At 45.6% G+C, this 576,716-nt stretch overlaps 1 protein-coding gene and 1 pseudogene across 1 annotated transcript; one reads left to right on the forward strand and one right to left on the reverse strand.

Moving 5' to 3' along the window:
- Window positions 1–41,539: 41,539 nt before the first annotated feature.
- LOC138573323 (uncharacterized) lies at window positions 41,540–298,174 on the reverse strand. The gene is made up of 7 exons (XM_069649330.1): window positions 298,055–298,174; window positions 279,738–279,833; window positions 201,696–201,824; window positions 187,086–187,196; window positions 142,047–142,325; window positions 104,400–104,505; window positions 41,540–42,893 (listed from the first exon to the last, which is right to left on the reverse strand). Coding segments are annotated over exons 1-7 (783 nt in total). The 5' UTR covers window positions 298,116–298,174; the 3' UTR covers window positions 41,540–42,892.
- LOC138573166 (pyridoxal kinase pseudogene) lies at window positions 150,923–151,720 on the forward strand (annotated as a pseudogene).
- Window positions 298,175–576,716: the final 278,542 nt, after the last annotated feature.

A 576,716-nucleotide genomic window follows, 5' to 3' on the forward strand; every position in this document is an offset into this window, starting at 1 on the left:
TGTTTCTCGGTGGGGCTGGAATGCAACAGCCTGCCAGTGTCTTTGCCCTTTATCATACTTTGCTGTGCCGTCCATGAACCATGCAAGCTTTTGTTCTTCCTCTGTTAATGTGTCATAGGTGGGTGCGACTTTGAAGGGAGATTCTGGCAATGCCACAGGGGTGCTTGGTTCAGGCATCGCTTCCAGATCCACTGCCTCCAGCATTTGTTCTTGCAGTCTGGAAACCCCTGTGCGGCCAGCTTTCGCATGTTGCTGTAAATACCATTTCCATTTGACATGAGTGGCGTCTTGCGCTCTGCCACTTTTTCCGCTTGCAGCAGCGTTGCGCACCCAGCCCATGATCGGAATTTCTGTGCAAATTGTCACTTGTTGCTCGCCTGTAATTCTTTCAGTCTCAACTAGAGCCCAGTACACTGCAGCAACTTGTTTCTCAAACAGAGTGTATCTTGTCATAGGATGTGTGAGCTTTCTTGACCAGAAACCTTGCAGCACCCTTTTCTGTCCTTGCTTTTGCCACAAGCTCCACACCGCAACATCATTGTAAACAAGAATTTCCAGTTCAAAAGGATACGTTTTTGTCATGTGCCCACTGTGATATAATTCTGCAAAGCGTCCTTAGCCTGCTGAAAGTCAGACTGTTGCGCTAGGCCCCGTGTACAATCATGTTTCTTTCTGGTGACTTTGTTGATGGGTTTCAGTATCAGGCTTAAATGAGGTATGTGATTTCTCCAAAAACCCATTAACCCAATGAACCTTTGTGCCTCTTTTTTACTTGCTGGTGGAATCATGTGTGTAATAAACTTTTCAGCAGCTTTTTCTGCATGTTCTTTCTCAGCACTGGTCAGCATGATATCATCAATGTAATGAGCAACATACACATCATCCAACTGTACCATCTTTAAGTCTCTGGCAATCAATCCATGAGACAGAGTGGGACTATGCAAATACCCCTGGGGAAATGTAGTAAATGTAAATTGTCTGTCTCCCCAAGTGATAGAAAATTGGTCTTGTGATTCAGTGTCAATATCAATGGAGAAAAATGCATTGGCCAAGTCAAGGACCACATGCCATTCACCCACTTCTTTCGTAAGGTTTTCAATCAGAGTAATGGTGTCTGGCACTGCCACAGCTAAGGGTGGCACCTTCTTGTTCAAAACGTGATAATCAATTGTCAGACGCCACGCTCCATCTGGGCGGCGAACGGTCCAGATCAGCGAATTGAATGGACTGACTGCCGGCCTCATTATGCCAGCTTTCACCAATGACTCAATAGTTTCATCAATCTCTTTGTGCCCCCTGGCAACCTGTACTCTTTCACGCACACTGGCTCAGCAGGAGGAGGTAAATGCAAGGGGGACCATTTTGCGTGCCCAACCACCACAGGGTTAACCACTCTCACATGGATTTTCCGATTGCCAAAAACAAATTCACCTAAATCTGTAGTCACACTTTTGCCCAACAACATATCCATGCCAAGTATATATTCCGGTATGTCTGCAATGAAGACATTTGCTGTGAAAGGCAATCCCTTGCCAATTGAAATTTTTACATTAAAGGCTTTTGCAACAGTTGCCGCTCCCCCATAGCCATTGACTAAAACTCTGGGACCAGATAATTTACTGGGATTGCCATTCAAAATGGTTACCTCAGCTCCCGTGTCTAATAGAGCCAGGACGTGTTTTACTTTCTCATCCAAATGCAACATTAGTGGCACAAAAGGGCGTCTGTCTCTGGGACTGGTTCTCTTTATTAACCGTACCTCAAAGACAGAGCCAGCCCTTCAATCAAAAATGGGGTCTGGGACCTCCCACTTGTCCTTTGCCAAATCAGGGTAGCCTTTTGCTCGCACTTTGGGCTTCAACACCTCTTCTTCAGAGGGTGCAGAAGGCCTAGTTTTTCCTTATCCCTGTTTTTTCAGTTTTTTCCATTTCTCAAGCAGCACAGGTGTGGGTTTACCGTCTATCTCTTCCTTTGGAATTCCTGCTTTTAGCAGGTCCACCCACATTTGTCTGCGCGTGACCTCAATTGTGTCAGTTTTCTCTTTAGACTTTACATTTTTGCCACGCTTTTTCTCTGAATCATTATTCGCCGCCACTAGGCACGCCGCCTTGCGCACATCCAACCCTTCTAATTGCCCTAGCAGTAGTGCCACTTCACCAATGGCTTTACCTTGCGCTGGACCCAGCAATGAAAGCAATGCTCCCTTCATATGACCCGGAGCATTTCTCAACAAGCGCGCGCGCATTCCAGCTGTAAACAACTCCATGTCAGGCCCTGAAAAATTTGCACTGTACAGTGCGCACTGTAAACCCATCTCTCTAAGCTGATCTGTCACTTCCGTTAGTGACCCCCAGCGGCCCCAATTCTCTTCCATGTCCATCAGACTTGCATTCAGATTCAATAGGGCAGTCTGAAGCCAATTAAACAAGGAATGCGAGCCTTGCTGCCCTAGCGCACCGCACACTATCTGCCCTAGGATTACATTAGTAGTGATTGACCCCATTTTTAACAATTCTTCTGGGGTTAAGAAGATCCCATCCGCACCTGTATCCCACAATCGAAGATACCACTTCAGAAGCGCTTCACCTGCCCTCTGTCTAAATTACTTGGCAATGTCTAAAAGCTCTGTCTGTGTATAATCGCGGACAATCCTCGTATTCTGAATGTTTCCACGGCCAGCTTGGCCCTTTGACTTGTTAGTGATTAATGGCCGCGCTGGATAAACACATTTCTTTGGAGCACATTCCAGCTCCTCTGTCGTAAATCTCCCCCCGTCTCACCTGTGATCGGGATCTCCCTTGTTCGGCCGCAGGACTCTTCCTGTGGATGGTTCGGGTCTTGAATAGGCTCGCCCGAGCCTCGTCAGGTTGCAGGACGCGTTCAGAGTTCCGGGAAGTTCGTGGTTCCAGGGTATCCAGAATAGCGATGAACGAGTAAGTAGGGTGGGAAATCCAGGAACAGGATAAAGGCAAGGAAGGAAGTAAGAGGATCAAAGGAAACCAATGTAGAGAGTAAACACACGTCGGGTCACTACCGAAGATAGCTTTGAGACGCGCGACCCGCAGGGGCGTGACCAATTTATAGTACGTGCCACGACGTGAAAGCTAGTGCATAGCAGGGAGCTTGGTACGGCCATGTTGGGAGGAACAAGGAGTACAAGCCCTTCGTGACAATGACCATGAGGTCCAGAAGGGGCAATTCCGCCGGGTCATGACATCCTCTTCATCAGAGCAGTCTAGCTCTGCAAGTCTGACTTCAACAGATTAATTCCAGTCAAATGTTTGTTCGGTTTCGCTATCACTAACTTCACCCGACCATAAATTTGGGTACCAATTATCTTTCCTAATTAATGCGCAAATCCTTATCTTTGACGGATTGCCCCACCGCTGTCTGCGCTTTTGCGTGGCTACACGCAGAGCTAAAGAGGCACACTGGTCCTCCATCTGATCGGCCCGCTTAACGGACGATTCAAGGGTCTCTCTCATAATGATTTGTTGCTCCTGGAGCAGGGAAATCTCATCGTTCAATTTGCGAATCTGCGCATCTTTAAGCAATTCATTCTCATGCAACTTCCTGAGCGCCTGCAGGAATAACCAGCCTATGTTTCCTGCTGCTTTTAGCTCCCATCTGCATTTCCCAAGCGGCAAACACTCACTAATTACCGCCGGGGAAACATCATTTTCAAGCATGTCCCATGCCCTCGGTGCTGAATACCGATGCAAAATGTCTGCCACACCCGACCAGGCGTTTGTTTCTGGCCATCCTGGAATGTGACAGAGTGCACTATCCCCCACATTACATTCATCCTTTGCTTGTTTCTTCCAGAAGGGCATTGTGCTCGCAAACCCTGCTCACAGCGCCAAATGTAGTGAAAAGGGAGAACCCGCACTTACCTGGGACCAGCCCTTGGTGCAATAAAATCACTCCTAATCACCTTCCCACACAAGTAAGTATCTATGCAAAGCATAGTGAACTCAATCTGGAAGAAAGCCAATCACACAGAAACTGTATGCTTGCATTTATTACTACAGTGTCTAATGAGAACTAAGCAGCATTTTACAATAATATGGGAAAGTGCAAGCTAGATAATACCAATTGTCAGTCACAGATGAATATGCAATTATTGATCTTACGCTCCTAGATATCGTGGATGGAGATACGATCGAATCACACCCAGAACCCTCGCCACTCAAAGTGCCCGGCACCCCTCGAGAAGGGAGGGGGGACTGGCCAAGCCCCCCACAGGCCTGCACCAGAGCGGGGATGTGATGATAGGAGTCTCGGCCCTCTAGTGCACGGCTGGTCATCCAGGCGCTGTTCCTCTCTGTGCGCACGTTTCACAAACAGCTCAGGATGAGTCCCTCCCTCACTGGCCCAGGTATAGTTCTCTAATTAGGGGCTGCACGTCAATCACTATGATTTACCAGCTCTTAGAGAATCTTCTAGGCTCACCCTTCCAGGCAGCAAACATGTTTTTCACTGGAAAGTTACTGTCAGTCTTGGCTCTCAGGCTCAGTGCACACTGTTGTGGGAAGCGCCTTTCTACATTCCTGTGTTATCAGTGCACCTGACTTCGCAGAGTGCAGAAGAGACTGGCCGTGCCTGGCTCCTACAAGCTGCGCAGAGCTTCATGTAAAACTAGATGTTTATGTCTTGAAGGGCCTTTGCAGTTAACCCCTCGCAAGCATGCTGGCTTACTCAGATCGAGAGGCCTGGCTGGTTCAGCATTTTTCCTCCACACTTCGAATAAGCTCTAAATACATGCAAGATATCCCAGTGGGTTAATGTAAGTGTAGGTTACTGCAAGCGCCTAGAGACTTTTCATGACACATAGCCTTTAAAAGATGACTTGTGATCGTTGGGTAGCACACTGAAACAGCAGTTGGGCTGCCCCATGGTGATAATGATGAGCTGAACCCCTTAAAGAATGACGTCTTATCCGTGCTCTGCACAGAGCCCTGTGCTGGAGTCCATGTACAGATAAAAGATGATTGCAGCCCCTCTGCAGTACAGCCCTGCCAGACTTGACCAGCGCATAACCCAGGCTCAAACCCTCATGTGAGAATAGGTAAGACAATAATCTGTCAAATAGCCAAAGGCCCAACCATGTGTTACTAATCTCTAGTTATTTTGAACCTCTGAAGACATTTCCTCTATAGACATGTTGAGATCATAATTTTTAAATCCAAACCTTCTTTTTTTTCTTTAGGCATTGCTATCTGCCATACCGAGATAGCCACCGGGTTGGGCCTGTGAAGATAACAAGCCTTGAGAGCCTTTGATCACTGTGCACGTCACAGCATTGGCGCACATTTACAGATAAGGCTTGGTAGCTGCTCATGTTACCAGACATAGCTGCAAGACCCAACCATTGTGTTACGGTCACCTGGCTCCCACAGAGGCGTCGGTCTGAACTGGACAGCTACGGTCTCCACCAGTGTGACGCGTAGGGCCGAGATGACGGACTGGACTGGCCCACCTAACTTTGTTTGCTTGGCCCGTAGGAATATTATTCTGCAAATGGAGAAAGGGGATTAACCACCCGTGGAGTTGAGCGTAAATCCCCCCACCCCTGCTGTTCTCCCCACAGATCACCTTTGATGTCCCCTCTTATAGTCTCACCTGATGGTTTAAAAAGATGAGCTCTCCATCCTGCATTGAGCGCAGGGGCGCGTTGATAACCAGTTGCTTCACTGGCTCGAAGGAATTGGTGAGTTCCAGAACAATATTGACTCCGAAAAGTATGTAGTTCGTAAGAGTTCACATGTCTGACTTTCACTCTTGTCCGATTCCTTGCAGTTTGCAGCTTGACCCCAGCAAAGAGTTCCTCGTGGTAGCTGACGAAGTTCAGGTAAGGATTTGGCTTATCCTACACAGTTCAATAAAATAAGGCCAGAATGTAACCTGTTGCTTGCTCCCTTATTCAGGTGTGGAGAGAAAATATGAAGTTCGGGGAATAATGCCTCCGGCGGTAAAATTAGGTAAGTCTATTGTGGTGAGAAGAGTTCCCCTTGTTTGTCCCTTTGTCTCACCTTGTTGTCCTTTTGTTCCCCTTAGGGGCCGGGGTACGGCGAGGATGCAATGGAGACTGCGCCGACCCGTGAAGAGGAATAGTACCCCCAGCGGTAATCAGGTAAGTCTATGGGGGTAGTTACTACTGCCTCTGTTTATTCCCTTGGCTCACCTTTGCTGTTCTTGTGTTCCCCTTAGATGCCAGAGTGCGGCGGGAACGTGCAGAAGGATGCGGTGGATCGTGAGGATGTTGCGAAGGCCGGTGAGTTCAGCGCGGCGCTGCAGCAGGCGAGGCGGTACGCGTAAAATGCTTCTTTCTTCCACCTCGAAGGCGCGGTGGATCCGGAATTCAGGTAAGGATCGAAGGTTTTGCTCTTATTCTAACCTCTTCTCCTTCTGTTCCTCGCTTTTTCTAGGAGCTGCAGACTCGAGGCGGCGTGGCAGAAGACTGGATGCAGGCTTGCAGACACGGTGAGCGTTACGCTGCTGGATGCAGAATAACGCGAAGCGTGTGCTGCTCTTCGGGCGTGGTTTAAATAGCCTCCAAAGTAGTCCCAGGTAAGTATTCCTCCCCAGCCCCACCCGAGTAAAAAATAGTCCCTAGGTAAAATAGTCCCTTCCAAGCCTCATTTGGGTTGGAGCTCTGCAGCATGGTCTGCATCAGGTAAGCTTGCAGCATGGTAGACATATGGCGCCAGGACTGCACCCAAACAGCCCCTAGCAGGGGTTTTTGGGCTTGCTCAGAATAACTTGATGCCTGCTTCTGGGGTTGCAGCAGCTGGTCTGGTTCCCCGGGGGTAGACATCATGACAGCACTCCCCCCAAGGCCCTTCCTAAAGTCATTCTTCCCCGTGGTTTTGGTTTGTCTGGGACATTTCGGTGGAATCTTTTCACCAATCGAGATGCATGCACGTGGTCACTAGGTTCCCAAGACCTTTCCTGTGGTCCGTAACCTTTCCAGTCGATTAAATAAAAAAGATTTGACTTCACCATCTTGGAGTCCAGGATGTTCTTATCTTCAAATTCGGGTTCCCCGTCTATAAGGATGGGGTCTGGTGGCTTGGTTAGTCTTGTACCTGGTTGCACTGGCTTCAAAAGTGACACATGAAAGACGGGGTGAATTTGCATATTAGCAGGTAAGTCCAACTTGACGGCCACCGGGTTGATAATGGCCTTAATAGAGTAAGGTCCCAAATATCTAGGGTTAAAGGTCCGCGTTCCCTTGCGAGGTATGTGTTTTGTGGCCAACCACACTTGGTCCCCTATCTGGTACTGTGGAGTATCACTTCTATGCCGATCAGCATCTTTCTTATATTTCTCCTTCGCCTGTTTTAAATGTGCAGTTGGCTCCTTAAAGGCTTGTGTAATCGTAGCATGTAGATGGTCCACTGTGGGCATTTCTAAGTGTTGGGGTAAGTCAAGGTCTGAGGTTCGAGGGTGGTGCCCATATAGGGTATAAAAGGGGTTTTGTTCAGTTCCAGAATGTACTGAATTATTGTATGCATATTCGGCGATCCAAAGAATGTCCTTCCAATTACTCTCAGTCTGATGTAACATACAACGCAGGTATTGTTCAAGAGTCTGGTTGGTCCTCTCGGTTTGACCATCAGTCTGGGGTGGTGACTGGTCTATAATCTCACGTCGATTTGTGCCAATTGACAACATTTCTTCCAAAAATGTGAAATGAATTGACTGCCCCGGTCAGAGACCAACACGGATGGAAATCCATGTATGCGAACAATGTTTTCAAGGAATTCTTTGGCCAGGATTGAGGCTGAAGGTAGTCCTTTTAAAGGAATAAAGTGGGCCATCTTGTAAGGAAGATCCACAATAACTAGAATGGTGTTAAATCCATTACAAGGAGGTAGATCGGTAATAAAGTCTAACGATAAGGTGGGCCATGGTGTAGGCGGAATGTCTAAAGGTTGTAAGAGTCCAGCTGGTTTTTTCTTTTGACTTTTGTTTTGGGCGCAAATGCCACAAGACATTACAAATGACTTAATATCCTTTCGCCAGGTGGGCCACCAGAATTGTCTTTTCATTTTAGCTTCAGTTTTTGCAATACCTGGGTGCCCCACCATTAGGGTATCATGATAACGGGAAATGACTAACTCTTGTAGTTCCTTGTGTGGCAGAAATAGCCGCCCTTGGTAATAAGGCAGATCATTAGTGAGAGAGTAGTCCGGGCCTTTCTTTACCCAGTCCTGCAGGGCTGTAGAATCAAAGAGTTGCTGGATCTTTACATGAATGTCCTCTAGAGTCTGTAGAGTAGTCATGCCAAGAATCCTTTGTTCAGAAATTATAGGTACTGGTTCTGGGTTCACTTCTGTCTCTCCCATCCCTATTCGGGATAAGGCGTCTGCTTTACCATTCTTACAATCACGAAATCAAACTCGGCAAAGAACAATGCCCATCGGAGTTGACGTGACGATTGGCCTTGGCTGTTTTTAAATACTGTAAGTTCCGGTGATCAGTGATCACAGTAATGGTATGCCTGGCACCGAGAAGATAGTGCCGCCAAGCCTTGAAGGCGGATTTAATGGCTAATAACTCCTTGTCGGTAACCGCATAGTTTAACTTGGGTGCCGAGAACTTTCTGGACCAACATGCTACTGGGTGAAGCTGGCCAGTTTCAGGGTCCTTTTGAGACAGGACAGCTCCCATGGCTAGACTGGCTGCATCAGTTTCCACTATGTATGGAAGTTCAGGGCGCGGGTGTTTTAACACAGGTGCAGACGTGAATTTCGCTTTCAGCTCTTGGAAGGCTTTTTCAGCTTCTTCAGTCCACATAAAATGTTTATTTTTTCGCAAGAGTGCTGTGATGGGATGTACGACATGTGAAAAATCTGGGATGAATCTGCGGTAGAAATTGCCATGCTTTGTACTCCTTTAACTGAACTTGGTGATGGCCACTTAAGGATTGCTTCCACCTTTCATGAGTCCATTCGGACTCCCTTTGGGGTCAGGATAAACCCAAGGAATTCAACTTCTGTGGCATGAAAAATGCATTTTTCTAGTTTTGCATATAGTTTGTGCTGGCACAATTTCTCAAGGACTGCTCGGACGTGCTTCACATGGTCAGATTCTGAAGAGGAGTATTCTAGAATATCATCGATATACACGACAACACAAACGTCAATGAGTTCACGAAGGACATCGTTCATGAAGTATTGGAAGGCTGCTGGTGCATTGCACAACCCGAAAGGCATCACCTGGTATTCGAATAACCCATACTTAGCGCGGAAAGCAGTCTTCCATTCGTTGCCCTCTTTTACACGTACCAGATGGTATGCCCCCCAGAGATCTAATTTAGTGTATATACAAGCGTCCTTCACTTGGTCTAGTAGTTCAGGGATCAGAGGCAAAGGGTATCGGTTCTTAACAGTTATCTGGTTCAATGCGCGGTAGTCTATGCACGTTCTGAGGTCACCTTCCTTTTTGGGCACGAAGAACAAAGCTGAAGATGCAGGGGACCTGGATGGGCGAATAAAGCCATTGGCAAGGTACTGGTCTAAGAATTGTCGTAGGTGAAGGTTCTCAGGTTCCGTAAGGGCATAGATCCTGCTACAAGGGGGTTGTGCACCGGGTATGAGATCGATTTGACAATCGTACGATCTGTGAGGAGGTAAGGTGTTTGCCTGTTCCTTTTGGAAGACATCCTGGAATTCTTGGTATTCTGGAGGTAGTTGCATGACTGCTGTGGTTACTGTGGCCAGGCCTGCGTTCTGATTTTTCTTCTGGTAACAGGTTTGTGCACAATCCGGGAAGGTTATTCTCTTCTCTCGCCAATCAATACAAGGATTATGTGTTTCCAACCAAGGTATCCCCAGTATTATTTGGAACTGTGGGGCTTTGATTAGATCAAACACAATAGTCTCTCGATACCCATCCTGACCCAATAGTGTCATCTCTGCGGTGGAATGAGTTACAGGCCCAGAGGCAATTTCATTTCCATCGACTGTGGTGATGACATCTGAGGTGGTTTTTCGGCAGAGAGGTAGATTCATCCTGGAAGCCAATTCATAGTCCACATAGTTTCCTATGGCCCCGCTATCAATGTATGCCCTTACTGCGTGCATACGCGATGGCTGCCCTGGATCTACGAGGACCATTGATATGATGAAATGCGAGGTCTGAGTATCCTTCTTCAAGCTCGGCAATCGGACCTCTACGCTTGTGGGGCGTGGTCGTTTCCCGAGTATGACTCCATATGGCTTTTATCTGCAGCTCCTACCACCTTCTTGGGTGGCTTTACAGGGCAATCCCGTAGAAAATGCCCAGAAGTTCCACAATATAGATATAATTACATTTGCCGTCTCCTTTCTCTTTCCTTCTGAGTTAAGGGTCCTTTAACCCCTCCGATTTGCATGGGTTCTGAAGCATCTGCTCCTTTGGGGTTAGCATGGGTTTTGACCAACACCCGATTCTCAAACTTGGCTCGATCAGCCTTTCTGTTCTGAAGTCTGTGATCTAACTGGACCACTAAGTCTATATATTCAGCGCAGTCTTGAGGTGGGTTCAGGACTTGAGCCAAGACATCCTTGAGTTCTCCTCGAAGCCCTCGATGAAATAACGTGATTCGTTTTATCTCAGGCCATCCAGTTTCCACTATCAACCTATTAAAGGTCGCAATGTAGGATAGAAGGTCCTGGCTACCCTGTCTTAGGGACAAAAGTTTGTTATCCAGGGCCTGTCCTTGGGAGTGCCTGGTAAATAGTCTTTCCATGCTAGTTTGAAAGCCCTGAAAATCCCGAAGAATTGGGTCATCCTGGTTAACTAGTGGAATTGACCAATCAGCTGCAGTGCCACTGAGATATGACAATACAAAGGCTACCTTGGCTTGATCGTTTGGGAAGGCTCCAGGTCTGCATAAAAAAGTGCAAGCGGCATTGGTTCATAAACACGGCGAACCTTTTGGGATCTCCGGCAAAGCGTTCGGGTGGAGCTAATGGAATATTTCCTGGTAGGTTTATTTGCACAGGGTTACTCGATAACACAGGAGCTAGATTTCCCCCGGAACCAGGTAGGGGTGCTTGTCCAGCCTGGCTCTGCAATAGTTGTCTAGCAAGATCATCAGTTCGCTCCTTTGACAAAATCAGTTCTCTCCTAAGAGCATTGGTTTCTTGACGGGCGGAATGCACGTCAGGCTTCAGTTCCCCTAGTAATTGGGCCAATTGGTCAGTCTCTGAGGTATCCATAACGCCCGGGTGGGAATTTGTGGGTAGGCTTTGCGTTCTGTTACGCTCACCTGGCTCCCACAGAGGCGTCGGTCTGAACTGGAGAGCTGCGGTCTCCACCAATGTGACGCGTAGGGCCGAGATGACGGACTGGACTGGCCCACCTAGCTTCGTTTGCTTGGCCCATAGGAATATTCTTCTGCAAATGGAGAAAGGGGATTAACCACCCGTGGAGTTGAGCGTAAATCCCCCCACCCCCCGCTGTTCTCCCCACAGATCACCTTTGATGTCCCCTCTTATAGTCTCACCTGATCGTTTGAAAAGATGAGCTCTCCATCCTGCATTGAGCGCAGGGGCGCGTTGATAACCAGTTGCTTCACTGGCTCGAAGGAATTGGTGAGTTCCAGAACAATATTGACTCCGAAAAGTATGTAGTTCGTAAGAGTTCACATGTCTGACTTTCACTCTTGTCCGATTCCTTGCAGTTTGCAGCTTGACCCCAGCGAAGAGTTCCTCTTGGTAGCTGACGAAGTTCAGGTAAGGATTTGGCTTATCCTACACAGTTCAATAAAATAAGGCCAGAATGTAACCTGTGGCTTGCTCCCTTATTCAGGTGTGGAGAGAAAATATGAAGTTCGGGGAATAATGCCTCCAGCGGTAAAATTAGGTAAGTCTATTGTGGTGAGAAGAGTTCCCCTTGTTTGTCCCTTGTTTGTCCCTTTGTCTCACCTTGCTGTCCTTTTGTTCCCCTTAGGGGCCGGGGTACGGCGCGGATGCAATGGAGACTGCGCCGACCCGTGAAGAGGAATAGTACCCCTGGCGGTAATCAGGTAAGTCTATGTGGGCAGTTGCTATTGCGTCCTTTTATTCCCTTGGCTCACCTTTGCTGTTCTTGTGTTCCCCTTAGGTGCCAGAGTGTGGCGGGAACGTGCAGAAGGATGCGGTAGATCGTGAGGATGTTGCGAAGGCCAGTGAGTTTAGCATGGCGCTGCAGCAGGCGAGGCTGCGCGCGTAAAATGCTTCTTTCTTCCAGCTCGAAGGTGTGGTGGATCCGGAATTCAGGTAAGGGTTGAAGGTTTTGCTCTTATTCTAACCTCTTCTCCTTCTGTTCCTCCCTTTTTCTAGGAGCTGCAGACTCGAGGAGGGGGCGTGGCAGAAGACTGGATGCAGGCTTGCAGACACGGTGAGCGTTACGCTGCTGAATGCAGAATAAAGCGAAGCGTGTGCTGCTCTTCGGGCATGGTTTAAATAGCCTCCAAAGTAGTCCCAGGTAAGTATTCCTCCCCAGCCCCACCCGAGTAAAAAATAGTCCCTAGGTAAAATAGTCCCTTCCAAGCCTCATTTGGCTTGGAGCTCTGCAGCATGGTCTGCATCAGGTAAGCTTGCAGCATGGTCTGCATCAGGTAAGTTCTACTCTATGAGCCTGGCGCCTATGGCGCCAGGACTGACTCTCCATATGAGCCTGGTGCCATAGGCGCCAGGACTGCACCCAAACCGCCCCTAGCAGGGGTTTTTGGGCTTGCTCAAAATAACTTGATGCCTGCTTCTGGGTTTGTTGGACCTGGTCTGGTTCTCCGGGGGTAGGCATCATGACACATTGCATCTATACTGGATAGCCCTATTAGAAGCACAGGTAAGAACATTTTCCTTAAACTAGCCAGAGGCCTATAACTTTTAAAGACAGCAGTTGTATAGACTTATTGAGAGCGTGTTTTACATCCAAACTCTCTTGTACTCCCTTTAAAGTTATAATGGATTCCATACACAGGGCTGCACAGCCATCAGTGGGGGATCCACAGAGTTGGGCTAAAGCCATGAAATGGAGCTTACCCACTGTCAGCAAACATAGATCCATTAAAATAAGTCAAAGATGACCTCTGATGTCCCTAGGCTCCAGCTATAGTGTGGAGAATGACAGTGATGTTGCAGCGGATCAGAACTGCTTAGTTGCTACACCAGGGGCACCTGAAACCGGTGACGTACAGCAGATCAGAGCATCTTTTGTATGGTGGCTGATCTGGATCATGGGGGCCCTGCAGGCTGCCATCTTGTTGTCACACCAAGGGCACCTCGAACCGGGGTCCTTACAACAGATCAGAGTGCCTTTTGCATGGGGGCTGATCTACATCATGGGGGTGTTGTAGGCCACAGACTTGATGTTACACCAAGGACCCTTGGCACCTGGGTCCCAACAACAGATCAGAACACCTTTTCTATGGGTGTTGATTTGTATCATGGGGGTAATTCAGTCTTGCTATTTCACTAAGGATCCCTGGAACCGGGACCCCTACTTTGCCACATGATGTCCTTTTGTGAAGCATTGGTCAGTGTCCTAAGATCAAAATACCAAGTTGATGTAGATCAGCAGCTCATTTATAGGTGCAACCCGTTACTAGATGTGTAGGAATGAGGTTGGGGAAGTTTGCAAGTCCCATGGCATCAAACATGGATCGTTTGGGTTTAAAATGACCATTCAGGAGAATTCAACAGCCTCAGGTAAGAACGGAGCATAAGAAAGAGATAGGGTATGTAGATACAAAAGTGGTTCTAACTGCCCACTCTCACAAAAGACAAAAGCAACAAGTGCCTGTACAGATCGATGTTACAAATGAACATGTTGAAGTAGGGGTAAGGTCTAAAGGGATACGCTTGAGCCACGAAAAAGTAATTATGTACCGAGTAGAGAGACATGGGGTGTTATGCTGACAAATGGCATTGCTATGGACTGTGCCAATGCACATTGTCTCCATGCTATAGCAACAAAAGTCGATTGCTATAGCCGGTGGCACACATGCATGTTCAACAGAGCGATGACACAGTCCAGACTGTGGCAATCATCGACAATGATTACTCTGTGATAACATGTAATACCTTGATTGATAAAACATAGTCTACAACGTTAACTAGTGGACAAAGTGGAACAGGTATTAGTTGTGAATTAGAAAATAATATAGGTAACTGTAAATATAAAATTATAGCAAATACTGTTGTCAATGCTCTGATGAACCCATCCAATAGCACCACCGGACCTCAGGGCGATGATTTGTCAGCACATATAGGGACTATTTACCAGTATGAACCCGATCCCCCACTGTATGAAAACAACAAGCCATGGGAGGATGAGGATGTGTTTGTGGGGGCTTGCGATAGGCCTGTAGTTTGATTGTATAGATGAGCTACAACCCTATAATAATATGTCCACTCAGGAAGCTTGTGAAATGATATGATATGATATGATGTAGCATTTATAACACACATGTACACAAGTGTTTCAAGGCTTAGAATCTATTCCATGCTACCCCTGAAACATTTGTTGATGACCCAAATACAAGCACTAAACACACAAGCACACATATTGATCATGATGTTGCAACTCAAAAGAACTGTCAATCATACAGATCATATGTGTGATAATACCCATGGTGCCCCCACTGATATTCAAGATGGTGGTGCTGTCAGTATTTCCATTATAAATGACACAAACACATACATTGATCATGATATTGAAACTCCGAAGAGCAGTGTTAATGTCTCAGAGGGGATGTGTGCTAATCGCTAGGAAGGCATCGCTGACGTTCAAAATTACATGAATACTAGTATCATCAATATAGATGACACAGCCGATGTTTGCGGGTATACAACCATCTTCCGTACGGGTCCCATTATGGTGGGAAACCCCCCAACTTCAGAACAAAAGGACAGATAAAATCTGTAGACACCACCACCTTTAAACAGAGCTATAAAAAATGCTGGCGGTCGTGAAAATTCTGAAGCCCTACTGTAAAAGTAAATTGGGGGAACCTGATATCAGCGGTTCTTTTCAATATGTGTAATTGGTAGTTTCTACACTAATAAAACATATGGCTGACAGCACTACAGCCTTGGTAAACCAGCTCGACTAACCTAATAGCGCAACATGTAATGCTAAAAATGTGCAACATAGCATACCATTGAATGTGGGGCACGGTCAGTTTGAAAACCAGAACACATCATCTATGCCGCTGACACCCACTGAAAATGATGGTATAGTGATACCTTGCCCTAGTAGAGTGGTTACTCCACCAATACCCACTCAAGGGGTATCTCATCATCAGCTGTAACAAGGTCTAATGACAGCAAACGCTTGTGACTAGTAAATAGCTCACACTTGAAAGCACAATGACACGTTACAAAACAGGCGTGTCTTTTAAACAGCCAGTAAACCATTAGAGCACACTCGCATTTAACCTGCCCGATGTAATAGGTGGGCTCCAACGTGTGAAGTTGAAAACCCAAGCCCTGTTACGGATGATATGCCTCTACAGAGCATAGATGGATCACAGTTCAGAGGGACCGTGAAAACAATGAACGATCTTTAAAATGGCATAGATCCAGAGCCCAGTGACATCGGTTATATGAAATCTTCACAAAGGCCAGGTTGGTTATATCCAGACGTGATCCTCCATACTCGCCACAGCCCCACATCCCCATCCTGATGCTCCTGTGTACTTAGAAAGTTTTTAGACATATCAATGGGTATATAAAGCCTTTGCAGCCATCAAGTATTATAAGGAGTTTCAATATGTAAACTTAGATCAGTTACAGTCCTTACGGTTTAACTGTTATAACAGAAGCCATACTAACATTGGTCAGATGTATATTAGAAACTGTTGGGCCCAACAATTTCATACAGATACACATGGATGCTGATGGTTCAACTAGGCTCTTATTTACAATGCGATCCACGTGCAATATCTTCTGAGTTTTACAATTTCTGGAAAATCTGAGGCAGCTCATGCAGAGTAATACCGAAATTATGTGTTTTGCACCATTAAGAATCGATGCAGTTTTTGTTATGCCCCGCTCTCGAGGTATTTCCAAGCCTTTGAACAAACTCATTCACAGTCATATTATAAAATATAAAAGCAGATGGCTGTTACATTTAAATCACAGGCCATTCAATCTTTGCATGGCGTCTAGTCTCATAGGTTTACTAGAACCACGTAGTTGTAAAGATGCAGATATACATGACAAAGCATTGAAAGCCTGTAGAGGACTGAGTAGTTCATCAGACACATCTGTATATTTTGGACAGTTGGCTTTCCTTGAGTGGTATTTTGTTAGAGCCATCAAAATACTGTACTTCAGCTGAGGTGTATGGCGATTATTCCTTCTAATGTCTAAAATGGCAAAAAATCCCATTATGTTTTACACCGCGACAACCAATTCTATAGTATTTCAAATCTACAAAGCTTGCAAGAGGCTGAAATCCTCTCAAGCGTTGTCATCATATTTTCATGATCATTGTTGCCTGTTTTTAAGAGACGAGTGCAAAGCGCGTAACAAGAGACCTTCAAAATGTCTGCAATGTCACACCTTTCCTAGGTTACGTGTTTATCTAAACATTCACAATGCGAACACGGTTGCAGGGGCTGTCGTGATTGATCCACGATTTGACTGTCCCACATACGGGAAAAGTACCCCAAAGAGTCATACATGTAATGTGCTCGTTTTCCAGGTATGGAAAGTGCCTGTTGGCAACATGGCGGAACACCTGTGTTATATGACACCTGGTAGACCTCAAAAGAAAAGTGAGGATTATATAGTGTTTGACATGGAAGCCTGACAGGAAAATATAACGCCCGAGCCCGAACTACATTTATGCCTAACATCTAGCATGTGATAGTTTTTGGGAGTTTGTGGGTGATTCGTGTGTGAGTGAGTTTGTTAGCACCTTTGTAACAACTAAAATAACAGGCTACACGTTTTTAGCTCATAATGCTAAAGGCTATGATGGCTACTTTATAGTCAAACAATTGGTAAAGGAGCTAAATAGAGTGAAACTTCTCACAAAGGGTGCTAAACTCATGCCAATGCTTGTGGTAATGTTGAACATAAATTTCATCGACTCCTTGAACTTCCTACCCATGCAACTCAGTAAACTCCCAAAAGATTTTAGTTTTCCCAGTTCAAAGGGCTTCTTTCCACATCTTTTCAACATGGCAGCTAATCAAAACTATGTAGGCTGATCCCGGCTCCCAATCAATATGGCATTCAGTACATGATGCCTAGCAAGAAAGACCAAATTCATGACATCGTATAAGGCAAATGAGCATTGCCTATTTGACTTTAGCAAGACATTAAGGGCTTACTTTAAAGATGATGTCGTCATTTTAAGACAGCATGTTTTTTTCAGGGATGGGATCATTGAAACAACCCATCAGGAAACACCTATACAGGGTGGCTTACACGTGTCATGCGTCGATCCTTTTAAAAGTGTTACGCTGGCTAGTTGCGGTGTGCAGATCTATAGAAAATTATACCTAAAGCCTGAAACAATCTTACTGCTGCTCCATGATTTTTACCATGGGCACCAAACATGTCATTCAACAGCGGCTATTCAATGGCTCTTATATATGGCAGAGAATGATAACATTGGACATCATTCCAAGTCTGGTGGGTATCCTGCCGGGGCTCCAGGCGGGTTGCCGCCGTACTCTGAATGATTTACCGGCACCTGACTTCCCGGTGCCACCAGGCTATTCCAAGTCCGGCGGACGGGAAGTCAGGTGCTGGCAATTTCGTTAATCCCCATTCCCATAGAGCCCTATCAGACTCTATGTGATTGGGGACACGGGAGCACCGGCACCATTAGCAATGGTGCCGGTGCTCCTGTGACAAGTTTGCCTCCCGTGGCTGCTGCACCCGACAGGGTCAAATCTGTCGGGTACAGCGGCTCCGGCAGGCAGACTTGTAGTTTGCCAGTCCGGAAACAACGGTGCCAGTAGGCTTACCGGCACCATTGTTTCCAGACCGGTAAACTTATAAAGAGGCCCATTACTGTGCAACATGCCGTAACAGGTAACAGTGAAAAATGGTACAGTAAATACCGGTTGGACAGATATGCTTTGGTTCAGGTTGTAGAAGCAAGGTGTTCTGAATGCTACCCAGCCAGGATTTTCAACACTCTATCAGGTACTACTTATGAGCATTGGTGTGTGGTGAACAGGGTTCAATAATATCAATAAATGACGACCACTACGCCCTCCTCCTTCTTTTTTCATTTAATTCAAATGGCTATGTCACAAATATTGTAGCATTAAGAACCTCAATCATTGTACACAGGCCTCCAACTGTTTATACAAATATAAAAATCCAATTATTGTTCTCTTTTTGAAAATTATAGATTTGTCCTTTTCAAACATTTACCCTAAAAAATTACAAAACATTTAATAATACAAAGTGCAAGATTTGATTTTTTTGCAAATGGGATTAGTTAATGTGTGTGTGTGCAAAATACAAAACATTTGAATCTTTTCAAGCATGTTTGCACATGCTTATACAGGGAGTGTGATATCCTTCTCACATGTTTTTATGATCTACATGATTTAAGTGAGGTACATTCATTTGTTTAACCCAATTTAAAATTTCAAAAACACTCTCACTTTTCTCTGACACCCTTGATGTCATTTTCAGCTCCCTAGACCACATTTCCACACCCACCCCTAAACCCCATATCTGGAGAGACCATTCATTCATATCTTTCTCTCTAGGCACATCGCCCCTGCCTCCCAAAGCTTCCTCTATCCATTCATCTCAGTTTAAGTGCTGGAACAAGGTCAAGATAATACCTGCCCTGGCAGAAATTCTGCTACGCGCCCTCCCCTCACTCCCGGCCACAGATAGACCCATATGCATTGAGCTCTTTGACTCCTGACTTAATGACTCAGTTCTTCCTCTCAACCCCTCCAGCTCCGCTCTCTCCCGCAAAAGACCAGCCCCCAAGTGGTTCAATTCTCTACCTGAAGGCATTCAAAACTCAAAACTGCTCCACCAGGTGCAAAAGGTGCAAAAGGTGAGTCTCCAGAACCCCTCAAAGCAAATCAATGTATGCCCACCATCACTGAAACTACAAATCAGAGATCTGAAAGGCCAAAAAAGGCTATTCCAATAAAATAATCCTGAGCTGGCCCAGGAGCAAAGTGCTCCACAGGATCAGCACAGAATTCCTTAACCCTTCTTGCACCACTGCCTCGACTTACTCCTCGCAATCGTTCTACAACTCCCACTCTGAACACTTCCACAAAACAGCCCTACACAAGATGGACACCCTCAATGGCAAACTTTCCAACCACACCGCCCGCCCAACACCCGCTCTGGAAGAACCAACCCTCCTGCCCTCAGACACCCCTCTGTACTGCTCTTTCAACCCTATCTCGAGCGAGGAGTTAATCAAACTACTATTAAACAGCTGAACTTCTGGCTCCCGCCTGACCCTTGCCCCGCCTCTCTCCTCAAAGAAATCTTCACCTCCACATGTCCAGGAGAGCTGGTGAGGTCCATCCATAATGACTCACTTACATCCAGCAACTTCCCAGAACTCTTTAAAATCGTGCATGTCAAACCCGTTTTAAAGAAAGCATCCCTCGACCCTCTCCAACCAATCAACTACAGGCCCATTTCCAATATCCGATTCTTGTCAAAACTCATTAACCGCACTGCACACTCCCAGCTCAACTGTTTCATGGAATGCAACAAATTCCTGGAACCCGCGCAATCAGGTTTCCACTGGCACCTCGGAACATAAACCACACTGATCTCCATCTGGATGACCTCAAAGTTACTGCAGACTCAGGAGGATGCGCAGCACTTGCTCTTCTTGACCTCTCGGCAGTGTTTGAAACCGTTAACCACATGGTCCTCCTTGACAGATTACACTCTCTAGGAATACGAGATTTAGTGATCACTTCATTCCTCACTAACCGACAGCGAATCACCTATCTCCCCTGTTTCATCTCCACCACATGCCCAGTGAACACTGGAGTACAACAAGGCACCTGCCTCTCATCCCTTATCTTCAACCCTTACATGACCCCCTGCCCGGGCTCATCTGCTCTCACAACCTCACCTGCTATAACTATGCTGATGACACACAAATCATCCTGAGAATTCCCGAATTGACCTCCATTCCTTGCCCTGACCTAGCAGCATGTCTCACAGGCATTGACCTCTGGATGACGAGTAACCATCTCCTTCTGAACCCAGGGAAAATGGAGATCATGGTGTGCTGCAAAACAGCTCTATTCCCACAACCCTTTCTCTGGTCACCCTCCCTCTGCCCCCCACCTCCACCACTGTCCAAAACCTTGGTTGCACATTGGGCTCTGACCTAAATCTGTCACACCATAATAACAATGTATCCAAATCCTGTCACTTCCACCTTAGGCTTCTGAAATGCATATTTCCTTACCTCACCTAACCCAATAGACTGGCTGCAATTATGTCCATTGTTATGTCTTGACTGGTTATTTATTATGTTGCCACATCTACACTACAATTGTTGATTTTTTTAAGTTCTTTCATTCATACAAGATAATGCTAATTAGAACACACATCTGCATTTCTGACACAGTGTAAAAGGTATGTGAGATCTATACACACTGTCTTATTATTATTAATGAATGTTGTCACCTTTGAACATTTTGCTTGCGATTGATTGAGTACATTTTCAAAACAGTCAACAGCGATTGCCATTCTGACATTTGACTGATAAAGAATTTACAGTGTTGCCCGCATGTAATAGCTTTAGAATCTTGGACCGGTACGTGGTATAACGTAAATACTTTGCAATGCTTTTCACATAATCCATTAAAACACTAGTGTTTATTGGGTGTTGTGGAAAGTGTGTCAAGCTGTCAAACATCGTTAGCGTATCCCCCGCCAACCACAGAGCTATCCGATGCATTCCATCCCGGGCCTGTGGATCAGTGTTTACCACCTGGCTAAAAGGGTGACTGCGAGGCAGCTGCATGTGGCATGTATAGCTGGCATACACACCGTAAAATGTTTCCTGCCGTGTCTATTGTTACTCAGGGATCTGTAGAGTATCCATTATATATCAAAGAGTATGTTTCGCTGCTTGCTGATCTCCAGAACGCTATCAAAAAATGTTCCACACTAGAAGCAAGTGTGTAGCTGGTAGGTTTCTTTTAAACTTTATATCAGCTCGTAAGTTCCCACTCCTCAATAGGTTGAAATGGCCTGATGATGCATTGTCAGGTCTTAAGTCGAAGACCAGTAGCGTGTAGCTGTGGGCATAATCATTGCGTGGGAATGCAACTGCTGCATCATGCATGTGCTTCCCCATAATAGACACCAGCCCCATGTACTCCCCAATTATGTTTGGAAGTCCAAAATGAGGTGCATATGCTTTGGCCGGCATCAAGACACCATCCTTATGCAATGCTGCATAGTTCATGTTACAGTGTTTGAAGTCAAAGGGGTTTCAAGCGCATGTGCCTCTGAACGATGCTGTTTCAACAATCCCCATGAGGATTTTGTTTGGTAGTTGCCACAGGAACAGGTTGTCTTGAATGGTACCCCGGCTACCGGTAGAAATTCTGAAGACTTTAAGGGCTGCCCTCTCAACCGTATATTTCACGTTTGATATTTGAAAAGCCTCTGCACTATGAGCTAATAACATTTTTGGGGAGATGCTCACATGTTTAACGAACAAATTAGCCAATATGATGACTAGCTTGGATAGTTTGGCATCCCCGCGGATGATAGAGAAAGCATCAGTGTTTCGGGATGGTTTCACTTTAAGGTCGTCATCGCTGATCAACAGTTTATCCTGGAAGAAAAGGTATGAATGTCGATGTTCTATTAAATCAAATGTTCTACTGAGCGGGGTGTAGCAGGCTCTCTTGTTGTCACCCTGTGTTGCCACCATCCAGAGCAGTGGCGTCGAGCTGTCCCGCTTCCCTGTAGGCGTACATATTATCATTCTGTGTTATCAATCGATTACCCAGTGTTATGTCCACCTGGTTGAACATTGTGTCAATGACGTATGTGATCGTAGCCACTGTGCACCAGCGATGATGTTGGTGCCGTCAGTATTTGTTATTTTACAAGCTAGATGCAACAATGTGTCGTTTAAGTCCAGATACATGTTGGTCAACCCTGATACAAAGAATTCTATGCAGGCTAGCGGCGATAGAGATGCTAGAGGTGACACCACCATGAAAAAACTGTTCTCGATGCTGGTTTGGGTCAGTGGTATGATAAAGAGATCCAACTCCGATTTCACACACTCCCCGGAGGAACAATGAAAGAAGGCCATTGCTCTTTAGAAGATATCGCCCTTGTGTGCTTTAGGTATAACGTGCTTCTTCTTCTTAGTTTGATGTCTGCGTTAGCCTTCAAGCTTCTTTTGTTAAAGGGTTTTGGAAGGCCTTGTAGATGTGATGTGGAACTCTTCCTCTTAACACTCCCACAAGGTCTATAAATGAAGCCTGGTCCATCCTGCCCTCACTTTTTCTGTTTGCCGAGACAATTCGCAACTGCTGCTGTCACACTTCCCATGACGTCTTTTGCAATACTGGTGGCAGCCGTTTTCACATGTGGTTTAGCTAATTCGAAGCCACAATGGTGGAAAGGCATTGCTAATCTAAAGAATCTTCTAAAGATACCACTGAGGCCTGCTCCATACATTATGGAGCTCCCACTAAAGTATGGATGATCGCTGTAGCCAACAAGGGTCCTGGAATATTCCATATAAACCCTGGGGTCCCCATAGTTCTTCAGCACTGCCATTGGCACATTGTTTTACTAGCCTTTGAGCTGCAGCATTTGGAAGTGAAACCGCAGCCAGAATGTTCAACCTGTCCTTAATCGGCTCTTATCTGAATGTTTATGGTGTTGAAATGCTTTTTACACACAGGAATGTAATTGGGTTTGCTTTATTGAATGTTCACAATATCATTGTTGTTCCCTTTGATCACCACTGTACTAAGTAATGGCGAATGGCTATCCCACACCCTTTGATACTCCACTATATTGCTGCAAATCAGTAAACTGTAAAAGCCCCTGTTAATATAAGCTCGGCTATTGTCCCACGGTTCTCTACTTCCAACATGTTGCACGGTTCCCAGAATGTTACATAGGGCCTCATGACGAGGTAAGAGGTAAGGGATTACTGGCCTCGGTAAGAGTGCCGGTGCTGGTAATCCCTTACCTCCATATTCTGAGGTCCCTTAGCGGGTCCCTTCCTTAACGCCTGGTCTGACCAGGTGTTAAGGACGGGACCCGCTAAGGGACTTTAGAGCTAATAACGGTACCGAAAATTGCGGTACTGTTATTAGCTACTTCCCCATTCCTATTGAGCCCTATGGGGGCTCAAATGGGAATGGGGAATGGTTCTCAGAATGGGGATTTACCGGGTCCTCCAAGGTTGGAATGACCTGGTAAGTACCCATTCCGAGAACCCGGACCTGGTATGCGGCAAGGGGGTAGCCATGGTGCTAATAGCACCATGGCTACCTCCTACCTCGTAATGAGGCCCATAGTCTCCCCTTTGTTGAAAAGCTGACAGACGCACCCTGCCCCTGAAGAAAAACATTCCTCTGGTGCGGATCAACATGTAACACTGAGTCACTATACTCTGGTATGATTTTTGTGCTTTTGTTGATGACTCTGACAAGATCCTGTATGTTTGGGTAGTACCCCTCGGGGAACCGTCCCGGTGAAAGCCTTGCAGGATTTGTTCATTTTATGATAAATGTGGCGTCCCTTCTGCCTAAAGTATCCCACAAACTGATGTATTGAACTTCCGTGAGCGTCACAGTCCACTGTTGTTCCAAATGTATGGGTTGGGCTAACTTCACGGTGAAGTTGGATATTTTGTTCTCTGGGAATGTATCTGAATTGCTGGCGAGCATAATGTAAAAAGGTGTAGGTTCCATTACTTTCCCGCTATAAACCTGTGGTCTCTAGAGAGCTGCCATCCCCTGAACTGTTGAATTTCACAGGCCGTCATATCTCTAGGTATTGTTTAGTAGACTTGCGTCCTTTGCTAGTTATGACTTTTTCTTTTCTATAAACTCTGTGTTGGCCTTTGCTGGCTTTCCGGATCTCCTCCCTGTAAAAAACACCTTGAAAGCTTCCCCTAAGTAATCGATTAGTTTAGTTATATAGACACCTTCCCGGAGAGTTACTCCATTCATGATAAAGATCTCCTGGCTGTAGTTCTGTTCATTGCCCTTTGTAAAAACAGCCTTGAGTTTCAAGATCGGCACATGATCTGCCATTACAAGGGGCGTTTGTGCCTCCTTTTCAAAAAGTCTTTTAGGGTAAAAGTTTTTCCAGACTTTCAAGGAATTCTGGGTGTTACAGCTATGGGGGGTACTTTTAATAGATCTCTGATGTGTGTTGTTAAGCACATTTATAACTGCGGGAAACACATCCACATATCTACAGGAGTTTTTAACTGTGAAGAAATGCCAGATCTGTGGTTTTAAAAGTTAATATAAAACATTCTACAATAGAGGCTTTAACTCTGGAATGTGTTATGAAATGGTGCACCCTGTGTTGTTTTAGAAGGATCTGTAGCGGCTTATTTAGTAACTCCTTACCAGCATCTGTCTGTAGCTTTGCGCATACTCGGCTGCGATTAAATATGCCTTTAAAAGCCACTGCTACCGTAAGTCTGATCTTGTCTTTTAAAGTCGCAACATAGGCGTATTTTGGTAGGACATCGATGACGGCTAAAATATATCTAAAGCCATCATTGTCTCCCTGGAACTGGCTCACATCCATAAGACAGACTGCCATTGCTGATCGATATCAGATACCCTGGTCATTCGCTGTTTACAATTTTCAGGACTGGATTGTGTAGCGCTGAGTACTCCTGATCCGATAGCCACATCTTGACAGTGCTCTTTGACACATTCTCACCATCAGTTTTCAGCTACACCTCCATCCCTACAAATTACAGACCCATCACCACGGTACCCTTCCTCCTTAAAATAATTGACAGAGTAGCATATTTGCAAACTCAAAACTACCTTGAAACAAACCACCTTTTGGGTTCCCGCCATTCCGGATTCAGGCCACAACATGGCACGGAAACGGCCTTAATCGACCTAAAAACACAAATTAACAAGCTAAGGACAAAGGCAAAATGGCCATGCTACTCATCCTCGATTTGTCAGCAGCCTTTGACTTGGTGGATCATGCAGTATTATGCAAACACCTAGCATTGGCAGCCCACTTTTCGAGTGACGCAATAACCTGGGTCCAGTCCTTTCTTGAAAATAGAACAATGAGAGTTTTCTCCCCATTGGCATCAGCAGACCCAATCCAGACCACTTGCGGCTTACCACAAGGATCATGTGTCTCGCCCACCATGTATAACATATTTACCAAGCCACTATTTGACAAATTGGACAAACTGGGTGTCATCTACACAAATTATACAGATGATACCCAGATCCTCATTCCCCTTTCGGGCAATTTTGACAAGGACACAGCCTTAGTAAATAGAATATACCTCCTCATTCAGGCATGGATGGCCTCCCATGGCCTCTGCCTGAATGACGATAAAACAGAGATCCTGATTCTTGGTTCTGAAGCCAACCTAAAAAGACTAAACCCCAACTACTCCACATTCAATATAGATGGCAACACAATCAAAGTAGTTAAAGAGGTAAAAACGCTAGGTTTCTACCTCGACTCCACCCTTACCCTAAGGAAACAGGTTAACTCCATGGCATCTTCTACTGCCTAGACCTGCATTCTTATCACGGCCTGCAGACCATTTCTAACTAAAGCCAGCTGCATCACCCTTGCCAATGCCCTGATATTGTCAACATTGGATTACTGCAACGCCCTATACCTTGGAGCCAACAAATATATCCTTGTCAAAATACAAAGGCCCTCATAAGGACTCCGGCGCTAAACCATGGTGCTTTCACCATGGTCCATGCCGGAGTCTGCCATGGAGAAAGGGGGAATTACCACCCCATTCCAAGGTTGGCGGGCAGTAATTCCCCCTTTCTCCACGGCCCTTCCCCATTCCCATTTTTGCCCCATAGGGCTCAATGGGAATGGGGAAGGTGGCAATTACGGTACCGCAATTTGCGGTACCGTAATTGCCATCAAGGTCCCTTTGCGGGTCCCTACTTTAACGGCCGTTCAGGTTGGGGCTGCAAAGGGACCTCGTAGTAAGGCGTTAAGGGGTTAACGGCGCCGCAGCCTTTTATGGTGCCGTTAACCCCTTAACGCCGGGGTCGTAATGACCCCCAAACTCTAAAAAACAATGCCCTCAGAACAGCCATTAATATACCGAATAAAGAACACATCTCCAATATCAAAAGAGATCACCATTGGCTAAAGATAAGCAACAGGATCCTACTTAAAATCTTCTCACTCACATTCAAATGCCTTAACAATGCAGCACCGCCCTACCTCACAGAGAGAATGATCAAAAGAATGTTGACTCGCACCTCCAGAGCGGCCAACTCCCATTGCCTAGAGATACCTAGATTTAAGTTAACTAAAGCAGGAGGTAGTAGTTTCCCAGTGAAAGCCGTGCAATCCTGGAATGCTCTACCCCTAGCCCTCAGAACTGACCAGTCTTACTACAGCTTTAGCCACAATACCCTTAACTGGCTGCGTGCTAACGACATGTGATCCTTGCAGACTCTGCAACATTTACCTATGTACCTGCACATGCATGCAACCTGCTGTACCTCACCTTTGTATTGAACTGTATTTTCCTATTGCCTTTACTGTACTTTCCATTGTGTAACTAAGCCTTAAGTATCCTTGTACCTGTTGCACCCAGCTACCTAAGGGTTTGGCGCGCATTACCAAATAAATAAAAGAACAAACAAACTATACAATACCTCAATACCTCCATAACTACCAACACACCCTTCATCGTAATATATTTTGGACAGCTTTTTGCCCGCTATGTTCACCCTAGCTGTTTGATATAAGACATTCCACAAACAACAGTTATTCACACTTACAAAATCAGATTTCTATTCATATTTACACCACCACATTTTTATTCAGATTTAATATTTGGGTTTGTTTGCTGCTGTACAGTTATCAATCGGGCTACAAATTCTGCAGTATGCCCAATTACTTCATACATACTCTGGCATTCACGGCGTCGATAAGCAAACATGCACAGTATAGTGGTAGTCGATAGAATTCATACAGCTCCCTATCACACAGTCAATATCCTTTAACGGTTTGTAAATGATGTTGCATGTCATACACTGCTAACTTCAGGCACGTTAAATCGTTGAAGCCCCTTTTGTCTCGATTTCATCGGTAGATGTCCATTGTATGGTGGCATCTGTTGAAACATATGTTCATGATACATAGAGCATGGTTATATTCACATTTGTATGCCCTGTGAGAAACCAAAGGGTGTCTCACTCGCTAGTCGCTGGGAATCTCTCTCTCTCAGGTGGCCAGGGCATGGCCATCGCCTTTGGTTCAAGACCCTGGGGTGAACCAGTGTGGGAGGATCACTTGGGTGGCAGACCTTCGGGGAGTATTGTGAGGCAACCGATGGTGAGATGTGATATCTCCCCCTTTCCCATGCCCATATCCCACCCTATTTTATAGTATTCTCTCAACTCCCTCCCTTTTCAACACAAACACTGGGCCAACGAAGAGGGCAACTGGGAGTAACAACACTAAATCTTAAACATCGCATTGGACATGCCCGACTAATTGGGTCAGGCAAAGTCAGGCACTTGACTCTAAGTGCATGCACCTGATGCCAATTAGCTTTCCTCACACAGATAAAAGGCGGAACGTAGAAACACACTCTGAGCAAGGTGGAACACGAGTAAGAGCAGAACTTCTGGGGTGAAGGTGAAGCTACTGGAGCAGAGCAACAGACCGAGGGACGAGAGCCACCGGAGGAGAATCCCAGGAGTTCCCTGCTGGAGGCTGTAGCCTCCAAAAGGCTGCGAAAGGCACGTGGAGAAGGCCGAGTCCCAAACAAGAAAGCTGCATTGTGTTTCAAGGATGCCAGTGACCCTCCCGGCTGAACAGCAGAGTTGGGGAGGTGAGGTCAAGCCTGTAGTAAGGATCAAATTAGCACAGAACAGAAAAGAAACACTCCCAGCCGGTGAGTTGGCAAGCGACATGAAAGACCAGTGTGTTCTAAGGCAAGATTGAATTAGCAACATATTATCACACAATTGAAGGCTGCACTCATTTGGATGATATGCGAAGAAAGGCAGACCTGCGAATGAACCTTAAAGTAACAATAGCTATAAAGTCAGCAATACTGAGTAACAGAGTGATCCGGCGAAAGGAAGTCACCCCTTCGAAAGTCTCAGTGAAAGGTGAAAAGTTTGTAGCAACGAAGTAAATGAACTGTAAAAGCGAGGTAATTGAAATGGACCCTGACAAAAGGGGAGGGTAAAAAGGTGAACGTTGAACTTTGGTGCTAATACAGTGAACTACCCATACCAGCAAGCAGTGGGGCATATGATATAGAAGTATGAGTTACAAGTTGGAAAGTCGAAGTGGTCCTGTGGAGGTCTGAAGAAAAAGCCACGCATATTCGAAAGTCTTCAACATCAGGAAAGGGTCCGAGCCCGACAGAGGGAGACCGAAGGTATAATAAGTTAGAGGAGGGGAACCCCTAAAGGAGGTGAAGCATGGGGAAGGGAACCCCTGCAAGTGTTTTGTTTTGCTGTGAAAGGTATGAGCCCGATTGAGGAGACAGGCAAACCTTTGGCTGTGAAAGATCTGAGCCCGATTGAGGGAGACCGTTGTGAACTTTTGCTTTAAGAGGTCTGAGCCCGACAGAGTGGGACCGACGTGAAATGTTTGGTGAATTGTGTTTGAAAATTGGAAAGAAAGACTATAACACGGAAGGCCAGGTGGGCCTCGATCCACGTTGTAAGGAAGGCATGGTATCAAATTGTAAAACAGACACAAGTGATCACAGTTCAAGGGTGTTTATTGAGCTCCAATTGGGTTTGAAAAACACCTATCTAATCCTAAATCTAAAGATGGGAGCAAGCTATGACCATCAAATAATAATAGCGCAGTCCTAGTTTAGTCTTGACAAACTAAAAGGGCCTATATAATAAACCTATTGCCAATCCGTACTTCTAAATACAAATAGTGTGGGAAACAATGTTATGCAAAAGAAAAGTGTTCACGAAATTATGTCAGGATATTCAAGCTGTTGGCTTCCCTTCCCCACGTTTTCAGCACGAGACAAGGTGGCACACTCAAGCTTAGCACTCTCTCTGGCTTCTCTAGTACGTGGATGCAGTTCAAAATCCCCTTCTGTTTTGCCCTATTTCTTCTCTCCTTTAGCTGCCTTCTTGAAACTGCTGTTTCCTTGTGTGCTATGCCTCGCTCAGAGTGTGCCCTCATACTCTGCCCTTTATCCTTGTGGGAAAGCTTAAAGGAAGTCAGGTGTGTGTGATGGTCAGTAGTTGCCTGACCTTGCCTGACCATTGTATTGGGACACGTCAGGTATACAGCTCAGGTGTTAGTCTGTTTTCTCCCATTGCGGGTTGTCTGTGTGAAAGTGTTCGTGTTGTAAAAGGGGGGAGGTAGAGTTCCTAAATATCCTACCTGGTAGGATGGGGTAAAGGTGTTATAAGAAAGGGATACCACCTCTCACCATCCGGTGTCCTACTCCCACTCCCTGAATACCCCTCACCTAGGTGATCCTCCCACACTGGTCCAGCCCCAGGAACTGGATCCAAAAGTGATGGCTGTGTCCTGGCCACCTGAATGACAGATCCCCGGGGACTAGTGGGTGAGACACCTTCTGGTTTATCACAATGTATTGAACTGGCTTTGTTTTAAGAGCCTGAGCCAGAGTGTGTCATCTTGCCTACAAGGACCACCTTATCCTGTGCTGTCCAACGTGGGGTGGCGAGCTGACTAAGCCACATTTATTCTTTATATTTGAACACTGACTTTCCTTTACATGCTTATTCTTCTTTTCACACTTTTTGTACAAGATATAAGGTAGGCATTAGGTTTTTGTTAGTACAGTCCATTTTGATTTGATGGACTCAACTAGGACTGTTTTGTTTATTATGTGATGCTTGAGACTACACCCATCTTAGCTATAGCTCAACGTAGGAGTTTCTCCAACCCCATTGAAACTTAAATACAGGTTTTACAAATTGCACCTTTTGTGTCAGGTCCATACTTGTGATACCATGCCTTCCTTACAGTTGGAACTGGCGTCCTTGCCATCAAATGGGCAATTCTCCATTTTAGATACTATCTTCTAGAGAGAAAATTCACACTCATTACTGACCACTCACCTTTGGTATGGATAAGTCAACGAAAGAACTCTAACCCTTGAGTCATGTGATGGTTCTTAGATCTGCAACCTTAACGTTTTGCTGTGGAACACCAACAAGGTAAAGAACAGGGGAATGTTGATTTCCTTTCCTGGTTTCCCTGCGAAATAGATGCGGCTACATCACATAGGGGAAGGGATGTGAGAAACCAAAGGGTGTCTCACTTGCTACTCCACAGGGATCGCTCTCTCAGGTGGCCAGGGCACGGCCATGGCATTTGGATCCAGACCCTGGGGTTGAACCAGTGCGGGAGGATCACCTGGGTGGGGGATCTTCGGGGAGTGGGGGTGAGGCAACCGATGGTGATATGCGCTGTCCCCCCTTTCCCGTACCCATACCCCATTCAATTTGATAGGATTCTCCAACGTCCCAACACCCCGCTTTCTACACAAACATTGGGCTGGGGAAGAGGGCGACTGAGAGTAAAGAGGCTAACACTTACAGATATCATTGGACATGTCCGGTTAATCAGGTCAGGTAAAGTCAGGCACTTGACCTTAATCACATACATCTGATACCCACAAGCTCCCCCCGCACGGATAAAAGGTGGAACATAGAGACACACTCTGAGCAAGGTGAGACACGAGAAGGACAGATCTTCCGGGGCAAAATCAAACCCACTGGAGCAGGAGGACAGATCGAGGGACCAGAGCGAAGGGTAGGAAAACCCTGAAGGTCCCTGCAGGAGGTCATTGCCTCTGGGAAACTGTGAAGGAGATGCGGAGAAAGCCAAATCCCAGACAAGAAGAAGCCTGCATTGTGTTTCAAGGGCTCCAGTGACCCTACCGGATGAACACCAGAGTTGGTGAGGCAAAGCCAAACCTGTGGTATCAACCTTGACTCGTGAAGCAAAGCTGCACAGAGAAGAAAGGAATGCACACAACTGGTGAGTTAGCGAGAAACATGAAAGGCCGGTTTGTGTCAAGGAAAGATTGAATCTGCAACAGTGTATCTCACAATTGAAGGTTGCGAGCATGCTGATGAGACGTGAAAGAAAGCAAACCAGTAATGAACTTTTAAGTTACTGATAACTGTGAAGCCAGTGATACAGAGTAGTGGTGTGGTCTGGCGAAAGGAAATAGCCCACTCAAAAGTCTCAGCAAAATGTTTGATTTCTTGTTATAAAGTGGCACAGTGAACGAACTTAGAAATGCATAATGGTCAAGATTAACCCCGACGAAAGGGGAAGTTAAAAGCTGATTGCTTTAAGAGGAAGATTTCTTTAAACTTTTCTGATTTTGGTATGGAACTACCAATACCAAGAGACATTGGGGCAAATAACATTAAGGGAGAGCTGAAGTGAAAGTTGAAGTTGTCCTGCAGAGGTCTATGGTAAAAGCCCCCCCCCCACATTCGAAAGTCTTCGACATCAGTCAAAGTTCCAAGCCTGACTGAGGGAGACTGGAAACATGAAATAAATTGGGGGAAAGGAACCCCTAAAGAATGTGAATGATCTTGGGGAAGTGAACCCCTGCAAGTGCTGTGATTACGAGGTCTGAGCCCGCCGAGGGAGATCTACGTTGAATCAGGTACTTTTTGGTTGAAAGGTCCAAGCCTGACTGAGGGAGGCCTACGTGAACTATTGATGCCTTGAGAGGTCTGAGCCCGACAGAGGGACACCTACGTGAACTTTTGTTGAACTGTGAAATAACTTTTGGAAAGCTGGAATAAGCGACTTTAACATGGAAGGCCAAGCGGGCGTTGACCCACGTTTTGAACTGCGTTTTTTGATAACCTGAGCCAGAGTCTGTCATCCTGTTTACGGTGGCTGCCTTACTCCGTGCTGTCCAACGTGGGGAGGAAAGCTGATTCAGCCACCTTGATCCTTTATGTTATTACACTGACCTTCCTTTGCATACATTTTCCCCTTTACACACTTTTTTTTTTCTAAGAGATAGGGCGGGCATTAGGTTTTGTTAGCACAGGCCATTTTGAGTTGATATAAACTGACTAGGACTGTGCTTTCTTTATTATTTGAAGGTAGAGACTAACCCCAAGATTCTAATAAAAGTTTTGAAACTTGTAACTTTTATGTCAGTGTCATTCTTGTGATACCATGCCTCCCTTACAGCCCACAGTGGTGGTTGCAGAAAGCACAACATTCTTGGGGATATACTGGTTACATGCCCTTTAAGCAAAGCCAGCATTAATTGCTGTAAACATTATTGTGGGTTTCACATTAAATTGGCAGCTTCTCAACATGTGTTCATTTATTATTTCCTGCAAATAAGCATAAATACATGTAAATTATCTACCTTCTCAATCTTCCTTCAAAGGTCAGGTTTACGAGGCACATGTACATTTCTCTGTTGTAATGGCTTAAATATATTTTATTACCCCATGTATGAACAGTTTTCTCTATTATGCTTCTAACACACAGCGGACATCCCCATCTAAACAGCTTCATTTTCAAAAAGGGCAAATATGCTACTTGTATAGACAGCAACATTTTAGGCACACATTGTTCCGCCCCTTTGCCATCCAACTCTTATCTGGTTTGACAGCTGTATTAGACACATCATTTTTACAAGACGTTTAGTGCTCAACATGTAGCATATTTTATGTAACGATTTATCTGTATAGGATATTTGCAAACATTCATGAGCCTCCTACTGCAAATCGTCAATGTTATGATGTTGCACCATTTGTGTTGTTTTAAACATTTTTACCACTATAGCTGTGAAGCCCTGCCTGGCTAGGATATCAGCCCTGCTCACAACGGTTGTGTTTACATCATCTTAACACTATCAGTCTCCATTAACAAGATACCTTGCTTACATAGTATATTATTGAGATTCCCTGGGTTTTCAAATTGGTTTGTGCAGCAAACACAGTAAATATTGACAGTGTCTGCTACAGCCTGGCTCTTCTCACTGCCGTCCATTTGATCAGCTGTAGGCTGTAGACAAAAACAAAAATGCATGGTTTTAATGCCAGGTTACGTGTTAAACCCCTAAAAAGGTAAAAACGTTGGCTTTAAAAATATACCCACCAGCTGGCACAACGCCCAATATCGATGCTCCATGTCCTTCTGTATTTTCCAAATGTTCATGGGGTTGGGGGTCAGTCTCCCTCTCCTCAACTCCATCATTCTGTATGATCATAGACTCGTATCCATTTTCTTCAGACTCCATTTCAGCATGTTGCATATCTAAACATGATCATATGGACTCTACGCCCATGGGCTGCTCGAGAACCACAGCGTCAGCACTGCTAGCCATTTGCAAATTAGCCATATCTTCGGCTGAACTCACCTAAGCATTTTGAATGAGATCTCCAACAGACTGTCCCTTGACAGTGGTGAGGAGAGGCAGTTGACTGCCCACACAAGGTGTAGACATGTTGTCACTGAGCTCCCGATTTTCACGGTCTGCCACCGAAGACTGTGAGTTGTCCATTGCATCAAGACTGTTGCATCTTCTTCTGGGCAATAAGGTAACTAACTATCATCGGGATCGCTGATGCTGCTGGGGGCTGTTTTCTCTGCATCATAACTGTAGCTGTTCATAAATACAGATCCCTGATACCACACTTGATTGCCCTGAGACGCCTGACAAGTGCACATGTTTTGGAGGTGTACAATAACCGTTATATATCCGTATTGTAAGACCACACCTCTAATACCGTCACAGCCTTAGCGCCACCCATAGGCACATGACTATGTAGCACATGGAACTGTAAGGGTGCTATCAAAGTTGTATTTTCATATTAAATTCATTGGAATTCTTATCAAATTTATATTGAATTCATATAAAATGTATTGGGGTCATCAACATTATTGGGGTTCAATTACATTTATAAGGGGTTCTGTTAAATCTATATCAAATGTTATATCACTATAGCAGGGTCCTTATCACATTTATAAAAAATGTACAAACAATTTTTGGGGGTCATTGCATTTACAGGGGTTCAATTGCATGTATAGGGGTTCAGGGTCATGATAAAGGGACATGACCACCTGTCACTTGTAACGCTTGATGAATGGTATCCCACTACTTACAGGGAATGGGAACTGTAAAACATGTCCTTATTCTATTAAAAGTGATTGAAAATGGCAGACAATGGGCCTCATTACACGGACGGCGGTAAGGGTTAACGGTCACCGTTAATGGCAACGGTGACCGTTAACCCTTACCGCCGTACTACGAGGTCCCTTTGCGGGTTGGAGGAATTAACGCCTGCTTCTTGCAGGCGTTAAGTACCAACCCGCTAAGGGACCTCGGAGCTAATTACGGCACCGCAAAATTGCGGTGCCGTAATTAGCGCCTTCCCCATTCCCATAGAGCCCTATGGGGCAGAAATGGGAATGGGGAAGGGCAATGGCGGAAAGGGGATTTACCGCCCCTCCAACCTTGGAATGGGGCGGTAAATCCCCTTTCCGCCAAGGCGGTGCCGGTAATTTACCGGCATGGTCCAGGGTGCTAATAGCACCCTGGATTACCGCCTTCCGTGTAATGAGGCCCAATGACTGTACAGTGTATTTGTTGTATTCCACATGGGCCAAACCGAAGTCTCCTCATATGCGCCTCATCACGTACAGTGTCTGGCTGCTAGAGTCTAGCTGATCAAAAACCTAAGAGGACTTAAACCCTGTCATTTTTAGCACCTCTGTGGGACATGTAAGGATCCAGGAATGAGACATGGACACAAGGGTTTATGGTTTTAGCCATAAACCTTTATTACACATGAAAAGGTGGTTAGAAAAAAATCCCTCGCTATCCCTACTCTAAGAGGTGTTTCCCTGACTAACATAAAACTAAGGGTCTGTCTGATGTCAAGATGTCCAAAGCAAACCATCTTGTGTCCAAAGTACTATTCTGGCCTTCACATTCTAACAAAATTAACTTTAAGGTGAAAAGGGTAATGTCTTTGGCCTTGAGTAGTGTATAAATGTTCAAAAAGGAAATGTGCAACTCCAACACAAAAAGCTTCAGAAGGATAAGGTTTTTGGTTCCAGAGGGTGGTTGCCTTCCCCTGGATTTCTCTTCACTCTGTTTTATACTTTCCAAGAAATCAGTTCCGTAGGTTTATCTTGATCAACAACACAATTGGCATTCAAAACAACTTGGTTGTTAGTCTATAGCTTTACAGGATACCTGGTGTACTCTCCTGCCAGGTTTTCGCTCCTCTTGGGTATATTTTAACTCAGCCTTTTGGGAGTCCTGGTGTATCCTTTCCAGGACTTTCTTAGCTGATGTATTTTACACACTGTTCAACTTGACCTTGCCTGGTATGCTTCTTTACCAGGACTTTCCTATATTAATACTTTTGCATCTGCTTGGTATACTCTCCTGCCAGGGCTTTTCTTTATAAACACACTTGCAACTTGCACCTGCCTGGTATACTCTCCTGCCAGGGCTTTTCTCTTGTGACTTGAATCTGTCTAGTATACTCTCTTGCCAGGGCCTTCCCTATAGGCATGCGACAAACAATTATACACTTGTCTCTTAAATGTCCTTTGTTCTGTCTTTTTCAGTAATATTCAGTTGCTGGTTCTTTCTCATACACTTTATTCAATGTTATTTTCTTTCAGGAGGATTTCCAATACACCCCAGTGTCCCTGTTTCCCTTGGGCGGACTCACTGGTTCTTGATGGCATGCATTGGCTTTCCCGCAGCAAGTCTACAGCTCTTCGGCGTTCCATCCTTCTCGCCGCCTCTGCCTTGCAGCTACTGTGCCTCTTGTGGGTCCCGCTCTTCTGTTAAGTGTTGATCTGGGCTCAGACGGTGAGGAGGCTCCCTTTCATCATCTGTGAACGCTCTGAAGCTTCTCGTCTGCTTCTGGCATCGCAGCATGCAGTTCCTTGCAGTCCACTCCTCTTGGTTCCTTCAGTGAGCCGGCTGGCTCCACGAACCTCGGTCGACAAAGAGAGGACTAGAGTTCTCCAGCCAGCGTCTCCCTGTCAGCTGGCCTGCCGGTCTAGATCTACCAGCAACTTGTCTTTCCCTGCAACGCTAGAGTGCAGCTTGTGCTCTTGGCCTCCATTGATATTCATTACTCAGCACCTCTTCCTCATCCCAGTACTTTCGCATGTAGGAAAAGGAAGTCAACTCTTGACGACTTGTATGGAAAGACTGGAAAACTATTTTCAAGCCTTTTGAAGGGCAATTAAGTTTTTGAAGACTTGTATGAAAAGTATGGAAAGGTATTTTCAGTCATTTTGAAAGGCAAGTCAGTTCTTGATGACTTGTGTGCAGAGTATGGGGAAGTGTTTTCAGTAACCTTCCTAGGTGAGTGAGTAAAGGTATGACCATATGCCATTAAGGTACGGTGAATAGATGGGGTATCCTCAAAAGAAACAGTTGGATACCATGTCTCGACGAATGATGTCATGTCACTCCCTTGGGGTTTGCCTCCCGCATGTGATCCTCCCTCACATAGCCGCCCCCAGGATCAGGATCAGGTAGCGGCTGCAGTCCCCTGGCCACATGGGAGAGGTCACAGCTGGGAAAGAAGTGATGACACCATTGGATTTATCACAGACAGTTCTCACCCTTGACTTTCATTGAATCTTTACAGTCTTCAGGACAAACTGTCTAAAGTAGCTCAGCGAGGTTACTGGCCTGCCATGGCTTAGATAGAAGGGGATATACAGGAACATAAATAATAACATCTGGAAAGAAAAGGAACAGAACAAGAAGAAAAAGGGAGAGAAGGAAATAAGGGAAGGAGGTATAAGTAAAGTGAGTAGGAACATAAAAGTGAGGGAAGGAAGAAAAAGCACGATGAAAAAAGAATAAACATGATGGGAAGGAAGATAAAAACATAGAAAACAAAAGAAAAAAGGCATAATTAATGGAAAAAGGGTGGTGTGACAATAAAAGAAAGCAAGGATAAACAGAATGGGAGATCAAAAAGATGAAAAGTAAATGGGCATGAACAATGGAATGGACATGAAGGAGCAAATAAAACCATACGAGTTGATGACAGAAGATAAATGCTGATAATAACCGATAAAAAAGACAAGAGCAGAGAAAAAAGATCAAATGGAAGGAGAGGGAGGAAAGAAGGTTGGGAGGAAAGAAGGGACGGAAAAAGGGAATATGAACAAGAGGGAAAGGGAAGAAAAGGAGAGCAAGAGAGAAGATTGGGGACAATGGGAGGAAGAAGGAAAGATGGAGAGGAAGAAGGGTAAGGAGACGAAGTGGTAAGAACACGATGTAAGGGAGTACAGTAGAAGTGGAAGAAGGCGGAAGAACAGAAATAAGTAGGGGAAGAAGAAACAGAAGAAATGAAATATGGTAAGGTGGGGAAAAGAAGGGGATGAACCAGGGACAGGAAGAGGTCAAAAGAGTTAAAGAATGGGGGGGGTGAGAGATGTGAAGGGGATCAAGAATGGGGAATATAAGCAAGGGCGAGGTAGAGGATATATCTCACAGAGTATTGCTACATTGCACATGACAATGGGGGTGAGAGAGGAAGAGTAGAAAGAAAAGAGTTGGGAATGAGATGAATTGTGTCTTCTGTCTCTCTGTCTTTGTGTGTGTAAGCTTGTACTGCTGCTTCCCCTGCTGTTGCAACTTGTGAGTGAACCTTTCGCGTTGAAACACCTTTTGCTGAATAGGCGCATTATAAATACCCAATAAATAAAATACATTTTGCTGCTCCTCTCTATGCTCTCCCTGTCCATTTAAGGGAGGCTTTCATTCATGTTTTACAGGGGCACTCAACATACCCCCGTGCTCCTCTATCTCCCCATCATCTAAACCCATATCCTTCAACCCTTTGTGTGAGAAGTGAAAGAAAATGACACTGGCAGAATTATTACCAGCAGCATTATGACGTCAGCATCTTTGCCTAATAAGGTGAGACATGGGCATCATTGACACTTTTTTAATACCATCTGCTGTATCTCAGTGATGATGAAAGGTGTAGTATAAGTTAGTTGCTTTAATGGGCACAGTATTCGTCCTATGGCACTGTGCTTTCTATAGCTACGTAGGACAGAAGTTATTTTTTCAATGTGACTGTTTTAGTGAACACAGGTACAAGGGGTAGTGTAGTTTACATCACTTCTGCCCCTATACATACTTGCATTCAATCTTCCAAACATTTGGTGGTTGGGGTTTTGTTATGCCGTCCACCGATTCACCCCCCAAGGAGTGCTCCCACAAGGCTTTGGTCACACACACAAATTTAGTAACATGGCCTTAGTGCTGCACCTGTTAAATGCTTTGAGGGCTTCCTATAATCTGGGTCTACAAGGGTAGATAGCCCACTTGAAGAACCACTGCAAATCAGTATGGAGCCAAGCCAGCAAGATGGCTAGCACTGGTGGGCCTCTAGTGCAGAAGCAGACAATGCAGGCTATGACAACTGAAATGCAAGGGATATGAGGGAGCAAGAATCAGCTAATGCTGATCATGGCCTTGGAAAAGGAAAGCCCCTAGGACCATCAAGACTGCAAACACCTCATCACTAAACAACTCAATGACATAATAGCGAAGATGCTTTCTGTGGAACTGCTGCCATCTCCCTTGTGGAAAACCTTGACTTTCGAGAACTGATGGTGTACCTGATGTACAGGTGAAAGCTTCCGAGCTGCCACCTATTCTCCAGGACCGCAATTCCCGAGCTGCATCAACAAGTCATCAGAGGACAGCAGAACACACTTCAAGAGTCGGAAGCCGAGAAGGTGAATCTCACTGTGGGAGTGTGTAGTACTACATGACTATGACTGCACACTGGGTCTTTTGCCAAGGCACACTCTGAAAAGACAACAGACAGCAATGGGTCTTCCAGCACACCATGATACACCATGCCTTCCAGCATAACATACCTACCTGCAGAGCTGTGACCAGATGGCACACAAGGCACCAGATGTTTGCTCCAAATTTAAAGCAATGATCACTGAATGGATTGCTTTGTGCGGCCTTCAAGTTGGCTTTGTTATGGCAGACAATGGCTGGTATGGCATGGTAGGCCTGCAAGAGACTGTCATTGCCTACATAAAGTGATTTAACCATGTTATCAACCTGGTTGACACAGTTCCGAAAGCAACCCATCCTTTCTGACATGCAGCATACTCAGAAGATATGAAAACACTTCAGTTGCTTCTACACGGCTCACTATGCATTATCACACTTCTATTCAACACAGCATTTGCCACACCACCAAATCAAGCTGGAAGTCACCACTAACTGGAACGCTTGCATCTAGACGATCTAGATGCTTAAATGACCCCTTTCACAAAGTCTTCCCATAAATGACTACATAATGGCTTCCAACATAGCTACGCATTGGGTGTGACGGTCCTGACAGTGAGTCAGTGAGTATTGATTCTCCTTTTGTGCAAGATGCTGAAGCCATTCAAGGGAGCAACTGTGAGGGTGAGTCTTTAGGGAAGTATTGGAGAACTATTCCTAAAGAGTAAGAAAGACCCAAAGACATTGTGAAAGAGTGTCAAGAACTGATACAGGAAGTGACAAAAGACTATCTAAGACTAGCCTACTAAAAAGAAATTGTGAAGAGAAGAAGAGACATTGCCATAATACAATCAGGAGAAGGGAGACATTCTCCTGATCTTATTTAAGTTGATTAGAATAGTGGTAGGGTCAACTAGAACTAGTTTCTGGACAGAGGACTGATTCATTTGAGACTTTGACGACTGACAAGCACCTTACTTATTTACACAGGCAGGAAACACCCACATAGCAATATGGAGAGATAGCCCTTGTACTTAGTATTTAATAAATAACCAGATGAAATGTCCTCAAAGTGCCTGCGTCCTTCTACTGACACACCACAGAACCCACAGAGCTCAGTATTGCCCAGACAACACCCAAGAGGGTTAAAAGGGAGGAACTAAAATCCAAGATGGCTAGTCACCCAAAAATAGACATGGCCCATCACCATTGAATTTAAGGCAACTACATATATATACAAAAATGCATGCCATTAATAACCCCGCCCAATTTATTAGCCATAGGTGCAAACCCAAACTGGAAGGCACGACCAAGGGAAGAAGGGAGTAAACTAAAAAATCCAGCTCGAATCAGGTAGTGTCGGTTGTCGGAGCAGGTTGTAATGAGTGGTGAGTCAGTGTTTGAGTACATTGGGGTGAGGATTAGGAGGTTCTTTAGGCAAGAGATGAAGACATTAGATAAGGAGGAGGTGGTGAGATCATGGAAGAAGGAGGTACCATCAGAGAAGGAGGAGGGGGTCAGAGCAGAGAAGGAGGTAGTGACATCCGTCAAAGAAGAAGCACTACTATTCAAGGGACAGAACGAGGACAACCAGATATTTATTAAAAACAGGACTCTATGAGGAGGCCGAGCTGGCCCACGGCAGGTTGAAAAAGGAGAAAAGGAGACAAGACTTTTACGAGGAAAATAGAGAAGGAGTAAGCAGGATGTGGGAGGAAAGCCCTGAGATCTCAAGGTGAGCAGAGACTAGGGTCTAGGAGTGACAAAGGACTGACCTCAGAAGATCACAACCTTTTGACCACCCTTACCCGAACGGAGATGCTCTGGTTGTATCTACATCTGATCCTGGAGACTGTGCTATTAACAGAGAGATTGATCACCGGTAAGGAACAAGGTCTAAAAAATGAGTGTTTAGGAACCCAAGGGAAACCTGCAAGTCCACTCGGGGAGGCAAGACAATATCACATTCAATGTGAGAAACTTGGTTCCTGCTTGGATCATTTCCTTTTGAAAGGAAACCTACTGAACCGTCCCAATAGTGTCAACTCTTCTGTGCATCCCGACAGTTCTATCAGTTTATTGACTACCCCTCCCTATAATATTAGCTGTTCTGGGGTGACCGGGGGCATCCATGAGACCTGGCCATCAGGGAGTGACTGCAACTGTTGCAGCATCTAGGGTTTCCAGTTAAGAAAGGAAAATCATCCCTACTTCCAAAGAATAAAACTACACTTCTGGTTGAAATGTGAGGTACATCACCAAACTAGTAGACTGAAAGGTCAAATGTTTTAGTGATATGGCGATTCTCTTTATTGACATCTATCTGCCAAAGTGATACAATTAATGGCACTGTTGAGTCTAAAGTACACTTGCATCCTCCCTATTCACTAAAACACTGAGCACATGTTTAAATTAAACTAGGAAGCATATGTTTTATCTTAAGCATTTTGCTACAGTAAAAATGCAAACCAGATCATTTCAGGCTCTTTGATTAAATTGAATAAACAGAAGTGAAGGATCAGAGAATGATTAGTTGTAGCATAGTTTTATTAAGGAAATTCCATCAGTTGTGTACTATATCAAGGCACCTTTTTGCTATGATCCTGCTTGTGCACATTTATATATATATATATATATATATACGGTGCACATACAAATTGGTATATAAGCTGGTATATCACTATATCATGAAATTATGTGCATATAAAGATATTTTGAAATGTTTATTATTACAGCATTTAATTTGTACACAGTAGGTTGGGAATCATTTGTATTTCAGTGACTAAGTAAAGAGATTTATATGGTGGCTCTTCAAAATAAATTGCCTCTAGCCACAAATCTCATCTGATTATGCTGTTAAAAATGTTCCTTGTAGAAGCATTTAAGAGGGTTAAAGAAGCCCATACAGATTTTGCTTCTGACCGTTCAGCAATGACGTCTCACTCAGTTAGAATGTATGTTCATTCAGTGGTTAGGTCCCCATGCTGAGGATCTTCTCTATCGTCTTTTGTCAAATTTCGTTTTGGGAACTTTTAGAAACTTTTAGCAACTTGTCCTCACTGCATCTCAACATCTTGGTGGAAACATGCCTTTGTAAACTTGTGATGAGTATTTGATGGACTGTCCATTCAGGCTCCTTTAGACCAGGTTGAGATTCTTTGAGATGATTGCATTGTGCACCTGCAAGCAGCGAGGGCCTCTTCTGGCTTCTTAAGTATGTCTGAATCTTCTCAATTACATGGCTGGACATACTGCAGCGTTCTGCACCATTTGGAGTTTACCGTTTTTACTTTGATGAAGCAACAATAATTATAAACAGTTAACATATATGTATGCTAAAGAGTTTGACTCTATATTTCAAATGAACGTGGGTTCGTTCTACTGAGAGATCGAAAAGGCCTTTGATTTAGAAGAATTGTATGTTTTTTCCCTTCATGAGCAAGTAACAAAAATGTAAATAGCTTACCAGAGATAGCTGCTATAATTGGACCAAAAAACCTTTATAGCCTGATTGAGCATTTATGACTTGGCTTCTATTAAATATATTATGTAGTCTGTTCTTTAACATCCATTATAGAAAGATTTTTCAATATATGTCTTTTTCCTGTTCATTTATTTGGCTCACACGGTAGCATGCCGATAGGTCATGTCAAGTGGATGATATGTGCTGTTCCTGAGATTGTAAGTATCGCATGGGATCTACAATCCTGAGAAAGCCACGGACTGTTTTTTGATCCATGAATTATGTTAAGATGTGTTAATCATTTGTTTTCTTGGAATATCCTCCTGCAATCTTTATCATCTTCGGTATAACAGCTTGCAATGTGAAAATGTTCTTCTATTGCGTGCTTCTACGTCATAAGCATCAGAAAGCGAATGCTGGTGGTGGTAATCACGACGCATTGCATCCAGTGAAATTTCAAAAGGATCTGAAAAAGCAGAAAAAGATATGTTTGAATATGCATGGAATATTTGATTCTCAAAACTCATAATCCAAATGTATTCAAATATGCGTTGCGATTCTTTTAATGTAATTTGAGTTGTGATTTGTTATTGGCAACTGCCTCTGGCAGATGGCCAATGTGAATGTTGCTGACATCATTGTGGAATCTGACACGCTCCCAGACAAAATCAAATGCTGGTGACAGTGTGCTTAATCATATGGAAAAGGTTCAACTTTGAGAATTGAAATCACATTATTCTTACACTGGGAAATGATATTCCCTTACCAGTGACACTTTTCAATTTTAGTTTTGGTCGAAAGGTTTGGTTGACTACCTGTGGTTAAAATATTCCTGTACTGGGAGGTTGCCGATTTGTGTTGGAATGCAGAAGTACCTTAGCTGGCATTTTCTTTGTTAGGGTCATTCATCCTAACTTTCTGCTCCAGATATTTCCTGGTTAGATGAATATTACTGTTACTCCATTTTTGCCACCACTTATAGTAGCTTCTCCTTTCAACTCAATGACTGAACGTCCACATTTCTACAAAGTAACCTCCTCATTTTCTCGTACCCTCGCCCTCTGTTACCCCATTCCTCTCTCCTTCCTGCTTTTGCCTAGTTCCTTTTGATGCACATATGGTCTCCCTACATTCCATTAAAGTGCCCCTTTCCTTTGCCAGCTCAAGTTGGTGCCCCCTCCAGTAAGTTGGAGGCTACTGCACTGTGCAGGAGCCTGACGATCGTTTCTTAATCACCAGCTTCTATGAATTAAAACAGCCAATAACACTGGAAATCAATGAGACTCTGACAAGGAGAGTACGGACTCCTAATAAGGCAAGGCAGAAAGTATAATAAAAGTCACCTTTTACATTAAGCCAACCTATTGACTGACAGTGAATTGTGCAACTGAAAGGATCATATCTGATTACGAGTCCAGCATAAATTAGGCCTGCTTCCTGAAACAAAGTGGTTTTTTTCTTCACAACATGTACTTTGTTCATAGGCTAATCTACGAAGAAAAAGTACCAGTTTCCTTGATTTTGGAGGTATGGCATTCAAAATGGATTTGTGTGCTCTGGTATCAGAGGTTGCACTGATCTTTCCCGCTTAAACTACACAATACCTTTCTGCCGTGTTCATAGATGCAAAGTGGTCCCATGCGATGCAGTCTGCCAGTTCTGGTTTTGTACATTATATGCTGGGACTGGTTGTTTCACTTTCCCATTGGGCCTACAAGTTCCAGCATGAACGTTGCAGAGCAAGGCATGACCGAAGGGCTTGCAATATGAATGTGACATGTCTGCACTTCACTCTTTGACATTCTAGCTCTGGGAGATGTGCTTAACAGATCTGAGTATTTGTGACTCATCTATTACCATTCTTTCCATTCTGAACTCTGCTATCAATGTGGACTTTGCCATCTCTCTAAACTGCTCACATGAATCTTGGGCACGCTGTATTACTGCTTGCAACCAGGGGATTATTCCCTGATATGGCATCATCCACTCAACCACGTTGTGATTTTGCACACAGTGTTTTGTGGGATCTGTGAAAAATCCTACGGATCCCTCATTGAAACCCTGCCTAAAGTCTCCTCCCAGCTGGCCAGGGAAAGGCAGATGCTTCCTGATCCTGACCTTGGGGGTGATGTGCTGCGGGAGTATCAGGTGGGAGGAGACAAGGCCCAGGGTGGTCAGGAGATCTTGTGGGATGAGACACAGTATTTGTCCTTTGAAATCGAAAACCTTTCAAGGTTACCAAAGTAGGTAATGGTTTATTGTCATTATAATGTCCCTCACTCACAAATAAAATCTGTGTTTCTGCACAGGCACCATACCATACAATCTGAGCAAGCCTTACCCACAGAAATGACTTTAAGCAAGTAAATCTACCCTTAAAAAATCAAGCATGTACCAACTTTGTTGTAGGGGACTACAGTTCCCATAATCCTGTGAGTACTGGGACGAGGAAGAGGGCTGAAGAGGCATGCTGTAGCAGTAGTCAGGCAATTAAACCTAACAACCCACACCTGAAGGAGCCTGGGAGACATAAAAGGCCTCCTCGGGTGCAGGCAATAGGAATGAGCTAGAACTGTGGCTGGATTATGTGCTGTAGTAGTGGAGGCATAGTGGAGGAAGAAACAGTGTTGGTAATCCAGGCAGAAGTGGGAGAACCAAAGGGATGCCGGAACATTGATGCAGCAGATTTCACAAGCTTGTTCTGTGAGGATCCTGTTCCCCCAAACTCTGAGTTGCAGAGGCTGTGCAGAGGAAGGCATGCAGGAAGACTGCCTTTCCCCACGTGAGCCAAATTGCAGAGATTGCACAGCAAGAAGCTTGTCGGCGACTGAGGAGAGGAGCTACTGTCAAGCCGTGGGTCTCATGAGCGAAAGGGGCTCCTTAACAAAGTGGCCGGACCGGAGACACCATGAGCGAGGAAGGGTGTGCGTCCCTGTGAAGCCAGAAGCAGTAGAATATGTGCCCAAAGTCGTGGAAGCTGGGCAAACCACAGAACAAGGATCACAGAAGCCGTTGAGTCAAACCTGGCTTTCTGATTCCTTGCAAAAGCATTGCCAGCAAAAGTATCCAGTTCAATCTTCAATCAAGTATAAGCAGAAGTGAGCTGAAGTTGTTAGTTGAACTATTGACAATGGGAAATGGGAAATATAACACTTGCATCTTAACGAGCATTGTCCCAAACACTTGCGTATGCTTGAGAAGTATAATCGATTGTCTAAATACTTAAAACTTTGAAATCTAAAGGAAGCAATGGTTGCGTGTGATCACAAACAATTCTCAAGTGAGAGTCCATTGTTTAAGCATTTCAAAAACCCTGAAACATAATTAAGCAGCAGTTGGTGTGGCTAAAATGATTCTCAAGTGGAGGTTAACTTGAGAATGCATTGTTAATCTCTTTAAACATTGTAAACTGCATGAAGAAGGGGTTGCGTCTGCCTAATTTCACTTTCTGAGGAAAAAGTGACCTTTCCATCTCTATTCACACAAACATTAAATACCTATAAAAGAAGTAAAGTGTTTACCTTTGTTTCTACAATTGAAGTGAGAGCAAGCTTTGACCAAGGCAAGAGTATTCCCCAATTAAGACTGAAAGCAGCTTTTTCTAAAAGCTAGAACACAATCTAACAAAGACTCTGAGTCCAATACAAGTTTAACCTTGCCTAATGTAAGTGTGCAAGCATTACCTGAAGCCAAGTGAGTGGCATAAAGGCTTCTGGGTAATTTATTTGGTTAACAGTTGGCAGAGAGGAAAAAGCGAAGTTGCTCATGCATATTGTTTGAAGTTGACAGAATCTATTTTCCCAAAGACTACTCAACAGAGAGAAGTGGGTCATACAGCCAAATTGAAGTTGTCGTGGCAGACAGACAAGAGAGGCAAAGAGGCTGCCCCTTTTGAAGAGAGATATTCACAGGAAGAGTGCCTTGCCTGTTTTAAGGTGTTGAAGTGCCTTAACATAAATCTTGTCAGAACAAAAACCTGTTATAAATTACGAAGCACTGAAGTTGTGGTGGAATCACTAAGTATTGAAGCTGTGGTGATATATTTGGATATCAGTGGATGCAAAACTTCAGTAGTACAATTGAAGTGGAGTACTGTGAGACAAAGGAGAATGTCCGCATGGTACACTTTAGTAAAAGTGAAGTTGTTGAAGTAGAAGCAGCAGTACCATGAATTCATCCTGATCTACTGTGAATCCTAATCTTATAACTAGTGGCATAATAACTGTTAACCAAGAGCTGTGTTTTACTAACATTTATAAAAGTTATATTTCTTTTGAACTGTAGTAATTCCTCTTGGATTATTTGAAGCGGTGACAAAGCATTGTGGCTCGGAATACCATTGGTGCTGTTTTGATGGAAAGTCAATATTTCACCAAGAAGAAAAGATTTGCTATTGTTGGAACCTTGGTTAACAAGACTTTACCTTGACATTGAAACATCAAGAACTGACCTCAGACTACCACACCTACAGGGATTTCCTTGTTTCTTTTTGTTAAACTTTGGAGCTGAATTCACTTTGAATCCTGGGGAAGGGATCTTGCCTAGGTTCCTAGGAAATTATCAAGAAACTGTGAATGTTCTGGTTGTTATTTGAATTGCCATACATTTACTTTATATTTAGTGTTTAAGTGTGAGGGCCAGCCATCTTGTGTTGGAGTGTTTCCCTTTAGTTTTGTTAGGCAGGGAAATCCTCAGCAGTGTAGGTATAGTGAGGCGTTTGATTTTTGCTTTAATAAAATTGCATATTTTTGAACAATCATTAAACAGTTGTCTGCCTCGCATTGTTGATCCCTCACAGATCCCACTTGGTTAATCTATAGAGTGTGTTAGTTTCTAAATTTCAAATGTTAGTAACGTTATCTACACAAAATACTTTCAAACTACCTACCATTTCATAACTATTAATCAAAAGTGGATGATTAGTAATAATGCAAGCTCTGTCTGACTAATTTGAAAAATGTATATACCATTAACGTTATATTGCATCCAAATACACTCCCCAACAATGGGAGTGCACATGCATCTGGCCACATTCCTGTCTGTGGACAAACCAACCCTTGGCCCCTCATTGTGCATGCTTGACTCTATAGTAAAGCCCTGACTAGCTATCCATCCTCTACAAATTTGAGAAACCCAGCATGTGTCATTTATTTTAATTGGCAACATCACAAAAGGACACCAAAGTGTTAACGGTTACAGTTTATGAGCCCTCATTACAAGTTTGTTGGTAGCATTGCTGGTAAAACCGGTAGGCTGCCGCCAAACTTGCAAATTTTTCCGGCACCCGCGAATGGGCAATTACCGGGTCATTACGACCCAGCCGGACTCTGTATTTGCCCATTTGCGGGCGCCAGAATTAAATGCTCCCCATTCCCATTTGAGCGCCATACAGCTCAATGGAAACGGGGTTCATGGTAGCTTACCGGCACCGTTACTACCGGACCGCCAAACTTGTAATGAGGCCCACAGCCTTTTGACAACTAAACAGCAAGAGCTTAACTGAGATGCCTCTGGGAAATTGTAATACTGCATGCCAATGTGTTGCCAATAATCTCCCCCCGCTCCATTGAAAGCACAATGCCCGTTGATTACTCATTATTTGACACTGCTTACATTTTGTATAACTAGATCTGGTACCCTCATTTCTAAGTGCTTCAAAAATGTTCTCATATGTAGAATCCTGCCATCTCCAATTATTCCCAACCCCTTTTGCTGAATATTTCAGGACAGCTCCTAACAAGTAAGCCAACAACTTCACTGATGCTCTAGCTCCAAATCCTAATGCAGATAATTTGTTACAAATGGTATCTATATAAACATTCAAACAATCAATACTTAATCCACCCTTCTGCAAACATCCTGCATTGTGCAACTTAGGCCAGGTCACTCTACTCAAAATAATACAAGTAGGATGATATATGCGAACATTTTCCATGGCTAATTTGATGTCCAGTTCAACCTCACTAATGATGGCTGCAAGTGTTACGGGGTTGGTGACAACCCGCCGGTCACACGTGAAAGCAGGATGCCCTGGCATCTTGGTTGACTTGACGCATAGAAGAGTTCCGTTGTTAGAGTCTTGAAGGTGGGTCACATTGGGGTTGCAGCACGTGGTGTACCACTTCCAAATTGCATTGTTGATTAATCCATACTATCATGTGAACGCGCATGCCTCCCGCTCTAGTAAGGCAAACAACAGTAGCAATCCCCACATAGGAGAACTCTTGGTGCATAGTATAATTTGTATGCCTGATTATTGAAGCAGACAGCATAAAAGTCATTTTTATGTAACAAAAAAAACACAAAATTAACTTCTCTCTTCTATCTCTGAACATTCCCTATCTTATAGTAAGGAAGCCAGTAGTTCCTGACTTTCATCATGCTTTGTACTGGCACTTGAAGTAAGGTATTCTTCTGACACTTTGAGGAGGATCTAGAACACTTTAACAGCTTTTTTGAGCATTTCCACAAGTGGATTTCTATTTTTTGACAAAAACGTTAGGCTTCACTTGACACTTTACATCTCATACTGTCTACCATCTAGCTACGGCATTTTTTGAAGTACAAACATGTGGATTTGTCAAGATTTTTCTGTCACCTGTTATCTTCTTACTTACATGTAGGCCCATTTACCAAATGTCCATGGTCTGGAGGCGTACAGATCTTAAAAAAGACATCCATTCCCTTCACATCGAATGCCTCAAGGTCACATGGAAGGCTTAAGGATATACAAGGGCTCAGACTGAAGGCTCAACTTGAAAGGGCGATCAGCCGCCTCAAACAAACCAACACTGAAGATCTCTGTCACTTCCATCATCAACTGGCAACCCAATAGATTATTACATGGAACCAGAGGGGTATTAGGTAATATTATCCCCATATATATGGCCGCCGTAAATAATATCGCCGGGAAAAGGTTGCAGCGATATTATATGGGTGACCATATATATGGGGACAGAGGCTAAAAATAAATAAAAATAAATAAAAATAAAAAGTTTGGGGATTGCGGGGGTGTCCCTCGCATGTTCCATGCAATAATGTCGCCACAAAAAACGGCCATTTTTCGGTGAGATTTTTGCATGGCGAGATTTTTGTGGCGACATTATTACATGGAACCCCAAGAGGTCCCTCAGCACATCATCAAAGCCATCTCGGCCACGGCGAGGATTGGTTGATGTCGAGAGAATTCAATGTTGAAGGTGTTAGCAACATATTTGTCATCAACATAATCCTTGGCTGTAAGTGGATCCTACCGTTGACAGTGTGTCAAGGAGTTCCCCCCTTCTCACCTGAGTTCGATCTTTGCTGGATTTTTTGATCGATGCCTTCTTGCGAACGGATCGGGTCTTGAATAAGGCTGCACGAGTCTCTTCCGACTCAGGCGTGCGTTCAAAGTTCTGGGATGCAAAGATCCAGGAATCTGGGAAATGTACAGAGTGCGCTACTCAGCACACGAGTCCAGGAATCAAGAAGGGAAGGAAAGGGACTAGGAATGGGGTTGGCTGGGAAAGAATCAATGAAAACAATACCGCGAGCTACGGAGCACACGTCTGGTCGCTACTTCACAATAGCATTGAGACGCGCGGAGCCGCGGGAGGCGTGGTCTATTAATAGAACACGCTACGTCCAACGTGTAGAGCGAGGAAGGTGTTTCACAGTGAACGGCCATGTTGGGAGTACCAGGGAGTGTAAGCCCCGTTCAGACAAGGACCATGAAGTCCAAAAGGGGCGTGTTCTGTAGGTCATGACACAGTGCCATCTTTGACTTTGAAGATTTCGCCATCGAGAGGCTCATCGTCGATGTGTTTGACTTCAACCCTCATCACAGCATCTGTTACAATGCCAAAGTAGTCAATCTCGATGTCAGAACATGGAAAATCACTCTCCAGATTAGGAAATCACACTGAGAAGCTATGAAAGCACACTCCCAAGCCTACAAAACATGAAGAGATGCCTCTTTTACATGTGACACCTTTACATCTTCCAAGGAAATATTCGGCGATACCTTGATGGTTTGGCCTGACTTATCTCCTTATTCTTAGCCTCAAAGTACTTACCCAGAGATGATATCTTGACCTTTGCTGAGGTCCTTTTTTGGGGTTAATAACATTGAACATACCTGTTGCCATTCCAAGAGCAGATGCCTCAGTTAGTTGAAGTCATTTACAGCCCGAGGAACTCACCAATACTCCTATACCTTTGGTTCCAGGATTTATGGGGCCTATAAAGGAGTCATTTAAGGCTCACACACAAATCACAGCCAAGCAGAGATGGGGGGAGAAATATAGGCCCCACTTATTGCCATTTTTTCATACCAACTGGGGCCAGTAAAATATCATGCTCCTCCTCTTTTCAGTCAACATCAACCACACTTCTGACTAAAGAAAGTAAGAGGATGGGCAATAGAAGATAGAAGGGTCTGCTATACTGCTGGCACCACCATCAGGCAAACAGTCTCCATGGAATGGCAAAGCAGATATGACAATGACCTGTCAAATGTGATGGGGACATTGGCTGAATTCCTACAGAGCGATAAACAGCAATACCTGCTGGAAATCATACAAGAAGAGGTCTACAGCGTCCACCGAAGTTGTAAATGTGCCAAAAGATATTGAAGAGATTTTCACTAAAAAGAATTGCTCCAGTCTCACAATAAGGAGATCATCATGGGCCAGACTGACATGCATCCATGTGTATTTATAGCAAAAGCATATTTGTCTCAGGGCCTAAGGTTCCTCTCTCGTCAGTGAATGTAAACTGAGTCTGAGAATCCTGCAAGTCTTGATCCCGAGAAGAAGGACTTCAACTTCATACACACATCCTTCAAATCCAGGAGGTATGCACAACAGCAAGGCCATTCATCGTTTTCCCACCAGCAGCAGAAACAGCAGCAACAGCAAAACTTTCAAAGCTAGCAAAGGCCTCAATTCCAGAATTACAAATATAAAAATGGCAGAAACAAACCTTGGCAGCTTCAGGGACCCCCTTGCTACTCAGAAACGATGAGTCCTCCAGACCATCTCTATGGGTGCACGTCCAGGCAAGGGAAGGATTCCATGCCATTAATCAACAAGGCAAAAGGTTACTAAAAATGATTGGGTGCTCAAAATAGTGTACATAATAAGCATTTGTTAAGGTTCTCTAAACCCTCTCCAGCTATCCCCCAAATTCAAACTCTCAGAAACACCTGCATTCAGGAGACAAACGCCCTGCCTTTGAGAGTCGTAGAAAACGTCCACAGGTTGCAGCAATGAACAGGAATCTACTACTGCTATTTCCTGGCGGAGAAGAAAGGTATGGATAAATTGAGGACAATCGTAGACCTTTTGTAGCAAAGTAATACAACAGGAGGGAGCGATTTAGAATGCTAGTTTTACATCAAATCTTGACACACTTGAGAAAAGGGAACTGCATGTGTTCAGTAGATCTGCAGGACATCTACTTCCATGTTTGTTTGTTTTATTAACATTTATATAGCACACATCAGTCCGAGGACATCGTGGCACTTGTTACAGTACAGGCTTAGTTACATAGTCATGAGCAATATATATACACAGATACAATTGTTATATTACATTTCTGATTATATTACAATATACATGGCATGGTAGAAGAGGCAGTCGTGGGATTAATTGAGGAGTGTTGACTTGAGGTTGTTGTGCAAGGCAGAGATGGATGTTTCAGCTCTAAGGGTGGCAGGGAGAGAGTTCCAGAGTTGTGGTGCAATGTAGGAGAAGCCTAGGCCTCCAGCAGTGGCTCTCCTGATGCGTGGTATGTGTAGCTGGTTGGTGTACTGAGTTCTAGTAGGTCGATTGGAAGTGGTTCTTGATATTGCTTCAGATAGGTATGTGGGAGCAGTGTTGTTGATGCATCTGTGTGTGATGGTAAGGATTTTCAGCGTAATTCGGTCTTTGACCTGAAGCCACCGTGCTGTGCGTCTGGCATGAGATATATGGTCCCTTCTGGGGATGCTCATAGCTGCTCTGAGGGCGTTGTTTTGTGTGATTTGTAGTCTGTGGATGTTTTTGGCGGAGGTGCCAGCTAGGAGAGCATTACAGTAGTCGAGTTTAGTGCCTATAGTTGCTCTAGCTATGGCCACACAGTTGGGGGCGGATAGGTAGGGTTTGATGGCATTGATGAGTTTGGTGCTGAAAGCTGATGCAGAGGCTATGGCGCTGACTTGTTTGTTCATTGCTAGGTTAGCGTCAATGTGAACACCTAGGGTCTTGACGGATGATGATACAGATATGGTTGATTTGTCTATGTTGAAGTAGGCGTATTGGGGGCTTAACTTCGTTATTGTGTTTTTTTGACCAAGAATGAGAATTTCAGTCTTGTCTCTGTTGAGACAGAGGCCATTGATTGCCATCCATGCTTGGCTTGTAGCATAGATATTGTTGAGGGTGGTGGCGTCTTAGTGGTAGAGTCCAGTTAGGGGTATGAGTACTTGAGTGTCGTCTGCATAGTTGGTATATGCCACACCGATGGAGTCAAGTAAGTCGAAAAGGGGTTTAGTGAAGAGGTTATAGAGGGTGGGGGCTGTACAAGATCCTTGGGGGACACCACAATTTATAGTAGTAGGGTCTGCGTTTGCTGTGTTGGAGTAGACCTTCATGACCCTTCCTTCGAGGAAGGAGGTGATCCAGGATGCTGCTTGTTTGGAGAAATGGGCTGCATGAGTGGGTTGTGTGGTAAGTGTTTGGTGATCAACCAGGTCAAAAGCCGCTGATAGATCGAGAAGGAGGAGCAGGGCCAGTTTGCCTTTGACCATTATTTGTGTGATTTCGTTTTTTAGGTCTAATAAGGTAGATTCTGTTCCATGGCCGACCCGGAAGCCAGATTGCCTTTTGCCTAGTATGGAATTAGCTTCTATGTATCATTGGATCTGGTTGTGAGCTGCTTTGTCTAGAATTCTCAGGAGGAATGGGACTGTCGTTATCGGTCTGTAGTTGTTGGGTAGCGCTGGGTCAAGTGTAGCTTTTTTTAGAAGTGGCCGCACCCAGGCTTCCTTGAGATTATTTGGGACAGTTCCTGTTTGGAATGATGCGTTAATTAAGGCAGTAATCAAAGGAGCTAGGTCATTAGAGCATTCCTTGATGATTTTAGGAGGGCAGATGTCTGCTTTGCAGAGAGATGGTTTGAGATTTTTGATGAGGTTAAGGACCTCATGTTCAGTGACATCTCTGAAGGTGAATTGCGCGTGATTAAAATTGTTACACTTGTCTTGTGTAGGGCGGTTGGTTTTTAGGTTTGGGAGGGCATTACAGTGGTTTTGTATTTTATTCTGGAGGAGTTTTATTTTGTTGAGCATAGCGGTCTGAATGCTAGAGCACCAGGCTTTGTCTTTAGTTATCTCGTCTGCGGTAGCTGGGGGTGTGACTAGTTCATTGAAGATTGCGAATAATTCTTTGGCTTGGGAATTGGCCTTGGCGATCCTATCAATGAAGGAGTTAGATTTTGCTGTAAGGATGGCTTTTTTGTATTGGAGGGATAGCTGTTTGAAGATGCTCTTATTTAGGTCACTGAGATCTGTTTGCCAGTTTTTTAGTGCCTGGCGCTTTTGTGCTCGGAGGGTTTGAAGTTCGTCCGAGAACCAGGAGTTGCAGTGAAATGATTTTTTTGCTTTCTTGCTTTCAAGTGGGGCTATAGAGTCTATGGCATTTGTGAGGGTATCATTAAAGATGGCTGAGAGTATATTAGGGTCCTGGGAGAAGGGAGGTGCTAGGCAGGGGTTTTTGAGATAGGGACGCAGGTTGTATGCATTGAGTTTTTTAGAACTTCTTATTATGGCGGGTGGTGTGCGTGTTAGGGTTTTAGGTCTGGGGTCGGTGGGGATGAGGAATTCAATGCACGTGTGGTCCGTCCATGGCAAAGCGGAGTTGGAGATAATGTTGGAGGTGCATTTGTGATCCATGACCCAGTCTAGGGTTCGGCCTTTGGACTGAGTGGGGGTGAGGACTCCTTGGGAGAATCCTAGGTCTGTGAGTTCTTTAGCAAGAGTTTTGGCGGGTTTATCCTTTGGATCATTGAAAGATAAGTTAAGGTCTCCTAGTAGAAGGATTTTGGAGGATTTTTTAATGTTGTTAGTGAGCCTGTGGGAGAGGTGTTCCTGGAAGTCTGCTGGTAGTCCGGGCGGTCTGTATAGGATGTGGATGTTGATCAGATTATTGGGAGAGAGCGTGATCCTGGCTGATAGGATATCAGCATTTCCACTCCATGAGCTGTGCTTGCTAATCTAATGGACAGTGCATCTTTGTGGATAAGGGCGACTCCTCCTCCCACCTTATCAGATCTATATTGCCTAAGAATGGTGTAGCCTGGGGGTAGGGCAAGTGCGATGGCTGGACAGGAGGCATCATTGAGCCAGGTTTCGGTGATGCAAAGTAGGTCCAGATTCTGTGTGGCTAGTAGATCATTTATCTCTAGTGCGTGTGCTGTTTGAGAGCGTATGTTCAGTAGTGCGCATTTGAGTGGAGGGTATTGTGTACCTTTGATGTTTTTGTTTATGCTAGTATAGGGTGGGCTGTGCTTGTTGTGGTGTGTGCGAGTGAAGGTCTTGGAGGGAGGTAGTGTAGAAGCATGTTGGGGTGGTAGAGAAAGAAGGGCATTATATTTGTTGACATTAGACTGGAGTAGTGGAGTGGTGTGGGTGCCTAATCTGGTATTTCTGGTTGTGATAGGTGTGTGTGAGCAGTGAAAATCCCTAGGACGTGAGCGATGTCTGAGGTTACAGAGTCTGGTATCAAGGCTGGGTGGCTGAGACTGTGTGATGTTACAGTCTGATACTAAGGCATATGAGTTGAGTGCCTGGCATTAAGAGAGGAGTGATGAGTGTGTGTGGGGAGGCATAGGGCTCATTATAGTGAGAGCTATGAAGAGGGCTGTGAGGCTGGCTGGGCGGAGTGTGGCAGGGAGAGTGCAGGGATGTCCGCCTGTACTGTGATTGGGAGGTGTACTTATGGGCATTGTGATGGTAGGGAGTGTCTGTGAGTGTGGATAGTGCGATTGTGCAACTAGTGCTGGGCTGTGGTAGGTCACAAGAGGGTCACAATCAACAAGATGCCGTGCCTAAATAGGATATTCAGTGAGGGGTAGGCATAGGGTACTGGTGGCAGGATACACAATGGCAGTAGTGCAGCACAATACAGTATCTTGAGCCGATTTTCTATGCAGTACAACACAATGCCTAGATTTGATTTATATGCCGTACAACACAATGCCTAGATTCTATGGAGCACAACACAAAGCCTAGATTCTATGCAGCAGAGCACAGTGCCTAGATTCGATTTTATATGCAGTACAACACAATGGCCCTCATCATACGGTTGGCGGAATGGGGCTCGAATGGGAATGGGGATGGACCGGGTCCTCGGACAGGGAATTACCGGGTCCACCAAGGTTGCGATAGCCTGGTAAATCCTCATTCGAGGAACCCGGGCCCGGATTGCGGTAAGGAGGAAACCATGCCGCTAAAAGTGGCATGGTTACCCCCAACCTCCTGATGAGGGCCATTGCCTATATTCTATGGAGCACAACACAACTCCTAGATTCTATGCAGCAGAGCACAGTGCCTAGATTCGATTTTATATGCAGTACAACGCAATGCCTAGATTCGATTTCATATGCAGTACAACACAATGGCCCTCACTATAAGGTTGGCGGAATGGGTTTACCGGCCCCGGTAAAGTTGCCGGTGCCGGTAAACCCGTTCCGCCCTATTACAAGGTCTCCTCGCGGGACCCGCAATGGGCGCCTGGAAAAACCAGGCGTCCTTACCGGGTCCCGCGACAGGACCAGAGAGCTAACAACGGGCCCGTCATTAACGGGCCCGTTGTTAGCTCCATCCCCATTTCCATTGAGCCCTATGGGGGCTCGAATGTGAATGGGGATGGACCGGGTCCGGGTTCCTCGGACGGGGAATTACCGGGTCCGCCAAGGTTGCGATGGCCCGGTAATTCCTCATTCGAGGAACCCGGGCCCGGATTGCAGTATGGAGGCAACCATGCCGCTAAAAGCGCAATGGTTACCTCCAACCTTCTAATGAGGCCCAATGCCTAGATTCGATTTTCTATGCAGTACAGCACAATGCCTAGATTCTATGCAGCAGAGCACAGTGCCTAGATTCGATTTTATATGTAGTACAACACAATGGGCCTCATTACGAGTTAGGCGCAAAGGGATACCGGGCACCGGTAAGGACACTGGTGCCGGTAATCCCTTTGCACCCTATTCCGAGGTCCCTTTGCGGGTCCCGCTAAGGCCGCCTAGTTTTACCAGAAGACCTTAACGGGAGCCGCAAAGGGCCCAGGGAGCAAATAACGGTACCGCTAATTGCGGTACCATTATTTGCACCTTCCCCATTCCCATTGAGCCCTATGGGGGCTCAAATGGGAATGGGGAATGGTATTTTCAATGGGGACTTACCGGTCCCGCAAAGGTCCGACTAGACCGGTAAATCCCCATTGAATGAGGGCGGACTCGGTACCGTTATTGGAGGCAGCCATGGCGCTATTAGCACCATGGCTGCCTCCAATCTCGGAATGAGGCCCAATGCCTAGATTCTATTTTATATGCAGTACAGCACAATGCCTAGATTCTATGCAGCAGAGCACAATGCCTAGATTCGATTTCATATGCAGTACAACACAATGCCTAGATTCGATTTTATATGCAGCACAACCCAGTAGCTGGGATCTATGAGGCCAAGCACAATAGCTGGATTCTATGCAACACAACATATGCCTAGAATCGATTTTAAGTGATGGGGGCAGGCATAGGCTGGTGGTAGCCGGGAAAGAAACAATACAGCAAGAGAAGTGCCTAGGCAGAGGCTGGTGAGGGTAAGATATAGTGGCAAATGTCGGTAGAGCGCTCCAGGGTGGCATGGAAAAGAGGGTGCAATGCTTAATGTACATGGTAACCAAAGAGCTCACGATAGAGTTAAGCATTGATATGCACTAGTAGTGAATGCAGAGCTTTTGAGTCACTGTACCTTAGGGGGCGACATCTGGGAGCAGGTGGCACCCTTGTGCGGAGAGGCAGCGTTTCTGGCAGGTGGCAGGGACTGGCAAGGGACAGGCTTGGACAGGTGGTAGCCTTTCCGACGCGGGCCTTCCAGAAAGTGGCCCGGCTCACGCCTCCGGTCGCCTATTGGACCACTTGTAGAGTGAAGCAGCCAATCGGTGGGCAGGCAGCAGAAGGCAGAGGAGGTCTGCAGGCATAATGGGCTAGGCGGCCATCTTTAAATGGCTACTGCCTTGTGGAGCCCAATGGCGGTGATTCCATATCACGGCTTGTGGGCTCTAATGCGGCGATTCAGGAGGGTTAACTCCAGGAAGGGGAGCGGGGTGCACATACGGCCCTGTGCTGGTAATTGCGATGCAAGTTGTGCAAATGAACAGAAAAATAAATTCTTAGCAGCAGGAGGGTGGTGCAGCCATATGGCTTACCTCCAGCAGCTGCCTTGGTTTAGGCACAGCATATCGCGGTTCTGGCAGCTTGGGGAGCTCCTGCTCCTGCTTCTCAGTGTTGCCGATGTTCCGGTGATTGGCAAGCACAAGAAATGCCACAACTATCAGTTCAAGTTCCTCCCCTTTGCTTCAAATCGGCTACAGCATATTCTTAAATAGCATAGCAGTGGTGGGTGCTCATTTAAGAAAAGTGGAGACATTGTTTGTATATCGTCCTTTGATGGCTACCGCATCAAAGTAAACTCTTGGAAGACTGCACAGGACTTCACGATTTTGGAAATTCTGGTGAATTTGGGTCTGCAACTCAATCTGAAGAAACTGACAGCCATACCATCTCAGGGAATAGATCTTCTGGGAGCCACACTGGCAGAGCAAGGGCAAGTGTCTGTCCTCCACATTAGAGACTGTGGGCCTCATCATGAGTTTGGCGGTAGCCCTTAAATCCGGCGGTAGCGCTATTACCGCCGGATTTACGAGTCCACCAAATCACGGCTTCGGCTGATTTCCCCCCAGCTCTGAGCTGGGGGGAAATCTGCTGAGATTTTGCCAATTTTTGGCTCGTTTACTGCCGGCAGGAAATTCACCAGCGGTAAAAGTGCGAAATTTCCACATTGAGCCCAATGGGGAATGGGGAATTCCTGAATGGGCTCAATGGGGAATGGGGATTTCCAGTTCCGTCAAACACATGATCCGGCGCTAGTAGCGCCGGTGGGTTTGGCGGTAGGGCTAATAACACCAGCGCTACTAGCGCCAGCGTTACTGCCCAACTTGTGATGAGGCCCTGTGTACTATCTGACAAAGGTGCCAGGCACTGTAGAAATTCAGCCAAGTTTCAGCAAGAAAATTACCTCCTCTTTTAAGGGCAAGGGCCTCTTGCATCTTCATTGTGTCTCATGCACGACTGTTTATGAGGCCTCTTCATAAGTGTGTGGGGGAACAGTGTTTTCCAGAGACATGTCAATGGGGGAACTCCTGACGTTCACAAAGGCTGCAAATGACTTCTTCTCTAGGTGGTGCAAAGAGTTGAACACACTTCAGAAACTACCGTTCTAGTCACCCCCAAAAACCCAATACTTAATGACTCATGCATCACAAAAGGGCCGGAGTACACACATGGGCCATCAGACCATGCAGGGAAACTGTTTGGGGAAAGAGAAGACATATCATATAAGCAGTACATCTGGCCCTGAAAACTTGTATCCCCTTGACAGAGTCGTTTCCAATACAAATCCAGAAGGACAATACAACAATGTATTATCTGATCAAGCAACAGGGCATGAGTTACAGTACCCTCTCGCTGAAGGCTTAGACCGTCTGGAATTGGCTTCTGGACAGAACCTGCCCATCACAGCAACACATCTGCCAGGAATCTGGAATGTGCAAGCAGAGCTCTTGGGGAAAATCTTCCAGGAACAAAAGTAATGGGAACTAAACAACAAAGTCATAGGCATCATCTTTGCAAAAAGGGAGAGAATGCAGATGAACATGGCTGCTATGGCAGATAATTTGAAATGCCTAAGCTTTACCTCCATGGAGGAATGCCCTTTTCTATCAGTTGGTGAGATGTTCCTCTGTATGTCTTCCCTCAATACCTCTCCTTCCAAAAGACATCCTTAATTTGAGAGTCGAATAAGCAGCATTATCCAACACACCAGCCTTACATCACTGAGCTTGTCTGCATGGTCCCTGGGTTCATGCAGTAAGGACATTGTCCTGAAGGAAGCATGACAGTCAACGAGAACATCCTATTATACTATTTGTTAAAATGGAAGAGGTTCTACACGTGCTGCTTGGAGAAAGTCACAGATCATAGATTGGACCAAAAAGAGTCAGTGATACTCTACCTCCTGTATCTGGAAAAATCAAGTGTGTCATTTATTCAAACTGAGTACACGTGTCTGCTAATTCAGCATACAGAACAAAAACAATTTGAGGAACTGATCTTTCCTATTCCAGTAATAAAGGATTTTTTAAGGGTTGGAAAACGCTTTTTTTCCCAATCACATGACCTTCCCCTCCATTGGAGCTTTACAGTTGATGTCATGAAGTTCTTAACATCTTGCTGTTTTTGTCAGCTGATAAGTCACCCCTGGTCATGAGCTGGCCCCAATCTATCAGCGACGCTGGCTATACGCAATTGTTTGTGATGCTGTTCCTCATTTTACCACTGGTGACTCCTTGCTATTGAATGGAGCCTGAGCTCCCATGCCTTCATGGGCTGGTAAAAGGGAAGGGTGAGAGGAAGGAGAGTGTGATGTAGCCATCATTTCAAGCTCGAAGGCGTTCAGACGTATAGTATTTTGTGTGATGGCGGCTCTGAGTTATGGCTGGCATGCTACCTGCAATGGATTGGGAAGCAAAGGTTTGAGGCGGCTGCTCACTAATCAGTTGGGTGAACGCCTCATACATTGGGTGACACAGATCAATAGGTTACAGTCATTTTTCATATGCAGGCTAACGCCATAGGAACCCGCTATTACATAGTAGGTTCAGTATGTGCAGATAGCCGGCCGGATTATTTCTGTGTTGGATCCAGGATTTGGTAGGGTGGGCCAGATCTCCTTAAACCAGGGGAGGTACTGTATGTTGCTCTTACTGAACAGTATGTTTTAAGGTAGTTTACTGTAAAGGAATTATGCTGTATTGTGGTAACGCTGAGGTGTTTTAATCATACTGTAATGCATAAATCTCTGCACCTCTGTACCCATTTGAAAAAGACAACTATTGTACAGCACAAGCACCAGAAAGAAATATGATTCTTGTAAAAGTGTCCTCCCGTCAGGCAGCAGGGGTCAAAATGCCTGTTGAGTTTCTACAGTCAGAAGCAGGGCGATGTGTAGGGCCCAGTGATCTTGATGCCAACATACAGATCTTCCCTAGTACTCAATTTTTGCAGGCTCGCATGTGGTATTACAGGTTTTTTCTGTTGCTCGGTGATAGCCCCCTGAAAGGCTGAAAGACATTCTTAGTAATAGCCAATTGGCCAACCACCAGGGACGGTAGTAAGTCCTCTATGGGTGTTGGTGTGGGGCTTTTTTGCTGGGACTAGGGTGGTGCAAGTCCACCTCCTTTTCTTCCATGCCCAAAGCTGTAGGATTTATCCACTCTTGGAATGCGTAGCTGTTAGTAAATATTTCATAATTGTATGTAATTTTCCCTCCATGTGTCAACCCCCAAACTTTTTGCTGCTGTTTAGACACCATTGACTGATTTTGCCAGAGAAGCACAGCTGTCAGATGCACTCCTGTGAGCTTTGCTCACTTTTTTTGGGGAAACTGACATGCCCTTAAGATAGTCAGTACTGGGAGACTTTGTTTCCCTTAGTCCTGTCCTCATGTTGCAGCTTTTGTGCAAAATGCAACAAGTGTGCAATGTATCTTACAATATAGCACACTTGGGTCTATAGTCATTTCCAAAGGCCCTAGATACTCTCGCTGGATTTTTTATGAACTGCGCAGATGTGTCATGGATAGGACTGGTAGCAGTTATCTTTTCTCATTCTTTTTAACACTTTCCTGCCATGTTAACCATGTTAACCGCGTTTGGCACAAATAGGTGGCCTGGCTCCAAAATGGCCATGCCACAAGGTTCTTTGTCCTGTCCTTTGGCCATCTTGTCCCTTCACCTTCCCCAAGTCGAGTCAACCCGGGTCAGTCCTTATTTGGCCATGCACAGAGTGTGTGTCATAATCAAGTGCAGCATCTGGTCTGCCATTCTGAAATGCGTGACGTTACTCCGCCTGCTGCCCCCTCTCTGTCCAGTGAGCTGCCAGTTTGGATTTCTCCCACTAAGCATCCTGTCAAGCGTGGTCCTGGAAGAGAATGAACACTGTGTTTAACAAGTATTGAGTAAGAACAGTGGCAATTGATAGATTCAGCCAGGCCTAGGCAGAGACAGAGACTGAGGACCGCCCAACTTGTGCACCCCACCTCTGGAGCAGGACTGGCTCTTGGAAGCCCTGTGATGGGCCTCTTGCCCCAGGCTGGGGATGGGAGGCGGATTCCTCCCCCGTTGACAGGGTTAGTTTCCTGACCCTGTCAAAAAAACCTATTCTCTGAACGTTGATAACCCCATTTTCTTTTTTTATTGTACTTGCAACACAATTTCATTAACAGCGGGGTACCTGCCTTTTCTGGGCTGCTGAGTTGAATGCGATTTAGATTTCTCTCTTTACAGGACAGGCACTAAAGACAGAGGGCCTCATTACACAGTAGGCGGTAACCATGGCGCTATTAGCGCCATGGTTGCCGCTGGTACCGTACCGAGTCCGCCGTGGTGAATGTCGGAATTACCGCCACATTCCAAGGGCAGTAATTTCCCATTCACCATGGAACTTCCCCATTCCCATTTGAGCCCCCTTAGGGTTCAATGGGAATGGGGAAGGCAGCAATTACGGTACCACAAATTACGGTACCGTAATTGCCTCCAAGGTCCCTTTGCGGGCCCGTTCCTTAACAGCTGGTAAAACCAGCTGTTGAGGTCGGGTCTCTCAAAGGGACCTCGTAGTAAGGCCTTAAGGGTTTACCGGTACCCTTACCGGTAACGGTAAACCCTTACTGCATTCCGTGTAATGAGGCCCAGCCTCTTTTAGCATTGATGCGTGTGATACTGCAGATAATGTTGTCCTTTTTTCCGGGCCCAATAGTGGGGTTTTCTTCACCTTCATACACGTGGATTCTCCTTTTCACCCACAGCTCGTGGCATGCACTTGAGGATTGTCCTTCTAGTGACTTCTTCAGGTGTGTGCAATGCATTGGTATGCAGTAGATTCCCTGAACACCCCTCAGTCAGGCTGGAGCTGGGACTGAATCACCTCAGAACCAAGCAAACCCCAGGTAATTTCAAATCTATGTCTCCAACTGACATTGCCTTCAAAAGAGAAATCAGAGCAAATATACTGTCATTTTTCAAATTGAACATTTGTCGGTTTCAACGTGGGTCACATAATGTGAATTATTTAATATCTATATTTGTTGAGTTTCTATAGGGAACGGACATTAGTGAGATTAGCAGGATAGGAGCCTCCGTCAGAAAGCTATTTTATTTATTGTGCATTAGTAAGGCGCTTCTACATGTTCAGTAATGAAGTAGAGAAGGAATACACCAAAATTAGATATCAGGCCCTTCTATGCAAAATTAGGAATAGGCTGTAGGAATACCGTCTTTCTGCCGATAGAAAACTCACGTTTTTCAGCAACCTGGCTATAGCAAATCGATTTCGCGTCAGCGAATGCCTGGCTATTCAGAAATAACAGAGCTGTGACTTCTACCCAGTCATTATGGGATGAGAAAGGGAGTTCACAGCTGACTGCATCTGACAGCAATAAGGCATCCATGAGGTTCTACCGACCCCTGTGTACCAGCCAACGGAAGAGGGCAGCTGCAGAACCAGTGAATACTTCACTGGCAGTGCCTCCCAGACCTTTTGCTGGTGCTACACCTGATGGATTGGATGTGTTCCTAACAGTCTAAAAGATCCAGTGAGCATCAGAAGGCCTTCCTGCTACCAAAGCCCCAGGCTCAATTCGCTAACCTTCCAGGTTTTTGAAAGCATTTATCACCCTCTTGGTGCCTTACTTGCTTAATGTAAGAGAGGAAGGAGCGAGTATGGTAATCTGCCTGCTTCCAGAAGACGAGAGGTTATCAGCGCCCAAGGAGAAAGAGTGCGGCACCCTTAGACTGTTTTCATTAATATAGATGTCAACATCTGCTCTATGATCATCATTGGTAGTATCCTTTCCACATGCCATTCCTTACCTGTCCAGACCATTCGAGATCCATTCCACACTGGCAGGGTCGGACTAGCGCATACATTTCCTTGATCACAAATGAAAACGCGTCCCACAGTTGCAAATGGCGTTTCATTCCATTCATAACAGACGGCTGGAGAAGTATCCATCAGGAAGTTTTTTGACGAATTGTGTTGCAAATAGAGCATTGTACAGAATATTTTTAATTAACACTGTTCCAAACATCAAGAAGCATAGGGGACTGGCTACTTTGCCGGAAAAACGGGCCCACGTTACCATGTTCGTCCTGCACTTTGTGCATGACCCTATTATAGCCCAGTCCAAGTGTGCGCGTGGGTCAACTGCCTTAAACCATGTCTGCCGTTTCCGTGTCATGGTTTAGCCCATCCCTTCACTGTCGTGGTCCTTGATGCAGATTCTGTCCCATGGTAAAGAAACAGGGTTTGGAAGGTATACACTGAACAGAGTCTGCTTGCTCTGTGCAGAACCCTCTTGTTCTTTGCCACTTCAGAACCACATCTGGGGAAGAAAGAAGTTTCACTGTAAGAGAGACAACTGTCTGGAACTTTATCATTCAATTTCTTTAAGACAGCGCCATCATATCCATTTCTGGAAACTACTGAAAACATAGCAATAAAACCTAACCTTTTTCCTCCTTATCAGATTGCCACGGGCCATGAGGATTTTTTGTAATAGGTTTGCCACTGACAGATGTCCAAATAAATTAATAAATAATGGTGCTCACCAGCACTCCTTGCAATGGAGGTGCCTTAATCTCTACAACGTTTGTAACCTGCTCTCCCCTCAGAAATCAATGCCAGTATTTGAAGACATCCTGCGTGGATGGCTCTTGAATGCTTGTGATATTGCTGCTCATATACAGACAGTGACAGAGGCAAGGCAGCCACTGCCACAACTCTTGCAGACCTTACGTGGCAGAGTACACTATTTCATGCCTTGAGTGGTAGTAGTGAGAGCACCCAGGAATGTGCTCCGACAGGTATACAATGGGGCTCATTACAAGTATGCCGGTCTGGAAACAACGCTGCCGGTAGGCTTACCAGCACCGTTGTTTCCAGACCGGCATACTACGGGTCTGCCTGGCGCAACTGCCATGTCCGGTAGGTCTGACCCTGCTGGAGAATTCATTTTTGAAAAACAGTAACAACATCAAGGTTGTTAGACTCCTGCATGTCCTTGGTCACTGTAAGACCTCTTAGAGGAATAAAGGCAAAAATGTGTAAAAGTAAAGTTTACACCTTGGACTGAAAACACATATAAAAAGGTGACAAGTCCAGACTGTCTGTTGTGGGTACATACTACTTTTACTATCCCATAGACAGCACAAGACTTCCCAGGGTGACTCTACAATTAAAACGATTACAAACACAACCATAGAATTTCTTTGTTTGGTTTGATGTTCATTAAATCTGTATTTTGACGTATTTACAATGTGCACAATGGAATACTTTGGTTGTCCTTGATCTATATGAGGAGACACAGTTATCTGAGCTGGCTGTCTCCTAGCATCAGAGCGCATGGCAGTGTTTGGGGTTTGACCTTGGTCTATCAATTTGTTTTTCCATAGGTTCCTCTCCTGATACTTCCTGCATTGGCGCTAGAAAACGGGGTAAAGTATAAACCCTGTGGCAGAAACACGGTGACTGAATATAGAGTATCACCATAGTATCCTCCCCCCCTATTTTAGAAGACTGTCCTGATGAAAGTGGTTACACCCAAAATACACCACTGAAACCGGTAGACAGTGGTTGTCACATGGTGGAGAATTAAAATATCTTCTACCTTATCATGAACAACCCCTCATATGTCTTTTATATGTCTTTTATTGTAGCCTCACTCCCCGTCCTACCATCTAACACTCTACTGGACAGGGCTATGTGGTTTACATGTTAGTTTTCATTTGTCTTCTTTGGAAAGTTGGCCCATCCCCATTAGGGAGTATCTGCTATATAAAAAAACCTACATTACAGCAGTACAACAACACTGTTTCAAGCCTTTTCTTTTCCAAAAAATGTTTTAATTGTAGAGTCACCATGGGAAGCCTTGTGCTGTCTATGGGATAGTAAAAGTAGTATGTACCCACAACAGACAGTCCGGACTTGTCACCTTTTTATATGTGTTTTCAGTCCAAGGTGTAAACTTTACTTTTACACCTTTTTGCCTTTATTCCTCTAAGAGGTCTTACAGTGACCAAGGACATGCAGGAGTCTAACAACCTTGATGTTGTTACTGTTTTTCAAAAATGAATTCTCTTTGACTTCTTTTACTGTCCCCGTTTTTGTAAGCGGCACATCAGCGCTTCCTAAGGAAAGTTTTTCCCTATCTTTAGGGCTAGGACAGGGACATACAGTTATTTCCCCTCTATCCTGCTGTCTTCCAAAACCGACCCTGCATCTCCTCGCCCACCATTTGTTTAGCGCCTCTCTTTTTTTGTTCCAAATGGGATTCCCATACTGCCTCTTTTAATGACATACAGTTGTGTGATGCCCTCCTTTACTGTGTTACAATATTAGCCTGTTAGGGCTTCACCCTGTTCACTGTACTCTCAGTGCCCTTTGGGTAATAACTGACCCTGCTGGACACAGCGGCCACGGTAGGCAGACCATCACAGAAGCAGCGGCACTGTTAGCAACGGTGCCGGTGCTTCCGTGGTCCCCACTCCCATAGACTCCTATGGGACTCTTTGGGAATGAGGACTTACAATTTTCTGGCACTTGACTTTCTGATCTGCCGGGGTTGTAATGCCCTGGTGTTGCTGGGAAGTCAGGTGCCGGTAAATATGTACGGACCAGCGGCAACCCGCTGGTATTACCGGCACGGTTACCGCCAGACCCTTAATCAGGCCCAATGTCTTCAAGAGACTTCAGCCTCAAGAACATAGGCCACACACTGCCAGAGGTTCTGATTAATTAAACAACGTCCCAGTCATCGATCTTCACTTATGCACATGTCACCTTGAGTGGGATGGCTGTGCGGAGATGTGGATCTCCAGCCTGCTGTGCCCAGAGACTCAATCTACATCTCACTGATGATGCCTGACGAGGCTGAAACATGTCTGGGGTTGCTTTGCCGTCTTGTTCAGAACGGATTTGATGTAGCAATGCCAGCCACCAACCTTCAATTTTGAAAACTGATCAAAAATCAGGCAAACACAGCTTTGTATGGTTTTTAGTGTTTATTTGGGATTCGTCAGAAGTTAGTGGGGCACAATTATAACCTGGATGAGGAATGATAACAAAGCATCACCAGGATAGTCCCTCCACTGATCCAGCCCTTCTCTCAGGGCTTCTTCCCTTGGACCTAGAGAAAAAACAAGCCAAAAGAAATGTCTTCTCTTTAAGATCCAACAAAAGCTAAAACCAAAGTAAAGCTCTTAGGTTTCAACTGTCTCACAAGCCTGGGCCGTCTGCTAGCAAGTCTTAAGGGGGCTTCATGCGCTCATGGGTTGGGGTTTCTAAATGTCCCTTGCACTTTTTTCCAACTGCTGGACAAGTGTTCATTTCTCCTTCTTAACTTTCTGGGTAACGTGTGGCTCTAGGGGTCGCAAACTGCCATCATCCAGATCTGGGAGACCATGGGAATGAAGCTAAAGGTCACCACACCTAAATCCCAAGTCTCCCCACTGGTCTTTGTCAGGTTGGCTTTGTTGAAAGGAGAGACTTCTAACTACGCAGAAGTTTCTACCTGACACCCAAATTCTTCCTCTGGAAATCGTCTGCAAGCTTCAGCAACAATCTCGTTCCTAGGAGACCCTCTTGTGTTCCCTTATCGTCACCACCATATTCTTCATCACACTGAACTCCTATCACCTTCTTGCTGCCTCACCATGTGCTTGCACCACCACCCATCCACACTTTTCCACCATGCATAAAACATACAAGGGGCATGCTCCCTCTATTTCTCGTCCTTCCCTGGCTCCTACCCCTGCCCCAGCAATGTTTCTGCCGTCTCCTTTGACAACTCTACCTCCTCGTGATTCCTCAACACCTCTGCCTGTTGTGGTCTCACCATCGCCTCCTCTGAATAGTTCACCACATCCTCCAGTGATTTCCCCACCACCTCCTGATGTCTTCCTTCCTACAACCCCACATTCTCATGATGTCTCTCACCCTCCTGCAGGTTTTTCTATTGCTGCCCCACCACCTCCTCCTGAGGATTCCCCTGCTGTCTAACTACCTCCTTTTGATATCTCCCCTCATTTCTATCCCTCCATTTCATCACCTCCACCTTTAGATGTCTTTCCACCTCCTCCTGTTTTCCCAAGACCTTTGTCTTCAAGCACCACCCCGACCTGTTCCCCCAACACCTCCTCCTATTCCTTCTCACACTCCTCCTTTTTCTCCATCACCTCCTTTACCCACTGTTTTCTAATTCTCTCTTTACATATCACCTTCTCTACTCTCCTTAAAGTCACCCTATCTTCTCCTCTCCCAATTACATCCTCTCCTCTCCTGCTTTCTCTTCCACACCAGTCTCCTCCTCTCACCATCTTCTCTGCACCTTTGTTCTCTCCCATCTCTTCTGAACCTTCACCTGTTTGCCAAAACCTGTCTCCTTTATAGGGAGCTGGCTTCTCCTCATGAGACCTCCATGTTTCACTATATATCAGGTGTGCTGGATAATAGTTTATCAAATCGGATTGGTTGATTATAATTTGTGTGCCACTCTCTCCCTGTGAGGTGGGCTCTCCCCTCATGTGGCTCCCCAAACCGAGAAGATATCTGGGGCTGACACCATTTTGGTTTTGCTACCCTGCATGTGTGCAATCAGCTCTGATGCAGTGTTATTTACAATTTGTCCATGCCGGCGACTCTCAGCTCCCCCCAGTATATTTTCTTGCACTCAGGGCTTATGAACTTACACATTTGATCAGATTTCTTCTCTCTGCAGGGTGCGCTGTTCCGGGGGTAGTGGCCCTGTGCTCTTCTTGCTATCCAAGAGCTGTTTTGCTCTCTTCGTGTCTCTTAAAGGGGCAGATCCCATTGTTGGTGCAATGTGACAAGTCCCTGACACACTCTTGGGGAAGCGTGGGGTTGACCATGGAATTCTCCAACACCACTGCAGTGCTTGCGGTGATACCCGGCTCCCTTGGTCGTCCCATTCCTTATACTAAGAGCCAGACATGGCAATTTGTCACACTACCCATTTGTTCAGTGTCATTGAATGCTATTTAGGCTGGGGCAGAGCACAACTAATGTAATCCTGACACAAACTGCAGTTCCTGGAAGGAAGCCAGTGCAGTGGATTCCTGTCTCCATACAAAGCTTGGATTGGTTTTTCTCCTGCTCCTTGTATGTGAGGTGTCACAGATGACCTTAATAACTCACTGGGTCCCACTCAACATTCAAGAGCTTTTATTTTCAAACAACTTCTTCAGCGTAATTAGTGCAGACTGTTCAACATCGCTAGTCCAGGTATCCCTAAATCGCAGTGTGGTCGGCTAGCGATTGGTAACCTCTGCTTTCTGAATAACATTTATTATGTGATGGCCTAAAGGCCAAAGACAAATCCACCTAGCTACCTCCGGGTTCTTCTAGGAATACTACCTGGTCCGATCTCTCACTCATTCACTCCCTTCCGCTCCTTTCCCTGATCTTACTACTTCTCTCTCCACTCTCACGTACTCTACTCCAATACCTGCTCTCTTGCCCTTCTCTCTCGCCTCACATTCCATCGCTCTCACCTGTCCCTTGATGTTCCACACACTCACTCTATCTCCTTCAAGCTTCAATGTCACCCCTCCTCACCATGCTACTCTCACAACCTCCTCGCATGCTACTCTCACAACTTCCTCACCATGCTACTCTCACGCCAGCTAACTGTTGTCGTATGGTGGCATGCTACCCTTGCAGAGATATAATGCACTGTTCCCTCTCCAATGAATATAGTGCCCTGCTCACTCTCCCACGGATATTGTGTCCTGATCCACCTTCTCTACTATCTCTTTCCTCCTGCCTGATGCACTCTCACTATTCTCGCCTCCCATGAGTTCTTTCTTGCAAGCCTCTGCTCGCACCCCTCTCGAACCCCACTCTCTCCCTTCCAGCACCTAACCCTCTCTCCTATCCTTACTCTCTTCCAGCACCTACTCTCTCGCCCTCTACCTGCTCCCTCTCACTCTACCTACTCCTCTCACTTTCCTACTTTTGTCTCCCACTCTTCCTTCACTACTACCTTCACTCTTGCAAACACTCTCTCACTCATAGCGTCACTCTCACAAACTGGTACCACTCTCTCTCTCACTACCAATACCTCACTTGCACTCTACACCAACTCTGCCACCAACTCCCCAGCCTCTGCTCTGCCAGCTGTCCTCCCTCTGGTCTTTGGTCCCACCTTCACGCCATCTGATCTCACCTGACCACCTGCCTCTCCGTCTTTCGATCACTCCCGTTATATGCTGTGCTCTTCCTAGTTCTGAGCCTCCACCCTTCCATTGGTTCCAGCACTCACCTTACTATGTGGGCTGTTGGATGATTTAATCGGGCAGCATCTACTTCAGGGGAATTTTACACTCACCATAAATCAGATGCCCACAATTGATATTTATTTAATAAAGTTATTTTTATGAACCTGGGACATGCCAGTCTAATAGAATAGTATTGATTCCCTACAGCCGCCCTTCCCTTTTCGGGACAAGAAATACACAGGTCTGCACAGAAGGTCTATTTATTAAGAATAGAAATAATAGAACCCACTTAAAATATGAACACATTATTAATTCGTATCATTCTCTCAGAAATCTTGATTTCAACAGTATCTACAATGATGAAGGATCTATACACTGGTCAATTGAATTGTCGCTGCTGCATTTAACTTGGTTATATACTTTTGTGAAAACACCCATGTATCAATATGTACATTAGATTCACTCTGAGGCAGGGACGGCTCATACATAATGGGCGACGGGTTGTCAACCCTCTCTCATTAGGGACGAGCTGAGCCAGCAAGTAAAAACACTGAGCAGCCCCTCAGCTGCTGCAGCTCCTGGGCTGGCTTTAACTGAACTTTCCAAGTGAAATAGTTCATTAGTACTCCAGCGCATGCTCAATGGGCCATGCAAGGCAGGGGGTGTTTCACATCCCCAGCCTTGCAGGGCCCATTGGGGATGCAGGCTGGTGTAGTGCAGGCTTGAATGTGTGCGAGGGGAGCTCTTGTGCCTCCTCATACATACAGGGCACGAGGGGCATCATGAGCGAAGCATTTCAGCTCCACTGCGCATAGGCAGCACGAGCCATGAAGCACTCTCTGCTTCCTGGTGTATGCTGCATGCGTGGGAGCTGATGGCCTTCATTGAGGGGTGAGAGGACTGGAATCTGGAGCGGGACAGCAGGTAAGAAAAGAATGTGTTTGTTAGTGGATGCATGAATGAGAGTGTATGTTGTTTGGATGTACGTGTTTATGTGAGAAAGTATGACTGCTTTATAAGTGCAAGGGTGAATGTGAGTGAATGAAGAATGAATGACGTATGAATATTGATGTGTGTGAATCTGAGAGTGAATTAAGAATAAATGGTGCCATATAAACGCTGATGTGTGTGGTGTGTGAGAGTGTGTGTGAATGGAGAGAGAATGAAGAATGAAGGCTGCCATATGAATGCTGATACAAGTGTGTGAATGGAGAGTGAATCATGAATACATGGTGCTGTATGAATGCTGATGCATGTTTGTGTGAATGCAAAAGTGAATGAAGAATGAATGACGATGCCTTAAAAATGCTGATGCGTGTGTGAATGCTGGGTTCTGTGAAAATCCTGAGGTATCGACACTGCTTTAGATGGGAATCCCCTTTCCATGAGGCCAGGGTGGTGAGGCCACTGCCCTATAATCCCCTTGGGTTGGTACTCAGCAGGAGGATCTCATGGGGAGGTTGGACCCAATTGACAGCAGTGTCACTTCAGAAGAACACAGTATTCTCTTGACCCTCCCACCTTCCAACAAGACCCCTCCCATTCCCCATTACCTGTTACTTCCATGTGAACCATTGGGAAGAGGCCACGAGGACTGATGATCACTTGCCAAAACGAGTACACATGTTCTAGTGTCCCATATGATCCTATTGGTCAGCCGTCAATTGAATGAGGAGAGGAAAGAGAATTATGGGGTCTTCAACTCCGGGCAAGCATGGACCAAGAACTCGGCAAGGCCCACACAGACCCAGAGGGCTGAATGGCAGACGGTGTCCAGGAAGGCTGCACGCTTGCAGAAGCGCTCATAAAAGGTATGTGACACAAGAGGCCGACAGAAAGTGAAGCAGGACACTCTCTGGTAACCAAGGCTGCTGGCATGCAACAAAACTGCTGGACTACTGCGGGGACGAGACATAGAAGACCAAACAAAGTACCGAGAAGCCAGGAAAGCAGCCAAAGTTCCTGGGAGACCCACGAACAGCCAGAAGCTAATGGGCCGGACCCTAAAGGTACAGGGGTGGCTGTTCAAAGGGCTGGGGAGACACAGAAGGTGAGAGGGGGCTTAAGGAAAGCAGGAGCACAAGATCCACTGAGGCCGAGTAACCTAGTGGAGGGGGCCTGGGACCCATACAACAACGGCATACCCCTACCAGTAGCTAAGGGGAGCACAAACTGTACAAACCTAAGAGGCACACAAAGCCCTTGGCAGGGGAGCACACCAAGGCTGTGGTTCAAGGGGAGAACAGACGGAAAGAATGCAAGGCATAAGCAAGTTAGGGGTGTCTGGAACCCACATAAAGAAAGCATAACCTGATCAGAAATAAAGGGGAATACAGACTGGGCAAATATCAATGACCCGCACAGACCTTTGCAGGAGAGTAAACCAAGGCTGTTGGACAAATATTGAGTAAACAAGAAGAACATTGTGAACCATCAGGTGAAGGGGGTTACAAGTAAGAGGAATACAAAAGATATGTGTAAAAGGAACACTGACAGACCTTGGCAGTAGAGCATGCCAAGCCAAGGCTCTGGGTGGAAGCAAATACTGAGAGAGAGAGAGAGAGAGAGAGAGAGAGAGTGAGAGAGAGAGAGAAAGAGAGAGAAAGAGAGAGAGAGAGAGAGAGAGAGAGAGAGAGAGAATGTGAGAGAGAGAGAGAGAGAGAGAGAGAGAGAGAGAGAGAGAGAGAGAGAACTGTGAAACTAACAGCATGGAGTACCCTATCTGACAGGAGAGGGTGCCAATTCAAGGGGTACTGCAACTAGGCTTGGCCAACGTAACCACGCCATTCTTCCTTATTGCAGTACCTGGGAGTCAGGCTAGTCTAGGAAAGATAAAGGCTCTTCTTTTTCCTCTTTTACAGGAGCAGATTCGAGTTTGAATGAAGCTGGAAAGATTGTGGGGAAAGGGAGACAACCCCTTGAGTCTTGTGTAACATTTGTTTTTTTTGCACCCTTTTGTCACTATTGTTTTGAACTGCAAAGTGGGGCTGCGGGTTGGCAGTCAGAGAGACATTTCTCTTTTCAGATTTTGTTAAATTTAGTGTGTGAGGGACAGGTTAGGATTTGAACACAGGATGGCAACATTTACTTTGTACATTCTGACACAGATAGTTTCATTAGTTTGTTTTGTTGAGGCAGGGAAACCCCTCTTAGCAGTTGGGCTAGAGAGGATTTCCTCATACCCCGCCATTTTGGTTATTAATAAAAGTCTTTCCCAATCAGCATGTCACCTCTGTGTCTGTCTCTTACTCCTAGACCCTGAAAGCTCACTTACATTAATCTTCATTATTCTTAGTCCTACTCTTCCCCGTCCCACTACTTACCTCTGAGGTATCATTAACTCACAATTAAGTACTGCAACGAGGAAGATGGACGTGGAGGTAATGCTGGGATTACTTACCAGTAATCTTCATTACCCCAGTCATACTCTTCCACATCGCTGTACTTACCTTTTAGTTAAGGTTATCTTACAAGTAAGTACTGGGATGAGTAAGAGGTGTGTTGTGGTAAAATGAAAGTGATAATGAAGGAAGAAGAAGAATGAATGATGCTGTATGAATGCTGATGTGTGTGTGTGTGTGAATGGGAGAGTGAATATAGAATGAATGCTGTATGAATGCGTGTGCGTGACTGGAGAGCGAATGAAGAATTAATGAATGTTGTATGAATGCTGATGCATGTATGTGAATGTGAGAATGTATAAAGAATGAACGATGCCATACGAATACTGACTGCTGTGTGTTAGAGGATGTAGAGGTAATGATGGGATTACTTACTGGTAATCTTTATCACTCCTAGTCATAGTCTTCCTCATCCCAGTACTTACCTGTGAGGTAAGGTTATCTTACAAGTAAGTACTGGGACAAGGAACAGGGATGTGGAGGTAATGTGAGACTGAATGAATAATAAATGATGCTGTACGAATGATGATATGCACATGAATGTGAGAGTGAATGAAGAATGAATGGCATTTGAATGAATGCTGATGGGTGTCTATTAATAGAGAGTGAATGGAGAACGAATGATACGATATGAATACTGATGCGTATGTGTGAATGTAAGAGTGAATAAAGAATGAATGATGCCACAGGAAAGCTGAGGAGTGTGTGAAGGAATAAAGAATGGAAGCCGTGTAAATGGAGAATGATGAGTGCGGTTTCGAGTGCGGTCAGCTGTTACATACTTGCCTGCTCCTCTGCTGATTTTACTCTCCAACGCTCGAGAACATCTCATCAACAGCTCCTATGTATCCATATTGGCTGTAGCTGCGACTTGCATTCATTGTATTGGCCTCCTGCAGTACTCCCACGCCTCATCCCACCTGGAAGTTCTATAAAAGTTGGCGGCATGCACATTGGCGCACGCGCATTGATGAGTGCGGGTTCGAGTGCTGTCAGCTGTCTGCTTGTCGGCAGGGTGGTGAGGTGAGGACTGAACAAATCCAAGTAAGTCGTCTGTACTGTCTCTAGTGAAAGCAAATGGCACCATAAAAAGAGAATGGCAGTGGAAAGACATAATCTTAGAAGTGGTGCAACAAACATTGACAATACATTAATGAACGCCACTTCTCTTGCACCCCTGCCCAATGCTATGGAGCAAGATGAACTTATTGTGAATACGAGCAACCACAGGGATAAAATTACAGCTTAATACAAGGAACACGCGCAGGCATCAAAATCCATACCAATCACGACAGGCACTAATCCGGGAAACTCTGGGTCCTGTGCGCACATGCAGCAGAGCACCGATTTACTATTGTTTGACGGTATTGACAATAACTCTTTATTGAACATGGCATATCGCTTGTAATCAAACATGGAGGCTATAGTCTCTGCTCCCCTCAGGGTGAATGGTTCAACCACGATTGTGGTGGAAGCACAGGTGCTGCGGGCGGACGCTAGCTATGAAGCTTCTACAGAAATGTATCATCTCTCTAATTCACCCAACTTGCTATTACATTCCTCGCCGCAAAGTTTTACTTTGAATTCTAATCTGAGCTTGACAGCCTATGCTGAGATTCAATCCTCGCTGCCGCCAGTTCAGTTTGCGCTTAAAATTCAGTTGAAACTATGCTGGAACTTTCTTGAGATGGTTCAGTCAGGTTCACCTGCTCCTCCTCCACAACCCACTTGCGATTACATTGCGTAAATGACGATCATGTTAGGGAGGTGAACTGCTCGAATCTACCTGCAAATCAAAGTGATGTCATTATTTGTCAAGATGAACTAACAACTCCAGTAACCGAAGTAGGGTCGATCCCTTCCATTGAAGGAAGCACAAACGCTTGGCCAACTGTGCTTGGGCGAGGCAAGAAAAACAGCAGGCTGTGGCTGAGAGAGTCTCTAAGTGTGCAAAAAAGAAGACCACTCACAACATAAAACGGCAAAAGCAAAGGACCGGTAACCTGAGCACTTGGCTTATGCCTGCAAGTCGAGATGTCATACTAATAGTGGCTGCAGAACCCTATATAACAAGTGCCAGTACTTGTTTAACAGAACTGGTGGATCAAATTAACTTGCGAGTACCACCATTGATACCAAGGATGGAAAAATCTGAGCCACACATAAGAGCCACACCAACTGAAAAATAGGGGATAGGCAAAACAAGCCTTCTTAGGATGGATGGGACACTTTTAATAAAACATTTTAACCAAACGACAAGAACTCCATGGGCATCTAGATCAACTTGTATGAACTATTTGAATCAAATCCTGCAACTTTGTGTTTTGCCCAACAATGATTTTACATTCGTGCAACCTTTGAAAGTTAATAACCCTAATGTCTCAATGATTCACTGTAAGAATTTAATCCACAAAGATCTCTGTTTTGCTAGTGGTATCGAAGTAGATGTTGAAAGTGAGGTGGAGGACCTGTTGTTGCCTACACCTAAGCCTATTAATTGCAACCGAGACCAGCATCCCAATTACAACCGGGATCAGCATCCCAATCCTTCCATGAATGTAAAAAAAGCAAATTTGCAAATGTCGGACATTCAGGGGGCATTTAAATGGCTGGCTGAATCTTTAACAGCAGTTATGCTGCGTAAAAATTGAGCCATCTCAACTCACAAGGTTTTACCCATCTGCTAGACCCCAAGTGCTCAATGGAGACCAAAACCGTAAATCACATATTTCTTGTCCAGGAAACCTGGTTCACACGGATATCGATATAGATGGATACACAGTGTATCAAACTAATGCAAGACGGGGTGAGCGGGGGAAACCTTTTGGGGGTTTGATGTTAAGGGTGAATCCATATTTAGATCATGTTGAATAGCAGCTCGGCTGCCACACTCTGTACTAGCCGTGGAAGTGGAATTCCCTCATAATGTATTTAGCCGCCCTGTGTTAATCATTAATATCTACAATCCCCCCAGTATGCAAGAGACTGCGCATAATCAACACTCAAAACATTATCTCTTAATGTCTTGGGCATCTGGTGATGGTGAGGATGCAGTAATCATGAGTGGGGATCTTAATGCCCATTTATCTGTGATGAGAACTTGAAGGATGTGATCGTATTACGGAAAGGAGCAGGATGAAATATCGAAACCCTAATCAAGCTGGACAACTTTGGATAGCCTTCACAAGGGAGTGGGCCTTAGGCCCTAAAAATGCTTATTGGTCGGGTAGAGGGAAACATGCCAGGGGCCTATGCATGGAGGTAGGGACAGAAGCCTGCTACATTGGACTACTTCTTTACTAATATCATGATATTTCCCAGGATTGACTATTGGAGTGTGGAATGGAATCCCTGGAGTGATCATGCTATGTTGAAACTATCTTGAAATTGCTGCATGGAGAGAAGTGGGAATATGGTAGGTCATAATATCTAGGTAAACCATCCAGGAAATCGAGTCGGTTGGTTGAATCAAAATATCTTGCGTGCTAAAGCAATGACCAATGGACTTGATCAGAGTTTAATATCCAGACTCCAGAATAGAAGTACAGAGGAACTGGAGACATGGATATCTGATTTTTCCTGTTGGTTATGCTCAGCTGAAATCATTGGTGAATGCAAACAGCGAGAAAAAGTCTATCTGTTATGATAAGAAAGTTTGTGACAGAAAGCATACACTAAGGCAGGAAGTATGTATGCTGAAAGCTAACCTGGAACATACTGCTGAAAGAATGGTAAAGACGAAAATTGCTAAAAATGCATGTCAAAACTGGATTCGTTGGTGGCGCAAGTCGCGGCAGCAAACTCAGTGGCAGCACATGTTGAAAGCATTTGTAGGAGGTAATGTGAGGATCATCTGGGTTTTGCTGGGGGAGGCCAAGGGCAATAGCTCTCAGAGGGTCCTTAATCCTATAAATGAGGAAAATTGGGGACAGCATTTAAGCACGAGATCTGGCCTGAATGGTCAAGAACCGGGATGCGGACCATATAATGAAAAGAATGTCCCGCACCTCGATTATGATAAAAAAGACATAAAGAATAAAATTGCCAAGTTAAAATCCTTGAGGAATTTGGGGCTGGATAGCTCGGCCAACTTTTTGATGAGGAAGGATCTCGATTTTTGGTCTGCCCTCCTTGAGATAATGTATGGGAAAATCTTGAGAGAGGTCAGAATTCCTGCATCCTGGCAAACAACAACTAGAGTCCCGGTCTTAAAAAGGGATCTCCTCTAGTTCCCAGTAACTATCGACTGCCTTTGATGCTAGACTGTTCAGGGAAAATATTTGCCACATTATTATCGAAGGATCTTCAGCATTGGGTGGATAGTGTTGGAATACTTGATAGACTTAAGAATAATAGATTTCCTGATTGAGAAAACGTGACAGAAGTAGGCACCTGGAGTCTAGGCACTTTTTGTAGACTTTGCTTCTGCCTTCGATACGGTGGATAGATCTAGATTATGGGACAAGATGGAGGATATGGGGTGTCCGCCTAAGATCTTATAGTTTATAAAACTATTCCACAACAGCACAGTAGTAAGGGTAAAATGTGATGCTGACAGAGCTTTGACTCAGCCTATTCATATTGGTGTAGGATTGAAACAGGGGGATGTTTTTGCACCGTTATTGTTTAACTTCTATTTGTCAGATCTGGCAGATATATTGAGGAAATTGCCATGTTGCCCACCCATGGTGGACACCATACGATGTCAAGTTCTGTCTTAAGCAGATGATTTAGTAGTGCTAGATCACACTTTTGCAGGGATAAAAAGCACAGCTGAAGCTCTTCCGTGTTACGCTGATGAGAATTCACTAACTATCAGCAGAATAAAAACGAAATTAATATTATTTAACTCTAAGAAAATACAACACCTGCTAATGTTGGTTCGTGAAGAACCAATTGGATATGTGTATGTATGTAAATATTTGGGTTGGACATGGAAGCCAATAAGGGCTTCGAAGCATGTAAAACGTCCCGAATAAGGAAGGCCGCACAATTGACATCCTTGATCTATCCGTTTGTGTAGAGGACTGAGGGTTTTACACTTGAGGGTGCAAGGTGCCTATATCTGCAACACTGGTTCCCTGCAATAACCTATGGGCTTGAAAGCTTAACTATGGTTGATCGTGACTGGTTACAGCACAAATTAGAGGGACTGGGACTTCATCCATTCTCCTCAGAATTATATTTCCCCTTCACAATATACTTACATAGGAATTTCTTTTGGCTGTCTCACACACTGGTTTAATTCTCCCCCTCCAGTAACAGGGGGGGCATCAGTCAGCAAGTTGCGTCAACTTCCCTCCACCGCCTGATTTGTCTCCTATATTGGGCCTGTTAGCTTCCCTTTCAAATGAGGAAGGTCTGGGGGTATACTCCATATAAGGCTCTCTTACAGTGGTCTTTCAGCAATCCAAAATGAACCCAAAGGAAAGCAAGCTATTATATTCTCCTTTCTGTTTTTGTAATTCTTCTTTTTCACTCCCCTTCTTCCAGTGGGTCTGTCCCCAGTTTCCTTCCCATTAGATATTTTATATAAAACAATTGTGATTTTCTGAAATATTGTGTTCCACACACGATTAAGTTACTAATTTGCCAGATTGTTCTTACTCAGGTGAATCAAAGGATGGCAGTCTCATCTAGTCATGACATGTGGTGTGCATATGACAGATGTTTCCTTTTCATTATCTGATATTTTCACTCAAATACTCTTTCCTGATCTCAAAATATCAGCCTAGTAGACATGTATGCTGGAATATATAAATCGCTGACGTGCAACTTTTCTGTGAAAAACCATATAATTTAATATAATTTGCATACTTAAAAGAATACAAAAAAAATATTGTTTTGCATTCAGGGATTTTCACTCTAAACAATTTTAAAAAAGGTAAGTTGCTATGGCACTCTTATCAAAACATATTCAGGAAAATATGTTCCCATATGTAATATTCAAAGATACACAAATTTTCCTTATTTCACAAAATATTAAACAGTAGTTCCATTCCCTGGTCTGGCAACAGCCATATGGTGTCAGCCCTTTGAGGGTTCAGTGCAGGGTCATTTATAACTCCTGAGAGGCCTAGTTGTCATGACACTATTGTCAAAAGGTCCTGTGGTAATTAGGCTGCTCAGCACCAAATGTTGACACAGGTTTTGGCCTCACGAGATTATACCAGCTGGCTGTCACAAATGTCAGACTTCATATCTCTGCAAGCGTGAATTGCATCCTTTAATGGAAAGCCTGTTTGATGAGAGCTGCTTATAACCTGGGCAAGTCCACTTGGGTCCATGTTTCAGAATATATTTCTGTATTTTTAGTGACATTTGGGACAGAACCAGTGACAAATGGAAACTTTTAGTGGACCTCATTTGTTTTATTACCAATGCCTGCTTTTAAGACCAAAGAGAGCATTTGATCCTTTGGTGCAAGGACTTTGCCATAAAGTTTATAGCTCAGCCTCCAGGTCTTGGTTTTATTTCTTTTGAGAAAACATCACCCCAGCACTGCAACTTGCTTTTTAGCCAATTTTGCTGAATCCATGCACCACTGTAACGTATAAAGTTACTTTTCTTTTCCACATTTTCACATCATAATGTCATGGCCACGGGTCAAGGGACATTACCTTCATGCCTTGCAGGGTCCCAATGGACCCAGTCCTAGCGCCTTTGGCGCCAAGCTCATTTAAAAGTGTGCGCTGCACACAGTGTGCCTAAGGCACGTGCATCCAGGCCGGGCGCGGCCTTCCAAAGACATTGGAGGCATGTGCAGAAGTCAGAGGGAGTGGTAAGGTGGGGCCACAAGGCAGGGCCTAAATATATAATATATATAAGCCAGCCCTATCCGCATGCTGGCACTTTGCGTTAGTCTGCTGGATGCAGCGTAACGCTTAACACCGTCTACAGTGCCTTACCTGTTTCCAGTTCATCACGTTTATCTTCAGTCTACGGAACTCCATCCTACAGCTACTGCACGCATCTTACCTGAGACCAGCCACGCCATCGCTCGAAGCACTGCCACCGATCCAACTCTGCAGTTACCGCGCGCATCTTACCTGAGCCCAGCCATGCCATCGCTCGAAGCACTGCTACCTGACTCCAACTCTGCAGCTACCGTGCGCATCTTACCTGTCTCCGCTGATCCAACTCTTGCAGCTCCCTGCATCCATACCTGTTCCGAACACCCGACAACACGGGAGTCATCTTTCGGCTCAACATCCTTGCGGATCCTCCATCTGGCAGCTAACAGGTGTTCGGAACATCGCTCGCCATCAGGCACCGTCTGGTTGAACCTGCAAGGGAGACAGAAAGCATAAGGTTAGCAACTGCATACACTTTTAACTCCTTGGCCACGCAACTCACAAACTTGCGCTTCAGCCGGAAACCCAATTTACCTACTGGTTGGCTCTTCTGGATCCTCTTTGGCATCATTTAGAACCCTCTTCCATCACTGTGACTCCGTGGGCCCTCTTCATACCTAAGGGGAAAGAAAGGACATTACAACGTTACTGACAATAATCATTGGGGAAAAAGCAACACAAAGGTTACAGACAATAATCATTGTTACAAAAACATACCTCCAAGGCAGGATTGGTTGCAGCCGGTCTGGGCCACCACGCATAAGGACCAGTGATGCAACTTGGTCTGTCCAGGGCGCCCCTTCTGAGAGAAAGCAGGACGGAGAGCTCATCATTACAAAACAACAGGTGAGGTCATATGGGAAAACGCATGCTCATAGCATTCTGGCACAAAGGGTCCGAGGGGGATCGCACTTCCACCGCAGCATTCTCATTGCCTCTTACCTTCTCCCAGGGGTATAACCAGCAACTCGAGCAGTCTACACTATCGCAGTCGAGGGAAGAGGCTGAACCTGAGGAATCCAGGCCAGGGAGGGCTTCAACCGTGCCCCAACATCCCGGCAGAGACCAGGTGAGCGTAACACATAATTTGCCTCTGCCGGTTTCATCGTATAAGGCTGATTCTCAGGTCTGTTAAGAAGAAAGCAGATATAATGTAGGCCTCAATTCGATTTTATCTTTTCTATGAAATGATGTGCCTTTTCATCTCAGATGACCTGCTGTGCATTTAATACAAATGTTTGTATGCTTTCAAGTTAATTCAAGTTTTGATTTTGTCATCTGCTCTGGACAAATACAATGTTGTTGTAGAAAGTCTGATGGTATTACAACTTCTCCTTGCATGTGCTTCTTTCAAATGCTTTGTGCAGAATGCAGTCCATATATTTATTTTTGAATGTGGACATTTCTTTTTCTCCTTTTATTTTGTATAGATTTTCCTCCAGGGCCAATCTATGCCTGTCTTTTCTCCATGGTCTGGGTTACACAGAGGAACATCTTTCAAAAACACTGTCAGTCCCTCCACCTTTTCCAGTCAGGTTTTGTTCTTATTTTATTTTCTTTGCTGTTTCTGTAGCGTTCTGTGCGTCTGTCCAATTATCTTCTTTGCACGTGCTGCATTGCTTGCTTTTCTGGTGTGCTGGACGCTGTTTGGTTGTGGTGAAGGTTCATATCCCCTTCACGTTTGTTTGGTTGTTTTCCCTCTTTGCAGTGCACTCTGGTTCTCTTAGTTTAAAAAAACAACAGAGGGAACACTGGCCAGAAACAGTACTGCAAGGTGTCTGGTGGCTGAGGGTGGTACCAGGTTTCATGGGCTCAGAATATTAACGACACTTGGGTTATACCCGCGCCCTGGATTTTAGAGCCGGCATATTGCCACGTCTCCTATGTGTGTAAGACTGTGTTAGCATACTTACCAAGGTAAGGAAGGATAGCTCAGAGGCAATGCATTTTGTTTTGGAAGCATGACAACGCAGCACAACGCAGGTTTGAATCCTGTGCTTTGAAACCACTCATTGGTAGAAAGCGTGTTATAAAAGAACAATTATAATAATGTGACCAGCGGATGTATATGATTTGGCCGTGGCAGAATTCTTCGTGGCCAAATCTGGCGAAACTTAACCCCCCACGGGCCCCAATACATCCCCCCACCCACCCCCTACTTACCTTTTAGGCGTCCGCTTATCTCTGACCCTGCAGCGTCGGTTCTGTCGCTCCTACGTGGGTCAGATCCGATGCCGCAGGGTCTGCTTTTCTTCTTTTTCTTTTTTTTCCCTATCCTCCGCCTCCATACTCCAGGAAGCGGGGGATACCACTGCTACCCCAAAGGCCATCATTACCAAACATGGGGAGCGGGGCACTCCCCCCTACCCCCCGCTCCCCATGTTTGATAGTGATTGCCTACTTTTGGTACTGGCAGAATTCAGCCAGATGTACCATACGATCAATTTGAAAGGATCAGATTGGATAATTCCTGATCAGCAGAGCTAGTACACTAGCCGTATATTTACTATTATGACTATAGTTACTTTTGCCAGAAATTAGCTTTGCTCTGATCTAGAGAGAAATGACTGTCTGCACGAATGCAGGCATCCGTATCTCTCGACCATTATCGATGTACTTGGCCCAACACCACATAATGGTGACAGCCGCACAAGCAGGCTCTGCCATTGGATGGTCAAGGCAGTCTCATTCACAAAATAAATCAATTACATTTCTGTAAATGGCTCTCTAATAGATCGTGGAACTAAGAAGATTCTCTATAAGCACTACATATGTGATCTAAAATATTCCCCTACATCGCTAGGCTGTCCATGCCTTTTTCCTACTTTCGCTAATTATCATCACAATTTTGCATTGACGGCATATCTTTCGCGTGATATGATATATGATATGATATGGCATTTATAACGCGCCTGTACACAAGTGTTTCTAGGCACGATAATACAATGCTCACACGAGTGAGTATAGCCATGCATTCCTACGGCCGAAGTACAGCATAAGTCATCGATTCTACAAACGAGAGAACAATACTTGACACCATTTGCAAATGGCGTCCCTGATTGACAGCCAAATCCAGACATCTCTGCACATGCGCACGTTTGCCTGACAGAACCAGACTCCTTCTTATGGCATCTCCTGAACTGGCACAGTAAGCGACACAGTGAAATACGGTGCACTGACGGTTCGGCGCTTTGTGAAATCGTTTATAACACATCATTAAGAGGTAAGAGGGTCTACTAGCACCATTTATGCAGAGCGAGGTATGTACACTTGCTTCTGTACAAAAAAGGATAAATAAGTTGTTCTAATATTGTAGTTTCAATTTAATCACTGCTATTTGCCCAAAACGACCCTCCACTGCCCTCACACTAAGACCATTTCTGTGTTTAGGTGCAAAAGCTACAGCCCAACTGAATAAGGCTGTCCTCTTCCATTTTTACTGAAAAAAAGGCATAACAGTGGGAGAGGTCATCCATCCTTTTTACATTTATATACTCGTACCATACTAGAATGAACAAATGTGGTCATAGATAAGAGACCAGCAACAGATAAATGTGTTGCTGTTGCTTTTCTGTCTCCCAACATAGAGTCAAAGCTCTGCAGATACGGACGAATTCAAGAATAGATGGCCCAAACCATGAAACTATAACCAGCTGGGTGGTATTCTCAATTGAACTACCATTACTCACCTCATAGGTCCTGGAGAAAGTGGTATTAACAAGATAAGCCACTGAAACCAGTCGACCAGATATGGAGTGGGCTGTCCAGTCAATAATTGCTCATCCTTGTTTTGAACAATATTGATATTTTAACTTTATCTTTGAGGTAAGAAACGGGATTGTGTTTCTTCTGCTTATACTCACACTCCGGGGACTTGATTGCTATAAGTATTCCATGGCACAATAGTGTTGCCTATGATTATTCAGCAGTAGACTAAGGAGGGTCAGTCTCTTCTCCTGTCCCCTCACTATAGACAGGCGGTCCACCACCCCAGCCTCAGGAAAGTACATCACAGTGGGGACAGTTAGTATTGGTTGGAAGGTAAAATAGGCTATTTGATAGTGACTTTCAGAATAAATATGATAGCCCTGTACTTTTTGATTTGATTGCGATTTGATTTGATTGTTTATTTGTATGGCGCCTATACACAATGTGTTTCAAAGCGCTTCAAGGAGGGAGGGAACATGGGAGAATACAATTACATTCTTACAAGTCCTTGAAACAAATTAGAATGTGAGAAAATAACTATCATAATCAGCCAGGTGACATTTCAGATGGTGCAAGTGCAAGGAACAATTAGTGAGGAGAGGGGAAAGGAAAATGAGACAAACCAGCAGTAATATTACTATGCCTGACAACAATTGATGTAGTGCATGAGTTTACAAGAGGATGGGGAGAGGGAAAAAGGGGTGTGTGGAATGAGGGAGAAGGAGAGGAACAAAACAAGCGACTATGATGATAGGTCATACGACGATTCAGAGTAGTGCTGGGGAGGGAGTGGGAGGAAGACAAGGAGGGAAAGGGGGGACAGACAAGCTACTATCAAAGGTCACGGGACAAATGATAAGAGTAAGTGCTAAAGGAAATAAAATGGGGGGTGGACGAGGAGAGGACAGGTGGATGTCATAGGCAAGCAGCTACGGTTACTATGCCTGACGGCAATTTGGGTAGTGCCGGACTATAACAAGACAAAGGGAGGGAAAAAAGAGGAGGGGCGGGCAGGTGGATAGGAAAGACAGGCAGCAAGGATTACTATGCCTGACGGCAATTGGGGAAGTGCCAGTCTAAACAGGAAAAATCGGGTGGGAGGGGGCAAGGAGGAGGGTGGGGGGACAGAGCGACACTCACGGGGGCATGGGGTGGGTGGGGGGACAAAGCGACATTACAGAGGCAAGGGGGGTGGGTGAGGGACACAGTCACGCAGGTGGGTAGGGGACACAGCCAATAATCACAGGGGTATGGTGGTGGGTGGGGAGACATATACATACATACTCATAGGGGCATGGGGGTAGGAGGGGGACACAGCCATACTCATGGGGGCATGGGGGTGGGAGGGGGGACACATACATACTCACGGGGGAATGGGGGTGGGAGGGGGACACATACACACTCACGGGGGCATGGGGGTGGGAGGGGGGACACAGCCATACTCACAGGGCATGGGGACAGGAGGGTGGACACATACATACTCACGGGGGCATGTGGGTTGGAGGGGCACACAGCCATACTCACGGGGCATGGGGTCAGAGGGGGGACAAAGCTCAATCATGGGGGGCAACTAGTGGCATACCATGGAAGACAGAGGTAGACAGGGCCTTCGATGGGGCCTTAGGTGGATGGGCTGGCTCCCGCCTCCCGGTTGTCATGATTGGTTTACCAAGCCGAGTGGTAGCCAATGGGAGGGGGAGCCGGGCCAGGTCATTCCAGGCAACAAAAGATGAAGTAAAAGGGAGGCCATGTTGGAAGGCCTGAAACAAAGAAGAAGGTCTGAGGGGTGCCAAGGAACAGGCACAAAGATGTCACATTGTAGGGAGGGAATGCTTTTTTCCGGACATGCATTTTCTGACGTGCCATTCTGTGAGATGCCGGAATATTAAAAGCATAAAAGTTTGAATCTTGACAAAGTTAACGCACCGCTGTGCGAACATGCAGAATACACCACCGTTACCCCAGAGTGAGCAGGGGAAGCAGCAAGCATGGTCATACTTTATGTGTGTGATAATGTCCAGGATTATATACAGGTTCTAGTACCCTTCTTGGTCCTTCTGTGTGTTTTCTTACCAGGTTTCACAGGCATGGCACATGAGAGAGTGTTCAGGACTAAGCCCCTCTACCATAGACCCCATCCCGCTCCTGGGACACGGATGACTCTGCTCTACACCCAGGTAGCCCTCCTGTCCCAGGTCAGGCATCGAACCCTGTCACAGAGGGTGGTCACCTCCTTTGTGACCTGAAGCCCAACTGAGAAGCTGTGCTCCATACTTCTCTGCCCTTGAAAGACCTGAATACATATTATCTTTCTCCCATGAAGTGCAGAGAGGTTGAGCACCCAACGATGGGCTGAGAGATGCTAAACTCCCAGTCGAGTCCAGCTGTCCTGCCATTAAATTATCTTCGAAGGGGTTTGAAACCCAGAGGGGGCTGAGGAACCAACACAGTGCAGAGCGAGTGAGCCTGCAGAGAAGTTCTGACGAGAACATCCCTGTGGGCTCAATTGCTCTGCGCCTCCCAGTTTAGTGCAGAGAAGCTTGGCACACAGTGAAGTGCAAAGGGGCTAATCACACAATGAAGTGTAAAGAGAACGAGTTTACTCATGGAATTACTATAAGATCTTCCACTGGTCTACTAGTTGATCAGTGTCACTGAAAGCTGGTGTGTCCAGTGCAGAAGAAGCCCCATTCATCCTATCTCTGATGCTCTTAACTCTACCCAAACATGGATGCAGGGTAACATGCTCTGATTGAATGTTGTCAGTATCAATGTTTAGACCCTCAACGGCCCCACAACCCTCATCAACCTCTACTGCTAACCCCGAGCCCTGTTGTCCTTGATAACAATATGTTCTCAGCACAGAAGGTAAAGGGCCTTGGTGTTATTGTAGACCCTACTTTTTCTTTCAAAGCCGACATCATCCTCATCATCTACTCTGGCAACTTCACTTTGAATTTCCTGTGCATCATAAAGCATTTCCTCTCCACAGCACATCTAAGATCTACCACCTAAGCTGTCTTCCCCCTTGCGTGTTTCTACTACACACCTTGCAAGAAGCAGCCAACGTATCTTCTGATATCAGAAAGCAGTCATCTGGGAGATGAGTACGACTTTCCTAATGTCCCCAGTCCCATTCAGCTCCTGTTGCCATGGGAGATGCGAGGCATCGGATGGGAAAACATGGTTTACATTGACAGAAGTTTGACATTTGTTCCAACGCCCTTAACACGGTGGGAGTACCTGGACAATTTATGGCAATTCCTGACAAAGGATATCAGGATAATGCCAATAGCTAGAAAATGATGTGAGCACTGCAGCAAACTATGGCAATGCCTACCAAATGTTGATTGCAAAGCCTGGCATATTCTATGTGCCCTTGTACAATTGATGGCAATCCGCTACTAATGGTGTTAGTACCTGTGCATACAATGCCAATACGTAACAAACGGACCTTTGCAGATTGATCCAATGACTGACAAATCATTTGAGGATTTGGGAACATTATGTCAATACCTGTGCCTTTCGTGACATAACCTGGTATATAGTGTAGATAGCTCACCATAAATCGGCATAGGGTTTGAGTGCCAGGTACACGATGGCAATAGGTGACAAATGAAGTGAGTACGCAGGCAAAGTAGGCCAATTGCTGGAAAGCAATATAAATGCCTGGGCATATGATTGGAAAACCTGGTATGTGGTATGTGTACTTGGATTTATCAATGGCATTATCTGCCAAAAGGTAGGAGGGCCTGTGCATATAATGCCAAAACCTGGAATTTGATGGAAATACCAGACAAGTGATGGGCAGGGATGTCATTTCAACAAAATGCCAGGGGTAGTGGAAGTGACATCACACTACCCTCGACCTCCCTGATGACATCACAGGAAGTGATGTCATTTGACCCCACCCCCAAGTGACATCACAGGAAGTGGTGGCACACAACCTTTCGGCACTCGACATCACAGGAAATGGCAAAATCTGCTTTATTGTCTTCTTCAGTGGAGGAGACTCAGCATTGTACGGATATTAAGAGTACAGTGCTATAGTACCCAAAATAAACAGAATATTAGGATGGTTGGTATTTTGTTGGTAACATAGGAGGCTGCAGGAGCAAGCAGGAAAGTCTAAGTGGTTTTCATTGCCTAGTTGGTTATCACCATGACCTACGCAGCAACAGTGCGGGAGATCACCAAACCGGTTCAGGCAAGGGGTTTTTCTGCAGGAGAGTGGCATGGCGAACATTTGGGCAGATCCCAATACAATTATTAGGCATTATAGTATAGACTGTATAGCCTGAATGCTGATGGCTCACTGGTGAATGCCTTAAATGTGAGTGTTATCTGATCCAGTATTCACTAGAGATGTGGTACAGCAGCATAACTTTGGTCCCTATTGTCTGTCATAGCCCCCTTACATGCAAGAGCTTTAGTATACATTTTGGGTAAGTACTGGGACTAAAGAGAGGGGCATGGAGGTAATGACTGGACCTCTTAACAGTAGTCATCCTTACTCCTAGTGCTACTCTGTCTAGTACTAATGCCCCTCTACAGTGTATGGAAGGGCCACTGATCATGGAGAAAATGTACTTAGGATGATAGGAGAAGAGGCAGTGTTATAGCACTGCATCAGTGGCAGGCATAAAGAAGCTTGGGGTAGGTTCCTGTCATGGAGTAAGGGCCTCAATTTAAATACTATGAACAGGAAGCGTAGGGCTAGGAGTAATGGAGATGAACAGTAAATAATCCAGTTATATACGTGAGACGGATACAACCCAAATATGAAGCCTACCAGAGCCCAAGTCCTAAAAGAAGAAACAAGCATTGGCAATGCCAAAGGTTTGGACTTTTGACTGCCAATGGCCATGCTAATCCCTATGGTTTTTCACACCCACTTCCTGCCCCTCCTCGCCCAAAATACATCCTCATGGGATCTCTTAGATAGTTTTATCAAGCCTTACCATCAAACGTTATGCTCAAAGTACCTGCCAGTGTTTTTTCAAAGCAGACTTGTGAGAGTTGAGCTGTAAACATTATACTGGTGAAATAAAATTAAAATGCGACTTCGACAACTCTATTTATAAACACTCTGCATGTCCTTCACTGAAATCCTTTTAAAAAACAAGCATTGTCAAATGCTGACATGTTTGAGGCAGAATGAGACTGGATTGTGAATGGAATGGCAGTAAGATGATAGCGCTGTCACACTGCGTGCCGATAAACAAATCAGGATGTTATCGCGTGCGCAAACGGCATAGGTGTGCGTTTCCTATTTACTACTTTTTTACTGGTAGCTGTGTCCTCCTCTCAACCACTTTCGCATGCTGACCCCCTGTATGCCCTCCCCCAGTACAATTCCTAGAGGCACCACTGCTTTGCAATTCCATTAGAGAACAAAACATACTACACAATACAAAGTATTGAAGCAAGAGATGAGAAATGAATACGAGCCGAGACAGTCATTCTGAATATGATTTCGATGGTTTGCCTGGGTAAGATTTCGATTGCGTTATAATGTATGTAAAGCTCGGGATCTTTACATAAGAGTCAAATTCAATTTGTTTCGTACCAGAGAGCGGATGAAAGACTGGGATAAAACGGGGATTGTGGGATCAGACACAGCGTGTTGATTCTGTTCTGAAGGATATTTAATAGAAACGCTCCAACACCTAGTCATCAACTGTTCTTTTTTTCAATCAGACAGGATCAGGTTTCTTGGCAAAGTTAATGTTAGCGATACCAGTTATTCAAGAAACTTTCTTTGGATGAGATATATGTGAGCTGAAAATGTTTCTTTGATCATCTCCTCACTCGTCTGCTATCTGCAATTGATAAGGAACGGATGCCTAATGTGATCCAATAGGGACAATGACACTCAAATGTGCATGCTCGGCAATCACATGTTTTACTATTGTTCGCAACCTTTGTGCTCAGAGCTCAAGCACACATTCTCCAGCGTTTTTGCACACGTGTTGTCTTGCACATTGTTTTATTGCACTTTGTGCTCAACCTTCGCGATGTGGGCTCATAGCAGACATTTCTTAACGCCTTTTGCACGTAGTTGTCTTAAACATTGATTCTTGGCGATTTGTGCTCGGTCTGTCAGCTCAGGTTGAATTTTAACATGTTCTGTTGACTTCTGTTTCATTTCAACTTGTGATCGATGCGTTAATTTGGGATGGATTTTAACATGACTATGATTAACTCTCTCATCACCTCATCAACTGTGAAGCATAAAAAACTGATGTTAAATGTGATCAAACGGGAATGATAATACTTAAATGTGTATTCCCTGTATTTAATCTATTTGCATTTTTTGCATGCAGTTATTGCACTGGTCGATATGCTGGTTTTAAAATGAACAATATGATTTTTAACATGTTGATCTTATGGAAATATGTGTATATGCAAATGTGAATGTGTTATGCTTGTTCTCTTTTTAGCTAATATATTTTGTCTCTAAAGGTTTTGTATAAACCATATACAAATAAAAAAACACACTTTATAAATAACTAGGTATAATAAGAAAATAAAGCTTACCTTCTGTATATTTTGATTTTGACATGGTGATAGATTAAACAATAGAATCTGGGAAAAACTATTGGCTCCAGATAAGTAGGAGGTTGTAGGATCTCTGGCTGCGCACCGAGAATGGTATTTCTCAGTAACTGGCGTACTGAACAAGGGTCACTTGTAGAATGAGGAGCTGAAAGAGTTAAACATCTCCAGCTGCCAATCCATCATGGCAGAGGACAAGTGCCCACAAAGGGGGGAGATCAGAGTCCGGAGGGCTGCACCAAGCCAGGCTTCACCACACCCCCTCCTCTACACGCAGGTCTGGACATTCAGGGGGCGTGACACTCCACAACCCACATTTCATCAATGGAAGGGGTGGATCTGAAGACCACGGGGAGGGATGCTGCCTGGCACCTTTCTTGCCCCATCCCGTGCTATGCCTTTAGCTGGAAAGCCGCAGGGAGGGAGATTGAAAGCCTAAGATGTGGAACCACTAAGCTTATGGAACGTGGACATCGTGCATTCATTATATACATAAACAATACGCAGATTCGTGTTTGTGTTGGCAATAACACGGCTCTGGCTTTTTATTAAACATAATACTAATGACCCAAAGAGGAGTATTGTGTTTATTTCCCAACAAAAAGGTGTGCAGTGTTATTATAGTTCTGTTCTTTTAGGCACTTGGGCCAGGAACTGGAAACTGCCCTTCTTTGCTCCATCTGTGTGCCCCCCAGCATGGGCACCCCTGTCTGTGCGTTTGGGACCTGTTCATTGTCTGGTGGGCACCCCTGTGTCTGCTGGCAGCTTCCTTCCAAGCCCATGCCCCCTTACTGTACTTCTGTTCCACGACTTTCTGACAACGACCGTTGTCTTGTGCTTGCCCAAATGTACCTTCTTTTGGGGAGGAGGGGATCCGGGCAAACAAATAGCTGGGTCTGTGAATGCAGAGTCCAGTACACTCGGCCCTGAGTGTTTCTTCTGCAGGTCTGTTCCAGCAGCCCTGTCTTTATAGGGCCAATGTGCCCTGAGGCAATAACATGCCCCTGGCTCCTGTGCACCAGGAGGGCTTGCATGTGCCGACAGCAACTTAGAACCTGGGTTCATGGCTTCCTGCCTTTTTCCCCAGATCTTTTTTTTTATTGTTCTCTCCCCCTATTGCTAAGGTGCTGGTGCCGACTGCCCATTAGCACCTTGGCTGTCTGGTCCCTTCCCTGTCATGTTTCCGTTTTGGGAGGCCTCTGTTAGGCTATCTACACTGGGGGGGCAGGAGGGGAGGTGTGCCTTATGGCTGCCTTTCTTTCCCTTCTGTTCCCCCCTGCTGTATTTCCTGTGGCCGCTCCCCAAGCTTAAGGGCTTGTGCCCTTTGGCTTCATGGGGGTGCCCCATCTCATTCCGTGGCACAAGACAGTGGTACTGTTCAATCCAGGAAGGGACTGCTTCACCCCCAGCATACACACACACTGGGCCTCATTACAAGTGTGTAGGCACCGTTGTTTCCGGAGAGGCACACTACAGGTTTGCCTGCCGGAGCCGCTGTGCCCGACAGGGCTGACCCTGCCGGGCACAGAAACCACGGTAGGCAAGCCGTCACGGAAGCACCGGCACTGTCAACAACAGTGCTGGTGCTTCTGTGGTCCCCATTCCCATAGAGTCCTTTGGGACTCTATGGGAATGGGGACTTACAAATTGCCGACGCCTGACATCCTGGACCACTGGGGTTGTAATCCCCCGGTATTACCGGCATGTCAGTTGCCGGTAATTATTTACGGGTCTGGCGGCAACCCACCGGTATCACCGGCAGGGTTATCGCTGGACCTGAGGCCCACTGACATGGCCAAGTACAGATACAGTGTCCCTTTATATTATTTATTAATAACCTCACTTTGACCCGACATTTTGACCCTGATGCCTCTGAGCCTGGCACGCTCTATAAATAAATGAAATACAAATACAAAATACAAATACAAAGTGTTGCCCATAGAAATGATTTCTCGTCCATGATTATCAATGAGAAAGATTGCGTAATCTCCCAATTGCAGCTGTTATAGCCGTGAATAGTTAACTGCAGAGTTATTACCAACCCACTTTTAGGACTGTTTGCTCTAGATAATAACACCACTTGTGGCATGTAGAGCCTGAACCCTGGTGCCGTGCTTAAGTCTTCTAGACAGGTGGTGACTAAATCAACCTGCAACTAGGTAGAGAGTTCTGGCCCTCCAGGCTAACCCACCTGACCAAACTGTGTGATCCCCAGCACATTTCCCCAGTTCCCTTAGCTCTTGAAAGTGAAAGGCTTCGTAATTTGCATCAATCTTCTGAGCACACGTGGGTCTTGTTTTTCCGGGGAACAGAATCCCATTTCTGACTAATGTACGGGACATGCTCAATGCAATGCACGGCCGTTTCAAGTGGGAAAACACAAAATGGAGTTTGAAGCGAAAAGAAGTAGCTTTTCTTCAGCCCTCGCATTCTTTAGCTTGCAGGCAGCAACACCTAACGGACTCATCACATCAAGAAAAGGAGGCCAACAGTGTGGGACTCTGACCACATAGCGGCATGACGGCTTTCGCGAATTTCCCAGGACGACCACGCATGCAAAAGTTACTGAAAGGGACCCGCCGCCACACAAACTCATTCCTCGACTTCAGAAGCTTTTACAAGACTTTGCCAAAAACAGGAACATCTCCATACTTGCCAACATTCTGTGACCAAAAAGATGTAGGATTTTTGAAGTTTTAAAAATGAATCATTCCCATAACAATGACATCAAAGGAAAATACATAACATACATTGTTGGCACCATTGAAGTATTCTAAAATACACAACCCACCAAACGGCACAATATGGAAAGATGTTCAAATGTTAAAAATGTATAATTCTGAATGGTGACTTAACACCAAATTCAATTACCTAACTTCACAGAAGGTAATCACACAGAGCTGGCGGGCAACGTTTGCCACTGCTCTGTAGCAGCATCCTGGGCAATACATATTTATTGCAAGTTGAACTTTGAATGACATGGTGACTGATACCCCCCCTTAGTCTGATAGGCAGATGTTGTGTGAAGGTGTTACACTCTGCCACTTGCCTTCGCTGGTGGTTCACCTAAGGGTTGTCCCGGCAAGAGTGCAGGAAAGTCACGTAGCTGTCAGGTCAGTGGATTGATCTGAGCCCAATCAAAGTAATCACCTACCAGTCCACTGCACAGACAGACTAATTAATGTATTGCATGCTTTGTCCTGGAGCTTGCCTTATAGTCATATAAATTACTTGCCACTATAAAAAGCAGTAGGATCTGTCACAGAACTCTGTACGCGGTAGGACTGATTAAAAAGCAGTAGCCTACTGCCTAAATCTGTAGGGTTGGCAAGCATGCATCTCAATGTAGACAGCGTAAACGACTGAATCCCGTGGCAGTTGTTTATTGAAGTTATTTAGGATTTAAAAGAGCGTGAGTTTACAACACATGTTCCAAATGCAGGGTTGTGGGGGGTAATTTTGAGCTGAGCCCGGGAGACAGATGAAGGATCCAGCATAGATATTGACGGCCTCTTCATCAACCTTCTCATTTCATTTCTGCTTTATTTCGATAAACAGAATTGACCATAATAGCCAAGCTCCTATGGCTGTATGTGTACACGCTAGGTGTGTACAAAAAAAGAATCAAGGTCTGGAACTCAGAAATAAAATCTTACCGTGCATTGACATCATTTTCTCTTGGAGTTTAGATTGCCCATGTACCCCAACGGGTTTCATTCACTCCCCCTGGCCTTCGCATGGAGATCCGTGACAGTCTCTGGCGTTAAGGGGTTAACGGCGCTGTAAAAGGCTGCGGCGCCGTTAAACCCTTAACGCCCGATTCACACTTTAACGCCTGCTTTTTGCAGGCGTTAAAGTCCAACCCGCTAAGGGACCTTGGTGCTAATTACGGCACCGTAATTTACGGTGCCGTAATTAGCGCCTTCCCTATTCCCATTGAGCCCTATGGGCCAAAAATGGGAATGGGGAAGGGGCCATGGTAAATGGGGATTTACCGCCCCGCCAACCTTGGAATGGGGCGGTAAATCCGCCATCCACCATGGCGGAATCCGGCATGGACCATGGTGCTAATAGCACCATGGTCCAACGCCAGGGTTGTAATGAGGCCCAACCGAGACGAGGACCCCTTGCATGTCTCCTCCTCGAGATGAAGTAGGTGCTGCCTCGCTTGTTGCATTGTGCTCGCCTCTTCCAGCAAAGTTGACATCCTCCAGGGAGAGAACCAGCCCTGGGGCCAGGAGGATGGCTCAGGGTCAATGCGTTTGTTTAGGAAGCAATGCAGCTTCAAATCCCACGGTCCCACGCTCTGTAACCGTGTTACATTTTTTTAAATGAATAATATCATATTCTTCAAGTAGTGATAACGTGTCAAGTTGGGCTACTAGTACGCCCACGCGCCAGGAAGTCGAGAGCCCAGGACTGAGAGAGAGCAGAACAGTCCACCCCCCACACCGCCAGAGAAAAAAGAAAAACATTTACAAACACATAGAACGTGTAGAGACACATGTAAGACCTGCCTACCCACGTCAAAGTAAATTGCATGCAGCTGAGGAGCCAGTCCATGCTGCAGGACAGGGATTGCAGGAGGGGTTTGTGGGCTTTTAATAGCAAAGCCTGGCAAAAGCTGTACATTCCTGGACATGAAAGAAAAGACCTGGGGTGTGATGGGAGGAGCATATGGCCATATGATGACAGTTCATAACAACGGCTACTTGAGAATATTCATCATTGAGGTGAGTACCTGGCTGATACCTGTAATATAATATGTGACAAAGTCCTTTGCCTGAATTTGTAGACCTCTAGTGGCAAAGCGATAGCAGCGGGAATAAGATATTCGGACACCCTATTTATTTTTTTTAATTTTTTTTTACAATTTGTTTTATTGACAACATACATATAAGGCTGAACGAAACGAACCGTTCCATCAGTAAGACACAGAAAATTAGAGAGACAGGTCGCCAGTTTTTACAAAATTAACTCCCTTCCCACCACCCCCCTCCCTCCCACCCTAACCCGCTATTAACACACCAAGTTTTGAGAGTTCACGGACAATAATAGCTCTGGGGAGATCGGTTACTTGCCATGTACCAATTAGACAAATCACTTGACACAGTGGGTTCAGCTTGAGAATTAAACAGAAGGATACAATCACAGTCTCAAGGAAGAAAGGAGATAGGCATCTCGTGGAGGCAACCTAAAATACAATCTACAGGCGCATAGAAATACAATCCTCGTGAAGAAGAACTGCAGTCCATTCTTGCACAAAGTCCGTCATGGTGTCATTAGTTATTGCGGTAAGCTTTTCGTATATGAAGATGGACCTGATTTTGCAGAGCCATTCCTCTTTGGACGGGGCCAGTACACTTTTCCACTTTTGGGCGAGCGCTAGCCTCCCTGCTCTCAACATGGCCCCAATGACCTTAGGGAACGCATTAAGTTCTGTCTCGGGTGCGGGGATGCCCAGGAGGATTTCCAATGGCAGTAAGGTCGGGCAGAACCCCTCGATTTCCTTGATCCAACTAAGTAGCTCCGACCAATAGACCTGAATGACTGGGCATTCCCACCATAAGTGAAACCATGTGCCCCGTTGGAGACACCCTCTGGGGCAAAAGGGGGACACATCCCCAAACATTTTGGACAGGGTGGTCGGGGGGCGATGCCATGAATGAAGGATTTTGAAATTATGTTCCATAGCAGCCGTATACAGAGACCCCGTGAAAATGCATTTGAAAATCGCCCTCCACGTGTGATCCTCCAGAGGCATGCCCAGCCTGGTCTCCCAGATCTCCTTGAAAGGTTGCCTACCCTCCAGGTCAGCTGTATTCAAAACACCATAGAACCTTGATAGGGAGCCTCTCCGCGTTGTGCTTGTGGTCAGGATTGTCGCGAAAGAGGTGAGGGGGCGTTTGAGACGATCTGCCCAGCGAGGGTGGGTCAAGATCCCCTTCAAGCGTAGGTATTCGAAGACTGAGGGAGGGTTATCCGCCAATGCTTCGGTCAATTTATCATATTCTATAAAACCCTCCTCACGGTACAATTGAGAGATTCTCTCCAGGCCCATATCTGACCAAGATTGGGTGTCTCGGAATCCCTTGGAACCTAGATCAACAGGGGGGCCCCAAAGTGAAGTCAGGGGGGATGGCCAAGAGGATAGTCGTTTGTTAGCAGTGTTAGGCTTCCAAACTGCCCAGAGGGCCGCCAGGGTGGGATGAGTCCTGAGATGTGGGGGGAGATCCCTAGGGGGGGGCCCACAAAAGGTCTCTAACTTTTCTCGGGTGGGCGTGGATGTCCTCAATATATGTCCAATATGTTCCCATGTCATCCCTCATATGTTCCAACATTACTCGGAGCTGGGCTGCTTTATAGTAGAGCCTGAAGTCCGGGAGACCGAATCCACCCTCTGACTTTGGTAGGGTCAAAGTGGAAGTCTTGATTCTCGTCCTTTTGCCATTCCAGATAAATTGGAGGACCCGGGATTGGAGAACCTCAAAAAAGGCCTCGGGTATCACCACAGGGAGTGCCGTGAAGAGATAGAGGAGGCGGGGCAAAATATTCATCTTCACCGTAACCATGCGCCCCAGCCAAGAGAGTGTAAGGGGAGCCCATCGTTGGAGGTCGCTACTAACCTGAGCCAAGATCCCCAGGAAGTTGCAATGGTATAGTCGGGAGAGGTCGCTGGGGATGGTGGTGCCCAGGTATCTGGTGGATTCCCGCTCTATTCTTACCCCCAGTATTTCGGTGCTGCCCTCAATCTCATGTTCCCCATGTCCCATGGGCATTACGCTAGATTTGGACGTATTTATCTTCAGTCCCGAGAAGGAGCCGAAGTGGTGTATGAGATCAAATAATCGTGGTAGGGAGACCCGGAGGTTGGTTAGGTAGCCCAGGATATCATCTGCGAACAGGGATAGTTTAAAGTCGCAGTCGCCACACCGTATCCCCGTGATCTCTTGGTCTGTCCTGATTGCTATAGCCAGGGGTTCCATCGCTAGGGCATATAAAAGGGGAGAGAGGGGGCATCCCTGTCGGGTGCCCCTGGAGAGGGAAAACGGCTCTGAGGTGCCTCCGTTGACCAATACTCTCGCTAAAGGGCCGTTGTAAAGTGCTGCGATCCACCCACAGAAGTTATCTCCCAACCCCATCTTGCGGAGAACTCTGCCCATGTAGGGCCACTCGACACGGTCAAAGGCCTTTTCTGAGTCTAACGAAAGAAGGTAGCCTTCCGCCTCTTGTCTCGAAGCTTCATGCATGAGATCGAGGGTTTTCCTAATGTGGTCTGATCCCTGGCGCCCCGAAACAAAACCCACCTGATCGCCATGTACTAGGGAGGGAAGGAGGTTTGCTAATCTATTTGCTAGGAGTTTAGCTAGAATTTTAACATCGGTGTTAAGAAGGGAGATGGGGCGATATGATTGGCATCGGGCGGGATCTTTTCCTTCCTTAGGGAGCACTACAATCAGAGCCGACATCATCGTGGGTGGGAGGGAGCCCTGATTCAGCACGGCATTGAACATCTTAGCCATGAATGGGGCAAGCGTGGACCTATATGTTTTATAGAACTTGACTGTGTAGCCATCGTCCCCCGGGGCTGTTCCGCTTTTCAGCGAGGATATGGTATCTATTATTTCTTGTGGGGTTACAGGCAGCTCCAATAACTCAGCTTTGTCGGGGTGGAGGCCCGGTATCGGGAGGGAGTCGAGAAAGCTGTCAACCTCGTTCCCGTCACCCACGTATTCCGAGCTATACAGCCTTTCGTAATATTGCCTGAATTGTTCCGCGATTTTACTATCCCGCACTGTCGAGTCCCCCTCTGGGGTGCGGATGGAATTAACCCTTCTGCTGTTTCTGAGCTCACGGAGCCTTCAAGCTAGTATCCTATCCGCCTTTTCCCCCTTTTCCATATATTTCTGTTTTAAGAAAGAGAGTTTCTTCTCCGTCTGTCCCACATGGATGTCTTCTAATCTGGTTCGTAACCTCTGCAATTCCTCCCATTTCCCAGGGAACATCTGAGTTTTTAATTTCCCCCCTGGTTGTATTGCCTCTATCTTCTCCCTTAGTGATTTCTCCTCCTGGGCTCTTTCCCTCTTTTTCCCCGATTCTATCCCTATGAGGGTACCTCTGATAGTAGCTTTAAATGCCTCCCATACTCCCATGACCCCCACCTCACCGTTATCATTGAGGGAAAAGTAGTCCTCGATTGCCACCAGAAGGGCTTGGCGGACCTCTTTGTCCTGCAGAAGAAGGTCATTACACCTCCACCGGGTTCCTACTGCTGGAGCGGGGGCGAGGCCCAATCTAATCTTTACCATGTCGTGGTCAGTCCAAGGGACAATCTCCACTCCCGAGTCAGTGACCTCACTCTGAAGCGAGGTCTCGACCAAAATGTAATCAATACGAGAGAAAGCTGCGTGAGGCCTTGAGAAAAAAGTATAGTCGGGGTTCCGACCCTGCTTGCAGGTGCTTATTTTATTTTATTGTGCATTTGTAAGGTGCTTATACAGCAAGACATTGTGCTCCAAAGTGCCCACAGGGCAAAGGGAGGGAACATGGGACAAATGCAATAGAATACAATAATGAACGGGATAGAGGTGGTCCTATTAGGCCTTGTGAGCATTTGGATTGTGCAAGTGCAGAGAGATGGGGGGGGGCAGGGGAAGGTGTGTAAGTGCTAAGGAGATTCTGGGGGGTGGGGGTAAGTGCCAGGGAGTAAGTTGCAGTGTACTGGTAAAGTGTTAGGCAGAGATCGCAAAGAAAAGAAGAATGGCTATCTGCTGATACAAAGGGCAGTCTGTGAGGGAACACATGCCAGTGGGTGCCCAAGGGCAAGTGCTGGGAGTGGGAGGGGCTGCAGGCGATGGAGAGGACGGCCATGACCCAGGAGGACACATAAGGGCCAAGGCCACCAATCTCAGCAACTGAGGGGTTTAGCACGGGAGCATGGGAGGGTGAGGGGGAGGGGGAAGGAGGGGAAGGAGGAAGGAGGAAGTGAAGAGGAACATCTTGAGGCGCTTCTGAATTTTGAGGAGATATGGCTCAAGACGGAGAGGGAGGAGGAAGCTGTTACAGAGGATGGAGTTGGCTGAGGAAAGAGATTGGAGCCAGAGGAACGTAAGGACCTGGAGGGAGAGTATTTGGCGAGAGCAGATTGTAGATTGCGTGGTCCCTGGCCCCAGACAGCCTTATAGATGGTGCAGAGGGATTTGAACTTGATCCTTGCAGCAATCGGGAGCCAGTGAAGAGATTTTAGGGCTGGGGAGACATGGTCCTTGGGCTTGAGGCCAAGGGTACGTTTTGCAGACCTATTCTGGATAAGCTGGAGGGGGTGAAGAGAGGTAGAGGGTAGATTAAGGAAGAGGCTGTTGCAGTAGTCCAGCCTAGAGAGTACCAAGGGTCTAGATACATTGAGCTTCTGGGGAAAGGTGAGGAAAGGAAGGATGCCTCTGAGGAGGTGGAGCTGGAAATGGGCCTTCTTAGCAAGGTCCATGATGTGAGGGAGGAAAGAAAGAGAGATGTCGAAAATTACTCTGAGGTTTCTGGCTTCTGAAGAAGGAGGTGGGGGTGAGCCCATAGAGGGTGGCCAGAGAGAAGGAAGGAAGGTGGGAGCAGGAATCCTGAAAGGAATGATCTCAGTCTTGCTGGCATTGAGGCAGAGGTTGTTAGATACACACCAGGACTGGATAGCAGAGAAGCAGTCTGGAATGGCAGAGGAAGTAGCAAGAGGGTCAGAGGGAAGTTTGAAAAAGCGTTGAGTGTCATCTGCATAACACTAGAAGTGGGAGGAGAAAGAAGAAATAAGCTGAACAAGTGGGGCAAGATAGATGTTAAAGAGCTGGGTGAGAGGTTGGAGCCCTGGGGGACGCCACAGGTACAGATAGAGTTGGGAGAGGAGAAAGAGCCCAAGATCTGCTGGGAGGGATGGTCAGTGAGGAAGGAAGTCAGCCAGTCCAGTGCAAGGGTATCATGGAGTCTTTTTATGAGGTTCGAGTGGTTGACAGTATGAAATGCAGAGGACAGATCGAGTAGAATGAGAACAGCAGCAGAGTTAAGAGACCAGAGATGTCAGAAGTTCTTCACAGGTGCTCAGAAGATCAGTTTCCATGCCTCTGGATGCTCAGAATCCAGATTGATGGTTGTGTAGGCAATCAACCAGCTCAGTATGCTGAGTCAGTTGTGGGAGAACCAATTTCTCGATGAGTTTCCCAAGGAAGGGGGTGATAGAGATGGGGCAATAATAAGCAGGACAAGAAGAGTCTGCAGAAGAATTTTTTAGGAGGGGCTGCACAAGAGAGTGCTTCAGGGAAGAAGGGAAAGACCCAGTAGCAAGCAAGTAATTTCAGAAATCATTAAGTGCAGGGGCAAGGGAGCTGATGTTGTCCTTAATAGTTCTGGAAGAAAAGGGGCGCAGACTCTCATAGTGCGGACAACCCTAGAGACCTCATCCGATGTGACAGAAGAGAAGGGGGAGAGGAAGACAGAGGGAGGATGGGAGGCCAGAGGTGGAGGGGGATATGAGGGGGACAGGGGAGGGGAAGAGGGGGAAAGAGAGAGTGCTCTGTATGTCCTGATGTTTAGCATTAAAGTGGGTAGCCAGTGCACTGCAGAGGGCCTGACAGGGAGGAGGCGTGGTGGATACTGTAGAGGGATTGGCTAGTTCCTTGCAGATTTTAAAGACTTCAGCCGTGTTGTTGGATGCACCAGAGATGCAAGCCTGGATGTGAGCTCTTCTTGGAGCGAATGGAGAGACAATATTGCCTTTGGAGAAGGCGATAGGGCAGTTTGTCAGAGGATGAGCTTGAGGTCTGCCACTTCCGTTCAGCAGTCCTGCACTTGCGCTTCAGGGCTTCAAGATCAGAGTCGTACAAGGTGTTCCACTAGGTGGCATGTTACAGGCAAATCCACATGACTGTGGCATGGATATTGAGAGTGTTAGTGATGGCGAGGTGGAGGTTGCTAAGAACACCATCAGAGGTAGTCTGCAGCGGGAGTGGAGGGGGGATAAAGGTAGATGCGAAGGTAGCCGCTGACACTTGTTTCATTGGGCAAATGTCCGAGAACTAGGTTGGCAGAGCTGGTGGAGGTGGGGCCATGGGGCAGAGACGGCCCAAGTGAGAGGATAGGAGGGAGTGGTCTGAACAGGAGAGCGGGGAGAGCAGAAGATCAGTATGGATGAAGGCATTGAGAGTGTTTCAAGCTGAGTGGGTAGGACCAGAGGGCAGAATGGAGAGGGAGAGCGAGGTGCAAAGGTCATGGAAGAGAGTGGTAGCTGTGATTGAGGAGTCAAAGTGGATGTTGAAATCACCAAGTAGAAGGAGTTTAGAGGTAGATGGCAGTTGAGAGGAGGAGAAATCCGCCCATTCTGAGAGTAACAGTTGGATGGAGACAGGTGGTCGATAGATAGTGGCAATTGTCAAGCAGGAGGTAGGAGAGATGACCAGCTTGCAAACCAGGCTCTCGAAAGAGAAGTATGGCTGGGTGGGTATGAGAGAAGAAGGGACCCACTCAGTGAAAATCAGGGCAACCCTACCACCATCTCGGTTGGGGCGTGGCTGAGAGATGATCTACCCGTATTAAACAAGAGCCTGAATCTCCCACTAACCAGACCCAAAGTCTCTGAACGAAAGCACAAGCTTTGTTAACATTGAGTTTTGCAACAAAGAGCACCATCACACAGCCTCTGTTAATGTTGCCAGGAATCTCATTGTTAAACATACCGTGCTGCAAAGGCCCAGAGAAGCTCCTGCTGAGACTTGCCCATCTGTGAGTGTGCAACATTGCCTGTTCACGGTTTACTGGCAGAATTTTCATTTGATTATGATAGAATCTTACCAATCAATTGTCTACACACAAGGTTTGCATTTGTGAGTGAAAGAAAGTTGCAGTGTTACCAAAGACCAGCATTCTTTTCACGCACAGAAATATTAAAGAGACTTTAAAGGATTTACCCGCAGTGGTTTCACATGCTAAGGAATCAGATTCAAGGGAACTGTGTCCTTCGCAGGCCGTTTTTTGCAGTAACAGGAGAGAGACAGTGGATTTCAAGATGGCATATACGCAAAATAAAGGCTTGTCCTACCGCCTAAACCACAGAGGAAGGTTAGGTAAACCTATTAGGTGCATCCTATCCCAGTCCCTCTCTAAGGACCCTCATAATGAGCCGGGACAGCCAGCACGTAGCTATTGAGTCCACAGGCCTAGTCTGAAAGTGTGGAAGTTAGGGGAAGGAGTTGGAGAGGGGAGGTTGGACCAGATGGGAAAGTACAGCAAGTATACGGAGAAGGTTTGAGGAAGAAAGAAGATTGAAGGCGAGAAGGAGGCATTAAGAAAGAGACCAGAGTGAGAGAGGAAGTCTGTTAAGGAGAAGGTTAGTGTTAGTGGGGAGGAGGTTTGGAACTATCAAGAGGAGGTTGGGGAAAGTGTAAAGAAGTCTGGTAAGTACCAGGAGGAGGTTGGGAAACATCAGGAAGAGGCCAGTGAAGTGCATCAGGAGGAGGTTAGTGTTAGTAAGGAGGGTGTTGGGAAACAGCTGGAGATAGTTGGTGATCAAAAAGAGGTAGATCCTGAGAGTCAGGAGAAGGGAGTAACTCAGATTAAGATCGTTGGAGAGCATAAGATGGGGGTGGGAGAAGAGGCTGAGGAAGAGGTCAGAAAACACAGGAGGAGGTGATCAATGCATTTGTAGAAAGAATGATTAATGTGTTTAAAGGACCCAGTGGCCCTAGGTCTTTTTTAAAGGCGGGAGGACAAACAGGCATGTGATAAGAAGGATAGGTGAGCATCATAGAGGCAGAGGAGAAGTATGAAACCAAAACCACAGGAGGAAGGGATAAGAAGATCAGATAACTCATCCTCTAGGGAATAATATAATCCTTCTATGTGGTTGTGCCCTATGCTGGGAGATCAGCTCTCCCCAAGATCCTAAATGTCTAAGGTTTAGGGAGCCCTCTTATACTACAGGAAGTCAACCCAACAGGTTCTAAATTCATTTGTAGGATAAATTCCAACTCTGTTGATTACTCCCTGAGGAAAATCACAACTTCTCTATGATGAGGAAGGACAATCTTGGAGCTATTGAGAAGAGTGGACGGTGCAGGAAAAACCCTTACGCCCGGGACACTGAGAAGGAGGGAGTGTGAACCACTCAAGTCTCAGGAGACAAAGAAGAAAGATGCAGGAACCCCTTTAAACCTGAGGGGGTAAGTTGCAAACTATTGCATTGACCTGCCCGTGGAGATGGTCGCCGGTCTCATTGAGAACCTTACATTTAAACACTCATTGTTTTACCCAAGAGCCACTTTCCTCTCTTATGTTACCCGAAGCACAAGCAAGAACAGGTGGAGTTTTCATCCTGCAATTCTAGTTGTCGGAGACCACTCCTCTTCTATTTTGGCCATTTAATGTTAATTTAACCCTGATACAATCTTGTGTCAACATGACTGTTCAGTTGATCCCCATCACCTACATGATGAATAGCAATACCTGCCATAGACTTGAATACCTGAAAATATCATCAAAATACCTTGCACCAGATGAATGTTTCTTGTTACATGATGGTGCAATCTTGCAAAATCTGTGAACATTTGATAATATAATTCCAATACTCGGAAAATGGTCTGGGTACCTGTACTTATTGTGGCAACACCAGGCAACAGACTTTATTTACACCCCAAAAGTCAAAGCTGTTGTCTTTAACAATTATTGTATGATATGGTAGTGTGCTCTGCACGGAGATACCATTGATATACCGTGGCCAAAGCATCTAATGCGTGTGTTTAGCTCAGATTTGATCGTAAAAAGCACTTACCACATTTTGCAGCAGAAGATTGAGATCACCAGAAAGATCACGACTCCTGCAACAATGGCAAACCCAACAGACAATTTCAGGGGAAGAAATTCATCACGTTGAGGTACTGCAAAAACAACAGAAATGAATGAGAACAATACCTTTGCAGAATATGCATATGTAATTACACATAAGCACAGACAGAATGGGGGTCATTACAAGGTTGGCGGTAAGGTGTTAATGGCGCCGGTAAGGGTGCCGGTGCCGTTAACCCCTTACCGCCGCATTACGAGGTCCTTTAGCGGGTCCCGCTAAGGGCAGCTGGTTTTGCCAGGTTCCCTTAGTGGGAGCCACTAAAGGACCAGCATGCTAACAACAGGCCCGTTATTAACGGGTCCGTTGTTAGCATGGTGCCCATTCCCATTGAGCCCTATGGGGGCTCGAATGGGGATGGGTTCCCTGAATGGGGAAATACTGGGTCCTCCAAGGTTGGAATGGCCTGGTAATTCCCCATTCAGGGAACCCGGACCCGGTATGCGGTAAGGGGATAGCCATGGCGCTAACAGCGCCATGGCTACCTCCAACCTCGTAATGAGGCCCAAATGTCTCTCTCCCTCTGTTCTCTCTCCCCCTCTCTCAGGGCCCAATTCTCATCATGGCGCAGCGAACGTGCTAAATAGCACGATTCGCTGCACCATTTCGTGACACCCAGGCACCACTGCTATTCTGAAGTGGGCCTGGGCGTCATCGCAAAGCAGGACAGTGCTTTCGCTGTAATCCGCCTGTTTCTAATGGAAACAGACGGATTGCAGAATCTCGGCAGCATTTTCGTTAAATAACGAGGGAATCATTATTTAACGAAAATGCTGCCGATACACCAAAGTGAACAGCTTCAACATTACAGGATGTTGAAGCTGCTTACTTTGGTGTATAAGAAAGTGTTCATATACACCCGTGTATATGAACACTCATTTAAAGCGAGCAGCTTCAACGTTGCAACCCTTTGGTGTAAATGAAAGTGTTCATGTACTCTTTGGTGTAAATGAAAGTGTTCATATACACCCGTGCGGTGTATATGAACACTTTCATGTACACCAAAGCAATCAGCTTCAACGTTACAGCAACGTTGAAGCTGCTTGATTTGGTGTAGATGAAAGTGGGTATCAGGCATTAATATCCCCAACAAAAATATTGCCGTAAATATGGCCGTTTGGTTCGCCATAGGCGATATTTTTATTGGGGATATTATGTGGGAGCGGGGATTGCGGGGGTGTCCCCTGCACATTAAAAAATGTTGCGGGGGTGTCCCCCGCAGGGTCCATTCTGAATTTCGCCGCAAAAATATGGCGACAATTTTGTATCGCAATATTTTTGCGGTGGAATTATCACATGGAACCTGAAAGTGTCCATCTACAACACAGGTGTATATGTACACTTCCATTCACACCAAACAAGGCTTCTTGTGGCACTCCTCCGTATGGCACCAATTGTGTACCGTAGTTCAGCGCTAATTTCAAGCGCTTGTGAAATTGGAGGAGTGCCACAAGAAAAACCAGGTAAATGCATAGTTAACGAGAGTGCCTGTTGCTAAATCGGTTTCCAGCCCTTCCTAGCAACTGGCACCCATATTCCTAAAGTGGCACAATAATTCCGACTTCGGAATATTGTGCCACCTTTAATATGGTGTAATTACCAAAAATGTCATTAGCCCTTTTAACAACATTTTCGGCAATTACCACCCAGTTGAGAATCGGGCCCTCAGTCTCTCTTTTGAGAAGGAGGATCACAGCATATGTAGGCCCCGCCTATTTGATTCAGGCATGAGGAAACAACTTCTAGAATGGATCATGTGTTTCCTTAAAAGCGGTTAGCAACCAATCATCACTCATCTGCATGTGGTAAGGCTTTAGACAGTAATGCTATCCGCCGTGCTTTCTGATCAAGCTTTAGACAACAATACTATTCTTCTAAATTGAACATAGTGCACTGTACAAGGCCGGCTTTAGACGGCAGAGCTGTTCCCCTGAAATGCACATATTAACCCCTACAGGGTAAGTAAACACCAGAGCTGCCTCCAAAATTGCACATAATGTAGCTGACAGGGTCCGTCTTTAGACCTTTAGACAGCAGCGTCAATTCCACTAAATTGCACATACTGCGCTTTACAGGATCCGGCTTTAGAGCAGAGCTATCCACTTGATTAGACATTGGGTATCCTGCAGAGTCAGGATTTAGACACCGGAGCTCTCCCACGTATTACACCTTCTGAACCTTACAGGGCCATGATTTAGACAGCAGAGTTATCTTCATAATCCCAGATACTGCAGACACGGATGGACATGCATGTTACAAGAAGGCATGGCATGCTCAAACAAAAGGGAGCAATGTTGCTGAAAAGCCAACTTTAAAGCTAGAGACCATGGCAGGGTTGTGTGGAAAGAGTAGCTAGGAAATATGCAGACAGGGTGGGCTACCAAGAGGCAGACACAGATAGAGACCATGAAGAACCTACACACCACCCGAATCAGAACCTCTACAAACCCGAGGGAGAAATGGTAAAGAAGATACAAGGGGTAAAGCTGAAGACCATGTCAGGCCAGTGTATCAAGAGGAGGCCAGAAATGTGCAGATAGGATGGGCCACCAATATGCAGGCATGGGCAAAGCTGGCGCCCATGAAGGGCCTGTTTGCCGCAAGAAGGTGGAAAATGACCAGGCAACCAAAAGGAGACAACCTAGTGAAAACCTGTCTATGCTTAGCTTTTGGAACAAGCTTCAAAACTACGCAAACACAATATTTGACACTCAACCCACCTTACTCCAGAAAGTCAAAGCCTGCCCCTCTCCTACTTCCTCCCTCTTTTGAAGTGCTACACCCAAAGCACTTACCACATCATTGACCAATGCTTCCTAGAACCACATGAACTAAAGCAGCCTTTTGGACATACATATCTCAATGCTCTCAACAAAGAACGCCCAGAAACAGACCCTCATTCCGAGCTCCGGGTACTTCCAGTCTGCACAAACCAACACACCAACAAAGATAATTCGTGTTGTCCCTCACTCCCCACCTACCTAAACCACCCCGTCTCTTTCAGAGCCACCAGAGTGCAAATGGCAGGGATCCCAGCATACATCCCAATAACAAAGCATTTGAACCAAAAGAATGCCTGTTTGAGGTTCCTCAGAGATCCCCGCTTTCTCTGCTCCTGTTTAACCTCTAACTTCCCCTCTTCCCTCCTTTATGAGATTCTTCAAACTATCCTGCCATAACTGTGCTGATTACAAGCAACCAAGAAGGGGACTACAAACCTTACCAATGATTTTCTTCAGATAGACCACAGGATGGTGGCAAACCAAATACTCCTTAAGCCCCCAAAACAGGAATCGTTATTAGAGGTAACTCTTCCGTACTCATTCCCTTTCTATCTGACCTCGATAATCCATATCTCACCGTTCTACCAAGATAAGGGTTCAGGAATCATTGTGGAATCGATATTGTTTCTGGATGCAAAGATTACAGCTGTGACCAGACACGTTTTCAAGCATCTTAAAATCCTCAGAAGAATTGTCCTTTTACTTGCTTTTCCCAAAAAATATACTGCCATATCTGTGATCATTCTGTCCAGTTTGGACTGTGCAAACAAGGCCTACTCGGGTGACCTGACATATTTAATTGTATGGCTTCAGAGAGTGCAAAATGCACTTCCACGGCTGTTACTGAGATTACTGCTCATGGAGTATATCTCACATGCACTTACTTTGGCTTACAGTTGGGCGTAGAATAGTCTTCAAGTTGCTCTCTACCAGAGGCGTTGCTAGGGGGGGCAGAGGGGGCTATAGCCCTGGGTCTTCTGGTTGTAGCCCAGGATAGAAGCTCAGGGGTTACAACCAAAAAGGATAACTAGTCCCCAGTCCCAAAAGTCCCAAATAAGTGTAGCCGTCCCAAATAAGTGTAGCCCCAGATCTTTTCCAGACCTAGCAACACCCCTGCTCACTACCTGCTACTAGGCTATTCACAGATAGTGTCCCGAATTCCTTGAACTTAAATTTTTTTTAAAAATCTCCCACCAGGAAACGTAGATCATGGGCCTCATTATGAGTATGGAGGCAGCCATGGAGCTATTCCATTACCAGGCTCCTGCGATGGGGACTTACCGGGTCATTCCGACATAGGAGGACCCGGTAAATCCTCCTTGCAGGAACCATTCCCCATTCCCATTTGAGTGCCCATAGGGCTCAATGGGAATAGGGAGGGAGGTAACAACGGGCACATTACAAGTGTCCCATTGTTACCTCCCTCTTCCCCTCGCGGGACCCGGAAAAGACGTCTGGTTTTACTAGACATCTGATCCGGGTCCCGCAAAGGGAACTTCGTAATCAGCCCTGATGGAATGAAGGGGGCCGGTCCCGTACCGGCCCCCTTCATTCCGGGAGCGCAAGGGTCGTAATGAGGCCCCATCTCTCATCTAGTCCTTGTGTTGCCTCTCTTTTACAAATGTCACATGGAAGGCTCCTCCTTCTCGATCCTGGCATTCTCAAATATGGACCTCTCTTCCCAGCTTCACCAGGGGCATGACTGAACTACCTGCCTTGGCAAAGCTGGCGCTATGCATGATAAGCATCTCTGCCCGTTACTGTAGGAAATCTATGATTTTTTAGGAACAGTCTTCACTTTAAGCGTGACTGCATACCAGGGATGTGACAAATGTATGCTATGGCTCTCAGAGAGTGGCTTAATCTGCTTGCCTACACTTGGGCTGCTAAATAACATGTGATTAAGGATATATAACACAACAAGCTTTCATTCAGAATTGTATGCCCCACCCACTACTGTGCTTTATTGTTTGCGCCAATTTGCTATGCTGTGCAAACTAGACATGTTTATAATATATCTACCTAAAAAGTGTGACCTTTTCTTCTCTGTTCATTTTCATCTTCCTGTACCTGCATTTATCCTGCAGCTTTCAACATTTGGCAATAATGGTATTTTCTCTCGTAAATACATATATTGCAAACACTGATTACAGTCCCTGACCAGTTCATCTCTTTTTATCCCTGATACATTTCATGGGATTCTTTTGAATAAATAGGGTTATTGCACAATAAGGAATTACTCAACTATATTATGGAACACGCATCTGATATCTTGCGCCTAAACTTCCAGAAAGGCGAAAAGCATGCAGACCGCTCAAGGTGATACCTTACAGGACACCTTTTCTCAAAACAGTACCAGAATATTCTGGGTCCGCAGGAACGAATTACTGCTGCAAGGTACCAGAGCCGATAGAATAGACCAAGAGGAGAATCAATAATCCAACAAGCGGTCATATCGAATTACACGCTTAGCCTTGAAAAAGACGGATAACTCGAAACACGTGTTGGCTGTTCAACCTATATCAAATCAGAAAAGAATAAATCGACACATGAAGAATATTATGAATTCTGTCATAAATAATTTGGAACTTTAATCTTACATAGAACTTTAGTCTATCATTAGCTTTGGGCTAAGCGCAAAGAGCTAGTAGTATATACAGACTCTATTCGCTCTATGGTTTTGGGTTCACCACAGTCTATTAGTCACGTGGTTGGCCCTCTCATTTTGGAACTCACGTCTCTGCAAAATTGTACGCAACTTAACCCTCACACCTCTTTCATAATTCCACAAAGCTCTCACAATTGTTGGCCAGCATACACACACTCTTTCATGAATTGAAATCTCTTGCGATAATCCAGTCTCATATCTTGAGCATTGTCACCTTGGCACAGAAGACACATCACGAAAGACGCCTAGTGGCAAGCAGATTACAATTGATTCTCTACTCTAGGGCAAGTGATATGACTTCAATTTCACAAACCCTTGCCAGGATTTTTTGGCAATCTCTCTTCTGCATGGACCCACTAACTGGGAGGTTTTTTGCTGCGATTCTTGCAATGGACAGGAATCTTAACAACTTAGTCCATGAAGGCACCCAGGATGTGCCGTTCTTTCTGGGATAATCATCCATTTACTAAATACTTAAGAAGTTTTGGGGATGAACTATTTTCCCACCAGCTCCTTTATTCGTGTGATTCCCATGAGTGTCTTCTGCCGGTTGCATGGTTTATGTTGCATGGGCTCCATTGCATGCCTTTTTCCTTTGACAACCATTAGTATACCTTAAAATGTAAAGAGCATTTTCGCTGGCATAAAGCAATAGGCGTTCACATGAATTTGCGGTGCAATGAAACCATGTTCAATCTATGTTCCATCTGGCATTGGGACCATGCTTGTGAACTTTGCACTGAGGCAAATTCTCATTGGAATTAACACTCAATCAATCATTTCATGTTATGTTTCTTGCATTTATATAGCGACTCCTGCCATAAGATATGGCAGCAAAGCACTTTGCCTGACAGAGAGGCAAATGGGGAGTATGAAAGAACATGCAGTAGTGGCAGTGAGAAGCAAAGTTGGGTAGATGGTTGAGGATACATAAGATGCTGAGGAAGGCATGAGAAGGAAAAGGTGGAGGAGCTATGCGTACAATTGGGCCAAATTTATTGTTGGACTCAACTGTATTCTATGGGGCGCAGCGCTGAATGGCAAGATAGCTTAAAATAGGTGCTTGCCACCCGAGGGGGTATGTATGGAATTCACTCAACTGACCTAGCTTTTATGTTATGTTACGTTATCCAATATTTATACTGTGCCCATCACCACCGTAGTGGTTTTACGGCACCTGACCCTGTCCAGAAGGTAGCATATTGTGACCCTGCCAGGGTGTCACCAGACCTTAGTCTGGGGAAAAGGAAGTGGAGTTTTGGAGAAGAGGTGATCAGAATGAGATATTAGACAATATAGGTACCAAAAACAGAGATGAGAAAAAATTGGGATGAGTCATAGGGGACATTGTTGTCGAAGAAGGGATGAATATTTCTGAAATGTGGTACGTTATTGGTAAGCATGAGTGTAGGAATCAGGAGAGTACATCTCGGATTAGAGCTATATCTAGATCCGACGAAGCTTGGTACTAGATGTAATTAGATGGTGAGTGCTTGTGTGATGGACTTAAGCCATGCTCAAGCAGGCCCTAGCAGTGTGGAGGCTTTCACCAGATTAGTTTGTCTGAAACAATCCCTATATCAAGGAAGAGCAGTGGGTTTGCCAAGCCAGCTGACAGGAATGTTGGTGCCAAGAGTTGGACGTTTATAGAAGTAGGCTTGCGGAGAACATGGGGTAAGTGCTAGGGGAGGGGAGGAGGTGACATGATGGACTTGTGTTCAGTGATATTAGGTTCTGTAAGCTATGAGCCACGTATAACTCACTGTAACTTCATAAAATGACATTCATAACAAAATAGCTCAAGTATGTTAGAATATACTCTCTTTTCTTCTTTTCCAATCTTTAGTTCATCTTATCTGATTCTACACCCACCTAATCTATCACAAAATATACCTCCCCTGTCGTAACCTTATTGCATCTGGCTGCGGGGGAAATGCCCTTTTTCCCATGCTCTTATCTTCACATTCCTTCTTTTTCCCCCACTGACTAAGGTCACTTGACTGAATGCCCTGGCCATTTGTGCAAAGACAGGAAAGAGCGAGGTAACTGGGAGTTCAGTTTGAGAAGGATTGTGATTGGGAGCTGTGAGAGAAAGTTTGCAGTGTAAAATAACCCGGTAGTTAAGCAGGCTTACAGATATCCCAATAGAATAGGATCTTTTGGTGCCCCTTGGCTTCCAGAGTTAAGTTTAACCTGTGAGTTGAAGAGATAACGCACCAGAAGGGCCATTCATATTCACACAGGCAGAGTTGTCATTTGACCAAGTAAGTACAATCGCGTGTACCTATGCTTGTAGATTTCCACATTAATGTTTTTGGTATTCCACTTTGCAATTCATTCTAGCATCCACATTAAAACAATGTTCAGTTGAAAAGGGTAGGGTATGGTGCTGGGTTTACAGATGTTGGTTGGGAAGGACTGCCATTTTCCCCGGAGTATGTAAAGCTGCTTTCCAAGTTAGAACAACTATAGCCATCACGGAAAACGGTATGACGAAAGGAGAAAAGCATCCAGTATCATGAATCATGAAATCTGTATATGAACCAGAATTCCAAGTGACGATGAATTAGTAGGGTGGTGCACAGAAGGTGGTATCAGTTAGGAGCACAAGTCACAGAACAGCTTTATGAACATGGCTTTCTCATGATCACCTTCTGCAGCCCCAGAAGATCAAAGGTCATGCCAATGTGGGGGAGACATTTTATGGTGAATTTTATGATGAGGAATTGGATAATGATGAAGAGTTTGATGATTATGATGACATTGATGGAATATCCTATCCTCTATAAACAGACTCCTCCAGTTCATCAGATCCAGGGGAAGTGGCAATGACTCTGATGCAGTAGAGGACAAGAGAGGGCAAGGGAATGTGGCCCTGAGCTGGGTGTACAGAAATGAGAAGGAAGATCCACTATAACGTGGGTAAAGCCAGACGCTCAGATCGAATTGACAGCGGGCAAACATCCACCACGGAAAATAAAACAGTACATTGAAGTATAATAGGTCCTTTCAAGATAAGCCAGGAGATAAAGCAAAGGCACAGCCAGCATTATAAACAGACCCCACCAGTAGCAGCACACCCACCATGAGCATTCACATGTGTGACAGTAGCTACCCCCCCTCTCACTTGTAGTAGCGATAATGTGAGAAGACGAAGAAGTTCTAGATGGATTTTCTGGCAGGACTGTCTGTACTCGACTTTCCACAGTAAAAGACATGTTATTAACAAAAGAACTGCTTTTTCCATAAAACCCTGGCAAATGCGTAGTTTGACTAGAAAAACATTTAAACTGAACAGTCCAGTTTATAAACTACCCTTTTAACGCCCATCTTCTTTATTGCAATTCTTTCAGCTGGTAATTGTCCTACAAATAATATTATTAATGTGATTTGTCTACAATGGTTTGGCAGATAAGTGCCCTTTAGTTCAATGTGCATATCGTTGTATTAATGTGATTATGCGGCATTGCTCATGTTGAATACGTGTTATCTGGAAACTATTTGGTAGTTGTTGTCAGGTGTTTTTTTTTCCTGTAGGTGTGCTTTTGTAGCCAACACAGTGGATTTGGAGCTGAGAAGCCGAGAGTGGCTGCTGCCCCCCGCCACACAAATGCATTGACAAAAAAACTCTGACCATGGGGGCTAGGCACTGTTGCAAGTGCAATTGGCCCCTGGAGTCCCAATGTCTTCTGTGTAGAATGGCAACACATGAATGGGCAGAGATACGGTGACCACCAATGCCACCCTTCACGTGTGTAGCGCACAGATGTGGGAGCTCTTAGGTCTTCATAGCTGCACAGTCCTTCTCCTCCTGTCACTGCACATATCCAGGCCAGGTGTTCCTTGCACATTCTCAATGCTAGCAACGAGCCATGCTATAACTCGCTCTCTTGTCTCTTTTACTGTGCCGGTGCTTGGAGGAAAGAACGACTGGATGTGTAGAGCTTTATGATTTAATGAGTTACATTGACCAATGGCACTGGTAATATGCTGCAGGGGAAGGACATGGCAGATACAGTAGCTCTTTTCATCTCTGCTCTAAATGTACTTCTCCTTCTCTGAGTTCAGTGCCCACTCAGCCTCCCTGGTGCAGGCTCTTCATGGTACTTAACATGACTTCCTTTCAGCAGTTCAGAGTAGTCAAGTCGCAGGAGGTCCACCAGCAGGATTACTCTGTGAAAGACCAATATTTTCCAGATGAGAAACAGGAGTACCAGGAGTACCATGATTACCTTGCCAGAGCGCTATCCATACGGTCTTAGAATCAGGAGATAGGATGGTACACTATCTTATGGCCTAAGTAGTCAGAGGAGTACAGGATAAACTGGCATGATTGGAAGGCGATTGGGATCATGGCTGGCCTCATTTTCACCTTCATAAGGCCCGTCTTACATAAAGTCTTGAGAGTTTGATAAGTTAGAGAAACTCCCCATCCTTTTATATGCGGGGACCGAGCCACAGGGGCCTGTGTTGGTCCGTCTGCTACCTGCTATGCCTCCCATAGGGAGGATGGCGCATGATTCGCTGGGTTCACCCTCCACTCAGAGATGTGGTGTTTCCTCAAAGTGTAATGATTTGTCTTTGCCTGAAAGGTTAGTTCAGGACTACAGTCCCCAGCATGCCCTTGAATGCTCAGATTCTAATAATAATGAGAAGGTGCAACTCTGAATGCTTTAAAAAAGACTGGAATCATGTTTAGAGCTCTGAGCACAGAGAACGATTGTTGTACAGACAAATTCAACTGCAGCCCTTTAATATAGAGGAATACCGGAAACACTACTGTTCCTGGCGCAGGCGAAGGTCAGGGCAGCGTCAGGTAAGTGTGGTGGGATGGTACGTGGAGGTGCAGGGGACCACCGCTGAGATACAGCTGGGGAAGATGGTAGACTAGAGCTCTGAGGAGGCTCAGAGCGGGGGCTTTAATATGTGGTAAAGCCCCTTTTCCGAGCCTACTCATTGGCTGGGAGGCCGACACCATGCCACGACGGGTACTAATCTGTAGTCCAATTAAGACCTGACCAATCTCAAAAGTGAAATTATAATGAAACCATGTTTCAAACAAAATGCCCTAAAAGGCAAAACCAATCAGGCAATTTAAAACACCCCACGCAATGGAATCGCCGTTCCTGGGCCGGCTCAGAAAACTAGCCACCAGCCCAGTACTATTAAAAGGGCTGAAAAATGTGAATAAGGGGCAAAGGCTGGAAGGAAGTAGACATGCTTTCAGCCACTCCCTGGAGACATGAGCGGCTGCTTTCATCCACTACCTGAATACATGGGCTATCTGGAAAGAGTCAGATCTCTTACTGGCCATTGTGCAGCAGGTATGACCTCTGACCTTAAGAGCTGGCGATCCTTTCAAGAGAGGACCTAAGAACAACTTCTGTCTCAAGGCAGAAAGATGAAAAAAAAAAGCGGAGGATTCAAAACTTCCTTGAAGGATCCAGGATGAAAACCCCCTGGCTGGAGGGTGAGGATGTGCCTGAAAAGGCCCCTGAAATAAGAGAGGAGAGAATACCCATTACTGTCAAGAGTGTTAAGCTGAGAAAACCAAAGGTCATGGAGAGACCTAAGAGAAGGTTGAGAAGAGCTCTAAGAAAGGCCCGATAGAACCCAAGGTCATGGACAGGCCTAAGAGAGGTCTAAGAGAACCAAAGGTTGTTGAGAAACCTAAGAAAAGTCTGATAGAAGAAAAGACCATGGAGAAGTACCACAGGTTCGATCCCCGGGTACGCGCTTAGAAACCTCTGGGTATTAAGCATGTTATAAATAACCTATCATATCATATTATATCAAAGTGAAGACTTTGAGAGCTAAAGGTTGAAGAGTGGTGTGTCCTTAAAGAATCTGTGATGACCAAAGTACTTGCCAAAGGCAGACATGTGAGTGACCCAGGACGAGACTACCAAGGAAAGCATTGGGTGTGAGTGAATTTTCAGAGAACTAGAGCCATGGAGAGACCTAAGGGAACTCTGATTGACCCAGGACTCATTGGAAGACCTAAGAGCCTTTTAGAAAGACCTGAGACAGTACAGAGAGATGCCAAGTTCGTGAAGAGTCCAGAAAGACACCTGAACGGAACCTGAGACCTGGGTAGACTGAAGTGATTTATAAGAGAACCTGAGGACGCAGAGAGACCTGAGGGAATCTGATATACATAAAAAGAATCGAAGAGACTGGTGCTGAGAAAGAGACACCCTTGGAGAGATTTAAAAGAGGGTAGTTATGTTCAGAGCTCGGAGATGGGAGCCTGACATGTGGAAGCTTGGGTGCCGGAACTAGGAGTGCTGGGGGTCCTGTTGCAGCCCCATATCCTGTGATGGGAAATTAGCAAGGGAAGTGAGATTAGTGTTCCCCTTCAAGTTCACATTCTTATATTTTGTGGCGCTTAAAGCAGTACATGCCAGGCCTAACCGGGTAGGTGCTTTAGGAAAACCTGTGCTTATTCTGACATATGTCTGGCTGCAAAGTGAATGCAAGCCTAGGGGGGCACTCTACTGAGAGCCTAGGAGAAGGTATAACTAGAAGATAACGTCCAACAACTCATAAAACATTCATCTGAAAATAATATTTAAAAAGTCAAGAGGCATAACTTTTTTTACCGTAAGAAGCTCTAGGGTGTGCGCTGCAAAAATACTTGTCAGATATCTCAGTAAATTATGCCAATGTGCAGGTCGCGAGGTGGAATTCTGACAGGGCAGATTCAGCTTTTCAACCACCCCAGGAGAGTACATTGAGCCCCACTAAACTGGACCAGAGTAATGCACCAGCACAGCCTATATGAGAAGCTGCTTCTGAGCAGTACTGCCGTACATTGGATTGGACAGTAACATGGCATATCAAGAGGGGCAGCCTAGGCAGAGGTTTAGTGATTTAACATGAAGGTAAGCAGCAGCACTAGCAGATGCCTGTAGTAAGAGTTCTCTGGAATGGGACTGACAATTGCTTACTGGCTTACTAAAAAATACAAAGCCACGTACATATCATTCGAATATGTTAAGATAACTAGTCTTTTGTCTCTTTCTATTTGGGAAAGGATTGCCCACTATACGTTCAAATGCCATGTCAACCTCAGACACAGTCAAAGGGTTCTTTGAACTAAAATGAGCGCCTAGCAGAATCCTGTATTGAAAATAAGAAGATGACTTTGTACTGAACACATCACAACTCTTGGTTGTCACAAGGGATGCTGAGAAACATATGAGAGGAGGGTAACGCTATCGTGCTCATAATCTATCACTTTTCATGACCTTTCCATTTCCCTTGATGTTCCTATGACCAACACGTGGCTGAAGTTCCCCCATCGTACTCGCCCTTTCAGAAGTCCTGACCTGTTTAACAATCTTCCCATTTCTATACAGGTAGTCTTTGAAGATGCAGTGCATTCACAAGTAAGGTATTCCCTTCATGTCAGTTTAGATTGCACCAACCCTTTGAGCCCACCCTTCTTCTGAAACATAGTTCAGGCTGTCAATGCACCTGCTGCAGAGAACTATCTTTAGTATGAATCTTCCAGGTTCCAATCCTGGGGAGATAGCTTCATGCATTACTGGGCCTTCTTTAGAAATAGTTGTTAACTCTAGTTCAAAACTTTCAAACCCAGGTACACCTATTCAGCCTTTGATTTGTCAATAGCGATGACCTTCTTTCAATAAGACAGGATCACTTGTCAACTGTGATGATATGCTTTGATTGGAAATATAGCTAGATGGTCGTTCTATGTAGCACCCAATGGGGGTCATTCCGAGATTGGAGGTAGCCATGGTGCTACTAGCACCATGGCTACCTCCAATACCGGGTCTGGGTCTGGTCTGGCTGAATGGGGATTTACCGGGTCATTCCGACCCTGGATGACCTGGTAAGTCCCCATTCAGTAAACCATTCCCCATTCCCATTTGAGCCCCCATAGGGCTCAATGGGAATGGGGAAGGCACTAATAACGGTACCGCAAATTGCGGTACCGTTATTAGCTCCAATGTCCCTTAACAGGACCCGCTAAGGACGTGTGGTCTGACCTCGGAATTGGGTGGTAAGGGTTTACCCGGTGCCCGTTAACCCTTATGGCCCAACTCGGTATGACCCCCAATGTTATCTGTCTACGAAGAATTTTAATTTAAGAAGGTGGTAACAACACTTCTTAATAAGCTGCTCAACCTTCAATAATAGAAAAGTACATTTCAGCTAAAAGGCCACACATGCACAGCACCGCTTAGCAGCCATAAAAAGAGACACCCAGCAGAACACTATGGGCATTACAATTAGCTGAAAAGCTTGCATTTTGTTCCCAAGAGGAAATTGCCAATGTCTTATAGGGCATTTGTATTTGTATTTATTTGAATGTACTAAGCACCTTCGCCAAGGCACTGTACACAAAAGCAATATGTGATACAAAATAATGAATGAATGAATCGAATAACAATCAACGTAAGAAACAGAATTTAGGTGGAGAGAGAGAAGAGAGAGGATGAGCCTTAATGTGCGAATGAAATACGTGTAGGGAGGGGGAAGCGCGAATGTCAGGTGGCAAAGCATTCCGCTACTTGGGCATAGAAGGGAGAAAGAGCACAAGGAGTTTTAGGAGAGGTAAGGAGAAGAAGATGCTGCGAGGGAAGAGAACGTGAAGGAGAGAAGAGAAGCAAGATAGGGGGAGCCAGGCCATGATTACACTTAAGAACGATACAGAGAAAATAAAAGAGAAGACGAGAGTCGAAGAGGAGAAAGGATATGGAGAGAAGAGAGGGCGTAATAGAAGAGCGAGCAGCGAGTGAAAAAAAGAAGACAGATTGGGGAATTAAAAACCGAGCGTAGAGGAGTGAGGTGGGAGAAATGAAGCCCAAAGAGCAGGGCAGAGCAGTAGTCAGAGCGAGAAAGGATGGAAGAAGTAAAAAGAAGTTTTAGCAGCATGTAAGGATAGATAAGGATGTATTTTGCAGACGTTGAAAAGAAGAAGGCAAAGGTTAAAGATGGCTCAAGATGACACAGAGGTTGTAGTAGACACCTTTTGTTGTATGCTATGCAGTAAATATAGTGCAAAAACAGCTTAATTAACTTTTGGCCAAGTGCAAACGTTTTTAGATAATATGGATTGTGGCAAAAATGCTCTATTTTGCATTATCAAAGCATTTGCTCACTTTTAAGCACCAGTGCAAATCGTTGATAATCTGGCCCCTGATGTGTGTTTGGCTCTATAATAGGAATGAACATTGAAAGGGGCTCACAAAGGTTAGCTTTCACATTTCTGTTGACCATCACCTTTGGACTTTAGTTGCTAGAATAGGGCATCCCTGGAGAGAAAGAGGCTCATAAGAGTAGGTTAAGGCATTTGTGTTACAAGACCTCGTCTCCCTGAGGTGCCGGGAGTACCTGGAGAATACTGTTTCAAGTCATCACATCCTGGCCACTGATTTATAGAGTTCCCTTATTATTTTGAGACTACTTCCTTATAGGTGTTTACCCAACCCAAACCTTTATATTGTGACTGCTAATAAAGACCTGATAAATATTAATCTAAATCTATTTGGTCTTTCTTTCTTGGCATCGCCATATCAGCTAGTACTGCCAGAGGGATCCTGCAAGACAGATCAAGGGTAAAGTTGACATGCCCATGAGAGGATTATCTCATCTACTTCACCAGGCCAAACAACTCCTAAGAAGGAACTTCCTCTTGCGGCAAAGTCTGCCTTTGAGAAGCTCAAAGCAGATTTACCAATCTTTTGGATAGTGCCCTGCCTCGTAGCCTCAGCTTTGGAGGGAGGACCTATAGGAGCAGGTGGCACACTGGCCTCCCAAGAACATGTACTCCTTGCCTCCAGTTCAGTGTCTGTGGAGGGAGACAATGATCACAAATCCTTAGAGGACTGACATGACTATAAGCACAGCAGGAGAGAAGAGATGGAGGAGATAGCTTCAGAATTAGAGCCTTTGACAGAGAGGGGAAAAGAGCTTGAGGAAGATATGTCAGACCCCAAAATAAACATCATCCTCAATCCTCAAAGTGGACTCCAAAGATTGGAGAATAGTTCAGAGTCTGGCTGTGGAGGTGGCTCGATAAAGAGGTGCAATTCAACGTGAAAGCCTAGTGCTGTAGAACAAGTTAGAGCCTCACATGGTGCCTTTCATTTTCGATGGGGCATAAGGACCCAAAGAAGTGACATTAATGGTTACATGTCTTTATATCGCGGTAATATATAACGAATGCTCATATATCACATCTTTTATCTTGAAAACCTTTATAGTGAAAGCATATTTTTTAGGGGGTGGGGGTCCCCCCAAACCCTCTTTTCCCACCCCTAAAAACCCATCCTGGCCTTTTTCCCAAAAAATGTAACCCTTTAGCCCACCCCAAATACATTCACTTTTCAAGATAAAAGATTCGATATTTGGGGATTCAATATATAGGATTCAATATAAACACTGCATACCAAAACTAATTCTCCTGGAGTTCCTGCTCAACTAAATTACTAGACCTTTCAGCGCCTCTGGTGTAAACGATGGATTTACTCAAACTGAACTGAAGATGCCCAGAAATTGGTTCGGGATCCTTGCAGGCTCTTTCCTTATCAAGTCCCTAAAAGTGGATTTGGGGCATTGCTACATCCATCTTTTGATGGATACTATTCGGATACATCAGCCGGTTCAGGAGGGTACCTTAGCGGTAGTAGCCTTGAGAATGTGGGGCACATTTACAAGTACCAGGCCTTTTAGAAATGGCGTCTGAGCTTATCTCTTATCCTGGACATCTGCGACATCAAAATGGCAAATGGTTACAAGGCGGCATAGGCAGCCTGGAGAAGGTTGTGTGTAGACAGGGGTTTTGATGATGTGTTCACATCTTTTGCGAAAGTTCTGCATTCTTTAGAGGGCAGTGGGAGTGTATCATCTTTTTAAATTATTTATTTTTATTATTATTATTTTTTATACATTCTTTTTATTGGCGTATATCACTACGTGCATCAATTACGTAGATGGCAATCCCGTTAGAGAAAACCCATTGTAAGTCACATTTTGAAAGAAATTCTTCTTATGTGCCCTCTCACTCTGCTGTATTCAACCATGTGTGGGGTGTCATGCCCGCGCCGCTGGCGCACGCATTGGCAACCATCATGGACTACTTGGTACTCATTTATCCTCCTAATACTCCTTGAACAACTCTTTTTCACGCCTTGGTCTTTTATTTTCATTTACTCAACTTTGGTTCTTTCTTATTTTATTCAATTAACTACATTTACCATAATGCACCTGGCTGCAGTCCTCAATTCCTGGCTATTCTCATTCATTGTTATTGGGACCACAATCCCCAGAAGCCCTAGCGGCCAGTGCTGCTTCCACCTGCTCAGGACCAGAGAGGGAGGAGGCAGATTGTCTTCAGGTGTGCTGCTACAGGTGCTGTCAATTAGCCTGCCTCAGAACAGGGCAGGGATGTATATAAGCAGCTGCCTGCAGGAGCACAGGGTCTTGCATCTTGAGTTCTCCCTGCTCCTGTTTGCCTTGACCCGCTACTTTGTATGCTGTTCCTGTTGCTGCATTATCCTGTTTTGATCCAGTGCCCTTTCCGGGCTCCCTGCCTTGCAGCCGATCACGCTCCGCTGCCTTCTACCTACAGCCCTTGTCCTCTGGGCTTCCTGCCTTGCAGCCTATTACAGTCAGCGGCCCTGCTCCTCTGGGCTCACTCCTTGCTGCCCTGCTCTTCTGGGCTCCCTGCCCTGCAGCCTGCCTCGCTCCGGCTGCCTACAGTCCTTGTCCTCTGGGCTCCCTGCCTTGCGGCTTGGAACACTCCTCTGCCTTACAGCCTGTATTACACTTAGCTACCTATGGCCCTGCTCCTCTGGGCTCCCTACCTCGCAGCCCTATTCTTTTGGGCTCTCTGTCTGTCGCCTACTACTAATCTCTCTCTGTCCTGTTCTTCTGGACTCCCTGCCTTGCAGCCTACTACAGTCCTCCGCAGTCCACTACAGTTTGCCTGCACCTAGTGCCACTCTTGACTGCAGACCTGCTTCCTACTTTGCAGCCCTTCTGTTTTCCTGACTGCTGCTCCCTTCTTCTCTTCCTTGAGTCCTCTGTACTCCACCTTAGGTTATCTACTTCAGTCTAACTGCCTTTCCTTCATTTCCTTCTGCTAGATTGCTCATTGACTTCCTTTTCGCTGGATATATCTGTTCTTGTCTTCTCATGTGTTTTATGTAATCCCTTTGCACAGAGCTTGCCTGTTGGTTTCCGGCAGGCAACCTCTGCCCCTTCCCTTGTCCCGTTTTCAGTGTTACAGACACCCACTGCTGTTGTTCCCAGCCATGAGCATACAGCGTGGGCCTCTGTTATAGCAATCTGTGCAGAAGGCTGGAGTTTCCTAAGGTTCGTGGAACACTCTTTCCCATTTCAGCATACACCCCAAGAGGGAATCCAGTTTGTTTGTACCTTTGTATCTTTTGCCCCTTTTGGCTCACAGCTACAGTTTCCTACTCTTCTTTCTTGTTGAACTTCCTGCTGTGTGTGCTTGTCTGCTACCTTACTTCAGCACAGCCACCCAAAACATACCTGGGTACCCTGTGCCACTCTTGACAGAGTGCCATTCTTGACAGAATGCAAGACCAAAAAGATTCTTGTTCCATAGGCAGGAAGGGCACACACAGACCAAAGATGCTTTCTTTGCGGTTCAAGAAACCTCTGCAAAAATCTAAAGTTTTCTTAAGGACTGCAGACAAAAACCATAGTTTAAAAGACAGACTCGCCCTAGTAAACAAAGGTTTACAAGCACAGAACTACACACACTGGCTCACTGACCCTTCCATGTGTAACTACTATGACATTTGCAACTATGATCCGCAGTCTCTATCTATAGAAGAGCTACAGCAAGAAAATGAATTCCTGCAGCTTTTGTTAGCCCAACCAGTGGAAAACACTCATGCGGTTTCTGGCATTTCTTCTGACACTACATTCGACATTCAGCCGGTACACGAACCTTGTATTCCTTTATCCCAGGCTACCCTGTCTCAGGACCAATGTCGTAACACTGCTACAGCCAAGGATATTGCACTCATTGTGGCAGACTCTCAACCAGAGTACGCTGTTGCCAAAGTGATATGCTCAAGATCAGCTTGGCAAGCTACACAACCTCCCCTGACTGCTGTAAACACTCATTTAACCGGACAAGGCATTCAGTATCCTGAGGTTAGTGCAGCTGGTCCTGGGTACAAAAGACCAATACTGACCATCGGTTGTCTTAATGCTTCCCCAGTAACTACTAACCATGATAACTCTAAGGTCAGTCTTCCTATTGCAACACCCGAATTTTCTGCTGCAGCAGATTCTGAAGCTGTAGAACAGGCTAATGGAGCATACCTGTTACAAGAACAACTCTTAAGCGTTAAAAGACAAACCGAAGACCTCTATGATGAATTTGTCTATCTGCATTATAAGAATCTAGCTAAGGGACACAATTTACCAGACCATCTGACACTATGTCCAACACCCGACATTCTGTCTTTAGAGTTTAACAGATTAAGGCCTGTACTGGTAACACAGAAGAGGATACAGACTTATACAGAGCAGTTGGAAGACCTGAACTTGGCATATACATACCAGTTAAAGCTTGACACCGCTCATTCACTTACTAGCCACAGTAACACAGGCTGTCGTTCAGATAGTGAAGAATGGACTCCTCCAGTGGGCCAGATCGCTCACACGGCCATTACACCAAAGATCAAGTGTAATCATCTGACTGGACATTCCGCTGAGTCTAAGGATTGTTCCATTCTTGCCCTTGATGTCAGTCCTTTACTCCCACTTACAGCCTCTACTGAAGTGACCAGATCTGAGATGTATTCTGCTTCTATGAACATTGGCACTCCTGACCATGAGTCAGATCCTGAAACATACCCAGTAGCTGTCTGGAATCCAACTTTGCCTACTGTCAGTACTCCAGATCCATGTATCAACTTGGGCACACAAGACTTTGCAGGCCAGCCTTCGGAAGGCTTAGCCTTTCTCCTGGTCCTACATCCACCATGCTACTTGCTACAAGATCTGCTAGCCCAATCTCTGCTGCTTCCCCTGCTAGTACTCCTGAATCTGCTACTGATGCCTCATCTCAGATCACTCCTACTGCAGTCGAAGCACCCCCTTCCTTTATGCCTGCAAGGACAGTACCTGTTGCAAAGCCAGTTAAAAGTTCTCCTATTAAGGCTACAGCTCCGGTGGATCCTGTTGGTGCCTCTGCAGCACCTAAACTACCAGTCACAACGCCATCAGTCTCAGTTGCGTCCTTGTCGGCTGGTGCTCCTGTGACACCTATACCTCCAGCTGTTAAAGCATCTGAACTTCCTACTGCCATTCCTGATCTTCCTGCAATTCATGGTGTTCCTGCAACATTTGTTACTCCTGAAGTCTCTGTCGCAAATCTTCATGTTGCCATTGCTGCTTCTGACTATTTGGACGACCGTCCTAGAGCAACCAATTCAGCTGAATCTCTGGTTCCACCTTTCAGCACTGTACCATTGCCAGTCCTAAGGAAGACCACTTCTTTCAAAGCAATACATGCCATGGAGCCTGCAGCACATCTCCACAGTTCCTCAGTTCATGAACGCACTGTTGGGTTTTTGGTCCCTAAGAAGTTGTCTTTTCTGAATTATACCTCAAAGTTTCGAAACATTGGTAATGTCTCCTTCCTTCAAGACTCTCACCTTGCAGCATTAAACAGTTTTTGGTGCTTCATGATGTTCCTTTTTGGTATAAGACTCTCTCGCGGTGTGACAGGCCTTGGACGTGCTCTTCTTGTTGGTTAGTCTTCAGGGGGCCTGGAGAGGGGCATGGAGAGGGGCATACTGTCATGCCCACGCCGCTGGCGCATGCATTGGCAACCATCATGGACTACTTGGTACTCATTTATCCTCCTAATACTGCTTGAACAACTCCTTTTCATGCCTTGGTCTTTTATTTCCATTTGCTCAACTTTGGTTCTTTCTTATTTTATTCAATTAACTACATTTACCATAATGCACCTGGCTGCAGTCCTCAATTCCTGGCTATTCTCATTCATTGTTATTGGGACCACAATCCCCAGAAGCCCTAGCGGCCAGTGCTGCTTCCACCTGCTCAGGACCAGAGAGGGAGGAGGCAGATTGTCTTCAGGTGTGCTGCTACAGGTGCTGTCAATTAGCCTGCCTCAGAGCAGGGCAGGGCTGTATATAAGCAGCTGCCTGCAGGAGCACAGGGTCTTGCATCTTGAGTTCTCCCCGCTCCTGTTTGTCTTGACCCGCTACTTTGTATGCTGTTCCTGTTGCTGCATTATCTTGTTTTGATCCAGTGCCCTTTCCGGGCTCCCTGCCTTGCAGCCGATCACGCTACGCTGCCTTCTACCTACAGCCCTTGTCCTCTGGGCTTCCTGCCTTGCAGCCTATTACAGTCCTCTGCAGCCCTCTACAGTCAGCGGCCCTGCTCCTCTGGGCTCACTCCTTGCTGCCCTGCTCTTCTGGGCTCCCTGCCCTGCAGCCTGCCTCACTCCTGCTGCCTACAGTCCTTGTCCTCTGGGCTCCCTGCCTTGGGGCTTGCAACACTCCTCTGCCTTACAGCCTGTATTACACTTAGCTACCTACGGCCCTGCTCCTCTGGGCTCCCTACCTCGCGGCCCTATTCTTTAGGGCTCTCTGTCTGTCGCCTACTACTAATCTCTCTCTGTTCTGTTCTTCTGGACTCCCTGCCTTGCAGCCTACTACAGTCCTCCGCAGTCCACTATAGTTTGCCTGCACCTAGTGCCACTCTTGACTGCAGACCTGCTTCCTACTTTGCAGCCCTTCTGTTTTCCTGACTGCTGCTCCCTTGTTCTCTTCCTTGAGTCCTCTGTACTCCACCTTAGGTTATCTACTTCAGTCTAACTGCCTTTCCTTCATTTCCTTCTGCTAGATTGCTCATTGACTTCCTTTTCGCTGGATATATCTGTTCTTGTCTGCTCATGTGTCTTATGTAATCCCTTTGTACAGAGCTTGCCTGTTGGTTTCCGGCAGGCAACCTCTGCCCCTTCCCTTGTCCCGTTTTCAGTGTTACAGACACCCACTGCTGTTGTTCCCAGCCATGAGCATACAGCGTGGGCCTCTGTTATAGCAATCTGTGCAGAAGGCTGGAGTTTCCTAAGGTTCGTGGAACACTCTTTCCCATTTCAGCATACACCCCAAGAGGGAATCCAGTTTGTTTGTACCTTTGTATCTTTTGCCCCTTTTGGCTCACAGCTACAGTTTCCTACTCTTCTTTCTTGTTGAACTTCCTGCTGTGTGTGCTTGTCTGCTACCTTACTTCAGCACAGCCACCCAAAACCTACCTGGGTACCCTGTGCCACTCTTGACAGAGTGCCATTCTTGAGATGGGGTTAATATCGCTTTCCATTTGGCCAGAGTATTTAAACCCTGCCGGGGAAGCTTGCAATGCTTTTGTGCCTCAACACATGAAAAAGGGTTTCCAATGTCAGTGCGCTGGATATTTTCCATGGACATTTTCCTCAGGAAGCGGTTACTGTTCTTATTACCCGGCACACCAAGATGAGCACTGAGCTCACTTTTTATCCAGCTTTTCCACATACCCTAAGATTTGTGTTGGGTAGTGCTTAAAAGCATTTCAAGGCGCTCGAGTGACTGCAAGCCACAGTAGTCACTACACAACTAAGTATTGCTATGAAGCAGCCGTGCCTTCACCGGCCCTCATGTGGTGGGTGAGGCTATTCATGGAACAGTCTGGGGTTCCTATCTCAATTTCTTGCACACCTGTATCTGACTCTTTTGTTGGAACATTTCGCCATGGTGGCTGGAATTATTTCCTGGTTAGATGTGGCTGTCCTAGGAACTGCAGCATCAATTTTCAAAAGTGTCCATAGTGCCGAGATGTCTAAAATATCAATAGTTTAAAAAAATACAAAATGGCTTCACAAAGGCTCTGCCTGATATCTGTGTTTAGTGAGCTTTAGTGAGCTTCTTGCCTCTTACTCTGGAAGTGCACCGGTCTTTGTAGCACTCCCAACTCCAGAAATAAAACACGAGTGGAACTGGAGCTTTCTCTAGCTCCCTGAAAGAAATGAAATAAATGCATCAATCTTGAATATTATTATAAATGAAAGACTATAGCCAATAACACCACGAGGGAGTCTTCTTTTAGAGTGTGCCCTGAGAGCTTCATGGCTTTAAGCGGCTAACAATTTTGAAATATTCAGGGACCAGAATTTTTGACAGAATATGCACTTTGAGAATAACTCAGGTGCCTAGGAGCATGCACTTTGGTCAAGTGGTGAAGTAGGTATTTGATATCTCCAATTTCGGCACTTCATCACATTAGTTCTCCTTTCTTTTTAAAGGGAAAAAGTGCAACTGTCTCTGAACGTTTGACTCGCATGAACTAAAATAATTATCTGTTTTTTAGGCCTGAGTTGGAAAGTACACAAATCACATGATTAATACAAGATGAACATCTTTAAAAGAAATTCTTTATAGAAATATGACATGCAAAAAAAGGAATGGTTGTGGAGGTATTGTCTCTATCATAAGGTAGAAAATAACCCCCAGCAGTCCCAGGATATAAGTCTGCACAGTGTCGATGAGGACAATGAACCAGCTGGGGCTCCAGCGTCCGTATTAAACTCCATGTTGATGGACTCTAGCCCCAGGCACGGCCACCCACCCGCATGCATTCGCTGCCATACACCACTCTAACACACAATGCACCACATCTCTGCCATCAGAATGCAGCTAAAACTCACGCCAAAATGTGGTCTAGGTAGACACATAACGAGTCTCCTGCACTCACACACACACTCCCTACTACCTCACAGCACCCATCCACATGCCTGCTCGACATGGTTGCTAACTTGGTTACCTAACTGGGGCTTGTCCATCCACACCCAACTTTCTTTTTTGGCCAAAATGCACACACGCATTCTAAACTTCTCTGTCAAATTTCTGATACTTTGGACTTCGGTTCCCCTAGGGCGTTCAACCTACAGCACTTTGATGCCATACCAATGGGATAAAGGCACTATAGAAATCACAAATGACATTACATTGCATAAATGAAAGTCTATGATTACTACAATACTAACTGGTGTGAGCCTAAATAAATCTCTTTTGCATTTGACTGCTGTATTTTTTTTTTAACCATGTTTATTTTAAACCAAGGCAGGACGAATAACACACAGCATTGCAAAAACATCTCTATCAATTTCCGAAAATCCCCTTTAGCTCGTGCCTTCTTCCCCCGGGACTCCTGCTCCGCGGACCCGCCTACCGTGGTTCCTCCCTAGGAGTCCTCTTGATACTTCAGGGTCCTCCGAGTATTGATAGGTTTGTAGGTTAGGGCGAGGAATCGCTGATCATACTCCAGTACTGGGGCCCAGATGTTCTGGAAGAAGTGAAGGGCTCCCGCCCTCACCGCGGTTACCTTTTCCGCAATCAAAATGTCCCATAGCTTCCCCCACCACTGAGCCATACAGGGGCCGTCCGGGGATTTCCAGAAGTGGGCCAGCACGGTTTTGCCTGTTAGGAGATATTGGGCCTCATTAGGACCCAGGCGTTAAGGGGTTAACGGCGCCGTAAAAGGTGTCAAAGCTGTTAAACCCTTAACGCCTTACTACGAGGTCCCTTTGCATGACCCGACCTTAACGGGTGGTCTAGACCAGCCCTTAAAGTAGGGGCCCGCAAAGGGACTCTCGAGGTAAGTACGGTACCGCTATTTGCAGTACCGTACTTACCACCTTCCCCATTCCCATTATGCCCTATGGGGCAAAAATGGGAATGGGGAAGGGCCATGGTGGCATGGGGAATTACCGCCCCATCAACCTTGGAATGGGGGGTAATTCCCCATTCCGCCATGGCGGACTCCGGCATCGACCATGGTGCTAATAGCACCATGGTTTTCCGCCGGAGTCCTAATGAAGCCATTTGGGTTAGTAGTTTCGCTCTGTTTCCGGAGTGCGGGAAGATCCCAGGGATCGGGACCCACAGCAGGACAGGTTCGGGTTCCAGCGGGAGTGCAGTCCCGGTGATCTGTTCAATCGTCGACAAGCACCGTTTCCAGAATTACAGGATCTTTGGGCATGTCCACCACATATGGAAGAAGGAGCCCGGTCGGGCACATCCTCTCCAGCAGAAATAGTCCACCCAGGGGTTCATGTGGTGCAGCCTAAAAGGGGGGTAGTACCATCGCAGCAAGATCTTGTACGCGCTTTACTTTTTGGTGACACAGGTAGATGAAGAGTGGGTACGGGACCAGATATTCACCCAGGTCTGGTCGTCAATCGGGTGACCCAGGTTGGCCTCCCATTAGGCCATGCATCGAGTTTTTGAAGTTAGGAAGTCACCCAAGAAACGTCTATATAGGGTCGAAATCCTGCCTCGGAATGGCAGATCCTTAAGCGTTAGTTCAAGTGGAGTGAGAGGCCGCGTGGCCGCCTGGAGGGTTTGGGGATGCGAGCACCAATGACGCAGCTGAAAGTATGTAAATCTGTCTCTTTCTTGGAGTTGGAACATCTCCTTGCATTGTTCGAAAGTGCGGGGTATGTTCCCGGCATATAGCTGTTCCAGGGTCTCGAGGCCTCCATCTATCCAGTTCTGGAAGTTAAGGGGGTTCGCCCCGGGCAAAAAGGTTGGGTTGTTGAAGATTGGTGATAGAGGCTTAGTCCTCTCGGGATTCCCTTTTGTTTCAGAGCCCAGTCCCAGGAGCTTAGGGTATGTTTGATCGTCAGCAGTAGTCTCTTCCAGCCCTCTCTGAGGGGGGGTTGGATATGTGGGAGAAACCGCAGGGGGAGCGGGAGTTGTGCTTGCTCCAGTTCCACCCATCTGGGGCGGTCCGTGATCGTCTGCCAGGCGCGGATGTGTTCCAGTTGTGCTGCCGCCCTATAAGCTTGAAGATCGGGGACCTGTCATGATGCATGCTCCAAAACCCACGGAACTGATGGGCCCACCCCAGTCACAAGCACTTATAAGGGCTTATCAAGCTTATCAAGCCCCTAAGAAGTGCCCGAGGACCCCCTGGACTCAGTCCTGGCGTTGTTGTAATAAGTGTTGAAGTGCATGGAGCTATTTACTTAGCCTAGTCAGGCTAAGCTTTTCGGTATATCCAGGGTGTGGCTGAGGGACTACTTTATCAGAAAGGCAGGGTGTGGTTTAGGGACTACTTTACCTGGAACTACTTACAAGGCTATTTAAGCCACACCGTGCAGGCAGAACACGCTTCGCGTTATTCTGCACTCCTGCAGCGTAACGCTCACCGTGTCTGTCCTGTCCTTGAACTGCTACAGCTACGCCATCCATCGGTACCTGAGAGAAGAAAGAAAAGAGAAGAGGAGTCAGTACAGCAGCGAAGGCCTTACCTGCAGCATTTCATCTCTCGGTTGTGCCTTCAGCCGTTCTCCGGACCACCGCACCTGCAGAAGAAAAGGTACTCGCTCAGGCATCCAATACTCACCCGGGGTCAGCATTCAACCGGAACACGTCAGAGCGGTTCTTCCATTCATCATTCCGGAGCCGCGCTGCACCTGCAGAGAAGGAAAAGAAAACAGCAGGTTAGTCGCGCACGGAAGGGAAAACAGTTATTTAGACATTCAGCGCAACTCTCTCACGCAACTAGTCACCTGAAGGGAAGCTGCTCAGCATTTTAGGAAGAGTCAATCTTCCATTCAAAAATCCGCTCGAGACCGCGCCTGAAAGAAAAGACAAATACAGGTCAAAAACTTGGGGAAAATAAAGACTTCAAGCACCTATTCCAAGCAACCATTGGCATAGAGACTTACTTGTTTGAACCAGCTGTCCAAGACTTGGCAATCGCCCACAGGATCAGTGAAGTAACTAGATCCGGGAAAGACTGTGCTTATTGCGCCCCTGCTAGAGAACGCAGGACGGAGAACCTACCTTCTTAAACTCTAAGACAAGCGCCTCTTGGGGTGATAACAAGGGAGAAGTTACGGAAAGCATCACCGCCTGCTGAGTGCCACGCCATTGCAGACATCATTCATGCAGCCATGTGCTACTCCCCCATGGAGACCAGGTGAGCGTGACAGGACCCCCAACCCACCCAGCCTAGAGCTGCCTACCAGTGTTTCATGGGGATTCTGGCCTTTTTGCCCCTCCATATAAACTTTAGCATTTTCCTCTGTAGGTCTTGAAGGGCTGGTGCTGGGATGGCAAATGCGAGGGAGGAGCAGGCATAGAGGAATCTCGGGAGCAAGTTCATTTTGACGGCCATAATGCGTCCCATCAATGAGAATTCCTGTGTTGACCAACGCTTCAGATCCACTTCCAGTTCCAGAAACAGTCTAGGGAAGTTGGCCTGGTATGTGTCTTTTGGGTTGGCCGTGATGTGAATTCCTAGGTAAGGGATGGACTGCCTCTTCCACGTGATTGGGCACATCCTGGTTAGCGCCTCCCGTTCCTCCAGAGGGAGGCCGATGCCCAAGGCTACCAATTTGGAGAAGTTGACAGTGAAGCCGGTGACCTCCCCGTAGCTAGCTATTTCCGCCAGGGTGTGATTTACTGAGAAGCTGGCCTCTGAGAGCGTAAGCAAGACGTCGTCAGCGTATAGCGCAATTTTGTGCTGGAATGGGTTGACATGAGGACCCTTGATGAGATTGTTCCGCCTGATTCTCTGGGCAAAAGGTTCCATAGTCAGCGCGAAGAGTAAGGGCAACAGCGGGCAACCTTGTCTCGTCCCACAGGTTATGGGGATCGGGGTTGATAGGGACCCGTTGATCCTCAGGAGTGTTTTGGGGGATTTGTAGTTGGCCAGTACCATTGTCTGAAATGTTGGGCCAAAACCGAAGGTCTCTAAGGTGAGTCTCATAAATGACGAGTCTACCCTGTCAAACGCTTTAATGGCGTCTAGGGTAATTAGTGCGAGGCCCTGGGAGTTCCGGGAGGCAATGTTCACCAGGTTCAGGGTTTTACGAATATTGTCTCCTGCCGCTCTGTTCAAAACGAAGCCCGTTTGATCGGGGTGAATTATGTCAGGAAGTATGTGAGATAGACGATTGGCCAGGATCTTGGAATATAGGTTAGCATCTATGTTCAACAGAGCAATTGGCCTGTATGAGGCTGGGTCCCTCGGGTCTTTCCCTGGCTTAGGTAGTAGGATCGTGATAGACTCCTGCATTGATGGGTTCACCGATCCTGTTTCTCTGAAGGAGTTGAAGAGTGTCACCAAAGGGGGGATCAGCTGGGGTTTGAATATTTTATAGAATCTTGAGGGGAACCCGTCCAGACCCGAGGCATAAGTTTTAAGAGATTTGATGGCTTCTTCAACCCCCTCGTCCATGATCGGTGCCTCCAGGCTCTCTCTCGCCAGGCGGCAAGGCTGCTCCCCGCAGGTATTCCCCCTGTTTAGACTGATCCCGTGGAGGCGCGGTCATCACTTGGGTTAGGTGGTCTGCTGCCATCCGTTGTTTCTTTGACTCTGCATATTGAATCACACCCTGTGGATCGCACAGCCCAGTGATGGTATTGGTACGTCTTGCTTTGGCCAGCTTGGCTACCAGTAGCTTGTTTGCTTTGCTGTTCTTAGCATAGTAGAATTGCCTGGTCTTGGCCATTAGTTGTGCGGTATGCTCGCGTAGTGGGCCTCTAGTTTCTTTCTGGCTGTGCGGATGGCCCATTGTGTCCTGGGGGACCAACCTTTCTCCTTATGAGTCTCCTCTGCTGTTCGGAGCTCCTCCTCAAGGGCTAGCCGGGCTCATCACCTATTACGGTGAAAGGCTACCCCTTGTGCTATCAGTGCACCCCTGATCACCGCTTTCATCGCGTCCCAGTTGTTTGCGGGGGAAGTGTCTATAACCGGGTTTTCCTCGAGGAAGTTCTTAATCGTGGTTGCGATCTTATCCCTTATTGCCATGTCATTGAGGATCGGGTCGTAAAGAGACCATCTGCGTGGGGAGTTGGCTTTGGGGTCGTGGGTTCGGAGATCCATGCTTATTGGCGCATGGTCAGAAATGATCCTTGGGCCAATGGTTACCTCGTTAGCGTAGGCGATAGTCTGAGGAGAAGTTAAGAGGAGGTGAATTCTCGAGAAGGTTAGATGAACATAGGAGTATAAGGAATAATCATTCTAGGAGGGGTGGTGCACCCGCCATGAGTCTACTACTTCCAGGGTTCTGAATAGGTGCAAGAGGCTGAGTGCCTGCGTAAAATCTCCAGGGTTCGGGGGGGGGGGATTTGTCTCTGGTGGGGTCTGGTGCCCCGTTGAAATCCCCCCCTATTATTGTCTGGCCTTCTATAAAGCCCAAGAGGGAGGTGCCCAGTGAGTCGTAGAACCTTGCTTGCCCCGAGTTGGAGGCATACACCGAGACAAAGGTATAGAGGTCTCCCAGTAAAAGGCATTTAACTGCTACGAACTGGCCCTCTGGGCAGGTTTTTGAGTCTAGGACCTGGGGATTTAGGTCTTTCCTAAAAAGGATCGCGGTGCCCCCCTTCTTAGAGCCTCCCGAGGCGAAGAATTGACGTGGATATAGATGGGAGTGTAGACGCCCGAAGTCTGCCGGAAGGAGGTGAGTTTCTTGGAGCATCGCCACCCCTGCCTCCTCATCTTGTAGTTTTTGTAAGATCGACTTGCGCTTGGAGGGGGAATTCAGCCCATTGACGTTGAGCGAGAGATGATGTAAGGTCTGGTGTTCCTGGGCTAGAGTTCCACCCGCCCCAAAATCCGGGAGGGGCGGTCGGAGGAAAGCCGACTAGTTGCCATCATGGGTGAGGGTTAGATGCGTGTCGTCCTGCTCTTGGGGTTTTAACACGGGCCCCTAATGGGAGGCAATAACTTTAACTAGCGGGGTGGTTGACATTGTGAGTGCGGCCGAACCCCTGGCCAACCGGGCCAGTTGAGTCAATATAAGTGATACGGAATTCCAAGGACACAGGGGTGGAATGTACCTTGGAATGGGCATGGGCCGTGGGTGAAGCCCGCCGCAGTGGTTAGTAATAGTTTTCCGCTGGGTCGGGAATGATGGTTCGCTGTAGAGGAGAGCTGGGCGCCTAGTCAGAGAATGCAGCTAGGGTTCATGTAGTGCCATCCGACCTCTGTTTACCTCTTCCTGTTATTTCGGGATGCCCTAGACCATGAGGACCACCTGGGTTGCGGGGAGGGAGCGGCCTCTAGGTTTCCTGTCGCCTCTGGGTTTGGTGAGATGGACTCTTTGTGAGATGATGGGTGCATGATCTTGCTGGCGTCTTCAAGATGGCTAATTCTCCGCAGCGTGCCATTATATGAAAACTGTAGAGCCGTTGGAAATAGCCATCTGTACCACACCTGGCAATCTTGGAAGAAGAGGGCCAGGGGCCAGAGCGCTTTTCTCCTCTGGAGAGTTAGAGCGAAAGGTCTTGGTAGATCTGGAGAGGCGAGCCCTGAAAGGAGAGTTCATCTCGGGAGCGGCTAATGGCTGAGATGGCCTCTTTTGTGGTGAAGAAATGGACCCAGGTGATGGCATCTGGAGGGAGGTGCGAGTCCACTCCCCGGCGTGGGCGCAATCTGTGGGTGCGATCTAGCAGTAGTTGGGGTTTGTCCAGTTGCGGGAGTAGGGATTGGAAAAAGTCCCCCACATATTCCGGCAAGTTTTTGTCTAGGACAGTGGATGGGATCCCTCGGATTCGGAGGTTATTGCGGCGGGCCCTGTTTTCAAGATCCTCCTGCTTAAATTCCAGGATTTTGCACTTATCTTGAAGGGCTCTGATTGAGTGTTGAATTTCCCCCAGAGTGGATGTCTGGTCTTGGGAGTGGTCCTAGATCTCCCCCAGCCTCTGCTCCACCTCCGTCACCCTTTGATCGGCTTGGTCTAGTTTGGTGGTGAGTTTTGTCATACAGGACCTAAATTCCACTTTAATATCTGCCATGAAAGCTAACATATCTCCCCTGGTGGCCGGGGATCTCCCTCCTCCTGGGGATTCTGTGGGGTAAGCTTGGCGAGGTCAGGTTTTCTTCCTCTGTCGGATGCCGTAAACATGGGGGCAATGTCCAGAATTTTGCTGGCTTTCGCTTGTTTGGGATAATGCCAGTTCGGGGGAAGAGGAGGTGCTAGAGATTTTGGTTTCAGTTCAGTTCAGGGGGTGCCGAACTAGGCTGGGGCGCAACGGTGCTGGAATTCGTTGGAGTGGAGCTCCCGAAGGCAGAGGTTCAGCCCAGACAGTGCTGATCTTTAGGTTGATTGTGGGCTCCCGCTGTCCGGTGTGGAGAAGAGGGAAGTTGTCTTTTCCTCAGTGAAGAGAGAGATATTATAGTCCCCCTCAGTCCTTAGGTTGGGGGAAAGAAAGTGAGCGGGGAAGTGGGCCGGGGCGCCCCAGGAAGTGGATGATGAATGTTTGCGCCGCCCCAGGAAAATGCAGGCTCAGTGCCTCTTCCTCACGGGGGGGGGCAAGTGCCCACGCCGCGTCTGGGCCAGGAGCAGTGCCGCAGGCCACGGTGCTCACCCCGCAGTCATGGAGGCCTTATAGTAGCCTATTTGGTCTGCCACATGCCTGGGGGGGTGGCTAAGTGGAGTGTTTTGCTGCCTGGACGATCTGCTTGCCTCTGTTACGGAGTGGCTGCGGGTTTCCGTTTTCATGGGGGCCTAGGCCAGGGGCCGCGGTCCCGTAATTCGTTGTAGTAGGACCCCCACTGACTGTAGTCCAGACACTGCCACAGTTTAGAACCCGGCCTCCTGCTGACGGGTGAGGAAGATAGGGGGCCATAGTTTATGATGAGGAGAAGAGAATGATGATTCCCCTCGCTCCTTTAGTTGGTGGAGAGGAGCTGAGTGAGGATATGGGCCGGTGCGCGCCAGGAAGTGCGTGCGCGTACTTTATGCTGTCTTCACCACTCCAGCGCAGCTTGGAGAGTGGCAGAGTCCCAGCAGGATCCGGGTGGTGTTTGCTCCAGGGGCCGCCAGGGGGGGGGGGGTGGAATGGAGGGTGCCAGCTTTTTCTCTGTCCCCCAGAGCGAGGTCTCCGCTCTCCTCCGATGGGGCCCTGACCAGGCACGGCACGGCCCCCTCCCCTCACACCGAAGTAGGCCCCGCCCCCTGTCCGTGCTGCCCCCTGTGCTGATGCCGGAGTCCCTGCAGCGCCAGAGCCCCCAGGGGGAGGAACCGCACCTCGCGGGGGCTCCAAACCACCCCGGTGCGCGCCGCGGGAGTCCCTCCAACCTCAAGGGGCACCACGGTCCCTGCCGAGTGTCACGCTGGGAACCGGGACTGTTTCGGCGTCTCACGGAGGCGGGGCGCCCACTGCCCTCCTGCAGCTCACGTCGGGTGCTGCTGCCGCAGATCTTCGGCGGTCCCAGGTCCACGTCTGCTGGGTCCGGGCAGCCCGCACGCCTCAGGGCATCAGAACGCGCTGGCTGCTGCAATGCCCCTCAGGGCCTGCCTCCGCTCTTGGGGCGGAATATGCGCCCACCATCTTGGATTTTCTGGCGCCGTCTGGAGCCGGGTAGTTCCGTCGAAATTGCGGCATACTGGTTGAGCGTTATGCTCTCATCTTTGTGCCAGTGGTACCTGACGTGTTCCGATCGCCTCGGGTGTCAGATAGCGGCAGGCTGCATATTTTTACCTTTGCGGTGGGCTTCCCACGGATGGCTTTAGGGGAGCAGCCACATCGATGGCGCTCCAAGCCACGCCCCCATTTACTGGTGTATTTTAAATATGTAAATACACTCAAAAAAAGAAACCGTGTGATTAGGTCAGCAGCCCATAGACTTTGTTTGACCCAGTCTTGTAGATTGTTATTCTTGATTTGAAAAAGGAAACCTGAAATTGTTGACCAAAGCAACCATTTTTGTGTCAAATAAACTTGCTTAAGCCTCTGACACTTGGTTGTCTCTCTCTTACGCAGGACCACTTGCATTCAACCTGCAGGCAGAAAAAGAGCAGGCCATAGACTTCACTTTGCCATCAGAATTCGAGAATGCAAACCATTTTACCACAGAGAGCACAGCACTGCACAGTGAGATAGGATGATCTGTCCAGGATCACAATATTGTTTCATTCAGTGGCAAAGCTGTGATGTGTGCCACAACGCCTCGTTTCCACTGTCTCCAATTTGGCTGCCGAGTTATCTCTCCTGGCTGTCTCATTATGCTCTTCATATTGGTGGCAGTCCATTGTTCATAACCCTTATTTGGGAGCTCTAGACTTGCACAATAGTAGTGTTACGTCAGTTTATATAACTAGTGTTTTACGGCGCTGGTACATTGTTTTGTAGCAAAGTAGGCTTTACTATTTTCATTTAGTTTACTTTCTGACGTGTATCCACCGCACAGAGAATGAACCTGAGTCTGCCTAGCTGGTATTTGGCAGATGCACCCCGACCTCAGCAGCAAGTGCTTATCACGCTGAGCTATCTTTTGAACCATCACAGCACTTAATCTTATCATCATGTATTTCAACTTTGTTTTTGCATGCAATCAGTATGTTTCCCAAGGAAAGAGGAAACCGCTACATACGTTGCACTATATTGAACGTGCCGACTGCACGTACTACGGTGAACACACAACGCCTTACAGGACTTACAAGATTGCCCTTAACTGTCAACAGCAGCTTGGCATAAGAAACCGATCCTGGGTGGGTACCCGGGCAAAGGGCACGTGGCCGTTTTGCCTTCCCATTAAGACATCACAGAGTGCGAGGGGGGTGGGTGCAGCAGTCAGACCGAGCATCCAACTTTGTGCAAAGGACCAGGGACGGGGCGACTCTGGTTAGGAATCTGGCACAGCAACGCCGGCAACAGGCCCGTGAAAATCAGGCCTGCATGATCTAAAGACTAGCCTGTGGACATTTCAAGCGTGGTACCTGGTCTTGATGTTGCTGCCGATTTTGGATTGCAAGTTATTAGACCAGTGTCACGGCCTTCCGGGGTCATTGATGTTTGGTGGGACCTCCATTACTGAGCACAGCAAAGAGACAGACGACGGACAGATCTATCACGTTAATTTGCTCATGGTCAGTAGCGTTGCTAGTGGGTGGCTAGAGGGGGATATAGCCTCGGGTCTTTTGGTTATAGCCCTGGATAGAAGCTCAGGGGTTACAACAAACAAGGCTAGCTAGCCCCCAGTCGTGACAGACCCAAAATTAGCAAAGCCCCAGATCTTTTCCAGACCTAGCAACACCCCAGGTCATGGAAGAAAAATAGCAGGTACCTGAGAAGCTACCTACTGCAAAAACCTTAGAGATGTTCATAAAAACCCAAACTACCCAGGAACTGTTTTATTATAAGTTATTTGGAAGGTTTCACGGGAGGAGTCAGGTCAGTTAAGACCCTATCACTTACAAGAGGCCTGAAGACAGATTGTCAAAGGAGGAAATAACAGGAAATAATCCTGATAAGATAGCTCCGTGGTTTGAGCGCTCTCGCTGCTGAGATCTGCATGTCACAAAATTGAATCCTGGCATAGCCAACTCAGCCTTTCATCCTTTCCGAAATGAGTACCAACTTCTGTTGGATGATATTGTATATGTTCTCTGTAAGGCGCTTTGGCAAAAGCGCTATATAAATTACACATCATTATTGCACATCTTCATTCGACCTAGGGGTCAAAGAACACTCCCATAGTTAGCTTTCCAAGCCAACACTTTTGATGGTAAATTACGATTATAGACGGAGGTTCTGCATGCACTTTTGCGAAGTCAATGAGTTGTTGCATTTCGCTGTCTAGCCCATGCCCACATTTATTGAATAAATCGGACACTCTACAAAAATACCTGCAAGAGACCATTCCAATGGCTACTGGCAGTTTCCTCTAGCTCCTGTGAATAAAGCATTTCCTAAACCCTGTGCTTTCAGTGGGGTGGGGTGGTAAATTGAGGAGGGGCTCTTGTACAAGTGCTTAGGCCATGCCCCCCAATAGCCCTCCAGCCCTTGCATTCAAGGAGTTGCGGTTAAATGATTGTCTGATGGCAGGGCCGGCCTTAGGGCAGGGCCACTTGGGTGACCGGCTGGACTGCCCCGCTATTAGCCCCCCGCCACGCCAGCTTGGGGGAGTCTTTCAAGGTCTTCCCCCAGCTGGCGTGGCGGCAGAAGGTGTGGCAGGTGCCCCAATTGAAATTAAATGTGTCACGCTCTCGGGACTGGGGTGCATTTAATAACAATATTCCACCCTCTCCTGCCCCACATTACCAGGGGCACATGAGGGGTGTCACCAAATGTTTGTTTTGATGCCCAGGGCGCTGCCACCACTAAGGCCGGGCCTGCCTGCGGGGATCGCTGACCCTGCTAGGCAACCCTTTAACCACATTGCTCCTTGAATGCAATGGGCTGCCTGCTGCATGATGTCCCCTTATTCTGACACAGGAGGAGACTGGGTTGGCCAGCCTCTCCTTTTGTTTCTGTGTAAAGAGCTGACACGCAATGGAAGCCCTTTAACCAAAGACGGTTAATGGGCTCCCTGATGCATGTTATCTCTTTACTCAGAAACAACAGTAGAGGCTGTCCGACCCAGCCCTCCTCTTGTTTCTGAATAAAGAGACACCACGCAGCAGGTTTAGCCGAAGCACTGCTCAGGTACATGGCTGACTTCAGGTGTGAGCATTTTGGAATAGAAAAAGAAAAGGCAATGCAGGGCTCGGCTAAATGGCTGCAGTGAAGCTTAGACGGCCGCAGACACAGCTAAGTGATTGACCAGGAGCAGCTTTTGTCTCTCAATATGTGCAAACGGTGGGTGATTACACATGGGTGGGATGCATGAAGATGCAGGTGACACCAAGACTAAAAATAGATGCCTTCTCTTGCACTGCGCTTCTTTGCCCATTCGTTGCATTCTGCTATTTCTGCACATTTCAAGCCACCTGTTAGTTTAGTCCTGTGTTTTTCCACTTTGTACCTGTCTGTCACTTGTCCACTATGACACCACCCCTGGCTCTGCACCTTCACACATCATCCTTCTCTCGCCTCATGAGATCCCCGAGCAATTTATCCCAGTTCAAGCGGTGGGCATCTAAAAAAAGCTCAGCTTTCCTTATTGGCTAGTATAAATGATGCAAGCAACTGACACCAAGGACCCCGCAATGGCATGGGAGCTGCGAGCACTTTTCCCTTATTCAGGCTAAAAGGTCGATAAAGATTTCAATGTACCCAGTTCATAAAGGGCCCTGCCAGGGTGAACTATGCATAGAGCAGTGCCTTTCCATCCCGACAGAGACATAGAAGTATGTGAAGGACAGAAGCGGTGCAAATAATTGCTTTCCTGATTTTGAAGCAATGTACACAATGGTCAGAAATTATCCTTCTTTGCATTGCGCACGACCACGTGCCTGTTCTAAACAGACACAGGGAAGTGAGCTGCTTTTCCTCGCATGTCAGTAAATACCCTTCCCCTGGACTCTGTAATTGCGGAACTGTATTCGCACGGTGTTTGTGAACAGCCTGCCACTTTTGCACTAGCGCAGGCCCTCGCTTCCCGAGAACGTGTTTCTGCGAATCGTGCAACCAGTTTTGCCATAAAATGCAAAGCACTGCCCCCAAACACTAAGCTAAAAGTTCAGATCGAAACATGCACTAACGTGTGCAAGTGGTTCACTATCCGGAAAGCAGTGACAGGGAGTTTACCAGATGTGATTGGTAGACACCTCTGCCTATTATGACAGTGCATGATGGGCAGACATCCTCTCCCAAAGCAAAAGGGCCACGTGGCCGCATATCCAAGATCCTACCACCATGAAGTTTCACTCCTACTCACCACCTACTGCTACCTAGTGACCACTTAGTCCTACCAACAGAGCGTGACAATCCTTCACACCACTTATTCATAGCTAATCCTACTCGCTACCTATTCACCACCTATTCATACTACTGGACAGTAGCAATCCGACTCATCAACTACTCCTGCTCACTTCCTACTCATGACTTACTCTTACCCCCAGTAGCAACATCCCTGGTAGTCCACTCTCCTCACCTCAGTGCAGGATCTGAAGATTTGAAGAGACAGCTTTTCTGCTGCTGCTGCTCGGGGCAGCCAATGTGTGCAGCAAACCATCCCCTTGCACTGATGACTGCAGAGACCAGCGTTTGGCTGGGACATAAAAGTGGCACACAATTGATATTTTCGTGACAAAATGAATTCTACCCAAGGGGATGGTTTGTATAAATGTTGTTGCAAATTTTGTATTTCAAAGCACACTTGATCAGTAACATTGATCAAAGCGACTGGCAGAACACTGCAGTGATATATCAAACTAGCCCACATTGGCCTACAAAACTAGCCCACATTGGCCTACAAAACTGGCCCACATTAGCATGATGGACTAGCCCTTCAGGCATTAGCCTGATCTCCAGCAGTCAAAGAAGTGATTTCCAGCCTGTTATATCCTTGAGAGGAGTGGGAAAGGGCAGGTATATCTGTAGAACTAGTGGGCACAGCTCTTTGGATAATTGGCGATAAGTGATGTACCAGTACCATAACACGACCCACAGTAATCCATAGTGATATAGTGACAAATGAACCTACACAAATCAAAACCAGAAGTTAGCCAAAAACAATGTAGTTAATTCTACAACAAGCTGCATAATAATAGACTAAAATGTTAATAACCCAGTCCAGATAGAACAACCTTTGCAATTGTAATTGGTTACTTAAAACACGCTTAATACCCAGAGGTTTCTAAGCGCGGGCCCGGGTTGCGTTGCTCCGTGTCGTCTTGTTTCCAAGGCGAGCACGTTGAGCTTGAGCTATCATCCCGAGACAAGAACCAGATGTTGACACCATGGTTCTAGTGTCATCTTCAAACATTACTGCCACCACCAACATGTCAACATCTGGTTCTTCTCAAATATATTCCAGTTCAGCATTGGATGGAGCAGCCAACCACTGCTTGAGCCAACTGGAAACTGTTTTACTTAAGAGCCATGATTTTCTTTGTAGTTTCAGAAGAGTACGCCTATTATTAAGAGAAAAGTGTGGAATTGTAGCCGAAAATCCAGCCCAAAGACTGGAAACGCTGAATTTGTATCTGAAATGATAATTTTTCAAACAAAGGAAGGTTGCTGTTCTGCTGGAATTCACAATCATCAGTGGGACATCCAAGGGGGACCAAAGTGCAAACACTGATGTCATTTTGACCAGGGGTAGACATTCTAAACCCAGGCTTTCTCTAATTCTCTTCCAGGAATGGATCCTATTAAACCAATATATTTTGAAAAAAGGGCATTAGTTACTTACTGTATGTGATAACCTTGCCGAGTCCGCTTTTTTCATGCTTTATTCTGCAAGTATAAACACTTTTATCATCTGGACTAATAGCAATGGATTTCTGAATACGGAATGTGTTGTCTTCATTTTGCGACAGGTTGCTATTTTGTACTTCATCCGAGATATTCTTGCCATCTCTCTGCCAGGTCACTTGTATGTCCTTTGGAAAGAACCCTGAGACAAGGCACAGAACTGTAACAAATGTTTCATTTTTGTTATGCACACTTGTCACTTTTGTCTCTGGAGGATCTGAAAAGAAAAGAAAAAACAGAACAGATATCTTGGTAAAAAAAAGAAGAAGAGTGATGGTGGAGCAGGTCATTCAAATAAGACATTACCAGGCAGATTTGAAATGGGGGTATAGTATGTGTCAGAAAATGTAAGCATCTCTAGCAGTACACAATGGTCAGTTTTAACAGAGTCAGCTGTATTCTTTCCCTCGCCCTCTATCTGACCCCTTTGCTGGTTAGCCATGCTCATGATGACTTTATCATTATGAACAATGTTCTTTTTAGTTTGTCTGCGCTCTGATCAGTGTTATGACAGTGAATCACAGCGGTAAACTACTGTATCCATACTCTTTGCCCACATTATAGTTTATTTTCCTGTGACATTCATTAAATATTTATTCCCCGTGTCTTAGGTTATTGTTCTAAAGTAGAGAAATCGGTATCACACATTTTTTTCCAAATAAGCCAGTTGTATTTTCTTTGTTTAATATTTTTACTGAGATTCATAAAATAATTCATTGGGGCAATACACTGTAACAGTACAACTGTAATTCAGAAAGAGCGCTCATTTAAACCATAAAATATAGTAAGAACTACAACGAGACCAGGCTTGCAGCGATCATCAAGAGGACTGGCACGTAACCATGGATCTGTCAAGGGAATGTGTATTAATTGCCAGGAGAAGATTTACATCATTTTAATTAATCCAAACCAATACTGACAGTAGCTATCCTATGATCCAATCAAGGGTGGGGGAGGGACACCATTACATGAGATGAGGATGCTGCTAATTCGGAGGTCAAATATTTTATATCCTGAAACAGTCATTAAGTTCATTTAGTCCCTGAAACATTTGCTTAATTACATCAATCAGTCCACCTAGTCGTACACTTTTTAGCCTAAAATACTCCCATTGGCAAAATGCATCAGCTCACACATCCCTGCGAGGAAGAAGATTCATCTACACGTAACTCCATCCAGCGTTCTAACATGAAACTCTTGTTGAACGATACCGATTCTTTACGACAAGCGCCATACATTCAATGGATAACACGTAGTCGCTCTTGATATGATATGATATGATAAGTAATTTATAACACGGCTGTGCACAAGTGTTTCTAGGCGCGACAAGACAAGGGAGGAAACACAGAGGGAGGACAAAACAAACACTCTTACTAGGCCTTGTGTCATTCAGATCGTGCAAGTGCAACAATGAGAAGTGCAAGGGGAAGTGCAAGGGAGAGGGGAAGGGCAAACAGGCCCGAAATGCTCTAAGTGCAGCCGGTACATCATGACTCCGGGTAGTGCAAGGAGAACAAGGGACTGTAGGGTTACAGTTACAGCCCGTAAGTGCATGGTATGCCTGAAGGCAGTCCAAGAGTACTGATCAAGAAAGCGCCTGGATTGAAAGCGCCAATGAGACTCTGTGGATAGCCAAGCGGCCAGTCAGTAAAGCAGGCAGGTTGGTCAGCAGGGTAGTGAGAGAGAGAAAGCAGAAGAGAAGAGGAACATTTTGTGATGCTTCCGGAACTTCAGGCAGTCTGGCTCAAGTTTGAGAGGGGCAAGGAGGCCATTCCAGAGGGAGGCAAGTGCAGAGGAGAGAGATCTATCCCCCACTGTCGGCCTGGAGAAGCATCTAACCCTTAGAGAGTTGGAGGCAGCTGAGCGAAGGGCTTAATCAGGAAGGTATTGTGGAAGATTGGAAGAGAGTGTTGGATGTACTGAGGGCCCGGGCCCCAGAAAGCCTTGTGAACAATGCAAAGGGTCTTGAACTTGATCCTTGCAGCCACCAGGTGCCAGTGGAGAGATTTTAGGGCTGGAGAGATATGGTCCCTGGGCTTGAGGCCAAGGATAAATCTTGCAGTCCTTTCTGGATTATTTGCAGAGGATGGAGATTGAGAAAGAGGCTGTTGCAGTAGTCGAGCCTAGAGAGAACCAGGGCTCTGGAGACACTGAGCTTCTCCAGGAAGTAAGAAAGGGAAGAGTCCCTTTGAGGAGGTGCAACTGGTAGTGGGACTTCTTGGCGACGTCCGAGATGTGAGGAGAGAAAGAGAGAGTGGAGTCAAAGATGACACCAAGGTTTTTTGTCTCGCAGGAAGGTGAAGGAAGAGGGCCCAAGGCGGTTGGCCAGAGTGAGAGAGGAAAAGCAGGGGCAGGGGTCCCAATGAGAATGATCTCTGTCTTACTGGCATTAAGGAAGAGAGTGTTGGAGGTGCACCAATCCTGAATCACGGATAGACAGTCAGGAATGAGCGAGAGAGGAGAGGAGGCTGAGGGGAGCCTGAAGGAAAGCTGAGTCATCCGCATAACACTGAAAGTTAAAGCAGAAGGGAGAGATCAGGGAGGCCAAAGGGGCCAAGTAGAGGTTGAAAAACCAGGGCGAGAGGGTATAGCCCTGGGGAACACCACAGGTAGAGAGAGAAGTGGTGGAGAGAAAGAGACCAAGTTGGATATGGGAGGGGTGGTGCAAGAGGAAGGAGGTCAGCCACTCCAGGGCCTGATACATGATGCCCAGGTTCTCACGGAGTCGATTGATCAGGATGGCGTGGTTGACCATTTCAAAAGCAGAGGAACGATCAAAAAGGTAGAGGACAGAAGGAATGCTGGAATCAAGGTTAGAGGCTAGATCTACACTGGTGTTCAGGAACGCAGTTTCTGTGCCTCTGGCAGCTCTGAAGCCAGACTGATGGTCATGGAGACAACCAACAGATTCAGTGTGGAGAGTAAACTGGGAGATGGCCAGCTTTTCCAAGTGTTTGGCCAGAAAAGAGGTGATGGTGATTCGGCGATAGTTTGCCGGGCAGGTAGGAACAGCAGATGTCTTATTGAGGAGGGGGAGCACAAGGAAGGGCTTAAGGGAAGAGGGAAAAGTTACAGTGGCGAAAGAGTGATTACAGAAATCGGCCAAGGCTAGAGCAAAGGGGTCAATATGGTCCTGATGGATCTGGAGGTGCAGGGGAGCACTTGTTTGGATGACACTTCATTAGAAAGGACTTCTCTAGAAACCTTGTCAGGTGTTGTCAGAGAGAAAGAGGAGAAAGGAGTAGGAGAGGGAGAGATGGCGAAAGGAGGGCCGATAGAGGTAGAGGGAGCCGAAGAGGAGATAGAGGACAGGATGTCCTGAGTTTTAGCAGACAAGTGAGAGACCAGAGAGGTACAGGAGAGGTACTTCAACAGGATTGGCCAGTCCCTTTCAGATATTGAAGAGTTGGACGTGTTGATAGAGGTCGCAGAGATGCGGGCTTGAATGTGTTCTCTCTTCTTGGACAGGACAGAGAGTCTGTATTGCCTTTGGAGCAAGTGGCAGGCCAGTTTGTCAGAGGTTGCGCCTAAAGGCCTCCACTTCCTCTCAGCCACCCTGCACTTGCATTTCAGGATGGCGAGGTTGGCCACGCTTCATTGGCCGAATGACAGAGAAGGTAGGTGGCTGTGCTGGGGGGGCTTTGCCTGAGGGATAGAGAGTTTCAGATTAGAGGAGAGTAGAAAGTCGTCAGTCCAAGAGAGAGGAGTGGTGAGAGGGTTACAGCCGGGGATGTCTGAGGTAATAAGAAAATCCAAAGTATGTCCGGCAGAGTGTGTTGGGCCATAGGGCATAATGGAAAGACAGAGAGTGTCACAGAGGTTGCGGAAAAGCCCAGAGGAGGGATTAGAGGCATCCAGGTGGATGTTGAGATCTCAGAGGAGGAGACGTTGAATAGTAGAGGCAAGGAGAGAAGAGGAGAAGTCAGCCCTTTCAGCGAGGAAGAGGGCGACATGGTCAGGTGTCCTGTAGATGGTGGCCACAGTTATAGAGAGGCCAGGAGAGATAGAGAGCATGCAGACCAGGCATTGAAAGGAGGCCTAGGCCTGCATAGGGATGAAAGAGGACAGGACCCACTCTGGGACAATCAGGGCTACTCCACCTCCAGGTCGGTTGGTTCTGGGTTCGGAGAGGTGCTTGTAGCCCACAGGGAGGGGAGTGTCAAAACTCGTGACAGAACTGGCTGTAAACTATGTCTGGTTGAGAGCAAGGATATCTAGATTGCGTTCTTTGAGGAGGTGACAGATGTCAGAGGAGTGTTTAAATGAGAGTTGAGAGTAGCGACGTGGAGCACGTTGCCACATTTGAAAGACTTCCATGGAGGGGTACAGGCTTGAGGTAAACCCATTGGAGGTGGTTGAGGGGCCTGAAGGTGGGCAAGGAGGAAGATTAGGGTGCCAGAGAGGTGGCAGAAGGAGTAGCATGAGAAGGGAGGAAGTTGATAAGACGTGGGAAACGTCTATCAAAAAGGAGGAGATTGAGCTGAGAGCCCTAAACAAAGATAGTGTAGTTCAGATAGACATTAATGATGGTCTTTTGAGGAGTGGAAGGGGCCCACCTACATACTGCCACTGTTAATAGGAGAGGAGGAGAAAGGAGAGAGAACAGAGACCATATGAAGGGTCCCTAGGTCTGGAGATTGGGCGACAAAGAGTATGTCTGTGAGAGTCTGTCTGGAGGAAGCACTGGTTTAGGTATCAGTGATAGGGAGGCCTTGGTTGGAGACCAGGATGTCCCCTTTGAATTTCTTCCTTCCAGACTTAGTGAGAGGGATAGGGTAAGAGATAGAGCAGCAGTTAGAGAAGATGGGAGAGACAGAGAGCAGCATAGGGGGTGCGTAGGAGTTAGGTGGAGGAGAAGGGGGTGAGAGAAGAGAGAGAGAGATGCAAAGCCCTGTGGCACACAACTCAGAATGTGCAGGGGGACGAGGAGGTGGTGGGCCATGGTCACAACAAAGGAAAGACACAGGAGGGGAAAAAGTAACTCACAAACTCACAACAATGAATGGCACACCTTGCAGGGGTTTCGGGGGGCATCTAGGTGGGAGCCTAGAGAGAACCAGCAACAATGCCATAGTTACCGGAATGTAAAAATACCCAGATTCGACTTTCCCAGAATGGGGAAAAAAGGCAAGTTTTGAGCCCAGCACAATACAACACACCCAGATTTGACTTTCCTAGAAAGGGAAAAAGGCATATGTTTTTGAGAACAGCACAATACAACACACCCAGATTCGACTTACCTGATCAGTCGCAGCAGGTCTATGGCCGCAGGCTACATGTTACCACGGCAGACACCGGCAGGCACCACTAGAGCTGTCCTTAGCCTCTGGTCGTTGGCCGAGGGGGCTACCACGGCAGGAGGGTGCCTTGGTTGGCTGATTAAAAGGGCCCGCCAAGCAATGGCAGCGCTGTGGGAGGGAGGGCCAACAACACGGAAGCAACCGGGACAAAGGGGGGGAGCGGGTACACAAGTGCTGCTGCACGAGAATAAAACTTTCACAAACGCATCATTTACTGTGCCACAGAGCACCTGTTCTCACCCCAGCACCGGAGAAGTTGACATTGGCGTTGCCTGATGATGGTGGCGATGGCCTTTGGGGGCAGAGGAGAAAACACATGTCAGAGCATGCTTACCTGTTGTCTGAGGAGGGGTTCAGGCCCTGGGCCCTCCTGGTCTGAACAGTCCCAAACAGGAATTGCCCTTTTCTTCCTCTTCCCTTCGATTCGGATACCCGGGTGAGAGATGCCCTTGATCTCAGAGTTAAGAGCAGAAAAGGAAGAGGCAGGGCTAAGAACGTGGGCAGGAGGCAATAAGGGAGTCAGAAGAGATAAGAGGTATCCCATTCGGGGGGGGGACAGCAAAAGGTGGCGGCGTTCGCAGATGACATGCTGCTCATGTTAACAACACCAATGGAGTCCATTAGGGCGAGCAGAGCCTTGCTAGAGGAATTTGGGATGGTCTTGGGTCTGAAGATCAACGCGGGCAAATCAGAACTACTGAATCTAACGCTGGGGACAGGGGACTCCAATGAGCTGAGGGTATCCACCCCCTTTGTGTGGAGCCCGGGGGGAATTAGGTACCTGGGAGTGAAAATCACGCCGACTCTGGCAGGTTGGTACACAGCTCCACTGTTGAAGGACATTAAACGGGATTTCCACAGGTGGAGGACACTTCGGATCTCGTGGGTGGGAAGAATGGCCTCGGTAAAAATGGTTACGCTCCCACGAATACTATACCTATTCCAGGCGATCCCCAGGCGGTTCCAGCGAGTTTCTTTATGGAGATAAAGGCCTTAACTAGCGAGTTCCTTTGGGAGGATAAGAGGGCGAGAGTTAGCAGACAGCTACTGATGTCACCCAGAAGGGAGGGAGGGTTAGCGCTGCCATATTTTCAGCAGTACTATGAAGCTACACAGCTACAGGTGATCAGAGAATGGCTCCAGGAGGGGGAGAGCACGCAAAACAAACAATGGGTGAAAATGGATAGGGAGGTAGCGCATCACAAGTTGGCAGAAGTGCTGTGGGTAGCGAAACAGTATAGTCCAAGGCATATATACGAGAGCTCCATCACCAAATTAGTGGTAGACAACTGGGATAAATTAGTGGTGTCCAGGGGAATTACGAATTTTCCCTCACCCTTCACACCTATATTCAACAATGGGGAACTCACACCCGGGTCGGAGAAGGGGGCATTCAAACAATGGCAAAAAGGAGGGTGTAAGAACCTGCGAGATATGTTTAAGGGGGAGGAAATACTCTTGTTTGAGGAATGAAAAAGGGAATCTGCGGTGAAGGAAGGAGAGAGACTTAGGTATGCGCAAATACGACATTGGGTTCTGCATCCCAGAATCAAAGAAGCTGCAACCAGGAAGATAACACAATTCGAAAGATTCCTTTTGACTAACGATGGCTCCCAGTTGGGGGATATGTTTAACAGGTTGTAAAACCAATAAAAAGAGTTACAAAAAAAAAAATAACGTGGGCAGGGCTGGAGAGCTGCGTAAGTAGGGAAAAGAGTAGCAAACCAAGAAGGCACCAACAGTTTAAAGTGATTCACAGGTGGGTGGGGCTTAGGCCAGGTGACCTAGATCCACTTTTACCTGCTCACCAACTGCAAAGGAAAGGAGACTGGAGGGATGCTTAGGTTGGGAAAAGAGTGGCAAACCAGGAAGGCACCAACAGTTTAAAGTGATTGACAGGTAGGCAGGGCTTAGGCCAACTGCAAAGGAAAAAAGGCTGATGGGCTGCTTAAATAGGGAAAAGACCGGCAAACCAGGAAGGCACCAACACTTTAAAGCGATTGACAGGTGGGCCAGGCTTAAGACAGGTGACCTAGATCCACTTGCACCTGCTCACCAACTGCAAAGGAAAAGAGGCTGGAGGGCTGCTTAAGTAGGGAATAAGGACAGCAAAACAGGAAGGCACCAACAGTTTAAAGTGATTTACGGGTGGACGGGGCTTAGGCCAGGTGACTTACATCCACTTGTACCTGTTCACCAACTGCAAGGGAAAAGAGACTGGAGGGCTGATTAATTAGGGAAAAGAGTGACACACCTGGAAGGCACCATCAGTTTAAAGTGATTGACAGATGGACGGGGCTTAGGCCAGGTGACCTAGATCCACTTGTATCTGCTCACCAACTACAAAGGAAAAGAGGCTGGAGGGCTGCTTAATTAGGGAAAAGAGTGACACACCTGGAAGGCACCAACAGTTTTCTGTACATATGTCAAATAATTCAGTGTGAACAATAAGAGTAATTACCATACAATGAACAATAGAAGACAAGGAAAAGAGGATAGATAAAGGATAGAGCAAGAGATTCTATTGTTCCGGGTCCTCTCCTTGAGATAGTCTGCAAGCATAGATGTGCTTTATTGGCTCCCCCAAAGAATCAGAAGTGGTATTTCAAGGGGACGCCTGTGCCCTGTCCACACTTACTTTATTATATTGACATTTAGCTTTTATGAGCACTTTTAATTTAATTTGAGGGTGAGCTCTAATATTGATGCTCCAGCACTTTTAACTTCCCAAGTCTCTTAAGAGCAGCCTGTTTTGCAGTCTTATTTTTCCCTGTTATATAGTTTATTATATGACCCCTGAGTGTGGCTTTGTCATGTCCTATAATACAGTGGGCAGTGCCTCCCCTTTGAAGAAGGCAGAATTATCTTGTAAATTGGCACACAGACCACTTGACACTACTATGAGGGTTGCATCCCCAATCTAAGGACGTGATCACCAGGGTATGCTCTGATATTAAAATAGACGATATTTACGCACTGTAAACCTTTTTCGCCAACCCTATGCTCGTGAATATATGATCTTTTCTCGAATGTGAAGAGTGAATTGGAGAGTAAAATGTATATTGGAGGCATAGAAGTTACATAGTCTCCATACATCTATTCAATTGTTGCACTTGAAACATTGTATAAATGATTTATGCATTTTGGAAACTATATATCTACAATGGGATTTTCAATCCAATATGGGATCACTGGGAGATTGCTGTCACGAGGGGGACAGCACCTCTCTCAATGCACCCAGCACAGAACCCCCTTCCACAGCCACCGGGACTTCCTCCAAGGCAAGTGGCAACATTGAGTCTTCCCGTCCGTGGAGCATGGAGCAACCAGAAGCGGATTGCCCTGCACGCTCCATCCAGAGTCACGTAGTGCAGGGATACGTGGGCAACAAAGCAGCCTCCTTCCCATTGCAGATTTCTCTGGTGGATCAAAGACCTTGAGGTACAGAATTAAAGTGTTCCAGTTTACTGTTCGGAAGACAGACCCAATTCATATCTAATAACAGATACAGGTGCTGGGATTTGAGGTGGACACTGAACTCTGTCCAGTTTTCAAACCACACAGGTTACGCGCACTGGAAAGGACAAGTCTTAAACTCATCAGAACTCAATGAGCTGTACGAAGGACTGAAACTGAACAATGTGACTCAGTACGACTACGTCCTGACAGGTTACATGCGAGACAAGTCCTTCCTCAGCATGGTGGTGGACATCGTCCAGGAAATAAAGAGGGAGAACCCGAAGCTGGTATACGTCTGTGATCCGGTGTTGGGAGACAAGTGGAATGGAGAGGGGGCCATGTACGTGCCAGAGGATCTGTTTCCTGTCGACAAGGATAAAGTGGTCCTAATTGCAGACATCATCACCCCCAATCAGTTTGAGGCAGAGCTACTCACTGGAAAGAAAATGCGCACTGAAGCAGAAGCTCTGGAGGTGATGGACTTGCTGCATGCCAGGGGACCACGAATGGGTGTGATCACCAGCTCTGACCTGCCCGCCTCCTTGGGTGAAGACTACCTGATGGCTCTGGGTAGCCAGAGGAAAACTAAAGCTGATGGTTCCCAGGTGACTAAGAGGATTCGGATGGAGATGCCAAAGGTGGACGCTGTATTCATAGGCACAGGGGACCTGTTTGCTGCCCTGCTGCTGGCATGGACTCATCAACACCCCAATGATTTTAAGTTGGCGTGCGAGAAGACCGCCTCTGCTATGCAGCTCGTTCTTCAGCGAACTATCTCAAATGAAAAAGCGCTGGCTGGGCCAGGAAAGAAGCCGATGTCTGCCCATCTGGACCTGTGAATGGTGCAGAGCAAGAAGGAGCTCCTCCAGACCTTCCTCTTCGCCTCTGCCTTTCCCTCTCCTTTCCCTTGCTGATCTGCTTTCTCTCTCTGCAATGCTGCACCTGGCCACCGTCTGCCCTTCGTGCCCAGGTCCCTGCTCACCCTGTCGCCCTCCTTCACTGCCCCCTGGCCACCCCTTGCACTGGGGCCTGTATCTGTACCCATACAGGCCCCCCCCACTCTTCGTCTGCACTGATCAGATACTCCCTATCTGACTAACCTTGCACTTGGCCCACACAGGCTTGCACTACCACTGTTTCTCATCACTATATTTATTTATTTATTTACTTATTATTTATCTTGTCCTCTCTTATGCTTCTGCACTTTCCAATTTCTCCCCCCTTCCATGCACTTTCCCCCTTTTTCCCTTCCCCATGCACTTGCACGTTCTCAATGTCACTGGGCCTAGTAAGATCGTTGTGTTTGTTCTCCACTGTTCCCCTCCCTTTGCCCTGTGTATGAGTGCGATATAAATAAAATATCATATCATATCATACCCCCAGTTATTATGTTCAGGGAATTTAACTTCTGGACCAACTGACATACGTTGATTGGGGGCGTAAATGCTTAGAATTATTAAAGTGGATTTATTCACTGAGCACTCATCAAGACCCATCTGCAGCAATCTTACAAACTGGTATTCCCAATGCTTATAGAGAGCTTTGCGGTCCTTAGCCGCAGACGAACACACACCTGTCCGACCCATTCCCCTTCAGCCTTGCCACTTTTTTTGCCAGGAGGTGTGTTTCGTGGAGGAGAGCCACTTGAGTATCCACTTTCCTCAGGTGAATAAGTAAGTACCCACCGGGGGTCATTACGACCCTGGCGGTAGCTGTGCCGGTAAATAGTCAGGAATTTTCAGTGTCCGGGAATGGGCAATTACTGGGGTATTACAGCCCCGGCGGACCCGGTAATTGCCCATTCCCGGGCGTCCGAAAATATTACTCCCCATTTCCATTTGAGTCCCATTGTACTCAATGGGAATGGGGAGGACGGATGCACCGGCACCATTAATGAATGGTGCCGGTGCATCCGTCAAGGACTGCGAGCGGGTGCCGTTCAGCTCGCCAGGTCGCAGACATCATAGTGTGCCGCTCCGGTAACAACTGTGCCGGTAGCTTAACGGCACCGTTGTTACCGGACTGGCAAACCTGTAATGAGGCCTCTTAATAGGGGCCCCAAAGGCCTTTTACATTCCAGGATACAAAAGTTATCGTATTGTGGCATTAACTATTAGGGGTATGTGCCGTTCACCAGTCTGCTTACCGAGCCCTTGATGGCCTACCAGACTGCCACCTGAGGAGAGTGAAGCTGGCCGCAACAGGATGTTTTTAAAGGCATTTTTTCTTTCTCTGAGAGAAAAGAAAGGAATAGATAGAAACGTGAGTGCCCAGAAGAAGAGAGGAAAAAAAACCATAAGACGTAACCACGTTGAATAATACTCACACAAACTGCCAAGCCAGAGGCCTCCACAGAGTCATAGCAACGTTTACTGCGCGAGGTGAATCGCAGTTACTTACAGATCATAACCCCATGACTTCTGGGGCCAGGTGTAGCTCCAGCCCGAGAGTGGGTTCCACGGGAGGGGGGATGAACACCACAAGGGCCACTTCAGCCCTAATTCCACTTTGTAAAGGTTACATAAACAGAGTATAATATGGGATACCCTGAGCGTAGTAACCATTCTACTTTCAAACGAGCGAGTGTGCTTTGATATGACATCCATTATCAGGTACTTGGTTCCGGCACCATCTTCTTATTAGATTTCAAAGGGGAAGTGGATTGGTTGCATGACGGGTGCTCTTGGTGCAGCATGGTTTCTGTGTCTAGAGAGCCAGATCTTGGTCTACCTGTAGGGCCTTTTTGATATCTGAAGCGGGATAGTCTAATTTCGACGTCTGGGTTAGACCCTTTCTGACAAACGGTTAGATGTGACCCCGTCCAGTGTCCATCATGAGCTCTGATGACGCTTCCAGAAATCTCCATAGGTCCTCCGGGTCTTCGAATAATTTTGATATTCCTGTTGAGGAGGTAATCACCATTTTGCAGGCAGTGTATCAAGCTTCGGCGACGCTGTTCAGGACGGATGGAGAGAAATTCCTTCTGTTTGATCATGGCGCACTTCGAAAAGTCCTGTGATATATCAACTTGATGCCCCTCGTTTGGCAGCCAGTCATTCTTTTTCTTTACTTCTTTCAGAATCTGGACAACATGAGTGTGAGAAAGCAAGCAAGCAAGCGATTGACTGCCTAGTCTTCATATCCCAGTTTTTTGCTTCAGCGTCCACCCGGCGAGCCATTTGCATTTTTAAGGCAGGTGGAGAAGTTACGTTGGAGTGCTTAATGGATCCACTTTCCCATATACTGAATAGGATCGGCTCCTTCTGCTTTTTCTGTGATTCCGAAAACCCTAATGGTGTTTCTTCTGTTTCTATCTTCCAACAGTGAGACCGTCCATTCCAGTTCACTCACCCGTCCCTGAAGATGTTCAAGCCCTTTCAGTGAGGACATTCTCTCCTCTGCATGCTCCATCTGCCCAACAAAAACACCCATATCTTTCCTGTTAGATTCCATTTCTTCCTGGACATCTTGGGTGCACCTGTCGATCGAGGGCGCTGTTTTTTGAATGGAGAACAGTTCAGCCATAATCAATCAGACTTAAATCGCCTTGTAGAGGTTCCCTAGTTTTGTTGTGGAATGGTATGTCTGGAGTCGTATGTGCTTCCAATTTGTTTTACTCAGTGAATTGGAGGGCTTTCTTTAAAGCCATATCACCAGCACTTTGCCCAGTTGTTAGATGTGAATTATTTTCTACTGCAGGTGAATTACATCCGTCAGCCTTCATACAGTTAGCACAGCACCCCCTGCTGTCTTGAATTAATTTAGCAGAGACTCTATGGTACTGAGGGTACCATCTGCTCCATGTAGTTCCACATGAGATGACGTACTCCAAGATAGCCCCCAGCACTGTACCTCACAGGAGTGCTGCTGTTGCAGAGGGCGGACTGCCGTCCTGTGTCCGCCTTCCCCGTTCGCGCTTCCCTGCGCCTGCACCTCCATTGGTCACATACTCTGCATTCTCCATTCCATGCTCACGCTGCATGTATGGCTTTACTTTGCCAGCATCTGCTTCACCTGAACTTACTTTGCCAGGCATTTACTTTGTCATTACAGGGGGAGACCCCCTGCATCTTCCTTTTTTTCTACCCCATATTCTTCACCCCTGCTATCCCTTGCCCCATACCTAACCATATGCCACCCCTAACCACATCCATTACCATCTTCACAAAGCGAAGATGCAGACCAAGTAAAGACATGACAAAGTAAATGTGTGAAAAAGGTCATGTCTAGCGGAGTGAATGTATGACAAAGTGATTGTGGCGTAGTAAAGGAGGGATACCCCCACGTTGGGCCTTACCAGCCAGAGAAGGCCAATGGACCTCCCTCGCGCCACGGTCTCAGGGCGAGCCACTCGACACAGGAGGCCACGGGTCAGTGGATCGCAGGCGCCCCTTGCCCCCACCTCCTCGATCAATCCGCCGCCGGCAGCGCTGCACTCACAGGATATTCAGGGCTTGATCCATGTGAGTAGGGGCTTGATCCATGTGAGTAGGGTGGTTTATGTAGACGAGGAGCCCACTTCCAACAAGCTTCATTTGCAATCGGGGCGCAGAGCTCGCTGGTCAAGTGGCCCTCTTACTGGCTGCCAGCCACACCCCGCATGCCAGTTGAATTTACATAGAAAAAAAGGGTAGTGGAAGTTGGCCTGTTCCTTTTTTATTCATGTAGTGCTGGTAGGCATCCAGTTCATCAGAATTCCATTGCCCATGCTACAGTGTTTAAAATGGATGCCGCACTTCTCCTCTGCCCTCTGCTGTGTCTGTGCACAGCCATTAGTTTCCAGCATTTTGACCCCATAAGTGAGAAGAAGAATCTTGGCAAAGGGCATATGTGTGTAAGTCGGATTTGGGGCATACACTAGTGAAAAAAGGGTGGGGAAAAGGCGGAGAAGGTTGTAAACAGGGGAGAAGAGATGAGATATTGAAGGGGAGAAGGGGCGACCCAGCATTTTGAAAATGGCAAAATACATCTTAAAAAACAAAAACGAAACAAAGGTCAAATACAGCCCATTTCTACTGTACGACATATCACCTTCCCTTTGCCTAACATTTTGTCAGGGGTTCTTATCTGAGGGCCAATAGAATGTCGATTATTCTTTGCCGATGGCTGATGACATCAGACAGAAGCTTCTCATGTTAAACCTTTTTGGTAGAGGAAAACATTGTCCCATCTATGAATAACTATGCCATTGACTTCACAATGAGACACAGAGCCACTTCAGTGTGGCTATTATCGTTTCACAACATGGTGTTTTTGGTTACCTTTCGGAAGTGCCTCATGCAGTAGCGCAGCGCTCCAGGTTCCGAATATCAAGACTATACAGCATCATGGCTGAGCACGTTCTTTCCCGGTACCATGGGAACACACGTTTCTGATAGCCGGGCGCTATATAATTCGACACATCCTTACTTTTTTTGAAGCCGGTATACACAGATCTATGTTTTCAGGTGCAGGGAAGATGGAAACGGACTACAGCATTCAGGCTTGGGCGAGAGATGAAGCCAGAACAGCTGGCTTTTAAGGACATTCTAAGTGTCGAAGCAAGGTCCTCATTCTATAGGTATTACCCAAATTGACCCTTTGTCCTAATTGACCTAAATATAGTGGTCCTAATTGACCTTCTGCACAATTGACCTTTATATTATTTTAGTTATTTTATGTATGTATTGGGTTGGTTTTGTATTTTAAATAATATAAGGGGATTGGGTGGTGAGTTGCGGCGGGGGGTTTGGATTGGGTGGAGGGGTGCGGGGGTCTCCCCCCGCATATATGTCCTAATTGACCTTCAAAATTAGGCCAATTCTCCGGAGGTCAATTCTCCCCAGGTCAATTGTGAAAAGGTCAATTAGTATACAACCATACTGTATGCTATATCCTTTGTTATAGGGAACGCATCTCTATGCGTCTTTTGTGTTTTCCGTTCTCCAGTAGTAAAAGAAGTAGCGCTAGGCATGAATGCTTAGAAAAAAAAGAAAAACAGGCCAACAAATATTTGACGTTGTTCGTGTTGTGTAAGACAAAGGACTATGAGACAGAAGCACATTACAACAGCTGATGTGCTAACAACGTTGTGTGCATCAAGCAGCACTCATGAAAGAGCGCAATATGCGAGCGCATGGAGTAGGAAGAGCACCTATTTCTGTCACAGGAAAAGGGACATACCAGTGGCAGACAGAGCGAGGGGCGGGCACGACAGGGGACCTCCTTCCTATGGCAACTCCTCCATGTCTGGTGGGCCCTCCTAACTCCGCTGGCAAGGCCTAGGTCAAAACACTCACTTAAAAAAAAAATGTGCTTGGGTTGAGCGACGTGCCAAACAAGCATTACATGATGGCGTCTATTGGTTGCTTTCCAACCAAGCTTGATCCCCTGTCCAGGCGCACCATGAGATCCTTTATTTCCCGGGAGCACTGCCAGCACTGCTGCCTGCATGCAAGTAATTCCTGCTGAACCAGATCAATCCCAGCGAAAAAATCATTTGCATGAGTGCACGTTTGAATGTGATTGGGTTGGTGTGTGCGCGCAAGGATTTGAATGCATGTTTGTGCATACAAATGAGCCTGTCTGTACATGTATGTGTGAGTTTTTATGAGCGTGTGTATGCCTCCTTGCAAATGAGTTTTGCATGCATTTGAGTTTGGCGGGAAATGAAAAGCATCCATGATGAAGGGTATTTCTGGGATAAAATGGGTGCGCGACTGACATCATTAAAGCTATTTACAGTGGCAATAATTGCATATATTGTGAGACCATCTTCATCAAAGTGACATACAGTGCCGAGGCTGATATATTGTGGGGCTGCTTAGTGAAAATGGTTTACAGTGGTGATGTGGGCTCATATGGGTCGCAGCTTCATGGAAATCATTTTTAGTAGAGATGATATATTATGAGCGCATCTTCATGAAAATGATACTGACATATTGTGGCCGCAGCATCATGAAAGTTATATACACTGACAATGCTTCCATATATTACATGCACAACATCATAGTGATTTACAGTGGGGATGTTTGAATATACTCTGTGGGTAGCATCATCAAATTGATATAGTTGACAATGGAAATGCGAACATACATTGTGAACGCAGGCATCGTGAAAATCTTGTAAAATGAACAGGTATACTGTTGGTCACCTGGAAGATATTAGATTTGTCCATTTGTTACCCTTGAGAACCAATTGCTCAACAATTTGAAGCATCTGGGTTCAATATCATATATCAGGTACGCAGAGATGACGCAGGAGGCATGCAGTTATAAAAGGAAAAGTTGCTTTCTTAATGTTACAGGGCTAGTTGGGTGAAGGGAGGCAAGAGCTATATGGTAAGCATCCTCTCAAGTCCGATCTCCCATCCTGAAGTCCCAACTGACAGTCCTGGAACCCTGATGACCCATATGGTTCCAGGCTACCTCACAACATTCTACTGCCTGCATCAGTGCACATAACACAAGACAGATACTACACAATTGTGCTGTAAAGTGCATCCAGTATTTAAAATATCTTTTTGGGTGTATACTAATTTAAGGAAGATGTTAATACCTCTCCACAGGAAGTATATATCAGCCGCCACTGACCTTGAATTTTTGAGCATGGCAGGGCCTCCTCACCCGCCCACTCGTTATGGAAATCTGCTTCAGCCACTGGAACAGCCCGAAATTGAGGCCACAGGAATTGAAGCATTGCAAGTGCTCACCACAAGGGGATACACAGAATCACTGTAACAGCTGGGTAGGAATGGTGCAACCTCTAGCCACAAGGGGGTGAGGCAGAGTCAGAAAATGAAGACTGATGGCCTGTGCAAAATGTTATTTTGAGCATCCACCCAAAAGCTTTACCTTTTTGGAACAGGCGGCCATGACAGTCTAAACCTAAAAATGTGTTAGTTACTTCTATCGTTTGGAAGTTAAACTACTTCAATGCTTAATATTTTAGGAGCAAGTGACTTCCAGAGCACAATAGGGAAGAAGACAGTGAGAATTCTCCCACTTTCTGCTTTGCAAGTCTGAGAGGAAAAGCATGGACACTGAAGCAAATGGATGGTGAAAGTCCCAATATAGTTATTGTTATTTGGCATTTATATAGCGCCCTATATATCATTGGTATGATCTCAAAGCGCTTGTAGGTTGTGCGCCCTTGGGGACCGCAGTCCGGGTCAGTCGAGAGTGTAGGGTAGAATACAGTTCTTGGGTGCACTCAGTATGTGTGCACCCGTTGCGATTTGCGTGATGGAGGCGGCATCCTAACTCTAGGTGTGGAGGTAGTGAAAGATAAGTCAAATGTGTGCAGTCAGGCGGTCGGTCTCAGACTGCATTCTGGCAACATTAGGCCTGTGTAGGAAGTTTATGTGTGCAGCTAGGCCGATTTGTTCATGGGGTATAGCTGCATTCTAGCAGGTTGTTGAAGTGTTTGTGGAGAATTGTTCATATGTGTGCAGCTATGCCGAAATTGATCTAGGGGTATAGCTGAATTCTATTGTTTGTTGGTGTAAAGTGGAGAGTGAGCATACTGGTAGGAGTGGTGAGTGTCAGGAGTGGATGGTGTACTCTTTGCAGACCACTGGTCCTGGTTACTTTTTGGGTCAGTATGAGCTGGCCCTGATCGTTCTCATGTTTCGTGGTAGAGGTACTATATGTCAGTAAGAAGTGTAAGGAGGTTCTCTCTGAGGCGTTTAAGGAAAACAAAAAACAACTGCAGGTTTAAGAGGGCCCAATTACATAATTGGCAGTAGTGGAAAAACATCCCCCATTTTATCACTCTGCTAAATTCCGAGGTTTGGTTGTGAAACTCTTCAAATCTGCCTGCTTTTGTGTGGAGGTGATTATAAAAGTACAGAAGCATTACCACGTCTGCTAGTTATCAGAGGGGATTTTATGCAATGCACACAGAGTTTTAGGGATCCCAAAATAAGGGACAACTGAAGGGTCTGCATGCCTCTAAATCACGTGGACTCTCCAAGTTACTGCATGCTTGCTGCATGCAGTAATGGTATTTGAGTTGGGGAGCATTACCTCCTGTCAAACCGCCATATTCATAATCAGGCCCTAATGCTCCACAACTGGAAGACATCTTTTAAACCTAGGACAATCCAAGGAAGTTTTTTCGACTTTCGCGCCACAATTTATTTGCAAGATATTTGACTTTTTCTGCAACTAAAAAGTTCAAAAAGGACTTAACTAGAGCAGTTCATTCATCACTCAAATCTGAGGGTAACATTTGACATCATATATTGCAATGCCATAGGGTCACCCACAAGAAGGATAGATAGCACTTCCTGTAGCCTCCTGGACTAGAACTTGCGGAAAAATTTAGTATTTTGGCATAAACTACAAACACTGTAGTCTCAGGGGCAAAACAGTGCCAACTTGCAAAGGAACAGTGCTCCCTGCTGCAAAAAGGGAACCAGCAGTTCAACTTTAAGTCATGGCGGTAACAACCCCAGTCCCAAGCTACATAAAGTGCCCTTCAACCACACGTTAGTCAAAGGAGGTACACAAACAAGATTCTAGGCGCTGCATCTGCTAACATCGACAAATAATCAGTCGCCCTCCGCGACAAGGAAAGCACTTTAACCTCTGTCCCTAGAGCAACAGCGGGTAGGGAGCGGGCTAGCAACACCCTTAGGCCCTTGAGGATGGAACGTGCAACATGGAGCAAGAAAGAGAAACAATGCAACATCCAATCACAGTGGTAGAAACATCACTAATGCATTGGAAGCAGTGTCTGTAGGCTGTGGCTCCTACATAGGAGGAACAAAAGTATTCTGAGAGTAAGCACCCTAACTGCCCTCGTAGAGAGCCAGACCTAGGATTTGCAGGTCCCCTGGAGGAAAGAAAATGAGTGGGGTTGCCTAATTAACATATCTAGTGACACTGCAAAAATGACTTCACAGAATGGCTCTTGAATACCCGAGTTGATCATTTGAAATTTTGTTAAAGGTTGGCCGGAATAGGCCAAGACACAAATACACTTTGCTATGTCCTGTCAATGATGCATCAGGTGGTTTAACAATGTACCATGAAGACGCCTGCAGGACTTTGAAAGCTACTGCACAGTTCCATCTCTGCATAGTGATTCCAGTTAGATCAACACAAGGTCTGTAAATCTGCATCTTTTGTGAATTTAAAAATGGACTAAGATGATGTCAAACTTTCTCAACAAATCCCTTAGGAAAAAGCAGGCAAGCAGCACACACACAGTTGAAATTCCCTAGTCATAAACTCCTTTGCCTGCAAGGAAGTCACTAAACCAAGCGGGGATTGGGGGGGGGTCACGCTGCTCTCCAAACAAAGCTTCAAAAGTACGTGATATACATTCAAAATAGCCACCAGCCTTTTTAAAAGCCCTCCTCTATTTTCTGAACTAAAACTTCAAATAACATCACTATAAAAAACCGCCTGACTACCCCAGACATTCAGGCATTAGACATATGCCCCAGGATGTATAAACGATTCTCTGCTTCCTCAGTCTCGGAGAAATAACGCAGGAGTGCAGAAAACGTGGTAATATTCTGAACCCGAAGCCAGGGAGAAACCGGTAGGACGGAAGAAGAGACAGAGCAGCTGAGGGCCTGGAGAGACCACAGAGAAACCATAACACTTGCCATGTGAGAGGACTAGGGGGGGGGTTAGATCCTGAGAGAGAGCTAGGCCCATACAGAGGACCAAACACTGGAGGAGAGACAGAAGTGAGGAAACTAGGAAGTCTGCTCAGGATGACCCCTCAGACCCAGACAAATGACAGAGAGCAAGTAGGACTGATGAGGAGGGATAGCTCAGGGGCCAGGCGTTTGTCTTGGAAGCAAGACAAGGCAGCGCTACACAGGTTTGAATCCCGATTCCGCGCTTAGAAACTAATCTGTGGTATTAAGCGGGTTATGAAAGAACAATTATAATTGCTGCAATCCCAATGTGTGCTGTAGCCCAGTCCCTGGGCAGAGCCAGAGTACAGAAGGAGACAATCTGAACCTGTTGTCGGCTCAAGCATAGGATAGGTAACTCTTGGATGGTTGATGATGGTAGTGTCAGGCTGACAATAACCATTGAAGAAGAATGATTGCTGATAAAATAATGGTAACACTGTGGCAAGAGGGGACACAATTCCCTCCCAAAGCAAGGTGGAGTAAGACATTACTGGTGGTAGGCATTTTGTTACACCTAGGAGACCGAACTGGCAACACATAGCCGAGGAGGGCAAAGACTGGAACCAGAGACAATTAGAAGCATTGTGGTTGCTCTATCGCTGAGAATGTGAGTGAGATCAGAAGCACGCTGGGCGTAACATCCCTGAGAAGGAGAGTGAGGCAAGAATCAAGTTGGGGATGTAAATTGAGAGATAAAGCAAGATGGGCACTATACCCCTAAGAATGTGAGTGAGACAATAATCCAGCCTGGTGATATAGTGCTGGGCATGTGAGCGTGACAAGAAACAAACTGGGTGCCATATCCCTGTTACTTTGAATGTCAGATTAGGGGACCAGGACTTGGACACATGGGACCATTAAATAAACTTTGCATTGGTGCAGGTGCAATTAGTGCTAGGGCAAAAATTGACCTTATTAAAAACAAAACATATACTTTCCATGGATTTTTTGATCACGGCTAAGGACTAGAGCAAAAATAGGCCTTGTTCAAAAATGCATTGACCAACTATGTTTTGTGAATTTATTTTGCCCCCGTGCTAGTTGTACTTACTGTGCAAGGTTTCTGAAATACCACAAGAGGTCCTTTAGGGAAAGCACTTGCACTTGTTTTGTGTCCTTACATATCACTATCTGTATAACTGACCAGTACCTGGAGTGGTCTGGAGCGACACTCCTCTACTTTATTTAGGTTTCACTATTCCAAAACATTTATTAAAAAAAACAAAAAGTCCTGGAATGGTTCCTTTTAAATATAAAACTATAGGAAGAAGTTGGAAGTTACTCTTCCAGTATGTAGCATCTAGCTGAGGGTCACAGTGCTGCTGTGGAGTGGCACCTGCGCTTTGTGCAGTGGATCACATAGATAATGCACATGCCATCAGACTGTGCAGGTGTGAGCCTAGCAACAGCTCCTTGCACACAAAGCCAGGCATTTAATTGTGGGCCTTTCGTTGCTGCCTGTTTTACCCCAGGACCTATTTGGCACAGACCCCTCTTTGGCTTGCCCAGTTGGCCGTGGCCAGCATTTTTGATTTCAGTATGTACAAGAAATGATGCTGTGTGGCGTTAGGACCCCCTTCGGCACGCCCATTCAAAGATGTTTGTTCTCCTGCCCATATCATGATGACATCATCTATGTATCTTTTTCATTGAATAATCTAGTCTTTATAAGGAATAGTGGTATTGAAAACCTGATTTGTTTCAAATTGTGCCATTTACAATAATGCCATGCTAGGGGCAAATGCAGGCAGCCACCATGGCCACACCTTTGGTTTGCTGGTAAAAAATATTGGCAAATTCAAAGTAGTTCTGTTTCTAAAACTGTACTCATAATTTCAATGATGAATGCCAATTAAATTTCATGTTGCCTGTTGTAATGTTAAAACATTTCACTGATGAACTCTATGGCCTCAGCTTGAGGAATCTACCAGAAGAGTGCCTTGAAGATAAATGTTGCCAGCAGTGGTGTTGCTAGGTCTGGAAAAGATCAGGGGCTAAGCTAATGTCGGGACTGGCAGGACTCAGAGCTAGCTAGCATTTTGGTTGTAGCACCTGAGTTTCTATCCGGGGCTACAACCAAAAGACCTCGGGATAAAGCCCCATCTCCCCCCCCCCCTAAGCCCTTAGCAACGCCTCTGGTTGCCAGATCATTAGAGACAGCATCAAATGCCTAGCCTTCCAACAATTCCATTACTGAAGCGGTGCCATTACTGAAGCAGTGTGCATATGGTACATAACAGTTTGAATACTCAATGGTTGAACAAATGGCTCTATATATTTGCACAATGGCTCCAAAAACAAACTGCAACCAGATACCATGGATCTACCTAGTGGACTAACCACATTTTGGTGTCTACTAGGGAGAACATAAAGGCTCAGTGGTATTAAGACATTCAAACTTTTGGAATGCCAAAGAATCTCTAGAAGAGAGTTTGGCCTAAACTGATAAACTTCATAAATAAATATTGTTGGAGGATACCTCTTGGGTTGCAACTTGGTTTGGAAGCCACTCAGGCGTTGAGACCGTAGATAACCAAAGTCTGGCATACCATTGCCATGAGTGAAATCATCCGTGCAGCGATCTGAGATTGTTTGTCAATTTACATCTGCATTTGGTTTAGATTGACAGCCCCATTGCTCTTACTAGAGCTATCTCACTGGAATGTTGGCATATAGTTTTTCTTGCCACCCTTTAAAAAGATCAGAATTACTTTTTAACAAAGTCACGAATCCGGAACCCTACAATCTTGGAGGACTACATTACACACCTTCTCCAGAAAAGTAGTTGAAATCACTGATTCTTACATAAACATTTTGATAGGAAATATTTGTGGCCTTATCGTAAAGCAACTTGTTGGGAGTTAGAACACTTTTATCTAAAGTAGAGGGTGCCGCGTGTTCCCTCACAAGCTAGAACACAGGCAAGGTGGTTCTGATTCTTAATCACCATGGAGTCGGATTACTGTATTAAAATGTTCATGTCCAGTAGATGTCATCTTCTGCTAATGGTTTATGCCTTAATGAAACCCATATCACGACACTCCAAAATGTATCCACATCCTTCCTTGCCGTTGTTGTATGCATCTGTTCCCATGCTCTGATTGATTTATCATGTTTTACTTTCGATCAATACTTTGTATTGGGTGTATATTTTCGCAGATTAGGCTATCACCTATTTTGCTTTGTTTCCACTTCAGGCAACAGGGATTTTTAATTGCATGGCACCATTTCGCAATCCATGTACTTGTATGACCATTGTGAGGTTGTGGGGTAAGTAAACAACCCATATAACATGCTTTTGGTGTGGCTTATTTGTAGCACATGTGAAGTAGCTGAGTGGGTTGCACAAATAGACTAGACATGGAAGCTCCAACAAAACCCAGGTTTTATTGAACAATACCAAATCATGAAGCACTCAGTCTTAACAAAATTATGCTCATAGCTCTTTATCTAGACAGTTCAGTTATGGGGCTCTCTGTTTCTCAGCTGCCTCTTCCTTTTGCAGGAAGGTGGGGGTTCCTGAAACCTTCCTCTTCACTCTTTCGTTGTGGGTTTAAAGGGGTTCAGAAACTCTTCTTCTTGTCCTCTTATTTTGGGATTCAAAGTGTTTCAGATGCTTCTTACATCCAATACTTGCATCTCAGAACACCTTACTCAGCAGGGACTTTAGTGATCTATGAGTAAACCTGGAGCTTCGCTGTTATTTTCAAGTATTGCCACATAACGCTTGGTTACCTAGCCTGCTCAGAGGCTTTGCCAGGGTTTGGTTGCATCCGTCTCCTAGCGTGTAGGCCTAAACCCTGATCGTTCCCTCTCTACAACTTGGCTGATCCAGACCCTCCAAAATGTTCCGCCACTTGCCACTGTGGCAGCAACTCCTTTCAGATTGTGGTATGACAGGCTTTCTTACATTTTTCTTGACTAGTCTTTAAGTGTAGTTGTGCCATTTCATAAATTAAATACAGTCTTTCTTGAGTGGTTCGCAGAATTTTCTGTAGCCTACTGCTGCTTCATTTTGGTCTTCCCACCCTTCCTTTAGATTGTCGAGGACATCTCACTGCTCCCCTCCTTGGACCAGTTTGAAGAGTGAAGACCAAGTGGATGCTTGCAGTCTTCCAGGGAGTGGAAAGGGACAATTACAGTAGCACATCTGGGCATTTGATGGAAGCAATTTTCAGACAGCATTTCTGTAAGGTCTGATTAAAGCACTTCACCAACCATCAGTCTGTGGTGATATGTGGATGTGCATACAGTCTGTGGTGATATGTGGATGTCCATACAGTCTGTGGTGATATGTGGATGTGCATAGAGATAAGTATCTAATATCTGTCTCTAAGATCTTATTCAGGTCTTCCAGGAGTTGGGACATGAACGGGCTTCCAGCTTAGTAAGGATTTCTCATGGGAACCCCAACCGATAATAATAGGGCACCGGATGTTTTAAAATAAGCTTATTGTTTTTCTACCTTATGGGGAAGCTTCTCAATGTCATGTTGGGTAATCAAGTATGACTAGGATGTACTAATTCCAGGATATGGAGGGAGACACAGATTCTGCACTCTCCACTCATGCTGATCTTTGGTGTACAAAGCCACCATCTACACAATCCATATATTTTCATCATAAATTGTTACGGAATTCCAGCGAATTTCGCATATTTGATAAGACAGGCCATATCTAAACAGTGTGTCTCCGTCTTTCTTGGTTTGTTGAACAACCACCCTGTCTCATACCGCTAGAGTTGGTGCAGTTTCCTTGTTATCCTGGTGTCGTGGATCTTTTATGTTTTCATTTCTGTGTTTTTGTACTTTGGCAGAACCAGCAAAACATATCACACAGAAAGCAAGGTAAGGTTTAAACACTCATGTATAAGAAATCAGGAAGTGTTGGGGATAAACTTATATTAGTTGGGGAGCATTTGTGGCAAGGTGACAAGGTGAAACTGGTCGTGTGCCACAGTTTCATCTTATGGTATGTAGTGTGTAGAATGGATGACATCCTCGAGATGGGCATGAATGAAGTGCATAAAATGATCAATATTTCAGTTATTGAAAGATATGTTCTTGCCTTAAAATGTGGTCCTAACAACATTTATGCCCTCATTATAAGTATGGTGGTCCGGAAAGGGTGCCGGTACGTTGCTACCGGCACCCTTTCCAGACTGCCATACTACAAATTGCCGGTAGGGGCCATGGATCCCTACCGGCATGGTTGTCACTGACGCACCAGCACCTTTAGCAACAGTGGCAGTGCTTCAGTGACCCCATTTCCATGAAGTCCTATAGGATGAGGCCCTAAGTCTCAAGTTTATAGTTTCTCAAAGATGTCCATAATTGCATTATAAAAACCTTATTTGTACTTTGCATGTGTCATATGTGACGAATCATGAGTATTCGTCCCTTCTTCCCAAAGGGGAGCCACCCCCTTTGAGGCTAGGGAGGTGATCCGATTCTGCAAGACCTTCCATAGGGGTATGGGCATGTGGTACCTCAATGGGAGTGCCCCCCCTTAGGGGACAATGACTACCGTTCCGATGAGGAAACCCCTAGGTGCAATACCATGTCCACCTATATGGGACTGCCAGCTATAAGACTAATCTGTCATCCTTATATTTGGCTTCAAGCAAAGTGGAAACAAACCAGCCATCCAAAGAAAAAGTAATTGTCTCTTTAAAAGAGACTAGTACATAACTGGGACGAGTAGCTCTTGGGAGAAGAGAGAGTATGTTACGCAGGGGAAGCACCTAATGTGATTACACCTTGGAGAGGAGGAGCAGAGCAAAGTCACGGAACCTGTCACTTTTAAATAGGCGAAGAATGCCAGATTGAGACGCTGGAGAGCCAAGGAATCCGGCAACAGGAGAACAGGTGCCCGAACAGGAACCAAGGTACTGTACCAGGTGGTGGCGTGACCACAGCTGGTTCGTGGTGGATGAAGGGACCAGCTAACGACGCAGAGACTGTCCAAGGAGGGAGTGCTACGAGCTCCTTGCTGCCTGCGTTCATAGACAGCAGAGCACTGCAGAGGAGCCGAGAACGAGACACTGATGAGACCAGACACAGAGAAGAGGAATCCAAAAACAGAAGACCCGAATGCGCCCCAAACCCCAGGAGGTTCCCCTGTGTAGGAAGAGGTACCCGGGAGAACAGGAAACATGGGAGACGCAGAGGTAACATATGGGAAAGAGAAACATTGCACAATTACAAGTATTAAAGTCACACATTAAAAGAGCAGAATTGGAGTTATATGAAATCAATACAATGCGTGATGAATAACACTGTATGGGAAACTTCTATAAAGTGGAAGCAACTACCCTGGGAGGAAGGGAGAGAATGCTAGGTACAGAGCCTTAAGGAGAGCAGAGTGACACCTGCAAATCAGTGTAACACATGTTGTGGAAAGAGACTATCAAGGGAACAGAATAAGAAAAGAGACAATCCAGTACCAAAAACCCAGGAGAGTGGAATCCATAGTTGGCATAAAGTCATACAAAACCCAGGTAATATTACCCTCAAGAATATGAACACTAAAACGAAAGACACAAGGGTGAGAAAATGTTCCAAAGAAAATGTTCATAAAGCTGCCATTAAAGCAAGTACAAAACCGACAAGTATAGTGGAAGAGCTGCAGAAGCTGATGAAGGAAGTCACAAGAGCCTATTAGGGAAGATTACTGAAAGAAGCACATATTCTAAACAGAGACATTTCAGTATCAATAACCCCATGATGTAAGATACCGATTATAAGAGAAAGCTGCTGGAAGGAAGGCTAGAAGAGAAACAACCAAGAGAAGACAAACATTCTTTTGGCCCCTTTTGAGTTATTCACGTTAGTGGTTGGGTCATGTAGAAATGGGTTTGGATGGAGGACAGTTACGTTTGGACTTCATGATGACAGATGAACACCTTTAGATGATTATGATAAGTAGGGTGATCCCGTTAGTATAGGTGGGCCTTTTTACTTATAATTTAATTAAAGAAAAGTTACATGTCCTTAATGTCTCCAGCACCTGCTTCCGACCCACCACATATGGTGTTTGAAGTGGGATACTAATATCCTGATAGAGGGGCAAACCCATGCAAAAGTGTAATGGCACCTACTGGACTATAAGGGATAAAATCATCGTTAGGAGAGAAGTCTGGTAGATCAGAGAATGAAAACCCACTGCTTTTAGTTCCCAATTTCCTAATGACTCTGAAGAGGAGGAAGAAGTAGGCACCATATACTCCAAAATGTCCTCCTCCTCAACACCTCCAAATGGTGATATGAAGATCACCAGAGCCCGGTGGATCAACGTTTTCAGGAACACTTTGACCAACTAAGAGCAGGTCCCATTCACCGGATAGTACCCCATGGGTTAATCCAACCTTACCATAAAAGGGAAGATCTAGGTGCCTTTTTTATACATTTTGAGAGAATAGCCACCCAATTTAATTGGGATGATGGATTAAAGGTATGTTGCCTGGCCCCATCGTTGAATGGAGAGGTACAAGCATCAAACCAAAATACAAATCCTCAGGGGACAACTTCTTTTAACGAGATTAAAAGGGCCCTGTTAGAAGGGCTAGGACAGATGGAACCTTTTTACTGGATAATATTTCTGGAGATCCAACTGCTACCGAATCAAAGCCCCATCAAATTAGCAGGCTGAGTACACAATACTCGTACTCAGTGGCTGGGAGGGAATACCCTGTCAGAAGGTTTGGAAAAACTAGGTTTAGAACAGTTAACTAGGGTTATGGGCAAGTGGGACCTCAATGGGAGTAACTCCCCCTTAGGGGACAAGGACTCCCTTCCGATGAGGAAACCCCTAGGTCCAATACTATGCCCACTTATATGGGACTGCCAGCTATGAAGACTTACCTGTCATCCTTATGCTTCAAGCAAAGTGGGACAAACCAGCTATACAAAGAAACAGGAAATGTCTCTTTCAAATGAGACTTGTCCATAATTGGGACAAGTAGCTCTTGGGTGAAGAAAGACCATGTTATGCAGGGGAGTCCTCCTGACATGAATAGGGCTTGGAGAGGCAGAGCAGACCAAAGTCTAAGAGCCCACCACTTTTGGACAGGCAAAGAATGCCAGATTGAGACGCTGGAGAGCCAAGGAATTGGGCAACAGAAGAACTGTTGCCCAAATGGGAAGCAATGTTCGGTACCAGGTGGTGGCATGACCACAGCTGCATGTGGTGGATGAAGGGACCATCTAACAATGCAGAGACCACCTGAGAAGGGTCTTAAAATCGTAGCACAAATGGCTGTGACTACAAAATATCACGGCAAAAATGCTGTGGTGTTGCTGCCACAATCATGTAAAAGATGCAGGGGACACCCCCGCAACCCCTGCTCCACTTAAATGGTATAATGGAGTACACCTTTACCGGGTCAAACCACAGCATTTTTGCCGTGATTCTTTTTACAGGTGACATTTTTTCCGTGATTTTATTACGCTATACCCTGAGAGGGGAGTGCTATTAGCTCCATGCTACCCACGTCAGTAGACGCCCTCCCGCTGCAGAGGAGCCACAAACAAAACGCGGACATAACCCTTTCTCTTTGCTTTCAAGTGCCGTTATCATCATAGAACCCGAATGAAGCCAACATGCCACTTTCTTAAGATAATACAATGCACAGAGAAAGCAGGCATAAAGCCTTTTGGGATATTCTCCTTTATACAATCAGGCTTTGCATTTTCTCTGAGTGCGCTATCTCTTTTAAAAGGACAGAACTAGCCCTGACGATGGCCCTGTGCTCTGAAATGCATCGGCTTTGGTTTCTGCCACCTCAGTTATGAGAATGTCAGTTGCACCAATAACGGATCCTTATAGATACACCGATTTTATTTCATTTCCAAATGTGTATATTAGCACTGAGTTTGTGTACTATGCAATAGTGCATGCTACATTATGGTATCCCCTGTTCAGGGAAGATATCAGAAAGAAGCACATATTCTAAACACAGACATTTGAGTATTAATGACGCCAGGATATAATATACGGATTGAAAGAGAAAGCCGCTGGAAGGAAGGCAAGAAGAAATGCTGTGGTGTTGCCACCACAATCATGTAAAAGATGCGGGGGAAACCCCGGCTGCCCTTAAATGGTATAATGGAGTACACCTTTACCGGGTCAAACCACAGTATTTTTGCAGTGATTTTTTTTACAGGTGACATTTTTGCCACGATTTTATTACCCTATATCCTGAGAAGGGAGTGCTATTAGCTCCATGCTACCCACGTCCGTAGACGGCATCCCGCTGCAGAGAAGCCACAAACAAAACGCGGACAAAACCCTTTCTCTTTGCTTTCGAGTGCCGTTATCATCATAGAACCCGAGTGAAGCCAACATGCCACTTTCTTAAGCTAATACAATGCACGGAGAAAGCAGGCATAAAGCCTTTTGGGATATTCTCCTTTATACAATCAGGCTTTGCATTTTCTCTGAGTGCCCTATCTCTTTTAAAAGGACAGAAATGCATCGGCTTTGGTTTCTGCCACCTCAGTTATAAGAATGTCAGTTGCACCAATAACGGATCCTTATAGATACACCGATTTTGTTTCATTTCCAAATGTGTATATTAGCACTGAGTTTGTGTACTATGCAATAGTGTATGCTACATTATGGTGTCCCCTGTTCAGGGAAGATATCAGAAAGAAGCACATATTCTAAACAGGGACATTTCAGTATTTATGACGCCAGGATATAAGATACGGATTGAAAGAGAAAGCCGCTGGAAGGAAGGCAAGAAGAGAAACGACCAAGAGAAGAGAGACATTCTTGTGGCTCCATTTGAGTTATTCACATAAGTGGTAGGGTCGGGTAGAATTAGGCTTGGGGCGGAGGACAGTTACTTTTGGACTTCTTGTGACAGACAAGTGCCTTATGTTGATTTAGATAGGTCGGGTGATCTCTTTAGTAATAGGGAAAGATAGGGCGTTTTGTCTATAATTTTATTAAAGAAAAGTAACGTCCTTAGTGTATCAGAATTCTTCTTCCAACCTGCCACATAGGATACACATCTGAACAATTGCTACACTAAACTGTTCAAATTAGTAACCTTGAGATAACATACAGCGTCCTTTAGTAAGTCACTAATTGTGATCGACATCACCTTTGCTGAATCATCTTCTCTATCAAATGTGTCTAAGTTCGGTGAAGTGTGAGAATCATTATCATATAGTTCATTATTTCCTCCCATGCACACAAGCTAGGTTGTTTCTTGAACATTTACACTGTGGACTGCATCAATTCTTCACATGCAAACATACTATGAGTTGCACAGTCTGGGGCACATGGCAATTCATTGAGCACTGCAGATATTGCTCCATCCTTCATGCACAATCCTTTTCCAATGGGAGCCGGAATTGTTGACCGTGATTGGTCATCCTGGTTCCAGATAATAACCTGTTAGTTGAATCTCTTCATTGCAGGCACAATAGTGCTTCTTGTAGGTCGAAACCTCTGCCGGCTCATCTGTTTCTCAGAAAACATAGTCTAGCATAAATCTGAAGCATATTTATAGTGATTCTGCACTGATAGACTTAGAAAATGAATGCTTCCTGTTCATCCAATACCTGTTCAGGATTTTCCTCTTGTGTTCCTAGTGAAGTAAGTGCCAAAAGAGTTCCTTCGGTCACTATAGTGAAAGCTTTCCAGTATGAAATATTATCTTTTCCTGACAAAGTACCTGTGCAATCAGATCCAGACAAGGTAGGAAATGTAAGTAATGCAGAACCCTTCAAGGAGCCCAGTTATAGAAACATCTCTGGCATTGAAATAATGTGTCTGGAAGTGGACCCACAGTAAGACCCAGCAAGGAGTTTTGCCAACCTTATTTTAGCAAGAAAGAAAACATCTCTGTCCTGTGCAAATATACACCGTTTTGTAGCTCCTCTGTTCACGGAACTGATGGCATGAATAACTATTTTCGAATGAGAGACTTTTGTGTACTGCTAGGACAGTGCAAAGCATAATATGAGGTGGGCACTTTTGCAAAGTATTAATCATTGGTGCTAATGTGTGAAAGTAGCTTCTTCATAGGGAGCTTGGGGACCATGCCAATTGCAGTGGTGCATGGTGTAAATCACACTAACATAACGTTAGCAATGTTTGTACTAGCCATGATTTTGGCCTTGCCCTGCTCTTGGTGGAGTGTTGTTTGAATGTGTCGAACAGTGGGGTTCAGCACTTCTCTTGAATTATATGGTGCATGCTTTGGCCAGATCTTTGCACGTATGAATGCCTTCTGACATATTCAAAGCGTGTACGTCTGCCATGCCATCAACAATTGCAAAATGTAAGATCCTTTCATTTGAAGTAATGGTCATTGCGGTCGTTTTTGGAGCTGTTTGTTTGCTTTTTCTGCTGTTACTGTGCATTTGTGGGATCACCTTCAAGATTTCCATAATTGGTGGGGTGTAAATAATTGGCACAAATATGCAAGAGCGGCCACGCTTACAGAGGGAGCCTGAGCCATCCACTGGGAGTTCTGGGGGGTTTAACTATTGCCTTAAATTGGTGCATTAGTAAGCACACATTCTGTGAAAGATTCTGTAAAAATCCAGACAGTTTGGAATTTTTTTGTTAGGGTAACTCATGGAAATATGCAATAGATGCAAGTCACCAATAGTGCACAGGATAATTTTCCCAAAATACTTTCAGGATGCCTTTCCTGACTATATATGCCAGTAGAAAAACATTTACTCGCTGGCTTATGTCAGCGAGGACATCTGAAGTCAAGGTGGAATGGCTGAGACCTAAAGTAAGTTACTGTAGCACACATTCTAAGGAGTGTGCTAAGAGCTACAGTATAAAGTATGTCTGTTTTCTAGTGGCAGGAAATGTCATACCAGTTATTTGGCTGTATTTCAGCATACAATATATGCCCATTCAGTATTGCAAGTCTGACCAATCTTATTTTATGTATTTATTTTGGTCTGGATTGCAATATGTTAGGTAATGTTTGTATGCAGTACCCTTTGGGACCACTACACACAACTATGACCACAGGTGTAAGCAAAACCACCCTTTGGTATACGTCTGTACTACAGTATTTGGTAGAGGAGCTGAGCAGCCAGGTTTATCTCAAGAGGGAATGTGAGCTGTAATGATGTTACACAGAGGTCTACAATCACAGGTGTTCAAATCAGTTATAAAACATTCATAAGAAGGAGGCAATATAATCACAGACAAATATACTTCAGGAAAAAGATGCAGCTGGTGACCTCTGTTCCTGGAAGTTCCTGCAGATCTCGATGTTCCTGGGCCTCAGTCGTGGGGACAAGAGGGAGGACGTCGGGGCACTACATCACTGCACTGGGACTGGTCAAAAAGCTGGCAACTGGCAAATCTTCAATTCCAGTAGCTGTAGTCAAGCACACAAGAGGGTGTCCCTCTCCATGGTTATTCGGTTTCCTGCAGCACTCTGAGGAAAATACAACCAGCTCCGAGAATGGTATCCAGGTGGCTTAGTGTCAAGTGATTGGTCCCACCAACACAAAGGGAGAAGTCGTCCTTACAGGGCTTCTCTGTTGAGATGAATTTAGCGTTTCTGACTTGCACCGGGCAAACTAAAGGTCCAGGAGTTGCAGCCGTCCTCTTCAAGCTCGTCTTTGGTTCTTTCGTTCCAGTGGTTGACTCTGCCTTCCAAGCCAAGAGACTCGCCTTTTATTCAGTTCTCTCCCATTCATTCCAACCTAGCTGTCACTCGCCCAGCAGGGTGGCTGTCCTTGCCGGACAGTTAGCCAGCCAATCACCACAGAGTGCATTTGGGTCTCCTAGGAGACTAGGCACAGGGAGTTTCGGGCACCTCCCTCACTTCCTGCCCACCCCAGACACTTGGGCACCAAAGGCGGTCTTCATTCCTGAAGCCCGCCAAAGGCGAATGAACAAAGGAACCAAACCTGGTTTGGCGAGCAGAGCAAAACTCTAGAAGGACCTTTCCACAAAGAAATGGCTAAAAAAGAAGACCAGGACGTGTTTTTACAGAGGGGGCTCAGACGCCATCATGAAAAACATGGCTCCTGCAATTTAATGCTACCGGTGTTCGCAGTTGGGAAAAATCATGGTAGTTCGTTGTAAAACCACTGCCACCAGCCATTTTGAGAGGAAAGGGTAGCATTTGACTGCTCCATGAGTATCTAGACACAGGGGATACTAAATAACTCCTCCAGAACTCTATTGTAAGATATGGTGTGCTGGGTCTAGGAATTTAAAAAGACTAGTAAAGTTAATTTCACTTTACTTACTCTGGGAAACAGTAGTTTATCCCAGATAAGGTATTTAAACTTGGGAACGCCTGAAAAGGTTTCCCTGTGCCACTGCACTGTGGGTGCTGTGTGACACAAATGAAAAGATGATGCCTATGGAGTTGTCTAAAACTCCATAACCAAAGAAAACACAAGAGTAAAACACATTTCAAAACAGATGAGATAGTGGGAAAAAGGGTCACTCTCTCTCCAGGTAAAAAAATCAAGTCCTGAAAATCCAGCAAAGTTGCTGGGGGTCTCTAATGTGAAGGGAACTAGCACATTTTTGAGAATTCTCCCTAACACCTTAGTATGCCTTTTATTCAACATACAGCATACAGTGTATTCACACGTTTCAATGCAGAATAGTATATTCCCGGTTTCACAGTAACACATTTTGACACAATTCCTGAGAATCAAGGTGTGAATGCAAACCTTACCCCTGAGAAGATGTCCTTGTTGGTGCCCACCTCAGAAAGACGTGGATGGGTGACATCAACAGCTTCCTTAAAATTGGTGCTCTGCTTAAGCTCATATCCCCCACTTGTTCACATCAGACTGTTCGAGCCTTCAGGGGTACTTAGCACTATGCTGTGGCCTAAGTATACTGTAATGCCTTCCCTGCAGAGTTTGAATCAATGACCACAAGTTGATCCTGGCACTTCAAACAGAAAAAAAAGAAATGTGCATGATAGAAAATATCTGCTAGTATGACAAAGATCCAGGTTGCACTTAGAACTGAGCAAGAAATTCCAAGGTCCATCATTATTGTGGCGTTAAGCCCCCGTTCCAAGGGCTGGAATGGGGGTAATGGCCCGGCAGCCCAAGTTATCGGCCCAAGCAAAACAAGGACCATTAATGAGGGATCTGGGCCGTTACCACCATTCCAGCACTTGGAACAGGGCTTAAGGCCATTAGCACCCCAGGCTACCAAAGCGATAACCCGGGGTGCTAAAAAAAAGGATTTTCCTTCGTTGAACAAAAGAAAAGCCTTTACAAAGATGGCCACCATGGAAGGGGATGCCGGGGCTCTGTGTGGAGCCCCTCTTCCTTTTCCATTGCAGCCTGCGGGAGGCAAGGGGAAGGAGCTGATGGGCTCTTGGCAGATGATAAGGTAAGGTGGGAGTTGGGGAGATATATAAAAAAAGGGACGGAGGGCGGGGGAGCCAGCCGTAAATGGAACGCAGGTTTTAACCTGTGTTTCCAGCCCGCGTTCCTAGCCACCTGATTGGATGGCACCCCCCACCAGGGTACTAATGCACGTTACAGCCTGGGGGCAGTATTTCATAAGGAATTATCTGTTAGCAGCACCATTTCTAATGGATGCCAACACGTTCTACAAAAAGAAGGCGATGCCACTCACACAGTTCAATCTTGGGGTCTGATGTGCCTGTTACAGAAAGAAAAATACCTAAAATGATCAAAGAGAATGTCCCAAAAAAGCCCCAAAAAAGTTAGTGCTTCCAAAGAACAACAAAGTCCTCTTTACCACTGAGGGTAAGTTGCTGTTCTGTACATTGGTTCTCTTTCTAGTTTCCCTCCTTATTGTAAACTATTGCATTTTCCAAAGGCATCTCATTCTACCCATTCGTGAAGGTGGCAATCATTTTCCATTGGCATAGGAAAGGTTCCATATGTGTGTGCAGAACTGTAAATGTGTCCTTCCCATTTGTGAGGGTGGTGGTCATTTTCTTTTGGCCTTGGAATAGTTTATATGGAGTATGTCACTGTGTGTTGTGTTCTTTGCATTTGCCACAGTCTGATTTGTTTTTGAATCTGAAGGGTCTGATACTGTATGAGGGCACACTGTTGTACCTTCTTATGTTCTTCACGTTGTAAGATCCCATGAGATTAAGATGCTGTATGTTTATTTTCTTTGGAGCCAATCCCTCGGCTACTTCCGCTGAAAATCGTCTTGGAGCAGGTATTGAAACTCATGACACCATGGAGTGAGGGAAAGGTCAGGGGCCAACAATGTTGGCAAAGGAGTGTTGCAGTACAGGAAATGCACAATACGCCAATGAATGTAACCACTGTTATGGCGGAAAGGAACAGGCGTCAGAACATTTATACAATCTTGGTGAAGGAGCTAAGGTTCAGGAAGTGCACACGTACTCTTTGGGTGCAGAAGGATTTTCAAGTGCCAAAAAAAGAGACCAGGAGCTGCAGGGCTGTCTCTGCCCTTTTCACACCTCATTACATATGCCGTTTTCTGAGCTATGCAGCCAGAAGTGGCATTTGCCCTTTCTAAGGAAAAATGTGTGCTTGTTACGAAAAAACTGTCCAAAAGGGGCATGGGGTGCTGGCTGCACAGCTCAAGCTATGGGGAGATGTAGAAGGAACACTGTGGGAGCCTTTTGATGTACTCTGTATTGTAGATGAAGGACCCCATGAAGGAGAGCCCATGACGTCTACCCAAGTCATCCATGACTCCCACCCCAGCACCCTGAAATGATAGTGCCAGCACTCATCAGGGCGCCTTCTCGTCCATGCCTTTAGCAGTCATCCAAGTACTCCATCCTCTCCTTAATATCCCACCCACCAGGCATGACTCCTCCATGACATCTCTCCCCTTGAAGGAATCGCCCATCCCAGCTTCCTCAAATCCACTGCTCGCCTCTCTACTGGACTTCAGCACTCAGCAACAGCACTCAGCAACACATTATGCCAGAGAATGAGCAGGTGATTGTGACAATCTATAAACACTGCCTGGGTGAGATTGACAACATTCTGTTGAAATATTTGATTACTTCTGAAAAGCATAATAAATGAAACTTGAGTGACCCTGAGGACTGGGTGCGTCTACCTGTTCCATGCTATTGAGTTTCTACAGATAAAAGTCATTCACTACTAACACCCAATAAACCTCAGATTGGGTTTGGCTCTCCTCTTTTATTCCCCCTTAACACTCCACTAAAACTGGTGGCTTGGCCTTCTCTATCCTAGCTCCCACCATCTGGAACGCTCTTCCTCTGCACATCCGCTGCACAGAGGGTTACCTTTCCTTCAAGAAAGTCCTCAAATCCTTGCTCACTGTCGCATTGTCGGGAAACCCGTCCCTACCCTTCCAATTCCCAATCTGAGTATATGAACATTCACGACCAGGAGGGGTCGGCCATTTTTTCAGCGGCCCTGACCTCGCAGCACCTGGCAGTGCTGATCGTTATAGCGACGGACCGGACCTCACACACTATCAAACACCAATCATGACCTTGGTTCCCACATGCACGACCAGCTGGAAACACAGGCTTTCATCTCGTTTTCACACTAGAAAATTTCACAGGATTGATTAGTCACTGCACCTGCCACGTATGGGGAACACAGGCAAATTGCATTCAAAGTGGTTGAGATAGAACAACAGCATGACATTGTCATGGGAGGTATTGTGTGCCATAGCCATGTCTCGTGCCAGATACCAAGTTTCTCATTACTCTAGGAAGGCAATTGAGAGCGTGCCTGGAATCTAAATGGAAGGACTTGAGAGATGGGTGGGTTTCGCGTCTGGATCAACTATAGGGTTGGCCGCTTATCATAAAGGTAATAATTGTGAAGATTTAGTATGTACACTATATCTGGAAAGATTCGCCATGGTCGCCACTTGAGGTAGGCTGTACGTTTAGTCTGTGCTCCTCTAGTTGCAATTTGTGAAGCATAGACTGTCACTGTTGTAATCTCAACAGGATCCCAGGCCCTTCCTCCCACTCAATACCAGCACCCCTCCCCCCACTGCACTACCCTGCGTGCCCTTCTTGGTGGTGCCACATTACACCTTTGAGAGTCACCTGTACCAGCACGTAGCCTGGGTTCTCCTCCTCAGCTCCCTTTAGCACATCCCTCCCAGGCCCTCCTCCATGACTTGTCCACTCCTCTGTCCCCGTTCCATCCCCTTCCCCTGAACTCCTCCTCAATGCACGAGCACGGCCGAATGCTGCAAGGCCTAGTAGGACCACAACTGTATATTATTGTTTTGACATTGTTTTTATTTCCCCTGTTCACTTCCCATTTAGCCTTGTGGCACTTTGAAACACAATTCTGTTGTATAAAGTGCCTTATAAATGCTCAATAAAATAAACATCTACCTTGCCCCCCTGGCACACTTCATCTCTGCCTTCTCTCCTCACTACCAGTGTTATGCAGATGACATGCAGCTCTCCTTCAAGCTTCCCTCCACTGCCTCCTCTTCTTCCTCGCACATTCCTGACTGTATGACTGCTATTCAGGAATGGTACGCAGCTAACTATCTCTGCCTTAATGCTAGTAAGGCTGAGATCCTTCTTTGGGATCCCAGCTCCCCCCTTCCCTCCTTCCCTCTGGCCTCCCCCCATGGGTCTCCGCCCCTCACTCTCTTGTGAGGCAAAAACCTTGGCGTCATCTTCCACTCCTCTCTCTCCTTCTCTCCTCACATCACAGACCTTGCCAAGAAGGCTGGACCTCCTCAGAGGCATCCTCCCTTTCGTCACCTTCCCAATGAAGCTTAATGTCTCCAGAGCTCTGGTGCTCTCTAGGCTGGACTACTGAAACAGCCTCTTCCTCAATCTGCCTTTATCCTCCCTTCACCCCCCTTTTCAATTAATCCAGATTAGGACTGCAGGATTTATCCTTGGCCTCATGCCCAGGGACCACATCTCTCCAGCCCTAAAGCCACTCACTCCCAGTTCCTGCGAGGATCAAGCTCAAGACCCTCTGCATCATCCACAAGGCCTTCGGGGGCCTGGGGCCCACTTACATCCAACTCTCTCTCCCTAAATACCTCCTGCTAGAACCTGCTAGAAGCATTCAGTTTTCTATCTCCAACTCTCTGCAGATCAGTCACTTTTCCAAACAGAGAGTGGGTGGTAGATCTCTCTCTACTGCAGGAGCCTAGCTCTGGCCTGGCCTCCCTGCCCCTCTCAGACTTGAGCCGGATCTCCTTAAGTTCTGGAAGTGCCTCAAGGCCCTCCTTTTCTCTTCTTCTTTCCCTCACCCCTCCCCTGCTAATGTGCTGTCTGTTGCATTGACTGGCTACCAGGTTCCTTCTTAGTCCAACAGGGCACCAGGCCCTTCTCGCCCAGTCTACCCTCACTCTCACACAACGATTTGATAGGTTATTTATAACACGCTTGATACCCAGAGGTTTCTAAGCGCGGACCCGGGATCGAACCTGTGTTGCTCTGTGTCGTCTTGCTATGAAGGTGAGCACGTTGCACCTAAGCTATCCTCCCGAGATCATGCATGTGGATTCACTCTCTGCACTCCCTGCATTCCCTGGCACTTGGCCACCTGCCTCCCTTTAGCACTTGCCTAGTCCCTACCTCCGCCTCCCCAGCCCTTGCATGCTCTCCACTCTGCCCTGCATTTCCCTTCCCACCCTAGCATTATCACATTCCGCTCCGACCGGCACTCTCTTTTCTTCCCCTCCCCTAGCCCCCCCCCCCCCGCCTCATTTTGTCTTGTGGTGCCTTGAAACATCATTTGCTGTATAGGCTTTTTATAAATACCAACTAAAAAATAAAAATAAAACTTCTGATTTTATCTTTTTGTCAGCCTAAATGCTCGATTTTGCAAGGTCATTACAAATCGAAATGTCGCCTAAAAGTGATCACTCTAATAGAATTCTATAAAACCAAAGTCATTCCCTGTGTGACATACGGCCTGGAGAGATCAGTAAGCAATAACTGGGTTTGGCTAGACTCATTGGAGGGTACTTTAAATCTGCCTCCCTCTCTGCCAATGGCAATGCTATGGATAGAGCTGGGGCTGCGATCCCTGAGGCACACCATAACATGGAATAAACTAAGCGTGTATCTAAAGCTGACACAAAATGAGGAAGGGGACGTGTATTCAGCCTTGGCCAATGTGCTCTCCAAAGGCCGTGGTCGAGCCCGCGTGGAATTCGCCCTTAGTTGTGAGGAGCTTCTCGCAGAACTAAACCTCTCCCTAAAATCGAGCCAACAATAAATAGGGGGTTCATTACAAGGAAAGCCAAGGCGTTCGACATTACACAAAACAGGGAGCACTAGCCTACTGTTTGGCGGTCACCCGTGGCTTATATCCTAACATGTCCATCCTTTTCTGCCAGGTTTTGACTTTTAAGATGCAGCCCTAACATCTTACAAACTCTCGAAATCATTGGCATGTGATTCAAGCGAGATATTACGCAACCCACCTGTAGACTGAGAAGGGTGATTACCCTAGAAACGCACGGGCAGCGTGTTCTCCATTGCAACGCACTGAACGCCCAACGCTTATTTTTCTTCGGAAAAAGAGTTTATTCGGGTGAAAGGGTGCTGTCCAATATGCTATGGCTCCGACTAATGAATGGAAGGCAACTTTCCTGAATCATACAATTACAAAAATGTATGTGGTGGGGTAAAGGGTTACATCTTGGGGGGAAACGGTTGGGGTGAGGTTTTAGCTGGGGGAAACAGGAGGTTAGGAGGCTCCCCCCCCAAAAAAACGAAAAACTAAATGTGTTATGTTTTGTTGTTATATCATTTTCGTTATATGTGCATTCGTTATAAAATGATTCTGGATAAAGACATGTAACCGTCGCTTTTCTAAAAGAAACATTCCTGTAGCTAGAAGAGGATTTTAAAGCTGATCAGCTGGTTGAAAAGGTGGACAGATGTGTGTCATCCTAGTAGGAATGACAGGACGTGTCACCTTACCAGACATAGTCGCCTAAGTAAAAGAAGGGAATGACTTGGCGGGAGTTTTCTGTGTTCCCAATGTGCAGATATACGCATGCTTCTGATTCTGCCCTGGGAAAGCATTCTAGGGCCGTGTGCTTCATTAGGGCGCATATCATTATTTAATTCTGTTGTGTGTGTTTGAAATGACTGGTAAGGAATGGAATGCAAAATGAGATTGTATTGTACAACGGTGCTAAATATATTGTGACGTTTGTGCAAGGTTTCTACTTTTTAAAACCACATCACAACAATAACAAGAAAGCACTTATTTAAGGTGTAATTGCACATTTCCGTTACAATTCAGGGTGCAGTTGGTAACTTGGCCTTGTGGAAAGGCACTGCTGATGTCATCTTCTGTGTCATGATATGGTTGGTGGGTGTAGTGGTAAGAGGATGTTCGTGAGAGGGAGTTGGGAGGGGGGGGTGATGGAGACACTGGAACAGGGCTGCCAGCACTGTGGGCGATGGTGGAACAGTCATTCCTTTCATTGTGGTGCCCAATAGCTCCGAATGAAGCACTGATGGCCCTGTTTAATGGCAGTCATTATTTATCAAGGATGTAGTCCTGCATTTCCTGCAATGTGTACAGCTGCTGCAACACGAAGGCAGGGATCTGTGCACGTTCTGCTAGTGTTGCTTGTATGTGTATTATCTGCATCCTGGAGCCTGAAGCGTTTTTGCCAAGTCTGTGGCTGTGTACCACATGCGTTCTAGTTTGGCTTGTTGCACAGTCATTTCGTTGGAAAGTGACTAGAAGAGAAGTACACTTGTTGGCATTTTTTGCACATAATGTTGATGAGAATGAACGGGACACATTACATCCCCTGGAACTTCATACATGGTCTCTCCAAGAGCATCACTGCTCTTTGATGAGATGTAATGGTGGTTTTTGGTTACTTGGCTAAAGGTCATGGTGGTATATCTTTTACCACTTTCATCTGTACAAATGCTGAAGGCACTTGGGGGCAGTGATCGTGGGCCTTCCTCGTCTGGGCAAGCGCAGCGGGATGTCACACCACACATTGATTGTTGGTGTAAAAGGGTGATGGGTGTCGAACATGCCACTAATTATAATCTTTTGTAGATCACTGCCTGAGATGCTGGATTGTGAGATGTTTGATCATATCCTTTGTATCATAGATTTGTAAGAAAGAAGTATATTATTGGCATTTTGGCAGTCTGCGCCGTCCATCAGCTTCAGTTTGCATGAGCGGGGTCTATTGCGAATATGGCTGTTGCGGCCTGCGCAAACGGCTATTAGGCTGGTGTGCCGATAATATTGTCCTGAGGAATTGCGGTCTTTGGCTTAGAACCGCCTTATATAGCCAATTAAAATGGTTACAGGTAGATTACACAGTTGGAACTAAAGATATCTGTAGGCCATTTTGTGGCTGCCTGTGTGTTAGCTTCCCTTTTGTTGATTTCCATTATAATTAATGCATAGTCTGTAACAGTTTCATGTCTTTTGGTTTTTATGGCTTTTGTAAACCAGGGTGAGCTACTTCAACATTTTGCTGCTTTCCATTGCGGTCTGCAGCTGCTAACCACTCTTCCACATTGCAGCTTCCTAGAAGATTGAAGCTGGCACACCTTATTAGGTCTGGGTGCTCCTGCAGGCTTTCAGAGTGTGAGGCACAGTTTAGTAAGTTGACCGTTTCCCATCCATAGTGTTTTGGGGCTTTTTGTTGTGTTGCGAGTAGCGTCGCTGCATGATTGCAGCGTCGCTCAGATTGGTAGTAAGGGCACCCATTCTCTGAGAGGGTGCAGCGGTGCACAGGAGTTGTTTCTTTCTCTGAGCATTGTCACTACCTGATGGCGGAGTTGCCAAGTGAAGCTCCATAGTGTGCCCGTTATTCTATAAGGCTGAGGCCTACTTTGCTTACCATCCTTTGCTGAACCTGAGAGCATCAGCAGAGCGCATTAATGGCGGCACCAAACCTGCAGCGCTATGACGTTGGTTTCAATCTGTAAATTACAGCAGTTCATGGAGCACGCATTTTGGCAATGCACCATAACGAGGGGTGGACCGATGTGCACTAATATAGCCATATAGAAAGATCGAGGCTCTTTACCACTGGGGGCCATAACTTCGGGAAAGGTCATTATACCAAGTGATAACTAACCCTCCACAGGTCTATTTGGCTATTCACACAAAGGGGTAGAAGCAAAACATGTTTTGGAGTTTTGGTGCTGAAGTCAAAAAATATTACTTTAATAATGCAAAAGTAAATCAGCAAACTCAGTCCATTAAATATGGTTTCATTTTGTAGTATTTCTTCATGAGTTAAGCATTTCAATTGCAAACTTAGTACAAATGGAGAGGATTTATCATAAAAATGCATTAGGGGTTGTGTAAAACTAAATAGTTTCTCTGTAATAAAAGTGAAATCATTTCCCACGATTGGCTTTCTCTTTGGTATGTTAAAAAGGATGTTGCAGTGAAATAACAGGGCCTCCTAGAGAGGAAGTGTCTTGCTAAAAGACAATTTGCCTGCACATTTCAGTCATGTTTCCCTGTCTACTTTTTAAGTCACAATGTTCAGAATGCAGCTAATACCAGTAGTTATTGAATGCACTCTGAACCTTTCGATTGGGAAGAGGTCAATAACGATCTCCATGTGCTTCTAGTATTTATGAAGTGCACTCTAATCAAACACTGTCTGAGACAGAGTTGCCAGTAACCTTTATAAATTATGCCATAAAATCTGAGCCCCTCTAAAGATTATAGAAACATTCCTCTTTACAAGGAAGATTCCTAGCCCTAGGAGGTCTCCACGTTTGCTCCTATCTTTACAAAGGGTACACGCAGCGATCAGAAATGTTATCGGCCAATCTCAATAAGTGGTGAATCATTGAAATTCTTGGAAAGATTTTACTTAATAAACTACAGGGGGTGGATGATACTAACAATTTATTGTCAGATACTCCGTCTGGATTTTGTGCATCCGTGGCCTCTACCACGCAATGTCTCAATCTCTCTTTGATAACTGATAAGTACTTTCCAATTAAGAAGGGTTCTTTGTATCTTGGGTTTATGGATCTCTCATCACCTTGACAGGCGAAGGTTATGGTCGGTTTTATTTCATATTTTGAGGGAGACAGATCTTCTTAGAATGAAATCCCAATTATATTCATACACTACAGTCTTTGATTGTTGTGGGGGCGCTTGCCAACAAACTCAATCATTTACTATTTCTTGTGGCATTCAACAGGGATGTGACATGGGCCCACTCCTTTTAAATTTGTATTTAAATTGATTTGAAGCAAATCTTTTGGATAGAGGTCTCATACTCACTCTTTCTGTGGCCGGCTGCTACATTTGTTAGTTTGCGTAGACAATACTACATTGATGGGCAGAACACTAATAGATTAGAAAAGTTGATTACTTCGTACACCAATTTTAGGATCAAGATGGATTGACTATCAATTCTGCAAAGTCCCATGTTATGGTCTGCAAAGTCCTCTGTCTGATTATCTGGCCTGTGATTTAGTGATGCTAATAACTGCACCGTTCAGGATACGAGATTAACGGCCCAGATGAGCCATGTAAACTCTAGTATTTTGAGATTTTTTTCTCAAATTGGGGATTTAGCTTTTATTCCAGCCATTAAGGTTTTTGAAGCTACATTTTTGTGGGGTGAATCTATTCAGCTGACCTATGGGTGTACGATTCAATTCAGACACTGGCTAAATCAGAGATTCATTTTTTAAGATCACTTTTCAGTGTTGGACCCTCAATGCCTGAAGAGCTATTATCCTGTCTTCACTTCCAACGCCAATAGTTTCGGCTTACAGGCGATGTTACTGCCCCACCTAATAGCAAAAACTAAAAAGGAAAAAGTTAGAGAAAATACGAGGGGATACCAGTCTTGTATACACCAGCAACTCCAACTGTTTTGCCCCTCACACATTGATTAAATAGGCATTTTCCAGGCACTTCCGTAATTTGCCCAGGAACTAACACCATTTGCCAGCTGTTGCCTTTATGGCCAGGACGATTCATTACAATAACAGTGCCTGGAAAATTCCCAATGCAAGTTTACACAAACTGTTGGTTTTGGCAAAGCAAGATATTTGCTTCACTGTATATGTATGTTCCCCTCAATTCTCTATATTTAATTTGTATCAGCTCGGCCCTGGTTGTTTCTTGTTTCAGTATGGCATTATAATATAATATACCTGTGGAATCTCTTGAGCATACCTCTGTGGTTTAAGGGGTGCGTAGGTTATTTCTAAGCAGCCTTTGAAAGGCAATGCCGCAATTTAACTTGTAAACCTGTTACAAGGGTAATCAAAATGTCTTAACCAAGTGTGCCTTCAGCTATTTAACATACATGTGTGTCTTTGCATCTGCTGGTTGCACTACATTCCTACGTAAACAAGCATTGATAATGCCAACAGTTTTAGCTCTCATTGAGTCATTAGATAGGAATTTGCCAGGCAGAGCCATGATTTGACCAGGAAATACCACCATTTGCCAGCTGTCTCCTTCTTATGGACACTTGGTACCATTATGGCACTGACTGGAAAATGGCTAGCCCAAGCATACACAAAGGCCAAAACTGTTGGCTTTGGCAATGGTTGATATTTTGTCCATTGCATGTGTATTTTATCTTCCATTTTCTATTTAATTTGCACCCTCTAGGCATTGTTTGTTGCTTGCTTCAGTAACTTTTCTGTGTACTCTGCCTTGTCGCTTTGTCGAAGAGAAGAGCCCTTTGTTACATTTCTAAATAAATAAATACATGAATAATCATAGTTACACAACATTTAATGAAAGAATGCAGTTAATCGAAATGGGAATTGTTTACACTGTGGTTATCCTGAAAACCTATCGTGGCTGTTTCTTCCAAGGACCGGTGAAGGAGACCTCATTGCCTAAGCTGTTCTCTAAATGGTCGAAATAGTAAAGGGACTCGACCAACAGGTTCGTAATCAAGTTGACCAAAGAAGGGTTGAGTCAAACGAGGGAACGTCTACGAAGAAAGACATCCCCAAATAAAGAGTAATGCAACAAAACATTTTTGTTCACACATTTGCACATCAGTAACTGTTCCAATTCCAAGCAGGAGCCAGACACAAAAACAATATTTTTCATTGCAAACTGTTCCAAAATATATGACAGTTGCTTCATGTCGAGTAAAACGGAGAGGGAGCACATATCACAAATAGTAACTGACCGAACTCACTGCTAACCAGTACATTTTCAAAATGTATTTGTAAAACTGAATGTTGGTAATTCCATAGCAAGACATTTTACATATTTTATGTGCATTGTATCCTTTGTAAATTGTGCAATTTATTGTATGACACGTTGGCCCGCTATTCTAGAGCAATGAAAACGTGCTCGTTTTTAGACAATGGGACAGTTTGTTACAGGGACACCCTGAAACGCGGAAGCTCATCCTGCCCGTGAAGGCAATCTGGCGCCCTCTGCTGGTGAGTTTACAGGCAGCCATAGTCATTTTTTTTCCTCACAAATAAGGGCCAATAGTTCATAAATATGTATATGGTTAATCATGACTTATACGTCAAATGCAATTGAGAATGTGTTCTTCAACTCATTCATTTAATTCATGAAAACTACAATATCAAAACAAGAAGCATAAACGTTTCTTAATTGAACGAAATTAGAATGGGGGTGTAATAATAAAATAAAATGGCTTACCTGGAATGAGGCAATGAGTCCTGTTTAAATACGTGAGTAGGGTATCAAAAGTCATGTTTGGCTGCGAAGCAAATGGTGAACAATCGCATGGTTTATCGCCATCTTGAGATGCTACAAAGGTGAGGGAAAAGAGCAGCAGGAATGTCGGTTAGAAAATGGAGGTTAGGTCAGGACCTCGCGAGAGAGAACGGATTAGTGGTTAAGGACATATGCTAGGTCTGGCTCTCTTTGGTTTGTACTATGCCTCCTTATAGCATGCACCACTACCTGTGAAGGGCTCTGAATGTTATATATGTTCCCCTCTGAAAAGAAGACCAATAACTTGCAATGATGTGTTAGAATATATCCACAAACAGATGCACAGCAGTAGTTTTGTTAACCAGCACTCCACTAACCGGAAAACACTATTTTTGCTGACACCGCCCATTTCCACTAATCGTATAGTTCTGGTTAAGGAAGTGTTCTGCCATGATGTTTTGATACTGGGCCACATCACCACTGTAGTAGTTAGTATCCGAGTGTCCAGGATGGTCTGATAACCTGGTGTATCACACCCCTATCATGTGTTTCCAGGCAGTAGCCTTGGAGGGAAGGAAAAAGGGGAGGGAGTGGAGGAAAGGAAAAACCGAGGAACACAAAAATAGAAAACGGAAATACATAAACTAGTAGGTAACATAATGGTAGTGTTTTTTAAAAATGTTGGGGTGCTGCTATAAACTTGGAACATGAGCGAATTGTGTAGAAAGTTAAGAGTACGTTTACAGGTGCATGTACATAAGTTCGAATTTACTTGAGGTCAGGCTTAATATAGAGAATATTTCAAATTGGTGTGCATGGATGCATGTCGGATTTAGCATGTCCTCCAGCAACCTCTTGAAGCATGTTTGCTTTCATTGCCCTAGATCATGTACAATTTCCCCCACAAAGCAAACTCCAGAAGAGTAATGAAGGGACTGCGACGCCTATTGGTCAAGGGGGAGAAGCAGAGTCAGCAATAGACTGCGCGGTGAGATGGGCCAGTTGTCTGTCCTGAAGGCAGTGAGACTGCGGCACTCCTTTTGGGTGGAATGTTGTAAGGTTGCAGGCACGCCTTTGGCACCATGGTGGTCAGGCCTCTAAGCCTTCCAATGTATAAGGATGTCACTGTGAGCCTGGGTAAGTTGGAACCTTGCACAAGGAAGTGGAGAGCAAAGCCCTTCTACTTACTCTGCTATGCCCCGACTTCCATGAGCAGCTAGGTTTCATAGACAGGAAAAGCTCGGAGGAACTATGTGCACTCTTAAATGGGGCTCCTCTGAGAGCAAAGACCCGGACTAGCCTTCCTGAAAGTTCTTGAGTCCTGTTGGGTTGGTTACTCCAATAGGTAGGAATGACCCCTCTTCCGGAAGCTAATATGCATAACACAGCTTTGTCTACACTTTTTGACCACGGCTGCAGTTACCTTGTTCTGTTAAAAGAGGGCAGCATCTGGATCTTTTTCAGAAAAGGGGAGCAGGTTCTGCCTACCAGCTTAATTTGTAGTTTAGCTTTGGGCGTTATGGTCCTGTTCAACAACTGAGTGCTGCTCAAAGGTATCTTTAATTTATTTGGATGTTTTGCGGAATGCTACCTGTTACATCTTGCTTACTTTAATGTACTTGTTGGCTTTGTACAGAGCAACACGACATTCATGTGAAACAACTTGAGATAACATAACATAAGAGGATATAACACAAAATAACTAGCTAATCTAACACAAAACAACATTATGTCCAAAAAAAGAAACTGGAGAGGGAAAATAAATAAATGAATACAGTGGCTAATGTGTGTGGATGTTTGCCAGGGCTCACAGTGACGTCATTTCACCAAAATGCCAGGTGTAGTGCAAGTGACATCACACAACCCTTGACCTCTGATGACATCACAGGGAGTGATGTAATTAACCCCATGCCAAAGTGACATCACGGGAAGCAATGCAATACGACCTTTCACCCCTTGACCAAACAGGAAGTGGCATCACATAGCATTGTTTCTAAGTACGCTATGAAAAATATGTTTACGATATCACTGTGAAGTGATATACATTTATACACAAATGAATCACCATATCTATCATCAATATCATTACCAAATTACTGTGACTGCAAGCAGATGTCCAAGGCCAAACGATAATGATGTGTTATTATATAGCACTTACGCTTAAGCGCTTTATATAGAACAAAAATGCATACAATATTACTCAACCTGTCTTGGTACTCATTTATCAACCTCAGCACGATGAAAGGCTGAGTTGACCTTGCCGGGAGTCAAACCTACAACCTGCAGATCACACACACACATTGCAGCAGCAAGTGCTCAACCCACTGAGCTATCTTAACGGCTACAGCTATCGGAAAACCAGCCACTCCAGAAACAAAGAGCCACATGCTGCTGGCCACAGCCCAAGAGCCTCAATTTAATTTTAAAAAAGAGAAAAAAAACCTTTTGAAAATGTATTTCTTTAGGGTAGCAAGGGAGACCACAGGGGTAGTAAAGGAGACTTCATGGGTCGCAGGTGCAACCCCTGGCAACCCCTAAATGACGTCCCTGAGGGCTCTGCCCTGGTACTTACTTCAGAGCCCCAGCACATATTGTCTCAGAGTCAGTTTGATTATGATGTGGTGTTTTGGCAACTTTATTACTTTAACTGCCATTCACATAATAAACACCTATAGAGTAAGCAAAATGTAAATGATTGTGTTTAAAACACACACTTAAACATTTGTCTCATGTTGAGACACAAAGTATATGTTATTTTATGGTTATGTTGAATGGAATTTGTAAATCACACATCTGCCATAATTAGTACATCCATCAACCACACAAAGCCGGTGGGAGTTGCAGCTTTAACCCTTAGATGTTGACGGCATGGGGAGCAGCGGGAGTAATGGCAACAATGGGTGGGGAGCTGCCCATCCTGACATGTCCTGGGTGTGTTAGAAAATATTTGAGCCGCATCACTTATTTATTTTTACACATTAAGCACTAAAAACATATATCAAAACGATAACAAGTAAAACCCCCTTAAAAACGAAAAGTGGCTAAAAACAGCGACTAGGGAGTGAGAATTCAAAACAGGAAAACCATACATGTGCAGCAGGGTTAGGTATGCATGTAGTGAGGCATAATGTGGAGTTCCAAACAAGAGTCTGGGAATGAACATGCACTTAAAAGCAAAAGGACGGTGCACATCAACAGCAAAAGTTAACATTTCCAGCTAATATGCATTTGGGAACAAAACACGTAGATCCTACCTGAACCAACTTTGCCTAATGTGCTCCAGCAGATAAAACATGACATGGAATAACATAGCGTAACATAATGTAGGCTACCAATCCAATAGAAAGCATAGCCTTTTCAAAGCCGGGCAGAGGAGAGGTGAGAGAGCATAGAGTAGCAAAGCACAGCCACATAGCAAAAACATGGCATAGCATAGCATACCAGACACATATTAATATATCCCAGCAGTAAAGCACCCCAAAGGTAGCATGTCTCAAATAGGATACTAGGAGGGTGCTATACACAAGGCTTCCACCCAATTTGCCCCTGCCCTTGCTCCTCCTCTTCCTTTTAGTTACCCCATCTTTCCCTTTTTTCACTTTCCATCCCATGCCAAACATATATCTATATGGTCATTATGCATATCAGCCCAAATAGGGTGGAGAAATGTTTGTAAAACACAAATTCATTTGCTTCAAACCTGACTCCCAGACCTAGGCACTTTGTTAGCAGTAGGATACATGGGGACTTGGGCAGTAACGCCTTTCAAAACCCAGGCAGAATTACGATAAGAACTGTGGAAACACATATTAATTTAAACAACACTGATCCTAGGCATTTTACCGGCAGCAAGTAGAAGTGCATTTTAGCTCATTCATTGAAAACATTTAAAAATACCTCTCTCTTTTAAAAACTTTCCAAAGAGAGAGAGGGGAAGGGAGCACAGTTTTCCGTGTATTTTCTTTGTTATTCAGTCGTTTTGCATGTTTCTGCCACCCAGATAACAGACATCTGTTTATCCAGATTCTTTGATTATCGGGCACCACTGAGTTCCCACTAACAGGTAGTCGAGCTTTCTCTGTAATGTAAAGGCACTGCATTTGCATTTCTGGACCTGCTTGAACTTGCTGTTACATCTAATTTGTTTAGAATGTCTTGAATGCCATGAAAGTATAAGGCCACTCAGGGCTACAGCATGTTATTTTGTGTTTGATGTGTAATGCCCGGAATGTACTCTTAAACACTGGGTTGAAGGAGAGCAAATTAGTGACAGGCAACGGGACAGGTGAACAAGTACAGGATATGGGCTACCTAAGTCATCATGTTTTCAAGGCTAGCAAATGATAGATGAGAGCTGTCACAGCTCTAGTAGAAGAATTTGCCATAAAGCTGTGGCTGGAGATGGAAGTGGGTTTGTTCTTTGCTCTCCTCTTCATTTTCAAAGCAATGGGACGTTTAGATTATCGTTGGTGACTCTCCAAAGTCGTAATTGTTGAAAACTAGATGAATGTATTGATTAAGCAGATCATAGGAGAGTTTCGGTTATGGTATGAGGTTGAACGTTAGATGTCAATGAAAGGATAAAGTTGCATATTGTATCCTGTTAAACATATGGCATTAAGCAGAATTGTGCTCTAGATCCAAACATTGTAGTTGTTACATCAGAAAAAGCTGAAAGACAATTTCCACAGGCAAGTTTGGACGTGTTGTGTCTTGTGTTCCCTGCTTTGGCCCTGCATGAATGCTTGCCTGAGAGAATACCTGATGGAATGTTATGCCTAGGAACTGTTGCGATGTGAGTGCCCCGGTAAGCTCCATGAAGGTCAGTTGGAGTGAAGCAGCCTGTTAGAGAGGAGGCCTGTGGATGTCTCCTGTGTACCTTCCCACTACCTTACCCTTGGACTTACCTGATGTATATACCTTGTCACTGGAACTTAGTAAAGAAGTTCACTTCCCTTACCTGAGTATCAGACCATTAATTTCACCGTGCAACAACTAGTCATACAAATAATACCTTTTCTTATGTAGTGATTGAAGAGGGCAGGTTGCAATAGTGCACCAATCTGGGAGTTAAAAATAAAATCCAATTTCTAGAACACCCGCCCTCCCCCACCATCTTGGTAAAGGTGAGCGAATAGGCAACCAGGAGAGGGTGGGTGTTCATGAGGTTGGTGTAGGGCTTGAACTCCCCCGCGATTGCACAGGAACTGATGCATGAAGAGAACAGACTCTCTCACTTCTTCAAGGTTCCCCAGGAGGGATTGCAAGGTGTAACACATAAGCAGGCAGCCATGGTAAAGGATTTGAGTTGCCATGTAACCTACAGGATTGCATAGCCATGAACTAGGGATAGCTACAGAGTCATACACATAAGGAAACCAAAGGGTCTGGAGAAGAGAGACAAGACAATGACCTGGGATATGGGAAGTGTCAGGATCTGGTCACACCTTCCTCTGACAGAGGCTCCCGCAGATGCAAAGTTGACAGAGTTGGCTGGTCTGGCAGCCAGCACCACTGCTAGACAGCATCCAGATGGAAGCACTGATGACTCGAGCCAGGAGGCGAGGAGTGATGCAGATATAGATTTAAAGGAATGATGACAGATCTTTGGACACATCACTCGAACGTCACAGAGACTTCAGATCACGAGGACGGTCACCACAGAGGTGGCAAGTGGGTACTCCTTAGGAACTGGATGGTGGTCAGTCATAGTATCGAAAATAAAATGTCGAATGACAATAAATTCGAAAAAAAATGTCAAAAAAAATCTAATTCTTTATTTTTTTATTTATATATTTTTTTGGGGGTTTGGGATGTAAAAAAAAGGTAAAAACAAAAAAAAATAAAAAAGGGGAGTTGGGGGCAACCCCCCATTTCGATTATAAAACGTATTAAAAAAGAAATTCGATTATTTTTTTCAACATTTTTTTTTCGATTTTATGACTTACGACATTTTTTCAGTCGATATTATGACTATAAACCGAACTGGATCACAGGAGACAAAGCAGGGACCGAGATCAGTGTCAAAGTGCTCAAAAGCATTGCAATGCAAGACGCACAGACCCTTGAGGGTTTGTGTAGGCAAGGTGATGGCGCAGCTGCCATAGATTCTCGTAACTGGTGCAGTGTCTAGTTGTCTCTCCTTTGGAGGCAATGACTTGCAGGGACATCTGGGAGCACTGACGGTGAGAGAACACCTGGATGGCAGGGCACAAATAGCAATTTGAGCGTGCTAGCGACAGGCCCTCAGCATCCCCAAGCTGACCAACATATTGAAAAGCTTTTCTAAAGGCCCTGACTGCTACACAGAGCAACGTCACACCCCTGTCCATGCTTTTCCATTAGACCCAAAGGAGGTTTTCTATAGATGTTTGATAGAAGTGGACATAAATGATCGGCAAGTGGATCCCCCCCACTTGGGGTAAAGAATGTGGTAATTTGTATATATAAATAGTATGCAGTGATTATAACGAATGGAAAATAACGAAGCAATTTGATCTGAACATTTATAACGAAACGAAATGTCGCATTTCAAAAAATATATATGTGAGGGGTGGGGTAAGGGTTTAAAATGGGTGGGGAGGGGGTTAGGGTGGGATTAGTAAGACAATGGGCCTCATTAGGACCCTGGCGCTAAGTGTTTAACGGCGCCGTAAAAGGCTGCATCGCTGTTAAACACTTAGCGCCTTACTCCGAGGTCCCTTTGCGGGACCCGACCTGAACGGCTGGTCTAGACCAGCCATTAAAGTATGGACCCGCAAAGGGACCTTGGTGTTAAGTACGGTACTGCAATTTGCGGTACTGTACTTAGCGCCTTCCCCATTCCCATAGAGCCCTATGGGGCGAAAATGGGAATGGGGAAGGTCCATGGTTCAATGTGGAATTACGGCCCCGCCAACCTTGGAATGGGGTGGTAATTCCCCATTGAACCATGGCGGACCCGTTACAACACCGGCACCAACCATGGTGCTAATAGCGCCATGGTTTAGCGCCGGTGTTGTAATGAGGGCCAATAAAAATAAAACGATATTTTTGTTGTTGTAAATGCTTACACCAAATTGTTGTTCGTTATTTATTGGTTAGCTATAATCACATGTAACCAAATAAATACATACGTTCGATTGCATAAAGTAGGTTTGAATTAACAGTAGCCGTTTAACACAAAAAGGGCATTTAATGGACACATTGCAGTTTGCACAAATAAGTCACTGTGCCTTTTCTAGCATGGGCGGCAGAGTTTGATAGTAAATAAGAAGAGGTGGGTCCCATCTTTAACAAGATTACACTTCTTGAGGGGCACTATTTTCACTTGAATGAGGGTATGTAAATGAGGTAGATCACATTGCCGAAATCATATGTCTGCAACCTTTGGTTCTCCAGATGTTTTGGACTGCACCTCCCATCTGCCCTAGCTAGTTTTACAAACCAATGGCCTAGAGATTCTTGTACCCATTTTATGACATGCAATGTTGATAACTAACCCCTGAGGGAGGTGCACGAAGCCTGCTATCCAAGGGGTGCGGACCAGAGGAAAGCATGGTGAAGGTATAATGAAGTAGAGGGCGTGGTTTGCATTGACCGCACAAAAGTCAGGGAAAGACATGAAATATCCACATCCTGGTTGTGCGAAGGAAGGATTTGCAAAGCGAAGCCCCTACCCTTTCTACTTTTAAGGGGTGATTAAGGGCACCATGAGTGCAAATACACCAGGGGCATCCTGCTCGCCTTGGGAGCAAGACGTTGTGGTGCAACACAGATTCGATCCCGGGTCCGGGCTTAGAAACCTCTGGGTATTAAGCGCGTTATAAATACCCAATGACAAATTACATTATAGACTTCGCCCACACTTGTTAGGCCCCTATGGCTTCATGCCAAAAGCTTGTAGGTACACTTTTGAGAATGGAAAAATGGGATCCCCACCCACCGTGGAAGTGCCTTTGTTTGGATTGAGAATTACAGACTTCTACAGTGTGAGCACCCACACAAGAAACAGGGTGCAGCTTCTGAAACATGGTGTCAGGAGCCGACCTTGATGCTGACCAAAATCCTATGGAAACTCCACATAACGCAATACACGCACGACTGTCAAGCCCAACAACTGTTGTCAAGGTATAATTTTATAGTAAAATGACTGTTGCAGGCACAGTTAGCAGTTGTATATTGTTAAGCCAGAGCAGTGCAAAAATCTTGGGGTGGCACAATACGTAGCCCTGTGTCCCTCTTTTCACAGACGAAAAGGTACACAATGAGATTCTGGACTCCATGGAGACTAGCCTCCAACAAAGTGTACATGGGGCAGGTCCGAGGCAGACTAGGCTTCAACAGAGTGAGCAGGAAATCCAGGGACAGAAAGTTACTACAGTCCAATGTGACTACCCTCCAATAGAGAAACAAGGTGGCAAGCTGGATTAAGCAAAGGGGAATCCAGCTGCTTACCAAAGGAAAGTCAGGACGGAGCCAATCAGAAGGTGACGATAGTAATGAACAGAAAAACAGGCAGGAGCCAATCACAAAAGAGCAAGGAAATTTAAGGAAGGAATAGAGGTCAAGGGGCAACTAAAAGGACAATGAGGATAAATAAACAAGAAAAATACTGAGAAAGCTTTCAGGATTACTATGTAGCTGCGTTCCCTAAAATTGGAAGAAAGCCTAGGGTACTTGAAGGATAAACCGGGCATTGGGGCAGGAAACAAAATACCAAGATACCCTCTTGGCAACTACTGATGGAGCTGTAAATCCCAGGGAGTGAACGGCTGTGCTCAAATGGGCTCAAATGTCAGCTGGCAAGGAACTTAGTTCTGCTGATCTACTAGGCAGACTAAATATTGCTGACCCTGTCCTTAGAAAGGCTCAAGTTCCTTCAGGGCATAGTAGAGCAGCATACAAGCCACTACTAAAACCCTTACTATGGTTAAGCTTTAGCCTTACTTAAAGGCAGCACACGTTTGCTTTGACATTGGCAGGACTCAGCATACCTCTCCTAAAACCCCTTGGGTTGTGATAGCTTCACAGAAAGTTCCTTCTGTTCTGGGGAGAACCAAGAGGTTCAGATCAGTCAGACAATCCTTTCTTGGTGTGCCAAGCAGGACTTTTGAGATCCACTGACGGTCAGTCATAGGATATGTATTTTCATAGGTTTAAAGGCACTGATATGTCTTTATGTCAGTGCAAAGGTTTAGGGCCTGAAAATGGAATTATTTGCATGCGAATAGGGGACTTGTGTGCCAAACTGCGTGCGTAATCCCGTTCATGGAATCGAAGGTGTGGTACTTTTCCAGGACTTGTGTGGCGTTTGGCCGCTCTGCACGTCTCTGCGAGCCGTCGAGCTTCTTGCATGAGAGACCATGCAGAACATGGGTGTGGCTTGCACAGAGGGCTGGGAAGGGGGCGGAACACAGAAAAAAGGGAAGAATGCACGAAAAAGTGGACGTTACGAGGGGCGGCAAACAGACAGTCCTTCGCACCCCCACAATTCTGCCAAATTACACATATTCACTGAACCACCCGCGCAGCCTCTCGGCAGAGAAATGGCCACACAAATCCCTCGATCCCTGCTCGACAATGGGAAACATTGATAAAAAAATGAAACTAGACAACAACCACACATATTTGACATAGGGCCTCATTACACGGACGGCGGTGGACCAAGGTGCTATAAGCTATAAGCACCTTGGTCCATGCCGGTAAAATACCGGCACCGCCTTGGTGGAAAGGGGAATTACTATTCCAAGGTTGGTGGGGCGGTAATTCCCCCTTCCCCCATTGCCCTTCCCCATTCCCATTTTTGCCCCATAGGGCGTAATGGGAATGGGGAAGGTGCTAATTACGGCACCGCAAATTGCGGTACCGTAATTAGCTCCCTGGTCCCTTTGCGGGTTGGTTTTTAACCCCTGCAAAAAGCAGGCGTTAAATTCTCCAACCTGCAAAGGGACCTCGTAGTAAGGCGGTAAGGGTTAATGATCACCGGTACCATTAACGGTGACCGTTAACCCTTACCGCCGTCCATGTAATGAGGCCCATAGACATGAAGCGTGTGATGTTTGTACTGGTTTTGTTCCACAAAATAGTATATATAGGCGCATTTATTTACTACCGGATTTTATGATAAACGATTGCAAATGCCAAATCAATTGGCTTTATTAGTGCTTGTTATAGGAGGTGCTGAGAACCCAAGAGGTACACTTGCCACCTGAAAGGTAACTAGCCAAGATCAACATTGACTGCTTGAGGTGCTAAGAAACCAAGAGGAGAATTTGGCTGACGAGGTGCAAAACTAACAAGACGAGCACTTGATGTGGGAGATCTTGGGAAGTTAGGAAAAACACTTGCTTAAAGAGGTGGGGAGAAAGTCTTGAATGTGGTGTTCAAAACAGCTGGCAAAAAATACTTGGGAGATTGAAGAGTGCTAGGCCTCTGCAAGAGAATATGGCCTGTCTTGGAGTTAAAGGTTCCAAAGTGCTCTCATTCATGGATGTTAGTGAAAGTACCAAATATCTTTTTCAAGAGTTATCCCAAATACCAAACTTTGACACAGAAGCTCCTTTGGAAGAAAATAAGACACCACTAACCCAGAACCATTGGTTGCCAACCCGGGGAATAAAAGCAAACTTAATGATGTGACTACAATGTGAAGAGAGAAGAGCAGCCCCAGGGAAAACAAAAGGTTCAACAAGAGGTGAAGGGTGTCCGGTCAATTGGTCGACAACAAACTGGTCGACTGCAATTTGGTCGACACCATTTGGTCGAATGCCAAATGGTCGAATTTTTTTTATTTTTTATGTGTTTTGTGGGTTTTCGAGTGGGAAAAAAAAAAAGAAAAAAAAGGGCGTTGGGGGGGACGACCCCCCAAAAAAAACTAAAAAAGGGATAAAAAAAAAAAAATTTTTTTCGACCATTTGGCATTCGACCAAATGGTGTCGACCAATTGTCCTGTCGACCAAATGTTTTCGACCAATTGACTGGTAACCTTTTTACAATCTAGAGTAATGTCTAAGCCCTCTGGTCCTTTTATGCCTCAAAGTATTTACATGAGATTTCTATTTCAAATTATTGCCTTTGGATATTTTATTGAGATCGTAAATACACAATATCCTCAAAAGCCTTGCGAACCCTAGACTAAAACTATAAGTCGCAATGTGCACATTTGGGTTTCATCTTACTAGCAACGTTTAACACAAGGAGGCAACTGCATCTTGGTAAGTGAATTTTGGACGTAGTGGCGTAAGAAGATGCATGCCAGAGAAAACCCTGCACATTTTTAAGAGAGAACCAGTTTTCAGAAAGCCACTGGAACCCCCAAAGGGTAGCTAACATGACTCACGAGTTGCCAGAAGAGCATGAACACAATACTCACTTCAGAACCTAAAAACACTAGCCCAACCTCCCTTGATAGTGTCACTTGGTGACCCAGCTATCCCAACTGTTAAACAGGGAATTCATGGGCTTTGGGGCTCTGAAAATGTCTAGAACATTTCAGTCTGTACTGAACTCCTAGCCCCAAAAACCAAACGTAACATGTGTGATGAAATGACTTCTGCTCTGCAGGAGTCTAAGGATGAGCAGCCACTAAACCACCTGCTCAGCCCCCACACTACACCAAACTAGCAGTGAATTCAATCATGAATGTAAAACAGACAGACTTAAACGATATACCTCCTTTGCCTTTTGTAGTAGCATGGGTATAGGGAAGGCTGTAATCATAGAAGGTGTGTGAATGTGACCCAGTAGTGACAAAAAACAGCAAAGTATGACAGTTCATAAAAAAGGAATATTCAATCAAAGTTCAATAACAATATATTTATACTTTAATTAAATACACCTTATCCAAAGATAACTTCATTGAAAAACACTACACAAAACCACCCCTGTAAGAAAGAACGCAGAATATGCAATAGGGATACATGTGCAGCACTCTACGCAATAAAAATGGGGATAGGCAATAAGCAACCAAAGAGTTCAAAAAGGATATGTTGTTCAGTGGAAATGGTGCAAAGGTGACCTGAAGGACCATAGAAAAGTCATGGGCCAATAGTACCCTTTTCACTATTCTTAGTGGTTTGCCAGTGTTGTGAAAATGGATCGACCCAATACAGTGTGTGGCAACTCGTGTTTGTCTAAGTGTTGACATTGAGGGGGTTCGGAAGCAGTGGGTCAGAGCAGTTTGAAGGCAACTTTCGAGTGATGCAGGCTGGAGTGCCCACCAGGAATGGTCTGGAGTCAAGCCCTTTCGAGACATATAGCAACCAGTGGGTAGGGTTGATGTGTAATGCTCCAGTAGTTTCGAAGGTCAGCAATGGTTTGAACCAGTGATCCTAATGTTCCACTGTGCAGTTTCAAAAAGTGGCGATTCTAGGTCCCACCAGAACAAGTAGTTAGGTAACCGCTGTTTTGAGTTGATGAGTGGAACTCCAGCAGTTTGAGTCAGGTTCCGATGATGATGGTTTGAATGCGGTTCGACCAGTTTGATGCAGCAGAACAGGGAGTATTAGGTGGTCTGGTCCAACAGATGCGGTGAGACCTACTCTAGGAGACCTAGAGGACTGGATTAGTCTGTTCAGGGTCTGCTTTTTCAGGATAGGGAGGGTTGGTGCCTATCAAATTGCTTGGTGGCTAAAAAATGTCTATAATGCCATTGTTCATGTGATTATTGTACCTGTTGATTATGAGCAAGTTCTTACAGTGGGAGTTTCTTCATTTAAAAATGTGTGGGCCCTCCATCTTCCTTTTCAGAGCACCCCTTTAAGTGGCCTTACTCTTTCTCGTCCCAGTCCCCCATCGCCTCACATCCTCGCCAGTCCCCTATTACCCCATCTTATTTTTGCTCTTCCCAGGTCCCCATTTCCACCACCACCTTTATTCTCATCCCACTGACACATTAACCTTGACTCCCTCTTACTTGTGCCGATCCACCATTACCGCAAACAACCTCTTTGTTGTTCCAGTCCCCCATTACGCCCACCTCCTGCTTCCTTGTCCCATTGTCCCAGTCTATCATTTCCCCTCTCCTTAGTCTTCCTCATCCTAAGCCACCGTTACCCCACCTCACTCTTCCCTATCCCAGTCCTTCATTACTGCTGCTCCACCCTTTCTTTTCCCAGTGCCCTTTCCCTGACCTTACTCTTCCCAGTCTTCCCCGTCCCAGTCCTCCATTACCCCACCTCACTCTTCCTTGTCCATGTCCCCATTACTTTCTCCTCACCCTCCTTCTTGCAATCCCCATTACCCCAAATAACTGTTCCTTGTACCAGTCTTCCATGACCTCACTCTTCTTCGTTCTAGACTCCCATTACCCCCACCTTACTCTTTCTCCTTTCCAGTCCCCCATTACACCTGCCTCACACTTCCTCTTCCCAGTCACCTATTAGCTCCACCTCACTCTTCCTCATCCCAGTCTCCCCCTAACCCCTTCTATTTCTTTCTGGCCACAGTCCCCCGTTATACCACCTTAGGCTTCCACCTCAAAGGTCCCCATGACCTCACACCACTATTCCTCATACTAGTCCACCATTACCCTCATCCTACTCCTTTCTCCTCACAGTGCCACACATTCTCCCTTTACCTGCCTTTAATTGCCATGGTGTCTTTGTCAAACATGACATGAACTACATCTTCAAAAGTGTTGTAAGGATGCCACTCACATTGGCGCAGCAAACATCTGGCTCTTTATTACATGCAACATTAAGCTTATCAGTGCAAGCAACCCCGCATCTCCAGAAGGGAATCTGTTTTCAATTGACTCGCCCAACTTCTGCTGTGCTGCCAACATCATACCCGTCTGATGACATCACCCCATTCCAATGCTTTGCTCTACACTATGCACATGCTGGCAAAATGAGAGCACTAAACAAAGGAAGGGCAATATAAACTCACACTCTTAGAAACGATATAAAAAAATCCACGTACTTAGTGAGATATTTCCTATCTGGTGTTAAAAAGAATTCATACACCACAGATAGAAAACATTTCCTTATTTGCGTGTTTCTTTGAAATGTTATGTTATGTTAGAAAATGTCTTAATCACACGGCCACCCTAAGGTATCTTGGCGCTAGAGAAGCAGGCATACATCCATAACCAGAAAAACACAAAGACCAGACCGCCTAAAACAGGAATGTCTTTACCGCCTTTCTAAAGCCCAAATTGTTGGGTAGATTTTTTGGTTCCATGTGTTAATATCCCCGCAAAAATATCGCCATACAAAAATGGTGTTGTTTATTTGCAGCAATATTAACCCATGGAACCTGCGGGGGACCCGCCTGCAACCCCATATTTTGTTCAAGGGAGCGGGGGACACCCCTGCAACTTCTGCAATTCACCCCATAAATGATTCCCACCAATAATATCACCTATGGCCGTTCCGACAACCATATATATGGCGATATTATTGTTGGGGATAATTAGACATGATACGGTTTTTTTATGGATAACGGCAGCTCGTTCCACAGTATAGCTGCTGCTATGGATAAAGCCCGACCTCCAATCCGCATACGTCAGCAAGATGTGATGCATGGAACAAAGCCAGTACCTTTTGCGTGCCGTGCAATAAAATACAGAATGAAACAGTGAACTGATAGAGACAATTAAACCATATTTACCAGGTAGATAGCACCAAGCAGTTCTTAGCTGAGATAGGGAAACCGTCCAATTTGAGATGTCGTTCTCTGGACAAGCACAGCCGTACACGTTGTTGTATCTCGAGTTGTCAAAGTAAGCCTTGTGACAAACTGGCAAGAAAAGATGTCATCAATGTATAAAAATAAAGAAGAGGTAAAAATGGAAAAACTAACAAAGAAAATGGCAACAAGAAAAAAGAAGCATCTGCTACAAAATGCAAATGCAAATGTTGACTACATAGGTCAAGAGTTGCAATGCGATTGCTTGAAACCTAGACTTACTGCATACTCATAACTCTACACATGTGTGTCTTAGCAAATGTTCATCAATCTTAATTGCACATGTGCAATATGATTGCCTAAGAGGGTGACTCGCATTTGACAGCTGCAGTACAAAAAGTCCCTGAGTAATACAGGCCATGTTCAAGCTTAAATTGAGGGACAGGTACAAAAAGAATTGGATTTAGTCGAGAGAGAAGTCCAAAATTAAAAATAAAACTTGGTTGTGGGACAGGTAGAATACTGAAATAGGATAGGCCTTTTTTATGACTACAACTTAACTTTTGTGATATAAACACATGTGCCATTGCTTGCCGGATTGAGAATAGGGCCATGAAATTCTGTGGAGGTAGTGGTAAGCAGGAAATGATGTTGTGTGGCTGCAACTAAGCACACTGGGCCTCATTAGGAGTATGACAGTCTGGAATTAAAGTGCTGGTAATTCCGTTTACTGGCAAGTTTCCAGACCGGTATATTCCAAGTTTGCCAGCGGGGTGTCTGATTTGCCTCCAGCCAGGAGGTGGAGGTAAATCTGGCACTCCAGTGGCTAAAAACAGCCAGTATTACCAACAATCCCCCCATGGAGTACTATAGACTCAATGGATGGGGATTAACCAACCGCTGCCAGCACCTACAATATGCCAGTAAATTCTGGCATATCAGGCACCAGTAATGGAAGGTTAATTTGCCGGTATCCTGCTGGATTTACCAGTGGGATACGGCAAACACGTAATGAGGGTCATTGTCTTTGTGTGGCCAGCCCACATACTTGCTTCTTGTGTGGAAAAGTCCTAGAACTCTTTTTGCCAATGTACGTTTTGCTCATCCTGTAACCATTGGTTCACATGAGTACATCAACACAGTGGTGGAGCCAGTGTTTTCCACAGGAAACCCCAGAAAAAAAGCTGCCAGACTTGCTAGATTCATTTTTACAGATTTATATCCATATCTATCCATCTATATATTCAAGTAAAAAACTTGAGTTGCTGGGATTTTAGGTGAGAACTTAATGCAACAAAACCATGGAAATTCATCTAACACCACCTTAACTTCGCGCCCACTATTGCGCAGACTATGACCACAATGATGACATCACAGATTACATCACTGATTACATCACCAATTACATATTATATGGGAACACTGATGACATTACAAATCAACTCACTTATGCCATCACTGGTGACAACACTAATTGCATTGTATATAACTGATTACATCAATAAGGGAATTAGACATAACATCAGTTATGAGTTAGCTCATGAACATTTTGGTTACTTTAATAACAATTTAGGCCATGGACTTGGCCATGACAAAGTCTGGGGTCACTGGCCAACACCAAAGTCCATAACCAGTGGCCGTTAAGTGTTCAAAAATACCAATGTGCATGGTTAAAAGCCATGCCTAGTAGCCCATCACTGTTTTAAAATATGCAGTGGGCAACGTTGAAAGCTGTAGTTAGTGGCCATGGCTAAAGGCCAGAGCTAGGGCCCATTAATATGTCAGAATATACAGTTGGCACAGCCAAAGGCTGTGGCCGCTGGTTAGTATTGTGTTGTGAAAACCATGGCTAGCAGCTGGTGAGAAATTGTAATTTGTTACTTATAACACATTTAATACACAGAGGCAGCTAAGCACGGACCTGGGGGCCTGCACCGTGTCATCTTGCATCTAAGGTGAGCGTGTTGCCCCTGAGCTATCCCCCTGAGATGTGCATATTATATACAGTGGGAAAAGTCAAAGGCCATAGCTAGTGGCTGGTTAGTGTTGTGTAATGTACAGTGGGCACGACTGAAGGCCATCACCTATTGCATTTTATTATTTTAAATGTACAGTGGACATGACCAAGACCAAAAGATATACAAACTGATCAGGGTCAGAGGCCATGGCTAGTGACCCATTTATATGTTAGAATATATAGTGGGCACAGTCAAAGATTGTGGCCACTGGCCAGTATTGTGCTAATGTCCATGGCTAGTGCCTGTTCAGTGTATATAACATACAGTGGACACTGTTGAAAGCTGCATCCACTGGTAAAGGCCACAAGCTATGGTTGGTAGCTTGTTAGTGTTTTAAAATATTCAGTGCACATGGGAGAAAGTTGTGACCACTGTCCATAACTGAAGACCATGGCTAGTACCCATTCATGTGTTAAAATATATTTGGCCATGCACACTGTCCATGGCTGAAGGCCATGCTTAATGCCAGTTACTGTTGTAATGTAATTAGTGATGTCATCAGTGATGTGATCTGTGGTGTCATCATGTGGTCATCGTCTGCGCAACAGGGGGCATGAACCTAAGGTGGCGTTAGCTGAATTTCGAGGTTCTATCTGCCCTCTGAAGAAAAATAGTTACGCTGTCCACCCACATGTGTCTCTACTGGTGTCCTGAGAAGCCACCACAATCAGGGGAAAATAACTGCACCAGTGCTCTCTTGCCACATCGTGGGCAAATACTCATAACTTACTTTCCCTCTCATCATTGTCCCTCCTCACCCCATGTCTGTCTTTCAACAATACCCTGCTTTGTAAAGCTAACTTCAAAAGTACATGTATCATAGTGTCACTCAAATACATAAATCCTTATAGAACTATGTTAGGCAAAAGTGTACAATGTTGCCGTTATTCCCCCCATCTTGACTGTGAGACTACAAATACCAGAATCCAGTTCAGCAAAAGACAAAAGGAATTGTCTTTGAATGTAAATCTTTCAAGGACTGACAGTAGCACGGTTTAAAACAAAAATGCAGATGCTTTGTGTTATGAGATATTTAAAACTTTGAGAACGCACAATGTTTTTAGGCATTGCGCAGTTAGATTACATTATTTGCCATGGAGCACACACTTTGGTTAAGCAGCATTCTCCAAGCAGTACACCCCTTTATGGCGCCATCATTTTGGCGCGGGTCGATTTGGCATGCCCATCCCGCCGCAGCGCCCATTTCAGTGCACCCTTTTCGGTACGAAAGCCATTCCGGTGCCGTTATTTTGGCACACGGGATGTTTGGACATGGCTGACATTGCAGCCACATCTAAATGCCCTCATGCTAATTAGGATCACAGGACTGCACTATAACAAAGCTCGCCACCTCCCACTTGCATTGCTTTTCTTTTAATTAAATTAGTTAAATTAAAAAAACATACAGCCTTGAACACTGGTCTGCCAGAGCTTGAGGATCATCATTTAACCACTATGCCACAAAGTCTTGGTGCTTCAGGGGGCATGCATTTCATACTTAGCCTATAGTTTAATAGGTTCATTTATAAAAGGGTAGGTATGAAACTTGTGAAAATCCAAACAATAGCATCATTGTAGCATAAGGGTTAAGTGCTGTGTCTTGAACTCCTGAAGTCCAGGGTTCTCTGATAGCAGTATTCAGCATAAATGTGATTTTTTAAAATTTTATTTTTTCTGTTTTATAAAAATGCAGACGCTCTGTGTTATGAGATATTTAAAACTGAGAAAGGACACAGCATTCAGGACCGTGGACTGTCTGCCATCCATGCAGTAACTGGAACCAACCCTGCTTATTTTCAAAGCAAGGAAGAATCCAGCTCCCTTAGGCCAGGTTTCTCTAAGTGTTTTTCTAAGGGGGCCCATATATTAGGCAACATGGCCTTAGTGGGCTGATCCCGTTCTCACTTTGAAGCTAAGCAGGGTTCGTCCCAGTTACTGCTGGGGTAGGAAACCCACTGTTGCTGTAAAAATACAACTTATTTTTATTATTGACTGGGAGACTACAAATACCAGAATGGAATTCAGCAAAAGACAAGAAATTGTGTCTGTGTGCAAAACTTTCAAGGACTGACAGTAGCATGGTTTAAAGAAATAAAATAATTTGGATGCCCATTCGTTCGCCCAGCCATGCAGTAACCAGGACTAACGCTGCTTAGCTTTAAAGCAAGGAAAGGGCTGGCCCATTTCTCTAAGTGGCCTTGTAACAGTGGTTCATTTATTAGCATGACTCCTTCTCCACTTTGAAGCTAAGTTTGGGTCTGTTCTGGTTACTGGCTGGATGGGAGACCTGGATGGCAATTGTGTCACTCCCAACGTCACTATAGCTATAATGTATTTAGAAAAAAGAAAAAAAAGGTAACTGCAGATACTGAACTACACATACCTTCATCTGTGTTAGCTTCCCCACTCCCAGATGACCTCCCCTGCCCTCTCCCTTCCCCCAACAACAAATGCTGTTTCTGTGACGCAGTTTGCTTTGAGATGTAGGCTATAGCCAAGGCTACAGAAAGCTTTGTGGTGCAAACTCAGTCCCTAGACCACCTCCAATTCCCAAAATTCACTTGTGCCATCTTGCCACCCCCCCACCTCCAGCCTGATGGCATTTGCAAATATTTTGACCTGCAAATAGCATTTTTCCTGTGTTTCAGTTTAGTATATCCTCAGCTATAGCCGCAGATACCTTTCGCATCGAGAGAGAAACAAAATGGCGGTCGTTTTATTTCTAAAAAACCCTGGTTTTTGGTAAATCCCAGAGATATCTCTAACTATTTTTGGGAAGGGGCCACCCCCTTCTATGTCAAATATTTAAAAAACGACTGCACTGAATATCCCCAAGCCAGGCATGGGTCGCAAGTCAACTGTGAAGTCATCTTTAATGTCCTGGGTGTTACTCTTAGCAGTGCATGGTGGTGGCGCAAGTTATGGTTGCTTAGCTTACCATAACTGGTGAATTTCTGGGGTTTTTGATTTTACTTGTAGCCATAACATCCATGTAACAAAGTTTTTTCACTGAATTTCATAGTTTTGTTTAGTGCAACTTAACCATAAGGTCCTTTAAACAAAGTTTTTCACTAAATTTCATAGGTTTTTACCCATGCACCCTAATTTCCTAAAAGTTCCTTATACCTATTCCGATACCCCATCCCTTTCATAAATAAAATTAGTTTTTATACAATAAATATCTCGTATATCATTTGTTCATATTTAGTTTAAATCCTAATTGATAGTCAGTGAACTATAGGAATGTTTGGAGTCCGGTCTTGCACCATTGACATCCGCAGACATCACGGAAGTGTCCGGTGTGCGTTATGCACCTTTAATATGTACGCAGACAATGCCCCCCGATTGCGGACACCCCTGACATGGGTGGACTGGGAGCCAAAAGAGGCCCTGGAAATAATTTTCAAAGTGGCCCCATATTGCACATTTTCAGCAAGCCCAATGCTTTTCCTATGAGAACATTTGGAAATACCACACTTAAAGAGGCCCAGGGTGCAGAGGCCTACCACGAAATCTCTAGAGTTTACTATAGACCAGTCCGCTGCTGATCCCTGCACATGCACCCTGCATCTCCCACCGGTGAGGTCCGTGGATGTCATCACGCCATCGTGGACGGCGTGACATGACCATGCACGTGTGGCATGATGATGTGTCTGAAAATGGGTTCTGTGCTTCGCTGACTTTTTGAAACTGCATTTCTGCCTTTCTAGGAAGTGTTAAGTGAAAACTGTGCCATTCCCCACCTCCTACCAACATTCTGAGCACTTCTATCAACTTTCTACAACTTTTTCGCTGTTTTTTGTTCGTCGACATTCGGGAACATCTGACTACATCGCGGACTCCCCGGACAGCGCCATGTGACCGCGAATGTTGTCCATGCTTCGCAGACATTTTGAAACTGCATTTTCTGCTGATCGAGGATGTTTTAATTTGAAAGTTTACCCTTCTAGAGCTTGGAAGACTATTTGCACACCTACTATTTAACTTCAAAAATGGCATCAATCATAGCCATCCCTCCTCCACATAGGCCACCACCACCAACACTACCACCACTAGCTGGAGAGCCTGGACAGGGGAACAGGCGCGATGTTGCTGAGGAGGATCAACAGGACCAGGAAGATGAGAGCGAGGAAATGCCTACCTCCAGCATTCAAGGAGAATCATGGTTGTGGCAGTTCTTTAAAACCATACGAGCGGACAAAGGCTTGAGCGGCCCATGTTGAGTGCATTGAGTGTGGAATCATACTCAGTTGTAGACAGCACAGGCATGTCCTCTTTTGGTCCACACCCGCTCACACCACTCGGGTGCTCTGAGAAAGGCTGTTCCTTTCTCAGGGAGTAGTAGGCTGTCTTCCTCAACCACTCCTGCCACCACACAGACGACTCCTGTGGGACATAGGATCCCACCAGCTGTTTTGCAGGCCATAAAAGAGACTGTTGATCCATACCTTTCCAGGACAACTGAACTCTGTATATACTGCGACACACCACTCTGCAGGGGGGAGTTTTTGCTTTCGAGGCTGCAGTCAAGGAGCATGAGACACACTACCCCATATCTTAGATTTAAGGCAAACCCAACATCTTCCCTGTCCACCTGCCCCTCTATATCTGTGGTTGGTGCCCCTTCCCTCACTTCCCTCCCCCACCTTACTTCCTTGCTTCTCAAAGAAAAAAGCCAAAATCAAAAAACACCCAAAAAGGTTCCTTTTGGAACCACCTTTCACAGTTAAAAAATAGAACAAAAAAAATCATCTTATAAACTCATTGTATAAACTCATCTTATAAACTCTATCTGCTTTACATTTTTCAGTAAAGTAGTTAGACTCAATAAGATTCTCCAACATTTTCATTAGCATTATGTACTATGCTAATGGAAATAATGGACAATTGTATACTAGAGAAAAAGAAAAAAGTACAGAAAATACTTTTCTCTAGCATACCATAAGGACTGTAATCTGCGGACCTTCGCAACTGTCCACGGTCTCCACAGTCCCCTTTCCATGCCAGGCACCCTTAAAAGACATGGATGGCATATGGACATCATTGCACAGGGCAGCCCTTCTACCTTTTTTACTTTTATGTTTGTAACACTCCCTCATTCGCTACTTTCGAACAGTCACACCAATCACATCCAAAAACTCTATCATCTCAGTTCAACACTTCACATGTACTCTTGAACTCTCAGACTACATGTCTCCTGTTAATCACAGCCACCTGCATCAAAAACTACTCTGAAACGCTCCAACATTTATATTTGCAGATTTGCCTACTCCATGCACCACCACACTGTATCAGACTACCTGGGTGCTCTATCTCTTGCACATGCTGTCAATATTCACAAATTGCAAGGTCTAACCTTAGATCATGCATTCATTGACATTGGCATCACAGTCTCCAAAGAAGGTATCAGTTACATAGCACTTTCATGTCTCCGTACACTCAATGGTCTATTCCTAATTAACTTTGAAGCAAACAAAGTCAAAACTGACATTCCTTGCATCCTAGAATGCAACAGGATCCGTGGACTGTCCACCCCCATTTAGATATGTACCCTTTACCTCAAAAAAGAAAACCTTTAAAAGGAAAATGAATACAAACAGAACTTATAGCATATCTCCCAGCAATATTGCTGCTCAATCAAATAATACAACCACAAAACCCTCTGGTCCAGAACAACTGTACGTCCATAAGAAGACAAAGACTCAAATATCTCTTCTAAAAACACAACTGCAGGCCGATCAAAGGATACAGACGCACAACTCTCTGGTCCATTTAAATTCAGCAACACAACTACAGTAAATTGCTATGACAATGTAGCAATCAATCTTGTCTTTCAATTGCAACCAATTGTTCACAACATTTACTTAAATGGCTCAGACCATTGGTGTTTCATCCTTCATAGAAATGCCACAAATAATCCTGACAGCACTAACAGTGTCTCAGGTATAAGGCAAGAACTGGACTACTGTGCAGGAATGGTAAACTTCATCATAAACACACTGGAAGATCCACAAGAATTCCTAATGTACTTACTATATGTACTGGAAACCAAAAACATCCCGATAAATGAAATCTTGCAGATTTCATGCACGTGTAAACATACATGCACTCTCTGCAACCATGTTTCACAAGTGCACATCCCTAAGTAAAGATTGCTGTATGTATTCATACCAAATTGTGAATCCATTCAATTTCACCAGCTTCTCCAGAATACAAATCATGGCATATCATGCCCTTTTCACAATTCAGACAATTGTTCCAGCATACAAATGCAAAAAAACCCTTCACAACAGTAGGCCTAACCTATCACACTGGTACCACAACCCCTTCAGGCCACTATACTGCATATGTTAACACCAAAAAAGTGGTTGGTTTGAATGTAACAACACTTCAGTTACTCCAAAACTTAGGTTACTAGCAAATGCCTACTTAATATTCCTTCAACCCAAATGTACTCACTAAAGTGTAGTACAATACACATTTAGAATTCACCAACAGGTATCTACTACAACCATAATACTACAATAATAATTTTAAAATCCAAGACAGCTAGAATCAGCCAACAGGTATCTAACTACATCCATGTTACTAATGTGCTACTTATGAGGGTCAAAAAAGTAAATCTACTTGTAAAATTGAATGCAATTAAAGGTTTTAAACTATCTTGTTTAACAAATTATACTGTGTTTTGTTCACAGAAAAAGAACCAGAGATTCTAGCTTTATTGCCATATTTACCTAATTAACCATATGTAACGCTCACCTGATTCCCGTAGAGGCGCCGGTCTTGACTGGGCGTATACCGTATCTTCAAAGGTGATGTGTAACACACGGCTGGCTCTTTGGGCTGGACCTCTGTGCACTGTATGTCTGACTCGAAGGGTAAGATGTCTGCAGATAGAAAATATGGGATTAAGGAACTGGGTTATTGAATGTCTCTCTCTTCTTTCCTTTCTCTTCTCCTGTAGAACCTCAAAGGTTGACGCTCTCACCTTAGGTAAGTGAACGCCGTGCTCTCCATCTGCCTCGGGGCAGGGTGCTGTAACCAGTTTCTTCACTGGATAAGGGGAGCAGGCCTCTTGACTTCAGAGGACTGCTGTCCGTCGTTTACTGCACGAAAGGTAAGTTTCGAGTAATTCTAATGTCTTTAAGTCTTTAGTAATGATGTTTCTTGTTTTGCAGGGTTCCGGCGATGGCGGATGACGGGCTGATGTGAGTTGAAGATGGAGCCCGTGTGATGGATAGAAGCGCCTGGAAGCACGTAAGTAAGCGCTTGTTGCCTGCTTCACGATGCGCTCAAACTGTCTTTTATTTTGCAGGTACAAGTTCGGAGCGGCTGCAGGGTGCCGGAATACCCACTGGGTTAGATGTGGAAAGGAGTAATGGCACGTGAGTATTAAAGTTCCCCAATGTCTTTAAACGCACCTTGTTTTGTCTTTCAGATGCGGGATGCAGCGCCGAAGGCCTCCGGAGCGTGCGAAGAGTTGGTAAGCTTTTGTCTTTCAGATGCCGGAATGCAGTGTGAAGACCTCCGGAGCGCATGAAGAGTAGGTAAGACTTTGTCTTTCAGATGCCGGAATGCAGCGCGAGGCGTTGGTGACAGCCGATGGACCAGGTAAGTGAAGAGCTGTCACTGAAGACCGTAATGCTAACCTGTTCTTTCTTGTCTTTATAGGTGTTGCTGAAGACTGGATTCAGGATGGTAAGCCTTTTTCCTTAGGCCCAGGATCAGATGCAGAAGACACGATGAGCGTTCTGCTGCAGAGGATGCAGAATAACGCAAAGCAAGATTCATCCATCGGGTGTGGTTTAAATAGCCTCCTGTAGTGCTTAGGTGTCTCCTTCCACAGCCACGCCTAGGTAAGAAAAGAGTTCCTGCTTTCCAGAAGAGTTCCAGTGTTCTGAATCTAGGGAGTGGCTCCTGCCCCACCCAACAGGAAAAGTAGTTCCAAACAGAAGAGGATCAGAGGCTCAACTGGCAGGCAAGTAAGCAGCATGGTCTGCTGCAGGTAAGTCCACCCAAGCATTATGAGCCCGGCGCTTCCAGCGCTGGGACTGGACATATTTATGAGCCTGGTGCCACTGGCGCCAGGACTGGGTCCAAAAGGTCCCAATTGGGACAGGTTGGCACTCGGAACCTGGGTTATGGATCTGCTTCCAAGGGAGTTGGGAAAACCCTGACCTTTTGGAAGCAGAGATCATGACAGTACCCCCCCTCAAGGCCCCTCCCAAACCGGGCTTCTCTGGGGGTTTTGGCTTGTCAGGAAATGTTTGGTGAAATCTTTTGATTAGGCGAGGAGCGTGGACATATTCAGCAGGTTCCCAGGATCTCTCTTGGGGGCCGTAGCCTTTCCAGTCAATTAGGTAAAATAGTTTAGATTTGGAGATCTTGGAGTCCAGAATGCTTTTGACTTCAAACTCGAGTTCTCCATCAACTAGGATAGGTTTTGGAGATTTAGTTAGTCGGGTTTGAGGTTGCACGGGTTTTAATAGAGAGACGTGGAAGACCGGATGTATCTTCATGTGCGGGGGCAAGTCCAACTTGACCGCTACTGGGTTTACTATGGTAGTGATGGAATAGGGACCAAGGTATCTTGGGTTGAATGTGCGTGGCCCTTTTAGAGGTAGATATTTGGTGGATAACCAGACTTGATCCCCTACTTGATATTGAGGGGCTTCCTTCCGATGTTGATCTGCTCCTTTCTTGTATTGTTCTTTAGCCCTTTGAAGGTGAGAAACAGCTTTCTTAAAGGCTTGGGTGATTGTAGAATGCAGGTAGTCTACTGCTGGTGTTTCAAGTTCTTGGAGGGGATCCAACTCCGAGGTTCGAGGGTGACTGCCATACAAAAGAAAAAACGGGGTTTTCCCAGTTCCCGAATGGACAGAGTTATTGTAGGCATATTCGGCTATCCAAAGGATGTCTTTCCAAGTTTTTTCAGTTTGTTGCAGCATGCAGCGTAAATACTGTTCCAGAGTTTGATTGGTCCTCTCAGTTTGTCCGTCGGTCTGAGGGTGGTGACTAGTCGATAGTCTCACATCAATTTGAGCCGACCGACAGCAACTTCGCCAAAAATGAGAAATAAATTGACTACCTCGATCCGAAATTAGAACCGAAGGAAAACCGTGCAGTCGGACGATGTTTTCGAGAAATTCTCGGGCCAGAGTTGCTGCTGTTGGCAAGCCTTTGAGCGGAATGAAATGCGCCATCTTGGAGAATAAGTCCACGATTACTAGAATCGTATTGTATCCGGAGCATGGAGGTAGATAGGTGATGAAGTCCATAGAAAGCGTATGCCAAGGGCGAGGTGGGATGTCAATAGGGCGTAAGAGGCCTGCTGGTCTTTCCTTTTGACTCTTGTTTTGGGCGCATACTCCACAGGACATTATAAAGTCTCTGATATCTTTTTTCCAAGACGGCCACCAGAAGTAGCGCTTGATCTTTTCTGAGGTCTTGGCCATACCGGGATGTCCTTCCATTAAAGAATCGTGATAACAAGAGATTACTTTTTTCTGTAAATCTGTGCTGGGTAGGTATAATCGTTCTTGGAAATACAATAAGTTGTCCTTTACTTCAAAGTCCTTTCCCTGCAGATGCCAATTCTGTATGTCTGCTGGAGTTACAAGTTGCCTGGCTTTATCCTTAACTTCCTCTATGGATTCTGTGGCGATTACACCCAGAATTCTTTGTTCGGGAATGATTGGTACAGGTTTAGGGTTGATCAAGTGTTCTTCCACTCCCATCCGAGAAAGGGCATCAGCTTTACCGTTCTTTGTACCAGGTCGATAGGTAATTATGAAGTCAAACTCGGCAAAGAATAATGCCCAACGGAGTTGTCTAGAGGATTGGGCTTTTGCGGTTTTCAAATATTGCAGGTTTCGGTGATCCGTAATCACAGTAACGGTGTGTCGGGCCCCCAGCAGATAATGCCGCCAAGCCTTAAAGGCAGACTTGATAGCCAGAAGTTCCTTGTCAGTAATCGTGTAATTGATTTCAGGAGGCGAGAATTTGCGGGACCAAAATGCCACGGGATGCAACTGATTGGTTACCGGGTCCTTTTGTGATAGAACTGCCCCCATGGCAAGGCTTGAAGCATCAGTTTCCACGATGTAGGGGAGTTCGGGGCGAGGGTGTTTTAAGATTGGTGCAGAGATAAATTTAGTCTTCAAATCCTGGAAAGCTTGTTCCGCCTCGGTAGACCATTCAAAACGTTTGTTTTTCTTTAACAAGGCAGTGATGGGCTGGACTATTCGAGAGAATTCGGGGATAAACCTGCGGTAAAAGTTAGCGAAGCCTAACATGCTCTGCACACCTTTTACGGAGGATGGTGATGGCCATTTGAGAACTGCATCGACCTTCTTTGAATCCATACGCACTCCGCCAGGTGATAATATGAATCCCAAGAATTCAACTTCAGTCACGTTGAAAACACATTTTTCCAACTTAGCGAAAAGTTTGTGTTGACGCAATCTTTCGAGGACCATTTTCACGTGTTTCCGATGTTCAGATTCCGATGAAGAATAAACGAGGATGTCGTCAATGTAAACAACAACACACACATCTATGAGCTCTCTGAGGACATCGTTCATAAAATATTGAAAGGCGGCCGGGGCATTGCAAAGTCCGAAGGGCATGACCTGATATTCAAATAGCCCATACTTGGTGCGGAAGGCCGTCTTCCATTCATCGCCCTCTTTTACTGGTAAGCTCCTCTAAGATCCAGCTTTGTATATATGCATGCTTTTCTGACTTGGTCCAGGAGTTCAGGGATCAAAGGTAACGGATATCTATTCTTAACGGTGATCTGGTTCAGGGAGCGATAATCTATACAAGTTCTAAGGTCTCCTTCCTTTTTTGGAACGAAGAACAAAGCTGAAGAAGCAGGGGACTTGGAAGGACGAATGAACCCATTGATCCAGGTATTGTCGAAGGTGAAGGTTCTCAAGCTCGGTGAGGGCATAAATTCTACTACAAGGAGGAGTAGATCCAGGTATCAGGTCTATCTGGCAGTCATAAGACCTATGAGGAGGTAGAGAGTTAGCCTGATCCTTCCGGAAAACATCTTGGTATTCTAGGTATTCGGGAGGTAACTGGGGAGTCTCTGAAGAAATTGCTGCCAGTGCAACACCAGGTGGAGGGTGACAAGTAGAGACACATTCTGGAAACTGGACCGTTCTTGCTCGCCAATCGATCAGAGGATTGTGTTTCTCTAACCAAGGTATTCCTAGAATAATCTGAAACTGAGGGGCCTTGATCACATCGAACACGATCTTCTCATGGTGTCCATCTTGACTTACTAGCGTCACCTCTTGAGTGGTATGCGTTACTGGCCCGGAGGCTATCTCCGTACCATCCACCGTAGTAATGACTTCCTTTACAGCCTTGGGACAAAGAGTTAGATTCATCCTCAAAACCATTTCATGATCCACATAATTGCCGATGGCACCGCTGTCGACGTAAGCTTCAATTGCATGTAATCGATCCGGATTATCAGGGCTAATGAGGACCATAGGTATCACGAAATGCGAGGTCACGGAACTGGTTTTCACGCTCGGCAAGAGGACCTCTATTCTTGTCGGGCGAGGTTGTTTCCCTGCTCAGAGTTTGTAACTTTGGTAACTTCAGCTCCTACTGCCTTCTTGGCAGGTTTCACCGGACAGTCTCGAAGAAAGTGCCCTGAGTTTCCGCAATAGAGGCATAATTGCAACTGTTTTCTCCTTTCCCGCTCCTTTTGTGTTAGAGGACCTTTCAGACCCCCTATTTGCATGGGTTCCCCAGAGTCTACTCCTTTGGAAGGAGTTGGCGGTTTGGAAAATACTCGAGCATCATACTTGGAACGATCGGCCTTCCTGTTCTGCAGTCTGTGATCTATTTGAACGACTAAGTCTATATAGTCCGAACAATCAATTCACTATTTGGGCTAACACATCTTTGAGCTCTCCACGTAGACCTCTATAAAACAGCGTAATCCTTTTGTCCTCAGGCCATTGAGTTTCCACTATCAGTCTGTTGAAAGACGCAATATAAGCCAAAAGGTCTTGATTACCTTGTCGCAACGAAAGAAGCTCATTGTCCAAGGCCTGCCCCTGTGAATGTCTTGCGAACAGTTTTTCCATACTGAGCTGAAAAGCTTGAAAATCATGGAGGACCGGATCATCTTGATTTACTAGAGGGATCGACCAGTCTGCCGCATTGCCACTAAGGTACGAAAGCACGAAAGCTACTTTAGCTTGATCAGTTGGAAAGGCTGCTGGCCGGCATAAGAAATGCAACCGGCACTGATTGATAAATACTGCAAACCTCTTTGGGTCACCAGAAAATCGTTTGGGCGGAGCCAGAGGTACATTCCCAGGTAGGTTGATCTGCACTGGATTCATAGAGGATGTAGAAGGAAGATTTCCCCCAGATGCGGGTAACGGGGTCTGTCCGGCTTGTGACTGTAGCAATTGTCTAACGAGATCATCTGTTCGCTCCTTGGAAATAATCAGTTCCCTTCTTAGAGCGTTCGTTTCCTGACGGGCTGCATGCACTTCTGCCCTTAGTTCCCCAAGTAACTGGGCTAGCTGGTCGGTATCCGAGGTTTCCATAGCGCCTGGACGGGAGTTTTGTGGTAGGCTTTGCGTTCTGTAACGCTCACCTGATTCCCGTAGAGGCGCCGGTCTTGACTGGGCGTATACCGTATCTTCAAAGGTGATGTGTAACACACGGCTGGCTCTTTGGGCTGGACCTCTGTGCACTGTATTTCTGACTCGAAGGGTAAGATGTCTGCAGATAGAAAATATGGGATTAAGGAACTGGGTTATTGAATGTCTCTCTCTTCTTCCCTTTCTCTTCTCCTGTAGAACCTCAAAGGTTAACGCTCTCACCTTAGGTAAGTGAACGCCGTGCTCTCCATCTGCCTCGGGGCAGGGTGCTGTAACCAGTTTCTTCACTGGATAAGGGGAGCAGGCCTCTTGACTTCAGAGGACTGCTGTCCGTCGTTTACTGCACGAAAGGTAAGTTTCGAGTAATTCTAATGTCTTTAAAGTCTTTAGTAATGATGTTTCTTGTTTTGCAGGGTTCCGGCGATGGCGGATGACGGGCTGAAGTGAGTTGAAGATGGAGCCCGTGTGATGGATAGAAGCGCCTGGAAGCACGTAAGTAAGCGCTTGTTGCCTGCTTCACAATGCGCTCTAACTGTCTTTTATTTTGCAGGTACAAGTTCGGAGCGGCTGCAGGGTGCCGGAATACCCACTTGGTTAGATATGGAAAGGAGTAATGGCACGTGAGTATTAAAGTTCCCCAATGTCTTTAAACGCACCTTGTTTTGTCTTTCAGATGCGGGATGCAGCGCCGAAGGCCTCCGGAGCGTGCGAAGAGTTGGTAAGCTTTTGTCTTTCAGATGCCGGAATGCAGTGTGAAGACCTCCGGAGCGCACAAAGAGAGTAGGTAAGCCTTTGTCTTTCAGATGCCGGAATGCAGTGCGAGGCGTTGGTGACAGCCGATGGACCAGGTAAGTGAAGAGCTATCACTGAAGACCGTAATGCTAACCTGTTCTTTCTTGTCTTTATAGGTGTTGCTGAAGACTGGATTCAGGATGGTAAGCCTTTTTCCTTAGGCCCAGGATCAGATGCAGAAGACACGATGAGCGTTCTGCTGCAGAGGATGCAGAATAACGCAAAGCAAGATTCATCCATCGGGTGTGGTTTAAATAGCCTCCTGTAGTGCTTAGGTGACTCCTTCCACAGCCACGCCTAGGTAAGAAAAGAGTTCCTGCTTTCCAGAAGAGTTCCAGTGTTCTGAATCTAGGGAGTGGCTCCTGCCCCACCCAACAGCAAAAGTAGTTCCAAACAGAAGAGGATCAGAGGCTCAACTGGCAGGCAAGTAAGCAGCATGGTCTGCTGCAGGTAAGTCCACCCAAGCATTATGAGCCCGGCGCTTCCAGCGCTGGGACTGGGCATATTTATGAGCCTGGTGCCACTGGCGCCAGGACTGGGTCCAAAAGGTCCCAATTGGGACTGGTTGGCACTCGGAACCTGGGTTATGGATCTGCTTCCAAGGGAGTTGGGAAAACCCTGACCTTTTGGAAGCAGAGATCATGACACAATACCCAGTATGATCCTATTTTTTTTCTTCACAAAGAAACACATACAGAATCCATAAGCACCCAATAGAATGAAACCATATTACAAGGATGTACAATATATACATTCAAATAACAAGACTCACCCTGAACCTCGCCACTCCCAATGACATCTGCAGTCAGCCTATGGCCATGCCCCCGAGAATCTGGCCCCTGACCACAACCACCACAATAGAATTAAACCATATATCAAGTACGTACAATACACTTTCAAATAACAAGACTCACCCTGAACCTCCCCACTCCCAATGACGACCGTGGTCAGCCTATGGCCATACCCACAAGCATCTGGCCACTGACCACAACCATCACAATAGAATGAAACCATATAACAGATACATACAATACAATTCGAAATAACAAGACTGAGCCTGAACCTCCCCACTCCCAATGACGTCTGCAGAGAGTAAAATTGACCGTGGACTTGGCGGCACCTGCACCACTTTGTTTCACCTATAAAAACAAGTCCCTCTCAAATTTGTTCCACTCCCCACCCTTTCCAGGCCCTCTTTCGGTCACAAAATAAGCCCAAATATAATTTCCACACTTTTTTCTCACTGCGCTGTCTGCGGACAAAAACCGTGGACCACGGATACAATATGGCGACCATTTCAAAAATGCTGATGCACATCATGTTTTTGAATATCCAATCAGTGTGCGTCTTTGATGTACACGGTCAGCAAGCCACTCTCTGATTGGTCCAGGTGCATCTACAGACTCCGAATCAGGAAATGGGTCCGCTCCGCAGACCCAGTTATCAGTAATGTTTTTTGAGCACCTTTTTGGCAATTGAAAAAAAAATTATTATTTGCCGGATTTACACCAAATGCAAAAGCACGCTTTTGGGACCAAGCCGCCGCTCCTCTTGCAAGTTTGATGAAAATCCATACAGCAACTTGGGCTGTAGGGGCGAAAAGAAATAGTGTCTATAAGGATTTCAAAAATTTTGGGACCCCCGTATAACTTTGCTCCCCTGGAAAAAATTGCACCAAACTTCGCAAAATCATTCTGAGGCGGCCACATACTTTATTTACAAAGATTGTTGACGATTCGCCAGGGGGGCAAAGTTATAAACTGCCCAAAAAGTGCTCTTTCTTTGAGTTGAGTAACTTAACCATAACGACACGTCTGCTACCGCAGGCCGTGTAATATAATAGAGGGCCTCCAGTAGCGACCCTGTAGTTATGGTTAAGTTGAGTGGGAGAGTGGAAAAAGTTGATATAGAGCTCTTTTTATAGGTGAAAAAAAGCTGTGTAGGTGATGGCGTGTGTGCTGTGAATTTTTGTGTCCGAGGACATTATTGGGATTGGGGGCGGGTGGGGGGTCTGGGTGATTTTTGTTATTCAAAGGAGTATTATACATGCTTGTTATATGGTTTATTTGTATTGTGGTGGTTGTGGCAAGCACCCCCAAGAATCTGGCCACTGGCCACATGCACTATAGTAATATGTGTATAGTTATTAGAGGTAGTATAAGGGGAGTATACTGTATTTGTAATATGGTGTAATTATGTAATTTAAGTGTATATGGTATTTTTATTTGTAGTACAATTGTCGATAGTGCGTATTAATCTGTCCTGCGCCTTTGACACAGTGAACCATTCTATGTTTATTGAACGCCTCCATGATTCCTTTGGGATCACAGACCGGCCACTGGACTGTCTAACCTCTTTACTGACTAACTGCCCTTTACAGCTGCAACTCTGCTGTTTGTTGTTCACCACCTCACTTTCTACCTGCAGCATCTGCCAGGGTTCTATCCTATCGGTGTGGCGCTTTAACATGTATGTCGTCCCTCTGGTTCACCTCATCTGCTCCTTCTCTCCTAATTTGTAGTTTTATGGTGATGAATGGTGATGATACACAACTTTGCTTGAAACTTTCCTCTACTACTCTCTTATGTGCCTCTCTGATCCCTGATTGTCTATCCATATCCAGACATGGTGTGTGGCTAACAATCTCCGTGTGAATCCCAATAAGACAGAGAATTTTGTTATTGGAACACTTGTGCCCTGTGTCCTTCCTACTTTCTTCCCGCTGTCTTTGGGACCTATATTCCCACCATTCTGTGAGGCCATATACTTTCGGGTTATCTTTAACTGCTCTCTTTCCTTGACTCCTCACATGTTGGACCTTTTAAAGAAGGTCAATTTTGAGTATCACCTCTTTGCAGGAATTCTACGTTTCTTTACATTCCCTTACAAGGCAAATGTTTCAAGAGCCTTGGTCTTCTGTAGGCTGCACTTCTGTAACAGCCTCTTCATCAACCTCCTTCTTTCTTCTGTACGGACCCTTTAGCTAATCTAGAATACGGCTGCAAGAGTTATGCTTGGTCACGAGGCTAGGGATCATATCTCAGCAACCACACCATTTCTACATTGGCTTCTGGTGGCTGTAAGGATAAAATTGAAGAAACTCTGCATCATCTACAAGGCTTTCTTGAATCTGGGACCACGCTATTTCCAACTTTCTGTCCCTAAATACTTTCCTGCTAGAGCCTTTTGCTTGTTAAAGTCCAATTGTCTGTTTGTGAAATGCTTCTCCAGACAGAGAGGTGAGGGTAGATCTCTCTGTTTAGCTGGTGCCTTTCTTTGGAACAGTGTTCCTGCCCATTTAAGACTTTGAGCCAGACATTCTTAAGTTTCGGGAACCTTTCTAAACTCTGCTCCTGTCTTTGTCTTTCCTTTTCTCATTTCTCTGCTAATTTATCCCACTGCCGCTAACACTGGTTGCTTGGTGCCTCATTAACTTTATAGGTTCAAGGCACTATACCTAGTTGAGACCAGTACCTCCTCCGCGTCAGCTCCCACTTCAGCACTGCCCGTGCGGGTAAACTGTCTGAAAGCTGTGCACCCCACCCTTCGGATTCTTCTGGCCAAGCATTTAGGTAACAGCCTCCCACATTGGCACCCATTGGCTCTTCCTTCATTTCCTCCCATGAGTACTTGCTCATCCCTACTCCCACTCTCCCACTTTCATTAATACACTTCTCTTACTGCACAATGCATATGTGCATTTATAGCAGTACTGTGTAGAATTTTTTTCTATAAGTGAAGGAAATGCAGATGGAAAATATTTGTAGAACATTGTAAAGGGACAGTTGGTGTCTGGAAGTTTAATATGTTCATAGGGTTACATGTAGAGTTTTTGGAAGTTTTTGGTGGATGGATCTGTGACTGTTCGAAAGCAAGCAATGAGGGAGTGTTGCAAACGTAAAAGTGAAAAGGGTAGAAGGGCTGTCTTGTGTGAAGGTGTGTACGTGCTATCCAGGTCTTTAATGATGCCAGGTCTGGAAAGGGGTCTGTGGATAGTTATGAAGGTCCATTAATTATGGTCATTGTTGTATGCTAAAGAAATGTATTTGGGACAGAAAATGGTTTTTGTGCTTTTTTCTTTTTATCGGTAATACCTGTAAGGAGATTCAATCTGCTTTAAGAGGGGGACAACCTGCGGTTGCGGCTGCAGTCGCTTAGGTTTTCTCCTCTCTTCAGTATGGAAATTGAAGGAGATCGGATTCAGACGGGAAAGTCCAGAATGGGATATTTTAGCACTCTAAGGACAACACGTATACTATAGCATGTTTTGTCTTGAATATCGGAACAGCGAGTCGGAGGACGGTTTTATACTACACAGTCCTCATTTGTTACGATACATGTTGTTGATTGTAGGTTAGGGCGTAGATACTGAAAAACAGGGCTTAAAGTCCGGTACCCAATGTGGAACTAATTACCTAAAAAGTAGGTGTCCATAGGATGTGGTACCGCTTACCGTAATTCCTCTTGAGATATGGTGGGTTAAAACTTTGTCCGTAGAACTTGGAAGCACTGTGATGCTGAAGTCTTCTATGGCAGTTCTCTGTTCGCATGCAGTGAAGAATTTGAAAGACGACTGTGTCCGTCGTCTGCACACCATAGACACGCCTCTACAACCCGCTTAGGCTCTGTTACTAAGTGTCAATGCAGGCAGTCATCTTGGAGTGGTTTACTTATCGTGGGAGATACCTAGTTGTCCTAGTTGTCCAGCAAGGTTGCCACTGCGTCCCTGGTAACAAATAGGGTGCAACAAGCCTGTCCTTGGTGTCAGGTGTTACAGGTAGCCTGTGTGTTGGTAGTATTGGTTAATGTCACATGCCTCAGGGCTCCCAGTATTTCCAATGTCCCTCCCCAAACCTCCAGTCCGTATACCTCCACTCTGCCCCATCCACTTGCCCGGATCCGTGACCCACTTGTGCTCTCCTCGAACTCCCATGTTCCAGTGCGGGTGTGTCAACAGCCCGCCCATCCCCGAAGACGTCCGCTCCATTGGCGCATTCCGTGGCGGCTCCGAGATTGGCCTCGCTTCCTGCTTCCACGTCACATGACCAACGCCTCCCGCTCACGTATTACTAAAACACGATCACGTGTGGAAGGCACTCGTAATGCCACTATTTAAACACTTGCATCATAGTGTTCAGTGCTTCACAGCTGTATCTCTTGGACACTGTTTGGCGCTATGTTCGTTTTGGTTTGGATCATGTGGAAACTGACCTCGGATTGCTTCGCGGATTGTTTTGGATTACCCTGATTACTGGCCCTTGGATTTTGGAACTCTTGTTACAGATCACGGACTGATTTTGGACTTCCATTTTTGCTGCATAGCTTGGTACTACGTTTCCTGGATTTCTTGTTTGGATTCCAACTGCAGGTGGGCCCGGCGCACTCGGACCTCCACCTATCCTCCTGAGTTTACTATCCAATACTGGGAGCGAGATACTGGTGGGTCCTGAATCCCTCCATAGGTTCAACTGAATCGCTGCTGTCATCCATTGGTAAGACTGCTCCATTCTTTGTTGGTTGGATTGTGGATGTTGTTTTGGCTTGATACTTAACCAGTGATTTTTTGCAGTGGTTCAGGGGTTCCCAGAATTCCGCGGCTCCGGAAGAACATCTCCCACCTGTGGCCTCAAAGGTTGTACAGAGAGTGGTTTGAACTATCTCTGTGCGGCACTTGTGGACAGGGGTATCTTCTGCCTACACGACAGTCAAGACACAACAGTTGAGGAAGATGATGTAGAGGAAGACAGCCTACTACTTCCTGAAATGAACAGCCTTTCTAGTGTGGCAGCGCATGGAGGTGGTCCCATAGGAGTACTGGTCAGGTTGTCTGCGACTGTGCATTTCACCTTGGTAGCCTTAGCCTTTGTTACTTCCCCAACGGTGGTAAATAACGGCCACACTTATGATTGTTTCTGCCTGCTAGAGGTTGCCATTTCCTCTAATTCATCTTCCTGGTCCTCTTGATTGTTCTTGGCGCGAGTTATGGTTGCTTAACTTACCATAACTGGTGAATTTCAAGTGTTTTTCCGTTTGACTTCTAACCATAATGTCTCTTTAACAAAGTTTTTTCATTGAATTGTATGGGGTTTTGTTAGTGCAACTTAACCATAATGACCCTTTAACAACGTTTTTTCAGTGAATATATATATATATATCTATATATATATATATTAGTAGTTGCACAGATGATTTGTTGCAGCTGATTAATTTTGGCAACCAGGTGAACATGCTGCTATTGCGCTGGGCATCGTCTGAAATTCTGCAGCCCAGATTAATTGTCACACTGTTATAGATTGTTGCTTTTGTTGTGTGTTTTCGATTATCACCCCCACAGCATTTTCTCTTTACACTGTCCTTGATGATGTCTGTATTACATTTGACCTAGTTAAATAGCCCCTTTGTGGCTTGCAACATATAGTCACCCAACCATCAACCATTTTTTGCTCAATGGAATGCTATGTTAACTTCTGTGTAATTTATTTCCCTAGATAGACTATCATAATAATGTACACAGATAATATGGATTCCTATGCACTAAATAAATTGCTTGGTTAGACTAATACTACATCATTTGATGACCTACTTCAATTGCTGTATCTATCAATTGATCTAAATTAATTGATGCATTCATTGTGATTCCCAAAAATTACAGATAATCAAAATCCAGACTATGTTAACTGTTTCCATGAGACTCGCCTACTATATTTATTCAAATATTATACTGTTGTTTTTTCGCCGAAGTACTCAACTTTGATGACACGGTCACAGGGTTACTAAAATACCCCACATCGTCCACCCTACTGAGATCAGTCCATCATCACACACATAACGGTTGCTTTACTGTTGATCTTTCCCACAGGTACATCTCATAACCATCCATCCTATCAGTGATATGCTGGAATTGCACCAGGTTCTCTACTCCTGTTGGTTTACTAACTTAGCACACCATTGGAGTCCCCTCCAGATTTCTGGCAATATAATCCAAACACAAACGTCCATCAACTGAGCAGTGGCAGAGGACACACACAATAACCAGAAACTCATCCACCTAACTTGTAGAACCATTCAGCCTAATGGATTAATATCTGAATGGTGCGCCCAAAGAAAAGAGAGTCAGACATTCAGCAATTAGCTATGACGTTGATATAGAAAGCAACTTCTAATGAACAAGAGATCCTTTAATTTACACTACACCAAACAATTCTGCCCAAGACACTTACAAGAGTGTGAGAGCTGAACCTAGACTGAAAACGTTCTACATCTCACTCTACTTCTGAATCTACCGACACAACCAACTTGGCGTACAAAGGCGGCCAGGTATGATCGGGTAGAAAAACAACAATGCTAGCAAAATGGTCTGAATGACCACTTTTTCTAGAGGAAAATGGATAAAGTCGACCACCGCAAGATAGCAGAATCGCCAAGCACAAACCGAACCTCTTAACCAAAACTCCCCGTTCACAACTAAGGACTGGCAGACCAGATTATCAACATGGCAGGTTTCTGGGAGCAAGATAACAAAAGCAGCAGCCCAGCATGTAATCTTATAGAACTATTTAATGAATAACCTATCCCAATGAAGTAGACCGAGGAAATACTTCCGATAACCTGTTTGAATATAGGCTTACCCAGTGCAGGAGAAAATCTCAGATCAAACAACACTTCTGACTACAGGGTTGGTACCAGCAAAATGAAGACTCTTGGAGCACTATAAGAGACGGATTGTAAGGTGGGACAGAGAGGGTTGTACCAATTTGATTGTGTTTGAGTGAGTGAGTAAGTGAGTGAGAGAGAGACTCACTGAATGGAGTTTTGGAGCAAGAGCATGAAGGAGAAAGACTAGAAGTAGGCGTGAGAGGTTGTGTGTGTGAGAGAGAGACAGACGTGAGAAGCAGGAGAGGAAAGCAGAGACAGGGGTTGTTTTGGAGGCAGGGATCTCTGGTGGAGGTAAGACTAGAAGGAATGTGATGGGAGGAAGAGAGATAGAGAGAGAGAGAGACCAAGGTAAATTCAGGAAATAGAGGGTAGAGAGAGAAAGGGTGAGACAGGAGAAATCGGACAGAGCGTAAGACCAGAGGACGGAGTGTCGTTGAGGGAGAGCGAGAGAGAGAGAGAGAGAGAGAGAGAGAAAGAGAGAGGTGAGAGAGGAGCAGGTTGAGAGGCAGCCACCATGAGAAGTGTACCAGGCCAGGCAGACTCCTCCACTATGTTCCAGAGATCATCCCTGAGAGATACGGTTACTGCCATTATGCCTCCCTAGGATAAGGGAGATGTAAGGGAGAGTTTTCATTTTCATGCCAAATCTCTTCCACCTGTGTGACCTCCATAACCTTTTCCTGGACTCCTGGGATTTTTCTGTTCTTCTGAGTGGGAGCCTTTTTCCTACTCATTCATTCTTTTGCTCTGCCAATGGGAACCTTATTCTTTCTTTTCGTACTGTATTTTATGAAATCATGCTTTCCTCCATATTTTCTTAAAGCATCTGTAATTGACTTTTGCAGCACACTGCACACTTTGAGCAGTGTTGCTGGAAGCCGTTGTGGGCTTTGATTTTTATATTATTTTATTTTCCTTGCAAGAATGACTGTTCCACAGGATAGAGGATACTTTTTATCCTTCTTACCTTTCCTTTTGTGAGATCAGCACTCTTATGTGGAGTGCTGAGGGGTTACACTGTGTACCCTTTCTCACTGCCTCTGTAACATTTCTGTTACAGTGACAAGCATACCTTAATGGCAAGTGGCAGTGTTCTACCGACATTTGTGTATTTTTCCTACCCTGGCTGTGTTCACAGCTGTGGTAATGCACAGATGGGATGGGTCACGATTGGCCCAAAATGGTCACTGTTTTATTTTCACAATTTCTTGGGTGCTTGTCCTTTCTTGGTCGTTCCTCTGCCATGTTGGGGTTATGGGTGGGGGAGGTCCTGGTTTGATATTTGGCTTCAGATAGAATCCTTTGCGAAGCCTGCAGAGGCTCCAGTGTGTCTGTGAGGACAGGAAGCAGGGGAGGAGTCAGAAACTCCACTGTTCTTTGTTTTCTGACATGCCTGTCTGGAACCAGTTGCAACTCGAAGGCTGGCTCTCCTGAAATGACAACCATCCCCCCCCACCCAAAGTGGTAAATGTTGCATGACTGGCGATTGGCTGGGTTCCTGGATAAAAGGCACGGATCCTAAGGCAAAAGACAAGTCAACCACTGGAACTGAAGAACCAAAGAAGATGCTCTGAGATGCCTGCAGAACCTTCCAGCAACCGGAGAAGCCTGCTGAAGTACGCTGCTGTCCTGACCCTCTTTTCAAATCGACAGCGAAACTCAGAAGAGGACAACCTCCTCCCTTGGACTGATGGGCATAATCAGCCCTAAGGCGACCTTCAATTTGGGAAATACCTCGACATTATATGACCTTCCTGGGCTGAAAACCCACCAATACCAGGGGAACTGCGACTACGTTGCGGTGCATCTTTTTGCCACAAACCTATGCTCCTGAAACCTTAGTGCACTCCTTCCAGACCTCCAGTGGCAAGAAACCCTCTCCTCAAAGTCCCCTCACTAAAGTGCAGGACTGAGCAAACAAGGCAAATCAATCGGACAAAAACCGTTCTACATTGGTGTTTGTGAAAAGGCGCCAAAACCACAGGTCTGTGTTGGAGCACAAGTAATCCTTTTCTGGGAGTCCCCTCCATTGAATACGGCTGCAAACCCCCATCCAGAATCCCTCCTTTCATCACCATGACCAAGGAACAGGAGTCCAGGTCTGCAGCTGCTGCATCATGAAGGTGTTCGGATTCATCCTATTTATCACTCCTGAGGTACTCTGGGACCGGTAGTAATACTTACCTAGGGCCATTCTGACACTCCTTTGCTGCTAGAAAGCTGATTCCAGTGTTTAGGTGTTCGCCCAAACACGTTTGCCAGGGTCTAAAACTTGTACACATTCAGAGAACTTTTCCCAAAGTCCCTGAACCTTTTTTTTACTAACAAAAGCTTCCTACTTACTTGTAGCTGAAGAATCCTCTGGAACTTTGCCTTTTCTACTGCCGTGCCTTACCTGCTTTCCCTCCAATCTGAATTTGAAGAACTCATACCTAGATATGGATGGACTACTAAAGTCCTTTAGGCCTCTGAAAAGTATTACACGTCTTAAAGAGTACTTACCTGCTAATGTAATGCTGCTCATCATTTTATTTAATTCACAGAATATTCTGAGTTATTCTAACAGTGGTTTTACTTACCTATGAATTGCAGTCATTGACCATATACGTTTTTACAGTGTGGTTTACTCACCTGAATGATTGCATTGGTTTTCTATTGTGTTTATTAGCTTTGAAACAGTACTTACCTATCTAAAGATGTATCTTTGCCTTTTGTATATGTAAAATTAAATAATTATTTTGTTCTAACTCTAACGGTGTAAGTGTTTCTTTTGGCCTATGTATATTCTACGTTCTCTGTACTGGCCTCCAGCTCACATCTCCCTCCTAAAATAAGCTTGGATGCTCAAACATACTACAAATACCTTGAGTGGTAAAGGCCTATATTAGAAGTTGGGGCTCTGTATAGCAAAGGGTACATTTTATAAATCCTACCACAGGTGGACTTTAGGAAAACTCCCCTAATTGGAGAGAATTAGACAGTGTAGGCAACTTGGCTGTAATCAACCGCTCTTGGAGAAAATCATGGTGGAATAGGGAGCCCGGGCTAGGGAGGAGGGAGGCAAGGTTAAGGGAAAGGTTGCAGTGAACCACCCCTAGATTTGAACCCCAAATGCCTTGTGTACATATGGGTATAATTCAATTTGAAGCACATGGTTTATTGTCATGGGATACATTGATCACTGCGTCAAAAGGAGCATCCCAGACTGCAATGCACTCATCACCACTTCATTCTCAGTCATTAAACCAATGTTTCCTTCCTGCTCATCCAACAATTCCATCTGCCGATGTCGCTCAGACACCATCTCCAACCTTTAGTGGGATACCAGCATCTAAACATTCTTGGAGACTTCAATATCTGGTTCAAAGAAGAAATTTCTTCAAAATCTTTGAGCTCCTACATGGCCAACCTTGACCATAAAGAAATGGTCAAGGGGGCAGAACATTCTGCTGGGCATTCCCTGGATGCATTTTCTTAGGAGCAAGATCGGACTACCTTGGCTACTCCTATCGATGTTCTGTGGAGTGACCATCTCATGGTACCTTTTGTTTCCAATATATCAACACACAGACTCCAGACTCAAAAAGGGCAATACATAATCACCATAAGAAGCTGCAAAACACTCAGCCTAGAAGAACTTTGATCACTAATGGAGAAGACCAGTCAAACCTATGCAAATTAGAACTTTTGCTCCTGTGGAAAAACAGAAACACTCTGGAATTGATTTCCAAAGCACTGGACATTGTAACACTGCTGAAACAAATCCCCTCTCAGAAAAAAAGGACAGCAGCAAAGTGGTTTACCCCCAAATTACAAAACCTTAAGAAAAAAAAGAAAACTAGAACAAGTTTCATCGAAACTTACTATCAACAAGACAAAGCAGCATGTCGGTGACAGATTTGACACTGCAAAGCAGCAATATGAAAGGCAAGGAAACAGATAGCATCAGAACGGCAACTCGTTGGAGAAAGACATTTTCAAAATCATCAAGGAAATGAGAAACCAAAACCTCTTCTCCCCAAAAGTCTACAAAGACATCCTCACCAAATAAACCCAAGAGCTTAACGTCAGCAAAGTGATTAACTCTTCACGGAAACTATGCCAAGATCATTCAAGATGCTCTATGTTAAACCACTCACCAAAATAACCCAGACAAACTCCATTATAGTGTACCCAGCGAAAATCCTGGAAAGCTATTTATACAGCCGAATCATGGAACACATGAAGTTTAACAACATCCTTGATCACACAAAACTAAGTTACAGGAACTTGATGCAATCGCCTTCTGCCTCTCAAGAAGGCTAAGACTATTCTAAGCAAGTATCAAGTTGTTAAATGAAGCGTCATGTGGGTGCTGCACACCGGATCTTCCTGGTGATTGACGTGAAGAGGCAGCCAGTCTGTCAATAAATGCCAAAGTGAAGAAGTAGTAACGCGGGGAACCAACCCAACACCCTCCTTGTGATCTAACAGGTAGGGGCTGGACCAGCTCCCAATGCAACGGGACGGCACTTCCCTGATTAGTATGACGTCAGGACAGTGCAAGCACTGGCAGGGAAGGCCACATCATGTCCAGTAGAATAGCTTGGTACCATGGTAGGTGCAGAGTGCAGGTCTCAGGAGGCAGGGTGCTGGTCACAGGAGGCAGAGTACCAAACAGAGATACTAGGCAAGGCAATAACAAGAGGCTGCGGTCCCCAGTAACAAGAAACGGAGAGCAGGGGCCCAGAAGGCAGGAAGACTAGGAGGCAGGGAACCAGGATGAGGCAGTCTGAAAGGGTGGGTGCCCAGACAAGAAGAGAACCCCAAGTGAACCCAGAACAGAGAACTGGACCCTGGGACCAAACAGGAGACCAGGACAGGACCTAGAGCTGGAACATAGACCAAGGGATCGACCAAGAGACCAGACAGGAAAGAAGGCAGTGCCACAGAGTAGCAGGCAGAATAAGGACACAAAAGAACCAAGGAACAGGAAGTATTCTGGGCGTATTCGCGATCAATAAACTGAACACATTGAGATGCGGTGTGCTGTTGTAAGTGGGGCCCTAAGAACATTCCAGGACCAAAATGAGGCTTACAGGGCAAGCCCGCATTGTCCCAAGGCCAGCCTGCAGTTATTCTCAAGGCCAGGTGGACTGTGAATGCGCGGAAGGTGGCACACGGCCGTCCGCGCATCTGCAGACCCGTGAACATGGCTGCCCCCATTAAGCCGTGATTGGGACCAAACGCACCCGCAACAAGCTCCACCGAGGGCAGACCCTCCATGACAGGGCCCGCTGAGCCTGGTGACGCAGCCTCCCTACCCAAGTAAATGGCGTGACACAAATATGTGGACTGGCCACAAAAAATCAATGCGCTCAGATATAGTAACTGAATACACGCTCTTGTCTAGGAAGATTTCTGAGACTTTTCCTCAGCAAAACTATTTATCAGACTTTCTATTAGCAGAAAGATTTCTAAGATTTTTCTTCTCTCTCTCTCTCTCTCTCTCTCTCTCTCTCTCTCTCTCTCTCACACACGCACGCACGCACGCACGCGCACGCACGCACGCACGCACGCGCACACACACACACACACACACACACGCACACACACACACACACACACTCTCTCTCTCTCTCTCTCTCTCTCCCTCTCTTGCACCCTATTTTGCTGGCAAAGTATTTAAACGGTCTTGGTCTTTCAAAGTGCAACACTTGGGGGTAGCTTCTGAGGTGCATGATTCTTTTTGAAGGAAGCACAAATCAGAAACACAGACACAAACAAATAATAAATTCTAGAGCTGAATGCTTAAGCTGTCCTGTTTTTCCAAGAGGTTCATTCTCTTTTTGTGCCTGATGAAGTGATGAAGTGATTTGAAGATTATGAAAGCTCGCCAATAAAATATTTTGGCCCTCATTACAGGGTTGGCGTGAAAACCCACCGATAGGCGGGGGGTTAAATGCAACCCTGTAACACTGTTTCTGCTGCCTGACTTCCTGGTGTCCTCTGGATATTGTGGCAGGTGGCAGAAACGGTAAATCCCCATTCCTGTGGAGTCCCAGTGGGGTCACTGTAGCACTGGCACCATTGCTAACAGTGCTTCAGTGAAAACACTGCCGGTAGGGGCCTGAATTACTAGCAGGTCAGGCCTGCCAGGAGTTCCTGCCCCTACCGGCATTGTTGTAGTATGGCGGTCAGGAGCGTGTGCAAGTATGCTGCTACTTGCACCCTTGTTTCTGGACCACCATGCTTATAATGAGGGCCTTTGTTAGCCGAATTGGTAGCCTATTTAGATCAACAACATATATGTGCAAAAATGTGCCCCTCTATTGAGAATTAGCACTGTTAAAAAACTTTGGTCTATGCAAGGTTTCCCCACTCAGGAGGGTCGCCAACCACGTTTTAGCACACTGTAACTTTCGCAGTGGAAAAAATACCATTTGCATATTAGTCTAGTTCCACCTACCTGTGAAGTCCAACACCAAAAAGCTCGGCAATTCTCCTCTGAACAAGAGTACCAACAGAAACCCTAGACCCATGTTTCGGCCTTGTCGAGCCTCCTCAGTGAGGTCAAACTGCCTATCTAAGCACAGTGAGCAAGGGGTCATAACTGGATTTGCACAATGTTTATCCATCTACTGAGAACGAACATCATTAAAATAACCAATCAGTATGGTCTTCAACCATGTTTTAGCTCACTGTACCTTCCACAGAGGAAAAATATCCTTTTGCATATCAGTCTGGTTCCTAACACCAGATACATCACATAGAGCATGTTATTTGAACTATGTTCATTCTCAGTAGAGGGGTTACCCACCTATAAATTACCCTATGTCAATACGGGCAATCCAGATGTGGTCACTGTGCTCTAGAGCGGCTTATTTGTGCAATGCCTCCTCCAGTCTGGTGAGGGTGTCTGCCTCCTGGAAAGCCTGTGCCTAAACATCCTGTTCAATGGTCCACTACCACAGCTCTATCACCAACATCACCATCTGTGGGGACCTGGTTCCACTCTGCTTGTTTAGGTAGAACATAGCAGTTGTATTGTATACCAGGACCTGAACAGAAGGGCACCCCATGGTCGGAAGAAAAGCCTTCAAGATATTGAGTACACTGATGTGCACATAGCCACTGGAGTCCCACAAATCATGTACCTGCAATTTACATAGGTTTGCTGCCCGACACAATAGTGATGAGTTTGTAGTTATAGTCAGGAAGGAAGAAGGTCCGCAAATCCCACTCCCCTCATTGGATTGGAAAGATCGCTCCACCACCTCAGGTCCGGAATCAGAAATGGTGAATCTGCAAAGTCACTGACTGAGCCTGATGGACCTGCAACCAAACTGATGCTAGATAGAGTAGGGCCCTACTGATCTTGAATCTGGCATGAGGCACTATTAAAATGCAAGAGGCCTGAGGCACGCAAACCTCTTATACCAACAGGATGTCATTGCAGAACTGTCCAGGAACATCAGGCAAGTTTTCTTCAGGTTCTGCACTCTGTCATCCATGGGAAAAACCCTGACTTGGTGAGAGTTACAACCAAAGCCAATGAAGGAAATCCTCTAAAAAGGCATGAATTAAGACTTCTGTGGGTTCTCTGACAAGCTGAGGTACAAAAGCAGGTTGAGGAGCACCTGAAGCGACAACTCCTCTAACAAAGGGCTGGACGCTTGGACCAGCAAGCCTTTGAGGTAAGGATACATGTGGAGGTCCTCCTGTCTCAGAAAGGCTGCCGATGCCACCATCATCTTTGTAAGTACAGTGCTGAACCTAAATGTGAGCAATTTGTATGGAAATTGCAGCTGCCCCAGTGAAAACCACAGAAAGCAATAATGGTGCGCTCACACAAGGTACATGCAGGTATACTTCTTTCTGATCCACCAGGCAGATCCAATCTCCCTGACAGAGAGCAGATCGGATCTGCACTGGTGTGATCATCTTGAATAGTTCCAGAGGTATGAAGGTATTGAAGGAAGACATGTTCGGTGATGGTGGGCAGGCCTGACAGGTTGTTCTTTGGCACCTTGAATAGCCTGCAAACAAATCCTGGTCCCCTTTGGGCTTTGGGACCTCCTCCACTGCTTGGTTGACCAGCAGCTTCTGAAACTCGGAAATTAAAGAGAGTGTTCTTAGCTGTAGCAGAGGAGGATTGAGCCTTGGGCTGTAGGCAGAGGAAGGCAGTACACAGGCCTGGAAATAAATTATAAAGGACTCGTAGGTCTGAGGAAAAAGCTCTCCACTCCTCCAGGTGGAACATGATTCTCCCACCCATCAGAATGGAATGAGGGCAAATTATTCTGTCATTTCTGGGTTTCAGATCTGAGTAAGAGGAGGTAGATTGACCTATGGAGAGGCCCCTCGGAACAGTGCATTGTTTCTTCTTAATTTGCAAAGAGGTTGGCTTTCCTACCCCACCTCTCCTAAAAACCTTTAACACCCATACGCCTATAGGAGTGAAAACTACCCAACTATGTCCTTTGGGAGAACGAAAAAGGCTTCTGTGCAGGTTTTGCCAACACTGCAAGGCTCATGGACATTTGGGTGCTTGTCGCCTTCTTTTGAAGTTCCTTCTTTGTAGGTGAGTAAAAATGGTCTGTGACCTCGAAGGGAATTCATGAATACATCAAGAACATCAGATACAAATCTGGTTGCTTGTTAACAGGCCTTCCTCCTCGCATTCTTTCCTACAACCATACCCCTGTCTGTTTTATCAATGTGGTGAGCTGCTGAAAGCAAAAGGTTCTGAGCGACCTGCCTCGCCGCTGTGAGTCCTGAGTTGAATGTCTTCTGTCTGTCCACAGGCAAGAGTTTTTTCGAATGTGGGTTGTTGTCACCAAAGCCTCAAAGTGGCTGAAGCTAGAATATCAGAGCTTCAAGGTAGACCTGTGGTAGACTTTGTGCCTGTAAGAGTCTGGGATCCTTTCCTCCTTCCCTAGAACCGAATCTGTAGATGTACCAGCCGAGGACTTAGACTGGAGGGTAGCCAGAGCCCCCACTGATGACAAGGGCTGAGGATGTACGACCAGGCAAATGGGCTCAGAGTTGACCACCAATCCTGAATAAGAATTTTACCAATGTACGAGGGCCTCTGCCATAACATCATTTTTACATGTGGATACCCCATTTCTCCCCTGAATGTGAGGAGAGGCTAGCAACCCTGTTTTTGAAGATGGGGCACTTTGGCATTGGTATGCCCAGAAACCCCAATGACTTTGCCATTCACATGTGAAAGGCTCCTGCCGGTGATGGCAATTTCTCTTGCATATCATCACCAATCTCCCTTAAATTTGTGGAAGACAGTGGGTCCCTGGCAGGTGGAATCAGCAGTGCAGGACTAGGGGCAAAGGAGGCTGCACTGGGGTTGGCACCTTTGGGTCCTGCACCAAAACACAGGTAAGTGCACCACAAGAAGGAGACCCCATAAGGGAGATAAAAATGCCAGTTGTTATAGGCGTAGGCACAGTGATAGAGGATGGAACAACCAGGACTAAAGGCTGTGGAGGCAATATCTCCCTGATAATATCCACAGAGTAACGCTGCATTGCCAAGGACTTTGTGATAAACCTGTCCTGTGAAGAAGGCTGTTGATGCTAGCAGGACAATTGCAAGAGGATTGAATGGCCAGAGACCAAATGCGTCCCTACCACCTGACAAGCACAGGTCCAAAAACACCAGTGGAGAGAAAAAAGGGGGGGAGAAAAACTGTGCAGGGCAAAAACATCCTTGTGGGCACTGACAACTGCACCCGTGTTCAAAACGGGTAAAATCTCTAATGCAACATGGACTGAGGCTCTCTAGAAAGTGCCTGTTTCCACATGAATGTTAGGCCTTAGGGCTCAGAGTGAATGGTAATCCATGGCTGCTATCTAGTTCTGGCTGCATGTACAAGCTAGAAACTGGCTTTAACTGGCATACGTGAGGTAATAAGAGTACTGCCACAGGCCAGGGCGCAGAAGATCAGAAGAAAAAAGAAGAAAAACAAAACGATGTGAGGGAAAAAAGAAAGCTTAAGGAGTGCTTGTACTGAAAGCTCCCTCCCATGCGGCATAGAGAAAAGGTCAGGTGGGACCAATAATTGCGGCGGTGCTGGTGGGGGGTGGCCATGTGCATGGGCCTGCGACCAAACAATATGGGGGGATTTTTTCATGAACCAAAAAATTACTCTGACCTGTCCCTGTGAGCGGGTACTCTGACAAATATGGATGAAGTGCCATGGGCGTCACAGTACAAGTCAAACCTATTGATTTTGCCAACGCTTGTTTATTTATTTATTTGTTTATTTTTTGCATTTATTGATGCACAGAGGCATCAAGGCACTGGTTACAAGCAGTAAGAGAAAAATAAAGAAGCAGACAGGATAGGAGAATAGACAGTGTACATGAAGTCCTATGGGCGGTGTGCTCAGCTAGAAGAGAAGCTTCTTAAGTTGCTTTCTAAAGACCCAGTAAGAATGTTCAGTTCTCAATGAATGTCAAAGGTAATGCGTTCCAGGATCTGGCGGCTATGACCGGGGAGTTGGACTCACCCACTCACTTACATCTGTTATTTATTTATTTATGTATTTATTTATTGGAATTTGTGTTAAGCGCTGTCCTACCCAGATGGCCACATAACACCTTCCAAGGTTTAAAGGTTCAAAGGAAACTGAAAGACAAAATATTTTCAGGATAGGATAGGATGGTTAGGACAGACAATTGGGAGCAGGGGAAGGAGGAGGGGCAGGCTTAAGTGTTGGGGAACAAGTATGTTTTGAGGCTCTTGCTGAAGTGGTGATGGAGCTGTAGTGCGGGTGTGAAGAGGCAGGGCGTTTAAGGCTTTGGGTGCCCACTTGATACATACTTGTTTTTGTGAGCATTTTGGTTTGCAGAGTGGAATATGTAGGAGATTCTGGCTTGCTTGTCTGGTCTTTGTGTAGGTGATGGGCTTGAGTTTGCGGTGGAAGCTTTGAAGGCAATTCGCAGGGGTATTTGGAGCCAGTGGATCTGGGCGAGAGATGAGCTGATGTGTGAATGTTTAGGCAGGTGGAGGATGTGTCTGGCTGCTGTGCTTTGTATGGCTTGCATGGGGCCAAGGATGCTGTTGGGAAGTCCCGGGAGGAGAGCATTGCTATAGTCCAGTTTGGCCAGCGCCAGTGCTTGGGCTGCCGTGTTCAAGTCATCAGGATGAAAGATGCATCTGTTTATTCACATGAGTAGTTGTAGGTTGCATGTTTTAGTGACAGCAGCTACGTGGTGTGTGAAGGAACGAAGGGGGTCGATGGTGAAGCCATGGGATTTGGCAAGTGTTGGGATGCATGCACGCTTAGTTCGTAGCCTCTCCCAAACGATTCAGATTGTGGAAACAATACTAATATGTACAAAATGCATAGAGATGGGCATGAGAGGTGGGAGGGGGGATCTCATGGGTAGAGATGACTGGCGAGAGACACTTGTATTGTAGAAGCATATACATATTTATGGAAAGCTAACACTTGCTTTTCAGAAGTGTCCCATACAATACAATGGCATAACTTTCAGGGTAATATATTTGTGTCATATACAATGAGAAGAAATACCGCCAGTTCATTGAACATTCTCCTGCGCCTCTTTTGTAACGAAGATAAATGCATGGGCGTTTCAGTGCAATTTTATACCCATCTCCTTTGCAAATGTGTGATTTGTACAAATATGCTCATCCTGCCCCCACCCCCGGCTCAGACTTGCGCGATGGTGCATGGGGTTAAAAGCACTGTCTGATTGTGCACATCTGTGATGCCTTCAGTCAGATTTCCCTTTGCGAATCCACACATTTTCTTTATGCAAGAGATGGTGTTGACCAAGAACAACCTTCTTTTATACACACGAATTTCAAGCTTTATGGCCGGACATAGGGGTGACTCTGCCTTTGCCATCAACCTCAGGGAAAGTGCTGCCTCGGTAAAGGGCAAACGAAGGCTTTGTGCCGAGTAGATTTCATTGGCAATTTATTATTTTACTAATCTGACCCATACTACCGAGAAAAAGATTACATGATTAAAAAGAACGTAAATAAATTATAAAAGCAAGTTTAACATTCTCTGGGCAATATTATCCAATAAAATAGAAATGTGTTGAGAATGCCTTCATTTCTTTTTTTTCAATAGCTTAGTAAATTTGCTCTTCACTGTTTTGTGTGGGCCCGATGTTGAGTGTTTTTCCTCGAATTCCACTTTCATTAGGCACTTTTTCGAGTACTATTTCCCTTGAGTCCTTTCACAAGTATGGAATGTTAGAGGTGACTGTTAATGTGGCAATAAGCCATGAGACAGTGGGCCAATACCGCCCCAGGTAATGCCCCCGGGGACCCCTTGGGGATTAATTACCATGGCCGGTATTGGCCCGATGTCGAAGCTAAAGGCTTATAGCCATTAGTAACCCTAGCATTTTTTTCTGCTCCGAAACGCTGCTGCGTCAAATAAAATGGCCACCGGGAAAGGTAAAACGTACTCCATTTTCCCTTTTCATGGCAGCCATCAGGAGCGGACGCGCTGGGAACAGAAGTGTTCCCAGCGCGTTCGCTCCCGAGAAAAGAAGAAAAAAGAAGGTAAGTGGGGTTGGGAGGGAGGGGAGGGGATAGTTTGTAGGGGAGTGGGGTGGAGGAAAAAAAACGTACCTGAGTCCCCGGCGGGGGACGAAGGCAAACTCCAGCCATGGGGAGGCTCGGAGCGGGGATTGCCCCGTTTTGAGTTTCCTCATTGGCCTCTAAGGGGCCGCCATGCCCCCCGCCGGGAACAAAAGGCACGTAGTGCGTGCAAGGGATTCCCGGCCTGGTAATTCACCAGCGAGGGCCAATCAGAATGCTTGTTGCATTCTGGTTGACCCTCGCCAGGTACTAATGTAAGGAATAAGGTGTAATAGTTTAGGTTGGAGAGTTACGGGTGATGTGCTCAGGTCGAAAACATGGCTAGTATGAAGGGCTATGGGTTAAGATGAAGGTTTGTCAGGGAGGAGTGAAGCTTTGGGAATGAAGGTTTGTGAGTAAAGGCCTATGGGCAAAGTGTCTGGGGTTCATATAATAGAGCATTGGGGTGAACGTTATAGATGAAAGGCTAGTGGTAATGGAATAGGTTTTAAGGGCTAAGGATAATGTTCTAGGGAGAAGGGGAGACATGTTTGTGTAAAGGGGCAACGAGTTTTGAGTAATCGTTTGAGGTTAAGGGCTGAACAGTTAAGGGAGAACAGATAACGATGACAGCTTATGAGTTGTTTGAAGTGCTAAGGACAAGGGCAAGTGTTGAAGAGGTAGGTGCGAATGGTTAGGGTGAAGTGGTAGTGTTAAGGGGTTTACTGGTGAAATGTTAGTGGGAAGGGCTTGTGTTTGGAGTTGAAGGTTTAGGGTGGGTGTGTAAAGGGTGAAATGTAGTGGTGAAGAGCTAGGGCAAGGGCTACATGTGAAGGGTTAAGAGTATGAATCATGGACACCTAGTAAGGGATTAGGTATGAAGGGTAGGATGTGAGGTGTGATTGGTTAGGGTGAAATGAAAGATATAAGGGACAGGAAGTGAAGTGTAAGGGATGATGGTTTAGGGGTGAATGGTTAGAACAAAGGTAGGGTAAGAAGTTATGCATTATGGCGTACGGTCATGGGGCTCATGGTGACCAATATGAAGTGACAGGTTAGTGGTGAAGTATTAGGAGTGAAGAGTAAATGGTAAGTGGTTAGGATTCAGGGTGTCCAACTAATATTAAGTACAAATACTCAAGCTTAAAAGCTCTTATGAAATTAGCTTAAGAAAAAGACTTAACAAATGTACAGTACAGCAACTCAAGAAAAATGCATTCACTGAGAAGCACTCTGTAAAAGGGCAAGCCAAGGATAGAACACAATTGGCATACATTTGTTTTGTGGGAACTCTGAACATTTGTGATGCATTGCCATAAACAATATTCTGATGTGCAGGTTGCCATATTTTAGGGTGATATAGCTCAAACTTCTGTAACGGAGCCAAGTCGATCAGACACATATTAGAAGAGTGAGGGTTAATCAAATATGGGTTTCTTCTCTCATTGTTAATTGGCATAAAAGTTGCAGACTGTCTTCTTGGGTTTAAAAAAAACAGAAACTCTTTAGGCTCCAACAGTCTTGCAATCTGGGCTTCCTGCCATAAATCCTCGGGAGGTCTTAATCACACACAGTCTGGGAGGTCTGAGTGTCCTTTCCTCCCAATTTGTCTCCTCTACGCTCAGGCCTTCTCCGCACCAGCCTCCTCCTCTCCACTCCAGATCCATTTGTCTACAAATTGCTTGTTCTCTACGCCTCTACTATCTTTTGACTCCTCCTTTTCTTCAACTAAACTAGGCAGGGAACTTCATCAAAGTTCATTTGTGATATTAGTGAGATATTCCATCCTGTTTTTTTTCCCTTTTCATCGTGGAATCTTTGCTTTTCCTTTTTATCAATACCAGTATGCAATTCCCATAACTGAAAGGAGAAAAAAAACAGGACGGACTATGCCACTCATATTTTACACTTGATAACTTGAAGGCAGTCATAAGGTTAGTCCTTCATTACCCTAGAGAGCACGCCTTTGGTTATTTGAAATCTCTCAACTTTTGACACATCTCAGGGAAAGGTGGAATTTTCTCTACTGCACCACGAAATCCTCAACCCCAAAATGTACTCGAGCATGTTATGAAACGACTGGGGTGAATCTAATGAAAACACGTGGACCAAAAGAGCTGTGCATGGATACTGAGCTTTTGGCCCTTAGGAACGTGCATATGGAATGGATGGGATTACACGCTAGTAATTCTGAGTCAAAATAACGGAATCAACTCAGGAAGATAGCAAGGTACTGTTTTATCAACAATGATCTAAAACAGGGAGGTTTCAACGCACATCAATGATGGACGTACGCTCAGTCTCTCAATGATCTCCACACAAAATACAGTCTTTGTACTAGATAATGTGTCAGAGTGATGTCATACTATGTGGCAAGAGTGAAAAATCTATCAAGCTTCGGTATTGGTTTAGGGAAACATCTATGTATACATTTCTATAGGAGCTAGGATTGTCATTGGCTGCCTGTTATCAGGTGGACAACTTATGCCTACCTCTAAAAACATGTCATTTCAGAAACATTAGATACACAGTTTCTCATTGGTTTTCAAAGATCCTTCGTTATATGGACAGATATTATTGGTCCGCACGCTTGTGCCATATCTGGAACATTTGGCTCATCTAGCAGAACGTAAGCCGAGACCCAGGAGCAGGAAGATAGGACATGAAACTACCTCACCACCCAATTAGACCAGCATCTCTCATCTCCCATGCCTTCTGCACCAAACTGTCTTTGTACTTGGCCTTGCAAAGTATCCTTGTCTTTGAGAATGCACAGGAGTGAGCCACTCGCTATTGTGTCTGGAACTCCAAGTTCAAACTCTATTTCTATCCTTAGCTCACGTGACAGGAGACCGCGATTTGGTTAATTTTCAGCTTTTAAATGCTCTAAATGAATGAAAGTTTTGCATCCTTTGTACTCTTTCTTGCACCTTAATGTGAGAAGGTTCATCCCCGTATACTTGTCCTTTTTCAGAATAGATAGCTGACCTTGCTTCTTGAATCTTGACTGCATTCCAGGCAGCCTCGCCATGCAGCTCCATGAGCCTATTATTCTTGCTGCGATACAGTTTTCCATTCCAGCTTCATGGGCTCTGGCCTACTAAATTCATGATACCAATGTCCAGTTTCTGTACAATGGTGGCTTCGTCTGCATTCTATTCAATACTCATAGCTAGCTTCTAAGGTGACTTAATCTATCTTGCGTTTCAGCGACTGTACATTTATTGAAAGGTTGTTTTCTGCAGCACTTTGTGCACATATAATCTTTTTCTTTTATACTTGAGAGTTGACTTGATCCTTTACTTCACCATTAGACCTTTAGTATCCATACATCATCTTCAGCCAGTGTTCGAGACGTCATGCATACTTTTTTATGACCTCTTCAGTTCACCCGTCCAGCTTCTCCTTATACGCCTTCAGGGGTTTCCTCCTGTAAATTATCATCACATCGAGGGTACATTCGGTAGGGTTGTCTCAATGGGTATCTTCTTTCAAACACTCACTGCGGTATTGGTATTATGGCTGGTGTCAGACACGCCACGATCTTATGTGTCCAATACAGGGGGTTTGGGGGCAGGATCTCCTGCAAATGTACACAGCTGCTCCTTTACATTCCCCCTCTGGTCGAGCCTCAACCACCTGAATTCTCTCAGTGTCCTAGTATTTTCTTTTGAAGAAATGTCTCTTTGGTGTCCATATATTCGTTACCCCACTCAGGGTGCCCAAGGTTTTGATGTGTTCATCCACACACCAGGTCATGTAATTGCATTGTCAATTTGGAGGACAGTAAAACCATCATCACACGTATTTCTTATGATCCTTTGGATACCAGAACTTCATTCCCTCAGGTGCTACAATGCTAGTCTTTATGTATTCTCTGATGGTGTCATCAGTTAGCTCCTTTGCTTCTGGTTTGTCCTTGGCATCAATCCTGATCTTCATTCCTACTGCTTTCTTGGCAGTCTTCTTACATTTTGCAATTATTATCCATATCATACAGAATACAAATATGATTATCACCAATATTGCTCCAAGGATCTTGAATAAGTTTGCCATCCAATAAGGAATCCATGAGAACAGGGAGACGAACCAAATGTCATCTTCAATAGCTAAGGTCTCGTCCACCATTTTTATGTGTAAATCTGTCAACATCGATATGGCCTATGTCAACGTTCTGTTCTCTCCATCATGAGATGGTATGAATGTGCAACATGATGGCCCGATCTTGGAGCCAACAACTCCTTCCATAGCTGTGATCATGTCGAGGACATACCTGTTCTGGAGGGCCATCAGCCTTATGGCCCGCAATTCTTCCCTTATCGCGTTGAATCCCTTCATAGTGGCATTGATTGTTTGCAGCAGCTCCCATCTGGTGATTTGTAGCCATCTAGAATTTACAGCAGTCTGAACCCCAGGCATGAGCATGAATATGAACAATACTGCAGTTTTACTGGACAATTTGTGCTCATCGGAATATTGTCAAAAGCTGCTTTTGATTTTGCTGAGAAGTAATTTGATCTTTTCTTTTACCGGAGTTCTATTGACCTTCTTCTTCTCGGGTGGTCATTTACTTTTGGGAGCTCTTCAATCTTCAGGTCACTTTGTAGGATCACCAATGCTGGAAAATGGATGAAGACCAGAGAGCACACTCCACTCCATTTCCTAGTAATTTCACATATGCTTTAGATCTGCAGGCCCAATACTGATCCATTAGGACAGCCTTCCCTCTCCTCATTCATGGAGCGTCCATGGTGTTTTCACACCCCTCATTATGGCCAACATAGTTCTTTCCCTTGCTTTGAAAGCACATGGCCGCATTTATTAATGCTTCATCCTCCGCCCTTGTCAGCAGTTTAGAATACTTACACCATGACTTCAAGCACTCATCGTTCACCTTCTGTACTTCTTGTACTGCTTCTTTTCTCAGTAGATGAGCTTCACATTACATCATTCCTTCTTCCTATCCTTTAATGGTATGCACTCGCCCATAGATCAGCAGCTGTGACCGTTCCCAGCATCCAGGAATTCCAGTCTTCTCTGTCATGTCCGAGCAGTTAATTCTCTTCATTTCCTCAACGATCACCTCATCCTGGCCTGCAGCAGGATACATAAGCATCCTGTCTGTCCATCCAGGTTCCTTCTCCATTTGTGTTGTTTTGATATAATTATCTTGGTATGGGAACAACTGTCTTGATATCCATCGCAGTGTTTCCCAGCTCCCTTGGAACTGTCCTCTGGTATTATATGCCGCCAGATGACTGAGTCACTTCGCAGTCTTGTGCCAGCATTTCTTTTGACATTAATCTTTTGACAGTGTTCATGGCATATGGGATGAGAGAGCAAACATAGCAATTCTCCTCAGATGCTGTCTCCCCCACCTTTTTCATGCGTTGATACCACAGGATATTCCCTAAATGAGCTGCATTATCAAGGTAGGTATTTATCCCCTAATTATCTTCTTCTGCACTCCTCTTATGTTGTTTAACATTCTCAGAGAGATTAACAAAATTATCATAATTTGTACCTCCACTTGGGAGAATCATAGACAATCTTTTTCCAATTCGATCAGCAGGAAAATAGATTTTCAGAAATGTATGATACAGAAAGGTAAAGAGAATACCAATGCATATATATATATGTTACACATGAGAGTCTGGAGAACCATTTGTTGTGCCATCCTAATGCTTGCTGAGATAGTGCTCTCCCTATAATCAGATTATCCTCTTCTCGAATCATTTTTAATTCAATCATTCAATTTTGCATCTGTAATTGCACAATTTGTTTAATGATTACTCTTAAGAGTCTCCTTATCACTGGGCAATTCTTGGGATCATACAAAAAGGTGTGAATGTTTACATCTCTTCTAACAAGGGCAGGGTAGGATTGGAGTATGAACACAAAAATAACAACCACAATACTGTTTTTGTTGCTGTGAACAGGTGCCATGTATTTGATCAAATTAAAACAGTTGTTCTCCACGAAATGAATCTGGATATTGATCTCTCTTCCAATTTCTAATCAGGAACTGGCGTTTAGGCATAACACTGACGCAATATTTATTTCTTCAAAGAATTTCTAAAAGTCCATTTCAGCCTCTGCAATTTCTCTGCAAGTCTTTGAACTCCCTGCTAAAATATATAAGGAGTGTCCATTGAATTCCAGTCCAAATGAAATATGTGCTAACCACTCGTTGTTTTATCGTCCTTCTTCTTGGTCATTGAACGAGTCTGCACACACAGAAATTCTTCTTCTTGTCTTGCTTCTGGGTTAGAAACCGCTGGAGGAAGGGTTTCACCTTTATAAACCTTCAGGTCAACTAAATGCAGCCAAGCTCCTCTTCCCAATGCCTTAACTGCAGAAGGGGAGACTTTCTCAACAACAATGGGGGTCATTGAATCTAGGTTCATGCAACTTTCTAGTGAAATTATTTATTATGATCAGGTGCCCAAAATATAATTTTGCTGGTGGCAATAGTTTACTTGGATTGATTAGTGGCTTGGCCACTTCCGTGTTCCTAGACCTCTTCCCCAATGCTTGACTTGATCTGAAATAAAAGAGATACTGGTAGCCATACATGTCAAATAATCGTGCATTTCCTCACCCAGAGTCTTTGTTACACTCTAGGCATCACTCCTTACTCCACATGGGGGCATAAGAGGCATCCTCATGCAACGCCCTGTTACTAATTCATGGGGGTGAGGTGGTGCACAGAACCTGGCTGATTCCGATGGGCATGTAGGGCTAGGGGTAGGCAATAAAGCCATCCCTTCTTTAAAGTCAATCTAATCTTGGCAATCCTCTCTTTGTGGAGGCCATTGAGTCTCTTGCATATCCTGCTTGCTTGTGGGTGGTACGCAGAAGAAATCATGTGCTTTATACTCAAAAGAAGCCCTATTTGTTCAAATAGCTCATTAACAAAATGTGGCCCATTATTGGATCTTAGTACTTCGCACACACCTTGGGAAGACTTTGCACACTAAGAAATATGCTGCACAACTGGCATCAGGGTGTGCACACCGACTGGATTTGAACCACCTAGAGTAGGGACACACCACCACTAATAGATATCTGTAGCCATTAAATGTCTGCAGCATATTGACATAGTCGATATATATATGCCAAAATGGATCATTCTCTCAAGGTATTACTCCTCTAATTGTTCTGAGTGTATGCCCAGCAGTAAGCATTTGACATACAATGCAATTCACCATGAACTGTGCAACGTGTTCCAGCAAATTTGGAACAAACCAGTCTTCTGCAATAGTGGTAGCAAGACCTTCTCTGGTTATATGCACAGGGTAATGCAGTTGTAAGTGCGACCTTCAATAATGTTGTTGCCATTACTGGATTTCCAGTGCTTTCCTGTCACCATAAAGCTTCCCTGGGGGATAAAGAACACCCCCTTTGTTTCCATAGCCCTTGCTCTTCTTGTGAATCTCTATTATTTGCGTAATTGACAGCATATTAAACCCTCTCGTACTAACATGCTTCTAGTTAACCCATATCTTCAGTATCAAAATTTAACATGTCTGGGGAATATGCAACCCTTTTGGCTTATATGTCTGCAAATTCATTTCTGCAAGAGATAACAGCTGTTTGTTTAGTATGGGCTGCGCATTGTATGGCCGCTATGTCCACTGTGAGTTGTAGTGCTTTGATGAGCCTGTCCAATAAGGACGCATGTTGTACTGTAGAGCCATGACAATACTTGTAGACTTTTCAATTGCAAATGCGGCAGCAGCCAATGATTGTTTGCATGGGAAATGTCTTTTCATAACTGGATCTAAAATCCTGTTATAGTATGCCAAAGGTTTGCACCCCAGTGTCATCCTTTGTGTTAGCACTGCTGTCATTAATGCCCCATCTGTGTGTGAAAATAAATATAATTCCTCACTGTAGTTGTGAATCCCTCAAACTGGAGCTGTAAAAATTGTTCTTTTCAACTCCTCAAATCCTTCCTCCATTTGTTCAGTCCATTCTATCTTTTCCTTATTGACTTGTGCCTTTTTTAACGCTTGCAAAAGTGGCTTGGTATATGTGCCACCCAGGCTCTGCATTAATTGCACAAGCCCAGAAACTGCTGCATCTGTCTTACTGTGTTTGGTTTCAGAGTCTTCATAATTGCCTCAGCCCTTTTGGGTGTCACTTTCTTCCCCTCATGTGAAATTAACTGACCTACGAATAACACCTCTTCCTGACAATACTGTAATTTCTTCATGTCCACCTTATATCCCTTGTCTGCAAAAATAGTCATTAGTTGGACAGAGTCTTGCCTACACTCATCCTCTGTTGCACTACAAATAAATATGTCATCTACATGCTGTATCACTGCACTCTTAAGATCGATATTGCCTGCATCCATCTGTAGGACCCTTTTAAAAATTGAAAGACTCAAAAGTACCCTTGAGGAAGAAGAGTATGTTTTAGTCTTTTTTGTCTTAATGTAAAGGAAGTCAGGTCTTGTGAGTCCTTATGCAATGGGATCGAGGAAAAACGCCTTTTTCAAATCGATCACTGTGAAATATAGAGCTTCAACTGTGATGATGCTGCATAATATTGTTGCAGAATTAGGAACTTAAGGAAACTCTTCCTACACATTTGATTAAGAAGCCTAAGGTCCTTGATAAATCTCCACAACCCCCCTTTAGATTTTTTAATCGGATACACTGCAGTATTGCACAATGACTCCAACGGCACAAGGATACCCTGATTCATCAGTGCTGAACTAGTCTGAAATATGCCCTCATCAGCTTCTCGGGACATGGGGTACTGTTTTGATCGGGGTAAAATTGCTCCTCGTTTAAGCTTTATTTCGGCCTCCCTTATTCCCTTCAATAGACCTATGTCATAGGGGCCCGTGGTCCACAGGACACTTGGCACCTTTTCTAGATCCTCCTGAAAAATACTGGTTGTTCCCTCATTATCGCCATTTGCTGTGGGATTTCTCTTTTCTCGATCCTTATCCGATATTTATTTATTTATGTATTTACATTTTTAAAGCTCACAGAAGCCCTTAGGCATCGTGGCGCTGTTACAGTAAGTCATGCTGGTTACAATGGAAAAAATCTTATGCTTTACATGGCAGGCATTGTTTTTGCAGACATAGAAGAGCTTTGCAGCTCCATCACAAGCAACAGTTACACTGTAGATATGTAATGCTCATAAAGAACACCACTTTGTCATTGATACATTCTTCTCTGAACATATCTTCATCTGTTCTTTCAGTTAGTCTGTACCCCTCTTCAAGAGCTATCCCCCATTCTCCATGACCTTCCTTCGTCATCCACCCCTTCAAGCCTTGCTATTTCCCCTCGTACTGTAGCTGCTTCCAATTATATAGGAATAGTCTGTTCATCTTCCTCATCCATAGGTATTCGTGGTCTAAATAGAAACTCATCAGTTATCCTCACAATCTTCCCTACTAACCCGGGGAGCCATGTCAACAAAATGCTCACTCCATACAGGAAGACTTCCGAATCTACCGGGACTCCTCGTAGCTTCACTTGCCCTGTGAACGTCAGTATAAACTCTCTGATGTTTAAATAATGTATTCCTGGAGTCATAGCACACTATTCCCTGATCAGTGAATGAGATTGTCTTGTTAAGTTTTGTCATTAAATCTCTTACCAAAATGTTAACTGGTGTCTGTCGAGGATATAACAAAGAAACAGACATGTCACATTCTCCTAAAGAAACTGGCAGCTTATCAGTAAAAAGACCTATATTCGTAGCTCCAGAGAACCCTTGAGCATTCATGCAATCCCTGACATTGGATATTTTCTCTCTGTTGTGCACGAGCGAGTCACCCCAGTGTCTACAAGAAAAGAAAAGGATTTGCCCCTATCCTCACATCGACCCTTGGTTCCTTTTGGGGGTCTGGTGTCACAGATAGTACTGAACACATCAAGTCACGCTGTGGGCTGTCCTATTGGGGTTAGAAGCTCACCCCCGCCCCGGTGAAAAGGTTCCTCCTATGACAGTAACACCCCCAATCCCAGGCATGAGTATGCACTGTGTATTCACGTTGTGCTCTGTTTGCATAGGTGCTTTTTTGCGACTGCCCTTGTGGTGGGTTGCACTTGTCCCTGCTGTTGTACTTGCTGTATTTGCAGGGCCCTTTGCTTGATAGGTTGTGTGATCCTGGGCAAAGCCCTCTCTTGTTTGTGTACTGTATGGTGGTGGGTAAGCTATCCCCCTCTTGAAAACTGGCCATTTTGTTCACTCCCTGGGCTCCTGCATCAGCGCACCATATGCCCTGTTATTCCACAATTCCAACACACTGAGATGGCCCTCTGGCAGACCCTCCTTGATTGTATCCTCCCTGTGCATTCTGACTCTCATTCTGAGTGTTCTGAAATCCACCCTGGTTATTCAGAAATCTGCCTCCTCTACCCCTAAAACCTACACCTCTGCCTCATGGAATTATTCACTTGTGATGTGCCTATTGCTTCCTGCATTCCCAGCCCTTCTCCACTTGTCAATACCGTCCTTCTATGGCACATTTTGACAATTTTTTCTGAACCAATTTGGCATTCTCCATTTTTCTATTCTCATTGTTCTTTTTGTTTTTCTCATCTAATAACCGACAATGATGCACAATTGTTAGCTTTGCTTCCATCGCAAATCGTTTTTTATCTGTCTTTGTACTGGTTTTGGTAACCCCTGACATAAAATATGATAAAATAGTGCCACTGTCTTTTCCCATGGCTAGCTAGTTTCAAGCTGTAATTTCGCCTGAATATCCTGAATATGCGCAATAGGGTCTTCATCTTCCTTCATTTTACGTGTCATAATTGCACCCATATCCGATGTGTCAGGATACCCTCCAGATGTCTGCCCTAAAATTATTAAAGGGTGCTCCCTCGTGCACTGTTTTGTGCCACTATACTTGTGCACCCCGCTCGCCCCCATATGTCATCAGCCCTCTCCCCAAGAATGGCTGCCAGGAGACCTTTTATGTCTCCTATGGCCAACGTGTTTCCTCATGTCATTTTTTCCTAGCTCGTATATCCATTTCCCAGCCCTCGAAGTCAAACTAGGGAGCTTGCATTTTAAGTTATCCTTATCCATCTGTGGCCATGAAATATATTGCGGTCTTTCTTCCCCCTTCTCTAGCAAGGGGAACTGTGTGAACCCCATCCGGTAGTCGGATCCCACTATTAATCTATCTATTGCAGGGTTAATCGTCCCTATCCACCTTCCTACTGGTAGTGACCATAACCTGGCTACATACGGTGGAGACTCTCCCTTCTCACTACACAATCATCTTTGGGGGAGCTCAGGATATGATACAGGATCTGGTGTTCTTTCTTTAGGGTGTTCCAGCACTGACCATCTTACTTCTTTCTCCATCTGTTGGCTGCCCTGGGTGGTGCATGCACCCTCTCCCTCTGCCTCACAACCTGATTCTCTTTCCTCGTCTGACATTTCTAGATCCCAACCAGTATCACTGTCATCCCCTCGCCTCTATCTAGATTTAATCTACTCAAAGACAGTATTCGGCGTTCATCACTAAACATGTTTTCCTCTTCTGTTCGTAGTTGAGATAACGAGGATGGATCGCCGCTCCCTTGAGTTCCATATTTGCTTTCCCGTCTTAGTTGCTTATATATTTTATCGATTCTCTCCCCAATGCCTTCTGAATCATATCATTCTTCCTCTATTGCTACTCTACGTGTTTCTGACGGTATCTATTTTATCAGGAGAATCACCCTTACTCTATCCCATCGTATTTCCTCACTCAACTTCATTTGTTCCTTAAGGATGAGACTGGCATCCAGACCTAGCTGCCTCTTATTCTGTTTTATTTCTTCATCCACTTCCCTTCACTTTCTTGCATCCCTTCTAGCTTTTTTTTCCCACTGCCATCGTTCTTCCCTTCTTGCTTCTTGCCTTCGTTCTTCTTCTCTTCTTCTCTGTAACCCCCTGTCTTTCACTCTTTGTACTTCTTCCTCCTGTCTCTTTCTTTCCTTCCTGTCCCTTTCCTCCATCGCTCTTTGTATATTTTCATACTTTCTTTGTTCCTCCGCCTGCTTATCATCTTTTTCTTGTTCCTCGCTGTATATCTGTTCCTGTCAATTCCTGCTTTTCCTTCCTTGCTCATCCTCCCTTAATCTCCTTTCTCGTATCCTGTCCTTCTTTTCTTGCTCGTCATTATCTTCTCTCTGCCTAACCTGCTCAATGCTTTTCCCATCTAACTTAAGCAATATCTGTCCTCCCATCCATTTGTTCTGTATGAGCGTTACCTCATCAGCACGGTCCTTTTCTCCCTTCTATCGCTTAATTTCTCGGTCTATATCTTTTGATATATTCAACCTCTCACCTTTTTCTTCCTTATCTCATATAGATTTTCAGACGTCTTCCTTTCTTTTACTTTCTTCTGGACTGTCATCACTACTATAAGCGAGGGGTTCATATGTCGGGTGACTATACCCTGCCGCTTTAAAGGATAAACTCCTATCTCTTCTATAGTTACACATATAATATTGGACAAGGTAAGAGGAGCATCCAATCCTCCGGTGGTGTGTCCTCCTTTTCCTCTTGATACCTCTTCCAAAGTTCTAAAATTGACAGTCTTTTCTCTAACGTTTTAACTGTGTATGCAGTGTGTACGTATGTGGTCATGTGTTGCAATACCACCTTTGACAATAATCCCCTTGTGGTCATGGCATGAACATTTTATCAGCTGTGCCCTTTATCCATTCTGCACTGTACTCTACTGTTTGAGCTTGTGCGCATATTTTGGCAGTGTTTCGCAAAGACGCATGAGAGGAGTGTCCTCCATGATTTCAAGTCTGAATTGACTGTCGATACTTACCAGATCGTTAAATAAACCTTTTAAATCAACTCAAATCACCACCTTTAGTTTTTAAAACAACAAATATGAGCAAGCACCACCAATCGCCGCTCAATCCTCTTTTATTTCAATGACATATCTATCTTTTGATTGGCACCAACCGTTTACTACACCTTAACTTCAAACACTGTTACTTTCAACCTTTCACAGTTCTATTGCTTCTTGATACTTCACACAACAAACAATATTCAGAATAATCACACACTACACATTAATAACTGCCATGATCACCTTTCCTCCATTATTAACCATTTGTAATAAGGGGTATACTTCTTTCACCTCTACTTATTTTACCCTATACAGGGATTAAGATGTTACCTTTCACGGTCCTGACCATGCGTTTTCTCTTTTTATCACTACTCCAATTGGAGTTTGAAACGTCTTCTTCCAATTCCCTTGAACTAGGATTTCTTTAGGCACTATCTTTATCTTCACAACATTTCCTGTACTCCTTTTCCTCTTGATACATCTTCCAAAGTTCTAAAATTGTCAATCTTTTCTCTAATGTTTTTCCTTTGTATGCAGCGTGTATGTATGTGATCATGTGTTGCAATACCGCCTTTGACAATGATGACCGTTGTGGGCATGGCATGAACATTTTATCAGTTGTGCCCTTCAAACATTCTGCACGGTTGTTTTCTGCAGCACTTGTTGCACGTGTTATCTTTTTCTTTTATACTTGAGAGTTCACTTGATCCTTTACTTCACCATTAGCCCTCTAGGATCCGTACATCATCTTCAGCCAGTGTCTCAAGACGTTGTACATACTTTTAATGATTTAATCAGTTCACCCGTCCAGCTTCTCCTTATACTCCTTCATGGTTTTCCTCCTCTAAGTTATCATCACGTTGAGGGTGCATTTGGTAGGGTTGTCTTAATGGGTATCTTCTTTCGAAAACTCGTTGTGGTATTGATATTATGGCTGGTGTCAGACATGGCACAATCTCATGCCTCCAATCCAGGGGAGGTAGGGGGGCGGGATGTCCTGCAGATGTACACAGCTGCTCCTCTACAATGCGATTTGGTTAGTCCCCGTAGCACAACATAAAACTTTCAATCAATTAATCCTGTTGTGGTCATGCTGGTTGAGGACGATTTCAGCCTGTTCTCCCTCGTCCTCACTGGCCAGTAGTGACTGCCATCCATAATAGACAATGGGAGCGGTACTCAACCACCCGTTATGATGTGCCAATGCAGTGCAGTCAACTGCAGCATACATCCGCCAGCAAGACTCAGAGACATCTGTAAGGTCTGCTGAATACAGTGCTCTATAGCAAGCATCACTATATGCCTGCAGAAGCAGCAATGAACGCTTAGAGATCACTGAGTGTGGTGGTTGCAAGGATCCCTTCAGCGCACAAAGGATTGCCAATGTTTCCGCAGGCAGAGGGTGGTAATGCAGAGCTCCTAGTAGGCCATGGGTGCAGCTGATATCCAGAGGTCCAGCATGTGCAAAACAGCACATGCCAGCGCTCTGACTCTCAAAGCTCTCACAGCCCCCAAGTGATTCTGGACAAAGGGGGACTGAAGAAGAGAAGTGTCGATCACTGCGTCTCCCAATTTTCTGTCTCTGCACACACACGACTGCCAGAGGAGCTGCAGAGGGAACAAGGGCTGCTAAAGACTGATAATAATGTACGATTTTAAAAACAATGTTAGGGTGAATGCATGTGTGTTTATGTGTGTGAATGTTTATGCCTGTGTGTGTGTATGAAAACGTGGTTTCAGATGGAGGAGTATGTATTAGGTGTTCATCTACGGACCTGTCTTTAAATCGAATTCCACCCAAAATTGAGCTGTAAAATGCATCACTTCGAAGAATTTTCCAGAATATGTTTATGGCGAATGACCCCCTTGCCCCGCGCCCCATATGAAACCTCACTGAATAGATTTGGACTCACTAGCTATGGACATGCCAGCCAGGGACAACACGAACACGCCACCACTGTAAATATTCACTGGCCATTTCTACTGGTCAGTGAACATTTTACCGTAGGAACATAGTCAATATCGCCTTCATCATCCTCTCTAAACAAATGTCTGCGCTTTGAGGAAGAGGAAACGATAGATGTTATTTGTGGAAAAATCTGCCAATGTGCACATCCTGTACTTCATCTTCACACTAGAAAGGCGTGTCACTATCTAGAAAAACATCTTCTGCAAAGAAAGCTGGAAATGGCGGCTCCGACGGCCTGGTTCTGAGGTAACTTCCTGTGATCTCCTACTGAACACGTTGGGAGCTACACTCAATGGCTGCTGTACTTGCTGCGTGTACTTTGAGATTTCCTACAATTTATATGGGTGCAGGTGTTGGCTGGCCCCTTGCTGAGGTCTAGGGCAAAGATGCCGTACTAGTGCCAATATCACTTTTAACCACATTGGATTCTTTTACCTGTTGAAAAATCTTAGTTTAAGCACCGGAAGCTATAAACTGACCTGCCCTTCCACCTCGCAACCTTACATATGGATTATGGGCAGATGACCCGACCCTGATGAAAGCCCCGCTGCATCCCCCAGCACTGGTGGGGCTGCTGACACATCTTGACAGTACGCTGGCACTCTGTGACACTGCCCGTCTCTCTCGTGTCTTTCCCAAAACAAAATGTCTGCCACAGACGGAACACACCGGAGTTCTGCATTATTTTTACCTTTAAGAGTTTCTACCAGGAGGAAGAAGATGTTGCTCCTGAAAATTCATGCTTACTCCTATGAAATAAGCAGTTACATTACTGCTCTTTTCACTCAATGGACATGAATGAAACCCAGCCCTCCTCTGAACAGTTGTGTTTAGCTCTGATCATGCAGGCAAAACCATAGAAAGTGGACTATAGTGTGAGGGCCAAGTGTAGCCCACATGGTATTTTAACTGAGCTTGTAAGTAGATTGTCTGCAGTGCATTGAATCAGAGTAACGTGCACAAAGATGATGGCCAGGGGACTCCTGGCTCCCACAGAGTCATCTTCACCAGTCTGCGTGGGCAGGTCCAGCTTGAGGACATGATCATCTCCACCACTCTTTGAGTGTGTGGTTAATTGCTACAGTAGATGGCTGGCCAGGTGCTCTGGAAGATGTCATAAAGGGACTAAGGCAGAACAGTTGCACATTTCAGTGCTGACAAAGAGTGTTTTCTGTATGTTTATAGTGATTTCCAGATGGGGGCAGAGTCTTGAAATGCTGGACCATGCCTCCTGATGACTTTCTGTACAGTCATGTAGCGTGGGACTCTTCTCCTGACAGGTTTGCAAGCTTCCCAAGAGAAAGAGAGTAATCCTCTAGTCGGAAGACCAGATCCTCTGTCTGAATCTGCGCTCCATGCTCCAGAGTGGCTGACGATGATAGATTGTATGGATGAGTGATTGATTCCTTAGCCAAAGCCTAAATGAACCAATATATATAGTGCCCAAAAGCACTAGAGAAACGTTCATTCCACCTGTGCAAGCTGCTCTCCCCTTTGGGCGAGCACGTCTCGCACACAACCCTGCAATTCGAGGAATGGCATCTTGCTATTGCATTCATGTATTTGTACCCGATGGCCGTGTAACATTTGTTGATATGTACATTCGGCTATGGTCCCATTGTTTCACATACAATCTTTGCAGTCGCGAACAGACTTGTGATGGGTCAGTGGAACGTAGTACTCGAGTAACGGTGGGCCCTCATGCATCACTGTACCGAGTTGCAACGACGGGCGGGGCGTCCCATTCGTGGGTGAAGGCAGTTGCCATTTTCACACACAGCCGCACTAGATGGATTAATTTGTGATTTCAAACGGCCACAGATGCCTTTTCGACGTGATGTTGCAAATGAGGAATTCGAAGGGCGGCGCTTTCGGTTTTCTGCTAGCGCTGGGGAGATGCCCACAGGTCTGACTGCAAATATAACGTTCTATTGTTCGATGTCCTTGAGACAGGGGCCATGGCGAGGAAGCAATGATTGATATCAATAGTTTGGGATGCGCAATAGCGACGTGGGCGATGAGGCCGGACGTTCCCAAATACATGTTACTTCACAACACTGGAATTACGGGCTGGGGCACTGTGGATTTTGCAGGCTGCATAACGCACAGACTCAATGGAATTTTCTAATGTTATGTGAGTAAATATTCAGGCGTTTTTATACCGGGATGAGGGAATGATGAATGGATGCATGGATAGGTGATTTGATACAGGGTTTGCCATGTACAGGGCTTCTTGGAATCTATCTGCCTCCCCTGCGCTATGTGATGCAGGGCTGCCATGGTGGGACCATCGTCTATCTGGCCTTGGTGAGCCCTCCCTGTCTCGACGCGCCTTCAGACACTTGTGTCCATGCACGTTAACATTCCCATCTGATGGAATCTGTTTTGACAGACGCATGCACAGGTACACTCGTTTGTGATGGTGTTTACACCTCGATATAGATGGTTATGAGTCGCAAGTGGTTTTGGGGTGGTGATGATCCTTTGGAGTGAGCTAGCATGCATATGGCTGTGGATTTAGTGTGATCATTGAAGTGAGTTGTTGGAATGTAGTTCTGATGGCCATTCTGTTCTTTTTCTTTTCTTTTGGTTGACAGGTATCTCCTCCCCTTTTGCCACTGCCATCTGTATGCCACTCCTGCAGATGGCTTTTACTCCCGACACCTGCTGCTTCGTGTTAATCAGTGGAGCAGCATTACGATCTTATGGGACGATCGCCAATGGGCCACATGCCCTTATGCAGTACTAGTGGCTCGGAGCAACATTTCGGCCTTTCAGCTGGACTAGTGCCTCCCCATTGGGACGGCCCTGCGGTTCTGTGCGCTTCCATGTTGCCTTTTTGTACGTGAATGTGGCTCGGTGTACCATGATGGAACAGGGCGTCACACAAGTAGTAGCTGGTCATTCCTTGCGGATGCAGCCCACAATGGTGATATGTGTTTTGGAGTTCATGGACTAATGGCTGTATGGGCTTGGTGATTTTGTTGTGCATTAAATTTCTATTCTGATATGGGCCGTGTAGCGTTCTTCTTTGCGAGTGATGTGGCAGAATCCTATTTGGGGAGCGATGTATTGTGAGGAGATCTGCATTGGGTTCCAGCTTCGGAGTTTAGTTGCGTGGTACTGTGCTGGGCGCGTTTGCCTACGGAGTGAGGTCAGGGATGGGGGCTGCCAATATGACTGTTTGGATGTTGTCATGCTCAGGGGCGGGGGATTGGGTTTTGTGTAACAGCTGCCGGTCAGATGCCGGTCAGCCAGGTGGACTGGTGGAATGTTCTGATTTTCGGAATATTGCTGGTCACAGGTGCCTGTGTTTGCGTGCGTTTCTGGGGGGGGGATTGTGGTCATGTCCATTGGATTGGCTTCTGTATTCGTGCCATCTGTGCCCTGCAGCTCCCATTGACCCCTCTTGTGATTCTTTTGTTCGTTGGCATGCATGGGTGACTTGTACTTTTCACTGGTTGCATTGTGACTTCATTGCACCTACGGGGAGTTGTACTTTGTGGGCAGGGAGCGGTGTACAGGCACTCAGTGGGGCCGTTTACGGTTGATTCGCGATGCCGTACTTCTCACCATGGCGGATTGGTACTTTCCGCCATGCTTGATGGCGTTAGGTACATGTCCGCTAGGGTCGGAATTCGCGTACCCTTGCGCCGTGGTGGTATTTACGGTTTGGCATGGGGCGCGCGCGCGTACTTGGTGCAGTTAGCGTTGGCGTTCACTACGGTGGCGCTAATGGCTTCGTACTTTGCGGTGACGGGTCATAGTCGCACCGAGCGCTATTCGATGGCGGTATTGCATTTCCGCCATCGTTTTCCGATTTCCGCCAGGGTCGTAATGAGGGCCATTGAAATGTGTTCAATGCCGTTTAAGGAGTGTTTTGCATTTTGCTAACTCATGGGAAGACTTGTAGGTTTGAAGTTATGCTACCCTGCTGCTTTAAACTTAACATGTTCCTTCAGGCTTTGCGACTGAACGAATCTAAAAGAGTGTTAGGTTAAAGGGCATATCACCAGTGAGGGTAAATGACACAACAGGACTCGCTGAGGGATTGAGAGAGGTTTTGATATTATTTTTTGGCAGCACAAACAGAATGTGAGTTTAACTGACCTGGGGAGGAGCAAGACTTGCTCATATACCAGATCAAGTTGCGTGCCAATGGAGAGCGTGACTGAAAGTGCGTCAGCCATCACAGGGTAGACGGTGTGGTTGTGTGGGTCACAACAGTGTTGCCTAGAATGATACAGCCTCTTCCATCTCTCTCCATGGGCTGCGCATCATGTTGACAACACACACGCTGCGATGTAGTGAGGGAAGAGATCCATGAACATTTCCACTCATTATTAGCAAGAAGAAAACTAGGAGCTCTTCCCATATGTTGGCGAAGCATAGCATTTTCTTGTTTTAAAGCCTGAACTTCTGCAGTGAACGTTTGAACAGCAGCTAGCAATTGTTGTTGCTGAGCTGGGTCCATTCTTGTGAATCGACAGTGCGCCGGAGTTCTCTACTAGGGATCCAATCCTGTCTATTCGAATCTTTATTTATTTTGGGCGTTGCTAACTGTAACAATATTCTATAGTTTTCACCTCTTTAACAACCATTAGAAAGTCATATAAAGATATGGCAGGGATTGGACCTTTTTTCAAGAACTCACCATCGGAGTGGATTCCGAGAGGCGTCTGTGTCAGAGTTGTCGGAGAACCGATGCTATAGGAATCCCCCTGGAACTCCTCTCCCAGGCCGCGACATATAGTCTCAGTCGGAGAGAAGAACCCCAGGGAAACCCTCCGGGGGAATAAAACCCTGCATGTCTGGGAATCGTCTGCTTCACGTATTTCTTCTAGGCAGAAGGCTGGTTCCAGACGGTGATGTCTATCCAGGGAAAGACGAGAAATAGAAATGGTAAGTAGTAGTAAAGCGAAGGGTAAGTGAGGTAAGTGAAAGTAGAGACTGGACTAGATACCCTTTTCAGTGTAGATTATTGGGAAACGGATGCTGGGTCCGAAGATCCAGATGCAAAGGTAGTTCCACTATTTAAGAAACAACGTTAGATCTAGACAGGGAGAAATGATAGTGACTGGGCATATATCGGTAGAAGCGTATCTTTACCTCAGAGGAAGCCGGGTAGGAGTTGGAGTGGGCGCGCAAATGAGGCGTGTGTGTATGTGGACGCGCTTGTTCCCAAGATATTGTGTAGAGGCCTCTGGTCTGGGGGTACTAGTCACTCTTTTCTAACAATTGGAAAAAGAAACAGAGTTAGTAGCTCAGAGTATGTGAAAAAGGACAGAGAGACAAGCCTAGGTCCGTACTTACAAAGCGTTGTCATAGAAGAGTAGCAACGCATCGGCTTGCTGGAGAGGACGCCAGGTAAGCTGTTCGCGGAGTAGGGGGCGGAGACCCACTGCATTTCGTGAGTCGAACATCTAGACCTCTTCACACAGACCGAGCTGCCATCTTGGGAGAAAAAATGGAAGCTGGATAGCGTCGAGTCCACCGATACCAGAGGGACCAGCGCTTCCAAAGAGGCGTGACAGGGGGTGGGGGAGATCCCTGACTACACTCTAAGGAAACATGGAACAAGCCCATTTTATGAAGGGGGTTTCAAACAAGCAAACCCACTCTGGTGAATACATTACACATAGTAGGCATCAGGTCATGCACAGTCTTTCTTTCACCTCATGGTCCATGGAGGTGTTCCCATTATACATGTAGCCCATAATCTATTCAGATATACTCTAGGGGGTTTAATTAGGTTAATGGCCATCTACTTTATTGTACCAATGGGCTTAATAGGATGGTATCACCCATAACGGGACAGGGGCCAGGAATGGCACATTCACCACCCCCTTTATGGAAAGGTACATGCATGTTGACTGCTGAGGGGGTAGGTTGGGAAGACTGGCCAACACCTATGTTATGCCAAACTATTAATACCTCCTTAATGCTACCACGTTTATGTCCCTGTGTGAGCTCTTCTGTCCTGAAAGACTGAGCATGATGAGGCTTTAGTTAATGTTTAAAACCAGCTTTGTGAACTGGGCGGCCTGCGTAGCACCTAGTGGGGCAGAGTCATTGGTCAGTACAAGAGGGAAGCACCACTAGTGGGCTGCTACATGTGGCTTGCCTGCTGAGTGTTAGGGAGAATTCTCATTTTATGGCTAATTACCCTCACCTAGTGAGTCCCCCAGCAGCTTTGCTGGATTTCTGGAGTTTATTTCTTCCACTTGGTAAGAGTGTGTTTCTTTTTCCCACTCTTACCTGTGTTTTGCCATTTGTATTTCATCTGTTTTGTGATTGTGGACTCTGGAGTACACCACTTCAGTAGCCCCCTTGTTTTGAGTGTTACATAGCACCTTCAGTGCAGTGACACGGGGTTATCTTCTAGGCTTCCCACCAATTCCATTTCTGGGGCTGACTACTGTCCCCCAGAAAAGGGTAAAGTTGCCATTAACTTTACTTAGTCATTTAACCACAGATCCAGTACACCCCATCTTACATGGAGTACTGGAAAGGGTTAATCCTTAGCCCTTTTTATCTGTACCTCGTAAAGCTTTGTTCTGCTCTTTTAACATTTAGACTTGGCTGGCGGCAGTGGTATCTACCCTAATTTTTCTACCGCGATTATACTAAATAAATGTGGTATTGTTTTAGGCTATTACATTAGCCTCGAACATAAACCCGCTTGACCAAATACTCTTTCTTTTGGCTCCGGTCGGGTTCATTCACCATTTCTTTTTGTTAAAGTCCTTCTTGTGTTTTACTTTGGGCGGCAAACCAGGTTTGCCTTCTTTGTTCATCGTCTTTTGGCGGGCTTCTGCCAAGAAGCCCTCCTCTGGGCGCCTGGGTGTCTAGGTGGGCTGAATGTGAGGGAGGGGTGTAGTCACCCACTGCACAGGGTATCCTAGGAAACCCAAGTCGCACTTTGCCATGATTGGCTGAGGTGATTGTCCAGGCTGGACAACCCTCCTGCTGCGTGATTGACAGTCAGGCTGTGTGAATGGGGGATTTTCGCATAAAAGGCAGGACTCTTGGCCTGGAAGTCAGAGTCGCCACTGGAACTACAAGGAACCAAAGAGAAGCGGAGAAGAAGTTGGCTGCTGCAACTACCCCGTCCCGGTGAAGCCCTGCTTCAGTCCTGGGCTATCTACCCTTTGACGACCATAGAAGATCCAGTCCGGAGTCTTGTTCCCTTGAGCCTGGTGGGGTCAACCAGCTCATCTTCCACAGCCAGAGGATCCTCTTCGTGGTCAAAATCGCTGCACACTGCTGTAGTGGTCTGGATGGCCACCTGAAGAGCCTCTCCTGTTTTAAAGGAGCACACCTTTTATTCACCGTCGCTGCTGCTGGTTTCATCCCTGTGTGGTGCATACCCCCCCAGACGTCCTCCTTCTTGCCAAAGCTCCAGGAACCATGGGTCTGCAGGAAACCAACAGAAACAACTGCTGTGGCACCAGCTTCTTCATTGAATAAGGTGCTGTGTTCTGCTTGAGGAACTAGGGTGAATCCCTTTTCTCCTCCTCCAAGGCTTGCCCTTGTCTTCCCTCCTTCTTATAACTTTTGCTTCCTCTAACGACAATATCCAAGTACTCTTGGCAACGTTGAATCTTGAACTGTCTGACTGTGTGATCCTCAACAACAGGAACCCGGTTCCACTTGGTACTGGTTTATTGACTTGTTTTATATTTCGGTCAGCGAGTGTTCTCTGATTCTGTCTGCCTTGACAAAAGTATTGCATATGATGTTTGCCCCCAACTCTCTCTGGTTCTAAGTGTGTTTTTGCCCCAGTAACATCCCTTGCTGCGGATACGCGTTTCTTTAATACGATCGAGCTGTCAAAAAGTGATCGCATATGTGTTCCCAGTAACATCTATTGATTCACAACACCGGTCCACCAAAACAGAAAACTTGCCTTGAGTGATTCTGTGCCAAGAGAATTGGTTACTTGTGTATTTTACGTGTGGTTTTGAATTTATAGAAGTGTTGTGTTTTACAGATGGTTTCAAAATAAATGTACTTATATTTTTTACCTGAAACCTTGAGTCAGTGTTTGCTTGAGTCACAGTAATTGTGGTCCCTTTGTTAATCTCTGCTACTGCTCATATACTCTTGAGATAAGCCTGGCTGCTGCGCTACTGCTACCACTTTAACATAGTAGAACATGCTTGTAACAAAGGTGAACTTGTATTACCACTTGTAGTCTTAATTGTGTGTAGTGGTCCCTAAGGGCACTGCACAGGATTCTGCCTAACACTGGAAAAGAGTTGTATGCTTTGTTTTCACAGGGTTTGTCACCCTGGACATACATTTTTAGTTTTGGCTATTAGGTGGCATTGAATGGGCTACCTATAAACCCAAAACTATTGTCATTAAAATAAGAGCTTTACCATGAGAGTTTGAAACAGGGGCTTTGGATGCAAGTTTGTTGTAATGCTTTTCAATGCAGGTTGGCATATGAGGATGGATACATGGTAGTTTGAGCATGTGTCCCACAAATTTCACGTCCATCGCTTAGTGAAATCAATAGGCTTCTCCATCCCTTCCCACCCATCTCCACCCACCACAGACCTCTTTTTGCACTCTTTGGCTGAATTTCTACTGTGTGTTGAATTTGTGAGCCATTTTTACTTCCAAAATGGCGGCCGCCATTTTTTTAATGTTATACAAAAGTTATTTGACTTGATTGATGCTATTAAAAATATTTCTCCAGCATGGGGTCTGGCATGGATTCACATGCTCATGAATATTCCCCGTCGTCAGGCTGGGAATCCTCGGTAAAGAAAAAATCAGTTTCAGTTTCGTTTCTGAACTGTCTTTCTACTAATAACCAATCACTGGTCTCTGGGTCATACTGCCCACAGCCAATGACTGCCCTCTACCTAAGCCCCTCCTCTGGCAGCCATCTTGAGATTTTTACCGCACGTTCACGTGTTGGGAGTCCTCGTGCTGTAGCTCTCGAGCTTTTACTGCATTTTGCGTTTTTTCGAAGAGTTTACTCTTATACTTTCAGTCAATCGAGCCTCAAGCTCCACCGATTCTACTTCCGATCAACAGGGACATGTTTTCGGAATTTGCTATGCCCCTCAAGGGTATCTTTTCGTCGAGTTTCCCACTTCACGGAGGATTCCAGAAGATCTTTGAGGCCTACCCCGAATGGACAACTCCCCAGACAAAGGAAGCATGACGCCTGCTGGACCCAAGCTGTTCAGGAGCTGCCCTGGATGCAGACTACAGAACGTCTTTAAGGCGGATGAGCACTCTCGGTGCCTCTACTGCCTTCACGATGACAAATCGCACGTGGAGAAGGACTGTGCGTTTTGTAAGAACATGTCTGAACGGACAATGAAGGATCATCGTACTCGACTCACCAACTGGATGGAGGGGAAGAGCCCAGCAGCAGGTGAGAAAGAAGAAGAAATCCGAGCGGTCTTCTAAGACCTTTGATGGTGCTCTGGCGACGGGTGCCCAACAAAAGGCAAAGCATTGCGAGTCCGCGGGCACCAGGAGCGTTGATCGGTCGGGCTCCTTGGCTGCAGGCAGGGCGCAGTATCACCGACGACATCAACCAAGAGCCAAAGCTCTGGCTCGGTGAAGAGGAAGTCGGAGAACCCGGGTAAGCTTTGGGAGAAGCCCCAGTCGATCCTGACAGAGACAGCTGAGGGGGAGCAAGGCTGCGACCCTCACCCCAAGGTGAAGGCCTCAGGCACGCCCAAGGTCGTGAAGGCCCTGATTCACTCGACTAAGGCCTCGATTGAAGGAGTCGTGGCGGCCGTGGCAAAACCTACGGAGGCTTCCCCAGTGGAGACGGCTTCAGGGGCCAGAGTTTCCCTGCCACCCCGGAGGGAATCTTCTTTTCTGCCTATCGAGAAGACCCCTGTGAAAGCCCAGCAGGAGAACGAGGGGGGGCACGGTAGCCATAACAGACACGGATACCACCTCTGACAATGAGTTGGCTAGTGTACAAAGGATCTGGGACAGGAAGTCTGAGGAATCCAGGGCCCACAGGAAGGATCCCTACGAGGCCGACAAAGAGAGCAATGGATGAGCTGATGAGGAAGATAGGGCCACGGAAGGCCCCACGCCCCAGCTGTCGGTCCCGTTGCAGCCGGTGCCCGTACCAGGGGACAATTCAGGAGCTATCTTGATGGCCATACAGGCCCTGTGTACGGAGATAAGGACAAGGATGCCCTTACCCCCCACCGACGACCCAGCAGAACTGGACCGTCGGGGAGCCCACCTAACAAGAAGATGTGTCCATCCTCCTCCCCTCTTCCAGCCTTCAACCCCATCCCCTCCTCGGAGGGATGAGACGGGAACGGAGATGGCGACGACGGGGATGGACGACGACAGTGGTGACGACGGTATGGACCTCCGAACACCACCTCCTCGGGCCTCCCCCCGACGAAATTGGCTCCTTCTAATCCATGATCGCCAGAGCATTGAGCTCTTTCGGCTCTGCGCTGAAGAACAGAAGAAGGAGGGCTTTCTCTACCAATGACGGGAGGCCAAGAGGAAGACTGTCCTCTCAGTCCTGTTACTGGACGACAATGGGACGAGGGGCTGGCGCTCCTGAAGAACCTGTCCACGGCTCCTGCTAAGAGAGACCGGTACGAGAAGAAGTTCCGGGTCCCGGACTCTGCCCCTATGTGCCTCAGAGCACAGCCGTCCTCGGATTCAGTGTTCTCCGCGGCGGCCAAGAAGAAATCGGCGGGGGCAACGGCCTCTACTTCCACTTCCCCCCCAGACGGCGAGGGGAAGAAGCTGGACGCCATGGGACGACGGGTCAACTCTTCAGCGGCGACGACTATTAAAGCAGCCAATGCCCTCGCAATCGTGGCACGCTACGACATGGAGCTGTGGTTCAAGATCGCTCCCCTCCTGGACTTCCTCCCAGGCGACAAGAGGGCTGAGGCCCTGGAAATCCTCCAGGAAGGTGAGGTGGCTTCGGATCACGCCATTACGGTGGCCACGGACATCGCTGACACTGGCTTTCGCCAGATGGGCAACAGTGTTTGCCTTTGCCGGCGCATTAGGCTCAAGGCCACCGATTTCCGCCAGGACGTGCAGACCGGGTTCTGGACATGCCCTTTGATGGGAACAACCTGTTTGGAAAGACAGTGGATGAGTCACTGCAGGCCATCAAGGCGGACACCGAGACGGCTCGGGCCTTGGGGGTTCTACAACAACAATGGCCGTCCTTTCGGAACTCCGGAGGCAAGCAAGGTGCCTCCAAAGGATTCGGCGGTGGCTCCTCGTACCTCCAAGCGGCCCGCTCCTCCTCACAGGAAGCCTACAGGGGACGCAGCAAGACCGGAGAATCCCGTCGTCATCGCCAAGGAGGCCAAGGCGGCAAGGCCGCGACGAAACAGGACTGAACCGGCCGTGCCATCGGGCCCCCATCCGAGCATGCCGGTGGGAGGCCGGCTGGCGAATTTCATCAGCGTGTGGGAATCCATCTCCACCGACCATTGGGTGTTAGATGCCCGGGCCTGCGGGCACACTCTGGAGTTTCAAAGAAGGTGTCCCCGTATTCCACCCATGGCCAGGAAGGAAAACCACGTCCCAGAACTACTTCTGGAGGTACGAGCGATGCTAAGAAAGGGAGCCATAGAGCTCGTCCCAAAGAGACTGAGGTGCTCCAGAGTATACTCGCGGTACTTCCTCGTCTGGAAGAAGACCGGCAGTTGGCGACCCATCCTGGACCTTCATCGTCTAAACAAGTACATCAAGTCCCAGAAATTCTGGATGGTCACCCTCCAGCATGTGCTGGGACAGCTGGAGGAAGGCAACTTCCTGTCGTCGCTGGACTTGGAGGATGCCTACTTCCACATCCCCATTCTAAAGGACATAGAAAATTCCTACAGTTTGTGGTCCAAGGGCGACACTATCAGTTCAAGGCCCTTCCCTTCGGATTGAAGTCGGCGCCCAGGGTGTTCACCAGTGGCGGCGCGGCTGCGCCTGCAGGGTATCCATGTCTACCCCTACCTGGACAAATGGCTAATCCGAGCAAAATCAAGGGAACTCGCCCTCGACCAGACAGCGAAGACCGTCCAACTGCTCATGGATCTGGGATTCTCGATCAACTTTGCAAAATCCCACTTTGTCCCATTGCAAGATGCCCTGTTCCTGGGAGCCAGACTCGACACAGTGGCGCGATTGGCTTCGTTGTCAGAGGAAAGTACGAAGGCTATCCTGGGCAAGGGACAACGGCTGTTGACCATGGACATGGCCAGGGTGAGGTCCATCAAGTCCCTACTCAGCATGATGTCATCGTGCATCTACCTTGTGCGCCTATGCAGGTTGCAGATGTGACCACTGCAGGAGTTCCTCGATGCCCGTTGGATGCAAGCGGCGGGCAGCTTCGAAGACAGGACCTCACTCAACAAGATTTTCCGCAGAGCGATCCGGTGGTGGGGCACCCCCGCGCATCTAGCGGCGGGCATGGACTTCCAGACTCCGGCACATCAGGAAACGGTGACGACGGATGCCTCCCTGGAGGGATGGGGAGCACACACCGGAGATCTCCACGCAAGAGGCCTTTGGCTCCCGGAGGAGAGGTCACTACACATCAATGTCCTGGAGCTCCGAGCCATGTTCTGGGCCCTCAGGTCATTCCTTCCGTCCCTCAAGGGCAAAGTGGTAAGGATCTTCACCGACAACACCACCACAATGTTCTACATCCGGAAGCAGGGGGGGCACCAGATCCCGAGCCCTATCCAAGGAAGCGCAGGATCTGTGGCACTGGGCCGTGCCCAAGGGATGTTTCTGGTACCCTTCCATCTGGCAGGAATAAAGAACACCATTGCTGACTCACTCAGCAGGGAGCTGCGCTCGTACCACGAGTGGGAGCTGCGGCAGGATCAAGTGGATCTACTATTCCGTCGATGGAGCAATCCCCAGATCAACCTATTTGCGGTAGCGACGAACGCCAAGTGCCGGAGGTTCGCCAGCAGGTTTCCCCGGCCGGGGAGCATGGGCGATGCCTTCTCATTCCCCTGGGACGGCCTATTCCTGGATGTGTTCTGACCGTTGCTGCTGCGACTCATCAGTCAACTTAGACGGTGCCGGTGCAGGATGATCCTCATCGAACGTGGATCTTCTCGCCAGGGAATGAGGCGCCATACTCCATCACGACCCAGGATCACTGAACCTGCAGGCCTGGCTCCTGCAACACTAGAGTTCGGAGGGTACGATATGCCGGCGGACTGCAAGGAGGTGCTTGCAAAGGCCAGGGCGTCCTCGATTCTCAAGTGCTATGGACACAAATGGAAGAGGTTCTCTGTCTGGTGCTGTGCACAGAAGATTAACCCTCTGCAGATTACGGCCCCTCAAGTGCTGCCGTACTTGCTGTCGCTGGCCAAGGCGGGGCTGGCACATGCCTTCATCAAGATCCATCTGGTGGCTATCTCCCGCTACACCAGAACTCCAGGGCGGTCATCTCTATGGTCTCATCGCCTGGTGAAGGAGTTCATGAAAGGACTGTTCTGATCTTTCCCACCGGTGAAGGCTCTGGCCCCAGTGTGGGAGCTCAATGTGGTGCTGACCAGGCTCATGGGGCCACCATTCGAGCCTCTGCATTCAGCACCGTTGAAGTTCCTGTCGTGGAATACAGCATTTCTTGTGGCCATCACCTCCGCACGATGAGTGGGAGAGATCCAGGCCCTCTCCAGTAAACCTCCACACCTAACATTCCACGAGACAAGGGTAGCGCTGAGGATGCACCCCTCCTTCATGCTTAAAGTGCCGTTGGGCTTCCATCTCAATGAGCGCTTGGTGTTACCTGTTTTATTCCCATCACCTTCGTCACCGGCTGAGAGGACTTTGCACTTGCCGGATGTGGCTAGAGCGCTGCAGTTATACGTGGGCCGCAAAAAGAGTTTTCGGAAGGCATCACAGCTGTTTGTGAACTTTGGACTTGTGAACCAAGGGACGGCCCTCTCGAAGGCTTCCATTTCCAGATGGCTCTCCGGCTGCATCGTGCACTGTCACGGTTGGCAAACTGACCATTGTCCGGCCGTCCGAGGGCCCACTCAACCAGAGCGATCGCTGCTACCACAGCGTTCCTGTCTGGTGTGCCCCTGCTGGACATCTGCAGGGCTGCTACATGGAGGTCGATGCACACCTTCACGAGATTTTACTGTCGACCGGGATTCCAAGGAGGAGTGCAGAGTCGGCCAGGCAGTGCTGCGCAACCTGTTTGCTTGAAGGTGAGCCTGGTGAGGAGGTAAGAGATGCTTAATGTTGAGTTGTTGAAATGCTTAATTTTGAGCCTGGCCACCTCCCGTGGATGTGCATGTGTGTACTGCTATGTATTCTTGTATTCATGAACATGTGAATCCATGCCAGACCCCATGCTGGAGAAGGAACAAGTTATTTACCTGTAACTCTTGTTCTCCAGCATGGGTCTGACATGGATTTGCATGCAAACCCTCTCACCAACCCCTCTTCGGCTCTTCTCTTGGTCCTACTGCCACTTTACATGCTACCAAATCTGAAGATGGCTGCCAGAGGAGGCGCTTAGGTAGAGGGCAGTCATTGGCTGGGGACAGTATGACCCAGAGACCAGTGATTGGTTATTAGTAGAAAGACAGTTCAGAAACGAAACTGAAACTGATTTTTTATTTACCGAGGATTCCAAGCCTGATGACGGGGAACATTCATGAGCATGTGAATCCATGCCAGACCCATGCTGGAGAACAACAGTTACAGGTAAGTAACTTGTTCCTTACAGCATCTTTTAAGATATGCTACATATTTTGATGTATTTGGCTTTCAAAATAAAAAAGGTTTTGTTGAAGATACGTGTTTAGCAAAATAGTTTTCAAATTCTCCATATACTGATTTGTGGGTGGTGTTTCTAGTGTCTTGTTATGTAAGCACGACCATATTGTCTGTGCAGATAATGAAGTCAGGAGGTTGCCATTGGTCTGCAGTCTGTGTTTCTGTACGTAGGATAACCATTTTATTTCAGCATTTGATTGGCAGAGGACAACAGACCAAGGGATGGACGACATAGAGGAATGGTGGTGGTGAGCCATTCATGTGGGGAGGAGAGAAGCACTGGGAAACGTTGCATTTTGCTAGATCAAAAATGCTATTTAATGTCAGCAGCGGTTTGGTTTTCCATATGCCCCCGCCGATTTTCACTTAATTTTATTAATGTTGCAAATATGTCCTGGGGGCAGATTAATGCTGTTAACCCGCCACTGTGACCTATTTGCAATGTTAGTTAAACAAAGTGAAAGTCTTCGGCATCGGGAAAGCTGACTTTCATTTTGTTTTACTAAAGTTGCACTGCATTTTTTTATGTGTGTCACGCCGCTGTTGCATAAGGTCCTTTCCTCAATGCTGCATTCCACCCGTTGCTTCTCTCATGCTTTTGCCGGGTCCCGGAATTAACTATAGAAACAGCAGGCCAGTTGTACTGCTCTAAGTCAGGGCTGCAATTCAGGCCATCTCCATGGCAGCAAATCGGCGATCCGAACATCTATTTTCACAATGTCTGCCCGTTTAACCAGCGCTTAAATATAGATGTTCTCATCACCCAACTCAAGCGTATTTATTATATGGACGTGAAACAAGTGCTGGGGTGGCCTATACCCTTAAGATGCAGGCATCCCACATAGTGAGTTTCTGACGTGAGATTGTCCCCAGTCTCTTTAACGTCATGGTCTTTTAGGAGACTGGGCTTGAGAGGCAGGTTGGCATGGTCAGTACGCAGCACTGGCACATGTAGGATCTAATAACGCTTGGGAACTGAAACCAGAACTAAAGCACACAAATGGATTCCTTATTCTGATCAACATTCACTAAAATCCATGTGTGGAATACAACCCTATAAGCATGAGGCACAAAGACCCAGAATAACCTGATCCGCTGACACATCCATGAGATCATCTCCTGTACTTTGGTCTGGCTTTGGGTTTCCTGTCTCACGTCCCGACGATTGTGACCAGATGTCCCAAGTCACCAAACACCATGCCCCCAGTCTTGGGCTTTTATTTTCCGAACAATTGCATTATGGGAGTTGTAGTCTTGGATCATTTCAAATGAATTAAAAAAGAAAATAGACTAATAAAACGAAAGTAAAAGCAAAGGCCATGATGGGAAATGGGAGAGCTTGAAGACATGCAGTGATCTGGTAACCCTAATCACAAGTGAGAGAGCGGATCTGGGGCTTTGACAGCCCTGCTAGCCCACTAATGCTGTGGCGCCATCGTTATTCAGTGATCCCAAAATGGCTGACGGTCTGTTAATGTATGTTTTTCAGAATGGTAGGAATTTCAGTGGCTCCTTGGGACATTTTTGCGGGCACCTTCCCCTCCACCCCTCTCGTTCTGTGTTATGCTGATGCCATAAATTCAAGTTTGCTGTTCGAATGATTGTGGGTTGAGGTCTAGTGCAAGGTGCTTGAAAAATGCTGTGTGAAACACACAGAAGGATAACCAATGAGATGAATTGTGTTTTGCTCGGATTGGCTCAACAAGCACTGTGTGGAGTTAGGCCATTGAATTTGCACTTCCATATAGCCCTTTCGACGTAGTTTTATTATTTTGTTTCTATTGATCTGCAAAAGTCTTTATTCTGCATTATCTACATTTTCTGAAGTGTGTTTATATTTTTCACAATAACTATTTTAGAGACACGGGGCCGCACATGGCTGCCTCCAAACCGGGCTCCATTACCGGGTTCCAGAAATGGCGACTTACCGGGTCATTCCGACATAGGAGGACCCAGTAATTCCTCCTTGCAGGAACCATTCCCCATTCCCATTTGAGCCCCCATAGGGCTCAATGGGAATGGGGAGGGAGGTAACAACGGGCACATTACAAGTGTCCCGTTGTTACCTCCCTCTTCCCCTCGCAGGACCTGGAAAAGACGTCTGGTAAAACCATCCGGGTCCTGCAAAGGGAACCTTGTAATCGGCCCTGACGAAATGAAGGGGGCCGGTCCCGTACCGGACCCCTTCATTCCATCAACGCAAGGGTTGTAATGAGGCCCACAGAGACAGAAGTACGCTTTCATTGAGAGGAAAAAGAGCTGAGGCCCAGCAGGATTTCAGGTCTGATTACACAGAAGACCATTCTGGTCAGTGGCCGAGGGTGCTGCCAGTGGATGGTTTCAATCGGGCACAATTTTGACTTTAAAAACATCAAATCAGGGTTTTCTAAGAGGGGGTTCGCATGGTACACATACTGGTTTTGCACATGGCTGTACCCTGTATAATTCCTGATGCGTCAGAAAAGTGAAATGAGCAATTTTGGCTTTTGTGTAGGTATAAGAGGGGTATTTGCCAGTCACTGCTACTGCATGCTCAGCTACTTACACCATTATTTTGCAGCTGCTAACATTAATGGCCAGGTAGTGCCATTACGCCTTTCTCATCTCTATACAAGGGCCAAAACTGTTGGCTTTCCCAATGCTTGTTTGGGTAAGTTATTGATACTGGTTTCAGCCAAGAAATTGTACTGTTTGTCTTTCACTTGCTAGAGAATGTGTGAATCACTCTAAAGTAGAGTTAGTCGCTCTAACCTTCTACCCCTTTCTTTTATTTTTCCTCTCCACTTCCCAATCCCCTTAGACTTCACATGTATAGTTGCTGTCAGGGGATAGAATGATTATGAATAATATAATGGCGGTCATTCTGAGGTTAGAGGTAAGGGATTACCAGCACCGGTAAGGGTGCCGATGCAGGTAATCTCTTACCTCCGTATTCCAAGGTCCCTTTGCGGATCCTACCTTACCTCCTGCTTTTAGCATGAGGTAAGTACGGGACCCGCAAAGGTACTTCGGAGGTAATTACGGTACCGTAATTTACGGTGACGTAATTACCTCCTTCCCCATTCCCATTGAGCCCTATGGGGCCGAAATGGGAATGGGGAAGGGCAAAAGGTGAATGGGGAATTACCGGTCCCTCCAACCCTGGAATGGGCCGGTAATTACTCCATTCACCATGCCGGATTTGGGACGGTTTCGGAGGCAACCATGGAGCTAATTACTCCATGGTTAGCTCCAAACCCGGAATCAGGCCCATTGTGAGATTTTAGTTATTTATTTCATTCATATGCATTCAGCCAACAAAGGCTTTACATATATCTAAACAAGAAAAACAGCAAAACAAACTTTTCAAAGTTAAAACAGCCCTGCACTAAATAAAACATGATAGCTAAAAAGGGATAGTGTTAAAATATGCCATCAGACAATTGGCTAAGAATGTGCAAACATAGGTCATAAAAATTCATCATATGAAAAATTAAGTTTATATCATGTCCTTTTAAAAGTATTTCCCACATTTCATTAACATATTCAAAGTCACACGAATAATCATATGCCTTCAAATATTTCAGACTTAGAGTGGTAAGACTCTCACAGTGACATAGAATGAGTTCAGCTGTTTCGATTTTTTAAATCCCACATAGTCTACACCACCGACTATTTCCGACAATTCCACATTTAGCACCGACAAATTCCAACGTATCAGACATGTTAAATTTGAATAGTAGATATCGTCTGTTCGATTTACTACCTGGGAACGCAGACACGTATTTGCGGGTTTCGAGGCATCCCAGCCATTGTTGTACAAATGTACCACTGTTCACCTTTGTTGCCAGTTGTACATGTCTCTTTCTCTTCCTGAATCAAGTATGACATATTTCAATTGGTGCTTTATTCTTGAGTGTGTTTGATTTAACCACTCATTTGCACTCTCCTTGGCCCATTTAGTATCAATAGATCTAAGGTATCCCAGCACACAAAGGTTATCGCTGTTGTCAATTCCTCTGAATGCTCTCAATAATTCAATAATGGTAGTGTCATTATCTAAAGTGCATAACTTAGCATATATCATTGCAACTTTATATTCCATAATGTCGCCTTTGCTCATCATGTTACATTCTAGTAATATAAATTCACAAAGAAGTGATTTAGGCATTCTGAATAGAGTTTTAAACATTTTCCCTTCAAACCTATTCAGTTCGTGCTTGAATTTTTTCCCCCATATTTCGGCACCATATAGAAGACAGGCGACAACTTTAGCAGAACATAACACTAGGATGGTACTTAAGGAACATCCGCCTTGTGTTCCAATAATGTGACTTAGTGCCATTTTAATTTTCACACACTTACTTTTGGTCTCGAACCACTGTTGGTTCCAACTCAACTTCTGATCTACCACAACACCCAGATATCTATAAGATTCCACCAGTTCAATTTTCTGACCAGCAATGGTCCATCTCAGATTATTTTAACCTTGACTTTTTATTTTTCCCAAAAAGGCAATAATTTTCGTCTTTCCTAGGTTGATTTTAGGCCAATTTACATGTGTAAACTTCTCTAGCGCCACCACTTTAAGCTGTAGGCCCTTGGGGGTATAATCAAGTAACAAAAGGTCATCTGCATAACCTAGCCAACTGAGTTTTAACGGGCCTATTTTGATATCATTTGACAGGGTGGCGTTTAGTGCTACAGCCAAATCTGCTAAATACAAGTTAAAAAAGGGTGGCAGCTAGAATGTAACCCTGTTTAACTCCTCTACAGGTCGGGATACGATTGGTTACTGTGGTATCCTTGTATGATTGTTGTGACTGCCTGAGTGAATGCAGGATCCTTTAGAATGGTGAAGTGTAGCTGAGAGTGTTGGAGGCATAGGGGTTCCACAGAGTGTCGGTTGGGACTTGGAGTATGGCAGGGAACCAGGACAGATGCTAGTTACCTTCTCTCCTACCTTTCATGAACTATGGCTATGTAACTAAGCACAATAAAGCATCTTCTGTTTGATACTTAGCTGAGTCAGCCTGGTTCCTGCTCCATGTCATCCCTGGCTCAGATACAACAGTTACTTTACCCTCTCCATTGAGCCTAACTCTGTGACATTTTGAGATTGCCAACATCTTCTATCTGTATATATATATATTCACTGAAAAAACTTTGTTATAGGGACGTTATGGTTACAAGTAGAACCAGAAAACCTCTGAAATTTGCCAGTTATGGTAAGCTAAGCACCCATAACTCTCACCACCACTGTTTACTGCTAAGACTAACACCCAGGACTTCACTGGTGTCATCACAGATGTAATTGATGACATCACTGATGACATCACGTATTAAATTAATATTGATTAAAAGTCCCTGCAAGGGGCTGTGTTTATTATGTTGGTAAAAAGATGTCAGGGGTGATCGGGAGAGCTATCATGAACTACTTAATCTATTAAAGAATGTACTCATCTAAACAAAACATTATATTGGAGTGTTGTTGTTAATACAGGAACACCTCAGAAATGTGCCATTTATGGTAAACTAAGCAACCATAACTCGCACCACCACCTTGCACTGCTAAGACTAACACCCAGGACATTAATGATAGATGACCTCATACATAAACATAGCCAATGGATACATCATGCCTCAAAGAAGAACAATATTTTTAATCTTGTAATGTTGGATAGTAAAATAATGAATGCTACCTTATCAGAGATTTGAGTAATGTTAAACATGTAATAAATAGCTAACAATTCAAGACCTACTATACAGTTGTGCTAGTACAAACAATACACAGGAAGACCCACAATGCATACAAATCAGAGTCACATACAGGGAAACTAAATTAAGGAAGAAAGAAACAGCATCACCAGAAACTTATAATATAATTAAAGTTCATCTTCATGTATACAAATGAATTGTGTGTTTGAGACCTGCTTATTGCCCCATCTATGTGCACCATGAGCTGAGACCAAACCCTAAGGAAAGTACTTTAAGAAAATATGACAAGGTTAATGTCTAGATATATAGCACCTTTTTAATTTTAATATTCTGAATGTCAGTGAACAAAACCACCTGTCCTAGATATGTCAGTGAACAAAACCAAGTGGCACAGATATGTGATGTCATCAGTGACATCATCAATGACATTTGTGATGTCATCTTTGATGTCCTGGGTGTTAGTCTTAGCAGTGCACGGTGGTGGCACGAGTTATGGTTGCTTAGCTTACCATAACTGGCAAATTTCTGAGGTTTTTTGGTTTTACTTGTAATCATAATGTCCCTTTAACAAAGTTTTCTCATTGAATTTCATAGGTTTTTATTAGTGCAACTTAACCATAACAACCCTTTAACAAAGTTTTTTCAGTGAACTTTATGGGTTTTTACCAGTACATGCTAATTTCCTTCAACTTACTAATATCCTACTTACCCCAATACAGCAACATTTTTGTCCAATCTACAAAGTTTCACCTTCTAGCATAATTTTTAACACCACTATACACTTTTTCCACTGTTTTTGTGTTCATCGATGTTCCTGAATGTCTGATGTCATCGCAGACGTTTGGGACAGTCTGACGTGACCTTGTGCGCGTGGCATGATGACATGTTTGCGAACGCATCTGCACTTCGCGATCAGGCCCGTGCTTCGCAGACAGTTCGGAACTGATTTTCTACTGATCTAGGAACTTTCAAGCAATACATTTGCCCTTGTAAAAGCTCCTACACTTATTCTTACTCATTATCCATTAACAATCTAGTACAGAGCACATACTTGGAAGAATATTAGCAAAACTGCTATTTATCTTAAAAATGGCACCAGCTATTGTCATCCATCCACCCCAAGAGCCACCCCCACCCCCAGCTGGAGGATCTACACAACTAAAAAAGCACAGTACTTCCAAAGACAATGAAGAGGACCAAGAAGATGAGGTAGAGGAAGTGCTTACCTCTAGCACCCAGAGAGAATCATGGGTGTGGCAGTTGTTACCACTGTTGGGAATGTACCAAAGGCTAAAGCTACCAAAGTGAAATGCACTGAGTGTACTCAGTCGCAGACTACCTAGACCGTACTACAGGACCACCTCCATGCCCCACCCACACCAAATCCAACCACACGAAGCTCTCAGAAAGATTGTTCCTTTCTTAGCAAGTAGTAGGGTGTCTTCCTCCACCTCATCTTCCACAACCAATACTTTAACTACACAGCCTACTTCTGTAAGACACAAAATCCCACCAGTATCCTTGCAAGCAACAAAAGAGGCTGTTGATTCATATCTGTCAAAGTAAACAGTCATCTGTATATACTGCAATACACCATTGGGGGTAGCAATTTCAAAGTGCTTTTAAAGCTGTAATCAAGGAGCATAAGAAACACTGCCCCCTACCTTAGATGTAACACACACACAACATCTTGCCCTGTCCACCTGCTCCTCCATATTATTGCTTGGTGCCTCTTCCCTCATTTCCCTCGCTACCTTACTTTCTAACCTCTCATGCTAAACAAAAAATAATAAAAAAAACAACAAAAAAGGTTCCTTTAGGAACCACCTTTCACAGTTAAAAAATAGAACTAAAAATAATAATCTTATAGACTCCATCTACTTTACATTTCTCAGTAAAGTACATAGGGCCTCATTACGACCCAGGCGGTAAGTTACCGCCTGGGTCGTACCTTTACCACCATGGCGTAAACTATGTTTACGCCATGGTGGTTGGCGGACTTACCGCCCCATTCCGAGGTTGGCGGGGCGGTAAGTCCCCAATCCCCATTTACCCTTCCCCATTCCCATTTTTGCCCCATAGGGCATAATGGGAGTGGGGAAGGCGTAAATTACGCCACCGTAAATTACGGTGGCGTAATTAACAACAAGGTCCCTTAGCGCCATGGATTTTAACACCTGCTAAAAGCAGGTGTTAAATCATCCATGGCGCTAAGGGACCTCGGAATCAGGCGGTGAGGGTCGGCGCTGTTTACGCCACCGTAAACCCCTTACCGCCTGGGTCCTAATGAGGCCCATAGACTCAATAAGATTTTCCAACATTTCCATTTGCATTTTGTGTTATGCTAATGGAAATAATGTGGAGTTCATCCCCGTTCCAGGGACTGGAATGGGGGATAACGGCCCAACAGCCCAAGTCATCAGCCCAACCGAAGCGAGGGTGCATAACAAGGTCTCTGGACCGTTAGCCCCCGTTCCAGCCCCTGCAATGGGGGATGAAGTCCATTAGCACCCCGGGTTGTCAAAGCGGTAACGCGGGATGCTAAAAAAAAGGACCTACAGTGGGATGCGCACAGCGTCCCACTGTAGGAAGGAAGATCCTTTCCCAAGATGGCCACCATGGAAAGGCAAGGCGGGGCCCCGTGCAGAGTCTCTCTTCCCTTTCCATGGCGGCCTGCAGACGGCAAAGATAGAACCCTATGACCATATTAAGCTTCCACACACCAACTGCCACTTAACAATCTTTCACAAATCTTTTCCATCTACATTTCCCTTACTTTTCCAAAAACCTTGTACACAATGCTCCTATAAATACAAATATGAATTGTGCAGTGATAGAAGTGCATAAATACAAAAGGCAGTACGGATGGGCAAGCGCTCATGCGAACCCAGGAGGGAAATGCCAAGGTATGACAAGGTGGGACGCCACTGTTTAACTACTGGAACAGAGGAGTACCAAGGGTGGGGTGCATCTTAACCATAACATCCCTTTAACAAAGTGTTTTCTGGCAATTTAATAGATTTGTATAAGTGAAAATGTTTCATGATGTTGCATCACTTTATATAAGTTATTAATAATTCCTCTTTTCACACATATGAAAGAATTTAAAAAAAAGATATTTTCTGCAACACATACTTATGTATATTGTTATCAGCAGTGCAGGCTGGGGATGGCAATCATTGTTCAATTGCCTATGGCATAAGTCTCCACCATGACCCCAGCTGAACCAAACCACCCCTATTCACTGCACCTACTCTGCTTCCTAACTCAGTGTCCACTAAACGATAATAATGTAACCAATGGTCAGTGCTCATGGCTTGCAGCCATGGCCAGTCTCCAAATCCATGGGGCATAGGCTTTTGCCATGCTGCATTCCCCAATAAGAAAATCACATTTTGTGAGTAGACATTTGTGTGTGCCCAGGGCCAGGCCCATTGCCCAGACACTATGTATGTCACTAGTTTTTCTACTTACATTGTTACACTTTTGAAAAATAAAACACAAGACATATTTCCAAAAACATGCCTGCAGGTCCTTGCTTATACTTGTCGCGCAATTTGTTGTAATCTAGTCCACCATTCAGGCTGTAACCGCAAGCAGAATATTTTTTCCCATTCGAACCTACCGCTTTGGCCCTGCGGCATGCCCCAATATGCAAATTACAGTACACATTTCTCCTTGCTGACAGCCAGGCCCATTGCCCAGACACCAAAGTTATATCACTGTGTTGTGTACTTACTATTTACACTTTTTAAAAGAAAATATCACAGGACTGAGCGTAGGGCCCTTTGGGTATCGTGCATGCAATGGATGGGGTTGCAGAATAACTCTGACAACAAATAATCAAATCAACTCAGGAAGATGGCAAAGGTTTCTGTTTTATTAACAATTATCTAACACAGGGAGTTACAACGGACATCAACGGATGTTCACTCGAGCTCTCAGAATATATCATTAAAAACATTCTTTTAAAGAGAAAATATGTCAGATGTGATGTCATACTACATGGCAAATAAGAAAAACCTACGAGGGTTTGTGATTGGTTGAAGGGGAACATCTAAGAATACTTTCTATAAGGTAACGGATTGTGATTGGATTTCTACTGACAAGTGGACAACTTATGTCTACCTCTAAAATATGTCATCCTCAACACTTTTAAGTACACAGTATATCATTGTCTCTCAAACTATAAGGACCTTCGTTATATGGCCATCTACAATTGGTTGGCACGCTCATGCCATTCTGGAACATTCGGCTCACTTAGCAGCACGTAAACTCAAACCCAGGTGCCAGGAGGTGGACTTGACTGTACCTCCCCACCCAATTAGCCCATCATCTGTCCTCATCCATGCCTTCTAGTATGAAGATTGTCTTTGAACTTGGCCTTTCAGAGTATTCTTTTCTCTGGGAATATAAGGGAGTACATGCTTTCACTATCGTTGTTCTGGAACTCCATGCTCAACTCTATTTACATCCTTGGCTCATGTGACAGGAGACCACGATTTGGTCCTTTTTGCAGCATTTAAATGTCTTTGTTGAATAAAAATTGGCACGCATGGTGTTCTTTCTTTGCACCTTAACAAGGGATGACTCAGTATCTCACGTTCACCGCCTTCAAGAATAGATAACCGGCCTTGGCTGCTTCAACTTTGACACCAGGCCAGACAGCCCTCCTAGACTCTTCCACGATCTCAGCTAATTTGTGCTGCGACACAGCTTTCCTCGCCATGGGTCCTGGCTTAATAAGATCATGATACCGATGTCCAGCTTCTATACAATGGCGGTTTCACCTGCAGTCTATTCGCTACTTTTAGTCAGCTTCTAAGATTACTTAATCTACTTGCTTTACAGCATCGGTACAGTTATTGAATGGCATTAATTTTCTGTAGGGCTTCTCACACATGCAATCTTCTTTTCGCATATGAAAGTTTACTCGATTCTTAACTTCGTCATCAGTTTCTATAAGGTCCATGCATTCTCCTCAGCCAGTATTCTCAGGGCGTCACGTTTGTCTTTCGTGACATCACCAGCTCCTCTTTCTGCTCTTTTTCGTATTCCTTTGGGAATTTCCCCCCTCAGATGGTCATCTCTTCGGGGATACATTTGATAGGGTTTTCTCAGTGGGTACCTTCTTTCGAGTATTTGATGCGGAATTGGCAAAAATTCAGCAGAGCAGCATTCTCACATCTAATTGCTAACATCTGGAACAACATGCCCAAAGAAATTAGAACCAAAGAAGACCAAATCACCTTTTGGAAACTGCTTAAAACCTGGCTATAAAGCAAACAATGACAGCCTCAAAGGGACACCGGCAACACCATCACCACAGACAAAGAACTAGAGAGGAGACGAGATTGGGCAAAGAACCACAAACAAGAACCTGGCTAGATACCGTCAAGTGGCAAGACAAGAGCCGTGCCAGAGGCTCCAACAAACTGACCGACCTACAAACCCATTTCCCCATCCTACTCCTCCAACATAACTGACGCCACTACACCAGAACTTGGACTAGCCACACTACACATAAACAAACAGAGAATCAATACTTTGTTCACACGCAGCATCTCTAGATGTTGAAGCACATCTAGAGTGAACCACCCAGATAGTCCATAAAATCATCAACAACGCAACTACACACCAAGATACTGCATTATCTTACAGATACAGCCACCTGTGACTCTGGATCCCTTATGGGCACTATCGAACCAGTGCGTATGACCAAACCCACCATAACCCACACAACACACTAACACCAACACAAAACACTACCCCACATCCGAGGCACTGAATCTTACCATTACGGTTACAATGCATAAGGCCTCTCCACACACTACCACATGCAAGTCAACACTCACAGATGCCAGTTCCGCCTGGTACTGAACCTATCCTCTCACCCTATCCCCACTAACCTCCCCAGACCCCTGTCTTGCAGAGCCACGTGAGCACCTGAAGACTGCCCCGGGGTGGTAGTGGTGCGTGGTATAAATCAACATAACATAGCAAACGTAGATTCCTGGGCTGCTTGAACTTGAAAGCACTATAGCACTGCATGGAATTTCTGATCTGGTAAGTTTATGGCAAGGGCCCCATGTATTGTGTGAGCTCCTTCTATAACTCTTTCAAACACCCTGTTTGAGATTCTTGAGCAGGTCTTGGTCTATCAGGCTGTTAAAACCCGTAGGCCAGCTGTCTTGGTAGCCCATGCACTTTTGGGTGTTCTGAAGATTGGTAGTGACTTGGATGTCTGTCAGCTTCTCAATGGCTTTTAGATTTAGTGGCCACCAAAGTTTCAAATTTGAAGAGTACATTTGAGTTTGTTTTGAAGGCATCGAGGCCAAGAGCTAAAATCATATCAAAGCCATAATGGCAGGAAGTATACTTTGATATGATCTCCACCAAAGAAAATATTTAGATATCTGCCATAGAAATTAGTTGCTAACACTTTTTCAAATTTTAAGTCATTTACAGCACTCAATAAATCACGGTTTTAGTAATGACATGCATGCTTTACATTTCAACTAAATTGTATGGTATTAATTGCCTGTATTTGATAAAAGTACATTTTCTAACTGTGGAATAACCACATTTTATTTCTCATTATAACCTTACAATTTTCATTTTTACAGCCATATATAGTGGGAATAATTATGTAAGAAATACTATTTGAAAAAGACACTTTTACAACACATACCCACATGGACAAATGATCAGTCAATAATTCAGTGAACTTTTAAACTATGCATTTAACGCCGACTTGAAATTGGCATATTGGAAAATTAAATAATTCTATTCACGGAACAGTAGTCAGTTTTCTGTATCAAAATCGTTCATTACTTTAATTGCTGGTTTTCATTAAGTGTAATAAATGGACAGACAAATACGATGACATGTACTTATTAAGTGAAAACATATTTTAGTAATTGCATTTCTCTTTCTTTTTTTAGCCTGTTTAATAAGACAGCTTCACAAATTTTAAAAGGTTTAGCAGAATTCTCACAAAGATGAGAAGACCTGTCACAGAACAGTGCGAACATTGAATGTACCAATAAAGTCATGAACACTTACGCAATGAAACCAGTATGATGGTAATGGTAATTTGAACAACAAGAGCCAAGGCGTAGATCTTGACAAATTTCATCCAGAGTTGGACCTCATCAAAGTCTGGAAAAGAAAACAAAAAATTAAAAGGTGCGTTGGCATTGTCATACACAAGATGTAAATTTGATGGCTCCGCTATCTACATTTCACGTTTTATTTGAACTTATGTAAAGTTCCTCCAACATTATGATATTTGGTCGCTAATGTGAATGCCTGGAGTAAACCATGGAACAATCAAAAGAAGAAGCTAAGGCTTGGTCATCATGACTTCTCATCACTTAACGGTCCCTTTCTGTGCATTTGGGGTGCCACATCCGGTCCTCAAGAGCCCCAAACACATAAGGCTCCGGGATAACCATTAACTATGTAAAGACCTCACATTAACATTCAGCGTTTGCAATTGTACTTTTGTGTAACTGTCCTGAAAATATAGAATTAATTTGCCTCTTGTTAACTGGACTCAGGGAATGGCCATTATCAGTCCTTATGTTATGTAAATCCGATTTCATGCGTTTGTTGTTATAATTGTACATTGTAAATATTTAGTGTCTCTTCCTGTATTAAATTCGTATTAAACACCATTAAGTCACTGTCATTTTATTGAATTACCAACTTTCTGTTTATGACGATGGTGATGCAGAAGGGAGGTCCTCACCTGTTATTTAGTGATCAACAACAAGAGTCCAGGCGTTGCCTATTTGGACAGAGGGTTTACATGCAACACTATTTAGACAGATGATTTCATGGCTTTGAAATCTGCTTTCAAGACAGAGCCTCATTACGACCCTTGCGGTAATCCGCCGTCATTACCGCCATGGCGTAATGAACGTTAACGCCGTGGGACGATGGCGTAAAGTGCGCCACATTAGGACCCATCGCGCACGAGCATTACGCCATGGCGGTAATGTAAACAGCGCCATGGCGGTAATGCCCCCAAAACGGCACCTACCGGCATCGTATGCGGCGCAAGGTGCACCACCGCCACCGCCGTACATAGCGGTGACCGTAGTTAGCGGTCACCGCAATTAGCGGTGACCGTAGATAAGCGGAACCGGAAGTAGCGTCACCGCGGCGGAACGGGAAAGAGCACGGCGGCCATCTTTAAAAACACAATCCATTGCCATCCTCCGAAACCACTGGACATCCGAGCCTGAGACCCCGCCAATACCGTCTTCAACCTTCTACCTGCAGGAAGATGCCTAAAGTTTTGAAAAAAGCCTGTGACCGCCAGCGGCAAGACCGCTTCTCCAGAGAGGAGCTTACCATTCTAGCGGAGACCCTCCAGGAGAACGCTGCAGTGGTATTCTCCAACCAACTGACAAGACCGGCCATATCCAAGAAGAAGGCCATATGGGCACTGGTAGCTCAGCGGGTCAGTGCCGTGGGAACAACACCCCGCAATGTCAAACAGTGCCGCAAGCGGTGGGACGATCTCCGGCTCAGAGTCAGGAGCATACTATCAGCCAACATGAACCTGGCAATGGCAACTGGGGGAGGATCGGAGTCCCCTATAAAATTGCAGCCATGGGAGGAAATCTGTGCCTCCACAATCGGAATGCAGAGCATTGAAGGAGTAGGAGGAATGGAGAGAGGAGCCCCGACATCGGGCGATGCAGGTAGGTGGCTCAAATCAAGGCATGCAAATCTCACCTAAGTCCATTCATGTGAAGTACAATGTTGGCCCATAGTGTGAATGCAACACATCAGCAGGAGACTGCCCACAGATACATCCGATCTGCACCCTGTACACATGCAGCACGCACACCCTAACTGCAGGCACCCACATACCTCCATGCTACTTCCACACAAAAGGGAGACAACTTTTTTCCCCTGCATGAAATGTGCCACATGTACTAACTGATGAGATGCCAGTCGCCACAATGCCCGGCCAATGTCCGCAGACCCATCAATAACACTCTCCCTCCTCTGTCCCACCACAGGCTCAAATTCCGACCTTGAGGAAGAGGACACCACAGCCTCCACACCCACCAAGAGGGCCAGGCCAACTGTGCCAACGCCACAACCCTCCACCTCTGTCGTCCCGAGGAAAACACCACAGCAGGCAAAATCCCTGCAAGGGAAACAGGACAGGGCACAGACAGCCACCCCAGCAGGCAGTACAGCAGCAGCAGCAGCAGACATCACACCAATCATGCCCACAGAAGCCACAGCCTCTGCTGCAAGCAGCACAATTGGGGAGAATGCTGCCATTGCTGCCTCCTCCGATAGCGAAGCAGGGATCTTTGAGGAGAGTGATGTCAGAAGCCCCACAGGCCACCCTCATTCCCCCTACCTGTCCCTAAGCAGCCCGCATGCGGATGCCACTCAGGGTCAGCCAGAGGATGACGATTGGCCAGCCACTCCATCCCCGCTGCAGGGGCAGATCAGCCCAATGGGAATACCACTGCCATTAGCCATGGGCCAGAATTCCAACCATTCTCTGGAGGCGATTGCCACCCGGCAGCAGCAACTTTCCTCGCTGCTCGAAGAACATGTTGCTGAATGTGGGGGGTCAAGTGCAGCAATGGATAAATGTGCTGAGACTGTGAAGGCAGCTATAGAGTCGTCCACAAAGGACATCTGCGCGGAACTAGCTGCTGTGCGGCACGCCATCACTGACCTTGTGCAGACAATACGGGCCATGCGTCCAAATGAGCAGGCAGGATCCTCCTCGGTTGCCAGCTCGACACCGAGCAGCCCCATCCGCCGATCGGGGAGGAACCTCCGCAGCACAGGCAGGGGTGCCCCGGGGGCCAGTGGAGGGGGCTGCCAATAGTGGCCGGACAGTGTAGGAATCCTACTACTGACACTGCTGCACAGACCAACTCACACCTTTGTTGGGATTCCAGGGGGGGGGGGAGGTGGGAGGTGGGAGGGGGTGTGTTGGGGTGTGCAGGGGGGTGGCGGGGTGGTGTGTTGGGGAGTTAAGGGGGGAGTTTGGGGGGGTGTGTGTGCAGGGGGGAGGTGGGAGGTGGGAGGGGGTGTGTTGGGGTGTGCAGGGGGGAGGTGGGAGGTGGGAGGGGGTGTGACACGACAGTTCATAGTTCAAATACACTTTTTCGTTTCAAAAAAGGAAATGTGTGGACATTTTCATTGCGTATGTGTGCTTTATTGGTGTCCAGTCCTCAGTGTGCATGCCCCAGAGTCACACAGTGCCCCAAGTGCAGTCTCCATGCGATGAACACCAGCCGTGTGTGCTAGAAGCAGTGGTTGATGATACTTTGGCGCATGGCACGCCCCTCCTGTGCATCGCCTCCTCCATGTGGTGGCGCCCCTTCTGCACCCTCCTCATCCTCATCCTCATCGTCAGGTGGTTGCAGTTCTGCGTCAGGGGGCAGGGGCACATTCCGTCTGACGCACATATTGTGCAGCATGACACATGCCATGACGATCTTTGCCACCTTCTCATGGCCATACAGGAGTGCCCCACCAGACCTGCTGAGGCTTCGGAATCGTGCCTTCAGGAGGCCGAATGTCTGCTCTATGACCACACGAGTACGTGTATGTGCACGGTTGTAGTCCTCCTCGTGCTGGTTCTGCGGGTTCCGGACTGGCGTGAGGAGCCACCTCTTCAGGGGGTAGGCTGCATCACCTGTATGTAGGCGAGAATGTATGTGTCAGTCATGTTGTCTGATCAGGAACATGATGTCCCACCATGGCTGGCATGGAACTGTTACCTTGGCTCACTTCTACATGCACTAATTGATTCACACTATGCAACCAGTATATGCTCATTGCTGTCATGGCCTGTTTTGCATGCCATCACCCTATGTATGCAGAGGGGTTTTGTGCATTGTGAGTGGCCTTCCTCTGTATCCGTTCTCTGTGTTACTCACAGCCAGGTGGAGTATGCATCATCCCCCCCCCCCTTTCAGCCAGGTGGAGTATGCATCATCCCCCCCCCCCCCTTTCAGCCAGGTGGAGTATGCATCATCCCCCCCCCCCTTTCAGCCAGGTGGAGTATGCATCATCCCCCCCCCCCTTTCAGCCAGGTGGAGTATGCACTGGTACGTCATTCCCATGCCCACTTCCATGACATCGCACTCACCGAGTAGCCAGGATCTTGGGCCTGCATGTCGCTCCATGTAGCGTGGTATTGTGGAGTTCCTCAGGACCATGGAATCATGGGTTGATCCGGGGAATCGGGCACAACAATGTGTGATGATCTTGTTGGAGTCACAGACCATTTGCACGTTGACAGAGTGGAACTGTTTCCGGTTGCGGTACGGTACCTCCATGGCACGTGGAACCACCAATTCCACATGGGTGCAGTCGATGGCACCAATGCAACCGGGTATGCTGGCTAGTGCATGGAAACCCACTTTGGTGTTTGCAATCTCCTGGGCAGTCCGTGGTAATGAGATGTGGTCGTCTGTGTGCTTGAGGAGGGCATCGAGCACTTGGATGAGTGTTCGTGAGAATAATGGTTGTGAAATGCCATGCAGGTGCCCCACTGTGTGCTGGTAGGTGCCTGTGGCCAGGAAGTGGAGTACAGCCACTACCTTCAGTAGGGGGGGGATGGCGGTTGGACTTTCTATCATGCTGACGATGTCGTTGTGTGTCATGTCTACGATGGCGGTGATGGTGTCCCTGTCCAAACGGTACAGGGTGTGGATCTGCTCAGCAGTGAGGTTGTTTGGATTGGCTCTGATGCGTGGGATTGGGGGCTGCCTGCGTGGTGGCACTGGCTGTGCTGGTGGGGCTTGCTGGGCCTGCCTTGCCCTCCTTCTCCTCCTGCGTCTCCTCTGTGCTGCCTGTTGTTGTTGTTGTTGCTGTTGCTGTTGTAGTAGCACATGCATTGCTATCAGGTCCTCCAGCCCCAACATTGCTAGTCGTATTGGCATCATTGTGGAGTGTGACTGGGTGTGGGTAGGGGTGGGGTGTGCTCTTTTTATACTCCCCTGAGTCTGTATTGCCTTCACCTGTGCTGTTTCTGTGCACCTGTGGCAGCTGCATTCACTTGAATTGGCCCTTTACGGTTGGTTCGCGATGGCGTTATTTGCACCATGGCGGTAAGGTACTTAGCGGCCTCATTGATGGCGTTAGGTGCATGTCCGCTTGGGTCGGCATTTGCGTGCCTTTCCGCCATGGCGCTAAGTACGGTGTGGGCGGTCGCGTGCGCGCACCCTTAGCGCTGTTTGCGGCAGCGTTAACTACGATGCCGCTATTGGCATCGTAGTTAACGGTCACGGGTCATGATCGTACCTGGCGGAAAACGATGGCGGTAAGCATTTACCGCCATCGTTTTTCGCTTAGCGCCAGGGTCGTAATGAGGCCCGAGTTTGGAGGTAGCCATGGTGCTATTAGCGCCATGGCTGCCTCCAAACTCGGGTCCGGGTTCCTTCAATGAGGAATTACTGGGCCATTCCAACCTTGGAGGACCCGGTAATTCCTCATTGAAGGAACCCATCCCCATTCCTATTTGAGCCGCCATAGGGCTCAATGGGAATGGGGAGGGAGCTAATAACGCCTGTTAATAACGGGCCCGTATTAGCTCCCTGGTCCACTAGCGGGACCCGCAAAGGACGTCTGGTCTGACCAGACGTTCCGAGCGGGGTCCCGCTAGGGAACCTCGTAATAGGGCAGAATGGGTTTACCGGCACCGGCACATTACCGGCGCCGTCAAACCCATTCCGCCCACCTCGTAATGAGACCCTTAATGAAGGGTTGTCCATTTACTTTTATGAGAAAAGGCTATTTTCACTCTCATCATTATCTGGCTAATTTCTCATTTCATACTCTTGTAGTTGCAGTTGTTCTTCTGGGTTTCTTCTGGGTTTCTTCCGCTTCTCTTCTCTGTCATTTTCCCTTGCCAGTGCTGGAGCAGAGTGTTCCTGCTGTGTCCCCTCTAGGTGCCTCATCTCTTCTCGTTCTGACAGCTCTTTGATATTCTGCTCTTTCCCACTTCTGTCTTTGTCTACAACCCATCACTCTACTCCCTCTTCTTGCTTATTTTCTTTATGCCACCCGCTATACTCATCTGTCTCTCCTCAATTCCTCTCGGACCAAACCACATGAATTACTCTGCCTGTATTTGATCAGTCTACAGCCCATGACATCCCTGAATTCTTCATTTGCCAATGGGCATTACCTTTCCTTATTCCCGCTACCACATTGAACTTGCCTTTCTTTTACTTCTACTATTTTATTTCTCATCCATCAGGTATCTAGTCAATTCATCTAATCCCATTCCATTGAAATGTCTCCATCTAAAAGGTTTCCATCTAATGCATGTTTTTTGGACGGTAAAGGGTTAATGTTTGTTCAGGTGCATTTTAAAGGGTAAAAAACAGGGGTTGGGGGGTGGACCCCCCAAAAAAAAAGAAAAAAAAAGAAAAGAAAAAAAATGCATTAGATGGACATTATTTAGATGGAAAAATGTCGATGGAATGGCATTAGATGTAATGGTTTTAGATGAAATTACCATAAACCCTATCTGGTTAATTGGCATATGTCAGCATGTATGTCACCCTGGGACCGTGTGCTGAAAGAAACTGGTTTATCCTTTCGTTACTTCTCGATCTTGCTCTTGCCAAATCATCCCTTGATCCTCATGCGCCAAGACTGCAGGCAGAGGGCAGCCGGTATGGATAAAGCCGAGTAATGGAACAGAAGAGGAGCTTCTGTATACCCCAAGTGGAGCACAATCTTGGGGAGCTTGCAAATGGAGTGTCATGATGCACATTCGCCTACTTCTAAGAGGCATGAATGAGAAACCCCCCTAGCATTACATGTACCCTGTAGAATAGTGGACATGTGGTACAATATTTTAAGTAGGATAACATCCCCAAATAAATGCTTAGAGAAGGAAATGCACATACAGGTTAGTCAGTGTAAGCAATTTCATGTGGCTGACTACAGAAGAAATTCAAGCAGAACATTGTTATTGATTGCAACTTACGAAGATGCCTGAATTCTCCTCAGGCACATTTGCTCTGGACCAGAAGCTTCTTACAAAGGCATATTTCCTTTGTGGTACCGATTATTACCCTTACACTATAATGTTTCATTTAACTGTGAGTCTAATGGCGTCCATTCCAAGACTGTTCACTGTGGATTTTGTGTGGGATGGATGCTGACCTCTGTGAGTGCTGCTCCCCTGCCTGGCTCCGCTTGCATAACAGAAAGAGCTGGGGAGATAGTGTTAATCCCCCCATAAATAATATGCGCCTCTTGCTGGACTGTGAGACACACTGGGAAATAATGGAGCTGTGAGCCCCCAGGCTACAGCTTAACCTTGAGAGCATGGAAGGCTCACAGAAATCACTTCATAAAAAGAGCCGGAGAGTCTTTTACATCGCTGCAGTCGAAGGAATAAATAGGAGGAGATGCAACCTTGGGGTATAAAACATTCAGAATCCCTGAATGACGAACAGGCCTGGCAACTGATTTTAGAAAGAGGACTGGAATCATGAAAGTCCTTTGGCTTCACTTTCTGTCTGGAGCTGCATTTTTGTGTGTTAACCTATTTTATTTCCAAATGTTCTAATAGGAACAGGGTTGGACTTGCTGAAAGTATGTCCTATGGGGACACTGAAATTAGTTCCAGGACCTCTTTTGGTTCCATGTCCACTCCTGAGCACCTCTCTATTTGTCAGACTTAATGTCGCTATGCTTCTACATCTTGCTCTCTTTCTATTGCTCTTTGGAATGCACAATCTGTCTGCAAGAAAACCTTCTCCCTTTATCATTCTCCTTCTCTTGACCTCATTACCCTTACTGAAACCTGGATCTCTCCCTCTGATTCTGCAACCCTTGCTGACCTTCATGACCCTTCCTACACATTCACTCACTCTCCCCTCCTTACTGGCAGGGGTGGTGGTGTAGGACTATTTTCATCCCCCAAACTTCCTACATCTCCTACTTCCCAATCTACTGCTAATTCTCCCTCATTCAAATACACTATCTTGACAATCACTGCACCTTATGGCATACATATTATCTCTCCCTACCAGCCACAAGGCCCGGTAGGCCAATTCTTCGACCACCTCTCCCAACTAATTGATCTATCCCTCCCGATCACCACCTCATTGTCATTGGTGACTTCAACCTCCCCTCTTTCTCTGCTGCTCTATCCACATACTTTAACTCACTTCTACTTAACCACTCACTGTCTGATGTCCACACTCTGCCACCCATTTACATGGAAACTCCCTTGACCTTATTCTCATCTCCTCTCAACTCTCCACCTCAGGTTTTTCCACTGTACCATCTCCCTCAGATCTCTATATTGTCTTTGCCTGAATCTCCACTCCTGCTTCTTCCTCTATCTCTCCATCTACTTCAACTATTATTAAGCACAAGTTTTCCTCCTCCAAACTCCCTGACTACCTCTCTGACCTACACCGCTCCCACTCTTGCTAAACTGAACTCACCTTTCCATCCACCGAAGAAGCCTTCGCTAACTTTAACACTGCACTTTATGCTCATTATGCTGACTTTTCCCCTCACTACACTGAGTCCTAAATCCTCCCCTACACAGCCCTGTATTACACCTCTCATCCACAACCAGAAAGCAACAATGTAGAAAATGCTTTGCACTTGGCAAAAGTCCAAACACCCCTCTGATCCCCGACTCTATCTCACTGGTCTTCACAACTATTCCTCTACTCTTGACTTTGTCAAACGCGGCTTCTTATCTCTCTCTCAATCCTCTCAACCTAGGTGCCTCAAAATATCTCTCAACTCAATTCTCTCACATCCTAATCCCAGCTCCATCTCCTCTACTCTTTCTGCGAATTACCTTGAACTCTACTTTGCCTCAAAAACCTCTACCATTCACAATACCCTTGCTAATTACCTTCTATCCTCTCCTGGTGACTATTATTTACCACTCATACCCTCCTCTCCCACTACTATGTCTTCCCTTTGTCCCCACCAATCCTGATGAGATTATTGCCCTACTCCTCAAGGCTAAAACTTCCTGTGCCCTCACTTTCCCACAGTCCCCACACATCGTGAAGCAAATAGATTCCAGTGTTGCACCAAATCTTACTTCCCTCTTTAAGTCCTCTCTTGACAATGACACTTTTACCTCATCCTATAAGAGACCTATCATCATCCCTCTTTTTAAGGAATCTTGTCTAGATCCTAACTGCCCTGTCAATTTTTGCCATGCCTCACTTCTACCACACTATTCCAAAATCCTAGAACGAGTAGTATTCAATCGACTCACTGAGTTCCTAGATACTTACAACCCCGGACCCTCTTCAGTCTGGCTTCTGAGCTTTGCATTCTGCCAAGACAGCTCTCCTCAATGTCAGCAACTTCATCTCTTCCACTCGGCATGCAAACCTTTAATCCATTCTTTTTCTTCTTGACCTCTCTGCTACCTTTGTTACTGTTGACCATTCTGATATTGTATCTACATCATCTCTCCTTAGCATCAGAGAACCCTTGATTGGTTTGCTTCATACGTTGCCTCTACACACTTTCAGGTGTCCTTGAACAGCCATACCTCCCCATGTCACCCCCCTTACTGTTGGAGTTCCCCAAGGGTCTGTCCCTGGTCCACTACTCTTCACCCTCTATACTCCCGCTCTTTGTGCCTTGATATCTTCTTATAGCTTCTCCTATCAACTCTTTGCTGACAACACTCAGATCTTCTTCTCCTTTCACTCTTTATCCAACAAGCTGCTGTCAACATTTTCAAACTGTCTCTCCGCCATCAAAAATTGGATGGCGTCTGAATCGCTCATGCTCCACTCCACTAAGACTAAGAAGTTCTGCACTTCCCAGCAAAACACGCTATCTCTTCCTCTCCCTCTCTTCTTCTCCTCCGCTCCCCTGACTATATTCCTTAATCTGCTTCCCTTGGTGTCATCTTTGACTTATCACACAACGTCTGCTCTTCATCTTCAAATCTGCCACTGTAGCCAGAATCAATCTCAGAACAATCTGCCACCTTCTTCCTTTCAATAATGCTAAACAGCTGACCTCCTCCTTAGTCTTTCCTAGATCTGACTCGATAGGACTATTGTGCCAGTCTCCTCTATGGCCTTCCTAACTATGCTTTCTCACCTCCGAACAACTTTGTGGTCTGCGCACTTTTCAACCTTTGTTGCTTTACCTCTAGATGCACACTGCCAGATTGGCTGGCTATCTACCAAACACAGGGTTAAGTATAAACTTCTTCTCATCATCTTTAAAACTATCCATGGGCTTGCCCGACCTTACCTATCTGCTCATCTCACCGCTGACTCTCCTCGCTCGTTAAAACCATCCTCAGTTCACCTCATTGCCACCAGTCGAGCGCCGTGTGCTCACTCTTGTTTCCGCTCTCTTTCTCTCCGTGGTACCCTATTCTGGAATGCTCTCCCTCTCTCCGTACTACTCAAATCCAACCTCACAGCTCACCTTCTTTGTGAAGAACCTGTTTCCTCACACTCTATGCTACTGCATCACCCTGTTTTCCTCTTTCCCTACACTTCATGGATAACCCTACAGCAATTTGCAGTCACCCCTCCCTCCTTAATTCAGCATTTTCCCCACCATCCCATTCCTATGTCATTCTGTCAGTCCTCGCCCCTGATTTATGTTTCCAACTTCCACTGTTTTCAAGTCACATTCTCGCACACCATTGTAAAGGATCCATGTCACCTGTTATCAATGTTACATTATTTAAGTGTTTTTGTACCAAAATTCATTGCTTTCCCTGTGATTTTTGTACATAAATAAATCAATAGATTATGCCTTAGCAGCAGTTGAAAAGGAGTGTGGATTGCAAAGCTCTGAATCCTGGAACTTGCAGGAAAGTTCCAAGTGGACATTGAAAAATTGATCGATTTAAAATTCTCAGACTGCTGGAACATCAAGCACAATTTCTCGTACCACCACCAGAGAATGATTCAATGGAGATGCAATGAGTTCTAGAACTTAGAGACAACGTTCCTAATCATATTTGATCAATAGTCTGAACTGAAAAATATTGAATCCTGGGTCTTGGAGGCCAATATCCTTAAATAGAAAGCATACACTACACTGAGCCTTGGATACCACCCTTGAAATTCCTATGTGAACATGTACTGTGGCTAACCAGAAGAGAGAGATTAGTGTTCCAGATCACATGAAAGACAATAAAAAACGAACAGCTGGCTGTACCACCTACCTGCATTTACAAATATCCAATGTTGGTTGTCCTTAATCTATGTATGCCACTTATGTATTGTCCCCAGTGACTGTTCCATGTACTCCCCTCCATAGACTGGTCAGAATGTCCCTCTAACTCACCCCATTGTAAGAATCTCCCTGGTTCCCGTCAAATCTGATTTCTTATCTATTGTACGTTCTTTTGTAATCAAAAGAGCATTGTTCCTCCTGTATATAAATAAACAAATAAATAAATAACTGTACTTATTTTATAAACTTCCAAATTTGAAGAATTTGATGCATCCATCTAACACTGCTAACACTTATCCCATACTGAAGCTTTATGATTGAATATGGAAACACAATTTCTAGATGGTGAAAGTAGTTGATTTATTTGGGTTCTGTGTCAGGGACCAGACACCCTCTCCTGAAGTATACTTTACTTATAATACGGAGGGACACATATACAAATGTCTCTCGCCATTAGAGCAACCCTCAGTTCCAAAATGAAAACATGAGCAATATAGTCCTCAACATAAGCATATTTTCATTAAATATCTCTGAGACACTCACATTTGAATGAACACAGCAATAACAGGCAGCATCTCCACAAATTAAATGGACGTATCAAAACTCATCTAGGTATCTTGCCAAAAGTTCACAAGAGACTTATCAATCCAGGCAAATATTTCCCAATGAAAATGGATACATACAAAATGGTTTCAGCAAAAGTTGCTCCAAATCAGATGCATATTTTTTATTACAGAAAGTACAGGTTTCATTCCTACAGATTAGAAATGCAAAATCTATAAACATGTGGGAACCCTGCTTCTGAGAATGAACAAAAAATATAAAACCTGTTTTATGGGATGGATCCCACTTAGGACCACAATTTTAGCTCACTGTACCTTGCCAGAGGAAAAATAAAAATGTGCATATCAGTCTGGTCTGACCCACTAAAGCAATCCAGAAAATAGTAGTGCATTTCTCTTTAATAGCTTAGTTTGAGCAAGAATAATAATCATTATTTCTTTGCACCTAGTTGTTCATGCACATTAAAAGATACAGGTTTACTTCTTCTGATCGAGCAGTAATAATAATATTTTCTTCCTGTGGCAATGTGTGCACTACTGGCCCAAACATATCCATGGAGCTGTGTGTGTGAAAGCAGAGCCACAAGGTTCTATGGGCCTCATCACAAGTCTGGCGCTAACCCTTAAATGAGGCGGTAGCACTATTACCGCCGCATTTAAGGGTCCGCCAGATCATGGCTTTGGCTGATTTTCCCCCAGCTGTTAGCTGGGGGGAAATCTGCCGAAATGTTGTGCTCATACCGCCGGCGGGAAATCCGCCAGCGGTAAGAGTGCGAAATTTCCTCATTGAGCCCAATGGGGAATGGGGCATTCCCGAATGGGCTCAATGGGGAATGGAGATTTCCAGTTCCGCCAAACCCGTGATCCGGCGCTAATAGCGCCGTTGGGTTTGGCGGTAGGGCAGATAGCGCCAGCACTATTAGCGCCGGCGTTACTGCCCAACTCGTGATGAGGCCCTATGTGTCTGTTTCCTAATTTTTGTTGGGAGTATTTGTACACCACTTATCTGTTGGGCTGGATCCACCCCTACTATTTTTGTTTTTATAGGCAATGAAGGATGTGCGCTGCCTTCAGGAAAGGCTCACGTCAGTCCAACAACACTCCACTCTTTTCGATGAGGATATTCCACTTAAAAAATACATTGCAATAGTAATACTGCAATTCTTCGGACAAACATAGCAATAAGGTTTGCTAGATATTTAGGCTCTAGCATCAAGCGGCAACTGGAGCAGGTAGCCATGGGAGAGAAAACAAGGCTGTTAATTCTTGATGAGATGCACATACTTAACCATTACCAGGAAAATGTAGCACTGAGCACCCTCCAGGCCCCCCCCCCCACCCCTTCCTTGAAAATCTCTGGCAGAGGCTACAGGTATCTGCTCAGATGCAGCCATGCTCCAATGACTGCACTAATGATAGAGCAATGCCAGTATGTGTGCAGAAGAATGTTCCACAAGAAGCAAAAGGTGCAGGCTGGTTATTACATAGAAAGTCTTTTCCCAAAACATGACTAAATCTACATGGAGGTTCCTGGGGTTCCTTTCTTAGAGCGGGAAAGTGCTAATAAGGTCTGCACAGGCATCGTTACTCACGATTACCCTCCCTAAAATGCTAAAACCAGCCAAAAAGCCAGCATCAGATACTAAACTATTTCCTACAAATGAAAATCTACAAGCAAACATTGTTCGATGCAACGGACACATCTACCTTCTCTCTCCTAGCTGAGAATGACAAAGCTATCTCCATACACGGTCCCCTGACAGAGAAAGTTAGAGATAAGGCTCGATCAGTAAGAGGAGTTCATAGACGATTTTGGCTCATTACAACCTGAACAAGGCATCAGACTGCCACGATAATACCTATTCCAGTGGATGAGATATAGTCAAACAGGTTGTAAACGAGTAGGAAAAAACTATTGGCGTAAATGGGCAGACAGATTCCTATCTAAGGGCTGAGCAGGTTTTAGAAGATTTTAAATCCTGTTTGGGAATAGTCTGCAAGAAAAACTCGGCTAAGTATCCGTACACACAGAAAAACTATGTTTAACCCAGTCAAGTCAACGGTTACCTACTTGCTCCTCCTTTGCGTCAGAAAGTGGGCGATGGACTAGGGCAATCAAATCCAGGCTCGTCACAGAACAAAAAGTGTCACTAGTCAACCAGAGGCACCTACGGAATTATATGTTAATTGAGTGAATAGAACCTGACGTTCTTTCATGATGGTGAGCAACAAAATTAATAGGCACATTCTATGGATGTTTGACTGGAAATAAGACCTCCCATCGAAGGGGTCTCTTGTGGCCGTCATGGAACAAGCACAATCTGGATACTTGGAATAGGGGGGTTTATTGCCAGCAGGTACACAACATATGTCACAGTTGCCTCACTGTGCTCTGTACAGGTGAATAATGATCTTACTTGGTGATGCAGGGAATGGGGGGAGGGATGACCTGCAGTGAAGACTGTGGTCCCGGGTTCAGGAGGAGCAACAGGGCTGCGGTGGCATATGTCCGCTGCCCACGCTGAGAGTGGTGCTTCTTCAGCCATGCTCCACCTTCTGGGTCCCGGCATCTCGCCAGAGGTCGGCTGCAACTTCTCGTGAGCTTGTAATCTCTACAGGGTCTCATCCAAGCCCTGAATCTTCCTCAAATTTCAAAAAAGGTCATTGCAAATTTACAGTTTCTGTCGGACTACCCAAACTATCAGAAGCGGAATGCATGTGTCTCTTTTTCCAATCCCAATTCAACCTTTGCCTTTGAGCATAGGGGAGGATGAGGTAGAAATGTATGAGGACAGACATTTTCAGTTGTGTCATCTAAGTAATGCCTTGCCTCTTCGAAAATGTGCATCTCTTCAATCGAACCCTCCAATATTAATGGGATATCCATAGAAAATGTAAACAGTAGACCCCAGTCCCTATGTGTGAGTCTCAGCACATTATGATCATGCCACAAAGAAATTAAATTCTAGGAGCTACAAATATGTTGGTTTCAAACCTTGCACTGCACTGAATCCATGCTTGTAGAAAGGGAGGAACTGTGCATAGTAGAGGCTTGCTTATCCAAAGGTTTAATCGTGGAAAGAGGTACAAGTTTTATCGTGAAACATATGAGGCATTTAAAAAAAAACATATTAGGATTGGCCGGGAAGGATGGAGAATGCGGATATGATTAATTTGATGACCAGTTTTCAGATTATAGCAGCAGTTTTTGTGTCTGGGAGTACATAGAGAATAAAAACGATACTAAAAACACTTATACACATGATTTTCACCGACCATGCGATTTTGATGGATTGTTGACTTGGAATGTGAGCATGGTTCGGAATGATTCCGCTGCCACCATCGACCTCGGTTATCAAATTTGACGGAATCTCCGGCTGCATTTGATTTTGATGCCGGTCGAAACGCTATGGGAAACCTCATAATTTTTATATCTACAAAATCCAGACAGCATGCATAAAATCCATATAAATTCCCCCCCCCACTCCTCTCATCATAAACAGACATGGCGATCAGCATTTGCAATTGTTCACATGTTCGCTTTGAATACGCACGGAAACCCAGGACCATCCAGGTATGCATGCATGCATACCTTAACATCCAAATCATTAATATTTCACAAAGATAACTACTAACTAATGTACGCCTAAACATGACCAGTCTTCTCTCTGTAATATAGCGTTCAACAAAAAATGAGCCCCTATGTCTTCAGGAAACGTGATCCGGGGCATGTCCCATTTTCCTCAGAATTCCTTAAGGTATTAACTAGCAATTCAATATAAAAGGAGAGATTAAAAGGAGTATGGTTCATTGTTTGCATAATTCACTCTACTGTCAATCCGTTAAAATAGAATCAGTTTCCAATGAAACTCCTTTTGAATTAGTCTGTTTTATTAATTAATGACGTGCAGGCTCAGACTGGCCTATAGGGTAATAGGGCATTGCCCGAACCAAAAATGCAAAATGCTAGTGTGGGCCTGTTCTTTTGTCAAAGTGGGACACTTCTTTGGCCAATGCTGGACAGTTGGATGAGTAACTTCACCATGCGGCTGGTAGTTTTAACCAGTGTTGCTGAATAAATATTCTTTAAATTGCACAATTTGCATCACATTGTATCAAAAACTCCCCCCCTGGTTACTATTCAAACAGTCTGTCACAAAAGGAATGAATTGCCTTTTGCAACTGTGGGCCACTTTTTCATTAGTGCCCAAAACAATCTCATGCCCCAGCCTAATCAAGATTACACTTGTTTACCAGGTTCACTGCAGTTGGGTAAAGGAATAACTATTATTATGCTGGGAGACTGTAGTGCATGACTAGCCATGGACCAGATGACCTCTGCCTGTCAATCCATTATTGAGACGTGCTTAGCCATTCCACTTCCAAACTCACACGTTCTTTCCCCAGAAACAAATAGGCTCGCGTTTGGCTTGCTTGATGGGAAAACACATTATTTTGCAATTAAAATGGAGGCTCCCTGCTGACTCCCCAGAAAGGCCAACCAGAAGGTAGAGCTATATGCTATCAATAATCAATTATGTGTTAAATGACGCACCACTCTTCATACAGATAGCATCCATGTCGGTGTCTTGTTGGCCTGAGACTGATCATGAAACACTGTTGGTTGATATTTACCAAATGCCTGAGCAGGACCGGGGTCGGGCAGCTGCTGAGCTTTGGGTGTAGCAGCCATTGTTTATTCCTGTGTGCTACAACCTATTGACCTGATTATAAAATCATTGTATGCCCAGGATTGGCTAGTCAATAAATAGGCTATTTCTCAGTCGGATCATGTTTTCCAGGTGTACAAAAATATTTTGACAGAATCCTTGAGAAGTGTTGAATAAACCCCTCATAGCAATCCCCAATCAAAGCCCAGAAATGATGGGCCATGGTGCCATTCTGTGTCTTGGGGAGTGAGAGTAGAGTTTCTCAAAGTAATAATTACAAGAAACCATAGAGTTGAAATCTTAGTGTCGCGCACTTCTGAAAGGAAGAAGCTTGCCCCACGTAGTACTCAATGCACAATGGAGTAGGTTGCGTAGGGTAGTTGACTCTAGAAACTGGTAGCAAACGGTGAGGATGTATCCAGCACTGCCTCAGCAAACGTATCCCTCCTGAGCCCTGAATTATGTGGTCACCATTTTCAAAATATTTGTAAGGGAAATGTGATTGAGCCCTCAATATCCTGTACACTGGTACGCCACACTGATTCTTCGCCTCTATCCCCTATTTTCCTCCTCAAACTTCTCTACACTTGAAGTACATCATCTACCCTCACACAGCAACTTTACCCTGCACATTGACCAGCATGCCAACCCCCTCCCCACAATTACGCCACCCAACAGGAAGCAAATTGACCACCCAGAGATAACATCTTGCAGTATATACCTCGGCGTATGTTTCTTAGTACGTGGATGCTTACCCGTGCACGGAGCACATTTCCATTGATCTTTACTGCCAGTTACGCAAAACCAACCTCCCTCTCTTCCTGCCAGCACACTTCCTGCCCTTCCCCCGCATCCCTGCACCCCCCCACAGGACCCAAAGGCGAATGGAAGTGTGCTATATATTCGCCCCAATACAATAACATGCCACAGCTTTTTCCATATGATTCATTGTTTTTGATTATCATGGCCAGTTGGGGGGGGGTGCATATGATGAAAGACTTCAATACATATGCCAACGTGTTCTCAAATAAATATTTTATATCCCTTCACTTGTTCGCTCATGTCACTTAATATCCACATATCTCATTCTAACTACATATATGACTGATATAAAAAGAATACATAACATTGTTATCCACGTTCCCTTTGACATGTACACGAATTACCTTGACGGTATGGCCTTATTAGATCATAATTAGTAAGGTAAGAAATAACTCATCAATCCCAAAATGTATTTGCTAAATCTCCATTCAAAAAGAGGTTTAGTTAGATTAGCCCAGATGCCCTGCACAGAGGACCACGGCCTTATGCACAAAATAGATGACGTGCTATTTCTTGAAAGAACGACAGAAGCACCTCACGGAAGTATCGTGTATTATCTGAATTGAGTAAATATTTCCGGAGGGGCATCGCTAGGCTATAATGTTTCAGGTAATTAAACTATAATTGTTAGAGCGGCCTGGGTTTGATTAAAAAGACTTCACTAAATGGTGCATTGTGCAACAATTAAGGTCAATTCAACGTCAACATCCCTTCAAATAAAAGTGCTTTTCTTCATAGACAGTTGGACAGTTCCTTGTGGCATCAAATCTTATTTGTTACACACACATCTTATTATTTAACAATCCCGTTATCATTATGGTTAGTAATAATGATAATAATAATAAAATAATAATGATAATAATAATAAGCTTTCTTTTCTAGTCATGGGACTAGCCCTATTAATAAACACCTCGAGTAGTTTTTGAAAAATCGCCTCTGTTTAGCATACTCAAATATCGAAGGTCTTGATTTGGAAAAAGTTCTTGTAGGGAGAAAATCGCTTTGTAAATCAGGCCGAAAGATGAATTCGTTGCATGCACTCTCTCGCACTTCTCTGAACACACCGTGATTTCTCTAATGATGAGCGATGACGTCAGGGATTGTTAATTACCTTCTGCTTCCACATGGTTGCCCTTGGCATTGCCTTTCAAGAAGGTTCTGGCCTTTTCCATCTAGGAAGTCTTCAAAACCCCAACGACGTACAAACTTCAATGAACAAACAGGCACTCGCTGATCCTGGCAGCTCTGAGGAGCGAGCACTGGGAGGGTCTCTTTCTAGCAGATACAGTTCCAGGAAGTTGCGCATTAGGCAGCTGAGCATCGCGTCGCATATTCTGCACACTCGGCAAAAATAGTGAGAAGCATCTTCATTTTATTTATTTTTGCATTTTTAAAGCGCTCAAACAGCCAGCAGGCGCTGTTACAGGATTTTTTTTTTTTTTTGCCTAATTGTTTTTTTGTCTTAGTTGCGTATTTATAACGCTCTTAAATACCTATATAAATCAGGCCCAATGTTTGTTTATTTCTGTTTACGGATGGTAAGATTGCGCAGCAGCTTAAAATTATGTCTGTGATCTGTAGGTGGCAGGTTCGAAACCTCACAAAGTAAAATTCTCTCATCATCTTTCCGGGGTAGTTAAGTGAACCGCAATAAAACAACGATCCCTCTTTTTCATGCTGAACACTAGGGACTAACAAGCGTGTGTACCTTTAAAAAAAAATATATATTTTAAAGATTGCGACAGCGCAGTTACAAAAATTTGTAGAAGAGAATGAAATCCTGCATGAACAACAATCCGGCTTCAGATCGGCTCACAGTACAGAAACGGCTATGATAGACCTGTTGACCCACATGCTGAACATCAGGCACGGAGGCAAAACAGCTTTATTGGTTCTGCTTGACTTAAGTGGCGCGTTCCACTTGCTGGACCACAAGCAGCTCCAGTGGGTCCTAGAAAATGTAGCAAACTGTTCTCCAGAAGCCACTAAATGGCTGATCGCCTTCATTTCAGGCAGAAAATCCAAAGTCCACTGGGGAGATGAATTCTCCCCGAAGCGCCCATCGAATGTGGTGTCCCACAAGGCGCTAGTTTCTCCCCGCTATTGTTCAACCAATACCTAAGGTGTTTCTGTATTGTGCTCGAGAACATAGGAACATATTTTACCAAGTATGCAGACGACACCCAGATGGCGGTTGAACTATGCAGGAGTTACATACAGGACTGCGCCAAGCTGGGAGACATATACAACACCATTGAGGCATGGATGTTGAAGAACTGGATGTGCTTGAATGCGAAGAAGACTCGAGCTGATGATTTTCGGCTCCACTCAAGCCAGAAATAAACTCAGTCCTCAGTATAAGTCTTTTACCATCAAGGACTCGGCCATCCGAGTTAGAAAGGAATTGAAAATACTAGGTATGACCCTGGAAGCATTGCTGCGGGCCGAGGCACATGTCATGTATCTACAACCAAAGTTGCCATACTACACATGATTACTCCGGTCTATTAGACCGTACCTAAGTCAAGAGAACACAGCAACCATTGCAAGAACTATTATCTTATCACGGCTGGACTATGGAAATGCATTGTTGCTTGGTGCTAGTAACAGTTGCCTGACCAAGTGTCAAACTATTCTAAACAACTGGGTTAAAATAATAAAACAGAGGCCATGGAGTGAACACATTACAAAAGATTGGATTTATCTCCACTGGCTTGCAGTGGAAGAAAGAATCATCTTTAAGAGCATGACTCTGGCATACAAGTGCTTATTTGGACAGGCTCCAAGATACCTTAAAGAAAGATCACTCTATACACACCTACAAGATCCCTAAGATCAGAAGGCATGAACCAGATACAAAGCACCCCATTCAAATGCTCACTGGGCAAAGTACCAATCGGGCTGAGACCGGAAAGGAATTGCAACAGTTTCCGGAAAATGCTGAAGACTCACTTAAGTGAACTAGAGAAATCAGCATTTAATTAAAATCTCTCATACCAGTAGACAAAGCATAGTATTAGTGGCCCCTTAAATTGTTTTGTTTTGTCTGGTCCTCGTTCTTTGTTGCACCCTGATGCCTGTTGGCTACGGCGCAGTACAAACCAATAAATAAATAAACAAACAAATAAATAAATAAATAAATAAATAAATGTTGTGTAGCTGTGTGGGGCCGGGTGAACAGCGAGTCCCTTAAGTGGGTTACAAAATTGAAGGGGGGCTCCAACTAGGGTGTGTGGCCTGATTGTTGGGCCCAAATAGTGATGGATTATGGCCTAATGGGGGCACTACCTGACCTAAGCAATCCACCACGAGACCCTTCAAACATGTACTTTGAGTCATTTTGCATAGTTACAGAAGGTGTTGTTTGTATCTTGTAATGAATTTCTCTGTGGTTTGTAAATGAATAGCTCTCTCACACAGTATTAAAACAATTTAGACAATGAGTAAATAAATCACCCTCATTTGGTAAACAAATCATGCATGAGAAAGGGGAGTAGGGCAAACAGAACTAATGTGGTTTTCTAGGAATTTGCATAAAATCGAAGAGCAATTTCGGTATATTGAAATAACCAAAGAATATTATATCTTAAATATGTCTGTGATGTGTCTTTCACTGAGACGTGGTTCAATGCCAGCTCTGTCACTGCTTATGACACTCTCCTTCCCGAGGGTTACAAGATCATCTCCAAGCCCAAGTCTAACCTGTCTGGACACAGAGTGGCTCTTGTCTATCCCGAATGGATCCCTGCTTCCATGATACCCACTCAATCCTTTTCCTCATTTAAATGTCGTATCTGTAAGATTTGCATCTCTCCTACCCTCTTGCTCACACTAGCTACAATCTACAGGCCTCCTGAGCTGATCTCCCCCTTCCTCTTTGAGTGGGCCGACCTTAGCTCACTTCTTACCTCTTCCTCCAAGCTTCTCCTCCTTGGTGACTTCAATATCTATCTGGATTCTCGTGATTTTACCACTCTAATCTTTTACAACCTCTGTGACCCTCTCTCACTCACCATCCTTCCCACTGGCCCAACCCACTCCGCCAGGCACACCTCAGATGTGCTCATCTCTGCTGATATCTCCTTCTTTAACCCTCTCACTGCTCCTCTCTCCTGGTCTGACCATTCTTTCGTCTCCTCCCATCTGGAGCTCTTTGGTCCCCCGGCTAAGCCTCTGCCCGCTCTGCCAGTCACCTTCTCCGTCATCCGACTGATGAAGCAAGTGTCAGTAGTTGTTTTTGCTGCCTCCCCCCACTCCCACTATACACCCTCACATTGACTCTGCTCTTGCTAACCCTCACCTCTCCATCTCCAACACCCTTGATATCCTTGCCCCTGCCATGAGGGTGCATGAAGCCTTCTTCCAAGTGCAATAGTTGCTATTCCTCATTGAAACGCAAATGCAAATGTGTGGAACAGAAGTGACTGGTTTCTAGAGCACGCTCTGACAAACTGGGTTGTCGCCTGCTCCAAAGGCAATATAGACTCTCTATCTGGTCCAGGAAATGGGCCCATATCCAATCCTGCATCTCTGGAGGCACAATGAAAATGGCTGAACTTTTCCAAATCTGGAAGGAAATGGCCAATCCTACTGCAGTCTCCACCTCTCCTCTTCATTCTCAGGCCCTCTGCATGGTGTTGGTCACCCATTTCACAACCAAGACCCATGATATCCTGTCCTCTCTCTCGTCTATGTCCCTCCCTCCCCCGCCTGCATGCAGGACTCCCTACCCCACCTCTCCGCCCCCATACTCTCCTCGTTCTCACACATTGCACCTGAGGAGGTCACCAAGACAATCTGCTCTATAAAAGTCTCCTCTGAACAGGTGCTTCCCAGCTCCTCTAGAACTATCAAGGAAAACATGCGTCTCTTGCTCCCTCCCTGGCTGAGTTCTGTATCTACCCTTTTGTCACTGGCTCCTTCCTTTCACCCCTCAAGCACTCCCTTGTACACCCTCTCCTAAAAAAGCTGTGTGCAGACTCTTCCTGCTCAGCTAACTACCACCCTATCTCCACTACCCCTTTCTTGGGCAAACTCTTGGAGAAGTTGGTCATCTCCCAACTAATCCTTCATAGGGAATCTGTTGGCTTGCTTCACGACCACTAGTCTGGTGTCAGAGAATCCAGAGGCATGGAAACTGCTCTCCTGAACACCCATGATGACCTGCTCTCAAATCTCGATTCCAACTCTGCTTCCACCCTTATTCTCCTCAATCTGTCCCCTGCCTTTGACATAGTCAACCATTCTATCCTCATAAATAGGCTCTGTGATACCCTGGGCATCACGGAGTGGGCACTGGACTGTTTAAACTCTTTCCTCTCCAATAGACCCTCACAAGTGCAACTGGGCCCCATTCTCTCCTCTAGCTCACTCTCGACTTGTGGCGTCCCTCAGAGCTCTATCCTCTCGCCATGGCTCTTCAACATATACCTTGCCCAATTGATCTTCACCTTCTCTCCTCATTTCCAGTGTTATTCTGACGACACACAGCTTTCCTTTAAGCTTCCCTCATCTTCCTCCTCTCCTTCGTCTCTCATTCCTGACTGTCTGACCGCTACTCAGGCATGGTGTGCTGCTAACATTCTCTGCCTTAATGCCAGTAAGACTGAGATCCTTCTCATCACGACCCCTACACCCTCCTTCCTGTCTACTCCCTGGATGCTCCTCCCTCAGCCACCTCTCTTCACCATCATATGAGGCTCAAAACTTGGGTGTCATCTTTGACCCTTCCCTCTCCTTCTCACCTCATCATGCTGGCCTTGCCAAGAAGGCCCAATATCAAGCGGTTCGGGCTGGACTGCCCCTTTTGGGGTGGGACCAAGCCTGATTTGCATATGGTTTTTCCCCCTTTTGTAATGGCTTGGCAGGCGAAGAACAGTGCCCACTCTGTGATACCCTGGGCATCACGGAGTGGGCACTGGACTGTTTAAACTCTTTCCTCTCCAATAGACCCTCACAAGTGCAACTGGGCCCCATTCTCTCCTCTAGCTCACTCTCGACTTGTGGCGTCCCTCAGAGCTCTATCCTCTCGCCATGGCTCTTCAACATATACCTTGCCCAATTGATCTTCACCTTCTCTCCTCATTTCCAGTGTTATTCTGACGACACACAGCTTTCCTTTAAGCTTCCCTCATCTTCCTCCTCTCCTTCGTCTCTCATTCCTGACTGTCTGACCGCTACTCAGGCATGGTGTGCTGCTAACATTCTCTGCCTTAATGCCAGTAAGACTGAGATCCTTCTCATCACGACCCCTACACCCTCCTTCCTGTCTACTCCCTGGATGCTCCTCCCTCAGCCACCTCTCTTCACCATCATATGAGGCTCAAAACTTGGGTGTCATCTTTGACCCTTCCCTCTCCTTCTCACCTCATCATGCTGGCCTTGCCAAGAAGGCCCACTATCAAGCGGTTCGGGCTGGACTGCCCCTTTTGGGGTGGGACCAAGCCTGATTTGCATATGGTTTTTCCCCCTTTTGTAATGGCTTGGCAGGCGAAGAACGATGGTCTGGAGTGTTGCCCAGAGCAATGCCAGAGGTTAAGATGTATTCTAAACCTTCCAGCCATCACCCTTTTGTTTTGCTATAGTCACCGTGAGTGGGGCGGGTATGCCCAGATGTGGGTCCCGTGCCGGCTGAGCCTAGGGACCAGAGCTACTACTCACTGTTGAGGTCCAATGAGGCCAAAACATGTTTGAGGATCGTTGTGGTCTCGTGCAGAAGGGATGTGACCAAACAGTTCAGGCTGCACTGCCCCTTTTGGGGTGGGGCCAAGCCTGATTTGCATATGGTTTTCCCCCTTTTGTAATGGCTTGGTAGGTGAAGAACAATGGTCTGGAGGGTTGCCCAGGGCAATGCCAGAGGTTAAGATTTATTTTAACCTTCCAGCCATCTCCTTTTTGTTTTGCCACTATCAGCTTCGATCCTCAGAGGCATTCTCTCCTTCCTCACCTTCCATGAGAAAATCAATGTCTCCAGAGCTCTGGTTCTCTCAAGGCTTGATTACTGCAACAGCCTCTTCCTTAATCTTCCTCTCTCCTCACTCTGCCCTCTTCAACTAATCCAGAATAGGACTGCAAGACTTATCCTTGGCCTCAAGCCCAGGGATCGCATCTCTCCAGCCCTAAAATCCCTTCACTGGCTCCCGGTGGTTGCAAGGATCCAATTCGAGACCCTCTGCATCATCAACAAGGCTATCTGGGGCCTGGGACTTCACTAAATTCAACTCTCTCTCTCCCTAAATACCTCCCTGCTGGAGTCATTCGGTTCTCTAGCTCCAACTCTCTGCAGGTCAGACGTTTCACCAAGCAGAGAGTGGGGGGTAGATCCCTCTCTTCGGCTGGAGCTTCCCTCTGGAACGGCCTCCCTTCCCCTCTCCGTCTTGATTCACACATACGACCATGAAATGCACAATGGGTTATCTACTCATTTCATTTGTCACCAAACTCACCCTAACAGTAACATTTTTGCAACTTGCAAGCTCTATGCATTCATTTGGATAGTCTTAGCTTTTGGAAATGATGTTTGGAATTTTCTGCTTGAACAGTGTGTAAATCACGCGCTCAGTCCCCCTTTCCTACTGCAAGTCTCCTGAATTGTGCTCCTACAAATAGGAGAAATAACATGGCTGTATATTGGGGACAAAGATGGAGCCCAGGGTTGTCCGGAGAGATGCTTTTTTATTACCCCACCAGGCATAAGTGGAATAAAATGGCAGCACCTGGATTCGTGGGGCTGTATTTAGCACCCGATGACTATCCCTGGGGTCGGGACATTCAGCAGCATAGCTTGGCAGCAATCCTGAGTGAAATCTTGTTTTTTTAAATTTTAGAATAAAAAAAGATCATTTAAAAAAGATTGCTCTGAGACCGCTCAGAGCAGTCTTTTCTGAATAGGTCTGTCATGCCCCTGCCACACACGAGTGGGCACAGGGGCTGACAGGTGTGGCCGGATGAGGTAAGTCACAGGGTGAAGTGTTTTTCTTGCTTGTGTGTGTGTTTGTGAGTTAGTGGCTGTGAGTGGTGGATTTGAGGGGGAATATTTTTTGTGTTCAGCCTTCAAAGTGCAGAAATATCACACAGAACCATGGCAGCCACTGCAAACATGCAGCTGTACTAGGATATGAAGGCAGTGCCTCTTGCATCTCTTGATTCGTCTAGATTTTTCCATGCAATAACATGAAATGACATCATGACATGCAATACCATGACATGCATTATGACTTAAAATACAATCTATGATATGCAATGGCCTATGAAAATTAAATCAATCACAAACAGTTTGTACAAGGGCTCACACATGACACAATGACTGAGGTGCTGTTTACCACAACCTATCTTCCTGGTCTATTTTGTTCATAAAGTTTATAGTCATTACTTGTCCTGATTATCCTCCTAGGAAAGGGTCCTGCTCACTATTCATTCTTGTCCCCTCCTCTTTTGGCTCATAAGGGTTTTTTCTATTCCTTTCCTTATCCTTTCCTTGACTGGAGGTGCAGGTTTTCCACTCTCTGAGGTTCTCTCTTTTTCATTTCATTTGGCATTCTGTTCTATTTTCCCCTTCATTCCCAGCGGGCCAAACTTTCACTTTCTTAAGGTTGGTTGCTTCTTGTCCTTATTTCCTCAACCTTAGAGTTCACTTTCTCCCTACACCTGCAGTATTTTTTTCTGCTTCTCGCTTCTCTAGCGGATCTACCTGGTCCCCTCCTTCTCTGTCCCCTATTGCACACCCTACCTTGGAAGTCTCTTAGGTTGGTCTCCTTTAGGAATCACCTTTGTTCTGCCTCCCCCTGAAAGAACAAAGAAATATCGAGGCTGAGTTTCACAAAGGAAATACACTAATCACAGGCTAAAAATAAACAGGTAGCTATCTGGCTCCCAACACCTCGCAGTGTGTACCAGCCGTCAAGGAGAGGTGAGAGAGTACTGAACACTAAATATTCGTGCTTTTATACAATTCGTGTACTATTGTCCAGCCTATCTTCACGTAAATAATTTGTGGTCTAGAGTTCGTGCCTACTTCACATACAGATTATACAATATTATCCAAAGGATTACATAGGTTTGCATTTCCATGAAGACACAATAGCGATGTATGTTCTCGATTCCGCGGTAAGCCTTGTTCCAAGTTTCTTCTCAATGTAGTTCAGCTAAAGCATACGCTCGAGGTTTGTTCTTCATTGTCCCAATGTTTGTACAAGGATGAGGATTGTGAGCGCAGACAACACTTGAATGACAGTTCCTATGAAGCACAAGGTCTCTTTGCTCAATCTAAACAGTCGGCTCTCGGACAACCTAAATATTAACAGAACTCAAAGGTCAGAAGGCTTGGCTTCAAGTCGAAAACATAGTCCACCATTTTCGAATGTAGAACTCACAAGTGGAAATCAAAATGGCGGATGAATCTTAAAATGGCGGTGAGGTTAACCCAAAAATCAGAACTTTGCAACACGGTTTTCCGTGTAGCGCGAATAGGCTTAGGCCAATATAAATACTAAGGAGTCACTATATAATTACCGTTTAACAAACCCTCCTTTTGGCCTAAGCCAACAGCCTTACTAAGCATATTCGCTTTACTCGTAAATCCACGTTTCAATGTCCATACATCCTGAATCACATTCATCAGATATATCGATTGCCATCAAATCTTTGACAGTAATATCCTTCATTACAAAAACATTAGTCATCTTCTCAGGTGTGTGTATTTTTGGTCCTAATGTTCCTACAGTTTGTGCACAACATCCCCCTAACATCGAACATATGACAGGAAGACATTGTATGCAACAACAACAGAACAACACAATAACAAGGAATACCATTAAGACTGAAAAGAGTTTCCATCCCCAAGACTGTAAAAAGCCCCAGAACCAAGTACTTATATCCCAGTTTCCCTCAGGAACATGTACTTCTGTACTTAGGACGTGCAGATTTTGTATTGCCTTGAATATGGTATGGGAGGAGTCAGGTACGAAAACACAACAAGCAGATCCCACCAATTTACATACTCCACCACGCTCAGCTAGGATGACGTCTAACACCATCCGGTTCTGTAGAGCCACTAATCTAATTGCCTTTTGTTCTAGCGTCATGTTGTAAAGTATAACGGTGGTCCGGTTGATGGTTCTCTCCAATACTCTTGCTAGTCTCCTAATATCCTTGGAATTCATGACCTGTCCCCAAAATGGCACAAAGGATTTTGCTACATCACCCATGACTTGTGAAGGAGTATCACCGTTCTCGTCCTGCCTTGGACGAGCTCTAGAGACCTCAGAGGTGCTAGCTACATATACCCCTGGTAGCAAGATACCCAACTAACAAGTACCCTGCCAATCCCTAGGTTTCCAAGCATATGCTTCATTGCCACAGATGAAGTAAACAGGATTACCTATATACAAGGGTCTGTCCTCACTAGTCAAATTCGCAATATTGGTACAACCCTCAAACGTACCCATTGACCGATAACCATTCCTTTGTATGCAGAAGGAAACAGAGTTGGGGCTGTGATTGATAGTATAGGAAGGAGGCGTGGCATCCCGGTTTCCTACGGGAGCCATCTTTAAAGAAATTAGCGATTGGAAATGTCTAGAAAGTCTATCGGAAGGCCTAATAGAAGCAACATTAAGCTTGCTCCTATTTGCAAAAAGGGAGCATCCCAGAGGCATCAGGACTCACATTTAAAATTAATTTAAATTAGTCCCGTCAAAGCTTCCCTGAGATGCTATCATTCCAACGACCAAAGAGTAATGCCCTTAAAGAGGCATAGCATGCAGTAGTAAGAGGCAAAGGATGAATATACCAGCCCAACCCTTTTCCCCCGTGTTGTGGCAGATGCAAACATATCCAGCAATTCGTTTTATTCAAAATTGCATGAGTCACATTAATGATTAACAAAAGCGTATTGTTGTGATAACTCTGTCTGTGTTGGTAATCCCTAGGCGATAGAATGTGCAGGTGCGTGAAAGGAGAAGACATAGTGGGAACACTCTCAGTGGGTATAAAAGTTTCAAGTGGACGTACCTCTTCAATGTACCAAAACCCAAGAGCAATTACTACTGTCAGACCAGTTAACATAATTACAAAAAAACAATACGTCCTCAAGGAGCATGTATTTTTCTGTCCAATGTCTTTGTTAGCCACACAATCGATCGGTTGCTCCGTACGAGTAGAGAGAGCGACAGCCATTGTTCCTCAAAGCTCTTTACCGAAATGTTTCTGCGATAGGCACTGTAGTTCGTTTGCTGGTGATCTCCTGACCACGTGATCTTGATTGAAGATAGTTTTTGTCGGTCCCAGCCACTTACTTATGTTTCAGTGCAAAAGTGGCTTTTGAGTTAACTGGTCACAGTATTCAGCAAGGAGCAAATGCTCGGTCCCGGTGGTCTCTCCTCTTCCAGCCAGCTCCCCGCTTTCCTTCCCCTACGTGTCATAACTCTCTACTTTTACATCTCGGCTTCTCCTACTGGCTACTGTTCACCTCTAGATTGCAGATGATGCATTTCCTAATACACTTACAGAAATGTTCTAATTCGTGTTGTTTTCTTTCAAAATACAGCCAGGAAGACTGACGACGCCTCAGACCCATCTCTCCAGAAGCATTCATCTGTGCAAGTTCCACGGACAGTCAACATTGCCTCCATCTCCCAGTTACGATCTGTGTTCCAAATTGATCTCATCAACAAGCACAACAATATACATGTTTCTGTTTTTATTGATTTTCTTTTCTTTATACATTTTTTTAAAAAATGTGCACACTCCCAAAAATCGCAGAAACTGCATATATTTAAATTTCTGGACAGTTCTCTATGATCAAGCCTAGGCTACAACAAGTCTCTTGGATCCTGCATGAATAACTCAATTTATTGTCAATGATTTCAATCGTATCTTCTTCCTCACCACGATGAGTGGCAGCATTGGGGAGGAGGGTCATTTCCTGCAGGGGCAATGAAAATGGTGAAGTAAGTACCACTATGGTCCCCAATATATGCCAGGTACATATAGAAACAAGCAAAGCAAACATTGAACATGGACCCAGGCCCAATTCAACGTGGTTTAGTACGTTTCAAAGAGATGAGGGAAAGAGTTAGGTCAGAGCAATGTAATCAGTGACAAGCTGACTGGGTCAACCTCATGACACTCTGAATTTCCATAGATTTGTGTTTGTATTTATGTACGCAGTGGGGTGTTCTTTCCACAAGAAATGACGTGCATAGTAGCCATCAACAGTAGGAGCAGGCATTCCCGGGGTAGTGCTCCTTTACAATAAACGTTATAGTCCTGAATGAGATAAACCAGGAAATCAAGGGGTAATTTATAGAACATCATGATCTCTCATCCCATGCTTACCCTGCTAGGTGATCTGAAAATCTGCTTAGACACCCTCTCCAACCCCATGACCTGGTATCTCATTGACAACTTGGAAGCCCTCAATATGACCAATTTATAACAGGCCCCACACACATTGCTGGTCACACCCTCAATGTAGTCTTCAGCTCTTCCAATTTGATCTCATCCCCCCTCACCCGGCCTCTTATCTGGACTGATCACACTGCTATTTTTGTGTCAGCTCTGACCCCTACCCCGCCCTCCTCCCTGAATCTCCCCTTGCCAACTCCTCCAGGATCCCGCTCTGGAACCAGGTAACTATCTCCCTGTATTCATGCTCCTACCTACTCTCATCCCTTCCCTCTCTCCATCTACAAGGAGGAACCCCTTCCCCATCCCACTTTGACCAATGGCTCTCCAAAGCGCTAACCCACCTAACCCTCTACGGACCCCCCGCATCCCCCACACAGGTCCTTCCCCCAGGTGGTTCAGCACTTCCCTCAAACCCCCCAACTATCGCCGAGAAAGCCATTGGCATAAAAACCCTATCCCCAAAACAAAGGCAACTTACAAGACAGACCAGAGCCTAGATTTTGGAAATTAGGAAAGCCAAACATTCCACATCTCCAATGCCACCAATCCCTGCAAAGAACTCCACAAGATTATTACTGAGTTCAAGACCCCTTTCCATTCAACCTCTCCCTCCTCTGCCTCCCAAGCACTCTGCAACGCCCTCTCTGACCACTACTACAACATAGACATTGAAAGGAACCTCACCATTAATTTCAAACTATTACCTCCCGCCCCTTGCTCGCCACCCCCATCCCTGCTACCAACACGCATCCTCTTTAGCTCCTGCTCTGCAATCTCTCACCCTGAGTTCTTAAGGTTTCTGTCTAATAACCACACCTCAGGATCCCCTGGAAGCCCTTGCTCACCCACCCCCTGGTCCTCCTCAAAAACATTCTCTCTCCACCTGCACAGGCAGCTTCACCAGATCTATAATCAACCTCTCACTGACATCTCGGATCTTCCCAGAAGCATACAACACCTCTCAAGTCAAACCTCACCTCGCTTGACTCCCTCCTTCCCTCAAAACACCACCCCATCTCCAACTATCACTTCATAGCCAAACTACTAGATTGGACAACCTATTCCCGTCTCAGCCTCTTCATAGAATCCCATGGCCTTACTGACCCTTCAATCAGGCTTCAGACCCCTCCATGAAACTGAAATCTCCCTTGTCTCAATCTGGGATAACCTGAAAAGAACAGCAGACTCTGAAGGCTGCACCACACTCATCCTCCTTGACCTCTCGGCAGCTTTCGACGCGATGAACCACTCCACTCTCACAAACAGACTCTTCACCTAGGCATCAGGGAAACCGCTCGGAGATGGATCTCCTCTTTCCTTTCTGACCGTTCCAAATAATTTTCCTCCATCCGTTCCCCTCTGTCCCCCTCTGAGTCCCCCACAAAGTCCCTCAGGGAGCCTCCCTGTCCCATCTCTTTTTCAACCTATACCTTTCACCCCTCCCCATGCTCATCTGCTGCCACAATCTCACCTGCTAGAACTACGCTGATGATACTCAGATCATCTTCAAGATCCCAAATCCCTGTTGTCTTCACTCCACCCAGACCTTGCATCTTGCCTCTCAGGCATAGAATGCTGGCAGGTGAACAACCACCTCCTCCTCGATCCTGGAAAAACCAAAATCCTAATATGTGGTTAAACAGCTCTCCTTCCCCAAACTACCCCTTGGACGCCTTCCTTAAGACTCCCACCCATTGCATCACCCTCAGTCAAAAACCTAGGATGCACCTTTAGCTCGGACCTGACCCTTTCTTACCACATCAATGCTGTCTCCAGATCATGCAACTTCAACCTTTGCATTCCCAAGCAGATCTTTCCAAATCTCTTACCACCATAGAGTTTCTGCAATCATGGCCATCATCCTCTCTCACCTAGACTACTGCAATTCCCTTTATCTAGGTGTGCCAGCATCTTAACTCAGAAAGCTCCAACTGCTTCTCCTCACACTCTCCCCTAGAGAACACATCTCCCCCGCACTCAGGATACTCCACTGGTTTCCCATCAACCAATGTGCCGCCTTCAAAGCCACGTGCACCAGCGACCGTGAAATCAATTGGAAAGGGCCTGAATTCCTCCAAAACAAACTCCCATACTACCACCACACCCGAGTCCTCAGATCAGTTTCAGCAAACCTCCTGGTAATCCCTCCTTTCAAGTTCTCCAGAGTAGGAGGAACCTGCCTCTCCTACCTTGCACCCAACTTTTGGAACTCCCTCCGAGTCTCATAGAGGAACACTTGGCTTTCAAGAAGGCCCTCAAAACCTGGCTGTTACCTACCGCATCCTGAACACCCCTGCACCTCCCAGACACACAAGCACCGACCAGCAGTCAGACCCCCTTCCCATGCCCACCCCCTCCCGTCTGTCTGCCATTCATTACCTTCCTTTGTCTCTCATTTATTTTCTCACCAATTCTCCCACACACTTCCCCCCTGAGCCACAGCCACCCCACGCCACCCCGCCAGCAAGCAGCCTGGGCTCACGCCCAAAAAAGTCAAGAGGGCTTCCACTAACCTTCACTTGATAAGAATCCTGAGAGTGAGCCGGGTATTGCACTTAAATTGTTTCTGAGGGTGGGCAACGTATCACAATTAAACACACCTTTAGGTCAAGCAATTGGATCAATTTAAAGGAGAATAATTAGTTGAATTTGAAACATTATTAAAGGTTGGCACTCTATGAACGTCTAACGCATAAGAGGGTGGGAATTGGCTCTGGAATTAGATACTTAAAATGGGTATTTGATCACACTTGAAGGACCAGGGACCAGGGATGGGCAGTGATAACTCTATGATCAACACAGAGGGTGGGTATTTATTGCACTTAGATTGTATGCAAGATTAACACCACTCTTTGAACCTAGAAGGAACCCAGGGGGTAGAAAATGTTGAATGGATAGCTAACCCATTTATCCCTTTCACACTCTGACCTTCGGAACTTAGCCGAAGAAACTGCCTTACTACCACAACCATCTGCTCTCACATGTAACTCAAACACTGTTGCACAAAACCCTAGCCATAAAAAAAATCAAACTGTAGCTACTCACATAACTATCCATCCTCTTATACATACCCTCCTGCTTAGCTCCTAGTATACTTCCTTCCACCCATCCACATGCCATTCAGACATGGGTGACTAGCAGGGTTTTGGTCACCCGATCATAACTTTAATGGCAAAAATTCACACATGCATTATAGCGCCTTCCAATTTTCCCATTCTTTGGACTTCATTCCCTCTGCGGGCGCTCAACCACTAGCTTGTTGGGTCCATAATTATTGTGAAAGGCTCTATACAAATGATGAAAAATGAAAAATGCACATTTTGAGGAAGTGCTTTTGAAAGTGCTGTCGGCTGTGGAGGTGTTTGGAGTGGACCACACTGCTCATTTGTTTCAAGAAAATACCTTCTTGATATAATTACCTGCAAGCTCCGCCCCCTTGCGAGAATCCCATTTATCCAGCAGGCGGGCGCATTTTGCACGCACATATTTTGTTGAAGTGCATTTGAAAGCACTGTCGGCTGTGGAGGTGTTGGATGTGGACCACTGCTCATTTCCTTCAAGAAAATACCTTCTTGGTATAATTACCTGTAAGCTCCGCTCCCCTTCCCAGAATCCCATACATCCAGCGGGGGCACAAATTTTGCGCACGCGCATTTTGAGGAAGTGCTTTTCAAAGTGCTGTCGGCTGTGGAGGTGTTTGGTGTGGACTGATGCTCATTTTATTCAAGAAAATACCTTCTTGGTATGGACACTGAATATGGACTTCAAAGGACTCCTTTTTTATAATTTACCACCTTTACAACCTTTTAAAGTATTATATACTCATACACCCCAGCCCCCACCACCCGTCCCCCCACCCTGCAGGCAGCCCTCTCCACGTGGGACACCCCCACCCCGGCCCCCAACACCTGTGACCCCACCCTGCAGGCAGCACTCACCACATGGGACACCCCCAGCCCAGCCCCCATCACCCGTGACCCTACCCTGCAGGCAGCCATCTCCACATGGGATTCCCCCACCCCAGCCCCCATTACCTGTGACCCCACCCTGCAGGCAGCCCCCTTCCTCCACATGAGTCATCCCAGCCCCCATCACCTATCACCCCACCCTGCAGGCAGCCCTCTCCACATGGGACACCCCTGCCCCCATCACGTGTGTCCCCACCCTGCAGGCAGCTCCTTCCACATGGGACACCCCAGCCCCATTACCCATGACCCCACTCTGCAGGCAGCCCTCTCCACATGGGATACCCCAGCCCCATCACCCGTGATGCCACCCTGCAGGCAGCCCTCTCCACATGCGACACCCCCAACCCAGCCCCCATTACCTGTGACACCACCCTGCATGCAGCCCTCTCCACATGGGACACCCCCACCCCAGCCCCCATCAACCCCTATCCCACCCTGCAGGCAGCCCTCTCCACATGGGATTCCCCCACCCCAGCCCCCATTACCTGTGACCCCACCCTGCAGGCAGCCCCCTCCCTCCACATGAGTCATCCCAGCCCCCATCACCCTTCACCCCACCCAGCAGGCAGCCCTCTCCACATGGGACACCCCCGCCCCATCACCTGTGACCCTACCCTGCAGGCAGCCCCCTCCACATGGGACACCCCAGCCCCATCACCCATGACCCCACCCTGCAGGCAGCCCTCTCCACATGGGATACCCCAACCCCAATCACCCATGAACCCACCCTGCAGGCTGCCCTCTCCACATGGGATACCCCAGCCCCCATCACCCGTGATGCCACCCTGCAGGCAGCCCTCTCCACATGGGACACCCCCACCCCAGCCCCCATTACCTGTGACCCCACCCTGCAGGCAGCCCCCTCCCTCCACATGAGTCATCCCAGCCCCCATCACCCTTCACCCCACCCTGCAGGCAGCCCTCTCCACATGGGACACCCCCGCCCCATCACATGTGACCCCACCCTGCAGGCAGGCCCCTCCACATGGGACACCACAGCCCCATCACCCATGACCCCACCCTGCAGGCAGCCCTCTCCACATGGGATACCCCAACCCCAATCACCCATGAACCCACCCTGCAGGCTGCCCTCTCCACATGGAATACCCCAGCCCCCATCAACCGTGATGCCACCCTGCAGGCAGCCCTCTCCACATGGGACACCCCCACCTCAGCCCCCATCGCCTGTGACCCCACCCTGCATGCAGCCCTCTCCACATGGGACACCCCCACCCCAGCCCCCATCACCTGCGACCCCACCCTGCAGGCAGCCCTCTCCACATTGGACACCCCAGCCCTCATCACCCGCGACCCCACCCTGCAGGCCGCATGCTCCACATGGGCACCCAGCCCCCATTACCTGAGATGACACCCTACAGGCAGCCCCCTCCAGACAGGACATCACCTGCATGCTGGAACCTGACATAGTGACACATCATCACTCCATCGATGGTGTGTCATGCACCTTGACTGCCGTGTTGTGACACCACCCAAATATCCACTGGAAAATGTATCCTACAAACACAAATAAATGCATACACCTGTCCCACATCCATGAGTATGGCAGCTGCTCAAACATAATTGCTGTCTGTAACCATCTCCCAACATACACATGTAGCAAGTTAATGGTAAAGTGAGGACCTGCTGTTGTAACGTTCACCTGGTATCCACGGGGATGTCACTCAGCCTGTTCTGACCTCTTACCACCTCGAACCCTTCCCGGGAGGCTTTTCGACTGGAGACTGGGCCTGAAACACAGGATTGGTAGAGTTTAACTCCCTATTGTCTCTGTGTGCTTGAACCCCTTCTTCCCCGGGGTCCAACCCTTTCCCTTTGATCCACAGCTCACCTTGTTTTCTTGGATAGTGTGCTCTCCGTCCTGCTTTCAGCGCAGGGGTGCGTTGATTGATGCGGGCTCATTGCCGCCTAGTTACTTCACTGGCAAGAGTCCGACAGATAAGTATAATGAGTCTTTTGAACAGTTCTCTAACTTCGTTCCTTTCCTTCCTTAGATGAAGGCCGGGGTTCGGGGATGGCGGCGCGCTGCTGAGATGAGTAGCGCTGAAGGTGAGTGAGAGCGTGATGCGCGATGCACCCCTTTCGTATTTGCATTGAACTGAGTTCTTTTTCTGTGTCTTTTAGGTGCCGCAAGTTTTCAGCGTGGATGCCGGTTATGAAGAACAAATGCGTGGGTAAGCGCGGTATGCGGCACCTCTAGAGGTTTTCACGCTAACCTGGAGTGTCTTTTCCCTCTTGCAGATGGATGAGAAGTTCAGGAGACAGAGTTCCCCCAGAGCGGCTGGGATTCAGGTAAGCGTTTGAAGCTCGTACAGTATTTAAAAATAAGTGAAGATTTGCAGAATGCTTACTAATGCCTTTTTTCTGTTCTTTTCCCTTTTCCTTAGGAAGCGGCGTGCCGGGATAGGAATGACACCGCTGAAGATGCCTGCAGAACAGAAGAAGCGATGAATGATGGGCAGAAGCGCCGCAAGGTAAGGCTGTTCCTAATGGTGTTCTTGTTCTTGCAGGAACTGAGCGCAAAAGAAAGATGCAGGCCTACTGGAGACCGATCCGAACACGGTGAGTGTCACGCTGCAGGTGCAGAAAACGCAAAGCATGTTTCTCAGCCTGGGTGTGGCTTAAATAGTCTCTGGGTATCCCAGGTGTCTCTGGGCTGAACCACACCCAAAAGACTAGACTGGACATGCAGTTCTGGGAACCGAAATATGTGGGGGCATCCATCTTGTCCCCATCAATGCACTACAAGTCCAATCCCCAATGTTATCCTATGGGAGTGAGTGAGTCTGGTGCCACAAGCGCCAAGTCTGACTCCAAGTGGGTCTTTGGAGGGATGGAGAGGCCCTTGAGGGCCATGTAGGTGATCGTGGCCTGGCTCCAGCCTGACATCTAGGAGGGCTGGGGACATGAGGGGCAGGAATCATGACAGCACTCCCCCCCAAGGCCCCTCTCAAGGTGGCTCTTCTGTCTGGTCCTGGTTTGGTTGGATGGTTTTGATGAAATCATCTAAGCAAGCGAGGTGCATGGATGTACTCACAAGGCTCCCATGTCCTGTCTTGTGGACCATACCCCTTCCAGTCTACTAAGTAGTATGATTTGGATCTGAAGTACTTTGAATCTAGGATGTTCTTGACTTTGAATTCTGGCTCCCCGGCGACTACTACTGGCTGCGGTGGTGTTGCTACCCGGGTCCCAGGTTGAACAGGTTTAAGGAGAGACACCTGGAACACAGGATGAATCTTTATGTTTGACGGCAAAGCAAGTCTGACCACCACAGGATTTATCACGGAGGTGACGGTGAATGGACCCAGGTATCTTGGACGGAAACTTGGGGCTCCTTTAATGGACACGTGTTTAGACGCCAGCCAGACTTTGTCTCCCACCTGGTAGTTGGGGGCCTTTGCTCGTTGTTGATCAGCAAACTTCTTTTGGCGATTCTTAGCTTGAAGTAGGTGTGCAGCTGCCCTTTTAAAGGTTTGATAAATGGTCGTGTGCAAGGTTTTGACTGCTGTAATTTCCAGGGTTGTAGGAACGTCCAACTCAGAAGTACGTGGGTGCCTGCCATACATCAGTGGTCGAAGTGAGCGGGAGTGGGTGGGAGCGGCGCTCCTCTACTTTTTTAAATTACGTTTTACAGCTCCTATACTTTATTTTAAAAAGAAACCGTTCCGGAAGGGTTTCCTTTTAAAATAACAGTGTAGGAAGAAGTTGAAACTTGCACTTTCAGTGCACTGCACTTGAACATTCCCTTAAACAGCAGGCAAAGGTGTTTGGAAGTTTCTATTGTGTGTGGGAGTGGCAGGGCAATGGTGTTTGTGAGGAGCTGGGCAGGTTTGCAGGGAACATAGTTCCACTACTTCTCTTCTTCCACTTCAACCACTGCCATACATGGTATAAAAGGGTGTCTGCCCAGTGCTGGTGTGTAGGGAATTATTATAAGCATATTCAGCTATCCATAATAGGTCGAACCAGCTTCCTTCAGATTGGTGTAACATGCAACGCAGATACTGCTCGAGCGTCTGATTCGTCCTCTCACTTTGACCATCCATTTGGGGATGGTGACTGGTGGATAGCTGGATTTCGATCTGGGCCATAGAGCAGCATTTTCTCCAGAAGTTAGATACGAATTGAGTACCTCGGTCTGTGATGCTGGAAATGCATCAGAGGGACAGGGCATCCGTATCCTTGTCCTTTACTGCCTTTTTATCGTGGGTTCTGCCGTATTTTCCGCGCAGGAGTTCATGTGGGAATCCTGGCGGTGCAGCTCTCTCTCTTTTGGTTTGGTGAACGGACCCGTGGGATACCTTATGGCACCCATGGGTGGGGGTACAACCCTGTGCCCCTAGTGTATGTTTTTGGGCACCTGTGGGTGGCCCGCAGAGCAGGGTATGGGCTGGTGGCAGCTCCATGCTGAATTTGACAGGTGCGCTGAGTATCCTCCATTTTGGGATCCCCAGGCCCTGCCATTGGAATCAGTTGATTCCTGATGGGAAACAAGATGGCCCCTGTGGCCTCTTGCTTTCTATTACCTATTACCTTGTTTCCCCAAAGTCCTGGGAAGCCCTGACTCTGTCCCTTCCCCCTGACTGGCTGTTGGGTGGAAGTTCCATATATGGTGTTGTTGTGAAGTCCAGTCCAGACTGACTGGAGCCTTCCCAGTGACTGTATGTTGTGGGTACGCCCTGTGGGTGGGACCCGGGTGAATGGAGTCTGTGACCAATATGCACTTCTTGTTGGGGCTGTCTGGTTTCTGGGATGAGAGACAAAGACTGAGACAGCCCTGCCCGAAACGGGCCTGAATGCAGTGTGTAGTGTTGAATGGCTGGGTACTTGTCCCAATCCACATTCCTTGATGTGAGTGTGTGAGAAGGAGGAGGATGGCCTGAATGCACTGTGTGCCTGATTAGCTGACTGACTGCATGAATGCCCTTCTGTATGATTGGCTGCTGAGAGTGACCCAGCAGTGTGGATGAGAGACAAGATTGTATATCTGGGGACTTCTCACCACTGGAAATTGTTCAGAAACGTTCAGAAGCTGTGTCTACACTTTCAGAGTAACTGGAACTTCTGATCCTCGACGCCCAGCTGGAGGATGAAGACTTGCTGTTGTATTTGCTTCAACCTGATTGGAAAACTGCTGAACTCGTCAAGGACTGATCTGAGAGAGGACCTGGTAAGGCGCCCTCTTCCCGTGCTCCGAGGGACCATCGAGCACCGCTAACCTTCGCCGAAGCTCCCTGGAAGTCAGACCCTCGAAAGGCTGCCGACCCGAGACGGGACCGCTGACGAGAAAGAAGCAAAGCACCCATACTTCACCGCTGTCGAAGTCCATTGCCGTCGACCATGGTTTGCAGGTTTGTGTAACCGCTAGAGGCCCATCGAAGTTGTGTTGCCCAGCCTTGGGGACCCCCTGGGACACCCCTGCTCCCATCATCTGTGACCCCACCCTGCAGGCAGCCCCCTCCACATGGGACACCCCAGCCCCATTACCCATGACCCCACCCTGCAGGCAGCCCTCTCCACATGGGATACCCCAACCCCAATCACCCATGAACCCACCCTGCAGGCTGCCCTCTCCACATGGGATACCCCAGCCACCATCACCCGTGATGCCACCCTGCAGGCAGCCCTCTCCACATGCGACACCCCCACCCCAGCCCCCATTACCTGTGACCCCACCCTGCATGCAGCCCTCTCCACATGGGACACCCCCACCCCAGCCCCCATCAACCCCTATCCCACCCTGCAGGCAGCCCTCTCCACATGGGATTCCCCCACCCCAGCCCCCATTACCTGTGACCCCACCCTGCAGGCAGCCCCCTCCCTCCACATGAGTCATCCCAGCCCCCATCACCCTTCACCCCACCCTGCAGGCATCCCTCTCCACATGGGACACCCCCGCCCCATCACATGTGACCCCACCCTGCAGGCAGCCCCCTCCACATGGGACACCCCAGCCCCATCACCCATGACCCCACCCTGCAGGCATCCCTCTCCACATGGGATACCCCAACCCCAATCACCCATGAACCCACCCTGCAGGCTGCCCTCTCCACATGGAATACCCCAGCCCCCATCAACCGTGATGCCACCCTGCAGGCAGCCCTCTCCACATGGGACACCCCCACCCCAGCCCCCATCACCCGCGACCCCACCCTGCAGGCAGCCCTCTCCACATTGGACACCCCAGCCCTCATCACCCGCGACCCCACCCTGCAGGCCGCATGCTCCACATGGGCACCCAGCCCCCATTACCTGAGATGACACCCTACAGGCAGCCCCCTCCAGACAGGACATCACCTGCATGCTGGAACCTGACATAGTGACACATCATCACTCCATCGATGGTGTGTCATGCACCTTGACTGCCGTGTTGTGACACCACCCAAATATCCACTGGAAAATGTATCCTACAAACACAAATAAATGCATACACCTGCCCCACATCCATGAGTATGGCAGTTGCTCAAACATAATTGCTGTCTGTAACCATCTCCCAACATACACATGTAGCAAGTTAATGGTAAAGTGAGGACCTGCTGTTGTAACGTTCACCTGGTATCCACGGGGATGTCACTCAGCCTGTTCTGACCTCTTACCATCTCGAACCCTTCCCGGGAGGCTTTTCGACTGGAGACTGGGCCTGAAACACAGGATTGGTAGAGTTTAACTCCCTATTGTCTCTGTGTGCTTGAACCCCTTCTTCCCCGGGGTCCAACCCTTTCCCTTTGATCCACAGCTCACCTTGTTTTCTTGGATAGTGTGCTCTTCGTCCTGCTTTTAGCGCAGGGGTGCGTTGATTGATGCAGGCTCATTGCCGCCTAGTTACTTCACTGGCAAGAGTCCGACAGATAAGTATAATGAGTCTTTTGAACAGTTCTCTAACTTCGTTCCTTTCCTTCCTTAGATGAAGGCCGGGGTTGGGGGATGGCGGCGTGCTGCTGAGATGAGTAGCGCTGAAGGTGAGTGAGAGCGTGATGCGCGATGCACCCCTTTCGTATTTGCATTGAAATGAGTTCTTTTTCTGTGTCTTTTAGGTGCCGCAAGTTTTCAGCGTGGATCCCGGTTATGAAGAACAAATGCGTGGGTAAGCGCGGTATGCGGCACCTCTAGAGGTTTTCACGCTAACCTGGAGTGTCTTTTCCCTCTTGCAGATGGATGAGAAGTTCAGGAGACAGAGTTCCCCCAGAGCGGCTGGGATTCAGGTAATCGTTTGGAGCTCGTACAGTATTTAAAAATAAGCGAAGATTTGCAGAATACTTACTAATGCCTTTTTTCTGTTCTTTTCCCTTTTCCTTAGGAAGAGGCGTGCCGGGATAGGAATGACACCGCTGAAGATGCCTGCAGAACAGAAGAAGCGATGAATGATGGGCAGAAGCGCCGCAAGGTAAGGCTGTTCCTAATGGTGTTCTTGTTCTTGCAGGAGCTGAGCGCAAAAGAAAGATGCAGGCCTACTGGAGACCGATCCGAACACGGTGAGTGTCACGCTGCAGGTGCAGAAAATGCAAAGCATGTTTCTCAGCCTGGGTGTGGCTTAAATAGTCTCTGGGTATCCCAGGTGTCTCTGGGCTGAACCACACCCAAAAGACTAGACTGGACATGCAGTTCTGGGAACCGAAATATGTGGGGGCATCCATCTTGTCCACATCAATGCACTACAAGTCCAATCCCCAATGTTATCCTATGGGAGTGAGTGAGTCTGGTGCCACAAGCGCCAAGTCTGACTCCAAGTGGGTCTTTGGAGGGATGGAGAGGCCCTTGAGGGCCATGTAGGTGATCGTGGCCTGGCTCCAGCCTGACATCTAGGAGGGCTGGGGACATGAGGGGCAGGAATCATGACAGCACTCCCCCCCAAGGCCCCTCTCAAGGTGGCTCTTCTGTCTGGTCCTGGTTTGGTTGGATGGTTTTGATGAAATCATCTAAGCAAGCGAGGTGCATGGATGTACTCACAAGGCTCCCATGTCCTGTCTTGTGGACCATACCCCTTCCAGTCTACTAAGTAGTATGATTTGGATCTGAAGTACTTCGAATCTAGGATGTTCTTGACTTTGAATTCTAGCTCCCCGGCGACTACTACTGGCTGCGGTGGTGTTGCTACCCGGGTCCCAGGTTGAACAGGTTTAAGGAGAGACACCTGGAACACAGGATGAATCTGCATGTTTGACGGCAAAGCTAGTCTGACCACCACAGGATTTATCACGGAGGTGACGGTGAATGGACCCAGGTATCTTGGACGGAAACTTGGGGCTCCTTTAATGGACACGTGTTTAGACGCCAGCCAGACTTTGTCTCCCACCTGGTAGTTGGGGGCCTTTGCTCGTTGTTGATTTGCAAACTTCTTTTGGCGATTCTTAGCTTGAAGTAGGTGTTCAGCTGCCCTTTTAAAGGTTTGATAAATGGTCGTGTGCAAGGTTTTGACTGCTGGCATTTCCAGGGTTGTAGGAACGTCCAATTCAGAAGTACGTGGGTGCCTGCCATACATCAGTGGTCGAAGTGAGCGGGAGTGGGTGGGAGCGGCGCTCCTCTACTTTTTTAAATTACGTTTTACAGCTCCTATACTTTATTTTAAAAAGAAACCGTTCCGGAAGGGTTTCCTTTTAAAATAACAGTGTAGGAAGAAGTTGAAACTTGCACTTTCAGTGCACTGCACTTGAACATTCCCTTAAACAGCAGGCAAAGGTGTTTGGAAGTTTCTATTGTGTGTGGGAGTGGCAGGGCAATGTTGTTTGTGAGGAGCTGGGCAGGTTTGCAGGGAACATAGTTCCACTACTTCTCTTCTTCCACTTCAACCACTGCCATACTTGGTAAAAAAAAGGGTGTCTGCCCAGTGCTGGTGTGTAGGGAATTATTATAAGCATATTCAGCTATCCATAATAGGTCGAACCAGCTTCCTTCAGATTGGTGTAACATGCAACGCAGATACTGCTCGAGCGTCTGATTCGTCCTCTCACTTTGACCATCCATTTGGGGATGGTGACTGGTGGATAGCCGGATGTCGATCTGGGCCATAGAGCAGCATTTTCTCCAGATGTTAGATACGAATTGAGTACCTCGGTCTGTGATGCTGGAAATGCATCAGAGGGACAGGGCCTCTGTATCCTTGTCCTTTACTGCCTTTTTATCGTGTGTTCTGTTGTATTTTCCGCGCAGGAGTTCATGTGGGAATCCTGGCGGTGCAGCTCTCTCTCTTTTGGTTTGGTGAACGGACCCGTGGGATACCTTATGGCACCCATGGGTGGGGATACAACCCTGTGCCCCTAGTGTATGTTTTTGGGCACCTGTGGGTGGCCCGCAGAGCAGGGTATGGGCTGGTGGCAGCTCCATGCTGAATTTGACAGGTGCGCTGAGTAGCCTCCATTTTGGGATCCCCAGGCCCTGCCATTGGAATCAGTTGATTCCTGATGGGAAACAAGATGGTCCCTGTGGCCTCTTGCTTTCTATTACCTATTACCTTGTTTTCCCAAAGTCCTGGGAAGCCCTGACTCTGTCCCTTCCCCCTGACTGGCTGTTGGGTGGGAGTTCCATATATGGTGTTGTTGTGAAGTCCAGTCCAGACTGACTGGAGCCTTCCTAGTGACTGTATGTTGTGGGTACGCCCTGTGGGTGGGACCCGGGTGAATGGAGTGTGTGACCAATATGCACTTCATGTTGTGGCTGTCTGGTTTCTGGGATGAGAGACAAAGACTGAGACAGCCCTGCCCGAAATGGGCCTGAATGCAGTGTGTAGTGTTGAATGGCTGGGTACTTGTCCCAATCCACATTCCTTGTTGTGAGTGTCTGAGAGGGAGGTTGATGGCCTGAGTGAATGCACTGTGTGCCTGATTGGCTGACTAACTGCATGAATGCCCTTCTGTATGATTGGCTGCTGAGAGTGACCCAGCAGTGTGAGAGACAAGATCGTATATCTGGGGACCTCTCACCACTGGAAATTGTTCAGAAACGTTCAGAAGCTGTGTCTACACTTTAAGAGTAACAGGAACTGCTGATCCTCGACGCCCAGCTGGAGGACGAAGACTTGCTGTTGTATTTGCTTCAACCTGATTGGAAAACTGCTGAACTCATCAAGGCCTGATCTGAGAGAGGACCTGGTAAGGCGTCCTCTTCCCGTGCTCCGAGGGACCATCGAGCACCGCTAACCTTCGCCGAAGCTCCCTGGAAGTCAGACCTTCGAAAGGCTGCCGACCCGAGACGCGACCGCTGACGAGAAAGAAGCAAAGCACCCGTACTTCACTGCTGTCGAAGTCCATTGCCGTCGACCATGGTTTGCAGGTTTGTGTAACCGCTACAGGCCCGGCGAAGTTGTGTTGCCTAGCCTTGGGGACCACTTGACGCCGTGCCGCCGACGACCGGAGCCACCCGCTCCTTTGCCTAAGAACATTTGAATCCAAGGACTCCCTTGTCTGCAACGTTGACCGCTTTGTCCTGCCAGAGAAAGTCGAGGGCGACCAACGTGCCGAGGAGAATCCGCTGGTGGGTTTCCCGCCACCCGAAGGCTACAAAGACTTTGACGACTCGATGCCCTTGCTGGGCCACAGTTCTTCTGAAACTCTTTGCGGTCCTGAAAAATCCATCGCCGAGGTGTCCCGCATACCTCATCCTCGCAGGATGTTGCTGCCGAGAACCGCCTGGATCGACATCGCGGTCTCGGCACCCTTGAACTTCTCATCACCGCCGTCAACGCCAAGTTCACCATCTTGGACGCCTCTCGACGATCCGTGGCTACTGCTTTAAAGGGAGTCACTCAAGAAGGATCCTTTGACACGTCTTCGAAGAACTCTGCTCCACCAGGTACATTGGGGGGGGGTAAAACCTTAATAGGAGGAAACAAGGCTATTGAACAATATATGGACTGGGCTTGTGCTATATATCTTTATTTTACAGGTTGCCCAGGTGGGGGGATCTCCACACAGAACTGTGTCTAGGTAACGGGGCCAGTATTCTGCCAATTGTGTCAGCCATCTTGCTTTCCTTCCTATCTCTATTGCTGGTTTCCTCGTTATTGATCTGTGTGACATTTTAACCGTACAGTTGATGCACTTTAATGAGATTCGATAACATTAGTGGTACCACTTTAGAATTGTATATATTTATCATTGTTGATTTCCGAGTACAAAGTTCGTTATTGTGATCGTGTACATACCTTTGAATATTAATTATATAAAGACTGTGTTTTCAGTAATACATTGTGTGGACATTCCTTTGTGGGGGCTTGGGGACTACACTGTACTTAAGAACCAGCCTGCATCACCTCCTGAGAAGCTAGGCCTTGATTGCTCGTCCATTGCTACCGTAATAGAGAACCTTTGCTGGGGTCTTCTGTGCCTCTCCTCTACCATATAGAGAGCAGAAGTACAGACACCCTCCTCCAGTCTTTACACTGGTGGCAGCGGTGGGATGCTTATGTTTTTAAGAATCAGTGTATAACCGTGCCACTTACTAAATATCTGCACTTTATTAAATTAAAATTTGGTTGTGAACAAAATAACTGCATTACAAGCAATGGAGTCTATTGCAAATGGTAAATTGACTAGGATGAGCTTAGAGGCTCTTCAGAGTGCTTGTGAAGCCAGGGAGTTAGACCTTGTGGATAAGTCTAGGGCTGAGCTGATAGCTGCCCTGGTGGACTACCAAACTGATGGTGAAACTCTTGATGAAGGGGGGAATGCAACCAATGAGGATTCGGCCCCTGGGGTTTCTACTGAATCTGTTTCTGGGAATGCCACCATTCCTGCTGCCTCTGATCCGAACCCCAGCAATTCCTTGGAGCTTGAGTTATTAAGGATGAAATTGGCCTTTGAATATCCTAAGTTGGAAATAGATGCTGAGCCTAAGAAGGAGGAGTTGGCTCAACAAGTGGAACTCAAGAATAGGGATCTTGAACTCAAAAATAAGGACCTTGAACTCAAGAACCAGGACACTGAATGTCAGAGAATCCAGCTAGAGAAAGCTAGAGTGGAGACTTCAGCTAAACCAGTTGAGAGTGGCAGGTCCCCAGCCACCAAGTTTATGAAAGATTTGGTTGGTGTGTTTGTGGAGGGTTCTGATATCCTCCAATGGATTGAAGTTTTTGAAATGGCTTGTGCAATTCATGATGTTGAGAGAAGAGATTGGGCTAAGTGTTTGTTAAGCAGAGTGCCTCAGACTGGGTATGACTGTATTCTGAAGCTGAGTGTGGAAGAAAGGGGTCAGAATGAGTGTATGAAGTCTGCTTTAATTGCCAAGTTTGGCAAGACACCTACCCAATACCTTAAAAGGTTCAGGGATTTTAAGAAAAGAGAGAACGTGTCTTGGGTTGACTGGGTGAGTGCTGCGCACATGAACATGATGGGGTGGATTGATGGTTACAAGGTGAAAACATTTGTTTAATTGTCCCACCTGTTGTTTTTTGAGCATTTTTCTGAAGCCTGTTCACCGGAGCTGCGTCAGTATGTTGCCGACCAGAACATTTTGGATAACTTTAAGCTGGCTAGTCTGGCTGACAAGTGGGTCTCCCACCGGGTGTCCCCTAAGGACTCCAGTGGGAAGGACAAGGACAAAGAAAAGGGGGCCTCTCTGAAAGCTGAGGAGTCCCAAAAGCAGTCACAGTCGGGTAAACCTAAACCCTCCTCTCCTAAGACCCAAAAAATCTAGTGGGGATAAGTCATCTCTGGGTGGGAATAAGAGTAGTGGTCCACCTGCTGCAAAGCAGGCTCCCAGTGGTTCCAGTACCGTACCCCGCACTACCGGCACTTGTTGGGATTGTTGGGCTCTGGATCACAAGAGGCGTGACTCCAAGTGTAAGGGTAAGGCACTTGGAGTATAGGCTGTCAGCCTGACCTACCCTGACCCCATGTCTGAGGTGGAGGCCACTCATCCTCTTCTTGCTCTGAAACTAGCAAGGGACATGAGACTTCTATTCGCCTGTGGAAAGGCTTGAGCCTATTAACATGGAATACCTGAGGGGCTACCCCTGGGATTCCCATGTCAACCAGATAATTGACTTCGCCCATCTTGGAGATTATCCTGAAGGGTCCAGTCCATTTATCTGCCAATGCCTGAGGCTTGGTAGGCTCCATCACGAGGACCTCCTGTCCCAGAGTCCAATCCACTTGTGATTAAGGTCATGCCAGTATTTGTTCAATTCCTGGCTGGCCTTGAGATTCGCTGTTGCCTGACCCATCATCTGTGTCATCCTCTGTCTGAGGCCGAACACATAGTCCCCCACTTGCTTGGAGGGACCTGGAGGGGCGGCTTCCAAACCTTCTCTGATCAAGGCAAGGGGCCCCCTCACGGGATGTCCAAAAAGTAACTCAAAGGGGCTGAAACCAACACCCTCTTGACGTACCTCTCTGTAAGAAAACAGCAGGCATGGCATGAGGATATCCCATTTCCTCCTTAGGGGCTCTTCCAAAGCACCTATCATGCTCCTGAGAGTTTTATTAAATCTCTCAACCAGACCATTGGTCTGGGGATGGTAAGAGGTGGAGAACTTGTAGGTTACTCCGCAAGAAGAGGATGAGAGTGAGCCCCTTCCTGATTTGCTGTATCGCAACCCTCAGGATGGCTCAGTGGAGGGACTGCATCTCTCTCCAGATTTGACAACAGATGATGAGCTTGTGGACAACATAGGTGCTGCCAAATTTGTGAGCACCTTTGACCTCACCTCAGGCTATTGGCAAATAGCTCTGACGGACCATGCCAAGGAAAAGATGGCATTCTCAACACCAGAGGGACTCTACCAGTTTAGGGTCATGCCTTTTGGGTTGAAGAATGCCCCTGCCACCTTCCAGAGATTGGACAATCATGATCTCAGTGGGTTGGAAGCCTTTTGTGTGGCTTATTTAGACAACATTGCCGTCTACAGTTCCACTTGGGAAGAGCATTTGACACATCTGGATAAGGTGTTGCAGGCCTTGAAAAGGGCTAACCTCAATATCAAGGCCACCAAGTGCCAGATAGCTCAGGGGAAAGTCACATATCTTGGTCATGAGGTAGGAGGGGTCAAATCCAACCTCTCCCTGGTAAGGTACAGGATGTACAGGACTGGGAGACTCTCACTACTCAAACTCAGGTGAGAGCCTTTTTGGGCCTCACTGGGTATTATTGCAATTTCATGGTGGACTATGGAACCATAGCTGCACCACTGACAGCTCTGACTTCCCCCAAACAACCTAGGAAGGTTAATTGGACGGAAGACTGTCAGAGGGCCTTTGATGGCTTGAAAGAAAGTCTGTGTAGGGCACCTGTGTTGTGTGCGCCTGACTACAGCCGACCCTTTATCGTCCAGACGGATGCCTGCAACACTGGAATTGGAGCTGTCTTGTCCCAGTTAGATGACAAAGGGAGGGAACACCCTATCATCTTCATCAGTAGACAACTAAAGGGTAGAGAACTTCGGTGGGCTACTGTTGAGAAGGAGTGTTTCAGTATAGTTTGGATCCTTAGATGTTTTAGGCCCAACCTTACCGGGTCTACCTTCAAGGTCCAAACAGATCATAAGCCCTTGAAGTGGCTTATGCAGATGAAGGGTGAAAACCCGAAACTGCTCAGGTGGTCCATTAGCCTGCAAGGGCTATACTTCACCATAGAGCACAGACCAGGGAAGAGTCACAATAATGCAGATGGCCTTTCCAGAAGGTATGTTGACCGTCTGGATGAGGGTGTCTATACCGTGGGAGATTAGGCACCCTGCATCTCAGTCTGGGGGGGTGACTGTGATGCAGGAAATGCATCCGAGGGACAGGGCCTCCGTATCCTTGTCCTTTACTGCCTTTTTATCATGTGTTCTGTCATATTTTCCGCGCAGGAGTTCATGTGGGACTCCTGGCGGTGCAGCTCTCTCTCTTTTGGTTTGGTGAATGGATCCCATGGGATACCCTTATGGCACCCATGGGTGGGGGTACAACCCTGTGCCCCTAGTGTATGTTTTTGGGCACCTGTGGGTGGCCCGCAGACAGGGTATGGGCTGGTGGCAGCTCCATGCTGAATTTGACAGGTGCGCTGAGTATCCTCCATTTTGGGGTCCCCAGGCCCTGCCATTGGAATCAGTTGATTCCCGATGGGAAACAAGATGGCCCCTGTGGCCTCTTGCTTTCTATTATCTATTACCTTGTTTTTCCAAAGTTCTGGGAAGCCCTGACTCTGTCCCTTCCGTCTGACTGGCTGTTGGGTGGAAGTTCCATATATGGTGTTGTTGTGAAGTGCAGCCCAGACTGACTGGAGCCTTCCCAGTGACTGTATGTTGTGGGTGCGCCCTGTGGGTGGGACCGGGGTGAATGGAGTGTGTGACCAATATGCAATTCTTGTTGTGGCTGTCTGGTTTCTGGGATAAGAGACAAAGACTGAGACAGCCCTGCCCGAAACTGGCCTGAATGCAGTGTGTAGTGTTGAATGGCTGGTTACTTGTCCCAATCCACATTCCTTGATGTGAGTCTCTGAGAAGGAGGAGGATGGCCTGAATGCACTGTGTGCCTGATTAGCTGACTGACTGCATGAATGCCCTTCTGTATGATTGGCTGCTGAGAGTGACCCAGCAGTGTGGATGAGAGACAAGATCGTATATCTGGGGACCTCTCACCACTGGAAATTGTTCAGAAGCGTTCAGAAGCTGTGTCTACACTTTAAGAGTAACTGGAACTGCTGATCCACGACGCCCAGCTGGAGGACGAAGACTTGCTGTTGCATTTGCTTCGACCTGATCAGAAAACTGCCGAACTCGTCAAGGACTGATCCGAGAGAGGACCAGGTAAGGCGCCCTCTTCCCGTGCTCCGAGGGACCATCGAGCACCGCTTACCTTCGCTGAAGCTCCCTGGAAGTCAGACCCTCGAAAGGCTGCCGACCCGAGACGGGACCGCTGAGGAGAACGAAGCAAAGCACCCGGACTTTGGCGCTGTCGAAATCCATTGCCGTCGATCAGGGTTCGCAGGTTTGTGTAACCGCTGGAGGCCCGTCGAAGTTGTGTTGTCCAGCCGTGGGGACCACTTGATGCCGTGCCGCCGACGACCAGAGCCGCCCGCTCCTTTGTCTAAGAACATTTGAATCCAAGGACTCCCTTGTCCGCAAAGTCGACCGCTTCGTCCCGCCGGAGAAAGTCGAGGACGACCAACGCACCAAGGAGAATCCGCCAGTGGGTTTCCTGCCACCTGAAGGCCATAACGACTTTGACGACTCGACACACTTGCTGGGCCACAGTTCTTCTGAAACTCTTTGCGGTCCTGAACAATCCATCGCCATGGTGCCCCGCACACCTCATCCTCGCAGGACTTCGCTGACGAGCACCGCCTGGATTGACATCGGGGTCTCAGCACCCTTGAACTTCTCATCGCCGTCATTGACGCCAAGTTCACCATCTTTGACGCCTCTCGATGATCCGTGGCTCCTGCTTTAAAGGGAGTCACTCAAGAAGGATCCTTCGACGTGTCTTCGAAGAACTCTACTCCACCAGGTCCATTGGGGGGGTAAAACCTTAATAGGAGGAAACAAGGCTATTGAACAATATATGGACTGGGCTTGTGCTATATATCTTTATTTTACAGGTTGCCCAGGTGGGGGGATCTCCACACAGAACTGTGTCTAGGTAACGGGGCCAGTATTCTGCCAATTGTGTCAGCCATCTTGCTTTCCTTCCTATCTCTATTGCTGGTTTCCTCGTTATTGATCTGTGTGACATTTTAACCGTACAGTTGATGCACTTTAATGAGATTCGATAACATTAGTGGTACCACTTTAGAATTGTATATATTTATCATTGTTGATTTCCGAGTACAAAGTTCGTTATTGTGATCGTGTACATACCTTTGAATATTAATTATATAAAGACTGTGTTTTCAGTAATACAGTGTGTGGACATTCCTTTGTGGGGACTTGGGGACTACACTGTACTTAAGAACCAGCCTGCATCACCTCCTGAGAAGCTAGGCCTTGATTGCTCGTCCATTGCTACTGTAATAGAGAATCTTGGCTGGGGTTTATGTACCTCTCCTCTACCATATAGAGAGCAGAAGCACAGACACCCCCCTCCAGTCTTTATACTGAGACCAAAACTGAAGGAAACCCATGGAGCAGTACGATGCCTTCAAGAAATACCTTTGCCAGAGTGGAAGCATTTGGGAGCCCCTTAAGAGGAATGAAATGTGCCATTTTTAAAAATAGGTCCACGACCACAAGAATAGTTTTAAACCCTTGACTGGGTGGTAAGTCAGTAATAAAATCGAGGGACAACGTGTGCCAGGGTGCTGGTCGGATTTCCAATGGTTGTAATAGCCCAGCCGGTTTCTGCTTGGATGACTTGTTTTGAGCACACACTCCACAAGATAGGATGAATTGGATAATGTCTTTACACCACGTGGGCCACCAATAATTTCGTTTTACCTTGGCTAGGGTTTTAGCGATTCCGGGGTGGCCCTCGATCAAGGAATCATTATAAACGGACATGACTTGTTCTCGTAGTTCTTGGTTTGGTAAGAATAAACGATTCCTGAAGTAGGACAACTGATCTTTTATCATGTAATGTTCTCCTTGTGCACTCCACGCTTGTAATTGCTACGGACTCATCAGGTTTTGGATTTCTTCATGTAATTCTTTCTGAGTTATGGTTGCTGTGGTTCCTAGGAGCTTGTCACTCGGGATGATTGCTATTGGGTCAGGGGGTCTGATACCCTTTCTCTTCCACCCCCATACGGGAATGGGCATCAGCCTTCCCGTTTTTCACCCCTGGTCAAAATGTAATCACGTAGTCATATTCAGCAAAAAAAAGAGCCCAATGTAGTTGTCGTGAGGATTGGGCCTTTGCCGTTTACTACTGGAGGTTCCAGTGGTCAGTTATTACGGTGATTGTGTGTCTGGCGCCCAAGAGGTAGTGCTGCCATTCCTTAAAGGCTGACTTAATGGCTAGGAGTTCTTTGTCTGTGATAGCGTAATTGAGTTCAGGGGGTGTGAATTTATGCGACCAGAAGGCAACACGGTGTAACTTGGCCGTTTCGGCGTCCTTTTGTGAGAGGATGGCTCCCATAGCCATGCTTGAGGCGTCCGTTTCCACCAGGTATGTGAGATCAAGGCGAGGGTGGCGTAAGATTTGGGCAGATGTGAATCTTGCTTTGAGTTCCTGGAAAGCCTCCTCTGCTTCTGTTGTCCACTGGAACTTTTTGTTGCTTGTCCTTAGTAATGACGTGATGGGATGCACGATTTGCAAAAATCCTGGGATGAACCGGCGGTAGAAGTTTGCAAAACCCAGCATACTTTGAACCCCCTTGACTGAATTTGGGGATAGCCAGTTCAGGATAGCATCCACCTTGTGTACATCCATTCGGGCTGAGAATAAAGCCCAGGAATTCCACCTCGGAGGTGTGGAATGAGCACTTTTCAAGCTTGGTGTAGAGCTGGTGTTGTCAGAGTTTCTCCAATACGGATCGGACGTGTTTAACATGGCCCTGCTTTGATGCGGAATATACTAGGATATCATCGATGTACACTAGAGCACAGACATCAATCAATTCCCGTAGGACATCGTTCATGAAGTATTGAAATGCAGCAGGCACGTTGCAAAGGCCAAAGGGCATTACTTGATATTTGTACAAGCCGTATTTGATGCGAAAAGCGGTTTTCCATTCGTCCCCCTGTTTTACATGAACAAGGTGATATGCCCCCTTAGGTCTAGTTTTGTGTAGATTTGGGCATCTTTGACTTGATCAAGCAATTCAGGGATCAGTGGCAGGGGGTAGCGATTTTTTACGGTAATCTGGCTCAGTGCGTGATAGTCGATGCACGTTCTCAAGTCCCCCTCCTTTTTCAGTACGAAAAATAGAGGACTGGCTGCTGGAGACTTGGAGGGACGGATGAACCCGTTGGCCAGGTATTGCTCAAGATAGGCCTTCAGGTGCTGGTTTTCTGGTTCCGTGAGTGCGTAAATTCGCCCACAAGGGATTTGTGCGTCAGGTATCAGGTCAATTTGGCAATCGCCTGGTCTATGCGGTGGCGGGGTATTAGCCTGTTCTTTCTTAAAGACATCTTGAAACTCCTGGTATTCACTTGGTAGGGTGCCGATTGCCACAGTCGCAAGCGTGGAGGTTCTGGTGTCTATTGGTTGTTTCTCTTGGCGATAACATGTGTGGGCGCAAGTCTCGGGAAAGGCCAATTCTTTTGCTCGCCAATCGATTTGAGGATTGTGAGCTACCAACCATGGCATTCCCAAAATCAACCGGAACTGTGGTGCCTTAATAAGGTCAGAAATGATAGATTCTTGGTGTCCATCCTGGCACAGAAGGGTTAAAGCTGCAGTGCATTGGGATACTGGACCAGAATCTATTTCTGTGCCGTCGACAGTGGTAACAGTGTCAGTGGTTGATTTAGGGCGTAACGGAAGCCCCATCTTGGCCGCAAGATCCTGGTCGATGTAATTCCCAACGGCTCCACTGTCTATGTACGTTCTTACTGCATGCATCCAAGATGGTTGTTGGTGATTGATCAAGACCACGGATGGTGCAAAATGGGAGGTTTGTAGTTCACTTTCTTCGCTCGACAAGTGGACCCCTACACTTGCCGGGCTGGGGAGCTTTCCGATTCCTTGATGATATCTTCCTTGTCCGTGGCCCCTACCATCCTCCTCGGTGGCTTCACAGGGCACTCTTTAAGGAAATTACCTGACCTTCCACAGCACAGACATAACTGCTGCTGTCTCCTTTTATCCCTTTCCGCTTTAGTCAAGGGGGATCTGACCCCCCCGATTTGCATTGGTTCTCCTGAACCTTCGGTTGTTCTGGCAGTATTGTCCTTTGAACGCACATACATAGGGAGAGGGTCCTGTCTGGTTCGATCTGCTCTTCGGTCCTGCAACCTATGCTCCAGTTGAACAACAAGGTCAATGAATTCTGAGCAGTCTTTTGGGGGGTTCACTACTTGTGCGAGAACATCCTTGAGCTCCCCACACAATCCCTGAAATGAAATAACGTGGTTCTCTTCTCCACTGCCCATTCTGCTTCAACTACGAGTCTATTGAACGTGGCTATGTATGTTAATAGGTCTTGATTCCCTTGGCGTAGGGACAGATGTTCGTTGTCTAATGCCTGCCCATGAGTATGACGGGCAAACAGCTTTTCCATCTCCTGCTGAAAGCCCCTGAAGTCATGCAGCAACGGATCGTCTTGGGCCACAAAGCATACAGACCAGTCCGCGGTGCTACCACTCAGGTAGGATAGCACAAAAGCGACCCGTGATTGCTCATTTGGAAAGGCCTTGGCCTACAAAGGAAGTGCAGGCGGCACTGGTTCATGAACATAGCAAACCTCTTGGGATTCCCCGTAAATCGTTTGGGCGGGGCCAAGGGAACTGCCCCAGGAAGGGTTATCTGAACGGGATTGGCTGATGGCGCTGGCATCGAGGGCACGCTTCCCGGCAATGGTGCATGCCCCGCTTGTGACTGGAGAAGTTGCCGGCTTAAGTCATCAGTGCGTTCTTTGGCTACTATCAGATCTCTCCGCAGGGTGTTGGTCTGCATGTACTTCAGAACGTAGCTGCCCCAACATGTGGGCTAACTTGTCGGTTTCAGACGTTTCCATGACGCCCAGGTGGATTTTGATGTGAGGGTTTGCGTTCTGTAACGCTAACATGGTATCCACGGGGACGTCAATCAGCCTGTTCTGACCTCTTACGACCTCAAACCCTTCCCTGGAGGCTATTCGACTGGAGACTGGGCCTGAACACAGGATTGGTAGAGTTTAACTCCCTATTGTCTCTGTGTGTGCTTGAACCCCTTCTTCCCCGGGGTCCAACCCTTCCCTTTGATCCACGGCTCACCTTGTTTTCTTGGATAGTGTGCTCTCCGTCCTGCTTTCAGAGCAGGGGTGCGTTGATTGATGCAGGCTTGTTGCTGCCTAGTTACTTCACTGGCAAGAGTCCGACAGGTAAGTATAATGAATCTTTTGAACAGTTCTCTAACTTCGTTCCTTTCCTTCCTTAGATGATGGCCGGCGTTTGGGGATGGTGGCGTGCTGCTGAGATGAATAGCCGCTGAAGGTGAGTGAGAGCGTGATGCGCGATGCACCGCTTTCGTATTTGCATTGAAGTGAGTTCTTTTTCCGTGTCTTTTAGGTGCCGCGACATTTTCAGCGTGGATGCCGGTTATGAAGAACAAATGCGGTGGCTAAGTGTGGTATGCGGCGCCTCTAGATGTTTCCACGCTAACCTGGTGTGTCTTTTCCCTCTTGCAGATGGATGAGAAGTTCCAGAGACATAGTTCCCCCAGAGCGACTGGGGTTCAGGTAACCGTTTGAAGCTTGTACAGTATTTAAATATAAGCGAAGATTTGCAGAATGCTTACTAATGTCTTTTTCTGTTCTTTTCCCTTTTCCTTAGGAAGCGGCGTGCCGGGATGGGAATGACACCGCCGAAGATGCCCGCAGAACAAAAGGAGCGATGAATGATGGGCAGAAGAGCCGCAAGGTAAGGCTGTTCCTAACGGTGTTCTTGTTCTTGCAGGAGCTGAGCGCAGAAGAAAGATGCAAGCCTACTGGAGACCGATCCAAACACGGTGAGTGTCACGCTGCAGGTGCAGAAAACGCAAAGCATGTTTCTCAGCCTGGGTGTGGCTTAAATACTCTCTGGGTATCCCAGTTGTCTCTGGGCTGAACCACACCCAAAAGACTAGACTGCACATGCAGTTCTGGGAATGGAAATATGTGGGGGCATCCATCTTGTCCCCATCAATGCACTACAAGTCCAATCCCCAATGTTATCCTATCGGAGTGAGTGAGCGCCACAAGCGCCAAGTCTGACTCCAAGTGGGTCTTTGGAGGGATGGAGAGGCCCTTGAGGGCCATCTAGGTGATTGTGGCCTGGCTCCAGCCTGACATATTGGAGGGCTGGGGACATGAGGGACAGGAATCATGACAGCTGTCCATGTGACAATGCCATGTCACAAAACCCCATGGAGAAATAGTCAGACAATGACAGAATAAAAAGCAGCCTCAATGTGTGCCACATAAACATACACTGCCCAGGCGTGTCACAGCCAGAGACTCAATGAGCTGCTATTACCAGAACAGATTTCCTAATAAACACATCACTGTTACTTCCATGTGTGTAGGATATGATATGAAATCATACAAAATTATATGGCATTCATGATGCGCCTATACACAAGTGTTTGAAGGCGCAACAGTTCAGGGGAGGGAAAACAGAGTGAAGACAGAGACAACGATCTTGCTAGGCCAGGTGACCTTGAGATGGCGCAAGTGCATGGGAAGTGGGGAAGGTGAAAAGTGCGGGAAGGACATCATGAGAAATACAACAATGAAAACATCAAAGTGCGGCCAGCTGGTGGCAAGTGCAGACATCAGGTGTCAAGTGAAGGTAGGGTGCTGTAGGAATACAGAAAAACATTCCAAGTGCGGGGGATGCCAGGGAGGCAGTGGGGGTGTGCAAGTGACAGGTGAGGGGACCTTGGCCTGAGATCAATGTACTGCCCTGCCTTCTGCCACTCCCTCCTCCAAGTCTCCCCTTCCCCCTTCCCCTGCACTTGCGAAATCTCAATGTCACCTGACCTCATAAGATCAGTGTTTCTGGCTTCACTCTATTCCCCCACCCTTGCCTCGTCGCACCTTGTAACACTTGTGTATATTCACTTTATGAATACCATATCATATCATGTCAAATACATTGTACATGGATTTGGGACAGTAGTCATCAAGAACCGTCTCATGCTAATAGACAGTTCCGGCATGCCTATACAATGTGGCATCTGGGTATTTACATCAGGGTTGTTAGTGACTCAACTACGCCAGTCAAGTGCTTGTGTCTGAAGCAGGTGCTATACACCATGCACTGCATGTGGTGTTAAGTCCATTCACACATGTCCATGGGTGGTTTCATGTTATCCATACCTTCCATTGACAATGGCAACGGGCGGGACATTGTGCCATGAGTGACATAGCTTGTTAATGTGTTGCAGGACACCATTGTGATACATACGTGTGTGGGCTATGCTATTCACATGGCTCTTTTTGTATTTTTCTGTCCAAATGAGGCACTGGATGCAGAGGAGGAGGTTGAGGAGGAACAGGATACTCAGCCGCAACAGAGCACCAGTGGATGATGTGTTATGGCAGCACATGAAAATCCACTGGCGCTACAGGCCACCCAGGGCATGAATGAATGTGAGTCCGCCTCTGATGAAACCAGTGGCTCTGGTGGTGAACCGGAAGTGAATTCCTCTATGCTGTTGCAGGTGAGTGCATCAAGTGTTGGTCCTGTTGTAGCCCAAGCATCTGCAGGGGGTCACGTCCCCTCAAAGGGTCAGTCAGTGTTGTCATGTACGTCTGTGGTGGTTACAGCTGCAGGGTCACGATCCACAGTATTGGTTCCTGGTCCTGGGGCAGCTGAGCAAGGCAGGGATGCAGTCCTACAGCCACAGACAGCAGCATCACATCAAGGGCCATGCTCCCTTGGGTCAGGCAGGTGTAGGTCCTGCACACGCGGTGGCCGTGTTGCGGCTGGCGATACAGTGTGGGAGCAGTCCATGTATACTGTTGCACATTAACAGGGTGTTTAATTTGAGATGTTGACTCAGGCCATGGATAGTTTGGCCAATTCCATGATCCAACTGGCAACACAGGTAGAGCACCAGCTGCAGGCATTGCAGTCCACATGCCGCTCACACAGGCTGCACATGGAGGCCAGCAACAGTAGCCGATGGGCGGAACTGAGGTCTCTGCATGCATCCTTGCTTGCAGAGGATCAGTCCCACAGGGAAGCCCTGAGGCAAGAGTTTCTGTCCCTCAGAGCTACACTGGCAGTGCTTGAGGCAGCCTGCAGTACACAGTTTGAACAGCAGATGCAACTGTTGACTCGTACCATCTCGGAGGAACTCCGTGCATCCTGTGAGGTGTTGCATGCGGACCTCTGAGGCTTCATGCTGCAGATACATTCCTCTCAGTCCCGCCTGGGCGCGGCCATGGAGGACCAGGCCTGGGCTATATGTGGTGAACCGCCCTTACCACTACCACCTTCAGATGCTACACAGGAAGGCGGCGACAGGAGCAAAAGCCCTCCCAATCTATGATAGCCGTGCGGCCCACCAACCCTGGAGGGGTATTTTTTTTCTCAACATCCACACATGTGGGTGTTGACGTGCACCCTGCCCTTCAACCTTCCTGGTTGCCTCCCCCCCTAGTCCAACAAGGACATTTTTGATTTTTATTTACTTGATTTTCTCCTACTGAACCTTGCAGACTTTACTGCCAATTTCCCTATTTTCCCCTAGTTCGTTTAGCTGCCGTTCTTATCCTCACTTGTGCATCTGTTATTCCTTTGTTCAGAGTTAGGCTGCTGGGGTTCCCAGCAGGCAATCTGTGCACCTTTCCTTCCCTTGTCTTACCTGTGGTTTATTGTGAATTTATGTTACAGTGTGTTGCATTCTGTTCCCTCCAAGGGCCTCCACTGTAGGTTACGGCTGCACCCATACCGGCTTGTCTCATGTTAGTACACTCCTTGTTTGTATTTTTCTGTGTTTGGTACTGTACTGTGCACTCTCAGTGAGAAAGAACTATGAGACTGTTTTTGTCTTGAGTATTTTAACTCCAGACACAGAAGCCACTCCTACTTCCCCTTTCCATGGGCTTGCAAAGAGTGATGCCTGTAAAAGTAACTTACACAGAGGCATTGGGCTTCCCTTATATCTGTGGGCAGTCTTGAGTCCAACCTGTGAATACAACCCTAGTGAGATTCCTCATTGTTTGTCCAGTGCATGGTTCCCATCCCTTTTTGGTTGAACATTGAGATCCATCCTTTGTTTCTGGTCCGTCGTTATGAATTACCTTGCCTATCTCCATTCTTGTTTGACTTCCTGCTGTATGCACTTACATGCCCCCTTAAATTAGCAGAGCCATGCAGAGCCATGCAAAACCTACCTCGGCGCCCCGTGCAAGTTACAACACATTAAGGGACTTGTGAAAATATGATGAGTCACTGTCAGACAGATTCACTGTTAGGTCCAGTGTTTATGGTATGCTGTACTAGGGAATTACTGTTCCTGTCAACATTATTATGGAATTGTATAAGCTTGTGTTATTTCTAAACTTGTTCCATGCATTGTTGAGCACTTAGTGACAGTAGTGCTATGTGTTGGCCATTTATGTATCTCGTTTAACATTGCATGCCATGTCATAGTGTGGCAATAATTGTACATGATGTGTGGGAGGGTTTATGTGACACACCGGCAATTAGATGTGTACTTTGACATGGTGTTAGTGTCATACTCCCTCTTCTATGAGTTCCTTTTGTACACACCAGATTGAATTAGTTTAAGTTCTAAAGGATGCACACAATGTAGCACTTCCAAGGACACATTCTCAGGGTGGTTTGGTGGGCACAGATGATTGTCCCTTTGTCATCATTGAATGGCACCTGGAATGTGTCAAGGCTGTGTGCACTCTGCAGGGTTTGGATTTTAGGTGAAAAATGTAGCCACAAGCTGGGTACGGGCTGCATCGCCACGTGCCCTTTCCCCTACCATGCGCAGGCGACATGCATGTGGTTGGGGATGTGGGGGCACCGCCATGTCCACCGGTACGCCACACTGTGTCGCAACATTGTGCAGGACACATGCTGCCACAATGATGCTGAAGACTACTGGTGGTGCATATAGCAGCTCACCACCAGAGTGGTCAAGGGAGAAGAATCGTGACTTGAGCACTCTGAATGTGCGCTCCACTATGGCCCAAGTTGCAATATGGGCTGCATTGTATTTTACCTGGGGTGTTGTGGCAGGGTACCGTATCGGCATCATCATGCAGGTGCTCCGAGGGTAGGCACTGTCCCTTGAAGAGGTGAGAATATTTGTCAGTGGTGTGCGTTTGTGTGTGTGTGTAACATGCATGCATGTGCAGGGGCATTTATACTCACCAATGAGCCATGTGTTGCCATGCCTCCCAGCTTCCAGGGCCCGGTGTAGGGGTGACATTCTGAATTTGAAACTATCATGGGTGGACCCTGGACAGTTTGCATATACAGAAGTGATGATTCCCTTGGCATCACATACAACCTGCACGTTGATGGAATGTCAGTGCTTGCGATTCCGATAGATGTGCTCAGTGGCCCTAGGTGGACATAGAGCCACATGGGTGCAATCAATGGCATCAAGCCAGTGTTCTGGGCATGTAAATGTGACTGCGGACTGATGGGCGTGCAGTCATTATTGCCAACACTTGGTGTAGGCAGCGTGACTGCATGGGCAGTGAAATGTCCCCAACTATGGCAGTTGTCTGCTGAAATGACCCAGTGGCCAAAAAATGCAGTACATTGAGCACCTTTTCCAAGGGGCTCAGTGATTCCGTGACCAGGTCTAATATTATATGTGGTGGAAACCTATACCTGGCATAAACCATCCCAAAAAGACTAGTCCTGGGTAGAAAAATGTGGGTCCTGGCCATCCTCCGCCACCTGCGGTGTCCCACGATCACTGCTGTGAGAAATGGTACATTTCTCGTAGCTGTATCCGCGCTTTGGTTCTTTGCGCAACATTTTTATTTGGAGTGACGCTTACGCCAGCTTTCAAGTGACGAACGTGTTCCCGGATTTGCGCATCTTTATCTGCACGCTGGAGAGCCCTCAATTCCATGAATACCGGTTGTTAGCGTGCGTATGGGCGTTGCGAGGATTTTACTGTGGTACTTCCCTCATTACCCACATGTTCGCTTGTTGTTCCCGATTCCACGTGTTCCGCCCCCTTTTTAGGTGACTGCGCAAGACGGTACGCCCCTTCGCTAGGAGTCTCGCGCAAGGCATTAGTAGGTTGCAGTGACGTGTTGGACCTGCGCGCATTCCTCGCAAGTCTCTGGTAAGCCCCGCGCAGTGTGTTCCATGAATCAACAAACGGGCACTTGTGCGCGCTTTCACACGCAAGTCCCCCTTTTTCGGTGCAATTAATTCCATGAATTGGGCCCAGTGTTTCGTGAGGTGGTCTGGGCCATGTGCATTCTCCCTCCCCCCCTCCCCACAGCTCCCAACTGGTCCCACCCTCCCTCCCTCTCACAAGGAGGAAGACGTTCTCAGAGTAAAATGTTGCAATTTCCAGCACTGCCAGTATTCCGACTCATTGCTGCACTCAAGCAATTCAGTAACACTGTCTCTGGTGCTTTTTATGTTCCGCCTGCGTTGGACCTTTCGTCCTCTGCCCATTTTCCAGTGGAACTACTCTAACGCTTGGTGATTTTCCTTTCTATTACCTAACACCGCCCTCTGGTGGTGGATTTGTGTAAAACCCAACCTAGTTGCAAATCTGTACCCAGTACTCGATTGACAGAGGAAGAGCTGAACACGTTTGCCCTACATTATATGGCTCAGCCTGAAACTTGCGCTTTGAAAACAGACAGAATGACATTACAGCGGAGCCAAAAAAAGGCTGTATGACTTGCACAGCTCGATCTTTATGACAGTCACCTACAACACAGATGTCATCTGATATTTGTTGAAAGAGGCACGTTCGCCAGAGAGGCAGACCAGGGCTGTTTGAGCAAACAGAGTTTGTGAGACGCATGTATTTGCAGCATTAAGCTTATTGAGTAATCAAAACTACAAAGAGAGCGTCGAGCGACTTGCATGGCGTGGTTATGGGAAAATACAAAGGTAGGAATGACATTTATTTTCACAACCAATGTCTTCCGATTTGTAAAAAGAGATACATTTGTCTTTGAGACAGGGTACACAAAATATCTTGGATTAAATTTAGACGAGGGCAAGACAGTTCAAGCAAAACTCGAGCCTCTCCAATTGAGAGCAGGTCAAAACTTTCCAGTTTTTTTTGCGCCTCGAGGTTTGAGGCAAGCGACTGGAAACCTCGGACACTGCATAGATGGCCAGGGAAGAGGGAGGATCAATACTTCAAGTTACTCTGAGAAAGGTATTTTTTTCCGTAAAGGGGGAAGTTTAGGATTAGAAATAGTGTATGTTATGTTTGTTTTATTTATTTATTTGTACAGCGCACCTAACCCGAAGGCAACTGGGCGCAAGCAGTACAAGTAGGCGTTAGGCTTAGTTATAGAGTTACAGAGTTTATTACATATTATAGTTATGAATAATGTTATAGAAGCATTAGATCGATAATAAGGCCTAGGTATAGCCAGGAGTAGAATTTTGTGCGGGATTTGGGGGCACATTATTTGTGGGTGCAGTCGGAGTACACCAAACTATTGAGAGTCAAGCAGTGTTAGGCACACACGTTTTCAGTGGAGCAATACCAAGTTCAAATTAGCGACGACCTAGCAGTGAGAACGCCCTAAGCAAAGCCAATACAGTGAAAAGCCCATGCACATTTTGCAGAGGACAATGACAAAGCATTTAGAACCCCATGTACATTTTGTAGGCACGGGGATCCTCATGGCAGTGTTAGGCACACACACATTGTGTAAGCGAGGCAAGAGACCAACGCAGTGAGAACCCCACGTGCATTTCCAGGGGATGGAGAAGAGCACCAAGGCCGTGTTAGGTCCAAGTGCATATACTAATATGTAATTGGAGGAGAGTGCCAAAGCAATGTTAGAGACATGTGCATATTCTGTAGGCATGGAGAGCACCAAGGTAATGAGATGCATACTTGCATTTTGCAGGCAGGCGGGGTTAAGAAACAACGATGCGCCAAGACAGTGAGAAACCTGCATGCTTTAGCAGGTAGAGAAGAAGGCCAAAGCAGTGGTTGGCACACCTGCATTTGTTTGGCAGATGTCATCACAAAGTTTGGCACACAGGCATTTTGTAGGCAAAGAAGAACACCAAAGCAGCGTTTGGCATGCATGTATTTTATAGCAGAGGAGAACAAGTTTCAAGTTTTATTAGATATACATACAGCCAACTTGGGCTTTGTATAGCACATGACAAACAACATTATACATTTTCCAAGTTAAAAAGAAAGTCCAATACACCACACTGTAAAACATGTCACAAACATCTTCATAAATTATTTAATACATCTTAATATTTCTACTATCTTAAGGTAAAAAGCACGATAAAATATATTAGATTAATATCATTCCCTCTCATAAAAATCATCCATAAATTAGGGACTTCCGTTTTGTCAATAGCATTATTATAGGATTTAAAATACTTATTTCGCAGATACATTAAACTTTCACAATTGATAATCAGATGGTGTAATGATTTCATTACCTGATTGCGGCATTTTCTAGACCCAATTGATAGTCCTAATCTATCTCCTTTTGTCTCCAAGGCCTCAGACACGTTGAATTTTAGGAGTAGATAATGCTTGGATAGGCTAGAGTGTACATTGGTGGCTTTATTCTACTGAGGCGCTCCTCACAATACGCTCCTCTGTGCATGTGATGCTGTATTTGTCGTGTTTTGCACATAAGCAAAGTCATTAAGTCTCCTATTTAGATACCTTTTCAGGGCACTTATTGTGTGAACAGAGTCACTTTCCATTGTCCATTGTTTGTGTATTTTGTACAATGAGCCCATAGTGCCAAGCAACACATTGCCTTCCAACCCCAAGAACGCTTTCACATATGGCACAATTAACGTGTCTATTTGCAGGGTACACACTTTTTCATAAGACATCACACATTGACTGAGGTAAGCATACCAGATTCCTTTTATATTAAACTCTGCATACAGATATTCGACACTCACATATTGGTGAAGTCGCAGTCATTTTCTCAGTAATTTTGCTTCAAAGGTCACAAGACGCCTTTCATATTTATGGCCCCTAATCTCTACAGCATACAGAAGTGTTGCCCTTACTTTTGCCATATAAATAGCAAAGACAGCTGATACTGAGTAGCCATTGTTTCTTCCAACATATATACTGAGGGCATTTGCAGAGGTAAGACACCGTTTCTTCAGTGTCAACCGATGAGCTTCCCAATTTAGCTTCTCATCGATGATAATACCAAGGTATTTATATATGTTGACTTGTTCAATCATTTTGGACTGTAATGTCCACCTGTATCTCTTCGGTAGAGATTTTTCTAGTAAAGATAATTGTTTTACTTTTTTCAATATTGATTGACAAACTGTTAACCTCAGAATATGCGACTAAAGAATCGAGCATACGCTGCAGGCCATCAGGCTTGTAATCAAGAATTAACAGATCATCTGCGTAAGCAAGCCATCCTATAGTGACACTATTGATCTTTTCTGGATTTGCTTCAAGAAGATTAAATGCATCTTTCATAAGTAGATTTGCAGAGGAGAGCACAGCAGCAACGTTAGGCACATGTGCTTGTTGTAGGTGAAGAAGAATGCCAAGCTAGTGAGAATACCTCATGCACCTTTCAGGCGGAGTAGAAGGTCCAATCACTATTCGGCACACAAACACTTTGTAAGTGAGGGAGAAGACCAAAGCAAGGATAACTAAATGTGAATTTTGAAGGTAGAGGACAATACCTAGGTAACATTAGACACTGTTAGAGAATTTATGAGCTGAAGAATGTGTACAGCATTTTCAGTGTGTAGTCTAACATTTGAAAGTAACACTTAAAATTGGGGGGTAAATAGAGTGGGTTGGATTTGCTCAGGCCACAAACATGCTGGTAGCCTCAGGTGCACGAACGTGGTATGGTTCTGAAAATAAAGCAATATTTAAAGTTGAACATGAAGGAACGATTCATAGCTTGCAGAGCAATGCAACAGATGTGAGATGGTGATTGATTGAAAATAAACACTCATTGTTCGTGCAAAACTGGAAGGAAGGAAGGACAAGGGTGGAAGCAAAATGTGCAACATTAATAGGAGATTATGCTCAAAGGTTACAAAGGGGACAAGATGGGTGCTGGAATGTTCTGGCATGTGGTGTAGTCACAGGTGACATCAAGAAAAAGGCTGGGAAATATTAAAGAAAATGTACAGAAACATATAGAGGACATAGAGATGAATTAAGGGTCTGAAATAGAGGGAAAACAAAAGGAGCTGGGTCTTTTTGCTAAACTGGAGCTTTGGTGAGGCTGGACTCCTGGGCTGCTGATCAGTGTCGCTGGAGGCTACGCGTGATAAATCAACAGGGAGTTCATTGAAGGCCATTGTTTGACCTCGGAGCAGTGTTCTGGCAAAGAGGTGCTGAGGCATACGTAGTTGCAGGAAAGGAGATTGCTAGCTAAGGGTAAGACAGCTCTCCTAAAAGACAGAGAGTCAAGATTAATTTAGATGTTGAGTATCAGAGAGAGAGATAAGAATTAGGACCCATTCTGCAGGGTAATTGCCAGGGTGTCAGGCTGGACACGAATAGCAACACTTCCTTAATCTTTACAGTACACAAAGATAAATGAAGTAGGCCGAATTCAAAGTCTTGAATGGGAGTTTGTCCCTTTAGTGCAAGAGGGGTCATAATTTGACAAGGCATCCAATGATAAGTGGGAAAAGGTGAATAACAAAGAACTGAAATTCTAATACTCTTATATTCCTTTCATAAGAAATTATTACCGGGAAGGGTCTCCCAGGTTAAGAAAGAAAAACACAGATGGCATTCCAAAGTAAAATGTGTTCTTGCACATGTCCCCAATGATAAAGGTTTTATTCTGTTTGTATTCAAGTGAAATCATTGAGTTTTCTATTTCTTGCTTGCTTGATTGAATAGATAAAGTGCTTAACTCTGAAAGTGTGTAGAGGTTCTCATTGTGTCTAGAGCCTGTCCTCTTTGCATCTAGAGGTAGGTGAGCATTATGAATGAAAGGGACAGTACCAAGCCCGATGGTGCATTGCTAAAATCCAGAGGCGAGACACAAGCTAGCAACAAGAAAGAGTCAGACTATTGCTTCCTACAGGCAGGAATATGCATTAGAAAAAACACCAGGCCAGTGAGAACCACACATGCACTATGTAGGATGAGGAGGAGGGCAAATCCTTGTTAGACCTTCATGCATTTTGGAGGTGGAAGAGCAGGCCAAAACACTGAGAAGCACCTGTGCTTTTTGTGAGCCCAGGCGAATGAGAAAGCAGGGAGAAAGAAACATGCATTTTGTAGGTGGCGAGAACATCAAGGTAGTGTTGGGCACTCTTTTTATTGCAGGGCACAGGTCATTAAAAGCAATATGTCTGAACCAGCTGCAGTTTCCAAAAGTGGTAGGGGTCACCGTAGAGGTCAGGGGATTAATGTATATTTTAAGTATTTTTAACCGGCAGCAGCAGAGGCTGTGTGGAGCTATGTGCTGGACATGCTGTTCAATCTTGAGGTACAGAACTGATTTCCTCCTCTGCTTAAAATACAGTCATTTGTCTCAAATCTATCTGTTGCAGTGGGAAGAAACATAAATGTGCACCTGTTGCTGCCATGATTGCATCAAGAGACAGAGCAGGAAGATTAGTAGGAAAAAGAGGTTGAAGATGAGCGCCCACCATCTAAGGCACAAGATGGAAAAGAGATGACATCACCCCAGCAATAAAAAAACAATACACAGAAGATGATCAAGAGGCTATTCCTGGAAAATTCCCCATCACTGATTTCCTTTAAAATCTATGACAACCAAAAACATATAGTCCACCCCGGATTCAACATTGATACTTAGACCCATCTACTCTGAGGTTAGCACAGCTAGGGAGGGAGACAAACAGAACGAGGGGTGCAGGCATTCACAAATACATACAATTGCCAAGGGCAAGCACTGTACACAGGAAGCAAAGGCCAGGCAGCCCCTGTGTGGCAGTGCACAGATGTTTCTCAAAATCGCCTGAAAACACATGCCAGTGGTAGTACAACTTTGCAATCGGTCACATCAACCCCAATAGTTCGTCATTCAACAGTATCCATACAGCCTGCGGTGCAGAGTGCACCGAGCACACCCTTACAAACGAAATTGGCTGGGTCCTGTTAAACCACATCCGAAAAAAAAAACTGCATCTTGTCACCTGCCATATATGCAAAATAAATGTCCTGGAGGATAATCAGCAACCAATATGTGCGATGCTTCCCTGTATTTTCAAATAGGACAGCATCATCCACATACATTGCTAATGGCAAAATGGACAAGTGAGCCCTCACCATTCCACACCATCATACAAGGCAATCCTGCTGACTCACAGATATTATTAGGCCCTGTCAGAACACATCCTCTGCCTGCAGATCCTACAGCATGAAGGCAACTTATTTCGCCCTCAGTGTGCTAACCCACCATTGCTGTGGCTTTTGCAAGTGTTGCAAAATATCAAAAAATAAATGAAAAGCTTTGACTACTGAAGTACAGCCATGGTGTAATGTTGGTAGATTTATTGCCCTAACTCTTTATTGAAAGGCATTGCTTCAGACGACTACTTGGCCTAGTTGAACCCCACTTCAAAATTCAGAGCCATCACTACTTCATGCAAACTTTAGTATCTTGCAATGTGAAATTCATGCACAGGGCTGCTGCGAGGCTTTGGAAGTCCACCTGCCAATGGATATGTGCACCTGTGTGCAGGTCACAGATTTCATGGCCGTCACCAAAAACTGGGCTGCCTTTCCCTTTAGCTGACATCAGCAAATCCCAGTACAGCAGCCGCAGAATGCCATTCAACAGCAGGCAACCTATTGTCTGCAAGGGTGTAACGTTTAATTCCACTGACAAATAGTAAAGCAGATTGTGGGACATTGACTCTACCTGTGCTTCACAAATTGGTTTAGTGCCAACTGGCAACCGTTCTTATGTTCTAGCTTCCCTGCGATAGTAACTCTATGACGATCCCTTCCCTGCCATGTCCTCTATATTGACAGCAAGAGCTGAACCCACTTTATCTGCTACTACAGTGCCTGAAATATGTTATCAATGTCATTCCACAAGCCCCCATCCAACCAGCTAAAAACCACAAAACCGACTTCGTGGAATTTAAACCTCCACTCCTGAGGCATCTGCAATTACTGATTCCTGGAATAAAACAACTGAAGGGCAACTACCTGACTTTTACACAGTGGCAAATGTTGGACAATGTTTGGTATTTACTGGTGCCTTTTGAAGATCCAACTATCTCTGCTTTAATGCTAGTATGACAGAGGTCCTTCTCATCGGGATCCCTACCCCTGCTTTCCTTCTCTCACTCTGGCTGCCCGCCTTGGTCCCTCTTCCTTCGCCTTCCCGCGAGGCAAAACACCTTGGTGTTATCTTTGACTTCACGCTCTCTTTCTCTCCCCACATCTCGGACGTCGCCAAGAAGTCCCACTACCAGCTGCACCTCCTCAGAGGTATTGTTCCTTTCCTCTACTTCCCCCAGAAGCCACTGTCTCCAGAGCCCTTGTTCTCTCTAGGCTGGACTACTGCAAGAGCCTTTTCACAATGTGCCTTCCTCTACTCTCCACCCTCTGCAACTAATGCAGAACAGGACTGCAAGATTTATCCTTGGCCTCATGCCCAGGAACTGTATCTCTCGAGCCCTGAAATCTCTCCACTGGCTCCTGGTGGCTGCAAGGATCAAGTTCACGACTCTGTGCATTGTCCACAAGGCTTTCTGGGTCTGGGGCCCACACTACACCCAAAGCTCTCATCCAAAATACCTTCCTTCTCAAGCCCTTCACCTAGCTACCGCCAACTCTCTAAAGGTTAGACGCAGGGGGGCAGGTAACTGCAGGTGCCTCCCACTGGAATGGCCTCCCTGCCCCTCTCAAACTTGAGCCGGACCACCTGAAGGTCCGGAAGAAGCTCAAAACTTTCCTCTTCTCCTCTGCTTTCTCTCTCTCTCCTTCCCTTTCTGACCTATCTGACCTATCTGTCTGCTCTACCGACTGGTTGCTTGGCTACCCTCAGAGTCTGACTTGGTACCAGGCTCTTTCTTGATCAGTCACCCTTGCACTGCTTCCGGGCCTACCACACACTTAGGGGCTGTAACTGTAACCCTACAGTCCCATGTTCTCCTTGCACTACCCAGAGCCGCGCTGCCCTGGCTGCACTTACTCAGAGCATTGCTGCCCTGTTTTCCCCTGCCCTCTCCCTTGCACTTCCCCCTCCCTTTCCCCTCACACTTCTCGTTCTCACACTTGTACGATCTGAATGACACAAGGCCTAGTAATATCGTTTGTTTTGTCCTCCCTCTGTCTTCCCTCCCTTGTCTTGTTGCACCACTTGTGTACAGGCGCATTATCAATGACTTATCATATCATATCATAATCAAGAGGCCACCAAGTGGCTTATGCCTGTATGCGATGGCATTCAGGAAAGTGCTGCTGCCACCAGTGTTTCTATTGGAAGCTTCAACACAATACATGGGCAAGCACTACCTGGCGGTAGACTACTTTTCATGACCTTTTGCTGACCTCTCTAACAGGATCCACACATTTCTGAAATGAAGGAAGAGAAATATGTCATCTTTTCTTACATACAGTTTAAATTAAAAGTAGTCTCTTTTAAAAAGCATATGAATGAGGATGAAGAAAGTGCAAGTGGTTGTCATTGACAATAATACCTATTATCTATGTGTAAGTACACACAAGGAGACATAAAAGCATACATCCAACAAGAAGAGGTAAGAGATCAACAAGCCTGTGTAGGACGCCTCCAATGTTGAGAAGGTTTTGGGACAATGCACTGTCTTTCAACTTTTGATACTAATTCATGGGCACGACAATGAGCATTTGTACAGTAGAAAACCATTATAGACTGTCAGACAGGTTTCTCCCGCAGGCTGGCTGTTTGATACATCAGGGTCCCCAAAATCACAAACTGGAAGTTCTGCTTCAATGGGCCTCATTACGACCTCGGCGGTAGCCATGCCGCTAATGGCGGCATGGCTGCCGCCAAACTCGCGTCCGGGTCCAGGTTCCCAGAATGGGGAATTACCTGGCCATTCTGTGTTTGGAGGGCCCGGTAATTTCTTCCTCCAGGAACCTGGGCCCGGACCTTCCCTATTCCCATTTCACCCCCCCATAGGGCTGAATGGGAATGGGAGAGGGAGCAAAGAACGGGCCGATTACAAGTGGCCTGTTGTTTGCTCCCTCTTCCCCTCGTGGGACCCGGTATCGACACCTGGTTATACCAGGCGTCCTTATCGGGTCCTGCCAGGGGACCTCGTAATGTGGCGGAACGGGTTCAACGGGTCCGCCTCCTTTTGCGGAGCCCTTTACCCCATTCCGCCAGGGTCGTAATGAGGCCCAATGTGTCTCTACCAACTAGTGGATCCACCTAGTACCTCACTCAGTACTCTGCTCACCAATTTGAGGTTCTGCCTACATTAATTTGTCTATATGCACAAAAACCATCTCTGAGCCTTTTCAACCTTTTGATGGTAGGATGGTGCTGGAGGATGTGCTGTTTCATGGCACTAACCATTATCATGTGATCCAGCACCCCAGATTGACAGATGCCAAGCAATGCAGGCAATATATACCTGCATTTCTAATGACTTTGCCCATCCTCTCCTATCCAAATGACACAAAACCCTGATCTCTGTCACCAATAAGATCCTGCAGTGTTAGTGGTTGTGAAGTGGCCATGCTAGTGGATGGTGCCATCGATCCAGGCTTTTCTGGGCCAGACCTGGTGGGTGGGGAATTGTTTGTGCCCATAATAGGCATAATAGGAGGGGTGGGGATGTGTTTGCTACAGCATGATCAGCTATGAACTGGTAGGTTATCCAACACTGGAGAAGGGTGGTGCTGTTGCCGGGTCTGTCTCAGATCATGTGGTTTTGCTGTATATATCCTTGTGGCAAATGTTACAGTGCTTGTGCATCAATGAAGTTGCCAAGGCACTCATGTTTGGGTTACCCCTCTTAAATGCCTTATGGCACAGGTTGCATATTTCTGTAAATCCCTGATGGCAGTCCCAGACACATGAGCCATGATGGTGCTGTCCCTGCAGAGCTACAGTGGGTAGTGGTGGAGGACATAGCATGGCCTGAGGGTGACAATGCGTGCGAGTATCACATACATCACCATCAAAAAGAGATAACACAAACCATGCTAGAGTATGATTCGCATTTGATCTCCGATCCAAACACCAACAAACCAAACATTTCACCTGATGATCATGCAGTACAACATGCTGTTTAATTTGGCAGCAGATGAACACAGGCAGGGTCTTAATGGTGATGGAAACTATCGGATTTATAAAATTGGAGATTTTCTACACTGACTGGGATTGGGAATGGGGCTGCATAATCAAGCTATGTAATTTTGCCTTCATATGTACACATATACAGGTTGTACACACGCACACACACACACACACACACACACACGCGCCCCCCTAGAAAAAACATAAATAAATATAATAAATACTAGCAGGTGTACCCGTGCTTCACACAGTAATCCCTACTTCAGTCTTAGTTTGAAGTTTATTTAATATGGCTTTTCAACATTTACCTTGCCCCTCTTGTCCACTTGATCTCTATTTTCTCGCCTCATTTCCAGTGTCATGCTGATGACACACAGCTTTCCTTTAAGCTGCCCTTCTCCAACTCCTCTCCTTCTTCTCTCATTCCTGATTGTCTGACTGCTATTGAGGCATGGTGCGCTGCTAATGATCTTTGTCTTAATTCCAGTAAAATGTAAATCCTTTTCCTTGGAATTCCTGCCCCTTTGTTCCCTCCCAATCTCTGGCCCCCTCCTGGGGCCCTCTCCCTTCACCCTCTTGTGAGGCAAAAAACCTGGGAGTCATATTTGATTTCTCTCCCTCCTTCTTACCTCACATCAGGGACCTTGCCAGGAAGGCATACTTTTGGCTCTACCTCCTCAAAGGAATTCACCCTTTCCTCACCTTCCCCCAGAAACTCAATGTTTCAAGAGCTCTGGGGTCCTCCAGGCTGTACTACAGCCTCTTTCTCAATCTGCCTCTATCTTCCCTCCGCCCTCTCCAACTAATCCAGAATTGGACTGCAATACCTATCCTTGGCCTCAAGCACAGGGGCTGCATCTCTCCAGCTCTAAACTCTCGCCTGTTAAGGACTTCAATCAGGCAATAGAACCGGGTCTCGCCTAGCATGTAAAGCACAGATGAAAAACTAATTTATTATGTCTATAGGTTCAATATTTTGAGTGATATACCAGTCATAATAGACGCATCTCAAAATACCCCCAGGTCACAGTGGACCAGGAATCAGGCTGGTTGATAAAGGTAAATATTTATTTATTTATTTTAAATTCAAATCAAACACAAATTTTAATCTATATATATGGAGCAGCAATCACCAATGTGGTGCCAAAACAATTCAAAAAGTAAGTAAAGCAATTGAATTCACTTATAGTAAAGCAGAATAGAAAACAAAGGAAAAATAACAGTTTTGGCTTGTGAAAAGATAGCATTTAGGTTAATATTTCCCCAGCAAAGTTCTTAATTCACAAATGACCAATTCTATACAGATGTAAGTAATCACCAGGTATTCAGGAATAAAAGAACAGCATATAGAGTGTGAATATAATCTTCCCTCCCCAAACAAGAGAGAACATTTTTTTGGAACTTTGACACTTTTAAAAATGACAGTTGAAAATGGCATTGTGAAACAATGAAAAAGTGTGCAAAAATGCTTAAATTGATAAAAATTCCAATGGGAGCAACACTAAAAAGATTCTAACAAACATATGCTACAAGATGAGCAACAGAACACACTTTAAATCAGAATGGGAGTGTAATACTTTGAATGAGAAAAAGACACGTGTGGAACTTTTCCAAAAATGTGAATTCGCGCTTAATTTCCGCTATGTAAATTTTAATAAAAATGGGTCAATTATACTGTTCCATTTTAGTTGTGGATGTAGCTAAGGGTCTTAGGTTTAAGTGAGAGCTGAAATCAAGTTTCTATCTTTAAAATTGAAGAAGTTATGCAAGTTTAATAAGAGCCGTTTTTGAAAATAAAGATGCGAACATGAAAACAGAAATCAGTTTCTACATTGACAATTATGCTCTAAACTAGGGTATTCAGGCTGGTTACCAGTTTGAAACACAGTAAGCCCCAGAGTGGTCCACTGAAACCAACCCAAGCACCTCTGTGTCCGTCTTGGAGGACTCAGTCAGATTAGCTGTGGGATGATTTTAAGGGTTTGGGATTTTCACTAGACAAAAGGATTTTCAAGAAATGATCAGTAGCACAAGAAATCAAAACAAGGTTTCAGACTGGTTATGTTATGTTATGTTATAACAATTCTATAGCGCTAAAACCCTAAGGCATCCAAGCGCTCCTTCACAAGCAAAAAGGTCAGTGAGGATAACCGAATATAGAGTTAAATGAACAGTTCTGTCTTTAGGAGCTTCCGAAACGCCATATGATTACTTTCTGTTTGAAGCCCCAGCGGACGGTTGTTCCAGGCCTTAGCCACGAGCACAGGGAAGGAACGTCCATTTCCACGGGCTCTCTTTGTCCTTACCACCTGCAGACATAGGGTGGGTGTAGAGCGAAGGTTTCTTGCAGGTTGGTAAACCGAGATTTTGTCCTTTAAATAGTTTGGGGCTGTCCCATAAATGCATTTGTGACCCAGTGTTAGCATTTTAAAGGAGATCCTGGCTGATATCGGAAGCCAGTGTAGCTCCCTTCTGGCTGGTGCGACACTATTATGAGTTCTTAAGTTAAAGAGAGGATGGGTTGAGATTGGGATAGAACAAGGCAATTATACTATGGTTAATATGATTCCTGTTGATACTTACAGTCCACTGTAAATTAAGATTGGACCGTCAGGGTTCTGGTCATCACTGGTCGGGTCTACTGGCAGCAGGGCATTTCTGGAGGGATCGGTCAGCTGGGCAGTTCTGGTCAATTGTACTGCACCTCAGATTGGATTGGCCCTTCTGGTCACTGGACATGGTAGATTAGCGGGATTGCGAGTTCAGTAGGCAAGCTTGAATGGTGGCAAGCCTGACTGGATCAGAATTATTCTTTCCTGAAGTTTAGGATGGTTCAGGATTAGGGCCTAGTTGAAAAAGAGTTCAGCAATTGCTGGGCTTTGGTTTTGTAAAGTAGCTTGGATCACGACAAGATGAAAAGTTCTGGAACAGGACAAGATGAAAAATTCGGGAACGGGGTGTCACGCAGAAATCAGGATGGAGTCAGGAATCAGTGTCTGTGTGTGGTGAAGTTCCTATATTTATCATGCCAAGTGACATCACAACGTTTATGGTAGGGGCAGAATTACAGTCCACACCCACTTGGCTGTGATAGGTCAGAGGCACTTGCCCTGTTCTGGTTGGAGGCCAGAAAGAGATGTCATATTTTATGAGGTGATTTAGGAACCTCCCTCTGCAGGCGAGAAAACTGAATGAAACTCAGGCATTCATGACGAAATACCCAGACAGAAGACTACAGAGTATCTTTCTAAGAGCACGGTTAAAGTTGAACCTCCTACCATCTAATTAAATCTTGATGATCAGAGGGCTCTCGGAAACAAACAAATTTAGATTCTGTGACAACTCTCCCCAGATTGAATCATTACGATACCTTATATTGACGTGCCAGGGCACGAGAAACATCAGAGTCCCATATTTGACAAACCACTTGGTCTCAGCACGAATCCATGAAGAGAATCTCTGGTGTGCTCACCTGATCGGCAGGGAGAAGGCCTCATGGGTGACAGCAACGGCAAAAATCTTAGAACAGATTCTCCTTTTAGAAATATGACAAACTTGATGTCTACTACCCCTAATTTTCAGACCTTACAACACAAACAAATCAGGAGATTATTACAAGTGCCATCAGAGGAGCTAGTTAACTTATTCTTTTTTTATTTTTTATTTTGTTACCTGTCTTGTGTTCACCCATTTTGCTCCACTCCCAACTACCTTGTACTTTCTTTTCTGCATCAGTACCTTGTAGAAATTGCTAAGGTGATTAAATCAAGTAAATAAAAAAAAGAAAGTCAGTGACTTGACATGTCTGCCATGGCTGCTGGGTGTTGCTCAAAGCTTGGCATGCTTTCATTGCCGGAAAGGGGAATCTCATTACGTCTGAGAGCATGACATAGACCATCTGTGAATACTATAGTTGCATGATGCTTCATATCATTCAGACTTGCACTACATATGCAATGTGCCTGGCTGACCTGACAAATGTTGTAGATTTGTGTGATGGTGTCAGCTTAGGCAGTCGATAGACGCATCCCGATATCAGTGGCACTATGATCCACATGTTAATGTGTCATCTGTAATTCATTGTCTACCTTCCCCTGCCTCCACCCTGTTTTCCCTGTTTTCCCTGAAGGCACTTTGAAACAGTTTTGCTAATTGTATAAGCGCCTAATAAGTGACCAATAATAACTTTTAAAAAATCAATATGAGATGTAGAGGGTGTTTGGGACTGTGGCATGTGTGACTTCTCTCACATGCCTGTGGGGTGTTTCCAATCAGGTTAGATTGGCTGATTTGTCTTACCTTGTCTCTTGTAGCCCTGGAAAGGAGAATGGTAATGATCTGTTATTTATATAGCGCTTTCGCTGTAGTGCTGTACATAGAATATTTACATACAGCTACTGCCAGCCAACTGAAATTGGGACTCATTTATAGCTATTGGAAAAATGAAAGCCTTAGTTGGATTCAAATCTGCGACATGGCTCAGGATATACTGTGACACAGAAGCACCCTTCTTCTGCATCTTTTCTCTGGTGCTATGTGCCTGAAGGAAGCCAACATGGGCACCTGTAGGTGGACATCTCATTGCCTTTAGGACACAGTGCCGGCACTCGACACTTGGGAGGTTACCCCTTGCCCTGCAATGCAGCACACCTCAATTGGACAAGGCATCTCTGCAGGAGAGGGTCTACCCAATGGCATGCCATCCAGCATTCAGTTCATGCTGGCAGAATCTGTAACTCTTGCAGCAGCAATACTGGTTCTGACATCACCCCGATGTACACTGCATGCTAAGGAACCTAGGTCCTTCCACTTGTTTACTTAAACTTAGTTGTGCAAAATAGGAATGGGATGAGTGACATGCAGCTCTACACACTGAAAATCAAAATGAAGAAGGAATACATTTATAAAGCACAGGAGGACTATGTTCACTAGGTCCAATGAACATTTCAGGTTACTTTCACTACTGTTTTATTGCCATGTTATAATTGATCTGCAATAAATATTCCTTGACTGGGAGAAGTAGAACATTTATTTTGGAGAAAAAAAATACTAGTCAAGAGGAGCACCACATAGCTATATGCTTTTGTGGATGAAATACTCTCCTAAATTTGGCCATGAAAGTGAAGGAACTGCCTTAGAATGTATTCATAAATACATTACATATGCCTTTCCAGCCAGCCTTCAAGTTTCCAATGATACAAGAGTGAAAGATACTGCTGTTTGATACAGAAACAAAGATTTTTCTGCACCAAAATGTATATAAACAGTTTAATGTTTGCTGCTAGACACAGTTTCAAAGGTAAGTCTCTCAACAAAAACAAATATAATATCAACATAGATTAACATTACGATTCATGGAATTATTTTCGCCGAAAAACGGGGATTTGTGCGCCATTCTACCCGCAAATCCCCATTTGTTAAACAGGGATTTGCGGGAAGAATGGCGCACAAATCCCTGTTTTTCGGCACAAATAATTCCATGAATCAGCCCTTTAGCCTTCAAGTACTTTAGTGATTTCAATCCCATAATGTGATCCATCTCAAATGCTGATGTAGACATTCAATTTGCCACAGAAAATTCAACTGCATTCAAGAAACATCACAAAACGTGAGAAGACCGAGTTAAAATATCTGTGGAGTGACATTTCATCTAACAAAACCTTTTGCAACCACTGTAAACTATACAGCTTCATCATCATAAAAATGCTCCCCAATAAAAAATGTGGTTCATGCAAAGCATCTGACTTTTTAATAGGCACACCTTTTCAAGGAAAACCTGAAAATATTTTCTGTCTAAGCCTTGCTCCAGTTCCATCTAAAAAAGTGTACTAAAATAATTTCAAGAAATCAGAGGTCTAGCTGAAGAAAATCTCAACGGTAAAGACTTTCCAAAACCAAATCTCATCAGCACATGATATCAACAGAGAAGTTCTTCTTTTGAAAGCATGTGTTTTTGAGAAATAGCACATCACTACTCATAGAAAAATGCCTCTGCAAATGAAACAGCTGGTAGATATGGAGATTTAATTTGTGATTGATATATACGGAGGCATAACCATGTTTAACCATCCTTCCATTCTGCAGACCAGAAAGAATTCTATTACATGGCTCTGCTGCTGTAAGGCAAACATTGGTGAAATGTTTTTTGTTACAGGGCAGTAAGATACATGGTGAGCTGTTTTGATGAAACTGAAACCAGCTTTATAAATCACACATTTAAACAGTAAGAACAAATGTAAGAAGATGAGCTTTCTCAAGAAGAAAACACACGTATATAAATATATATATATATCAATGAAAAAACGTTGTTAAAGGGACGTTATGGTTAAGATGCGCTACTAAAAACCTATGAAATTCAGTGAAAAAACTTTGTTAAAGGGATGTTATGGTTCTAAGTAAAACCAAAAAACCCCTGACATTCGCCAGTTATGGTAAGCTAGGCAACCATAACTCACGCCACCACTGTGCACTGCTAAGACTAACACCCTCAACATCAAAGATGACATCACAAATGTCATTGATGACATCACTGATGACATCACGTGTATGTACTTTTCATGAAATATGTGTACAGGGGATTCTTATTATAATGTTGCGAAAAAAGTGTCAAGGATCATTGCAATAAATATCTTACCCTAATTAGTGCATTGAACGATGCATTGATATAAATAACATTCTGTTATGGGGTTCTATCTAGTATACTAAGCTACTCATGCAGAAACATAGCATTGTGCGCAGCGTACAAGATGAAGGTATAATATTCGTAATGTTAATATGTTGAATAATGAAATGATAATTGTTTTCTTAATAGATTTTTGTGTACTGTAAAATATGTAATAAGTAGCTAATAAAACCCATGTATTACATAATTGCATTACTATAGACAAAACACAAAGAGACAAGAACACATACCAATATGGGTATATAGAGGGAAAGTGAAGTTAGCAAAAAAGCACAAGTAGTAGCAGAAACAATTCATAACCTAACTGATTATTTTCATGCAAATAAAGGATTGCTCTGTTTCAAAGCTGCTATTTACCCTATGTATATGTATCACTTGATGTGATTGGACCCTAAGGAAAGTAGTGTGAGTACAATGTATACAAATATGACCATATACAGGGACAGTACAGCCATAAAAAAACAACAGAACTATCAGAAAGTTCTGATAAGTCTATTGATTATCTTTATGCAGAAAAAGGATTGCTGTCTTTAAAGCTTGTGTCTTCCCCTATGTATATGTTTCATATGATGTGACAGGACTCTAAGGGAATTACTGTAAGAACCTACTTGAAGGATATGTCTACAAATAAAATAAAATGTTTAGTTTCTGACTGTTACTGAAGATAACCATGTGGCCTAGATATGTCAGCAAAAGAAAAAAGAGTGAGCCAGACATGTGATGTCATCAGTGATGTCATCAATGACATTTGTGATGTCATCTTTGATGTTGTGGGTGTTAGTCTTAGCAGTGCACGGTGGTGGCGCGAGTTATGGTTGCTTAGCTTACCATAACTGGCGAATTTCAGGGGTTTTGCGGTTTTACTTGGAACCATAAAGTCCCTTTAACAAAGTTTTTTCACTGAATTTCATAGGTTTTTAGTAGCGCAACTTAACCATAACGTCCCTTTAACAAAGTTTTTTCACTGAATATATATATATTCGCAAAGGGACCTTGGTGCTAATTACGGTACCTTCACAGTAGGCAAAACCCTAATTAAAGAAAGCAGTCATCTTTTCACCATTCAACATGGCAAGATTATGAATATTGCACCTTCATCATGTATGCTGCACACACTGCCTATGTTTCTGCATGAGTAGCTTACTATACTGGATAGAACCTCATAATAGAATGCTATTTATATCAACGCATTGCTTAATGCACTAATTAGCTCATGATATTTATCTCATTGATCCTTGACAGTTTTTGGTCAGCATTATAAGAATCCCTTGTACAGAGTTTTCATGAAAAGTACATACACATGTGATGTCATCAGTGATGTCATCAATGACATTTGTGATGTCATCTTTGATGTCCTGGGTGTTAGTGTTAGCAGTGCACGGTGGCACGAGTTATGGTTGCTTAGCTTACCATAACTGGCGAATTTCAGGGGTTTTGCGGTTTTACTTGGAACCATAACGTCCCTTTAACAAAGTTTTTTTGTATATAATATATATATATTCAGTGAAAAAACTTTGTTAAAGGGACGTTATGGTTAAGTTGCGCTACTAAAAACCTATGAAATTCAGTGAAAAAACTTTGTAACTTTCATAATATCCCTGACTTCATATACATGTAACATAGAACATACTAACCCCCTCGTAGTGATTTTCATGTCCGCGGACTACCGCCATGTCCGCGGACATATCGAAAATCTGAGCGTGGTGAATGTAAATTTAAATAGTGTGCCCCATTTTCCCTTTGAAGTTGGCTCTGAAAAGAGCCGTTTTCTTTGGTTTTTTTTAAAGATCCTTGACAGACACCTGTTATTTTGTATTTTTTTTCTTGGTTTTTTTCTTACTTTACTCCTAAAATCTTCACATAACCTTCTCCAAAGCAACCCTTACATTCCAAAATAGAAAGGCATTTCCCGTAAAAGATAAAGAGATGCCATCGTCTTTAAAATTAACAGCATTACTGGCATCAATATTCACATTATTACAGAAGAACATACCAGCTTTAAGCATGAAGGCACACATGCCTCGGTTGATGACACACCTAGCAATGTTTTGCTGAGGACAAAGAACTGAACTATTGTCCCATATTGCCCTAGGTAGTAATCCAGAAAGAATGACTTTCGCATTTGGAAGGATCTTCATTACGGCTTGAACCAAGCATTCCAAATCAGCCAACAAAGTAGGGGCACTGACGTTGCCCAAATGGAAAGCACCATAGTGCAAAACTACCACATGCGGACTGTTCATCGTGGCCATATCCTCACAAACTTGTACAATTCCCTGTATATTGCAATCAGGCACAGTGCTCCACACCACCCCCACTCCGTTCACAAACATATCTCCAAGCACCAACACCCTGACTTTCTCTACTTCTGCCATCTTCACCACACACAGTCTCTTTCAACACAAATCCACAACCTCGACATCTGATTGGCTGATCCGTACAGTCTTCTTTCCATGTTGGATTTCCTGGAAAAACCCGGATGTAGCACGCCCTGTCCACGAACAGCCGCGGTCTCCGCGGACCGCGTCCACTTTACTCTCTGTGCCATTCCCTCATTGCATACAGCTAAGCAATCACACAATACGAATAACATCCTCAGAACACCCCCATTTTGTGAATTTTTGAACATTTCAGGACAATTATCATTTCATTATTCAACATATTAACATTACAAATATTATACTTTCATCTTGTACTCTGCACACAATGCTATGTTTCTCCATTATTAGCTCAGTATACTAGATAGAATCCCATAATACAATGCTATTTATATCAATGCATCGTTCAAAGCACTAATAACGGTATGATATTTATTGCAATATCATTGACACTTTTTTCGCAACATTAGAATAAATATCCCTAGTACACAAATTCCATGAAAAGTACATACACATGTGATGTCATCAGTGATTTCATCAATGACATTTGCGATGTCATCTTTGATGTCCTGGGTGTTAGTCTTAGCAGTGCACAGTGGTGGCGCGAGTTATTTTTCATAGCTTACCATAACTTGCGATTTTCAGGGGTCTTTCGGCTGTACTTAGAACCCGAAGAGGCTCACGAAGCGGACTATAAGGTTGTATTGTGTTTTGAGCTTGACAGACAGAGATTGTGATGAAAGACTTCTCTTGAAGGAGTGTTGCTAAAACGTAAGAGAAGATAAGGATGAAATTTCTGAAACGAAACCACTTTTATATATTATATCACTATGCGAAAGATCGTTCGCACACGCAGAGTCGTATTTTGGGACTGCACTACTCGTAGACAATGGAAATTGCAATTGTATTGTAAGTATAATTACAATAGCGTAGCATTAAATACCGCTCTAGTTGAACTTGTCCGTTCAAAGTGGCATAATGTTTTCTACCGTGCACTATCACCGCCGAATTGATCCCCTGTCGTTTAGAGGGCTCTGAAAAAGGCAGACGACACAGGGTGGGTTAATAGAAATAATGTAACTGGTCTATAGGCGGTCAAGCGCTCTACTCGCTGTGCCACTTCACTGTAGCCTGTGAAGTGGCACAGCGAGCGCAACGCTCGCTTTGACATCCATGCACAGCTTGCTAACGCAAGTTCGAATCCCGGCAAGGCCAAACTCAGCCTTTCATCCTTCCGTGGTCGATAAATGAGCACCACACACTGTGGGTATTAATAAGCACTGCTTAGATACCTCACGGTTCTTAGCGCTATATGAATGGGAAAATATTATTATTTTATTATTATTAACATACTCCGTTGCACTATCTTCAATAGCAAATAGTTTCACGCCCTAATAAATAAAATGATGATTTTTAATGAAGATCGGCTGGTGAGACTAATTTATGTTTTTTAAAACAGGTATGTCGCCCCATTTTGCCTATGTCACGATTTACAGACTGCAGCGGATGGGGTCTTCAACTGCCAGGTACAGGTCCAAATATGCAACTTCATGACCCTCACCATTTTATGGGACAATCGCCAAGGACCAATATGCCCTTACGCAGAACTAGCGGCTACAAACAACATACCAACCAATAGGGTGGTCTAATGGCTTGTTGTTGGAGCAACCTTCTGATTATCAGAGCGACCATTTACTGCTTTTATCATAAACCAACACCCTATCTACCGCAAAGGAACAACGCGTGGCTCAAAATAAACTTTTGCTGATCGACAGCAGAGACAATAGCAAATCGCTGAATATTCACTAAACATTTCATGTGAAATAAATGTACTTTACCAAATGTACAATCCTGCTGTTTACTTTTAAACCACATTTTCATATTCCGAATTGTGGCGCACTGAGTTGTAAGCTGATCTAACACCCTCTGTACCGGAAAGGAACATCGCGTGCCTCAACATGAACTTTTGCGGATCGACAACAAAGACAAATGCAAATTGCTGAATATTCTCTAAACATTTGATGTCAAATAAATGTACTTTACAAAATTTACAATCTTGCTGTTTGCTTTTAAATCACTGTTTCATATTCCGAATTGTGGCGTGCTGTGTTGTGACATAATATGTGTTGTCTTCTGGGTTCTGTGTAAAGTCACTTAGGACTGGAGAGGTCTGGGCGCGTTTGATGACGTACCCTGTAACATCACGGAGAGAGGCGAGGAATATGAATGCTTTGATAATATCAGGCTTAGGGGCGGGAGATATGATTTAGTGTCGCAAAAGCAAGTCAGCCAGGTCAATAGCGCCAGTCATAGGATTATCACATAATGTCGGCGCACACCAGCCGGATTTATCGTTCCTTTAGTGGACAAAAAGTCGGTTGACGCCCATAGGAAATTGTACTATTAGCGGACAAAAGGAGTGGTCTTAAAACACTTTCACCCTGACAACAAACAATACAAACAACGTTCTCAGAACACCCCCATTTTATGTAATTTCAACCATTTCGGGACACCGCAAGTGTTCTTAGAACACATTCAGCTAGACAGATTACAATACGGACAGCGTCCTGAGGACACCCCCAGTTTGTGTATTTACGAACAATTAAGTACACCGCGAGTGTTGATAGCTCATTTTTACCTTCCTTGCGAACAAAAATGACACATACTCTGTCCTCTAAACACCCCACCATTTAGTTTATTTACAAAATGTCAGAACAGCCGTGTTCTCCGCGGACAAATCGAACACAACAAAAACGTCTAGCACATAAAAAAACAAAACATTGAACCTATCTCATACTCCCCCACCCTCCCCAAACACTCTTACACACCAACACACGGCACTAAATACAATTTTTTATCCACGTTTCACCGAAGTCAGCCATCCTAGCAATTAGTGATATGCAAAATGCTATTGTATAATCCAAGCAATATGAAAAACGAATTATCAGTGCTTGTATCATAGCTAAATGATGAACAACTCAGCATCTACATGGAAGTCACTGAACAAATCAAGCATGGATTACAACGTGAGAACAAATCATGTACCTATAATGTTCACTAACCCCTTCTTTTATATATTAGTGGTGAAGCAGGATACGGCAAAATTGCATAGTTGAACCAATCCATACATTTAAATGAGAAAAGACAAACATAAGCCCCTCCTGTATCGGCATAGCCCGACAGGGCCAGCTGCTTACACTAAAGGGGGTGGGGATAACCTTACATTGATTCCCAATGCTCCCTGTGGATCATCAAAACAAAATAAATTATAAAAAACTGTCTTCAGAGGCAGCATTTGAAGTAAGCAGAATCGCATGGTAAATCTAAGTTCTCTTAATAGATGAGGTATTCATGGTTTCTAACTTAATGCTAGCTTTCCTTTACCTCGGAATGCAGGACAGCCTTGAGATTGGACATGAAGAACTGTAAGTATGAAAAGATATCATTGTATTTGGAGATCCAAACCGATAACTACTGATTCAAATGCCAATTTGTTTAGGTCATAAAAATATTGTACAACACTTTGAAGGATAACAACTGTAGACCACTGGGTTCAGTTTCACTATAGAGAGCTAGTGCAGATGATGCATCAAGCAACTTAACCTACCTATGCTCAAATACTAAAGAACATCAGAATTGGTATATTTTCTGAGCAGGCTCAAAGAAGCCTAAAAGTAGACTTTCAAATAAACTTTATGGAAAAGCAACATACGGTCCTCAACTGATGGACCAGTTACCTCACCAAAATGACCAATGTGCAGGTGTATAATTTCCACCCTAGCAGACTGTGTCCAATTTAATGAAAACAGCTTTAAAATGATAAGCAGCCCACAGTTCACATAAATTGTACAGACAAATTAGAAGTGCATGTTATGCCACTCCTTAGTTTTGAACAACCCACTGCATGCCTAAAGCAAATAAACAAATCTGAATTCAAGAAAGCCATCTTCTTATTTTCCCCCGACTGCAAAGTTATTCTAAGATGCAACCTGGATGCGGACCTGGGAATAGTGAACAGAGCAATGGGTACACTTGTTGGTTTCCGAATCCATATGATGTTCAGTTTGTTATTATCAAATTTGACAAACTATAATAATCTCCAAACAATCAGTGCAGATTAGCATGTTTCCTTCTTTTTAAAGATATCTATGCAAGAATAGAACAATTCTCGCTTTCGCCTGCATGAGCTATAGCAATTCATAAGTCTCAAGGTGTAACCCTCAAACATTCTCTTGTAGACATTGTGAATAAAATCTTTATAAGGAGGTATGAGTTATGTAGCACTATCACATTTGTGTTCTCTCACAGGTCTACTTATATTACATTCCGATGCAGGCAAAGTAAAAGCAGGCGTCCCTTGCACTCTAAAGGATAATAGACTTCATACTTTGTACACTCGACAATTGGAGATCTGCCCAGTGCCTGAAAAATCTAAAGCTTCCAAAAGATTACTTTTAGAGTATGAAAGCACATCGGATGTCCTTGTAATAGCCATTACAAAAAATAGAATCATCACATAAGCCTCAAGAACATCATCGTCCACATCTACTGCTCCCTTCAAAGTAGAGAACAGCACTTGAGAAGCTCAGTATGCAAATGATGCCATCAAGGTGCTGTTTCAATTGTTACCACTTGTAAGTAATATTTTGCATGACCTACAACAGCTCTTGCACATCTGCACAGAAATGCAACAAAGAATCCTGACAGAAATCAAAGTATATCCTGGATAACAGACATAGGGCCTCTTTACCTCTGTTGTGGTAAATCAGATGTATTTCAATGGAATTACCACTAATTACTACCAAACCAATTTACCATTACCATACTCAGTCCTGTGGATTTATTGTCACGTTATGAGTGGTGGTTAAGGCACTGTTAATCTCCATTTTGGAGCCCTTAGGTCTCCCTGCTGATTTTTGTCAGATTTACCACAAGCTGTAATTCCATGCAGCAAATCTGTGGATTTGGACCCTTATACTGGCATCTTGCTGTAGGAAAATCCTCCAATTCAAGGTCACATTTGCCATTGCAGTGAAAGAAGTGGTAATTACATCACCACCGAAAATAGTGTCATTAGTGAATACGATATGTGGCTAATAGCACTGCACATTGTCTTATTGTATACATCTATTCATAATAATGAAGGCTATCATGCCCTAAATAGTTTTTCAAGACAAATCTGTTAATTATTTAACAACATTACCACATGCTGCTGGATATGGTAAACTTTGGCTACAGCATTATTTTTTGTAAATGATGCCAAACAGCTCATGTTTCAATCCCTATTATGCTTTATGCTTATCTGATTGTTCATTAACAGGAACAGACAGGTTCCTTTGCCTTGAATGTGGAAAAGTGGATGGATAGCTACTTAGTGTGTCTACACAACATGGGCGATATGCTGATGGTATAGAAAAGCGATGCCAATATGTTGAATGTTTGAATTCCTATAATGTTAACTTGAAATTCATGTATGACTGTTCAAGAAAGACAATCAACTATCTTGATTTGAAAATCAATATTCGGGAACGTCAAGTGGAAACTTGTATCCTTCGGATGCCGCCATCATGTAGTTCAAATTTACATGCAAAACATCTTCACCGTCGCCCTTTAGAACAGAATATTCCATATGTGTAATTGCTCTGTGTGTAAAGAATTGCAGCCTGGATAAAGGTTTTGAGGTTGAATCTATTTGGATGTGTTTGAGGTTCTGTGCTAGGGGCTATCCATAATGAAACTTGTATAGAGCCCAATGTAAGAACAATCATGTGAAGAGGGAGGAATTATTGAAGGTGAAGTCATAAGAAGTATATACTAATAATTAATCTGTACACTTTCTAACCAATTTCTCAAATCAGTACAGCAACATAAACAAACATTGGACTATATTCAAATTGGATAAAGATCCACAAAACCTGTTTGATAGTTACCAAAGCACAACATTTAAAATGTATGGTGCCTTACACCAGTAGACTGGGTAACACATGTGAGAGGTGTCTATCCTTGTGGGGTATATTTGCCAATTAGCTCTTGACAACCAATCTGATTTCTGGAATAAGGATAACATGGTTAGCGCTATGATCAAAGCAATTCAAAATTCTAACAGCTATGATTGTGTATTTATGTAATGTGTCAATGCCCCATGAAGTACATAGGTATTCTGATTAGGAAAAGAAAACAATTAATTCAGAAGCATACCCATGCTATTAAAAATAGTGATGCATAATATGAAGTAGCAATTCAGTAATATTTGTTAACTGTTCTTTTTAATAAAAAAAAAGAAATTGATGAGCCATAGTTATGAGGAAATTATATTTTGTGATGCGTGAGGGGTGGTAGATTTAAGTGATGATAGATGATAATTGCTGCTCTTAAGTATTTAAAACATATTTGATGGTATCATTTGGGTAATGCAAAAATCCTTCATCATGACAGCTACCTATTTACATATAAATCTTGTTACAATGTTTTTGGGGTGTTTTCAGACTTTCATGACATTATTGTACAACGGCACTGTCACATTTGTAGCTTCAGACACATATGGTGCTTTTCCCATTCATACAACTAACATAAAACATATTATCACTTAAATATACTGTCACCTTCAAGCATCCTAAGGAAAGTAACAAGTGTATACAATGGACTTAGGAGGGAGGGTTAGCTCCACCTTGCACAAAAATGTTTGAAAATGTAATAATAACATGGATTATTAAATGATTCGCTTACTGAGGGGCTGAAGTGCTGTTCAATTCGTGTGAGAGTACCTTTGTTGATGGAGGAGGAGCAATTAACATGATAGCCTTGATGCATTTTTCCATGGCTGAACCAGAAGTAGTAGGGAACATGCACAAAGATGACCCGCGACATGGGGCGCACCATTGCACTTAGTATAAGAGAGACCCTATATCACCCTGGGTATGCTAGCTTGAAATGAATGGGGCTATTTTTGAGGGGCCATTTTTCCCTATGTAAACTAATGAGCCAAAATTATTGAAATGGATAGGTGCATTTGGTATCTCAGGGGCCCTTTCGTCTCTCTGAAAATGGCATACTCATTATCATGAAGCCACTGACCAATCTTCACTGAAAGTTGACAGTATCCTGCCATATTTTGTGGGAGGTATGTGTGCGTTGCCAACGCATCAACATATGTTTTATACAGAGACGTAGAACGTCACAACCCCAGAAATTGCACAAACGTGACAAGCTAGCAGTGGATAAGGTGTCGGAATCCATTGTGCCCACCTCTCTTTCTGTGTTTGGGGCCCCTTTAAACAAGGTAGATGTGGTTTCTGGAAAATACAGAGGGGTGCCATTTAGGAGGCGAAGGGAGATGTGACAGATGTGTTGTACACTTTTGGGGAGATTGGGGGTAAAGAGGAGTGGATTTGTTTCCATGATCATTGTTTCTTTCTTTATTTTATTGGAATGAGTCGATTGACTTTTTACAGTTACTTAAAGCACATAAAATACATATAATAATTCACGCAGTGAATTAGTAAATCAATCAATCCATAGCAACCATAAAAGGAACCCATCTAAAACATCAACCAATTGGCAATTTCATAGCAAGTGGCAGATAAAACCAACACAATTAATATCATACATACAACATTTATATCCTAAAATTCATATGTTAAATTCCTATTATAATTCCTAGAACAATACTAAATACTTCTTAGGCAAATGGTCAGTCATTTTGGTCCAGACACTAATTCCCTACATTAGGAGCCTTTTACCGTACAAAAATACATTTGGGGCATGTGGTCAATTATTCAAGAAATTATCTGGTCCAGACACTACTTCAGTACCATGTGTCACTTACACATGGCTCACATGAAAATTACAATAAGGCAGTCCCAACTGTGCAAGAATTCAAACAATAGTCGCAGAAATCATCAGATTTAATGTAGTCAAATCGATGCACAAAGTTCTCATACGTGCACATGTATACGGGGGATACGGGGGTCAAGTTAGGATGCTCAGTATATAAATGCTTCAACATTTCCAAGCTATCTTTGTTCTTACACATATGAGAATGTCTATCTTATAACAGGATTCTCAACTGTGACCCCAATACAGACAGCAACAAAATTTGATTAATACGAAGACGCAGCACAAGCCAGCGCACTTCTGGATTAGGAGACAGTACGATATACCGTTGGGGACTCTTGTATCCATGAACCACCTTAGATACATGGCTCAGGCTCTTCAGAGTGGCAATATGGCCGTAGTCCTTGTTCCAATCGCATAGGTGAAATTTAGTTTTAAATGAAGCTTTTAGGTGTTGTTATCCACCCCTGATAGACCAATTTGGATAATAGTTTATCTTGCGGAAAGTCCGGGATCAGAGTTTCACCAGGGAGCAATTCCACAGATGTTGAGGCACTATGGAAAATCAGGACATTGTGCTTAGCAACCTGAATTAAATGAGCATGTGGACTGACAAAATGGTGCCCATTAACTGTGGACCTAAATGTTGCTAGAAGGAGTTATCCGCGGGTTGAATATGCACATGATGGTTCCAATTGTTGTTCTTTAGGTATATCCCTTAATCATGTCTCACTGGTACACATACACCTCTTCTCAAATCTTTTTTCCTCATATTCTGGTGTATTTAAACATTTCAATTTTGGGTCAGAGACCTGTATGAGATGATGCACACGGATGGAGGCCTTCTGCCTTTGAATTTATATTATCTTGATGACTAGCCTTCTGTGTCCTATGTAACCTGTGGTTCTGGTTACCTGTAAAACATTGTATTAACACAGAAAAGGGAGAAGAAGCAAGTGGAGACCAATGAGTGGTCCAGTGGAGATGGACTGGTGAAATGTGGGATGATCATTCACACTCCCCTTTTTTGTACACATTCTTGGAACCTTTGTCTGCTCGAATCATGCTGTAAGCATCATGGACAACTTTACATTGATCACAGCCACAAGAAGTGAAGGGAAGTCGAACTAATTGTTGTTAGGGAGATCTTTTTTTACCAATGACACCTGATGAGCTTGCAATGGAAACACAATTTGCGTGTTACTAAATAAATTATCTTGTTTTAATAAATTGGGTATTGAAAATTTTATAATTGTTTCTTATTTGATGATTTATTTTAATATTTTATTGAGGTAACCCAAATCCCACAAAGAATTCAAGGGAAGGGACAAGGGCATGTATATCAGAGAATGTTTGCATAAAAGAAAAGAGTCAATCAATAGTTGATTTTTGAAGCACTTCTTAATCATTTAGTCAAAACAAGATATCTTATAGAAACAATTGCACAGGAGATTTTGTGGACATTCCAGAAAAATTGCTCACTACGATATGAAGACTATTGTACTATTAAATTTGCACAAATACAAATTATCTCTGAGCACATTATGCAAGCGGTGTTGAGAAAAATGTATAGGTGAGCAGGCTAAATTACCCCTTCAAAGTGCTTTCATTCAGATGTATCTGTTTTCGATGAATTGTGATTAAAGTGTCCCTTTGTGTACCTAAAGGGTGCATTTACTTTGATATGTGTTGGCAAGACAAGTGAGTGAACCAAAATCACCTCCGCTGCACCCTACATACACCATGATTTTGCATTTGGCTGGTAATGGCTGTGGCACTGTCAACAGTTGTCGCAGTCTTCTAATTTAAACGTGGGGTCCTGGCATTTTTTAAGAGGTGCCGTCCTGTCCAAAACACACAATTGTCTAACATTTGAATCACTTTCTTTAACTGCTAGCAATCTTTAAATTATTATTAATGTTAGGACCATGCAGAACAGTTTCAACTCTCCCTGTAATCTCTCTGGAATTCAGTGTTTATCATGTCAGTAAATTGGTCCCTCTGCGTAAGAATCCTCCACCTAAGGAGAATTGACGTAACAATGTTTGTGAAAGAATGATTGCACACACTTGAGATGTAAGCATTTCAAAAGAGACTCTGGTGAATACATGATGGATTTGGATTCCAACAAGGGAGTCTTTTTAAACTTTATTTCCACTTTGCAAATCCTTTGTAGTCTAGTGCTGTGTGGCAATTATACCCGTGTCTCCAAGAATATGAGTTTGGCAAACTGCAAAATAAGAGATGGAAATAATGTATAGCCCCTTGAGTGAATGCAACAAAGAAAGCAAAATGAAATCAACATTTGCTTGTGTAGGGTGGGTCAGATGCATCTTTCATGATACTTGCAATACAAACATTAATGGGAACGCCTGAAGATTTAGACATTTTTCATGGTGTAATTTTGAAAAGCAGACAATGAAACAAATTAACGGCAAATAGTAATTAAAAAAAAAAAGAAATAGAAGTAAAATTGAGATAGATAATAACTGTGATGAGGAGAAAATGTAGAAGAGACAAGGAGTGATGTCTTGTCAATCGAGAAACTCAATCACATCAGTGTGATCAGAGAATTTCATGTCAAAATATTGGTGTCTTTCATGAACTCATTTTGCAGCAGCTAGCAGCATAGTGTCAACGCTTCCACTATTTGGGTATTTTAAATCCAGTCAATCTTTGAATAGTTGTCAAACACTACTAAGTATTGATACTGTACTGGTGTGATGAACCTTACATACTTGGGAATCAATTTATTGAATGAATAAAAACCATTTAAAAAGGAGATGTCAACCCCACTCCTCCAACCTGCTGAAGAATTTTGGCTCTAACACAAGGCTTTTCCAAGCATTTGTCTGCAAATGGCTCTTTGCATGATTATTGATCTCTTCTAAAGAGGGCTGTCATTTCTAGATGGACCAGTATTCTCAAATTTCCAAATGTGACTTCTAGGAAAATCAAGAGGCAGCTCTGAAATGTATTGCATAACTTCTGATGCTCCTCACCAACCACAATCTGTGGAGTTCCACGTTGTTCATTCCCATCACCTGGGCTTTAACGCATAGTGTCGTCCAACAAATATATGAGAAGAACACTCTGAGAGGTTTCAACTCTATGCCAATGACACTCATCTGCTGCTTCGGAACCTCAATAATGACCATCAAAGATTTGATTTGCCTGTGGTGACTGGTAGCAGACTCGGGCAATCATAACCATGAACCAAAAGATGGAAGTACTGCTACGCAGAGGTTCTTCCCATATAAATAATGTTCTAAACAGAACATCTATGTTTCGGGGAACCCTTTTTGATTACTAGTGGAACACATCCCAAAGTATATAGCCCATGGTAATGTCCAGAAAGAAACACACAGAGAGGGTCTGCATAGTGAATATAGTTTATTGTAATGAAAAAAGCAAGTTGTTCTCTTATATATACTTATACACATAAATACGGTTTGCTGGAAGCAGGAAATTTGTATGGTTAGCATAAACAAAATATCATACAGACTACAGTAAGCCCTAAACTAATATGGTTTACTAGAGAAACCGAATAAAGACATAAAAATCAGTACACAAAAAACAATACATATATCTGTATATTCATGGTAAATTATTACCTAAAAATCAGAAAAGAAAAAAAATATATATAATGCCACATAGATCGCATTAATACATCTATAGAAGTCAGAATTCTCGTAGACAAATGTCAGATGTTCTGATACTTAGATGCCCAGTCTCTATTGCAATGAAATTCCTGATAGACATATATCAAAATTCCAATAGACAGATGCCGTATCTGTGGCAGTGAGAAATCTAATCAACAAATGCCAAACCTTCATTCAACAGGCGTCAAATGTATAATGCATAGAAACGTCTAGTGTGCATCGGCCAAAAACAGATGCCCTAATGTGCATCGGCCATGAACAGATGCCGGAACCTCAATAATGACGACAGCAACTCCATCATCTCAGAGTTACAATTCGGTCCCAGAAAAAAGGTCTATTTTCAAAAACATAGAGGATCGATAAAGGACACAATAACGTGTCACATATCACTTTCATTTGGCCAACAGAAGCGTGAAAAGCCTAAGAATCCAATGTGGCAATTGCCTTTCTCGCAGCACACAAAACAACTAACCTTCAGCTTTGCTCCCTTAAAATTAATTCACCTATACTTGCCCACAGCTACAAGGAATAGCTCATTCAGGCAGTAGTCCTACTCAAACTCAACTATTGTAACAGGCTCTAACTGCATCTGCCCAAATACCAGTGAACCAAAAACGACAGTTCCAGAAAAGGGATGCTAAATGTATTTTTTCAGCTTAAAAAAACAATATCTCATCTGCCTTTACACGTGCTCAAATGATGTCCCATAGTCAAGACAGATCAACTGAAAACACTATGCATCATGTACTGGAGCATATGACCAAAACATCTAAGAAACCAAATCTCCTATTATCTTCCCACCGGCCCACTCTGGTTAGGGAAAAAACTACAACAGCGCAAGGCAAAGAAATGAAAGAATGATGATAAAATGCAGAATTCCAAGGTACTTGCATGTGGAAAAATCTCCACCTGCATTTAAAAGAAGTGCTAACATTTCACAGGTGAGTGGAACAGATGCTTTTAGAAGGTCAATCATCCTAGGGGCGCAACAAGGTTTTTCTTTGAGATGGAGCTACTTTCAAGATCAAATAGAACTCCTAAACATAATCAGAGACCTTTCCCTCTGGAGGGCTCAGACCTGCATTCTTATGTTGTTGAAATTATCCCCCTGCTTTTATTATGTATGTTCTTTCCTGCTCGCTCCATCTTATCAATATTTTGAGCACAGACGTGATTGTTCATGTGCCACATCTACAAATCAAACATGTTAACATGTTAACATATAAATACTGTAGAGGTGCAGACATTATTTTTCTAGAGAAGCCAATGAAAGAAAGCAAAGATCCTGATTCCCAAAGTCAAAAACTGTAGCAAATGAGGGGATGCCTAGAGCATATCTGGGTGGCCCTCAGGCAAACCTTTATGAAACATGTTTGCATGTGAGCATCTCAAGTTGATCCTGGGATTTCCATTTTGGCCTCAGTGTTAAGTTTTGTGAATCAGGCATAAGGTTGCAGGCGCAATTCAGAGATTTTCACAGACAGCACCTGAATTAATCCACTGTAAATATTTGTGAGAGCTCCAGATGTTTTAGTATTACTTTTTAAAATAATATTTTGTATGGGGAACTTCGAAAAGGTATATTTGTGTTACACTAGTGCTTTCCAACAGAGGGTCTAGCATCATAGCCCTGTTATCAGAGCAGCAGCCCATGCATAAATCTGGAAGTTTGGTAAAGACCATTGTCCCCATCAATTTATGATGATATAGTATCTTCTGGTATATGCAATGGGTTGTGAATTTCCCAAAAATGTGTTAATTGCATATTGAAGTTTTCGCTGAACTGGGTTCATCAGATGCAGTGGAAAGGTTCAGACAGAAATAAAAGTATTGGCAGGGATATCATTATTTATGTTCATTTTGATCACCATGGTGAGATTGCACATATTCCACTGCTCCAAGCCTATAATCACTTTCTTAACAAGTGTTTCATAATTTATCTTTAAAAATGTCTTCTGGTTAGTCCACTGTAATGACAATTGGGTGTCATATTCCATTCAATTAAAGATTACTTACAAATGTTTATTTTGAACCTGAAGCATATGTGGATACAGTATTTTGTTTTTGTATGTAATTCCATTTATTCATGTACATTTGAGTCAACATTAACTTATTGTTAGCATAAATGGGAATGTCCGTAATAATGATACTCATGTGAACCCTTGCAATACAGGTTTCTGTCTTATTCTTTGTGCTAAAGATTCCATAATGATGGAAAATAATATTGAATTTGGGGGACAGTACCTTTGGGTGTCTCTGTATACAATTGTTATTGAGATGGGTATGCTATTGTGCCGCAGGCCCCCACCAGTCATAATTCAAAGAAACCTCATCAGACAAGGGATCTGTCTCACACAGCAAGGTTTATTCTCAATCACCTCAACACCAGCACATTAGCCACAGGTGGTCAGTCAAAAATGCTGGAGCTTCAGCCTGCTCATGTTAAACACACTGTTATAGCAAATACAGGATTGCACAATATTTATATGCAAATCTGGACCTTACTATTTTAGTACAGTTTCACTGTTCCTCTACTAAGGGGTCAAACTATCAATGCCTCTCCATTGGACAAAAACACCTCCTGTTCAGGATGACTTGCATTTCCCACCTCCTGAATGACAATCAGTTTTAACAATTAGAAAATGGCAGTTCTCAAACACATGACTCCTTATGCAAATTAGCAAATCTAGGTTATTTCCCTAATTTCACTTGACTGTGCAATACGTGTTGCAATTCTTAACAAGCAAGTTGCTGAGATGACACATTTTGTTCCAGACTAACTAGTACACTATGTTCAGAACAGGGACTTTCTGTATCTTATCTTTTTTTAATATACACCAATTCTGTTTCATGAACCGTAGCTCTGAAAGACACATATTCTTGCTGTTTAAATACTGAATTGTTCAACACTTGTTTTTCAGCTGATTTCAGTGAACCTTGAATTTCTGCACACAGCACTTCCCCTGTGGTTGCTCAATATTTTTAAACTCCCATCAGACTTAAAGCCTTTATTTATTTAGGAGGCAACTGTGGAGTCCATTTTAAAGTGATGAATGTCTACTGAATGTGAATTACAGTCTTCATATTTAAACACGGTGTGGCCTAATGTCTTATATTATGCTTTTTTTATACGCAATGTAAGCACAGCCTCCATATAACATGCCACCCCAAACAAGTGTGCGCAATGACCCCTATTTCCAATGTACTTTTACCTTTAATAAGGACAACCTAACTTATCTAAACAGATAATAATCCTGAGTTCTACAAGGTTGGACAGGAGAGTGAAATATTGGCCCTAATTGCCATATTTGTCTGTCTACCATTAGAGGGGGCTATAGACCTCCTCTACATTCCCCCCTCTGGCCAATAAATATTCAACCACTACTTAACCTCATACCTAGTGTTTACCATCTCCTGCATGCAGTGTGCATATGCATCCCGATCTCGGTAGCCCCCCTCAACGCAATGCTCTATCTCAACATTGGATATATCGTGAAAGACACTTTTAAAGAACGAATAGTGTCTCTAATCCTATTTTATTCTCCTAGTCAAATGTATATGTACCCCTTTTTTGTCAAAGGTGTGGCATTTAATCACCTCTTTTATTCCTTGTATGTATGTATGCATCCCCAAACAAAAACTTTGTTTGTTCCCCATTTTGTTCCCACCGCCTGTTACCCAATTAAATGTTATTTTACATGCACAAGTGATTTCTGCCACCACGAGAATTGGGAGATATCATTAAATGACATTTATATTTCTTGAGGGAGACCCACCGGCATATTTTTCATATTTCCATGTATGTACATTTGCATGTGTTGTTATTTTCTCTTTTCACCCATTCCACAATGCTTCCTTTGTCCCTGCCTTATTCCCCATTCACCAGTCTCTCAAAGTGTATTCTTTGGCCGTCATATGATTTGTTTTCCATCTGCGCATCCTCGACTCGATTATTTGTTCCTCTTTTATTACAAGTCCATGGACCCTTCAGTGGTCAATTTATTATTATTGATTATTTTGACTGCTTTACAGCAAGTTCAAGGGCTCTTAATTCATAGGCCATGTTTTAGGATACATTGTTTTGCGACCACTTAGGACTCAAATCCTCAATCTTATGATTTGAATACAATATGTAGTCAAGAGGGCATTAGATGTTCTGGGGGACAGTAATATTGGGGAGTTCTTACAGAGAATTGTTTCTTCTTTTTTTAAATTAAATATTAAATCGGCATCTGGTTTGGTCCCCTTGAATTCCCTTTTTGCAACAATTAGTGCTTTTGTACTCTGCTAGTAGGTTCGGTTGATTTGGATCAATTGTCATGCAGGTGCTGTCTGTCCATCTGAAATATAAATAAATGGGTGAGTTTCTTGAAAAATAAGTGCATTTTATCATCAGTTCTTCCTCCTAAAATCTAAACATTACTATTTTAGTGCTTCTTTCACTAAAATGTTACTCCTATCTCCTAAAATATTCGCTACTAAATTTCCTCTTCCTTAATATAATTGAATGGCTGCATTTTCTCCCTTTCATGCATACCTTTGTGCCACCTATGTACATCTATGCCTATACCTGGATGTGTCTGTTATTTGGGACCAACAAGCACACATATACGTTTGTTTACCCTCACTTGCCCCACATTTTTCATAGATTTACACCTCATTTTATCTTTCTTAGTGCCGTGCTAATCTCTAAAATCATCCCCAAACTCCTCTTTTAAGTGAAAAAGGAAACATTTCTCCTTCATTCTTGATAGAGATTTGTACACGTGCTTCTCATTTTTCACACCACTGGTGTTAGAGTGTCCCCTTCTCTATAATAAAAATAATAAAAGACAAAACAGACAACATAACAAATCCAAAAACATATTAAAAAAGGGAATCTTCTTCTTTAGCCACTCTTCTTCTTTCTTTTTGGGGCATCCATCAATAACATTGTCCTTTGCTTCTTGCAGAAACCAAATAAAAGGCACAAAGTCATGGTAAACTGACAAGAATGGTACTTACCTAAAATAGGCCTTGTTGTTTGGGCATTTCCTTCATGTGATGGGCCTGGGGTCATCTCTTTATGTCCATTGTTAAGTAAGACACAAACTCTTTTTTCCTTAAGTAAAACAATGGTGCACGTTGATTTATTATTATGAACATGATTCGGTGGCAGGTCTGCTTTAAGTTTTCTCTGCTATGCTGAAAAATCTTCTCTGTACTTTTGCAGTCCTTTTTCCGATGGCGTGGGATCGTGGTCCCTTCTTTCTTTGCTGTGTTTATTCTGTTGAGATATAATTAACATTTGTGTCACCCCTCCTACCCTAATCTACTTACCCATGATGCTGGGAATAAGCGCTGGTCCTATTAAGTCCATGCAAGTTTGGCATATATGCATACAATGTTTGCCTATCTTTAAATTGTTCTTCTCAGGAGGTGATGCAGGCTGGTTCTTAAGTACGGTGTAGTCCCTGAACCCCCACAAAGGAATGTCCACACACTGTATTACTGAAAACACAGTCTTTATATAATTAATATTCAAAGGAATGTACACGATCACAATAGCGCACTTTGTACTCGGAAGTCAATAATGATAAATATATACAATTCTAAAGTGGTACCACCAATGTTATCAAATCTCAATAAAGTGCATCAACTGTACGGTTAAAATGTCACACAGATCAATAATGAGGAAACCAGCAATAGAGATAGGAAGGAACGCAAGATGGTTGAAACAATAGGCAGAATGCTGACCCCTACCAATAGGCACAGTTCTGTGTGGAGATCCCCCCACCTGGGCAACCTGTAAATAAAGATATATAGCACAAGCCCAGTCCATGTAATGTTCAATAGTCTTATTTCCTCCTATGAAGGTTTTATCACCCAATGTACCTAGTGGAGTAGATTTCTCCGAAGATGCGTCGACCGATCCTTCTTGAGTGACTCCCTTCAAAGCAGGAGCCACGGATCGTCGAGAGGCGTCGAGGAACTCGTTGTTCGGTGTCGGGGAATCGATGGCCCTTCTTGAGTGCCTTCCCTTTAAAGCAGGAGTCACGGGTCGTCGAACGTCCAATGGTGAACAGTTGGAACTACGGCAGTGAAGTGGCAGCTTTGTTCCTAGCGGTGCTCGTCGACGACAGAGCGTTGGTGTCCTGCAAGGAAGAGGCGTGCGGGGCACTTCAGTGACGATAGTTCTGGAACGCAAAGAGATGATGAACTGTGGCCCAGCAAGGGCGTCCAGTCGTCGGCGTCTCTGTGGTCTTTAGGTGGCGGGAAACCCATCGGCGGATGCTCCTCGGCACGTCGACAGTCGGGCCTTCTCCAGCGGGATAAAGCGGGTGACGATGCAGACGAGAGCGTCCGATGATCAAATGAAGTTGTTAGGCAAACAGGAGCACAGCGGCTCCGGTCGGCGATGGCGGTCGTCGACAGTGGCGGACAACAGTCTGAGTGCTTCTCTTAGAGATTCCGCGGCAGTCCCTGTCTCAGGTCGGCAGCCTGTCGAAGGGCTGTCTACCAGGGAGCTTTGGCAAAGATCAGCTGTGCACGATGGTCCCTCGTAGCTCGGGAAGAGGGCGCCTTACCAGGTCCTCTCTGGGTCAGTCCTTGGAGGCACAGCAGCTTTCAGATTGTGAAGGAGAGCAACAGCAATTCTTCTCGTCCAGCAGGGCTTCAAGGTCAAGCTTCAGTTACTCCAGTTACTCGTTGTAGTGGACTTCAGCTTCTGAACACGATTCCTAGCAGTGAGAGGTCCCCAGATATACTGTTGATCTCCCATTCATTCTGCTGGGTCACACTCAAGCATCCAATCACGACTAAGGGCATTCATGCAGGCAGGCAGCCAATCAGGTACACGAGGTATTCAGGCCATTCACTTCTCTCCAGACACTCACAACAATTTATGTGTATTGGGACAAGTACCGAGCCGTTCAACACTCCAAACTGCATTCATACCGGTTTCGGGCAGGGCTGTCTCAGTCATTGTGTCAACCACCAGATACTAGACATCCACAACACAGAATGCATATTCGTCACACACTCTATTCACCCGTGTCCCACCCACAGGAGGTACCCACAACATACATCACTGGGAAGGCTCCAGCTAGTCTGGCCAGGCCTTCACAACAACACCATATATGGCACTTCCACCCAACAGCCAGTCAGGGGGAAAGGACAGAGTCAGGGCTTCCCAGGACTTTGGGAAAACAAGGTGATAGGTAATAGAAAGCAAGAGGCCACAGGGGCCATCTTGTTTTCCATCAGGAATCAACTGATCCCAATGGCAGGGCCGGGGTATCCCCAAAATGGAGGATAATCTGCGCACCTGTCAATTCACCATGGAGCTGCCACCAGCCAATACCCTGCTCTGCGGGCCACCAACAGGTGCCCAAAAACATACACTAGGTTCACAGGGTTGTACCCCCACCCATGGGTGGCATAAGGGTATCCGACGGGTCCGTTCACCAAACCAAAAGAGAGAGAGCTGCACCGCCAGGAGTCCCACATGAACTCCTGCGTGGAAAACATGACAGAACACACGATAAAAAGCAGTAAAGGACAAGGATACGGAGGCCCTGTCCCTCTGATGCATTTCCAGCATCACTGTCATGATCTCTGCTTCCAAAAGGTCAGGGTTTTCCCAACTCCCTTGGAAGCAGATCCATAACCCAGGTTCCGAGGGCCAACCAGTCCCAATTGGGACCTTTTGGACCCAGTCCTGGCGCCAGTGGCACCAGGCTCATAAATGTGCCCAGTCCCAGCGCTGGAAGCGCCGGGCTCATGATGCTTGGGTGGACTTACCTGCAGCAGACCATGCTGCTTACTTGCCTGCCAGCTGAGCCTCTGATCCTCTTCTGTTTGGAACTACTTTTCCTGTTGGGTGGGGCAGGAGCCACTCCCTAGATTCAGAACACTGGAACTCTTCTGGAAAGCAGGAACTCTTTTCTTACCTAGGCGTGGCTGTGGAAGGAGACACCTAAGCACTACAGGAGGCTATTTAAACCACACCCGGTGGATGAATCTTGCTTTGCGTTATTCTGCATCCTCTGCAGCAGAACGCTCATCGTGTCTTCTGCATCGGATCCTGGGCCTAAGGAAAAAGGCTTACCATCCTGAATCCAGTCTTCAGCAACACCTATAAAGACAAGAAAGAACAGGTTAGCATTCCGGCATCTGAAAGACAAAGGCTTACCTACTCTTCGTGCGCTCCGGAGGTCTTCACACTGCATCCCGGCATCTGAAAGACAAAAGCTTACCGACTCTTCGCACGCTCCGGAGGCCTTCGGCGCTGCATCCTGCATCTGAAAGACAAAACAAGGTGCGTTTAAAGACATTGGGGAACTTTGATACTCACGTGCCATTACTCCTTTCCACATCAACCCCAGTGGGTATTCCGGCACCCTGCAGCCGCTCCGAACTCGTACCTGCAAAATAAAAGACAGTTAGAGCGCATCGTGAAGCAGGCAACAAGCGCTTACTTACGTGCTTCCAATCGCTTCTATTCATCATACGGACTCCATCTTCAACTCACTTCAGCCCGTCATCCGCCATCGCCGGAACCTGCAAAACAAGAGACATCATTGCTGAAGACTTTAAAGACAATAGAATTACTCGAAACTTACCGTTCGTGCAGTAAACGACGGACAGCAGTCCTCTGAAGTCAAGAGGCCTGCGCTACCGATCCAGTGAAGAAACTGGTTACAGCACCCTGCCCCGAGGCAGATGGAGAGCTCGGCATTCACTTACCTAAGGTGAGAGCGTTAACCTTTGGGGGTCTACAGGAGAGCAAAAAAGGGAAGAGATAGGGACACCCCAATAACCCCAGTTCATTAATCCCATATTTTCTGTCTGCAGACATCTTACTCTTGAAGTCAGGCATACAGTGCACAGAGGTCCAGCCCAAAGAGCCAACCGGGTGCTACACATCACCTTTGAAGATACGGTAGTCGCCCAGTCAAGACCGGCGCCTCTGCGAGAATCAGGTGAGCGTTACAGAACGCAAAGCCTACCGCAAAACTCTCGCCCAGGCGCTATGGAAACCTCGGATACTGACCATCTAGCCCGGTTACTTGGGGAACTAAGGGCAGAAGTGCATGCAGCTCGTCAGGAAACGAATGCTCTAAGAAGGGAACTAATTATTTCCAAGGAGAGAACAGACGGTCTTGCTAGACAATTGCTACAGTCACAAGCCGGACAAACCCCGTTACCCGCATCAGGGGCAAATCTTCCTTCAACATCCTCTATGAATCCAGTGCAGATCAACCTACCTGGGAATGTACCTCTGGCTCCGCCCGAACGATTTTCTGGTGACCCAAAGAGGTTTGCAGTATTTATCAATCAGTGCCGTTTGCACTTCTTATGCCGGCCAGCAGCCTTTCCAACTGATCAAGCTAAAGTAGCTTTTGTACTTTCGTACCTTAGTGGCAATGCGGCAGACTGGTCGATCCCTCTAGTTAATCAAGATGATCCGGTTCTCCATGATTTTCAAGCCTTTCAGCTTAGTATGGAAAAACTGTTCGCAAGACATTCACAGGGGCAGGCCTTGGACAATGAGCTTCTTTCATTGCGACAGGGTAATCAAGACCTTTTGGCTTATATTGCATCTTTCAATAGACTAATAGTGGAAACTCAATGGCCTGAGGACAAAAGGATTACGCTGTTTTACAGAGGTCTACGTGGAGAGCTCAAAGACGTTTTAGCCCAAGTAGTGAATCCCCCACAAGACTGTTCGGATTATATAGACTTGGTCGTTCAAATAGATCATAGACTGCAGAACAGGAAGGCCGACCGTTCCAAGTTTGATGCTCGAGTATTTTCCAAACCGCCAACTCCTTCCAAAGGAGTAGACTCCGGGGAGCCCATGCAAATCGGGGGTCTGAAAGGTCCTCTAACACAAAAGGAGCGGGAAAGGAGAAAACAGTTGCAATTATGCCTATATTGCGGAAACTCAGGGCACTTTCTTCGAGACTGTCCGGTGAAACCTGCCAAGAAGGCAGTAGGAGCTGCAGTTACCAAAGTTACAAACTCTGAGCAGGGAAACGACCTCGCCCGACAAGAATAGAGGTCCTCTTGCCGAGCGTGAAAACCAGTTCCGTGACCTCGCATTTCGTGATACCTATGGTCCTCATTAGCCCTGATAATCCGGATCGATTACATGCAATTGAAGCTTACGTCGACAGCGGTGCCATCAGCAATTATGTGGATCATGAAATGGTTTTGAGGATGAATTTAACTCTTTGTCCCAAGGCTGTAAGGACGTCATTACTACAGTGGATGGTACGGAGATAGCCTCCGGGCCAGTAACGCATACCACTCAAGAGGTGACGCTAGTAAGTCAAGATGGACACCATGAGAAGATCGTTTTCGATGTGATCAAGGCCCCTCAGTTTCAGATTATTCTAGGAATACCTTGGTTAGAGAAACACAATCCTCTGATCGATTGGCGAGCAAAAACGGTCCAGTTTCCAGAATGTGTCTCTACTTGTCACCCTCCACCTGGTGTTGCACTGGCAGAAATTTCTTCAGAGACTCCCCAGTTACCTCCCGAATACCTTGAATACCAAGATGTTTTCCGGAAGGATCAGGCTAACACTCTACCTCCTCATAGGTCTTATGACTGCCAGATAGACCTGATACCTGGATCTACTCCTCCTTGTAGTAGAATTTATGCCCTCACCGAGCCTGAGAACCTTCACCTTCGACAATACCTGGATCAATACCTGGCAAATGGGTTTATTCGTCCTTCCAAGTCCCCTGCTTCTTCAGCTTTGTTCTTCGTTCCAAAAAAGGAAGGAGACCTTAGAACTTGTATCGATTATCGCTCCCTGAACCAGATCACCGTTAAGAATAGATATCCGTTACCTTTGATCCCTGAACTCCTGGACCAAGTCAGAAAAGCATGCATATATACAAAGCTGGATCTTAGAGGAGCTTACCACTTTGTACGAGTAAAAGAGGGCGATGAATGGAAGACTGCCTTCCGCACCAAGTATGGGCTATTTGAATATCAGGTCATGCCCTTCGGACTTTGCAATGCCCCGGCCGCCTTTCAATATTTTATGAACGATGTCCTCAGAGAGCTCATAGATGTGTGTGTTGTTGTTTACATTGACGACATCCTCGTTTATTCTTCATCGGAATCTGAACATCGGAAACACGTGAAAATGGTCCTCGAAAGATTGCGTCAACACAAACTTTTCGCTAAGTTGAAAAATGTGTTTTCAACGTGACTGAAGTTGAATTCTTGGGATTCATATTATCACCTGGCGGAGTACGTATGGATTCAAAGAAGGTCGATGCAGTTCTCAAATGGCCATCACCATCCTCCGTAAAAGGTGTGCAAAGCATGTTAGGCTTCGCTAACTTTTACCGCAGGATTATCCCCGAATTCTCTCGAATAGTCCAGCCCATCACTGCCTTGTTAAAGAAAAACAAACGTTTTGAATGGTCTACCGAGGCAGAACAAGCTTTCCAGGATTTGAAGAATAAATTTATCTCTGCACCAATCTTAAAACACCCTCGCCCCGAACTCCCCTACATCGTGGAAACTGATGCTTCAAGCCTTGCCATGGGGGCAGTTCTATCACAAAAGGACCCGGTAACCAATCAGTTGCATCCCGTGGCATTTTGGTCCCGCAAATTCTCGCCGCCTGAAATCAATTACACGATTACTGACAAGGAACTTCTGGCTATCAAGTCTGCCTTTAAGGCTTGGCGGCATTATGTGCTGGGGGCCCGACACACCGTTACTGTGATTACGGATCACCGAAACCTGCAATATTTGAAAACCGCAAAAGCCCAATCCTCTAGACAACTCCGTTGGGCATTATTCTTTGCCGAGTTTGACTTCATAATTACCTATCGACCTGGTACAAAGAACGGTAAAGCTGATGCCCTTTCTCGGATGGGAGTGGAAGAACACTTGATCAACCCTAAACCTGTACCAATCATTCCCAAACAAAGAATTCTGGGTGTAATCGCCACAGAATCCATAGAGGAAGTTAAGGATAAAGCCAGGCAACTTGTAACTCCACCAGACATACAGAATTGGCAGTTGCAGGGAAAGGACTTTGCAGTAAAAGACAACTTATTGTATTTCCAAGAACAATTATACCTACCCAGCACAGATTTACAGAAAAAAGTAATCTCCTGTTATCACGATTCTTTAATGGAAGGTCATCCCGGTATGGCCAAGACCTCAGAAAAGATCAAGCGCTACTTCTGGCGGCCGTCTTGGAAAAAAGATATTAGAGACTTTATAATGTCATGTGGAGTATGCGCCCAAAACAAGAGTCAAAAGGAAAGACCAGCAGGCCTCTTACGCCCTATTGACATCCCACCTCGCCCTTGGCATACGCTTTCTATGGACTTCATCACCGATCTACCTCCATGCTCCGAATACAATACGATTCTAGTAATCGTGGACTTATTCTCCAAGATGGCGCATTTCATTCCGCTCAAAGGCTTGCCAACAGCAGCAACTCTGGCCCGAGAATTTCTCGAAAACATCGTCCGACTACACGGTTTTCCTTCGGTTCTAATTTCGGATCGAGGTAGTCAATTTATTTCTCATTTTTGGCGAAGTTGCTGTCGGTCGGCTCAAATTGATGTGAGACTATCGACCAGTCACCACCCTCAGACCGACGGACAAACCGAGAGGACCAATCAAACTCTGGAACAGTATTTACGCTGCATGCTGCAACAAACTGAAAAAACTTGGAAAGACATCCTTTGGATAGCCGAATATGCCTACAATAACTCTGTCCATTCGGGAACTGGGAAAACACTGTTTTTTCTTTTGTACGGCAGTCACCCTCGAACCTCGGAGTTGGATCCCCTCCAAGATCTTGAAACACCAGCAGTAGACTACCTGCATTCTACAATCACCCAAGCCTTTAAGGAAGCTGTTTCTCACCTTCAAAGGGCTAAAGAACAATACAAGAAAGGAGCAGATCAACATCGGAAGGAAGCCCCTCAATATCAAGTAGGGGACCAAGTCTGGTTATCCACCAAATATCTACCTCTAAAAGGGCCACACACATTCAACCCAAGATACCTTGGTCCCTATTCCATCACTACCATAATAAACCCAGTAGCGGTCAAGTTGGACTTGCCCCCTCACATGAAGATACATCCGGTCTTCCACGTCTCTCTATTAAAACCCGTGCAACCTCAAACCCGACTAACTAAATCTCCAAAACCCATCCTAGTTGATGGAGAACTCGAGTTTGAAGTCAAAAGCATTCTGGACTCCAAGATCTCCAAATCTAAACTATTTTACCTAATTGACTGGAAAGGCTACGGCCCCCAAGAGAGATCCTGGGAACCTGCTGAATATGTCCACGCTCCTCGCCTAATCAAAAGATTTCACCGAACATTTCCTGACAAGCCAAAACCCCCGGAGAAGCCCGGTTTGGGAGGGGCCTTGAGGGGAGGTACTGTCATGATCTCTGCTTCCAAAAGGTCAGGGTTTTCCCAACTCCCTTGGAAGCAGATCCATAACCCAGGTTCCGAGGGCCAATCAGTCCCCATTGGGACCTTTTGGACCCAGTCCTGGCGCCAGTGGCACCAGGCTCATAAATGTGCCCAGTCCCAGCGCTGGAAGCGCCGGGCTCATGATGCTTGGGTGGACTTACCTGCAGCAGACCATGCTGCTTACTTGCCTGCCAGCTGAGCCTCTGATCCTCTTCTGTTTGGAACTACTTTTCCTGTTGGGTGGGGCAAGAGCCACTCCCTAGATTCAGAACACTGGAACTCTTCTGGAAAGCAGGAACTGTTTTCTTACCTAGGCGTGGCTGTGGAAGGAGGTACCTAAGCACTACAGGAGGCTATTTAAACCACACCCGGTGGATGAATCTTGCTTTGCGTTATTCTGCATCCTCTGCAGCAGAACGCTCATCGTGTCTTCTGCATCGGATCCTGGGCCTAAGGAAAAAGGCTTACCATCCTGAATCCAGTCTTCAGCAACACCTATAAAGACAAGAAAGAACAGGTTAGCATTCCGGCATCTGAAAGACAAAGGCTTACCTACTCTTCGTGCGCTCCGGAGGTCTTCACACTGCATTCCGGCATCTGAAAGACAAAAGCTTACCGACTCTTCGCACGCTCCGGAGGCCTTCGGCGCTGCATCCTGCATCTGAAAGACAAAACAAGGTGCGTTTAAAGACATTGGGGAACTTTGATACTCACGTGCCATTACTCCTTTCCACATCAACCCCAGTGGGTATTCCGGCACCCTGCAGCCGCTCCGAACTCGTACCTGCAAAATAAAAGACAGTTAGAGCGCATCGTGAAGCAGGCAACAAGCGCTTACTTACGTGCTTCCAAGCGCTTCTATTCATCATACGGACTCCATCTTCAACTCACTTCAGCCCGTCATCCGCCATCGCCGGAACCTGCAAAACAAGAGACATCATTGCTAAAGACTTTAAAGACAATAGAATTACTCGAAACTTACCGTTCGCGCAGTAAACGACGGACAGCAGTCCTCTGAAGTCAAGAGGCCTGCGCTACCGATCCAGTGAAGAAACTGGTTACAGCACCCTGCCCCGAGGCAGATGGAGAGCTCGGCATTCACTTACCTAAGGTGAGAGCGTTAACCTTTGGGGGTCTACAGGAGAGCAAAAAAGGGAAGAGATAGGGACACCCCAATAACCCCAGTTCATTAATCCCATATTTTCTGTCTGCAGACATCTTACTCTTGAAGTCAGGCATACAGTGCACAGAGGTCCAGCCCAAAGAGCCAACCGGGTGCTACACATCACCTTTGAAGATACGGTAGTCGCCCAGTCAAGACCGGCGCCTCTGCGAGAATCAGGTGAGCGTTACAATCACATCGTGTTAACGCTGTTCTTCTCTGTTCTTACAGATGCCGGGGAAGAAGTCCCGTCTTGACTGGAGATAGCTGCGGCGTGGAGTAAGAACCAGGTAAGCTGAAGCTGAATGATCCAGAGTGGGTAAGCAGAAGTAGGATGATCCGGAGCAGGTAAGTAGAAGCAAGATGATCCGGAGCAGGTAAGCAGATGCTGGCTGATCTAGGGCACGGCAAGTGTGTTGCTGATACAGCTCACAGTAAGCAACACAAAGCACTGGAAGAATCTTGGTTGTGGCTTATATAGCCAGCCACTCCCAAACACTAGAGAGCTCATGAGTTATCATACACTTCCTGTTTGGCAACAGGAAGTGCTAGGCAGGAAGTTACTACAAACACTAGGAAGGAATGAAAGGAGGGATTTGTTATGGGTTCTTTGTGTGCCTATGCCAGGCCTGCCAAGCCTCCACCCAGCTTGCCCCAACTACCTGCCTGATACCCTTGATAGTCTTCCCCCTCAAGACCCCTCCCAATGGTGTATATGAGGGCTTTGGTTTATCAGGATGGTCCTGATGGAATTTTCGCACCAATCGGGGTGCATGCACGTGTGTGCTGGGTTCCCATGATCTTTCCTGGGGTCCGTACCCCTTCCTGTCAAACAAATAATACAGGGTCTTTCGTACTTGTTTGGAATCTAATATGTTCTTTACTTCATATTCTGGTACTTCTTCACCCACTTGTATGGGTGCGGGAGGTGTGGAAGTTCAGGTTCCTGGGTGTGCTGGTTTTAATAGTGACACGTGAAATACGGGACGTATACGCATATTTTGAGGTAACGCCAGTCTCATGGCTGCTGGATTAATTACTTTTTCTACTGTATACAGGCCAATGTATCTAGGCTGAAATTGCTTGGGACTCTTTAAAGCAATGTGTCTAGTTGCCAGCCAGACCAAGTCTCCCCTTGATAATCTGGGGCTTTTCGTCGATGGCGATCAGCATTTCTTTTCTGTGTTTCTTCAGCTTGCTGTAGGTTCCTGATGGCTTCTCTGGCTGCTTTCATGATGCTGGCATGTAGATTATTTACTGTGGGCATTTCAATCTTTTCTGGCGGATCGTAGACCGACGTTCTGGGGTTTCGACCATATATAGTAAAAAAGGGTGTTGCTTGGGTTGATGAATGTGTTGCGTTGTTGTAGGCATACTCTGCCATCCATAGAATTTCTGTCCAGCTTTGGCTTGTTTGGTGTAATAGACAGCGCAAATACTGTTCCATGGTCTGGTTCGTGCGCTCGGTTTCGCCGTCCGTTTGAGGGTGGTGACTAGAAGACAGACAGACTTTTACTCTTGCCAGGGCACAACATTTTTTCCAAAAACGAGATACAAATTGGCTGCCTCTGTCACAAACGATTATGGTAGGGAATCCATGTAACTTGACGATTCGGTCTAGAAAAACCTGGGCCAGGGTCTGAGCTGAGGGAATACCCTTTAGAGCTATGAAATGGACCATTTTGGAGAAGAGGTCCACTACTACGAGGATGGTATTAAAGCCTGAGTTAGGAGGTAGATCAGTGACGAAGTCCATTGATACTGTGTGCCAGGGTGCTGGCGGAATGGTGATTGGCTGAAGGAGGCCGGCTGGTTTTTACTTGGATGTTTTGTGTTGTGCACACACCTCACAGGTGCCTATGTAGGTGGAAATATCTTCTCGCCAAGTTGGCCACCAATAAGATTTACTTACATTCTTCATGGTTTTGGCTATACCCGGATGGGCTTCTAACAGCGAGTCGTGGTAGTCTGATATGATTGCTTGTTGCAGATCCTTAGATGGAACGTATAGGGGTTTTTGGTAGTATGGTAGTTTGTCTTGAATGGTGAACTGATCTCCCTTTGTGTCTCAAGAAAGTAGGTCCTCTTGAGACATATTTTCTTTTATTGTTTCCTGCAGAGTATTTAACGGAGATGGGCTGATGCAGAGGCTGAGAATTTTGTGGCTGGGTATGATCTCCACCGGGTTAGGGGCATTGTAGACTTCCTCTCCTGTGCCAATGCGGGATAACACATCTGCTTTCCCGTTCTTAACTCCGGGGCAGTGGGTGATTACAAAGTCGTATTCCATTAAGGAATCGGGCCCAATGGAGCTGCCTAGAAGGCTGAGCTTTTGCTGAGCGTAAGTATTGCAAGTTCCGATGATCTGTTATTATTGTGATGGTGTGTTTTGCTCCTAGTAAGTAATGTCACCATTCACACAGTGCGCTTTTGATTGCTAGGAGTTCTTTCTCAGAAATTGCATAGTTTAATTCTGCTGGGGAAAATTTCTTTGACCAAAAGGCAATGGAGTGAAGGCATCCGGTTTCAGGATTTTGTTGAGACAATACCTCCCCCATGGCAATGCTTGAAGCGTCCGTTTCAACGATGTATGGTAAATTGGGCTATGGGTGTTGCAGAATTGGGGCTCAGGTGAATATTTCCTTGAAAGCTCAGAAAGCTTCTTCCGCCGCTGGTGTCCATTCGAACTTTCGGTGTTAGCGCAGCAAGGACATTTTTGGATGTACGATATGTGAGAATCCTGGTATGAAGCGTCGATAAAAGTTTGCAAACCCTAGGAAACTCTGTACTCCCTTTACAGACGTGGGTGAGGACCAAGTGAGGATTGCCTCCACTTTTCTATTGTCCATCTTGATCCCCTGCGGTGTCAGTACATATCCCAGAAACTCCACCTCAGTGACGTGGACGGAGCATTTTTCTAGCTTTGCGTACAGTTGGTTTTCACGCAAATTGCGGAGTACAGCTCGCACGTGGGTTACATGCTCTTGGGGAGGGATGGAATAGATCAGAATGTCATCGATGTAGACGACTTCGCAGACATCGAGGAGTTCCCGTAACACATAATTCATAAAATGCTGGAACGCAGCCGGGGCATTGCAAAGTCCAAAGGGCATGACCTGGTATTCGTACAAGCCATAGCGGGTACGGAACACAGTCTTCCACTTGTCCACTTTCTTCATGCGTGCCAGGTCATTATGCGCTGCATAATTCTAGCTTGGTGAAAATCTTCGCTTGTCTCACCTGGTCTATGAGTACTGGTATCAGAGGTAACGGGTACTTATTTGTTATGGTGACTTGATTTAGGGCCCGGTAATCAATACACATTCTTAAGTCCCCCTCTTTCTTTGGTATGAAGAAGAGTGGGGAGGCGGCTGGTGACTTAGATGGTCTAATGAAGCCATTGGCCAGGTATTGATCCAAGTAGGTCCGTAGATGAGTGTTTTCTTCTTCGGTTAATGCATAAATGCGGCTGCACGGTACTTGTACCCCTGGTTGCAGGTCGATCCGGCAGTCGTAAACTCGATGTGGTGGTAGTGTATTAGCTTGCTCCTTCGCGAACACATCCTGGAACTCCTGGTATTCCTCTGGTAAAGTGCCCACCAAGCCTAAACCTGCTATCTTTTCCTGTGAAGCTAACAATGGGCTTCCTTTAATCCCTTTGATGTTGTAACAAGAGGCGCATTCCGTTGAAAAGAGTAAGGTTTGAGCTCGCCAATCTATCTTTGGGTTGTGCGTCTCTACCCAAGAATCAGCTGGAATTGGGGTGCAGCGATTAGGTCGAATCTAATACTTTCTTTGTGGCCATTTTGGCAGATTAAGGTGATGGTGGAAGTACACTGTGTTACTGGTCCCGAAAGGAGTTGTGCGCCATCCACAGCTGTCACGCTTTCTGCGGTGTCCTTACGGTGGAATGCTAATTCCAAGGTCTTTGCAGTGTTTATGTCCAGGTACTTCCCAATAGCCCCACTGTCTATGAAAGCCTTGAGGGCATGCATTCGGGTGGGCTGTGAAGGGTCTATCAAAACCACAGTAATACTGAAATGTGAGATCTGAGTGCTCCGTTCCTGGCTCGACAGACCGACCGCTACATCTGCCGGGCATTGGAGTTTCCGCTACCGCACCTGTTTCTTCCCCTATGTTATCTAGTACCCCCATTGTCTTCCGTGGGGGTTTAATCATACAGTTCCGGAGGAAGTGACCAGATTGGCCCAATATAAGCACAGTTTTTCCTGGTGCCTCTGTTCCCTCTCCGCCTTGGTGAGTGGTTCCCTGAGAACACCCAATTGCATGGGCTCTGAGTGTATTTCTGAGGCCTGTCCATGGGACGCTTCCTTGGGTTGGACATACACTGGTCTATGCTCTGATCTGCTTCGGTCAGCCTTGCGATCCTGTAACCGGTGGTCTAGTTGCATAGTTAGGTCGATGTATTCACTGAAATCTTCGGGAGGATTATCTACTTGCACCAAAACATCTTTTAATTCTCCTCTAAGTCCTCGATAAAATAATGTTATTCGTTTCTCCTCTGGCCAACCTGATTCGGCTATTCAGAGATTGAATGTGGCGACATATGAGATTAGTTCCTGACCACCCTGTCGCAGAGCGAGTAGCTCATCATCCAGGGCCTGACCTCGAGTTCGATGGGCAAATAGTTTTTCCAGTTCACGCTGAAAACCTGGGTAATTTCTCAGTAAAGGGTCGTCCCTAAGCACTAACAGGACAGACCAGTCTGCCGCGTGCCCTCCTAAATAGGAGAGGACAAAAGCTACTTTAGCATGGTCGTTCAGAAAAGTGTCTGGTTTGCATATGAAATGTAGCCGGCATTGATTCATGAACGCTCCAAATTTCTTGGGATCCCCAGAGAAGCATTCCGGCGGTGCTAAAGGGATGTTGCCTGGAAGCAATACCTGAACGGGTGTGGCTACAGGTGCCACAGTAGGCTGCCTCTGTGGAACTCCACCTGGTAGGGGTGCTAGGCCAGCTTGGGTCTGTAGGAGCTGTCTTGCCAAATCGTCTGTTTGTCCCTGTTGACAACCAGTTCGCGCCTTAAGGCATTTGTCTCTGAGCGGGCTGCATGCACCTCAGCCTGTAGTTCACCTAACAATAGGGAAAGCTGGTCTACCTCTGAGGTTCCATCGCTCGGGCAGAGGTATTGAGGATGGCTTCATGTTCTGTCACACTCACCTGTGTCTCTGCAGGAGCGATGGATGAGCATCCTTTGACCCCAAGTCTTCACTTCCCCTGTTTCACCCCGAGAAATACCTGTCAAATACAAGGTGTACACTCGGACCTGAATTTACCCGATTCCCCTGGGCCCTTCCCTTCTCTTTACTGTGTGCTTGATGTCCCACCTATGGGCTTACCTTGATCTTTAGTAGGGTTTGCACTCCATCCTGCATTTGCAGGGGAGCGATTCACTCATGTGATTGGTGCCAATGTCTGTAGGCTGAGTTCAGATGCCAAACGCTGTTTTATGTCTTCACAGCGAGGCCGAGAGTTCAAGGCGCCAGTTTCTTCACTGGCTAGAAAGTCCTTCCCACAAGTGAACGTTGCGCGGAGAATGTTGAGTGTCCAAAATTGTCCGTATTGTCTTTGCCAGTTTTTTGTGGGTGAGTAGTGTTGCGTGTAGAAGCTAGCTGCTGATATGTTTGCTCAGCGTCTTCAATTTGAGCATGCCTGGTAATGTCTCTCCCTTTCCGTTGCAGGAGAAATTATGTGGTATTAGCGCCTCGAGACCAGGTTCAGCGCTACAAGAGACTTGGAGGTTAGGTAAGTTTGCATGGAGGCTTTTGGTAAGTATGCACTGTGTAGAGAGAGAGAGCGCAGTGAAATAAGTGTCTGCGTTATTGTAGCGAGCGCAATGAATAATGTCTCTTCTTTCTTACAGGGGTTTGTGCGCTCGTGCAACTAACCTGGATTCCAAGATTCAGTGATTATGCACAGCGTTACTGATGTGCGCGTGTTAACTCTGTTCTTCTCTGTTCTTACAGGTGCCGGTGTAGAAGTCCCCTCTTGACTGGAGATAGCTGCGGCGTGGAGTAAGAGCCAGGTGAGATGAAGCTGAATGATCCAGAGTGGGTAAGCAGAAGTAGGATGATCCGGAGCAGGTAAGCAGAAGCAGGATGATCCGGAGCAAGTAAGCAGAAGCAGGATGATCCGGAGCAGGTAAGCAGAAACAGGATGATTCGTAGCAGGTAAGCAGATGCTGGCTGATCCAGAGCACGGCAAGTGTGTTGCTGATACAGCTCACAGTAAGCAACACGAAGCACTGGAAGAATCTTGAGTGTGGCTTATATAGCCTTCCAGACCCAAACACTAGAGAGCTGATGAGTTATCATGCACTTCCTGTTTGGTAACAGGAAGTGGTAACCAGGAAGTTACTACAAACTCTAGGAAGGAATGAAAGGAGGGATTTGTTATGGGTTCTTTGACTGCCTATGCCAGGCCTGCCAAGCCTCCACCCAGCTTGCCCCAGCTACCTGCATGATACCCATGACAGATTTGTTCTTCATTTACATTTCCTATCAATTTTCTATTATATTGTTGCTTTAATATTTATGTTTTAAAGTTATTTTAGCAGGACATAATGTTTCTGACTAGTGTACCTAATGTAAAGAGAGGCCGCCTATATGTGTGTGTGTGTGTGTATGTTCATGGGACTATGCATGTGTCTTTGAGCTGAGGTTGTGATCTGTTGATTTTGCATGTATGTCTGCCCTAGGATGAGTGCATGTTTTTTACTGGGGTGTGTGATTCATTGAGAGAAATCGGTCATTCATTTCAGTGTGTGATATTTATTGTGTCAACAGTTGTCTATTGGTGTATTCGCGGGGCTTGAGTGAATGATTAGTAGATTGAGTGCGTGTGTGTGGGTTCCATGAGCTGTTAATAGTCCCTTTATGTGATCAGGGATTGAGTGGGTTATATGTTGATTGTCTTTCAGTGTGTTAGCTTGAAGCACTGTGCTTGGGGGTGTGTTAGCATGTACGTTCACAGAACTAAGTGCATGATCTATTAATTTCCTCCAAGGTCATTGTCCAGTTGTCTTTAAGCGACCTCTCTTGCTCTGGCACTGGGTAACAAATTCTGCAAGTGAAATATTGTTTCACCTGACATTTCACCACCACTTATTCCTATGAAGTGAACTCTTGCCAAACAATCTGAAAGAAGGCCCTTATGCCCTTCAATAGCCTATATATTAAGCTACATTTTAATGTCTGGGTGATACTATCTACTATTATGGGTGGGGTAAATTCATGTTCAGTGTGTGCGTGCGTGTGTATGTTGCTCCCACCCTCTTAGTAACCACATCATTAAAAACTCTAACCTTATTATCCCTGTCTTTCCAAACCTTGTGCATAATGCCTTCTCTTTCCATATCTCCACATTACACTTCTCTTCACTTACTCTAATAAGCCAATCATTATAAATACTTAGTGATCCAAAACATGCTAAATACTTGACCCGGATCCTCCTTGTTTCGATTTGCAATCCATAACTGTTAAATACAATTCCATTAAACATACCCTTGTTTATCACATTAATCTATCTGTCTTCTTCACCAAGAACCATTAATGTTCTTCAGTTTTATTCCCTCCCCATTAGTGCAATTCCTAGCCTGTTTACACTCATCTGTCCTTAATTTATCATTCAAAAATATGTTCTATCTAAATAAACCCTATCACTGATCTTAATAATATACTCTTTTTTTAACGCATTTTAAAAACATGTTTTTATTTGTATGTGGTTTCAAGAACCTTTAACAAAAAGCATTTACATAGAAATTAAAAGCAGACATAATCATAATAAAGGCATTCTAACAAAAACAATACATTTTGCCTTACATTATGCAGTAATGGCCCACAGTCTCTGGGCTTTTTGCCTAAATAACTAATAAAACCTTTACGATGGGAAGTGGCTTGTTTATTATTTTTTTTAAAGGGATCTAAAGGGATCTAATGGGACCAAACTAATCCATATATGTGTAATGACTGGGAACACATTGTAGTATAAAAGAGTGAGCTCAAAATATGGATAGTCATGCATATATTTTGTGGCCAAAACAAAAAAATATGCCCCTATATATGAAAAATAAAAAGACTGAAAATCAGTCGAGAAACGACGGCATTCATCCATTATTTATAAAATCATCACTGACTCCTTGGGTCTCTGTGCATGGTCCTTTATTTACATTCTGGTGGACAAGAGGGAACGGAGAAAGCCACAATAACGCGTTTCACCCAGACAGGCTTTGTCGGATTGTGTGGACAATAGCATTTCCGGTGCATTTAACATTTGAACAATGTGTGGGTTGATGGCATTTTCCATTTTCATCTGCTAGAGAACGACTCTGTTGTTGCCTATTGTGCCATTAGGATCTGCCATATTGCAGTGTGCATAGTGCCGCAACCTAGGCTGAGCCTACACATGTTTGCCATTGTAAGCACTGTGCCTTATAGACCCATTTTGTACAAACAAAATTTTGAAAGGTGCAAAATGCAATGGACAAGCCACAGATTTAAGGTACTGTAATAAGCTTATATAGTTAATGTCCTCTGCATACATGTTTCAAGGTAATGTGCACAGTCCGGCTATTAAGCCTCAGATTTGAACCACTGTATTCAATCAAGGGATGGCACCAAAGGGTGCACCATAAAGTACATAATGCTCTGTTTGGGGCATGTATAATCACATGCGAAGAATAAAAATCAAGTGCAAATTGCAATTAATATTGTGATAACAATGCTTTGGTTCTAATCCAAAACATGCATGTTCTGAAATAAAGTGCAAAATGCATTTGTTGTACCTCTGACTGAGATGTCATAGTGAGGTGCAGTTTCCCATCTGGGAACTCCCCATAAAGTGCATAGTACTCCATTTAATGCAGACTATCAGATGCCTGTATTACTGAATGTTCCCAGAGGGACACTTGGCATATGATGCCATGAACAGCGAAACATGATGTTCTGCCCTTAACTTCACAATAATAAGCTCATTGTTTATGGCTTATAACATTATAAATAAAATTCAACATGCTTTTCTGGATCCTCAAAATGCGAGGTTTCATGATAAAGTGCTACATGAAGCGCTTGTGTACCCAATACAGTGCATAGTGCTTAATTTACATGTCGGCTTTCTAGGCTCATCAAGGTTGTTTCATAGTAAAGTGCTACACAAAGCGTGTGTGTACCCAATAAAGTGCATAGTGCTTAATTTACATGTCAGCTATCTAGGCTCGTCAAGGTTGTTAATACACAATATAGTATTCAACATGTTGTGCCCCACCATATAATGACTAGTGCTCTATCATTAATTGCCCTATTTTGAAGTCCCCTCAAAAGATTACTCAAACTGCCATGACCTGCCACAGGGTGTAAAATTATCTACTTCTGTCTGTCCTGTTTTCAAGCCCATAACCAGCTGGCAAGTCCCTATTAACCTTGTAAATATTTGTTAAAATTGATGCAGAAAATAAAATACTGCAGTCAAATAAATCATACAACTTGGAAGTGCTGGATGCTGGCTATCTAATTTGAAAACCAGATGCAATGGTAAGTACCCAGTCACGTAATTATCACAACAAGGTGCATAGTGCAAATTGTCCAAACAAAAGGGCAACAAGAATCACCCCATGCATGAGGCAGTCAAGCAGCGCAAGGGGTATAATGTATTGAAAAGGTAAGGCTCACCTATGCCATCAGAATGTTAACATATTGTTCTCAAAAGCAAAATGGAAATGGAAAGTGCTACCAAAAACTAGTCTAACGTGTGAATTTTTTAAAAACACAGCAAAGAAAAAATATTATCTTTTTTGTGTAGTAAAAAACAGTGATATAACTCCCCATTCAAAGACAACATTTGTAATGCAGCTATAATATAGCTTATCCCAAGGCATCCCTATGTGCCCATCTAACTCAAAAGGTTCACATACATGAAGGATATTTGGAAAATGTCATCCATTTGAAACATTGGTTTAATCTCCCACAAATGTGTAGAGTTCATAATCTTTATTGTGGCCATTGGGAATCTTGGTATCACGGTCTATGATGTACAGACTTTTATATTGTCTCAATTTTTGCTCCCAATGCCCTCCTCTTGGATGTCGAAGTATTGTATTAATACCAAAGTACTTCAGAGATATTTCCACCATGTTTCTTATCAAAATGTTTGGCAAGTGAGTATACTGTGTCATGGTTGTTGATCTCCCTTAAATGCTGCAGTATTTAGATTTTGACTTCCAGTTTGGTACTTTGTTTTGTGATCTTAATATTACGTCCTGTGCGTGAATGGATATATTGTTTCATGTTCAAACCAAATCTGCAAGCCTTACATTTGGCACATTTCTGAAAGCCGGTGGTTATATTTGTAAGCCAGTTAGAGGCAGGTAATGGACGAGATTGGAATAAGCTGGCTGATAGTTCTTATTGTATGAATTTGGCCTTTTTGCACATTACACTTGTATTAGCTTGTATACATTCCTGCATATCTGGATCTTTTTGTAGCAGAAACCAGTGTTTGTCAAGATCTTCCTTATTTCTTTGGCTCCATCATTAAATGTGGTAATGAACCTGGTGCTTTCTGTTGAGTCCTTGGGTTTTGACCCTTTTGGCCCACTCTGCTAAGAATATCATCTCTGGTCCAACTTGAACATTGATCATATGCCTTCTTGATAAATGATTTTTGATAGCCTGTGACATTAAGTCTAGCTGCTGTGGTTTTTGCATTCTCGTGATAACTTGTTTATTCACTGCAGTTTTGTTTCAGGCGTAGGAATTCACCATAGGTTGTACTGTTCTTCAAATTTGTGGGATGGGCACTAGTTGCATGTAAAACAAGTTTGTGCTTGTTGTTTTTTTTTTAATACTTCTTTGGTGATGAGTTCATTGATACATTTGATTTTTATATCTAAAAATACCACTTCAGTTCGATCGTGATGTTCGGTAAACCTCAAACTTTCAGTTCGAGTATTAAGGAGTTTGAAGAAAGTTAGCCACTCAGTTTCTGTGCCTTCCCATAAGATGACCAGGTCATCAATATACCTGCACCACAGTATTACCATATCTGTGTAGATATCCATGGTGTCAGAAGCAAATAAATTCTCTTCCCACGCCCCCAGGAACAAATTGGCATAGGGCAGGGCAACTGCTGTACCCATGGCCGTTCCACATACTTTATTAAAATATTGACTGTCATACATGAAAGAGGTGTGTGAAAGGCAAAATTACAACATATCTATTAACATCTGGGAATGCTCTGTGAAACTCAAAGGTCTTGTGGATGAATACTGTCTGACTGCATTAATGCTTTCTTTGTGCGAGATACACGTATGTAGAAAAACCACATCGTGAGTTACTAAGAAATAACCATCTTTCCATGGGATTTGGTCCATATGAGGGCAAAGTATGTATTTTTTATTTGTTTTATTCAGTGTTTTCCAGTTTACAAGAAACATTTTACACTTAAAATAGAAACAATACAGAACAGCACTTCAGCAGCAACTTGCCCCATAATACAGACCTCACAGGATCAGATGACACTTACAGAATCACCCTTATTACTAATCATCCTAAACATTCCACCACTCTTCCTCACCTTCCTGTATAATCAGTTTCAGTTTTGCAAAAATGAATTCCAATAATATACACAATGCTAGAATCAAGAATTGATTATTCGTTGTCATTAGCCTGTCCCAAAACAGATCTGTAATGCGCGATTCTGTAGAATTCACAGAAGAGCCCAGTAGTCTAGACCACTCCACCAAAAATGCAGAATACTTTAGCACCAAGTGAAATACAGATTCCATTTCCATGCCGTCACAGGCTCTGCAGCCGCACAAGGATCTTGGGAGTTCCAGTTTGGGCCCAATAACCTGTAAAGAGGGCAGTGCATATCATCTAAGTTTCAAATACCATGTCCTGTATTTCTGTGAAGGGAATTTAAGTATGCATATTCTTAAACTAGCTTTCGGTATATTATGTCTCTGAACAGCTGCAGTCCTTCCAAATCCAGGACGTCATTACTCTTGTCCCATTGTCTCATTGTTTTCTTATTAACATAATCAGAGTCTGACATAGTTATTGGCATTAGGTCTTGAAACAGAGTGTACCTTTGCTGCATATTTTTTCAAATATGGTCATTCCTTCCAACCATTTGTGAAACCCTCACTCAGGTAAATCCCCAAATTAAGCCCTTCAGCCATTAATATCTTGCAGAATAAAGTCAGACTATGTTTCGTGTATTGTGCTCACCATGATGTAAGGCCCAACTCCAACCTTATTGCACTGATCGGTGTGGACTTTGTAGTCACGAAACTGCCTTCCAAATATTGCCTTCTAAGAAGTACAAAAAAGCTCAATTTTTAAAGTCAGCTGGGCTCATTCCAAGCATGCCGGTCTGGAAACAACGGTGCCGATAAGCTTAATGGCACCGTTGTTTCCAGATCGGCATACTATGAGTCTGCCTACCGGAACCGCTGTGCAATGCCAGACACAGCGGCCACAGTAAGCATACCGCCACAGAAGCACCAGCACTTTTGTTAACGGTGCTTCCGTGTTCTCCATTTCCATAGAGTAATATGGGATTCTATGGGAATGGAGAATTACAATTTACTGGCGCTGGACTTTCCGGAACACCGGGGTTGTAATCCCCCAGTGTTACTGGCAAGTCAGGCGCCGGTAAATCATTACGGGTCCATTGGCAACCTGCCAGTAGTACCGGCACGGTTACCGCCAGACTCATAATGAGCCCCAGTTAGTTCACAGCCATATAGCAACATTTCTGTTATTTTAAGTTTATTGAGTTCAATTAGTGGTACGAGGGAGAAAATACACAATTTCCTCTATGCTGCTTTCATGGGAGAGATACAGGACAGCATTTTCTCCCTCATTTTGTCCTTTTGTTTTTTTACTAGGTCCTTGGAGGAAATCAGTAGACCTAGGTTACTTATAGTAATTACTCTAGTGACAGGTTGATTGTTTAATCTCCAGGTGAAACTTCTGGTCTTCTGCTTTTTCGTAAAGGACATAATGTATGATTTTGTGGGATTTATCTTTAGTTGATTTTTGTGCAGAAAGCTTTGCATGCCCTCCAGGGAATGTTGTAGCCCTGCAGGATTGTAGTCGATCAGCACAGCACAAAATCATCACTGTAGGCCAGAATGTTAACCTTGAGATCTTTCCACTTGGGAGCAGGACTCTTCCAACCATTATTTTTCTACTGGACAATTCCCCCTGATTGTTCAATCTTACGTTGACTATTGTACCCGTGTACAATAACTGTATCATCTCCAGAAGGCCACTATCTACCTTGTAGTTTCTTAGTTTTTGCCACAATCTGTTTATGTCGATGTTATCAATGGCTGACTCTAAATCGATGACAGCAATGTATAGTGATTTGCCAAATAGTCCCATATATCTAAGCTACATGCACTTAAGGTCAAAACACTCATGATAGTCCCAAACCCCTTTGTAAAACCTGTTTGCAGAGGGCTAAGAATCAGGGGTGTTGCTAGGTCTGGAAAATATCCGGGGCTACGCTACTTTTGGGACTGGCGGGACTCGGGGCTAACTAGCATATTGGTTGTAGCCCCTGAGCTTCTATCCGGGGCTACAACCAAAAGACCCAGGGCTATAGCCCCCTCAGCCATCCCCTAACAATGCCTCTGCTAAGAATCCTGTTAGAATCTGCCCAAACAGTCAACTACCTCAAGATTAGCTTAGCAAACATGTTGGCAGATTAATCTACCAGGGCGATTGGGTGATAGTTGGAAGGAGAGGCTCTATCACCTCTCTTGAAGATAGGTAACATCACAGCGAACTACCAAGGTTTGGGTCAGATAGTAGTCTTTGCAATATGTGTGAAAAGCCTAAATAGAATATCAGACCACAAACCCGGGTCGTCATTGTACACACAGTAGGAGACCCCATCTGGGCCACATGCTCGGGACATCTTTAGATTTCTTTCTTATCGCCATTTCTATCTTTTGTCTATCAAAATGGGGGTCCCACCCAAACCTCGTTTCCTGAACTTCGTTCGGAAAAACTGAAACCTCCAGATTTTGTATTAAATTATGTGGTCAAATAATCCACCCAGGCTAATATATATATATATATATATCCCCGCCAAATCAAAACCAAGGGCTCCCCCACCCCCCACAATCCCATATATTCAAACACATCACTACAACATAACATACAACAAATATTAAAAAATATGTCCTCGAAATCTTCTCAATTTTGAATTTTTTCATCTGGTGTTTGGAGGGTGGACATAAAAATGAGCTACTCTATTCAAGACACACCATTATTACTAATATGGCTGAAAAGAAAACTTAAAAAAGAAAGTCAATTCCATGAGTTCTGGTTCTAGACTACATTTCCCATATCTCACTTAAAGCTCTGAATACAAATGCAAAATGTTCAAAATATATCATTAAAACCATTCTAATCCCTCTCTATTAATAATGTTGAACCAAGATCTTTCTAATATATATATATATATATATATCAAGAAAAAAAGAGGAGTGGGTGAACCGCACTCCCACTCCCGCGGACCAATGGCGGATGCCAAACTCCAAAACAAATTGACAAAACAGACACCATGTAATAAATACAGATGTAAAGTTTTAATGGTTAAAAGAAAAAAAGGTTGCGCAAAAAAAATGTAAATGCACAAAAGGCACCAACACATAAACACAGACAGAGGCAGGACACCGGGTGCAGGACCTGCAAACAACGCATTTCGCGCTACACTGAGCACTTGATCACGTGGGGGGGAGGGATGACTGACATAAGTATCGAACCAAAGTTAGTCCTTCTGCTCTGTCGATTGACTCTGTGGAGGTCAATACAATGGAATAAATGCGCTGGTGGGCATGATGGAATGGAGTGGAAACACATACTTAACAATGGGAAGCCAAAACCACATATAGCAACAAACACGTACTTAAGTGCATAGTGCACAAATACTAGTACATATAAATGACAATAAGGCTGAGAAAAGGCAAACAGAGCCGTCCAATGTAAAGTTACAGAAAAGGTGTAAATATGCCATACATCTATGTAAAATACATACTCAAGGTTGATGACAAATATAAAATGAATTGTTTAGCAAAATATGATATGGCAAGGCATGTATGTCCACAATATAGTAACAGTTGATGGTAAGAAGGCCAAATTCATAGATGGTAAAAATCTAAAAAATAAAAACCACCTGATTATAAGTAATGATAAAATGACCAACCTGAGGCCTGCATGCACATGGGACAAATGTTAAAACCCTAATGTAAGACAAGCAGCGGAAGGGTGGACTGTCTACAGCAACCAGAAAGGAGAGAAATGACTAAAGTGCTAGTGCAGGGTTGGGGATAAAATCACCACTGGTAAAAGTAAGTTATACTAATACCTACAAGCAGGAGTCAAAAACAACAACCCAGCCGTGCTTGGACATAAGGTATGACAATGTTGCAAGGTCCTGTATATGAAAAAGCACGATAATGCAAGTTCAATGCTAGTAGGGTTGGTTAGGAAAAAACTGTCTAAAAGTGTATCCCTCATGATGTAAAATAATTACCACAGTTTCATTCCACCGAGAGTACCAACAATGGCTACTAGTATACATAATGGTCATTACTTAAATAAAAAAAAGGGCAGAGTAAAAATATAACAAAATGCAAATGCGATACAATGCAATCCACGCATAAAGTGCATGAATGATAATATGACATAAAGTGCAAATTCAAGAACATATCTACCATGCTTAAAGTGCATACGTGGCAACAGGTAAAGAAAATATCTCTTATGAGGCCGCGTAATGACGGGGCCAATTTAAAGTGCTAGTGCAAACGCAGGAAAAATAACCCTGGGACAATCCCAAAAAACAAAAGCCACCATTAGCAACAGACTAAAGCATGTAATAGAGAAGAGGTCAAAAGCTGTAACACAAGGTCGAATGCAATAAATGATGAAAATATAATACCGACCACCAGTAAACAGAGAAAGAAGGTAAAAAAGAGAAGAACAAGTCAGAAATAAAACCCTTGTGAAATCCAAAATTTATGGAAATACATAGGCAAATAACATTCCCCACAGATTGCGATAGTAAGCAGCCAGATCGTGGGCAAAAAATAAACAAGATTAAAAGGATAAGATAAAAGTAAAGATCATATCCAAGAAATTCATACAGGAGCACAGAGTAAAGAATCATAAAAGCGTAATCAGGGAAAGAGCAAACAAAGAAAAAAGAAAAACAGGTGAAAAGAGTAAAGACAAGATGAAATCAAATACAGACTGGGGATAAAAATCAAGTCCCCAAAAAGGTGTACAACTCCTCATCTACATTGTGCCCCTTTGGAGACTTAGGGCCTGATTCATGGAAGTGTTTTGTAATGGCGCAATCCCATAGGAAAACATTCCATGAATCAGGCCCTTAGTGTCAAAATCCAAAATAAATCTTGTCTCCAGTTGTCTGAGTTTCAAAACACGGTCGCACCCTCTAGGATGTATGGGCACATGTGCCACTGCAAAGAATTTTAGCAAATTGGAATTGTTCCCATGTTCCTGTTCAAAGTGTTTGGCCATGGGGTACGCCGGATCCGAGTTCTTGATGGCTCTGAGGTGTTGAAGGATACATAGCTTGAGTTCACATGTTGTACTCCCGATGTACCATCTCATACAGTGGCATGAGAGCACATACACCACAAAGATAGTGTCACAATTGATGGAATACTTTATCTTGAAATCGAATTTGGTGACAGGGTGTACAAAAGATTTAAGCACAGTGGCATGTGCGCAAGCTTTACATTTCATACATTTAGTAAAGCCCATGGGAGAGGCAGGAAGCCAAGTCAAAGCAGACACATTTTTTCCTGTTGGAGACAGAAAGCTGGACACCAATTTGTCTCTGAGAGATGGCACACGTTTCAAAGTCATAGTGGGACACCTGGACGATACAAATCTGAGGTCATTGTCGAGAGTTAAGACACGCCAATGTTTCTCAACAATTTTTCGTATGTCATTGGAGGCAGTGTCGAAAGAGATGATCAGTCTGGGATCATCATCAATACTACGACTGACAGGATTGTTATCATACAAAAGTCTGTCTCTGGACATGCCACACGCCTTGGTGTAGGCCATTTCAATGGTTCTCTTGTCGTATCCTTGTTTAACAAAGTCCGCAGCTGCCAGTGCACAATGATGGTCAAACCAGGTAATATTTGTGCAGTTCCGGTGGAAACTGATAAATTCACCGTAAGGAATTAATTTTTTACATGCCGGAGGATGAGAGCTGTTGGCATGTAGGGGCAGACCAGTATTGGAGGGTTTTTTATGAAGTGCCGTATGAATACCTGAGCTGTCCAACATAACAATGACATCGAGATAAATAATCTCAGAATGGCTATGGCATTCAGTAAAGGCAAGATTGGCCTTGTTGGTATTAATGGTCTTCACAAAAGATAGCCAATCAATTTCTGTACCCTTCCAAATAATAAACACATCATCGATGTACCGCCACCAAGAAACGATCTGTGTCAGAAAACAAGACAAGAGTAGATCAGACAGAAAAGTGGCCTCCCACCACCCCATGGTGAGATTAGCATAAGACGGGGCAAAAGTACTGCCCATAGCGGCCCCTCTAACTTGACGAAAGAAAGACCCCTCAAACAAAAAGACATTATTTTGTAGGCAGAAAAGAAGCATCTCCAAAATCATAGAGCTGTGTCCCAAATAATTAAGTGAGTGAGTGTCCAAATAATATTTGCATGCGTTAATACCGACAGTGTGTTCAATAGAGGTATATAAGGAGACGACATCAAGTGTAGCCAAAATCAAGCCTTCTTCCCAAGGTGTATTAGTCACATGTTGTAAAAAATCCTTAGTATCCCTAAGGTAGGATGGTAATACTGATACAAACGGTAGAAGAGTTTCATCAATGAATTGCGCCAAATGCTCTAATAATGAGCCACATAACGTGACAATGGGCCTACCAGGGGGATGTCTAAGTGATTTGTGAGTTTTAGGAATTAAGTAAATGGTGGGAACTGTATGACATGCAGGGATGAGGAATTTGATTAAATCGTCCTCTAATAGATCTTCACTGGCCCACTTAGTACACAGGGCAGTAAGTGCAGCTCTTATTTCCAAAAAAGGATCATCGGAGAGTTTGGTATAGCACAGGCGATCATTCAATTGCCGATTAGCTTCAGCCACATATTTAATTCTGTCTTGTATCACAATGTTCGAACCTTTGTCGGCTGGTTTGATAACAATTCTGGACAACTGTTGAATTTCACCAATGGCCAGATGTTGAGCAGAAGTAAGATTATTGGTACTGGTTTTTTGTCGCAACTTTCTCAGATCACTAACACAGAGATCCTCAATACAACCGCCTACTGGAAATTGTGGGTTGAATCTTGATTTGCCCCGAGTATGTGGTGTTGAGTGTTTAGCCGGTGTGGGATTGGCAACAAAAAACTTCTTAAGTTTGATTTTACGCAGGAACTTATCCAAATCGATGCGAGTTTGTACATAGTCAAAGTTCATAGTAGGGCAAATATTGAGACCCAAAGAGAGGAACGATGTTTGCGATGCAGTGAGGACGTGGGACGATAAATTAATTATTTGACAACACTTCATGGTATCAGTTGTTAATTTTCTATCCCAGAGCGCATTGATCTGCCCTTTGGGCCGTTCCCCACGTCTGCCTCGGCTGATGATCCCCCTGCCTTGGATTTCTGTCCTCTTCCTCTTGTTTTGCCGCGACCCTTGCCTCTTTTTTGATTTTTCCCATCTTGGCACAAGAGCCGCATCTCATCTAAAAAATTCAGCCTGGGTGTAGGCTCATCTGTTATATATATGTATATAGCATATAGTATATTATTTTATTCAAAAAAACAAAACAATTACACATTTTAAATATCTGTCTTTATTCTCAATCTACACTAATTATATGAATGCCCACATATATATCATCTCTAGACCTACTCATTCTTATTCATTTTATTCATACATCTTTGTTTCTGTCTCATATCACACATCGAAAAAAGGGATTAATTTGTTTAATTTTTCATCAAATTTGTCAATTCTTTTCATCCTATTTTCCTCATATCTTCAAACAAAACATTCCCTACCTAAATACACCTATAACTGTTTTCTACATGCCTTCTGTGTCATTCCCATCCTAAATATTCTTTATTTATTTGTTCCCTCCTCAAACCATCATGCAAAAATTCTGTCCCTTCAATCAACCCATAACTACTACTATAAACCAAACTACATTTTTCTGCACATTGACTTCAGCATAACTATCATAGATCCTAAATTCAAAGCATGTTACCTACATCCTCTCATTATTGCCAAGTCATCCAACATTTCCTTCTATGTCATAATTGCAACACAGCTCAATCCATCTTCCTAATGAATCCAATCTCGTCATTTCTCCAAGTTTTCTTCATAAATATTCAATCATATCAATTATCTCTTCCTTACCAACATTTCTTAACACAACCTTTCCCAACCAAACTTTTGTGCATTCTAAATGCCTATTTCTGCCTTCAGTGTGGGACACTGAGACGTTTTGTACGTTAATCAGCTGAGCTACATTGAGTTCTCTGCTTTTTCTCTAAGCTCCCCTCCTCCTTCTTGCCTTCTGCCGAAGACTTGCTAGCTGCTATCTGTTTTCTGCGAGAGCCCATTTGTTTGAAGTCTGCTTGGTGCTTCATATCTGAAGTCTTGGAATTATGCCAGGGAATGTAGAGCTGCTGCAGGTCCAGCTGTTTATCTGAGCTGGATTTTCTCTGAAGCTGCCTTCGCTTTAATCAAAAATAATGTGGCTCTGTTATCTTCTTCAAAGGTAGCACGTAGAACAAAGTTTCTGTCTCTACCATGCAAAAGACAAGGATAACAGAAACATAATCTATATGTCTTCCCCTTAACTAAGCTATTAGAAAATCAAACTGTATCTCATACATTACCTACAAATTTGACTTCTGCGCCTATACTGCAAGATGCAGAGAAAGAAGGTTGCATCTGTTTTGAATGAGGTCAACTTACTCCTCCAGCCGTCTCTGCAGTCTGCAGTATCATCGCATGTCATCAGGAAAGCCTTTGGGCTCAGGTCCCTTCTCGGACGCCAAAATGTGCCAGAGGCCGCAGACAGTCATACTTCAAAAAAACCTCACCAGACAAGGGACCTGTTCACACAGCAAGGTTTATTCTCAGTCAGCTGGACACCATCACATCAGCCACAGTTGGCCAGTCAAAAATGCTGGAACTTCAGCCTACACATTTTAAACACACTTTTATAGCAAATACAGGATTGCACAATATGTATATGCAAATCTGGACCTTACCTTTTAATATAGTTGTGTTGGTCATCTACTAAGGGGTCAAACTATCATTGCCTCTCTGTTGGAGAAGAAACACTTTCTTTTCAGGATGACTTGCATTTCCCACTTCCTCAATGATAAGCAGTTTCAAAAATGAGAAAATGCACATGACTCCTTATGCAAATTAGCAAAACTAGGTAATGTCCCCAAATTCACTTGACTGTGCAATATGTGATGCAATTCTGAGCAAACAAGTTTCTGAGATGACACATTTTGTTCCAGGCTTCTTAGTACACGATGGTCTGAATATGGACTGTCTGGCTCTATATCTTACCTTTTCTGAATATAAGACAATTCTGTTTCATGAACCATAGCACAGAAAGACACATATTTTTGCTTTTTAAATACTGAATTGTTCTATACTTGTTTTTCAGCTTATCTCGGTCACCCTTGAACTTCTGCACTCCTATCAGACTTAAAGGCATGGTCTAGTAAAATTTTTTATTGTCCCTACGGGTCGGCCATGTTTTTTTAAGCCTAAGTGGCTCGATTTTAGAAAACTTTCCTATGGACCTTACCCGAGTTTTCGTCCATTAAATGCACGCGAAAACAAGCACCAGGGAGCCGCCATTTTCTGATAATCCTATCTTTTCCCCGATCGCCCTGGCTGACCTGCTTTTGCGGCGCTAAATCAATTCCCCTGCCCCTGAGCCTGTCATCAGCAGACTCGTACCGCCCATTTCCCAACGCCAAAGCACGTCTCGTGTCAACATTCGCTGCGCTTCAGCTAATGACGTGTCGCCATGGAAATGGCAGGACGCCTCTCTCCTCAATAAGTATAAACAGACCGTTTCACAACACACAGCAGCAGATTTTCGATTCCATTCCTCTCTCTGTGTTACTTTGAGTATTCTGTGACTCGTTCCAGTGCTCTGGTCAGCTACCTTCGCCGCTTGTAGCCCGTGTGAACAGATACCAGTACCACCGCTATAAATTATTTTAGTTTGTTTAACACACAATGGCTACAATAATGCCCTACATGTACGAGCCCGAGTATACCGAGGAGGAACTACTGGAAAGGGAAGCACGCGAAAACGATGGGGATTCGGACGGCAGTTGGCAGGACGAATCAACAGATGAAGAGCCTGGGCCTAGTCGAATGGACGGCGTCTCCACCTGGTGCACATGCAATCGGTGCGAGCTAATGCCAACTGAGGACGAGAACTGCTGCTGCCGAGAAAACTCGGGATGCCTGGCCTACATTTCGGAAGGCGAGCCATGACCGCAATGCATCACCGAGCTGCCAGACTTCAGGGCAGCCTGCCTCACATGGGCCGTGTTGAGAATAATGATGGTGCTTTTTTGTCTCGATTTTTTAAATGAATCAAGTGTGTCTCCATTCAAGGATGGACGTCAGACATCTGTGCTCCGAATGGGTGAAGGTCTGGTCGCTGTGAAGCAGGGTGGTCACTATCTATCTAAGCTAACATAACATATTCTCGATAATGCATGCACTAAATAACACTTGTTCAAAGTCTTTCAGTAGGTTATGTCTCTATAAAAGTCACACATATATCTATACTAACAATTACCATTGGATTATACAGGCCTTAGGGTCTTGACCACTATAATACACCGGTTGAAGTGTGGGTCTGTGCTCACAAGAATCTCCGGTATGTGGCATTTGTTATTGATCAGCAACAATATACTATCATTGATATAAAGGCGATATACTGTATATTGATATAAAGGCGGTTCGCGCCAGTGGATGAGCGCTGGCATGGGGGGCTGTCAGGGGCGCGAAAGGCCAAGGCGCCAAACTACATGTACACTTCAAAAGGTGTCCCACGCCAAGGGACCATCGCTCACATGGCCTCCTCAGACCTCGTGTCTCCAGCCAGGCCTCCCCTCAGGCAGGCCGCCCCCCTGCAATCCACATAAATGTGTCTCCATTCAGCAGTCTTCCTGTGCCTTATCTGCACGCCCCAGGGCCATCCATCCCACCCCCCTGTATCAAAGGCGGTTCGCGCCGGTGGATGCGCGCTGGCATGGGGGGCTGTCAGGGGTGCGAAAGGCCAAGGTGCCAAACTACATGTACACTTCAAAAGGTGTCCCACGCCAAGGGGCCATCGGTCACATGGCCTCCTCAGACCCCGTGTCTCCAGCCAGGCCTCCCCTGAGGCAGGCCACCCCCCTGCAATCCACATAAGTGTGTCTCCATTCAGCAGTCTTCCTGTGCCTTATCTGCACGCCCCAGGGCCATCCATCCCACCCCCCTGTATCAAAGGCGGTTCGCGCCGGTGGATGCGCGCTGGCATGGGGGGCTGTCAGGGGCGCGAAAGGCCAAGGTGCCAAACTACATGTACACTTCAAAAGGTGTCCCACGCCAAGGGGCCATCCCTCACATGGCCTCCTCAGACCCCGTGTCTCCAGCCAGGCCTCCCCTTGAAGCAGGCCGCCCCCCTGCAATCCACATAAGTGTGTCTCCATTCAGCAGTCTTCCTGTGCCTTATCTGCACGCCCCAGGCCCATCCATCCCACCCCCCCTCTATCAAAGGCGGTTCGCGCCAGTGGATGCGCGCTGTCAGGGGCGCGAAAGGCCAAGGTGCCAAACTACATGTACACTTCAAAAGGTGTCCCACGCCAAGGGGCCTTCGCTCACATGGCCTCCTCAGACCCCGTGTCGGGGGGAAATTCTGCCGGGGTCGGCCGGGCCGTCCGCAGACCTCCGGGCAGGGAGGCCCCAACTCCTCCTGTATATCCCAGATGAGATAGATGATGAGACACACGCAAGAAGCAAGGTGACTCTGCTGTTTATTAGACAAAAACGGCAGGGATGGGTCAAGGAGCGTACGCGTCCGTCCTGACACACACACAATCGTAGGGCTCGCAGGCCCTTTTTACCTTGATATGACACGCTACTTGCGTCACATTGGAAAGTTAGCAAAAAAACCTATCGCCACTCTTAATTGGTTACTCGAGTGGTAGGGTTAGTATGGCACACGTATAGAGAACAATGTTAGTGGTCGAGGGTTAGTCAGGTGATATATCTGGGTTGTCCCTACGATTAGATACATGAGAATTGTTACATGAAGACCCCTGATGATTGGTTAAAGTTAATGGCGTCAGTGATAGGAGCCCCATGTTCTGATTGGTGCGCCCGCGAGCTTCCCAGCCTGGGACCATCGCTGTTCCCAGCTCTCGGTGTACCTGTCATTTGCAACAATGTTTCACTATGGGTACGTGCAGACAATGTGAGGATTTATTCATAGCTGGAAGGCCGACTGCTCCCACTGTCGCAGATGTCCATTGAGCCTTTTTAATTGTATCTGCTTATGTCTTGTAACGAGAGATCCAGACGCTTTCTTTCTCCTGGGCTTGGCATCCTGTCAGGTTCGGCTTGTTCACGTGAGGTGGGACCGTGTTTGAGGCATAATTCTGCACAATTAATATAGTTTTTCCACTGTGTGTCTGGTTTAATTTGCAGGTGTGACTTTAACGTTGGTGCGCGGCGTGCGAGGTTGCAACATCGTGCCCTTGATGATTTGCTCTTGGAATGTGGGTTTGCAACATTGCGACCTTGGCTGGTTGCTTCGCCGGGCTCATTCTGCAGGATCAGCAAGCTGACTCTTGTTCTTTTAACGTCCATGGAAGCTCTTGCTTGCGGCCTACTTAGACCTGGTGTATAAGTGGGTCCGTCGGGTGCACAGGTGCTTTAGGTTACAGTACCATATAGTTTCATGACCAGTATCGTGTCTTCATTATATTTCTCATGGTGGCAACTGGTTTTAGGAGAAGCGTGAGCAAGCTTTTTAGATGAGTTCATGACGCGTCTTGCGTTTCTGCATTTTGAAAGCCTATGTAGAAAATAATAAAGATGCACGTCCGTGAGTATGTCTGTCGCCTACGTCATAGCACTGGGTATATTCTTCGTGTAGATTGGTGCGGGAGTGTCCAGTGTGTATATTTGTACAGGTGTGCTAACCGTTGGCTAGGTCGTCATGGCATCTCTAACGACGTGTAGGTTTTAGTCTAGTTGGTCCGTGCCGCAGGTGTCGGCATGGCTAGTGCGGGCTGCTGGGCAGGCAGGTGGACACATCCGTATGTTCCTGTACCAGGGTATCTGGTCGTCTGGTAGATGGACAAACTCTTCTCGTGGCGGGTGTCTGGGTCGTGACCCTTTAGGCCAAGCGCGAGAGGTGAAGGACGGGAGCCTGGTCTTCCATTCTCCCACTTCAGTCCCCCCTCTGGTCGACTTGTCGACCACAAACATATCCTTTTCGTTATCTCCTCTTACTCGCCATATCTTAGTTATTCCTCCTAAATGTCCATAGTGGTTCACATGATCTTCAAATGACCAATACATATATTCACAGGTTCCTCCAGGAGTACAGTATACCCATTTCCCTATGTAGCTCCTGGGGTTTCTTGGGTTCTCGATCTTCACCGATGGTGGGTCTAGATGGTTGGTGATGATTTGGTTGCGCAACTTCTCCCTCTCCTGTATTATTACGCCTGTGTGTTGGCCGTCATCTGCTGGCATCAAGGGGTGCATACCGACCATTTCAAGCAACTCGTCAGTGGTACGTGCCTTCCGGGCCTTCCAAAATCTTATTATGATCAGTGTAGCTCCAGCCAAAATAGTACAACCAACTATAATTTTCAGTCCATCTGACAGCCAGGATGGCATCCATGACCATAATAGTGAAAACCAGCTCTTATCCTTGTTTACACCGTTACTTTCATCCATCATTTTGGAGTGCATCTCGGCCAATTGTGAAACTGCTTCTGTCAGTGTACCATTGTCAGCATCGTTGGCAGGAATGAACGTGCAGCATGATTGTCCTATCTTTGCACAAACTCCTCCTTCCATGGCTGTGAGAAGGTCCAATACATATCTGTTCTGGAGTGCTACCATCCTTATAGCTCGCAGCTCCTCTTTTATTGCGTTGAATCCATTTACTGTAGAATTGATGGTCATCATTAGTTCCCATCTAGTTATCTGGAGCCATTTTGCATTTGCGTAAGCCTGCAGTCCCGGATGTATTATTGAGGAGAAGAACATTGCTGCTCTGCTGAATAGTCTGTGTTCTGGCGGTATTGAAGTGAGTGCCGTTTCCGACCTTCCCCACAGGTAATTTCCTGTCAGAGGTTCTCCTTGTCTTTTCCTTCTATTTAGGACAGTATCATTGCTATTGGTCCTGTTCCTTTGCTCCTCCTGAAGTGGTGCAGATCTCTTTTTTCTCTTGTCCCCTTCATCCATTTTGGGAATATTCGCCACATTGACATGCTTCTTGGGTACCACTAGTGATGGTACATTGACGTGCACCATTGTGCACACACCATTCCACAGGGGAGGCAGTGTATGGTATGCTTTTTCTCCACAGGCCCAATAATGGTCCATTATTACTGCTGTTCCTGCTCCCCCCTCAGGTAACTCCATCACGCTTGCACAGTTGGTGTTATATCCTACGTCCACCTCTCCTTTATGCTGGTAGCATACCTTGGGCGCAGTCAGCGGCAGTATTGTTATTGGGTCTTCATCCGTCTCCACCCACGTGAGCATGGGTACGTACTTGATCCACGTCGTCCAATATCGGTGGTTGTGTGCCTCGATAGTTGAGATAGTTTCTTTTGTTACCACGTTGCTGCCAATCACTCCTATCTCCCAGCTGTTGTCCAGGTACACCTTCCCGGTTATCGTCACCAGTGGCCTCTCCCAACATCCTTGTTTACCCGGAACTTCAGTGGCGTACCAATCACATGGTAGATACTGCAGTGTTACTTTCTTTGTTTCTCCTTTTGTAGGACCACTTGTTATGTATTTGAATGCTTCAGCATGTAAACTGCTCTTGTGGTAACTCAAATAGGTCTTGAGGAAGTTGTTTTCATATGGGTATGAGTCTCGTGTTTTCCATGCCATATGCACCACTGTCCCTTGAAATCTTCCTTTCGTTTGGAACAGTGCCAAGTATATTATGCACCGTGCTGTCTTTTCATCTATTTCTGTGGCAACAAATGTTCGAGAAGCACTCATGGCATATGGTATTAATGAGCAAACGTAGCAGCTGTCCTCTGTTGTCTGCTTACCAATGCGGGTCATGTGTTGGTACCATATGTTGTTTGAGACGTGTGCTGAATCTTGTATATAATTATCAACACCTTTATTGTCTGAGTATGTGCTGCGTTTAACTCTATTTTGCTTGGGTGCAATTTTACTACTATCACCTGACGTAACACCTGTTGCAGCAGGGGACGGGGGTGTATTAGGTTTGGGTGCAGCAATAAAATGAATAGCATAGCTGTACTGCCATACAGAGGCAGCCAAGAACCCGGTGATCATGAAAATCCCTATTAGTTTTATTACATATGCTAATTTCACCGGCATTTTGCTCTTACCTTGCTGCAGTCCTGGCAGCGTATTCTTGCGACGTTAAAGTTGCCCGCCTGAAAATTCTCAAAATGCTGGTTATTAAATGTTAGTTGTTGTTTTTCTTTAAGCTCTCCCTATCAAATAGTCATTCAGTGCCCAGGCGAAGAGCTGTTCCCACGCTACTCTAAGTGATCTATCTCTTAGGACCGGCAAGTATGGGTGGAGGTGGGGCATTGAATATTCTATGGCCAAGAGGAATGCTGTGTAGTAGACACGTACCCTTCTCCTTTTCAGGTACGTTGGCCTTTTTATTTCGTATACAAATTGGTGTGACAATTCTTCCGGGTAGTTATCGTCTGGGAGTACCATCTACTCCTGGGCAGTGAATTTGTTAGTTATCTATTTTCTTAACAATACAATAATACGCAGTTCCTGTATGTGCGAGAGAAGAGAAAAGAGAACATTCACGTGTTTACATGTGTACTTGTGCAGGCAATGTCCTTCAGTTCGGGTATTACTATTTTTGGGGGACAATGGCCAGGGGGTTTGGGCTCAGCTGGCGGAAGTATTTTTACTCTTTGAGCGTGTGACCATGGGGTGGGCAGTATGGGGATCACCCCTTTCTTCGTCAGTTATTGCCTCCGGGGAAGCTGGGGAGTGACAGGGTATGGGAACAATTGGGTCGTTGGCTGTGGTAGAACTCTCTTCCGCCGTTGGTGATGTTGTTGTTGTTCTCCCAATGGACCTGTCGGTGGCGCTGGGGCGGGTCTGCAGTTTGTAGATCTTTACATCATGTAGGTGGTTCCAGGCACGCTTGTCCTTTAGCTTTACTGCTCTTGTTGATACTTCCTCTACCAGATGGGGGCCAGTAAATCGTTCATTATTCCATTTCCTGTTGAAATTGCGAAGTAGCACGTGGTCACCTTTAGCAAGTTTACACAGGTTTTCCTTTTCCAATTCTGTATTCGCGCCTTCTTGTTGATTGCTGTTAGACCCGCCCCGTGTGCGCTCGAGCTGTTGAGACACAAACACAACACTAGTAATCAAAGAAGACACATATTGGTACATTTCATCACCTAGAACACTCGCTGTATTTCGTGGTCAGTAAATGCTCTTGACGTTGGCGTTAGGGGAAGGCGCATTTGACGTCCGGTAACCACCTCGTGTGGGGTGAGGTGGTGGTCGGACCCTGGTCTATTCCTCAGTTCAAATAGGGCTAATGGAAGGCAATATAACCAGCTTTTCTTTGTTGTTTGTAGTATCTTTGCAATTGCCTCCTTTAATAGGCCATTCAGGCGTTCACATACACCGTTGGCCTGTGGGTGGTATGCACTTGCAAATTTGTGTTTTATGTTCAGCAAGGATGTGATATGCTGGAACATTTCGTTTGCGAAATGTGGGCCATTGTCTGACCTTAACACCTTGCACACTCCCCACCTGGGGAAGACCTCCCTCACTAGGAATTTAGCTGCTCTAAATGCATCTGGGTGTGAACAGGGCCCTGCTTCAATCCACCTAGAGAATGGGCATACTACTACAATCATATACCTATTACCTTGACATATGTTGATCATATCAACATAGTCAATATGAAGATGCCGAAAAGGTCCCTCTGGCCGGGGTATAGTACCTCTTATTACTTTTAGGGTATGACCGGCCGTAAACTGTTGACATGTGAAACAATTGCTGATAAAATTCGACACATGAGAATTTAACTCGGGGCAGAACCAATCTTCTCTAATTCGTGCTGCAATTACTTCCTTGCCTGTGTGGGCTGGGTGATGTAATTGGCTCAGGGCGGTGTTCAAAAGTGCCAATGGTATTATAACCTTTCCAGTGCCACCCTGGTGCCATAGTGCGTCGGTTGGTGACATTGTGCATCCTCTTTTTACCCATATTTCTTTTTCGGCCATTGGTGCAGCCGCTTGTAGCTCCATAATCTGCGTGGCTGGGAGATGGGTGTACCCTTCTCTTATCAACATCTCCTTAGCCATTCCCCTCCCTCTCCCTCTCTGTGATTCTGGGGGGTTCCATATCTCACCAAAGTATGCAGCATATTTCGCATGTGCGTCTGCTGCTGCATTCCCTTTTGAGACGTGGTCTTCATCATTGGTGTGTGCGGTGCATTTTACTAGGGCTAATTCTTGGGGGTCATTTATTACTTCAATTAGTTCAGCCAATAAGAGGGCATGTTGCACTGGAGTGCCATCAGCTCTCCTAAACCCTCTTCTTCTCCATTTCGACAGCCCTGAGTGGACAGTGGATGTAACATATGCACTGTCGGATTATATGGTTACTCGTTTGTCAAAGCTTTCCTTCAATGCCAATATTAGTGCAACCAGTTCCACGGCTTGAGCGGAGTAATGCTGTGGTAATTGTACACATTTCATAGCCACACACACCGGTACCTCCATCATTTTTACCACTGCTGCCCCAGTTCTCCTTATCACATCTCCTTGATCAATAGTTGATGACCCATCAATAAACAAAAGCTCACCTCCCTCTAGTGCGTTTTCTTCAACTTTTCTAGTACATGAGTACATTTCAGTTATTTGTGTACAGTCATGGGCATAATCTCCCTCCTCAATTACTTCTGCTAGGAACCTTGCAGGGTTAACCGTGCTACCTCTAACAATTGCCAGTTCAGCTCTAGACAGAATGATCTCATAACCTGATGCCCTCTGCGTGGTTAGGGTGGACTTAGGTTTATTCAATATTGCAAATAGTGCATGTTCCACAAACAGTGTAGTTGGACACCCCATGGTTATTGCTGATGCTTTTTCCACTGCAAAAGCAGCTGCAGCGAGACCTTGTTCGCAAGGGAAGTGACCTAACATCACAGGGTCCAAGTGACCGCTGTAAAATGCTACTGGTTTATAGCCCATGCTTGTTTTTTGGGCCAATACTGCTTTCATTACTGCTGAGTCGCAATGTGAAAATATAAAAAATTGTCGCTCATAGTCTTGGGATGCCAGTACTGGAGCAGTTGATATCGCATCTTTCAATTCATCAAAGGCCTCTTTCATTTCCATAGTCCACCCCAACTTTTTCTCCCCTTTATTAGCTTCCCTTAAAGCCTCAAGCAGGGGTCCTATGTATGAACTGTAATCAAATACCAATGCTCTACAGTAGTTGCACAGCCCCAGGAATTGCTGCAGTTCCCTCACAGTTTGTGGCATTGGAGTGCTTGAAATGGCCTGTGCTCTTTGTGGTGCAATCTTTCTTCCATGTTGGGATATGAGTTGGCCAATGTAAAGTACCTGTTCTTGACAGTATTGTATCTTTTCCATGTCTACCTTGTACCCTTTTTCAGCCAATATTGTCAACATCTTTAAGGAGTCCTCTCTGCATTTACTTTCGTTTGTACTGCAAATTATTATGTCATCCACATACTGCAACACTGTGCTTTCCACTTCAATGTTACCCAAATCCATCTGTATTACTCTATTGAAAATTGAGGGTGATTCGCAATACCCCTGTGGCAATCTGGTATGTTTCCACTTTGTATTTCGGTAAGTGAAGCTTGTCAGATCTTGTGAGTCTGGGTGCAATGGTATTGAGAAAAAAGCATTTTTAAGGTCGATCACTGTAAATCGTGATGCTTCTGCTGGAATGCCACACAATATTGTGGCCAGGTTTGCTGTTACGGGATATTCTGCTTCTACTATGTTGTTCAAGGGCCTGAGATCCTGTATGAAGCGCCAAGACCCCCCTTTAGCCTTGCGCACTGGGTACACAGCCGTGTTGCATGGTGATTCTGAGGGGACCAATATGCCATTGTTTATAAGGGCCGTTATGGTTTCATATATGCCCTCATCTGCCTCTTTTGACAGTGGGTACTGTTTCACTCTGGGGAGTATGGCACCTTTTTTCAATTTTATCCTTACTCCCCCTATGCTTTTTATGCACCCCACGTCATAAGGGCTAATAGTCCACAATGATTTGGGTACCTTTGACATATCCTCCTTAAAGAAGGGGACTGGGGTGCATGCGGGTGCCTCAAGTGCCATCGCAATTTTCTGTGCTACTTGTTTGTGAGCCACTCTTAGCCATATTTCTACACTCATCATGAACACCATTTCACCTTCCTCCTTTTCTTCTGAGAACAGCTCCTCATCTGACACCTGGGTTAGCCTACATCCTTCTGCTAGTGCTATCACTGCCCTCCATGCTCTTCCTTCTTTATCTTGGGCGTGCACAGCAATATAATCAGCTGTTGCAATAATGCTCTCAATGTCCATTAGAACCACCTTTCCTTCTGGTTCATTAACAGGTGTTTCTGGTCGGAACAGATAGGCTGCTGGCCTCCTCCATATTTTCCCTTCTATCCCTGGCATCCATGCAAATGCCATATCTGTTCCATACTGAAATAGCTCGCCATCTACTGGCTCCGCCCTAATCGCTGTCTGTCCGCAGTATGCTTGCATAATCTGTCGTGCTGCGAGCATGTTAATCCCTGGAGTAGAGCAAATTATGCCGTCCTCTGTAAAGGAGATCGTCATATTCAACCTGTTCATTATGTCTCTCCCCAGTATATTTACTGGTGAGGCACTATAATATAAAAGTGGAACTGACAGATCATAATCTCCAATAGATAAGGGAATGTTATCAGTAAAGGGAACCAACCCTCTAGCCCCAGAGAATCCTTGGGTGTTCATGGCTTCGCCTGACATCTTAAATTTACCTTCCCTTATGCAAGACCGGGTCGCCCCGGTGTCAACAAGGAATGATAATTTTTTGTCACCTATCGTTACCTCTATGCATGGCTCCTCCACACTATTAGGTGTTACTGACAGGATGGGACACACCAAGGCCGTCTGTGGGCTGTCCTATTGAGGGTACAATGATTGGCCATTTCCTGTGTAAGGGTTGTGTCCCAAGACCGTCACCCTACCCAATTGTGTTTGTTGTGTTTGGGGTTGTTGTGTTATCGCTACCTGTTGTTGTGGCAGTGAATATGTCTGTGGCTGTTGTTGTGTTATTTGTTGTTGTTGTTCACTTCCCTGTTGCAACGTCTGCTGTTGTTGTATGCCCTGCTGTTCTTGTGAGGTCCTAGGTTGTCCCTGTTCATTCCATGCTGGTGTTCCTGGCCTAACCCTACACGTGCGTGACATGTGTCCTAATAATCCACAACTCCAACACACGGGTGGTTCCCTACTCTGCCATGGGAAGCTCCCTGTGTTGTCCTGGTATACTGGTTGCCCTGTGGGGTAGGAATTTCTAAGTCCTCCCACCTGCTGTTGGGTGTTATATCCGTATCCTCTCCCTCTCATAAATCCTCCTCTCCCCCTGTTATAATTATAATACCCAGCTCCTTGCATTGGGTACCCTCCTCCCATGTTGGGTGTGTGTAATTGCAGTGGCGGCGCTTGTTGTGTTATAGTCTGTGAAGGTGGTATTTGGGCGGGATCTTGTGCAGCCACTACTTGTGTGGGGCTTTGGGCCATTGTTGTGGGCGTAGTTATTAGTGCCCCTTCCATTGTGTATTTAGTAAGTTTTTTCTGTACTAGTTTAGCCTCTTCTGTTTTCCTGTCCTCTTCCTTTTGTTTCATTTTTCCTTGCCATGTCCTGCAGTGATGTACTATAATCAGTTGTATTTCTGGCCATGGTTTTGCTTCCATTCCCACTACTTTCTTTAGTTGTTTCTGAACTCCTTCTGGGAGCCCTTGTACTAGTATATGATAGAATATTGCTGGTGTTTTATCCCATTGCTCTCTAGTTTCCATACGCCACTTCTCTTGGATCTCCTGGATATAATCAACAGGATCCTCATTCTCACGCATCTTATGGGAAGTAATTGCTCCTATGTCTGATGTGTCTGGGTACTGTACCCTCAGTGCCTGCCATAGTGCATGTCTGCAGTTTGCGAATGGTGCCCCATCATGCGATGTGTTTGTTATTGTTACCCCATGAAATCCCGCTCTCTTCCAAATGTCATCCGCTCTATCCCCTAATATTGATATTAACAGGCCCTTTACATCTCCTACTGCTAGTTTCTGTCCTGCGGTGTGTTTTTCCATTTCATATATCCACTTACCCGCACCTCCACTTAATGATGGAAGCCTACATTTTATATTTTCTTTATCTGTATGCTTCCAAGGGACATACTGTGGTCTAACCCCTCCTCTCTCCAAAAGTGGCATTAAGTTGTGTCTCGTTTCACCCTTTATGTTCCATAATATCGAGTCCTCACACCCGTCCTCCTCTTCCGTTTCTTTTACATCTTCAATTTCGTCCTTATTACCCCTGCTCTTAACTCCTTCTTCTCCATCCTTTCCCCTCCTTTCATCATTTCCTGTATTTAATGTGGGCATGTGTATTCGTCTGTCCTGCCTGCGACTAGGGAGGTCTCTAAGCCGACATGCATAGGGTGTCAGTTCGTCTATGAAGGGCGCGAGTTTTATTTTGCGCAACGAGCGTGAGGTGGTTGAGCATGTAGGGTGCGATGGGGGAGGGCGTGATGGGGATGGGGATGGTGTGGTTTCATGTGTTTGTCTTTCCGCTAGTCCTTGCTCTCCCTCCTCACTTCTCTCCAGCTCCTCCTTTCTCCTACTGATCCATGGCGAGTCTATGTTGGTTCGGGTGAGGTATAGCTTATCTAAGCTTTCCCTTTCACTTTTTCTTCCTTCCCTCTCCACTCCTTCTTCCTCCTCACTACAAAAATCATTCATAAATGGCATCCCCCACTCGGTCTTTTTCCCTTTTATTGTTACTGTTTGTAAGTCTATTAGGTCTAATTCTCCTTTTTCTCCGTTACCAACTGCTCCCCCTAGTGCTGATGTTGTCGCTACTTCTCTGCTTCTATATACATCCCCCCATCTTTCACTCTCCCTACTCCTATCTTCTCTTCCTCCTTCACTTCTCTCCTCCATCTCCCTACTATTTTCCTCCCTTTTCCTTTTCAAATCCTCCATCACTTCATTGCTCATCTGTTCCAATATTCTTTCATCCTCTTTCTTCCTTTCCCATTTCACCCTTTCTCTTTCTACTATACTCTCTATTACCTACCCTTCTTCATATTTCTTAGTTGTCTCTGATAGTAACCTCCTCTTCCATATTGCCATTTCTTTTTCTTTTTCTTCTTCTTCCCTCTTCTTCTCTCGCAGCACTACTCTTGATACCCTATCTGCTGCTGCTTTTACCCTTTCAGCTTCTCTCCTTTGCTCCTCATTCCGCTCCCTTAATTTTTCCAATTCGTTCTTACCTTCTTTCCTTTTCCTCGCTCTCTCTCTTTCCTCCCTCTCGAGCTGTTTGATCAATTCATTCTGCTCATCCCTTAGCTTTGCTAATCGTTCCTCCAAAATCTCTTCCTTTTGCCGTAATAGCTCTTCCCCCCTCATTTCACTCTCTCTGGCACTATCCTCGTCTGTTTTCTTTACTACCTCCCTCTCTTCTCCAGTTAGTGAACCTCGTAATTTTAATAATATCTGTGCAGCTACCCACTCATCATTTCCTATCTCTACAGTCTGTTCTTCTCCAATCCTCCCCTCCCCCACTGGCATCTTCCTATGAGCCACATATGGTGGAGGGCTGTATGCCGGGTTCGAGTATCCTTCAGCCGCCCTTAACTGTCCTCTTTCTATTTCGCCTAATTCTCTTAAAGGGTACAGCCCCCCTCCCTCTGTTTTCACTTCCTGTGTTATGGGTATCTCGTTGCTCGGTTCCTTTTTTATGTCATCTAATTTATTATTCTTTACTCCTCCTTCTCCGTTCCCTGTGTTTTTTCTGCTTTCACTCCCCTTTTTCCCATCCTCTCCTTCCTCCTTAATCTCTTTTTCTTCCGGTTTTTCCCCCATAGTGAACATTCCATTTGGTCCTGGTCGGGACCCCTGGAACATCCTCCATAAGTTAAACACCTCCACATGGTTTGCCAACTTCTTCCCCTTGTATGTATTGTGCAGATGGTTTAGCAGTGAATGTTGGGCATATGGATCGAAGCTACCATTAGGCGGCCATGGTGTTAGCATTTTGTTATCCGTCCCCTGGGTCCATTCTATGCTGTACTTAATTAGTTTCTCCCTATGGGGTGGCAGTGTGGTGCATATGTGTTGTAGTGGGGTAGTGAGGGTGTTCCCCCACCCTCCCGACCCTGTCCCGTATGACATAGTAGCGCTCCACTTGTTACCCTTCCCCTATCTGGTAGCAGTTTATCTCACTAGCAGTTTACAATATACAACCTTATATTGTTTACCTGGCCCCGTAAGTTTGGGGACTTACGACAATCCTTTGATAAAATTATAAAATAAAAAAAAATATGGGGTTTTACATTTGTATATTCCCTTCTGTCTTTCTTTCTTTATACAACACCCTTACGGCCCCCTGCGGCCGAAGCGCACGCAGCCCCCTGCGGCTGCGTACCCCTTATGACGCTCTTATACAGTCGTCCTGTTTCCACGTTCTCCTCCCCCTTTTACACTTGCCGTGGCCGGCGTTCTCCGTGCGCAGCCACGCCCCTCCCCCCTTCTCCTTTCCCCGATCAACTCGTTTACCGTTTATCTCCGTGTCCACTCCCTTACCATATTTCTCTTCCCCACCACTCTCAAAACCAATGTGCCTTGTGCTCGTGATATCCTATTAAAGCCCTACTGGTGACGTCACTGATCTCTTCGAGCTACTGGTAAGTTCTTCATATGTTCTTTAAGTTCAAAATACACTTGCAATCTACCCCCGTTAACCCTACAGCTGTCTTCCTGTCACTCCTGGAACAAGGTAATCAAATCAATAATATAATCGGACTGCGCACGCTGCGTCGCCTCGCGTGTGATACGCCCCTCAACAGGAGGGCTTAACCAGCCAATTATCTTCCGTATTGGGCAACTAGCTAGCTACCGCCTACAGGGAAACGTCATCTACCTATCGAGTTTCTTGCTCGAACAATAGGGATCCTCATCTACTCATTGATCAATAAATGCCAAATCGTAGGAAACCACACACACCCACCCTTACACGTAGTCGCAACCTAGGCCAATCAGTGTCTACGAGCGGCCGCACGTGATGTTTTCGTGCTTCGCCCCCCTCTTTCGCGTGACGTAGCCGACTGCTCTCGCACTCGTTTCACTACCATTCATTCCATTGCCAACACTAAGTTGTTAAACCTTCGCCGCGCACCTGTGCAACACCTCCCTCCTCCCTTATTTACTTCCTCCCCCCCTCACAATTTCGCATTGCTTGTTGTGCGTGTCATGCTCACCAAGTTCTCTCGATGCAGGGCCGCTCGACTGCGTGCACCCCTCCAAGCGGCTCACCACCTCCCCTCGTCTGGACCACGTCTGGACACTCGCCAACCGCGGGCGGGATACTTCTCAACCGGCTCCCGAGGGCCAATATCCGGATTGCGCTGTCCGGTCTTCTCGCAGCTCCGCGATGGTCCTGTAGTCCTCAGAAGGGGGCAACGGCAGAGGGGGCCGCGCTGCCGGGCCTCCTCGCAACGGGAGTGCCTGGAAAAAGTAAAAATAAAAAGGTGGATCTTAAACAGATCTCAGCGGTGCATCCAACTTGTCGGGGGGAAATTCTGCCGGGGTCGACCGGGCCGTCCGCAGACCTCCGGGCAGGGAGGCCCCAACTCCTCCCGTATATCCCAGATGAGATAGAGTATGAGACACACGCAAGAAGCAAGGTGACTCTGCTGTTTATTAGACAAAAACGGCAGGGATGGGTCAAGGAGCGTACACGTCCGTCCTGACACACACACAATCGTAGGGCTTGCAGGCCCTTTTTACCTTGATATGACGCGCTACTTGCGTCACATTGGAAAGTTAGCAAAAAAACCTATCGCCACTCTTAATTGGTTACTCGAGTGGTAGGGTTAGTATAGCACACGTATAGAGAACAATGTTAGTGGTCGAGGGTTAGTCAGGTGATATATCTGGGTTGTCCCTACGATTAGATACATGAGAATTGTTACATGAAGACCCCTGATGATTGGTTAAAGTTAATGGCGTCAGTGATAGGAGCCCCATGTTCTGATTGGTGCGCCCGCGAGCTTCCCAGCCTGGGACCATCGCTGTTCCCAGCTCTCGGTGTACCTGTCATTTGCAACAATGTTTCACTATGGGTACGTGCAGACAATGTGAGGATTTATTCATAGCTGGAAGGCCGACTGCTCCCACTGTCGCAGATGTCCATTGAGCCTTTTTAATTGTATCTGCTTATGTCTTGTAACGAGAGATCCAGACGCTTTCTTTCTCCTGGGCTTGGCATCCTGTCAGGTTCGGCTTGGTCACGTGAGGTGGGACCGTGTTTGAGGCATAATTCTGCACAATTAATATTGTTTTTCCACTTTGTGTCTGGTTTAATTTGCAGGTGTGACTTTAACGTTGGTGCGCGGCGTGCGAGGTTGCAACATCGTGCCCTTGATGATTTGCTCTTGGAATGTGGGTTTGCAACATTGTGACCTTGGCTGGTTGCTTCGCCGGGCTCATTCTGCAGGATCAGCAAGCTGACTCTTGTTCTTTTAACGTCCATGGAAGCTCTTGCTTGCGGCCTACTTAGACCTGGTGTATAAGTGGGTCCGTCTGGTGCACAGGTGCTTTAGGTTACAGTACCATATAGTTTCATGACCAGTATCGTGTCTTCATTATATTTCTCATGGTGGCAACTGGTTTTAGGAGAAGCGTGAGCAAGCTTTTTAGATGAGTTCATGACGCGTCTTGCGTTTCTGCATTTTGAAAGCCTATGTAGAAAATAATAAAGATGCACGTCCGTGAGTATGTCTGTCACCTACGTCATAGCACTGGGTATATTCTTCGTGTAGATTGGTGCGGGAGTGTCCAGTGTGTATATTTGTACAGGTGTGCTAACCGTTGGCTAGGTCGTCATGGCATCTCTAACGACGTGTAGGTTTTAGTCTAGTTGGTCAGTGCCGCAGGTGTCGGCATGGCTAGTGCGGGCTGCTGGGCAGGCAGGTGGACACATCCGTATGTTCCTATACGAGGGTATCTGGTCGTCTGGTAGATGGACAAACTCTTCTCGTGGCGGGTGTCTGGGTCGTGACCCTTTAGGCCAAGCGCGAGAGATGAAGGACGGGAGCCTGGTCTTCCATTCTCCCACTTCACCCGTGTCTCCATCCAGGCCTCCCCTTGAAGCAGGCCGCCCCCCTGCAATCCACATAAGTGTGTCTCCATTCAGCAGTCTTCCTGTGCCTTATCTGCACGCCCCAGGCCCATCCATCCCACCCCCCCTCTATCAAAGGCGGTTCGCGCCAGTGGATGCGCGCTGTCAGGGGCGCGAAAGGCCAAGGTGCCAAACTACATGTACACTTCAAAAGGTGTCCCACGCCAAGGGGCCATCGGTCACATGGCCTCCTCAGACCCCGTGTCTCCAGCCAGGCCTCCCCTTGAAGCAGGACGCCCCCCTAATACCACGACATACATACGTCATTCATTCACAAACACACCCCAGTTTCTAATACTTTAAAAGCCACTCGATATGTCTCATGAGAACATCTTTGTGCTTTGCAAGTCAACTCCTGAACGTGCTACCTGGGAACCACTGAGATCTATGCTAATATGCTCGTCGTCGTGCTATCCGTGAACTTCTGTGACCGCTTCGAGCATACCCATCAGTGCGCTACCTGTGGTCATCCACCTATTCTCCCGCAACATACTGCTCTGCTTGCTGAATCCAACTGTTTGTTGGTTAAGGTAAGGCCATGTATCCTGGTCATATTTCGCAGATTTTTAAATTTCTATCTATTTGCGAGTAGAGTACCCAATAGTGCTATGTTCATTGGTCTCATTGCTATTGACTTGAATTTCCATTGCTATGCTATCAATAGACTCCATCAAAATACCTGTCTCAGAATCAGTCAAAACCCTTGGAGTCTACTTAGATTCCAACCTATCCATGGATAAACAAGTCAACGCTATAGCCTCTGCAGCTGCATATCATGCCAAACTAATCAACGCAGTCAGGCCCTTTCTCTCCAAAGAGAACTGCACTAACATAGCCAGAGCCATCACTGGATCTAGGCTTGACTATTGTAGTGTACTCTTCCTAGGTACATCCAACAAAAACCTAGAGAGGTTACAAATCATGCAGAATAGCGCTCTCCGAGCAGCCCAGGGCATTGCCAAAAGAGAACACATCTCGGAAGCCAGAAAACGAGCACACTGGCTCCCAATAAAAGAAAGGATCATCTTCAAAACGCTGACACTGACTCACAAGTGCTTTCACCTTACTGCCCCCGACTACCTCTCCCAAAGGATCCACCCCGTCTCTTCTACGAGGCCAACCAGATCACCATATACTAACATGCTTTCTGTGCCATTAGTAAAAAAAGCCAGAGCTGGCGGTTCCAGCTTCCCATATCTCGCACCCACTCACTGGAACGCCCTACCTCCTATATTCCGAGGTGAGGCCTCCCTTTGCACCTTCCGCAAATCCATAAAAACCATCTTATTCACATAAGATTCCTCGCACCAGTTGAATACATCTCTTATGTTCCAGTGCATAAACTGTTTTTAACGACCAACTGTACCAACCAAAATAGCAGCTCTATGCCTGTTGAATACATAATGTACTGCTGAATGCCTCTTTGCCTGTAACTAAGCTCTTGCAAGTAACAGCGCCTCAATGCCCATGGGTTACTTGCGCGCTATATAAATTTAAATAAATAAATAAATAAATAAAATAGATCTATTTATTTTCATCTTTGTCTATTGTCATTGAATTGCATCCTTCGGGGGTCCAGTCTATAATGTAAGCAAGTTTCCTTCTCGTGCAAGACAGAACATCCAAGGGACGAGTCACATGTTCAGATTTCAGTCACATCAATTATACATTTCTGCAACTTATACAAATACTAAGCCGCACATAATGAACTGGTATAGTTCCTGCGACCAAAACAAACCTTGCATTGATCATTGTATGATTCATTTACTTTTGTATCAAATCTTTATTCTTGAAGATTGTATAATAATGTCGATATTTACTTTTCAGATTTATCAACAATGCCTGCCTGTTCGATTAGCGGTTGCCCTTCGAAGACCCATGTGAAATCTGAAGGAACTACAATGCATGTATTCCCGAAAACTGTTGATCGAATAAGAGAATGGGTCAGACATTGCGGATATCCACTGGATGAGCTGGAAAGTAGAGTCCAACAAGTCTTACAGGACAAGAGGGGTGATCGATACCGCATCTGCAGCCGGCACTTTTCCTTGGACATGTACACAACTTCTTGGGTAACAAAGAAGAATAAACGGCGAACGACACGGAAATTGCGCGAAAACGCTATTCCCACTCTATTCGTCCACATTCCGCCACCGGTGAGTCAAGTGTCCGGATTTAGCTTTAGGCCTTGCGGTAGTGTGTAGGTAGCCGAATGGATTAATTGATATTGTAGGTGTTCTATCCCTTGTAATAATTTCGATATTGATTTGAGTGTATAGTTTTTTGAATAATGACATTCATCAATATATTCTTTTTCGATTTCATAACCCACAAACGCAATGTATATATATATGGGGACAGGGAACTGTGCTGTATTGAGCATTTTTCAAGTATTCTGTCGGCTTACATGGCTATTTTTAATATTGGCATTTCATTATCAATCATTAATTGACCTTTACAACTTCTTGACTATCCCTTCAATCTGAAGCAAGAACATTCTACATCCTTGACGTGGTCGCAGTTATCAACCACTTCTAGCGCGTATCAGGTAATCTTACTAGGCTAATCCGCTACATACTTGTTTTATGCATGTCAAGTAATAGTTTTATTCTATCGTGTAATTACTTTACCGAATGTTTGGTTACTGCTTTCCAATTGATATACACCTTAGTTATCGTCCACTGGTGTTTGTTTTCAGTTCTAATTAGTGTTATCCATACTAATGCAGGTACTGTCTTTCAGGGAGATGCTGAAGCGTCCGCCACATCTACAACATTTCTAGATGTTCTTCAACAGCAGGAGGTATGGATACTGACAGCTCCATCGAGCGTCATCATCAGAGCTGGAATTCTTGTCGTTTGATTGTTCTACACAATGTTTCATTCGTTGTTAGCCGTTGATATGTACCTGTGCTGTCGACCCCAGGTGTGTGTTATGTTTTCACTATTGTAATCCTCACTAATGCAAGTACTATGTTTCAGGCAGTTGATGGAGCGTCAACCCCTGCACTTGATGCAGAGCCTGACATTCAAGTAATTACAGGGGAAGTGGAAGCGGGACCATGCGTTTTCGAAACGGCGCAACAGCTTTCGGAAGTGCGCACTATATTTGCAACATCCATAGATATTCTTCAGCAGCACGAGGTATGGATAATGACAGCTCCATCATGCGTGATCATATAACGTGATTCCATTTGCTATACTTTCTTCCCTATTAACGCAAGTGCTGTGTTTCAGGGAGACGACGAAGCTTACACTACAATCACAACATCCAATTAGATGATGCAGATGTAAATAATTCGTTGAAAAAAGTCGATGAAATGTGATCATATTTAGATTTTCCTTGATTCTTTTGGACAATGCATCATTTGCGGTTATCTCTTTATATGTACCTGTGCGTTCGACCCCAAGTGTGTGTTATGTTTCCAATATTGAAAACCATACTAATCCAAGTGCTGTGTTTCAGGGAGACGACGGAGCTTCCACCACAATCACAACATCTCATTTAGATGATGCAGATGTAAAGGAATCGTTGAAAAAAGTCGATGAAATGTGATCATATTTAGATTTTCCTTGATTCTTTTGGACAATGCATCATTTGCGGTTATCTCTTTATATGTACCTGTGCGTTCGACCCCAAGTGTGTGTTATGTTTCCAATATTGAAAACCATACTAATCCAAGTACTGTGTTTCAGGGAGACGACGGAGCTTCCACCACAATCACAACATCTCATTTAGATGATGCAGATGTAAAGGAATTGTCGAAATAAGTCGATGAAATGTGATCCTATTTGGATTTTCCTTGATTCTTTTGGACAATGCATCATTTATGGTTATCTCTTTATATGTACCTGTGCCGTCGATCCCAAGTGTGTGTTGTGTTTCCAATATTGAAAACCATACTAATGCAAGTACTGTGTTTTAGGGAGATGCGGATGCCTCCTCTCCAATACAACCATTCATGGCAGTCCATGCAGAGCCAGAGGTATGGATACTGACAGTTCCATCGAAATAGATCATCACAGGTCGAATACTTGTCGTTTGATTGTTGCACACAATGTTTAAATCGTGTTTGGCTATTGAGATGTACCTGTGTGTTCGTCCTCACGTGTGTTTTATGCTAACAATATTTTGATACATAGTAATGAAAATACTATGTTTCAGGGAGACGATGGAGCCTCATTCCGTGCTGTCTATGCGGATACAGAAAATATAGTCGTTGCAGCGCAAGAGGAAGGGAGGACATGCGGAAACGAATCGGAGCTACAGCGTGCACATGTTGAAGGTCGAGTCAAAAAAGTTACAAAGAAAAAAAAACAAAAAAAGGTTAGTTACAAACAGTTCATAACTTTAAAAAAATGTTGTGTGCTGGGGACTATTTTATGTTTTTTTCCAGTCAATTCTACTACACTCCATCTTGTGTTTAAACTGAACATCCCTTTTCCAATCTCTCCTCCAGTTACCCGTGGGTGTCAGAACTATACACACAGAGACAGTGAAGCGAATGAGAGATGTGGCTTGCCAGACCGTGTACACTATGGAGGAACTATTAATTGAGGCGAGGCGTGTTCATGCTCGAGATGCTCATGTCCAATGGCCAGAACATGAATTAACTGTGTTTGGAGACTACATCAAAGTTGCATTGGACCATAGCTACAGTGCGACCGCACCACCACAAGAAGATGTTATTGAATGTATTGAAGATAGCTCTGAAGTAGTTTCAGATCAATTTACACAATCTACACCCGCCAAAAATTTGCCACCAAAAAACCTGTCGACATTGTTGTGTTCTCCCATCAATGTTGAAGTAATAGATGTTGAAATGAGAGAGAATGAACCAGCCGCAGCATCCATAGACGCATCAGAACTTGATATCAGCGATATTACTTTCCAATGTGTTGAAATCTCCACAACGTCACAGGCCGAAACAACGTTGACGCAGGATGACAGTCTAATGAAAGAGAGCAAAGACATTGTATTCGACAGTTGTTTGATGGAAATTATAAGTATGCTGAAATGTGTGCATTCCATTAGAGGGAAAGTTTGTGGGAAGCCATTGATTAATGTGACTCATCAAATAAAAGGCAGTAACGTCAAAATAAATGCCGCCTGCAGATTAAATCATAGGTTCTCATGGTCTGCACAACCGATGCTGGGGAAACTGCCAGCAGGCAATCTACTGTGTGCAGCTGCATCACTTTTTAGTGGCTCCAGTTTTAGAAAGTTAGAGGCTTTCTTTCAGTTTGTGGGACTCCATTTCATTTCTAAAGCGCTGTACTACATATACCAACGTGATTATCTGTTTCCGGCCATTAGTGATGCTTGGAAAATTGAACAATTGTCTCTAGCAAGTACATTCGAAGGCAAACGATTCAGGCTAGCCGGCGATGGACAGTGCGACAGCCCTGGATTTTCTGCCAAGTACTGCACCTACCACTTTCAGGACATGGATAGTAAGAAAATTGTGAGTTCGGTGGTCGTGCAGGTAACATAATGTACATCCTCAGTGGCCATGGAGAAACTAGGTTTTATAAAATCAGTGGAATATCTACAATCGAGGGGAATGCACATCGACCTCATAGCCACGGATAGACACGTTTCAATTGCCAAGACAATGAGAGAGCAGTTCCCACATATTAAACATCAATTTGACGTATGGCATCTTGCTAAATCAATCAATAAGAAAATCTCGGCTGCAGGGAAAAAAAAAGGTTTTGAAAGTATTTTGCAGTGGTCACATTCTATCACCAACCATCTTTGGTGGAGCTCAAAAACTTGTGAGGGGTCAGTGGAAATACTACTTGAAAAATGGCGGTCACTGATGCACCACTGTACCAACGTTCACCGCTGGACAGCAAATGAACATTTCCACCAATGTGAACATGGCCCTTTGTCCCCAGAGGAGGCACGGAAGAAGAAGTGGTTGATTCCATCTTCACCGACACACAAAGCCATTGAGAAGATTGTTTTCAACAAAACTCTATCAAGAGATTTGAGAGGACTGACAGAATTCTGTCACACAGGAGATTTGGAGGTGTTCCACAATATGTGCCTAAAGTACAGGCCAAAGCGCTTGCATTTTAGCTTTCGGGGCATGAAACATCGCACTCTACTAGCGGTCTTGGCCCATAACAGCAATGTCGGACGTGAACAATCTAGGACTAGGGGTAAAGTAAGGATGCCTCGCTACACTAAGGTGTTTTCAAAACGAAGTAAGCAATGGGTGATCAAACCAGTCTATGATGAAATGCAGTTCGACTTTGTGAAAGGCCTTATTGTTGCTGTGTTAGAGAAGCACAGATATGGAATTTTGGACGTTTCTGTGCAGAGCAGTGATCCATTGCCACCGATTATTGCGACTGTGCCATGCCCACCGGAAGCACAGCTGATTGTGAAGTACAAATCCCGGTTTAAATAATTGCAATACGATTGTCTTTTTTAGTGTACCTGTAAACCTAACCCCTACCTTCACCATCATGGGTGGCGAACAAGCTGGGTGTCATCTTTGAATTCTCTCTATTCACCTCACATATGTGTATGTATATATTTTTCTCATGTCTCATCTCATGTAAATGTAAATGCTGTGCACTGTTAACGGAGGGGAGGCTTGCGTATTGCAAATAATAAAACAAACAAACAAACAATAAATCTCACTTTTAACTCAACTCCTGTGGTACTTTATACTTTCCCTGACCTTCCGCCAAAAATGAAATGTCTCAATTTGGGCTGCAAAGCTCGCAGACAACAGGGACAAAATTGGGGCACTTAGAACGCGCCAGCCAAGTGGGCCGTGGCATTTGGGAGAGAAGCCAGTTCGCATTTGCACATTGAGGCGCACTACATAGACGGATTCTAAACTTCAAGTTCTCACAGATGCCTATACTACGTGATGTTGCAAATAAAGAATGCGAAGGACAGCGCCCAGATGAGGCCCACAAGTCGCACTGGAAGTATAAGGGTCTATTGTTTTTTGACCTTGAGACAGGGACCATGCCGAAAGAACTACATTTGAAGGGAGTGCGCAATAACGTAAGAGACGATAAGGCAGAAAATTCAGAAACTAGACCGAGTTTCAGTTTTAGGTCAGTATACGAAAAATCATTATCAAGAGCACGGTCCGTTTTACAGACTGCATTACGAAGAGACACAATGGAAATTTCAAATATAATGTAAGTAAATCTTTACACGCTTTTATACCGGAATGAAGATTTATTGAATGGATGCATGAATAAATGAATGAATGAAGAGCTAGGAAAAGCAAGTAAAACTGTTCGTAGTGGGCACATGGGCATGCAGGTCCACTGGTCTCACCGATCTCGGTCCTTGGCCCAGCCACTTTTCCCTGCACTGCCTACCTGCACTACGGGACTGTCTCTGTATCCTTCAGCCCCTTCTCCCGGCATTTACCTTGCACTTGCCACCAGCTGGCCCTATTATTTAATTTGTATTCAACGAACCATGTACAGCCCTTCCCCATGCGCGATCAGAAAGACATCTGGCCTAATAGGATCGTTGTCTGTCTGCCCTTGTTCCCCACCTGCCCCACCTGCCTCGTCACGCCTAGAAACACTTGAGTATAGGCGCGTTACAAATGCCATATCATATATCATATCATTCCTCACGCATGTAGACTGTCGTTGATCATTGTGTGTTGGCCTCGATTTATCTCGTTACTTTTCGCATTGATTTTAGAGACAAACATACTCCATTGAACTATCCTTGCAAGCAAATAGTTTCTGATCGGCCGTAATAAATAAAATGAGTAATATTAATGAAGTTCGGCTAGCGAGACTAATTATCATTTTTTTGTTTTCATAACAGGTATTTGATCCCTTTCTGCCACTGCCATCTGTTTGAGACACAGGCGGATGGATTCTTCAGCAGACACCTGCAGCTTCGTGTCAACAACTGGAGCACGATCACCATATTATGGAACGATCGCCAATGGCCCACATGCCCTTACGCTGTACTAGTGGCTAGAAGCAACATATCAACCTTTAGGCTGGACTAGTGCCTAGTTGATGGAACAGCCTTGCGGTTCACCGTGCTTCCAAAGTGATTCTTTTTACGAAAATGAACACCCTGTGTACCATAAAGGAACAGCGCGTGACTCAAGATGAAACGGAACAGTTATTGCGGATACAGATAAAAGAAAATAAATGGCTTCCGGAGTTCATGTGGCAATTGCTGAATATTCTCTAAACATTTAATGTCAAATAAATGTACTTTACCAAATGTACCGCGTTGCTGTTTCATTTTAAAGTACAGTTTCATATTCCGAATTGTGGCGTGCTGTGTTGTGAGATGGTCTGTGTTGGTTTCCAGGTTCTGTGTGGAGTCGCGCAGAAGACGACTGGGCGCGTTTGCCTACGCAGCACAGTAACGTCACGGGGAGAGGCGGAGAATATGAATGTTTTGATAATGTCAGGCTCAGGGGCGGGGGAATTGATTTAGTGCCGCAAAAGCAGGTCAGCCAGGGCGATCAGGGAAAAGATAGGATTATCAGAAAATGGCGGCTCCCTGGTGCTTGTTTTCGCGTGCGTTTAATGGACGAAAACTCGGGTAAGGTCCATAGGAAAGTTTTCTAAAATCGAGCCACTTAGGCTTAAAAAAACATGGCCGACCCGTAGGGACAATAACATTTTTTACTAGACCATGCCTTTAAAGCCTTTATTTATTTGCGAGGCAATTGTACCTACTGAATGTGAATAACCTTCTTCATATTTAAACAGAGTGTGGCCTAATGTCTTATGTTATGCTTGTTTGTACAAAATGTAAGCACACCCTCCATTTTCATGCCACCCAGAACAAGCGTGCACAATGACCCCTATTTCCAATGTAATTTTACCTTTAATAATGGCACCCTGACTTACCTAAACAGACAAAAATATTGATTTCGATGATGTTGGACGGGAGAGTGAAATATTGGCCCTAATAACCATATTTGTCTGTCTACCATAAGGGGGGGGTTGACCTCCTCTACACTATTAAGTCAATTTAACTTTCACAATGAGACATTAATAAGAATTTTCGTCCACTGAGAGGAGTATTGTCCCGAAGCCCATCCTAATCACGAGAGCCCAGGGAAATTCCCCTCCACCCTATTAACACCTTTATTGGTGTCTTATAATGATGAACGAGAGCTACAGGCACCATGTCAATCATTGGAAAAGGAACTTTTTTTTTTTTTAGGATGTCTCTGACTGGCACAATATTTGGGCCTGCCTTGATATGGAAGCACAATGCTGCCACACTGGCCACAGATTAATCTGTGGCACAGGTTCCTCAGATGTGTTTTGGGGATCATCTTGGAATGGTCATCACTTGGATTCAGTCTCCTTCCTTTCTGGTCTTAATCTCTAAATCACTAGCTTCCATGCAGTCTTAACGAAGGCTGGCCATTGTGGGTCCATTCTCCTAGATACCAGCTGCATCTACTGCAATCTCTCCCACTATGAACAGTGCAAGTCCTAGGTGACTTCAACCTAGGCCTGACCGACCCTAATGACCAGGCTGCTAAGTCATTAGAAGAATCCTTGAGTGAACTCAACTTTACGCAAAGAATCATCCAACCTACACATACATGTGAAAGGACGAACGTTAGACTGGCTGACTGACCATAACTGCACCACCACAATAACTGCCATCGAATCCCAGGCATGGACTGACCACTCTCTGATTACCTTCATCATTAATGTTATCCGACCTCCCACCAAAACTAAGACTTTAGCGCCACCCTTACCCACTAGGAACAAGCACAACATCACAGTTGAGAAACTAACTCTGATCATGATCCCAATACTGAACTCTACCATCGTCCCATTGAAACTCTGCAAAAGCAAACCTAAAGCCCACCTCAACACTTGGCTTACCCCACACATGAAAACCCTCAGAACTGAAAAGAGGAAATGTGAAACTACCTGGAAAAACGTACCTACCAAAGAGAAGAAAGATAAATTTGCCGAAATATTCACTTTATACAAAGCAGAGATTATTAGAACTAAACAGGAAACACACAAGGACAGGATTCAGAATGCCAGTTCCAGTATCAAGGAACTATTCAGAATTCTAAGAGAGCTAGAATCCCCTATAGCCCCTGACTCACCCAAAAAACAAAGATTGGTGCACTGGCATCCAAAATGCTCTGGCCATCAAATTGCCACTCTTCAAAATAAGATTGCCACCAAACGACGTAACATCAACACTACTGATTCCTCTCAGAAATCGGTAATAATATCTGCCCTCAATACTTTACAAGAATTTAAATTTACCCAAGTTACCTCACCTGAGGTTGATAAAATTATTGCCTCTCTGAAACCTTCTCGATACCAAGGCGACATCTGTCCGGCACAAATTATAAAAGATGCAGCTAGATATCTCTCCCCCTTTATCACGAGGATGATAAACTCCTCCTTCAAATCATGCCTGGTTCCTACCAACTTCAAAGACGCTTGGGTACTCCCTTTACTAAAAAAAGCTTTCCTTGACTCCACCATCCCTACTAACTACAGACCAATAACCACTGTCCCTTTCTTACTGAAAATTATTGACAAGGCAGCGCACATCCACATCAGACTTACTTTGAGACTAACAACCTTCTAGGGCTTAGACAATCTGGCTTTAGACCACTCCACGGAACAGAAACAGCTTTAATTGACTTGAAAACACAAATTGACCTCATAAAAGATAACAGACAATGCGCGCTACTCCTCCTGCTTGACCTCTCTGCCGCCTTCGACTTGGTGGACCAGAACATACTTTGTGAACATCTCACATCCTCTGCTAACTTCTCACAAGAGGCTGCAAATTGGATCAAGTCCTTCCTAAATAACAAAACAATGAGAGTTTTCTCTCCCTCTGACTCTGCCAACCCTATACCCATCACCAGTGGAGTGCCACAAGGCTCCTGCGTCTCCCCTACATTATATAATGTTTTTACCAAACCTCTTTTAACATCTTGGACCGCCTGGGTGTCATCTACACCAACTATGCAGATGACACCCAGATACTGATACTGTTATCCGGCCACTATGACACTGACAATGCCTTACTCATCAACATTTACCTCGTCATTCAGGCATGGATGGCTACCTGAAGTCTCTGCCTGAATGACGAGAAGACCGAAATTCTCATTTTAGGTGCGTCCATCTACCTCAGCAAACTAAATCCCAAATATGTGTCCTTTAAGATAGACTGCAACATGATAGAAACTGTCACAGAAACTAAAACCTTAGGTTTTTATATCGACTCCACCCTGAACTTGAGGAAACAAGTTAACGCCACTGCCTCGGCCACAACTTACACTTGTAAGCTTATCCGTGCCTCTAAAGCCTACTTATCTACAAACAGCCGCATCACACTAGCTCGAGCACTAATCTTGTCTAAACTCGATTACTGCAACACATTATATGCAGGAGCTAATAAGCAAGTGATAAACAAACTACAAACACTACAAAATAACACCTTAGAACAGCCTTCAGTATTCCAATGAAAGATCAAATTTTCGAAATAAGACGAAGCCACAAATGGTAATCAATACGGGACAGAATTTACTTTAAACTCATCTGCATCTCCCACAAATGCTTTAACAATGCCGCCACTCATTACCTAAAAGACAAAATCATCCCAAAAACCTCCTCCAGACCGAACAGATCAGCAAACTCCTGCTGCATCATCACACCTCACTTTAACCTGAAGAGAGCTGGAGGCTCCAGCTTCCCTGTTCAAGGGAACACAGCCTGGAATGCCCCCCCGCTCAACCTACGGACATACCAACCCTTCCAGAGCTTCAGATGTAACACTAAAAAATGGCTCCTTACCAACAATGCGATGCCCCCACTGCATCTGTTGGTGATCAGTAAGCCAGCCATTCCATGACTATCTACCTGCACTTATCACTCTTTCTGTTGTCAATTCAAATGCTGTATTTCCTTCTTATGATTACCTCATACAGTCATATTTATACAATGTAAGCATCGTCCTGCATCCCATTACGAGGCTTTTGCTCCATGTACTTTACTGATATGCAACTATGTACCCTTGCCATGTCTTGATATGCTCATGTATAAACGTTTTCCAAGCTGTCTTGTAATGCTCCCAGATACCTCAGGGTGAGGTGCGCGTTATGAATAATAAACAAACAAACAAACTCCCACTTATGGAAGATTCTCGGTCCATTTTGAAGTCAAATTTAGTTAAAAAAGACCGGGCCATATTCAGCATGTTTGTGACCCAAGTGAGCATTTGAATGCACAACCAGTCAGGACGCAAGAAGTTAACTTTGAAACAACAAAAGTCTCTCTAGTTTTTCACAGAAACCAAGGCAATTAAATTGTTTTTTGAAGTTCAAGGTGCTTCATCACGCGTTATGCCATTATGCTCCACAGTCACCTGGGTAGTTAGAGGTCTCTCATTGATCCACCTTTCAGGAAAAGGTGATATGGAGGACTAAGCAAAACTATTGCGCCTCCAGGTATTCTTGATGTGTGTGGTGGGTAGTATTGGATTATCAGCTAAACCAATATCTATAGTAATATAAGCCTCGGAAAGCAATGTTGCTATTGTATGGCTCGTATTCATTTAACAGTGAGGCCCTTGCAGACGACATACCCATAGTCACAATTCAGCAGTGACTTGGATTCAAAATATATTTAAAAACAAGCATTGGCAATACCAACAGTTTGGGCTTTTGTGTAGGCATGGGAAAGGCACTTGCCATGCACAGCCATAGTGGTATTAACTACTCATTTTTGGTAGCAGGTGCAAAATGTTGTGAGTACCCAGGCAGCTAATAGCAATGCCTGGCAAAAGCTCAAAACGTATGCACAAGCCAAAAATGTTGTCTTTGCCAATGCCTGTTTTAACCAGGACTTTGGTGGCTTTGTCAATGCTTGTTTTTAACAGGACTTCAGTGAAGGACACACAGAGTGCTAATAAATCCAGTGGATGAAGGCAGGCCTCATAAGATTTTTTTTTTACACCAGCAGCGTATTTACAACTCTAATTAAGTCAATAACTCTGAGAAGACTGCTTTCAACAAACACGACAGGCACTTTGAATGTAAAGCCTGATGTCAAGGCTTGATCACAGGAAGCTCAAAGAGTTCCCATAAGGAGGTGTTTTCGGCAGGTAGAGGTAGGAGTGGGTGGGAATTGCCATGGGGATTATCATGGCTATGGGCAGACAATGGGTGCGCACATAACCAGACAACACCTGTACACTCTTTGTCCCTACTCATATGTCATTCCTCACTATCGGTTCTGCAATGCAATAGTTTCTGCTTGTAGGTGTCACAAGCAACACCTACTAGCCCAAACGAATGAATCTCTGCAACGAACCATGAACGGACAGATCACAGGATCACTGTTTAAGCAACTTATGATGTAGAGAATATAAACATATCACCCTGAACTCCCTTTTTGAAGCTAGGAGTTCATACATTTCAAAGCATTGCATAGCATTTACACTCATTTCTTTGTTACAATGCTTAGGGTCACCATTACACGAGACACAGGGCTGTTTTAAGGATTGTTGGGGGTGTGCATTACAAATATTTTGGCCATCCCCAATTTAAGTACATAGAGCACTGCGTTTGCCGATGGGACTGTGATGAAGAACACAACAAGAAGATGTTCAGTAGAAAGCGTTCTCAATTCCATAAAACCCTCTGCTCAAAAGCAATGCTCAATAAGCTAAGGAAATGTAGCTATATCCATTATATTACAGGCTCAGGGTTGTATGAAAAACATTCTGTAATTATTCAACAGACATTAGTCTTTGATAATAAAAGTGGTCAAATATATAAGGATCTCCTACAAGGAGGAAATTACTAGTATTACACAGATCTGCCAATGCATTTCGGACCTAGTCCATCTTCAAGGCAACCTGCAATGGTCACGTCTTCAAATATCTGCTCCACTGTGAAGCATCTTAAGGAAAGAAAAAAGGGGGCTTTAGCTCCAGCAATGGCTCATGTGCCGTTCTGCAAACTGGAGATGTGGCCTCGAGGTTGCCATCAGACAACCATAGAGTGTGGGATGGTGTTTCACTGGATCTTGTCATATCGGCAGAACCACCCAGTCATTTGTAAAATAGGCCAAAGAGTTTGAGCTTGAGTCCTCCATGGATAGAAACCAAGTAAAGGCTTCTGAGCTCTGCGGTTATTGGCTGGTATTTCTTAAGGCTGAAGAAAATCGGCATGACAAGTTTTTTAATGCAGATGATGAAAAGCAGAGGGGTGACTGCTGAATGCCAAAAGTGTCTCATCATGTGGGAGAGGGGTCAACATATGATGCATACAATTTAGATACTTGTGTTGCCGAGATGCTAGGAAGAAGTCTAACTATTTGAGGGCCTGGACAGACGCCCCTTTGTCTTCTGTCAGGTGGCTCAACAGAATGACGTAGGGGTGTGGAAAGCTGCTGAAAGGTCCAGTTGAAGAACTAATGAAAGGCTGACATTGTCAGCAGTGTCCAGTTGGCCTCATGTGGGCTGTCACTGGTCTTACTAGAGTCTCTGCATGATTGCTCTTAAAAGTAGTAAAGGAGGTGGTTCCACTGCAAGGGAAGGCAGTCAGGGATGTTCCATTAGTACGCCAGGAGAAGGGCAGCCATCTTGCAAAGGTGCAGCAAAGAATAGAATAGGGACCAGGCATCCGATCACCGCCCCTTAAGCCATCATCCTTTGGATCTGGATACATTTATTTATTTATGCGTTTACAGTGCGCCGAAAACCCGGAGGCATCAGGGCGCAACAAAAACACGCTCTGCCAAACAAACACTACAGGACTACATTTACACATTTAAATAAGCATATGGGAATGTAGCATAACATCCTAAAGAAAACTGCTGGGAGAACTCATCGGTGGTTATGGAAACAGGGTGGTTTTCAATGCTTTTCGGAACACCCTTGTGTTTTCCTCTAGTCTGAGCGCCATTGGCAGGGAGTTCCAAAGCTTTGCAGCGCACACTGGGAAGGATCTGCCCAGCCCCTTATACCTGAGGGAAGGCATGGATAGTGGGCACAATGAGATTATTTCGTGTTTGAGGAGCATGTTTCATTTATATTGTGTGGGGGTTATGATCCTCTAGGCCACTGCTGTTTCGGGGTTATTCCCTGAATTTGGATTTAATCGTCACTTATTTACCCTTGACAAAGTGCTGATGTGGTGGCATTGCAGGGGTCCCCAGATACTTTGGCTGATCTGAGTGATTCTATCAATGAGAGGATATATGAGCCATCGGCATGGAGAAGGTGGACGTGGTGTGGGAAGTGTGAAGGGCCCGGTGGTGGCCCTCACAAACATTTATGGCACGCATGCTCGTCCACAAAAACACAGAAAAGGGGTGCTTTTTCCACTTGAAATCGAGGAGATGTGATTCCTTGATTGACAAGGGAAAGCGTGCAGTTTTTTCTCCCTCTCTGCATTTTTGGTGTCTATGGGTAGGGGATGGGTGGGCAGGCAGACCTAGAGGCATGCAAACAGTGTCTGTATGCAGGAGGCCTAAACTGGAGGCACGGCTGGAAGCTTTTTGGTGCTTGCATATAGCACAGTGACAAAGAAACAGAGATTGTATACATTTTCATTGGCTGTTTGTCAGCCAATTAAATTCGTTATAGTATGGGGAAGGGATGGGTGCTTACGTAGGCGTGGCCACCTTCTAGCTGTTGTCAGTTACAGCAGAGGCACGTGCGCAGTGTTTCCTTTTGTGACCTTGCCTCAGGCACTTTGGGCCTCGGGCCTTGGGTGATTTATATGGTTGACCAGCCGGTGGACCAGGCGGGGGATGAGGCTTGTGGAAAAGTGGACCGTCACCCCGACTCAAGTGAGTTTAGGGCAATTTAGGGTCTGGACTGGGTGGGGGCGCGTTGGGGCCATGTCCCTAGCGCTATACTTGGGGTTTCCATGGCACTATACCTGGACACCGTCGGACTTAACCCGCTTGACTGGGAGCTGAGATACAGGTAGGTTTCATAGGGCGCTGTGTTGGGCTTTAGTTTCTGCCCGTTTTCTGCCACACATGCCACAGAGCACCCAGGCACTTTGTTTGGCCAGATAAACTCGCGCGGGAACTCGGGAGTTTTTGCCACTCAGAGCTGACTGCTCAGCCGGACCCCAACGCTAGATTTGACTTTCGCCATTTATAGAAACACGATAAACAGTACTCTTATGTCAAGTTACGTGCGTTTAAAAAAAAATAACGTTCCTCTGACAAAGTAAGTGTTCATTTGTGCATTTGTTTTATTTTCCTCCCATAACTGATCATTATAATGAATAAGCCCCCTTTCTCGCTAGTTGCCACATGCTTTCTCCCAATGCACGCACGTTATCAGACGTGTTTAGGGAGCACGTGGCGTGGGGTTTTGTGGTGTAAAACATGGACAACACAAGCATGCACCCCTTCCAGCTCCCAGCGTTTCCCACTTCCCAGTTGTATTTTCTTTTTTGCTCGAGCAACTAAACACTACTTACATAGATGGTACCCACTGGCACAACACCATTGGGCGGATGAGGCTCCAGCCCGGGGTCTAGCCCCCCCACAAAAATGTTGGGCTATCTTGACTCGACCTGGCTGACCTAGAGAGCCATGGCCAGACAGTAAGGACACAGACGTTGGCGCCTGGGCTGCGCTGTTGACAAAGGCGCTGCAATTACTAACATAACGGATTTCCCTGTTAGCACCTGCATTTGTATGCATATATGCATACTTTTTTAGGCAATTGAAATCATGGGCCCTCATTACGAGTTCGGCGGTAACCATGCCGCTATTGGCTGCCGCCGAAATCGCGTCGGGGTCCGGATCCTCGGAATGAGGACTTACCAGGCTATTCCGAGTCTGGAAGACCCGGTAATTCCTCCCTCCAAGGACCTGGACCCGGTCCTTCCCCATTCCCATTTCAGCCCCCTTAGCATTAAGAGATGGCCCGTTGTTTGCTCCCTCTTCCCCTCACGGGACCCGATAAGCATGCCTGGTTTTCCCGTGTCCCGTGAGGGGAACTTGTAATCCGGCGGTACAGAGTGAACGGCGCCAGCACCTTTTACGGCGCCGTTCACTCCGTACCGCCAGGGTCGTAATGAGGCCCATGATGTGGGGTTAGCGCTTGCATGCCGGGGGAGTGTTTGGTAGAGTAGAGGGGGAACAGGAGACTGCGCATTATCACAGCAGTCCTCCAGGGGGGGCTTTCAGAGGTAAAGGGAAAGTTTACTGCTTTTAACATTGAAGCGTCACCAGCTTCACATTGGTTAGATGCCCCACACAAGTACGTTTGGCCCCTCACCCACATTTTCTGAAGTCAACACCTCCACCATTATTTGAAGGGTTAGACCCCACCTCCTGTCACTCCCTGAAATGTTAGCCTAGGTGAACCCCTCGAAAGGGCTGAGAGGTGAGGAGGGCAGCCTTTTCGGATCTGGCAGCAAGTTTTACTGTGTTTATGCAGATGCAGGAAAATATACTTGCACAAACACAGTAAAACTTTGAAGCTGCTACTTTCAAGACATGCATCGCCCATCTGCCTCAGTAAAATCAAATGCTCACACCAGCCCCTTCCCCACTGATGCGAGCCAACATATAACCACATAATGTGTACTTTCACATCCGAGGGTAGGGGCTTATGAGTGCACTTGTTTTTTTTTTTCTTCAGCATATGTGCTACGTGGCTAGAAAAGCGTTTTGCTGCAGCCAATCTAGTCACTTACTACTGTGGCATGACATTATAGGTGCAAGTGTTAATGTGTACAATTTAGTTTTTTTTCTCAAGAATATTCTTCAAAAGTTGCTGTCCATTGCATATACAAATTATCAAAGCAACTGAATGTGTATGTTGTCTTTAATTCCAAAAGCATTTTCTTTCTTACTGGCATATCGCCCTTTAAAATTTACCATGTGATACTTGGCCCCACACCAGATGACCCTTGGGGGGTAGAACAGATGGGTGGAGCCTCCAAGTTAGCCCCACCCACTTTTTGAAGAGGCCAATCCCATCACCAGTTAGCCCCCCGCCCCCGAAATGTAGGTTTCGTTGTGCCCCTGATGGTAAGTAAAGAAAACAAGGAAAAGCGCCATTGGAAATATTGCAAGCGAGCAAGCCCGCGCATGCCACAGTTTACAGGTTGCATGCACTCTATTGACGTGTAGAGTGCAAATTCAGATTTTCAACACATTCGTTACAGAAAGTCATAATTCTATTTAAGACACGGAGGCGAAGGATTATGCTTTCTCTTCAACTTTACTGTTCAGCAGCAAAGAAAACAAATACCTATGAACATGAATACAAAACTAATAAAAAACTACAATAACCATGTTTTTCTGAGTTTTTGTAGTCCATTTCAATTGGTCTTCGAACTGCCCATGTGATAAGTCTGTAACCAATAAACAAAGTCCTCATTGTATAACACCTCCTGTCCTCTTTCCATTCCTCCTCTTTCTTTGTCCTTGCGAGGTTGTGTCCAGTACGACTTTGAATTTCCATCTATTCCATTCGCATCCTAGATCAAATTCCAGATTGCTTGTTGTCTGTTGCTGTCCCTTAAGAAAAAACAATCAGAGAGGTGACTATAGACCGAAAACAAGGCTGGGACAATCGTATATCAGCTGTACAGTCTATAATATGCCCAATTAAGCATTAACAACAAAATTGCATATAATATACATCCTGTATGTCTCAATAAACATAATCAATGTCAACCATACATGAATTACAATACATTACATTTTACGATTGATCGGGTGGGATAATCCTTCGCCTCCGTGTCTTTAATAGAATTATGACTTTCTGTAACAAATGTGTTGAAAATCTGAATTCTATGTCAAGACCGGAGGCTCGGATTATGCTTGTTCAAAGCTTACCACTAACGATGTTGAACTTTCCATAGGTTTAAAATAGAAAGTTTTAAAAGTCGATTAATTCAACCAATCTGCAGATCTCATAATGTCCTCTACTCTGGTTCCTATGTTATACGCTTTAGTAGCCATCGCTCCTCTAGTTGAATGAGCGCCATATCTCTCGATATCGATACCCGCTTGTACCATCACCCATCTAAGCCATCTGGCTATGGTGGCCGGTCTAACCGCTTTAAATGGTTTACAAATTTCTATTAATACTTGTGACACCCCCAGGGGCCTTACTTCCCTCGTCATATTTTCATATGCTGTTAAGCATCTGACTGGACATAGTTTTGGTTGGTTTGGAAAAGCCTCCTAGGAAATAGATCTCAACCCCGTTTTGGTCCTCCTAGTTATGAGAAAAGTCACTCTGTTCGGTGATATACTTTTCCTGTTAATCTCCAGTGCTCTAACATCAGAAGATCTCTTATATGCTAAAAGACATAAGAGCATGGCTAACTTGCCTGAAATTGCTTTACGTGTCAAACCTGATTATCTGGCCATGATAAAAAATAGTCTCAAAACCTTGTCTACATCCCATAACTGATTATATTTCTCGCTAGGGGGTCTGAGCATCTTTACCCCTCTCAGAAGTCTACAGATTAATGGATGTTCCCCAATCGCTAAGCCTTCAACTCTAGGGTGCCCAGCAGATATCGCAGACCTGGCTGTGTTGATAGTTCTGTACGCCTTTCCTTGAGCTGCCATCTGGGCTAAAAAATTTGCTACATGTACTACATCCGTTCCATCGGGATGGATATTCCTTTCCAAACACCAGCTACTCCATCTGACCCATGCTGATCTATAAGCTTTGTGTGTCCCTGGGGCCCATGATTCGCTAATGATGTTTTCAGCTTCATCCGATAGTCCTGGCCTAACCCAAGATCTCCTGAAATCGCCCACGCTAGGAGATTGAGTCCTCCTGACCTCACCAGTGGATGACTGAGGCCTCTGGGATCTCGAATGATGAATTCTGTGTTGGGTAAAGCCACTGGGTTCCGATGAGTCAATTCCAGCAGGCTGGGAAACCACACCTGCTCTTTCCAGTCTGGCGTAACTAGGATTAGGGATGCTCCCTGTCGTCTCACCTGAGTTAGCGTCCTCGTTATCATGGAGAACGGAGGAAACGCATAGTTCTTCTGTTGACCCCAGGATTGCAGGAATGCATCCGTCGCCTCTGCTTCTGGGTCCGGTCTCCAGCTGAAAAACCGGGGTAATTACCTGTTTAGTCTCGATGCAAATAGGTCGATCTGGCATGGACCCCATCGAGACATCAGTTTCTGAAACACCACCTCGTCCAGCTTCCAATCGCTGGCGTCTCTGAGGTATCTGGAGTTCCAATCGGCCACTTCGTTCAGCTGGCCCGGCAGATATTCCACCGTCACTGAGACTCTTCTCTCCAAACAGAGTTCCCAGAAGTCCTTTGCCAGTTCTGCTAGTAATCTGGATCTTGTCCCTCCCAGTCTGTTGATGTACCTGACTGCCGAGACATTGTCCATTTTCAGCAGAACGCAACATTGAACCCTCTCCTGGGTCCAGCATTTCACTGCAAAGGACCATGGCAGTAATTCCAGGCAGTTGATGTGGAGACTTGTCTCTTGATCCGACCACCTGCCCCCTGTCGACAGGTTTCTGCATCGGGCTCCACAGCCCCATCTGCTGGCGTCGGATTCGATGATCAGGTCCGGGGATGAACCAAATATCGCTCTCCCGTTCCATGCATCCATCACCATTGTAACTCTTTCCTCACTTCTTGTGAAATAGTCACCTTTGATTCGTATGAAGCGCCCTTCCTGAGGTGATAGATCTTCAACCTCTGGAGTGCCCTGTAATGTAGAGGTCCTGGGAAAATCGCTTGGATTTATGCCGCTAGGCGCCCCACTAATCTTGCAATGTCCCTCAACGAGAGTTCTCCCTTCGCTAGTGTGTGTCTCAGCTGTTTCTTGATATCGTTCACCTTGTGAATGGGTAGACTGAGCGTTCCCTGAATTGAATCCACTATGAAACCCAGGAATTCCATTGTCTGCATTGGTACTAAACTGGGTTTCTCCCAATTTATTATAAAAAACAGACTTTCTAGCATATCTATTGTTATCTGTACTTGTTCTATCAATGTCTCCTTCTCTTGACACATCAGACATATATCGTCTAGATATATTATAAGTCTTATCCCTTGAGCTCTGAGGTGTGATACAACTGGCTTCATCATCTTGGTGAAACACCATGGTGCCGATGCCAGGCCAAAGGGTAGGCATCGAAACTCCCATGTCACTTCCCTCCAGATGAATCTCAGAAATCTGCAGTGCTCCTCTGCTATGGGAATAGTCAGGTATGCATCGTTCAGATCTAACCTGGCTAGCCAGTCTCCCTGAATTAGTGTATCTCTTAATAGGTGTATCCCTTCCATTTTGAAGTGTCTGTACACCACGTAACCGTTTAGGCCTCTCAGATTTATGATTGGTCTTGTCTTGTGTTTACCTTTTACTAGGAACATATTGCTTATGTGACCTCCTGTCTGATCTGATGCGGGTCGTATAGCTCTTTTGCTTTTCAGCCCTCTCAATTCTCTTTCCAGTAAGATCTTGTCTTCCCTGTTCATTACCATCCCTCTTGGTGGTTTCTCCTGATGTGCTGTATCTAGAAAATCTATATAAAAACCTTGAGCGAGCGGTTTGTATCGCCCAGGAATCCCCCGATATGTTCAACCAATTTCTTAAAAATTGAGCCGTCCTCCCACCTACTACTGGGGTATTTAGACGTGGGGATGTTATTCTCACCTGGGTTATTCTGCTGACGTTCCCCTCGCCAGTTTCTCCCTCTTCCTCTACCTCTCGAGGGAAAGAAAGGTGTCTGTCTGCGTTCCTCTTGTTCTCTCCAATGAGCTCTGTCCTGATAGGATCAATTGTATTGGAACCGGCCAGCCGAACGACCCCTGCCTCTGCTGGCCCGTCCAAAAATGTGCCTCCCGAACACTCTCTTGAGCGAGGCTTGAGCCTTGTCCAAGGCTGCTTAGGAGTTGACAAATTTGGTTAGCTCCTTGATAAAGGAGTCCCCAAACAGTTTTCCTTTTGCCGATGAGGCAGATTCCGAGGAGGCCAGCTCACTTAATTTGGGGTCGATCTTCACCAACAAAGATCTCCTCCTTTCCGTGGTAATAGCATGATTGGCATTCCCCAACATGCATGTCGCCCTCTGGGCCCACCCGATTAGAATTGACGGGTCTATTGGCTCTCCTCTGAATTTGGCTTCCTCTCCCATCTGGAGAATCTTTTTTAGGGGTCCCGTCATATCTAGCATCTTATCCTGGCATGATCGCCAGGATCTGTCCAGCCCCTTCCTCACATCTTTTGTGTATTTACCCATGAAGGTTATCATCTTCTCATGTATGGTGGGTGTATCCGCAGCACCCTCTGGGAGGTGAGGTCTGGGGCATTCTGCCCTCATTTTGCTCCTAGCTTCTTTGGCTAGTGGTGCTCTCAGGTGTTTCTTTAAATATGCTGCTATTCTTTTGGGCGGTTCCCATTCAGTAGATCTGGGATGAATCAGTGCTTTTGGATTGAAATCATCGTCCTCTGCACCATCCTCTTCTGTTTCCTCATTCTTCCTTTTCTTCTGCGCTGTGTGGCCTTCACCCTCTGAAGAGGATATAGATAGAGCTTCCTCCTCTTCAGAGTATTCCTCCTCCCAGTCGTCCTCCCCCTCATCTGAGGTGTTTGAGGACCGTTTTCGTCCCCTGATAGGCCCCGCTTTTCCTTTTCTCTTCCTTTTACCACCCTTCTTCTTCGGTGGTGTGCCTGGGGGGGTGTGGGCTTCTTCCGCCCTGCGGGCTGCTTTACTGCCCCCTTTTGACTTTTTCTGTGCCTTAAGGCCCTTGATTTCCTCCAGGCCCTGCGAGAATCTGAGCCAGTCCTCCATCAGCGCTATTTGCTGAGGTCCATGTCCCAGTGAAGCCCCCAGGGCTTTATGGAGGACATCAGTCATTTCTGAGTGGCTCCTCTTTTGGCTAATATTAGCCTTCCCCTCATCACTGGAGGAGCTCATGGTTCGCTGCCTCTGGGGAATACAAGTGTCTGTATATAATATATATATACCAGGGTTTTTGTACTTTATAACCTCTCTGTAAAGTGTTTCAATATATATATATGAAATCTGTATCTATGTAGTATAGATCACCCGGTTCGTAATTATATATATATATATATAATTTTAACTGACAGGTTTTACTTGGGACTGTGCCCGTATTATCGTGCGGTACCTGAGATGGCCTGCAGGGGGGCTGTCAAATTCCTGACAGGACGCTACGCTCTAAAAGAACGATGCGTGCTGAGGCGGAATGTAAAGATCTGGTAATAATGGATCTTTTGATCTTAAGAATCAGTTTGCACAACGTTCGTATCACTCGCTCCGTACTCGAGAAACCTGAATGCCTAAATGGGAGAGAGAGCGCCGGAACTACGCGGTCCAGTCGCGCTCTCTCTTCCGTGTCGCAGTGCCCTCTGCGTCAGATCTGAGGAGCTGCGGCCGCCGGTGCACCAGCCCCGTCGCGGCCGCAACTCCCGAGAGCCGACTAACTCGGCGCGGATATGCTCCGCCTGATCAAGCGCACACGTGTCGTGTTCCCAAAATAGTATCTTAAGCCTGTATAAACACTCTCACTCATACATATAAAAGAATGAAAAAGTACTTAACTCGCTGCCGAGCAGCAAAGAAAGAGGAGGAATGGAAAGAGGACAGGAGGTTTTATACACTGAGGACTTTGTCTATTGGTTACAAACTTATCACATGGTCAGTTCGAAGACCAATTGAAATGGACTACAAAAACTCAGAAAAACATGGTTATTGTAGTTTTTATTAGTTTTGTATTCATGTTCATTGGTATTTGTTTTCTTTGCTGCTGAACAGTAAGGTTGAAGAGAAAGCATAATCCGAGCCTCCGGTCTTGACATAGAATTGTACTATTTCTATTAGCAGAACAAAGATTGAGCAGCAATACCATGACATCCCTGGAGGAATTGGCTAGGATGTTGAAAGTTGGGGATGGGATTAAAGAGGGGAGTTTTCAAAGCTTTCTGATGGGATCTCCACTGCAGTGTATGCCCCCGATATGCCCGCTGCTCAGTGTTCTGTGTAAGTGCCTCACCCATGACAAGTGTTGCCTCTTAAACTGGACCCTAATTAGAGTGCAGGTGGCTGGCGACCACCAGGATACATAAAGCAAAGCATATCGGCAGTTTTGTACTTGAGGGTCCTTCAAGCTTTTCATTACTCATCGGCCTCTGCGCGAGTGCTCGCGCCTGTCTCCTCTCGTGCTCACATGGGCAGGACGTGTAATGCGCCACGTGAGCTCTAGTGCAAATGCTTGTGCCTGGAAACGCATGTACAGAAACAAAAGTGTGTGTGTGGCAGCACTTGAGTGTCAGTACTGAGTGAGGATGTGTGTATATCCTTTATATAAAAGATTAAGGATGAGGACTGGACATGCACTCACGCAGGAACACAGCCCCACCACACAGCTCCAAATCTCTTCACACACCAAGGACCTGGCAGGCGCAACTCCACCAGTGTCCCCACTCGGAAACCCTTCCAGCACACACAGCACCCAAGGGGGGGGGGGAGAAAGGGAGAGTGTGATAGAGACTAAGATAGACAGACACATAAACACACGCGCGCGGCACAGATGGTGACAGGGAGACGGTGACAGAAAGACCCAGAGGCAGACACAGGAAAAGGGAGAGTGAGACAGAGCAGAAAGAGAGACAGACCAAAAGAAAGAAGAGAGAAAGAGAGATGGCGATAAACAAAGAGAGACAGAACACACAAGACGCAGAGAAATGTCCAAATTACAGAAATGTTGCACCGGTGCAAGTGCAAAGTTTGCACGGTATTAGCACTCGGGCAAAGTTTGCTCTATTTTTAAAAACACTGGGACACATAAAAAAAAATTGCACCTCGACAATTGCAGTTTGGCATATTAAAAGCACCAGGGCTTAAATTGCCCTAGTGCTAAAAAGATACATTTTTGTATCAGGGCAAAGTTTGCCCTAGTGCTAATACCATTCTGTATTAGCACCAAGGCAAACTTTGCCCTGGTGCAAAAATGTAGTGAAAATGCATCTTTTTTCAATAGGGCCATTTTTGCCCTGGTGCTTTTAATATGCCAAACTGCACTTTTCGAGGTGTAATGGTTTTTTTGGTTTCCTTGTGTTTTAAAAAAATAGGGCAAACTTTGCCCTAGTGCTCATACCGGGCAAACTGTGCACTTGCACCAGTGCAAAGTTTCTGTAATCTGGCCCCAGATCCTGAAAACATATTTTGCAGCAAGAGATGAGATGCGCCAGTGCATCTCCTCACTTGTGCCAAAGAATGAAACAGCCCAAATCACAAGGGCCATCGCAATGCAGACATTTTAGATGCACTAATTCAGATGCCCTTTTCCCCACCTTTTCACAAATAAGGGAGTGTTTCTGGGTATTTAAAAGCGCAACTCAAATTCACAAACAGAATCCGCTTTTTAAATGGCCAGAAAGGAGAGTCACCCCTTAAAACGTTCGAAAGAGGTAGAAGGTGTGGCGCATTTTATGGCAGGGTAATATTGACACTGTGCTGATTTGTTTATTGAAGTGTGACAGCTGCGGGTTGAACCATAGCTATTACACTTGCATTAGCAACCCCCAAACAGGACTGGAAAAGCTTTCTCCTTCCTGAGCATTTCTCGGTGACTGCTGGGTGCCTGTGACTTTGGTATGCAAGGCGGCTGCAGAGTGCATGTTTGCACCACTGTCCAGCCCCCCCCCCCCCCCCCGAAAGGCCCAGGCCACCTCTGGGAATAAGGTGACCTGCGGACTTCAGCAATAAGTGCAAATGAAAAAACGCATCCTCTGCACTTTTTTAATTATCGCTCATTTTTTTCAGAATCTGGCTTGTACAATGTTCAAAGAGCACATGGGACACAGAGGACACCGAGAGAGGGAAAGAGCACATAGAGAGACAGAGCGACCACTAGATGATCGGTGTCTGAAACAAAAGCTACACTTAGGATCTTATATAATAGGACAGCAATTCCCACCCGATAGTTAACAGAACATTAATTTACTTTGACTTTTCCGGCAATTCTATTGCTAATAAATGTTGCCGCGCTGGACGAATCTGGCTGACATTTTCCGGTCAAAATGTCTGGCACCGCCCATCGTCCACCTCAAACTGGAAAAATGTAGGAACATTTGTCAAATGTTTTAAAAGTTATTAAGCAGACAAAAAAGCTGATTTTGTCCTACTCCCATTCATTTTCTGAAAGAGATAAAGATACTTCTACCGTGGAAATCTCTGGATGGATTTGAGGGAAGTAGGAAACACGCTGAGCACAAAGCGTTAGAGACATTTTTTAATTGTATGAATCCATCCAGTAGTTTTTAAAACATCTGGTGCAGAAGGGGTGCACCCTGTTCCCATATCTCCTTTTTTTCATTGCAGAACTGAGACTTTCCAGAGATCGTGCAAGCGATTCCTGCCGAAGGGCGAGAAACAACAGGGCACAACATCATATTTGGGGGTGGGAAAGAAGTCCGGGGCACGGTCTTCCGCCACCCCGGTTTCCAGGAAGTCGCATGTTTGCCTTTGGTTATAAACAACTGTGTGATGGCTGGGGCCAGGTGTTTGAACAGGTGTTTGAATGTTATTTGTCTTTTGGGCTCTAGGGCAACCTGCGCCCACCTCAGCTTCCCGAGTCCCGCTTGCGGCCCCGCCAGGGCCCAGCGTGATGAAGGCAATCAGACCTGATTTCTCGAGCTTCATTTCGTCAGCCAAACACACCCAAAGGTCTGGACTTGAACCCGGGGCCATGCTGCTTTGAAGGGAGCCCTGAAGACCGTCCTATTGTCGTCTCAGGCATCAAGAAAAGTGACCCACGTTCACGAATTCCCAATTCAGGACTTTTTACAAAGGAGTGGTATCTGGACCCGGTATCTGGGGCACCATTTTGATGGGAAATTGTGGTAAATGCTGCATTTCCAAGCATATTGTTCGGTTATCATCATTTGCAACTACAAATTCCGCAGTGCACTCGCCAAAGACTGTGCTGGCTGGGGTTGATGGGACAAATCCCCTGGCAGGCCAAAGGTTGCATACGTCTGGCCTAAACTATGTAATCTCTTCGGCAGGTGGCATAAGTGGTAAAGAAAAACCATTCTCATCCTATATGTGTTTTCTATCTTGTGTTCTAGATTCTTCGAATAAATTGGAGATTTGGTTCAAGGATTACTGCTGCTGTGACCTTCTAATCTGATACTGCCCCGGCGACCACCACTGCGACTGCCCTCGTCCATACAGTGCTGGGTTCAGCAGGGTCCGTCATGATTGTACCCGCTCCTCCTGTGAGTTGCAGGTCATATCGCCAGAGGTGGCTCTGACAAATGTTTATGGTTCACTCTGACCAGCAGCAGAGGGCACCGCAAGGTAGGAATGGAAGAAATGCCACTACCTCATGCAGGGCTCCCTCTCACAGAGAATTATGATATATTTGATTTTTGTGTTGTAATGTTTAAACGTGCACTGTATGTATTCGTAATAATCCTCTTCAGGCCTCCTCCTATAATACCTGTTAGGTCAGCATGGAAAGTGAACAAGGTCTCTCTGCAGCACCCTGCTTAATGTCTCCTCTGGTTGGTATATTTGGCTGGGAAAATATTGTCTTTGATGTGCCACATTTCATAAAAGAAAATAGTTTTAAAAGACACCAGTAGCACCTGGGTCGTGACTCTGACCTTCAGTAAGCTAATGTTTTTAATTCACCACAGCACTAACAATTAGCAAATAATCGTGTCTTTTTTTAAATGATTATATAATGTAGACAAACATTTTGAAACAGCCACATGATTGTGAATTGTGGGCACATTACCTCCTGAGGGCAATGAACGCACAATCAGAGGGGGAGGGGCACTCTCAGGACTCTAGCCTGCACTCAGGTGACCTCTGCCTCAATGCCAGTCAGAGCACTGAGATCCTTCTAATTGGGTCCCTTGCTCCCTCTTTCTTCCCCTCACTCTGGCCAATCTCTATGGGCTCCTCCTCTTTTCCCTCATCTGAAGCCAGAAACTTTGGAGTCATCTTTGACTCCTCTCTTTCTTTCAGCCCTTATATTCAGGACATTGCCAAGAAGTCCAACTTTCAAGTCTTCATTCTCAAAGGAATTCTCCCTTTTCTCACTTTCCCCCAGAAGCTCAATGTTATCAGAGCTCTGGTTCTCTCTAGGCTAGACTACTGCAATAGCCTTCACTTGAATATACATTCTTCCTCTCTACGACCCCTTCAGCTAATCCAGAATAGCGCAACAAGGCTTGTCCTTGGCCTTAAGCCCAGGGACCGCATCTCTCCTGCCCTAAAATCCTTCCACTGGCTCCTGGTTGCTGCAATGATCAAGTTCAAATCGCTCTGCACCATCCACAAGGATGTCTGAGTCCAAGGACCACGCTATCTCCAACTTGCTTTTACAAAATACTCTCCCTGTAGAGGTCTATGCTCCTCTGGTATCATCTCTCCGTGTGTCAAGCATTTCACAAAACAGAGGGCCAGAGGCCGATCTCTTTCCCCAGCTGGCTCCATCTTATGGAACAGCCTCCCCCTTCTGTCGCCCCTTGAGCCGGACCTCCTTAAATTCCGATTGCTCCTAAAGACTTTCCTTTTCACCCTCTCCTCTGCTTTTACCCTCCGCAGTTAATCTCACGTTTGACCAGGGCCCTTATGCATCCTTCAGGGCCCTGGCTCCCCACACCCAATCTCCTTCAGCCTCTGTCTCCACACAGCACTTGCCTTGGCACTTACCAGCCTTTGCCACTGTAGGCATGCACTTACCCATTTATTTTATTTTTTACAGATGATAGCTACCTAGCACTTCCTACTCTGGGCACTTACACCTGCTGCTCACTCACAAGCAGTCTAATAGGGTCGTCTATATCTTCCAGTGTATGAATTGTCTTCTATCCCTTGTTCCCTCCCTGTTGCCCTGTGGGCGCTTTGAAATGCAATTTATTTGTTGTATAAGCACCTAACAAATGCCCAATATATAAATGAATAATGTAGGGAAGGCAACCTAAAACTCGAGCGATAAAAATAATCCACTAGTCCAAACGACCACGGCACCAATTTGCAAGGGAAAACAAAGTTTATTGCATGCAAAAGTCTCAGATGGTGCTGTAAGCGGATTCAATTCAACACTACAGCTAAGTCAATGCCTAGTCTGGGATGCTGAGGGAAACCCTTATTGATATATTTTTATGTCCAGTTCGTTTACTCTGGATGACAACCCTTATATAACACCCCTCTCTTAGAATCCTCCTGGCCCCACTGAGCCAAGAAGTAGGTTTGTTTTGCAAATTAAAAGGTTTATTTGAAAATTAAACAATATATAGATATATCACACTTTTACAATAAATTAATGTTTGATAGCACACTTGTGAAGATGATAGTGATCAACAATGGATAATGGTACAGTTGTACACTCTTTTTGATGGCTTAGAAGTGCTATAAAGAGGATAAAGTAGCTGAGAATGCTTTTATGGCTTCAAGGACAATGCAATGATGAATGAAATTTCAGTACAGAAAATAAACTTGATATGACTTCAACAAAAGACAATGTAATCACTTTTCTTTAACAATTCCCCCCCGCCCCCCTCTATGCAAGGTAAAGTTATGGGAGGAAATCACACAGTTCTCAGGAATGCAATCAAATATAATTCAGTTCCCCCTAGCAAGCTTAGAGGAAAACAGGTAGGAGTTTTAAACGCAGGCAAAATCCTTTTAAATTTGGTGGCAATGAAGTGAAAAATATACTCAAATTGCTTTTAATTCCCTATAGGAGGTTCAGGGTGAGTGAGAGATACTAAAATTAATTCAGGATCACTTTGGCAATGCTCTATGAATGATTGTCAGGTTGCACACGAATTTCAGCAAGGAAAGCAAGGACAAATATTTTTTACACGTGGCTGAAATTAAGCAAAATGTCAAATCGCTGCAAATTTAGTCGCGTGCGTCGAGCGCAATTACGGAGGCACTATAAGGAGTAGGAAGTCGGTTCTAGGCTTGTTGGAAAGCTTAGAATCTTAGCTTTAAGATGACAGTTAAAACTCGCTCCACAAACGGTTCCGGAGATACGGCCGATTTAGTAAAGGTAGTTTTTCGGATTTGAAATTTTAAAGCTCAGAATGACAGATGACAGTTTTCAGTTTTAAAAATGACAGAATGACACAATGTTAGGAGGCAGTTCTAATAGGCTAAAATAGTTTGGATTAGATTATTTTAAACTAAGAGATTGGTTTTGGCACAGTGCTAACTGTGTACTCACACTAGATTTTTGAAATAAGCCGTCAAGGTCTGTTCAGGTTGGACGGGACTTCCGGCGGGTGGTTCTGAAGTCCCGGCTATCTGGGTCAGCTCTGCTCTCTGAGTCTGTCAAGCACCGGTTCTGCTCACAACCGTTTGGTTTGTGGTTCTCTCTGGTTCCGGATACAGCACTGCTTTCTAGATACTGCTACAGGTTCTTGCAAAAGTTCTTGGCAAATAATTCAAACAGCTCGCCCGGCTGTTGAATAGTTTGGTTGGTTTTGAGGCCTGCTGAAGAGAACTCAGCTTGTGGTTTAGGTCTTTGCTTTAAATTGTGGAGTCAGAGTTCTAAGTTCTGGTCTCTGTCTAGTTGGAGTCAGTCTAGGTCTCTGGAGATTGATGGATTTGAAGTCTGGAGTCTCCCGGCAAAGCGTCCCGCAAGAAAGTGGAAAGTGAATGTCCCTACCTGGGTTCCAGTGGCTCTTTTTATGTGTTTAGAAAATGGGTGTGTGCCTGGGCCTAGCTAAGCCTGCCCCTCTCACTTATCATTGGCCAAGCTTTCCTCTCTCCCTTGATTGGGGGAAAGAAATTGAGTGTCAGAGTGATGCTGTAGGTTTTATGGTCAGAGGAACCTCCCCTTGTCAAATTGCACACAAATCTATTTCTGATCCAAATACATATTTATCTATGTACCATTTTTCTAATGTTATAGGTCCAGTTAACATATTTTCTGTAGCACCAAACCATCCGATCCCTTTCTTTGTACGATGTCGTGTCCACTTATGACAGACTTCTCTGCTTTTCATCCAGATAACAACCTCTAAACCTTTCCAGATTTTACACAGATGGGCACCAGGGATATGGGTTTCAGATGATAAAGTGTCAGATTTTTAACATGCATACATTTGGAGTAACAACCCCTTTTTCCGCTACTATCCCCAAGAACATACCACAGGGTCCTAACACCTCTTAAAATGTGCACAGAAAAATCACAAAAATGATGATGTTATTTATATAATTTTGACAAGTCCGCAATGTGAATTATCCATCTTTTTAAAATCATGCTCTGGCCCCAAAGGGGTGTGGTTTTCCAAAGCACATGGTGGAATTTCTGGTTTATCCACTTCCCCAATCTCAGCTGGCTCTCACAGGCACTGCCCCTCCCAGTTTCTCCCAAGAGGAAGCCATTTTACGACCCCCCCAATATAACATTTGCCTGAGTCCAGGACAGGGCTTTGTTCAACTTCCTGCAGTCTTCAGGTACCACTCCCCTAATTCAATCAGAGAGGTGTCACCTCCTTTTGGTGGGGGCAGCAGGATGCAGCCAGGCCTGGGAAGAGTTGTTGAGCAGGTTTCTCCTGTCGGGGGTAGTTGTCAGGCAGAATTCAGTCTCTTCAGCCAGGCTTCAGCTAAATGTCCCTTTAGTTCCCAGTTTTCTACATTCAAATCCAACTTACAATTTTTGCACATGCAGCTAGAATGCTGATTCTAAGTTCAAAACTATGATATTTAACAGTTGCAACCTATGTGACACTCACAAGTAGGTCACTCATTTATTCTAAACAGTTCGATTTTAGTGGCTTTAAACCCAAATTCACTTAAGATGCTGACATCCCCAGCTATTTTTTATATATACATGAAATAATTACTTCCTTCAAGTCATTTCAGAATATAGTTTTACATTGTATCCACCTCTTAGCAAGTCTTTCCTTGGCCTGGTTTGGGTTCCTTTGTTCAGTTTTACACAAAAGTCTGGTGGTTTTAAAACATCGGCTTTCTGATAGTGGTGAGCACCAGTATTGCATCCATTTTTGACATTAAGAAAATGAATTCCCCACAGTTCTGGGTTGCTTTTGGCAATCAGCATTGCCATTCTCAATGGTTTCAGGCTACTGTGTGTGTAGCCCAATGGTGGTTTTAGGCAGTTCCCTCCTCTGCTCACAACATAGGCAAAATGGGTGGCAGCCTATTCTTGTCAGGCTGTTCACCCTCACCACCCTTCTCCTCACCTGTGGCTTCCTCTTGTTTGTCCTTGGAGTGCTTGGAGGGTCTTCGGGGAGTCCTGGTATCTTCCTTTGTGGGCTTGTCTCTGGACCTCCTGTCATGCAAGTAGGGCCTGGCTCCCTCGGAGGCTACCTCGACGGGAAGTGGGACCTGTCTTGGGGGCCCTGAGGAGCCAAGGCCCCGCGACAGGGAAAAGACCGATGGACGGTAAAAAACCCTGTGTAGTCTTCCTGAGATTGTTCTGAGTAATAGACTTTCCAATAGCGGATGTGGTTGTGAGTGATCCGGAGTGAACCCGGAAAATAGTGGATCAGGTAATTTCGTTCTGTCCACCAATACGAAGATGGCTTGAGGAAAGGAAGGCAGGATCTGATCCGTGAAGACTTGGCCGGATACAAGGTAAGTAGCAATGAGGAGCGATGCGGGAGGAAAGAGAAGAGGGATAGAGCCCGGAACGGGGAAACGGTCCGAGCAGAGTGGGATAGGTAGGAATAGTAGGAGAAGCAGTTAAAGTCCCTACTTATCAGAAACGGTTGGATCCACGAAAGGCACAGGGAGGAACACGTAGATACGCGAGGATGGCGGCGGGCTGCTAGTACGAGTGGCAAGGTGCCGAAAGCAAAGGAAAAGACTGGGAAGGCGTAACGGTCGAGAGCCGCGAAAGGACTAAGGAAGTAGGTAGACAGAAAAACAAAGTTAAGCAGAGAGTAAAGGCAAGCGGGTAGGGGTAAACACTGCAGGAGGCACTGAAGGAGCTAAAACGGAGTTTAAGCCGAGCGCTGGTATCACAGGAAAAATAACACAGATACAACGCGCCGGGAGGTGGGCGGGGCTTGCTTAAATAACAAAGGCAGCCATGTTGGATGAGGACTGGACTGCTAACTGAAGGTTCTTCGCGGCGATAACTTCCACTTCTGCCATAGCTTCCAGGGATGGATCCTGACAGTATAACCCTTCTCCCTCCGAAAGCCCCCTGGTTTTCCCGGGTATCTTTGGTGAAACTCTCTCAGTAACCTTGGAGCAAGCAGATGGTGTCTGGGTTCCCAGGTTCTTTCTTCAGTGGAGAAACCCTTCCAATGGACAAGATACTGGAGACTGCCTTGGCGATATCGAGAATCCACCAAGTATTCCACTTCATAAACTTGTGGTTCTACTGTGGTCGGAGTCTTGGCTTTCTGAAAATTTCGTGAGAAAGGATACACCTTATATTCTTTAAGCAGTGATGTGTGGAAAACAGGGTGAACTCTCTGGAGGTTCTTAGGCAGGCGGATTTCGTAGGCCACTGGGTTTATTTGTCTCACAATCGGATAAGGACCCAGATATCGTGGAGCAAACTTGCCGGTATGTATCCATTTGGGTAGATACCTCGTGGATAACCAGACCCTTTGTCCGGACTTCCCATCTGGATTGGGTCTTCTGCTTCTGTCGTCCCACTTCTTTTGTGCTAGTTGGCTGTCCTCTAATGCTTCTCTCGCCAACTTATGTACCTTCTTTAGTTCCGATAACCGGTCATCTATGGCAGGAGATTTGGTGGGTTGTATTCCGGACCAAGGCATCTGCTGAGGATGGTAACCATAAGTGCAATAGAAAGGACTCATTCTAGTCGAGGTGTGGTAGTTGTTGTTATAGGCGAACTCGGCCTGCGCGAGGTAGGAAGACCAGCTCTCCTGTCTATTGCTGCAAAAACATCTTAAGTACTGCTCAAGTCCGGCATTAAGTCTCTCTGTCTGACCGTTGCTCTGTGGGTGAAAGCCGGACGACAGTGCTCGGTGAATCCCCAACTGTTGACACAACGATGTCTAGAACCTGGAGGTAAATTGGGTACCTCTATCCGAGACTATGGTTCGAGGCAGGCCATCCAAGCGTACTATATCCCGGAGGAAGACTGAAGCCGTCTTTGGAGCTGACGTAAGACCTTCTAATGCTGAGAAGTCGGCCAGCTTACTGTGTGAATCGATAGTTACCATGATTGCGGTCATTCCCTCTGATTTCGGTAGATCGACAATAAAATCCGTAGACACATGTTCCCAAGGCTGGGTGCGTAGGGTAGGTTGCTGCAGTTTGCCCAATGGTTTGCCTGTTTGGTATTTGTTGGTAGCACAAATCGGGCAGGCCGAAACGTATCTCTCTACGTCCTTGTGGAGTTCTGGCAAAAATAGAGAGACAGATGCCATGATCTTAAGGTTGGAATACAAGAGATCGTGCTCTTGATTATGGTTGGTTTCTTCTCCTTGACATCTGGAGAGGGCATCTGCCATTCTGTTCTCTGACCCTGGTAAATAAGAGATGTTAAAGTCATATAGAGAGAAGAAATATGCCCATCTAGCATGTCGGGCGTTAGTACACTCCATCTGCTGTAACACTCTGAGGTTACGATGATCAGTTTGTACTTGAAATGGGTGCGCTGCTCCTTGTAACAAGTGCCTCCACTCTTGGCATGCCAGTTTGATGGCCAGTAGTTCTCTTTCTAAAACGGAGTAATTTCGTTCGCTCTTGGTCAGGGTTTTGGAATAATACGCTACTGGATGCGTGAGACTGTCTTCCGCCTCTTTCAATAGAATGGCTCCCACTGCTCCACCCGAGGCATCAGTTTCCATTATAAACGGTCTTGCTTGATCTGGTTGCACCAGTATGGGAGCGGAGGTAAACAGCTCCTTGAGCTGTAAGAAGGCTCTTTTCTGTTCTGGCCCAAAGGAGTACTGAACCCCTTTATTAAGGAGACCTGCGATGGGTAACATCACGGTAGAGAAGTTGGGGATAAATTGGCGATAGAAATTAGCCAGACCTAGGAAAGATTGGACCTCCTTGACACTTCTTGGATCCTTCCAGTCCAGGATAGCCTTTATCTTTCCGGGTTCCATCTTGATCCCTTCCTTCGAGAGGACATAACCTAGATAAGAGACGGAGGTCACTTCAAATTGGCACTTTTCTGGTTTGACCAGGAGGTGATTTGCTCAGAGCCGATGTAACACTCTTTTGACTTGTTCACGATGGTCCAGTAGCTCTTGAGAATATATCAATATGTCATCTAGATAAACGACCACCGAAACAAACAACATGTCGGAGAAAATCTTGTCGATAAACCTCTGAAAGATCATCTTTTTGGCAGATTCTGGCCAATCTGTCTTCGCCGCTAGTCTTAGGAAGTGAAATATGTAGGTCTGTACATCTGTGTTTCCCTGTTTTACATCTAGTATTGCTTCAAAAGAGGTGTACAGAACCTCAGGACGATCGAATCTGGCCTTGAAAAGGTCCACAAATAAGTCATAATTAGCCAGAGCAGGATCATTTATTGTTACCAACGGGGTGGCCCAAGCCAAGGCATTTCCGGTGAGATTGGCTATGAGGAACCCCACCTTAGCTCTGGCAGTTTCAAAGGCGTGGGGACGAAAGGCGAAATATACGTGGCAGGCGTCTAAGTACTCCTTTAGACCGCCTGGATAGCCATCATATTTTCCGAAGGATAAAGGCATGGGTGGTAGGTCTCCTTGGTCATCCCTATGTAGGACCACTTGTTGGCGCTGGGCGGCATTTTCGGTTTTCAGGGATTGGACTTCTAGGGTTAGCCCCCTGTAATGCTGCCACCAGCTCTTGATACTGTTCAAGGGAAGCCATGATTCTGTCTTGGCGTTGTATTCTGTCAGGCTGTTCACCCTCACCACCCTTCTCCTCACCTGTGGCTTCCTCTTGTTTGTCCTTGGAGTGCTTGGAGTGTCTTCGGGGAGTCCTGGTATCTTCCTTTGTGGGCTTGTCGCTGGACCTCCTGTCATGCAAGTAGGGCCTGGCTCCCTCGGAGGCCACCTCGACAGGAAGTGGGACCTGTCTTGGGGGGCCCCGAGCCAAGGCCCCGTGACAGGGAAAAGACCGATGGACAGTAAAAAACCCTGTGTAGTCTTCCTGAGATTGTACTGAGTAATAGACTCTCCAATAGCGGATGTGGTTGTGAGTGATCTGGAGTGAACCCGGAAAATAGTGATTCAGGTAAGTTCGTTCTGTCCACCAATATGAAGATGGCTTGAGGAAAGGAAGGCAGGATCTGATCCGTGAAGACTTGGCCGGATACAAGGTAAGTAGCAATCAGGAGCGATGCGGGAGGAAAGAGAAGAGGGATAGAGCCCGGAACGGGGAAACGGTCCGAGCAGAGTGGGATAGGTAGGAATAGAAGGAGAAGCAGTTAAAGTCCCTACTTACCAGAAACGGTTGGATCCACGAAAGGCACAGGGAGGAACACGTAGATACGCGAGGATGGGGGCGGGCCGCTAGTACGAGTGGCAAGGTGCCGAAAGCAAAAGAAAAGACTGGGAAGGCGTAACGGTCGAGAGCCGCGAAAGGACTAAGGAAGTAGGTAGACAGAAAAACAAAGTTAAGCGGAGAGTAAAGGCAAGCGGGTAGGGGTAAACACTGCAGGAGGCACTGAAGGAGCTAAAACGGAGTTTAAGCCGAGCGCTGGTATCACAGGAAAAATAACACAGCTACAACGCGCCGGGAGGTGGGCGGGGCTTGCTTAAATAACAAAGGCAGCCATGTTGGATGAGGACTGGACTGCTAACTGAAGGTTCTTCGCGGCGATAACTTCCACTTCTGCCATAGTTTCCAGGGATGGATCCTGACAATTCTTCATGTTTTCCCTGTGCACTCTCTGGGGAGTTCTGGCCATCATGATGTTTTCAATGCCAGTAATGCACAGTTTTATGGTAGGGCTTGGATGCATGGTTAAAAACATCCCACAAGCCCACCCTCTTGCGATGGCCATTCTGACCTTTCACTGATGGACCTCGCAAGATCTGGGATGTTCGCCTCATCTTCTTCCAATTCCGTAGATGGCACAGTTCAGCATCTTTTCCTCCATCCGGTTGGATCGATCAGTTCTCCTCGCCTGTCCTGATGGGAATATTGGGCGGTACCTCAGGCCCCTCGGATCTCTGCTCCCGGTCTCCGGGTCGTTCTCCTTGGTCAGTCTCCATGGTTTCATCTCTCCTAGGATGATAAAGCAAAAGTGGCAATACCTATTCATAGACATTTCTCCACCACTATTAATGGTGTGGCGAACACATACATTTTATACATCCGGTTACATTTTTCAGTCTTGTTTTAAAAACAAGATATAACAGGAAATATTTTTACAAGAATCATAATATTTCAGAGACTATCTACATGGGATAATTTAGGTTGGAACTGGATTAATCTGGAGCGGTCCCCTCTGGGATTCCAGAGGATTCCTCCAGTTGTTGCAGAGTGTGCCTAGGATGGCAACACTTTAGCTGATTTATATGGACCCACTTATCTTCCCCTTCTGCCAAACTGCCTTTGGGGATGTGGATCTTGTAAGCTACAGGGGAGATTTTGTCTATAATTTCAAACGGTCCCTTCCATGTAGGCAAAAATTTTCGCCGTTTGTCCTGGTTCCTTTGGAAATTGTATAGATAGACCCGGTCTCCCACAGTATATTCCTTCCTGGTGGTCGTCAGGTCGTAGTGGGTTTTCATGCTATCAGCTGATCTTTCTAGATTCCGCTGAGCATAGGCAAAAGCATGCTGAAGGTGTTTCCTTAAATTCTCCACATACTCATGAGTTGTGGAGGCATTTATCAGTGTCTGCTCTTGGGTCCTGTAGAGCAAATGCTGGGGAAGCACCATCTTGCATCCAGTCATCAACTCAAATGGTGACATTTTAGTTGCAGATGAAGGGGTAGATCAGATGGCCATTTGGACCAGAGGTAATCGGATGTCCCAACTTGGCCCAGAATCTGCCACAAACTTTTTTAAGATGCTCACAATGATTCGGTTGTAGCGTTCTACTGCCCCAGAAGAAGCTGGCTGGTAAGCAATATGTAACTTCCTTTTGACCCCCAGTATCTCCCACATCTTTGTCACTACCTCGCTGGTGAAATGGCTACCTCTGTCTGACTCAATCCTTTGAGGTAGACCAAAACAGGGCAGCTGCTGTTTCTGCCTTGCACTTTGGGGCCGGGAGACATTCCACCGACTTGGTAAACAAGCATGTGACGGTCAACAAGTACTTGTTTCCTCTAGACGAGCGAATTACAGGGCCTACGAAGTCGATTTGCAAATCTGACCATGGCAGTGTCATCCCCGTCTTTTGGAGAGGCGCCCGGTGTGTGAGGGGTGTTGGCTGAAATTGTGCACACACAAGACACCCCTTCAAGTATTGGTTGAGGTCCTGCCCCATGTGTGGCCAGTATGCAACCTCTCTTAAGATTTCAAGTGTTGTATGAAACCCCCTATGACCGGCGGTGGCCGCATCATGGGCGTGACTTAACATCAGGCTTCGGAATGAGGTAGGAACGACCCACTGATCAATGCCAGCTTGGGATTTCCTTACCAACAAACCGTCTTGGATTCGGAACCTTTTTCGACATTTCATCAACACTCTTAGGTCCTCTTTCCCAATGTAATCGGTATCCGTCAGGGGAAAGTTCTCAGGGTCCTCAATGTGTTGGTAAAACTTACCAATTATTGGATCCCCTTTCTGAGCTGTAATCAAATCAGCATCAGGGGTCTCCTTACTCCATCGTGCAGTTAAAAGGTCATTGTGAGAATTTGTCTGGGACCTAGTGATAGCCGTGACCTGGATTTCCCCCAACAGGGACTCTATTTCTATTAGATCCCCTTGGATGGCCCCGGTTTTGGCCAGCTGATCAGCTAAGTCATTTCTAGTTTTGTCTGGTCCCTCTACTTTGGAATGACCCTTGATCTTTTTCCAGTAGATGGTCATCCCATTCGAGGTGACCAGGTCATCAATGTTTTGAATTAACTTCCCATGTTTCAAAGGTTTGTTATTAGCACATAGCATGCCTCTGGTTTTCCAGTTAACCAGGTGCTCCACGAACCTGTTCCGTACATAATCCGAATCTGTGATTATGACCAGTTCGTGGAGTTGATGTTGGACAGCAGTGAGGATGGCCTGATGCACAGCCATCAACTCTGCCACCTGACTACTTCGGGGACCAATTTTGTATCCAGCGGCGGGTTCTGGAAACTCCTTCACCCATGCATTCCCTACGCCGGCCACCAGTTCTTTCTCCCCGTTGTTGTCAACATGGTAAGAGCATCCATCCACATAGACAGTGGGCATTCCCTCACACTTGTCTTCTTCAAAGACTTTGTGTGGGGAATTAAGGTATGCCTCCATGTTGTCCTTGATTTTTAGACTTTCGTCCTCGAGACAGTTTTCTCTGACACAATCATGCAAGTCAGCCAGACCTTGCGCGAGGGGACTCTTCTTGTTTTGGCCATATCTGACCTCCACAGGAAAGCCTTGCATTGACAGAATACAGGAAGTAATTCGGGAATTACTCACATTTCCGGCTCGGAATCTGTCACTTTGGAGATATTGCAGAGGCTGGTGTGGAGTCTCCACTATGATGTGTTCCGCCTGGATAAACGGGCGGTAATTCTTCAATGCCCACACCGTTGCCAGGAGTGCCTTCTCACAATCGTTGAATTTTTCCTCCACAGAGGATAAAGTTTTGCTCGCATAGGAGATTACTTTATTGACCTTGTCATGCTTTTGGTATAATACTGTGTTAGGAAAGGAAGAAGGCGATGGATATGGCAGGGGAAATGTGCACAAAATACACAGTAAACAACCTTGAATATAACAACGTGCATTCAATACCCAAGACTCGTGTATACCACTATATGAAAAGGAATGTAGGGTAAGCACTTAGAACCTCCTTATGACTGAAAGGAAAGTCGGCAAACTCCTTACCCACTATGCTATTACAGATACTGACAGCGCTAAGCCCACGTAGAGGGCAAGCAGGGACAGAATCTGTAAGATGACACTCTAGACGGTACTGAATAAAGAATTTGGAAACAGTACTCACAAGGACCGGAATGACCACATGAATGCCAGTACTCACGAAGACCGGAAAGACCACTTGGATGTCCGTATTCACGAGGACCGGAAAGACCACTCAAAAGTCAGTACTAACCCACAACCCTGTAAATCAAACAAGAACCCAGAAGGCAGTAAAGGCAAAGAGTGAGGATGACTAAATACCTAAACCCAAGTCAAGAGGCAAGAAGGAATAGTACAGTGTGGAAAACAAAAGATAATCACACAGGAGCTAGTTACAACAACTTCCCACACCTAATAATAAAATAGGAAATAAATGTAAAAGTGTAAAGGAAAACATGGCATGGATCCCAATAGAAGGCAAGGATCCGGAGCAGTGAAAACGATATCAAAAGGGAAACTTTCCCACCCATCCAAGGTGAGAAGGCAGGAAACTAAACCTGTAAAGGAAAGATTAAAGCAACAAGTCTTTCAGTAGCAAAGGACAATTTCTAGGAAACAGTGAACACAGGCAATTGGGCTACAGCAAAAGGAAAGCTCAGAGAAAGGCTGCCTGCAGACAGAGAAAGGGAGAAAGGGATTTCCAAAAGGCAGAAATCAATTAGGCATACAAATACGAATTCCAGGACAAGGAACAAGAAACACTAACTAGAAACTGGGCACAAAAACTAGGAACCAGGAACAAGGGACCAGTCACGACAGGAACGCTGCAACAATGACCAGCGCTGGACTGAAGCAAACTGAGGCTTTTAAAGCTGCTTAACGAGCACACCCCTCAGGCGTGTCGCCTGCTGCACCTGCAGCCACAGGTGTTGCCTATCCTCCACCCAGCCTTGTCCTGCAAGGGAGGAGGTGAGGCAGTGAGCCAGGCATTCTGGGAAGCATAGTCATTTGATTAAAGTAGCAGTAGCATGCTGGCTGCCAAAAACCTGGAATGGATCCGGAAGGGAAGTAATTTGGGAAATAAGGTTTTAGCGCTCCCAATTCATCAGGACACTGTAGCATAAGGTTCGGAGGAAATGTCCAGTAGGGAAGTAACCCCAAAACATGCCCCCGAGTGGCGGGAACGGGAGCGAAGGGAGCGAGCCGTGACATACTGCCGTCAAGCACGTATTAGAAAACCCTGTCTCCAGGAAGAACTCCTTGTTTCTGACAGGGTAAGCTAGGCAAGGTGCTTGTGAGAGGCTTCTCTTGAGTTGTCTTACTGCCTCGGATTGTTCTGGACCCCATTCCCACTTGACCCCCACCTTCAAGAGATGAATCAGGGGTCTGGTGATCTCTGCGTAGCCCTCAATGAACTATCTGCTGTAATTAGTCAGTACAAGGAGGCTCCTTAGTTCCTGCAGAGTTGTGGGATCCTTCAGTTTCTGGAGGGCTTCCACTTTCTTTTCTTGGGGACAGAGACCCTGAGGAGTAATCTCATGCCCCAAGAAATTAACACCGGTTCTACACCACTGTGCCCTCTGAAAGGAAAGTTTTGCTCCGGCGGCCCTCAACTGTGTCAGAACATAACGGATCTCCGCTATGTGTTCTTCCACCGATGAACTTTTGATGAGGACATCATCTACATAAGCCAGGTTACCCCTCGCTCCCAGGTCGGGCATGGCCTTATGTAGGAAAATGTTGAATTAATTGCCGGAGTTGAGGTATCCGAAGGGAGTCCGGGTCCATGTGTACTGCTGGCCCCCAAAGGTAAAAGCCAGTTTGTATTGGTCCTCCCTATTGACAGGCACGGTCCAGTATACATTGGTCAGGTCTATTGCAGTGAATACCTGTGACCCCTGGATCTGGGCCAGCCCTTGGTCAATGTAGGGCAGAGGCCATCGGGAAGTATGGACCCGTTTGTTGAGCTCCCTAAGGTCGGCGCTGAGTCTCCACTGGCCGTTTGGCTTCAATATTCCCAGCACCGGATTATTGAAGGTGCTGTGTACTGGACGGATTATTCCCCGGGACTCAAGGTTCTTAATTATTTCAGTAAGGGACTCCATGGATGTGAGAGGCAAGCGATATTGCTTCACAAACACTGGAGTCATTCCAGGGTCCGTGGGAATTGTTGTTGTGTGGATGTCGGTGCGACCATTGTCATATGAGTCTACTGCAAAGAGATCTTGGAAATCCAAGAAAACTTGTTTCAACTTTTGCTTCTGTTCCAGAGTCACACAGGCATCAGCTAGGTTGACTCTCTCTTCCACCATCTGCCTGAAGCCTGGAAAGACTTCTGGTTTGGCTATCTCAACGGCCTCCTCCAGCTGGGTGGAGAAGTCCCTGGTCAGAGTGCTGATTTGGACTGGAGGCTTCAGGTGGGAAAGGCAGCCCTCATGGACCTGGAAAATCACCTCATCCCTCCTGAAGTCACAAGTCACATCTTCCTTACCATAAGGGCAAGAAGTGTACACCAGGAAGTTCCCCCCATGCCGGGTGAAAATCCTGTCTGGTGTTGTATTGTCCTCACTGTCACTGTCAAAACAGTCCTTGGGGATTGGTCCTAACAGTTCATTTCCTAAATCAATGGAGAAATGTCGGTCATCAACCGCCATTCCAATAATGGTGCCTGCGGCTAGAGTTATACTCTGTAAGTCGCTGTTATCCACCTCTATTGGAATGGTGTCATGTTCTATGTTGACTAATGGTGTTGGGTTTACCCCTAACCCTTGCTGTTATAGAGAAGCATTTAGATGAATAGAAGCATCAGGGTTTTTCAATTTTTGTCCTCTTTTAACTTTCACTTCCAGGGAGAATTGTCGGGTCCTTTCTGGGATGGTGACTTCCTCTTTAAGCTGAATTTCAACTGCATAAGGTAGCAATTGAGCTGACCTAAAAGCTTTATCTTGATCATCAAAGCCTATGGGATTATCTGCTAATCGGGACCAAGCTTTGAAGTTTATTAGGTCCAAACTAATGGCGAAGCGATTGAGAATATCACTGCCTAAGTAAAAGGCGGTAGTGACGTCTCGCACGACCCAACAATTATGGACTATGCTCTTGTTGCCAATGGAGATTTCGAGCATACACCTGCTTGGCAGGAGATGTTTGAAATTGGTTGTTTCCAGATCCATTTCCCATTTGTCTATCAGTTTGAATGTGGGAATGGCTGGATCTTTTGGGAGTTGGCGGAACATGGCTTCGCTGATGAAGCTCTTACCGTTGTTCACACACACTCGAGTGAGAACAGAGTCCTTCCCATCATTTAACTGAACAGGGATGAACAACTGCTCTCCAATTTGCTGAATATCACCCAGGCTCTGAGCTGATTTCACATCTTTCTGGACTATAGGAGTGGGAGTGTCTGAATGTGGATTGGTAAAGAATTTCAGAGTGTTTCCTTCCAGTGTGGAATACCACCTTAAACTGGAAGGAAGGTTGATTTTCAGAAATAGAGAGGACCCCCCACCACCAGTCTGTTGTCCTACTGCTATTACTGTCACGTCTGGAATTTGGTTGTTCTGGAAGTGAAATTCTACTTGGTCAGATTTTTGTTCAACCATGTGGCAGGTGCCATTTAAACTAACATGGTTGACACTCTGTTTTAATTTTATTGGTCGGCTAGTCTGGGTCCAGAGGACCTTGTCTACACAATCTATTAGGGGTGACAACCTTCTCAGGAGGTCGTTCCCTAGTAAACAAGGGGTGCCCTCTGGAGTCACTACTATGACCGGGTGTTTCACCTTGTGTCGCCCAATTTTAATGTCCAACTCTGCAGTCCCCTCGACGGGAATTTCCTTCCCGTCAAAGTTCTGTAGTTGTCCAGGAAGAGAGGTGAGAGGAGTACGGTAATTCTCTCCCCTTCCTGCATTTAGTTCATCAAAGGCCCTTTTGGACAGAAGGGTAGCTTGGGATCCAGTGTCCACCAGTGCCAAAATTGTACCCTGCCCCTGTACTTGTACCGGGGCATAGTATCTTCCCTCCTTCTCCTCAAAGGGGCACAGATAATGCACATTTTTGGACAACTGGTGGGCTAATTAATCTGATTTTGGACGTTGCTAGCAAAGAGATTTGGGCAGAATTCTGTGAAGAGCCTGGGGAATCTGAAAGAAAAAGTTGGCAACTGGAAATGGTTTCGGGTTCTGGGCCGCCCTCCCCCTTTTTGGAGGTAGTCATCAGGATGGGTTTGAACCATGGGATTTTCGTATTGTTGGTTCTGGGATAGAATGATGGGCGGCGACAGCTCAATCCCCACATCTACCCAGTCTGTTGATTCGGTTTTAGATTCCCCTGGTTCTGGTTCTGGGCCGCCCCTGCCCTTTTGGAGGCAGTCACCAGGATGGGTTTGAACCAGGGGTTTTTGGTTTTGTTGGTTCTGGGATAGGATGATGGGCGGCGACAGCTCAATCCCCACATCTGCCCAGTCTGGGTTGAAATCCCTTGGGACCCATTTTTCCTTGGGAGGAGTTCCCCCATCTCTGAAGGAGAAGATCCTTTCCCCAGGATCCTCTGAGGATCCCTCTCCCTCAAATTGGAAGACCTGTACCTCCTCCACAAAGTGGGTCTGTTTGGGTCCTTTGTTTCTCCTACCTCCCCTCTGTTCCTTGGGTGGCAGACTTTCAGGGGTAGGAGATTTTGTTTCCGGTTCCTGGTTTTCCAGGGGCTGTTTACAAGTTGGGAAGGAAGCTTCCTCCAAGGCTTTACACCCCCCTTCTCCTTGTGCTTCCTCCCTGGGAACCGGTGGGTTATCGGGGTGCTGCCCCCGTCATTGTTCTGGAGCACCAGGCCCAGAGTTTGGGGCATTCTGCGGTGGCATGCTCATCTGAGGGTTCTGTTGAGCCCTCAGTATGTGACCCAGATCTCGTGCCATATTTTGGACCTGGCGCTCAAGTTGTGAAACCCGCTCATGCTGAAACGGGGCTCTATTTTCTCCCCTGGGCTGATCCCGGGAAGGGTAGCTATCCCTTCTCTGGTAATACCCCGGATTGCGAAGATTTGGGTACCCCTCCACCCTTGGCCTCCCCTCTCCCGGATTAGGTTGTCTGGGCTCAGGGAATTCGGGAAAGAAGGATGGATGGTTTTGGGGCTGGAAACCTTGTGGATACCTGGGAAAAAAGTTCTGCCCAGTGTTTGGGGAATTTCTGCCCTCCTGTGGGAAGTTAGGAGGGAAGTTCCCGGGGTCAGGTGCTTGGCTGGATCCCCCCCCTTTGGGCTGGAGGAGTCCACACATAATCCAGGATTGGTCGGTTTCCCTTGTAGCGGGGACTTACATAGTCAGGGGAGCGGGGGACCCCATTTGTGGGACTACCTCCTCGACTCCCTGTCTTTGACTGGCCCGAGGGCCTTCTGGGCTGTGAATTATTTGGTGCAGGCAGGTTTTTAGGCCCCCACATCTCCAAATCTAAAACGGGGGCCACCTTTACCTCTGCCACCTTGGCAGCAGCAGGGGTGCTGTTGGTTTTGGGGTTTTTCTGCGCATTACTTTTATTTTCTATGGGCTTCTGCACCTCATAGATCCGGGTGGCTTGCTTAATGACCCAGTCTAAAGATCTTTTCTCGTGAAAATCTCTCACGAGCTGGGACATTACGTACTTGGGAAGAGCATGGAAAAATGTGTTGATGAATTCTCTGCTGTCCGTGCGCACCCTTCTGGTGGTCTGAGCAAAGGCACGCTTCAATTCTTGCACAAATTCTTGTGGGGCCTGATCCTCCCCACATTGCAAATTGTAGGCTGCCTTGCGAGCCTCTTGGGGATTTCTATGTACAGAAAAATGTTTCAAGATGTCCGCCCTATATGTGGACCATCTTGAATGGTTTTGGTCCTCCAGCCCGGCAAAGAAACTGGAGTATTCAGGAGAGAATGTCCATTTGACGTACTGGATGCAGCTACTGCTCTCCTTCAAATGGAAAGACTCCATCATTTGCTCATAGAGCTCCAAGTGTTCCCAAACAGAATACTTGGCGTTCTTATGATAAGGCGTGATGACACTCCTGATTGCCTTAATCTGTTTTAAGGGGTCCTTAAGCAAGGCCCTTTTCACCTTATTGGCCTTTTTGGTTCGGGTAACCCTGGTCCATTCATCCTCTGATTCAGAAGCACTGCTCCCAGAGGTGCCCGTCTGATCTTCCAGGTTTTCCTGGATTCTGCGAGCCTGGGAATAGCTGGCAGAATGTGGGGACCTGGTCTCCTGTGTCCTGTGACGCTCAGAGGAGTCTTCAGATCCCTCCTTGCGACCAGGATTTGATGGGTACCCCCCCACTGACCTAACTGGGCAGAGGCTTTTAGGATGCCCTTAGGGGGCCTAATTTCCTGGGGTTCCCCACTAAATTGCACTGTACTTAGGTGCCCATACCCGGGTGCCCGCCCATCCATTCCTGGGTGGTACTGGCCTCTGAGCCCCATACTTTTGGCTGGATAGTAATCTGCCATTCCTGTGGCCTTGTGCTCATGCGCGCCAGGGGACATGGGGGTGGCAGAGTCCAGGGACTGAGAGAGATGAAGGCCTCTGGTACTAGGGCTTCTGAGGTTATGCTCAGGTGTTTCCCTTTCCCAGCGAACTTCATCTCTGTCAGCCCCTGCTCCCTGTTGCAATGCAAGAGCCTGCGCTTTCAGTTCCTCAGTTAAGGCCTTACTAGACTCTATCAGTCTCTCCTGCATGGCTACCTGTTGCTGGAGCTTATCATTGTGCTGACAGAGAGCCTCATTTTCTCTCTGTGTCTCCTGATTGGTCCTGGAGTACTGGGCCAGTCTCTGCTGCAGGAGGGTTACCTCCTGAGTCCCATCCCTACTGGCCTGCTCCTTTCTTGCCAGAGCATCTTCCACCCTCCTGGTGTGACCTAGCAAGCCCTGATGCTCTTTTTGGAGGTCACCCAGCCCCTGGAGGGCCAAATGATTTTCTTCAATTTTTCTTTTTAAATGGCAGACTTCCTGGCCTAAGGTATCCCTTTCCTGACCAAGAGCCTGTATTTGTGACGCCAGGTCGTCCCTCTGCCTTTGAAAGGCACCAGCATTCTGGCGTTCTTCATCAAACTCTGCCTGGGTATCCAGGTCTTTCAAAATCAATTTATTGCTTTCCTCTTTCTCTCTGTCTAGTAGGATTTGCAGGGTGGCTACCTGCTCTGTGCATGCCCTGTTGAAATTGATCTGTTGCTCCAGCTTTTTCTGGCACTGCAGTAAGGAGTCCAAACTGTCTTGGTATTCCTTCTGCAAAGCCAGGATTCTGGTATCCTGGTCAGCCTTTTCCTGTTGCAGGATATTGATATCCTCCTTCACTTTAATGATGTATTGTCTACTCTCGTTTTCTGACTCCTGGCTTCTGTGCAGCCTCTGCTCAGAAGAGACCAGGTCAGATTGGGCCTTTTCTAATGCCATCTGTTGCCTATTTGCCAGATCTTGGCCTTCAGCACATTTATCCTGCATGGCTCCCATATATAGATACAAATATGCCGCTATCCTGGCAATCTTATTGTGTTCATCTTTGGCTTTAGGAGCCATATATAGTTCACTCAGGGCCACATGTAAGGGACCCTGATCTCTCCACATATCTGACCCAGTTGTAGTGACCTGTTGTGTGATCGCCTGCAACCATACATTTTGGTCCTGTTAAGACCATTCACCACTCACAAACAGTTTATGTAAGAGGTGCTCCCTAGATATCTTCATATCTACCAAGGTCGTCATTCTGGAACTTGATTTCCTTCCTGATTTACAGAAGTTTGTATTTTATTTTTCAAAACAGACCGTTTCCTTAGAGCGTTCCTTTGAGGAGTGCTTTACAGCGTAACACAGCGTGGTGATCTAACCGGATATGTATCCTGTCAGCTGGCACACTGTAATAATCTGCACAAGTGATAGATCTAATCCAGATTCCCCGGCTACGAGCCCCCACTTTGTAAGCAGGTTCAATTCAACACTACAGCTAAGTCAATGCCTAGTCTGGGATGCTGAGGGAAACCCTTATTGATATATTTTTATGTCCAGTTCGTTTACTCTGGATGACAACCCTTATATAACACCCCTCTCTTAGAATCCCCCTGACCCCACTGAGCCAAGAAGTAGGTTTGTTTTGCAAATTAAAAGGTTTATTTGAAAATTAAACAATATATAGATACATCACACTTTTATAATAAATTAATGTTTGATAGCACACTTGTGAAGATGATAGTGATCAACAATGGATAATGTTACAGTTGTACACTCTTTTTGATTGCTTAGAAGTGATATAGAGAGGATAAAGTAGCTGAGAATGCTTTTATGGCTTCAAAGACAAAGCAATGATGAATGAAATTGCAGTACAGAAAATAAACTTGATATGACTTCAACAAAAGACAATGTAATCACTTTTCTTTAACAATTCACCCCCGCCACCCCTCTATGCAAGGTAAAGAGATGGGAGGAAAGCACACAGTTCTCAGGAATGCAATCAAATATAATTCAGTTCCCCCCTAGCAAGCTTAGAGGAAAACAGGTAGGAGTTTTAAACACAGGCAAAATCCTTTTGAATGTGGTGGCAATTAAGTGAAAAATATACTCAAATTGCTTTTAATTCCCTATAGGAGGTTCAGAGTGAGTGAGAGATACTAAAATTAATTCAGGATCACTTTGGCAATGCTCTATGAATGATTGTCAGGTTGCACACGAATTTCAGCAAGGAAAGCAAGGACAAATATTTTTTATACGTGGCTGAAATTAAGCAAAATGTCAAATCGCGGCAAATTTAGTCGCGTACGTCGAGCGCAATTACGGAGGCACTATAAGGAGTAGGAAGTCGGTTCTAGGCTGGAAAGCTTAGAATCTTAGCTTTAAGATGACAGTTAAAACTCGCTCCTAGCACAAACGGTTCCGGAGATACGGCCGATTTAGTAAAGGTAGTTTTTCGGATTTGAAATTTTAATGCTCAGAATGACAGATGACAGTTTTCAGTTTTAAAAATGACAGAATGACACGATGTTAGGAGGCAGTTCTAATAGGCTAAAATAGTTTGCATTAGATTATTTTAAACTAAGAGATTGGTTTTGGCACAGTGCTAACTGGGTACTCACACTAGATTTTTGAAATAAGCCATAAAGGTCTGGTCAGGCTGGACGGGACTTCGGGCGGGTGGTTCTGAAGTCCCGGCTATCTGGGTCAGCTCTGCTCTCTGGGTCTGTCAAGCACCGGTTCTGCTCACAACGGTCTGGTTTGTGGTTCCCTCTGGTTCCGGATACAGCACTGCTTTCTGGATACTGCTACAGGTTCTTGCAAAAGTTCTTGGCAAAGAATTCAAACAGCTCGCCCGGCTGTTGAATAGTTTGGTTGGTTTTGAGGCCTGCTGAAGAGAACTCAGCTTGTGGTTTAGGCCTTTGCTTTAAATTGTGGAGTCAGAGTTCAAAGTTCTGGTCTCTGTCTAGCTGGAGTCAGTCTAGGTCTCTGGAGATTGATGGATTTGAAGTCTGGAGTCTCTCGGCAAAGCGTCCTGCAAGAAAGTGGAAAGTGAATGTCCCTACCTGGGTTCCAGTGGCTCTTTTTATGTGTTTAGAAAATGGGTGTGTGCCTGGGCCTTGCTAAGCCTGCCCCTCTCACTTATCATTGGCCAAGCTTTCTTCTCTCCCTTGATTGGGGGAAAGAAATGGAGTGTCAGAGTGATGCTGTAGGTTTTATGGTCAGAGGAACCTCCCCTTGTCAAATTGCACACAAATCTATTTCTGATCCAAATACATATTTATCTATGTACCATTTTTCTAATGTTATAGGTCCAGTTAACATATTTTCTGTAGCACCAAACCATCCGATCCCTGTCTTTGTACGATGTTGTGCCCACTTATGACAGAATTCTCCCCTTTTCATCCAGATAACGACCTCTAAACCTTTCCAGATTTTACACAGATGTGCACCAGGGATATGGGTTTCAGATGATAAAGTGTCAGATTTTGAACATGCATACATTTGGAGTAACAACCCTTTTTTCCGCTACTCTCCCCAAGAACATACCGCAGGGTCCTAACACCTCTTAAAATGTGCACAGAAAAATCACAAAAATGATGATGCTAGTTATATAATTTTGACAAGTCCGCAATGTGAATTATCCATCTTTTTAAAATCATGCTCTGGCCCCAAAAGGGTGTGGTTTTCCAAAGCACATGGTGGAATTTCTGGTTTATTCACTTCCCCCAAGCTCAGCTGGCTCTCACAGGCACTGCCCCTCCCAGTTTCTCCCAAGAGGAAGCCATTTTACGACCCCCCCAATATAACATTTGCCTGAGTCCAGGACAGGGCGTTGTTCAACTTCCTGCAGTCTGCAGGTACCACTCCCCTAATTCAATCAGAGAGGTGTCACCTCCTTTTGGTGGGGGCAGCAGGATGCAGCCAGGCCTGGGAAGAGTTGTTGAGCAGGTTTCTCCTGTCGGGGTAGTAGTCAGGCAGAATTCAGTCTCTTCAGCCAGGCTTCAGCTAAATGTCCCTTTAGTTCCCACTTTTCTACATTCAAATCCAACTTACAATTTTTGCACATGGAGCTAGAATGCTGATTCTAAGTTCAAAACTATGACATTTAACAGTTGCAACCTATGTGACACTCACAAGTAGGTCACTCATTTATTCTAAACATTTCGATTTTAGTGGCTTTAAACCCAAATTCACTTAAGCTTCTGACATCCCCAGCTATTTTTTATATATACATTAAATAATGACTTCCTTCAAGTCATTTCAGAATATAGTTTTACATTGTATCCACCTCTTAGCAAGTCTTTCCTTGGCCTGGTTTGGGTTCCTTTGTTCAGTTTTACACAAAAGTCTGGTGGTTTTAAAACGCCGGCTTTCTGATAGTGGTGAGCACCAGTATTGCATCCATTTTTGACATTAAGAAAATGAATTCCCCACAGTTCTGGGTTGCTTTTGGCAATCAGCATTGCCATTCCCAATGGTTTCAGGCTACTGTGTGTGTAGCCCAATGGTGGCTTTAGGCAGTGCCCTCCTGTGCTCACAACGTAGGCAAAATGGGTGGCAGCCTATTCTTCATGTTTTCCCTCTGCACTCTCTGGGGAGTTCTGGCCATCATGATGTTTTCAATGCCAGTAATGCACAGTTTTATGGTAGGGCTTGGATGCATGGTTAAAAACATCCCACAGTGCTGTACTACCAAAGTGACATGGAGCTCGGCATAACAAGAAGGACCATAGGTTTTTTAGCAGAATACTGCACATTTGAATATTTAGGTTACATAGATCATGTCCCCACCCTCAGTAGCTCTCATCTATATACATGCCAAAGTACCACCTATAGTTTCTCTACTGATTGGCCACACCATATGCTAACCCCCACCCCCAATCACGTGGTTTACTATAACATCACTACTAGAGCCAGGTACAGGATTGACTCTTTTTTTCTCCCACCCTTGGACATGATTTTTGGTGTTCCTTTGACTGTTAATGTGTTTTATGGGCTATGGGGTCCTTTACTCCATAGGGTCTCATGTGTTTTTACTATGTGTGTTGTACAGCACCCTCCGTGCAGTGACACAGGGGTGTCATAGTGACACCCCACCATAGACTCCATACCCTGGGACTGACTACTGTCTCCCAGGGCATGTAAAGTCACCATTGGCTTTACTCGTCCCAAATTATTAACAGAAACCAGTACAAACCATCATATTGTGGACGTACTGGTTGGGGGAATTCGATTGCCCCGGGGTCTGTTAGTCGAGGAGGCAAGTCTCAGTCCCCCCTGATCGAGTTTTGGCTGGTGGCAGTGGATACTACTTTTTATATTCGACCGCGAATATATCCCTATGGGATTTTCCCATTGTTCGAGGCTACCAACTTTAATTATTTAATTCTCATAGCCTCGAACATACCGCTGGTTTATTTATTTAATATTAATTCGCCGGTTGGTATTTTTTGCCAGGACTCGATTCTAAAATGGCGTTTGTGTTCTCTTCTGTGATTCCAACCCAAGTCGAGCCCTTTGTTCTACTTTTTGGCGGGCTTCTCCACAGAAGCCTACAAAAGTGGTGCCACTCTGTCTGGGTACCACAGGGGGGTGTGGGAGGGGGTTTAGGCACCCTGGACTGAGTTACCTTGGTAACTCAAGTCACACTCTTTTGTGATTGGCCCAAGTGGTGAGCCGGCCGGCTCACCACTTAGCATGTTTGATTGACAGCTAGGCTGAGTGAATGGGGGTGTGCTGCATAAAAGCAGGGCTTTGGGGACTGGAACTTCAGAAGTCGCCACAGGACCTGAGAATCCGACGAGGGAGAAGCTGAGCCGACCTACCACGATGACACCACCTGTGGAGCCCTGCGGAACCGACTCACCACTTCCAGACGACAGAGAAGATCTCCCGGCTGGAGAGGCTTCTTCCCCTGACTGGTGGGCACAACCAGTTTACCTTCTTCTCTTCGCACCCCAGACCGGCTTGTGGTCGAATTGCCCGTGCCAAGCACCCCGGCAACCGGATAGCCACTTACCACTGGACCGCGAATCAAAGGACCGCTCCTTTTACCTGAGAAACTCCGCGGCTGGTTTCGTCCCTGGCAGTGCAACAGACTCCTGTCTTCCTCCCCGATGAGATCCTCTCTTCCCCCGGACGAAGCACTGACTTGCATCCTCTGCTAGGAACATCTGCCCCCGCTGGAGTATTCTCACCACTTTAAGGTACTGTGTCTGCCAGGCCTCCCTTTCTAAAGATTGCTACAAGGTAATAATAACCCCTTAACCTTCTGGACTGGGCTGGCCGCCTTGACCTTCTAACTGGTCCCTTTCTTTGGTCCACCTCTTTTTGAACTATTTCAAGACTTTTGTGCACTGCAACCGTGTGACCTTGGACACATTTCGTTTGATCCTCTTAAAGTGGATCCAGCCTACTGAACTCTAACTTCACGGTTTTACTTTGCCTTCCTCTATTGTTGTGTTCTTGTAAAAGTGTTGGGACCTGTTTCAATTTATTCTCTGCTTTTCTCTCCCTTTTAAAACGAATTATTAGAGTGCCATCTGCGTTAAGCGCTCACCGCTGTCTGAAAATAAGTGGGGCTTTACTTAAGACTTGTCTAATATTCTTCTAAGGGAGTGTATATCTTTTAGTGACCTTGTTTTTGAATTGCTTACTATTAGTGCCTGTGTGTTTTTCTAGATGTGGTTTAAAATAAATAATTATATCTCTTTTACACCAAGCCCTGGTCAGTGTTTACTTGTTCTACTGTGTTCTTTTGACCTATTGTGAATATTCTGTATACTGCCTAACTCTTCTTGAGGGAAGTCTGACTGCTCAGCCACAGCTACCAAATGAATCTGTGTGGTACAGACTGCTACCAAGTGGGTTTGCTGCCAAACACCTGTAGTCTGAAATCTTTTCCAGTGGTCCCAGAGGGAACTGCACAGGTTTCTGCCTAACATTATGGAAACAGGGTGTTTTTCAATGCTTTTCGGAACACCCTTGTGTTTTCTTCTAGTCTGAGCGCCAGTGGCAGGGAGTTCCAAAGCTTTGCGCCGCACACTGGGAAGGATCTGCCCAGCCCCTTATACCTGAGGGAAGGCATGCATGGTGGGCACATTGCGATTATTTCGTGTTTGAGGAGCATGTTTAATTTATATTGTGTGGGGGTTATGATCCTCTGACCACTGCTGTTTCGGGGTTATTCCCTGAATTTGGATTTAATCGTCACTTATTTACCCTTGACAAAGTGCTGATGTGGTGGTATTGCAGGGGTCCCCAGATACTTTGGCTGATCTGAGTGATTCTATGAATGGGAGGATATATGAGCCATCGGCATGGAGAAGGTGGACGTGGTGTGGGAAGTGTGAAGGGCCCGGTGGTGGCCCTCACAAACATTTATGGCACGCGTGCTCGTCCACAAAAACACAGAAAAGGGGTGCTTTTTCCACTTGAAATCGAGGAGATGTGATTCCTTGATTGACATGGGAAAGCGCACAGTTTTTTCTCCCTCTGCATTTTTGGTGTCTATGGGTAGGGGATGGGTGGGCAGGCAGACCTAGAGGCATGCAAACAGTGTCTGTATGCAGGAGGCCTAAGCTGGAGGCACGGCTGGAAGCTTTTTGGTACTTCCATATAGCATAGTAACAAAGAAACAGAGATTGTATAAATGTTCATTGGCTGTTTGTCAGCCAATTAAATTCGTTATAGTATGGCGGGGGATGGGTGCTTACATAGGCGTGGCCACCTTCTAGCTGTTGTCAGTTACAGCAGAGGCACGTGCGCAGTGTTTCCTTTTGTGACCTTGCCTCAGGCACTTTGGGCCTCAGGCCTTGGGTGATTTATATGGTGGACCAGCCCGTGGACCAGGCGGGGGATGAGGCCTGTGGAAAAGTGGACCGTCACCCAGACTCAAGTGAGTTTAGGGCAATTTAGGGTTTGGACTCGGTGGGGGCGCGTTGTGGCCATGTCCCTAGCGCATACTTGGGGTTTCCATGGCACTATACCTGGACACCGTCGGACTTAACCTGCTTGACTGGGAGCTGAGATACAGGTAGGTTTCATAGGGCGCTGTGTTGGGCTTTAGTTTCTGCCCGTTTTCTGCCACACATGCCACAGAGCACCCAGGCACTTTGTTTGGCCAGATAAACTCGCGCGGAAACTCGAGAGTTTTTGCCACTCAGAGCTGACTGCTCAGCCGGACCCCAACGCCAGATTTGACTTTCGCCATTTATAGAAACACGATAAACAGTACTCTTACGTCAAGTTACGTGCGTTTTTTTAAAAAAATAACGTTCCTCTGACAAAGTACGTGTTCATTTGTGCATTTGTTTTATTTTCCTCGCATAACTGATCATTATAATGAAAAAAAACCCTTTCTCGCTAGTTGCCACATGTTTTCTCCCAATGCACGCTGCGTTATCAGACGTGTTTAGGGAGCACGTGGCGTGGCGTTTTGTGGTGTAAAACATGGACAACAAAAGCATGCACCCCTTCCAGCGCCCAGCGTTTCCCACTTCCCAGTTGTATTTTCTTTTTTGCTCGAGCAACTAAACACTACTTACATAGATGGTACCCACTGGCACAACACCATTGGGCTGATGAGGCTCCAGCCCGGGGTCTAGTCCCCCCACAAAAATGTTGGGCTATCTTGACTCGACCTGGCTGACCTAGAGAGCCATGGCCAGACAGTAAGGACACAGACGTTGGCGCCTGGGCTGCGTTGTTGACAAAGGCGCTGCAATTACTAACATAACGGATTTCACTGTTAGCACCTTCATTTGTATGCATATATGTATACTTTTTTAGGCAATTGAAATCATGGGTCCTCATTACGAGTTCGGCGGTAACCATGCCGCTATTGGCGCCATGGCTGCCGCCGAAATCGCATCAGGGTCCGGGTCCTCGGAATGAGGACTTACCGGGCCATTCCGAGTTTGGAAGGCCCGGTAATTCCTCCCTCCAAGGACCCGGACACGGTCCTTCCCCATTCCCATTTCAGCCCCCATAGGGCTGAATGGGAATGGGAGAGGGAGCAAACAACGGGCCATTACGAGATGGCCCGTTGTTTGCTCCCTCGTCCCCTCGTGGGACCCGGTAAGCACGCCTGGTTTTCCGTACCGCCGCATTACGAGGGGAACTCGTAATGAGGTGGTACGGAGTGAACGGCGCCGGCACCTTTTACGCCGCCGTTCACTCCGTACTGCCCGGGTCGTAATGAGGCCTATGATGTGGGGTTAGCGCTTGCATGCCGGGGGAGTGTTTGGTAGAGTAGAGGGGGAAGAGGAGACTGCGCATTATCACAGCAGTCCTCCAGGGAGGGCTTTCAGAGGTAAAGGGAAAGTTTACTGCTTTTAACATTGAAGCGTCACCAGCTTCACATTGGTTAGATGCCCCACACAAGTACGTTTGGCCCCTCTCCCACATTTTCTGAAGTCAACACCTCCACCATTATTTGAAGCGTTAGACCCCACCTCCTGTCACTCCCTGAAATGTTAGCCTAGGTGAACCCCTCGAAAGGGCTGAGAGGTGAGGAGGGCAGCCTTTTCGGATCTGGCAGCAAGTTTTACTGTGTTTATGCAGATGCAGGAAAATATACTTGCACAAACACAGTAAAACTTTGAAGCTGCTACTTTCAAGACACGCATCGCCCATCTGCCTCAGTAAAATCAAATGCTCACACCAGCCCCTTCCCCACTGATGCGAGCCAACATATAACCACATAATGTGTACTTTCACATCCAAGGGTAGGGGCTTATGAGTGCACTTGTTTTTTTTCTTCAGCATATGTGCTACGTGGCTAGAAAAGCGTTTTGCTGCAGCCAGTCTAGTCACTTACTACTGTGGCATGACATTATAGGTGCAAGTGTTAATGTGTACAATTTAGTTTTTTTTCTCAAGAATATTCTTCAAAAGTTGCTGTCCATTGCATATACAAATTATCAAAGCAACTGAATGTGTATGTTGTCTTTAATTCCAAAAGCATTTTCTTTCTTACTGGCATATCGCCCTTTAAAATTTACCATGTGATACTTGGCCCCACACCAGATGACCCTTGGGGGGTAGAACAGATGGGTGGAGCCTCCAAGTTAGCCCCACCCAATTTTTGAAGAGGCCAATCCCATCACCAGTTAGCCCCCCGCCCCCGAAATGTAGGTTTCGTTGTGCCCCTGATGGTAAGTAAAGAAAACAAGGAAAAGCGCCATTGGAAATATTGCAAGCGAGCAAGCCCGCGCATGCCACAGTTTACAGGTTGCATGCACTCTATTGATGTATAGAGTGCAAATTCAGATTTTCAACACATTCGTTACAGAAAGTCATAATTATATTAAAGACACGGAGGCGAAGGATTATGCTTTCTCTTCAACTTTACTGTTCAGCGGGGGGCGTGGCTACGAGAGCCATGTAGGAGGACGCGTTCCAGCGGAGCTCCCGAGATCCTGAACAGATCCGGGCAAATCAGTGCAGTACGACTGCTTATTGAATACCGACGATATGCATGCCAGCGTGTGAAGGTGCTACCGAAGTACTGTGAACTTTTGGAGGTCATAGCAGCTACGACGGCTAAGATCGGAGAAGAAAAGTCGAGAGACGCTGAGAACAAAGGGCAACTCAAAATGGCCGACATAGGCCCGAGACGGGATTGAAAAGAGTTGCGAGAAGACCTAACCAGGCCAGCGTGCAGTGCGCCCACTCATCATTCGGTAGACCTGCATATCCTCAGAACCATGTCCAGTAAGGCAGTGCGACCTAAGGCGAAACAGCCCACGCTGGATGACTTCACCAAAACGTCCCCGGGCCTGGACGCCACCAAGAATAAGGATGCACCAGCCGTGGGTAGCGCGACGACTTCGAGCTCTAATCAAGAAATCCTAGCAGCGATTGCGGACCTGAGAGCGGCCTGGGAGTCGAAATTGGAACTGGCTGTCTTTGAATTAAAAACGGCATTGGACCTCAAAGTTGGGGAGGTCCAAGAGGACGTCAATCTACTGAGACAAGACGTTAGGGTTCTGGCGGAGCGCACAGAGTCCCTGGAAAAAGAAGTTGGCCCGAATACGGCGGACTGTGCCACCCACAAGGCAAAACTGCACGCCCTAATCCAAAGGGTGGGCAACCTGGAAAGTAGAGTGGAGGAGGCAGAAGGACGGGCCCGTCGCAACAATATCCGCATTGTGGGCTTACCGGAGGGGACGGAGGGCCGTGACCCTACTGACTTTGTTGAGACCATGCTGCTGCAAGAGATATCCGGAGGGGCCTTATCCCAAGGCTTCGCAGTGGAGAGAGCACATAGAGCTCTAACGAGGAGGCCGCCTCCCGGAAACCCGCCCAGACCCATCATTGCCAAAATTCGGGAAAAAATATTAGAACATTTTCGGAAAGGAGGCACGATCAAGAGAGGAGCGGCAAACATCACGGCGTATCCGGATTACACCCTAGCTGTGCAGCGGAGCCGCATGAACTTTGGGACTGTGAAACGGAGGATGAGGGAGGCAGGTTACAAATATATGTTGCTTTACCCTGCAAAACTGAAGGTCATACAGGCGCACAAAACTTTATTTTTCGAGACCCCAGAGGACGCCATGGAGTGGCTCGACGCACAGGGGTGCCCTCAAGAATCGCCGGACCGGCCCCAGAAGGACTCGGAGGAGCTGCGGAAGACGTAAGATGGCGCGACTAATGGACCCTGAGACTTGATTATAGTCGGTTCGGAACCTTCGGTATGGAAGGTCAGTTGGTTGTACTGATTGTCACAAACATTGAGATTATCACTGAACGGGAGCCCCATGGAGCGATACTCTCTCCCCACAATAGCTTAGGTTAGGTGGCCATTAGGGCGACCTTACCCTACTGGGCTCCGTGCACGGACCGGTGTTTGCGGAACCAGATGTGGGGGTGCCTGAGCTCTTTTGTTGAAGCTGGGCAACAGTTGGGGCATGTGGTGTTGGGGGGAGGGTGGGAGAGGGAGGGGAAAGGGAGTTGGAGTTTGGTTGTGTGTGTGGTTAGTTTGGGAATGAGCTTATTCGCGGAGTGGCTGCAGTGGGACGCTTTCTGTGTAATGAGAACCGCTGGAGGTTCCCGTAAGTGGGGTGGGAAGACACATAGCTGCCATGGGTGACCTCAAGATTGCCACCTGGAACGTCCGAGGCCTCAATAATTACCTAAAAAGAAATAAAGTCATGTTGTATCTTAAACGACAGAAGATCGACATTGCCCTACTACAAGAAACGCACCTGGCCCAACATAAACTAGACCTTGTAAAGAAAAAATGGGGTGGTACAGTGGTGGGCTCCCCGTACTCGGCCTATGCCAGAGGTGTGCTGATCTGGGTGGCCCCGCATGTCCCACTCAGAATTGTACGAGAGGAGGTAGACACGGAGGGTAGGCTGGTAATACTGAGGGTACTGATTGAGAACAGAGGACTGAGTATTATTAATACATATGCCCCCAATCAGAATACTGCTGTATACTTCAGGACTCTATGTACACGCCTGGGCCCGTGCGCAGGGGAACCGACCATCTGGGGGGGGGACTTTAACTGTGTTCTTGACCCCAAGATAGATAGGTCCGACAGTAAAGTAGACAGGCCCACCCCAGCGGCCAGGGCTCTACGGGTACTATTAGACGACTATGGACTAGAAGATGTCTGGAGATTGAAACACCCCACGGCCTTGCAGTATTCTCATTATTCGGCCCCTCAACAGTTGCACACGAGACTAGATTACTTCTTTGCTACGCCAGAAGTGGCGATGACAACAACACAGGTTGAATACAGAGCGAGGGTCCTGTCGGACCATTCGCCCTTGGTGATGGCCTGGCAATATGGCCGCCCCAGAGAGCGGATTCCAACATGGCGCCTTCGAGCGGAGGCGCTCAGAGACCCGGTCTTTAGAGAAGATATTAGAGAGACGATTACAAGGTATTTTGAGGAGAACACGGGCAGTGTGGATTCGGCTGGTACACTTTGGGAGGCCTTCAAGGTGGTAGTGAGGGGCAACGCTATTTCTAAATCAAAGGGCCTTCAGGGGGGGGGTTTAGCTGAGCTAGAGAAAGTGGAGAAAGAATTGGAGCGTTAATGTACCAGAGGGGGAGGGGACACAGACCTAGTACTCGAATTACAACAATGATGCTCAGAGCTTTGGGAGCGGCTTTGTGACCTCAATTACAGGAAATACGTGGAGAGGCAACATGCAGGAGGTGACAAAACTGGTCGCCTACTAGCATGGCTTTATAAGAGGGAAACCCCCAGGGCCCCGGTCATGATGATAGAAAGGGAAGACGGAGAGGAGGCTCACACTCAGCAAGAGGTTAATGCTGCTTTCTTAGATTATTATAAAGCGCTGTATGAGGACAAAGGGGAAGACAATCTGGATAAAATCAGGGACACACTGGAAGATATAGAACTGCCCAGGATTAGTGCAGAGGAAAGGGAGGAGTTAGATGGCCCCATTACGCTAGATGAATTGGAAGAGGTGGTGAAACGGCTGCCTACTTGCAAGACCCCGGGCACTGATGGACTCCCGAGTGAGTTCTACAAAACGTATAGCGCAGAGATACTCCCCCCTATGCTGGAGATGTATAACAAATCATTCGAGGGAGGCCGATTGCCAGACACGCTCAGAGAAGCGCTGATCATACCACTACCCAAGCCTAACAAGCCGAGACAACACTGTGGATCGTACAGACCGCTGTCGATGTTGAACCAAGACAGTAAGATCCTGACAGCGGTCTTGGCGGATAGGCTGCGCAAGGTCATCGGCAGACTGATACACTCGGATCAGACAGGTTATGTCCCTGGTAGGAATATATCTCATAATCACAGGCGGCTCCACCGAGTGATAGAAGAAGGGAACAGAAGAGATGAGGAAATGGCAGTGATCTCCCTAGACGCAGTTAAGGCGTTTGATTCGGTGAGGTGGCCGTGGCTGTTTGCGGTCCTGAGGGAATATGGGTTTGGGCCAGGCTATATCAGATGGGCGAGACTACTGTATAGCCAACCAACGGCTAAGGTGCGTACGGGATCAGTGATATCCGATAAGTGGCACCTAAGTAGGGGTACTAGACAGGGATGTCCTTGGTCCCCGATGTTATACATATTGGCCTTGGAACCCTTAGCGGTATATCTTAGACAACAATATGACCTGGTGGGCATCGAAGTGGGAGGAAAGAGCCATTTGATATCCTTATATGCCGATGACTTGCTGCTGTACCTAAAGTATCCGGAAGAGAACCTCCAGTATGTTTTGGAGGTCATGCAGAAATATGCCGAATTGTCCGGCATAGCGGTTAATCCTGGCAAGTCGAACATGTTCCCCCTAGGATACTATTCGAGGGTCCCCACGGAACGCTTACCGGTATTGCCCGTGCCTTGGGCAGCCGAGTCCTTCCGATACCTTGGAATAGACATATATCACACTGTGGGAAACGAACATCTGCATAACACCGAGGTTGCTGTGGATAAAATCCGTGCGTCTATGCGATTTTGGGAAAAGCTGCCGCTAGCGATGATAGGGCGAGGGGCGTTGCTTAAAATGGTTGTCTTGCCTAGACTGCTGCATTTTTTCAACAACATACCATACTTAATAGCTAGGAAGTTCTTTACCAAACTCGACAGTATGTGCAGGGACTTCCTGTGGCACGGCATTCGCAACCGAGTGGCGCTGTGGAAGCTACAAAACTTCTACGATAAAGGAGGGATTAAACTACCACATTTTGAGGCCTATTACGTAGCGAGCCAATTGCAATATGTTACACAGTGGCTCTCTGATGAGGAATCTCCCGAGTCCAGGTTGGTTGGGACAGATTGCACCCCGTTTTATTTGATGGAGATCATCTGGGTCCCTAGACAAGACTTAAATCTTCGCCCTGGTATGCTGTTACTTGGGTGGAAAATGTGGCGTAGAGCATGCCGGCTACTGGAAAGCCCGGATCCGTGTTCGCCGCAGGTGCCACTGGTTGCCTTGACTGCGGGGGATGGTCAACTTAGAAAAATGATCAGAATGTACTGGGAACCGGTTGGGTTGGCCACGTTAGGAGATATATGGCAAGATGGGGCCATCAAGGATTTTGCAGACTTAGAAGAAGAAGCTGGGTTACATGGGGGCCAATACGTTACATACCTCAGGTTGGTACGGACTATCCGAAAATCTTGGCCTGAGACGGTGTTAGCGGAGGATCCGGACGCCCTGATTGATACAATATATGACATATCAGAGGGCGGACACGAAATCCCCAGATTGTATGAGGTGGTGATGTCCCGAGTAGGAAAGGACTTGACAGACTTGAGACTAGAATGGGAAATGGAGGTGGGGGTTCAGATGACTGATGGGATGTGGGAACGGGCTCTGGGATATCATAAAAAAGTGTCCAGAAATGCTAGATTACAGCAAATCCAACTATATATCACACACAGAGCGTATATGACTCCCAAGAGAATAGCTAAGTTTGCGAACTCGGGCAGGCAGGCATGCCCGAAATGTAACGAGGAGGACGCGGACATGACGCATATGTTCTGGTCCTGCCCAGCAATCGAAGTCTTCTGGAGAGAAGTGTCACAGAAGTTGGCTGACAAAGGGGTCCCGATAAGCATTGACACGACCTGGGCTTGCCTTCTAGGGGGGTTCTCCAGACCGAAGAACACCAGACATCTGGGGAACTGAGAGACCTAGCGTATATACTCGCTAAGAGGAGGATAGCTATGAACTGGAAGCAATGCTACAAACCTAGGATAGAGATGTGGTGGAGGGATCTCCAAAAATGGGCGGAAGCTGAAACCATGGTCTGGCAAGAGGCATGCAGTAAATGCGGGGAGGAGGATGTGGGCAACCTAGTAGCCTGGAGGTCATTAGTCACTGGTCTGTTTGGGGCACGAGAAGAACCTACTGCCTTGGAGGAGGAAGTCACCCGGCCACACCAGGTCGAAACGGAACTACCCTGTGGATGAGCTCTTGGGGGCGAGGGGGGGAGTGTAATGTTGTGCTTTGTTAAGTGTTTATTGGCTTACTGTATATAATGTCACAAGTCTGTTTATACTGTTTTCACTTAAAACAAAATAAAAATATATTTTAAAAAAAAAAAAAAAACTTTACTGTTCAGCAGCAAAGAAAACAAATACCAATAAACATGAATACAAAACTAATAAAACTACAATAACCATGTTTTTCTGAGTTTTTGTAGTCCATTTCAATTGTTCTTCAAACTGCCCATGTGATAAGTCTGTAACTAATAAACAAAGTCCTCATTGTATAAAACCTCCTGTCCTCTTTCCATTCCTCCTCTTTCTTTGTCCTTGCGAGGTTGTGTCCAGTACGACTTTAAATTTCCATCCATTCCATTCGCATCCTAGATCAAATTCCAGATTGCTTGTTGTCTGTTGCTGTCCCTTAAGAAAAAACAATCAGAGAGGTGACTATAGACCGAAAACAAGGGTGGGACAATCGTATATCAGCTGTACAGTCTATAATATGCCCAATTAAGCATTAACAACAAAATTGCATATAATATACATCCTGTATGTCTCAATAAACATAATCAATGTCAACCATACATGAATTACAATACATTACATTTTACGATTGATCGGGTGGGATAATCCTTCGTCTCCGTGTCTTTAATAGAATTATGACTTTCTGTAACGAATGTGTTGAAAATCTGAATTCTATGTCAAGACCGGAGGCTCGGATTATGATTGTTCAAAGCTTACCACTAACGATGTTGAACTTTCCATAGGTTTAAAATGGAAAGTTTTAAAAGTCGATTCATTCGACCAATCTGCAGATCTCATAATGTCCTCTACTCTGGCTCCTATGTTATACGCTTTAGTAGCCATCGCTCCTCTATTTGAATGAGTGCCATATCTCTCGATATCGATACCCGCTTGTACCATCACCCATCTAAGCCATATGGCTATGGTGGCCGGTCTAACCGCTTTAAATGGTTTACAAATTGCTATTAATACTTGTGACACCCCCAGGGGCCTTACTTCCCTCGTCATATTTTCATATGCTGTTAAGCATCTGACTGGACATAATTTTGGTTGGTTTGGAAAAGCCTCATAGGAAATAGATCTCAACCCCGTTTTGGTCCTCCTAGTTGTGAGAAAAGTCACTCCTTTCGGAGATATACTTTTCCTGTTAATCTCCAGTGCTCTAACATCAGAAGATCTCTTATATGCTAAAAGACATAAGAGCATGGCTAACTTGCCTGAAATTGCTTTACATGTCAAATCCTGATTATCTGGCCATGATAAAAAATAGTCTCAAAACCTTGTCTACATCCCATAACTGATTATATTTCTCGCTAGGAGGTCTGAGCATCTTTACCCCTCTCAGAAGTCTACAGATTAATGGATATTCCCCAATCGCTAAGCCTTCAACTCTAGTGTCCCAGCAGATATCGCAGACCTGGCTGTGTTGATAGTTCTGTACGCCTTTCCTTGAGCTGCCATCTGGGCTAAAAAATTTGCTACATGTACTACATACGTTCCATCGGGATGGATATTCCTTTCCAAACACCAGCTACTCCATCTGACCCATGCTGATCTATAAGCATTGTGTGTCTCTGGGGCCCATGATTCGCTAATGATGTTTTCAGCTTCATCCGATAGTCTTGGCCTAACCCAAGATCTCCTGAAATCGCCCACGCTAGGAGATTGAGTCCTCCTGACCTCCCCAGTGGATGACTGAGGCCTCTGGGATCTCGAATGATGAATTCTGTGTTGGGTAAAGCCACTGGGTTCTGATGAGTCAATTCCAGCAGGCTGGGAAACCACACCTGCCCTTTCCAGTCTGGCGTAACTAGGATTAGGGATGCTCCCTGTCGTCTCACCTGAGTTAGCGTCCTCGTTATCATGGAGAATAAAGGAAACGCATAGTTCTTCTGTTGACCCCAGGATTGCAGGAATGCATCCGTCGCCTCTGCTTCTAGGTCCGGTCTCCAGCTGAAAAACCGGGGTAATTGCCTGTTTAGTCTCGATGCAAATAGGTCGATCTGGCATGGACCCCATCGAGACATCAGTTTCTGAAACACCACCTCGTCCAGCTTCCAATCGCTGGCGTCTCTGAGGTATCCGGAGTTCCAATCGGCCACTTCGTTCTGCTGGCCCGGCAGATATTCTGCCGTCACTGAGACTCTTCTCTCCAAACCGAGTTCCCAGAAGTCCTTTGCCAGTTCTGCTAGTAACCTGGATCTTGTCCCTCCCAGTCTGTTGTTGTACCTGACTGCAGAGACATTGTCCATTTTCAGCAGAACGCAACATTGAACCCTCTCCTGGGTCCAGCATTTCACTGCAAAGGACCCTGCCAGTAATTCCAGGCAGTTGATCTGGAGACTTGTCTCTTGATCCGACCACCTGCCCCCTGTCGACAGGTTTCCGCATCGGGCTCCCCAGCCCCATCTGCTGGCGTCGGATTCGATGATCAGGTCCGGGGATGAACCAAATATCGCTCTCCCGTTCCATGCATCTCTCCCCATAACTCTTCCCTCACTTCTTGTGAAATAGTCACCTTTGATTCGTATGAAGCACCCTTCCTGACATGATAGATCTTCAACCTCTGGAGTGCCCTGTAATGTAGAGGTCCTGGGAAAATCGCTTGGATTGATGCCGCTAGGCGCCCCACTAATCTCGCAATGTCCCTCAACGAGAGTTCTCCCTTCGCTAGTGTGTGTCTCAGTTGTTTCTTGATATCGTTCACCTTGTGAATGGGTAGACTGAGCGTTCCCTGAATTGAATCCACTATGAAACCCAGGAATTCCATTGTCTGCATTGGTACTAAACTGGATTTCTCCCAATTTATTATAAAAACCAGACTTTCTAGCATATCTATTGTTATCTGTTCGTGTTCTATCAATGTCTCCTTCTCTTGACACATCAGACATATATCGTCTAGATATATTATAAGTCTTATCCCTTGAGCTCTGAGGTGTGACACAACTGGCTTCATCATCTTGGTGAAACACCATGGTGCCGATGCCAGGCCAAAGGGTCGGCATCGAAACTCCCATGTCACTTCCCCCCAGATGAATCGCAGAAATCTGCAGTGTTCCTCTGCTATGGCAATAGTCAGGTATGCATCTTTCAGATCTATCCTGGCTAGCCAGTCTCCCTGAATTAGTGTATCTCTTAATAGGTGCATCCCTTCCATTTTGAAGTGTCTGTACACCACATAACCATTTAGGCCTCTCAGATTTATGATTGGTCTTGTCTTGTGTTTCCCTTTTACTAGGAACATATTGCGTATGTAACCTCCTGTCTGACCTGATGCGGGTCGTATAGCTCTTTTGCTTTCCAGCCCTCTCAATTCTCTTTCCAGCAAGATCTTGTCTTCCCTGTTCATTACCATCCCTCTTGGTGGTTTCTCCTGATGTGGTGTATCTAGAAAATCTATATAAAAACCTTGAGCGAGCGGTTTGTATCACCCAGGAATCCCCCGATATGTTCAACCAGTTTCTTAAAAATGGAGCCGTCCTCCCACCTACTACTGCGGTATTTAGACGTGGGGATGTTATTCTCACCTGGGTTATTCTGCTGACGTTCCCCTCGCCAGTTTCTCCCTCTTCCTCTACCTCTCGAGGGAAAGAAAGGTGTCTGTCTGCGTTCCTCTTGTTCTCTCCAATGAGCTCTGTCCTGATCGGATCGATTGTATTGGAACCGGCCAGCCGAACGACCCCTGCCTCTGCTGGCCCGTCCAAAAATTTGCTTCCCGAACACTCTCTTGAGCGAGGCTTGAGCCTTGTCCAAGGCTGCTTAGGAGTTGACAAATTTGGTTAGCTCCTTGATAAAGGAGTCCCCAAACAGTTTTCCTTTTGCCGATGAGGCAGATTCCGAGGAGGCCATTTCACTTAATTTGGGGTCGATCTTCACCAACAAAGATCTCCTCCTTTCCGTGGTAATAGTATGATTGGCATTCCCCAACATGCATGTCGCCCTCTGGGCCCACCCGATTAGAATTGATGGGTCTATTGGCTCTCCTCTGACTTTGGCTTCCTCTTGAAGTGGGAGAATGGAAAACCAGACTCCCGTCCTTCACCTCTCGCGCTTGGCCTAGAGGGTCGCGGCCCAGACACCCGCCACGAGAAGAGTTTGCCCATTTACCAGATGACCAAATACCCTGGTACAGAAACATACGGATGTGTCCATCTGCCTGCCCAACAGCCCGCACTGGCCATGCCGACACCTGCGGCACGGACCAACTAGACTGAAATCTACACATCGTTAGAGATGCCATGACGACCTAGATAACGGGAAGCACCGCTGAACTATTATACACGCTGAACATTTCCACACCAATCTACACGAAGAACATACTCAGTGCTCTGACGTAGGCGACAGGCTTATTCACGGACGTGCATCTTTATTATTTTTACATAGGCTTTCAGAATGCAGAAACGCAAGACGCACCATGAGCTCATTTATAACGCTTGCTCACGCTTCTCTTGAAACCCGTTACCATCATGAGAGATATAATGGAAACACGATACTGGCCATGAAACTGTATGCCACTATAACCTAAAGCATCCATGCACTAAATGGATTACTCGTGCACCAGGCCCAAGTAGGCCTCAAGCAAGAGTTCCCGTGGACATTAACAAAGCAAAAGTCAGGTTGCTGAGCCTGCAGAAAGAACCCAGTGGAGCAACTAGCCAAGGTCGTACTGTTGCAAACCCACAGTCAAGAAACAAATCTTCAAAGGCACGATGTTGCAACCTCGCACTCCACGTACCAATGTTAAAATCATATCTGCAAATTAAACCAGACATACAGTGGAAAAACAATATTAATTGTGCAGAATTATGCCTCAAACACGGTCCCTCCCCACGTGACCAAGCCGAACCTGACGAGATGCCAAAACCCAGGAGAGAAAAGGCGTCTGGGTACCTCGCTACGAGACGCAGGCCGACACACTTGAAAGGCTCAATGGACACCTGCTACAGTGGGAACGGTCAGTCTCCCACCTATGAATAAATCCTCACATTGCCTGCACGTACCCATATTGAAACACTGTTGCAACCACAGATGCACCGTGTGCTGGGAACAACGGTGGTCCCAGGCTGGGGAGCTCACGGATGCACCAATCAGAACATGAGGTTCTTATCTCAGACGTCAGTAACGTTAGCCAATCCTCAGGGGTCTTCATGTAACAATTCTTATGTATCTAATTGTAGGGACAACCCAGATATACCACCTGACTACACCTTAACCACTAATATCATTCTCTATAGGCGTACTATACTAACCCCACCACTCGAGCAACCAATCAAGAGTGGCGATAGGTTCTTTTGGTAACTTTTTGGAATGACGCAAGTAGCGCGTCATAATGTAGTAAAAAGGGCCTGCGAGCCCCACTATTGTGTGTGTGTCAGGACGAACGCGTGCGCTCCTTGACCCATCCCTGCCGTTTGCATAATAAACGACAGAAGTTGCCTTGCTCCTTGTGTGTGCCTCATACTCTGTCTCGATCCGAGATATACACGGGAGGAGTTGGGGCCTCCCTGCCCGGAGGTCTGCGGACGGCCCGGCCGACCCCGGCAGAATCCCCCCCCGACAAGTTGGAGGCACTGCTGAGATCTGTTTAAGATCGACTTTTATTTTTTATTTTTCCAGGCACTCCCGTTGCGGGGAGGCCCGGCGGCGCGGCCCCCTCTGCCGTTGCCCCCTTCTGAGGACTACAGGACCATCGCGGAGCTGCGAGAGGACCGGACAGCGCAATCCGGATATTGGCCCTCGGGAGCCGGTTGAGAAGTATCCCGCCCGCGGTCGGCGAGTGTCCAGACGTGGTCCAGACGAGGGGAGGTGGCGAGCCGCTTGGAGGGGTGCACGCAGTCGAGCGGCCCTGCATCGAGGGAACTTGGTGAGCATGACACGCACAACAAGCAATGCGAAATTGTGAGGGAGGGGGCGGAAGTAAATAAGGGAGGAGGGAGGTATTGTAAAAAGGTGGGGTGAAGGTTTAATTGAGTGATGATAATGGAATGAATGGTAGTGAATTGAGTGAGAGAGAAGGCGGCTAACGTTACGCGAAAGAGGGGGGCAGGGCACGAGAACAACACGTGCAGACGCTCGCAACAAAAAGCTAACGTTACGCGAAAGAGGGGGGCGGGGCACGAAAACATCACGTGCAGCCGCTCGAAAGACACTGATTGGCCTAAATCGCGACTACGTGTGAGGGTGGGTGTGTGTGGTTTCCTACGATTTGACATTTATCATTCAATGAGTAGATGAGGTTCCCTATTGTTCGAGCAAGAAACTCGATAGGTAGATGAGGTTCCCTATTGTTCGAGCAAGAAACTCGATAGGTAGATGACGTTTCCCTGTGGGCGGTGGCTAGTTACGTAGTTGCCCAAAACGGAAGATAATTGGCTGGTTAAGCCCTCCTGTTGAGGGGCGTATCACACGCGAGGCGACGCAGCGTGCGCAGTCCGGTTATAGTATTGATGAGATTACCTTGTTCCAGGAGAGACAGGAAGACAGCTGTAGGGTTAGCGGGGTAGATTGCAAGTGTATTTTGAATTTAAAGAACATAACACGAATATACCAGTAGTTCGAAGAAATAGGTGACGTCACCAGTAGGGATTTAGTAAGATATCGTGAACACAAGAAGCTTTGGGTTTGACATTGGTGGGGAAGAGAAACATGATAAAGGAGCGGACACGGAGATAAACGATAAACGAGTGGATCAAAGAGGAGAAGGGGAAGGGGGCGTGGCTGCGCACGGAGAACGCCGGCCACGGCAAGTGTAAAGGTGGGAGGAGAACGGGGAAAAAGGACGACTGTGTAAGATCGTCGTAAGGGGTACGCAGCTGCAGGGGGCTGCGTGCGCTTCGGCCGCAGGGGGCCGTAGGGGAAGGAATATAATATAACATCATAAATATATTTGTTTTATAATTTTTTTTTTTTGTGATTATTATCATTGCATAATTTGTCAAAGGATTGTCGTAAGTCCCCACACTTGCGGGGCAAGGTAAGCAATAAAAGGTTGTATGTTGCAAACTGGTAGCAAGGGGAAGGGTAAGAAAGGGTGCGCTAGTATGTCATACGGGAGAGGGTTGGGAGGGTGGGGGAATACCCTCACTACCCCACTACAACATATATGCACCACACTGCCACCACATAGGGAGAAGTTAATTAAGTACAGCATAGAGTGGACCCAGGGGACGGACAACAAAATGTTGACACCATGGCCGCCTAATGGTAGCTTTGACCCATATGCCCAACATTCACTATTAAACCATCTGCACAATACATACAAGGGGAAGAAGTTGGCAAACCATGTGGAGGTGTTTAACTTATGGAGGATGTTCCAGGGGTCTAGACCAGGACCAAATGGAATGTTCACTATGGGGGAAACACCGGAAGAAAAGGAGATTAAGAAAGAAGGAACGGATGGGGAAAAGGAGAGTGAAGGAACAAAGAATATGGGGAATGAAAAACTGGGTGGAGGAAAGGTTGATAAATTAGCTGACATAAAACAGGAACCGAGCAATGAGATACCCTTAACACCGGGAGTGAAAACAGAGGGAGGAGGGTTGTACCCTTTAAGAGAATTAGGAGAAATAAAAGGACAGTTAAGGGCGGCTGAAGGATACTCAAACCCGGCATACAGCCCTCCACCATATGTGGCTCATGGAAAGATACCAATGGGGGACGGGAGGAGAGAAGAGCAGACTGTAGAGATAGGAAACGATGAGTGGGTAGCTGCACAGATATTGTTGAAATTACGAGGATCACTAACTGGAGAGGAAAGGGAGGCGGTAAAGAGAACAAACGAGGATAGTGAAAGAGAGAGTGAAATGAGGGGAGAGGAGCTGCTACGGCAGAAGGAAGAGATTTTGGAGGAAAGATTAGCTAAACTAAGGGATGAGCAGAATGAACTGATAAAACAACTTGAGGGGGAGGAAAGAGAGAGAGTGAGGAAAAGGAAAGAAGATAAGGACGAATTGGAAAAATTAAGGGAGCAAAGTGAGGAGAGAAAGAGGGAAGCTGTAAGGGTAAAAGCAGCAGCAGAAAGGGTATCAAGAGTAGTGATGAGGGAGAAGAAGAAGGAAGAAGAAGAAAATGAAAAGGAAATGGAAATATGGAGGAGGAGGATAATATCAGAGACAGCTAAAAAATATGAAGAGGGGAAGGTAATAGAGAGTATAGTAGAAAGAGAAAGGGTGAAATGGGAAAGGAGGAGAGAGGATGAAAGGATATTGGAAGAGATGAGCAACGAAGTAATGGAGGAATTAAAAAGGAAAAGAGAGGAAAATAGTAGGGAGATGGAGGAGAGGAGTGAAGGGGAGAGAGAAGAGAGTAAGAGGGAGAGTGAAAGATGGGGAGAAGTATATAAAAATAGAGAGGTAGCAACAACGTCAGCACTAAGGGGAACAGGTGGTAACTACGGAAAGGAAGAGGGAGACCTAATAGACTTAAAAACTGTAACAATAAAAGGAAAAAAGGCAGAGTGGGGGGCGCAATTTATGAATGATTTTTGTAGTGAGGATGGAAGGAAGAGTGAAAGGGAAAGCTTAGATAAGCTATACCTCACTAGAACAAACATAGATTCGCCATGGGTGAGTAGAAGATGGGAGGAGCTGGAGAGAAGTAAGGAGGAAGTGAAAAGAATGGGAGAAACACAAACTAACGAACACACGCCACCGACGCTCACCAACCAACACACGCCACCCACATCACCATCACGCTCTCTAACGCCACACCCCACATGTTCAACAACTGCACGCTCTCTGCACAGAATAAAGCTCGCACCCTTCATGGACGAAGTTACACCTTATGCATGTCGGCTTAGGGACCTCCCTAGTCGCAGGCAAGACAGGCAAACAGACGTGACAATATTGAACACAGGAAAGGATGAAAAAAGGGGAAAGGAAGAAGAGGGAGGTAGGAGAAGAGGTAGTAAGGAAGGATGTGAAGTAGTAAAAGGAATGGGGGAAGAGGAGGGGTGTGAAGAGTTAACATCATGGAGCATAAAGGATGACACAAGACAGAATGTAATGCCACTGCTGGAGAGAGGAGGGGTTAGACCACAATATGTACCTTGGAAACATACGGATAAGGAAAACATAAAATGTAGGCTCCCATCATTAAGTGGAGGTGCGGGTAAATGGATATATGAAATGGAAAAACACACCGCAGGACAGAAACTAGCAGTGGGAGATGTTAAGGGCCTGTTAATATCAATATTAGGGGATAGAGCGGATGACATTTGGAAAAGAGCGGGATTCCATGGGGTAACAATAACAAACACATCGCATGATGGGGCACCATTTGCAAACTGCAGACATGCGCTATGGCAGGCACTAAGAGTGCAGTACCCAGACACATCAGACATAGGAGCCATTACTTCCCGTAAGATGGGTGAGAACGAGGATCCTGTTGATTATATCCAGGATATTCAAGAGAAGTGGCGCATGGAAACTAGAGAACAATGGGACAAAACACCAGCCATATTTTATCATATACTAGTACAAGGGCTCCCAGAAGGAGTTCAGAGACAATTAAAGAAAGTAGTGGGGATGGAAGCAAAACCATGGCCGGAAATACAACTGACTATAGTACATCACTGTAGAACATGGCAAGGAAAAATGAAACAAAAGGAAGAGGACAGGAAAACAGAAGAGGCCAAATTAGTACAGAAAAAACTTACTAAATATACCATGGAAGGGGCACTAATAACTGCGCCAACACCAATGGCCCAAAGCCCAACGCAAGTAGTGGCTGCACAAAATCCAGCTCAAATAGCGCCTCCACAAGAGGTAATAGAGCAAGTGCTGCCTCTGCAATCACACGCACAGAACATGGGAGGAGGGTACCCAATGCAAGGAGCTGGGTATTATAATTATAATAGAGGGAGAGGAGGGTTTATGAGGGGAAGAGGATACGGATATAATACCCAACAACAGGCTGGGGGACTCAGAAATAATTACCAGACAGGGCAACCAGTATACCAGGACAACACAGGGAACTTCCCATGGCAAAACAGGGAACCACCCGTGTGTTGGAGCTGCGGACTATTAGGACACATGTCACGTACATGCAGGGTCAGGCCAGGAACACCAGCATGGAACGAACAAGCACAACATAGGACATCACAAGAACAGCAGGGCATACAACCACAGCAGATGTCACCACAAGGGAGTGACCAACACTATTCCCTACCACAACAACAAATAAAACAATACCTGCCACAAGTAACTGGTGCAGCGTTAATACAACCACCACCACAACCTGAACGAACGCAATTGGGTGGGGTGACGGTGTTGGGGCACAACCCTTACACAGGGAATGGCCAGTCATTGTACCCCCAATAGGACAGCCCACAGACGGCCTTGGTGTGTCCCATCCTGTCAGTAACACCTAATAGTGCGGAGGAGCCACGCATAGAGGTAACGATAGGTGACAAAAAATTATCATTCCTTGTTGACACCGGGGCGACCCGGTCTTGCATAAGGGAAGGTAAGTTTAAGATGTCAGGCGAAGCCATGAACACACAAGGGTTTTCTGGGGCTAAAGGGTTGGTTCCATTTACTGATAACGTTCCGCTATCTATTGGAGATTACGATCTGTCAGTACCACTTTTGTATTATAGTGCCTCACCAGTAAACATACTGGGGAGGGACATAATGAACAGATTAAATATGACGATCTCCTTTACAGAGGATGGCATAATTTGCTCTACTCCAGGGATTAACATGCTTGCAGCACGACAGATTTTACAAGCATACTGTGGACAGATAGCGATCAGGGCGGAGCCGGTAGACGGCGAGCTATTCCAGTACGGAACAGACATGGCATTTGCATGGATGCCAGGGATAGGAGGGAAAATATGGAGGAGACCAGCAGCCTATCTATTCCGACCAGAAACACCAGCTAATGAACTGGAAGGGAAGGTCATTGCAGTGGACATTGAGAGCATTATTGCAACAGCTGATTATGTTGCTGTGCACGCCCAAGATAAAGAAGGGAGAGCATGGAGGGCGGTGATAGCACTAGCAGAAGGATGTAGGCTGACCCAGGTGTCAGATGAAGAGTTGTTTTCAGAAGAAAAGGAGGAAAATGAAATGGTGTTCATGATGAGTGTAGAAATGTGGCTAACAGTGGCTCACAAACAAGTGGCACAGAAAATTGTAATGGCACTTGAGGCACCCGCTGGCACACCAGTCCCATTTTTTAAAGAAGATATGTCAAAGGTGCCAAAATCATTATGGACTATTAGCCCTTATGATGTAGGATGCATTAAAAGCATAGGGGGTGTAAAGATAAAATTAAAAAAGGGTGCCATACTACCAAGAGTGAAACAATACCCATTGTCAAGAGAGGCAGATGAGGGCATATACGAAACCATAACAGCCCTTATAAACAATGGCATATTGGTCCCCTCAGAATCCCCATGCAACACAGCTGTGTACCCGGTGCGCAAGGCTAAAGGAGGGTCTTGGCGGTTCATACAGGACCTCAGACCGTTGAACAACATAGTAGAAGCAGAGTATCCAGTAACAGCAAACCCGGCCACAATTTTGTGTGGCATTCCAGCAGAAGCATCACGGTTTACAGTGATTGACCTTAAAAATGCTTTTTTCTCAATACCATTACACCCAGACTCACAAGACTTGACAAGCTTCACTTACCGAAATAGGAAGTGGAAACATACCAGATTACCACAGGGATATTGTGAATCACCTTCAATTTTCAATAGGGTAATACAGATGGATTTGGGTAACGTTGAGTTGGAAAGCACAGTGTTACAGTATGTGGATGACATAATAATTTGCAGTACAAATGAAGATAAATGTAGAGAGGACTCATTAAAAATGTTGACGATATTGGCTGAAAAGGGGTACAAGGTAGACATGGAAAAGATACAATACTGTCAGGAACAGGTACTTTACATTGGCCAACTGATATCACAATATGGAAGAAGGATTGCACCACAAAGAGCACAGGCAATATCAGGCACTCCCGTGCCACAGACTGTAAGAGAACTGCAGCAATTTCTGGGACTGTGCAACTACTGTAGAGCATGGGTATTTGATTACAGCTCTTACATAGGACCCCTGCTTGAGGGTTTGAAGGAAGCAAATAAAGGGGAGAAAAAGTTGGGATGGACTATGGAAATGAAGGAGGCATTTGATGAATTAAAAGAAGCAATATCAACTGCTCCAGTACTAGCATCCCCAGACTATGAGCGACGATTTTTTATATTTTCACATTGCGACTCAGCAGTAATGAAAGCAGTATTGGCCCAAAAGACTAGCATGGGCTATAAACCAGTAGCATTTTACAGCGGTCACTTAGATCCAATAATGTTAGGACAATTCTCTTGCGAACAAGGTCTTGCTGCAGCTGCATTTGCAGTAGAAAAAGCATCATCAATAACTATGGGGTGTCCAACTACACTATTTGTAGAACATGCACTATTTGCGATATTGAATAAACCTAAGTCCACACTGACGACACAGAGGGCAACAGGTTATGAGATTATTTTGTCCAAAGCTGAACTGGCAATTGTTAGATGTAGCACGGTTAACCCTGCAAGGTTCCTAGCAGAAGTAATTGAAGAGGGAGATTACGCCCACGACTGCACCCAAGTAACTGAGATGTACTCATGTACTAGGAAAGTTGAAGAAAACGCACTAGAGGGAGGTGAGCTTTTGTTTATTGATGGGTCATCAACTATTGATCAAGGAGACGGGATAAGGAGGACTGGGGCAGCAGTAGTACAAATGATGGAAGCGCCAGTGTGTGTGGCTATTAAGTGTGTACAATTACCACAGCATTACTCTGCTCAAGCGGCGGAACTGGTTGCACTCATATTGGCACTAAAGGAAAGTTTTGATAAAAAAGTTACTATATATTCCGACAGTGCATATGTTACATCCACTGTCCACTCAGGGCTATCAAAGTGGAGAAGAAGAGGGTTTAGGAGAGCTGACGGCACTCCAGTACAACATGCCCTCTTGTTGGCTGAACTAATTGAAGTAATAAACGATCCCCAAGAACTAGCCCTAGTAAAATGCACAGCACACACCAATGGAGAAGACTATATATCAAAAGGAAATGCAGCAGCAGACGCACATGCAAAATATGCTGCATATTTTGGTGAGATATGGAACCCCACAGACTCACAGAGAGGGAGAGGGAGGGGAATAGCGAGGGAGATGTTAATAAAAGAAGGGTACACCCATCTCCCAGCCACCCAGATTATGGAGTTACAAGCGGCTGCACCAATGGCCGAAAAAGAAGTATGGGTGAAAAGAGGATGCACAATGTCACCAACCGACGCACTATGGCGCCAGGGTGGCACTGGGAAAGTTGTAATACCATTGGCATTGTTAAATACCGCCTTGAACCAATTACATCACCCTGCCCATACAGGCAAAGAAATAATAGCAGCACGAATTAGAGAAGATTGGTTCTGTCCCGAGTTAACATCCCATGTGTCAAATTTTATCAGCAATTGCCTTACATGTCAACAGTTCACGGCCGGTCATACTTTAAAGGTGATAAGAGGTACCATACCCCGACCAGAAGGACCTTTTCGGCACCTCCACATTGACTATGTTGATATGATCAACATTTGTCAAGGCAATAGATACATGATAGTAGTAGTATGCCCATTTTCTAGGTGGATCGAAGCAGGGCCCTGTTCACACCCTGATGCGTTTAGAGCAGCCAAATTTATAGTAAGGGAGGTATTCCCCAGGTGGGGAGTGTGCGAGGTGTTAAGATCAGACAACGGACCCCATTTCGCAAATGAAATGTTCCAGCATATCACATCCCTACTGAACATTAAACACAAATTTGCATGTGCGTACCACCCACAGGCCAATGGTGTATGTGAACGCCTGAATGGCCTATTGAAGGAGGCAATTGCTAAAATACAGCAAACAACAAAGAAAAGTTGGTTGTATTGCCTTCCGTTAGCACTGTTCGAACTTAGAAACAGGCCAGGGTCCGACCACCACCTCACCCCACACGAGGTGGTTACTGGACGCCAAATGCGCCTTCCCCTAACACCAACGTCAAGGGCATTCACCGACCAAGAAAGTTCTGCGAATGTGTTAGGTGATGAAATGTATCAATATGTGTCTTCTTTGATTACTAGCGTTGTGTTTGTGTCTCAACAGCTCGAGCGCACACGGGGCGGGTCCACCAGCAACCAAGAAATAGACGAAAATACAGAATTGGGAAAGGAGAACTTGTGCCAACTTGCCAAAGGTGACCACGTACTACTTCGAAATTTTAATAGAAGGTGGAACCAGCAGAGGTTCACTGGCCCCCATTTAGTAGAGGACGTATCAACAAGAGCAGTAAAACTAAAGGATAAGCGTGCGTGGAACCACCTGCATGATGTAAAAATCTACAAACTGCAGACCCGCCCCAGCGCCAACGACAGGTCCATTGGAAAAACGCCAACAACATCCCCGGCAGCGGAAGAAAACACAACCACAGACAACGACCCAATTGTCCCCTCGGAGAGAATAACGGACGAAGAAGGGGGTGATCCCCACACTGCCCACCCCATGGTCACACGTTCAAAGAGTAAAACTGCTCCCACCATCTGAGCAAACCCCCCCCCCATTGACTACTAAATACAATTGTAATAAAAACTAAGGACTTCGCTTGCACCAATACACATGTAAACACGTGAATGTTCTCTTTTTCTCTCGCACATACAGGAGCTGCGTAATATTGTATTGTTAAGAAAAGTTATCTAACAAATTCAGTGTGCAGGCGTAGATGGTGCTGCCAGACGATAGTTACCCAGAAGAATTGTCACACCAATTTGTATACGAAATAAAAAGGCCAACATACTTAAAAAAGAAAAGGGTACGTGTATACTACACGGCCTTCCTCCTGGCCATAGAAAATTACATGCCCCACCTCCGCCCATACTTGCCGGTCTTGAGAGACCGATCACTTAGAGTAGCGTGGGAGCAACTCTTCACCTGGGCACTGAATGACTATTTGATAGGGAGAGCTTAATGAAACAAAACTAACATTTAATAACAAGCACTTTTTGAGAATTTTTAGGCGGGCAACTTTAACGTCGCAAGAATACGCTGCCAGGACTGCAGCAAGGTAAGAGCAAAAATGTCGGTGAGGTTAGCATATGTAATAAAAATAATAGGGATTTTTATGATCACCGGAGTTTTGGCTGCCTCTGTATGGCAGTACAGCTATGCTATGAGTTTTTTTGCTGCACCCAAACCTAATGTACCCCACCTCCCTGCTGCAACAGGTGTTACGTCAGGTGGTAACAGTAACAATGAACAAAAGCGAAATAAAGTTAAACGCAGCACATACTCAGACAATAAAGGTATTGATAATTATGTACAAGATTCAGCACACGTCACAAACAACATATGGTACCAGCACATGACCCGCATTGGTAAGCAGACAACTGAGGATAGCTGTTACGTTTGCTCATTAATACCATACGCCATGAGCGCTTCACGAACATTTGTTGCCACAGAAATAGATGAAAAAACAGCACAGTGCATAATATATTTGGCCCTGTTCCAAACGAAAGGAAGATTCCAAGGAACAGTAGTGCACATGACATGGAAAACACGAGACTCATACCCATATGAAAACAACTTCCTCAAGACCTATCTGAGTTATCACAAGACCAGTTTACATGCTGAAGCATTCAGATACATAACAAGTGGCCCTGAAAAAGGAGAAACAAAGAAGGTAACACTGCAGTATCTACCATGTGATTGGTACGCCACGGAAGTTCCGGGTAAACAAGGATGCTGGGAGAGGCCATTACTGACGATAACAGGAAAGGTGTTCCTGGGTACCAGCTGGGAGATAGGAGTGGTTGGCAGCAACATGGTAACAAAAGAAACTATCTCAACCATCGAGACACACAATCATCGATGTTGGACGACATGGATCAAGTACGTACCAATGCTCACGTGGGTAGAAGAAGATGAAGACCCGATAACTATATTACCATTGACTGCGCCCAAAGTATGTTACCAGCATAAAGGAGAGGTGGACGTGGGATATAACACCAATTGTGCAAGTGTGATGGAGTTACCTGAGGGGGGAGCGGGAACAGCAGTAATAATGGACCATTATTGGGCCTGCGGAGAAAAGGCATATCATACACTGCCTCCCCTGTGGAGTGGTGTGTGCACAATGGTACACGTCAATGTACCATCACTAGTGGTACCTAAGAAGCATGTCGATGTGGCGAAATTTCCGAAAATGGATGAAGGAGACAGGAGAAGAAAGAGATCTGCACCACTCCAGAAGGAGCAAGAAAACAGGACCAACAGCAATGATACTGTCCTAAACAGGAGAAAAAGACAAGGAGAGCCATTAACAGGAAATTATCTGTGGGGAAGGTCGGAAACGGAACTAACCTCAATACCGCCAGAACACAGACTATTCAGCAGAGCAGCAATGTTCTTCTCCTCAATAATACATCCGGGACTGCAGGCATACGCAAACGCAAAATGGCTGCAAATAACCAGATGGGAACTAATGATGACCATAAATTCGACAGTAAATGGGTTTAACGCAATTAAAGAGGAGCTGCGAGCTGTAAGGATGGTAGCACTACAGAACAGATATGTATTGGACCTTCTCACAGCAATGGAAGGAGGAGTTTGTGCAAAGATAGGACAATCATGCTGCACGTTCATACCTGCCAACGATGCCGACAATGGTACACTAACAGAAGCAGTTTCACAATTGGCCCAGATGCACTCCAAAATGATGGACGAAAGTAACGGCGTAAACAAGGATAAAAGCTGGTTTTCACTATTATGGTCATGGATGCCATCTTGGCTGTCAGATGGACTGAAAATAATAGTGGGATGTGCTATTTTGGCTGGAGCTGCACTGATAATAATTAGATTTTGGAAAGCCCGGAAGGCGCGCTCAACTGATGAGTTGCTGGAAATGGTGGGAATGCACCCCTTGATGCCAGCGGATGACGGCCAGCACACAGGTGTGATAATACACGAAAGGGAGAAGTTGCGCACCCAAATCATCGCCAATCATCTAGACCCACCATCAGTGAAGATCGAGAACCCAAGGAACCCTAGGAGCTACATAGGAAGATGGGTGTACTGTACTCCTGGAGGAACATGCGAATACATGTATTGGTCATTTGAAGATCACGTAAACCATTATGGACATCTCGGAGGGATAACCAAGATATGGAGAGTAAGAGGAGATAACGAGAAGGATATGTTTGTGGTCGACAAGTCGACCAGAGGGGGGACTGAAGTGGGAGAATGGAAAACCAGACTCCCGTCCTTCACCTCTCGCGCTTGGCCTAGAGGGTCGCGGCCCAGACACCCGCCACGAGAAGAGTTTGCCCATTTACCAGATGACCAAATACCCTGGTACAGAAACATACGGATGTGTCCATCTGCCTGCCCAACAGCCCGCACTGGCCATGCCGACACCTGCGGCACGGACCAACTAGACTGAAATCTACACATCGTTAGAGATGCCATGACGACCTAGATAACGGGAAGCACCGCTGAACTATTATACACGCTGAACATTTCCACACCAATCTACACGAAGAACATACTCAGTGCTCTGACGTAGGCGACAGGCTTATTCACGGACGTGCATCTTTATTATTTTTACATAGGCTTTCAGAATGCAGAAACGCAAGACGCACCATGAGCTCATTTATAACGCTTGCTCACGCTTCTCTTGAAACCCGTTACCATCATGAGAGATATAATGGAAACACGATACTGGCCATGAAACTGTATGCCACTATAACCTAAAGCATCCATGCACTAAATGGATTACTCGTGCACCAGGCCCAAGTAGGCCTCAAGCAAGAGTTCCCGTGGACATTAACAAAGCAAAAGTCAGGTTGCTGAGCCTGCAGAAAGAACCCAGTGGAGCAACTAGCCAAGGTCGTACTGTTGCAAACCCACAGTCAAGAAACAAATCTTCAAAGGCACGATGTTGCAACCTCGCACTCCACGTACCAATGTTAAAATCATATCTGCAAATTAAACCAGACATACAGTGGAAAAACAATATTAATTGTGCAGAATTATGCCTCAAACACGGTCCCTCCCCACGTGACCAAGCCGAACCTGACGAGATGCCAAAACCCAGGAGAGAAAAGGCGTCTGGGTACCTCGCTACGAGACGCAGGCCGACACACTTGAAAGGCTCAATGGACACCTGCTACAGTGGGAACGGTCAGTCTCCCACCTATGAATAAATCCTCACATTGCCTGCACGTACCCATATTGAAACACTGTTGCAACCACAGATGCACCGTGTGCTGGGAACAACGGTGGTCCCAGGCTGGGGAGCTCACGGATGCACCAATCAGAACATGAGGTTCTTATCTCAGACGTCAGTAACGTTAGCCAATCCTCAGGGGTCTTCATGTAACAATTCTTATGTATCTAATTGTAGGGACAACCCAGATATACCACCTGACTACACCTTAACCACTAATATCATTCTCTATAGGCGTACTATACTAACCCCACCACTCGAGCAACCAATCAAGAGTGGCGATAGGTTCTTTTGGTAACTTTTTGGAATGACGCAAGTAGCGCGTCATAATGTAGTAAAAAGGGCCTGCGAGCCCCACTATTGTGTGTGTGTCAGGACGAACGCGTGTGCTCCTTGACCCATCCCTGCCGTTTGCATAATAAACGACAGAAGTTGCCTTGCTCCTTGTGTGTGCCTCATACTCTGTCTCGATCCGAGATATACACGGGAGGAGTTGGGGCCTCCCTGCCCGGAGGTCTGCGGACGGCCCGGCCGACCCCGGCAGAATCCCCCCCCGACACTCTCCCATCTGGAGAATCTTTTTTAGGGGTCCCGTCATATCTAGCATCTTATCCTGGCATGATCGCCAGGATCTGTCCAGCCCCTTCCTCACATCTTTTGTGTATTTACCCATGAAGGTTATCATCTACTCATCTATGGTGGGTGTATCCGCAGCACCCTCTGGGAGGTGAGGTCTGGGGCATTCTGCCCTCATCTTGCTCCTAGCTTCTTTGGCTAGTGGTGCTCTCAGGTGTTTCTTTAAATATGCCGCTATTCTTTTGGGCGGTTACCATTCAGTAGATCTGGGATAAATCAGTACTTCTGGATCGAAATCATCGTCCTCTGCACCATCCTCTTCTGTTTCCTCATTCTTCCTTTTCTTCTGCGCTGTGTGGCCTTCACACTCTGAAGAGGATATAGATAGAGCTTCCTCCTCTTCAGAGTATTCCTCCTCCCAGTCGTCCTCCCCCTCATCTGAGGTGTTTGAGGACCGTTTTCGTCCCCTGCTAGGCCCCGCTTTTCCTTTTCTTTTCCTTTTACCACCCTTCTTCTTCGGTGGTGTGCCCGGGGGGGTGTGGGCTTCTTCCGCCCTGCGGGCTGCTTTACTGCCCCCTTTTGACTTTTTCTGTGCCTTAAGGCCCTTGATTTCCTCCAGGCCCTGCGAGAACCTGAGCCTGTCCTCCATCAGCGCTATTTGCCGAGGTCCATGTCTCAGTGAAGCCCCCAGGGCTTTATGGAGGACATTAGTCATTTCCGAGTGGCTCCTCTTTTGGCTAATACTAGCCTTCCCCTCATCACTGGAGGAGCTCATGGTTCGCAGCCTCTGGGGAATACAAGGGTCTGTATATAATATATATATACCAGGGTTTTTGTACTTTATAACCTCTCTGTAAAGTGATTCAATATATATATATGAAGTCTGTATCTATGTAGTATAGATCACCTGGTTCGTAATTATATATATATATATAATTTTAATTGACAGGTTTTACTTGGGACTGTGCCCGTATTATCGTGCGGTACCTGAGATGACCTGCAGGGCGCTGTCAAGTTCCTGACAGAACGCTACGCTCTAAAAGAACGATGCGTGCTGAGGCGGAATGTAAAGTTCTGGTAATAATGGATCTTTCGATCTAAAGGATCAGTTTGCACAACGTTCGTATCACTCGCTCCGTACTCGAGAAACCTGAATGCCTAAATGGGAGAGAGAGCGCTGGAACTACGTGGTCCAGTCGCGCTCTCTCTTCCGTGTCGCAGTGCCCTCTGCGTCAGATCTGAGGAGCTGCGGCCGCCGGTGCACCAGCCCCGTCGCGGCCGCAACTCCCGAGAGCTGACTAACTCGGCGCGGATATGCTCCGCCTGATCAAGCGCACACGTGTCGTGCTCCCAAAATAGTATCTTAAGCCCGTATAAACACTCTCACTCATACATATAATAGAATGAAAAAGTACTTAACTCGCTGCCGAGCAGCAAAGAAAGAGGAGGAATGGAAAGAGAACAGGAGGTTTTATACACTGAGGACTTTGTTTATTGGTTACAGACTTATCACATGGTCAGTTTGAAGACCAATTGAAAAGGACTACAAAAACTCAGAAAAACATGGTTATTGTAGTTTTTATTAGTTTTGTATTCATGTTCATTGGTATTTGTTTGCTTTGCTGCTGAACAGTAAAGTTGAAGAGAAAGCATAATCCGAGCCTCCGGTCTTGACATAGAATTGTACTATTTCTATTCGCAGAACAAAGATTGAGCGGCAATACCATGACATCCCTGGAGGAATTGGCTAGGATGTTGAGAGTTGGGGATGGGATTAAGAAGGGGAGTTTTCAAAGCTTTCTGATGGGATCTCCACTACAGTGTATGCCCCCGATATGCCCGCTGCTCAGTGTTCTGTGTAAGTGCCTCACCCATGACAAGTGTTGCCTCTAAAACTGGACCCTAATTAGAGTGCAGGTGGCTGGCGACCACCAGGATACATAAAGCAAAGCATATCGGCAGTTTTGTACTTGAGGGTCCTTCAAGCTTTTCATTACTCATCTGCCTCTGCGCGAGTGCTCGCGCCTGTCTCCTCTAGTGCTCACATGGGCAGGACGTGTAATGCGCCACGTGAGCTCTAGTGCAAATGCTTGTGCCTGGAAACGCATGTACAGAAACAAAAGTGTGTGTGTGGCAGCACTTGAGTGTCAGTAGTGAGTGAGGATGTGTGTATATCCTTTATATAAAAGATTAAGGATGAGGACTGGACATGCACTCACGCAGGAACACAGCCCCACCACACAGCTCCAAATCTCTTCACACACCAAGGACCTGGCAGGCGCAGCTCCACCAGTGTCCCCACTCGGAAACCCTTCCAGCACACACAGCACCCAAGGGGGGGGGAGAAAGGGAGAGTGTGATAGACAGACACATAAACACACGTGCGCGGCACAGATGGTGACAGGGAGAGGGTGACAGAAAGACCCAGAGACAGACACAGGAAAAGGGAGAGTGAGACAGAGCAGAAAGAGAGACAGACCAAAAGAAAGAAGAGAGAAAGAGAGATGGGGATAAACAAAGAGATACAGAACACACAAGACGCAGAGAAATGGCCAAATTACAGAAATGTTGCACCGGTGCAAGTGCAAAGTTTGCACGGTATTAGCACTTGGGCAAAGTTTGCCCTATTTTTAAAAACACTGGGACACATAAAAAAAAAATTGCACCTCGACAATTGCAGTTTGGCATATTAAAAGCACCAGGGCTTAAATTGCCCTAGTGCTAAAAAGATACATTTTTGTATCAGGGCAAAGTTTGCCCTAGTGCTAATACCATTCTGTATTAGCACCAGGGCAAACTTTGCCCTGGTGCAAAAATGTAGTGAAAATGCATCTTTTTTCAATAGGGCCATGTTTGCCCTGGTGCTTTTAATATGCCAAACTGCACTTTTCGAGGTGTAATGGTTTTTTTGGTTTCCTTGGGCCTCATTACGACCCTGGCGCTAAGTGAAAAACGATGGCGGTAAATGGTTACCGCCATCGTTTTCCGTCAGGTCCGATCATGACTCGTGACCGTAAACTACGATGCCAATAGCGGCATCGTAGTTAACGCTGCCGCTAACTGCGCTAAGGGTGCGCGCACGCGACCGCCCACACCGTACTTAGCGCCATGGCGGAAAGGTACGCAAATGCCGACCCAAGCGGACATGCACCTAACGCCATCACCGAGGCCGCTAAGTACCTTACCGCCATGGTGCAAATAACGCCATCGCGAACCAACCGTAAAGGGCCATGTCAAGTGAATGCAGCTGCCACAGGTGCACAGAAACAGCACAGGTGAAGGCAATACAGACTCAGGGGAGTACAAAAAGAGCACACCCCACCCCTACCCACACCTAGTCACACTCCACAATGATGCCAATACGACTAGCAATGTTGGGGCTGGAGGACCTGATAGCAATGCATGTGCTACTACAACAGCAACAACAACAACAGGCAGCACAGAGGAGACGCAGGAGGAGAAGGAGGGCAAGGCAGGCCCAGCAAGCCCCACCAGCACAGCCAGTGCCACCACGCAGGCAGCCCCCAATCCCACGCATCAGAGCCAATCCAAACAACCTCACTGCTGAGCAGATCCACACCCTGTACCGTTTGGACCGGGACACCATCACCGCCATCGTAGACATGACACACAACGACATCGTCAGCATGATAGAAAGTCCAACCGCCATCCCCCCCCTACTGAAGGTAGTGGCTGTACTCCACTTCCTGGCCACAGGCACCTACCAGCACACAGTGGGGCACCTGCATGGCATTTCACAACCATTATTCTCACGAACACTCATCCAAGTGCTCGATGCCCTCCTCAAGCACACAGACGACCACATCTCATTACCACGGACTGCCCAGGAGATTGCAAACACCAAAGTGGGTTTCCATGCACTAGCCAGCATACCCGGTTGCATTGGTGCCATCGACTGCACCCATGTGGAATTGGTGGTTCCACGTGCCATGGAGGTACCGTACCGCAACCGGAAACAGTTCCACTCTATCAACGTGCAAATGGTCTGACTCCAACAAGATCATCACACATTGTTGTGCCCGATTCCCCGGATCAACCCATGATTCACTGGTCCTGAGGAACTCCACAATACCACGCTACATGGAGCGACATGCAGGCCCAAGATCCTGGCTACTCGGTGAGTGCAATGTCATGGAAGTGGGCATGGGAATGACGTACCAGTGCATACTCCACCTGGCAGAAAGGGGGGGGGGATGATGCATACTCCACCTGGCAGAAAGGGTGGGGGGATGATGCATACTCCACCTGGCAGAAAGGGTGGGGGGATGATGCATACTCCACCTGGCTGTGAGTAACACAGAGAACGGAGACAGAGGAAGGGCACTCACAATGCACACAACCCCTCTGCATACATAGGGTGATGGCATGCAAAACAGGCCATGGCAGCAATGAGCATATACTGGTTGCATTGTGTGAATCAATTAGTGCATGTAGAAGTGAGCCAAGGTAACAGTTCCATGCCAGCCATGGTGGAACATCATGTTCCTGATCAGACAACATGACTGACACATACATTCTCGCCTACATACAGGTGATGCAGCCTATCCCCTGAAGAGGTGGCTCCTCACACCAGTCCGGAACCCGCAGAACCAGCACGAGGAGGACTTCAACCGTGCACATACACGTACTCGTGTGGTCATAGAGCAGACATTCGGCCTCCTGAAGGCACGGTTCCGAAGCCTCAGCAGGTCTGGTGGGGCACTCCTGTATGACCATGAGAAGGTGGCAAAGATCGTCATGGCATGTGTCATGCTGCACAATATGTGCGTCAGACGGAATGTGCCCCTGCCCCCTGACGCAGAACTGCAACCACCTGACGATGAGGATGAGGAGGGTGCAGATGGGGCGCCACCACATGGAGGAGGCGATGCACAGGAGGGGCGTGCCATGCGCCAAAGTATCATCGACCACTGCTTCTAGCACACACGGCTGGTGTTTATCGCATGGAGACTGCACTTGGGGCACTGTGTGTCTCTGGGACATGCACACTGTGGACTGTACACCAATAAAGCACACATACGCAATGAAAATGTCCACACATTTCTTTTTTTGAAAGAAAAAAGTGTATTGGAACTATGAACTGTCGTGTCACACCCCCTCCCACCTCCCCCCTGCACACCCCAACACACCTTCTCCCACCTCCCACCTCCCCCCTGCACACCCCAACACACCCCCTCCCACCTCCCACCTCCCCCCTGCACACCCCAACACACCCCCTCCCACCTCCCACCTCCCCCCTGCACACCCCAACACACCCCCTCCCACCTCCCACCTCCCCCCTGCACACCCCAACACACCCCATGTAGGTGTCAACAGATGCCTGTGACAGTGTCCACAGGCCGTCACAAGCCCCCTCTCCCGGCCCCCGGGTCACCCCTGGCTGTGGAGCGCAGGTTGCGTCCGGAACGTCGCACGGGGCTGCTCTGCGCAGAACTGGCAGTGGAGGATGTCCCTGGCTGCCCCAGTGCATGCAGCTCCTGTACTGTGTGGGTGAGGTCAGTGACCGCACGACGCAAGCCCGCAGGTTCGGCACAGATGTCCCTGGACATGGCCTGCATGGCATCCCTCAGGGTGGCAGTGCTCTGCGCCACTTCGGCCCTTAGTGTCTCCGTGGCCTGTTCAATGCTAAACCTAGCCCCCACACATTCCGCGGCATGCTCATCCAGCATTGCGGACAGTTGATGCTGCCGTTGAGTGATGTCCTCGAGGGACTGCTGGCCGTGCTGGCCCATGGCCAGTGCAGGTGGAGTGATGGAGGGGCTGCTCCCCTCCTGTGGAGTGTGGACAGGGCATGGGGTGGAAGGCCACTCCTCTGCCTCAGTGTGCCCCTGTGTGTCACCCTCATGGGGGCTGGCGTCTGAGAAACAGGGGGAATGTAGTTGGTCAGTGGGGCTTCTGACCTCCTGCTCCATGTCCGAGTTAGAACATGCAGCTGTTGCAGCTGTCTCCCCGATGTTGCTGCTGGCCGCTGACCCCCTGCCTTCTGTGGCAGGCAATGTCGGTGGAGGTGGAGCAGCTGCTGCTGGCCTGCTGCCAACAGGGGTGCTTGCCGGTGGGACCTCCGGTATGCCTGCAGTGGGACCTGCTTGTCGTGGGGTCTGCCTCACTGCAGCTGAGGTTGAGGGTGCAGGGACGTTGTTGTTGGACTTCGCTCTCTTCGGCGCAGGGGTGTCCTGGTCCTCTGGGTGTGATTCTGTGCCTTTGGTGGAGCAAAGGTGGGAGGGCGTTATTGATGGGTCTACGGACTTTGGAATGACAATGGTTGACATTATTTTGGCCAGTGGATGAGGCAGATTTCAGGCAGTGCCATGCAGGTTGTCTCCTTTTAGTGTGGTATGTGGATGCAGGTATGCGGGTGCCAGCAGTGTATGCAGGGTGGTGCTCGCATGTGGCTATGGGCAGTATTGATTTGTGTTGCATTTACACTCTAGGGCAACCTTGTGCTACACATGATTGGACTGCTGTGACTATGGCATGTCTTGCATGAGGCACCTACCTTCATCGCCTGATGTCGGGGCTCCCCTTTCCATCCCTCCAACGCCTTCGATGGATTCCATGCCGATGGTGGTTGCACAGATCTCCTCCCACGGTTGGAGTTTCAGGGGGGATTCCGACCCTCCACCGGTTCCCTGGGCAAGGTTGCGGTTTGCTGAGATGACGGCTCTGACCCGTATGCGCAGGTCATCCCAGCGCTTCCGGCACTGCTGTGGGGTGCGGGGTACGGTCCCCACCGCGCTGACGCGCTCAGCCACCAGGGCCCAGATGGCCTTCTTCTTCCCGATTGCTGTCCTGGTCATTTCAGGGGAGAAAACAACACCTGCGTTGTCCTGCAGGGTCTCCGCTAGCATGCAGAGTTCCTCCCGGCTGAATCGCTCCTGGCGCTGGCGGTCACATGCCTTTTTCACGGATTTTGGCATTTTCGGGAACTTGGATGGGTGGGTGTTTGGTTGGGACAGGTGTCAGGGTTGGGTCTGGTGTTGTTTGGTAGGATGGCGATGGATTGTGTTTTTAAAGATGGCCGACGGGCTGCTTCCCGTTCCGGCGCGATGACGCTATTTCCGGTTTGGCCTTTTACGGCCGCCGCTAATTACGGTGGCCGCTAATTACGGTGGCCGCTACTTACGCTGGCGGAAGGGCACCTTGCTCGCTTAGCGATGCCGGTAGGGGCCTTTTCCGCCATGGCGTTAATTGCATTACCGCCATGGCGTAATGCTCGTGCGCGATGGGTCGTGATGTGGCGCTCTTTACGCCATCGTCCCACGGCGTAAACGCTCATTACGCCATGGCGGTAATGACGGGCGATTACCGCCAGGGTCGTAATGAGGCCCCTTGTGTTTTAAAAAATAGGGCAAACTTTGCCCTAGTGCTCATACCGTGCAAACTTTGCACTTGCACCAGTGCAAAGTTTCTGTAATCTGGCCCCAGGGCCATCGCAATGCAGACATTTTAGATGCACTAATTCAGATGCCCTTTTCCCCACCTTTTCACAAATAAGGGAGTGTTTCTGGGTATTTAAAAGCGCAACTCAAATTCACAAATAGAATCCGCTTTTTAAATGGCCAGAAAGGAGAGTCACCCCTTAAAACGTTCGAAAGAGGTACAAGGGGTGGCGCAATTTATGGCAGGGTAATATTGACCCTGTGCTGATTTGTTTATTGAAGTGTGACAGCTGCGGGTTGAACCATAGCTATTACACTTGCATTGGCAACCCCCAAACAGGACTGGAAAAGCTTTCTCCTTCCTGAGCATTTCTCGGTGACTGCTGGGTGCCTGTGACTTTGGTATGCAAGGCGGCTGCAGAGTGCATGTTTGCACCACTGTCCAGCCACCCCTGAAAGGCCCAGGCCACCTCTGGGAGTAAGGTGACCTGCGTACTTCAGCAATAAGTTCAAATGAAAAAACGCATCCTCTGCACTTTTTTAATTTGCGCTCATTTTTTTCAGAATCTGGCTTGTACAATGTTCAAAGACACTGGGCCTCATTACGACCCTTGCGGAAATGGAAAAATGATGGCGGAAATGCAATACCGCCATCGAACACCGCTCGTTGCGATCATGACCCGTCACCGTAAAGTACGATGCCATTAGCGACACCGCAGTGAACGGCAACGCTAACTGCACCAAGTACGCGCACGCGCGCCTTGCAAAACCGGAATCACCGCCATGGCGCAACGGTACGCGAATTCTGACCCTAGCGGACATGTACTGAACGCCATCAAGCACGTCGTAAAGTACCATTCCGCCATGGCGAGAAATACGGCATCGTGAACCAACCGTAAATGGCCCACTGAGTGCCTGTACTCCACTCCCTGGCCACATTGCACAACTCCTGGCAGGCGCAATGTACCCACACTATGCAACCAGTGAAATCTACAATTCACCCATGCATGCCAACGTAGAAAAGCATGCAGGGGCTCAAAGCGCCCCGTGAGTGGGCATCCATGTACGGCATGTCACCATAGCCGTACTGACGCAGCACAGGCATGTGAAGGTACAATACATCAAAATGAAAATCAAGAACACATGACACAAAACAACAGTAGTCCCCCATCGCTTGCCACCAGCGCAAGGCAACATCCAAAACAGCATCCTGAGGGGGATTGCACCAGCCCTGTACTCTTGCCAGTAAACAAACCAACCATCAGCAGAAGCATGTACCACACAAGTTGGCAGAGTGACTGAGCAGCCAGGCTCATCCCAAGAGGGGCCGATGGGAGCTGCAGGGCACAGATGGCATCAATACAGAAGCTATTCCAATGGACATGACCCCAGTCCCCCTCCAACAAACGCACGCAAACACAGTCACCTGTGACCAGCCACATTCTGAACATCCCATCATTCCACCAATCGACCTGGCTGACAGGCACCAGTCGGACAAAAGCCAATCCCCCGCCCCTGAACAGCACATCATGTAAACAGTCACAATGGCAGCCCCTATCCGTGACCATACTGTGCTACGTAGGCAAACGCGGCCAGTACTGTACCACACAACTCAACTCAGAAGGCGGAACACAATGCAGATCATCTCGCAATACATACCGCCACAAAGCGAAAATCGCCACATCACCTGCAAAGAACAACGCAACACGACAAATATCGGAATACAATTTAAATGCACATCCAAATGACAAAGGCCCCACAGCAATTTGCAAAATAACACCAAAACAACCATCATCACCGAGGGCTGCATCTGCAATAATTGACCAGCTTCCACTTGTGTGAAGCCCTGTACCATCATGGCACACAGGGCCTACATCAACGTTCCAAAAGGCAACATGGAAGCGGCAAGAACCGCAGGTCCGTCCCATGAGGCAGGCACTAGTCGAGCTGAAAGGCCGAAATGTTGCACCTAGCCACCAGTACAGCGTAAGGGCATGTGGCCCATTGGCGATCGTCCCATAAGATCGAAATGGTGCTCCACTGATTCACCCGAAGCTGCAGGAGTCGAGAGTAAAAACCATCTGGAGGAGTGGCGTAGAGATGGCATCTGCAATAGGGCAGGAGATACCTGTCACCCAAAAGAAACACAAATTAACCGATTGCATTACGGGACTCATGATGCATTACAATCTTCATTCAACACACCAAATCCACACCCATATGCATGCTAGCCCACTCCAAAGGAATATACACACCCCTAAATCAGTATCGAATCATAACGAAATCAATCGAGCTAAATACACCATTGGCAACGTCGGTTACTGTGCATGCGTCCGTCAAGATAGAACCCATGACATGGGATTAGTAACGTGCCTAGACACAAGTGTATGAAGGCGCGTCGAGACAGGGAGGATCCGACAAGGGCAGATAGACGTATGTCCCACTATGGCAGCCTTGCATCACATAGCGCAGGGGAAGGGGAGTGATTCAAAAAACCCATGTACATGGCAGACCCTAAACGGAATCATCAGTCCATGCATCCATTCATCATTCCCTCATCCCGCAATGAAAACGCATGAATATTCACTCACATTATATGTGAAACTTCCATCGCGTCTGTGCGTAATGCAGTCCGCAAAAACCACTGTGCCCCTGGCCGGATCTGTAGTGTTGTGAAGCAAGATGGATTTGGGAACGTCCTGCCTTATCGTCCACTACGCTATTGCGCATCCCATTCAATTCATATCATTCATTGCCTGCTCGTTATGGGCCATGTCCCAAGGACATTCTACAATAGAACGTTACATTTCCAGCCAGACCTGTGGGCGTATCCTCGCCGCTACTTCAAAACCAAAAATGCTGGCCTTCGAATTCCTCACTTGCAACATTACGTCGAAAAGGCTTCTGTGAACGCTTGCATTCACAATTACATCAATGTAGTGCGGCTGTGTGTCATAATGCTAACTGGCTGCAATCACAAATGGGACGCCACGCCCGTCGGTGAAGTACGTTACTGTGCTGCATGAGGGTCGGCCATCGATCGAGCCCTACATACCACTGACTCTTCACAGGTATGTAAGCGGCTGCAATCATAGCATGTGTAACAATGGGAGCATAGCATGAAAATCAGTCAAAGTACATCACACTGCCATCGGGATTTGATACATGATTCCAATCCCAAGATGCCATGCGGCCAAATGCAGCCTTACGTGCGGGACGTGCTCGGCCAGAAGGGATAGCATCTGCCACAGAATCATTCAATCAGCACAGGTGGAGGCCATACAGGCCGACAGCACATATATAGCAGACCCAAACCCCTCCCACAACCACTCCCACTCCAAAATGCTACCGGCAGGACTAGCGATGTTGGGCCTGGGGGACCAGATAGCACTGCAAGTGCTACAACTACAAGAAGACGACGAACAACAACAGGTACAACAACCGGGCGCACAGGGGAGACGGAGGAGAAGGAGGAGGAGGAGGGCAAGGCAGGGTCAGCAAGCCCCACAAGCACTGCCACTACCACCACGCAGGCGGCCCGCAATCCCACGCCTCCGAGCCGATCCGTTCAACCTCACTGCTGAGCAGATCCACACCCTCTACCGTTTGGACCGGGACACCATAATCGCCATTGTGGACATGACACATGCTGACCTCGTGAGCATGATAGATAGCCCAACCGCCATCCCACCCCTACTGAAGGTGGTGTCTGCACTCCACTTCCTGGCCACAGGCACCTACCAGCACACAGTGGGACAGTTGCATGGCATTTCACAGCCACTGTTCTCACGGACACTCTTCCAAGTGCACGATGCCCTCCTGAAGCACGCCGACGACCACATCACACTACCACGCACGTACCAGGAGATTACCAACGCAAAAGTGGGATTCCATGCACTTGGCGGCATCCCGGGTTGCATTGGTGCCATCGACTGCACCCATGTTGAATTGGTTGTCCCACATGCCATGGAGGTCCAGTACCGCAACCGGAAACAATTTCATTCAATCAATGTGCAAATGGTGTGTGACTCCAACAAGATATTTACGCATTGTTGTGCCAGATTTCCAGGATCTACCCATGATTCTATGGTCCTGAGGAACACAAGAATACCACGCTACATGGAGCGACACGCAGGGCACAGATCCTGGCTACTCGGTGAGTCTCATTCCATGCATGACATCGTGGCCCATTTGATGCGTCAATGACCTTGCAGGAGGGGGGGGGGGCTACTTAGCACTATCATTCCACTGACACCCTTCATTCGTCTCATACAGGTGATGCCGGGTATCCACTGAAGAGATGGCTCCTTACACCAATCCGGAACCCACAGAACGAGCATGAGGAGGACTACAACCATGCCCACTCACGTACCCGTGTGGTCATTGAACAGGCATTCGGCCTACTGAAGGCTCGTTTCCGCAGCCTCAGCAGGTCTGGCGGGGCACTCATGTACAGCCATGAGAAGGTTTCTAAGATGGTCATGGCATGTGTCATGCTGCACAACATGTGCATACGTAGGAATGTGCCCATGCCCCCTGACGCTGTACTGCATGCACCTGAAGATGATGATGATGATGAGGGTGGGGATGTGGAGGCACCTCAAGGAGTCCATGAGGCACAGGATGCACGTGCAATCCGACAGAGCATCATAGATGCATGCTTCTAGCAACCACGCATGGTGCCCATTACACGGAAAGGGGACCTGTGGCACTGTGTGTGTGTAGTACAGGCACATTGTGGACTGTACGCCTATGAAGGCCTCGTACGCAAATATCAATGTCCACACATGTCATTGGATGATTATGAGATGCTGTATTGTTAATGTGATTTGATTTATACACCCTATGGACCCGCCACCCAGTGAAGCCCAACACACCCCCTCCACCCTACTACCTCCCCCCCCAACACCAGTGTCCAAATATGCATGCTGTCCGTGGTTGGACGCTATTGCAAGCCCCCTCTACGGGTATCAGGGGCACCCCTGCCCGTGGAGCGCAGGTTCCTGCCAGATCTGCGTTGGGGGCTGCCCTGGACGGAACTTGCCACGGATGATGTCTCTGCCTGCTCGCGTCCATGCATGTCTCTGAGGGTTTGTGAGAGCTCCGAGAGCACACGGCGCACAGCAGCAAGTTCAGCACAAACGTCTTTGGACGTCGCATGCAGTTCCCCCCTCAGGCTCTCGGTGCTTTTCTCCATTTGTGCTCTCAGGCTCTCGGTGCTTTTCTCCATTTGTGCTCTCAGGCTCTCGGTGCTTCTCTCCATTTCTCCCCTGAGGCTCTCACTACTTTTCTCTATTTGTGCCCTGAGTGTCTCGGTGGATGTTTCCATGGCTGCCCTGGAACCCCCGCATTCATTTGCATGGTCCTTGAGTAGCGTGGACACTTCCTGCTGTTGCTCGATCAGCAGGTCGAGGGACTGTTGCCTCTGCTGGGCCATGGACATTTGCGGTGGTGTGACAGGGGGGCTGCTCAACACATGTTGCCTTGGCACAGGACTTGTGGGGGTTGGCCAGTCGTCGTCTTCAGGGTGCCCCTGCGTGGTTTCGTCATGGTGTAGGGGATGGGACATGCAGGGGGATTGGGAAAGGTCATGGATGGTATCTACGTCGCCAGCACTGTTTTCCGTGTCGGAGCATGCTGGCATGACAGCTGTGTCACCTATGGTGCTGCTACCACCAGAGGCAGTGCCATCAGATACGTTCTTTGGGGGGACCTGTGGTGCTGGGGTTGTGGACTTGCTGGCTGCTGGGGTGCCTGTTGCAGTCCCCTCCAGTGTGCTGCCACTTGATTCCTGCTGCTGCCGTGTCTTGATCCTTGCACCTGAGGTGGAGGCTCTTGGGACGTTGGTCCTGGCCCTCTTTGCAGGCGTGCTGGTAGGGGTGTCCTGCAGCTCGTCGTTGGTATCGGACCCTGTGGTGGAGTAAAGAGGGGCGAGCGTTAGTTATGGGTCTGTCGGATTTGGAATGGCAACGTATCAAATGCATTGGGGTGGTACATGAGGCTGATTTGGGACTGGCCCTTGGAGGTGGTCTCATTTTCGTGTGGATTGAGGATGCATTCATTTGGCTGCCTGCAGTTAAGGGGTGCATGCTGCACATGTAGGGGTTGTTTATGGCATCTTGATTGATTTGTTTATTCATTCTGACTTTTAGAGGGCGCTGTCAGGGCAAAGTATGTATTGCACTATGGGGTCACATGGTACTGCACATGTTCGTGGTTTGTGGATTTCGCATTGTTTCTCTTCGCCAACCTACCTGATTCTCCGGATGTCGGCACTCCTTTCTCCATCCCTCCGACTCCCTCTATGCTCTCCATTCCTATGGTGGAGGCGCAGATATCCTCCCAGGGGGTCAACTTGATGGGCGACTCTGAACCCCCCCCGGTAGCTGTGGCGATGTTCCTGTTCGCAGAAAGTATGCTGCGTACGCGGATCCGCAGGTCGTCCCACCGCTTGCGACATTGCTGTGGCGTGCGGGGTGTTGTCCCCACCGCACTTACGCGCTGTGCCACCAGGGCCCATATGGCCTTCTTGTTGGCAAGGGCCGTCCTGGTCATTTGACTGGAGAAGACGACGGCGGCATTTTCCTGGAGGGTCTCGGTGAGCACGGTCAGTTCCTCTCGGGAGAAGTGTACCTGCCGCTTGCGGTCACACGCTTTCTTGGCTACCTTTCCCATATTTATTTTTTTAAGTGGGGTTGCTAACGGGTTGGGATGTGTGTCAGGGTCGGATTTTTAATGGTTGTGTTGGGATTCGGTTTTTATAGTTGTGCGGCGTGCTGTTTCCCGTTCCGGCCACATGCTTTTACTTCCGTTTCCGTATATTTACGGTGGCCGTAATTTGCGGTGCACGCTCGTTACGGTGACCGCTCATTACGGTGACCGCTAAGATGGGTGGCGGTATTGCACCTGGTGCAGCGTACGGCGGCGGTAAGGGCCGTTTTGGGGTCATTTCCGCCATCGCAGCCTTTCGGATTCCGCCATGGCGTAATGCTCGTGCCCGATGGGTCGTGATTAGCCGCACTTTGCTCCTTCGTGCAATGGCGGAAACGCTATTTACGCTGTTGCGGTCCGGTCAGTCACTTTCCGCCAGGGTCGTAATGAGGCCCACTGAGAGAGAGTGAGCACATGGGACATAGAGGACACTGAGAGAGGGAAAGAGCGCATAGAGAGACAGAGAGACCGCTAGATGATCGGTGTCTGAAACAAAAGCTACACTTAGGATCTTATATAATAGGACAGCAATTCCCACCCGATAGTTAACAGAACATTAATTTGCTTTGACTTTTCCGGCAATTCTATTGCTAATAAATGTTGCAGCGCTGGACGAATCTGGCTGACATTTTCCGGTCAAAATGTCTGGCACTGCCCATCCTCCACCTCAAACTGGAAAAATGTAGGAACATTTGTCAAATGTTTTAAAAGTTATTAAGCAGACAAAGAAAGCTGATTTTGTCCTACTCCCATTCATTTTCTGAAAGAGATAAAGATACTTCTACCGTGGAAATCTCTGGATGGATTTGAGGGAAGTAGGAAACACGCTGAGCTCAAAGCGTTGCAGACATTCCCGTTTTTGAATTGTATGAATCCATCCAGTAGTTTTTAAAACATCTGGTGCAGAAGGGATGCACCCTGTTCCCACATCTCCTTTTTTTCATTGCAGAACTGAGACTCATATTTAGAGGTGAGAAAGAAGCCCGGGGCACGGTCTTCCGCCACACCGGTTTCCAGGAAGTCGCATGTTTGCCTTTGGTTATAAACAACTGTGTGATGGCTGGGGCCAGGTGTTTGAACAGGTGTTTGAATGTTATTTGTCTGTTGGGCTCTAGGGCAACCTGCGCCCACCTCAGCTTCCCGAGTCCCGCCTGCGGCCCCGCCAGGGCCCAGCGTGATGAAGGCAATCAGACCTGATTTCTCGCGCTTCATTTCGTCAGCCAAACACACCCAAAGGTCTGGACTTGAACCCGGGGCCATGCTGCTTTGAAGGGAGCCCTGAAGACCGTCCTATTGTCGTCTCAGGCATCAAGAAAAGTGACCCACGTTCACGAATTCCAATTCAGGACTTTTTACAAAGGAGTGGTATCTGGACCCGGTATCTGGGGCACCATTTTGATGGGAAATTGTGGTAAATGCTGCATTTTCAAGCATATTGTTCGGTTATCATCATTTGCAACTACAAATTCCGCAGTGCACTCGCCAAAGACTGTGCTGGCTGGGGTTGATGGGACAAATCCCCTGGCAGGCCAAAGGTTGCATACGTCTGGCCTAAACTATGTTAATCTCTTCGGCAGGTGGCATAAGTGGTAAAGAAAAACCATTCTCATCCTATATGTGTTTTCTATCTTGTGTTCTAGATTCTTCGAATAAATTGGAGATTTGGTTCAAGGATTACTGCTGCTGTGACCTTCTAATCTGATACTGCCCCGGCGACCACCACTGCGACTGCCCTCGTCCATACAGTGCTGGGTTCAGCAGGGTCCGTCATGATTGTACCCGCTCCTCCTGTGAGTTGCAGGTCATATCGCCAGAGGTGGCTCTGACAAATGTTTATGGTTCACTCTGACCAGCAGCAGAGGGCACCGTAAGGTAGGAATGGAAGAAATGCCACTACCTCATGCAGGGCTCCCTCTCACAGAGAATTATGATATATTTGATTTTTGTGTTGTAATGTTTAAACGTGCACTGTATGTATTCGTAATAATCCTCTTCAGGCCTCCTCCTAGAATACCTGTTGGGTCGGCATGGAAAGTGAACAAGGTCTCTCTGCAGCACCCTGCTTAACGTCTCCTCTGGTTGGTATATTTGGCTGGGAAAATATTGTCTTTGATGTGCCACATTTCATAAAAGAAAATAGTTTTAAAAGACACCAGTAGCACCTGGGTCGTGACTCTGACCTTCAGTGAGCTAATGTTTTTAATTCACCACAGCACTAACAATTAGCAAATAATCGTGTCTTTTTTTAAATGATTATATAATGTAGACAAACATTTTGAAACAGCCACATGATTGTGAATTGTGGGCACATTACCTCCTGAGGGCAATGAACGCACAATCAGAGGGGGAGGGGCACTCTCAGGACTCTAGCCTGCACTCAGGTGACCTCTGCCTCAATGCCAGTCAGAGCACTGAGATCCTTCTAATTGGGTCCCTTGCTCCCTCTTTCTTCCCCTCACTCTGGCCAACCTCTATGGGCTCCTCCTATTTTCCCTCATCTGAAGCCAGAAACTTTGGAGTCATCTTTGACTCCTCTCTTTCTTTCAGCCCTTATATTCAGGACATTGCCAAGAAGTCCAACTTTCAAGTCTTCATTCTCAAAGGAATTCTCCCTTTTCTCACTTTCCCCCAGAAGCTCAATGTTATCAGAGCTCTGGTTCTCTCTAGGCTAGACTACTGCAATAGCCTTCACTTGAATATACATTCTTCCTCTCTACGACCCCTTCAGCTAATCCAGAATAGCGCAACAAGACTTGTCCTTGGCCTTAAGCCCAGGGACCGCATCTCTCCTGCCCTAAAATCCTTCCACTGGCTCCTGGTTGCTGCAATGATCTAGTTCAAATCGCTCTGCACCATCCACAAGGATGTCTGAGTCCAAGGACCACGCTATCTCCAACTTGCTTTTACAAAATACTCTCCCTGTAGAGGTCTATGCTCCTCTGGTATCATCTCTCCGTGTGTCAAGCATTTCACAAAACAGAGGGCCAGAGGCCGATCTCTTTCCCCAGCTGGCTCCATCTTATGGAACAGCCTCCCCCTTCTGTCGCCCCTTGAGCCGGACCTCCTTAAATTCCGATTGCTCTTAAAGACTTTCCTTTTCACCCTCTCCTCTGCTTTTACCCTCCGCAGTTAATCTCACGTTTGACCCGGGCCCTTATGCATCCTTCAGGGCCCTGGCTCCCCACACCCAATCTCCTTCAGCCTCTGTCTCCACACAGCACTTGCCTTGGCACTTACCTGCCTTTGCCACTGCAGGCATGCACTTACCCATTTATTTTATTTCTTACAGATGATAGCTACCTAGCACTTCCTACTCTGGGCACTTACACCTGCTGCTCACTCACAAGCAGTCTAATAGGGTTGTCTATATCTTCCAGTGTATGAATTGTCTTCTATCCCTTGTTCCCTCCCTGTTGCCCTGTGGGTGCTTTGAAATGCAATGTATTTGTTGTATAAGCACCTAACAAATGCCCAATATATAAATGAATAATGTAGGGAAGGCAACCTAAAACTCGAGCGATAAAAATAATCCACTAGTCAAAACGACCACTGCACCAATTTGCAAGGGAAAACAAAGTTTATTGCATGCAAAAGTCTCAGACGGTGCTGTACTACCAAAGTGACACGGAGCTCGGCATAATAATAAGGACCACAGGTTTTTTAGCGGAATACTGCACATTTGAATATTTAGGTTACAAGATCATGTCCCCACCCTCAGTAGCTCTCATCTATATACATGCCAAAGTACCACCTATAGTTTCTCTACTGATTGGCCACACCATATGCCAACCCCCCCCCCAATCACGTGGTTTACTAGAACATCACTACTAGAGCCAGGTACAGGATTGGCTACTGAATTTGATACAATACGTTACAATCTGCGCATTCTTGTTCTACTGTGCACAGACTGAATCCAAGGAATTCATCCTTAAACCTACTGCTGCAAAAAGTTTCTCAATTTGGGACAACAAAAACAATACAATTATTTCATTATTTTTTTCAAGTGTGGAAATGCACCTTGCAAAGAGAATAATAATTGATGTTTCTTCCGTGCTTTGATTGAATTAACATTTAAAGAAGTCTATAATTATTTTCAGAATTGATAACTGGTTTTAATACTTTTACTTGTTCCTCACATTCAATTTTCTTTTTTTGATAGCTGATATGGGGAAAGATAAAAGGGGTATTGAGAGAGGCGCATGTAGCCACTGTGAATGTACAGAATTTGAGAACAGGAGCGCTGCGTCGATTTGCTGTGCATATTATGGACGCAAACCAGTGGAGCATGCTCGTACCATGTCACATTTGGAAGGAATGGAGGCAAGGAGAGAAGCAAATTGTAAATCACAAATGCTTTCTAAACACAGTTTAAGTTCTTCCAAAAGCATTTTGCCAGAGGAACAGGCACATTGATTGGTTTTTCACGACACTACACAGTAAATCACATGACTTAATTACCCTTCTACAATAGACAGCCTTTTTAATTTCCAACGGTACTTTAACCAACTCTTATTAGTAAATTCTCAACCAGGAAACCTCATATAATTCGCATGTTGAGAGCTCTGATGTCCGTATGCAAAGTCACTAAACTCTTCCCTGACCATCTTCCAATAAAAGGACAAAGAAAAACAATGAATTCGGAAATTTAGTTATCTAGCCTGTTTCTGATAGAAGGTAATTTTGAGTGTTACACCAGGATCCAACTGTTAGTGGAGGAAATGAATAAATGACCTGATATGGTCAGCACTTGGGGTTCACAGTAATAGCCAATGCTACTTTGGTCTGTATCAATGTGGGGTCTGTTGGATGCCAAAAGCACCAACTTTCTAAACATTTTCTTTCTTTAGCCACTAACTGCCATTGAACCTCGATCGTGCACGTTTTTAACATTCATCTTTTTTCTTTCTCCTAGTGCAAGAGTGTAGAAGTAATTTCAGTTGAGGACACCTGTCAAGGCAGTAGAAGTGACAGTACAGCAAGCGTTACTAGAACAGAAGCGGATTTAACAAGCAAAGAAGAAGAAATAGACCAGTACTACAAGGAAATTATTAATAATCTACAAAGAAAAACCTGAGGTGTAGCCTAAAGACTTTTGGGCCTCATTACAAGTATGGCGGTACGGTAACACTGGTGCCGGTAGCGCTACCGGCACCGTTGCTACCGTACCACCATACTATGAGCTGTGCTCGCGGGTACCTGTTAGCCTGCCAGGTCTGACCTGGCGGGCAGAGCAGCACCTGCGAGCACAGCAAGTAAGATGCACCGGCACCGTTGTAAACCCGGCAATGGAGTTTTTTTCAAGAGTTTGGAGGTAGCCTTGCCGGTTTTATCGGCAAGGATACCTCCAACCTCGTAATGAGGCCCTTTATCTCTACACATGTTCAATGGCAAGTTATTAATTACGTGTAGACCATGCAGCCAGAAAAAGGAGATGATTGACGCAGGATCAAGGGATAAATGTTTAACAAATTTCAAAGCCCACTTAGTTATACGCAAGCATAAGCAGCAAGTCAAACACTATAAGGACATATTTGATTTCCCTCAGAAACCAAGTGAGGCTATATCAGCAGCACATGTCTGCATGTCTGAAATTGAAAGAGCTTGTCCAGCTAGGTATGCACTAATTAAAAGTATGGATGTATTAAAGAGTAAAATGAGATGCGTTGAATGTATTGTTCTAATATCTCTGTTTCGTTTAAGAGGAAATGTGGTGCACAATGCAAAATAGCACTGGAGAACCCATGAAAATAAGGAACCCAACCTCGACACATGTAAATCAAAACAACTATCCATTAATAGTTTCTTTAACAAAAAGGTTGACCAGAAAAGATAATTGACAATTACAGCAAATGGCTGTGTGTGTTGGCTTTTAAAGAAATGAATAAAAAATTGTGAATACAGTCTACAGTTTGGTAGATCTCTCTAAATGTTACAATGAGGGTACAGCCAATGAAGGTGATATTGCCTGATACTCTATTCCACATTATAGCAGTGTCTATAAAACATAACATATAAAAGGAACTATAAAGAGCGTAAAAAGCAAAGGGAGAGGCGTATTTCAACATGGCACATGCAGCCTTTGTAGTGAATTGTTTAGTTTTAGATCATTCAAAAAAAGGAGTAGTTCGATCAAACACAGAAGTTGTAGTTGTAGGAAACGTACAGATGGTACATACCAATGCAAGTCAGGAAAGACAGATAACAAGTGCCTGCGCAATACTTCTAAACTATCTAAACTGAATCAGATGAGAGAATCAGATGAGAGCTACTTGCAAACAGCAGCGACTAATAATAAAAAGGTTATGCCTTACAATTCTACATTCCAAAGCTGTACGTGTTAAACCATAATTACATAGTGCCTCCTTATTATGAATATTGGCCTAAGCCCTTTCACGTTACACAGAAAACCGCATCTGAAATGTTCTGCTTTTTTGATCGATGTCAGCGCCATTTTAAGAAGCGTCCGCCATTTTGATTTCAACTCTTGTTTCTGTGTTCTAAAATGGTGGACTGTGTTTTGAACCCGCAGCCAAGCTGAATGACCTTTGAGTTCTGTTATGTTTAGGCTGACCGAGAGCAGACTGTTTGACCAAAGTAAAGAAACTTTGTGCTTCATTCGAACTGCCATTCAAGTGTTGTCTGCGCTCGCAGGCCTCATCCTCAAATACACAAAGAGACAATGGAAAACAAATAAAGGCTGTGCGGTCTGGCTGAAATACAGGTCTCAGGTAATAATATCCCCAACAAAAATATCGCCGTATATTTGGCCATTTGGTTTGCCATATGCAATATTTTTGTTGGAGATATTATGTGGGAGCGGGGGTGTCCCCGCACATTAAAAAATGATGCAGAGGTTGCGGGGGTGCCCCCCGCAGGGTCCATGTGTGAATTTCGCCGCAAAAATATGGCGATATTTTTGCATCGCAATATTTTTGCGGCGAAATTATCACATGGAACCAAAATACATTGTAGCGATTCTTGGGACAAGGCTTACCGTGTACTAGGAAACCAACAATCTCATTGTAACTTCATGGCCAGTAACTTATTAATGTGGAGAGGAGCTGGACAATGTTTCAGAAAATAGTATAAATATGTCTGTGTTTCACCCCTCACTGTGTCCGCTGGTACACACTGCGAGGTGTTAGGAGCCAGATAGCTCTCTGTTTTGCTTTGACTGTACAGAAATAAAAGATACTTGTATCTTTTCAGCCTGTGATTGGTGTATTTCATTTTGTGGTACTAAGCCTCGATATTTATTTGATCTTTCAGATGGCGCCCAAATAATGACCCTCAAGATTGATGCCACCTCGTTGAAGAGAAGACGCGGCTATCGGACCGGAATCGGACGGTGAGAAAAAGGTGGCCCCTTTGTATGAGATGCTACACCTCGACAGTACTGCACAATCTGATCCCTGAATGGTGAGCACGCGGTATGAGAAGGCATCTTGACGAGGGTGCACCTATCGAGGTGGGCAGTTTTGCCGAAATCACCAACCATGAGGGTCCTTTGTCCTAATACGATCAACCCGATTCCTAAGTATCCTGATATTTGGTTGTAGTTTTGCACTTGTGAGTTCAAACAACGCCAGGTGACACGAGTGATCTGATATGCCTGGGAAATGGTCTGCCTGTTTCAGGGGATTGTTCCGCAGAGACAGACAATCTTTGGAATTTGGCCCTCACAGGAGGGGTTGTCGGCATGTACTAAGTACTGTAAGTACGGCATTGGTAGTATAGTATTCAACGATATTTGGCATAGACAAACTAGACATGCTTCCTAATTTCAGTGGCCAGTCAATGATAGTTTTTACATTGCCCGTGTAGAGTATTTAGAGTCCATATTGTTAAAGAAAAAAGCCAGACCTGCAGCATTTGATGTAATTCAGAATTGGAAAAAAAGAAGTTATGCAGCAACTTAAGAGTAAAGAAAAGCATGCACGTCGCCATATGTCAAATTCAGAAAAGGCATTATTGTATGATCAACAGAAACAGTCAGAGTCTGTTAGAAACATGGATAGGGCTTTCCAACTTGGTGTACAGAAAATATATCCGTCTAAGGATTTTCATGCCTCAGACAAATGAATTGATAAACTTTTAAATGAGCGTAGGACTGTTGCCACTGCACTACCTCCCTATGTACCTCATCCTGCTGTCTTACCTCTTCCTGTTGTTGCACCTCCTCCTGTAGCTGTCCCTGTGCTTCCCGTTGTCCCTCCACCTCCAGTTGTTGCTCCTTTTCCTATTGTTGCTCCCCCTTCTGCATCTCCACCCTTACCAATACTTGCTGTTCCTGTAATTCCATCTTTACCGCCAGCGGTAGTGTCTCCACTACCTGTTTTACAGGATTTGTCTACTCTCTCTTTCGCAAGCGGTTCTGCTCTGCTTGTAGCTGATGAGGGGGCGTGTGTTCAATCAAAAGTAGTGATTCGGAGTACAGTTTCTAAAGATAAGAAGACAGATTTGAATGCATGGGCTAAGCAAGGTATAGAGAAAGGTGAGAAATCAACTGTCTTAGCTACACTTCTTGATCTAGAAAGTATTCACGAACAGAATGTTTTTATTGAGGGATAGGAATACATTTGGCTGTAATGTGGAATAATTTGACAGACATGGATGTCCCACAAGGGTTGAGGGATTTGAATGTTTTAGCTTACTCAAGGCACACTGCAGAGAAAGTACATGAGCATGTCTAGAGGGTTTTTGAGTTTAAGAGGGAGTTAGATCGGTTACAGAATGATGAAACAGATGGTGATAGATTGGACGCTCTGTATGTGCAGAAACGGTTTCTTCCTTCTTGTAAATCAACGAGTGAAGAGACGTGAATTTACACAAGGGATGCGCTTAGATGGATTTTAGATGTTTCGATATCTCCCATGGAAGTATATTATATATTTAGTCAGAATACTCCAGAAATGCAAAAGAGAGTGTTACAGGTAATGGTAGAGTACCTGCAGGATGAGTGTATGGAGAAAAAGATTTGTTGCCCCGCAGATTTGATTATTATTTATAAGAGAGCATTTTCACCTGACACTGCTTTGACTACTTTGTTGCTCGATTTAGCTTTATTGCTTAACAAACGTTCAGAGTTGCCTACGTCTCAATTGCCAATGAGAGAGGTTTCTCTGACATTTGTTCCTAAAGTGGAAATTCCAGCTGATGCCATAGCAGGCACACCAGCTACCACTATTGAAGCCCATTATGTTTCGCAATTTGTTCATGTCCCATTTTCCAGACAGGAAGTGAATACCATTAGACAATCAATTCCAGATATTAGGAAAATTCCTACAGGATATTATAAAGAAATAGAGTCTGTCTTGAATTCATCAGTTTTCACTCTGGGTGATATAGACTTGTTGTTCCCTGTGATACTACCTGCTGATTTATGGAAACAGATTAGAACTGTAGATGATCAGGCAGGTCTGGGTGACACATGGGTTAACTTAGTACGGTTAGACGGAGAAAGGAAAGCTGGTGAGAGACCACCACAGGTGATACTGACACTGCAAGACAGAATAGTAATTAAATTAAAGACTCTAGTTCCAGAGAGAAGGATAGTTTGAGACAAACTCACTGCTTGTACCCAAGGGAAATCTGAAGGTGCTACCGAATTCTTTAATCGGTTCAAACAAGTATTTTCAGATTTTAGCGAACAGGATTTAAGCACTGAGTCAGGGAAAAGGTTGTTTGTGGACAAATTTGTGCGTGGATTGTTGCCTGATATCCAGTCACAAATGATGACTTCTGAAAGTGCTTGGCAAGCTAAATCACAGTCCGAATTATTGAATTTGGCTCAGTATTATGAAAATAGAGTCAATAGTGAAAAAGAGAGGATAGAAAAGAAGAAGGGAGACTTGAAAACCAAAGTATTGTTGCAACAGATAGTCAGAGGGACCAGAGGAGGGCGTACACAGTTTAGAGGCCAGTTTGATCCACAAAGTAATACACAGTTGGGTCCTGTACTCCTGAACCAATGTGCTTATTGCAGACAAGAGGGTCATTGGCGAGCACAATTCCCGATCCTTCAGCAGAGATCGAATAACACATATGGTGTCATGGGTAGATGACCCAGAGACTGCCCTGCGGTAGGGGGTCCTGGTAGAAGCCAATTCACTCCAAATCCTCAGTCATTCTCGCAAGATAATCAGCAACCTAATATAGCTAGTAGAAATATTTTTGACAATTCTTCGGCTGCCTATCTTTCTGAGGATCTCGTCTTTGATGATATATTGTTTCGTTAGGACAGCCCAAAGCAGGGTCTGGAACCTGTACCTATTCCCGTGGATCAGAAAGGGCCCTACGTTGAGATGAAAGTAGGGAATGTGAAGCATCTATGTTTGACAGATGCAGGAGCACAGAAGTGTTCCATCAATCATTCACGGGTTCTAGACATTCCACTGTCAGGGCAGAATAACATTTCTGTAGGGTTTTCTGGCACGCGAGTGGTTAGGCGGGTTTCTTAGCCAGTACCGATTTCACTGGGGCCATTCACGGAGCACTGTCCATTTCTTCTAACGACGAATTGTGGTGAGAATTTGTTGGTTTTGAATCTGTTGAAGGAATTAAATGCGATAATTCATTGTTCTCCGGATGGAGTACGTTTGACGATTTCACCCCACCAATCTTCTGCCTCACAGTTTTTGACTAGACCGTTACCGTCTGAATTTAGTAAAGATCTGGCATGTTTATTGGCGGTTGATGACAATGATGTTGGCTTTTTTCAAATTGAACCTGTTAAAATTGTTTTGAAACCAGGAGTTAAGTTGCCACGTATTCCACAATATAAGATTTCAGTTGATGGTGAGCAAGCTCTAAAAAGCATACTTTCTGATTTTGTCCATCGTGGAGTAATCGAGGAAATTGCAGGAAGTTTGTGCAATAGCCTGATTTTACCAGTGTATAAGAAAGGGGATAATGCGATTCCTTTCTGTTTTATTATTGATTTGCGTGCTATCAATAAGATTGTTGCTCCACAATTTCCAATTGTGCCCGATGTAACCACAATATTAACGATGATTCCAGCTTCTGTTACTCATTTCAGTGTTGTGGATCTTAAGAATGCCTTCTTTAGTATTAACGTACACGTGGATAGTAGATATTTGCTCGTGTTCACCCTAGGGGGAAGCTCGTTTATATTCACTTCGTGCCACAAGGGTACACGGAGAGTCCGAGCATTTACAGTAGGCCTCTGAAAGAGCAGCTCGATACACTTGAGTTGCCTCCCACTTGTACATTGTTGCAATACGTCGATGACCTTCTCTTAGCTGCAGACTCAGAGGTTGCTTCTAAAGAGGGCACTGTGTTGTTGCTTATTCATCTAGCAGAACATGGGCATAAAGCTTCATTAAAAAAGTTTCAGTATTGTCGACAGGAGGTCGCCTATTTAGGCTTTCTCCTGTCAAAGGAGGGAAGAAGATTGACACCTGAACGGATTAAAAGCATTTCTAGCATGTCTGTCCCAAATACACAGAAAGAGGTTAGAGCCTTGATAGGAAGGGGTTCTTACTGTAGACAATGGATCCCAAACTTCTCACTAGTGATAACACCAATGTTGGCATTGACAAAGAAGGGCATTTCTTTGCCATTTCCGTGGAACTTGGATCACCAGAAAGCTTTTGATCTGCTCAAGACAGCACTGTGTTCAGCACCAGTTTTGGGCACACCAAATTATGAGCCCTTCGATCTGTATGTGCATGAATGTGATGGATGTGCTTTGGCTGTGTTAATGCAGGAACGCACGGGGAAGAATAGACTGTATGGTTATTTTTCCTCCATGCTTGATCCTGTTGCATGTGCTTTGCCGAGATGCTTGAGAGCTGTTGCTGCTGCGTCCGTAAAACAAAGTGAGGATATGGTTTTAGGTCACTCTTTAACTGTGATGGTAACCCACGCCGTACACATTCTATTAAACAGAATGCAAACACAACATCTTACATCAGCACGATTAACAAGATACAAGCTGATTCTATTTGCACTGCATATCAAAATTACAAGATGTTGCACATTAAATCCATCTGAACTATTGTCTCTTCCGCAAGAAACTGCTTGCAGTGATGAAATGTCACATGACTGCCTCTATACCACAGAGCAAGAAACCAAAGGCATTAAATTGAAAGATCCACAATGAGAGCTGTTTTGCGATGGCTCCTGCTTCAAACTTCTGGATGGTACATCCACTGCTGCTTATGCCATCATTACATTAAGCACAATTGTGGAAAGCAAAAGAATCTCACATAACTCCGTGCAGGCCACAGAGATTATCGCATTAACTTGAGTTTATGAACTTTCCGAAGGGCTTAGAGTAAATATATTTGCAGAAAGCCAGTATGTCTTTGGGGTGGTTTACAACTTCGGTAGACTATGGGCAGAGAGAGGTTTCTTGACCTCACACAGAACTAAAATCCAACATGGTACCTTGATAGTTCGGCTACTCTAAGCACTTGCGCTTTCCACTCAACTAGCAATCATGAAGTGTGCTGCACACCAGAAAGTATTGGAATAAAGGTTATCAAGAAAGCAATACAGAGACTCAAGGATTCTAGCCTGGATCCAATGGACTGGCCAACGTGGTCTTAAAGCAAAACCAAAGGGCATGGGCTATAATACTTAAGATGCTGTTCGATAAAGTGTGTAGGTAGCAAACTATACCTAATTCTTGGCAGCAATCTCTATTGGTACCTGTGTACAAGAAGGGAGATAGGACGCTTCCAGATAACTATAGATTGCTCTACGTCTTGCATGTCACATGAATTTATTTTCAGCATTTATACTTGAGGGTTTGCAGATTTGGCATGCTAGTAAACAGATTCTACACTTCTCCCAAACTGGTTTCAGAACAGGTTGTAGTACTATACACAATATGAGAATTTTTGATGTACTGTCTCGTGAAGCTTCTGCAAAGGGGGGAGCTGCTTTGTAGGTCATTTTTGTAGATTTTCGTGCAGCCTTCGATGGAGTTAACTTAGAGAAAATATGGGCACAAATGGAGAAGGGAGGGTGTCCTGATTGTCCTGGTTTGTTGTTGACTACCCTTAAGGGTCTTCATTTGAATACCCAAGCCAGTGTGCGACTGGATGACCAGGTCACTATGATGAATTTGGTGAAACTATATAAGGGTGTAAGCTGCGGTGTCCACTGGCCCCTTTTCTGTATAACTTGTACCTGGCTGATCTGCCGCCGTACTTTAGGCCGGGCCTTGGTTGCTTCCCCAGGACTGGTGTTCGTCACATACCGCGTATGTTATACACGAATGACCTGGTCATGTTCAACCAAACGCTAATGGGGGTGGGCGCTATGTTTGAAACATTAGCCGGGTATGCAAATGAAAACGATCTGACAATCAAACTGGGGAAAACCAAGGTGATGACTATCCCTGCTAAAGGGATTAAGCACATTAGCGTTGCTACCAGCCTTGGGGTTATCGATTATGTAGACAATTATCCCTACTTGGGGCTTGATATTAGCATCAATAGGGTGTATAATGAAATTAAAGAGGCAAAGAGCATTAAGGCCCACCGCTTGACTGCTTTGGTGGGAACATTCTCCACTAGGACTGCTGGTTATACCTTGGATGGGACCATAGTTCTATATAAACAATGCTTCTGCCCAATGGTCCTCTATGGGCTGGAGGCCCTATGTATGGGTGACTATAAGTGGCTTGATCGTTTAGAGAGCCACTGCTGGAAGCGCATGTTAAAATTGAGCTCCTCTACTCCAATGGAGTACTTACGACTGGAATTGGGTCTGGTCTCTTTGAAGGCCTTGATGATACATCAAGGCCATCTACACATAAAAGTCCATTCTAACCCGCTACGTCATAAATTACGCGCGAAGGGCGAGCAGCCTGTCCGTCAAAGTGAATTAGAATATGATAATTTAATGACTAGAATTTATAGACAGATAGGTTGGCGTCCTGACTTCCATAAAGGGACTAGGATACCTGACCCAAATCAATTGTACAAAAACAAAATTAGGAAACGGGATTGGGTGAATAATTATACACACTAAGGGGCTGATTCATGGAACAAATGTGCAGCGAAAATCATGGCACAAGCTGATGCAAGCGTGAAAACGCAAGCACACGTGCACGCGTGTGATTCATGGAAGGCCCTGCACGTGTCTTCCCCGGGATGTGTACCAAATCCTTGCGTGGCACACACAGGCGCACACGTCATTGCAGCATCCAGAACGCTGTGCCGCCCTCCCAGGAATTTCCATCATCTTGGAGCGAGGGGACTGGTGCCGCGTCTGCCACTATGGCTGCAGCGGAAGGGGCGGGTGAGCCCCCACAGGGGCTTGCAACGGTGGAAGACAGTGCAGAGCCATCCAGGTTGGTGGTGTGCACAGAGGAGGAGGCCGCTACTGAGCCGCACATGGGGCCTGGTGGGGGTGGTACCACTGGTGCAAGTGGTGCAATCCAGGGGCAGGGGCAGGAGGCAGCACAGGTCACCGCGGAGGGGCCTGTGCATGTCACTGTCCCTGACACTGTGACTGCATCACCATACACCAGCATGGATGCCCTGTCCCAGGCCCGTCCGCAGGTAGGGGGGTGGTCCATGTCATCTGGCACTCCTCTACCTGTGGATGAGGGGACCCCGTGACCAGATGGAGTCCGTCCTGATTGGTGTTGCGTTGAGCACGTGTGACATTCGTGATGACATGCGTGCTTCCTGGGGGGACCACACACGTCATCACGAAGAGCTTCATGCCAACGTGGCCTAGTTGGGAGGGGCCATAGTTGGGGGGTTCATCCATGTGTCGGCAGTCATGCGGCCCTCTCTTCCTCTGTCCAGACTATATGCCAGTCGTTCTCCATGCCGTCTTCCAGCCCAGATGCCACCAGGGCCCCTGTGGACCTTCCCCAACCAACGCAGCCAGCCTGGTGGAGTTCCCATCCCTGCCACAGTCGGCAGTCGGAGGTCCAGCAGGGTGGCCATCTGACCAATTGGACCCCAGCAGATGGAGGATGTGCAGGCATCACTGGGCAGGGCTCGTGAACGACGGCGCCGGGGGATTCCATCAACCCGGAGGCCGTTGTGGTGGTAGTGGCACTTGCATCTGAGGCAGCAGCAGGCTCAGCGTAGGAGGCATCATGGCTCGGGTGATCGACACCCCGGCGGTAGGCATCGGCCAAGAGGCCCCCGACTGGGAGTGTCTTCTGTGTGGCAGCGTTGGGCCGTCAAATAGATACGGAGAGGCGGAGGGCGGAGAGGCTGCGTGTATTGATTCAACACTAACCTGTCTCGTGCAGCAACCAACGAGGCAAATGGAGAGTCCCCTGAGGCCCCTAACACCTCCCTCCACCCTAAGAGGGAAACGTGCAAGGGATCCCAGGGAAACCCTCCTGGGGGAAAAAACCCTGCTGGAACGGATGTGGAGCTGGATCGGTCGAGTTATCTGCTGGCTGCAGCTCCTCAAGATTACAGGACTCACTGGATCTGGTCACGGAATCTCGGCGAAGTCCAGATTCTAGATAAGTAAACAAGAGATGAGCGAAGGAACTAGGTACGAGAGGAATCAATGTAATGGTTGGTGGTGTACCTAACGTGTCTGGAAGGGGAGGCTACCAGAGCTTCCTGTAGACTCGTGGGCAGTGGAACGGGATGACTGGGCAGAAAGGCAAGGCTGTAGGAAAGAGCAGGAAGGAAAGGTAAGCATAGGAATAAGGTATAGAGTAATAAACACCCTAGTTGCGAACTCACGTAGCGTCTGTAGAGAGTAGAGACGCACTGAGCTTCGGCTCTGCTGTGCCATATCCGGAATCCATGGGAGAACGAGATGACGTCATGCCACGTGATCTGCCATGTGAACGTGAAAACGTGAAAACACTGCACCGTAACCCAGAGGATGAGGCGCCATCTTGGAAGAAGGGGAAACGGAGAGTGCTCGCAATCTCCAGCGTTGCCACAGGAAACGCCGGTGCCTGCGAGCCGTGACACTACGGCTCAGGATGGTCAGGGCGGAGAACTCCATGCTCCAGGCTTTGAGGCAGGTGGAGGGCCTCGAGGAAACTCGTAGGGAGTTGAGGGATTCCATGGCTGCATCCCTGCGAGACCTCAAGGCCAGGGAACAGGCCCGCCCCCGGAACATTGACGTGGAGTTCGATGATGCCCTGGCTTGGAACATCACTAAATGAGCCGTGGGACTGGCCCGCCGCCTTTGTAAATAGTTATGTAGGTGTAGGTTTCCTTTCCATTTTTCTTTCCTTTGGGGCGCATGAACTATGCCCCACCTTTTTGTATATAGTTTTTTATTAGGTAGGTTTTTGGTAGGTTTCCTTTGGATTGTTGGGCTAATGGACCCTGGATTTTTAAATTGTTTATAGTTCTGGACTGGATTTCACTTCATTATTTTTTCCATGGAGAAATCGTTTTCTTATTTTTGGAACTTTGGATTTGTTTTAATGGACGGACGCTTTGGAGCCATTTTACTTTAGATTTTATTGAAATCAGCATTGAAATTTTTTCATTTATTTTGGGCATCCAGGCGTTTATTTATTATTTCTTCTCTTACGTGATCTTCTTTCATTCCTTCAATTATGTATGTAATACATTTTTATTTCATACTTCATTTCTGTGGTCTTCTCTCATTAATTTCATGCATGTCAAGATGTGGGTTTTCTCATTCATGTGTCGCCATTCTGTGTGTATGGCGGCCATTTATTGATGGGCATACTTATCATTTGGGATATATCATGACATGGGGATATCAATGTAGAGAGGATGGAATGTTTGGTTGGGTGTTTGGACTCGGGTGGCGTGGAATATGATTTGGGTGGTCATAAGGGACATGAGTCTGGATCGTGATGACGTGTTGGGTTGGGAGACATGAGTTGGGGCCTGCTGGCAGGTTCCTGTCACTGGGGGTGGGGGACATGAATCGGGGCCTGCTGGCAGGTGCCCGTCACTGGGGGTGGGGTGAGAGGACATGTGTCAGGGCTCCCAGGTGCATGGTGCCATGCTGGCTGGCTGCGGGGCATGCCCACGGGTGATGGGCTGCCTGCGGGGCATGCCCAGGGGTGTAGGGTGCTTCCCTGTGGTGGGGAACACACCAGGGAGAGCCGACACCGCGGAATCGCGTGTAAAACTCTCTGCCACCCCTCAGAATAAACATACCCCTCTCACGCTAGCGAAAATGCATGTAAACTCCCTGCGCACCCCTCAGAATACATGTACCCCTCTTGCACTAGCGAAAATGCGTGTAAAACCCCTGCGCACCCCTCAGAATACACGTACCCCTCTCCCCTCTCGCTAGCGAAAAAACGCATGTAAAACTCCCTGCGCACCCCTCAGAATACACGCATGCAGACCATCCACCCTCCCCATGCTGCACAGGCAGCCCATCATCCCAGTACATGCCCCACAGGCAGCCCATGCCACAGGGGGGACTTTTCACATGCATTTTACCTGACGCAGTGGGATATGTGTCTTATGAGGGGTGTGCAGGGAGTTTTACATGCGTTTTTGCTAGTGTGTTAGGGGTACTTGTATTCTGAGGGGTGTGCAGGGAGTTTTACACACGTTTTCGCTAGCATGAGAGGGGTACGTGTATTCTGAGGGGTATGCGGGGAGTTTTACACATGTTTTTGCTAGCGCGAGAGGGATACGTGTATTCTGAGAGGTGCGCGGGGTGTTTTAGATGCGTTTTTTCTAGCGCGAGAGGGGTATGTGTATTCTGAGGGGTGCGTGGGGAGTTTTACACGTGTTATCGTGGTTGGGGGGCTGTATGCTGGTCCATTGGCCTTTAGGCCATGTACTGGATTTGTGTGATGTTTTTGGCGCACGGGGCGGGGTTGGGGGCGTAACTGGCACTGCTGCAGGGTCGATGCACTACTCTGCGGCACAGCTGGTTATGGATGTTAAAATCCATGAATACGCTGTGCGCTACAATGGGTTTTGGCGCACGCGGCTGGCGCAGACTGCCGCACGCGCACACTGTGTGCCAGCCACGTGCACCACTTGTGTGCCGATTTCTATGAATTACCCCCTTAGAGACACTTACTAATTTTCAATATATATCTAACATTGTGCACTCTTATTTGCAGACCCGACGTCACTTGAGGCAAAGTCCTTGCCCGGCAATGCAAGCGTTTCGCCTGAAATTACGTACAAACCAATTGCCCTTATTAATTTTCCTGGGTGCTATGTCCAAAGTGCCTGAAGCTAAAAGGACATGTCGTATATCTAACATAACTGGGGAATTAGAAACTCCTAGACATGTCCTTACTTGCAAGAAGTTAGGCATTGTCTAAATGACATTTTTGGGTGGGTTGGTCTATGACTTTGACGCAATAAAACATAAGGACTTTTGGAATTACTGTATGAATTTGAATCCAAAAGTGTTAGTATTGCGCTGTATCGTGTTTGGGATTCCGTGGAGAAGGGCCTTGCTGAAGCTAAAATGGCAAGGCTGGCTGAAGTTCGGTATGTTGATGTCTAGGTTTCCCACATTTGTTTTAATATTTATTTATTTATTGTAAGAGGAAATATCATTGCGACCTCGCTGGTTTTTATTGGTGTTATGTAGGTAGAGAGGTGATTTGGACTTATTAATATGTGGAGAAACCGGGTAGACATTGTACAGTGGCTGGTGGAGAAGACGGAATAGTTTATGGTCTACACCACAAGATGAAACATAGTTTGCTGTTCAATATGCTATGAGTAACTGTACATACTAGCCTTTATTGTAACGTTGGGAGTAGCAGTAGTGTTATTTTAAATTTATGCTTAAATATTATGCTACATTTTATGCTCATTCTTTGCTAATAAATTGTATTTGAACTTGAACAATCTGAAATATGATGATTGATTGATTGTTATGTTTATCTATTGCATTGTACGGTGGAAATATAACCATGCATTTTAATTGTGTTGTTTGTAAAGGTTCTTTGAACCATATAGAAATAAAATAAATAAATAAATACATATTTTACATCTTTAAAAAACAGCACGCAGAGTAAAGTCTGCTACCCCTCGGGAGCAAGTGTGTTTACGGTTAGGGCTCTGTCCTCTGAGATACCGTAATCACTGTTGCATCAGTCCCCTTATTCTGAGACCCAAATGCCCTTGGCAAACATAAAGTTAGTGCCGTATTCCCTGAGCTGCAAAGTTAACAGTATGTGAGTTGGGGCAGAGCAAATAAATGCCAGATTTCATTTGCGTAGAGCCCTGCGCCACTCCACTTAAATGGGTTACTCTGCACGAGGAGAGTAGGGGGAGTTGCACCATGTCTATTTGAGATGCCCTGTGTGCTCCGCTCATCATGATAGGCACTGCAGGCTACTAGGTGCTATTTCTTTGCCTCGTCAAGGTCACTGGAGCCATTTAATAAATACGCCATCTGAGCCAAGCGGTGCATTTTTCACAGGATCAGGTAAGCGGCTGCACCGGTGGGGGATGCCCCTTTATGCTCAACACACAGTTGCTAGAGAAGGGCTAGGTTTCGTTCATCTTTCAGTTTTTTATATTCATGTTTTCAACCCTGTAAAATTCCAGTTTTTTTTTTACTAGTTTACTTCTTTATGCTTTTTATGGAGGCACATTCACTGGGTTCCCCAGAAATTGGTTCAACAAGAGACAAATTATTTTGAGGTTGCCACAGTGCCAAACACTTACAGCCAACCTCGTGCTAGAGAGCTTCTGCTCTGCCCAGTTGGCTCTGTAATGTGCTGCCATGGAACCAAGGTGCCATCAGGTTGTGGTAGAGATCAGCAATGATGGAGGGCCTGGCAAGTGTGTAGAACAGACAATATTGGGTTTATGATTGCCGACATATTTATGTTATATTTTTATTGGATTTTGTTCAGTGGTTCCTACCACTTTTGACTTCTTGGCGCCGAATGTATCAGGAAGATTTCTACAGGAATCAGTCGACATACAGATAGGTTTTAAAAAATGTACTTAATAGAAAATAGGTTGGTGTGTCACAAGGAGTCTTATACAGAGAACTCCACAAGTTGTCCCCCGAAAGAGAGAAGGGGTTTCTGCCTGCTCTCACTATTCAATGTGGGTTCCCCTCTAGGAGTGCTTCAGGGTGCAAAGAGGAATATGAGTTCTGAGATAAGGTTGAAAACAGCTCACTGGGGAGTGTGAGAATGTTATTGACGTGACCAAGTTCCAGAATGACAAACTGGACTAGTATCACCCGCATGGAATGAATAACGTTGGCACGTATGCTTTGGATACCCATTGGTGTCATTTGTTCTGATGTGTTTTAGAGAGAAGCAACTTCAAATTGCCATCAGATGACCAATTAGTCCTTTCTGTGCTGGGCTACATGTGGGTATTTTCAGCATAAGAAAGATCAGCACAAAAGGGGGTAACATTACAGCTAAAGGATGAGTGTACAGATTAATCACGACGAGGCGCAAGGCAAAGCCCCGGGAACCCCCACAGGTAGAAAAGGATGAAGGGTGTGGACCAAGCATTGAGAGTGTTGCACTAGGAATGTTCTCCATAACTGGTGAACTGGGCCTTTACCCCCCACCCCTGTCCACCCCTCAATTGGATACTATGATCAGAAGTGCTGAGTGTCCACAAGGTTCAATACTCTGACAAATCTGTCACCACCCTCCAGGCCTTAACAAAGACAAAGTACCAAAGTAGAGTTCTTATGTTTGGGATTAAGCCCGGCTTGACTGCCCTGGTTTGTTAGGGATTAAGCCTGTCTGGTCTGGTCGGAGGCATTAACTTCCACAAAGGTCTGCAACTTGCTAGTGACAGCTGTATTGGTAATCTTGGCTGGGTGCGGACGATTTGAGAATGAGTGGCAATAAGGGATCTCGTTGGCATCCAGCGTGACCTTTATTCACAAAGGAATTGTCAATGCTTCCTTAAATTCTTCAGAAATGTGTTTTCATTTGCTTGTCCTATGCTCTGAAGCAATCTCAAGGAAGCATGAAGCTTGTTTCATAGTTGGATATCTCATAGCAACGTGTTGTGCTGCATACCATAAATGTTACACATTTAACACAGCACACTTTTCGTACTGCACACAGTGAGTATGATCCACTCAAGGCGTTTGAGCACCAGATCCATTGAAAGCTGGCTGAGCTGAGGCAGTGGGAGCTAATGCTCGATGGTAACACAGAGTCCCTCATGCAGTCTCTCCAGGTGTTAGAGATACTCCTGGGGAGCTTTGCTGAGATCCAGGCAAGGGGAGAACAGTATAATTTGCTGTGGGTGAAGCAACTGATCTAGATGCTCAGATCCTGTGTGGGATCTTCCAAAGTACTCCCTTCCGAGCAAGTTGTTGGCTACCCTTGTGTGCCCACTCTCCTCTGCTCGGAACATTAAATACCTTAAATAAAAACCCTCACTTATCTCCTTGTCGCAGCTGTTGCTGCACCTTTGCCTCCTCCACTCCTGCAGCAGACATGGAAAGGGGCTCCTGTTTGAGCTCTCTTTCTATTTCTGACAGCAGTTAATTTGCTTTCGCCAATAAAACACATTTCTTGATGAAGGTTGGCCTGGTTTACACTGGAAGATCAGGAGTCGGATTCATTCTTGGCATTGTTTTTGTAATGATCGGTGGTAAAATTGAGTTGTGGCACTTGTACACTGTACCACATAACATTAAAGTTCTACTGCTCTTCATTTGCAAAATTCCTGTTTTGGAATGCAGTTTTGGAGAGGCTATTTGACATTAAGCACCCACAAGCCATTATTAACCGCACCGCTGGGTCACGAGTGCCAGAGAAACTATGGTGGCCACACATAAGACCTATTGCCAGACCCAGCCTTCGATTGGCTTTCCATTTATCTTTCTGTTCTCTTCCTTCCATCTCAAAGAGAGAAGAGCGAACATTGGGAAAAGGAGATGAGGGAGGGAGGGAAGGAAAAAAAGGAAGGAAGGGGAGGGGGAGAGAGGATGGAGGGAGGGAAGGAGGAAAGAAGAAAGGAAAATTAGAGACTGAGGAAAAGTTACATGAAACAAAAAGGGGGGAAGGATGCAATGAAGTAAAGCTGAGACGTTAAATTAAGATAGAAATAAAGAAGCACCACTTGTAAGCCGAAACTCTTGCATTGGAGTACCGCTATTAGGGACACTGTATTTGAGGAGGGACACACAGCTTGTAGGTGGTGTCCTTTGGTTACCCACCTATTGACTGCTAATGGCCATACTAATTCCTACGACCCTGTGCCTGCCCCTGCTTGTCCAAAGCATATCACCTGGGATATCTTTGAGCTACCTATTTCAAGCTGACTGCAAAGACCTAATCGCTTAACTGTAGCTGTAAAATGTTCTACTGGTGGAAAAACACATCATATCCTAGTGTGCATTGAGCCCCTTGATTTATATCTGTTCTTTGCACTGAAGTCCTGTTAAGAAAAACTGGTGATAAAGCCAACAGTATCATCTGACTTTCTCAGACTATACACTCCTGGCACGGGGCAGTATGAGAGCTGTAAAGTCGTGTGATTTAATTTGACTATTATGTAAGGCAGACTACCCACCTAAAAATGCGCTGATCCAGGCATGTTATCTGAGTGCAAGAGCAAAGCTCTGATTTGTGATTGCTCATGGGCAGCTTTACACCATTGCACACCATCCTAACATTTTATCGAGTGAATCTGTTCCTCACATCTAACCTTTTATTCATTGGCAGTCATGTTGTTTTCAATAAATAAGCGGTATCCAATGAAATATCAAACTGTCTTATTCATGCATGACCGTTGTTACATTAATACATTTGGTAATTAGTGGCCCACACATTTTGTGGACGATGTGTAAGAAAAGCCATGATATCGATTTTTAAAAGCAAATTATTCATTTCTGACCAGGATTGTTACTGTGATGACTTGGGATTTTGCACAGTGGCAGTTTTTAAAAGGTACTAAATACTTTCACATCCTTGAGTATTTCATAATTGAATGACATGTGGTTTCCGTGTGTTGTGCACTCCATTCCTCGCGTGTTTAAGGGTACACACAGCGTTCTTTGGGACTGTTTTCTGAGTGGCCAAATGTATTTTCCTTGCATTTTCCATAACCTTTACAGAAATACTTACAGCACCTCTTTTTATTTTCAGTTTGCCTTGTTTTAGAGACAAGAAGGGAATAGTGGCTAGGGGCAAAACACAACATTCCACCCTAACCATTGGTATCAAGACAGAGGCACATTAAAATACTTTCTTGAAGAATGTTTGAGCCCGCTGATAACATTGTAGTACAAGCTCAAATGTTTACCTCTCACAAAAGGGCAGGGAGGCAGGAATATATGCTCTCAAGTTCCCAGAGGCATTGTGTGAGAAAGATATCCAGTCCCTTTTCCCTTGAAGGTCTCTGTATTGTAGTTTTCTCAAATTTCAAATGGGAAAGAAAAAATAAAAGGCCCAGGATCCAAAGGAAAATGGAAACGGTATTGGATGGCCTTCTAAATCATGACCACTTGAAAATTGAGAGCCCTGAAATCACAAGTTAAAAAAGAGTAGCACAAAAATGAGATAAAGGATTGAAGGTAGGATTCTCCAAACGTTTTTAATGTTTGTCAATTAGGTGGCACTTTAAGCGCTGCCTATCAGTCACAACTATTGGTATGGTAAGCAAAGTTATGAGAGAGATGGGATGTGAGTGGACACACCCATGCTGGCGATGTTGTTTGGATTTTTATCCTCCCATTGATCAGCCATGGCCATGAAAGTCCTGATGACTATTCTCTACTATTGCCAACATTATGCTTTTGCATTGAAGGGGAAGCCCATGCAATTTCTAAACCGTCTTCTGTATGCTAATGGAGTATATGTAGCTATAAACCAGTGCCTGGTGTAATAAAACATTTCTTAAACATGTGTGACTTCAGGCGCTTGATTTATTATTATTATTTTTTTTCGATAGATTTTTATTAAAACAGATAGATATACATGGCAATTAATAATCATTACAGATATATAAAATATATGATAAGCATATGGAAGAGGAGTAATGAAATCAATCTGTGAGAAAATGTTTTGCGCAAAGAAGTTGCCAACTATGCCTCAATAACTGGATAATAGCATTTGAAAAGACAAAAAAGTTGATTTTAATAATAAATGGGGGGTGGGCGGCAAACAAGGACACACTGAAGGGCAGGACATCACATACATGAGAGGGTAGAAGGAAAGGAGGTAATAGAATTCATAATAATCAGTCAAATAATGCATATTTAATATTGATATTAATATTAGTGAGGATCAGAGTTAGATAGGTAATCTAGGAAAGGTTGGCATTTCAGTTGATGTTTACAAAACAATTCAGTAGAAGTTGCAATGCAACTTTCTAATCTATGAATATTACAAATACTGTTCCACCAGATTTTATAATGAATGCGGTTTATGTTTTTCCAATTACTAATAATAGTTTCAATTGCAACTATTAAGCATAAGTCGAACAGAACATTTGTATATTTGTTAGTTTGATTAGCTCGCAAGAGGGAGCTACCAAAAAGAAGAAATTCAAAACAGAAATCTTGATGAAATTTTAAAATATATTTGATAGTATGCCATACAGAGAACCAAAAAGGTTTAACATATTGGCAGTCCACAAACATTTGCTTAAACAATCCTTGAACATGTGAGCAGCTCCAACACAGATCATTAGGTACTAGCCCATATTTGAAAAGAGAAAAAGGAGTGATAAAAGCTTTGTGATCAAAAAAGAAAAGGGTTTGGGTTAAACTTGCTGAAGAAGTGATTTTAGAGATACATTTCCATTGAGAAGGCCAACATAGTTGAAGATCCAGCATTGAGCAATCATTCTTCCAGTCATCATGGAGGTGGTAGGTATCCAGTGCGGGTGATGTTGAGATCAACAATTTATAATCAAACGAGACTGTAATGTTGGAATTGAACATATATAATAGTCTCAGTTCAACGGGAATATTAGAGTCATGCATAAATAATTTGTAGTTATTAAAAAGGGCAGCAACAAGGATGAAAAACTGTTTCAGGAATGATGCAGGCATATGGTATTTGATAGCAAAATCATTAAAGTCCAAAGGAACATTCTGCATGAAGAATTGGTTATAAAATGTAATGCCTCTAGAGAGCCACGGCCTCCAAAAAATCAATTTACCTTTAATTTTTAACGAGGGGATTAAACCAAATGTAAGGAGAGACAAATAGGGATAATTTGATTAGGAATGGGAACAAGTAAAGTTTGAGATACAATATAGATTGGCGAATGCAGGAATAAGTAATCAACTTGCTCTTACCTTTAATAAGGTAAATATCTGCAAGGGAGATTGGGGAAACCATGGCTCTCTCCAGACAGACCCAATTAGGTACATATACTTGTTCTTCTTGGGTAAACCACATCTGTGCTTGTTTAATGACAAAGGCCATGTGATATTTTCTAAAACCAGGAAAGTTAACTCCTCCCAAAGAGCGGGGCTTTTTAAATTTCTTTTGTGAGATTAAATGCCTTTTCCTTCCCCATAGAAATCTAGTCAAGCAGGAGTCAATGGATTTGAAAAAGGAGAAAGGGAAGGAAATAGGGAGCATATAGAGGAGATAAAGGATAACGGGGGATATCTTCATCTTAATTGCTTCTAGGCGGCCCCACCAAGATAGGAATGGGGTGACCACAAGGCTGTTAGATCCTTTATTCTGGCTACTATAGTTTCTGAGTTTTGCTTGCGAATATCCTTAATGGAGGCTGAGATATGAACTCCAAGATATTTAAGACCTTTGGGGCACCATTTCATTCTAAGGGGAAGTGTATGATGTGATGTACAGTGGACATTAAGGGGAAGAATTCCTGTATTGTCTATATTAAGTTTATAGCCTGAAGCTTTGGAGAAGTCTGAGATAGTGTCAAATAAATGCTGGGCGCTATGTTCAGGATTTTTGAAAAACAGTATAACATCATCTGCATAGGCTGCTGCTTTGATATGAATATGTTTATATTGTACTCCAATAATGTTTCTATTCTGTCTAATGGTTTCAAGGAAGGGTTCAAGTGCTAATATGAATAGAATTGGAGAAAGGGGGCAACCTTGGCATGTCCCTCTTGATAAAGGAAAGGAGGAGGATAACTGTCCATTAACAAAAATAGCAGTTTTAGGTGAAGAATAAAGACTTTTATCATAGAAAGAAAAAGAGGACTAAATCCATGCCATTTAAGTGTTTTAAATAGGACATTCCACTCCACTCTATCAAATTCTTTTTCCGCATCTAAGGCTATCGCAGCATGGGGATCCTTGGAATTACGAATTAAGTATATGATATCAAGAAAAAGTCTGATATTAGAAGAGGTGTAACTGGAGGGATGGCCCAAAAGAACCAGACAGGACTAAAAGCTATGAATGAACTGAGATTGTAAGGGAGTTCTGCCATTGAAAAACAATCAGTGCAATTACTTAGTGAAGTCTAATTCAACTCTATATAGTGTACCAGGGGCAAGCATTACTTATTGCCACACTAATATCCAAAGTACATTGTTCAAACATACAACAAAATAAAGTCGTGTTTTGCAGCTTTTTATTATTATCAAGGTGTGATATTAGAAGAGGACACTCTGTTCTTGATGTATCCAACTTGATCTTGTTTTATGAGATTGGGTAAAAAGGAGTCTATTAGCCAAAATGTGTGCATACATCCTGCAATCAGTATTAATAAGGGAGATGTGACAATCATTTTGGGGAAGTTCTGGGTCTTTATTGGGCTTAGGAAAAACTATAAGTATGGCCTCTAGCAATGAGCCATGAGCTTCTCCTTCCGATATTATTTGACAGTAAATTTGCTAAGTTTAGAGAGCAGCAGGTTGGAAAAATGGGCATAAAAGTTCATAGAGAAGCCATCAGGACCTGGTGCCTTGCCCTTATTAAGATGTTTAACAGCAATAGTATCTCAGAAGGGGTAATTGGACCATCTAATAAAGGAACATGAGTTCCTGGGTATATTATGGAGGAATTCATCAACAAAAGACTTATTAAGAGGGGCTTCGGAGGCATATAATTTAGAGTAGAATTTTAAAAAAGTATGAATAATATCTTTGTTTGAACATTTTATATTGCCCATATGATCTTTAAGGCCAACTATCCTAGACCTCTCCTTCTTGAATTTAAGGTAGGTTGCCAGAGATTTATTAGCCTTACTAGAACGGTGATATATTCGACTTATATTTAAGCATATTAGCACAAGAGTATTGAGCAATGATTTTATTGTATTGGAATCTTAAACTAAGAATATCTTTGAGGATAGAAGGGGGAATTATTATTAGCAAATTGGATTTCAAAGGGTTTCAGCTGCTTAAAAATAGACTCTGATCCTTGTTTAAGCTTTTCCCTTTTAATAGCCACAAAAGAGATTATATGGCCTCTAAGAACAGCTTTATAGCTGTCCCAGTTGTTTGTGACAGATTTGCCTTGATTTTTATTTTCAGCAAAATAGTTATTATGATGCTGGGTTATAAAAGGTGAGCAGGAATCATCACTTAGTGTGCTAGCATTAAATCTCCACCTATTTGAGCTTCTAGGGTTAATTGGGGATGTAAGTCAGACATATAATGGAGCATGATCAGAGATTGTAATGGAGTCTATTTGCACTGTGAGGAGGAGGCTAACCATAGAATTAGGTATAGAGATATAATCAAGTCGTGAGAAGGAATTGTGGGGTGTGGAGTAAAAAGTAAAGTCACAGTCAGTAGGATGAGTTATAAACAAAATGTAGGCAAGACCTAGATCCACCATACATTTGATGAACTGCTTATGAGAAGAGTTATTGCTAAATCGGACACTAGATTTCCTGTCTACAAAATGTCTATAATTTGGTTACAGTCTCCACAGACAATCAAATTATGGGGATTCCATTGACGCATACGGTTCCTGAGTAGCCGCCAAAAGTTAGGGTCTGGGGGTGTTGGGCTGTAAATATTTAGTATAGAGTATTTTTTAGACTCAATTAGTAATTTAAGTAGAACCCATCTTCTCATATCATCAGATTCATTGGAGGTAATTTTACATTTAAGAGCTTTGTTAATCAGTGTGATAACTCAATTTTTCTTTCCATGGGCAGCACTGGAGAAGACCAGACCAACCCAATGTCTCTTGAGTGTTGTTGCTTCTTCATTAGAAAGATGTGACTCTTGAATACAGGCAATCGAGGGTTTCAATCTATTAAGGTGAGATAACACTTTTTGTCTTTTGATTGGATTATGTAATCCTTTCATATTCCATGAAACTATATTAAGTGGCATTAGTATGGCAGGTGAGATATTAACCCAAGTATTAAGTTTGCTACAATATGACGCCAAGATAAATGGGCCACCAAATACTTTAATATAGAGTACAACCATTCACCTAATGTGACTGATGGAGGCTAGAAATAAAAGTAAAAAAATGTATATATAATGCATAAAACAAACTTCATTTTCATATATGCATTCCTAAAAGACACACGAGGAAGAGAACGAAGGGGAGAGGGGAAGGCAAACATGACCAGCATGAAAATAACAAAATGGGGACTGAAAGATCTTTGGTGATAATAGTGATTAACAGGAAACAACCACCTCTATCCATGTTGATTGTTGTATGAGTTGGGGGAGGAGGATCCTCAAGGGAAGACAGCCAGTCTCGCATCCCGCTCACCAAACGAGCGTGGTAGAAGGCAATTAGCAATGAGAGAAAAAAGAAAAGGCATTTGATAAGGTGTACCAGGTAGGGGCCTTTGACATATTCATGTCATCTCTCCTTTGATTTTGTATGAACTGTCTGAAGGCGATAGGATGTTGGAAAGAAGAGGTACAGCCATTAAGAGTTACTTTGAGGATAGATTGGTGCACAATGCCATATCTTTCATTAAGTTGTTTGAGTGCAGGTCTAAGGGCAAGGAGTTCTTTCCTTCTAGTATCTGTGGCATTTGAAACATCCTGGGTGATGAAGATTTTCTTGCCATTCCATGTTAGGTGTTTCTTAATTTTGGCGTTCTTTAGGATCATAAGTACATGGGTATAGTCTAGTAGGGCAAGTATCATCGTTCTTGAAGAGTAGGTGGTAGTGGTGCTTGGGGATTGCATCGGAATGTAGGGACCGCTTTTTGGATGTTTAGCTGAATCGAGGATGGAAGTTCCAGAAGTTTAGTCAGAAGGGTGTTTATGAATAGAATAGGGTTGTCAGCTTCAACTCCTTCCTGTAACCAATAATTCGCACATTATTTCTTCTATTGCGATTTTCTAGATTTCAGCATTCTTTTGAATACTTAATACAGGCATCATATGGTGTTCTGAATTGTGCTGTGTCCGTGTTGTATAAGAAACAGCTACCCGCTTATCTAGCAAGTGTTTCACACGATGCACTGCTGAACAGCTGACACGAGCGTCGGTACGCAAGTCACGGGACTTCCTGGCTCGCAGGCCTCGCTCCTCCCTCACAGATCTCTTCTAATTACAGAGCCGCACCAAGTTTTCTGAGCTCCACAGACCACCGGGGACACTCAGTAAGTGTACAGCCACCTTTAATAATTAATAGTTAGTTGACATTACAAAGATACGAGAGTATACGCATTTACAGAGCTGGAGCAAGCACGGTATGTTACCATTCTGATGGCCACGCCCCCCCGGCGCTTGATTTATAATGCATATATGCATCCTTGATTCTGCTCCTTGAACTGAATTCCTGTTAATAAGCAACTTGGCTAAGTCAATATTTTGGCACTTGTATGGGCAATAGATAGGCATTTGCCAGGTGCTATCATAATATACATAAGTACTAACACAATTTGCCACCTGTTGCTATCTTACGTCTAGATCACACTATTATGGCAGCGTCTTAAAAATGCCTTTCCCATGAAAAGCCAATACTGTTGTCTTTGCAGTGCTTGTTTAAATGGCTATTTGTAAATATAATTTGCCGTCATGCCACCCTCATTCCTTAAATGGGTTATTGTAAATAGCACATGCTGCCACCCTCATATCGTATATCCGTAATTCTAAATAGAACATGTTGCCATGCCATCCTCATTCCTTCACTGGGTAATTATAAACATCACACATCCATATGTTTCAATAGGTTTTGTTACACATTTGTAAGAAAAAGAACCATCACCCAAGTATATAAATGATGATAACTCACACAAGTATGACTTTTAGGTAAATGCACGCTTAGCAAAAAGGAATCATGTTTGAATTCCGAGCCAGTCGTGGCGATTTCTTCAGCTCCTTCTGCTGTCTTATTTGAAAGGAAGCATTTGAGCAGCTTGACATGATGAGCAGAATGCAGTGAGAAAGCGCATGCGTCAAATGAAATCCTCATCCACGCAAATGCCTACAGAAATATAGGTGGGTAGGTATCAACTCCGGGGATGCAGGTCACGTAGGGGTTTCGAGTGACATCTGATAGACAAGGAGAGGTGTCGCTTGGAACTCTGAATTGAAATGCACCCTGACCTTAAAAGCTACCCATCTATCATATCATGTTGTGTATGGGCCCCTGCACCCAGTTCCCAAACCAAACGGTGTCCCTATGGACCAGCAATGCTGGAAGTGTAGAGTAGAGACATGATGGACTACATACAACATGATAATTATGAGTTTGGGGGTGCTGGAAAAGAGCAGTAAAGTGGTAATAAATCCATTGCCACCACTTTACTGCTAATTTCTGATACCACCAAATTACACTTTTCGGGATTAAAGTGGAGGACATGCCTGCAGCACCTGCAGGGGATTTTCCTCTTCTTTATCTCCAAAGAAAATGAAGGATTTGCATGGGGCTTTATTACTGCCAGCGGTAAATCCTCCTGATCTCTGAGGAAGTCCTATGGGGTCCAGGAATGAGGCGCAACACGGCCATTCTGCCACTCGTAGATTGGCTATGATTTTGAGCGGCAGAAGGGCAGTGTTTTCATAGATGATGTAATAAGGGATTTCCTAAAGGATGTCATTAGTGAAGTCCTCAGAGTGCTCATGATCTGTGATAAGGGGGCTGGAGGCTCAGAATTAAGATGCAAACATTTGCTGCATTTTAAGGGTTTTGTTGCCTTGAGCTGTTTTAACATTACTCTTAGAAAAAAGTGTTTTCATTGAATATGTACACATACATTTCTTTTCTTCAATCCATCACTTTCTTGTCACATAGACGGATTACTTCTTATAATGGAATAACATTTGTCTCATAAAACAATCATCTAACTCCAGATCATCAGATAATAGTGAACCTGCAAACTTTATCTTTCCAGGGCCTTACAATGTCATGAAATTGTCAAAAAAAACTCACAGATAGTTCACAAATGGTCCGTGATCATTTGCTTTCATACTAATATTTTACTAAAATGCCTGGTTTGATTGTTGTTGGAATTCTACCTGCAATTGCACCATTACTGAATCTGTTCTCATTACAAATGTCAATCTGAAACATTGGAAATTATTTAAAGATTGTGACATGGGATATCAGAACTAAACCTAAAATCTATTATAAAAATGCTGTCCAGATAGTGGAGAATCATTTCTTTAAGAAGGTGTTGGGCCTACCATCGTCGGCTCCAAATCTTGGAGTTTGGCTGTAGGCCTATTGGAGATGTGGTCTCCTTGCAATTCGCCCTGCATTGGCTCATGCTTTCGGGTGATGAAATAGCTATTCTTACTCACAAACGGATTACTTCTATGATTGTCAATGATCTGGTGTTATGGTCCTATGGCTGCGCCATGTTATGAAGCAACTGAGGACAATTAACATCACACATCTGTTCTCGCTGTGCAATGTGCTCTCCCGAGGGGAGATCAAATTGTGGACTGCCCGCTTCTATGGGCATGTGAGCACTAACAGAGAAAGCATGGAGTTGCTTAAACCTAAGAACAGAGGGCTAATGACCATCATGTCCCCTGGCATCCAGAAATATATGCTGTCAGCAGAATTCCCGTCAGATTGTGTACTCTAAACTAGGGCATGGTTTGATTGTGTCCTACGTGGTGTGTGGTGTACTGTGGTGGCGGCTTGGTCTGGGGGGAATGCCAATCGCTGTTGCCCTTTGTGTGACACGCCATGTGAGGACTTGCACACTTGGTATTTTTTCGTCCCGCATACGTGAAAGTGAGAGGTTCTGTTCTATGGCCCGAAAACCCATTTCTATGGCGTGAAATGGGTTTTGTGCAATATCGGCCTGCTCTTATATACTGACTCACCTCACATGGGCTGGCCCCTGCTTTCATACCTAAAATCCGAGGAAACATATTCTTAGATTTGTGACATGACATGGGATATTGTATGATTACTAGTTTGTTAGGACGTGAATTTTGTATGGGCTTTTTTAGAGATTTCATAGATTCTATACTCATAACAGTAAAATAAGTAAAGACAATAGATAAAAGTGTGGCCATCTGGTGGCAAGTGCAAGGGTTAGAGCAGAAATCATGGTCACGTGCTAGTAGGGATACAGAAACAGTTCCAGAGTGCAAGGGTTGCCAGGGGGCAGTAAAAATGTGCAACTTGTAGCAGTGGGGGTGACCTGAGCCTAAAATCAGAGGGTAGCCAGGTAACAAGTGCAGTTTCACATATAGCCAGGAGATTAGCAAGGGAGAGGTGGAGATATTTAGGAAGAGAGAGTTGGAGGTATTGAGGTCCCAGGCCCCAGAAGGCCTTGTGGACAATGCAAATGGTTTTGAACTTAATCCTCGCTGCTACTGGGAGCCAGTGCAGCAGTTTCAGTCCTGGAGAGATACGATCCTGGGCTTGAGGCCAAGGACAAGTCTCGCAGTCCTGTATTGGATGAGTTGCAGAGTGTGGAGATTAGAGGCAGGCACATTTAGAAAGAGGCTGTTGCAGTAGTCCAGACTAGAGGGAACCAGAGCTCTGGAGACAGTGAGCTTCGAGGGGAAGGAGAGAAAAGGAAGAATACCTCTGAGGAGGTGCAGCTGGTAGTGTGACTTCTTAGAGATGTCAGAGATGTGAGGAGAGAAGGAAAGTCTGGAGTCGAAGATGACCCACATGTTTTTAGCCTCACAGGTGGGAGCAGGAAGAAGGCCAAGAGAGGCCGGCCAGAGAGTGACAGGAAAGAGGGTGTAGGTGTGTCGATGAGGAGAATCTCTGTGTTACTGGAATTAAGGCAGAGATCATTGGCGGCACACCACTCCTGGATGGCCGACAGACAGTCAGAGAAGAGAGAAGGAGAAGAGGTGGCAGAAGTGAGCCTGAAACTGAGTTGAGTATCATCCGCATAGCACTGAAAGTTGGGGCAGAGAGTGGCAATGCAGTGGGCAAGAAGAGTCAGGTATTGGTTTAACAGCGAGGGAGAGAGGTTAGACCCCTGGGGAACACCACAAGTAGAGATAGAGATAGAGGAGAGAAATGACACATGTTGGACCTGGGAGGGTCAATCAGAGAGGAAGGAGGTCAGCCAAGCCAGGGCCTGATCGGTGATACCCAGGTTATCACGGAGACGGTTGAGCAGGATGGCATGGTTGACAATGTCAAAGGCAGAAGAGAGATCAAGTAAGATGAGGACACAGGGGGTGTTGGAGTCAAGGTTGGAGAGCAGGTCTTCAAGGTTGTTCAAGAGAGCAGTTTACGTGCTTCTGGCAGCTCTGAAGCCAGACTGATGGTCATGGAGACAACCAACAGATTCAGTGTGAAGATTCAGCTGGGAGATGGTCAACTTTTCCCATAGTTTGCCCAGAAAAGGAGTGATAGCGATTGGATGATAGTTAGCCAGGCAGGAAGGGTCGGCCGAGGGTTTCTTAAGAAGAGGGTGCACAAGAGAGTGCATCAGGGGGGAGTGGAAGACTCCAGTAGTTGCAAAAATTAGCCAGAGCAGGAGCCAGGGTGTCAATGTGGTCCTTAATGGTTTTGGAGGAACAGGGGTGAACCTGTTTTGATAACATTTTCATAGATCATACTTGTCGAGAACCCTCATCTGGGGAGAATAGGGGAAAGGCAGAGAAGGAGGGAGTTGAGGTGGCTGAAGAAGGGCCAGAGGAAGAGCAGGGAGTAGAGGGAGGAGGGAGAGAGGAAGAGAGAGAGAACATGATGTCCTGGGTTTTAGAGATGAAATGAGAAGCCAGGGCCTTGCAGAGGACCTGGGAGGGCACAGGAGAGGTAGAGACTGCAGCAGGATTGGCCAGCTCCTTGCACATTTGAAAGAGTTTGGCCGAGTTGTTAGATGGAGTGGAGACGTGGGCTTGGATGTGGGCTCTCTTCTTGTTGCGGACAGAGAGCCGGTATTGCCTTTAGAGCAGGCGGCAGGCCAGTTTGTCCGTGGATGTACCGTAAGGGCGAGAAAATAAAGGGCGCCTGGTGGAGTCCTGATATGCCAAGGTGGGTACATATATTGATAACACAAATAATCAGGATGAGATATCCTCACAACAATCCACAGTTTTTGGACATATTTATTTCAATCGCAAAAACCAGTGTCTTAAATTATTACAAACTTTCGCTAAGCACGAAAGCGATACCGGATAGATTTCAATATAAAAACATACGGAAGTGCAGTTGTGCACCCTCATCGGGATGTGGAGGATGAGTACCCTAGTGACAAGCACATATGAATATACGAAGTTGGTGACACAAGTAACTCAAATAAGTGCTGCCCGAGGCTGTTCTTCAACCCGAGTGTGGTTTAAACAAAAACAGTGTACACAACATGAAATTCGAAACATACAACAAAGGGTATTATCACAGTTGTGCCACACGAGATCGACACAGTTGTGTTTCGGCCACAATGGCTTGGTAGAAGCTTGTAGTTGTGGTGGCCTTCATCAGGAGAGACTAGTTTGGGGAGTCTGTCCGTGGGTAAGATCTGTGGGAGGGAGGAGAACTATGAGGATCTCAAAAGGTACATAATAACTTAGGGGTTAATAAATAACAGCTCATTGGTGCTAGAGAAATACACCAGTGGTGTATGGGAGAGCGCGGCTTACCATCCAACCGGAGTGAGGCGGTATGCTGTCAGCCAACCTGGATGTAATCCTAGGTCTGGTGGTGTGAGAAGATTCACCAGTGGGTGTAGATCGGCCGTGCCGGGGGAACCCGGATTCAGATGGCGCCGGCTTATGATTAGCCATTGATCTGAAGAAGGGGAAATGTATACACCTATCAGAGCAAAGTGGTAATGAGAGGCACAGGTAGTGACACAAGAAGTGTCATAAGTACAACAGTCTTGCAATGTGCAGGAGTCATAGGGCTCTGGGGCCAGCCGGGACATGGCTTACCTGATTCGCATTCTTTTAGTTCTTGCTGGGTTCACGGCGGCGATGGAAATGGTTGCCTGCCATGAAATATGACTGGAAGGGTGGACACCCCCCCATGTGCTGGGCCAATCCCAGTGGGGGTGTGTGGGGGACTCGTACAGTTGTCGTATGCACCCTATGATAGGCTACTAGATGCTGTCACTCAACGGGAGCCATCCCTTGTCTGAGGTGTATGCAACCAGTGTGGAATAGAATAAAGGAACTACACTGGGATGTATTATGGGAAAAGTAGTCCCTGGAAATGCACAGGCGATAGGTGGGAGAGGCGAGCAGGCCCGCTACTAAGCGGCTCGTGTGAATCATAATGACAATGTGGTCACGTGAGAAAGGGGACAATAATGCCACATGCAGTATATTCTGTTTTTTCTATATATTTATCTATACATATGTACATATGTATATGAACAACATGCCTCACAGCTACAAACACGTCTTGCTGAAAGAGTATACCCCAAGAAGTCCATAAAATCCGCTAAGAAAAGAGCTGCCAACACGGACCGCACCATCTGCCTCACCACCAAGATCAAAGATCCGACAGACAGAACAGTCTGTGTGACCACATTTAGCCCTGCAAGCAATCTTATCAAGACCACCATCAACAAACACTGGCATCTCATCAAGAATGAAGGGAGTCTCTCCAAAAAAACACTTTTCGCCTTCAGGAAAAATGAAAATCTCAGGGATACCTTAGTACACACCTTCCTTGAACCGGCAAAAACAGAACCCACGCTTTGGAACCTACCACTGGTCATTGGACACTACAGCTGCGGCCACTGCGTAGCCTGTAGATACACCAAGACCAGCAAAACTTTCAGCCACAAACACTTCAAATGGACAATGAGAAATCACACAAACTGCGAGAGCAAGTACGTCATTTATGTCATCAGATGCCCATGTGATCTCATATACATTGCAAAAACAATAAGGCCCGTGAAAAAGAGAATCAATGAGCACAGATCCTGCCTCAAATACTCTGTTCAAGACAAGCCTTTGGTTGAGCATTTTGCCAATAAAGGACACACAAACGAACATTTTACATGGACCGTCCTCCAGCAACTCACCCCGCACAAACAAGGAGGCGACATCAATCTCGCTCTCACCAGACTGGAGCAGAAATGGGTCCACAGACTGGACACTGTTAAGAATGGACTTAACATTACAGTAGAATGGAAACATTTCTGGGACTAGTCCCCTCTCTCATATAGGGTTTGTCACACTCCTGCCCTGTTTATTCATCCCTGCCAGCCACTCACTTCCCTCAGACTTGGTGCCCAATAGAGCCCCTGGGGAGTAGTTTATCCTGCGTACTTATGCCGCTCGTACCCCATCACTCCATACCTAGAATCGTGACTAGTTCCCCTAGTGTGGAACCCTAATACCAAATGCACACCACACTTTGGTCTCTTTCCAACAATAGGTTGGAGTGTTTTTCACAATTGTACAGAAAAAATGCTACAAAAAGATGGTTTTATGCACTCAAATTGTTTACACACTTTGGTAGCAAGAATCGTTGGTGTTTTACTGTTTCTGCAAAATATGGACGTGAATATACTTGTGTTAGAAACAGACACGTGCATGTTATGTTTGTTTTTTCTCCGAGAATGACATATGTATAGATATATATAGAAAAACCCGAATTTACTGCGTGTGGCATTATTGTCCCCTTTCTCACGTGACCACATTGTCATTATGATTCACACGAGCCGCTTAGTAGCGGGCGGGCTCGCCTCTCCCACCTATCGCCTGTGCATTTACAGGGACTACTTTTCCCATAATACATCCCAGTGTAGTTCCTTTATTCTATTCCCCACTGGTTGCATACACCTTAGACATGGGATGGCTCCCGTTGAGTGACAGCATCTAGTAGCCTATCATAGGGTGCATATGACACCTGTATGAGTCCCCCACACACCCCCACTGGGATTGGCCCAGCACATGGGGGGCGTGTCCACCCTTCCAGTCATATCTGCTGATTCACGGCAGGCAACCATTTCCATCGCCGCCGTGAACCCAGCAAGAACTAAAAGAATGTGAATCAGGTAAGCCTTGTCCCGGCTGGCCCCAGAGCCCTATGACTCCTGTACATTGCAAGACTGTTGTACTTATGACACGTCTTGTTTCACTACCTGTGCCTCTCCTTACCACTTTGCTCTGATAGGGGTATACATTTGTGTTTCCCCATCTTCAGATCAATGGCTAATCATAAGCCCGGCGCCGTCTGAATCTGGGTTCCTCCGGCACGGCCGATCTACACCCACCGGTGAATCTTCTCACACCACCAGACCTAGGATTACATCCAGGTTGGCTGACAGCATACCGCCTCACTCCGGTTGGACGGTAAGCCGTGCTCTCCCATACACCACTGGTGTATTTCTCTAGCACCAATGAGTTGTTATTTATTAACCGCTAAATTATTATGTACCTTTTGAGATCCTCATAGTTCTCCTCCCTCCCACAGATCTTACCCACGGACAGACTCCCCAAACTAGTCTCTCCTGATGAAGGCCACCACAACTACAAGTTTCTACCAAGCCATTGTGGCCGAAACACAACTGTGTCGATCTCTTGTGGCACAACTGTGAAAATACCCTTTGTTGTATGTTTCGAATTTCGTGTTGTGTACACTGTTTTTGTTTAAACCACACCCGGGTTGAAGAACAGCCTCGGGCAGCACTTATTTGAGTTACTTGTGTCACCAACTTCATATACTCATATGTGCTTGTCACTAGGGTACTCATCCTCCACATCCCAATGAGGGTGCACAACTGCTCTTCCCTATGTTTTTATATTTAAATCTGTCCGGTATCGCTTTCGTGCTTAGCGAAAATTTGTAATAATTTAAGACACTGGTTTTTGAGATTATAATAAATATGTCCAAAAACTGTGGATTGTTTTGAGGATCTCGCATCCTGATTATTTGTGTTATCAATATATGTACCGGAAGGGCGCGATTTCCTCTCAGCCACCCTGCACTTGCATTTAAGGGTGATAAGGTCTGAGTCATACCAAGAGTTGCACTTGGCTTTGGGTTTCAAGTGGATCCTCATGACAGGGGCGAGAACATCGAGAGTATCAGATATAGCAGAGTGGATCATGGAAAGAGCTGTGTCAGGGTGTGAGTCAGCCAAGGGGGGGGTTAAAGAAAGTGGCGGCAAAAGCCTCAACTGACACACGCTTCATGGGTCGGATAACCGAGAAGGTAGGTGGCAGTGCTGGAGTTGGCCTAGCCTGAGGGGTAGGGAGGGCGAGATGGGAGGAAAGAATAACATAATCACTCCAGGAGAAGAGGAGTGGTGAGAGATGTAGAAAGGGGAAGGTCTGAAGAGATCTGAACATCCAGAGTGTGCCCTGCAGTGTGAGTCGGGCCAGAGGGGAGAAGAGAGAGAGAGTGAGAGAGAGAGAGAGAGAGAGAGAGAGAGAGAGAGTCACAGAAGTCACAAAAGAGTCCAGTGGAAGGTCAGGAAGCATCCAGGTGGATGTTGAAGTCTCCAAGAAGGAGGAGTTGAGTGGTTGAGACCAGGAGGCAAGATGAGAGGTCCGCCCATTCAGAGAGGAAGGGGGAGATCTCACCAGGTAGCCGATAGATGGTAGTCACAGTAAGGGAATGGCCACGAGAGAGAGAGCCTGCAGGTGAGGCATTTTAAAGAGGAGTAGGCCTGCATAGGAACGACAGAGGCAGGAATCCACTGAGGGAAGATCAGGGCTACACCCCCGCCTGAACGGATGGGTCAGGGCGCAGAGAGGATCTTGTAATCATCAGTGAGGAGAATGTCATGTCTCAGTGGGACTGAAGACATCAAGGTCAAGTTCGTCCAGGAGGCGACAGATGTCAGAGGAGTGTTTGACAGCTGAGCGAGTGTTTAGAGTGGCAATGTGGAGAAGGTTGCCATCCTTGAAAGACTTCCAGGGAGGGATCAGAGGTACGCCCTGCAGAGGTGTAGAAGCAGCCCGATGCAGGGCACAAGAGGAAGGAGGTGAGGGCAAGGTAGCCAAGGAGGAGACAGCAGGGGGGAGGCAAGGAAGCTTTGGAGGGGGGACAGGGGATAGCAGGAGAAGAAAGAAAATGTATAAAGCACGGGGAGCATCTATCAAAATGAAGAAGTTTGGCTTGAGGGCCTTGGACCAAGACAGTACCATTCAAGTAAACATTAATGATGACCTTAGAGGAGTGGAAGGAGGATAGGAGGGCCTCAACCGGGTGCAACCATTAATGAGAGAGGAAGAGAAGGGAGAGAGCACAGAGACCATTTGTAGAGTCCATAGGTCTGGCAAAGGAACAACAAAGAGGATGTCGGTGAACGTTTGCCTGGATGAGGCACTGGTATAGGTGTTGGCGATAGGGAGGCCTGGGTTGGAGGCCAGCATGTCCTTTTTAAACTTCTTCCTACCCGATTTAGTGAGGAGAGCAGGATAGTTCATAGAGAAGCAGTTAAAAAAGATACGAGAGACAGAGCGCCCCATAGAGTAGGTGGGGAGAGGAGAGAAGAGGAGGTGAGTGGGAATGGGCAGGGGAGAACATTAGGCAAGGACAGAGGGCAGGGTGTAAGCAGACGAGACAGAGAGAGACGAGACAAGTAGACAATTGGTCAAGGTGTCAGGCACTTAGATAGTGGTAGAAAGGTTTGCTAGATGAGTGCTTTGCTAGGAGGCAAAGCCACAGACGGCACAGCTTCCACAATGCGAGTTAAAAAAATTAGAAAACACACCTAAGTTTGAGAGTCCTGAATAGTGGGGAAAAGGCCTAGGTTTCACAGTGCAATTGTGCATAATGATGATAATGATATAAGAATGCACTGAACTGCACTCTTTGCTGCAAACATATGTATGTGCCCTGCTGTGCCTTTGCATGAAAATACCATTCATATGAAAAAAAGTCCATAAAAATAACTGCATATAAATGGATCTATGTAAAAATATCTAATTTTGTAATGTGAGGTGGAAAATCTCAAATTTAAAACAGCACATTTTAGGTATTTTAAATGTGGGAAAGACCCCCCGCAACCCACCCCCACACCTCCTTATTTTAACAAATACACCAACCCATCACCCCATCTATTTTTACATCTAAATATGTTTTCAATTCGAGGTTTTCTTCCTCGCATTAATGGTCTGCAATATGTTGTAGTGATACTATATAAATAACACTGAAATGTCCTATACAACACAAACATTGATGTTGCTTCATGATAGACATAGCCACAATTCAAGGAATAGACATTTGCGAAGCACTGCCACGCTGGATTTGGTGGATAATAGTGCAAACACCCAATCATGTGATGTCAGTCTCTCACAACTGCTTATCTGGTACCTATGCAAAGGCCTACATTATAGCCTTTGTTAGTACTTTTCAAGAGGACTTAATTGGAAGAAACAGATGTAAGAGCACACACATGTCCTAGTTTACAGAGTAGCCCAGGCATTTGCAAATCACTTAATCCTATCCAAAAAAATTGCGTTTTGCTCAATATTCAGGCGAGCTGCAAACTTCTTTCTGTTGCATATGTGCATATGTCTGTACGTCTCCACACTGGGCAGAGACGACAAAAGGAGCTTTGACAGGTAGTATTCTACACTCCTACACCCAGTTTACAGAGTAGCCCAGGTATTTGCAAATTGGCTGATCCTATCCATACACATGCTGTTTTGCTCGAATTTCAAGGAACATCAAGCTTCTTCTTTGTGTTGCACAGCCTCTTTTTTAGATTTCTCAGTTGGTTTAGCATGAGACAGAGGCAGGTCAAGGCACCTTTCCTTTTCCGTTCAGAGAGGTCACACAAAGGACTGCCCAGTTTAGGAGCAAGTGTGGGCTACTTTCTATTACCTTCTCTGACATTTCCTAAGACATCTTACCAAATTGTGTAAAAGTTGTAAGAGCCCAATTCAGTCACAGTCCACATACATCAGAGAGACAGCTGTGCCACCACTCTCAATCTTCCTCTCTTCTATAGTGTAAATAGCTGTCTATATGTGAGGATGCAAATGTCCTAGTTGTTAGTCTTAGCAGTGAACGGTGGTGGCGCGAGGTTTTTCAATTTTACTTGGAACCATATCGTCCCTTTAACAAAGTTTTTTCAATGAATTTCATAGGTTTTTATTAGTGCAACTTAACCATAACGTCCCTTTAACAAAGTTTTTCATTGAATTTCATAGGCCTATATTAGTCAAACTCAACCATAACGTTCCTTTAACAAAGTTTTTTCATTGAATTTCATAGGTTTTTATTAGTGCAACTTAACCATAACGTCCCTTTAACAAAGTTTTTTTCTGTGAATTTTATAGGTTTTTATTAGTGCAACTTAACCATAACGTCTCTTTAACAAAGTTTTTTCAGTGAATTTCATGAGTTTTTACCAATGCATGATGTTTTCCTACAACTTACTAATATCATATATATCCAATATAGCAACATTTGTGTAAAAATGTACAGTTTCACCTTAAAACCCAGCCATTTCCCAACTTCTAGCATCATCTTTAACACTTCTATACACTTTTGGCAACTTTTTCAACTGATTTTGCATCCGTAGACATCCACAAACATCTGACTTCATCATGGACATTCCCAACAGTGCTACATGACCATACACTGGCGCGCGGCATGATAACATGTCCTAGAACACGTACGCACTTCGCGATCAGATCCATGCTTTGCAGACAGTTCGAAACTGCATTTTCTACTGATCTAGGAACTTTGAACGTCAAAATGTCCCTTGCACAGCTCCTACACCTATTCCTACTCATTATCCATTAACAATCTGTACACAGTACATACCTGGAAGAATTTTCGGAAAACTGCTATATGTCTTAAAAATGGCATCACCTATTGCCATACCTCCTCCTCAAGAGCCACCACCACGACTAGCTGGAGGACCTTCAAAACAGAAAAAGTGCAGTACTTCCGAAGACAATGAAGTGGACCAAGAAGATGAGGTAGAGGAAGTGCCTACCTCTAGCACCCAGAGAGAATCATGGGTGTAGCAGTTCTTTACCACTTTTGGGAATATACCAAAGGTGCTAAAGCTGCCAAAGTGAAATGCACTGAGTGCAACTTTGTACTCAGTTGCAGACTCCGGACAGTACTCCTATGGGACCACCTCCATGTGCTTCCGCACCAAATCCAATGACCGCAATGCTCTCAGAAAGGTTGTTCCTTTCTTAGCAAGTAGGAGGCTGTCTTACTCCACCTCATCTTCCTCAACCAATACTGTAACCACACAGCCTACTTCTGTGGGACACAAAATCCAAAATCCCACCAGCTACCTTGCAAGCAATAAAAGATGCTGTTGATCCATATTTTTTTAAGACAACAGTCCTCTCTATATACGTCAACACATCATTCTGCAGAGGGAGCAAGTGCTTTTGAAGCGCTAATCAAGGAACATAAGAAACACTGCCCCCTACCTTAGAAGTAACACATGTGCAACATATTCCCCTGTTCACCTGCCCCTCCATATTAGTGTTTGGTGGCTCTTCCCTCTTTTACCTCCCCACCTTTTGTTCTAAGCTCTCCTGCCAAAAAAATAAATACATAAAAAAAAAACAAAAGGAATGTTCCTTTAGGAACCACCTTTCACAGTTAAAAAATAGAACTAAAAAGAAACTGCACCAAGCCATTTGTGCTATGTGGCGTCCCGGTGTAGGAAGGAAAATCCTTTTCCAAGATGGCCAGCATGGCAAGGGAAGGCGGGGTTCCATACAGGGCCCCTCTTCGCTTTCCATGGCAGCCTGCAGAAGGCAAAGTGAGAACCATATTACCGCAAGCACATTTTTCTTCTCTTTCAAAGCTATCTCATTTTTCAAATAACTTTACCACAACGCTGGTCCCAGACATGGCCACTTTAACCCCATGTGTTGTCCATCGTGATCATGGCCAGTAGCCAGATTGTCCATATCATGACCTTATTCCATGCCCCAAACAATGTGGCCACTGCCCATGGCCACAGGCTACACCTCAGTTACCAAAGGTATATCACTATTATTTTTGTACCTACATTATGACACTTGTCAAAAAATAAAACACGGGCACATTTGCAGAATCATGCTTTAAGGTCCTTGCCAATGCTCCTTACACAAGTTTCTTAGAAATCCACACGTTTTATTTTTTCAAAGGTGTCAAATGTATGCACATACAATAGTCATATAACTTAGCCCCACTTGACAAAATCCATTCAGACTTTACAACATTTCTATCTAGATCTATAATCTTTTTGAACACCTTTGTGTAGATTCGTGAAATGGCACCACATTTATAAGCCTTTTCAATATTTTGGGACTCCCCTCAGATTTTGCCCCCTCTTGACAAAATCCCACCAAACTTCGCAAAAACATTTATATCTAGATCTATTATCAGTTTGCCAACTTAAGTGTAGATTCGTCAAATGACACATCATTTATAGGCCTTTACATTATTTTGGGACTGCCCCTCTAATTTTGCCCCCTCTTGACAGAATCCCAGCAAACCTTGCAAACTCACTCGGAATCAGGTCAAGAATATAATTGAAAAATGTCATGCAGTTTCATTAAGTGGCGCCAATCTTATAAAGCCCTCTAAGACTTTTACGGCAAAAAACCCTGTTTTTATTGCTTCTTGCAGCCATATCCCACCAATCCTCATCACCCCTCACCGCCCCAGAGATTATTTAATAAGTTTGACAAGTGAAATGTTGTGTTTTTTAATATGTTTTTCCTGTGATGTGACACCAGCCACTGTCCGCAAATCCCAGATTGCAGGCGTTTCCAAATATCTGAGGCACTTCACGCTTTTCACCATCTAAACAGTGGACACGTCCGATGTCCGCAGACACCACGTTGCCTTCTAAGCTAATCGGAGCCCTATCCACAGACCGAACAGGGAAATGGGTCAGCGGACCGAACCCGGGTAGCATTAATTATTTTGGACCTGCTTTTTGGTAATTTTAAAAAGAAAACTACTGGACAGATTTCCACCTAATTTACAAAAGCATGCTTCTGGGAGAAAGCCGCCGCTCCTGCCGCAAATATGGTGAAAATCCGTCCAGCGGTTTGGGCTGTAGGCGTGAGCAAACCTTTTCTCCATTCAGTCTATGGAAAAAAATGTGTGACCCCCTATAACTTTGGCCCACCCTTGACAAAACCTCACCAAACTTTGCAGAACAATTCAGGTTGGGCTATATACTTCTTTTGCAAAGTTTGGTGAGGATTCCCAGGGGGAGCAAAGTTATAAGCCGCCCAAAAAGAGGTATTCGTATGGATTTAGCAACTTAACCATAACTACATGGCCGCTACCAAAGGCGGTGTAATATGTATTGTTTGTGGCCCGTTACAGAGAAGCTTCATTATTTCTACTTGTGCTTTAACGTGTTTTGCAATACATATGTTGTACAGATAATAATGTTTTATTTTGTTGGTCTACATTATATGTGCCTTAACTGTTGAGTATTGATGCAAGGATTGCAAAGGATGCTTTGCACATGTTGTCAAATGTTATGGTATGCATGCACAGAAATAAACTCAGCTGTCTGTTCAATATCATACCTGTGTTATATACTGTTATGATTATAATTCTTCTTTTATATCACACTTAATACTGGAGAACCATTTTGAAGCGTGTGACTGGGATTCGAACCTGTGTTGCTATGCATTGTCTTGCTTCTAAGACTAAAGTGTTGCAGATGTGCCATTGACTTGGTAGGTATATGGACATGGTATTGCCATTTAAGGTAGAATGCCAGGTGACCATGGAAGACTCACTTTTCCTGCATAGGTTTATGTGAACTGTTACCTGGATAGGTAAGTAGCACTCAACCTAATCGGCAGACATTTGTGGCCCAATATTTTTTGTACTTAAGGTCAAAAATTTGCCTCTGCTGCATGTAGAGTGTGTTTGAGTAGTTGTGTGTTTATGTTCAACAGAGTTTCACTGCAAGAATCGGACTCCTTATTTTATTTATTTATTTTATTTATTAGGAGTTTGTGTAACGTGGTACACACCCCTAGACTTCAGAGCGCACAAATAAACAGAACGGACAAACAAACACAAAGTCAAGAAACAGCAAAAAGGCCAAGAGTTCAGTCGGAAAGATTAAACAATAAAGTTTTCATGTCTTTCTTAAATTTAACTAAGCAGGTGTAGGATCTGAGGGCAACAGGAATACCATTCCATTCTTGAGGAGCCTCTAGCTCAAAACTCAAAACCCTAAACCTCTTCAATTTAAACCAAGGTTGATGAAGAGCATTGGTGTTATTAGACTGAACTGCTCTAGTTGAGTACTGAAGGGAGATCCTTTCAGAAAGATACTGTGGAGCTGCAGAGTTTAAACATTTAAAAGTCAAGGCAAGGATCTTGTGTTTGATTATTTGTTTTACAGGCAACCAATGAAGTTCCTTCTGAAATGTCGACACATGGTCCATTCTGGATAGGCCATAAATTGCCCTAAGTGCACCATTTTGAGTAGTCTGCAGGTGGTCAGGTTGCTTTGGGCTGTGCCGGTCAGCAGGCAATTACAGTAGTCCAAATCGAGAATTATTTGGAGCAGTAGCCAAGCAAGATCTGTATTTTAGGGAAAGAAAAGGCCTAATCTGATGGAGAAGCCTGATTATATAGGCACAAGAGGAACAAATGCTTGAAACATGATGTTTCTTGGACAATAATGCATCTAGAACGAGCCCAGGGTTTTAACTTTAGAACTAACAGGTATCACATTACCCGAAATAGTAAAGTGAGTTTAGTAGTAATCAATAGACATCAAATGAGGGCCAGAGACAACTAAAAGTAACTCAGTTTTATTGTTTTTTAAGGCTCAGGAGTTATAAGCCATCCAAATTTGAATTTCACTATAAAAATAATCGTTGGTCCTGGCGTATTATAACAGACAGTCATCTCAAGGAGCACACGGGTATCATCCATGTAATTCACGTAGACGACACCCAAGATATCCGACAGATCTAGAAATGGTCTTATGTAAATGCTAAAGAGTATATGGGACAGGCAAGAGCCCTGCAACACTCCACAAGATGCTGGAAAGGGTTCCACCTTACCCATAGTGACCCTGGACATTCTAGGTTCCAAGCAGGACAAGATCCAGGAGGCGGCTTTTTCTGAGTAATTAGCAACGCTGACCACCCTCTCATGAAGAAGACCAAGATCAATGAGGTCAAATGCTGCAGAGAGGTCGAGCAGCATCAAAAGTGCTGGACGCCCCTTTTCCAGGATGTCCAAAATGTTGGACTTAAGGTCAAGCAGGGCTGTTTCAGTCCTGTGTTGGGCTCTGAAGCTAGACTGAAGCTCACCTAAAATCCCAGTGGGCTCTAAGAAGCTTTGCAACTGCAAATATGCCACTCTGTCAAGTATCTTAAGCAGGTAAGGTACATTATTTATAGGCCGATAGTTCCCTACAACAGCAGGATCCAGAGTAGTCTTCTTCAGCAGTGGAGTGATCCAAGCATTTTTCAAAGTTGCTGGCACAATGCCATCCCTGAAGGATGTATTCATCATTTTGGTGATCCAAGGAATGAGCACATCGAGCGAGCCCTTCAAGAGGGTTGTAGGGCACGGGTCACTGGCATATGTTTAAGGTTCATAACTATATCCAGGATTTCTTGCTCAGTTCATTAATGAAAGTCAAATTTAGTCAAAGCAGCAATTAGGGTCTTTTTGAGTGAAGTATTAGTGGAATTGGACCCACTTTAGGAGCGGCATGGGCTAACTGAGTAGCAATCTTAGCCTGATGGCCAGCAATATTGTCAGGAAATTCATCTTGTACCGATTGGCGCCAGGCAGAGTCTTTAATGACAGGAGGAAAGGGAGAGACTTTATATTCTAATTCTTTTGGAATTTTGACTAATTTGCTAGATGATTTAGCTTTATCAACACAAGAGTTGAAATTACTTGCCTTAGCTGCAAAAATAGATATTTTATAATTAAGAGCCATCCTCTTATAAGTGTCCAAAGTGAGGGAGCAAGAGTTTTTTTTTTTACGGCAATCGCGTTCCAATGCTCTTTTTACTTTCCCCCAAACAATGATTTCATAAAGGTTTCAGGTTTTTTTATTATGGTAAGGCATTATCAAGATGGCTAGCTAATTCAGAGGGGGCATTCAACGATGTGAAAGTACCCAAGTTGGAGGCAAGAGCAACCTAGTGGTCCAACGGTGTGATAGCCTTAGTTGTTCTGTGTTTAACTTCAATTCGAGGGTTAGAGCTAAATTTGGATGGTGATACAGGTAACCCTGTTTTTAGCGAGATCCTGCTTTGCTCATGTTCTTTGAAGTGGTTTGGAATTGTGAGGCAGTTCCTGCTGTTCCTGAATGATGAGGTGACACTGGTCCATGCAACGGACACACATATTGTTTATTGTCTTTAATGCATCCTTAGGTGACATAGGCCTGGGAGGATGTCTGGAAATGGCCAGGTTCCCAATGAATGAGCTTGAGGCATGGTACACTGGGTTGTGCTATCAAACATTTTTCATGCTACATGAAGGTGGACAATGAAAGGACGTACCTCAGACGATGTTGTGACTTATTTTGGCTTTGAAGTTGTGTAGGTTGCATGGGCACAGTCCAAAAGGGTGCATTTGACGTAGCCAAGCCAGAAAGCATACCTAAGTCATCCTCCTGTGCTCCATAGTTGATGTCATGCATAGCCATTCTGGCCACCTGTAAATATCTGCATGTGCTTATGTTCTGCAAGTGTGTACTTCAGTCTTAGCAGCATACATGTGGGTGCACATGTGGATATATGACTTGCTGGAAGAGACACGACAATTGTTCCTTGGAGTGAGTGTTCTGTATATGTGCCTTTGTATGTGTTTCCATGCCCACAGATGTCTGTAAATAGGTGTTTCATGATGAAGTTATTGACCATCAGGCTTCAGCCATCTCTCATGCACTCATTATGGACACATACTTGACAGCTGTCATTGCACATATCTCTGACCTCTCAGACAAAGGTTGCCATTTAAAACAGGACCTCTCAGGCCCGAGCAAAACAGTTGTGTGCCTGCTAGTCCATCACTTGCACTGCATTGTCTCCATAGTTGACCAGTGTAAGTGGACGAACACATGGCTGGGGCCTGAGGTCAGGTACTTGCTCATTGTGTATGCCTGTGTGCACAGCAATGGTATGTAGCACACAACAGGCAAGGAATGTTTGTATTTATTTATTTATTTCATTTGTTGATAGCGGATAGAGGATGATGTTGCACACAATTCTGGGACTGTACAGAAGCCACCCGTGCACCTCTGAGTGGCCAGATATCTGAAGCAGGACTTCAGAATGCCAATAATCCACTTGATGATGCCCCTGGTGGCCCTGTGTTCTCTGCTATACCTCTGCTGTTTCATAGTGGTGGGGCATCTGAAGGGCGTCATGAGATAAGGACATAGAGGTTAGCCAGCATCACCTGTGGGGAAAAGTGTATGATTGATGTTAGGGGGCAGTGGGTGGTAATTAGAAGTAATTAGAGGTTTTCAATGAACTATCACATTCTTCCAAGGGTGGCCACCCTGTAATAATTGATGTGTGGTCATCTAGTTATGGAACCATGCACACATGATAGATTGACTATGCATGCACGTTTCGAGAGAACAGGTATTGGTATTTGTTTTGCGACTTACCAAGCAGCCATATGTCCCCATAATCTTCAGCTTGTAACTGTGCACTCACACTTGAGCACCAAGAAATTGAGCTGCCATGTGTAAAGCCAGGAAAGTTGACAAAGACATCAGTGAAGACACCTCTGTTATCACATATCAGCTAAACGTTGATGGCTCGCCAGCTTAGGCGATTGTGGTAGACATGCAAATGCCTGTGGATGGCAGTGGGCAACATGGATGCGGTCAACAGCGCCAAGCACGTGGGGAAATGTTTGCACAGCATAGAAAAGGTGTGGTGGCTGTTTCCTTTCCTTCACAGATTTTGGAGTAGTGATGTATTAGTGGCTACGTGCTGTGATGCAATACAGCTACAATGCAGCCTGAACTACCTCCTTTAGTAAAAAGCCTCTGCCCATTGCCAATCCAACTGCATGCACCCTGCCTGCACAATTAATCTATGTATGCATTCAACTTGTTAAGTAGACGGAGTGTTAGACAAGAATTGATGTAGTAACCCTGTGGGAGACTACACAACACTTGTCCTCTTGGTATTAGGCAACCCACCTTTTGATATAGGCCTGTACTACACAAGTTGGTAGTGTGACTGATCAGCCAGGCTTATCTCAAGAGGGGTAAATGTGAGCTGTAGAATTGTAGCAATGAAATCCACAAATACAAGTATCCAAGTAACACTTGCACTCAAGCTTTTAGTTATAAATAGTAATTTATTTAGTTAACAGTAATTTTTAAATACACATTCCTTAAAAAGGGCAATGTATGTAACAATCAAATATACTTTAAAATACTTTTCCAGAATCAACACAAAGCTAGTAGATACTCTTTAGAGATGCTTCTTACACACTTCCTACACCCTGAGGTGACTTCACTAACTAGGACAGTAATGGCATTTATATATCACTAGTACACTTTATAGATTCTGAGGTTGGTAGAAAGGAAAGGTTAAGGGAAGGAAATAAGGTTAAACAGGTTCTCGGAGCATGTGAGCGCTTACATCTTCTAAAGAAGTCTAGAAATAAACATTTCCCATCAATAATAGTTAAAAACCAAGTTATCACCTCTGAGGGACAGCAGATATCAAAGTCAAATGGACTAGAAGAGTCTACAGGGAGCCAGGACAACCAAAGTCAATTGGAGCACAGTCTATGTAGCTGAAACACTTCTTAGAAAACAAAGTGCCTCATTACGAGGCTGGCGCTCCCGTAATGAAGGGTGCCGGTACAGGACCAGCACCGTTCATTACGGGATGCCTTATTACAAGGTGCCCTAGCGGGACCCGCACAGAACGCCTGGTCAGACCAGACTTCCTTTGCGGGTCCCGCAAGGGGACCAAGGAGCTAATAACGGGGCCGTTATTAACAGGCCCGTTATTAGCTCCATCCCCATTTCCATTGAGACCTATGGGGGCTCAAATGGGAATGGGGATTGGTTTTGTGAATGAGGAATTACTGGGTCCTCCAAGGTTGGAATGACCCATGGCTACCTTCATACTCGCAATGAGGCCCAAATTCTTACACAAAGTTAGAACGTTTTTTTGAAGAAAAATCACTGTAGGGTCACAAGTTGTTACACTTGTGAAGGGTATAGCTGAAATCAACTCTAGCAAAGTAGCTACTGCAAGTCTCAACTGAAAAGAGCAAAGCTAACGACAGTGAGGTAAGTAAGGTAGGTAAGTACCCCAAGTCAGAACAGTACCTTTGGTTAGAAGAAGAGTGGTCCAGCTGGCTTCTGTCTAGTTGCAATGATGCAGATCCTGGGTTACTGTGCCTCAGTCATGGGGACAAGAGGTAGGACGTCTGGAGGACTCCTGCAGCAGCAATTCGGACGTCCGTGGTTTTCAGATCAGCGGCACTTCACGGTTTCATCGATGGGTAAACAGCACCACCGCGGATCTTGGACACCGGTTGGGCTTCCTTCACACTTTGAGTCCTGCACTTTGGTGAGGGGACTTGAGCTCTGGTCCTCCTGCTTCTGGCGTGTCCTGAGGGGACTCCTGGAGCATCTGGCTGGATCACAGACGTTGCACTCGGCTACGGATTTCTCTACCCCTAGCACTCTGTTCCTGCTGCAGCAAAGAAGTACAGCCAGTTGAGGAAGGTGGTCCAGTGGAGTTCGTCTCAGGGTTAGCTGGTCCCACTAACCCAAGGGAAGAATTTTGTCCCTTCCAGAGCTTCTCTAGTGATTAGAAAAAGAATTTTCAGCACAGCAGCAGGGCTTCACTGTGAAATTTAAAGGTCCAGGAGGATACAGCAAGCTTTGTTCATGGTTTCTTCGTTGGGTTGTTCTTTCCAGTGGTCGACTCTGTCTTCAGTCCCAAAACCCTCGCCTTTTATGCAGGTTTCTCCCAGTCACTCAAACAGCAGTGTGGATGTCCTGAAAGCAGAGCCAGCCAGCCAATCAGGACTGGGTGCATTCATGCATTCCTAAAGACAAAGGACAGGGGAGTTTCGGGAACCTCCCTCAGTTCCTGTCCTTCCAGACACAGTGAAGCCAGAGGCAGGTTTCAGTAGTGAAACCTGCCAAAGTCAAAATGAACAAAAAGCTCAATCCTGGCTTGGCGCGCAGAGTAAACCCCAAGAAAGAACTCACAAACAGAAAATGGCAAAAGAAGAAGAGCGGGGCCATTTTGACAAAATGGTCACCCATGGGTGCTCTACTGCAGCTGAGGATTCAGCCTGTGGGAGAAGAAGCTAAATGGTAGGAAAATTAAACCACTGCCACCCGCCATTTAAACTAGTGAGGGGTTTACATGAGTAGGTAGGATAAGGGGCTTCTATGTAATGCCCCAGCACCCCACTCATGATGATGTGTGCTGGACCTACAAAGGAAAAAGGTAAGTAAAGTCAATTTCACTTTACTATTCTTGGGAACAGTAGTTCACACAAGAAAAGCTATTTAAACCTTATGAGAAATCCAAAGGATTTCTCTGTGACACTGCACTGAAGATGCTGAGTGTCACCATGCAAAAGGTAGATGCCTATGGAGTTTGTCAGACTCCAAAAACAAAGGAAACACATAATCCAAATCAGGTCAAAACACATGAGAGAGTGAGAAAAAAGGGCTCAATCCAGGGTTAAAATTAAAAAATCATAAAGTCCAGCAAAAGAGCTGGGGGTCTCTAAGGTTGAAGGGAATTAGCACATAAATGAGAATTCTCCCTAACACGGAGTATAGCACAAAGGTATGCAATCAATCAATCAACCAATCAAGTGTATTCAGGATTCACATCATAAAGATACAATGGGGAATTACCATTACTTGTAATCATGTGGTAAAAAAACACCGGACCAAGTGGCGGCAACGGTAATCGAGTTTGGCAGTTCTTCAGCGGATTTACTGCCTAATTACAACCAAACTCGTAATGAGGCCCTTTGGGCCTCATTACGAGGTAGGAGGTAGCCATGGTGCTATTAGCACCATGGCTACCCCCTTACCACATTCCGGGTTCGGGTTCTCGAAATAGGGATTTACCGGGTCATTCCAACCTTGGAGGACCCGGTAAATCCCCATTCCGAGAACTATTCCCCATTCCCATTCGAGCTCCCATAGGGCTCAATGGGAATGGGGAAGGAGCTAATAACTGGCCCGCTAATAGCGGGCCCGTTATTAGCTCCCTGGTCCCTTAGCGGCTCCCGCTAAGGGCGCCTGGTAAAACCAGGCGCCCTTAGCGGGAGCCGCAAAGGGACCTCGGAATACGGAGGTAAGGGGTTACCGGCACCGGCATCCTTACCGGTGCCGGTAACCCCTTACCTCCAACCTCGTAATGAGGCCCAAAGAATGACTAAAACCAAATACTAATTTACTTTGGGCCTCATTACGAGTTCGGCGGTAGCCATGCTGCTATTGGCGGCATGGCTGCCGCCGAAATCGCATCCGGGTCCTCAGAATGAGGAATAACCGGGCCATTCCGAGTTCGGAAGGCCCGGTTATTCCTCCCTCCAAGGACCCGGACTCGGTCCTTCCCCATTCCCATTTCAACCCCCCTAGGGCTGAATGGGAATGGGAATGGGAGCAAACAACTGCCCATTACGAGTTGGCCCGTTGTTTGCTCCCTCTTCCCCTTGCGGGACCCGGTAAGCATGCCTGGTTTGACCAGGCGTTGCTTCCTGGTTCCCGCGAGGGGACCTCGTAATGAGGCGGTACGGGGTAAACGGCGCCGGCACCTTTTATGGCGCCGTTTACCCCGTACCGCCAGGGTCGAAATGAGGACCTTCATGTTTTCATTTTTTTTACGTTACAACTTGGTAGCCGAGATGATCTGTCTATGTAGGTAGATCGGATCCACTAGACAACCAATGCTGATTTCTTATTTATTTATTTGTTCCTTCTACAAATACTAGTGCAGTGATTTTCCGAGGAGGTGTCAACTTCATCTCTTTCAGGTGACACATTTCGTGCTACAGCACATGTCCCATAAAAAGAGAGAGAACAAAACGGGCCGCTTTACTGATTGATTCAAACCTGTGCTATTGTAAAAGAAAGACAAGTAAAAGAAGGAAGGAAACGGGGTAAATTAGAGGGAGGCAATAATGGGGAAGAACAGAAGTGACCATTTACTGTACATAATGGACTGCAAACACCCATGAAAGCTGTACTCAGCCCACTTCTCCACCCCTCCCATCTGTTTGGTCTCGGTGCTCCGTGTCCCTGCTGTAATGTCTTTCGTGCATGCTCTTTTCTTACTGACTGAGGCATCCAAGTGATATGGAGTCACGCGTTGACCTCCTGTTATGTTTGAATACTGCATTAAAGTTTAGTGCCCACTCGCCTCTTGCATCCTTTTAAATGGTGATTTCTTATTGACCTTGGACGTGAAAGCCTTATGACCCAGTCTGATATCCAGTGCTTGATTTGTGGGAGGGCTGTCAGGGATCAGCCCCGGCACTTATTTCTGAGCCCCAGCACTTATTTATAAGCCCAGCTTGATTATGTTGTGGTGTTTTGGCAACTTTATCATTTAACAGTCAGTCATAGTAACATAACCATCACATTGTGCACTTGCAAGGGTCTCTGCATCCTGGGCTGGTTAATTATTATTCACAAACCTGATGACCCAGGTTGGCAGGGCAGGGCTATTTATGGATTTTCATGAAAAACAATGAGATCTAAGGTGACAATCCTGGGCAGTGATGCTGGCCATGTCCACACACTGCTCCACTCAGCCTGTATGGCATTGCTGCAAATTCTCTATTATCATAACAACCAGCAGGGTGGGTTAAGAACAACAGGACAGTCATCAGGCCAACAGCCCCAACACAGGGGCAAAGTCAGTGAAAAGACCCATATTGACAGGAGAGCCAGTCAAGAGTGCCAACCTATGAAAGATGATCTTGCTGCAGTTTGTGACAGGCACTCATCAGTTCAGTAATGATTTTGCCTTCATTCGTCCATCAATTTACCATAGGAGGAAAGCGTGCATGCTCTTTTTCCTGTGGTTGGATGGTTAACATGCTCCACTTATTACCAATAGGATTAGAGCAAAATGTTAAGGAAGATATGTTTTAAAGAACACCTTAAACATTTATTTGATTTCAAGACAAAACTAATATGTCATGTTGATTTCACCCTCAATGAACCAGTGGGAGTTGGACCTTTAACCCCAAATATGATGACAACATATGGAGCAGCCGTGTGACCAGTGCTGGCCCCAGGTCTGCCAGCGCCCTGTGCGAGATTTGAGCGCCCCCACTGATCCCCACCAACACAACATTCTGACATCACTGCTCAGGGGCGGCCTAAGTCGAGTCGTGCCTTTCACTTTTTTTTTTGGTGCGATTAGTGATGCATCAGGAATCCCTCGGCAAGGAGTGTTTGGTCCATCACCAATCGCATCAACCCATCACAGATGCAGAACGTCAAGGGGCTCAGTTCTGTTGTTCGTCTGATACTTGTTCTTGATCGTATCAAGAACAAGCATTAGCCAACAGCAGAATGGAGCACCCTGCTCTTCTTGTAAAGTGTGTTTAAAGCCCGCACCTGGCGCGGCATGATTATTTAATAGATGCTGTTTACAGGACACTGAGCTGGAGGAAAGGGGTCCTTTATTTGCTGCACTGTGGGACACCCTTGTGCGGCTGCATCCCCTGTGCGCACATTGAGCCAGCGCTGCGTGTGACACTGGCCCTGATTAGGACTCCGGCGGAAAACCATGGTGCTATTAGCACCATGGTCGATGCCGGAGTCCGTCATGGCGGAATGGGGAATTACCACCCCATTCCAAGGTTGGCTGGGCGGTAATTCCCCATGCCACCATGGCCCTTCCCCATTCCCATTTTTGCCCCATAGGGCATAATGGGAATGGGGAAGCGGTAAGTACGGTCCCGCAAATTGCGGTACCGTACTTACCTCTAGAGTCCCTTTGCGGGCCCCTACTTTAACGGATGGTCTAGACCAGTGTTAAGGTCGGGTCCCGCAAAGGGACCTCGTAGTAAGGCGTTAAGGGTTTAACGGCGCCGGCACCTTTTACAGCATTGTTAACCCCTTAACGCCTGGGTCCTAATGAGGCCCACTGTATGGAGCAACAGTGGGTGGTGTCAACAGTAGACGGGCAGCTGTCCCTCCCATTGCAAGAAAATATTTGGGTCGTGGCACATATTTTCTTACAAAGTAAGTACTGCTGCTATCTCTGTTTCCTCGCGCCTTGCAACTTGTGAGGTTATGAGACCTAGGATGCCAACTGGATGCAGTAAAACCACCTAACACTTTGAAATGCACAGTACGGTCGGGAGAGTGCCCACACAAGTCCAGACATGGCAGTGTAATACATGGACAGAGAGAAGGCAGAGGATAGACACATGCGCAAGTGTCATTTCTATTCAAAGAATAAACTCTGTGAGGGGTTCTTGAAACAATGCAACTGTGTTGACACTGTGTTCGCATCCATCAGTTTCCCCACCACTTGCACAATGACAGCAGCCTTGTTGTTGCCTCTAAGCCTAACGACACTTTACAGTGGAGTTAATATGCTTAAGGATTGTTGATTATTGTACATTAGTATTCTGTGTCATGCTCAGGGCCATCAGATGTGTATGAACTTCAACCATGGAAAGTGATGTCACTACTTTTGTGTTCACGTAGTTGCTGGGAAGATGTATTACTCGGCATGGTGTACAGTAAGCTGAACACATTGATAAAGTGCAAATGTCCTGTGTAGTGTTCTGTATCATTTACCCTTATTTAAGACAGAACACTAATGCAGGTTCTGTTCCTCTATAGGTATGCATTGCTTGGCTGCCTGTGCTGCAGCCTTTACCCATACCATATTACAAGTCCAGCTGCAAATGAGACAAAGATTAGTCAGTATCAATCTTAAAGGGAAAACAGCCGCCTGTCCATGAGACACATTTATTTTGTTCTGCACTGTGACCAGAAAGTCGACCTCATTACAGTGATGCAGAAAAAAACATCGGTAATGCAGTGTTAACGCTATGAAATGCTGGAGATAATTCTGCCACCTTACTGCCGAAAATCAGCAAAATCGGCGGTATTAGCGCAGGCGGTGGGTAATTCCACTGACATTTCCATGGAGTTCTATGGCTCAATAAATGGGGATTAACACTGCCATACCACCACTTGTAATCTAGTGGTAATTCTGCTGGACGAAATGGTGGTAACAGTAATTACATTTGGTGGTATCCCACTAGATTTACCACCAAAATACCACACAAACTTGTAATGATGCCCAGTGTGTATTGTACGGTAAGTGTGTCATTTTTCTCTTTAGTGCATAGCAGTTTTTGCACATTGTGCAAGGGGTAGATATCTGGTTGCACAATACTGAATGTTTCCCACATGTATCCAATTAGTGACTGCGAACAGTGGTTTCGTTCAGTCTTTTCCTGTACAGGTGTTTTTGCCTCCGCTCCCATCATCTCTCAGCATTGACAAAACTGCCTGGGGGTGCTGCAAGGCAAGGGGATGGTCAGCCTCAGGGTCTTCAGGTGATCATGTCGTCCACAGGTTGTATCATGTTCAGTAATGTAAATTGGCATTACCTTTTTGATTCCTCGTAGGTCTGATCCCCAGCACTCATGCTTATAGTCAAAGAACAAACACAGACATTGTTTTCTTTGATTTGCATGTGTAATGTGACTAGGTTTTATATTATGCGCCCCTGCAGTTGCATAATCTCCAGGTGTTCGGGCAGATTGGATCGAGAAGGGGGTACATTGGATTGGTTGTGAGAGAGGGAAAATGAAAGCTAGCTTGGATGTTGTCTTGATGCGTGTGGACGGAAAGTACCCTAAGCTCTGCATTGCAGATCTGTTTTTAGGCTTTATTTGTTGCGTTTGTGTATTGAGGCCATGGAGGCATTTGTATGTAAGGGATTCATAAAGGTAAAACCTAGCTTGGAAGCAAAGTAGAATGTTTGTGTCGCGGTGGGGAGCTTTATGTGCCGCAGGTGGGAGGATGTATTGGCCAGGGCTATGTTAATAAAGTTGGCTGTACGGGTGTGGAATTGTGTTTTTTGGCTGCTGAGAGGGATATAACATTGCTGTGTTTGAGTGACTTAGATAGTGCGTGCATTGTGGTTTTGAGCATAGAAGTTGACAATGTTAGTGTGGGAAACTTAGCAGGAAGCCTGGTGTAAATCTGACATGTCAGTGGCAAAGTTTGTATGTAGGTGCACCCCTTTTTGGTTGGGGTACCCTTCAAGTTAAGGTACTTGTGAGGTGACATCCTGATGCACGAACTGGAGACGTGGCATCGCTCGCAGTGAAAACGTTGAAGTGATTGGTTCTAGAGGAGAGTGAAAATCATAGGGGGAAATGTGGGACAATGGTAGAAAATACTGAGAGAGTGGGTGAGAATAATTCCAGAGGAGAGTTTAGAGTAGTGATCCCAGAGGGGGAAAAATCACTCGAAAAGCTACAGAATGAGGAGCAACATCTCTGTCCCAGTCACATGAATTAGATTGACCATCGGGAGCAAAACACAGTAGGAAGGTGACAGCATTGGGCACCAAAAAGCAGATCACAAAAGGGTGCATATTAGACTTCGACCAGAGGAAAAATTCATAATATTACAGAAACTACTATGTGCTAACCAAGCATAGAAAGACATAACAAGGGAAAATAAAAATGTGATTTATTGGGGTTATATCTAGTATTTTGTGGTATTTTGTGGTATTCTGCTATGGTAGTATTTTCTAGGCTCTTGGCAATATATTGTGGTAAACTTATTGGAATATTTTATAGTGGTGAGACTAATTTCAGAATACTGCCTAATAATTATTTCACAAACGTCCAAACAATAAACAAATACTGGACTTAATACACTCTGAATAAATGGCTTATGCTCTCCTGTGATGCTTTATTTAGAATATCACACGCATGCCCTTTTGGCAGTGTTTCAACAAATGTAAAACATGCAAATAAAATACAAAACATTAATTCAGCCTCTCTTCATAAAACAATTCACTGCGGATAACTTTGCTTTGATATATTTCTTACAACACGTTTATCT

Source organism: Ambystoma mexicanum, chromosome 1p (assembly GCF_040938575.1).
Source record: "Ambystoma mexicanum isolate Mex_15411 chromosome 1p, UKY_AmexF1_1, whole genome shotgun sequence".
Classification (NCBI taxonomy): domain Eukaryota; kingdom Metazoa; phylum Chordata; class Amphibia; order Caudata; family Ambystomatidae; genus Ambystoma; species Ambystoma mexicanum.

Excerpts from the sequence above, each read along its gene's own strand:
- LOC138573323 (XM_069649330.1), bottom strand. The coding sequence starts at position 298,115 with ATGGAAAAGGCCAGAACCTTCTTGAAAGGCAATGCCAAGGGCAACCAT. Across the intron at positions 201,825-279,737 it reads CATCATACTGGTTTCATTGC|TTTGTCACAAGGCTTACTTT; the intron begins GTAAGTGTTCAT and ends TTTTCTTGCCAG. Across the intron at positions 104,506-142,046 it reads CGGCAAGGTTATCACATACA|TACCTCAACGTGATGAATTT; the intron begins GTAAGTAACTAA and ends TTGTTTTTGCAG.